A 543,057-nucleotide genomic window follows, 5' to 3' on the forward strand; every position below is an offset into this window, starting at 1 on the left:
GGAAAGGTTGGTATCATGTCCTGTCCAGGCTTGGAGGGCCAAAGAGCCTGTTCCTGTGCTTTATTGTTCTTTGTTCTTGGTGCAGAACTGAGGGAATGCTGCATTACTACACTGCCTTCCCTGGGATAAGAGATTAAACTGCGAAGTTCTGTCTGCTCTGATAGGTGTCAAAGATCCCATGCAGCACTCTTTGAAGAAGAGGGTGAGGCAGTGGTTCTCGAGTGTCTCAGCCAACATTCCTCCCCTAGTCTATGCAAAAACGGATATTGTTGCTGTTGGTGCGATTTTGCAGTGTGCAAAATGAACTCTGCATCAGCTGACGGTGGTTGCGTTTCAGAATAACTCATTCTATATGAAGCACATTTATGCAATTCTGTGAGACCTGATCATTTGTCATACAAATGTAAGTCTTTTTTTTATTTCCAGCTAACAGTTTTAACAATTTCTCTTTTAAGGCAGGACACAATCTCAAGTCACTTTGAGGTCGACTTCGTCTTTGGTCCTGAAGCAGCTATGAGTTTGGGTAAAATCCATTTATCAGAAAATGCAATCCGTTACCATAGTGTATTCTGAAGCAAACAGAATCATCGCCCATTATCCTATCAGTACAGCGTAACTGAAAGGCAGTCTGAACTTCTGGATTGCATATTCCACCATACAACATGGTTAGGTGGATTGGCTGTGCTAAATTGCCCCGAAAGTGTGTAAAGGTTAGATGGGGTTACAGGGATAGAGCAAAGGATTGGGCCTAGATAGAGTGCACTTTTGGAGGGTCAGTGCTCACAGAATGGGCCAAATGGTGTCCTTCTGCACTGTAGGGATTCTATGGCACATACCCATTCTCATGGCTATTGTACATTCATTATGAAGTGACCCATATATCACCCTGTAATTAATTGTTTTCTTAACTATCACAGAGGAGAGGGGGTTGCCAGGGCAACTGGGCTGGTTTTCCCAATTCCAGACATCAAGAACAGGAACCGGCATCCATCATGGGACCTTGCGCGTCACTGGTGCAGCAGATTCCCTTGTCTTTGTTTTTGTTCCATGATGTCGTAGCTTTGGATGGGAAGGATGATAGTTCTGTGAGAGAGAAAATAAACACACACCCAGACAACAGCATTGCAGCCACACAGCTTCTCTCACATAAAATTGTTTATGAAGACCTTTTGTGTTATTATACATGCTGTTCACACTTACACCTGGTTACCTGCAGATATATTAAATGAATATCTCAAAAGATTTAAATATTGTGTTAAAGATGACAATCAAAGTGAGAGACAGAGTGATAATGTGGAATATTGAATTCTGTCTGAGTCCAAACTTACTCAAACCCTATGTACTTACATAGAGTTAAAAATCAGGCCCCTTAAGAATTCTGTCCTAGGGCAACACGGTGGCCTAGTGGTTAGCACAACCGCCTCACGGCGCCGAGGGTCCCAGGTTCAATCCCGGCTCTGGGTCACTGTCCGTGTAGAGTTTGCACATTCTCCCCGTGTCTGCGTGGGTTTCGTCCTACTGATGCTTAGATTTCCTTTAAACACACCTCAAATGTAGTTCCTGGTTTGGTTTCATGTTATGATAGCAGCAGATTTTTTTCTACTTGTTTCTGGGGGAATAAAATACCCTTTGAGGTACATCTGGATGGGGCTTTTCAACTAAATGATTACAGGTCCATGATCTAACTTCCCTTCTAACTTGACCTGGGCTGTGCCAGCATACAAATTAAGCTGAAACATTACAAGAAAAGCTTATGCAGCAAAATTATATCACAAAACCCACGCAGTCATGTACCCAACGCCCTAGCCGAATTCTATCTTTTTGTTCTTTTGACTGCTGAACATAAAGCAAATATCTACTTTGTGATCCAGGTTGCATGTTAAAAATCCTTTCTATGTCACTCACTGGCTTGATGGCACGTCACAAGGCAGCATTGAGGCAGAATGCTAGTGATTCTTCACACAGCCATTACAACACACAAGGGGAAACTAAAAGAGCCAAGTGAAGTTGCACACTTCATCACTCGGCCAAAGGTAACTTGTGAACCAATTCTCCCACTCCATGTGTCACTTTTGCATCCTCAAGAATCCTTTTTGAAAAATGAAATGAAAATCACTTATTGTCACGAGTAGGCTTCAATGAAGTTACTGTGAAAAGCCCCTAGTCACCACATTCCGGCACCTGTCCGGGGAGGCTGGTACGGGAATTGAACCGTGCTGCTGGCCTGCTTGGTCTGCTTTAAAAGCCAGCGATTTAGCCTGGTGAGCTAAACCAGCCCCTTTTGTTGTATTAGCTATCAGGCAGTAGCTTAATAGTGCATATTTCAATACATTTACTGTAATTAGTCATGATTTAAAACAAAATACTGTGATTACATTTTTGCTTTCTTTTTAAAAAAAATTTTAAGTACTCAATTCTTATTTTTACAATCAAGGGGCAATTTAGCATGGCCAATCCACCGACCCTGCACATCTTTTGGATTGTAGGGGTAAGACCCATGCAGACATGGGGAGAATGTGTAAACTCCACACGAACAATAACCACTGCACCACAGTGCTGCCCAACATGTTTGCTTTCTTACTCACTCTCAATATCTTTCCCAGGTCAATGGAAACAATTGCACTACCATACCCCACTTTACATCTGGGAGCTCAGATGGTGAATATCAGGAAGCTATTAAATACTTGGGGAGCTTTGAAAATCTGATGTCATCCATACTCACTTCTCTGACCCTACCCCAGATTTCTTCCACCATAACGGGTGATTTAGCAATCGTAGCCCCTTATTCTAGAATTCACCCCTCCCTCACACCGTCTTTTTCCTACCTTCAACAGTGTCCTTAAAGACTGCAACTAGAGGCTTTTATCTCACAGTTAAAGCATCAACAGAAAATAATGGCCCAAATGTGAGGAGCAGCAATCACCATCAGATTGTCGCTGAACCCCTACTTTTCTGTGCGATAACAGAATTCCATATTTCTGGCCGGGTTTTCTGATCCTGGCACATTCACTGTAACTGCTTCCTCAGAGCACTAAATCGCCAGAGGAAGACAAGACATGTCCCATTTCTACAGCCCTCGCTGCCGTTTCCTGTTAGGTATGCATAGGTTCCCAAGTGTCTTAGTGTGTATATGACTGAATAGGTGAGTAGGTGGGTGAATGTGTAGGTGTGTAACTGGGTAGCTGGGTGAGGTAAGTTGGCAAATGAGTAGGGTGGTAAATGGGTGGTTAGGGTTGTTGGGGGGGGGGGTCAGGGGGTAGTCAGATCAGGTGGGAACTAGTCAGGTCAGATTGGGAGGGGGAATTGGCGATGGGTCAGTTAGCATGGAGCCAATATGTCGGGACATCCGAGGGGTCCCCAGGTGCAACGTAGGATGTTCATCCTGTGTCCGGCGATCCGGAGACCGAAAGACCTGGGCCATGATGCCATTTTTTTACCAGACGGAACTTTTTAACAACTGGTAGATGTCTGACAACCAGCTCCACAGCCCATCCCCACCCCTTTTCCCTTGTGAAAGACTTTGGGGTGTTTTGCTCCAATAAAGATATTACATGGGAACATATCCTTGTTGAGATTCACATATAGCCACTTTCCAAAACTTGTTACTTTGGAAAAGACAGAAGAAACATTTGCCGATTTCAATCTCCTAGAGATGTGTCAGCCATAAATCAGCAACTTATGAGCTTGCTGTGGGCAAACTGACTTACGATTCCCACATTGCAACAGTAATTTCACTTCAAAACCACTTGACTGCACTTTGGGATTGCCCGGGATTCCGAAAGATGCCATAAAAATACCCAACATTATTTATTTCAGGTTGAATATTAATTGCGAAAATATTTACATCTTTTCTTCACTTTTGGTGAATAACTATTTTGTTCATAGATCATAGAATTTACACTGCAGAAGGAGGCCATTCGGCCCATCGAGTCTGCACCGGCCCTTGGAAAGAACACCCCCACTTAAGCCCCACACCTCCACCCTATCCCCTTTATCTCCGTAACCCCATCTCACCTTGTTATGGACCAATGTTGCCTAATTAAGATACACTTTAGCATTTATACAATTTCCTTGCATCCTATAATCACAGGCACATCTTAACACTGCCCGTTCATATAGTCAAACCCAAGAAGCTCAGTTTAGCTACAGAGGCAATAGCCAAGACCACCAGTTTACAACTCTCAGAAAGTACTGATCCCAACAAGTGAGGATTCCAGACTCCCATATCTTGAAACAGAAAGTGATTTATACTCAAGTCACTAAATCAAAGATCCTCATTTTGGAAATAGCAACACCCTTTGTGTATTGTGGGCAAGGTTACCTGCTTTCTCAATTTCAAAACAAGAAGAAAAAATTTGGAATGTGATTCTCAAAACACCGGAAAAAATTCCCAAATCCCACAACGTTAAAACAGACTTGCTCTCTCTCAGTGACATAAAGTCAGTAGACCTGGCAATAATTTCTCAGGAAGTGAATCATTCCATATGTTCTTGTTAGTCAGAATCCCCTGATTCATCTTTAAGTCCTCCCAAAGCAGACTGGAGAGAGAAAACACTTCTAATCACTTCAGCTGAGCTACAAGGGAATCGTCCTTCCCAGATGACATGTGGTTTATCCTAACTTTTTATATATAGCCTGTAAATCCGAATCAGCAACGGGGGATCAATTCGCTGCAGTGAGCCACTTGTTTATATCTCCCTGGAACTGAGCACAACTCCTTGTAAAATAATTGTAAGGCAATGTTTTTAAGATAAGAACTGGCAGAGGTGCCTCTCACCAGGGCTGAGATTTTCAAACAGCTTCTTGTTATTCTACCAGTTTAAAGAAATGATCTCATCTCACTGGGCTGAATAAATAATACATGGGATTAAAAAGGGAAAGGGTGTTTGGTGAGGGGGGGGGGGGGGGGCAGATTTTACTCGAGATTATATCTGTAAAATATCTCCTATCTGGGAGCTAATTCTAGGAAAGAACTCAACAGAAATCTGAAGCAGTAAAAAGGGACAGGGAGAGAGGGAGAGAGAAAAATAAGAAATCCTCTCTGTTCAAGTTTGGCAGAGTGCTGCTTACCACTCGATCCCAGGGCGAAAGTACAAGTGAGAAGGAAAGCAAAGCAAAACTTCGGCTGGTAGCGGGGCTGCATCCTCCTCGCTCTCTCTCTCGCTCTCTGCTTGTCTTCTCAGGCGCTACTTGCTCCACAGGAGTTTGGTGAAGGGGAAGGTAGAATGAAGCGGAGCTGACAGGAGCTGATATCGCAGATTAGAGGACACGTGCCTCTCTGTGTATCCAATTATCTGGCTGACTTGCAAACACTGCCCCAGGCAGCAAAGTGATGCGTCAAAGTGGAAGCTACTCTCAGATACAGTGCAGGGGGGGGGGGGGGGGGAGGTTCCTCTGCTGCAACTCTACTTGTTCACTTTTGTGACTTTTCTTTCCACCTTGTTGTTGGGGGGGGGGGGGTCGCCATGAATTACCCCCCCCACACACACACACAAAGTGTTGCTTCTGTCTGCCCTGTTATTAAGATAATATATGCTTAACACGACAGATGATTTCATTAAAAATAATTAAGGCTCCTGCATTATGAATCAAATTCTGTTTTCATTACATGGGATCCCAGGATCTTTTGATCGATGTGTTTGTTGGGGGGGTGGGGGGGGGGTGGAGATGGCACCACATAATTACTTGTTCAGGCAAGTGATTTTGAAATTGATGCTTCGGATTTTCTTTTTAAGATCTTTCGTGGTACTTGGGCATCGCTGGCAAGGCCAGCATTCGCCACCCACGCCGAGATGCCCTTGAACTGGGTGGCTTGCTCGGCCATTTTGGAGTCAACCACATTATTGTGGTGCTGGAGTCACATGTAGACCGGACCAGATAAGGATTTCCTTCCCTGAAGGACGTTAGTGAATCTGGCGGGATTTTACAACAATCGATGTTGGACTATTTTACAATCCTAGGTTTCAATAATTGAATTTAAATTTTGCCAGGTGCCAGGATTTGAACCCATGTTCCCCAGAGGGTGGGCCTGGCTCACTGGTCCAGTGACATTGCCACCAAGCCACCATCTTCCTTGCTATTATATACATTTCTATATACATTTATAATATACAAGTCCCAAAAGAAGTGTTTGTTAGGTGAAGTGGGCATTCTGAATTCTCCCTCTGTGTACCCGAACAGGTGCCGGAATGTGGTGACTTGGGGCTTTTCACAGTAACTTCATTGTAGTGTTGATGTAAACCTGCTTGTGATACTAATAAAGATTATTATTATTAGCAATATTGCAGGTTAATAATAATCTTTAGTGTCACAAGTAGGTTTACATTAACACGGCAATGAAGTGACTGTGAAAATCCCCTAGTCACCACATTCCGGCACCTGTTCGGGTACACAGAGGGAGAATTCAGAATGTCCAAATTACCTAACAGCACGTCTTTCAGGACTTGTGGGAGAAAACCGGAGCGCCCTGAGAAAACCCAGGCAGACACGGGGGAGAACATGCAGACTCCACACAGACAGTGACCCAAGCCGGGAATCGAACCTGGGACCTTGGCATTGTGAGGCAATATTGCTAACCACTGTGCTACCGTGCTGCCCATGAAGTTTATTACTCAACTCAAGAGAAACTGGTAGTGAAACTGAACTTTGTATTATTACCATATGATGCCATTAACAAAGAGTCGTAAAGTTTTACGACACAGGAAGAAACCCTTCAGCCCATCATGTCTGTAACAGCCATCAAGCACTTATTTATTCCAATCCCATTTTCAAGCACTTGAATGCTATGGCATTTCAAGTGCTCGTCTCATAGAGTCATAGAGGTCTACCGCACAGAAAAGAACCTTCGGCCCATCACATCTGTACTTGTCAAAAACAACCACCTGACTGTTCCAATCCCATTTTCCAGCACTTGGCCCATAGCCTTGGCATTGCTCATTAGTTTTTTTTTAAATAATTTTTATTGAATTTTTCAAAATACAAACATTTTAACCCCCCCTACATTTACATTTAAATTATAACAAAACAAAGTCAAACCCCCCTACTTAACAAGAAAAAGAAAAAAAAAAAAAATCCCCCCCCCCCTACCCGCGCGTCCCCCCCCCCCCCCCCCCCCCCCCCCCGCCGGCGAACCGACAGTCAGACCAACTTATCATTTCTAGCAGCGTCCTCGGGCAGGCCTTGCCCGTGCCACCGCCGCTACCGTACTTCCTTCGTCGTTGTCCCCCCCCCCCCCCCCCCCTCCCGCCCTCCCCTCCCCTCCCGGGTTGCTGCTGTCATGGCCTCAGTTTCTATCTCTGATCCAAGAGGTCTAGGAAGGGTTGCCATCGCCTGGAAAACCCCTGCACCGACCCTCTCAGGGCGAATTTGATCCTTTCCAATTGGATGAAGTTTGCCATGTCGTCCAACCAGGCGCCAACACTCGGAGGCCCCTCGTCCCCCCACCGAACCAGGATCCTCCCCCGAGCCACCAAGGACGCAAAGGCCAACACTCCAGCCTCCCTCGCCTCCTGCACCCCCGGCTCCACCCCAACCCCGAAGACCGCAAGTCCCCACCCTGGCTTGACCCCGGACCCCACCACTCTCGACACCGCCCCCGCCACCCCCCTCCAGAACTCCTCCAGTGCCGGACACGCCCAAAACACATGCGCATGATTCGCAGGGCCTCCCGCACATCCAATACACCTGTCTTCACCCCCGAAAAACCGACCCATCCCTGTCCCCGCCATGTGGGCCCTATGCAGCACCCCAAACCGAACGAGACCCAGTCTCGCACATGACGACGACGAGCCGACCCCCTCCAGGGCGTCCGCCCATGTCCCGCCCTCCACCTGCTCCCCCAGCTCCAACCCCCACCCATCTTTCAGCTCCTCTACTGGTACCTCCTCCACCTCCTGCATAATCTTATAGATGTCCGAGATCTTCCCCTCCCCGACCCAGACCCCTGATAGCACCCTATCACTCACCCCCCTGTCGGGGAGCGCGGGGAACCCCGCTACCTGTCGTCTGGCAAATGCCTTCACTTGGAGGTACCTGAACGTGTTCCCCGGGGGGAGCCCAAATTTCTCCTCCAGCCCCCCCAGGCTCGCAAACCCCCCCTCTACAAACAAGTCCCTCAGTTGTCTAATACCCGCCCTCCGCCAGCTCCGGAATCCCCCCCCCGTGCCTCCCGGCGCAAATCTGTGGCTCCCTCCCAGTGGCGCCCCCACCAGACCCCCCACCTCCCCCCTGCGTCGCCTCCACCGCCCCCAGATCCCGAGGGTGGCCGCCACCACCGGGCCCGTGGTACACCTCGTGGGAGGGAGCGGCCATGGTGCCGTTACCAGTGCCCCTAAGCTTATGTTGCCGCAGGACGCCCTCTCCATGCGCTTCCAGGCTGCCCCCTCCCCTTCCATCATCCACTTTCGTACCATCGATGTATTTGCCGCCCAGTAATATCCTGAAAGGTTGGGTAACGCCAGCCCTCCACTATCCCTACTCCGCTCCAAAAAGACCCTTCTAACTCTCGGGGTGCCATGTGCCCACACATACCCCATGATACTACTCGTTACCTTCTTGAAAAAGGCCCTGGGGAGGAAGATGGGCAGACACTGGAACAAAAACAAGAACCTCGGGAGGACCGTCATTTTAACTGACTGCACCCTCCCTGCCAGCGACAGCGGCACCATGTCCCACCTCTTAAACTCCCCCTCCATCTGCTCCACCAGTCAGGAAAAGTTCAACTTGTGTAGTGTCCCCCAGTTCCCCGCCACCCGCACCCCCAAACACCTAAAACTTTTAACTGCTCTCCTGAAGGGGAGCCCCCCAACCCCCCCCCCCTTGGTCTCCCGGGTGTATTACAAAGACCTCACTTTTCCCCAGATTTAATTTATATCCCGAAAAGTCCCCGAACTCCGCCAGCACCCCCACCACCTCCGGCACTCCCCCCCCCGGGCCCGCCACACACAACAACAAATCATCCGCATAGAGCGAGACCCGACGTTCCTCCCCTCCCCCTGCCAGTCCCCTCCACCCCCCCGAACCCCCCAGCGCCATCGCCAACGGCTCAATCGCTAATGCAAAGAGTAAGGGAGATAGGGGACATCCCTGCCCAGCACCTCGATGGAGCCCAAAATATTCTGACCTCCTCCCGTTTGTCACCACACCCGCCATCGGAGCCGAACAGAGCAGCCTTACCCACTTGATAAATCCCTCCCCAAACCCAAACCCCTCCAACGTCTCCCACAAGTATTCCCACTCCACCCTGTCAAATGCCTTCTCCGCGTCCAGCGCCACCACCATCCCCGCCTCCCCCTCCACCGCCGGCATCACAATCACATTTAACAATCTCCGGACATTTGTGTTAAGTTGGCGTCCCTTCACGAACCCCGCCCGGCCCCCACGGACCACCCCCGGCACACAGCCCTCCACCCCGGCCGCCAGGACCCTTGCCAACAGCTTGGCATCTACATTTAAGAGGGAGATAGGCCTGTAGGACCCGCACTGGACCGGGTCCTTGTCCCGCTTCAAAATCAAGGAGATCAGGGCCTGCGACATTGTTGGAGGCAGAACCCCCCCCTCGCGCGCCCCACCGAAGGCTCGCACCAGCACTGGACCCACCAAGTCCACAAATTTCCTGTAAAACTCCACCGGGAACCCATCCGGCCCCGGCGCCTTTCCCGCCTGCATCTGGCCTATCCCTTTAATTAGCTCCTGCAGCTCTATCGGCGCCCCCAACCCTTCCACCAGCTCCCCCTGCACCCCCGGGAACCCCAACTTGTCGAGAAAGCTCCCCATTCCCCCTCTCCTCCTCGGCGGCCCAGACCCATACAATTCCCTATAGAAGTCCCTAAAGACCCTATTCACCTCCTGCCCCCTCCGCACCACACCCCCACCCCTCTCTCCCACCCCCCCAACCTCCCCGGCCGCACCTCGCCCACGAAGCCGGTGTGCCAGCATCCCGCCCGCCCCCCCCCCCCCCGCACTCACACGCCGCACCCCGCGCCCCCCTCCACCGCACCTCCGCCTCCCCAGCGGCCAGCAGGTCGAACCCGGCCTGCAAGCCACGCCGCTCCCCCAACAGCCCCCCCTCCGGCGCCGCCGCACACCTCCTATCTACCCCTAGGAGCTCCCCCACCAGCCTCCCCCCCTCCTGCCTCTCCTTCCTCTCTCCGTGTGCCCTCATGGAGATCAGCTCCCCTCCAATCACTGCCCTCAAGGCCTCCCAGACCGTCCCCACCCGCACCCCACCCGTGCCATTCGTACCCAGATAGTTCTCAATGCCCGTTCCCACCCCTCCGCACACCCCCTCGTCCGCCAACAGCCCCACATCCAGGCGCCACAACGGGCGTTGGTCCCGCGCCTCCCCCATGTCCACGCCCACCCAATGTGGTGCATGGTCCGATATCGCAATGGCCGAGCACTCCGTGTCCTGCACTCCCGGCACCAGCCCCCCGCTCAATACGAAAAAATCGATCCCAGAGTACACTCTGTGGACGTGGGAGAAAAAAGAATACTCCCTCGCCCTAGGCCCACCAAATCTCCATGGGCCCACCCCCCCCACCTGCTCCATGAACCCCCTTAACACCTCTGCCGCTGCCGGCCTCCCACTCGTCCTGGAACTCGATCTATCCAGCCCAGGGTCTAACACCGTATTAAAGTCCCCTCCCATGATCAGGCCCCCTGCCTCCAGTCCCGGGATGAGGCCCAGCAGGCGCCTCATAAAACCCGCGTCGTCCCAGTTCGGGGCATACACATTTACCAGTACCACACTCTCTCCCTGCAGCCTACCCCTCACCATCACGTACCTGCCCTCCTTGTCTGCCACCACCTCTGCCGCCACAAACGACACTCTCTTTCCCACCAAAATCGCCACCCCCCGGTTCTTGATATCCAAGCCTGAGTGGAACACCTGTCCCACCCACCCCCTTCTCAGGCGGACCTGATCTGCTACCCTCAAATGAGTCTCCTGCAGCATTGCTACATCAGCCTTCAGTCCCTTCAGGTGTGAGAAGACCCTTGATCTTTTGACCGGCCCATTCAGCCCCCTTACGTTCCACGTGATCAATCGGGTCGCAGAGCGACCCGTCCCTACTCCCTGTCGATTAGCCATGTCTTGTCCCTTGCTCGCCCCGGGTCATCCCTTCTTTTCTGACCCGCTTCCCCTAGCGATGGCCCCCCCCCCCCCCCACCCCCCCGGCTCTCCCCTTCTCGTCCCTGGTCTTTCTAGCAGCAACCCGGTGTCCCCCCCCCAGTCCCCCCCCCCCCTTCCCCCCCCCCCCCCCCCCCCCCCCCCTGGCTAGGACCCCTCCTAGCCGCGATGTACCCCACATCGTACTCCCGAGAGTCAGCTGGTCTCCGCTGACCCGGCTGCTCCTGCCACATTCCGACTCCTCCCGGTTCACCCCATCTGCGCCCGTGAAAGATCCCCTTAAAACCCCCGAGAAAGACCCGCATAATCAACCCGCTCCCCCCCGTCCTGTCTCCCCAACTTAACGATATAAATACAAATACCCAATGGCAACTAAATACATAAATACTTAACTACATACTTAAATAACAAAATAATTAACTAACTATCAACTAACAGTGTGCCCAACCATCACCCTCCATCAAACAGTATAAATAACCGCAGATAACCATAACCCGAAAAGAAAAAAAAGAACAAAAAACCCCCCCCAAGCACCCAAAGAAAAAGGGTAAGAGGGGTAAATAACTAAAGGAAATTGGAAACGGGAAAAAACACCCCATAAGAAGCCAACGACCCACAATAGAGATTTCAACAGTACAAATATACAGAAACACCCAACAACTCGAAACCTTCAAAATATTCAGAAAAGTCAACCGTTCGAGAAAAAACACCCCAAACACTCCACGAAACTGTTACCCAGTTCCGACCTGGCCTGAAAAAGAAAAGGGCCACTTGCACAATCAAGAGTCCCCCGGCGGCTACGACCGCCGGTGCTCCCAGGTTTTAGTTCGTGTCCAACTTTTCCTCTTGTACAAAGGTCCAGGCCTCCTCTGGGGACTCGAAATAATGATGTTGGTCCTTGTAGGTGACCCACAAGCGCGCCGGTTGCAACATTCCAAATTTGATCTTTTTCGCGTGTAGCACCGCCTTTGTCCGGTTGTACCGGGCCCGCCGCTTTGCCACCTCCGCACTCCAGTCCTGGTACACCCTTACCGTCGAGTTCTGCCACTTGCTGCTTTTCTCCCTTTTAGCCCACCTCAGGACTTTCTCTCGATCACTTAGCCGCTGGAACCGCACCAGCACCGCCCTCGGGGGTCGTTTGCCCTAGGCCTCCTGGCCATGACCCGGTATGCCTCTTCCAATTCCAGGGGCGCCGGACCGGCCCCTTCCCCCATCAGGGAGCTCAACATCTCCGCCACATATCCCGGGAGATCCGACCCCTCCAGGCCTTCTTCCAGGCCCAGGATCCTCAAATTTTTCCTCCTCATCCGAGTGTCCAGCTCCTCGAAGCGGCTCTGCCACTTCATGTGGAGTGCCTCGTGCACCTCCACCTTTGCCCCGATGACTGTGGCCTCCTCCTCCCTCGCGGCCATCTCCTGCTGCAGATCTTTAATCGACGCCTCTTGGATCGCCTGGGCTCCCACCAACCTGGTGGCCGTCGCGTTCATGGACTCTAAGAGTTCCACTTTCATCTCCGTGAAAAAACGGAGGAGAGCGGCCTGCTGCTCCTCCGCCCATTTCTTCCACTCCTCCGGTGCACCGCCGGCCGCCATTTTGATTTTCTTCCCCCGCTTTTTTTGGGGAGCTGCTGCCGTTTTTCTTGCCGCTCCACTCCGGGTACCGACCATAAAATCGGTCTAGCTCTCCTCAGGGGACCTTCCCCCACCGGGATTCGTTTTTTCAGCGCCGTTGGGGCCCTCCAATTGGCCCAAAAACACCTTTGTTGCAGGAGCTTCCAAATGTGCGGCTTAGCTAGTCATAGCCGCAACCGGAAGTCGCATTGCTCATTAGTAATAGCATGACCAACCTGTGCGAGTCCAGGTCCGGTATCTTCCCCAGCATCCTCTTTATAAACTCCACATCATCCCAATTTGGAGCATACACATTTACTAATACCATCTGCACCCCCTCCAGTTTCCCACTGACCATAATATACCGACCTCCAACATCCGAAACTATTCTACCCGTCTCAAACACCACCCGCTTATTGATCAGGATCGCGACCCCTCCGGCACTGGGGAGCTGAACTCACCAAGACCGGCACCTCACAGATCAGGGTGCTGGTTTGAAAGACTGCCCCAATCTCTACACCCCACCCTTTCAGGCCCCCCTTCACACCCACCCAATCTTTCTGCAGCACCCCTCCCGAGGGTGGCACAGTGGCTAGCACAGCTGCCTCACAGCGCTGAGGGCCCGGGTTCAATCCCAGTCCCAGGTCACTGTTTGTGTGAAGTTTGCATATCTCCCTGTGATTGCGTGGGTTTCACCCCAACAACCCAAAGATGTGCAGATTAGGTGGCATAGCCAAGCTAGAATTGTCCCTTAATTGGAAAAAAATAATTGGATACTCTAAAAAAAAATTTTTAATAAACCTTTCTGCAGCCCCTTCATACCCCCTCCCCATCCCACCCACCCCTTCATGAGCATGGACCCCCCAGACCTCGCCTGTTGGCTGATCTTGGGTTTCAACTCCACTTTATACCCATTGCCATATCCCTTAATTCCCTGAGAGACCAAAGGTATGCCTATCACAGCCTGAAATGTAACAAGAACACCTTGGGAATATATACATGGCATGAATCATACATTGCTTTCATGAAATGAGTGTTCTGTTGTGTAAAATATCATAGCATGAGAAGACAAGAGGTAAAGTTTTAATGATGTCAGTGGGTTAAAAAAACACATTTAGGCGATATCTAGAAGCTTGCCATCTTTGTTGTACTCAGTGCCTAAATTTACAGTAACTTTGATTTCGATAGGGCAGCACGATGGCGCAGTGGGTTAGCCCTGCTGCCTCACGGCGCCTAGGTCCCAGGTTCAATCCTGGCTCTGGGTCACTGTCCGTGTGGAGTTTGCACATTCTCCCCATGTTTGTGTCGGTTTCACCCTCACAGCCCAAAGATGTGCAGGGTAGGTGAATTGGCCATGGTAAATTGCCCTTTAATTGGAAAAAATTAATTGGGTACTCTAAATTTATTTTTTAAAATAACAATAATGCTTTGATTTTGATGGACAGAATTTTAGCACACCTTTGAAAACCTGAGTGTATGGTGTAAAACTAGTGACTAATGCTGTGGGAAGGATGCAGGAGAAGTCACTGTTAACAGAGAACTATTTCAACACATTTATACTGTGAAATCTATCAGTTTGGGTTCCTGTGACCATTTATTGATTTATTTCACGATTAACTACTAGGTGTACTGCCTTAAAAGGCACTGAGATGTATCGGGAGGGCATTCCAGAGTCTCAGTGTGTGCTTTGTGGGGCATCGATTTGATTTATCCCCAGAAAACCATCATGTTTGATTGTCCGTGCATGGTGCCACGACCCGATATATTCGGAACTTCCTTTTCATTCATAACTTTAGAGTACCCAATAATTGTTTTCCAGTTATGGGGCAATTTAGCGTCGGCAATCCACCTATCCTGCATATCTTTGGGTTGTAGGGGCGAGACCCATGCATAGATGGGGAGAATGTGCAAACTCCGTACGGACAGTGACCCGGGGCCGGGATTGAACCCGGGTCCTCAACGCCGTGAGGCAGCAGTGCTAACCATTGCACCACCGTGCTACCCCATTCTGAATTTCAAATTCATTTTTACATTTCAAAACTAAACATCAAAGGCTGCAAAATGTGCCCGCTTGTGGGTCATCTGACTTCCCTTGTGGATTGAAACCACTCCGCTGTCTCAAGAGGGAACAAAAGGAACATTCTGGATGGATCTTGAATAAATGCCATTTACAGAGACTATTTGAAAAGAGTAGTATCAAATTGAATGGGTCATTCAAATTCTCAAGGTGTTAAATCACAATACTGGTTAGCACTGCTGCCTCATGGAGCCGAAGACCAGGGTTTGATCCTGCCCCGGGTCACTGTCCGTGTGGACTTTGCTCATTCTGCCCATGTCTGTGTGGGTCTCACCCCCACAACCCAAAAATGTGCAGGGTAGGTGGATTGGCCACGTAAATTGCCTCTTAATTGGAAGTTTTAAAAAAAATCACAAAACCAGATATACAATTAACATAAGCAGCCACCATCTTTGGAAAAGGGCTTTGAACTTGTGCAAGGTCACATGATGAGATGGCCATGTTTTAATCTGATTTTATATCAGCAATAAGATGCTTCTAGACAGAGAGTTCCACCAAGAGCCATTGAATTAGCCACTACTCACCCAAGCAGCCAAGTTAACAACGAGAAATACCTCAAAAACTAGGAGCTTCTAACAGAGAGAAGTAGTGAGTTTTTCTGAGTGCTTTTGCTCGTGTTTTGGCACATTATGCTAAATTATACTAAATTTGGGGTCTTAAAGTTACTGCAGTAAGACCTAAACTGGGATTCCACTATCTAAATCTTGGTAATAGTCAACCTGGTGCCGTACAGAGCCATATGGGCCAGAGCCATTTGGGCCAGGAATGTCCATGATTAGATGTCCAATCTGAGTTGGTTGATAGCAACTGATGTAGATGCTATACTTTCTATCAGTCTGAGGGGAAAACATTTTTGGGGGCTTCTCACCCCCAAGGTGAGGGTAGCCTCCTGCACTCTTCCTGAACAAGAATCACCATCTTCAGGCAAGGAGGAGGCAAATCTGAGAAAAAAACAGTAAGAAAAAGTCTTTCCAGGGTTACTTTACCCACTCTTCATGTTTGAAAAATGAGTACACATACGAATATACAAATTAGAAGCAAGGGTAGGCCATTCGGCCGCTCGGGCCTGCTCCACCATTCAGTAAGATCAGAACAAATTTGCCGCCTCAACTCCACTTTCCTTCCGACCCCCAAAACCCTTTGATTCCCTTGTCGATCAAGGGTCTATCTAACTCACTCTTAGATATATTCAATGAGCCTGCCTCCATCCCTCTCTCGGGAATAGAGTTCAGACGCACAACACTCTGACAGAAAGAAATCCATCCTGTCAAGACCTTTCAAAACCTTCTGTGCTTCAATAAGATTGCCAACTGCTTAACCGGGCTCAAATTACCTCCTCTTGAACTTGCTAATTCAGCAGTGTTTCCTCGCTTACACTAGTTTTGAATGCATTTCACAATAAATCATAATCAACTGAGAGACACGAAACACCAACTAATAAAATCCTATTGACGGTGGCACAGTGGTTAGCACTGCTGCATCACAGAGCCAGGGACCAGGTTCAATTCTGGCCTTGAGTAACTGTCTGTGTGAAGTTTGCACTTTCTCTCTGTGTCTGCATGGATTCCTCCAGTTTCCTCCAAAGATGTGCAGGTTAGGTGGATTGGCCATGCTAAATTGCCCCTTGGTGTCCAAAGATGTGCAGGTTAGATGGGGTTACAGGGATAGGGTGGGGAAGTGCACCTAGATAGGGTGCTCTTTCAGAGGGTCAGTGCAGACTTTATGGGCCTAATTGCCTCTTTCTGCACTGTCGGAATCCTATGGTTCTACTAGTACAAGCCCATGTTCTAAAATCTATATGGTAAAGAAATGGGCCTCAGTCAGTTCCTGCAACAACAATTCACATTTGCATAACACAGAACTCCAAGGTGCTTCACAGGAGTGGAATCAGAGACAAGATTAACATCAGTCTGAAGAGGAGAGATTAGGGCAGATGACTAAAACTTCCCCACCCTATCCCTGTAACCCCATCTAACCTGCACATCTTTGGACACCAAGGGGCAGCACGGTAGCATTGTGGATAGCACAATTGCTTCACAGCTCCAGGGTCCCAGGTTCGATTCCAGCTTGGGTCACTGTCTGTGCCGAGTCTGCACATCCTCCCACTGTGTGTGTGGGTTTCCTCCGGGTGCTCCGGTTTCCTCCCACAGTCCAAAGATGTGCAGGTTAGGTGGATTGGCCATGATAAATTGCCCTTAGTGTCCAAAATTGCCTTTAATGTTGGGTGGGGTTACTGGGTTATGGGGATAGGGTGGAGGTATTGACCTTGGGTAGGGTGCTCGTTCCAAGAGCTGGTGCAGACTCGATGGGCCGAATGGCCTCCTTCTGCACTGTAAATTCTATATAGAAAATCTAGGACAAAGTTTTAAATCAGTTGTCAAAAAAGGAAAGACAGAGCGAGGCAGAATTTTAGGAAAGGAATTTCAGAGTTTAGGACCTAGATAGCTGAAGCCACAACTGTCAGGTGAAGGGATATAAACCCAGGTTCGCCAAGACGTGCGGGTTTCTGGGGATTGTGAGGCTGGAGATGACAGAGATAGGGTGGTCAACCATATAAAAGCTAACAGAATTTGGTGGACCCAGTCACAGATGATGCTATTTCTCTCTTCACATAAGAGCTGGTTGAGTGCTGTGGTAGATGCACTGTAATGATTTCTGTCAGTTTCTGCACTGGCTTCCAGTAACCCCACAGCTAGTGTTGGATCCTTTACTCACCAAATACCTATCAGAACCCAAATACTGAAGCTTATGAAAAATATCGGGGAATTTGAGTATAGAGCAAGGCTCTGAAGAATGTTCATCATAATGTGTAGCTTTATTATTTTGATTTCATTTTTTGCAGTTTTTGTTTACCAGTTAAAAAGCTGCCATCTGAAACATTCCGTTGTGTTGAAAATAGCAGAATCAATGGCTGGAAGGGGGTTATTACAGTGTATTTTCAGCAAGGACAAAGCTTAGATTATATCATAACCTGCGAGGGTGGAGCTGGAGTGTTTTGCGACGTGACCTGAACCCCGAGATTAAACTGGTGACTCTGTAGTGTAGGTCATACACGCCGCATGTTTCTGATTATTTAAACTCAGCCAGGGCACTAGTGAGGTTTTTTAACAATGCACTGGCAAGGTTGCTACACAGGGCTAATCACTGGCTTTTAAAGCAGACCAAGCAGGCCAGCAGCACGGTTCAATTCCCGTACCAGCCTCCCCGGACAGGCGCCGGAATGTGGCGAATAGGGGCTTTTCACAGTAACTTCATTGAAGCCTACTCGTGACAATAAGTGATTTTCATTTCATTTTCATTAGGTTGTGGGTGAGAAAACAGTGAATGAGTCCGCAATGCATATTTTTCTATTGTGGAAGCTGCTTCCAGTTGGAAGATGGAATCGAGAAAATAATAATAATCTAATAATCTTTATTATTGTCACAAGTAGGCTTACATTCTTACTGCAATGAAGTTACTGTGAACATCCCCTAGTCGCCACATTCCGGCACCTGTTCAGGTACACAGAGGGAGAATTCAGAATATCCAATTCACTTAACAAGCACGTCTTTCGGGATTTGTGGGAGGAAACCGGAGCACCCGGAGGAAACCGACGCAGATAACATGCAGACCGGACAGACAGTGGCCCAAACCGGGAATCAAACCTGGGACCCAGGCGCTGTAAAGCAACAGTGCTAAACACTGTGCTACCGTGCCGCCCAGAAAAGAACGGCAGCCTGCATGAAGGATGTTTCGTGTTGGCTCGTTCGTACCCTCACACCCACTCAGAGAATCAGATAATTACAGAGAAGCGCTGGAAAGGGAGACAAAAATTCTCAAAGCCTTTGAAAGACTTAAAAAGCTTTCCTACCCACTGACAGCCTTTGTTGAGGACAATGAGAGGCGAGAGCTGAGGACCGACAGTCAAACTTGAAGGAAAGGGAATCCAACACACAGTTCGGAGTCTGTTAAGTATTGGTGCAGTCCAGCCCTCCGACCATTGTTTGATAGTTGCTGAGATGAAGGTGATGCTGCGTGAGATGGTCATGAGGAGGTGAACAGCTGCAGGAATTGTTGTCGCTCTATTCTGCAACTTCCCTGTAATTATCTGATTCCCTTCAAGTTTTATTGAAATGAAGTTCCATGCTTCCTTCATACACTCCGTGGACCTGTCCAAATCCATGTCTGCATTGTATAATTTGTTTTAAAATTTGGAGCACCCAATTCATTTTTCCCAATTAGGGGCAATTTAGCGTGGCCAATCCACCCAGCCTGCACATTTTTGGGTTCTGGGGCCGAAACCCACGCAAACACGGGGAGAGAATATGCAAACTCCACACGGGCAGTGACCCAGAGCCGGGATCGAATCTGGGACCTCGGCGACGTGAGGGAGCAGTGCTAACCACTGTGCCACCGTGCTGTCTCCGTCTGCATTGTATAATTAATTGTGTCTGAAAATTGACCCAAAGAATCTGAGAGCTCATGCACCTCAGCATTCCCCTGGAGATTAGCGGCCCGGTGGCACAGTGGTTAGCGCTGCTGCCTCACAGCTCCAGGGTCCTGGGTTCAATTCCAGCCTCAGGTGACTGCCTGTGTGGAGTTTGCTCTTCCTCCCCGTGCCTGCGTGGGTTTCCTCCGGGTGCTCCGGTTTCCTTCGACAGTCCAAAGATGTGCAGGTTAGGTGGATTGGCCATGCTAAATTACCCCTTAGTGACGATACTGGGTTACGGGTTTGGGGTGGAGGTGTGGGCTTAAGTAAGGTGCCCGTTCCAAGGGTCGTTGCAGCCTCGATAGATTCTATGAAATCTATGAATTAACACCAGGGGCAGGATTCTCCCCTACCCGGTGGGGTGGGGGGTCCCGGCGTAGGGGAGTGGCGCCAACCACTCCGGCGTCGGGCCTCCCAAAGGTGCGGAATTCTCCGCACCTTTGGGGGCTAGGCCTGCGCCGGAGCGGTTGGCACCACGCCGACTGGCGCCAAATCCGGCACGCCTGCATGAAGGATGTTTCGTGTTGGCTCGTTCGTACCCTCACACCCACTCAGAGAATCAGATAATTACAGAGAAGCGCTGGAAAGGGAGACCTGCTGCCCGGCGCCGGGGCTGGCCGAAAGGCCTTCGCCGGTTCACGCATGTGCCGGTGGTGACGTCATGCGCGCTGGGGGATTCTCTTCCGCCTCCGCCATGGTGTAGGCCGTGGCGGCAGTGGAAGAGAAAGAGTGCCCCCACGGCACTGGCCCGCCCGCCGATTGGTGGGGGGCCTGGCCACCGTGGTGGCACCCCCTGGGGTCTGATCACCCCGCGCCCCCCCCCCCAGGACCCCGGGGGCCCGCTCGCGCCACCGATCCCGCCGCCACCAGAGGTGGTTCAAACCTTGGCGGCGGGAGAGGCCTCCCAGCGGCGGGACTTCGGTCCATCGTGAGCCAGAGAATCGCCGCAGGGGGTCGCCGCTTGACGTGGCGCAATTCCCGCCCTCGCCAATTCCCGGGTGGCGGAGAATTTCTGCCACGGCGGGGGCGGGATTTTCGGCGGCCCCGGCGATTCTCCGACCCTGCTGGGGGTCGGAGAATTTCGCCCCAGATCTTAAATATTTAAAGATGATTTACAATGTTACATGACATTTGCAAAAAAGGGAAGCTGAGGTTACAGAAATGGCCTGAAATGTTGATCAACTTTCAACATCTTCCGGGTTCCTATAGCGGAAATCCATCTTTAAAGTTATTGGATTGAATATTTGTACAATTCTGGACGTAACAAAAACAATTGTTTTCTTTTTAGTAGATTTTTCATAATAAAACACCTCAAGGTGCTTCACAGGAGTGTACTGACGCAACATTTAAGGCCAAGCCACTTAATGATACATAATGTTAAGATTTTAATTTGTTTTGGAGATTTTCATGAAAATATCTATCCTCAGCATAATTGACAATTTCTGTGTTGCGGAAAATGTTGAACAGCAGCCACAGCACCAAGCAGCTGACAGCAAAACAAACAACACTCTCCTGTCAGCAATGCCACAAAGCCAACTCAACAGAAACAACTGGAGACTTACCATTAACCCTGTCACAGCAGCCTGTCTATGTTTCCTTTTGCTTACTTTTCTTTTCCTCGTTCTCATTCTTTTGATTATTCAGTTAATCTTCGGATGCGGATAATACTGGCAAGCCCGTATGCATTGACCATTTATAAGTTTTCCTGAGATGACGATGGTGGTCCTCTTTAGCCCTTGTGACAATGCTAGTGACAATGAATGAATGATTTCCTGGGTCTCTGGCCAATACCCTCCATCAACACAACCTAAACATATTATTTGGTCTGTTAGCAAAACCTTGCTGTGCACAAACTGGTTGCCATGTTTCCGATATTACAAAAGTGACAAACGTCAGTAGTACCGCATTGGCTATAAAGTGCTTTGGGATATTCTGAGCTTGGGAAAAGTGGGATATTTAAGTTTCTATATTTGCTTTTGACGTTACGTATCAGAGTTAGGATAATTTGTGGCTTGCAGGATACATTGGAAGTGATACTTTCTCGATGATTCTGCTGCTCTTGCCTTTCTTGACATCGTGTTGAAGTAAGCTCAGTGACTTGCTAATCTTCATCCAGTAGCGACTGCAGTCATAGCACACCAGTCCAGTAACAAGGACAGCAATCAAGTGAAATCTGTGACACGTTCTCCTGAGAACACTTTGTCCCTAAAGGTGGTTCTTTTAAATGCACACTCTCTGTGAGGGGCTGGGGAATCCCTGGCCCGGGGGCCCGATCCAATCCCTTGCACATTTTTATCCAGCTGGTGGGGAGATTTCAAAAGCCAGTTCCCGCCACCCTGTGCTGCACTCTGGGCCAGCCGCCGCCATGTTCTGGTGCCTGAGCCTCGGCCGCAGTCACATGAGGCCCAGATTGTGGGGAGAGAGCGAGGCCCCAGGAGTGCAGGGCATGGATGGGAAGCTGCCAGATGCCGATTGGGTGGTGAAGAGTAAGTACCCCGGGGCAGCGGAGAAAGGGAGCAGGACACAAGGATCCATTGGCAGTTCAGCCCCTGCCAGCAGCATGGATGTACCAGGACAGGGCCCCTGAGAACTGGGGAAGAGGCCCAGACTCTAGGTCCAGTTGCAGCATCAGACTGGGAGTTGGCCAGAGCCTTGGGTTGTCCAGTCACTGCCCGAGGCTGGTTTGGGGCTGAGGGAGATTGGGAATGGAGAGCACTGGAAAAAGACCCTGTCCCCTGGCATTGCCAACAGCGCACTGCCCCCTGACACCATGGCACTGACACTCGAGGCTGACACATTAGTCTTGTTATGATTGACAGCTGCCGGCTACTTCAACAATGCTAAGTGTGTTCTGCGATGAGAAAAGAGGAAATGGAAGCACGTAGCGTTTTTGAAGTTGCCTGCAGTTGCCAATCAAAATAAGAACGTTTAGAAACATTGCAGTTAGGATCAATGGAGGGCAGTTTAGATGCATTCAAGTGTGAACAGAAAGATAAATTAACAAACCACGCACCTGCCGTGTTTAAACCATTAAGCTGTCAATCAAAGGCTAGTTAAAGGTACTGCACTGTGAAATTGAATGAATGCTAGGCATTTCAAAGGATCTCAGGGGATTTCAAAGCTTTCAAAGTGTGGTGGGCTTTCTAGGAAGGCTCTGGCACTTTAGAGAGCCACTGTTTTAAACTCTTTAGGCTAAGGAAGTCGATGTAAGGAGAGGGAAAGTCTTCCTGGCTTGAATCTTCAAAGTGGCTTCACAGCGCCAGGGTCACAGGTTCGATTCCCCGCTGGGTCACTGTCTGTGCGGAGTCTGCACTTTCTCCCCGTGTCTGCATGGGTTTCCTCCGGGTGCTCCGGTTTCCTCCCACAGTCCAAAGACGTGCAGGTTAGGTGGATTGGCCATGCTAAATTACCCTTAGTGTCCAAAACGGTTAGGGGGGGTTTATTGGGTTACGGGGATAGGGTCGAAGTGAGGGCTTAAGTGGGTCGGTGCAGGCTCGATGGGCCGAATGGCCTCCTTCTGCACTGTAAATTCTATGTTCTATGTTCCAACTGTCTGATCTGCTCTGTAGCTGTCATTCAGCGCAGTTCAGAGTGAGAAGGCTACTTTAGAGTTTAAAAAGATCAGATAAGGATAATAAATTTGAACAGAGTTCTGCCTGAGATCACCATGCTAAGAGTGATCTTCAGATTTCCCAAGGCTGGAAGAGGCAGTAGAGACACGGGACCCCATCCCTGGGGAAGATCCCAGGGTCAACCCCGAGCCCACCCAAGCCCAGGTCCCTTGCAGCCTTTCCTCTTCCACCTGGCAGTGGCAGAGGGGCACTGGGATAACCGCCTTGACCCCCCCCCTGGGAATCCAGGGCGCCAGGACACCGCTTGGCCATACTTGCACTAAAGGCCATCCAGAGGAGTCCCCACTGAGAGGAGTGGAGTGGAGATTCAGACTTCCAGATCGTTGATCACATCCAGGGCTGTTGTTGTTTGAATGTTCTCGCCGGCATGGGCGGGAAGCCTGCTATGAGCCATGGGGCAGGACCGAAGGCCGTCCTGCGGTGATCCCGTTTTTCAGCTGTAGCGGGATTCTCCATCCGAGCAGGATTCCCAATTTCAGCAGCGGGAAATGGAAAACCGTGCCCTTTTCTATGCGTGACAGGCCTTTGATAAGATAAACGCTCCTCACCTTTGTCCTAAGCAATGTTCGTCTACAGCACATTGGGGTAAATTCTGAGGCTATGTGAAAGTATAAAACAGGTTTTAGCAAATTAGCAGCTCACTCTACATCTCTTGATGTTTGTTTTCTTTTAACTCGGACAATGTCAACATTTACCCTGTATGTAATATATACTAGTTCGATTCCGGCCTGGGGTGACCGTATGTGTGGAGTTTGTACATTCTCCCCGTGTCTGCGTGGGTTCCCTCCAGGTGCCCACAGTCCAAAAATATGCAGTTTAGGTGGATTGGCCATTCTAAATTGGGCCTTAGTGTCCAAAAGGTTAGGTGGGGTTACAGGGATAGGAAGGGGGCCTAACCCATTGAAGGGTGCTCTTTCCGAGCTTTAGAGGCTCATAGAATCATAGAATTTACAGTGCAGAAAGAGTTCATTCGGCCCATCGGGTCTGCACCGGCCCTTGGAAAGAGCACCCCGTCTAAGTCCACACCTCCATCCTATCCCCGTAACCCAGTAACCCCACCTAACATTTTTGGACAGGAAGGACAATTTAGCATGGCCAATCCACCTAACCCGCACATCTTTGGACTGTGGGAGAAAACCGGAGCACCCGTAGGAAACCCACGCACACACGGGGAGGACGTGCAGACTCCACACAGACAGTGACCCAAGCTGGGAATCGAACACGGGACCCCGGACCTGTGAAGCGACAGTGCTAACCACTGTGCTACCGTAACTCAATGGGCCAAATGGCCTCATTCTGCACTGTAGGGATTCTATGATTCTATACCTCAATGTTCTGAAGGAGATAGTTGATGAGATTGTGGAGGCATTGGTGGTGGTCTTTCAGGAATCACTGGAGGCAGGAAGCATTCCAGAGGACTGGAATATAGTTAATGTAATACCCCTGTTTAAGAAGGAAGGGAGGCAAAAGAAGGGGAATTGTGGGCCGATTAGCCTGACTTTGGTTGTTCTAGAGTCTATTTTTAAGGATGCAATTGCGGAGCACTTGGAAGTGCATGGCAAGACAGGACCACGGCAGCACGGCTTTGTCAAGGAGAGGTAATGCGATACAAACCTGTTAGAATTCTTTGAGTAGGTAATGAGGAAGTTAGACAAAGGAGAACCAGTGGATGTGATGTATTTGGACTACCAGACAGGCCTTTGCAAGGCACAGTTCAGTAGCTGCTAATTAAGATAAGACCCCATGGTGTTCGGAGCAAAGGACTGGCACAGATAAAGGATTAGCTGACTGGCAAAAGGTGGTGATAAAGTGGTATTTTTCAAGATGGCAGCCGGTGACTAGTGGTGTGCCTCAGGGGTCCGTGCTGGGGCCACAACTTTTCACAATATACATTAATGATCTGGAAGAAGGAACTGAGGGCATTGTTCCTATGTTTGCTGATGATGCAAAGATATGTCGCGGGATGGGTACTGTAGAGGAAGCAAGGGGGCTGCAGAAGGATTTGGACAGGCTAGGAGAGTGGGCAAAGGAGTGGCAGATGGAATACAATGTGGAAAAGTGTGACCTTATGCACTTTGGTAGGAAGAATAGAGGCATAGACTATTTTCTTATTGGGAAAAAGGATTCAGAAATCAGAAGCACAAAGTGACTTAGGAGTCCTAGTTCAGGAATCTCTTAAGGTTAACATGCAGGTTCAGTTGGCAGTTAGGAAGGCAAATCCAATGTTTGCATTAATTTAGAATACAAAAGCTGGGATGTACATCTGAGGCTGTATACGGCTCTGGTCAGACCCCATTTGGAGTATTGTGAGCAGTTTTGTACTCATCTAAGGAAGGATATGCTGGCTAACAAATGATCCCCGGAATGAAGGACTTGTCACATGAGGGGCGGTTAAGGACTCTGCATCTGTACTCGATGGAGTTTCGAAGAATGAGGGGGCATCTTATTGAAACTTACAGAATACTGAGAGGTCTAGATAGAGTGGATGGAGAGAGGAAGTTTCCACTTGCAGGAGAAACTATAACCCGAGGGCACAGCCTCAGACTGAAGGGACGATCCTTTAAAACTGAGATGAGGAGGGATTTCTTCAGCCAGAGGGTGGTGAATCTGTGGAAGTTTTTGCCGCAGAAGGCTGTGAGGCCAAATCACTCAGTGTCTTTAAGACAGAGGTAGGTAGGTTCTTTTTTTTTTTTATAAATTTAGATTACCCAATTATTTTTTCCAATTAAGGGGCAATTTAGCATGGCCAATCCACCTACTCTGCACATTTTTGGGTTGTGGGGGCGAAACCCACGCAGACACAGGGAGAATGTGCAAACTCCACACGGACAGTGACCCAGAGCCGGGATCGAACCTGGGACCTCAGCGCCGTGAGGCGGTTGTGCTAACCACTAGGCCACCGTGCTGCCCAGGTAGGTAGGCTCTTGATTAATAAGGGATCAGGGGCTATGGGAAGAAGGCAAGAGAATGGGGATGAGAAACATATCAGTCATGATTGAATGGTGGAGCAGACTCAATAGGCCAAGTGGCCTCATTCTGCTCCAATGCCTTATGGTCTCATACATTGTCACCGTAATGTTACTTCACACTATCTCCTTTCCATCATGCTTCAGCTCCAATTTCACTATTGGCTCTCTCTCTAAACATCCTGTTTTGCTTTTCTTATTAAGAAATCTAGGTGATGGTTCAAGGCTCATATCACAGGACAACAACGAGGCTGAAGTGATTAGGAGGGAAGATGTGATAAATCAAGTGGATTGGTGACACACTACTTCCTATGTAGCAAATTCTTTATCGTTCTCAAATACAAATGAACAGAAGACTTCAATAAAGACAGAAAATGCTGAAAATGCTCAACAGAAACAGGCCATTTGGTACACCAGGCCGATGCTGGTGTCTAGATTTCACGCACGTCAACGCCGACCTCACCTCATCTAATCCTATCAATGCAACCTCCTTTTCTTTACCTTGTACTTATTTTTTTTTAAAGGTAGAGTACCCAATTATTTTTTTCCCAAATAAGGCGGAATTTAGTGTGGCCAATCCACCTAGCCTGCACATCTTTGGGTTGTGGGGGTGAAACCCGTGCAGACACAGGGAGAATCTGCAAACTCCAGATGGACAGTGAACCGGGGCCGGGATCGAACCCGGGTCCTCAATGCTGTAGGCAGCAGTGCTAACCACTGCGCCACTGTGCCGCCCACTAGGTACTTATCTAGCTTTCCCTTAAATATATTTCATAGCATTTACAGTGCAGAAGGAGGCCATTCGGCCCATCGAGTCTGCACTGGCTCTTGGAAAGAGCACCCTACCCAAGTCCACACCTCCACCCTATCTCCATAACCCAGTAACCCAACCCAACACTAAGGGCAATTTTGGACACTAAGGACAATTTAGCACAGCCAATCCACCTAACCTGCACATCTTTGGACTGTGGGAGGAAACCGGAGCACCCGGAGGAAACCCACGCACGCACGGGGAGAACTGCAGACTCTGCACAGACAGTGACATAAGCCAGGAATCGAACCTGGGAGTCTGGAGCTGTGAAGCAATTGTGCTAACCACAATGCTACCGTACTGCAACGATTTGTATTGTTCTGGTCTGTTCTGGTATTGTAATGGTCTGGTACACAGATGTACATACCATTGCAAATTCGTTCCTGTCTTGGACTTAATCTCGTATCACTTCACTGTCTACTCAATCCGGAAACTGAGTGCCTCAGTGGGATCGACATTCACTATAACCTTTTCCATAAGGAGATAAATATACTTATGAGGCAGTCACTGCTCCAGTTCCTTTTATCTTGAGCTATCCCCAGTTTATAATCAAGTCCTTACTGAGGTGTCTCAATAAGGGCTTGTGCTGTCAGTAAGAATCAAGATATTCAATTTTCTCAATTTAAAAGGAAAACAAGTGAATGGTGAGCTCATATGTGGTTAGCAAATCCCTTCCTCGCTCCTTTAATGAACCAAGAGTCTTGCTGCTCCCCCATTGACCCCTCCGTTTATACCACATGTCTGTTTTTGATGAACATTATTCCACGGTGAGTGCAAACTGATCCCACCCATCGTGCGGTTCCAACAAAACGGCTGTGTAAAGATGCTGTTGGTTAGAAATCAAAAATAAAACTCGACTAACTGTAACAAATGTATATTTTCGTTGGTTTTAGAGTTATTTACAGTAACTTTTGCATGGATAACGCCCAATGATGTACAAAAAAATAGGAAAAAACAGGAGTCTACAAAATGGGTCTACAACAAGGAAATTATGAAGGACAAACTTTGTACGTTCGTGAAACAGAACCCATGTACAGGTATGGGGGGGCCCTGTTTTGGAACCCCTGGAAGTTGGTTGCCACAACCATACTTTTTACTAATGTCCCTGCTGCCTCCTGATTCTAGTACATACCAGTGGGGCGGTGTTGGCGATGACTGGGCATTCTTCAGCATTGGTGCTATGGTCACTCCCATATGTGGTTCCCCTGCCCTGCTTGCCCTGTGTTTGCCTTGGCACCTTTCCCCTCCTCCTCCTCCCCCCCCCCCCCCCCCCCCGCCACCCTATTTCCTCCCCCTCCCACTTTTCCAACCCCCCCCCCACCCGCCTTCTTCTCTCCCTCCACCTGATTCGGTCGTTCTTTCTCTCCCCCCACCTTACTTATTGGCTGCTGGTCATGAACAGGTCTCAGAACAGAATAGTGAAAACCTTCCTTCCTCCGACCCCCGAATAGCGTATTTTATTCTTTCCAATTTGAAAAACTGCATCAAGTCAGAATGCCAGTCTGCAGCCTTGGGTGGCACTGCTGATTGCCAGCCAAGCAGGGGTCTTTGTCAAAGGCTATGGAGCCTGTCCCTCTCCTCATAAAGAGTGCTGGCTCTTCTGAAACCCCAAAACCCACCAGTAATGGGCAAGACTCCACCCTCGCCCCCCATAACCTCCGACATGTCCTCAAAAATGGCTGTCCAATACCCAACAAGTCTGGGCAAGACCAGAACATGTGGGTGTGGTTGGCTGGGGCACCCTGGCACCGTTCACATTTGTCCTCCACCTCTGGGAAGAACCTGCTCATTCGGATTCTGGTTACGTGTGCCCTGTGCAACACCTTTAGCTACTTTAGGCTCAGCCTTGCACATGAGGAGGTGGAGTTCGCCCTGTGCAGCGCTTCACTCCAGAGTCCCCACCCTATCTCTAGGCCTAACACTTCCTCCCACGTCTCGTCCAGTGCCAGCCGTACCCTCTCTAGTGGTCATCCGTTAATGTCACGCAGTTATATAGAACATAGAACATACAGTGCAGATGGAGGCCATTCGGCCCATCAAGTCTGCACCGACCGTATCCCCATAATCCAATAACCAAATAACCCCATCTAACCTTTTTGGTCATTAAGGGCAATTTATCATGGCTAATCCACCTAACCTGCACGTCTTTGGACTGCGGGAGGAAACCGGAGCACCTGCAGGAAACCCATGCAGTCACGGGGAGAACGTGCAGACTCCACACAGACAGTGACTCAGCGGGGAATCGAACCTGGGACCCTGGAGCTGTGAAGCAAATGTGCTAGCCGCTGTGCTACCGTGCTACCCCAAATTACCATCCCCTAGTTTGCCCACGTTCAGATGTCTGTCCTACAGGGAGAGTCCTGCTCGCTGGGGGAACGTTGCTGTTTCCTTTGGACAAAGTGCCTTATTTTTATATACCAGAGAACGTTCTGTTTTCAGGAGCTAGAGCTTGTTCATGAGTTTCCCCAGGGTAACCACTCTGTGTCTATGTATAAGTCCCTTTTGTCAGTACCCCTTATCATGTCTCCATCTTTTAAAGGAGGCGCCCATGTCCTCAGTCTGGCCACTACCGTTGGGCTTCTTGAGGATCTGTCTGGGGGGGACTGTGAGTGAGGCCATGGCCAGTGATTGGAGGGATGTCCCTATGCAGGAACACTCCTCCATTTTTATCCACACAACTCCCGGCTCCTTGACCCATCCCCGTACTCTTTCTGTAGCAGCTGCCCAGTGTAGAGTAGGAGGTTCTGGAGGGTCAGCCCCCCCCCCCCCCACCCCCCACCCCCCCACACCCCATGTTCCTCCTTCTTTGCAGTGCAATCTTTCCGATCCTTGGGTTCTTCCCCCACATACAAATCCATGATTGATGTGTCTGTCTTAGTGTAAAAGGTCTTGGGGGTGAAGATCAGGGGGGCGCTGAACAGGAAGAGGAACCTGGGCAGTACGTTCATTTTAATCGTCTGCACTCTCCCCATCAAGTAGAGCGGGAGAGAGTCCCACCTCCTGAGGTCCCACTTTACCTCGTCCACCAGACTCAGCGGGTTCCACTTGTGGATCTACATCCAGTCGTGGACTATTTGAATCCCCGGGTAGCGAAATTTGGTTTGGGTCAGTTTGAACAGCAACTTCGCCAGCTCTGATCACACCCCCACCCCCACGGGTTCATGGGAAGATTCCGCTCTTGCTCAGGTTAGGTTTGGAACCTGAGAAGTCTCCAAACTCATTAACGAGTTCCATTCTTCCTTCCATGCAGGTTAGGGGGTTCAAGACATAGAGGAGCAGGTCATCTGCATAGAGTGAGACTCTGTGCTCTCTGTCTCCTCTCTGAATGCCTCTCCACACTCTCGCTAATCTGAGAGCCTTGGCCAGTGTTCATGTGCCAGGGCAAATAACAGCGGGAACAGTGGACATCCCTGCCTCGTGCCTCTGTGCAGCTGGAAACATTCGGAGCTGGTGGCGTTCATCTGTGTGCACTCTGTGGAAGCACAGTATGGTAGCTTCACCTGTGAGGTGAGCCCTGGCCCAAACTCAAACCGTTCAAGCACCTTCACGAGGTACCTCCATTCGACTCTGTCGAAGGCCTTCTCTGCGTACACTTCTGATGACCACTTCTGGTGTCTCCTCCCTGGGTGGGGCCATGATCATGTTCCGTAGGCGCCTGATGTTCGCCATTAGTTGTCTGCCCTGGCAAAGCCTGTCTGGTCCTCCACAACTACCTTTGGCACACAACTCACTCGCCAGGGCCTTCACCAGAACTTTGATGCCCGTGTTTAGGAGTGAGCTGGGTCTGTACAACCCGCACTCGGGTCTTTGAGTATTTTAGGGGTCAGCGGTGTCGAGGCCTGGTCAGCTGGTCTCTCTCAATAGCGAGTTGTTGAACGTCTCCGGCAGGTGCAGGGCCAGTGCTATCGCAAATTTTTTTATAGGAGTCCACCGAGAATCCGTCCAGCCCTGGTGCATTCCCTGGCTGCATGGAGTTGATACTCTCCATGACTTCCCCCAGTTCTACTGGTGGCTTCCAGTCCCTGCTTCCATTCCTCCCCCATGACTGTTATGTCCAGCCCATCGAGGAACCATTTCATCTTCGATTCCCCGTCCGGGGACTCAGAGGTGTACAGCTTTTGGTAGTAAGTCACAATTGCCTCATGATTTATCTCGAGCTTGCTGCTCCCATCCTTAACCTGTGCTATTTTCCTTGTGACTGCCTTCTTTCTCAGATGGTAAGCCAGTAGGTGGCTAGCCTTGTCGCCATGCTCATTGAAGATTCCCTGTGTCCGGCAGAGCTGGTTCACTGCTTTCCTGGTGGAGAGCCGTGGAGTTCTGCCGCTCCACTTTCCACGTGGTGTTGACCAGCTGCTGCCTAGCTGCCCTCTCTTTCCTGTCCGAGTGCCCTTTTTCCACCCTTGTCACCACTCTTATGCTACATTTTCCACCCTTATCGCCACCGTCAGTGCTTCCCAGAATGTGGAGGATGAGATTACCCCATCCTGATGGCTTGTGACATTCTTTCACAGGACGCCTTGTTGGCAAGGAAGGCTGTGCCCAGCCTCCATGGTGGGGTTGGGTCTGACCCGTCTCCAACCTCACATCCATGTCGTGTGGAGCATGGTCGGAGATGACTATTGCAGAGTAATCCACCCCTGAAAGCACCGACTTCCTCACTATGAAGAAATCAATCTGAGTGAGCCTGGCAGAAGACGAACTCCCTCTTCCTCGGGTGTGTGAACCTCCATGGGTCCACCCGTCCCATCTGCTCCATAAAGGTACTCAGTTCCCTCATCATGGCCGATTGCTTCCCTGATTTGGGGCTCAATTTGTCCATCCATGTGACTTGTAAACAGTTGAAGTCTCCCCCCATGATGAGTCAGTGGAAGTCGAGGGAGGGGATTTCCATCATGGTGTGTATACTGACAAGCACCACCGGTGCCCCTTCCAGAACACCGCTGACCATTACATACCGTCCCCCCAGGTTCGTTACCATCTTCGCCGCGGTAAATGCTGTCCACTACCCTAGCTCTCTTCCCGTAGAGCTCTTGGTAGCTCTGTCCTCTCCAATTCTTTCTTACCCTCAGTCAGCCCTTCTCCCTCAGGTGTGTCTCCTGGAGGAAGACTATATTAGCCCTCGGGCTTTCCAGATGGGCGAAGGCTCTGACTCTTTTCATCGGGCTGTTGAGTTCCCTGACGTTCCAGTCAACTAACATAATAATAATAATAATCTTTATTAACACTGCAATGAAGTTACTGTGAAAATCCCCCAGTCGCCACATTCCAGTGCCTGTTCGGATACACAGAGGGAGAATTCAAAATGCCCAAATTACCTAACAGGACTTCGGGACTTGTGGTAGGAAACCGGAGCACCCGGAGGAAACCCCCGCAGACACAGGGAGAGCGTGCAGACTCCACACAGACAGTGACCCAAGTCAGGATTTGAACCTGAGACCCTGGAGCTGTGAAGCAACAGTGCTACCCACTGTGCTACTGTGCTGCCCCAAGTTACCATCCCCTAGTTTGCCCGCATTCAGATGTCTGTCCTGTAGGGAGAGTCCTGCTCGCTGGGGGAACATTGCTGTTTCCTTTGGACGAAGTTCCTTGTTGTTATATACCAGAGCTCGTTCCTTTTCGTGGAAGGCCTTTGGCACCACGCCAGCCGAGGCCGAAGGGACCCCACCAGCCGGCAAGAGTCCGCACATGCGCGGGAGTGTCAGCGGCTGCTGCCGTCATCCCCACGCATGTGCAGGGGGGGTTCACCTACGCGTCGGCCATCGCGGAGGCTGACACGGCTGACGCGTAGGAAAAGAGTGCCCCCATGGCACAGGCCCGCCTGCAGATCAGTGGGCCCCATGGGGCACCCCTCGGGGCCAGTTCGACCCGTGCCCCCCCCCCCCCCCCCCCAGGACCCCGGAGCCTGCCCACGCCGCCTGGTCCCGCCAGTAAGTCTGATCTACACCGGCGGGACTGGCAAAGAACCAGCGGGACTTCGGCCCATCGCAGGTCAAAGAATCGCCGGGGAGGGCGCGGCGAGCAGCCGCCGTCCAGCGCAGCGCAATTTTCGCCCGGCGGGGGGTCGGAGAATCTTGCCCTATAACTATGAAAATAGCACTCACTGACATTATTATCCCACATGTTTAACAAACCTGGCTGGCACTGCTGATGTGTACACTCAGTTTATTCCCTCCCTGGGGCAGAATCTCAAATGTGACCAGCTAAAAGTAGTCAGATGCTTTGAGGTTGCACTAGAACTCTCACAAGGAGCAACAGTGCAAAAGGAACAATACCTCTTTCTCTGCCTTGGTAACTTCTGATTCAAAACATTAAAACCATTGAAAGAACACTCAAGGTCATTATTTCTTTGCAACTCCTATCTACCGCTGCTGTATAGTTCCACCGATGTGACCATTCCTTGTGAATCAGCCTTGTCAGTTGGTGGGGACAAGTTAATTTAACATGGAAGGTGGGGGCAGCATGGTGGTGCAGTGTGTTAGCCCTGCAGCCTCACAGCATCAAGGATATCCCTTGGTAATCCCAGTTCAATCCCAGCTCTGTGTCACTGTCAGTGTGGAGTTTGCACATTCTCCCTGTGTTTTCATGGTTTTCACCCCCACAACCCAAAGATGTGCAGGCTAGGTGGATTGGCCACACTAAATTGCCCCTTAATTGGAAAAAAATGAATTGGGTACTCTAAATTATTTTTTTAAAAATTCAACACAGGGGGCAACACTGACAGATCTGGGGACCCTGTCCTCACTCAATGTTAAATATAAGTACTTTCCAGCACCTTTCACAGCCCCAGGATATCCCTTAGTGACAAGAAGTTACTTTTGAAGTGTTGTTTCTGTTGTGATGGAGAAAGCGAGGCTGCCAATTTGCACGCAGTAGTGCGATACTGATCACAATAACCTAATTCTAGTGATAGTGTTGAGAAATGTTGACCAGAACACCAAGGCTCCTCTTTGAATAGTGCTGTGGGCTCCATACAACCGCCTGAGGGGGCAGGCCGGGCCTTGTATTAACATCTCATCGGAAAGATGGCGCCCTTGACAGTGCACCACTCCCTTCATGCAACGCTGCAGTGTCAGCCTGAATTAACTGCTCAAGCCTTCGAACTGTGACTTCAACCCATGACCTACTGAGACAAGACACTACTGCTACCACTGCGCCACAACTGAGGTACTTTCATTGAGTTCACATTTAGCTCTCCCCTGTCTGAGATCAGCTAACTCAGGACAAGTCCGGAACCTTTAGGTTGGTGAATCTCAGTTCTTTACTGGGACACCAAGAGTGTCGGCTGCTAAGTTTAGCGCAAGAACAATAATTATGTTTTCCTTTATAACAAGGTTCTCCTCTGCTCTGGTCATTTGTCTTCTTATCTAATGATACATCTTTACCAAAAGCTGACGTATAATCACAGCCTGCAAATAACCATTATTTACGCTTTGTGAAAGGTATTTTCTCTCCATGTATGCTCCGACACAAATCACTCATGGATAGAAGGTGAACAAGTGATGGCCTGTGATTAATTTGTGCTTCCAAAAGCACTTAGTAGGCAAAGCCATGAATGTTTTTTTTTTGAGACGTAGACACGAGGGAGCAGCTCTGGCCTGACGCCTGAAGGTCCATTACATCAACTCCACTTAAGTGAGCCATCTAACCCGGCTCGAGGTACCAGGTTTTACTGTAATGGAAAGAACTAAAACTCACGGTCACAAGGTACAGTAATGCGCCAGACTAGTTTCTATGTGATTAGCTTGCAAACATTAAAGATCTTCTCTCTGTTCAATTGCTGAAACAAAGGTTTCAATCACTGTTACAGACAGACAGCAGGCAATCTGCGCTACAAAGCTAAGATTGTAACAGGAGCTCCCTGTTACAAGAGTTGATCCAGAAATTGAAAAATGCTTTTCACATATAATCCCTAACTTCTTCAAAGTGAAATGATCATCCCAGGATACATTTCCAAGCTCCCTGATGGCTCCGTTGGTAAATAATTGGTCGAGTGAGTCATGCCCAATGACAACTAGCATTTATATAGAGCTTTAAAGTAAGAGTTTAATATTTGTGGTGCCGTGAGTTCTGTCTCTTTCCATCCTGATTATTGTTCCAGATCAGACAAAAGTGATTCGTCATGCACCCTCACACCCTGCAGGGAACACTTCAGAGGTAGGCTGGGATGTGCCCTGTCTCCTGACCGCTTAACCCCAGCATTAGAGCAAATCATTTCAGAAACACGCTCCTGGAGGGCATGCATTACCAGAATTACTTTGATAACTACATGTACACTAGAATGATCTGTTATTGAGAGGGACTAACTATGCCAAAGGCAAAGCTCCCGCCTCCTGCTGGTCCTTTGCCATCATCTTATTTTCGGGCAACAAACATGGGGCTGTTAAAACGAAATAGCAGAAGGTAGCCGAAGGCCAATGAAGCTGTAAACTGGGAAAGGGGGTCAATACATCCTCAAGAGAAGATGAGAAAATTGACAGAAAAAAAAATGAAGGAACAAAGTGAAACACTAAAGGGAGGTGGAACCACTGGGCACGATTCTCCGGAAAGGTTTCTAAGTGTGGTAGCGAGCAGGAATTGCCGCGAGTCTCCCGGCCTAGTGAGGCAGGCAACACTATTCAACATTAATTAATCCACTTAACAAGGCCTCAAGGGCTTCTCGCCTCGAATGCCGGCTTGCCAGCTGATTCTCCGGCATTGTGCTTGCCAGCCCTCTGCTAACAAGGTTGAGCAGCGCTGATTGCCTTACTGACTGACCCATCCCTCCCACTGACCACATGTCCATTCTCCCACAGATCCAGCAGCCGACAGCACACGCCCACCCCGGTCGGCCCCCCTCTCCTGACTCTGAAGCGAACACCTCAGAGGAGAGCTCCGAGGATGCAACTGTTATAGTCACGGAACAGCTGTCATCCCCATCCTTCACCAGCGTCGGTTCCCACACTTCGGTGGGACATGTTAGTGGTCAGGCTTCTGGGGCACAATCTGGTGAGCACCACAATGCTGCTGATGTACATCTGGTGGAGGCAGGAACTCCCAGGAGAGACAGCAGTCGGAGTTCTGCTGGATCCCAGAACCCAGCTGGTTCCCAGCCTGATGCTGAACCTCTGGAATAGGGTTACCCGGAGCTGATGGAGATGGCAGGGACCAACCTGGACATTCAGAGGGAGATGTCAGCGTCACTCCAGCAGATCCATAACTAATCAGAGGAATCCCAGAGGCTACGGGCACAGGAGATGGTGTCAGCAATGAGTGACACCAAGGCAAACACTCCTAGGATGGAGGCCGCAACAGAGATCCTTGTCCACGACGTCACCACCATGAGTGTAGGTGTCCAAAGCATTGTGCAGTCGGTGATGCCATGGCTGTGGGTCTCGGCAGAATGTCTACCTCACTAGGCGATGTCACCGAGTACCAGGCTGACCTTGATGGGGTTCTGTGGGACACGTCCCGCATCTCAGATTGGAATGGCCAAGGTGCTGCGGAGCTTGTCCCAGTCGCAGGTGGGCATGGCTGAGGCACAGCAGAGCATGTCCTAGTCACTGAGGAGAATTGCTGAGGGCATCGACATGATGATGAGGACAATGGGGAACTACCAGGGCTGGCAGAGCCAGGTGGTGCAGGGGCAGCCGGGGCCCACACCGCTGCCTCTCTGTCCCAAGGTGAACCCCAGGGCCCTACAGGGACCGACCGGGAGGAGGGGCACTGAGTGCCAACCCGAACCCGTCCCATGGGGCAGCGACGCTGGCCACCAGCACTCTCGGGTTCCACCCCACTAATGAGGCCACGTCTTGGGGTCAGCACACGGGACAGGGCGGCGTGACCCTCCAGATCCAGGACCTCCAGAGGACACTCGCAAGGGACATCAACGGCCGTGGGACGAGATAAGCAACTGGCTGCCTCCACTTCAGATGTGTATCCTGGAGAAACACCAAGGCGTAGTGGTAGAGATAGGAGGACCATGCACATTGAGCATAACTGAGGGGACCAGGGTAGGGGGGGGAGGGGTTTGGTAGTAGGTGGGGGGGGGGTGGGGTTGGGCCGGGGTGGGGGAGGGGCACTATCCCCCTCCCCAAGTCACCCACCCACCCTCCGGCTGTGGTCATGTCCCGGGAGATGTGTCCTATCCCCTGGGTGTTTGGATTTTGGCTTCTACGTGTGTGGTGTTGATTCCCACATAGTGTCCAGGCATCAAGGTCTGATTGGGATGCTAGGCAATGACTCCCACATGCTACATGGCCCCTCCCCCCCCATCCTCCCAAGGTGGCCCACTCCTGTAGAGGGTTCCCCACCGAGCACTGGGGTGGCAGGCCCAGCACCCCTGGTTTCTTTGCCTGTCAGCAAAGATTGCCACTCCCCTAATGATAAATAAGATTGCTACACCCCTCCTCGGCCCCATGGGAGACCAGCCGGCAGGTTCACGTTTGTCAAAAGGAGTACTAATTGGCACCAACGTGAGCACTTCTGGGGAGGCTGGTCAATGACAGGAGGCCATCGGATGGCGGGTGGCTCTCGTTAATTGCATGAAAATGGGGCTTAAAAGATGATAATTGGTTTCTCGCCATGCGACGGCGAGATTCCGAATTAGCCTACGCGAGCGGTCCAGTCGCATCGCAAACTGTCTGGTATTTGCCGTGGTTCCTCTTTTTGGCCTCTCCCGCTATTCACCGGCCTCGTTACACTTGAATGCGGATGTAACGAGGCTGGAATATCGCGCCCACTGTTTTATAATGTGAGGCAATCGATGCGGGAGTGTCAAAACATAACAGAACAATAAGATACACAGGAGAGCACAATTACACCACCAGTCTTGTTCCCACGACTCCCAGGCTAGCTGTGATCAAGTCCCAACAGCCAGATAAGAGCCCAAGGCGTTTCACAGTAACTTCATTGCAGTGTTAATGCATGCCTACTTGTGACAGTAATAAAGATTATTATTAACTCTGACCAAGCGGGGCAGCACGGTGGCGCAGTGTGTTAGACCCGCTGCCTCACGGCGCTGAGGTCCCAGGTTCGATCCCGGCTCTGGGTCACTGTCCGTGTGGAGTTTGCACATTCTCCCCATGTTTGCGTGGGTTTCGCCCCCACAACCCAAAAATGTGCAGGGTAGGTGGATTGGCCACGCTAAATTGCCCCATAATTGGATACTCTAAATTAAAAAACAAAAAAAAAACTCTGACCAAGCGCTGGACTTCCGGTGGCGGCCATGAACTAATCAGTCGCACAAAAGTTGGTTCCCGTCTGGAGACCCCTTTTTGACCCGATGAATGGGCACCAAACTTGAAACAAACCCGCACTAACCTTAAAAAAATTTTTTTTAGATTACCCAATTATTTTTTTCCAATTAAGGGACAATTTAGTGTGACCAATCCACCTACTCTGCACATTTTTGGGTTGTGGGGGCGAAACCCACGCAGACACAGGGAGAATGTTCAAACTCCACACGGACAGTGACCCAGAGCCGGGATCGAACCTGGGACCTCAGCGCCGTGAGGCAGCTGTGCTAACCACTAGGCCACCGTGCTGCCCTAAAACCGTCACCGATAGCTCGGTTTGTTTGGGATGTCGGCGGGCTAGCAAATGAGTGGCAAAGGAAACAAAAACAGACAGAGTGAAACCCCAGCACAGGTATCAGTAGGCCCACGAAGCAGCATAAATGTGAACATGGTGCACCGAGCTGGGCCATCAACGCCATCCCAGTCTTCGCTGGAGGAGCTGATGGACTTCAGCGTGGTGGAAATCCAAAAGGACAGAAAGGCAGTGAAGGAAGACCTGTTGCTGGCAATGGAGTCGGTATGGAGACTGTGATGGGTCCCCTACGTGAGACGATGGACAGGGTGGAGCGGCAGCTGGAGGCCCAGGAGGCGAGAAATGGAGAAAGCGGTCATGGAGCAGGGTGAACGAATGGCCTCGCTAGAGGCCGAAGTAACGATGCTAGCGACGACCCAAAAAAATCTGAAGTGCAGAGCAGACAACAAGGGGAACCGGCCGGGGCGCCAGAACCTCCAGGGTGTCGGGCGACCAGAGGGCACAGAAGGGAAGGTAAGACCCCAACCAAGTACAGCTCAAAGATGTTGGTCAGGGAGGGGGTAACTACTAAAACAACAACCCCCCCCCACCCCTCCCGAGGTTGACCAGGCCCATAGGACGCTACACCAGAAACCACGACCCAGGAACCGCTGCGGGCAGTAATTATCAGTCTCCACAGGTATCAAGACAAAGAACGTATCCTAAGGTGGGCGAAAACTACACGAACCTGCAGTGGGAGGGACACTCCATTCATATCTACCAGGACATTGGGGGCGGCCTGGCGTAACGGCGAGTGGAATTTAAGAAAGCGAAGATGTCACTTTTCAGCGTGCTATACCCGGAGAAACCTGGCTCACTTATAAGGACAGGGACCATTTTTGAAACACGCCGGAGGAGGCAAATGACTTTGTACAAAAGAATGAACTGGGAAAGAGTGGGGATGTTTTTCTAGGCTGGTTTCTTACTCTGTTCTTTGTGTGTGTTTCTTGTGCCAAGTCGGGAATTTTCACATGTATTTGTTCTGGTATCTTTCCTACCGATTATGTTGGTTTCTGATGTCTGAGGTTACAAGGCTGAACCCTGCAGTTATCAGAGTCAGTTCATCTGGGCGAAGGGGAGTCTGACACCCCTCTTTGGATCAACTTCACCTCACGGGTGAAACTGTTGTGCGGCACTCCCTTGGCGAGCAGCCAGACGAACGCCACAAGCTCAGAATATGTCTGGCTGCAGGGAGGCAGGAGGCATGGCTGTTGTTCGCTCTGACAATTGAGCCACTGGCTATTGCGCTCATCGGGCGGATGGAAAGGTATTGAGTGAGCACAGGGATCATAGAGTCTCTCTCTATGAGGATGTGCTCCTGTTCTGCGTCTCAGACCCCGTAGCCAGCATGGAAAAAATAATGGAGCTCCTGAGATACAAGCTAAACCTGAGTAAGAACAAAATCTTCCCGTTTAACTCCCAGGGAGGAGAGGAGGAGCTGGGAATGCTACAGTTTAAGTTGGCCAAAGCTCAGTTTAGGTACCCGGGATTGAGATAGTTCATGACTGGCTTCACATATTGACCCTTTGTTTGTTGGAAGGGGTGAGGGTGGACCTGTGAAGGCGGACCTGCGAATGTGAGACTCACTCCCGGTCTCCTTAGCGAGGAAAGTGCAGACGTTATAAATGAACTCATCCCATTTTCTCCAAATCAAAGGTGTAGCAAAGGGTACCCACATGGGTCCTAGCTACGCTTGCCTTTTTATGGGGTATGTGGAACATTCCTTGTTCCAGGCCTACCCGGGTCCCCTCCCACAACTCCTTTACCATTACGTTAATGACTATTTTGGTGCCGCTTCATGCTCTCGTCCGAACCTAGAAAATTCATCAACTTTGCTTCCAGTTTCCACCCCTGCATCACTTTCACCTGGTCCATCTCAGACACTTCTCTTCCCTTCCTTGATCTTTCTGTCTCCATTTCCGGCAATAGACTATCTACTAATATCCACTACAAGCCCACTGACTCCTACAGCTATCTGGACTACAGCTCTTCCCACCCTACATCCTGCAAGGGCTCCATGCCTTTCTCTCAGCTCCTTTGCCTTCGTCGCATTTGTTCCGATGATGCCACTTTCCAAAATGGTGCTTCGAAAATGTGTTCCTTCTTCCTCAACCGTGATTTCCCACCTACAGTTGTTGACAGGGCCCTCAATAGTGTGTGGTCCATCTCCCGCGCCACTATCCTTGCCCACTCCCCTCCCTCCCAGATCAAGGATAGAGTCCCCCTCATTCTCATGTTTCATCCCACCAGCCTCCGTATGCACAGCATAATCCTCCGCCATTTTTGCCAACTCCCGAGTGATGCCATCACCAAACACATCTTCCCTTCACTCCCTCTGTCAGCATTCAGCAGAGACCGTTCCCTCCGAGACAATCTAGTCCACTCCTCCACCATACCCAGTACCTCTCGCATCACCCATGGCACCTTCCCATGCAATCGCAGAAGGTGTAACACCTGCACCTTTACCTCTTCCATGCTTACCATCCCAGGCCCAAAACACTCATTCCAGGTTAAGCAGCGTTTCTTCCAATTTGGTCTACTGCATTCGCTGCTCCCAATGTGGTATCCTATACATCGGAGAGACCAAACGCAGACTGAGTGATCGCTTTGCTGAGCACCTGTGGTCTGTGCAGATTCAGGACCCAGACCTTCCCTTTGCTTGCCATTTTAACATAAGACCCTGCTCCCATGCCCACATGTCTGTCCGTGGCCTGCTACAAAGTTCCAGTGAAGCTTAACGCAAACTGGAGGAACAACATCTCATCTTCCGATTCGGCACATTACAGATTTCCGGTCTCAACATCAAATTCAACAACTTCAGATGATTAGCTCTACCCCACCTCGACCCATTTGTTTTCATCCCATTTCATTTGAACTGTTTTTTACTATTTCTTTCTCTCTTGTCTTTCTTTGTATATTTCATCCTCCCCATCTTATCCACCTTTCATTACCTTTTCTCCCTTTTGCTTCCCCTTCCCCTCGCCCCACATCTCCATCTGTCACAGTTTACCCTCTGATGTTAGTTTCTCTGCAGTTTGACCTTTCAGACCTTTTGTTCTCTCTGGGGACTGCCATTATAGCACTTGGGGAGAATGGGGGATCAAAGGCTATGGGGAGAAAGCAGGATTAGGCTATTGAATTGGATGATCAACTATCATCGTGATGAATGGCGGAGCAGGCTCGAAGGGCCAAAAGGCCTCCTCCTGCTCCTATCTTCTATGTATCTATGTATTAGCACTCTTTCCCCTTGCTTTCTGTGGCCATTAGCACCCGGTTTCCCTGGGTTCTGTGGCTATGACTCATCATTCATTCTCACGCCACAGTATAAATATTTCCCATTTTATCTTTAGCTTTGCAAAGGGTCATCTGGACTCGAAACATTAGCTCTTTTCTCTCCCTACAGATGTTGCCAGCTCTGCTGAGATTTTCCAGCATTTTCTTTCTGGTTTCAGATTCCAGCATCCGCAGGAATTTGCTTTTATGATGAACATCCTGCCGAGGTTCCTATTTGTGTTTCGGTCGCTCCCGATCTTCCTCCCCAAATCGGTCTTCGCCAAAATGGACAAGCTGATCTCGGCCTTCATATGGGTGGGGAAGAACCCCAGAATACATAGAACTGTCTTGTAGAGGGGACAATGCTTGGGATGTCTGGCACAGCCAAACTTCCTGTTCTACTATTGGGAAACAAGCTTGGAAAGAGTACGTGGTTGGATTGGGGAACTGGGGTGGAGTGAGTGCAGAGAGAGGAAGCATCATGTTGGGCACTGGTTACTGCCCAACCTTTCCTTCTCCCTGGCCAGCTAATTGATGAACAAGTGGTAGTAGCATTATTAAAGACCTGGAACCAACTCAGACACCAATTCAAGCTGAGGGACCTGCCTGTCTCGGCACCAATTTGTAACAATCACAGGTTCATACTAGCGGGAAGGGAAGCAATCTACAAAAGAGGAAGAGGAAGGGTGAAATCTGGAAGTATCTGAACTTGCTGTCTTTCGGAAATCGAAACCTTTCTGTTAGTTCCTCCTGCACGATACAGGTTTGGGACATGTACGTGGACAGCAGGTTGGGAAACCTGGAGGAACTAACAGAAAGGTTTCAATTTCCGAAAGAGAACAAGTTCGATATCTCCAGGTTTCACCACAAGGAGGCTCCCTCATCGCCTCAGCTGCCTGAGCACACCTTGCGAGGCGGATTGATATTGCAGGATGAGTTGGGAAAGGGCAAAAGCTCAGACATATATGGACCATGACTGGAGGAGGGTAAGGGAAAGGTGGGAGGAGGACTGGACAAAAGAAGGGAAAGGTGGGAGGAGGAATTTGGCCTCGAGCTGGAGGACGGACTCTGGAGGAAGATTCTATACAGAGTGAACACCACCTCCTTATGTGCTAGGCTGGGCCTGGTGCAACTGAAGGTGAAAATGAAACAAAATGAAAATTGCTTATTGTCACGAGTAGGCTTAAATGAAGTTACTGTGAAAAGCCCCTAGTCGCCACATTCCGGCGTCTGTTCGGGGAGGCTGTTACGGGAATCGAACCGTGCTGCTGGCCTGCCTTGGTCTGCTTTCAAAGCCAGCGATTTAGCCCAGTGTGCTAAACAGAAGGTGTTTCACAGGGCACATCTAACCAAAGCGTGAATGAGTGGGCTCTTCCCTGGGTCGAGGATAAATGTGGGAGATGCCAGAGGGAGCTGGCAAACCACTCCCACATGTTCTGGTCCAGCGCAAGATTGACTGAATTCTGGGGGGTAAGGATAGAGCCATGTTCGCTGGTGGCAATCTTTGGAGTGTTGGACGCATTAATGTTTTTTGAGGGGAAGGGGGCCGACCTCTTGGCCTTTGCCTCCTTGATAGCCCGGCGACGACCCCTCCTTGGGTGGAGATCGGCAGCCCCACCTGGGGTCATGCCCTCAGCTGCTCAGACTGGCTGGCGGACCTGGCAGAATTCATAAAACTGGAAGAAAATCCAATTTGATATCAAAGGGTCGGAGGAAGAATTCCGCTCCAGGTGGAGGCAACTCATCACCATCTTCAAGGACCTATTCTTGACCAGGCGGAGAGGAGAGAGGGAAGAGGGAGAGGGGAAGGTGATGGCCGGGGGGGGGGGGGGGGGGGGGGGGGGGGGGGGGGCAGGAGTGTGCCTTCATCGATGCTGCAAAACCCAAAACTACAAACTATTTGCAGTACAAGTCTTTGGTTTATTGATGCTTACGAATTGTATTGTGTTTTGCCATGTTTGGAATAAAAATATGATTAAGAAAAACACTCCGCGCCTAAACATCTGATAGGGTAACGTTCACGTGCTCAATCCCCGTAAGCTCAGGACCATAAGACCCTGAGACCATAAGACATAGGAGCAGAATTAGGCCACTTGACCCATCGAGTCTGCTCCGCCATTCAATCATGGCTGATATTTTCTCATCCCCATTCTCCTGCCTTCTCCCCATAACCCTGATCCTCTTATTAATCAAGGCTCGGGGGTCGCGTAACTATTTAGTGACCTATCAAGTGGCCCAAGTAGTATCGCCCCCTTAAAGGGGCAACGCCACCCCTCCCTGGAATTCTGATCCGCTTTGTCTGCACAATAAACACTCTGCGGTAATCCAGGCCACTTTTTAGGTCATGATCCTCCAACCTGTCTCCCCACAACATCTAGGACCATGTAACTGTCCTTGCTTGGTCCTCTTTATATCTATCAGAATGGAGCAAGTGCACCATCTTCCTTCCTCCACACACCAAGGTCTCCAATGGATTTGTACTCAACTCCCTCCGCATCAAATCTGTGCCACAACCTCCACAAGAGCATTGCCAAGGTAGGAAATTGAATGGCATATCAAATTTGAAATTGAAATTGAATGGCATTCAATTTGAATTTGAAATTGAATTTGTATTTGAAACTGAAATTTAAATGAATTTGAAACTGAAATTGCAGTTGAAATAAATTTGAATTTGAATTTGAAATTGAATTTGTATTTGAAACTGAAATTGAAATCAATTTGAAATTGAAGTTGAAATAACTTTGAATTTGAATTTGAAATTGAAATTGTATTTGAAACTGAAATTGAAATCAATTTGAAACTGAAATTGAAGTTGAAATGAATTTGAATTTGAAATTGAGGGTATAAACATACTAAACCTGATTCCAGAAATGGTAAATGAATCTTTTCATTGTGGCCCATACCTCAGCTGGAACAGTTTGATGCCAGTACTGTACTGAGATGAAAAGAGTTCAGTTGTGAGCAGCTAATATCATTTGCTTCCCTTAAGCGTCTTATTGAGCACGATAGCATTGTGGATAGCACAATTTCTTCACAGCTCCAGGTTCCCAGGTTCGATCCGGCTTGGGTCACTGCCTGTGCGGAGTCTGCACGTTCTCCCCGTGTGTGCATGGGTTTCCTCCGGGTGCTCCGGTTTCCTCCCACAGTCCAAAGATGTGCAGGTTAGGTGGATTGGCCATGATAAATTGCCCTTAGTGTCCAAAATTGCCCTTAGTGTTGGGTGGGGTTACTGGGTTATGGGGTTAGGGTGGAGGTGTTGACCTTGGGTAGGGTGCTCTTTCCAAGAGCTGGTGCAGACTCGATGGGCCGAATGGCCTCCTTCTGCACTGTAAATTCTATGAAAGCTATGAATATCAGATGAAAATTGCGTGTTGAGGGAAGGATGAGAGCGGATGCCATATGAGTGCAGGGGTGTTCAAGAAGGATCGGGGACAGAGATTGTGGGGAACACACCCCTGCCAACCCCATTGGGCAGGGGGCATAAAATTCAGGCCCAGATGTGGTCATGCCAATGCACTCTATAACTGAATCATAAGTGCTGAGTGCTGAGCTTGTGGCATTTGAGTGCTACAGTGAGAGTTTGGTGACTGAGGGAGTATAAGGGTTCATTTTTATTTAAAGTCTAATATTTCTTTTATTTAGTTAATTAACTTAAAAGTTGCTGTTTGGTCTATAAGAAGGTGAATTTTGAATCAGCTTTAAACAAGGTTCTACTTGGACTTACTTGCAGCTGGAGCTTGTTAATTAGTTAATTGCATTAGGCCAGTTTTCAGAAGCTAGAGTCACAGTATAAATAGGAGCTAGTTACAGTGCAGACTTTGTTTGCACTGAGTGCTGAGCTTGTGGCATTTGAGTGCTACAGTGAGAGTTTGGTGACTGAGGGAGTGCTGAGCTTGTGGCATTTGAGTGCTACAGTGAGAGTTTGGTGACTGAGGGAGTTAGGTGAGGAGGGAGTAAGGTGCTCCTTACATTTCATTTCCTATATTTATCAAAGAGCGTGAAGGGAGCCAGGAGTTTAGAGTACAGCTGACTGGAAGTAGAGTCGGAGGGCGGAGGTACAGTTGGTCCAAGGGGCAGCTAATTTTGTAAAGTAAGAGGGGATGGAGGCTAGGGCAGTTGCATGCTCCTCCTGTAGGATGTGGGTGGTGAGGGATACCACTGGTGTCCCCGCTGACTATACCTGCGGGAAGTGCACCCAACTCCAGCTCCTCAGAGACCGTGTTAAGGTACTGGAGCTGGAGCTGGATGAACTTCGGATCATCCGGGAGGCAGAGGGGGTTATAGAGAAGAGTTACAGGGAGGTAGCCACACCAAAGGTACTGGACAAGAGTAGCTGGGTTACAGTCAGGGGAAAGAAAACTAACAGGCAGACAGTGTAGGGATCCCTCGTGGCCGTTCCCCTTCAAAACAAGTATACCGTTTTGGATGCTGTTGGGGGGGATGACCTACCGGGGGAAGGCCCCAGCGGCCAGGTCTCTGGCACTGAGTCTGGCTCTGGGGCTCAGAAGGGAAGGGGGGAGCATAGAAAAGCAATAGTAATAGGAGATTCAATGGTTAGGGGAATAGATAGGAGATTCTGTGGTCGCGAGCGAGACTCCCGAAAGGTATGTTGCCTCCCGGGTGCCAGGGCCAGGGATGTCCCTGATCGTGTCTTCAGGATCCTGAAGGGGGAGGGTGAGCAGCCAGAAGTCGTGGTGCACATTGGTACCAACGATGTAGGTAGGAAAAAGGGTGTGGAGGTAATAAACAAGTTTAGGGAGTTAGGCTGGAAGTTAAAGGCCAGGACAGACAGAGTTGTCATCTCTGGTTTGTTGCCGGTGCCACGTGATAGCGAGGCTAGGAATAGGGAGAGAGTGCAGTTGAACACAGAGAGTGCAGTTGAGCTGCAGGAATGGTGTAGGAGGGAGGGCTTCAGGTATTTGGATAATTGGAGCGCATTCTGGGGAAGGTGGGACCTGTACAAGCAGGACGGGTTGCATCTGAACCAGAGGGGCACCAATATCCTGGGGGGGGGAGGTTTTCTAGTACTCTTCGGGAGGGTTTAAACTAATTTGGCAGGGGAATGGGAACCGGATCTGTAGTCCAGCAACTAAGGTAGACGATAGTCAGGACGCCAAAGCACATAGTGATGCAGTGGGGAAGGTAACAATGACAAAGGAGAGTACTTGCAGGCAAGGAGATGGGTTGAAGTGTGTATACTTTAATGCAAGAAGCATCAGGAATAAGGTGGGTGAACTTAAGGCATGGATCTGTACTTGGGACTACGATGTGGTGGCCATCACAGAAACTTGGATAGAAGAGGGGCAGAAATGGTTGTTGGAGGTCCCTGGTTATAGATGTTTCAACAAGATTAGGGAGGATGGTAAAAGAGGTGGGGGGGTGGCATTTTTAATTAGAGATAGTATAACAGCTGCAGAAAGGCAGTTTGAGGGGGATCTGCCTACTGAGGTAATATGGGTTGAAGTTAGAAATAGGAAAGGAGCAGTCACCTTGTTGGGAGTTTTCTATAGGCCCCCCAATAGCAGCAGAGATGTGGAGGAACAGATTGGGAAACAGATTTTGGAAAGGTGCAGAAGTCACAGGGTAGTAGTCATGGGCGACTTCAACTTCCCAAACATTGAGTGGAAACTCTTTAGATCAAATAGTTTGGATGGGGTAGTGTTTGTGCAGTGTGTCCAGGAAGCTTTTCTAACACCGTATGTAGATTGTCCGACCAGAGGGGAGGCCATATTGGATTTAGTACTTGGTAATGAACCAGGGCAGGTGATAGATTTGTTAGTGGGGGAGCATTTTGGAGGTAGTGACCACAATTCTGTGACTTTCACTTTAGTAATGGAGAGGGATAGGTGCGAGCAACAGGGCAAGGTTTATAATTGGGGGAAGTGTAAATACAATGCTGTCAGACAAGAATTGAAGTGCAGAAGTTGGGAACATAGGCTGTCAGGGAAGGACACAAGTGAAATGTGGAACTTGTTCAAGGAACAGGTACTGCGTGTCTTTGATATGTATGTCCCTGTCAGGCAGGGAAGAGATGGTCGAGTGAGGGAACCATGGTTGACAAGAGAGGTTGAATGTCTTGTTAAGAGGAAGAAGGAGACTTATGTAAGGCTGAAGAAACAAGGTTCAGACAGGGCGCTGGAGGGATACAAGATAGCCAGGAGGGAACTGACGAAAGGGATTAGGAGAGCTAAGAGAGGGCATGAAAAATCTTTGGCGGGTAGGATCAAGGAAAACCCCAAGGCCTTTTACACATATGTGAGAAATATGAGAATGACTAGAGCGAGGGTAGGTCCGATTAAGGACAGTAGCGGGAGATTGTGTATTGAGTCTGAAGAGATAGGAGAGGTCTTGAACAAGTATTTTTCTTCAGTATTTACAAACGAGAGGGGCCATATTGTTGGAGAGGACAGCATGAAGCAGACTGATAAAGCTTGAGGAGATACTTGTCAGGAAGGAAGATGTGTTGCGCGTTTTGAAAAACTTGAGGATAGCCAAGTCCCCCGGGCCTGACGGGATATATCCAAGGATTCTATGGGAAGCAAGAAATGAAATTGCAGAGCCGTTGGCAATGATCTTTTCGTCCTCACTGTCAACAGGGGTGGTACCAGAGGATTGGAGAGTGGCGAATGTCGTGCTCTTGTTCAAAAAAGGGAATAGGGATAACCCTGGGAATTACAGGCCAGTTAGTCTTACTTCGGTGGTAGGCAAAGTAATGGAAAGGATACTGAGGGATAGGATTTCTGAGCATCTGGAAAGGCATTGCTTGATTAGGGATAGTCAGCACGGATTTGTGAGGGGTAGGTCTTGCCTTACAAGTCTTATTGAATTCTTTGAGGAGGTGACCAAGCATGTGGATGAAGGTAAAGCAGTGGATGTAGTGTACATGGATTTTAGTAAGGCATTTGATAAGGTTCCCCATGGTAGGCTTATGCAGAAAGTAAGGAGGCATGGGATAGTGGGAAATTTGGCCAGTTGGATAACAAACTGGCTAACCGATAGAAGACAGAGAGTTGTGGTGGATGGCAAATATTCAGCCTGGAGCCCAGTTATCAGTGGCGTACCGCAGGGATCAGTTCTGGGTCCTCTGCTGTTTGTGATTTTCATTAACGACTTGGATGAGGGAGTTGAAGGGTGGGTCAGTAAATTTGCAGATGATACGAAGATTGGTGGAGTTGTGGATAGTGAGGAGGGCTGTTGTCGGCTTCAAAGAGACATAGATAGAATGCAGAGCTGGGCTGAGAAGTGGCAGATGGAGTTTAACCCTGACAAGTGTGAGGTTGTCCATTTTGGAAGGACAAATCTGAATGCGGAATACAGGGTTAATGGTAGGGTTCTTGGCAATGTGGAGGAGCAGAGAGATCTTGGGGTCTATGTTCATAGTTCTTTGAAAGTTGCCACTCAAGTGGATAGAGCTGTGAAGAAGGCCTATGGTGTGCTAGCGTTCATTAGCAGAGGGATTGAATTTAAGAGCCGTGAGGTGATGATGCAGCTGTACAAAACCTTGGTCAGGCCACATTCGGAGTACTGTGTGCAGTTCTGGTCACCTCATTTTAGGAAGGATGTGGAAGCTTTGGAAAAGGTGCAAAGGAGATTTACCAGGATGTTGCCTGGACTGGAGAGTAGGTCATACGAGGAAAGGTTGAGGGTGCTAGGCCTTTTCTCATTAGAACGGAGAAGGATGAGGGGCGACTTGATAGAGGTTTATAAGATGATCAGGGGAATAGATAGAGTAGACAGTCAGAGACTTTTTCCCCGGGTGGAACACACCATTACAAGGGGACATAAATTTAAGATAAATGGTGGAAGATATAGAGGGGATGTCAGAGGTAGGTTCTTTACCCAGAGAGTAGTGGGGGCATGGAATGCACTGCCTGTGGTACTAGTTGAGTCGGAAAAGTTAGGGACCTTCAAGCGGCTATTGGATAGGTACTTGGATTAGGGTAGAATAAGGGAGTGTAGGTTAACTTCTTAAGGGCAGCACGGTAGCATTGTGGATAGCACAATTGCTTCACAGCTCCAGGGTCCCAAGTTCGATTTCGACTTGGGTCACTGTCTGTTTGGAGTCTGCACATCCTCCCCGTGACTGCGTGGGTTTCCTCCGGGTACTCCGGTTTCCTCCCACAGTCCAAAGATGTGCAGGTTGGGTGGATTGGCCATGAAAAATTGTCCAAAATTCTATGATTAACCTAGGACAAAAGTTCGGCGCAACATCGTGGGCCGAAGGGCCTGTTCTGTGCTGTATTTCTCTATATCTATAACTTCCCTACTCATGTATTCAATTCCCCATGCAATAAATGATAACATTCTGTTCGTTTTGCTAATTATTTGCTGTACCTGCATACTAACTTTTTGCAATTTTGTGTACTAAGACACTCAGATCCCTCTGCATTTCAGATCTCCGAAATCTCTCAACATTTTGATAACATGCTTATTTTTTATTCCTCCTGCCAAAATACACAATTACATATTTTCCCACATTATACTCCAAGTGCCAGACCTTTGCGCACAACTTAACCTATCTATAGCCCTTTGTAGCCTCTTCATGTCCTCTTCACAACTTACTTTCCAACGTATCTTTATATCATCAGCAAATTTAGCGGTGGCGGTGGCATAGTGGTATTGTCACTAGACTAGTAATCCAGGGACCCAGGGTAATGCTCTGGGGTTCTGGGTTCAAATCCCACCATGACAGATTGTGACATTTGAATAAAAAATTTTAAAATCTGGAATTAAAGTATAATGATCCGCTTTGGAAGAATGCAGATGTCGGTTGATGGGCTACGCTAAGCACTGTAAAAGGGCACAACCAAGGCAAGGCTATAGGAAACAGAAATACGCGTGTTATTCAGGGACTAAGTCAAGGCCAGTACAGGTATACTCACTCCCAGATGAAGAGATAATTAATTAAACTGTAGCATCGCGACCAAGGTTACAATAATGATAAAGCTATTAGTAAATGGTCATCCGTTAGAGATAAGGGCGGATACAGGAGCTGCAACAGGGAAAACTTCAGGGTATTTGCAAACAACTTTGTACAGTCCTCCAACAACTAATCTGAAAATCTCTAGCCAATCCTGTCTGATCTCCTGGAGCCAATCTCTCCCCATGAGACTTGGTCCCTGTTCTCGTACAACGACAAGTGGAAGCTGGGCTGACCATTGCCTGTAGGTCACTGGGGTCATTGTAGTATTCTTAATCTGTAAAGGTTCCCCCATGTAGGTGACTACTCTGGTCTAGTGTCTTCCAAACTCAAGGATTGGACACCAGTTTGGAGGCAATCAAATAGCTGTTCCCCAATGATGGAGGTAGTAGCTCCCATATCCACCCATATCTCTAACGGATGACCATTTACCAATAACTTTATCATTATTGGGACCTTGGTCACGATGATACAGTTTAATTAATTCTCTCTTCATCTGGGAGTGAGTATGCCTGTACTGGCCTTGACATCTTTGCATTCTGGGGGTGAGACCCACGCAGACACGGGGGGAATGTGCAAACTCCACATGGGCAGTGACCCAGGGCGGGGATCGAACCTGGGTCCTCGACGCCATGAGACAGCAGACTCCCGGGAGGATTGTGGAAACAATTTAGGGATGTCCTCAAAGCATCCCTGAAGTGGTGAAGCATCCCCACTGGCTCATGGGAGACCCTGGCTTGTGACAATCAAAATGGGGAAGTTCATTCGGAAAGGCACCGCAGACTTCAAGAGATTTTGTCAGGAATGTGCAGAGACGAAGTTGATGCGTCGGGAGGCTGGGGGGGAAGCCACATCATAGTGCATGGGGGTGAGCCACATCATAGCACATGGCGGGGGGGGTGGGGAGCCACATCATAGCGCATGGCGGGGGGGTGGGGAGCCACATCATAGCACATGGCGGGGGAGGGAGCCACGTCACAGTGCATTGGACCAGAGTGGAAGCACATCATCCTTGATTCTGGAGACTGCCGAAAAAGGATTTCACCTGATTATGAAATCAAGAACAAGGGAAATACTTTTTCATGCAAAAGGCAGTAGAAATCTGGATTTTATATTCTGTTTGTGAACTCTGGGGTAGTGTAAATTGTTCCAATTCTGCACATTCCTGTGTCAGTTCAGTAATAGTTTATTAAGAGGCTACTTAAGTAAATGCTTAGATAGTTGAATGGGTATTTTAACATCCAATTATTTGAGAAAATGGTTGGAGGGTAGTTGAATCATCAATTAATTCAGCAATTGCCTGAGTAACCACTATTTGAGTGAGTTGGCAATATGGCTAGTTGACCACTATGATGTAGGACGAATTAGTCCATCAAGCATATGGCCCACAGCCTCATTTGTGTGTCTGCGACTGATTTTTCACTTGGGAAAATGCTGAAAGATGGGGGGGCAGGATTCTCCCAACGGGAGTCTAAGTGCTGACGCTGGAGTAAAAACTGGCGAGTGTTTTACTCGGGAGTCGGCGCCCGTTCCCAGACCCCTATTCTGGGGCCCCCGTGGGGCTGGCAGGGGCGAGGCGTGATTTGCGGGGGCGGGGCCTCAGCGCGGCGGCAGAGACCCAGCACCGCGTAAAAGATGCAGCGCCTTGGGTCCCGCGCATGTGCAGTTGGGGCAGCTCAATCCTGCGCATGGGCAGTTGGGACGCACCAACGTGCGCATGCGAGGGGAACTTTGTAACTTTCAGTGTTCAGGGGCCAGCCGCGGTGGTAAGTGGTCCCGTGGGGGGGGGGAAGTGGCCAGCCCGCCGATTGTTGGGCCACGATCGCGGGCCAGACCCCCCCCCCCCCTCCCCTCCCCCCCCCCCCCCCCCCCCCCCCTCCACAGGCTGCCCTCGAGCGTTCCCACAGAGTTCCCGCCGGCAGCGACCAGGGGTGAGCGGTGCCGGCGGGACTCTGTCGTGTCGGAGCGGCCGCTCGGCCCATCGGGGCCAGCGAATCCAGCGGCAGGTGCCGCAGGTGCCGCACCAAACACGCCGGCGCAAATGGCGCCGATTCTCTGCATCTCGGAGAATCGCACGCCGGCATTGGGGCATCGTGGTGCGGTTGCTACGATTCTCCAGCCCGGCGGTGCTGCTAGGTAATTAGGACATTCTGAATTCTCCCTCTGTGTACCCGAACAGGCGCCAGAATGTGGCGACTAGGGGCTTTTCACAGTAACTTCATTGCTATGTGAAAAAAAAATGAAAATCGCTTATTGTCACAAGTAGGCTTCAAATGAAGGGACTGTGAAAAGCCCCTAGTCACCACATTCCGGCGCCTGTTCGGGGAGGCTGGTACGGGAAATGAACCCGCGCTGCTGGCCTGCCTCGGTCTGCTTTAAAAGCCAGCTATTTAGCCCACTGTGCTAAACAAACCTCTAATGTAAGCCTACTTGTGACAATAAAGATTATTATTATTAAGCATTACATAAGTAATGACTTAGTGCCATTCCCCTGCCTTTTCTCCATATCCCTATACATTCAACAATCATCTAATGCCCTCTTGAATGCCCCGATTGAGCCTGCCTCCACTACACTTCCAGGCAGTTACATCCCAGACCCAGACCACTCACTGAGTAAAACATTTTTCTTCTCACATCATATTTGCTTCTTTCGCAAATCACTTAACAGTTTCTCCCGATCTACTCAGTCCATCCCCCTCATGATTGTGAACATCTCCATTCAATCTCCTCTTAGCCTTCTTCTCTCCAAGGAGAACAGTCCCAACCTCTTCAATCTATCCTCATAACTGAAGTTTCCCATTCCTGCAACCATTTTATTCAGCCTCATCTCTGAACGTATTCCAACGCATTCATATTCTTCCTAGTGTGGTGTCCAAAACTGTGCTCCAGCTGCTGTCTAACTAGTGTCCTGTCTATGTTCAGCATAAACTCCTTGTTCTTGTATTTTATGCTTTATGAATTAACCCCAGAATGTTATATGCTTTATCAACTGTTCTTGCCACCTCTCCTGGCACCTTCAATGATCAATGCACATATACACCCAGGCCACTCTGCTCCTGCACCCCGTTAAGAATTCTACCTCTTTTATTTTATATTGCCTCTCCAAGTTCTTCCGGCCAAAATGTCTCACCTCACACTTCTCTCCATAGAACTTAATCTGCCAACTATCTGCCCACTCCGTCAATTTGGCAATGTCTTTGAATGAAGTTCTGCATTTTCCTCTTCACAGTTTACAATACTTTTTGTATCATCTGCACACTTTGAAATAGTCTCCTGCACACCAGTTTATTAATATATTTCGGGAAAAGTCAGAGTCCCAATAAAAATCCCTGGAGAATATCACTACGAACCTTCCGCCAGCCTGAAAAATATCCATTGATCAGTACACTCTGCTTCCTGAAGTTCTGAAAATGTTGTATCCACATTGCTGTTGTCCCTTTTATTCCATGAACTATATCTTTCCTAACTAGTCCATTGTGTGGCATTGCATCGAATCCCTTCTGAAAGTCCAAGTACACCACATCCACAGCATTACCCTCATCAACCCTTTCTGTAACTTCCTCCAAATACTCCAGCATTTAATTTAATTTAATAATCTTTATTGTCACAAGTAGGCTTACATTAATACTGCAATGAAGTTACAGTGAAAAGCTCCGATTCGCCACATTCCGGCGCCTGTTCGGGTACACACAGGGAGAATTCAGAATGTCCAATTCACCTAACAAGCACGTCTTTCGGGACTTGTGGGAGGAAACCGGAGCACCCGGAGGAAACCCACGCAGACACAGGGAATATGTGCAGACTCCGCACTGACAGTGACTCAAGCCTGGAATCGAATCCCGGACCCTGGTGCTGTGAAGCAACAGTGTTAAGCACTGTGCTACCATGCCGCATTAACAAAACACCATTTTCCCTTTAGAAATCTATGGCAGCGCTTGCTAATCAACTGACATTTTTCATGTGGCTAATCATTCTAACCCAAGGGGCAGCACTGTGGCACAGTGGTTAGCACTGCTACATCAAAGCTCCAGAGACCCGGGTTCAATTCTGGCCTCGGGTGACTGTGTGGAGTTTGCACTTTATCCGTGTCTGCGTGGGTGTGTCTGGGTGCTCCGGTTTCCTCCCACAGTCCAAAAATGTGCAGGTTAGGTGGATTGGCCCTTCGTGTCCAAACGGTTAGGTGGGGCTACTGGGTTTTGGGGATCGAGTGGAGGGTGCTATTTCCAAGGACTGGTGCAGACTCGATGGGCTGAATGGTCTCCTTCTGCACTGTAAATGCTATGATTCTATGAATTGTTTCCAGAAGCTTGCCCACCACAGATATTGGACTGCCTGGTCTGTAATTGCTGGAGTTATCGTTTTGTGTCTTGTGCATGTTTACAAACATTTTTGAATAAAAGCACATATCAAGAGTTTCTACAGGTATTTACATAGAAATGAGTAAGTACACTGAATGTTGGTCCTTTAGGGAAGGGCAGTGGGGTGTTAACGGTAAATAATAAGGAAATAGTGGATGAAAAGAACAAATATTTTGCTTCTGTATAGGATGCAAAAATATTCCAGTAAATCAGGAAGTGGCGGGGAGAGAGGAACTTTACATTCACTGGGAAAGTCATACTGAGCAAACTGATGGACTGACGACTCTACAGGTTCAGATGGACTTCATCTTAAGGTCTCAAAATAGGTTGCTAATGAGTTGGTAGATGTATTGGTATTAATTTTCCAAAATTCCCTAGATTCTGGAAAAGTTTCATCAGACTGCAAAGTAACAAATATAACCTCTCTATTCAAGAAAGGAGGGAGGCAGAAAAGAGGAAAGTATAGGCCAGTTAGCTTGATCTCTGCTTTGGGCAAGGTGTTAGAATAGATCATTAAAGAGGTTATAGCTGGGCACTTAGGAAAACTCAAGATAATAGAGAAAAATTGGCACATTTTTGTGAAAGGGAAATAATTTTTAACCAATTGGTTAGAGCCCTTTGAAGGAGTAACATGTGCTGTTGATAGAGAGGAACCCATCGACATACTGAACTTGGATTTCCAGAACACATTTGATAAGGTGCCACATCAAAGGTTATTGAGAAATATAAAAGCTCATGACGTATACTAGCCTGGGTAGAAGATTGACTGGGTGGCATAAAACAGAGCATGTGTATAAATGGGTCTTTGTCTGCTTCGCAGGATGTGACAAGTGGAGTAACCACTGGGATCTGTGCTGGGGCCTCAACTTTCTACAATTTACATTAATGACTTAGATGAGGGGAGCAAAGGAATATTGGGGTAGCTAAATTTGCAGATGAGGCAAAGATAGGTAGGAAAGTATGTTGTGAAGAAGACAAAAGGGGTTTGCAGGTGGGTATTTGTAGTTTGAGTGAGTGGGCAAAAATCTGGGAGATGGAGTAAAATGTGGGAACATGTAACATTGTTCACTTCGGCAAGAAGAATAAACAAGCAGATTATTACTTAAACTGAGAACCATTGCAGAATTCCAAGGTGCAGAGGGATCTAGATATTCTCATGCACTAGACACAAAATGTTAGCTTACAGCAAGTAATTAAGAAAACTAATGGAATGCTACCTTTTGTTATGAAGAGAATTAGGCAGCACGGTGGCAGAGTGGTTAGCACTGCTGCCTACGGTGCCGAGGACCTGGGTTCGATCCCGGCCCTGGGTCACTGTCCCTGTGCAATTTGCACATTCTTCCCGTGTCTGTGTGGGTCTCACACCTCACAACCCAAATACGTGCAGGGTAGGTGGATTGCCCACGCTAAATTGCCCCCTTAACCGGGAAAAAAAAAATTGGGTACTCTAAATTTATTTTTAAAAAATGAAAGGAGTTGAACATAACAGTAAGGATATTATGCTTCAGGGCGGGATTCTCTGTTCCGGAGTCTAAGTGCTCCCATCAGCGGGACAACCAGATTGGGTTTCAATGGCACCAAAAACTGTTTTGGCAAAACCATCTTTCCCGTTTCATTCAATTCTCCACTGGGGTCCTCTGTCTAACAGAGACGGGTAGGACCTAATCTCTCTGACAGGTCCCGCACCTCTGAGGTCACAGCCCCAATTTTAAAGTGCGCCGCAATCTCAATACATCTGCTACAGCCCCCTCACCCTAATCGCTAGCTAGAGGCCCCATGCCCTCCTTCAGAGCCTCCCCATTATCCCCCTTCAAACCCTGCCCCTTGGCAGTGCCAACCTGCACCTTGCAGTCCAAGAGGCAGCAAGGAGGTAAGTACCCTGCCAGCAATTACCGCCAGGCTGCCGAGGAGGGTTGTTCATGGAGGGTGGGGGAGGGGGGGGGAATCCCCCATCTGGGGGCCGGGTGTGTACTGGCTGGAAAGCTCAGGACAGGAGTTTTCCCTGGGTTGGGGCTCCTTTGGCTGCTCTCCCCATCTGCAGCCATTAAACTCATTAATGGATTAGTCAGTATGTAACAGTTAACGTTTTCCCATAATTGATTGGTTGATATTTATTGTCACATGTATCGAAGTACAGTGAAAAGTATTTTTCTGCGCCAAGGGAACGTACACAGTACGTACACAGTAGACAAAAGAATAACCAACAGAGTACATTGACAGTGGTGCATCAACAAATAGTGCGGAACAAGGCCAAGCAAGAGCAGCATAGGGTGTTGTGAATAGTGTTCTTACAGGGAACAGATCAGTTGGAAGGAGAGTCGTTGAGGAGTCTAGTAACTGTGGGGAAGAAGCTGTTCCTATGTCTGGATATGCGGGTCTTCAGGCTTCTATACCTTCTGCCTGATGGAAGGGTCTGGAAGAAGGCAATGCCTGGGTGTGAGGGGTCTCTGACAATGCTGTCTGCCTTTCTGAGGCAGCGGGAGGTGTAGACAGAATCAATGTGGGGGTGGCAAGCTTGTGTGATGCGTTGGGCTGAGTTCACCACACTCCGTAGTTTCTTGCGATCTTGGACCGAGCAGTTGCCATACCAGGCTGTGATGCAGCCGGTTAGGATGCTCTCTATGCCACATCTGTAGAGGTTTGCGAGAGTCGATGCAGACATGCCAAATTTCTTTAGCTTCCATAGGAAGTAGAGACGTTGTTGGGCTTTCTTGACTGTTGCATCAACGTGAGTGGGCCAGGACAGACTGTTGGTGATGGTGACCCCCAGGAACTTAAAGCGATCGACCATCTCTACTAATAAAGTACTTAACGTGCTCATCTGTACCCCTATGCCGTTTCGACAGCCACTCATTATCTCATAAATACACATCCCTAATAATAAAGTGAAAATATTGTCATCTACACCCCTAAATCCTTTAAAATGTCTGTCAGTATGCCAAGTTTAAAGATCTGTGAGATGAAGGTAAACGAACCTTCTGCCTTTAAAGTGGTGGAAACTTTGAAGTGGTATTCACAGTCAATTTAATTGCCTTTTGAAGTATTGAAGGCACTGTGTATGGCTAGGAAGTTGGATGCTTTGAAGTGGATTGTTTACAATGAAATTCACACTCCATTGTTTACCAGAAGTATGGGAATTGACAGCTGACTGGAACATCAATGCGGTTAATCAGATTGTTTATTTTTCTTGCTCTGCAGGGATTGATTATGTCAGAGTAGCAGCTGTCTCTCTCATCGTATTTTTAATAATCAGTCTACCTCTTTGTTCAGGAGCACTTCATTGAATATGAAGGTGCAGCCCCCACAACTGTTCTTTCCTCAAGAACAAATAGGCAGACTTAGAACTGGTTTAGGGCGGCATGGTAGCACTGTGGTTAGCACTGTTGCTTCACAGTGCCAAGGACCCAGGTTCCAATTCCCGGCTTGGGTTACTGTATGTGTGGAGTGTAGCCACCTGGGTTGGCCACTTCCCGATTCCAAAATGCATGCCCGCAAAGAATGCAGGGAGAAATGGCCAAGGACAGGAAAACAAGCAGGTACAAGGTTTCCTGTGCATTAAGACTTGCAGAACCCAGACAGAACCGAAACCAAAAGCCATCTACATATTAATGAGCAATCCCCAGGAACAATTAGATACATTGAAGTAATCAAGACCAAACCAGACTCCTCGGCGCCAAAAGGAGCCAAGACAAAGGAAGGTCAACGGACATTTAGGAACCGCCCAGCGATCAGGGAACAGCTCCAGTATTGGAGAAATCAATTCAAATGATCAGAACGTAGTCCAATCAATTGGAACCAGGTACAGGGACCACCCACAAGGGCACGAAACCCCTGGGGACTATAAAATAGAGTCCCCAAGTTCAGTTTGTTCTTCTTGGCAGGGTCTCTCAGCAGCTCGAAACAACTCTTGACCGTGACCTGCCTAGCAGCTGCACCAACCAAGTAAGTCTCCAGTCAACACACGCTACGAGATAGGCGCTCCTAGCTACTAGTCCATACAAGCTTGAAGCCTGCAGACTCAGGATCGAACGAAAGGCCATTTGTTCCCCTGACCTGGTGGGCCAGTTTCCAAAGCTAAGTATTGGCCTTTTAGTGTTAGAGATAGTCTAGTAAGTAGTATTTTATGCATGAGTAGCGATTGACTGTGTAGATAATAAATGTGTTTTGATTTGAACCTTACTAACTGGTGTATTGAGTTATTGATCATAGAACATAGAACAGTACAGCACAGAACAGACCCTTCGGCCCTCGATGTTGTGCCGAACAATGATCACCCCACTTAAACCCACGTAACCCGTATACCCGTAACCCAACAATCCCCCCATTAACCTTACACTATGGGCAATTTAGCATGGCCAATCCACCTAACCCGCACATCTTTGGACTGTGGGAGGAAACCGGAGCACCCAGAGGAAACCCACGCGCACACGGGGAGGACGTGCAGACTCCACACAGACAGTGACCCAGCCGGGAATCGAACCTGGGACCCTGGAGCTGTGAAGCATTGATGCTAACCACCATGCTACCGTGAGGCCCCAATCACGTGAGGCCCCGATCAGCACTTGAACTTGAACCTTGTGGTGGTATCATAAAGATACATGGCCACTCTAGAGCAAGGTGATTAAACAGAGCAAATTAAGTGTAAAACACACTTAGCAACAGGAGTCTGCATGTTCTCCCCGTGTCAGCTGCAGATGGGGAGAGGATCCAAAGGTGCCCCATCCAAAGTAAGAACCTCAACCTGAGCCCCTTCAGCCCAGCACAAGAACTCCTGACCCCCACCTGCCAAGAAGGACCCCCCCACCCCCCATCAGCACCTTGCACAAATTCAAGCTGGCGCGTCCGGGGTGCCGGAGCATTCCACCTGGCTGGTGAATGGTGTGTCCTACCTGGCAATGGGGCATTGGGAAACCCGCTTTGGCTGACAGGGCGGGCACAGGGACTCACAACCATTTTGCTGCCATGCGCGAATGCCGATCTTGCCACACCATGGGATTCACCACTCGAACAGCATTATAGAATCATAGAATCCCTACAGTGCAGAAGGAGGCCATTTTTTGGGGTGGTATGGTGACGCAGTGGTTAATAATCTAATAAGATGGCTTCCGGTTGCGGCTATGACTAGCTAAGTCGCACATTTGGAAGCTCCTGCGACAAAGGTGTTTTCGGGCCAATTGGAGGGCCCCAACGGTGCTGAAAAGACGAATCCCGGTGGGGGAAGGTCCCCTGAGGAGAACTAGACCGATTTTATGGTCGGTACTCGGAGTGGAGCGGCAAGAAAAGTGGCAGCAGCTCCCCAAAAAAAGCGGGGGAAGAAAATCAAAATGGCGGCCGGCGGCGCACCGGAGGGGTGGAGGAAATGGGCGGAGGAGCAGCAGGCCGCTCTCCTCCGTTTTTTCACGGAGCTGAAAGTGGAGCTCTTAGAGTCCATGAACGCGACGGCCGCCAGGTTGGTGGGGGCCCAGGCGACCCAAGAGGCGTCGATCAGAGAGCTGCAGCAGGAGATGACCGCGAGGGAGGAGGAGGCCACGGTCCTCGGGGCAAAGGTGGAGGTGCACGAGGCACTCCACCTGAAGTGGCAGAGCCGTTTCGAGGAGCTGGACACTCGGATGAGGAGGAAAAATTTGAGGATCCTGGGCCTAGAAGAAGGCCTGGAGGGGTCGGATCTCCCGAGATATGTTGCGGAGATGCTGAGCTCCCTGATGGGGGAAGGGGCCGGTCCTGCGCCCCTGGAGCTGGAAGAGGCATACCGGGTCATGGCCAGGAGGCCTAGGGCAAACGAGCCCCCGAGGGCGGTGCTGGTGCGGTTCCAGCGGCTATGTGATCGGGAGAAAGTCCTGAGGTGGGCAAAAAGGGAGAAAAGCAGTAAGTGGCAGAACTCGACGGTAAGGGTGTACCAGGACTGGAGTGCGGAGGTGGCAAAGCGGCGGGCCCGGTTCAACCGGACGAAGGCGGTGCTACACGCGAAGAGGATCAAATTTGGAATGCTGCAGCCGGCGCGCTTGTGGGTCACCTACAAGGACCAACATCATTATTTTGAGTCCCCAGAGGAGGCCTGGACCTTTGTACAAGAAGAAAAGCTGGACATGAACTAAAACCTGGGAGCACCGGCGGTCGTAGCCGCCTGGGTACTCTTGATTGAGCAAGTGGCCCTTATCTTTTCAGGCCAGGTCGGAGCTGGGTAACAGTTTCTTGGATTGTTTGGCTTTTCTTGAACGTTTGACTTTTTGAATATCTTGAAGGTTTCGAGTTGTTTGGTGTTTCTGTATATTTGAACTGTTGAAATTTCTATTGCGGGTCGTTTTCTTCTTATGGTGTGTTTCTTCCCGTTTCCAACTTCCCTTAGTCATTTACCCTTTTTACCCCTTTTTCTTCGGGTGTTTGGTCTTTTTTTTGTTTTTTGTTTTTTCTTCCTTCTCTGGTTATGGTTATCTGTGGTTATTTATACTGTTTGATGGAGGGTGATGGTTAAGCACATTGTTAGTTGATAGCTATTTAATTATTTTGTTATTTAAGTATGTAGTTAAGTATTTATGTATTTATTTGCCATTGGGTATTTATATTGTCAAGTTGGGAAGACGGGACGGGGGGGAGTGGGTTGATCATGCGGGTTTATTTCTGGGGTTTTAAGGGGATCCTTCACGGGCGTGGATGGGGATGGGGGGGAGTGGAAGATGGGGGGGCGGGGTGTGGCCGGGCGAAAGCGGGGGCTTTCCTCTGTTTTTCCCGCGCGCGGGATGGAGGAGAGAGGAGGGGAGAAGAGTGGGGCGTGGCCAGTAATGGCGGCCTTTCCCGCGCTGGAGCGGGGTCATAGTGGAATGGCGGGGGGGGGAGGCCCCTCCCCCCCCCTCGAACCGGGAGGAGTCGGAGTGTGGCAGGAGCAGCCGGGTCAGCGGAGATCAGCTGACTCTCGGGAGTACGATGTTGGGCACATCGCGGCTAGGAGGGGTCCTAGCCAGGGGGGGGGGGGGGGGGGGGGGGGGAGGGGGGGGGGGGGAGGGAGGGTTAGGGGGAGATACCGGGTTGCTGCTGGAAAGACCAGGGACGAGAAGGGGAGAGCTGGGGGGGGGGGGGGGGGGCCATCGCTATGGGAAACGGGTCAGAAAGGGAGGGATGACCCGGGGCGAGCAAGGGACAGAACATGGCTAATCGACAGGGAGCAGGGACGGGTCGCCCAGCGATCCGATTGATTACGTGGAATGTAAGGGGGCTGAATGGGCCGGTTAAAAGATCAAGGGTCTTCTCGCACCTGAAGGGACTGAAGGCTGATGTAGCGATGTTGCAGGAGACTCACTTGAGGGTAGCAGATCAGGTCCGCCTGAGAAGGGGGTGGGTGGGACATGTGTTCCACTCAGGCTTGGATGTCAAGAACCGGGGGGTGGCGATTCTGGTGGGAAAGAGGGTGTCGTTCGTGGCGGCAGAAGTGGTGGCAGACAAGGAGGGCAGGTATGTGATGGTGAGGGGTAGGTTGCAGGGAGAGAATGTGGTGCTGGTGAATGTGTATGCCCCGAATTGGGACGACGCGGGCTTTATGAGGCGCCTGCTGGGCCTCATCCCGGGACTGGAGGCAGGGGGCCTGATCATGGGAGGGGACTTTAATACGGTGTTGGACCCTGGGCTGGATAGATCGAGTTCCAGGACGAATAGGAGGCCGGCAGCGGCAGAGGTGTTAAGGGGGTTTATGGAGCAGATGGGAGGGGTAGACCCATGGAGATTTGGTAGGCCTAGGGCGAGGGAGATTGGGGGAGTGAGAGAGAGGGGTGGGGACGTAGTGCAGAAGGGGCAAGAGGTGAATAGGGTCTTCAGGGACTTCTACAGGGAATTGTATAGGTCTGAACCGCCGAAGAGGAGAGGGGGAATGGAGAGCTTTCTCGACAAATTGAGGTTCCCAAAGGTACAGGAGGAGCTGGTAGAAGGGTTGGGGGCGCCGATAGAGCTGCAGGAGCTAATTAAAGGGATAGGCCAGATGCAGGCGGGGAAGGCGCCGGGGCCGGATGGGTTCCCGGTGGAGTTTTACAGGAAATTTGTGGACTTGGTGGGCCCAGTGCTGGTGAGAGCCTTTAATGAGGTGCGCGAGGGGGGGGTTTTGCCCCCAACAATGTCGCAGGCCCTGATCTCCTTGATTTTGAAGCGGGACAAGGACCCGGTCCAGTGCGGGTCCTACAGGCCTATCTCCCTCTTGAATGTAGATGCCAAGCTGTTAGCAAAGGTCCTGGCAACCAGGATAGAGGATTGTGTGCCAGGGGTAATCCATGAAGACCAGACGGGGTTCGTGAAGGGACGCCAACTTAACACAAATGTCCGGAGATTGTTAAACGTGATCATGATGCCGGCAGTGGAGGGGGAGGCGGAGATAGTGGTAGCGCTAGACGCGGAGAAGGCATTCGATAGGGTGGAGTGGGAATACTTGTGGGAGACGTTGGAAAGGTTTGGGTTTGGGGAGGGATTTATCAAGTGGGTAAAGCTGCTCTATTCGGCCCCGATGGCGAGTGTGGTAACAAACGGGAGGAGGTCAGAATATTTTGGGCTCCATCGAGGTACTAGGCAGGGATGTCCCCTATCCCCCTTACTCTTTGCATTAGCGATTGAACCATTAGCGATGGCACTGAGGGGTTCAGGGGGGTGGAGGGGACTGACAAGGGGAGGGGAGGAGCATCGGGTCTCGCTCTATGCGGATGACCTGTTGCTGTATGTGGCAGACCCGGAGGGGGGAATGCCGGAGGTTATGGAAATACTAGCGGAGTTCGGGGACTTTTCGGGATATAAATTAAATCTGGGGAAAAGTGAGGTCTTTGTAATACACTCGGGAGACCAGGGGGAGGGAATTGGGAGGCTCCCCTTCAAAAGAGCAGTAAAAAGTTTCAGGTACTTGGGGGTGCAGGTGGCAAAGAACTGGGGGACCCTCCACAAGCTGAACTTTTCTAGGCTGGTGGAACAGATGGAGGAGGAGTTTAAGAGGTGGGACATGGTGCCGCTGTCGCTGGCAGGGAGGGTGCAGTCAGTTAAAATGACGGTCCTCCCGAGGTTCTTGTTTTTGTTCCAGTGTCTGCCCATCTTCCTCCCTAGGGCCTTTTTCAAGAAGGTAACGAGTAGTATCATGGGGTACGTGTGGGCACATGGCACCCCTAGAGTTAGAAGGGTCTTTTTGGAGCGGAGTAGGGATAGTGGAGGGCTGGCGTTACCCAATCTTTCAGGATATTACTGGGCGGCAAATGCATCGATGGTACGAAAGTGGATGATGGAAGGGGAGGGGGCAGCTTGGAAGCGTATGGAGAGGGCGTCCTGTGGCAACATAAGCTTAGGGGCACTGGTAATGGCACCATGGCCGCTCCCTCCCACGAGGTATACCACGAGCCCGGTGGTGGCGGCCACCCTCAAGATCTGGGGGCAGTGGAGGCGACACAGGGGGGAAGTGGGGGGTCTGATAAGGGCACCACTAAGAGGGAACCACAGATTTGCACCGGGAAATACAGGAGGGGGATTTCTGAGCTGGCAGAGGGTGGGCATCAGGCAACTGAAGGACTTGTTTATAGAGGGGAGGTTTGCGAGCTTGGGAGAGCTGGAGGAGAAATTCGGGCTCCCCCCGGGGAACACGTTCAGGTACCGCCAAGTGAAGGCATTTGCCAGACGACAGGTAGAGGGGTTTCCCGTGCTTCCCGACAGGGGGGCGAGTGATAGGGTGCTATCAGGGGTCTGGGTCGGGGAGGGGAAGATCTCGGACATTTATAAGATTATGCAGGAGGTGGAGGAGGTACCAGTAGTGGAGTTGAAAGACAAGTGGGAGGTAGAGCTGGGGGAACAGATAGAGGATGGGACATGGGCAGACGCCCTAGAGAGGGTCAACTCGTCGTCGTCATGTGCGAGACTGAGTCTCATTCAATTTAAGGTACTGCATAGAGCCCACATGACGGGGACAAGGATGAGTCGGTTTTTCGGGGGTGAAGACAGGTGTGTCAGATGTTCGGGAAGCACTGCGAATCATGCACACATGTTTTGGGCATGTCCGGCACTGGAGGAGTTCTGGAAGGGGGTGGCAGGGACGGTGTCGAGAGTGGTGGGGTCCAGGGTCAAGCCAGGATGGGGACTTGCGATCTTCGGGGTCGGGGTGGAGCCGGGGGTACAGGAGGCGAGGGAGGCTGGAATATTAGCCTTTGCGTCCTTGGTGGCTCGGAGGAGGATCTTGATTCAGTGGAGGGACGCAAGGCCTCCAAGTGTTAACACCTGGTTAAACGACATGGCAAACTTCATCCAATTGGAAAGAATCAAATTCGCCCTGAGAGGGTCGGTGCAGGGGTTTTTCAGGCGATGGCAACCCTTCCTGGACCTCTTAGATCAGAGATAGAAACTGAGGTCGTGACAGCAGCAACCCGGGAGGGGAGGGGAGGGCGGGAGGGAGGGGGGGGGGGGGGAGGGTGTGGGGGAGGGGAGGGGGGGGGAGGGGAGGGGGAGGGGGGATAACAACGAAGGAAACACGGTATCGGTGGTGTCACGGGCAAGGCCTACCCGAGGACACTGCCAGAAACGACAAGATGGTCTGGCGGTCGGTTCGTCGGCGGGGGGGGGGGGGGGGGGAGGTGGGGGGGGGGCGCGCGGGTAGGGGGTGGGGGGGATTCTTGTTAAGTAGGGGGGTTTGACTTTGTTTTGATATAACTCACATGTGGGGGGGGTTAAAATGTTTGTACTTTGAAAAATTTCTTCAATAAAAAGTATTTAAAAAAAATAAAAAATAAAAATAAAAAAAATAATCTAATAATAATCTTTATCATAATAATCATTATTGTTGTCACAAGTAGGCTTATATTAACACTGCAATGGCGTTACTGTGAAAATCCCCTAGTCACCACACTCCAGCTCCTGTTTGGGTACACTGCGGGAGAATTCAGAATGTCCAATTCAGCTAATAAGTGTGTGTTTCGGGACTTGTGGGAGGAAACTGGAAGAAATCCACGCAGACACTGGGAGAACGTGCAGACTCCGCAGACAGTGACCCAAGCCGGAATCGAACCTGGAACCCATCGCTGTGAAGCAACAGTGCTAGCGACTGTGCTACCGTGTCACCCATGCACTGGTTAGCACTGTTGCCTCACGGTGCTGTGGTCCCAGGTTTGATCCTGGCCCCGGGTCATCGTCCGTGTGAACTCTGGGTATTCTCCCCATGTTTGCGTGGGTGTCGCCACTGCAACCCAAAGATGTGCAGGATAGGTGGATTAGCCATGCTAAATTGCCCCTTAATTGGGGAAAAAAAAATAATTGGGTACTCTATATTTATTTTTTTTGAAATCAAAAAAAAAGGAGGCCATTTGGCCCATCGAGTCTGTACTTACTCTCTGCAAGAGTACCCCATCCAGGCCCACTCCTCCACCCAATCTCTGTAACCCCACCTAACCTTTGGACACTAAGGGTGGTATTCTTCGCTTCCGGGACTAAGTGTTTTCGCGTTTCACGACGGCGCGAACAGGTCCCAGGCACAGCCTATTCTGGCCCCCACAGGAGGCCAGCATGGTGCTGGAGTGGTTCACGCCACTCCAGCATCCCCATGTGGCGCCAAATGGGCGCTGCGCCAACCCACGCATGTGCAGTTGGTGCAGCTCATTCCTGCACATGCGCAGTTGGGCCGCGCCATCCTGCGCATGGGCGGGAAACTTCTTACGCGTCCCTCACCAACAGGGCGCTGGTGTTCTGGGGCCGGCCGCGGAAGGAGGTAGGCCCGGGGCAGGAGAGGCCGGCCTGCCGATTGGAGGCCCCCCTTCCCCGGTGAAGGAGCCCCCCTCCCCCCACAGGCCGCCCCCTCAGCGTTCCCGCACAGATTCCACCGGCAGCGACCAAGGGTGGACGGAGCCAGCGGGAACCTGTCGTGTCGGAGCGGCCGCTCGGCCCATTCGGGCCGAAGAATCGCCGCTCGCTGTTTACGGCGATTCTCCGAGCAGCCTGACGCGATTCGCGCGTCGCTGGTTTCGGGCGGGTGGGAGAATCGCGTGCGGGGGTCGGTGCGGCGTGGCGCGATTCACGCGGCGCCCATGCGATTTTCCCACCCGGCGTGGGGCGGGAAAATACCGCCCATAGCCTCAATTGCTGATGGCCAATCCACGGAACCTGAATATCTTTGGACTGTGGGAGGAAACCGGAGCACCCTACACAGACACAGGGAGAACATGCAAACTCCAACCGGCAGTCATCCTCGGCCGGGATTGAACCCAGGTCCCTGGTGTTATGAGTCAGCAGTGCTAACCACCGTGCCACCCCGATCTTTGCAACACAGAACAGAGAATCGCAGTCGCAGATATTCAAATCGCATCTCGAATACTGTGAGCTGTTTTGGTCTCCTTAAATAAGGAAGGATGTTAATGAGTTGGAGGTGTTCAGAGGAGGTGTACTAGATTGTTAACTGGGATGAGCAGATTGTCTTATTAGGACAAAAGCAAATTACTGCGGATGCTGGAATCTTATCAGGACCGTTTGGACAGGCTGGGTTTGGAATTTAGAAGGATGACTTGATTGAAGAATATCCTGAATGGCCTTGACAAGGTTGATGTGGAAAGGATGTTTCCTCTTCTGAATGACTCCCGAATTAGGGGGCACTGTTTTAAATTTATTTTTTTAATTTTAGAGTGTCCAATTTTTTTTTCCAATTAAGGGGCAATTTAACGTGGCTAATCCACCTAGCCTGGGTTGTGGGGGTGAAACCCACGCAAACCCACGCAAACACAGGGAAAATGTGCAAACTCCACACGGACAGTGACCCAGAGCCGGGATCGAACCTGGGACCTCGGTGCCGTGAAGCAACAGTGCTAACCCACTGCGCTACCGTGCTGCCCACACTGTTTTAAAATTAAGGGTCACCCTTACAGGACAGAGCTGAGGAGAATAATTTTCTCTCAGAAGGCTTTGCGACTTTGGAACCCTCTACCTCAGAACGCAGTTAAAACAGGGTCACTGAATATTCTTAAAGCAGAGGGAGATAGATTCTTATTAGGCAAGGGAATCAAATGTTATCAGGGTAGATCAGAATTTAGAACTCATCAGCCATGATCTTGTTCAATGGTTCGAAAGGTTTACTTCTGATCTTATTTCATATGCTTTTTCGTTTGTATGTTCATACTGATTAGTAAGTTTGCGGACGACACAAAGGTTGATGGAATTGCGGATAGTGATGAGGACTGTCAGAGGATACAGCAGGATTTAGATCGTTTGGAAACTTGGGCGGCGAAATGGCAGATGGAGTTTAATCCGGACAAATGTGAGGTGATGCATTTTGGAAGGTCTAATGCAGGTAGGGAATATACAGTGAATGGCAGAACCCTCAAGGGTATTGTCAGTCAGAGAGATCTTGGTGTACAGGTCCACAGGTCACTGAAAGGGGCAACACAGGTGGAGAAGGTAGTCAAGGACGCATACGGCATGCTTGCCTTCGTTGGCCGGGGCACTGAGTATAAAAATTGGTAAGTCATGTTGCAGCTTTATGGAACCTTAGTTAGGCCACACTTGGAGTATAGTGTTCAATTCTGGTTGCCACACTACCAGAAGGATGCGGAGGCTTTAGAGAGGGTGCAGGACAGATTTACCAGGATGTTGCCTGGTATGGAGGGCATTAGCTTTGAAGAGAGGTTGAATAAACTTGGTTTGTTCTCACTGGAACAAAGGAGGTTGAGGGGCGATCTCATAAAGGTCTCCAGAATTATGAGGGGCATGGACAGAGTGGATAGTCAGAGACTTTTTCCCAGGGTAGAGGGGTCAATTACTGAGGGGCATAGGTTTAAGGTGTGAGGGGCAAGGTTTAGAGGAGATGTACGAGGCAAGTTTTTTACACAGAGGGTAGTGGGTGCCTGGAACTTGTTGTCGGAGGAGCTGATGGAAGCAGGGACGATAGGGACGTTTAAGGGGCAGCTTGACAAATACATGAATAGGATGGCAATAGAGAGATACGGACCCCGGAAGTGTTGAAGATTTTAGTTTAAACGGGCAGCATGGCCGGCGCAGGTGTGGAGGGCCGAAGGGCCTGTTCCTGGGCTGTACTTTTCTTTTTTCTTTGTTCATGGCTGATCTTCCTCCGCAACTGCACTTCCTCACTTTATCCCTAATTCCCGTAATGTCCTGTGGTGGCTGGCCCCTTTAAGGGGCAGGCGGCTGATATGCTCACATGATCCAGAAAAACCAATCAGGGGACCAGGGTGAGGGTTCACCCTGGCAAGCGCCGGCTTTTGCCTCAGATTGATTCCAGAAGCTGACTGGCAGCCATGAAGCTGCGAGACTCTGTGAGATATTAACACATTCTGATCGCTTAATGTACCACGATCAGCCTTCTTAGCCTTGGTCACTACATTTCCTTTTACCTTTCTGTGCATGGCATCTTTGTCAATCTCCGCCTGTGGCTGGCCTTCTATCCAGCCCCACAATCCACCCCCCCCCCCACCCCTCCAAATTCAAAACGTTAGCTTCCTTCGCTCGCCACGGACCTGCTGAGATTGTCCAGTACTTTCTGTTTCTGTTTCAGATTCCAGCATCCGCAATAATTTGCTTTTATAGGTAAGATATTATTTTGTAAATAAACATTAGGTATTTTTTTTTAAAATTCCAATTAAGGGGCGATTTTAGCATGGCCGATCCACCTACCCTGCACATCGTGGCGTTGTGTGGCTGAGACCCACGCAGTCACAGGGAGAACGTGCAAACTCCACACGGTGTAAATAAACATTAGTTGTTCCCTACCTTGGGAGCCAAAGTTATTAAATGCCTAAAAAGAGGTTATTGAAACTACAACTCCTCACCACTGTGATGCAGCTTCAGGATGCTGTGTGAGTTATTCTTTTAAGGATCCTGTCGAAAAGGATTTCAGCCATCATTTTTTTACAGAAATGGGAACGTGAGTATTACAGTAGGTTATTTAAAATTGAATTTTTAAAATGTTTTCTCTGCAGGGGGGGAATCACAAATGGAAGCATTAGGATATTCCAGACGTGAACCAAAACGATCTGTCTCAAGTATGTCCAGTCTGTGTAGAAATTTAAAAACTGCATAAACTATTCGCATACCGGATGGATTTTGGAAACATACCACTTATAAAGGGTGACTACAGAATCATTTTAATCTATGGCCATTTTGGCAGAAAACACTAATCACAGGATAGCATGAAAGTGCTTCAACAATATTTTTGAACTGAACTGCTGCAATTTTAAAAATAGAGCCCTTTTAAAATCCTTTTAATTTGTATCCGCCTGAAGCCTCTCACCTAGTTATCCAAGATCATTTTTGTCTTTTGCTGTCTGTCATTACCTCCCTCTGCTGGCTATAATCAGCTAACTCAATACACATTGGGGATTGCATTTGAGCACTTTTGCTCTGTGTGACTCAGTATCACAACACCTAACCTTTCCGCCCTGGCTCAGTCTAAACATGTCCCATGTTTCACCCAAGGGATTACATTTTTTTCAATTTAAAGTGCCCAATTATTTTTCTTCCCCAATTGAGGGACAATTTAGCGTGGCCAATCCACCTGTCCTGCACGTGTTTGGGTTGTGCGGGTGACACTCACGCAGACGAGGGGAGAATGTGCAAACTCCACACAGACAGTGACCTGGACCGGGATCAAACCCGGGTCCTCGGCGCCGTGAGGATGCAGTGCTAAGCACTGTGCCACCGTGCTGCCCCTTCACCTAAGGGATTAATTAGTGCTCCACTGACCCCTGGTGTAGAGAGGAGATCTCATTATTTTCTAGCTGCAATTTCGCTTTGTCTGATGCAATGCTTCCAACTTTGCTTCTTGTTGTATTAATTTTGTTTTGTGATCAATTTTTCCGGGTTTCAAAGACGTATGCTGGTTCTATTTATCGTGCTTCCCCGTCGATCGTGTAAGGAGGTTACAAAACTATGATTATGATCATCCCCTCTCCCACCCCACCCCTTGCCCTCTGACCTGGGTTTGACTTGCAGAGTACTGTGGCTGACTTCAAAACACTTATCCACATTTAACAATCAAAAAAGCAGACTTTAAAAAAGTGATTGGCCGAGGAAATTGCTTTCTGCTGGCTCTGGAAGGACTATGTGCAATGAGTTTAGATCATTTCATCTCACATCATTGCAGGGAGGGATCCACACCACAAACTGCCAATATTTCGGCACAAAATGTACCTTTTTTTTGCTCGGAAAGCCTACCCGATGACTGATGTGGGAAGCAGGGGTACAAGTAAGATAATGTTGAATGCTCCTCTTAGGTTGAGGGTAGGGGCCGGGATTCTCCCCTACCAGGCCGGGTGGGGGGTCCCAGCGTGATGGAGTGGCGTGAACCACACCGGCGTCGCTCCGCATCTTTAGGGGCCAAACCCTAACATTGAGGGGCTAGGCCCGCGCTGGATTGGTTGGCACTCCACCGGCTGGCGGGAACGGCCTTTGGTGCCACGCCAGCCAGGGCCGAAGGGACTTCACTGGCTGGCGGAAGTCCGCGCATGCGCCGGAGCGTCTGCGGCTGCTGACGTCATCCCCGCGCATGCGCTGGGGAGGGGGTCACTTCCGCCTCCGCCATGGTGAAGACTATGGTGAAGGCGGAAGGAAAAGAGTGCCCTCACGGCACAGGCCAACCCGCCGATCGGTGGGCCCCGATCACGGGCCTGGCCACCATGGGGGCACCCCCCCGGGCCAGATCGCCCCGCGGCCGCCCCAGGACCCCGGAGCCCGCCCGCGCCGTCTGCTCCCGCCGGTCAGGTAGGTGGTTTGATCCACGGCAGCGGGAGAAGCATGACAGCGGCGGGACTTCGGCCCATCGCGGGCCGGAGAATCACCGGGGGGGGGGGGCACACTGACCGGCAAGGAGCAATTCCCGCCCCCCCCCCCCCCGAATCTCCAGTGCCGGAGAATGTGGGACGTGGCGGGGGCGGATTGACGCCAGCCCCTAATTCTCCAACCCGGCGGGGGGGTCGGAGAATCCCGCCAGGGTTTCTAACTGTGATTAAGCGTATTCCTGGAGGTTAATAATAATAATCTTTATTGTCACAAGTAGGCTTACATTAACACTGCAATGAAGTTACTGTGAAAAGCCCCTAGTCGCCACATGTCCAGCGCCTGTTCATGTACACACAGGGAGAATTCAGAATGTCCAATTCACCTCATGAGCACGTCTTTCGGGACTTGTGGGAGGAAAACGGAGAGGGCGGAGGAAACCCACGCAGACACGGGAAAAACGTGCAGTGATCCAAGCCGTGAATCGAACCTGGGACTTTGGCGCTGTGAAGCAACAGTGCAACCACTGTGCTACCGTGCCGCCCATCACATGATTTGCCCCCCCCCCACCCTCCAGCCATTAGTTGGCCAACACATCCTTCCTTGTGATTCACTGCCTTCCTACATCAATTGGAACGCAAAAAGACTCATTACCCAATTGGATGATGCTTGACTGTCAGTTAAACCATTCCCCCACCCCCCCCATTTTCATTATTTTAATACCTCGAAAAGGTAAATGTTGAAAAATGACCCCCAAAAACGTTTGCAATGTCACAATGATTTTTCTCCAGGATTGCACACAGAAAGGACATTTCCCCTTGTCGGTGAGGCAAGAACAAGGGGGCACTGGTTTAAAATGAGGGGTCGCTTTAGAAGAGAAGAATTCTTTTCTGTCAGAGGGTTATGCGACATTGTGCCTCAGAAGGGGTTGGAGACGGGGAGTGAATGAATATTTTTAAGGTGTAGGCAGATTTCAAGGGAATCAAAGGTTATTGGGGGTAGATGGGAACATAGAATTCAAAACACACAGATCAGCCACGACCTAATTGAATGTCGGAGCAGGCTTGAGGGGCCGAATGAGCGAGTTCTCCTATTTCATATGTTTGTGTAAGGTAAAGTCACCATAGTCCCAGATGACCATCGGCTGCTTTTCCTTTCAGGGAGAGAGCTGACTGGTGGTGGTAAAACCTGAGGATCACCACACCTCAGGCGTGGGGCAAGGTTGAGAAGGTGGGGACTTCATGAATAACCTCAGCCAGTACAGGAATTGAACCCACGCTGTTGGCCTCGCTTTGCACCGCAAATCAGCAGTCTAACCAGCTGAGCTATACCTACCCTGGCAGTGACCTGGCGATTGATCTTCAATTCCCGGAGACTCCTTGGCCAATCCTGGAGACTTGGCAACTTTGGGTTGGGGATGAGCTGCAGCGTAATTACAGAGAGCTTCACTAAACATCGAACCATGCTATACCTGACAGTATTCAAAGTTTTTTAAAAATAAATTTAGATTACCCAATAATTTTTTCCAATTAAGGGGCAATTTAGCGTGGCCAATCCACCTACTCTGCACATTTTTGGGTTGTGGGAGCGAAACCCACGCAGACACGGGGAGAATGTGCAAACTCCACACGGACAGTGACCCAGAGCCGGGTTCGAACCTGGGACCTCGGCGCCGTGAGGCAGCCGTGCTAACCACTAGGCCACCGCGCTGCCCGACTGTATTCAAAGTTGACACTCGTATCCAAAGTCATGCTGCATTCCTCGGCATGTTTCCATCCTGAAATTCTTTCCCGAGGAAATTCCATACTTCTGCGTTTCCTGCCACATTCAAAGGGAGTGTTATTTGAAGTTGAGACTGAAGCACTATAAGCCCTGATTTTGTAACCCACGTTTCCTGTGAAAATGAATTCCCACAGGCAGCACTGAATCATGCAATTTACCTTCTGTCTTCATAAACAACATATACAAGTTTTACTCCTTGTAATGTGACACAACATAACGATATGTTCATATTTTTTCTTTTGAAAAAGTAAGAACCAAAGTGCATTACAAAGGAACAATGTTTAAGTGAACTGTTGTGTTCAGATAACACAGGCTGCTACTTGATGCAGTCAAGGATGCTCCAGATTCTGAAATGAGTTCAACGTGCTTATTGAACTATTAACACAGTTCTCAAATTTTTTGACTCCCTGCTAATCTAAGTGTAGTAACTCACTCTAACTATACCAGCTTGCTCTAAGCCACGTGCTGGGGTGTGATTCTGCTGATCAACCCTGTCTAACTCTCTAGATGTCTGTCTGTGGAAAGAGGCAGGGTGTGAGTGCCTCATCCCTTTTATAGTGTTTATGTCATGCCCCCTTGTGGTGATGCCACCTCTGAGTGTCCTGACTGCCCATTGGTTGTGTCCTCTTTGAGTGTTCATTGGTTGCATGTTTGCATATCATGACATCTCCCCTTTTTTTTTAGATGTATATACATTTGAATGTGTCTGTCTAATGTGACTTACTGAGGAATACAGAACAGAACAAACAAAACAAATGCTCATAAGTCCAGTCTCTGAGGCTTGCGTCTGATGCTCGTCGACCGCTGGGGAGGTGGTGGAGGGGATGACGTGTCTTGATAGGCGAGTGGGAGGCACAACTGGTGGCCTGGTGGTTCGAGGTGTCTGGAGGTGGCAATTCGACATGTGGAAATGGAGGGGAAAGTGGCTGTGAGCAAGCAACTTTTCGCACTGCCCTTCGATTCCTTCACACAATGGAGCCATCAGCCATATGTATGACATAGGATCTGGGCGTGGCCTGTCGAACAATAACAGCCGGAGCAGATCACTCACCATCCGTTATCTGGATCCTAACTGTGTCTGTCTGCCGGGGATAGCACGTCCAGATCGGTGGCATGTGCGTCATAGCCCTACTTCTGGCTGTCGCGAAGCTGCTGCATCTTCTGCAGCACTGGGAGGTGATCAAGGTTGGGCAGCTATATGGCTGGAAGCGTCGTCCGCAGGTCCCTGTTCATCAGCAGTTGAACTGCAACATGCCAGTGGACAAGGGAGTCGCCCGGCACGCAAGTAGTGCAAGGTGTATGTTGGAAGCGGAGTCCGAGGCCTTGCGGATAAGCTGCTTAACGATGTGCACCCCTTTTTCAACTTTACCATTGGACTGCGGATAGTGCGGAAAGGAGGTGACATGCCTGAAATTGTGAAATTCTTGGAAAACGTGGACCATTCTCGACTGTGGAAGCACGGGCCACTGTCGCTTATGATGGTGTTCAGGATGCCATGCCGTGAGAATGTCTCTTTACCCGCTTTGATGGCGGTCCGTGAGGTGAGGTCTGGCAGCTTCAGCACCTCAGGATAGTTCGAAAAGTAATCGCAGATTAAGATATAGTCACGACCATTCGCGTGGAATAGGTCAATGCCAACCTTGGACCACGGAGAGGAGTCTATGTCATGTAGTTGGAGTGTCTCCTTGCTCTGTGCTGGTTGGAACCTCTGACAGGTTTCGCAGTTCAGGACCATGTCTGTGATGTCCTTGTTGATGCCGAGCCAGTAGACAGCTTGCCGGGCCCTGCGTCTGCACTTTTCTACGCCCAGGTGTCCCTCATGAATCTGCCGCAGCACCATGCTCTGGAGATGTAGTGGGATGACTATCCTATTCAGCTTGTGCAGGATCCCGTCGATCAGCGTCAGGTCATCCTTGACATTGTAGAATTGAGGGCATTGCACTTTCTGCCAGCCATTGCTGAGGTTGTGGATGACTCGCTGCAACAGGGGGTCTTTGGCCATCTCCTCTCGGATGAGAATGATCTTCTCATCTGTTGCTGGGAGAGTGCTTGCACACAGTTGTACCTGCAATTCAATGTGCTGGATGATCTCCAGAGGGTCACTGGGTGAGGTGACGGAGCGGGACAATGCACGACGATGATGAGCTCCTTGCCAGGTGTGTACACCAAATTTAAATCATACCTCCAGAGATTGAGCAGAATTCTCTGCAAACGAGGCATCATGTCATTCAGGTCCTTTTGGATGATGTGGACCAGAGGCCTATGATCTGTCTCAACAGTAAATGTTGGCAAGCCATCGACATAATCATGAAATTTGAGGATGCCGGTGAGAAGACCTAAACACTCCTTCCCAATCTGCGCATATCTGGTCTCAGTGGGTGTCATTGCCTGTGACACGTATGCTACTGGTACCCAGGATGGTGTGTCTTTTCTTTGAAGCAACACCACCCCAATGCCATCCTGACTCACATCTGTGGATATCTTGGTCTCTCGGTCTGGGTCAAAGAATGCAAGGACGGGTGCAGTGGTGAGCTTGGCGTTCAGCTCCAGCCACTCTGCTCAGTGCTCCGCCTTCCACTCAAAGGCAGTTGATTTTTTTCACCAGGTTGCGTAGGGCCGTGGTGTGTGTGGCCAAATTTGGGATGAAATTGCCAAGGGAATTGACCATTCCCAGGAAGCGCAGTACTGCCTTCTTGTCCTTGGCGACTTTCATTGCCTCGATGGCTTTAATTTTGTCTGTGTCCGGGTACACACCGTATTGCAAAATCTGATCGCCCAGGAACTTCAGCATGGATGTCCCAAAACAGCGTTTGGACCTGTTTAGCTTGAGGCCATGTTTATGTATGCGTCAGAATACTTTCTTGAGTCGCGACACATGTTCCTCTGGGGTTGTGGACCAGATTATGATATTGTCAACGTAGACACAAACCCCTTCTATTCCCTCCGCCGTCTGTTCCATGATGCGATGGAAAATCTCTGATGCCGAGATGATGCCAAATGACATTCGGTTGGAGCAGAATCTGCCAAAAGGCGTGTTGATGGTGCAGAGCCTTCTGCTGGATTCTTCAAGTTGGATTTGCCAAAATCCTTGGGATGCGTCCAATTTTGTGAAGAAGCGCACGAGTGCCATTTCACTCGTGATTTCTTCCCTCTTCAGGATTGGATAATGTTCCCGCATAATGTTTTTGTTGAGATCCTTGGGGTCAATGCAGATGCGTAGGTTCCCCGAAGGATTCTTTACGCACACCATCGAGCTGACCCAGTCAGTTGGTTCAGTGACCTTGGAGATGATGCCTTTTTGTTGTAGACTTGTGAGCTCTGCGTTCAGGCGCTCTCTCAGTGGAGCAGGGACACGTCGTGGTGCGTGGACCACTGGTTTGGCATCAGGCTGCAGTAGAATCTTGTACTCGTACGGCAGCGTGCCCATCCTACTAAATACATCTGGGTACTGGGTTAGGATGTCGTCGATGCTGGCCTGAAGATCCGAATGGGACGGCGTTGTGGTGTAGACCCTTTGGATGAGGTTCCGTTCAGGCGTGTGCACGTAGCAGGGACGCCCTGTCTGGTTTAACAATCTCGAAGCGTAAGCTTGCTTGTGTGTGTCGGCTGGACACCTGCAGATGGCAGGACCCCAGTTCCTTGATTGCGTTTCCATTGTAGTGCAGGGGTTTGCAGGCAGCAGGAAGGATTGTGGGGGGCTTCTTGATTCTCTTGAAGTCCACCTGCAAAATCAGGTTAGCGGAGGCAACTGAACTGGATGGGGCAGTGGTTGACCTTCATCACTGCATGCCATTCTTCCTCGAAATCCACGGCCAGGATTGATTGGGTTCGTGATGTGTCCGGTGTGGCGTATTCGCACTTTGTAATAATGCCCACTCGGTAAGTGTTGTCCAATTATTCATCATCTGGATCCATCGCACTGCCTGGATCAGAGTCGTGCATTCGGTGTTGCACACTTCTGATGCGCCGCTGTCGGAATTGGGAGCGCTGGCTCCTGACTGGTGGTGCAGATTCGCACAGGGCTGCATAGTAGTTTGGTTTCCTACAGTTTAAACAGCGTTTGCCTCTTGCAGGGCAGTTTCTTTAAAAATGGGCAGTGCCGCAGTTCGCACACGTCATGACGTCGGCGCCATGATGCTCAGTGCGTCGTTGCGCATGCACGGTGCGGTTCACAGACTTCTGCACCTGCGCAGTGCGGTTTTTGGCTGTTTTGTGTTCCCGATCGCATTGCGAATGCATCGGGCCCCAGGAAGAGCGTGCAAAATGGCCGCTTTCGTCAATGGGGAGGCGCTGCATCCGGGAGATGGCCAGAACACTTTCCACCTCGTGGGAGGCTTGTTTTTCACTTTCTGCCGTTTTGTATTAGAACATAGAACAGTACAGCACAGAACAGGCCCTTCGGCCCTCAATGTTGTGCCGAGCCATGATCACCCTACTCAAACCCACGTATCCACCCTATACCCGTAACCCAACAACCCCCCCCTTAACCTTACTTTTATTAGGACACTACGGGCAATTTAGCATGGCCAATCCACCTAACCCGCACATCTTTGGACTGTGGGAGGAAACCGGAGCACCCGGAGGAAACCCACGCACACTGTGAATAGCGATTTTTAGAGTGCTCATGCACAGCACACGTTTCAATTGCGGCTGGCAGGGTCATGTGCTAGATTTTGAACAGTTGCTCTCACAGAGGATCAGAGTGGACTCCAAAAACGATTTGGTCTCTGATCATGGAGTCAGTGATATCGCTGAAGTTGCAGGATTGCGCTAGCAGTCCAAGGTTAGTTGGATAGGAGGTGAAAGATTTGTCTTTACCTTGCATCCTCTGCTGGAAGATGTAGCGCTCAAAGATTTTGTTGGTGTCCACCTCGAGGTGGCTGTCGAATTTGTCCAGACTGGTTTGGTACTTCGTTTTGTCCTGCCCTTTGGAAAAGTGAAAGGAGTTGAAGATCTCTATCGCATGGTCACCCGCAGTGGTGAGTAGAAGAGCTATCTTCCGGGCATCGGTCACGCCATTGAGGTCGGATGCTTCCACGTATAGTTGAAATTTCTGCTTGAATGATCGCCAGTTGGCACTAAGATTGCCGGTGATCCTGAGCTGATGAGGAGCCTGAATCTTGTCCATTGTGTCTGTATTTAGTAGCTGGTTGTCATGGATCTTGCTGAGTTGAACGAGATAGATTGAACAGTCATTTCTGGTACCATGTTGTGTTATGCTGCTTCGGATAACACAGGATGCTACTTGATGCAGTCTTAACTAAAGGATGTTCCAGACTCTGAAATAATTTCAACGTGTTTATTGAACTATTAAATCAGTTCTCAAATGAGTTTGACTCTCTTCTAATCTAACTGTGGTAACTCAGTCTAACTGTACCAGCTTGCTCTCAGCCACGTGCTGGGGTGTGATGCTTCTGATCAACCATGTCTAACTCTCTAGATGTCTGAGTTTGGAAAGAGGCAGGGTGTGAGTGCCTCATCCCTTTTATAATGTTTATGTCATGCCCCCTTGTGGTGATGCCACCTCTGAGCGCCCTGACTGCCCATTGGTTGTGTCCTATTCCGAATGTTCATTGGTTGAATGTTTGCATATCATGACATGAACAATGGGCCAAATCTGGTATCTGATCATTGGAGATTGGACATCAATTGGGAGATGGGTGTCAGGACTCTGCGGAAATCTTAAAACACACACATGCTGAAATTGCCCAGTAAGTTTAAACTTCCAATCGGCTAATTTATGCTGCCTGGGACACTCCGTGAAAGTCTCCAACACTAATCTCTGTATCAAACATTAGTGCCAGACAGTGGAAATGAGCTGCTTAATTACACTGGAAGAGGTGGCCCAAGCCGTGAATCGAACCTGGGACCCTGGTGCTGTGAAGCAACAGTGAAAACCACTGTGCTACGGTGCTGCCTAATATCTGGTGTAACTCAGTGATTATCCCATGTCACTGAACTAAAGTACCACAGCCGACACCCCGAATTCAGCCCCTGCAATCCATCCTAAATAATCCTTGGCCTGACTACCCTCCCAACAAGGCTATTCCCGACCCACCTCGACTACCCCTCAATGAACCACTCCCAACCCCATCCCTGAACTACCAAAGCATCTTCTAACCCGACTACCTCCCCACCTGACTATCGGTGACCCAACCCGACTACTCCTCAACGCCCCACCCCATCCCCAATCACCCAAGTATCTCACTGATCTGACTATCCTTTGACCTAAACCGACCACCTCCCTGAGTATCTAACTACCACCCTGTGCCCCGACTATTCCCCGACTGACTACCCCCCAACCCTAACATGAAAATGAAATGAAAATTGCTTATTGTCACAAGTAGGCTTCAACTGAAGTTACTGTGAAAAGCCCCCAGTCGCCACATTCCAGTGTGTGATCGGGGAGGCCGGTACGGGAATTGAACCCGCGCTGCTGGCATTGTTCTGCTTTACAAGTCAGCTGTTCAGCCCACTGTGCTAAACCAGCCACGGCTATATACTCATCCATTTAATCATCCATTCATTCACCCATTAACCCAGTCATCCTCTTAACTATTCACCCACTCACTACCTCATCCATTTATCCATTAACCAACTCACCCATTCATCTAAACACGAACTCACCCATTCACCCACTCATCCATTCACCAACTCACCTATTCATCCACTCACTCACTCTGTTACGGCCAACGTCCAGCCGCACCTGACCTGGAGTCGTAACACATAGATATAGAATTTACAGTGCAGAAGGAGGCCATTCGGCCCATCGAGTCTGCACCGACTCTTGGAAAGAGCACCCTACCCAAGGTCAACAACTCCACCCTATCCCCATAACCCAGTAACCCCACCCAACACTAAGGGCAATTTTGGACAGTAAGGGCAATTTAGCATGGCCAATCCACCTAACCTGCACATCTTTGGACTGTGGGAGGAAACCTGAGTACCCGGAGGAAACCCACGCACACACGGGGAGGATGTGCAGACTCCACACAGACAGTAACCCAAGCCGGAATCGAACCTTGGACACTGGAGCTGTGAAGCGATTGTGCTATCCACAATGCTACCGTGCTGCCACAACACAATTGAAATGAACAAATAATTCTCAGAAAAACACTGTGGGCGGGATTCTCTGACCCCGGGGCCGCGTCGGAGAATCGCCTGGCCCAGTGCGATTCACGTGACGTCGCCCCACGCGGTCCACCGTTTCTGCGGTGACCGGAAAATCGGGCCCCCCTTGGCAATTCCCCACTCGGGATGGGCCGAGTGGCCACCAAGAAAGTCCGAGTCCTGCCGGCGCTGTTCACATGTCGTCTTTCCCAGCGGGACCTCGGCATCCATCCTGTGGGGCGGGGGTGGCCTGGTGGGGAGCGAGGGGGGTCCTGACCTTGGGGGGGGGGGGGGGGGGGGCTCTACCGTGCCTGGCCCACGATCGGGGCCTACTGATCGGCGGGCTGGCCTCTCCTGGTGGGGTCTCTTTTACTCCGCGCCGGCCCCTGTAGCTCTCTGCCATGTTGCGTCGGGGCCGGCGCGGAGAAGGAAGCTAGTGTGCATGCGTGAGTTCGCGCTGGCCGCAGCACGCATGGGCAGACCCGCGGCACCCGTTTGACACCGGTCTCGGCAGCTGGAGCTGCGAGAGTCGCTCTAGTGCCGTGCTGGCCCCGTGTAGGGCTCAGGATCCCTGCTCCAGGGGGCTTGTTTTTAAAAAATATTTTTATTCTCCTCGTTTTTCACATTTTATCCCAAATTTACACCCACCAACAATAAACAGCAACAAATATGTCAATCCCCATAACAATAACAACGATCCCATCCTCCCACCAAACATTAGCTTGCATGTTTACACAAACAATGACAAAAAGGAATCAGCAATTACCCATAATCACCCTTAATACACACAGCCCCCCTCCCCCCAACCCTCCCACCCATCCCCCCAACTAATGTTCGATGTTATCCAGTTCTTGAAAGTGCAGAATGAATAATGCCCATGAATTCTAGAACTCCTCTGTCCTTCCCCTCAGTTCAAACGTAACCTTCTCAAGAGTCAAGAATTCCAACAGATCTGCCCGCCACGCCAGGGCACAGGCTGGAGAGGCTGCTCTCCATACCAACATGGTCTGCCTCAATCAACGAGGCGAAGGCTCCGATATCTGCCTCCGCCCCCGTTTCCAACCCTGGCTGGTCTGACACCCTGAATAAGGCCTCCCGGGGACCCAGGTCCAGTTTGTTCCTGGAGGCCTGTTGACGCCGTTGTAAAACGCGACAGCATTTACGACGGTGTCAACACTTAACCTCAGGATCAGAGAATCCCACGCCCAAAGTCTTTGGCTCTTTGGCTGCCCAATAACTACAGTCACTAGGTTTGAAAATTTAAACACAATTAATTTTATTAATGACAATAACTAAAATTCAATAGGCAGAAAATATACAACTATTATCTAATTCCTAAGCCCCTTCTTTAACTCGCCCCACACACACACACACACACACACACAAGACAGGCAAACACAGAAGGAAAAAAAAGGGGTGCAAAAATAATGATGAAAGTAAAAGGCTAAGAATCTTTGTTTCCGATGGTTGTCCTCTAGCACACCTTCCGTCAGTCTAGGTTTTCAGTTTGAGGTTCCTGCTTTCAGTCCATAATGGCGTTCACTGTAGATTCATCCAGGTTCTCTGGAGGTTCATAAATACCGCAGCTCGGCACGTTTCTAGAGAAAGAGAGAGAGAAACTCACAGCTTCTTCTCCGAGCATCCAGGACCTGCCTGTCCATTCTTTGGCTTTTTGAAAACTATCCTACTTGGGTAGGAACCAATCAACAACGCCTATCACCAGGCAGAATATGGCCTTTTGGCCAATTCATTGGCCAACAGAGAACCCATCGAACCAAATCCCTCTGATCTCTCTTATGTGCCAAACAATTCTGCTGTCCAAAAGCTAGCACAATGTTCTGTATCGCAAAGTTGGAGTTTCTCACTTCCTCTGCTCGACTTAAAAGGTATATGTCTATTAAACATTCATGGATCAAAAATGATAACGGCAAAATAAGAGAAATGGGAAATAAGGGAATCAACAGGAAGGGGCCTTACAAGTCACCTATTTACCCTATCACCCAGTTATGAACCCACTCACTTACTGAAAGACATGTCGGGTTGGATTTGCCATGGCCTGATGCCGGTAGCGGGTTTCCCGATACGGCGGAGAATGGAGCACCAATCCCGTGTTACACTCCCCGCGCTGGTGTTATTTGCACCTGATTAACAGGCTGGAAGCCCAAATCTCCACCCCACTGTGATGCTGCAGCCCTCTCAGCAAAAACAAGTTGGTGCAAGTATTTATAAGGGGCCCCCAGGTACCATGGACTTTGAGGGGGAGCAAGAAGGTAAGGAAACTTGTCAAACGTCTCGGGCTTGCTGGGGCATGTGTGCCTGGACCTCAAGGAGTACCAGGAAAAGACTTTGTGGCAAGTGCGTGGACTCGGGGTGATCCCCCTCCACATCAGGGTGCCCTGGCTGAGACCCCCTTGCTGCATTATTTAAACCCACCCCCTAGCTGCAACTAATGGGCTCCTGGCTGGTGAGATTGCTGACTTCTGACAGAATCCTGCAAATGCTCTGAGGGCTTCTGGTTACGTGGACCCCCACCCAGCTCGCCCCCCTGAAAAACCTCATACCCCAGCAGTGTCATCAAGGGGATGGGCGTGGCCATGCTCAATCGCCAGCCCACCAGGTGTTGACACTCCTCATGCACTCCTCAGAAGTGCCGCCCCTCAGCAGAGGAAGCAGGGAATCAGCAGAGCTCACCCTTAAACAAAGGACATATGCACCATGGCCTTTAGAACCCTCCCTGGCACACAACCACTCTCAGAGTAAAAGACTTGCTCATCTTTGCTATCAATCGCCCCCTGGACCTGGGGCATGCCAGCGATGGCTGGAAATCCTTCTGCCCGGGCATCTTGTTAGATCTGGTTTAGTTGAAGGTGATGTAGTCTGATGCCGGGGCGAGTAGGGAATCTGTGACAGCGTGGATGTACCTGTGCGTGGACATTTGCGAGATCCCGCACAGGTCCCTGCTAGGGTCCTGGAATGAGCCAGAGGCATAAACATTCAGGACGACTGTCACATTGATGGCCACCAGGAGTGGGTGTCCTCCTCCATACCCCCGCAGTGCCAGGTGCACTACCATCTGGCACAGGTGGCACAAGGTCTCCCTGGTGAATGGGAGTCATGAGGACAAACACGGTCCGGAAGCTCATCGAAGGGCAGACGCCAACGGTATATATGTGGCTCGTCCTTCACACCTCTTTGGCCGATTGGATGGCTTGCACTTGAGCCTTAGCGTCAGGCCCTTGCTCGTCTGGGGCAGGCTCCTTTTGTGCAGGGTTCCTCCTTGGGCTGCCCTGGCGCTCTTGCTGTCATGCATCTGCAGCAACGGCCATGTAGATAGTGAGCATAGCTGGCTGCAGTCTGAAATCCATGTCTTTGCGACGGAGGAGACAGAGAATGTCAGCAAGATAAGGATTCACTTGACCATCCAATGACACAAGGTTACGTGGTCACCATGAGTTGTACTGCTGCGCCCCCTCAACATATCTCCCCGAGCGCCGATCCCTTTGAGATGATGTCGTCCGACCTGCACCCCTGCCCCCAAGGTGAATGGTACTTAGCTTGTGATGTGGGGAGCCTCTATCAACACCACCCGTCCCTGCCATCAGGGGGTACGGTGGCTGTTGCAACAGGTGTTAGCAATCGGCTCTGCGGCCATTGTCCTGTTTCTCCCAGCGAGGTCAACTGTGGTCTCCTCACGGGGCGGGTCTTGAGCGCTCTCCTGCCAGGAAATGGGTTGTGAGGTGGAGATATTCATACAGTGCAGCCTCTTGTCTCCATGAGGTGGAGATATTCATAAAGTGCAGCCTGTCCAGACCAAGGTGGAGACCCATTATAATGACACTCACACCGCGTCACATCAAGCAGTGCGTCGGCGTGATCAGGATGCACTTCCGATGCCTGGACAGCTCCTGTGGGATGCTCCAATATAGCACCAGAGGGTCCCAAGCATCATGGTGACCTGCTGTGTACTTCATACCATTATGCAGCAGCCGGGAAACATGCTGGAGGAACAAAGAACAAAGAACAAAGAAAATTACAGCACAGGAACAGGCCCTTCAGCCCTCCCAGCCTGCGCCGATCCAGATCCTTTATCTAAACCTGTCTACTATTTTCCAAGGTCTACTTCCCTCTGTTCCCGCCCATTCATATACCTGTCTAGATGCCTCTTAAATGATGCTATCGTGCCTGCCTCTATCAGCTCCGCTGGTAAAGCGTTCCAAGCACCCATCACCCTCTGCGTAAAAAACATTGCACGCACATCTCCCTTAAACTTTCCCCCTCTCACCTTGAAATCGTGACCCCTTGTAACTGACACCCCCACTCTTGGGAAAAGCTTGTTGCTATCCACCCTGTCCATACCTCTCATAATTTTGTGGACCTCAATCAGGTCCCCCCTCAACCTCCGTCTTTCCAACGAAAACAATCCTAATCTACTCAACCTTTCTTCATAGCTAGCACCCTCCATACCAGGCAACATCCTGGTGAACCTCCTCTGCACCCTCTCCAAAGCATCCACATCCTTCTGGTAATGTGGCGACCAGAACTGCACGCAGTATTCCAAATGTGGCCGAACCAAAGTCCTATACAACTGTAACATGACCTGCCAACTCTTGTACTCAATACCCGTCCGATGAAGGCAAGCATGCTGTATGCCTTCTTGACCACTCTATCAACCTGCGTAGCTACCTTCAGGGTACAATGGACCTGAACTCCCAGATCTCTCTGTACATCAATTTTCCCCAAGACCCTTCCATTGACCATATAGTCCGCTCTTGAATTTGATTTTCCAAAATGCATCACCTCGCATTTGCCTGGATTGAACTCCGTCTGCCATTTCTCTGCCCAACTCTCCAATCTATCTATATTTTGTTGTATTCTCTGACAGTCCTCCTCGCTATCTGCAACTCCACCAATCTTAGTATCATCTACAAACTTGCTAATCTATACCTTCCTCCAGGTCATTTATGTAGATCACAAACAGCAGTCGTCCGAGCACGGATCCCTGTGGAACACCACTAGTCACCCTTCTCCATTTTGAGACACTCCCTTCCACCACTACTCTCTGTCTCCTGTTGCCCAGCCAGTTCTTTATCCATCTAGCTAGTACACCCTGAACCCCATACGACTTCACTTTTTCCATCAACCTGCCATGGGAAACCTTATCAAACGCCTTACTAAAGTCCATGTATATGACATCTACAGCCCTTCCCTCATCAATTAACTTTGTCACTTCCTCAAAGAATTCGATTAGGTTTTTAAGACATGACCTTCCCTGCACAAAACCATGCTGCCTATCACTGATAAGTCTATTTTCTTCCAGATGTGAATAGATCCTAACCCTCAGTATCTTCTCCAACAGTTTGTCTACCACTGACGTCAAGCTCACAGGTCTATAATTCCCTGGATTATCCCTGCTACCCTTCTTAAACAAATGGACAACATTAGCAATTCTCCAGTCCTCCGGGACCTCACCCGTGCTCAATGATGCTGCAAAGATGTCTGTTAAGGCCCCAGCTATTTCAACCCTCACTTCCCTCAGTAACCTGGGATAGATCCCATCCGGTCCTGGGGACTTGCCCACCATAATGTCTTTTAGAATACTCAAAATATCCCCCTTCCGTATGACAACTTGACTTAGAGTATTTAAACATCCATCCCTAGCCTCAACATCCGTCTTGTCCCTCTCCTTTGTGAATATCGATGCAAAGTACTCATTAAGAATCTCACCCATTTCCTCTGAGTCCACGCATAAGGAAGAAGAACGACAGGCCTCATCTGACGAAGAGGATGGTCTCCAGGAAGACCCGGGTGTGGAGTCTGAGCTGGCACAGCAGACGACCCTGTTTTGTTATGCTCTTGACATAGCTTAAGCTGCTTCCTTGATGTGCACTCTGACAAAGGAAGGTTCAGACTTGGAGATAGCTTTAACACATTTATTAAACTGTTGGCAATTCTCCTACTTGGATTCGACTCTCCTGTTAATCCTGTTATAGTTACTCAGACGATCTAACCAGTTTGCTACAATCCACGTGGTGGGTGTGATGTGTTCAATCAACCCTGTGTACTCACTAAGTGTTTCCACTGGAAAGAGGAAGATCATGTGTGCTGTGTCCTTATATATGGGTTGGTGTAATGCCCCCCTGTGGTAGTGTCACCTCTGTGTGTGTCTTGAATGTCCATTGGTCGTGTCCTATCTTACTGGCTTATTGGTTGAATGTCTGTGTGTTATGTCTCTGGTGCTCCCTCTAGTGTTTATCTAGGTGTAGTGTGTTCACATTAACCCCTTGTGTATTTACAGTGTCCTAGTGTCTACATTAACCCCTTGTGTATTTACAGTGTCCTAGTGTATCTACATTAACCCCTTGTGTATTTATAGTGATGCATATCACCACATGTTATCCAGGACCACCGTAGACGGCACAACCTCATCACCTCCTACTTTGCAACTAGGAGGCCTGGCCAGTGGCAGCTCTGCTGCCCTGTCCAACCTTTCCCCCCTCCCCCTACTTAAAACTACACCCCCGAACCAAAATCCACCTTCCCTCTCCCTTTGTCCAGCCACCACTTCCATCTCCTTTAATCCTTCACTCCACCTTCCCCCCATTTTTCCACCTCTTCCCAGCTCCACAGCTCCACTTTATACCTCTGAGAGTCAGACCAACATCACCACAGGGTATTGGCCCTGGGTTGGCAGTATCAGCGGATCTTGACAATGGAATGGAGGAGGACGATGACGACTCATTGTGAGATAAGCTCTGCTGCTCCTCATTGTTTGACACAGTCTGAATCTTGTCTTTAACATAACAAGCCACTGTCCGCCCGGATGATCCCTGCCTGCTGGAAATTCCTTCTCACGGGCCCAAACATGTTGGCTGGGGGATGCGGGGAGGTTGCGGTAGATGGTGAACGGTTAGGGCTCACTCACTGGGGATTCTGTCATACAAGGCAGGCTCACACTGCCGGCTCCCATTCCCTGCCACTTCTCAGTGAAGGTGTAACCATTTGGACGTTCATGTCTCGTGGGCATCCTGCCCCCACCACCCACCCCCCCAGCCCATCCTTCACACCCATGAGACAGAGATTGGAGTCACATCGGACTGGTGATGCAAAAGTGCTTCATGGTGAGTTTTTACAATATGTGTGCCCTTCGCCCTTACTCTATACTACACATGGACAACCTAAGTGTCATCTATCTTTCTACTCTTCCATGGCCTCCTGCATCTTTAAGGTGTTACTCCAGACAGCACATCAGAAGCAGAGGTGGCCTGGAGATTGTCTCACCCTTTGACCTGTGATGCCCATGATGAGCATCCCCTGAGGAGCCTGCACCTGTTTGGGCCATCCAGTTTTCGGGTGACAAAGGTAACAATGTGTCACCCTTTTCTGCCCGCTGCCCATGAGATGCACCAGTATCAGGTAGGGGGGGATTCGGAAGGGCACCATCTAAATCCCCCTCCCCCATAAAACTGCATACCAGTTTCTCATTATGTCCTTTCTGTGACCCCCAAAGATAAAATGGCCCATAATCACAAGGAGCATGAGGAATTGGAGGGGGCATGTCAGATATTCGAGTCCATACCCCTCTGAGTAAAGCACCCTGAAACTTGCGGGGGAGACCGTGGAGAGGGCAGTGGCTGCAATGGAGTTTGGCATGTGGCAAACAAGCCAGAGTCCAATGCCGTGCAGATGTCCCTATGGCAAGTAAGCCATCCGCCTCCCACAGGCCAGTCCTTCACAAGATCTCACCCCATGTTTTTTGTCTTGCAGGATCCCATCAGATGAGCCTGGGTTGTCCGGAGTCGCTGCCCCCACAAGCAGAACACCCGAAGCATGACTCCAGGGAAGATGCCGATGTCTTGCCACTGCTTTCATCTGCACCATGCACCATTGCAGAGACTATAACCTCGATGGGTCATGTTAGCGCTCAGGTACCTGGGCCACCCTCTGGTGAGCGCCACACACATGAAGCAACACATCAGGTGGAGGCCAGAACTCCCAAGGGAGTTGGTGGCTGGATTACTGCCCGATCCCAGTGAAGAGCTGTCATCCAGACGGATGTAGCACTTCTGAAAAAAATGATCCCATTGTCATAATATACACACAACATAGAACATAGAACATTACAGCGCAGTACAGGCCCTTCGGCCCACGATGTTGCACCGTCCTGTGAAACCCTTCTAAAGTCCCTCTACACTATTCCCTTATCGTCCATATGCCTATCCAATGACCATTTGAATGCGTTTAGTGTTGGCGAGTCCACTACTGTTGCAGGCAGGGCATTCCACGCCCTTACTACTCTCTGAGTAAAGAACCTACCTTTGACATCTGTCCTATATCTATCTCCCCTCAATTTAAAGCTATGTCCCCTCGTGCTGGACATCACCATCCGAGGAAAAAGGCTCTCGATGTCCACCCTATCTAATCCTCTGATCATCTTGTATGCCTCAATTAAGTCACCTCTTAACCTTCTTCTCTCTAACGAAAACAGCCTCAAGTCCTTCAGCCTTTCCTCATATGATCTTCCCTCCATACCAGGCAACATTCTTGTAAATCTCCTCTGTACCCTTTCCAATGCTTCCACATCCTTCCTATAATGTGGCGACCAGAACTGCACACAATACTCCAAATGCGGCCGCACCAGAGTTTTGTACAACTGCAACATGACCTCATGGCTCCGAAACTCAATTCCTCTACCAATAAAAGCTAACACACCGTACGCCTTCTTAACAACCCTCTCAACCTGGGTGGCAACTTTCAGGGATCTATGGACATGGACACCGAGATCTCTCTGCTTGTCCACACTACCAAGAATCTACCATTAGCCCAGTACTCTGCCTTCATGTTATTCCTTCCAAAATGAATCACCTCACACTTTTCTGCATTAAACTCCATTTGCCACCTGTCAGCCCAGCTCTGCAGCTTATCTATGTCCCTCTGTAACTTGTAATATCCTTCTGCACTGTCCACAACTCCACCGACTTTAGTGTCATCTGCAAATTTACTCACCCATCCTTCTACGCCCTCCTCCAGGTCATTTATAAAAATGACAAACAGCAACGGCCCCAAAATAGATCCTTGTGGTACACCACTAGTAACTGGACACCAGTCAGAGCATTTCCCATCAACCACCACTCTTTGTCTTCTATCAGCTAGCCAATTTCTGATCCAAACTGCTAAATCACCCTGAATCCCATGCCTCGGTATTTTCTGCAATAGCCTACCGTGGGGAACCTTATCAAACGCTTTACTGAAATCCATATATACCACATCAACTGCTTTACTCTCATCCACCTGTTTGGTCACCTTCTCGAAGAACTCAATGAGGTTTGTGAGGCACGACCTACCCTTCACAAAACCATGTTGACTATCTCTAATCAAATTATTCCTTTCCAGATGATTATACATCCTATCTCTTATAAACCTTTCCAATACTTTTCCCAAATACTTTTCCCACAACAGAAGTAAGGCTCACTGGTCTATAGTTACCGGGGTTATCTCTACTCCCCTTCTTGTACAAGGGGACAACATTTGCTATCCTCCAGTCCTCTGGTACAATTCCTGTAGACAAAGATGACTTAAATATCAAAGCCAAAGGCTCAGCAATCTCCTCCCTAGCTTCCCAGAGAATCCTAGGATGAATCCCATCCGGCCCAGGGGACTTATCTATTTTTACACTTTCCAGAATCGCTAACACCTCCTCCTTATGAACCTTCTAGTCTAGTAGCCTGTATCTCAGTATTCTCCTCGACAACTTTGTCTTTTTCCTGTGTGAATACTGACGAAAAATACTCATTTAGCACCTCTCCTATCTCCTCGGACTCTACGCACAACTTCCCACTACTGTCCTTGACTGGCCCTACTCTTACCTTAGTAATTCTTTTATTCCTGACATACCTATAGAAAGCTTTAGGGTTATCCTTGATCCTACCTGCCAAAGACTTCTCATGTCCTCGCTTGCCTCTTCTTAGCTCTCTCTTTAGAGCCTTCCTAGCTAACTTGTAACTCTCAAGCGACCCAACTGAACCATCACATCTCATCTTCACATAAGCCTCCTTCTTCCTCTTGACAAGTGTTTCAACTGCTTTAGTAACCCATGGTTCCCTCACTCAACCACTTCCTCCCTGCCTAACAGGTACATACTTATCAAGGACATGCAGTAGCTGTTCCTTGAACATGCTCCACATTTCCATTGTGTCCATCCCCTGCAGTTTTCCTCTCCAGGCGATGCATCCTAAGTCTTGCCTCATCGCATCATAATTGCCTTTCCCGCAGCAATAACTCTTGCCCTGCAGTTTATACCTATCCCTTTCCATCGCTAAAGTAAACGTAATCGAATTGTGGTCACTATCACCAAAATGCTCACCTACCTCCAAATCTAACACCTGTCCTGGTTCATTACCCAGTACCAAATCCAATACGGCCTCGCCTCTTGTTGGTCTATCTACAAACTGCATCAGGAAACCCTCCTGCACACATTGGACAAAAACGGATCCATCTAAAGTACTCGAACTATAGTGTTTCCAGTCAATATTTGGAAAGTTAAAGTCCCCCAGAACAACTACCCTGTTATTTTCGCTCCTATCCAGAATCATCTTTGCAATCCTTTCCTCTACATCTCTGGAACTTTTCGGAGGCCTATCGAAAAGCCCTAACAGGGTGACCTCTCCTTTCCTGTTTCTTAACTCAGCCCATACTACCTCAGTATTCGAGTCCTCATCAAATGTCCTCTCAGCCACCGTAATACTGTCCTTGACTAACAATGCCACCCCTCCCCCTCTCTTACCACCTTCCCTGAGCTTACTGAAATATCTAAACCCCGGCACCTGCAACAACCATTCCTCGGGAGGGTTTAAACTAGTTCAGCAGGGGATTGGGAACCTGAATTGTAGCTCCAGTACACAAGAAGCTGAGAGTAGTGAGGTCATGAGTAAGGTTTCAAAGTTGCAGGAGTGTACCGGCAGGAAGGAAGGTGGTCTAAAGTGCGTCTACTTCAATGCCAGGAGCATCCGGAATAAGGTGGGTGAGCTTGCGGCATGGGTTAGTACCTGGGACTTCGATGTTGTGGCCATTTCGGAGACATGGATAGAGCAGGGCGAGGAATGGTTGTTGCAGGTGCCGGGGTTTAGATATTTCAGTAAGCTCAGGGAAGGTGGTAAGAGAGGGGGAGGGGTGGCATTGTTAGTCAAGGACAGTATTACGGTGGCTGAGAGGACATTTGATGAGGACTCGAATACTGAGGTAGTATGGGCCTAGTTAAGAAACAGGAAAGGAGAGGTCACCCTGTTAGGGCTTTTCTATAGGCCTCCGAAAAGTTCCAGAGATGTAGGGGAAAGGATTGCAAAGATGATTCTGGATAGGAGCGAAAATAACAGGGTAGTTGTTCTGGGGGACTTTAACTTTCCAAAACTTGACTGGAAACACTATAGTTTGAGTACTTTAGATGGGTCCGTTTTTGTCCAATGTGTGCAGGAGGGTTTCCTGATGCAGTATGTAGATAGACCAACAAGAGGCGAGGCCGTATTGGATTTGGTACTGGGTAATGAACCAGGACAGGTGTTAGATTTGGAGGTAGGTGAGCATTTTGGTGATAGTGACCACAATTCGATTATGTTTACTTTAGCGATGGAAAGGGATAGGTATAAACCGCAGGGCAAGAGTTATTACTGCGGGAAAGGCAATTATGATGCGATGAGGCAAGACTTAGGATGCATCGCCTGGAGAGGAAAACTGCAGGGGATGGACACAATGGAAATGTGGAGCATGTTCAAGGAACAGCTACTGCGTGTCCTTGATAAGTATGTACCTGTTAGGCAGGGAGGAAGTGGTCGAGTGAGGGAACCATGGGTTACTAAAGCAGTTGAATCACTTGTCAAGAGGAAGAAGGAGGCTTATGTGAAGATGAGACGTGATGGTTCAGTTGGGTCGCTTGAGAGTTACAAGTTAGCTAGGAAGGATCTAAAGAGAGAGCTAAGAAGAGGCAAGCGAGGACATGAGAAGTCTTTGGCAGGTAGGATCAAGGATAACCCTAAAGCTTTCTATAGGTATGTCAGGAATAAAAGAATTACTAAGTTAAGGGTAGGGCCAATCAAGGACAGTAGTGGGAAGTTGTGCGTAGAGTCCGAGGAGATAGGAGAGGTTCTAAATGAGTATTTTTCGTCAGTATTCACACAGGAAAAAGACAAAGTTGTCGAGGAGAATACTGAGATACAGGCTACTAGACTAGAAGGGCTTGAGGTTCATAAGGAGGAGGTGTTAGCGATTCTGGAATGTGTGAAAATAGATAAGTCCCCTGGGCTGGATGGGATTTATCCTAGGATTCTCTGGGAAGCTAGGGAGGAGATTGCTGAGCCTTTGGCTTTGATCTTTCAGTCATCTTTGTCTACAGGAATAGTGCCAGAGGACTGGAGGATAGCAAATGTTGTCCCCTTGTACAAGAAGGGGAGTAGAGATAACCCCGGTAACTATAGGCCAGTGAGCCTTACTTCTGTTGTGGGAAAAGTCTTGGAAAGGTTTATAAGAGATAGGATGTATAATCATCTGGAAAGGAATAATTTGATTAGAGATAGTCAACATGGTTTTGTGAAGGGTAGGTCGTGCCTCACAAACCTCATTGAGTTCTTTGAGAAGGTGACCAAACAGGTGGATGAGGGTAAAGCAGTTGATGTGGTGTATATAGATTTCAGTAAAGCGTTTGATAAGGTTCCCCATGGTCGGCTATTGCAGAAAATACAGAGGCATGGGATTCAGGGTGATTTAGCAGTTTGGAGCAGAAATTGGCTAGCTGATAGAAGACAAAGAGTGGTGGTTGATGGGAAATGCTCTGACTGGTGTCCAGTTACTAGTGGTGTACCACAAGGATCTGTTTTGGGGCCGTTGCTGTTTGTCATTTTTATAAATGACCTGGAGGAGGGCGTAGAAGGATGGGTGAGTAAATTTGCAGATAACACTAAAGTCGGTGGAGTTGTGGACAGTGCAGAAGGATGTTACAAGTTTCAGAGCGACATAGATAAGCTGCAGAGCTGGGCTGACAGGTGGCAAATGGAGTTTAATGCAGAAAAGTGTGAGGTGATTCATTTTGGAAGGAATAACAGAAAGGCAGAGTACTGGGCTAATGGTAAGATTCTTGGTAGTGTGGACGAGCAGAGAAATCTCGGTGTCCATGTCCATAGATCCCTGAAAGTTGCCACCCAGGTTGAGAGGATTGTTAAGAAGGCGTACGGTGTGTTAGCTTTTATTGGTAGAGGAATTGAGTTTCGGAGCCATAAGGTCATGTTGCAGTTGTACAAAACTCTGGTGCGGCCGCATTTGGAGTATTGTGTGCAGTTCTGGTCGCCACATTATAGGAAGGATGTGGAAGCATTGGAAAGGGTACAGAGGAGATTTACAAGAATGTTGCCTGGTATGGAGGGAAGATCATATGAGGAAAGGCTGAAGGACTTGAGGCTGTTTTCGTTAGAGAGAAGAAGGTTAAGAGGTGACTTAATTGAGGCAAACAAGATGATCAGAGGATTAGATCGGGTGGACATCGAGAGCCTTTTTCCTCGGATGGTGATGTCCAGCACGAGGGGACATAGCTTTAAATTGAGGGGAGATAGATATAGGACAGATGTCAGAGGTAGGTTCTTTACTCAGAGAGTAGTAAGGGCGTGGAATGCCCTGCCTGCAACAGTAGTGGACTCGCCAACACTAAACGCATTCAAATGGTCATTGGATAGGCATATGGACGATAAGGGAATAGTGTAGAGGGACTTTAGAGGGGTTTCACAGGACGGCGCAACATTGTGGGCCAAAGGGCCTGTACTGCGCTGTAATGTTCTATGTTCTATGTTCTAAGAGGCACTTTGGTAATGGCCAATCCACCTAAGCTCTACATCTTTGGACTGCCGGAGGAATATCATTATTATTTTCCGTGATGTAGTAATGTAAACCATATTGGTGTATATCCTGGCCTGGGATATGGAACAGAAGATTTCCACTGCAGGTGTACTAGTTGTAAAAGCATGAACATATTTGCAACTTTCCTACATCACATGTATGGGGGAAACTTACACCTATGATAACTAAAGGGGTGCATAACCCTTCTCCGTTTTCCAACAAAAGAAATATGGCAGGCACTTTATTTTATAAAGTTCCTCTTTAATCTCAGTATAGAGCTGAAACTTCTTTTATCAAGTAAGCTGTTTAATTCAATGTTTTCCAATTAATGCAACATAAATGCTTAATCTATTTGGATTGCAATCTTTTTAATGCTTTCTAATGCATTATTAACTCATGAGTTAATGCCCAAGTTAAAAATACACACAGAGCGATTTAGTATGAGTAGATTAAGTGATTGCTTGACAACAGCACCAGTCAGAGAACAAATGGTAAAATCTCAAAAAGATGATGTGAAACCAAATATGCTTTATCCAGTTGTCCGTGATCATCAGCTGAACAGTAAGCTACGGTTTTGGGGAGAGGGTGTTGGTGTCTCAGATCTGCTGTATTAATTCAAACTACCCCAAAATGGTAAATATACATTTTGTTCCATGAATGAGCAGATTGCAGAAACAAGTTAGTCAGTGGTAAGATCAGACTCAATGGTCTGACAATGGTACTCACCAAATTCTGCAAATACTCTCCATGTGCCTGAATGAGTGCAGCTCCAACAACTCAATAAGTTCGACATTACCCAGAACTGTCATAATATACACGAGTATATCATGGTGCAGACACACACTGATGGACACACACAGGGACCAATCAACATGTACAAACTCCGCAGCCAATCACCAGTTAGAATACACACACTATAAAGGCAGAGGGCACCACGGTTCCCGTTCATTCTGGGTGCTGCCTCTCAGTGTAACAAGAACTCATCCAGCCCAGCACAGACTCACACCACGTGCTGAGAGAATTAACTGGTTCGGACGAGGCTTAGGTCTCTAGTTTAAGTTAGCATCATTTAGACCCACAGTCATCGTGTGTTAGTTAGTTAGAAGTAGTTAATAAAATTGAGTTGAACCTTCATCAGTGTTGGAAGTGTCTGTTCATCTCTCAAGCCTACACTAGCCAACACTTCAAGAACAAAACAGCCTTTATTGCACACCCTGCTTCCAGAAACATTCATTCCCTCTGCCACCAATGGACCAGTGTGTGCCAGCGACAAGATGCACTTCAGAAACTCATCAAGGCTCCCTGTCTGGTACCTTCCACACCTACGGCCATTACCATCTAGAAGTACAGTAGGAAAACACCCAACTGGAAGTTACCCTCCAAGCCACTCACCATCCTGACTTGGAACAACATTGTTCTTCCTTCATTGTTGTTGGGTCAAAATCCTGGAACTTCCTACCGAACAGCACCGTGGCTGTACCTACACCACAAGGACTGCAGATGTTCAAGAAGGCAGCTCATTGTGGGCAACACATGGACAATGCTGACCTCGCCAGTGATTTTTTTTTTTTTATAAATGTTTTTTATTGAGTTTTCATATTTTATATATGACAGATTACAAATTATTAGAGAGGAAAAAAAAAGAAAACACAAAAATTTAACATGAATATTTACAGGTAAGCATCTTCATAACAACAATTGTGGCCGCCCCCTTTAGCCAGCATACATATTTTACATTCCCCAGTATGGCCGAGGCACATGTTTATAGGCATTCATTTATAGTTTGGTTTTGGGCCTTGGCTTGCCATCAAACCTCCATAACGAGCCCGTAACCCCCGCTCCCCCCCCCCCCCCCCCCCCCCGGCTACCTTCCCCCGATTCCCGTCCATTTTCCCGATTCTTGGCCACCCGACTATTCTTCCTCTTGTACGTTGGCCACAAACAGGTCCCGGAACAGTTGCATGAATGGCTCCCACGTTCTGTGGAAGCCGTCGTCCGACCCTCGGATGGCAAATTTGATTTTCTCCATTTGGAGAGATTCCGAGAGGTCGGACAGCCAGTCTGCAGCTCTGGGCGGTGCTGCTGACCGCCAGCCAAACAGGATTCTACGGCGGGCAATCAGGGAGGCAAAGGCAAGGGCATCTGCCCTCCTCCCCAGGAATAGATCTGGCTGGTCTGAAACCCCCACCACTTTGGACATAGCCTCGAAGAAGGCTGTCCAGTACTCCACAAGTCTGGGGCAAGACCAGAACATGTGGGCGTGGTTGGCCGGGCCTCTTTGGCACCGCTCACATCTGTCCTCCACCTCTGGGAAGAACCTACTCATACGGTTTCTCGTTAAGTGGGCTCTGTGTACCACTTTTAGTTGCGTCAGGCTGAGCCTTGCGCACGTGGAGGTGGAGTTGACCCTATGCAGTGCTTCGCTCCAGAGTCCCCACCCGATCTCCATCCCCAGGTCGTCCTCCCATTTCCTTCTTGTTGCACCTCGCCAGTGATAACTAGATCCTGTAAATCAATAACTTAAAAACACATAATTTTGAATGAATTTAAAACTACTGGAGTATAAAATGCCATCTTTCTGTCACAACCTTATGAAATACACTGTGAGGTTTGACACTAAAAAAACAATATTTTAATGTCTTACGAGAAAGAATTGGGAAAAGTGAAGGATGTGCATTTTTCCAGGTTGATTTTTAAAATAAACTCAGTGATATAGAAAGGCCACTTTTCCTCGGCTTCATCAAAATACAGAGCATTGTTGGGGACGAGAGGCCATTGACTACACAATTTCAGCATTTTGCAGTAAAGAAATGTTGGATAGTTGAGATTCGCTGCCCTCTCTTCCAGTACGATGCCCCTCCATTTCAGAAGTGATATCATCACAGTCTTCCTCTAAAAACCTACCTTGACTCCTCGTTGTTACCTCGCAACCCTAAACCTGCAATTCCCACATCCTGATTCCTGTTTCATTCACTTCAATCAAGTTTTTATCCCTACAGCTAAAGCACTGTATTGGTACTAGCCAAAGACACTAATAATATTTTTGATGATGCCTATAATCAAGGTGCATTTTTTTCCTCATCCTCTTCGATCTTCCTGCAGCCTTTGACAAACTAATCACTCATAACTATTTCTAGTAGTTGCTACCTTCCTTGAAGTTCTCCCGGCTGTTGACTACCCATACTTGGTTCCATTCTTATCTTCTGATCATAGCTGGAGCATTTCAGGATTTGCTTCTGTTCCTGTACTTCTTACCCTTGAGGGACGATCAGAGAACCAAGAACAGTACAGCACAGGGACAGTGCCCTTCCTCACTTACATGCTATTACATGGTGACATAGAGACATGGGGCGCAATTCAGTGGCCTCGTTTTGATCGAGCGAGAGCACGATGAGGCCGGTGAATAGCGGGAGAAGCCAGAGACAAGAACTGTGCCGGGCATCAAACCGTTTGTGATGTAACCGGATCACTCCTGTAAGCGAAATCGGTATCCAGCCGCAGTGCGGCGACAAACCAATAATCACTACTTGAGTCCTATTTGAAATGAAATGAAAAATGAAAGTCGCTTATTGTCACGAGTAGGCTTCAATGAAGTTACTGTGAAAAGCCCCTAGTCGCCACATTCCAGCGCCTGTCCGGGGAGGCTGGTACGATCCCATACAATTAACGGGAGCCACCCCATATCCTAAGGCTTTTCGTGATCCAGCGGTCTCCCCAGCAGGTGGCTGTTTAGCACACTGGGCTAAATCGCTGGCTTTGAAAGCAGACCAAGCAGGCCAGCAGCACGGTTCGATTCCCGTAACAGCCTCCCCGAACAGGCGCCGGAATGTGGCGACTAGGGGCTTTTCACAGTAACTTAATTGAAGCCTACTGGTGACAATAAGTGATTTTCATTTCATTTTCATTTTTTCATTTCATTTCAGGTGGTCACGTTGGCGCTGATTGGTACTCCTTTTGAAAACCATGAACCTGGTGGCAGGGTTGCTGTGGGGACCCTAGGAGGTGAGTAGCCATCTTTGCTCAGGCAATGAGTTCGGGGGCACTATGCTTGCTACCCTTGCGCTCGGAGAGGGATGGGGAGGGGCAAATGGGGGGCAGGGGATACAGCCGTGGTTGGGATTGGGCTGTCATAGGGGGGCTGGCAATATCGGAGCTGGTGGTGGGAGGGCAACTGTGCGCGAGTCCTCCATGCCAACCCCTGGATCATGTGTTCCTGTTCTGGGGGCAAACGTGTCCCTCCCTGTCTTCCCCCAAGGCCAACCATAGTTCCCACTGTCTGCGGAAGCCTCTGGCCATATAGCTGATGGCTATTGCTAATAGGGAGTTGACAATTTGTGGTGAGGTGAGCACTTTACACATCCCAAGTGCATCCTCGTGGGTTTGCGGGCCATGTAGCATATCGGGCTCATTGCAGAGCATCTCAATCACACCTTGATGCATGGACATTGTGCTTGAACACTGTGGGAGGCAGCACCACAGATGCAGCAGCCAACATCCGAGCACCCAGGGGATGGGCCCCAGCCCCGGGCACATGTCCGCAGCTGGGGTTTGGTGACTGTTTAGGTGCCTGGTGTGCAGGGTGTGCAGTCCAGTGAGAAGGGCAGAACCTGCCGTGGCCGGATGTGTGTGGGCAGGGCGTGTTGGGTGGGAGGGGAGGAAAGGCAGGTGCGGGGGTGATGGACATGGAATTGGTGATCAGCCTGCATCGTGGAACGAGAGCCAGAGGCATTGATGTACCATCAATTGGACTCGAGACATGATTAAGATCCAAACTGTGGCTTTAATCAGCTAGTTGTTAGCCCAGTGGTCGACAACAGAGAAAGGCCGACCGCCGGGAACTCTGGGTACTTATACCCCGCCTCGGAAGCGGGGTCTACTTGCCTCTCGTCCAATTGGTAAGCAGTCACATGACTAGTCCCAGCCAATTGGACGAGAGGCACATGACCAGCCAGAGCCAATGGGAAACCCATGCTCTGCACCAATGGCAGTGCTTACATTCATTCCACCACATTCACCCCTTGTGGAGAAAGAAGGCGGGGGGGGGGGTAAGTGGAAGAGAGAGAGGGGGGGGGAGGTGGGGGTCCGAGGACTGGTGGTATGAGCAGCGAAAACCGAGAAAGGTGGGCTGCCCACTGGCCCGTGGCAAAAAAAACAATACTACTACTACTACTTACGGTGCAACACAATAACAACAAAGTCCAAAATGTCCCATGGTCGCATCAGATGGACATGATCAGTCTGTCGGGTGCCTGTGGTGTTCTAGAGGACCGTCGCAGTGGAGCCAGTGACGTCGGGCCGATGGTCATCCTTACCTCCGGGAGCGTCGGTCGTAGATGTGTCTCCGTACCCCGGGCCGGTGGTGGAGACGCTGTAACCGGGGAGAGGGGGCATGTGCGCTGGGTCGTGATGGCATGGGGGCGCTGGGGGGAATTGGGGTTGGGGGAGAGGTGTTCGTGTAGGGGGAGAAGGCCGCACGCCGGCGTGTGCCAGGTCCTGAAGTGAGACCGTATCCTGCCGACCGTCGGGATACTCCACGTACGCATACTGCAGGTTGGCGTGGAGTTACTGGACTCGCTCAACCAACGGGTCGGACTTGTGCATCCGCACATGCTTCCAGAGCAAGATGGGCCCGGGGGTGGCCAGCCAGGTCGGGAGAGGGGATCCTGAGGACGACTTCCGTGTCGGGGTGGACAAAACTTTCTGTGTTCCCAGAGTCCAGCAGGCATCACGTTTTGTGTCCGTTGAGCTGGATCGTTGTTGTAGTCTTGGCGAGCGTGCGTGGCCGCGACTGGTCGAGTTTGATGGAAGCAAGTCGTGGTGAGAGTTCCAGATCATCCTCGGTGGCAGAGTAATCACTGGCAGGGCCTTCCGTGTTGGCCCAAGATGGCGGCGCCCAGGACCCGCACGTGGAGTCGGGGTCCCAAGATGGCGGCGCCCAGGACCCGCACTTGGAGCCGGGGCCCCAAGATGACGGCGCCCATGGCCCGCACATGGCATCCGGGGCCCAAGGTGGCGGTGCCCAGGGAGGTTGCAAGAGTCCGTGCCTCAGCTAGGCTGAGGGTGTTCTTCTCCAGCAATCGTTGGCGGATAGAAGGGGACTGCATGCCAGCAACGTAAGCGTCTCTAATTAAAAGATCCACGTGCTCAGTCGCCGAAACTTGGAGACATGCGCACGTTCTCCCTAGAGCTGTGAGGGCCTGGTAAAACTCGTCGAGTGACTCACCAGGGAACTGTTGTCTAGTTGTCAGGATATGCCGTGCATATACTTCATTGACCAGCCGGAGAAAGTGTCCTTTGACAATCTCCATGGCCACATCATAATCGCTTTTGTCCTCAATCATTGAGTATACCGCTGTGCCCACGCATGAGTGGAGGATGTGGAGTTTCTGCTCCTTGGTGGGCTTGCTGGCTGCAGTCGTCAGGTAACTATTAAAATACGCCTGCCAGTGTTTAAGGATTGCAGACGCATTTGAAGCATGCGGGCTGGTGGGGAGGCAGTCAGGCTTGATGCGTAGCTCCATTCCAAAATTCTAGTTGATTAAATTGATGTACCATCAATTGGACTCGAGACACGATTAAGATCCAAACTGTGGCTTTAATCAGCTAGTTGTTAGCCCGGTGGTCGACTACAGAGAAAGGCTGGCCGCCGGGAACTCTGGGTACTTATACCCCGCCTCGGAGGCGGGGTCTACTTGCCTCTCGACTAATTGGTAAGCAGTCACATGACTAGTCCCAGCCAATCGGACGAGAGGCACATGACCAGCCAGAGCCAATGGGAAACCCATGCTCTGCACCAATGGCAGTGCTCACATTCATTCCACCACAGGCATCATACTGGTTGTTGTGAGGGTTATAAAATTTGTCTTGGACAAGTGTACACTGATGCAAGATCAATGACTACTAAAGCGAGGTTCTAGTCCAACTGAAGGCTTTAATAAGCTAAATGTTTCCCCCAGAAGCTCAGGCACAGAAAGGAAGCTGCTGGGGCGGCACGGGCTCTTATACCCCGTCTTGCAGGGCGGAGCTACCATACAGACTCGACCAATGGAAAGCATACATTATCTACCAATGGTGTTCCAGCGTCACTAGGTACTGTAATACCTCTACACAGACTACCACATTCACCACCTGTTAAAAAAAAGTGTCCGGTGGGGGTGGTGGCTTGGCATTAGAACATGGTAACGTGGTAGAAGTTATGGTTATGGAGGTACCTAATACCTCCGTACAGCGTTTTGCCTTATTATCGTAACTATTTACAATTTTACAATTAACTATATACACGTTATGTGCAGCACGGTGGCCTAGTGGTTAGCACAACCGCCTCACGGCGCTGAGGTCCCAGGTTCGATCCCGGCTCTGGGTCACGTGGAGTTTGCACATTCTCCCCGTGTCTGCGTGGGTTTCGCCCCCACAACCCAAAAATGTGCAGAGTAGGTGGATTGGCCAGGCTAAATTGCCCCTTAATTGGAAAAAATAATTGGCTAATCTAAATTTATAAAAAAAAAAACTATATACACGTTATACACGTTAAAATGAAGCAATTAGTCGATCGGGGGCCCTGGTCATCCTCTGTGATCGTCGAAGCTTTGGTGGTGACGCTGGTGTGGGTTCGGCCGTCTGTGACTCCGGGAACGTGGTTTCGATCTCTGTGGCAGCTCAACACCCCTAGTCGGCGCTGGTGGGGAAGCTGATTGACCTGGGAAGGGAGCGTCTGCAGGGTGCGTCGGTGGTGGGGGGGGGGCCTAGACGGGGCCGGCGGAAGAACCGATCCTCCTGGGAAGGGGGCAGCTGTAAGGTGCACCGGTGGGATGGGGGGTGGGACTGGTGGCAGGGGTGTGCGCGGGGATCCGGCGGGCGCCAAATCTCATAGGGAGACTGTGTCTTGTCGGCCGTCGGGGTACGCCACAGAGGCGTACTGGGGGTTAGCGTGGAGAAGATGGACCGCCTTGACCAACGGGTTTGACTTGTGCGCCCGCACCTGTTTTCGGAGCAGGATGGGTCCGGGGGCTGCCAGCCAGGTCGGGGGCGAGGTCCCTGTGGAGGACTTCCTGGGGAAAATAAGGAGACGTTCGTGAGGTGTTTGGTTGGTTGGTCGTGGTGCAGAGCAGCGACCGGATGGAGTAGACGGCATCCGGGAGGATTTCCTGGAGATTTCTGGACCGTAGGGCCAGTAGAGCGGTCTTCCAGATCGTTCCGTTCTCTCTCTCGACCTGTCCGTTACCCCGGGGGTTGTAACTGGTCGTCCTGCTTGAGGCAATGCCATTGCTGAGCATGAATTGACACAGTTCGTCGCTCATAAAGGAGGACCCCCTATCACTATGTATGTAAGCGGGGAACCTGAACAGTGTAAAGATGCTATGGGAGGGCTTTGATGACAGTGGCAGGGGATGGCGAATGGGAATCGGGAGTATTTGTCAATCACGTTCAGGAAGTATGTGTTGCGGTCGGTGGAGGGGAGGGGACCTTTGAAGTCCATGCTGAGGCATTCAAAGGGACGGGAAGCCTTTATCAGGTGCGCTTTCTCTGGCCGGTAGAAGTGCGGCTTGCACTCCGCGCAGATTTGGCAATTCCTGGTGGCTGTCCTGACCTCCTCGATGAGGTAGGGCAGGTTGCCGGTCTTGACAAAATGGAAGAAGCGAGTGACCCCCGGGTGGCAGAGGTCTTCGTGGAGGGCTCGCAGGCGGTACACTTGTGTGTTGGCACATGTGCCGCGGGACATGGCATCAGGAGGCTCGTTTAGCTTCCCGGGACGATACAAGATCTCGTAGTTATAGGTGGAGAGTTCGATCCTCCACCGCAAGATCTTATTTTTTTTTATCTTGCCCCGCTGTGCATTATCAAACATGAAGGCGACCGACCGTTGGTCAGTGAGGAGAGTGAATATCCTGCCGGCCAGGTAATGCCTCCAATGTCGCACAGCTTCTACTATGGCCTGGGCCTCCTTTCCGACCGAGGAGTGGCAGAGTTCAGAAGCATGGAGGGTACGTGAGAAGAAGGCCACGGGTCTGCCCGCTTGGTTGAGGGTGGCCGCCAGAGCTACGTCAGACGCGTCACTCTCGACCCGGAAGGGGAGGGACTCGTCGATGGCGTGCATCGTGGCCTTTGCAATGTCTGCTTTGATGCGGCTGAAGGCCTGGCGAGCCTCTATCGACAGGGGAAAATCTGTGGATTGGATCAGAGGACGGGCCTTGTCTGCATAGTTGGGGACCCACTGGGCGTAGTAAGAAAAAAAACCTAGGCAACACTTCAGGGCCTTGGTGCGGTGAGGGAGTGGGAACTCCATAAGGGGGCGCATGCGTTCAGGGTCAGGGCCTATAACTCCATTTCACACTACGTAGCCGAGGATGGCTAGGCGGTCGGTGCTAAACACGCATTTATCCTTGTTATACGTAAGGTTAAGGATTTTTGCGGTCTGGAGGAATTTTCGGAGGTTGGTGTCGTGGTCCTGCTGATCATGGCCGCAGATGGTGACATTATCGAGATACGGGAATGTTGCCCGTAAACCGTATCGGTCAACCATTCGGTCCATCTCTCGCTGGAAGACCGAGACCCTGTTAGTGACACCGAAGGGAACCCTTGAGAAGTGGTAGAGCCGCCCATCTGTCTCGAAGGCAGTGTACTTGCGGTCACTCGTGCAGATGGGGAGCTGGTGGTAGGCGGACTTAAGATCCACCATGGAGAAGACCTTGTATTGCGCAATCCTATTTACCAGGTTGGATATGCGGGGGAGAGGGTACGCGTCCAGCTGCGTAAACCTGTTGATGGTCTGACTGTAGTCGATGATCATCCTATTCTTTTCCCCAGTCTTTACCACCACTACTTGAGCTTTCCAGGGACTGTTGCTAGCTTCAATGACTCCTTCCCTCAGTAGCCCTTGGACCTCTGACCTAATAAAGATCCGGTCCTGGACACTGTACCATCTGCTCCTGGTGGCGACGGGTTTGCAATCCGGGGTGAGGTTCGCAAACAGGGAAGGCGGATCGACCTTGAGGGTCACGAGGCTGCAGACAGTGAGAGGGGGTATAGGGCCGCCGAATTTAAAAGTTAGACTTTGGAGGTTGCGCTGGAAGTCTAACCCTAGGAGTGTGGCTGCGCAGAGGTGGGGAAGGACGTAGAGCCGGTAATTTCTGAACTCCCTTCCCTGGACCGTGAGGTTTGCTACACAGAACCCCTTTATCTCTACTGAGTGGGAAATGGAGGCCAGGGAGATTTTTTAATTAACAGGATGGACGGGGAGAGAACAGCTCCTTACCGTGTCGGGGTGTATGAAGCTGTCCGTCCTCCCAGAATCGATTAAGCAGGACGTCTCGTGTCCGTTGATTAGCACCGTGGCAGCAGCTGGGTGTTCTCGTCGGGCGGTGTGTGGTCATCTGCACAGAGGTCCTGGGAGTCCATTCAAGGTGGCGGCGCCCACTGGTCGCACGTGGCTGTGGATGCACAAAATGGCGACGCCCATCCATCACACGCGGCGTCAGCGGAACAAGATGGCGGCTCCCAGAGGCCACACGTGGCTCTGGAGGAGGAAGGTGGCGGCGCTCACTAGCCGCACGGGGCCCGTGGAGAGGGTTGTAGTGGTAGTCCGCATTCGCTTCCGGGGACTGCAGCGACCACCCGGGCCTGGCATACCGCCACAAAGTGGCCCTTTTTGCCGCATCCTTTACAGGTGGATGAACGGGCTGGGCAGCGCTGTCGGGGTGTTTGGCTTGCCCGCAAAAATAGCAGCGGGGCCCCCCGGGGTTGCCGGGCCGTCTTGCAGCGCAAGCTTGTGGGGCATTGCCTCGGAGCCGGCTGCAGAGGGATTCCACGCTGCCCAGGGGGCTGCCGCGTGGTTGGGGGCGTAGGCGCGGGCGTTTCGGGAGGCCACATCAAGGGAGCCGGCAAGGGCCCGTGCCTTCTTGAGGCCTAGAGTTTCTTTCTCCAGCAAACGCTGGCGGATTTGAGAGGACATCATACCCACAACGAAAGCGTCCCGAATCAACAGTTCAATGTGGTAATTTGCTGAAACTTGCGAGCAGCTGCAGTTTCTACCCAACACTAGGAGCGCTCGGTAGAATTCTTCCAGTGACTCACCAGGAATTTGTCGCATCGTCGCTAGTAGATGCTGGGCGTAGACCTGATTTACAGGGCAAATGTAATGTCCTTTCAGCAACTCCATCACGGCATCGAAGTCGTCCGCGTCCTCGATGAGGGTGTAGACTTCTGGGCTCATTCTCGAGTGCAGGATCTGCAGTTTCTGTTCTCTTGTGGGTGTGTTTTCTGCCATTCCGAGGTAGCCATTGAAGCACGCCAGCCAGTGCTTGAAAGTCACCGCCGAGTTTACTGCGTGGGGGCTGAGTTGCAAACACTCCGGCTTGATTCGGAGCTCCATTCTTTAAATCTAGCTTATTAAATTGATGCACGATCAATGACTACTAAAGCGAGGTCGTAGTCCAACTGAATGCTTTAATAAGCTAGGGGCGCGATTCTCCCAAAACGGGAGAAATCGTAAAGCTGGCGTCAAACCCGGGCGGGTTTGACGCCAGCGCGCCCCTTCCCGACCGGGAACCGATTCTGGTCCCCGGTCGGGGCTAGCAGCCCGACGCCGTAGGCTCTGGCATGACGGGCTTAACGAATATCGTTAAGCCCGCTTGCCGGAGTTAGCGCCGGCTGACGTGTCATATGACGTCAGCCGCGCATGCGCGGATTGGAAGACTCCAACCCGCGCATGCGCAGATGACATCATCGCGTATTTGCGCGAAACCCGCGCATGCGCGGGCCGGGTTGCCCCTCAGCCGCCCCGCGAATGGATACTGCGGGGCGGCGGAAGGAGAAAGAGTGCGCGGGCATCGGGCCCGCTGCCCGCGATCGGTGCCCACCGATCGCGGGCCCATGGCACCCTTGGCACGGCCGTGGTACTGCCGTGCCAATCGGTGCCATGGTTATGAAAAGCGAGTTTGTGACACCGTTTTCACGAACGGCCAGACCAGGTGTGTTTGCCGTTCGTAAAAACGGCGTAAAGGGCTGGGACTTCGGCCCATCGAACAGCTGTGAATCGCTGTCGGCCGTAAAAAAACGGCGGCAGCGATTCGGGTCGGGAGTTGGGCGGGGAGTGGGGGAGAATAGCGGGAGGGCGGGAAAAATGTCGGGAAGGCCCTCCCGCTATTCTCCGACCCGTCGTGGGGGTCGGAGAATTTTGCCCTAGATGTTTCCCCCAGCAGCTCAGGTACAGAAAGGAAGCTGCTGGGGCGGCACAGGCTCTTATTCCCCTCCTTGCAGGGCGGAGCTACCATACAGGCTCGACCAATGGAAAGCATACATTATCTACCAATGGTGCTCCAGCATTACTAAGTACCGTTATACCTCCACACAGACTACCATATACACCACTGCCCCACTCTCCCAATGGTGCCACCACTATCCACACCCTACCTCCCCCCACGCCCCCAAATGTCCACTCCCCCACCCTTCTCCCTCATGCACACCCCCCCCCCCCCCCCTCAGAGATCCTCAACGTGTTTGTTCTTCCTTGCTCTACTGCTACATTGAGGTATATCCCCACAATGCACATCAGAGGTGGTGGCAGCCAGCTGCTTATCACGTCCTGTGGCTTTTGATGCCCCTTGTGGTTGTTCTCTGGGGGCTGCGGGGTCGGAGGGCCTTAGCACACTTGGCGGCACATGCATTGCCGTGCTGCCCTGTTCCGGGTGTTGACTGTGAGATGCAGCCTCATCAGAGGGGTAGAATTCGGGGAGCTGGTGGCCACTATCGCTAGTCCAACGGATGGGTCCAGGTTGCCACCCCGCGCCCCCTCCTCCCAGTCAGTAACCATAGGGCCCTGGGGTTTGTTGTGTTTGGTGTTTGATGTCTAGCAATGTCCACCAAATGACTTGTGACTTGTCCACACCAGGATCTTCATTAAATCACACATGGTAAGATAACAATCTGTTACAGAACAAATTATGATGGAATTTCTGTGTCCTCCTCTGGAACTCCCCTAGTGCACGTTTAAGGGGCTGATGCATCATCACTGGGTTGTGTGACCATGCCCACTTTTGAGGCCTCAACGGAATGTTGGAGCGCTTTGCCTTCTGGTGCCTGGGTTCATGTTGGAACTACAGCAACAGGTGCCACCCCTTCTTGACTTGCCAGAGCATCGCTCAATTACTCTTCTTCACTAGAGATTACAATGCACTCTGGTCGTGATGATCTAGATGTTCGGTCAGCTTGGTCAACTTCAAGAATGTATGAGTGATCTGTTGAGCTGCATAGTGAGATTGTCATCTGCTCCTCCTCTGGTTCACTCTCGCAGTTGTCAATCTCTTCCACATCAGAGTTGCTGTCATCATAGTCATCATCGATGCCTTCCCAGTCATCCTCAGTGACCTCAAGGATCTCTGCTGGTTCAGTCCTGGAGTCGTCAAACTCCAGTGATGACAGCAACATTAGAGTTGTCATCATCGTCTGCATCATCAATGTCCTCCCACTCATCCTCAGTGTTCTCGAAGATCTGCGGGTCAACTACAGGAATCATTGAAGAGGCCTGGAATAAGTCACCAAGAACCTCTGGAGCAAGCTCCTCTAAGATTGGGACGATGGCGTTGATTTTGATCTTGGTCCTCTGTGGTGTCATCAGCTACGATTTGAGTTTTAATTTCAGAGTGCGCCATCTCTGAGCTTCTGCTCTTCTCAGTGTCCAGCAGGGCCTGAGTGTCACCCGTGACCACCTCATCATTCCGTCCAAACCACCAGAGTAGTGTTTCTTGAGCCTTTTCATTGAGCCCGACTTTACTCCTGTGAAAAAGATCGACAAGCAGTTCATACTGGGCTTCATCTGTCTAATCTTCCACCCAATTGCTTTCTGTATCCTCTTCGAAGTCTTCAAACAAATATTCGTAGTAGTCTTCATCGGATTCAGCATCGTCTGCAATGTTTTCACCTGTAAAATATAACGTTGCACATGGAATTATGTGTTCACACAGGAGGCCGTTAAGTTCAATATCAGCATTGTGTTAGGCTGTCGAACTTTGACTTAACATTCGCCGCCATGGAATTTCAGGACTGAAGAAATTAACGAAAGACTCATTTGGTACAGTTTTCATAACTGTTCCACGAGTGCTTCGACCTTTGTGCTTCGGTTTAGTTTAAATTGTTTTCAACGTTACATTCTTTCCCTCTCTCCAGTCGATCTTACAACCTGTGCACCCCACAATTTCTGGTTCATCAAAGAATGATTCAATCGGCCGTGAATCCAGCTGACAGACTTTTGTGATCATCTCATTTGTGAAAGACTCATTGGGCTCGAATTTAAACTCCAGAGTGAAGCTCCATGGCTTCCCTTGCTCTGTCCATTTAACATTCACATCTCGCAGATTCTTTAATAATCATGCCACTGTGCACACGCACATTCTTGAAGACTGTTAACCAGAATTGTGTAATGCTCGCTGGCTGTTCGGTCCCTTTGTCCGATTTATCATCTTCCACTAGAATTTCTTCTGAATCCTCATAAACCGTGCACACTCTGATATCTTGTAGGGATCTGTAGTATTTAGCTGGCCATCTGTCTTCTGAGGCACACAGTCGCTCAACTAAGTTCAGAGTCTCCAACGCATCTGCTCCGAGAACGGACTCGCGTTTGGTATTCACAATGGAAATGGCACGATATGTCTTTTATTGTGCACCCAAGCTTCTAGGACACATTCCCTCACTGTCTCAAATCCATTTCCACTATTCGACCAGCGTCCTTGGCCGGGTTACGACTTTCGACGTCACCCGCAAACTGTGCAGATCACCCAAACTGAGGAGGTTTGCCTTCGCTCCCAAGTTTGCACTTTGCCATCGTTTAACATCACTGGAATAGTCCATCTGCTTTTGCTGGTATCAGCTGGGCCATGACTGCTGTTCCAATCGGTCATCAAAATGTCTGTCTCGTCCATTGTCGGACTCACCGTGTCTTTGGTCGAGATTGAATCCGCGAAGAACAATTCACCAAGGGTCGACTCATTAACTGCATTTATCGACTATGTTGAGTGATGTACGTTGGCCCCCTGTGGGACGCTCAGAACACGGTTTCACAAAATGACCGACACGCCGCTCTTGAAACAAGCCCTTTCATTGGCCGGATATTGCTGTGGGTCATGTCAAGTGACAATTTCGGCACAAGATGGCGCCGGTGGCTCCTGACGCCCGCTTAAAATGGCTGCCCGCACTGACACCACATTTTTCCATGATGTGTGTTACAGCACTAATGGCGCTGAATGGCTGCTACCGTGAGGAGCAATGCAATAAGCCTGCCGTCAGGCTGTGCCTGCAGGCCCGGGGTTACAATATAGAAATGGAATTGCTGCTTAAAAGCACACCAATTGTTTTCTATGTTACCTGTGAACTGGAGCTGGTGGGGTCTCCTTATACAGTCCATCTGTAGCTCCATCCTTCTATTACTCAAAGTCGCCACAGCCTGCAGTTCATCCGATCGGTCTGTCTGCCGAATTATAATTTTGTCACTGCTGTTGTTATCTTCAAATCTTCAGCACGCCTGGTACCATGTTGTGCTTGGTGTCCGATATCTAGCAAGGAATCTACCAAACAACTTGTGACGTCCAAACCAGGGTCTTTATTAAATCCCACGTGGTAAGGTTACAGAGCAAGTTATCATAGAGTTTCTTTGCACCCATAGTGCACGTCTGTCCTCTTGTAAGTCTTATAACAATGTGCCCCCACATATCTGAGTACCTAGTCACATGACTGTTGTCTTGAGACCGCATAGTGTGCCTGTACCGCCACCTACTGGTTGGCGGTCGCACAACCAGCCATCTATGCTATTGCTTAAAGACATATCACCACAGGGTTCACCTCGGAAGGGAGGGCCAGCTGGAACGAGCACTGGCTGCCCCAACGTCATCCAGCTCTGCCAGCCCTGACGGCTCTCAATGTCTGCACCATGGTATCAATGCTCTCGGCGATGCTCCTCGGTGATTGGGCCATGCTCTGCAGTGTGTCAAAAATGCCCAACTGCGACTGGGATAAGTTCAGCAGTGCCTCTGTCATTCCCATCTTAGACCAGGGCATGTCCCACAGCCCCTCATCAAGGTCCACCTGGCATTGGGTCACGTTCCCAGCGAGTCGGACAGTCTGCCAAGTGCCTCAGCTATGACCATCACTGACTGCGCCATGCTTTTGTCACCTCCCCTCATGCTGCCGACGTTGTGCGCCAGGCTGCCCACTGTGCTCGTCACCCTAGCAGTCTCCTTCACCGTAGCCTCTGGGATCGCCTCAGTTGCCTATGGACCTGCTGGAATGTCGCTGACATCTCCCTCTGAATGTCCCGGTTGAGCACATATCAGATCCGGGTAAACCTGTTCCAGAGGCTCAGTATCTGACTGGCACCCAGCTGGGTCCTGGGATCCAGAAGCCCTTTGACTGCTGTCTCGCCTGGGCATTACTGTGTGGTGTTCACCAGATTGTGCCCCAGATGCCTGTACACTAATGCTGCCCGCCAAGGTGTGTGTCTCTGCGCTGGAAGAAGCTGGGGATGACAGCTGTGACGTATCCATGGTGGCATCCTGGAAGCTCTCCTCTGACGCGTTCCCCTGGGAGGGGGAGTGTGGGAGACAACCCAGGTTGGAGGCCCTGGGGAAGAATGGACATGTGGTCAATGGGAGGGATGGGTCAGTCTGTATTACAATAACAACTTCTGTTTGACAGGTCCTCCAGGTGGGGCACAGTGATCCTCACTTCTGTGGCGGCGCCGACCTCTGTATTGGTGACCGCTCTATCCTCGACCCCCATCACCCCCAGGGCTCATTCCTCAAAAGTCATGAGGATTCTTATGTCCGGCAGACAGCCGCCAATCTGGGCCTTCTCCCGGCAATTGTCGGACAGCTACTCCTGCGAAGACACAGAGAGGGCATTGTTAGCCGCACGCGTGGTTCACGGTGGTGGTAGTGGTGGGGGGCAAGGGGGGGTTCAGTGTGAAGGAAGGGTTGGGGGTGAAGGGTGAGGGGTGAAGGGAGGGGGGTTGTAAAGGAAGGTTTGGGGGTGAAGGGAGGTGGGGGTTGAAGGGAGGGGGGTGAAGGGAGGGAGAGTGAATTGAAGGCAGTGAAGGGAGGGGGTGAAGGGAGGGTTGGGGGGGCTAATGAAGGGTTGGGGGAGTTGATCACGTGGGGGTGGGAAGGTTTCGAGGGGAGGGGAGGCATAGGTGTCAAATCACATGTGCGGCCCAGTGTAGGTCGTGTACCTTCTTGCGGCACTGGAGGCTGGCCCTCCTGGTCACGCTGCCCGAGCTGATGGCCACTGCCACTTCAGGCGGCACTGGCTGCCCTGTGGCTCACCCTCTGGGTCCCTCAGGGTATTAGGACATCCCTCCTGGCCTCAACCACATCTAATCCCCAGGTGATGATCGACGTTAGCGGGGGCTGGCGAGCGCACTCACGGCAAATCGGCTGGCGAGCCTTCATTTGCAGCCTGAAGGCCATGGGCCTCATTAAGTGGACCGATTAACATTGTATTGCATTGCCAGCTTTGCCGGGCCGAGCACAAAAAGCTCGCGGCAGTTCCCGCTCCCTACCATACCATCCGGAGAATCGCGCCCATGCGCTGGCTCTTTGCCAGAGCAACGCAATCTCAATGGAAATCTAACATTCAACAAATATAAAATTACTTTTTCAGGGCCAGTAAGGCTATTTCACAGTAAATATGAACTTAATACACCATTAAAAACTCAATTAAACCTCAATCAACTTTTCAAGGGTTCTTACAGTGACACTAAGAGCATGAGGGTCAAAGTTCTCTTCACTTCAATGATTTTCATAAAATTCGGTTTTGGGAACTTCAGCAGGACACCCTCTGGAAGAGTGTAAACTCACTGACTGTAATTTTGGGGTTTTCAAGTTGAACTGCACACTGCGGACTTCTGAAGTTACTGTCAATTTCAGAGGCATTATGGAGGCGAACACTAGTACTTTTAATAGTAAACTTTATTGTCACAAGTAAGCTTACATGAACACTGCAATGAAATTACTGTGAAAAGCCCCTAGTCGCCACACTCTGGCATCTGTTCAGTACACTGAGGGAGAATTCAGAATGTCCAATTCTCCTAACAAGCACGTCTTTCGGGACTTGTGGGAGGAAACCGGGGCACCCGGAGGAAACCCACGCAGACACGGGGAGAACGTGCAGACTCTGCATGGACAATCACCCACGCCGGGAGTCGAACCTGGGACCCTGGAGCTGTGAAGCAATAGTGCTAACCACTGTGCCACCGTGCTGCCCAATCATGTTCAGTCATTATTACGGCAACATCTGGGCCAGCAAATTAATATTTTTCACTGGAATTGGGTAGCACATGATGTTGATTGAACAGTCGTTATTATTCAAAGAGAAGTTAGCCAAATTTCCACTTGTTAAATCACTAGGCCCTAATGGCCTTACATCCAAGGGTCCTGAGAGAAGCAGGAGAGAAATGGTAGTTAGGTAAGACTATAATTTTCCAAAGCTGTTTGGAAATAAAAATTATGCCAAAGGATTAGAAAGTGACAAACGCAACAATCTTCCACAAAGTAAAAGACAAAATTATACCAGGAAATTATATGTCATTTAGTCTTACTTCAGTGGCTGATAAACTACTGGGGCTTATACCAGACATAAAATTACAAAGTATTTTGTGAATCAAGTTAATTAGTGGCAGTCAGGATGAATTACCACAAGGTTGGTCATGCTTGACCGAACAAATATCTTTGAAGAAATAATAGGAAAGATAGATAAAAGAAATGCAATGAATGTGGCTTATATAGGTCTTCAAACAGTAATTCATAAGTTACCAATTAAGAGAGTTACATCAAAAATAATGAAGCGTGGGTTTCAGGGAATTGAAGTCATATGGATACAGTGATCACTGAAGGGCAGAAGGCAAAAGATTAGTAGGTTTCTAGGACTGAGAAGGTCACAGTCACATGGGATCAATATTGAGCCCACTTTTATTTACTGTACAAATACATGATCAGCACGGGGAAACTGAGGCGATAATATTTAAATTAGTCAAGGACACCCAGTTGGAAGCTGAAGAAGCGTGTGACAAATGCAGTTCAATTGAGAACAATGTGAAGGAGTACATTTAGAAGTAATTGTCAGGAAAAGGACTTAAAAATTGAAAGACTTTTAATGGAGTAGAGAAGAGAGACTTTGGTGGATCGATATAAAGGTCAATAAGAAGTGCAAGCAAAATCCATGAAAATTGGAAATCATTGGACTATAGAAGCAAGAATATAATGTAGAACTTGTGTAAAAGCTTATTAAGGATCCAATTCAAGTACTATGTACAGTTTTAGATACTCAATGCGGGAAGAGGTCAATTTCAATGGGAAAAGTGCAGTCTAGATTAATAAGGGATGAGAGGATCACAAAGATTGAATAGGTTAGGGCTTTTTCACTAAATCTGAGAAAGTTACTGGATGACCTGATAAGAGATTTTCAAGATTGCAAATGGTCATGTTAAGGTAAACAGTGACAGATTTGGAATATTGAGAGCAGTTTTGGGTTCTGTATCTAAGGAAGGGTGTGCTGGCGTTGGAGAGGGTCCAAAGGAGGTTCACAAGAATTATCCCAGGAATGAAGGACTTGTCACATGAGGAGCAGTTGAGGACATTGGATCTGTACTCGACGGAGTTTAGAAGGATGTGGGGCAATCTCATTGAAATTTTAAAAATGCTGAGAGGCCTTGACACAGTGAACGTGGAGAGGTTGTTTCCACTAGTAGGAGAAACTAGAACCTGAGGGTACAGCTCAGACTGAAGGGATGATCCTTTAAAACAGAGAGGAGCAGGAATTTCTTCAGCCGCAGGGTGAGGAATCTGTGGAACTCATTTCCGCAGAAGGCTGTGAAGGCCAAGTCACTGAGTGTCTTTAAGACAGAGACAGATAGGTTCTTGATAAATAAGGGGATCAGGGGTTATGGGGAGAAGGCAGGAGAATGGGGATGAGAAACATATCAGACATGATTGAATGGCGGAGATTGATGGGCTGAATATCCTAATTCTGCTCCTTTGTCTTATAGTCTTATTTGTTTCCAGCACCATAATAACACAAAGGAATGAATTAAGGTAATCAGATTAAAAAAATTAAAGGGGAATGAATTTAGGTTCGTAGTAAGTTACCTTTGATGGTCCAGTGGTGCCAGTCTCTCATGAGATTGTGAAGTTTTATGTTAAGGAGAGTTGATTCACAGTGTCAGATATTTATTTGTATGATGGCATAATCTGGGAATGTAACAAAAGCATTCCCTTGTGATATGGTTTAGTCACAATTATCTTTTGCACCTTTGTACCTTCAATCTCTCTGAAGGAAGATTGAGCAAGCTTGGTTCAAATTGTTAACTGCATTATTCCGCAGCAAATTTAAATGTACAGTGTAATCAGTATGATCAGAGTTGCTTAGTTGAAATGATACAATTTATATTCACATAATGATACCAAATAAAGAACATATATCCTACTTTGGTGGACTCCTGCCATGCAGTGAAAGGCTTTTCCTTATTTACCTAGTCAAAACATTTCACGATTTTGAACACTTGTTAAAATGTCCTCTAAACATCTTCCACTCTAAGGAGAACAATCCTAGCTTCTCCTAGTCTCTTCACATAACTGAAGACACCTGGCGCCATTTCAGTAAATCTTCTCCACACCCTCTCCAGGTCCTTGACATCCTTCCTACAGCACGATGCCCCGACCTGGACGAAATACTGCCCTAACGCATCACACAGCATCCGCCAGTATACTTGAGCCTATCATAGACTTCCTTCAGTGCAGAAGGAGGACATTCGGCTCATTGAGTCTGCACCAACCCTCTGAAAGAGCACTCCACGTCCACTCCCCCACCCACAATGCCCTATCCCCTTAACCCTGCAACCTAACATGCACATCCCTGGACACTAAGGGGCAGTGTACATGGCCAATCCACCTAACCTATACCTATTCAAAAGGTGAAGTCACACGGGATCAGAGGTGAGGTGGTAAGATGCATAGAGAACTGGCTCGGTCACAGAAGGCAAAGGGGAGCAGTAGAAGGGTGTTATTCTGAATGGAAGGTTGTTACTAGTGGTGTTCCACAGGGATCTGTGCTTGGGCCTCTGTTGTTTGTAGATTTGGGGGAAAATGTAGCTGGTCTGATTAGTAAGATCGCGGATGACATCAAGGTTGGTGAGGTGGCAGATAGTGTTGTGAATTATCAGAGGATACAGTAGGACATAGATAGGTTGGAGACTTGGGCAGAGAAATGGCAAATGGAGATTAATCCAGGAAAATATGAGGTAATGCATGTGTTGTTCCTCGTGTCTTAATAAAGCTTGTAGTCTCAAAGGTGGAGAAGATGCTTTATTGTAAATTTGTTCTCTCTTCAGAGCTTAACTTATGGCTACCTCAAATGCTGCCTGCATGTGTGTCTGTCTTCTGCTACCAGTTCTGGCTTCCGTGAAGTGTGTCCTCACTTCCTGTCCCTGTGTATTTATAGCTCTCCCGTGCTCCCTCTAGTGCTTGCTCAGTTGTATTGCATCTACTCAGATCTACAATCACCACAATGCATTTTTGTAGGTCTAACATAGAGGGGAAATATACAATAAATGGCAAAACTCTTAGGAATATAGAAAGTCAGAGAGATCTGGGTGTGCAGGTCCACAGATCTTTGAAAGTGGCAACACAAGTGGACAAGGTAGTCAAGAAAGCATACAGAATGCTTGCCTACATTGGACGGGGCATCAAGTATAAAAACTGGCAAGCCATGTATAGAACCTTGGTCAGGCCGCATTTAGAATACTGCGCACAATTCTGGTCGCCACACTACCAGAAGGATGTGGAGGCCTTGGAGAGGGTGCAGAAGACGTTTACCTGGAAGACGTTTACCAGTGAGCTGGTATCGCTGGCTTTTAAAGCAGACCAAGCAGGCCGGCAGCACGGTTCGATTCCTGTACCAGCCTCCCCGGACAGGCGCCAGAACGTGGCAACTAGGGGCTTTTCACAGTAACTTCATTGAAGCCTACTCGTGACAATAAGCGATTTTCATTTTTCATGTTGCCTGATCTGGAGGATGTTAGCTATGTGGTGAGGCAGAATAAAATTGGACTTTTTTCATTAGAAAGACTGAGGTTGAGGGGTGACTGATTGAGGTCTACAAGATTATGAGGGGCATGATTAGAGTGGATGGTGTTATGGGCCAGGGTTTAGAGAACCCCAAAGTGTATCATGGAGCTCACCTGACCCCCAACTTTTAATAGATTGTGGTATGGGGAGCACACGGCCCACTCTACAGGTGTGGTACAGCAGAAATGGAAAAGTATTTTTTTAAGCAAAACAATGTTTATTCTTTGAACTCAAGTTAACTTTTTTTAAACAAACAGTGAACAGTGAACATCTTAGCAACCATTAAATCAAATACAACCCCCAAAGAATACAACACTAAGTAATCCGTAAGCTGTCCTTTTAATATCCAGAAGACTTATAAAAAACCTTTAAACAGAAGCACATCAGGTTAAAGTCACTGCTCAGAACATTTTGTAATTCTGAATTCACCAAATGATCAAGAGACAGTCTTTTCATGGCAGAGAGAACAGCAGTATACCTGATTTATCTGGCTTCAGCTCCAACATCGAAAACAAAACCAAAAAGACAGAGACACACCCAAGCTTTTCACAAAGTGAAACTAAAAAGCAGAGCCAAAGCTCAGCTCCATCCACACTCTGATATCACTGCAGTAACATGAGCAGCCAAGCATTTCTTAAAGCGACATTCTCATGACAATGGGCAGGCACTCTTTCCCAGGGTGGAGGGGTCAGTCACGGGGGGGCATAGGTTTAAGGTCCGTGGGGCAAAGATGTGCGAGGTAAGTATTTTATGCAGAGGGTCGTGAGTGCCTGGAACGCATTGCCAGGGGAGGTTGTGGAAACAGATACATTAACGGCATTCAAAGGCATCTTGACAAATACATGGGTAGGATGGGTATAGAGGGATACGGCCCAATGAAGTGCTGAGGGTTTTGGCCAAGGTTGGTATCATGACCGTTACAGGCATGGAGGTTTGAAGGTCCTGTTCCTATGATTGTTCTTTGTTCCTTGTTCTTTGGATTGTGGGAGGAAACCCACGCATCTTCGGGGGAACATGCAAACTCCACACAGTTACCCAAGGCCGGAATCAAACCTGGGTCCTTGGCTCTGTGAGGCAGCAGAGCAAACCACTGTGTTGCCATGCTGCCCAGTAGTGCGCAGCAGATGAACTGGAATGGAGTGGAGATGAAGTAACAATCATATAATTTCAAAAGAATTCCAATAGAATTTAGAATTTACTGTGTCCTTTAAAGAAAGATGAAAATTCTCCCCCTATCTGCTTGGGTCTCACCCCCACAACCCTAAAAGATGTGATGTAAAGGCGAATAGGCCACACTAAATTATCCCTTAATTGTAAAAAAAAGAATTCGGTACTCTATTTAAAAAAAGGAAGGGGGAAATTATAATTTGAGGTATTAAGGGTTTTTGTTTAAGGTTTCTGCTGTCAAGTCCTCCCACAGTCCAAAGATGCGCAGGTTAGGTGGATTGGCTGTGCTAAATTGCCCCTTAGAGTAAGACGGTTAGGTGGGGTTATAGGGATAGGGTCGGCGAGTGAACCTGGGTAGGGTCCTCTTTCAGGTGGGTCGTTGCAGACTTGATGAGCCAAATGGCCTCCATTTGCAGTGTGGTGGTTCTATGATTAATCATTCTAATGGTGAGCTAAAATAATTATAGTAGGGCAGCACAGTGGAATAGTGGTTAGCACTGCTACTTCACGACGCCGAGGACGTGGGTTCGATCCCGGCCTCGGGTCAATGCCGGTGTGGAGTTTGCACATTCTCCCCTGTGTCTGCATGGGTCTCACCCCCACAACACAAAGATGTACAGGGTAGGTCACGCTGAATTCCCCCTTAATTGGGGGAAAAAAGAATTGGGTACTCTAAATTTATTTTTAAACATCGTTTTTTTAAATTTAGAGTACCCAATTCATTTTTTCCAATTAAGGGGGCTGTACATCTTTTGGGATGTGGGGGCGAAACTCACGCAGATACGGGGAGAATGTGTAAACTCCATGCGGACAATGATTCAGAGCTGGGATTGTGAGGCCACAGTACTAACCCACTGCGCCACTGTGCTGCCCCTAAAAAATAATTATAGTAGAATGGGGGGGGGGCACTTGAAGATTCAAGATGTCCAACTGAGCATTGTCAGGGTCCTGACATCTGATTCGCTGAGCGCCTTGTCAATCAGCATGACGCTAGGCCAACATCCCGGGCGGCAGTCCGACCAATGGGGAAAGGCAATGGGCGGGAGCTGCGCTTGTGACGCAATTCGTAAAAAAGGGACCGAAAGCGCGCCGGGGCGATTGATGGACGTCGGCGATGTCCAATGGTAGGCGGGGGAATGAGCGTGGGGGGCGGGCGGTTCCAGCATGCTGCCCAGTGACAGCGGGAGACGGCGGTTGGGCGGGGCTTAAACCGTTCTGGGTGGGGGGTACAGGGGGCGGGTAGGTGGTGTTGTTGATGCTGTTGGACGCCGGCTGGAGGTGAGGAAAGTGCTAGAATGTGCGAGGGAAGAGGGGGGTCGCCGGGGATGGACGGTGGCGGAGGAGGAAGGGGGCGGTCGTCGACCTCCCGGTTGGGAAGCTGGCCAGGAGACGGTCGGGGTGGGGAGGCAGCGGGAGCGGCCTGTGGGTTGTCAAGGGGAGCAAGCGCCGCTCCCCCCCCACCCTGGCCTCAGCTTCCCTCACCTCAACTTTATAGTAAAATAGGAACAATATAAATTGGATGGGAAAAAGGCCCCATCTACTCACCATTTTAGACCCATTTGTGTCTTTTGCCATTGCATTTCTAGAAGTTTTAAACTATTTATATTAAGAATGTAAACTTGCTCCATTTTTAATATTAATATTTTTTAAAAACTTGGTTAAAATTCCTTTCTTTCCCTCCCCTGGAAGTTCCGTATAAAATCACCATTTGCTTCCCCCTGTGACCAAGTGCCATGGGTGTATGGGGCTGCTTCCCATTTCTGACTTGTGGTTTATTGTGATTTCTTTTTTGTTGTTGTTTGTTTTCAACTTCCGACCGTCAAAGTCACTTTATTTGTGAAGTGTTCAAAGTCCCAAACCCTCCCCTCCTTGGGTCTGACTTACCTGGGTCTTGAAGGTGGCCTGCCCTCTTACAGCCACTGGCTCAGGTAGGTGCAACACTGCTTGTGGGGGAAAGTTGTCTCACTCAACTGGGGAAATAGCCTTTTTAATAATGTAATTAAAAAAAAATCTTTATTATTAGTAAGCTTGCATTAACACAGGAGTGACGTTACTGTGAAAACAGCTGGCAGTCAATCTGAGATTATTTGTCATCGCTTGTAAATTTTTGGTTCCAGGGCTGAGGAGCCAGTTTGCAAAATCAGTTGATGTCTTTTCCTTTTAAAAAAATTTTTGTTTTTCATCTGGTATAGCTAAGTGACAGTTCACTCTTCTAGTGGATATATGTTGTTTCAAACACTAAACCAATTGAAATTGCAGTGAACATAATGCTCCCAACTCCAGAATGTTGTTAGTAAACAAAGAAAAAAACCCAAACGTGCCATAGTGGAATTAGTATATGTTATTAGCTCAAGTAATCTTTGCATTAAATATTTTGGTTTTGGAATTGAAAGTAGATAACTGATTGTCCATATCAACGGATGCCAGTTTCTGGAACTGTGGATCCCCTATGGATCTCCTTTTACTGATAAAATGAACATTTGGTCATCTTAAGTCTTCGATTGTCAAAAAGTAAAGGAACTTATTAAAGAATGGTGAGAAATTTCAAACCTTGTATAGATGGATGGAAAATGAATCTAATAGACAAGATACTTATCCCATTTACTTAATACAGTCCTTAATTTGATTATGGTGTCTAGGAAATGTGCAACAAGGTATGGTATCTCTTAAATGGTGCCAACATTGTACCAAAAAACACATTAGCAAGATCAGCATTGATTGTCCAAACCTAGACGTCCTTGAGAAGGTGAAGATGAGCCACTGCCTTGAATTGCTGCAGCTCAAAATATTTTTTATTATTCCAGATGCAATTTACCATCACTGTGCAATATAGTACATGACATACTAATTATTGCAAAGTTGCAGGTGGTGTTTTAACTCTAAGCGAAGCTCAAATGGTTTAATCCATCATCTAAACTCTTTATGTAACCTGACTTGAAATCTACTTCCTTGCATATATTTCATTAACTCATGCAAAATTAAAATGTTTATTTTAAGGAGATACTTGGAATAAATAAAGTATGGATGGCATGTTAGCACTGCTGCCTCATGGCACTGAGGGCCTGGGTTTGATCCTGGCCTTGGGTCACTGTCTATGTGGAGTTTCCACATTCTCCCTGTGTCTGTGTGGGTCTCACCCCCCACAACACAAAAGAAAATGTGCAGGGTAGGTGGATTGGCCATGCTAAATCATCCCTTAATTGGGAAAACATTTAAAAAGGAAATAAAATAATCAATAAAACTTTTAAACCGTCTGAGTTAGTTTGGTGCTGAAGTGAAGCTTTCACCTCAGTGTGATTAGGAGTTAAAATCGCACAGAAGATGCTGTATTCCTATTCTGTATACTTAAAACTGATAGGTATCTGTAGGAAGTGGGGAAATTGAAACGTTGAGCTGAAAAATCATGCTTGTCTCAAAAATAATTTGGTTCGCGCTTCTTGGTTCACGCTTCCCATCTAGAAATCGAAGAAGACACACTACCTCCATCCATTTTCCTGACTTGCTATACATCCCTGAAACGTCTATCGTATCTTTTGTTTTGCTGTTGAGCGATGCAGCATAAACTGTTAGTTTTATCTATTTTCACATGAATAGCTGGATATACAGCACAGATTTAGATTTATGTATAGGTTTGAAATAAATTCAATTAGGGTGTTCAAATGGATTCCTTCCACTGAGCTAGTACTGTCTAACCTAGTACACACTCGGCACAACAGAGTTAATATCCCACTGCAAAGGGTGGTACGATGGCACAGCGGTTAGCACTGCTGCCTAATGCAGCCTAGGACCCGGGTTCAATTCTGGCCTTGGGTCACTGTCTATGTGCAGTTTGTTCTCCCTGTGTCTGCGTGGGTCTCACCCCCACAAACCCAAAGATGTGCAGGGTAGGTAGATTGGCCATACTTAATTGGAAAATAAAACCGACTGCAAAGTTATTTATAAGTAAACCCTGATCCCAAGAGAGGTATTCTTTTTTTTTTAAATAAACATTTTATTGAGGTATTTTTGGTACAGTGACATCAACAAAATAAACAATATACATGAAACGATAAACATAGTGCAAAAACTATTGACCTCTCGTACAGGTCCCACCCTTAGTGACCCCTATCCGTCTCCAGGCTACCAGGGAAGCAAAGGCCAGAACGTCTGCCTCTTTCTCCTCCTGGATTCCCGCGTCTTCTGACACTCTGAAAATCGCCACCTCTGGACCAAGTGCCACCCTTGATTCACCTTTTTAAGACCGTGGACATGACGTCCACAACCCCTGCCAAAATCCCCTGAGCTTTGGACATGTCCAAAACATGTGGACATGGTTCGCCGGTCCTCCCGCACATTTTGCGCAACTGTCCTCCACCCCAAAGAATCTGCTCATCTGGGCCACTGTCATGTGAGCCTGGTGAACAACCTTAAATTGTATCAGGCTGAGCCTGGCACATGTTGCAGATGCGTTGACTCTACTCAACGCGTCTGCCCATAGACCATCCTCTGTCTTACCTCCCAGCTCCTCCTCCCACTTGCGCTTCAGCTCTTCAGTCTGCGTCTCCTCTGACCCCATAAGCTCCTAATAAATGTCCGAGATGCTCCCTTCTCCTACCCACCCTCTGGAAACTACCCTGTCCTGAATCCCCCTTAGCGGTAGGACCTGGACATCTGTTTACGAAGGAAGTCCTGCACCTGCAGTTACCTGAATTCGTTTCCACTCGCCAACCCAAACTTTTCCTCCAACGCCCTCATACCCGGAAAGCTCCCCTCTATGAACATGTCCCCCATCCAGAGAAGTATTCTGTATATATTTTTTTGCCTGCACCCCATTCGCAAGAAATACTACTTGTCCCATCTTGTCTTTATGAAGTATTTAGTCATAAGTAGTATTTATCTTTGTAATTTCTTTGCAGTTCCCAACCAGACGGAATAATTAACACCACACCAGGTGATTTTGCTGATGCCTGTTGCACATACCCATTATTTGTAGGGGGATTGGGGGTTGATTTTTAAAACAAAACTTAACTATCCTGAGGCTGGGCAGCATGGTGGCGCAGTGGGTTAGCCCTGCTGCCTCACGGCGACGAGGTCCCAGGTTCGATCCCGACTCTGGCTCACTGTCCGTGTGGTTCTCCCCGTGTCTGCGTGGGTTTTGCCTCCACAACCCAAAAGATGCGCAGGCTAGGTGGATTGGCCACGCTAAATTGTCCCTTAATTGGAAAAAATTAATTGGGTACTCTAAATTTATAAAGAAATAAAAACTATCCTGAGGCTTTTTTATTTGAATGCAGCTACACTTTAAAGGTTGGTCCTGCAAGTGTCAGATTGCAGAGGTGAAATCATCATTTGGTATTGTTAGATGAAACTGGAGATTAGATGTTAACTGTGAAATTACTCCAAGGTATCGTTGTTAATCGTATATAATGTTTGTTTTATGCCATCATTAAAACATGAGCAGAATAGGACATTGGTAACCTTTGTGTGCCACATTATAGTGAATTTGCAGCTTTAGATCAACAAGTCTGTGTCGGTATTTATGCTTCACACCAGCTCCCTCCTATCTTAACTTAATCATATCCTTCTATTTTATTGCTTTGTCCTTCATGGGTTCACCTGTTTCTCCTTAGAATCATCTTTGCTATTTGCCAGAACCACTGAATGTTCCACATGCTCACAATCCTTTTGAGTAAAGAGGTTTTCTCCAGAAAGCTTTATTGCCTTCATTGGTGACGATCTTCGAGTTTGACCGAAGTGGAAGTAGCTTCTCTATGTGTACCCTATCAAACCCTCCCATAATTTTAAAGATCTCTGTCGTGTACTTGCTTGACAATAATTTAAACGATATTTACAGTTACTGCATATTGTTTTGCAGTTCTATGTTTTAATTAATACTGAAGACCAAGTGCAAAGGTGAATTAATGACCAGGTGCCAATTCAGGTTGTATGTGAAGGCACTGTACTAATTTCACTGTGGAAATGGTCTCCGTTTATATGAGCTGAAGCAACCTGTTGTTTGAGTGTTTGTACATTATTTTTACAATCGGGTCAAGTTGTAGGTGCCGCAATAGACTTGAGTAAAAGTAAATTTCAATGTGAAAATATGGCTGATGGCTGAGAACAGTGTCTGAAGTGTATAAATTGAATTTAAAAGCATGTAGAATTACTTAATCTAAGTCTTTTGTTTTTGTTAGGGCCACATATTAAATCAATATTCCAGTATTTATCTATATTCTATGCAGTAAGTTGCTCATACCAACAGACCTCCAGGACTTGATCAGTATAAATCCACCGTAGCTCTTTGTAGAACCTCAGGTCTGATAAATTCAAATGGAACAAAGCAGTGAAGAAGAAATTTGAACACGGATTCAACTACCCTATTTGCAGATAAGAACACAAGAACTAGGAGCAGGAGTAGGCCACCTGGCCCCTCGAGCCTGCTCCGCCATTCAATGAGATCATGGCTGATCTTTTGTGGACTCAGCTCCACTTTCCGGCCCAAACACCATAACCCTTAATCCCTTTATTCTTCAAAAAACTATCTATCTTTACCTTAAAAACATTTAATGAAGGAGCCTCAACTGCTTCACTGGACAAGGAATTCCATAGATTCACAACCCTTTGGGTGAAGAAGTTCCTCCTAAACTCAGCCTCAAATAAGGGAAAGTCCTTATTTTGAGGACTATGTCCCCTAGTTCTGCTTTCACCCGCCAGTGGAAACAACCTGCCCGCATCTATCCTATCATTCCCTTCATAATTTTAAATGTTTCTATAAGATCCCCCCTCATCCTTCTAAATTCCAACGAGTACAGTCCCAGTCTACTCAACCTCTCCTCATAATCCAACCCCTTCAGGTCTGGGATTAACCGAGTGAATCTCCTCTGCACACCCTCCAGTGCCAGTATGTCCTTTCTCAAGTAAGGAGACCAAAACTGAACACAATACTCCAGGTGTGGCCTCACTAACACCTTGTACAATTGCAACATAACCTCCCTAGTCTTAAACTCTATCCCTCTAGCAATGAAGGACAAAATTGCATTTGCCTTCTTAATCACCTGTTGTACCTGTAAACCAACTTTCTGTGACTCATGCACTAGCACATCCAGGTCTCTCTGCACAGCGGCATGCTTTAATATTTTATCGTTTAAATAATAATCCCGTTTGCTGTTATTCCTACCAAAATGGATAACCTCACATTTGTCAACATTGTATTCCATCTGCCAGACCCTAGCCCATTCACTTAACCTATCCAAATCCCTCTGCAGACTTCCAGTTTCCTCTGCACTTTCCCATAGGAGATTTGGGTTAACATAGCTATGAAAAGTTTATCATTTGTAAAGGCTTCGGAAAGATTTTTTAAATTGTCAGATTTGTGGTAGGAGTTTAAAAACAAAAAACATTGTTGATTGTTTTATAAAATTTAGGCTGAGAATTCCTCTTTATAGAAACTTCTCGCCTTTTTCACATTCGATTGCTCTTCCTATCCATTTTTTCCTTTTGCAGGTGGAGAGGAAGAAACTTTAGGGAGACAAATCCCTACTTGAAAGAATTTGTGGCCATTACATTTTATAAATGATGCGTAAAGATAATTCACAGGAATAGAAGATTATAATAGGATGGGCAGGCAAGAGGGCCGATGCTGTTTGATCATTTTGCATGTTGCTATGCTACAATCTGTGTGGGAGAGCAGATGTGACCTGCACCAACATTCTGCCAGTTACTTCCTGAACCCGGCTGTGAAAAACAACAGAGCTTCTGGGGGTAGCTTTTCCTACAGGAAGGTACCTGGAGGTGCCTGGTTTCTGCTTGGCACCTCCCCATAGCTGTACAGCAATTTCAAATATTTTGCCTGTCAACAATCTAGAGCTTCTGTCTCTCAAGGCACTGTACAGTTGAGCTTTAAACTCCAATTTTAGATTACAGTGAACTGTGTATAAATGTGGTCCAATTCAGCATTTTCTCTATTCAATTTCATTTTTGGGAAGAGGTATTTTGCGTAGTTTAGTCTCCTAAATGGATAACGTTTTTGGAAGGGTTTTGCCTCAACTTGACCTAGCCCACGCTTTTTCGCCTCTGGCAACCTAATATTTGGTAAACAGTACATTGCAATTGTAGGTAAAACAGCACTCTGTGGTATTAAATGTGTGCAAATAGTCACTAAAAAGTATAAGTTCTATAGGTATTAACTTAAAACACAATTGTTAGTAGCTGATTTCTGTGTTGGCCTGTGAGAAATGGTAGTGGGGTTTGTTGTGAATTGAAGAAGTCATTACAGTAACAAAGTAGAATTAGAAGGAAACTAATGATTTCTCCACAGCCACCATTTGTGTATTGAGATGAAAAATTAGGCAGGGCAAAATAAATTAAAATGGCGTGCAAGAACTGGTACCAGCGACTTGGTAGTTGCACAGGAATCTTTGAAGGTGGCAGGGTAAGTTGGTGAGACTGCTTTTGTTTATTTTTGGGTGCGGGGGAGGAAAACAGGTATGCAGAAACCTTGGATTCATAGAGACATAGTGTACCAAAGGAAGGAAGTTATTGGTAAGTCACTGGTTAGGCCTTAGCTGAAGTATTTTGTCTAATTCCGGCTGCACACTTCAGAGGGCCAAGAGCTTGTGAAGTGGGTAGAGGAGATATATTAGAATGGTACGAGATGAGAAATTTCAATCACGGGAATGTGGAGAAAGTAGAGAAGCTCAAATTGCTTTCCTTGCAGCTGAGAAGGTTAAGGGGAAATTTTAAAAAGGTGGTCAAAAGTTTTTGGAAGTTCTTGATGAGAATATGCATGTTAAGTGTGTTACCACAGGACTTTGTGTTTGCCAATTGTCTTATCTTAGGGAGATGAGAACTTTGACTTGTGTGAAATGCACTGCTGGAAAGGACAGTGGATGCAGATTCAATTGCAACCTTGCAGGTATAGATTCAATTCCTTTTTTCAAAGGAAAAATGCAGGGTTGTGGGGAAAGATCAGGGCACTGGGACTATATGGATAACTCTCAGCACAGACATGACAGGCTGAATGATGGTCTCCTGTGCTGTATGATTCTATGATCAGTAAAAATGACGGAAGCAAGGTAACATGAGACTGGAAGCAGATATTACTCAGATCTTACTGACTGGTACCTTGTTTGCTTCAAATGCAGCAATGGAGTTTACAGATCAATTGGAGGGGAAATTGTTGACATGGTAGCCATCTGATTTGCTTTGTTTTTGCTAAACATACAGCTGCTGGAAGTGAGTTGTCTCTTGGGTAACTTCTGTTCTCTCTTGTGCCATGTGTAGTAGAGCGCTATGGCATAATCGCCTTTGAGTCCTGACTCATCAGAAGTATCTCAGCTTGAGATTCCCACAAGTACAGTGCGAGAAGTGAATAACACTGCTGCAAAAGCTCCCCAGAGTGCACTGTCTCAATGTCATTGTTTCCCCATAGCTATTCTGACTTTTAATCTTGTTGCAGATTTTAACCCATTTTTGTCTTCTGACTTTCAAACACTGGACACTCTTTTTAAAAAAAAAAAAAGAAAGTGTTCTGATTTAACAGGAACAAAAACTCCAAAGGCAAGGTCCTATAAGAGATTTGAAACCACAATAAATGGAAACATGGTCCTTGGGATAGAATTAAATGGAAACATGGTCCTAGGGATAGAAAGGTAGCCGAAGGACAAGAGGTAACGAGTACATGTCATTGAATTGGAAAGATGTGTAAAGTGGCATTGGACCTGTTCCTGTTAACCATATGGAGAAATGATCTGACCTTAAGAGTGGAGTAAAGATTATTCAAGCATTACATTAAACGAGACCCCAAGATTTGATTACATCAAATTGTGCGGATAAGATGTGGGTGTACGCGGGAGAGAATTAAAATTGTGATGAGTACTATGAAAAACTGCAGGGCAATACAGATAGGCTGAGAGTTGGTAGATGTTGTTGAATTCATTAAAATGTGAAATGATATATTTTGAAGTAAGACTGGAGAATTGGAGTGGTCTGTCTCTATTGTTTGTTCTTCCCTGAAGACTCTGTATTAGTTAGGGTGCCAGATGTGATAATTAGCTTATGGCTTATATCACAGTACCATCTATTCACTGGTAAACGTGGTCATAGTGCTGAGATACAAGATTGTACAGTTGCAGTTAATGTACACCAGGTGAGCAACTTTCAATGTTAACAGGGCTCTGCTGGTGGCAGAAAGAGCATTTGTACTTGGAAAATTAAGCAGAATTATAGTAACATAGGAGAGGATTTTTGGGCTTTGTTGGGAGTGGAAATAGAAGCGGAGGCGGTCCAAAAGTACTGGTGGCAGTTTGCGTGCCCGTTTTCCAATTCTGGCCATTTTACGGGAGGAGGATTCAGAGCAGTGCAAATCCTGATGCATGTTGCCCTATAGAGTGGCTCTCTTTCCTTCCTGCCACCCCAATGCCACAATGGTGGCCTGGCTAGGAGAACCAATTTTTAATTACAATTTTAGAATAAATTGGTGAGAGGTTGCTTCCATGTTGAAGTGACCTCTCTCTCTTATTTATCTGTCATAACAGCCTGCTGCTTCTCTCCAACTGGAAGGCCTCTGATTGGCCGCCTGACTATGAAAACCTATTCCTTGCCAATTTAAAAAGTCGCCCCCCCCCCCCCCCCCCCCCCCCCCCAAAAAAAGACCATGTTACAACCAAATGATGCTGGGTGCATGAACTCTTTTCTCCCCCTCCTCCCATCCCACCCCTTTCTTGATTGTGTCAGTTTTTTTTAATTTAAAAGGATGAATATGGTTTAGCTCAGTTGGCTAGACAGTGTTTCGTGATGGAGTGATGCCAGTTGCGCAGGTTCAATTTCCGTACCAGTTGAGATTATTTTATGAAGGACCCACTTTCGCAACCTTGCCCTTCGCCTGAGGTATGGTGATCCTCGGGTTAAATCACCTCCCCTCAAAGGGGAAAGCAGCATGTGGCCATCTGGAACTATGGTGACTTTACAAAGAACAAAGCAAATTACAGAAAGAGGCTATTTGGCCCTCCCAGACTGCTGCCCATCTGAACTAAAAGCCCCTACCCTTCTGGGGACCATATTCCTCTATTCTCTTTGCTTCAACATACCTGTTCTTTTCTAAATATTCAAGAAAAGATTGGAATTGAGAAAATAAGATTTTTTCAGTAGGAAATTATTCTAGACTTGCATTACAAATACAGATTTGACTGTATTCAAGTATTCTAATTATGTACTTTCGATAGTGATGTTTCATAAATCATTTTATGATCAGTCTATTTGCAAAATGTGAATCCAAAGATTCAGAGCTTTCCTTGATAAGCTTTGCTGTCCTGAGGATGAGGTGACAGAGTTGAGTACTTTGCTTGGCAAGAGCAACAGACGCTGGTGGAATATGTCTGGTGCAATCACCAAATTGATTTCTGTCCTTTTGAACACTTCAGTATGAAATTATATTTCGCTTCCTTCTCTCCTCCACACCACATTGAAGTATTTGCGTCGCAAAGTAGGCAGCTTTGGGAGGAACTGTTTGTGTACCACAGACTTTGCATTCCATGTTATGACTCCTTCCTGGATGACGTATGAATGTCAGCAGGTTGCTATTGATTTCCACATTTTAAATATTTAATCTAATTTCCATTTGTTACTTTTAATAGTTTGTCTGCAAAGCTGATCGAATAACATGGGTTTGTTCTCAGTATCGCCCACCACAGTGTAATGTGCAAGTTGTGTTAACTGTCTCCATCAATGCAAACAAGTTGTGTCAAGGCTGAGGTGGATTGCTGTAAATGATGACTGTGCCCACGGAAAAGGGTGGGTGGAAAAGCCATGTTATCATTTAAAACGGCATTAGGTCTTTTAAAGACTGAGTTGAAATGTTGTTGGTTTTATGAGGTGTGTTTGTAAGCTTAGTTTGTTTGATAACATTTGATCCTTGTGCAAAAGATTGTGCTGCACTCTAGGATAGACACGCGCGTGAGGGATGCTTTGAAGCACATGATTGATGCAAGTTTTTTTCTGATTTCCTCAGCAAAGAGTAGTGCTTCCATGAATATTAATCTTATTGCTTGAAAGTGCAAGAACATTGAGGTGTTGGGGGGAGAAGGACTGTATTTGTTAATGGTGACTATGGGTGATTCCTGATTCCTTTTTGTCATTTGTTTATGTTAACATACGGGCTAATGTCATCTGGGGTTTGGTGGGAGGATGGGATCGTTGTTATTGATATGGGGATTGACATTTCATTCGTTACTGATTATTGTTGGGTGTAAATTTTGGAGAAAATGTGAAAAAGGAGGAAAAAAAATAAATATTTAAAACATTGAGGTGTTGGGAAATGTTGAGACATCAAAATAAATTGTGAAGTTGAGTAACAAATGGAGGACATAATTGTTGTTAGGTGGAGGAAAATTAGAAGATGAAGCATTTAGACCTGTGTGCTAATGAAAGATAAAGGGTTGCTGTTACTGGTAGAATAGCGTGAGAGGTGATGCAACGATGGCTATAATCCCTGCAATCCTTCATTGGTTTCTTGTCATAGAATCCCTACAGTGCAGAAGGAGGCCATTTGGCCCATTGAGTCTGCCCCTCCCTGCAACTCTGTAACCTAGCCTATACCAGGGGCAATTTAGCATGGCCATCTAACCTGCACATCTTTGGATTGTGGGAATAAACCCACGCAGACATCGGGAGAAAGTACAAGCTCCGCACCGTCACCCAAGAATCGGAATCGAACTCTGGTTCCTGGCGCTGTGATGCAGCCATGCAAACCACTTTGCCACAGTGCCAGCGCTGTTTCATTGACTTCAAGATTACATTGCATAGATATTTTCAGCATGGAAACCGGCAGTTCTGCACCATAATTCTAAACCAATGCTTATACTCCATGAACCTCCTCTCGCCTTTAGAATAGACATCCTTCTATTGCTTTCTCCTTCATGTACCGCCTGTCCACATAAATACTCCTTCTACTTCAATGTCACATTAACATTAAAGCTCCTTGGGGTACTTTTTCTGGAAGTAAATGAGGATCATCTGTAGAACATTCATGGCAAGAAGTATACAACAAATTCTAGATTTAGACCAGAGCATTCAAACCAATTGATAATTTGTGGGTTAACAACAACTTTGACAGCTTTAGAAAATATAGTGGTAAAGTCAGTGGGCAAGTAGTTATTTGATTTGCAACTTATTTAAATCTAAAACTCTCAAGATCCAAGCTCTGCAAGGATATCTTGTACTGTCTTAATATTTTGCAGGATCATTTTAACCCCAAGCTACAGCAACCTTCATAAGTTAGCATACATTTACAATTTTATGCATGTGATAATATAGTTTTTGTTTGTTTTTAGGTTGGGAATCAGATAACAGAATCTTGTTACCGGAACGGAAATAGTTTGACTAAAGTTTTTTTTTTTAACGAGTGAATAACCACATTGGTAAGTTCTGCACTGCTCGTTCATTTTCTCTTGCTTTTGTATTGTATTGCGCCCCCACCCTCCCCATCCAAATGTTCCGAAGAGAGAACGGGGTCTCGGTAGAACTGTTTCTAGACTTTTTAAAATGTGAACAATCCAGATGAGGAGGCAAAGCCTAGCATGCAGGACACCACCAAAAGCAGACGGGAGGTAAATTATGAAATGCTATTCGATAATGCCACGTTGGGTTTAAAATTCCTGAATACCGGAAGGAAGAAAGAACAATACCAAGTCGGTCAACCCCATAAAGGAATTTAAGTGAAAATATTGGTTACATCATCTTGTCAGGCTGGATGTGCTGTTTTGGATTAGGAATTTGCGGTGTGAAGAATTGTGGTTGAGACACCCTTTGACTTGCTACAACTGCAGCTGATGTATGGCAAGCTTTGCAAATCGTGTTCCAGAATTCGTTTGTGCCCCCCACCCCCCTTCTCTTACTTTGCAATAGGAAATCTTGCACATCTGACATTCTGGTTGCATATTTTGGAATGGAGTAAAACTGATTTGAGTTGGCGAATCTTGATTCTTGCACCTGCTTAATGGTAATCTATTTGTAGGCTTTGAACCTGTGTTTTAATGATCTTTTTTAAAATTATCTGCAGGTAACAATGGCTGACTCTGAGAGTGTAAGGATTGCTCCTGAAATGCCAGCCATGTTTGATGGAATGAAGCTGGCTGCAGTCGCTGCTGTACTGTACATAATTGTAAGGTGTCTGAATCTGAAGAGTCCAACTGCATCTCCAGAGCTGACTTTCCAAGACACCCCACTCACACGATTCTTGCTGAAATCATGCCCACTGCTGACCAAAGAGTAAGTAAATTAGTTGCTATTATTGGTACCAAGAGATGAGTGAGTCATAGGGACTACAGATGCAATACCTATTTCTTACTCCAAACTCTCAATAATGCATTTTATAGAATTGCTATTGTAAAGAAATCACTTGATTTCAGCGTGATTGGCTGTCGGCATTTGCATTGCAATAGATTCAAAATTAATTGGAACAAAAATTGCTGTGAGTCATCAGGCCAGCCAACATCTGTAAGAAAGCGAACAATGTTAATGTTTCAGGTATAACTCTACCAGAACTATTCTCTTTGACCTGCTGAGCCTTTCCAGTATTTTTACTCTAACAAATTGCATTTATTGCTTAAGGTGTTTCGAAAAATGATTAGAAGTGAGTCATCTAGCTTTGGATTTAGTTGACTATTAAGCCACTTTCATATTGTCTGTTTTCATATTGGCCTCTTACTTCAGATTTCAGGACCCCTGCATCTGTCTGGTTCTTGACATTTGTAACATGTTGTTAAATCAGTTCTCTGTAGGTGGCTAGCTGACTTGTAGCCTAGTTTTATCTGCATTTTGAATTGGAATGCCAATGTAAACCAGAATTTTGCATTTTTGTGTTGTGCTTTTGCACATTCTTTTTGATAAACGCCATCAATGGTTCAATTACTTCCATATTCTCAATTTTCTTTTTGAGCACATCCAATGTGAAGTGGGTGATCCAGGAAGTTTGTTTGAAATGCACTCTGTTTTTCTGTTTGAATATTTCTAATGTATTGTTCATTTTTGCAACCATTATTTTTAAATACCCCTTGTATAAAAAAAATCAATGGGATCTAAGTCATGCATCAGCTAGTCTAATTTTGGTGGCTCCTGTCAAATGCTTCAGTGCTTACCCAGTAGTGTGTGTACAGGCAAGTTAATATAGTCTTGGAAGCAACATTTCACAGTTCCCTAATCTACTGGAATTCTTTTGATTTGGTAGTGCAATTAATGAACAAGACCCAATTTCTGAGGATATAACTTGAACTTTCAAATGACATTTTACTTAAAGCTAAAGATATCAATTTCTGAACCAAGTCCTGCCGTTCCCTCGATTTAAAATCTGTTATTCTGATTAATCTTCTGGACCCAATTTTTGTGTGGATGAATGCTTCTTGAGCAAGTGAGGCAGATTTAGCAGCTTAAATGTAATTCTGCAGAATCCGGAGTACTGAAGTTTGACTATAAAAACAGCTGAGGCCGTACATCCGGCGCGTTAACAAAAACACACCGGTTAATGCACATTAGCCAGTTGATTTGAAAGTGGGGTTAGCAATGCAAGTGGATGATAATTGAACAGGCTGTGGAAGGTAAGAAAGGGACGGAAGGACCATGGTTACTTGTCTGGAGGAGTTTATTTTGACTTAATACTTAGATTATTGCAGGAAAATGCTTCCACTAATGTAAAATGTGCTATTAATGTTGGACACAGCCTCTTCCATTTATCACCATTGTATAGTGGCTGTTTTTCTTGCCTTCCTTTGTCTCAACTAAATTTGAACCTGACTAAATCCGTTGGATTTAATTTCACGGGCTTTCTCTTTAACTGCTTCAGAGACTCAACATTTATTTAAGAAAATTCAAGTGGATTAGAGCTATAATTTTCAGGCTTCTGAAATAATTTTTCTATTCTTTTGGTCTTTGTTTTTATATAAATATTATTAAAATTAACTGTTTCTTTCCAAGTCCTTCAGCTCATCTATAAAAAGGGAAGCTGTAATTTGACAGTAAATGTAGTAATGCTGCTGTAATAAACTGCTAGACAAATAATTTATTTATTTTGAAAGATAAATATACATGTCCAAACACTGCTCTTTGGGATTGGGCAGATGCTATACCCTGGATTGTAATCGGGAGGATTCGGTTCAGCATGTAACTAATGGATGGAGGGGAGCTGTTTTTTGAATTTTTATGAAGCTTTTCATTAAAATAATTTTAAAATACTTTGATAAAAATAGAACTTTGAAAGATCTAAACCATCTGGTTTAGATTTGCAGGCAGAAATAAAAGTCCTTTCTATTAATATCTTCCAACAGTGTGTTTCCTGACTGTGTTACAAATGTAGGATTTTAGATATATTGGATTATTAACATTGGGAAATTCAAGGGTTAAAAGCCTGGGCGAATGCACTGTTTGACTAGGGGGAGTCCATCCTTGGGGAGGTGATTTCATTGTTGGATAGGGCTAAGGTACTCTGACATTTTTGAGAGCAATTTTTGAGTTGAGTTCTGATCTGGCTAACACTAAGTCCACAAGTAATGTCTTTTGTTCTCACAGGATAGTTTAAAATAGATTAATAGTATTTACTGCAGTGCAGCCTTGTCAGAGGACAAGAAGAAGCTGAAACAAACCAGTTGAGCAGTTTTTTAAGACATCCAGTCAGAGTCTGCAGGGGTTCTAATAGGAGCCAAATCTTTCTGGAAAGCAAATATTACTCTGTGCCATTGGGATATAGGATGGATTGAGAGTTATATGTTTTTTCTTGTTTAATTGGAATTAGAGATAGTAATTATGGATATACTTTTGTTTTAGGAATACCAAATCCCTATATATTTTTGTGCAGTCACTCTTGAAGCGAAGTATTCTTTCTGCACAGTTTTACAAGATAAACTAAAATATTGGGGTTTCGGTCCAGTAACCTAGCCCCACAGTTAGGGTTTGGTCTGGGATCGTAATACTGAGAATGTGCTTTCCTAGCTGATGGATTAGTCGACAGAACAGTGATTTATGTTTTTGTTTTAATATTCCTCCCATCTTTTCCTGCCAACTTCTCTCTGGTCTGTGACTGAGTTACTCGCTGTCATGAGAGCTGAGCCATGGAATAGCACTTTGTTCATACGCACTCAATCCATCCAGTAGGATATCCCTGTGTTTGCTTTTTTAAAAAGGCTTTCTTGTGATCAGCTTGCACCACCACCATTTATGATGGATAAATTAAAAGCATCTTTCAGTTAACACAAACCTATCACATCTGTAACCTATAAATATATCGTCAAATTTCATCCAAAATTATGTGATTCCTCAATATTAAACATAGTTTTAAAAAAAGAAATAGACATAGTCAAAACAAGGCACATCTGTTCATTGCCTCAATAATGTAAGGCCCGGAATTTTACTAGACTCAACAAGTGATTTCCTTGCTAAATCCTTCCATTTATATCTAGGTTTAATTTAAACTATGCCAAAATGCTCTGTATACTCATACTACAAGTACATTTTTGCCACAATTGATATAAATAAAAAAACCATGATCAGATTCCTCATTCCTTTCTTCATGAAGCAAATTGGAAATCTGAGCCGTCTGTCAGTGATTGATTCTGATGTATAAGTTTCTCCCTTTGCAAGGGGAGGAAAAAAAGTTGCTTTCCACCACTCCACCCAATAACTGATTTATCTTGGTATGTTACTGTTGCAAATCTGTGTGTTACTACTTTAAAGATGCGCCAGAAACTTTACGATGTTCACCATGACAGCATGCCAATAGTCTACGTTGTCCAGTGTGATCAGCGCACATAAAAATATGTACAGAGAAGGATAGATCTTTAGGAAAGGGAAAATGAGGAATGTGATTATTTTATTGAAATATTACCACTCACTAGTAATGAGGCAGTGAGTGAGATTTTGACGTGCACAAAACCCACTCATTTGCACAGATTTGAAATTGGATCCCGTATTGTTTTTTTAAAGTTAGGGTGTATCACCGCCTTAAATGCTGTAGTCCGTCCATGTGGCATTGGTGCACCCATAGTGCTGAACACAAAAGGAAAACTATGCCGTTGCAACAAAAAGTGTTAAAGAAATAGACAATTTCTAAAAGCAAACTAATTTGACGCAAGTCAATCCCTTTTTTTCAATCGTGTAATGTAGGTTTGAATTCTAGTTCACACTATTCTGCAAACATATGCTTTACTTCGTTTTTCACGCTGTCATTATTGTAAATGTCCATCACTGAAGTAAATATTATCATATCAGTGCTATCCTGTTTCCAGAATTTCCTACAAGCCAGCCACGCTTTTATGCTCTGTTCTTTCCACCTAACTCCTCCATTTTACGGTCTACTGTGACGTCATGCAACATGCATGAAGATGCAAGCTATTTCCATGGTTGCACGGTGAAGTTTTCTTTCTTTCAAAAAGTATTGATGCAATACGGTGGCTTGTATTTTTTTTTCTCCTGTTTATTGCTGTTCCTCTTTATTTACATTATTTTCTTTTGTCTCAGAATTAGGGAAAGAGTCCTACTGTTTTGCTCTCATTGCAAGTACCAGTGTTGCTCACTGGTTGAGTTAGTTACCTGATGCTTTTGTTTTGACTTTTAAACCATGAAAGCAGGTTGAAGAACATTAATGGGATAATCACTTTGATTATTGCTGAAACAATGACTGTTAAATAGAATGGTACGTAAATTCTTGTCTGGAGAAAGGACCTAAAAGTACATCAAACAACATATATATTTTGGAAGCTCAAAGTGAGCAATGTTTTTTTAAATATAAGCTAATTGGTTGCAGGCAATCATACTGCTCACTGTTTGACGTGAAGACATTATGAAACCCCAGGGCTGAACTTCCTGTTCATTGAGTTCACTGTTATCATGGTGGTGACTCAGCATCTCAGCTGTTCTAATTTCAGCTCTGCTCCAGTGCAGAGATGAGGATTGTAAATGTTTCCCTTTCAAGCAGGGTAGTTTAGTCCTTGCAGACGGTGCAGGTCTCTCATTTTTAGGACCATTACCATTTCAGTATATCCAAATGTACAGATACAGCACACGTTCAATGCTGTATATCCAAATGTACAATTTGGATATACAGCATTGAACGTGTGCTGTATCTGTAGGCCAATAATAAAAGCAGCAATGTTGGATTGACACAGGTGAACTTGCCTTTCTGTGACCAGTATTGTCTATTTTTAATTCCAATTTATATCATTGCCTGCTTTATGTTTTCAACACTAATCATAATTTATTATGTTCTGCATTTTTCAATGTTATAATTTAAAACTGTGCAGTTATAAATTGAAATTCTAAATACATTTTACTCTGTTTTATGTCTTTTTTAAGATCTGAAATTTTGATGCAGACTTAATCCAAGGTCTTAATGTGCCTTGTAGAGACAGAGACGAAATGAGATACAGTTAAAGATCATTATTCCGGTGGCTCCATTACAGTGAGGTGGGAACTCAAGTGGCTAAGACACTGCTACCATTTATGGAACAGGTTGGAGGGGGGGGGGGGGCTCAGTACATGAAGTATAATCCAGGATTGACCTAGTTTCTGGTGGGTAGGTCTCTTCTCCCTTGGGTAAAGACGGCAGAATATTCGGCCAATGACATCTTGGATTATGTCCCTCATCTGGTGTAGTTGGGCCCTGTTCAGCATCTGCCGTGAAGTTTTACATGTATTAGTGGATTTGGGATATTGCAGGTACATGTCCAAGGCCACTAGTGAGTATGTGGAATTCAATAGGAATGATTCTGTCTCGCCCTCCACGCTTTGGGCATGAAGGTGGTGTGTAGGGGAAAGATATCGTACAAGGCGCTTATGGAGCGGGTTGTAAGGGTGGATCGACAGAGGTTGGTGGATGATATCATGGAGGTGGACCGTAGGTATTCATGTGACTTTACCCTGGAGCTTCTGGTGAACAGGAAAGAACTGCAGTCAGTTTGTTCTGTTTATGGGGAGCATGAGAAGACAGTTGTGGCGTCCAAGGGGGGTCTTTTATGAATATAGGGAAAAGGCCAACCGTTCGTTAGTTCATCAGCTGAGGCAGCAGGTGGCCTCCCAGGAAATTATTCAGATTGGGGATACGAGAAGTGTAGTTTCCGCCCCAGACAAAGCCAACGTGACATTTGAGGCTTTTTGCAAGAATCTTCATTGGCTGGAGCCATCGGTAGTGGGCGGGGTTGTAAAAGATGAAGAATTAGAGACCCAGTTAGGCCCAGAAGAGAATTTGGCTGGTTTGGACGGATGCAAACGGGTAAAGTGCCCGCGTCTGATGGGTTCCCAGTGGAATTCTGAGGTTTGTAGATCAATTGTTCTGTTGCTGGTAGACGTGTTAAATGATTCTCTATCCAGGGGATCCCTGCTGGCTACACTTTCGTTGGCCTCCATTTCACTGCTGTTGAGAAAGGATAAGGACCCAACTGAGTGTGGGTCATACCAGCCTATCTTGCTGCTAAATGTGGACACCAAGATACTGTGTAAGATATTGGCGGTAAGAACAACATAGAACATACAGTGCATAAGGAGGCCATTCAGCCCATCGAGTCTGTACCGACCCACTTAAGCCCGTAACTCAATAACCCCATCTAACCTTTTTTTGGATATGGCAATTTAGCATGGGCAGTCCACTTAACCTGCACGAATTTGGACTGTGGGAGGAAACCGGGCACCCAGAGGAAATCCACGGGGAGAACGTGCAGACTCTGCACAGACAGTGACCCAGCGGGGAATTGAACCTGGGACGCTGGCGCTGTGAAGCCGCAGTGCTATCCACTTGTGCTGGCCAGGTGGAGCCCTGTCTCTCTGAGGTGATTGTGGAGGAACAGATGGGCTTTGTCAATGGCCGGCAGTTCTCGGCCAACATTTGGAGGCAGTTAAACGCGTTTTCTCCCTGTCTGAGGAGCCCCCCCCCCCCGGGGAGGGGAGCCAACCTTGGGGTGGTGTTGCCTTTTCTGTTGGCCAGCTCTAGCTTCAGATACTAGGATCTAGGAGTCCGGGTGGCCCATGATTGGGCCCGTTTGCAGAAATTGAACTTCGCAAATCTGGTGGACGAGGTTAATTCTGATCTGTAAAAGTGGGGCAACTTTCCTCTGTCCCTGTCTATCAAAACTAATATTCCAAGGTTTTTTGTTTTTGCTTCAATGTTTTCCAAATAATGATTTAGGAAGGAAATGGGGAGGGTTAATAGGTTCTTTATATTGGATTGGATTTGTTTATTGTCATGCACCAAGGTACAGTGAAAAGTATTGTTCTGCGTACAGCTCAGACAGATCATTCTGTACATGAAAAGACAATATATAGGGCAAACATAAAATACACAATGTAAGCACATAGACACAGGCATTGGGTGAAGCATACAGGAGTGCAGGACGACTCAGAAGATGTGAGAAGATATGGGCGGGTAAGACTCCGAGGATCTGTAGGGATAGGCAGTCGGGGGCCTAGCACTGCCAAATTTGTATTATTATTATTAGCCGCCATGCTGAGAAGGTGCTGGGGTGGTGCAGTGACTTAGGTTCCGAATGGGGACCGATCGAGGTGAGGTTGTGTAAGCGGTCTAGTCTGGGGGCCTTGCTTCCATTTTCTCTGGCTAGGTACTCCTCAAACCCGTTGATTGTGTGTACTTTAACGATATGGAGAAAAATCAGGCAGCATTGGAACCTTGTCGATGCTGGCCTCTATCTGCGCCAGTCATTTATTTGAACCATTGGATGCTATGTTCTGGGTGTGGCAAGGGAAGGAGCTGGAGAGATTCTGGAATTTGTTTATAGAAGAATGGTTTGTCAGCTTGTCGGCGAAGTTTGGAATGGAGGGGGACAGACTAGTTTTGGCACCTCCAGATAAAGAATTTGTGCGGGTGATGTTTCCAACATTTCCTGAGGCACTGCAGGCATCTGTTGGAAAGGATACTTTAGTTGGCAGGGTGGGAAGAGGGTAGCAATTCTGGTATTTATGAGCAAATTGTGTCTGAGGACTTGGACTTGGCGGATGGAGTGAAAGCGATGTGGGAGAGGGAGCTGGGGCCTACAGTGGATTATGTGTGGAGTGAGGCTCTGTGCAGGGTGAACTCCACATCTTCCTATGCGTGGCTTGTTCTAATCCAGCTTACTGTGGTGCACAGGGCATACCTGATCAAAACTAGGTTGTGTTTTTTCTCCGGAGGTAAAAGACTGGTGTGAGCAGTGTTCTGGTGGGTCGGCCAATCGCAGACATACAATAATAATCTTGTCCCAAGTAGGCTTACATTAACATTGCAATGAAGTTACAGTGAAAAGCCCCTAGTCGCCGCATTCTGGCGCCTGTTCGGGTACACAAAAGCTGAATTCAGAATGTCCAAATTACCTAACCGCACGTCTTTGGGGACTTGTGGGAGGAAACCGGAGCACCTGGAGGAAACCCGCGTAGACCCTGGGAGAGCGTGCAGACTCTGCACAGACAGTGACCCCAGTTGGCAATCGAACCTGGGATCCTGGAGCTGTGAAACAACAGTGCTACCCATTATGTTACCGTGCTGCCCATGTTCTGCCCTTGCCCCAAACTGGTAAACTGGTCTTCAACACCATGTTGGCAATCCCGAATATTGAACTGGAGTCTTGTCCTCTGGTGGCCATTTCCTGGGTGTCAGATCCGCTGGGGCTGCAGACGGAAGTGAAGGTGGATGTCCTTACCTTCGCCTCGCTGATTGTCCAGAGGCGAGTTCTGCTGCAGTGGAGGTCTTCGTGTCCGCCCCGCACCACGGTATGGTTGGGTGACCTAATAGAATTCTTGTAACTGGGGAAAGTCAAGTACACCGTTGGATTGAAGGGTTCTACTGGAGGTGGCAGCCATTCATTACCTACTTTAAGGAATAAATCACCATCATTTAAAGGGAGGAAGACCTTGGGGGTTTAGGTTATTTTTGATTTTTCGATTGTCTTTTTTTTATTTTGATGGCTGGGGTGGCATCATTGGTGGGGTTCCTGTTATGTTATGTTTGCTTTAGTGTATCATCTGGTGTGGTAATATGGTTTATGTTGTAAAATTGGAAAATCTAGTGTTTTATGAAACTTGAGTAACTGATTAATAGTCCGCTTCAGCCTGGGCTGGTCTAATGTTAAAAAGGGCAGCAAATGTTGGAAGCTATTCGGTGCACAGCAATATTGCGTAAACTGCAATGAGATGAAAGATCTGTTGCTCTAATGGGAGGGGCGCTTAAAAGAGTCATGTGAGCCAGGACAGAACACCCCATGATTTCCTGCATAGGGCAGTGGATAATAGAGTACCCAATTTTTTTCCAATAAAGGGGCCATTACCTAGCCTGCACAGCTTTGATTGTGGGGGTGAGAACCACGTAAACCCAGGGAGAATGTGCAATCTCCACATGGGCAGTGACCCAGAGCCGGGATTGAACCCAGATCCTCAACGCCATGAGGTTGGAAATCATCTGGCAGAAGTAATTTAAATTACTAACTTCGGATGGCCCTGATAGTTTTACCCTGATAATTATTCTGAAAGAGTTGGAGGAGAAAAGGTCACTTCTAACTCCAGCGTAACTAAAGTCCAGACCCAGCCTCGCATGGGGCGCACACACACATACTACTCCCCTTGTTGTCTGAGCTACTCACCTTTTTAATTGTCCCTTTAAATGATTCCTTTGTAGCTGCTACTGCTGTAAAGAGGGGGCATTTCTTGCCTCTCTACGCCCCAGTTACGCCATGCCAATGCAGCCAGGGACATGCTTTGCTTTCTCCTGTCTCACCCAGCCTGATTGAGGAAAGTTGGGCGAGACGGACTTTGGAATCCCCGTGTGAATAAGCCTGTCGAGAGTGGCCAACTGCCCAAGGTGGCCACTCTTGAGGAAATTACAGCCATCATCTTTACCAAAACATTCTTGATAATGTGGACAAGCAGAGAGATCTTGGTGTCCATGTCCATAGATCCCTGAAAGTTGCCACCCAGGTTGAGAGGGTTGTTAAGGCGTACGGTGTGTTAGCTTTTATTGGTAGAGGAATTGAGTTTCGGAGCCATGAGGTCATGTTGCAGTTGTACAAAACTCTGGTGCGGCCGCATTTGGAGTATTGTGTGCTGTTCTGGTCACCACATTATAGGAAGGATGTGGAAGCATTGGAAAGGGTACAGAGGAGATTTACAAGAATGTTGCCTGGTATGGAGGGAAGATCATATGAGGAAAGGCTGAAGGATTTGAGGCTGTTTTCATTAGAGAGAAGAAGGTTAAGAGGTGACTTAATTGAGGCATACAAGATGATCAGAGGATTAGATAGGGTGGACATCTAGAGCCTTTTTCCTCGGATGGTGATGTCCAGTATGAGGGGACATAGCTTTAAATTGAGGGGAGATAGATATAGGACAGATGTCAGAGGTAGATTCTTTACTCGGAGAGTAGTAAGGGAGTGGAATGCCCTGCCTGCAACAGTAGTGGACTCACCAACACTAAACTCATTCAAATGGTCATTGGATAGGCATATGGATGATGAGCAAATAGTGTAGAGGGACTTTAGAGGGGTTTCACAGGACGGTGCAACATCGAGGGCCGAAGGGCCTGTACTGCGCTGTAATGTTCTATATGTGGTTAGCATTGACATGTATTTAGCCTGTATTATATAAACATAAACCATGTTTACCTGGCAGTGCACACTTGGCTGGGCAGGAATATGTTGGATTGGATTCCACATGTCTGTCTGGGTTCAGGAGTTTAAATCCTACACTCTGTTCTTAAGATACTTGCTGAACTGTATTTCATTAACAGAATTGTGTTTCACATTGCATGAAATTTATTCCTAAAAATTTTTTTTTTTTTTTTTTAAGAGTATCCAATATTTTTTCAATTGGGGCAATTTAGCACAGCCAATCCACCACACCATCACATTTTTTTGGGTTGCGTGGGGGAGACCCACGCAGACACGTAGAATGTGCAAACTCCACAAGAATCTGGGTCTTCGGTGCAGTGAGGCAGCAGTGCCAACCACTGCGCCACCGTGCTGCCTTCCATTGCACAAAATTTCAGAAGAAAACGTTTTGAGTCCATTTAGCAGCTGAACAGAAGCAGTTCTTTGAGATGGGAGTCTTGCTTTTTATGACTCTAAACTTGAAATGCAGAAGAAAGAAAAGCTTCCTGCAGTTGTGATCTAATGGGCATTGATGTAACCAGCTATCCAGTTAACTCACTTCAAGATGGTTCCAGATAGTTTGAATTTTTTTAACAAAATATTGGCACGTGCTTTTGCGACTATCCGTTCCTTTTTAAAAAAATTTAAAGTACCCAGTTCTTTTCTTCTCAATTAAGGGGCAATTTAGCATAGCCAATTCACCTACCCTGCGCATCTTTTTGGATTTTGGGGGTGAGATCCATATGGTCAATGACCCGGGGCCAGGATTGAACCCAGGTCCTTGGTGGTGTGAGACAGCAGCAGTGCTAACCACTGCGCCACCATGCTGCCTGTGTTTATCCATTACTAAAGGAAGAACAGTAATTCTTTTCTTATGGTCTGTTACCTTGGATCCTGGGTGAGGACACTGAATAAATGGCATGGACACAAGACTATGGAGTCTCAGAATGGATCATTAGGTAGCTGACTCATCTTTGAGTCAGATCATTTGGGGTTCAAGCTAAATTACAAATTTGAGCGCATGTTCTAGTTGAATACTTTAGTGCAATGGTAAAGGAGCACTGCATTGCTAGAGGTGTCGAGTTTTAGATGAGATATTAAATCCAAAGCCCAATTCAGTATCTGAGTCAACACAATTAAACTGGTCAGTTATCTAATTTGCTGTTGGTGGAACCTTGGCCATCTCATTTGTCTTTGCTTCGAAGGCGTATTTGGACTTTGAAGTAGTTTTGATATCCAGAGCACCTGAAATGCACTGTCAAATTGCAAGTCTGTCTTTGACAGGCCAGCCCTCATTGATTTCTCTCTTGTAGTCCGATATTTGCATTGATGATGTCTGTGGTTCTGTGAACGTTTTGTACACAGTTACCATGTTTGTATAGCATCTGAGTTTATATAAATATTTGCTTTTTAAATGGTGGCTCAACAGAACCTGTTTTGAAAAGTTTATATCAATACAATGTGCACAAAGGTGCTGTATGGAATGACATGCAAGATTGTAACTTCTTGCAACTTAATTTAGTGTTATCAACTGCTTCATACTTAAACATGGCAAGACCAGAACATGTGGGCATGATTGGCCAGGCCTCCTTGGCACCGTTCACATCTATCCTCCATCTTTCAAGAACCTGCTCATTCTGATCAAGTCAGCTCTATGTACCACTTCTTTTAATTACGTTAGGTTAAGCCATGCGCTTGTACAGATGGATTTCACCCTGTGCAGTGCTTCACTCCAAAGTCCCCATCCTATTTCAAATCCCATGTCCTCTTACTTCTCCCTTGTCGCGTCCAGTTTGGCGTCTGCTCTCTCTATCAATTGTCGTACATATTGCTACAATTTCCTTTGCCCAAAATTCTGCATCCAGTAATTCCTCCAGTAGTGACTGTCACGGTGGTCGTGGGTACGCCCCCGTTAGTTGAAATATTTCTGTCAGTTCATCTAGTTTTGTGACTCCACTGTCTGCGTACAGATCCCTAACTGTCAGTGTCTTCCCCCGTCCTGCTTTCACCTTTTAAAGGAGGTGTTTGTGAGTGCTGGTGCGAACCTGTGGTTGTTGCTGATCAAGATGGATCTAAGTACGAAGAGGTACCTGGGCAGCATGTTCATTTTGATCGTCTGGGAGTGTGTTCCATCTCTGCAGGTCCTTTTTTACTTCCTGTGTCACAATGGTCAGGTTCCATTTGTGGACCCGGCCCAGTTGTGGGCGATTTGGATCCCCAAGTAGCGGAATTTGTGCCGGGCCTGTTTAATCGGTAGCCCCACCAGCTCTGCCCCTCCCCCTTGCGGGTTCACCGGGAAGATTTTGTTCTTGCTCATGTTAAGTTTGTAGCCCAAGAAGGCTCCAAACTCTTTCAGGAGCGCAATGATTCCTCCCAGGCTGTCTTGTGGATCTAAGATGTAGCGCAAGACTCTATGCTCTCTGTCTCCTCTTCGGATCCTCTTCGAGTTCTTTGCTGTTCTGAGCGCGATCGCTAATGGTTCGATCATTAGGGTGAACAGCAGCGGGGATAACAGGCATCCATGCCTTGTGCCCCTGAGCAGCTGGAAGTACTTGGAGCTGGTGGTGTTTGTACATACGCTTGTTATATAAGAGTTTCACCCAGGCGGTGAATCTTGTTCCAAGCCCGAACCGCCCCAATACCACCTGAGGTACTTCCTATTCGATTCTGTCGAAGGCCTTTTCTGCGTCCAGGGAGGTGACCACCTCAGGTGTTCTCAGCTCGGATGGGCTCATGATCACATTCAGCAGGCGCCTGATGTTCGATGTTAGCTGGCTACCTTTGACGAAGCCTGTTTGGTCTTCTGTGACCACCTCTGGTACACATTCCTCCAGCCTTTTGGCTAGGATCTTGGCCAATATTTTGGCGTCCACGTTTAGTCGCGAGATAGGTCTGTAAGAATTGCACTCTTTGTTGGGTCTTTCTCTTTTTTCAGATATTAGCGAGATTGAGGCTTATGCCAGCATAGATGGCAATGTGACCCGCGTCAGCCAGTCATCTCCCGCAGGTGCTGGGCCAGTGCTGTCGCAAATATTTTGTAGAAGTCTGCCGGGAAACTGGCCGGTCCCGGCAACTTCCCCTGCTGACATGGAGCTAATGCTCTCCATGACCTCTCTGTTATCACGGTGCTTCCAGGCCCCACAACTGGCATGTCCCGTCCATCCATAAGACCATACGTCATAGGAGCAGAATTAGGCCACCTGGCCCATCAAGTCTGCACCGCCATTCAATCATGGCTGATATTTTCTCATCCCCATTCTCCTGCCTTCTCCCCGTAACCCCTGATCTGCTTCATGCTCAAATCCACTGCTGGGGGCTCTGAGGTGTACAGCTCCTGCAAAAAGGCCTCAAAGGCTTTGTTGACCTTGTCTGGGTCCATTTCTAGTGTGCCTCTGCTATCCCTAATTTGTACAATCTCCCTTGTGGCTGCCTGCTTTCTCAGTTGGTGTGCCAGCAGGCGGCTGGCTTTGTCTCTGTATTCGTATAGGATCCCCCGTGCCTGATGGAGTTGGTGCACCACTCTCCTCGTGGAGAGTAGGTCAAAGTCCATCTGTAGCTTTTTCCTCTCCGCCAGGAGCTCTACGGTCGAGGCCTCGGAGTATCGCTGGTCCACCTCCAGTATGGAGTCAACTAGCTGTTGCCTAGCCGCCCTCTCGTCCCTGTCTCTGTGCTTTAAAAGCGATAATCTCTCCCCTGATCACAGCCTTTAGCACCTCCCAGAATGTGGAGGGTTAGACCTCCCCCCGTTCTGGTTGTTATTTGTATATTCGTTGCAGAAGGCCTTGGCGGCCAGTAAGGCAGTGTCCAACCTCCATGTGGGGTGTTGGACACTGCCTCTCTCCAACCTCGCGTCCATGTAATGTAATGTGGAGTGTGGTCGGGGATTATGGATTGCGGAGTATTCTGCCCTAACCAGCCCTGGAAGCATCGATTTGCCCACTACAAAGTAGTCAATCCTTGAGTATACATTATGCACTGGGGAGAAGAAGAAGGAGAATTCCTTCTCCCCTGGGCGGATGAATCGCCATGGGTCTACTGAAAATGAAAACCGCTTATAGTCACAAGTAGGCTTCAAATGAAGTTACTGTGAAAAGCCCCTAGTCGCCACATTCCGGCGCCTGTTCGGGGAGTCTGGTATGGGAGTTGAACCCATGCTGCTGGCCTGCCTTGGTCTGCTTTAAAAGCTCGCTCTCGCTCTCTCCTCTCTCTCACCCTCCTCTCTCTCTCTCGCCCTCTCTCTCTCGCGCGCCCCCCCCCCCCCCCCCCCCCCCCCCCAAGTCGGGGAGTTCCTGCCTTTATATCTGTGTTCTGTCATGGTTGTCTTTATCAACTCCGTGTCATCCCAGTTGGGAACGTACACGTTAACGAGGACTACTGGTGCCCCATCTAGGGCACCGCTGACCATGACGTACTGTCCTCCTGGGTCCGTAACGTCCTCTGGCCCGTGTCCTATGGCATCCAGGGGCATCCAACATGGCTGGCAAATGTGCGTCCGCCACGTGGATATGCCCCTGTACTCCGGGGTCGTATGACTCATCTGCTGGCTGAGATCAGCTAATTCAGCACAGGCAAGAAATTGAGTCTTCCCCTTGAATAGTTTAAATTGGTGTATTACATTGTCTCTTTTACACACTGAGCCAACATCAAAGTTTTAACCTGAATATTTCATAAATGTGTTTACTTGCATGGCTAGTTAATTGATAATTTGGCATCCAACAATTTGACTTATCTGTTGAAATGTTTCTCTCTACTGCCTGCGTTAAATTTTTCAGAAGTCCGTAACGATATCCTGTGGAATCATTGTTTTATGTGAATGATGTAATGGTTTCACCTTGGGGGCAGTATTGTATGTAACATTTATTTGTATGCAGAATAGCTGAAGCTTGTTTGAGGTGCATGTGATCTTTGGACTCGGATGCAACCTGAATCAATGCAGCATTATCGAATTTGATTACAAAATTCCTGACTTTTACACCTTGGTCAGAAGAGATAGGAGTTGGAATAGGCCATTTGACCCATTGAACCCGCACCATCATTCAGTAATATTGTGCCTCCCCACCCAATAATCCTCAACCCTAGTGATAAAAATCTGTTTTAACATGTTTCTACATGGCAGGAAGAATTTTAATGATCCTTTTTTGAAGTCCATCTGTTTGTGCATTAATTATATTTGCATCTTTTGTAGACGCCCACTTTGTTGTCGGACGCTGCCTGTTTAAATACACAATCCTGGCAAGCATTCTTGTCCACCATTGAAATAGTGGACTGTCAGAGGTGCTATTCTTTAGGCAAGGTGTTAAAAGGCAGCCCGACCAGCCTGTTCTTTTCATAGAATCCCTACAGTGCAAAAGGAGGCCATTTGGCCCATCGAGTCTGCACTGACCCTTAGAAAGTGCACCCTACCTAGGCCTACGCTCCCACCCTAGCCTGGTAACCCAGTAACTCCACCTGACCTTTTGGACACTAAAATTTAGCATGGTCAATTCACCTAACCTGCGCATCTTTGGACTGTGGGTGGAAAATGAGTGCCGGGAGGAAACCCACGCAGACACGGGAAGAAAGTGCAAACTCCACAGTCACCCAAGGCTGCAATTGAACCTGGTCCCTGGTGCTGTAAGGCAGCAGTGCTAACCACTGTGCCACCATGCTGCCTGGTCAGATTGGTTTTGGAAGAGAGCATTCTGTGCACTTTTTTCAACCAATATCTACAAAAACAGACATGAATCATTCATCGAATTACTTTTTGTAGAACTTTGTGCTATATGTCGAGAATGGTACTTCAGAGTGACTTATTGTACATGAAACATTTTTTCCTGAAAGACAATTGCCTGTTTTATAAATATCAGTCTGTCTTTGAACAGTTCAATTGGTGTAATCCATTTGAGCCAAATGGCCTTCTCATGCAATATAAATGACTTCATAACCTATAACCTAAAGTATGTTTGCGCAAATGTATATGAACAATTTAGGAAAGTGATTTGAATTTGATAGGTGACCAGCCGATAATGGAATCATGTCATAACAGAATGAATGCAGACATTAGTTTCCAACTACCCTCTAGGAAGGATTCTTTGTGTTATTGATTAAATATTATCAAAAAGTGCTGCTAAGGCTTTAAAATGATGGAATTAACAGCTGCCTCTTAAATTAGGCCCATAACTGTGGCAGCGATGTGTATCTTGTAAAAGTAGGGTTAGTTCCGACTGGGAGATTCGGCTTCACAGATTTTGGTCGATGTGAAAAGTAAAAAAGAAGGGATAACTAATCTGCCAAAGAGAGGAAGTTTTTTTTTGTGTGTTTGCATTGCTAATTACACTGGTGGATCTTGTTGGTGTGAATTCCAGGAAAGCAGAGATGCTTGTGAATTTCAGACTGCTTTTCCAGACTGATTTTTGGCTGCAAAAAAAAATGTTTTGTCAGTGGTACTTTCTCAATTTTGCATGTTAGGTACGTGGACAATCATTTACAAATGAAGGCCAATCATGGACCAGAGTCTGGGTTGAGTGAACTTGGGTGTATAATGTATAAAATGTCCTTACCTGCATGTGCATTTGCTAAACTTTTGTAAAATTCCATTGAAGTCCAGACATTTTGTCTGAAATGTAATTAATTTACACTCCTTCAAATACTACCAATTAGCAGTGGCTGACTTGTAAATCTACTGTTGTACAGAGTGAAATGACCCAACATTACAAGGACCAAATCTGTAATTGTACTAATTAGGTATAATTCCACAGGTTGAGTGGACATGGTACGAAAATTTGAATTGCTGCCATTTGACTTTACTCAAACCCAAGAGTAGATTTTCCCATGATCACCTATAATTATAATAATTTCTCCCTGAAATATGAGCTTAATCATAGTACTTGCTAATTTTATGTTTAATTTATTTAAAGTATTGATGCCTGTATTCCCCATAATAGTACAGGAGCTAGTTTTCAATCTGGTAAAGAAGGTAAATGGTATGCTGGCCTTCATTGTGAGAGGATTTGAGTACAGGAGCAGGCATGCCTTGCTGCAATGACGCAGTGAGGCCACACCTGGGATATTGTGTGCGGTTTTGGTCTCCTTATCTGAGGACGGATGCTCTAGCCATAGAGGATGTGCAGCGAAGATTTACCAGACTGATTCCTGGGATGGCGGGACGGACGTACGAGGAGAGATTGTATCAATTAGGATTGTGTTTGCTGTCGTTCCGAAGAATGAGCGGGGGATCTCGCAACCTATAAAATTCTAACAGGACTGGGCAGGGTAGATACAGGAAGAATGTTCCCAATTGTGGGTGTGTCCAGAACCAGGCGTCACAGTCTGAAGGTACAGGGTCGGCCATTTAGGACAGAGGAAGATAAATTTCTTCACCCAGAGAGTGGGGAGCCTGTGGAATTCGTTACCAGGAGGAAGTAGTCGAGTCCAAAACATTGTATGGTTTCAAGAAGCAGTTAGATGTAGCACTTACAGCGAAGGGGATCAAAGGATATGGGGAAAGTGTGATGAGGCTATTGAGTTGGATGATGGAGTAAGCTTGAAGGGCCGAATGGCCTCCTGTGTTTTGTCTCTATTCCAGAGAAGCATGCAATATTTACAGATTCAGGATTTTCTTGTGATTCCCTGCAAAATGTTGCTTTGTTTCTGAAGGTAAAAGTTTAATAACCTCGTAAATTAACCTCTTGGAAAATCTAAAACTTTAATTTCTTCACCTTCTGCCCCATATATGTTCAGATTTTATGAAAGGTGGAGAGAGGTCACTGAGCTTTGTGATCTTGAGTACTATTCAACACATGGCTGACTGAATTTTTAATTTCCTTTCCCATTAACTTAGTTGTGCATTTTGTGCTGCACCAAATTATTTCCTGTTTAGCCTTAAAATCATTGTGAAGACTTTTCCCTGATTTTCTTTTAAATTTTCTCTTTAAATCCCGTAAAAGTTTAGACAAAATGACAGTGTAATACTACCCTTAGTGACTTAACCCTTGACATCTCAGGCTGTGCAATTACTGTCGTGATTTACCAGCCAACTTCTAATTTGTGCAATATTGTTTCTGTTGTGATCCACCATGGTTTTAATGGTCAGTTATATAGTACAGTTTTCCTGTCAGTCGAAAGTGTTTTGGATGCATAGTCCGACCAAAAGCGTTTAATAAAATTGGAAAGACTACGACCAGGAGCTGGTCTTATGTTTTACATTGGTCCAAGGTAACTGTGGTTCAAAATTCTAATTTTGATTTTTTTTTTAAACATTAGGTAGCCATCAAATAATCAAACCCCTCCTAATATTGCAATTAAATCTACTTTCACAATAGTTGAGTACAACTGTGCTGTCCATGAGTAAAGTATTAGAAGAGTCTACAATGCGGCAACCCTACTTCATTTTACACAATGGAAGGAAATTAGAAGATGATACTTACTGTTGACAGCCCTGCATTTGTCAATGAAATTAACTTTAATTGCATTGCCCTGTCAACAGCATGTAATGCAGCATTAATTATTTAGAGGTAGAGGATAATGTCCTTGAAGTTTAGCACAAATTTAAAAACTCCAGAAGACCAAAGCAATTGGGTCTAAAATAGTCTTGACGTGTTCACGCAATCTGAATTCTATCTGCCTCAATAAATGGTGTTTGATACTATAACTTGATTCTATTCTTTCGTGTGAAAACTAATTGTCCTGATTTATAGGTAATGTCCCTTTTTTTTTAAGGTGTGATTGAAATGTCAAGTGTAGAAAATGATGTAGAACTGATACATGGGGAATGCTGTCAGTCACTTCACCTGAAGAGTTAAAAAGGTTGTCATTTGTCAGTCAGTAGTTTGAAGAGCAGGTCCCATCCTGAGTGCTATATGTGACTTCATTATTGTCTGGTCACAGGTGTGTGTTTCTAATATAGTACATTCAAAATGAAACAATCATATAAAACAACCTCTCTACTTCCAAAAAAAAGGGCACCTGTGTAAGGCACCATATCAGTCACCATGGTTTCACCAAAGAAAACTGATTTTAATTGTGTATACATTGCACACAGTGATACCTGGGAAATGGAGATCAGCTTAATTATGATCAATTTGCCTTTTATGATTTGTCTCAAAGTTTATTCTCTGATGAAACAAGGTTTTTTTGCCCTCTGTTCAGAGTTGTATAGCTTTGCAATCTTGCTTTTGGTTTAGGGTCTTGCAGCCTTGGAGGTCCAGATGATGGTAAAAGATTTTTCTGTTGACCAGCAATAGTAGTGTTATACAGCATTTGGAAGAATGGAAAACTTTCCCAGTAAATGGGCAATCCGGTTAATATGAGTAGGAGCATAGCTGACTTGATCTTGGCCTCAACTCCACCTGCTTGCTCGTTCCACATAACCCTTGACTCTCCGATATTTCCAGAATCTGTCTAGCTCAACCTTGAATATATCCAGGGAGAGTTGTGATAGAGAATTCTTAAGATTCGTGCTGCTATGAGAGAAAAAAACTCCCCCCATATCTAATCTTGTCAATCCCTTGTGCTAGAACCTAAGCCCCCAGTTCTAGATTTGTCCCATGAGTAGCCTTTCCTCAAGACAGTCGAGGAATTCATCTAGGTGAGCCTTCTCTTAACAACTCTGCAGCAGGTATATCCCTCCTTAAATACAGATACCAAAATCCTGTGTGATATTCTAGGTGTAGTCTCTCTAACTCCTAGTTTAGTCTCTCGAGCACCTTGTGTAACAGGAGGGAGAACCAGGGTAAAAGATCAATTTTAAAACTTAGCGAGTAGAAATTGAAGAAAAGCAAATATTAAAAACTAATGCGCAATGTTTTAGTGTAACTTGTGTAGGGTCTTTGCTGAATTCTTGCTCACAGCTGCTGTGATTAGAGAGGCAGAGAAGGTTAAAGATCTAATTGGATGTCTATCAATAGAGCTGCCTACAGCTCTCAGCTACTGAGGCTTTGGCTTTGGTTTGCAGGGTAGGTAGGAGGGAAAGGGATAAAGGTCTTGGAAGAACGAGTGGTGATGAATAAAGCATTATCATATGATGCATACTAGCAAGTCGGTTTATATAACTAGTACTTTGAAATTTGTTTTAATTAATAGATATATCCCTCCCCTGATCTGGGGAAAGAGTGGACATGTACAAACTGCATTATATGGTAAAATGGGACGTGTAAGCTCTCCTCATCCCTATGGTCTGCGCAAATATCTCTCGATGTCTGATGGGGCGACTGCTACGTGGGATCTTTTTGAACCTTTGGCAGAGCATAACACTGGAGGTAAGTGAAACCATATTGTGGTAAATGTAAATATGATGCAGGTTTATTGCAATTTGCTTTTGTCTCTCTTTAAACATGGGTGTGCAGGCAGGGCACTGGAAAGTTCAACTTTTAGACCGTTTCTTTAGTTGACCTCTGCTGCAGCAATGGCAAAGGCATAATGCTGCTCTCTGCACTACTGGTTTGGTTAAAATGAGGGGAAATTGGCATTGGTTTCTTCTCTTGTTCGCTATTCCCCAACTCTTTTCAAAGACTCCCATCGGATGAGGAGAATATTCAGCTAGCTGTGCTGTATTCTACATGAAAATAGAATATGCTTGCTACACTGATATATCACAGTGTAAGGCATTAGTCAGGCCCCACCTTGAGAACTGAATATAGTTCTGGTCACTTAATCAAGATCTGTCTCAGGATGCAACCATTTCAAATGAAAAGCAGGAAGATAAATTTTATAAGGCAAGTTTAATGAAGTTGGGCTTGTATGCTTTAGAAAAGTGGAGGTTGACATTAGGTTTACAAGGTTGCAGAGGAATTGATAAAGTTGAAGGAGACCAATTGTTCATTGATGCATAGTCAAATACCAAGAGCACACATTAAAAGTTGTTTTTCTTTATTAATTCAGATAATGTGACAAGGTCAGCATTTATAACTCATCTCAAATTGCCATTGACAGGAAATTAGAGTATGAAGGGAAGTTGAGCAAAATATTTTCATTCAAAGGGGTACTAGAATTGTGGAATTATTTAACAGTGAAGGGCATTGAAGTACAGTCCAAATGAGTTCTGGAGAAATAATTTGGGAATTAGGTGGTGTAACTGAAAGAGGTTGATTTATGGCCAATGACTTTCTTGATTTTTAAACAAGAATCTTCTGTTAGGAATTGAGACATTGGATAACATGATTGTGAATTGATGTTTAAAATTAAATTCACTATTTTTGTTAATGCTGCTATATCTGATTTTGCTAGAGGATATTACTGTGGTGATTTGTCCCGGGATAGCCAATCACAGTGAAAAGCAGTATATACGAACATTTGTTGACTACGCCCAGAAGCATGGCTACCGATGTGCTGTTCTCAACCATCTTGGTGCATTGCCAAATATTGAGCTCACTTCTCCCCGTATGTTTACTTATGGTAAGGAAGTTTTCATTCTGAATTTTTGAGTAGGAAAAAAACGTTTATTATACAGTGGTCATGAGTATAGTATATTGTGTAAAGAAAACCTGTCCTAATGTTCCATAATAAAGTAATTTTCCATTCCCAGTAGAAACAAATTATTTTAGTCCCTTTCACTTCAACAGCAACATCTACTTGAATTTATATAACAAGAACAGAGGACACAGGATAAACTCAGCAGGTCCGCCAGCATCTTATCAGGAGAGCAAAAGAATTTTGCTCAGGGGCAGCAGGGTAGCATGGTGGTTAGCATAAATGCTTCACAGCTCCAGGGTCCCAGGTTCGATTCCCGGCTGGGTCACTGTCTGTGCGGAGTCTGCACGCTCTCCCCGTGTGTGCGTGGGTTTCCTCCGGGTGCTCCGGTTTCCTCCCACAGTCCAAAGATGTGCGGGTTAGGTGGATTGGCCATGCTAAATTGCCCGTAGTGTCCTAAAAAGTAAGGTTAAGGGGGGCGGGGGGGGGGGGGGGGGTTGTTGGGGGTATAGGGTGGATACGTGGGTTTGAGTAGGGTGATCGTGGCTCGGCACAACATCGAGGGCCGAAGGGCCTGTTCTGTGCTGTACTGTTCTATGTTCTATTAACACTTCGAACGATAAACTTCATCGGAGTTGAAAGGGAGAATGTGTTAGAAATGTAGAAACTGCAACAAAAAGTAGCAACTAAAGAACAAAAGACAGATGGCCTGATGAGGGGAGAGGGGTTGTTTGCATTGAGGCTATACATGTATAGAATTTTTTTTTAAAGGAAAAGAGAAGCAAGGTTTAAGATGGAGGTGAAAGGACAAATCTCATTGCCTAACTCAACATTGAGCCCCAAGCTTTGAGCATTCGAATTTGACAGTCATCCAGACTCTCAACGTTAGCTCTCTTCTCTCCAAAGATGCTGTCAGACCTGCTGAGATTGTCCAGTATTTTATGTTTTTATTTCCAATTTGCAGCATTCGCAGTAATTTGCTTTTGTGTTGATCCCCGAGGGTTGCCTCCATCTTAAACCTCTAAACACCCTTTTTTCTAAAATTCCATACATTTATTGCCTCACCCCTCACACCAGGCCACATGTTGGTTGTTCTTAAAGTTGCTACTTTTTGTTGCAGTTTCTACATTTCTCGCCCAGCCTTCTCGCTCCATTCCTTCCAACAAAGGGTCCATGACTTAAATCATTAACTCGGTTTCCCTCTTGATAGATGCTGGCAGACCTGTTGAGTTTTTTTCAGATTCCTGCATCCGCAGTGTTTTGCATTTATATAGTGCCCGTAACATATTAAAGCAGCCTAAGCTGCCCCTCAGGAGCGCAGTCAGCCTTGGTCATTCTGATGTTGTCACAGCCTGAGTCTTAGAAGAATGGCAGGTGTCACAACTTCAAACTGAGAGATGATCCAGTCGCGTGTTTGGTGAAACTAACCAGCTGGCATGATGTCTACTTTGCCAGTAGCACATGTTTTTGAGGATTTGGTGCCTGGATAATTCAGAGTATATTTCAAAGTGTGCCCTACTAAACTGTTTGGAGACTGATGGCTGCTTTCCTTCAGTGATGACATTGGAGCGACCTCGAGGAAAGAAGGTTTAAAATAGCTGCTTCATTGTTTCTTTCTGATAGGTTTGTAGCTGAGAGGCAGAGGCAGATTTTCATGTGGCGAGAACGGTGTGTACTGGACAGAAGGTGCTATTGCCATGGTGCTATTTTTCCCACAGATTTAATGTTAATTCCTATTTGCGTTTCATACTAGATTTTGATGGTAGTTAACATTCTGTTACTATGCAAAAAATAAATGTGCAATAAAAAGTAATTTAACCTTTTCTGTGGCTGTTGCCAGAAAGCCCCCCTTTATTACAGTGCTAACATGTTTACTTCAGTAGTGCTGGCTGCTATAAAAATGAGGTTTGCCGTCCACTATGAAAGCACAGATAAGGCCCACTCTACCCCATAATCCCACCTAGCCTGCACATCTTCGTTCTTGTGGATCTGTGCTCTTTTTGCTCCTAATTCTGGTTTATTTAAATTCTGAAACTGATTTAAAAAAATCAAACTTTCCCTTTCCCAGTTGATGGCGTGACCCCCGTCTCCCTTGCCCTGCTCTAATTCATATTGCTACAGTTGCTTCCATTTTTTATCTCTTCCCCAAACTCCTCTACCCCCTGCCCTAGTTCATGTTGCTACTGTTTCTTCCTTCCTTATTTCTCAATAATGCAGCAGCATTACTGGGTGAAGGCTTTGGGGACAGGATTGTGAAATGAAGCGGAGACCATTTTGCGATTTGCTCAGAATCAGTGATTTTAAAAATTTGACCAGAATCTTCCGTAGCTTTGTCAGTGGTCCATCTGGTAATTTCCAGTGTATAATGGGATATCCAGATCAGAAGTACCAAGGCTCCTAGTTTAGCACACTAGGCTAAATGGCTGGCTTTTAAAAAGCAGACCAAGGCAGGACAGCAGCACGGTTCAATTTCCGGACCAGCCTCCCCGAACAGCCCCTAGTCGCCAGAATTTGGCGACTAGGGGCTTTTCACAGTAACTTCATTGAAGCCTACTCGTGACAATAAGGGATTTTCATTTCATTCATTCATTTCCATCCCTATTCTGACCTGGGTGAGATGATCTGAGCTGGGTAAATTGACCTCTTATCAGTGTGCCATAGAATTCCTACAATGCAGAATGAGGCCCATTTGAGTCTGCACTGACCCTCTGTAAGAGTACCTTACCTAGGCCCATTCCCCTGCTCTATCCCCATAATCCCACCAACGTGCACATCTTTGGACACTAAGGGGAAATTTAGCATGGCCAATCCATCTAAGATGCACATCTTTGGAGAAATATAGTAAGAAGCGGAGAAAATCCTGGTGGAAAGTGTATGTCCTGAAAGATTGACGGTGGCAAAGTGGTTAGCATTGCTGCCTCACAGCGCCAGGGTCCCGGATTCAATTCCAACCGTGAGTTTGCACTTTCTCCCCATGTCGGCATGGGTTTCCTACAGGTGCTCCAGTTTCCTCCTATTGTCCAGAGATGTGCAGGTTTGGAGAATTGGCCATGCTAAATTACCATTTAGTTTCTAAAACATTTAGGTGGGGTTACTGAGTTACGAGGATAGGGCAGCGGGCCTGGGTAGGATGCTCTTTCAGAGGGTCGATGCAGACTTGCAAGTGCCCAAGTGGTCTCGTTCTGCACTGTAGGGATTCTATGATTACAATTGCCATGGAGAATTACTGTGTTCTTTCCATTGGTGGTATAATCTGCCTGTGCTCACTTGGATGGACTGATACTGTACCTGGAGTGATGGCACCAGAGGCATATCGCGGCAAGAGCATAATCAGGACAAAAGTAGAGGTAAATGAAGTATATATCATTCACATGAATTTGATTGTTCAGATTCAGAGATCACCTTTGAATATCTAAATTAAGCACCATCTTCAGAGTGATTATTGCGCATTCTTATAGAAGGAACGAACAAACCATATGTATCAGCCTTGGTTTGTGTTCACTTCCTTGTAGTTTCTTTTGCTGTCTAGTCCCTTAAATGTGGCGACTGGGGATTTTCACAGTAACTTCATTGCAGTGTTAATGTAAGCCTACTTGTGACACTAATAAAGATTATTATTATTTGGCAACAATTCAACTGACCAATGTGCAAACAGCTGATGTGGGAAAACAGCAAGAGTTGAATATGTTAGCAATTAAAAATGGTGTCATGGAAGGTGATAAGACTATAGTATCAAACTTAAAAGCCCATTTCTATGGTTCAATGTCTTTTTTTATTTATCTACTCTTCATCCTCAGCAAGGAGTCAATAATGCTTTGCGATAGAAGTTGCCAAAAGCTCTGGCTATATTTCATGTTCCTAAAGATTGTATTCATCTTTTCAAGATTACCAAATTGGAGGATCTCCTAATAATTGTTTATAACTAGTGCTGCTCTCAAACGTGGTGCATGTGTTTTGGTATTTGAGATTTAATTTAAATAATCATAGGTTTAATGGAAATGTTGCTTTTCCCTGATGTAAATTTGCTCCATGTAAAACTGAGAGAAAAATATTTTAAATAAGTTTTATATTAAATCATGTGGTCCCAGGTGAGTGAAGTTCAAATAGAGATCAGTAATTGCTGTGTCTTGTTATTTTGCAAAAAAAGCTTTTTTTTTTAATACCATTCTTAAAGTTACAAAGCCAATGCGCAGAGTGGACAGAGCAAACCCGTAATCCATCTCATTGCTTGCTCCAAAAACCAATTCAAATTCAAATTGGAGCCAATTCATGGTCTCCACAAGAGAGACATACAAGATCCAAGCTGACAAGAAAAAGCATTGCACCTCCTCTTTGACTTGATCTGATGCTTGATCTTAGCCAAAAGCCCAAGAAGCGATGTCTTGTTTGTCATTGCTGACAGTATTCATGGTACTGGAGATCAGAGATGATTGATGACAATTTGCACGAGGATATAGGTGTATGATGCTGTTGGATCTCCAGAGAGCGCCAACTTTATATTTGAATATTGTTGATGGGCAGATTGGGTGGGGGTTTATGCCTATTGTTGACAATAGCCTTTTAAAAACCATCAATTTTGATGGGCAGCACGGTAGCATTGTGGATAGCACAATTGCTACACAACTCCAGGGTCCCAGGTTCGATTCCGGCTTGGGTCACTGTCTGTGCGGAGTCTGCACATCCTGTGTGTGCGTGGGTTTCCTCCAGTGCGCCGGTTCCTCCCACAGTCCAAAGGTGTGCAGGTTAGGTGGATTGGCCATGATAAAATGCCCTTAGTGTCCAAAATTGTCCTTCGTGTTGGGTGGGGTTACTGGGTTATGGGGATAGGGTGGAGGTGTTGACCTTGGGTAGGGTGCTCTTTCCAAGAGCCGGTGCAGACTCGATGGACCGAATGGCCTCTTTCTGCACTGTAGATTCTATGATGATCAATAGAAGCTGACATGAATCCTCCAGCACAGGTTTCGTTTTGCCCTTCCTACCATAATAATAAAGGTGCTTCCATAGTCTTATCTCTTTTCCGTTTATACTTCATTGATGGGTGATACTCCTTGAACTTATTGTTTGATCTGCATGTTTTTAATCCTCCTTGCATTCTGACTCTTGAAATTAAGACTCATTGCAGCTGTCTAATCTGCTACTCCCATTTTATTCATTCCCAGAAGAATGCCTCCACTCTCTGAATATTCTATAATCTAATCTTCAGTCTTTTGAAGCCCAATTTTTGGTTGCTAGCACAAAAGTAAGGAGATTAGAAAATGAGTACAAGGACTAGACTTTTTTTTAAAGAGAGGAATTAGGATTGTGATCTCATCTGAGACCTGTCCTACATAGATGATGGTGCAAACAAAAATATGAATTGTCTCTAAGGTGCATGGGCACCAAGGGAAAACTGACCAACATCTGCACAAATATAACCTCTGAATATTTTCTGCTAGGCAGGAGCACTAGAAAGGGCAATCCCCTTTCTCCATTGATCTTTGTGATGGCTATTGACCTTCTGGCGATAACGTTGAGGTAATTGGAGAGGTGGAGGGGAATACTCCGGAGGGGGAGGAGCACCGCGTCTTGCTGTACACAGATGACCTACTCTTAAATATTTTGACCACCTCAGTAGAAAGTGAGGTGCTCACGATATTTGGCACATTTTCAGGTTATCAATTAAATGTGAGTAACAGTGAGTGTTTTTCAGTGAACCCGTCAGCCAGAGGGGCTCAGCTTGGTTTGCTGCCATTTCGGCGCTCGCCCTCTAATTTCTGATCTATCTGGGGATCTGTGTAGCCCATACCTGGGCCTTGCTCCACAAACTGAACTTCCTGAGCCTCGTCGCTAAGATATAAAAGGACTTGCAGAGGTGGTATAATCTCCCTCTGAAACCAGCAGCAGGGTCCAAACTGACCAGATGAATATGCTACCACGGTTTTTATTCTTATTTCAATGTATCCCTTTTTTTTTTAACCAAGGGAAAACTGAGGACCCATTTTTAAACTTAAACCCATGCATGAAAGCTTAATCTGCAACAGCACCTTACGTACTTGTGATCTCTAGTGCCTGACGAAACAAAGACGGCAGGTGTAAGCGAACATCACCATTTGCAAGTTCCCCTCCAATTCACACAGTCCTGACTTAGAAATATCACCATTTGTTCTGGGTAAAAATCTAGGCTCTTCCTACCTATCTGTTGGATGTGTTAGACACTGTCGTTGTCAGCTGTCTGTTGATTCGAGGATGACATCTACTGGGTAGTAGTTTCTGCAGTGGCTTTCATGTGACTGAACAGGCCAATTCTCAACCTACCGATCTTGACACGTGACGGGACATTCCACGAGGTAGTGGGATCCGAAGTGCATGATTTTCATCCGTTTCCTTTTCTGCTGACTCTGTCTCATTAAGGCGTTGGGACTCAAAAGTGAATGCAAGTTTGATGCAGTTGTCAATATTTTGAACGATTGGTAGTAAACCCCTCCCAGTTGTTTTAAGTTCATTTGTTGCCTCCATTTAAGGAGAGGTTCATGGTGACTTTGAAGTATTTTCTTTGTCCTCTCGACCATTGGCCATTTGAAAGTTGAGAGAAAAACACCTGGCGGAAGAAACAGTTTTCAGCCAGCCAGACACAGGCCACGTTAGCAGTCAACGAGAACAGCGATGGGGGTGCAAAATACAGCGAGAATTGGGAATTGCGGGGATTGAGGATGGGGGACCTGTTTATAGAGAGGAGCTTTAGGAGTATGAGGGCGCTGGAGGAGAAGTTTGCATTGGCGGGGGAACACTAAATTCTATTTCTGCAGGTGCGGGACTTTCTGCGTAGACAAGTACCAACCTTCCCACTCCTGTCGCTAAGGGGGATTCAGGCCAAGTAGTTTCCAGAGGATGGATAGGAGAGGGGAGCGTTTCTGAAATTTTGAGGAGCTTATGGTATCAGAGGAGACGCAGACCGAGGAGCTGAAGCGAAAGTGGGAGGAGGAGCTGGGGGGAGAGATAGAGGAGGGCCTTTGGGCGGACGCCTTGAGTAGAGTCTATGCGACTGCAACTTGTGCCAGAGTCGGCCTGATTCAATTCAACGTCGTTCACCGGTCTCACATGACAGTGGCCCGGGTGAGCAGATTCTTTGAGGTGGAGGATAGGTGCGAAAAATGTGCGGGAGGACCAGCGAACCATGTCAACATGTTCTGGGCATGTCCAAAACTGAGGGGATTTTGGCAGGGGTTTGCGGACGTCATGTCCAAGGTATTAAATGCAAGGGTAGCATTGAGTCCAGAGGTGGCAATTTTTGGGGTGTCGCAGGATTCAGGAATCCGGGAGGAGAAAGGCAGATGTTCTGGCCTTTGCTTCCCTGGTAGCCCGGAGGCGGATATCACTAGCATGGAGGGACTCGAGGCCGCCGAAGTCGGAGACCTGGCTATCGGACATGGCAGGCTTTCTCTGCCTGGAGAAAATTAAGTTCGCCTTGAGAGGGTCATTGTTAGGGTTCGCCCGGAGGTGGCAACCATTCATCGACAACTTCGCAGAGAATTAATTGTCAGCAGACGGGAAGGTGGTTAGGTTAGCGTAGATTAGGGGGTTAATTAATGGTGGGACCTGTGGGGGGGGGGGAGGCGGTATTTGCACTATGTTTATGTTATTATGTACATTGTTTATATTGCTGCTGTTACAATGCCAAAGAAAAACCTCAATAAAATGTTTATTTAAAAAAAAAAGGATGGGGAATTACGATTCTTAGAGCTATCTGATTAGTGTTTCTGCTACTTCAGTTGAAAAGTCCCTTTGGTTTTGCATCTGCTTGAACTTTGTTTTGATGTTGATTTTAATTATTTAACATGAATCAATTGTTCAAGTTCAGCTGATTTGTTTTTAGTCTTGCAGTAGAAAATAGCACAGTACAGGCCCTTCAGCCCACGATGTAGTGCCAACCATTTATCCTGATCTAAGATCAACCTAACCTACACTCCTCCAATTTACTGCTGTCCATGTGGCTGTCTAAGAGTCGCTTAAATGTCCCTAATGACTCTGACTCAACCAGCTCTGCTGGCAGTGCATTCCACACACTCACCACTCTGTGTAAAGAACCTACCTCTGACATCTCCCTATACCATCCTCCAATTACCTTTATGTCCCCGCGTGACAGTACATTTTTATTACTACTGCCAGGGCCAACTTAATGTCTGAATTATATTATTACAAAGATCAGTGTTAGCTGTGTATTATTTCTTAATCAAATGGATAACAACTGCTGGCAAAGAACTGGCCTAAAAATATCAACATGGACGTGGAGCTCATTAGTTAAATGGAAGAGTAATGCTCTATCTCTTACGCCTGAAGCATATTTAATTTCTACTTTGTTCACTGCAGATATTTCTGCATTTCAAAGTTCTATCAGCTTTTATTTCTTGGAACTGATTTACACCTTTATCCTGTTTTTAAAAAATAAAAATTAATATTTCAATAGCCTGTTGTCTATATGGACTTCAGTAAGGCCTTTGACAAGGTCCCTCATGGCAGACTGGTACAAAAGGTGAAGTCACACGGGATCAGAGGTGAGCTGGCAAGATGGATACAGAACTGGCTAGGTCATAAGAACATAAGAACTAGGAGCAGGAGTAGGCCATCTGGCCCCTCGAGCCTGCTCCGCCATTCAATGAGATCATGGCTGATCTTTTGTGGACTCAGCTCCACTTTCCGGCCCGAACACCATAACCCTTAATCCCTTTATTCTTCAAAAAACTATCTATCTTTACCTTAAAAACATTTAATGAAGGAGCCTCAACTGCTTCACTGGGCAAGGAATTCCATAGATTCACAACCCTTTGGGTGAAGAAGTTCATCCTAAACTCAGTCCTAAATCTACTTCCCCTTAATTTGAGGCTATGTCCCCTAGTTCTGCTTTCACCCGCCAGTGGAAACGACCTGCCTGCATCTATCCTATCATTCCCTTCATAATTTTAAATGTTTCTATAAGATCCCCCCTCATCCTTCTAAATTCCAACGAGTACAGTCCCAGTCTACTCAACCTCTCCTCACAATCCAACCCCTTCAACTCTGGGATTAACCTAGTGAATCTCCTCTGCACACCCTCCAGTGCCAGTATGTCCTTTCTCAAGTAAGGAGACCAAAACTGAACACAACACTCCCGGTGTGGCCTCCTAACACCATATACAATTGCAACATAACCTCCCTAGTCTTAAACTCCATCCCTCTAGCAATGAAGGACAACATTCCATTTGCCTTTTTTTTTTTAATAAACAATTTTACTGAGGTAGTTTTTGGATTTGTAAACAGTTACAAACATCAACAGAAAGAAAGCAAAAATGTGCAAACATCCATGTACTTTCAATACTTCACTTGTAACATACTGCACAAGCTCGCTCGTCTCCCACCGGTACTACCCGCCATTTCCCCCCTCCTACTCTTACACCCCCCCCCCGCTGACGTTCACTCTCCCGCAAAGAAGTTAATAAATGGTTGCCACCTCCGGGCAAACCCCTGTACAGATCCCCTCAAGGCGAACTTAATTTTTTCCATACCCAGGAAACTCGACATGTCCGCAAGCCACAACTCAGTCTTCGGGGGCTTTGAGTCCCTCCACGCCAATAGTATTCGTCGCCGGGCTATCAGGGAAGCAAAGGCCAGAACATCGGCCTCTTTCTCCCCCTGGACTCCCGGGTCCTCCAAAACCCCAAAAATTGCCACCCCTGGACTCATCACCACCCTTGTTTTTAGCACCCGGGACATGATCCCCGCAAATCCCTCCCAGTACCCCCTCAGCTTAGGGCATGCCCAAAACATGTGAACGTGGTTCACTGGTCCTCCCGTGCACCTGGCGCATTTGTCCTCTATCCCAAAGAATTTGCTCATCCGAGCCACCGTCCTATGGGCCCGGTGAACGACCTTAAATTGAATCAGCCTGAGCCTAGCACATGTCGCGGTCGAATTTACCCTACTCGGGGCCTCTGCCCACAGCCCGTCCTCCATTTCCCCGCCGAGCTCCTCCTCTCATTTAAGTTTCAGTTCCTCTGTCTGGGACCCTTCCTCCCTCATGAGCACCTTATAAATACCTGAGACTCTACCCTCCCCTTCTTCCCCACTAGACACTATTCTGTCTAGGATCCCCATTGGCGGGAGGCGTGGGAAAGATGGGACCTGTGTACGAACAAAGTCCCGCAACTGTAGGTACCTAAAATCATTTCCCCTTACCAACCCAAATTTCTCCTCCAAGCTCCTCAAACTCGCAAAGCTCCCTTCCAGGAACATATCACCCACCCTTCCCACCCCCGCCCGCCGCCATACTCGGAAACCCCCATCCATACTCCCGGGGGCAAACCGATGGTTGTCGCAGATTGGCGCCCAGACAGACGCCCCCATCTCCCCTACATGCCTCCTCCACTGGCCCCATATCCGCAGGGTCGCCACCACTACCGGGCTGGTGGTGTACTTGGCCGGTGGCAGCGGTAGAGGAGCCGTGACCAGGGCTGCCTAACTGGAGCCCCTGCACGAAGCCGCCTCCACCCACTCCCAAATAGACCCCGTACCCACCATCCACTTCCTTATCATAGCGATGTTGGCCGCCCAGTAATAATTAATCAGACTCGGCAAAGCCAGCCCTCCCTCGCTGCGGTTCCTCTCCAACATCCCCTTCTTCACCCGCGGGGATTTTCCCGCCCAGTCAAAGCTCACGATCATCCTGTTAACTCTTTTGAAGAAGGACTGTGGGATAAAGTTCTGGAGGCACTGAAAAATAAACAGAAATCTGGGGAGGATTGTCATCTTTACAGTCTGCACACTCCCTGCCAGCGACAGCGGGAGTGCATCCCATCTCCGAAACTCTCCCTTCATTTGCTCCACCACCCTGGCCAAATTTAACTTGTGCAGCCTGCCCCAGTCTCGTGCCACCTGGATTCCCAAATACCGGAAATTTTCCTCAACCAGCCTAAACGGTAGTCCTCTCAATCTGTTCTCCTGGCCCCTTGCCTGTACCACAAACATTTCACTCTTGGCCATATTTAATTTATATCCTGAGAACTGGCATTCCCAATATACTTCCCATCCCGGCCACTGGGTCCGACACGTACAGGAGCAGGTTGTCTGCGTAAAGAGAGACCCTATGTTCTACCCCACCCCTCACTAACCCCTTCCATCCCGCTGCGGCTCTCGGAGTAATCGCCAGCGGCTCTATGGCCGGCGCAAACAGCAGCGGGGAGAGCGGGCAGCCCTGTCTGGTCCCGCGGTACAACCTAAAGTACTCCGACACTTCTCTGTTAGTCCTGACGCTGGCCCTCGGGTCTTGATATAATAATTTGATCCAATCCCTCCCCGAATCCAAACCGTCCGATCACCTCCCATAGATAGTCCCACTCCATCCGGTCAAAGGCCTTCTCGGTGTCCATTGCCACCACTACCTCCACCTCCCTACCCGCCAGGGGCATCATTATCACATTAAGTAATCTTCTCAGGTTGGCCGCTAGCTGCTTACCTTTCACGAACCCAGTTTGGTCCTCCCCAATCACCTCCGGTACACAGTCCTCCATTCTAACCGCCAGTACCTTTGCCAGGAGCTTGGCGTCAACATTAATCAGGGAGATTGGCCTGTAGGACCCGCACGCCTCCGGTTCTTTAACCCGCTTCAATATCAGTGATATAGTGGCTTGCGACATTGTCAGCGGCAGGGTCCCTCTGTCCCTTGCCTCATTGAAAACCCTCCCCAAGACTGGGCCCACCAGCTCAGAAAACTTCCTATAGAACTCTACTAGGTATCCATCCGGCCCCGGGGCTTTCCCCGACTGCATGGCCTTTAGGCCCCCCAATACCTCCTCCACTCTAATCGGGGCCCCCAGCTCATCCACTCGCCCCCCCACCTACTGTTGGGAAGGTTAACCCGTCCAGAAACCTTTTCATCTCCTCCGGTTCTTCCGGCGGCTCCGAAGTATACAGCTTGCGATAGAAGTCCCGGAATACCTTATTCAATCCTGCCGGGTCCTCCACTTTGCGCCCCTCCCCATCCCTCACTCTACCTATTTCCCTGGCCGCCTCCCTCCTCCTGAGTTGCTGCGCTAACAGTCTGCTTTTCCTCATACTCGTACACCGCTCCCCTCGCCTTCCTAAGCTGTTCCACGGCCCTACTCGTGGATAGTGCCCCCAGTTCATCCTGTAGTCTCTGCCTCTCCCTGAGTAAAACCTCCCCCGGGGACTCCGCGTGCTCTTCATCTATCCGACCCATTTCCCTGACCAATCTATCCATCTCTGCCCTATCTGCCTTGGCTCTGTGGGCCCCAATTGAAATCAGCTACCCCCGCACTACTGCCTTTAGCGCCTCCCACAAGGTCGCCGCTGATACCTCCCCCGTGTCATTCACCTGCAAGTAATTTTGCATACACCTCCGAAGCCTCTCACAGATCCCCTCCTCCGACAGCAGTCCCACGTCTAGCCTCCATTGCGGGCGGTGGTAGCTCGCTCCCCCGATCTGCAGGTCTACCTAGTACGGGGCATGGTCTGAGATAGTAATTGCCGAGTATTTCGTGTTCTTTACCTCCCCTATACAATCCCTACTTAGTACGAAGAAATCTATCCTAGAATATACTTTATGGACGTGCGAGTAAAACGAGTAGCCCCTTCCTGTCGGCTGTCTATCTATCCAGGGGTCCACTGCCCCCATTTGCTCCATAAACCCTTTCAGCTCCCTTGCCATTGCTGGGAGTCTACCCGTTCTGGGACACGACAGATCCAAAGCCGGGTCAAGGACCATGTTAAAGCCCCCCCCCCCCCATTATTAGCCTGCGAGAGTCCGGGTCCGGGATCTTCCCCAGCACTCTTTTAATGAAGTCCACGTCATCCCAGTTCGGGGCATATATATTCACCAGCACCACTCTTCTCCCCTCCAGTCTGCCCCGTACCATCAGGTATCTGCCCCCCCTGTCTGCGGCTATGCCCTCCGTCTCAAATTGCACCCGTTTGTTGATCATGATTGCCACCCCCCTGGACTTCATGTCCGAGTGGAAGACCTGGCTAATCCAGCCCTTCCTTAGCCTGGTCTGGTCAGACACTTTCAGATGTGTCTCCTGCAACATAATTACGTCCGCCCTCAGAGCCCGCAAGTGCGCGAACACCCGCGCCCTCTTAACCGGCCCATTCAGTCCCTTGACGTTCCAGGTGATCAGCCTGGTCGGGGGGCACAACCCACCACGCCAGTCAGCCATAGCCTTTCTCGGGCCGGCCCCCGGCCCGTGCGTCGCGCCATTCCTGGCCCGCCCGTTGGCTGCCTCCACCCTCGACCTCCTTTCCAGTGCCTATTTCAAGTCCCTCCCACGTCAGCAGAACAACCCCCCCCCCCCCCCCCCCCCCCCACCACATCCTCCGATACCCCCCACCCCTGCCATCCACTGGCTGTGATCTATTCTCTCTTCCCCCCCCCCCCCCCCCCCCCCCCCCCCCCCCCCCACCTGACTCCCTTGACTAGCCAATCTGCTAGCCCGGTGACTCAACACTCCTGCGCCTTCCTGTCTCATTCCCATTGTTTTCCTGTCCCCTTCCCCACTCCCCCGGCGCCCCATCCCTCTCTCCAACCCACTGGAGCAAGCCAGCTCCAGTGTCCTCCACGAGCTGCACAAAAAGTACAAATCCGCCCAAAAAGGAAAAAACAGAAAAAAGAGGAAAAAACAAAAAAAAACCATGAGAAAAAAGAGAAAAAAAGGAAACCCCCCCCCAAACCAATGTCCATGAACAAAGGAAAGCGTCCCAAATGTTCCGCTTGGCACCTTTGGCCCAGCAAACCATTGAACAGCAGTCCAGGCCCACTCGGCGTACCTTCCCACGGTAATCCTCGGGCCCTAATTCGCGTCCGCGGGGCCTCTTTTCAGGACCGGCGCCTGATCCCTCGCAAAATCCATCGCTTCTTCAGGCTCGGCGAAGTAGTGGTGTTGACCCTGGTGCGTGACCCATAAGCGAGCCGGGAACAACAGACCAAATTTCACGTGCTTCTTGAACAGCACCTCCTTGACATTCTTAAAGGCTGCTCGCCGCCGAACCACCTCCTGGCTTAGGTCCTGGTAAATGCGGAGAACACTGTTGTTCCACATGCTGCTCCTGGCGCTCTTTGCCCACCGCAGCACCCGCTCCTTGTCCACGAACCTGTGGAACCATCGGGCGGGGGGGGTCCGCCCCGGCCGCCCCTGCCTCGCCCGCACTCTGTGTGCCCCCTCCAGCTCCGGCGGTCGCGGAAAGGCTTCGGCCCCCTCAGCTGCATCAATAGGTCTGCTACATCCATTTGCCTTCTTAATCACCTGTTGCACCTGTAAACCAACTTTCTGTGACTCATGCACTAGCGCACCCAGGTCTCTCTGCACAGCGGCATGCTTTAATATTTTATCGTTTAAATAATAATCCCGTTTGCTGCTGTTCCTACCAAAATAGATAACCTCACATTTGTCAACATTGTATTCCATCTGCCAGACCCTAGCCCATTCACTTAACCTATCCAAATCCCTCTGCAGACTTCCAGTTTCCTCTGCACTTTTCGCTTTACCACTCATCTTAGTGTCATCTGCAAACTTGGACACATTGCCCTTGGTCCCCAACTCCAAATCATCTATGTAAATTGTGAACAATTGTGGGCCCAACACGGATCCCTGAGGGACACCCATTAATCCCCACTCTTTGCTTTCTATTAATTAACCAATCCTCTATCCATGCTACTACTTTACCCTTAATGCCATGCATCTTTATCATTTGCAGCAACCTTTTGAGTGGCACCTTGTCAAAGGCTTTCTGGAAATCCAGATATACCACATCCATTGGCTCCCCGTTATCTACTGCACTGGTAATGTCCTCAAAAATATTCCACTAAATTAGTTAGGCACGACCTGCCCTTTATGAACCCATGCTGCGTCTGCCCAATGGGACAATTTCTATCCAGATGCCTCGCTATTTCTTCCTTGATGATAGATTCCAGCATCTTCCCTACTACCGAAGTTAAGCTCACTGGCCTATAATTTCCTGCTCTCTGCCTACCTCCTTTTTTAAATAGTGGTGTCACGTTTGCTAATTTCCAATCCACCAGGACCACCCCAGAGTCTAGTGAATTTTGGTAAATCATCATTAGTGCATCTGCAATTTCCCTAGCCATTTCTTTTAGCACTCTGGGATGCATTGCATCAGGTCCAGGAGACTTGTCTGTCTTTAGCCCCATTAGCTTGCCCATCACTACCTCCTTAGTGATAACAATCCTCTCAAGGTCCTCACCTGCCATAGCCTCATTTCTATCAGTCGCTGGCATTTTATTTGTGTCTTCCACTGTGAAGACCGACCCAAAAAACCTGTTCAGTTCCTCAGCCATTTCCTCATCTCCCATTATTAAAACTCCCTTCTCATCTTCTAGGACCAATATTTACCTTAGCCACTCTTTTTTGTTTTATATATTTGTAAAAACGTTTGCTGTCTGTTTTTATATTCTGAGCAAGTTTACTCTTATAATCTATCTTACTCTTCTTTATAGCTTTTTTAGTAGCTTTCTGTTGCCCCCTAAAGATGTCCCAGTCCTCTAGTCTCCCCACTAATCTTTGCCACTTTGTATGCTTTTTCCTTCAATTTGATACTCTCCCTTATTTCCTTAGATATTCACGGTCGATTTTCCCTGTTTCTACCGTCCTTCCTTTTTGTTGGTATAAACTTTTGCTGAGCACTGTGAAAAATCACTTGGAAGGTTCTCCACTGTTCCTCAACTGTTCCACCATAAAGCCTTTGCTCCCAGTCTACCGTAGCTAGTTCTTCTCTCATCCCATTGTAATCTCCTTTGTTTAAACACAAAACACGAGTATTTGATTTTACTTTCTCACCCTCCATCTGTATTTTAAATTCCACAATATTGTGATCGCTCTTTCCGAGAGGATCCCTAACTATGAGATCATGAATCAATCCTGTCTCATTACACAGGACAAGATCTAGGACCGCTTGTTCCCTCGTAGGTTCCATTACATACTGTTCTAGGAAACTCGCGGATACATTCTATAAACTCCTCCTCAAGGTTGCCTTGACCGACCTGGCTAAACCAATCGACATGTAAATTAAAATCCCCCATGATAACTGCTGTACCATTTCTACATGCATCAGTTATTTCTTTGCTTATTGCCTGCCCCACCATAACGTTACTATTTGGTGGCCGATAGACTACTCCTATCAGTGACTTTTTCGCCTTACTATTCCTGATTTCCATCCAAATGGATTCAACCTTATCCTCCATAGCACCGATGTCATCCCTTACTATTGCCCGGATGTCATCCTTAAATAACAGAGCAATACCACCTCCCTTACCATCCACTCTGTCCATCCGAATCGTTTGATACCCTCGGATATTTAACTCCCAGTCGTGACCATCCTTTAACCATGTTTCAGTAATGGCCACTAAATCATAGTCATTCACGATGATTTGTGCCATCAACTCATTTACTTTATTCCGAATACTACGAGCATTCAGGTAAAGTACACCTATGTTGGTTTTTTTTACCTCTGTTTTGAATCTTAACATCTCCAGTTTTAGCCCTTTTAGTATTACTGGGCCTATTCACTGAGCTCCCCTCAGTCATTGTACCTTGTACTGTCGCCCTTTTTGATTTTTGACTATCTTCTCTGCCTTGCACTTTTCCCCTTACTTCCTTTTGCTTCTGTCCCTGTTTTACTACCTTCCAACTTCCTGCATTGGTTCCCATCCCCCTGCCACATTAGTTTAAACCCTCCCCAACAGCTCTAGCAACCACCCCCCCACCCCCCAGGACATCGGTTCCAGTCCTGCCCAGGTGCAGACCGTCCGGTTTGTACTGGTCCCACCTCCCCCGGAACCGGTCCCAATGCCCCAGGAATTTGAAATCCTCCCTCTTGCACCATCCCTCGAGCCACGCATTCATCCTATCTATCCTGACATTCCTACTCTGACTGGCTCGTGGCACTGGTAGCAATCCTGAGATTACTACCTTTGAGGTCCTACTTTTTAGTTTATCACCTAACTCCCTGAATTCCGCTTGTAGGACCTCATCCCGTTTTTTACCTATAATCGTTGGTGCCTATGTGCACCACGACAGCTGGCTGTTCACCCCCCCCCCCCCCCCCCCCCCCCCCTCCCCCAGAATGTCCTGCAGCCGCTCAGAGACATCCTTGACCCTTGCACCAGGGAGGCAACATACCATCCTGGAGTCTCGATTGCGTCCAGAGAACCGCCTGTCTATTCCCCTTATGATCGAGTCCCCTATCACTATAGCCCTGCCATTTTTCTTCCTGCCCTGCTGTGCAGCAGAGCCAGCCATGGTGCCATGAACCTTGCTGCTGCTGCCTTCCCCTGGTGAGCCATCTCCCACAACAGTATCCAAAGCGGTATATCTGTTTTGCAGGGAGATGACCGCAGGGGACACCTGCACTGCCTTCCTACTCTTGCTCTGTCTTTTGGTCACCGATTTTCTATCTCCCTCAGTAAGCTTCCTGCGGTGTGACCAACTCGCTAAACGTGCTATCCACGACCTCCTCAGCATCGCGGATGCTCCATCCGCAGCTCCAGAGCCGTTAAGCGGTCTAACAGGAGCTGCAACTGAACACACTTCTTGCACGTGAAAGAGCCAGGGACAGTGGACGTGTTCCTGAGCTCCCAAATCGCACACGAGGAGCATGACATGGGTCTGGGATCTCCTGCCATGTCTTAAACCTTAGGTAAACTTAAACAACTACAATTTCAAAGTAAAAATAAATAAATTAGACAATGAAAAGAAAAAGAGAAACTACTTACCAGTCACTTACCAGGGTTAAAAAGCACCTCCGAAAAAGCACCTTCTCTCACTCTGCACCGAACTACCTCACTGCACCGAATTACCAAGGTCCAACTTCCCACTCTGGATTTGCCTCACTCTGGATGTCTCCTTGAAAAGCGCAAGCTTACTGAGTGCGCTTTCTGTCTGTCTTTTATGCAGACCTCAGCTAACCGATGACTCACAAAATACCTAAACTTCAAAGAGAAGAATACAATGTGCCCCTAAACAGGCCTCAGGTGACTGACAGATAACTGCCTCATAGAAGGCAGAGAGTAGCAAATAAAGGGTGCTTTTTTGATTGGAGGGCTGTGACTAGTGGTGTTCCGCAGGACCTTTGCTGTTCATAGTCTATATAAATGATTTGGAGGAAAATGTTACTAGTCTGATTAGTAAGTTTGCGGACGACACAAAGGATGGAATTGCGGATAGCAATGAGGACAGTCAGAGGATACAGCAGGATTTGGATTGTTTGGAGACTTGGGCGGAGAGATGGCAGATGGCATTTAATCGTTACAAATGTATGGTAATGATTTTGGATGGTCTAATACAGGTAGGGAATATACAGTGAATGGTAGAACCCTCGAGTATTGACAGTCAAGAGGGATCCAGGTTTACAGGTCCACAGGTCACTGAAAGTGGCAACACAGGTGGAGAAGATAGTCAAGAAAGCATAAGGCATGCTTGCCTTCATTGGCCGGGGCATTCAGTATAAAAATTGGAAAGTCCTGTTGCAACTGTATAGAACCTTAGTTATGCCACACTTCGAGTATAGTGTTCAATTCTGGTCACCTCACTACCAGAAGGATGTAGAGGCTTTAGAGAGGGTGCAGAAGATATTTGCCAGGATGTTGCCTGGTACGGAGGGCATTAGCTATGAGGAGAGGTTGAATAAACTTGGTTTGTTCTCACTGGAACAAAGGAGGTTGAGGGCCGATCTGATAGAGGTCTACAAAATTATGAGGGGCATAAACAAAGTGGATAGTCAGAGACTTTTTCCCAGGATAGAGGTGTTAATTACTAGGAGACATAGGTTTAAGGTGCGAGGGGCAAGGTTTAGAGGAGATGTACGAGGCAAATATTTTACACAGAGGGTAGTGGGTGCCTGGAACTCGTTACCGGAGGAGGTGGTGGAAGCCGGGACGATAGTGACGTTTAAGGGGCATCTTGACAAATACATGAATAGGATGGGGTTAGAGGGATACGGACCCAGAAAGTGTAGAAGATTTTATTTTATATGGGCAGCATGGTCGGCACAGGCTTGGAGGGCCAAGGGCCTGTTCCTGTGCTGTACTTTTCTTTATTCTTTGTTCATGTATTGTCCAGATTTGTCTTGTAGTTCTGTTGTGATCATTGAACCTTCTCAATTGTATTGATCTAGCTCTCTTGTGATCATTGGAACTTCTGATTAGAGTTGGGCAAGAGGACTCTCATTTTTGTAGTTAAAATGCAGTTCCAATTTGGATCTTCTGCCAAACCCTCCGAAAAACTTCCAATTCTCAAATATTTTAGCTCTCTACCCTTACCCCCCACTCCCATTCCACGCCCCACGCTCCCATTCCACAAAAATGCACTGATTTCTATTGATGTCAGCAGAACAACCAAGTGTAAATATACAACCATCTAGCCCAATGCTGATGGGTGAGCAGGAGATCAAATAAAATGATCATTCTTTAATCAAGGTGAGCAGTTGTGAGCACATTGCACTTAGCACACACCAGCAGTTTTTAAATTCTATGTTGCAAAGCTTCCAGTTCATTTTAAGACTAAGACAAAGCCTGAATGGTTTGCCATTAGAACCCTTTGATTTTGTTACAAATTTAGAACACATGCCATTTCATAGATTTTTCTTGCAGTAAATTATATTTTGTGTAGCTCTTTGGTCACAGTGGCTGTCCTCTGCACATCTTTCAAGAATAGCTACCTTTAAAATTTTTTTTAAAAAGAGTACCCAATTATTTTTTCTAATTAAAGGGCAATTTAGCATGGCCAATCCATCTACCCTGCACATCTTTTGGGTTGTGGGGGTGAAACCCACGCAGACACGGGGAGAATGTGCAAACTCCACACAGACAGTGACCCAGGGCCCCCGGGATTCGAACCCGGGTCCTCAGTGCCGTAGGCACCACTGCCCACATGAATAGCTACCTTGACAAGGACTGGTCATTTGTGAGATTGTGCAACATCTAGGTTGGCCACAAAAGTACATGAGTTATGAATCCATTCCCCTACCCCAGTGTTTGGTGGACCCCATCCCTATTTGCCTGGTGCACCCAAATGTTCCAGTTTCCAATATGCAGGTAACGGCGGAACAGTCTTTGTTCTCCTGCCATAGTTCAGAATTGCCACTTCTTGCTGTGGGTGATGGGAACAAAACTGTAATCATACATTTTCTTGGTAATTCCTTCCTTCAATGATATTTGAATGCTTTTGTAATAGATCATTTGCTAAAGAAATTGCACGGAGGGTGTTATGTGCTTGTTCCTTCTCCCTGTACCTCTCTCGTCTCATGTTGCAACATCTAGGTCTGCTTTTTTCCAGAACTCTCAATATTGGAACTCTATATTCTTCCCTTCCTTTAATTATCCAGTTTTCAAATCTAACAACTGAATTGGTATTTGATTCCTACTTTATGAAAGGCCCTGCTCTGAGTGCCTTGGCTGGGTTCGAAGTCCAAATGACCAGATTAACTAGACAAGAAAAGTTCATGACTCGAGGAAAATGCTTTTGCATTGCCACAAGACAAGTCCTTAATCAAATTATTGCCTTCATGCATGCATTAATTGGCAGTACTGTCGCCTCTCGATCATAATAATAAACTTTATTGTCACAAGTAGGCTTACATTAACACTGTCATGAAGTTACTGTGAAAAGCCCCTAGTCGTCACATTCCGGCGCCTGCTCGGGTATATGGAGGGAGATTTTAGAATTCAAATTACCTAACAAGCACGTCTTTCGGGACTTGTGGGTGGAAACCGGAGCACCCGGAGGTAACCTGTGCAGACTCCACACAGTTAGTGACCCAAGCCGGGAAACAAACCTGGGATCAAGGCACTGTGATGCAACAGTGCTAACCACAGTGTATCGTGCCGCCCACATGGCTATAATCCTATTCTTTAATTACGATAATCTGATGTCACATCTTTTCAAGTGGAGGATAAATATGTTCATGAAAATCAGGTTTGGGATGGTTCTGTATGGATGAACCAAAATAAACCAAATAGCCGCCTTCATCTAAAATTATTTTGAGGTTCCTTGACAGTATTTGAGGAGACTTTAAAGTATCCTTTTCAAGGCCACAAGATAGGAGTGGAAGTTGACCATTCGACCCATTGAGTCTGATCCGCCATTCAATGAGATCATGACTGATCTGAAATGATGATCCTGACTCCACCTTCCCACCGTACCCTCATATTCTTAGATTCTATAGAAATCTATCTCCACCTTGAACATACGTAATGATCCAGTCTCCACAACCCTCTGGTAAAGAATTCTATAGATTCATTAACTTGGGAGATGCAATTCCTCTATCTGTCTTAAATGGGTGACCCCTTACTTTTCCGCTATGCCCTCTGCTTTTTTTCCCACAAGGGGAAACATCTGAGCATCTACCATGCCAAGCCCCCTGAGAATCCTACTTTTCTCAATAAGGTCACCTTTCATCTTCTAAACTCCAGTGGGTACAGTTCCAACCTACTTCACCATATCTCTTAAAATCCCTCCATACCCAGGATGAACATGGTGAAATTTCTCTGGACCGCCTCCAATGCCTGAATATATTTCTTAGATAAGGGGAATAAAAGTGTTCATAAATATTCTCAAAACAGAGCACTGAAACAAATTGGCACTTCCAGTACTTTTTACGGGACTGGTGGTACTCCACTATTGTTTTTATCCATACATTGGTCACAGCACTCTTGAAGTAATTCACTGTGAACGCTTTCTGTTTATTATCAATGATGTGTTCAGGCACTCTCAGTAGAAGCCTGCCCTCCTGCCTTGCATGCAGACTCTTGGAAATTCTGTTAATCGGTTCTGTCTGTCCACTCTGAAATAAGACACCATCAACAAATATTTTTTGAAGTATTCCAACAAAGGGTTTGTGCTTGATTAATATCTTTCCCTTTGCATATATATCACTCAAATGTTGTTTTTCTTTTTAAGTGTTTTAAAAGTAGCACACGGCTGGCAATATTGTGAAGTAGGTATGCTGTTCATGACTGAAAGAAAGTATATGCACAACTTTGCCTGCAGTAGGTTGTCAGATTTTTGTCTGTTTTACATTTACATTTTAACTACAAATATAATAGGTATCTGTTGACTAGATGGCTGGACTTGTGCAGAATTGTCCCAATGGCGTTGGTTCAATCCTTGTACTAGTTGTATTTCAGGGAGGCCTGCCTCCATGCCTTTTCCCAATGCTTGATGCGGATTGGTGCCTCTCCGCTATATAACTATTTATCACTCTCCTAACACAAAGAGAGAAAGATGCCGAGGGTCCCTCTTGGGTCAAGGCTAATTATCATCTGTTATGATCAACTAATTTCTGTAGAATGCACCCTTGTCTAAGCTGCCCCTTCTTGACAGCACAGCCGTCAATCTGGAATAGAAAACTTGGAGCTCCAGAATATGTTGACCTATTACTGACGAGAGAAAATAGTTGCTCAGTATTGATGTGGCTATGATCTGGGTCTGCACAACTAGGGCATGCTGTGTGCAGCTTCCAATGTTAGATCGAACATGAGCTGCTGCTTGTGTTTTACTTTTGGTCACCTAAAGTAAGTAGAATCAAATGCCCATTAAGTGAATTCCCAACTTGAGCAGTGTTACGTTCCTGACAATTAACGGATTTCCTTAAATGAGTAAGTTCTAACCTGTTTCAGAATACTACTTGTGCTTTTCATTTGGTCAGATTGCCAGGGTGCAGATGGCAGAATCTGTACAAGAGCTCTGGTGGAATAGAATTAATCTGGATTTAAGTATTAGAAAAAATTGTTTTAAAATCTGTTTTGTCTTCAGTCATTCTGGTGCTTTGAAAGTTATCTTTTTTTTATAGGTTGTACATGGGAGTTTGGCGCAATGGTAAATTACATAAAGAAAACCTTCCCTCAAACCCAGCTGGTTGTTGTGGGTTTCAGTCTGGGTGGAAACATCGTTTGCAAATACCTTGGAGAGAATCGAGCAAATCAGGAGATGGTGCTTTGTTGCATCAGTGTCTGTCAAGGCTACAGTGCGCTCAGGTGAGTTGTTTCAAAATGAAATATGCACATATATTTGTTCCAGTGTGCAATATAATGAGCTTGAAATACTAAATTGATTCAGCAAGGCTAAATGAACAATGTGGTGTGATGCTGAGCCAAACAGACCAGATGCCTTCCGGTACAGTACCCAATTGTTACCCAAGACAGTATTTGGACAATTGACTTCAGTGGTCTATGACTGGAGAACAGTAATAACACAGGGTGATGGATAAAGTGTTGGAGCATGGGTAGCAAATTTTTGTATGGTGGGTTTACAGAGAGTAAAAGTAAAATAATGGTCAGGCATGAATTAGAATGTCAAGACTAGAGGTCTAATAAAGACAAAGCTCAAAGGTTTGGCATGAGATGGGTGGGGGGGGGGGGGGGGGGGGAAATGGTGTTAGTTGGCAATGTTACAGAGGTGGAAATATATGATCCTAGTGTGGAGCTAGAAGCTCTTCTGGGGTCAAATTTGAGATCAAGATTGTAAATTAGTGGTTCAACCTCACACACAGTTGCCAAGGAGAGGGACGGAATCGATGGCTATGGGACAGAAATTGTTGCAGATACTGAAGACGATGGCTTTGGTCTTAATTGTTAAGACAACTTTTACTTGTTTTGTAGTGGATGTCTAATAAGTCTTTTTGGAAATTTAAAGGACAGTGGCGTGATTAAAGAGATGAGGTGGGCAGCACGGTAGCATGGTGGTTAGCATAAATGCTTCACAGCTCCATGGTCCCAGGCTCGATTCCCGGCTGGGTCACTGTCTGTGTGGAGTCTACACGCCCTCCCCGTGTGTGCGTGGGTTTCCTCCGGGTGCTCCGGTTTCCTCCCACAGTCCAAAGATGTGCGGGTTAGGTGGATTGGCCATGCTAAATTGCCCATAGTGTCCTAAAAAAGTACGGTGGGGGGGGGGGGGGGGGGGTTGTTGGGTTACGGGTATAGGGTGGATACGTGGATTTGAGTAGGGTGATCATTGCTCGGCACAACGGGCCTGTTCTGTGCTGTACTGTTCTATGTTCTAGGTGAGGCAGAGCTGGGCGTCATCAGCATGTAAATGTAAACTAACCTGCTAGATGATGGATGTATTTGCAAAACAGGAGGGACCCACAGATATATAGATCCTTGGGAGACACCAGAGTAAACAGGCAGTGAGAAAATAACTTGTGCAGGTGACTCTCTGACTTATGACTGAATAGATTAAGAATGGAAGAAAACAAAACACAGTGACATGACTCGACAGACACTGGCCAAGTATATCAGGCAAGGAAAAAGTCAGGGCTCACATTTTTTTGAATAGCAAGTTGACACTTGTGTTTAATGCCAAAAAAAAATAAAAGGTTCTTTGTAGAAAAAAACAGCTGGCTTCCAGAATCCTGGAATTACATCCTTCTTCCTTGAGAAGAGGGAAAATAATCTGACAAAGTTTTACGATGCATGTGTTTCTCATAGAATCCGAATTTCATATAAATTGTCAAATGTGAATAACTATTGGCTTAAATTTGTAATTTAAAAAATTATTTTCAAGGGATATTGTTGGGCTTGCTGGCTGGGTCAACATTTGTTGTCCATCCCTAATTGTCCTTGAGGGTGGTGTTGAGCCACCACCTTGAACTGCTGCAGTCCATGGTACACCTACAAAGCGGTTGGGAAGGGAGTTCCAGCAGTTTGACTGACAGTGAATGAATGGCGATGTTATTCCAAGTCAGGATGGTGTGTGGATTTGAAGGGAACTTGCAGGTGATGGTGTTCCCTTGGTGCTGCCCTTGCTGCTAGGTGGTTGAGGTCGCAGGTGTGAAAGGTGCTGCTGAGGAAGCTTTAGTGAGTTACTGCAGTGTGTTTTGTTGATGGTATACACTGTTGTGATTGGCTGTTGGTGGTGGAGGAGGGAGTGAATGTTGAAGGCGGTGAATGACATGCCAGTTGTCCTAGATATTGTTGAACTTCGAGTCTTTTTGGAGCTGTACTCATCTAGGCAAGTGTAGAGTATTCTGTCGCATTCCTGACTTGTGCCTTGATACTTTATGCACAATCGTTCCAAAAATGAATCAATTCATTCTTGAGAACAAATTATAAAGACATTTGGACACATTTTAAAATTCTACTAGGTGAACCCTACTTGGACATTTTATGCTGTGTTGGATCCAGTTTTTACATTACATTGGTCTGTAAATAAAATCACAGCCTGTAATCCCGAGTAAGCAAAGCATGGTGTATCAAAGTTTCTGGTACATCAAAGAATTGTAGTTAAGGACAGTGTATTTAGTGGATCTTGTGCACTTAAGGAGTAAATTAAAGACTTTATACTACAGATTAGATAACGTGGTAGAACCTCTGATAAGAATACAGACGTTAAGTATTAACTCCTCAACCTAGGACAGAAATGGAACATGCATTTATCATAAGAACATAGAACTAGGAGCAGGAGGAGGCCATCTAGCCCCTCGAGCCTGCTCCGCCATTCAATGAGATCATGGCTAATCTTTTGTGGACTCACCTCCACTTTCCGGCCCGAACACATATAACCCTTAATCCCTTTATTCTTCAAAAAACTATCTATCTTTACCTTAAAAACATTTAAAGAAGGAGCCTCTACTGCTTCACTGGGCACGGAATTCCATAGATTCACAACCCTTTGGGTGAAGAAGTTCCTCCTGAGCTCAGTCCTGAATCTACTTCCCTTTATTTTGAGGCTATGCCCCCTAGTTCTGCTTTCACCCGCCAGTGGAAACAACCTGCCCGCATCTATCCCATCTATTCCCTTCATAATTTTATTTGTTTCTATAAGATCCCTCCCCCCATCCTTCTAAATTCCAACGAGTACAGTCCCAGTCTACTCAACCTCTCCTCGTAATCCAGCCGCCTCAATTCTGGGATTAACCTAGTGAATCTCCTCTTGTACACCCTCCAGCGCCATTACATCCTTTCTCAGGCAAGGAGACCAAAACTGAACACAATACTCCAGGTGTGGACTCACTAACACCTTGTACAGTTGCAGCATAACCTCCCTAGTCTTAAACTCCATCCCTCTAGCAATGAAGGACAAAACTCCATTTGACTTTTTAATCACCTGGAGGAGGGTCTGTGTAGGGGGTCGGGGTTGATGGCATCGGTAACAGCGCTGCTCCCGATGGCAGTCCGGTGGTAGTGACAACACTGAAGATTTGGAGGCAGTTCAGGCAGCATTATAAGATGGGTGTTGAGTCAGGGGAGATGCCGATTGGGGGTAAGCATAGGTTTGAGCCAGGGAGGCTGGGCAGGAGGTTTCAAAGTTGGGAGGAAAGGGGGATCAGGGTATCAAAAGACCTGTTGGAAGATGTTTTGTGAGGTTGGAAAAGTTGAGAAGAAATATGGACTGAGGCATGGGGAAGAGTTGAGGATCTACAGCTCCAAGACTTTGCTAGGAAGGAGGTTCAGAGCTTCCCGATAGAGCCAATGCCCTTATTGTTGAAAGAGGTATTGATGACAGGGAGAATGGAGAAGGGGGTGGTGTCGGCGATCTATGTGAGGATTTTGGGGGAAGGATGGGGTGTATGGAGGAGATCAAAGCCAAATGGGAGGAAGAGTTGGGGGAGGCTATGGAAGAAGGTTTGTGGTGTGAGGTGCTCCAGAGGATGAACGCCTCAACCTCATGCGCGAGGTTGGGGCTGATACAGCTGAAGGTCATGTTTTGGGCTACGCCTCGCGAGGGTGAGGATAAGCTGACGCTGAGGGAGTGGAGGATGTATGTGAGCGTTGTGGGAGGAGCCCCGCAAACCATCCTGTCTGAAGCTTGAGAAGTATTGGAGGGAGGTTTTCTGTGTCATCTCGGGAGAATCTGGAACCAGGGTCCCTAGAAGCAATTTTCAGGGTGTCGGACCGGCCCTGACTGGAGGTGGGCCCGGGCTGCAGGCGTGTGCAGAGGCGGATGTTTCGGTCTTCGCCTCGCTGATTGCCCAGAGGCGGCGGGTCCTGTTGGGGTGGTGGTCAGTTTCTCTGCCCTGTGCCTTGGCTTGGCAGGGGGACCTACTTGAATTTTTAACACTTGAGAAGGTGAAATTTGAGCTGAGGGAGATGAAGGAGGGGTTCTACAATTCATGGGGACTGTTTACTATACACTTTTGAGAATTGGTTGCTATCTGACATTTGGAGGAGGGGGGTTTGGGGTTATTGTTGTCTTTGATTACACTGTTTACTATTAATTTTTCTTTTTTACCTCAATGTACGGGTGGATGTTTTGGTCTGTATAGTGAGCGGGATGCTGTTTTTGTTTGGGGGATTGCTATTGTATTTGTTTTTGTTGTTTATTTGATGAGGATATTGAAGATGAGTAGAATAAAAAGATTTCAAAAAGTGGGAAAGCGACCCAAGTTTGCAAGCTTCGCGTTTTAAGCAAGTTGATAGAGGAAGCCAAGGACAGTAAGGGAGTTTTACGGTTCAAAGTCCTGGCACATAATGTAATGTGTAGTCATAGGTGCGGTAGAATTAATATGGCATTTGGCAATCTCCACAAGAGACAGGTAACTTAGGAAAATATACAAATGTGCAGTTACTATTAAAGGAATGACCCAACAAGCTTTCGCTATTTAAAACCTTTACTGTAGCAAATGACTTTTGTAAAATAAACTTACTTTGTAGGCAACTAAACTACAAGAAGCAACATTCCCCTTGTATACTTAGCATTTATTGTACTCTCCACAGAATCGATCTTTTTGCCAAATGTTCCCCAGTTGCTCCCAGGTCACAATGCATTCCTATATCCCAATTTGCCCAGTGGTAACTTCAAATGATCATCTCCGGGCACTTTACTCCTTTTTTTCTTCGATCCTCTACCAGCATCTCAGTCTGTTCTGATCATTTCTCCCCCTGGCCGTGGCGAAACCAATCTCTGAGAATCCTGCATAATACAATTCCTCAACAAGAGAAAGTCTCCCTTTCGCTTCCTGTTGTGATAGCTTGAAAAGCCAAGTGACTTTCTCTGCTGACCACACAACATTGCTGTCTGTGATATTCATTAATTTATAGAGAAGCCGGAATCTGATCTCAAAATGGCTTCCTTTGCCCTCTTGCCTCATGTCAACATGAAATACATTAACAATTCAGGTCAAACTGATCCCTAACTCTCCTAGAAGTAAATGGATAATTTTCATAACTGTTTACAACCCGATACCTACAACACCTTTCTTAGACTTTGGGACACTTAAGGGTGTATTCGTGCTAAACTCAGAGACTGCTGCATTACCTCCAAGCATAAATACCTTGTACCTTGTTCTCAACAAAACCTGAACCCCCTTTGATCTGTAACAATCAAAGCCACAAGGCTTACTGTCAGGCCTCAGAACAGATCACATCACAGATTACATTTACCCCAAGTTTTACAGTCCCAAAATCAAATCTTATAAGCCTCCTAATTGTAACAATCTGGGAATGACAAGTCCATTAGTATGTTGGGGCAATGGTGTGGAGTCATTTGGAAATTGCAGCTTGAGGATCTGCTGCGTTCAGAATAGTGTTCTGCAGAATGAGGGTATTTAAGGTTTGCTGTGTATTTCTGAAATTTGCATGCAAATTCAAGTTGTGGCTCTCCCTTTATCTTGCATGCTCTCCCTCTCTCTCTCTCTCTCTCTCTCTCTCTCTCTCTCTCTCTCTCATATGCCTTTATTTTATTTTTTTAAATTTAGAGTATCCAATTATTTTTTCCAATTAAGGGGCAATTTAGCATGGCCAATTCACCTAACCTGCACATCTTTTGGGTTGTGGGGGCGAAACCCACGCAGACACGGGGAGAATGTGCAAACTCCACACGGACAGTGACCCAGGGCCGGGATTCGAACCCGGGTCCTCAGCGCCGTAGGCAGCAATGCTAACCACTGTGCCACCGTGCTGCCCTTCATATGCCTTTATGCTCTGCTTTCTTTTTCAATTGGATATCATGGGCACGATTTAACAGAAATGTAAGAGGCCTGTTTTAGCGCTGAGAACAACACCCGGGACTCTACTTCATTTTCCCACTCAGGGCACCCATGGGTCTGACCACTGGTCAGCCTGGGATGTCTCGGTGGCTTTGCCAAGGTTCCAGAGCCTGACCACCCAGGGGCATCTCTTTTCTGCACTCCCTCCCACCCAAAGTGCCAGTATGCCTGGTCCACATTTGTGGAAACCAGTACTAAACGGCACCTGCCTGGGGTCTGGGCGAGCCTATTGGATCCGACCTTCGGTAACTCCAGCACGAACATATTTAAATGAGCTGGACTGTGCACTTAATTATGCAAATCTGGATCCCACCCATTGTGGGTGGGATTCAGATTGCAAAGACTGGTATTCTTGTTCTTGTTAGATCTTGTGAAGCGTAAGGAACTCTGTAAATCTCAGCTGAGGCCTTGCGCTAGGTTTACGGGCCTTGTGTCCCATTAGATCGTGCCCCAAGTCTTTGTAATCCTTCAAATAAACCAAGGATTAAAGGACTATTAATTTGTACCAGCATTGGCATTATAAATCCATTCACATTTTTTCATTCAACACTGTTGCGAAGTAGCAATACGTATGCAGCATTGTTACTTCAGGTACTAGATCTGAATCAATAGAGGTTCTATCTTACCCCTGTTGTTGGTTGTACAAATATCCCTGCCATCGCATGTGGGCAATATGTATGGGATGTTTTGAAAAGATGGAATGTAATGTTATTAGTCAGCCCCCTCCAACCATCTTGCAGTAAGTCACCAAGGCTCCTTTGATGACATTTTCCAAACCTGCGATCTCTACCACCTGGAAGAACAAGAGGAGCAGATACATGGGAATATCGCCCCTTCAAGTTCCCTTACAAACCACACACCATCCCAACTTGGAACTATGGCGCCATTCACTGTCACTGGATCAAAATTCTGGTACTCTCTCTCTACCAGCACTGGGTCTACCAAATGGACTGCAGCAGTTCAAGAAGGTGGCTCACCACCACCGTCTCGAGGGCAATTAGGAATGGTCAATAAATGTTGTCATAGCCAGAGCTGCCCACACCCTGTAAATACATTTTTAAAAGATTGAGGTTATGATCTACTGCCTTTCTGACGGAGGCAAGTGCTACTGGGCTGACACTAACTACTTCAGTGTTTTATAAGTGCCAGACTGCAAAACTGAAACAAGCCATGTCTTGAACAGTTATGTGGGAAAGGGGGTGGGGAACACAAATTAATTAAACTGAGTTTATTTCACTCAAAGTAGGCCACTAAATGAAAGCATGTGATATAGAACAAGTACAATTATGTTTGAGTGCTAACCTTCAATCCCTGCTGAGGTGGCATTTAATTTAAGTTACATCCCAGCTGTTCTTTGGAGTGTTGTGAATTGTTACATTTAAGATTATTTGATCATGAGAAGCTTAATTGAATTTGGTTGAGATGTTTTGCACAGCAGTTATTTATCCTAAACAAAGTAAGGCAATCACATCCAAATTAAAGCAGTAAAACAGGTGACTTAAAATGCCACACTTTATTTTCAAAAGCTAGTGTGCAGCAAGGGATCAAGTGGGTGCTCTACTTCATTGTGCCACCAAATAATTGAGTAAGACTTTGTATCAGATTTCCTGCATGGATTCTGGTTTTTGAGGAAAACTTTCCCTCATGCTTAGCAGAATCCTACAAGATGGGAACAGTGAAGTCTTGAATGCATTCATTAAGAAACTGGTTATAGAGTAGCCTTTAGCAGCGAATGTACAGATCCTGAAGAAAGAACAAATTGTTGCCTCAACATAACTCTTCAGGAGATAAAAATTCTTCATTTGGGATTTCCTCTCTTTTCCCCTCTACTCAAAGTGCTGACTCTTATTCCGTTGAATTTATTAGTCTGAATTTTTTCAATGTCAACTGTTACAAAACTGGAGGTAGCTATATTAATCATATTTATGGAGGTTTATACTAAGAATTTTCAGTTTGGGATACTTCCCAGTTTTTAACCGTCCCTCATTTTCCCGAGGAAAATTTTGCTCTATCTCAAAAGGAAAGTTTTCTGCAATTCATATGTCATTATATGTTGGTACAAAGCACAATAAGACCTCTAGTGATTGAATGAGTGTACTGCATCCTTTTCATACCAATTACACATACAATTTGATTACTAGTGTCAGTCTTTTCCTTTAGTTATACAAGCTAAAAATGGATTTCCATTTTACTGAGTCTACCCTTGTTTCATTATAAAGGAACTGTTTGTTCCTCTAATTTCTGACAATTGACCGTAAAGCTTTATGAATTCCCAGGGAAAAATTCCTGTTTGCAGCTCTTCAGCAATTAAATATGAAAGCCGTGCAATCGAATGTAAACTTACTGGCTAGTACTTTTAATGAACAGTTGATCTACAGCACTTGGCCTTAACTGTGTTTTTAGCATAATTCATCGTGCTGGATAGGCAGGTAATAAAACCCACCCTCTGGGTGTTTGTTTGGCCTTTAACAACTGAAATGTTGTACTAATTGAGCTTTTCTTGAATTGGCATTTTGGGCATTAGTTTCTATTTTGCTCATCAATATGCATTGGAAAATTACACATTTAATTCTTTCTACCCAATATTTCTATAAAGTGTAATTCAATGTATGTTCAAGGTAAAGCTCCTCTGTAGCTGCAGTATGAAAAAAACAATCATGTTAAAATCCTTGTGTGATTTCCATTTTGTTTTATGTTAGCCATCTGCAATTGCTGCTAATGTTAGTGCCAAACTATAAGTAATTATTCTATACACATTATCGAGGTTCAATGGTGGTATTCTCAACCCTCAATCTGTGGGTTCCAGAGCCTTGAGCAACATTTGTCTGCCATTCCTGCACTGCTGAGGCCCTAGTCTGCCCTCTCTGCAAGAGTCCCATGGCATTATGAAAATGAGCAAGGGTATTCCTCTTTTCCTATCTCTCCTTCTGATCATTTGTAGAAATAACTATATTATGTCGAATACAGCAAAGTAAGATGCTTAGTCATACAAAATTCATAGACAGCAACTTGACAAGTCTGCTGTATATCATGGATGATTTTGCTTGGTGTCAGACTGTAGTTCTCTTGATGATTGTTATGTCACAACATTAAACGAAAAGCAGAGATTACTCCCTTTTGACTCAAAAAATTGGGAGACTAAAGTAGCTGCCATGCTTGATGTAGAGCAGTGATAACTTTACTCTGCTTCTTCAAACTACTCCAGAATTGCAAAAATTTCTGGCTTGACTCCGATAATTAACAGCTAGAAATAATTATTTACCAAAGTAAAACATCTGATTTTCTTTATCGCTACAAGTTGGTTGGATCATGTACTGTGAAAATTTATGTACTGTGAAAATTTACCTTTCTAAAATTGAAGTAAAAATTGACTAAATTGGGCAGCACGGTGGCGCAGTGAATAGCACTGCTGTTTCATGTCACCGTGGTCCCAGGTTCGATCCTGACTCTGGTTCACTGTCCCATTCACAGTATCGATTATCAGTAGAATAAATGCACCATAGAGAACCTGAGGGAGTTGGCACATGCTCCCCATGTTTGCGTGGGTTTCGCCCACACAACCCAAAGATGTGCCGAGTAGGTGGATTGGTCACGCTAAATTACCCCTTAATTGGAACAAATCAATTGGGCACATTAAATTTTAAAAAAACAATTGACTAAATACAGCCAGGAATGTTGACCCGCTTTGTTTTGGAACTTGCTGGTCACAAAAAGGGCTGCAAGTGTAACGAAATACAGACTTTTTTCTCTCCCTTTTTTTGTATAAATTGGACAGGCCTCTGGAATGATTGTGTGTGTATGAATGAGGAAATGCTTGGATAAATTTAACTGAAAATAAATGGATTTCAAACCTTCCTTTTTGGAAGTAATGTCTCCCAAGATCCTTCATACATCACTTTTGAACCTCCTGCTGTCTAATGCTGCCACATTTATATTATTAGCAGTTTTAAACTGCCCTGTGTTGGCTTCTAGTTCTAAGAACTAAAAGTTTTTGATTGATCCTGAAAATTACTGCTGCATTATTAATCCAATTAATAGGGCATTTTAGTACATGTATTTTTTAAACTTTGCTACTGTATTGTTGTCCAGGATTGTCAGTAATCTATTTAGAGTGGAGCTGCTGTTGCAAGACATTTATTAAGGGTATCCTTAACCTAACCTAGTGAGTTTTATTAAGCCTGTTGAGTGGACTCTACAGTGTTACTTGTGTGGCACAGTGCCAGGGACCCGGGTTCAATTCCAGCTTTGGGTGACTGTCTGTGTGGAGTTTGCACTTTCTCGTTGTGTCAGCGTGGGTTTCCTCCGGGCGCCCTGGTTTCCCCTCTCACAATCCAAAGCTTTGTGCAGGTTAGGTGGATTGGCCATGCTATAAATTGGCCCTTGGTATCCAGGGATGTGCAGGTTAGGAGGGGTTACGGGGACAGGGCAGAGGAGTTGGTCTAGGTAGGGTGCTCTTTCAGTGGGTCGATGCAGTCTCTGGGCCAAATGGTCTCCTTCTGCATTGTAGAGATTTCATGATGAGGACCAATCTCCAGTTATGCAAAACCCACCAAAGTTGAAAAGAGATGAGGTGAATGGAAATCCAGCAATTAACCTTTAGATCTTGACACCTGTATACTGTATGGTTGTGATGTTGGATGGGGTGGGAAGAACTCCATGACTTTAAGCTTAAGAAAGAATTAGTTTAAACAAAACTCGACAATGATTTAATTTTGCTGTTCAGTATGTTTGGACCAGTATCGATTATCAGTAGAATAAATGCACCATAGAGAACCTGAGGGAGCGACAAGTTGAAGGATTGCCTACTGGACAGGAAGCTGCTGCTTACTGAATATCATGATGTGGAGATGCCGGCATTGGACTGGGGTGAGCACAGTAAGAAGTCTTACAACACCAGGTTAAAGTCCAACAGGTTTGTTTCAAACACGCGCTTTTGGAGCACTGCTCCTTCCTCCGGTGAATGGAGAGGTATGTTCCAGAAACATTTATATAGACAAGTCAGAGATGCCAGACAATGCTTGTAATGCGAGCATTTGCGGGTAATCAAATCATTACAGATCCAGAGATAGGGGGTAATCCCAGGTTAAAGAGGTGTGAATTGTCTGAAGCCAGGACAGTTGGTAGGATTTTGCAAGTCCAGGCCAGATGGTGGGGGCTGAATGTAATGCGACATGAATCCAAGATCCTGGTTGAGGCCGCACTCATGCGAGCGGAACTTAGCTACAAGTATTTGCTCGGCAATTCTGCGTTGTCGCGTGTCCTGAAGACCGCCTTGGAGAACGCTTACCGCTGAATGCCCTTGACTGCTGAAGTGTTCCCCAACTGGAAGGGAACATTCCTGCCTGGTGATGGTCGCACGATGCCCGTTCATTCGTTGTCGCAGTGTCTGCATGGTCTCGCCAATGTACCACGCTTCGGGACATCCTTTCCTGCAGCGTATGAGGTAGACTACATTGGTCAAGTTGCACGAGTATGTGCCGCGTACCTGGTGGGTGGTGTTTCCACATGTAATGATGGTATCCATGTCGATGATCTGGCATGTCTTGCAGAGATTGCCCTGGCAGGGTTGTGTGGTGTCGTGGTCGCTGTTCTGAAGGCTGGGTAATTTGCTGCAAACAATGGTTTGTTTGAGGTTGCGTGGTTGTTTGAAGGCAAGTAGTGGGGGTGTGGGGATGACCTTGGCAAGATGTTCATCTTCATTGATAATGTGTTGAAGACTGCGATGAAGATGTCGTGGTTTCTCCGCCCCAGGAAAGTACTGGACGACGAAGGGTACTCTGTCAGTTGTGCCCGTGTTTGTCTTCTGAGGAGGTCGGTGCGGTTTTTTGCTGTGGCGAGTTGGAACTGTCGATCGATGAGTCGAGCGCCATATCACATTCGTACGAGGGCATCATTCAGCATCTGTAGGTGTCTGTTACGCTCCTCGTCTGAGCAGATCCTGTGTATACGGAGGGCTTGTCCATAGGGGATGGCTTCTTTAATGTGTTTCGGGTGAAAGCTGGAGAAGTGGAGCATCGTGAGGTTATCTGTGGGCTTGTGGTAAAGCGAAGTGCTGAGGTGACCGTCCTTGATGGAGGTGAGCGTGTCCAAGAATGCAACTGAATTTGGAGAATAGTCCATGGTGAGTCTGATGGTGGGATGGAACTTATTGATCTCATCGTGTAGTCGTTTCAGTGATTCTTCGCTGTGGGTCCCAAGGAAAAAAATGTCATCGATGTATCTCGTGTATAACGTCGGTTGACGGTCCTGTGGATTCATGTTGCATTACATTCAGCCCCCACCATCTGGCCTGGACTTGCAAAATCCTACCAACTGTCCTGGCTTCAGACAATTCACACCTCTTTAACCTGGGATTACCCCCTATCTTGGATCTGTAATGATTTGATTACCTGCAAATGCTCGCATTCCAAGCATTGTCTGGCATCTCTGACTTTGTCTATATAAATGTTTCTGGAACATATCTCTCCATTCACCTGAGGTAGGAGCAATGCTCCGAAAGCTCGTGTTTGAAACAAACCTGTTGGACTTTAACCTGGTGTTGTAAGACTTCTTACTGTACTGAATATCAGAATGACATTGCAAGAGCTTCCTAAGAGATGAGATTAGAGTCTTTAGCAAACTCTTTCAATGGAGATAGAGTTTCACTGCTTTGTTTTATTTTACATTTGTAACATTGACTTACTCACTGGAAGAAATTGGTTTGCACAGCTCTCTCCGAATTGTGCTTTATATTCTGACACATTTCTAAGGCATTTTCTTTTGTTTCTGCTTAGGGCACAGGAAACATTCCTCCGATGGGATCAATGTCGGAGGTTTTATAACTTTCTAATGGCAGACAACATGAAAAAGATTATTTTGTTTCACAGGTGACTTTTATTTCTGTTGATTATCCATATGCTTACTGTGATTGTAGAATATGTTCTGTAAAACAAGCTGCAATGGATTCAATCTTTTGTTTAAAGATCAAGATTGACCAAATAAACTATACATAATAGTGTAACTTTTTTAACTTAAATTCTTTTCATCCTTACCCTTTCTTATGCAGCTGTTTGTGCTTTCTTGAGCAAAGTTCATGTGCACCCTCTTTTGGAAGCGCACAGACATAAAGATATGTAAACTGGCTAATATTGTGCTTACTACAATTGTGGCGCTCTTAGCCTTTGATGTGTGGGTCACAGACAACAAATGATAATGCCAAAATAAACTTGTTGGATTTGCTAATACCAATGCTTGTGTATTCCTAAGTTACGGGAAGTTTTTTTCGGTGCTTCCATGCTAATTGTGTCTTGAGTTTCTAGCGTTCATTGCCATATAGAAGCAGCTCTGATTCAGCTCTTATCAATTGGTCAATGCAAGATTTAAATATTATTTGAAGACCAATTGTTTCTCCAGTTTATAATGTTGTTTTTGTATTGATGCTATGTCAGCTGTAGGTAGAAAATAATCTTGCTGCCAGAATCCAGTACCATAAAGAAAAATAAATTGCTTATCCAACACCGTCCAGATCTAATTTTCCACAGCTTTTTGAGTGTTTGAAAATGTGGGCCTCCTCCCTGTTAACTCTCCAGTCAGCCTAATAGAACTGAGACTGCAAAATCTCTGCACTCTTCTTCAGTATCCTAGCTGCCGTACAGAATAGTCCATGTGGTGATTATGTGCTTAGAATTAAAATTCAGCAATGGGTGGCACGGTGACGCAGTAGTTAGCACTGCTGCCTCACGACGCTGAAGACCCGAGTGCAATCCCGGTTCCAGATCACTGTCCATGTGGAGTTTGCACATTCTCCCCATGTCTGCGTGGGTCGCATCCCCACGACCCAAAAAATGTGACGGTTAGGTGGATTGGCCAAACTAAATTGCCCCTTAATTAGAAAGAAAGGAAATAATAATTGGGTGCTCTACTCTAAATTTATATATTTTTTAAATTAAAATTCAGCAGAGTGGAGACTGGGAGCGACAGATGTTTTGTTTATTCTCACGTTTTTAATCTGTGATACATGTATGACTTGTGTTCCGCATAACTATTTGGGGCCATGTTTACAGGACAAGGTGTGTTCTATAATTTTAGGACAGATTGGCGGTTATTTATTTATGAGCTGACTGTATGACAGGCAATAGAAATTTGATTTTCATACTTCGTTAAAGACAAATATTCTGTATGTGAGAAAAATACATTGTTGCTTAATTGCTACTCATTCCACCTTTTATTGCAGCCTTTGCAGGGAGATTCTAATATAAGGTGCACATAAAATAACTAATAGACTGAGTTCCAAAACAAGTGTGGGAATGGTCTTCTCTTGGTCCATGTTGAAATCTTGCTTTTCCAGGACAGAAGAGACAGTCGAGGCGGCTGTATTTTATGTCAGTCAGCATTACATGTGTTTGTAGTTACTTTTCATAATGTTAGATTCTCTGCCAATTGACATGAGTAAATATTAGAAATGGGTAACATTTTGTTGGCGTTGACAGCATTTTATGTGTTTCAGAAAAATGTTATTTGGAGAAAATGAGTGCAAAACACCAAATCCTCTGGCAGATGTAGATCTTAGCAAACTTTATACAGCGACATCCCTGATGCACATTGACGATAACATCATGAGGTAAGTGGCCGTATGCCATCTTAGTTTCTGCTCGTAATATCACTTCTTAGAAGTTGTAGTTTCCAACACCTTGCTTGAAGTTTAATCTCTTAATCTGAGTTTACTCTCCAGCAAAGGACTGAGGGAGTGCTGCATTGTCTTTGAATGGTACCCATTTAGGTGGGTATAAAAGATTCTATGCACTTCTCGATGAAGAAATGTGGGCTTTCCTAGCACCTCAGCAACATGACTCTTTCAGCCTTCACATACACCATTAGGGTGTGGAGAAGCCGACATTGGACTGGGTGAGCACAGTAGTAAGTCTTACAACACCAACAGGTTTGTTTCAAATCACTAGCTTTCGGAGCACCGTTCCTTCCTCGGGTGATATGCAGAGGTGGGTTCCAGAAGCGTATATCACCAGCTGTGCCGATTCGAATCAAACCTGTTGGATTTTAACCTGGAGTTGTAAGTGTTCTTACTGTATACACCATTGAAACAGCCATTAGGAGCCATGTAGCCTACTCATTCTATTTCTTATGCTTTTGTGTTAAAATAAAGATTAACTTGTCAAATATGTCATCTGTCTTTCAACCCATAGATGTTTGGGAGGATGTATCTCTGACTTGTTTGGTTATTTTCATGATGAATCTTGTTTTTCTCCTTGTTTTGTGTTAATTCAAAATACTTCCCTGTACGTTTGAAGGAAAAAGTATAATTTTTATTCGTGCTTCAGTTCATGGGAATCCAACACATAGATGCTTCAATAGTGCTATTTTTGTTGGCTTTCTTATAAGGTTGGAAAATAGAAAAGGACCAGAGGAGACCAGACTGACTGGCCCCAGATTTACAACAATTTGTCTTTCTCTTTCATAAGAACATAAGAATTAGGAGCAGGAGTAGGCCATCTGGCCCCTCGAGCCTGCTCCGCCATTCAATGAGATCATGGCTGATCTTTTGTAGACTCAGCTCCACTTTCCGACCTGAACACCATAACCCTTAATCCCTTTATTCTTCAAAAAACTATCTATCTTTCCCTTAAAAACATTTAATGAAGGAGCCTCAACTGCTTCACTGGGCAAGGAATTCCATAGATTCACAACCCTTTGGGTGAAACAGTTCCTCCTAAACTCAGTCCTAAATCTACTTTCCCTTATTTTGAGGCTATGTCCCCTAGTTCTGCTTTCATCCGCCAGTGGAAACAACCTGCCCGCATCTATCCTATCTATTCCCTTCATAATTTTAAATGTTTCTATAAGATCCCCCCCCCCCCCCCCCCCCCCCCCCCCATCCTTCTAACTTCCAACGAGTACAGTCCCAGTCAACTCGACCTCTCCTCGTAATCCAACCCCATCAGCTCTGGGATTAACCTTGTGAATCTCCTCTGCACACCCTCCAGCGCCAGTACGTCCTTTCCCGGTAAGGAGACCAAAACTGAACACACTACTCCAGGTGTGGCCTCACTAACACCTTATACAAATGCCGCATAACCTCCCTAGTCTTAAACGCCATCCCTCTAGCAATGAAGGACAAAATTCCATTTGCCTTCTTAATCACCTGTTGCACCTGTAAACCAACTTTTTGTGACTCATGCACTAGCACACCCAGGTCTCTGCACAGCAGCATGTTTTAATATTTTGCCATTTAAATAATAATCCCTTTAGCTGTTATTCCTACCAAAAAGGATAACCTCACATTTGTCAACATTGTATTCCATCTGCCAGTCCCTAGCCCATTCACTTAACCTATCCAAATCCCTCTGCAGACATCTAGTATCCTCTGCACTTTTTGCTTTACCACTCATCTTAGTGTCGTCTGCAAACTTGGACACATTGCCCTTGGTCCCCCAACTCCAAATCATCTATGTAAATTGTCAACAATTGTGGGCCCGACACCGATCCCTGAGGGACACCGCTAACTACTGATTGCCAACCAGAGAAACACCCATTAATCCCACTCTTTGCTTTCTATTAATTAACCAATTCTCTATCCATGCTACTACTTTACCCTTAATGCCATGCATCTTTATCTTATGCAGCAACCTTTTGAGTGGCACCTTGTCAAAGGCTTTTTGGAAATCCAGATATACCACATCCATTGGCTCCCCGTTATCTACTGCACTGGTAATGTCCTCAAAAAATTCCACTAAATTAGTTAGGCACGACCTGCCCTTTATGAACCCATGCTGCGTCCGCCCAATGGGACAATTTCCATCCAGATGCCTCGCTATTTCTTCCTTAATGATAGATTCCAGCATCTTCCCTACTACCGAAGTTAAGCTCACTGGCCTATAATTACCCACTTTCTGCCTACCTCCTTTTTTAAACAGCGGTGTCACGTTTGCTAATTTCCAATCCTCCGGGACCACCCCATAGTCTAGTATATTTTGGTAAATTATCACTAGTGCCTTTGCAATTTCCCTAGCCATCTCCTTTAGCACTCTGGGATGCATTCAATCAGGGCCAGGAGACTTGTCTACCTTTAGCCCCTTTAGATTGCCCATCACTACCTCCTTAGTGATAACAATCATCTCAAGGTCCTCACCTGTCATAGCCTCATTTCTATCAGTCACTGGTATGTTATTTGTGTCTTCCACTGTGAAGACCGACCCAAAAAACCTGTTCAGTTCCTCAGCCATTTCCTCAACTCCCATTATTAAGTTTCCCTTCTCATCCTCTAGACCTTAGCCACTCTTTTTTGTTATATATTTGTAGAAACTTTTACTATGTTTCTTTATTCTGAGCAAGTTTACTCTCATAATCTATTTTACTCTTCTTTATAGCTTTTTTTTAGTAGCTTTCTGTTGCCCCCTAAAGATTTCCCAGTCCTCTAGTCTCCCCACTAATCTTTGCCACTTTTTATGCTTTTTCCTTCAATTTGATACTCTTCCTTATTTCCTTAGATATCTACAGGCTATTTTCCCTCTTTCTACCGTCCTTCCTTTTTGTTGGTATAAACCTTTGCTGAGCACTGTGAAAAATCACTTGGAAGGTTCTCCACTGTTCCTCAGCTGTTTTACCATAAAGTCTTTGCTCCCAGTCTACCTTGGCTAGTTCTTCTCTCATCCCATTGTAATCTCCTTTGTTTAAGCACAAAACATAGTGTTTGATTTTACCTTCTCGCCCTCCATCTGTATTTTAAATTCCACCATATTGTGATTGCTCCTTCCGAGAGGATCCCTAACTATGAGATTATTAACCAATCCTGTCTCATTACACAGGACAAGATCTAGGACCGCTGGTTCCCTCAAGGGGCTGTTTAGCACAGGGCTAAATCGCTGGCTTTGAAAGCCGACCAAGCAGGCCAGCAGCACGATTCCCGTAACAGCCTCCCCGAACAGGTGCCGGAATGTGGCGACTAGGGGCTTTTCACAGTAACTTCATTTGAAGCCTACTCGTGACAATAAGCGATTTTCTTTTCATTTCATTTCATTTCATTTCAGTTTCCATTACATACTGTTCAAGGAAACTATCGCGGATACATTCTATAAACTTCTCCTTAAAGCTGCCTTGACCGACCTGGTTAAAGCAATCAACATGTAGATTAAAATCCCCCATGATAACTGCTGTACCATTTCTACATGCATCAGTTATTTCTTTTTTTACTTGTTCTTGATTACTGCTTCTGACCGATGTCTGTTCAGCTTTTGAATTTGCCAAGATTGTCTTCCTTGCTGGGCAGTTGGTGGCATGTATTTGCCCTCGTGTTAGATAGTCAATTCTGAATTATCTGCTCATCTTCCTTTTTCTGTGTTTATTAATGCAGCTGATTTACAGACTTTGGTTTTGTCAAAAATGTTAGGATTTGAAGGTGCCTTTTTTCCTTGCATATAGATAAGAATTCATTACGTTAGATCTCAAATCTGTTACTTTTCAATTAATCTTCAATACTTCTGAATTTGCTTGACTTTTTATCTGCTTATCAGGATCTGTTTATTTGTCTTCATGGTCTCCAACCAGAAGAATACAACAGACAAACCTGCAGCAACAACTTAACACATAATGTAGAAAAAGGCTCCAAAACACTTGGGAGGCATAATCAAAATAAATGATCACGGGGGCAGAGGGTTTTTAGCAGGGATGACCAAAAGCTTGTAAAATTATTGAGTTTTAAAGAAGCTCCTTGGAGAAGAGTAAAATAAATTTTGGAAAGGAATTCATGGGCCTGTGGCCGTAGGCTGCTAAAGGCACCATTGCAGCATGTTTGGCAAAGTTGCACAAAGGAAGGGGCGGTTTCCATTCCTGTTTTTGAGGATCGGGGTCAGCGGCAGGGGTGGAAAATCCCATGGGAGTCCCAATGCAGGTTTTATACTGGTGGGATTTCCAGTTGTGTTTGACCCCGCTCCCCCACCAATGAAATAACTGGGATCCCAATATTGAACATCAGGGCCCCTATTTGAATATATTAAAATATAATTATCAGGGGTTATGAGGAGAAGGCAGGAGAATGGGGATGATAAAAATATCAGCCATGATTGAGCAGACTCAATGGGCCAAGTGGCCTAATTCTGCTCTGATGTCTTATGGTCTTATAGGCCTTTACGAACGATAGCACCCCCCCAAAGTTAAATTGTCCATTCATGTTCATGCGAATTTGTAGTGGGATCGGTGAGGGCAGACCCTGGAGTGGCCAACTAATGACCACATAAGAGCTGTTTCTCATCATTGTCAGGGAGAAGTTATGGGGTGGGGGAACCTGAAAAGTGACTTCCCATGTCTCTGGCAACTCCCATCAGTAACCTCCCTTCAACATCAGGCACGCTTTCTCTCTTCTCTCTCTCCTCTCTTTCCCCCCCCCCCCCCCCCCCCCCCCCCCCCACCCTCAAGGCCTGACCCTTCCTTCATAGGCCTCTCTTCCAACTCCTTGCCCTTATGCACCATCCCCCATATCTCTCCTCCCCGCCCTGAGATGCCCACACTTGGCTGGCCCTGGACTCCCAGGACTTGGACTTTGGGAACTGCCTTCTGTCCCAGTCATGTCCACTGCAGCTTCTGGCACTGCTGGGACGAGAGAGCTGCCGACCAATTTGATTAACCAGGCTCTCACTGTGACGGGGCCTCCTGAGTGAGAAGCAGAAGTCCCACCTGCAGTCAATGAATACTTTGAATCAGATGGTAAGAAGAACCCCACCATCCTAAATATCGTGACCACGGTGATATTATCAATTATAATGACGCACAACTATTTAAGATTTGTACTACTGACAGTGTACAAAGTCTAATCAATATAGAAATATTTAGAATAAAACTTCAACATTTCCCCTCTGTTTCTCATTTAGGTGCTACCTTGGCATTAAAAAAAATATAGATTTTGTTCCATATGCATCACTTCTCCCAGCCTATTCCAATGTCTCTAATTTGTCATACTGCTTGTTCAAAGGTATTATTGGATTAGCCCAAATATTGGGAAGACTGAAACCATTACATTTTCTCCCTGCCACAGCTCTGTTCCTTAGTCACCAACTACATTCCTCATGGCATATTGTCAGGAGCTCATAATTTTAACTCTTCCATTATATCATCCCTTAACTTTTTTGATCTAGCAAATACATGGATTAGCCATTTGAAGAATGCTAATTTGAGATTTTCTGGCAATTTATTTTACATTTTAGTTATGCAATGTAGGTATGCATATTTTGACTGTAAAGTGAGTGTGTAACTTGCATGTTTGTTCAAAATCTTGTTAATTTCATCCATTTGAGCCTGCCTCTAACATATCACAGATCTACAGTAATATCTATCCATTTCAGAAAGTTCCATGGATATGACACACTGAAAGAATATTATGAACAAGAAAGCTGTATGCACTATCTTCACAATGTAAGTGATCTTGATTGTGGTTTAAATTGTACTTTATTTGCATCTCATTGAAGTGTGATTTTTATATTGGCTTTATCCAGCTTCAAAAAATAAATAATGGCAAACAAAAAGAGCAGGTTTGTGGTCAAATTGACTTTCCTGGAATGCCAGCAGCAGTAGCTTCCATATCCCTTCCCATTAGTTCTCGGTGATGAAAATGGCCTTGTACGGCTTCAAAGACCAAGCACTGCATTCCGTTTGCCTATACAGTGAGCTATAGCACCCACCTTGGAATGAGTTGCAGGAGGATCCAGGTAAGGGCAGTCTGTCCTCCAGTGCTTAAAGGCGACATTTTCATAGGACAAACCAGACCAATGAAGTAGCCATTTATTTTGCTGGTAAATATTGAATTGCGGTTGAGCTGTATTGTGTTTCAGTGCAAATTATTGCAGTCAAGTGTTTTGCTATTGCCCCAATCTATCACCATGGTAACAAATTTTATCAGGACCCGGAAATTGAGTACATGGATGCTCTTAGTTTACTAGCTTGTCGTCGTTTCTCTACCCTGTCCAAATCGCGTGTTGTGTTGGGCTGTATTGAAAAGCAAGTCAATTGTGGATCACGTGGCAAGAAATATAACTAAATTCCACTGTCTCAGAAGGCCTTCCCTTGCTTGATATTGTGATGAATGCAATTTTTACACTTGAGATTTATATCCTCCAGGAGGATGGCGTGTTGTGAAGTTTCCAATGAGAACAGTGTATTTTCCCCACTTCCCAGAAATACTTGCAGGTTGATCAACAACAAAGTGTATTGCTTAATTTCTAAAATATTGATTTTTGTTGGTAACAAAATAAACGTGCATCTATGAGGAATACATACTGTTATTTGTAAATGCATTTTAAACACCGCACTTCATAGTGAATGTCGGAGCTCTTAACTGATCTATTGGAGTAATGACTCCAATAGTTACAGCATGTTTTTGTGCTGGTCTTCAAACACCATACGTTGTTGCTGGGGCTATATAACACGTTAGTACCTATAAACAATAGGATAAATCGCACAAGCCAGTTTACTTTAAAGTTCAGTGTTTATTCTGACATTTCTCAAGCCAGTCCCATACATCACAGGTCTGTAACCGCAAAATATTCTCTCCGGACAATCCTAATTTATGTTTTGTAAAAAAACTTATTTTCCACAGTTAAGGGAAGCAAGTGCAAACACTTTTCATACATTCACAATTCAGCTTTATTGAAATTCCATTTTTTTTAGGTGGGGGGTTGAGGGGGGACGATTAAGGGAAGGAAGACGAGATAAATTTTCAACACTTTTTCCACAAGACATTAGCTTAATTACCATTAAGCTCTTCTGAAACCCCAGTACCAGCATTTGTACAGTAGAAATATTTTGAGTGGGTAGGGGGAAGCTAGCCCAACCTTGGGATGCAAATGTCATGTAAGTAAGCAGTTGAAATTATTTGAAAGGCTGGCCTTTGCTATCCCTGTTGGTAGATGGCACCTGTTTTCTAATTTAATGACTGCTTTACCTGCTGACACAGATCCAGATTCCTCTTCTACTTGTGAATGCTTCTGATGACCCCCTAGTGCACGAAAGTTTGCTGACCATCCCTCGTTCACTTGCAGGTGAGTTTAATAATTATACTTTTGTATGTTAGAAATAAAAAGCATAGTCCCCATCCATCTTTAATACTTAAATTAACAATCGTTTTGTGTTTCCTGCTTACCAGCTAGAAATGGTTGATGGTAGTCTTAACCAATTTGTTTCATTGATTTAAATGTTTCCTCTTTCTTTTAAATATCTTCATGTGGAATGCTGCCCTCTGATTAAATGCACTGCAATCTGTTGTACTGGGTCAAACTGAACAGAAAATTTAAAAGGTTCATTCTTTTAAGCCTCTGCTTTCACTGGGAGTAACCAACTCGCAAAAGCACACTGGTCTCCATGTTCCTTTGCTAAGGCAGGGAAAATTCAGCTTGGTTTCCTGCCCCTGATTGCACTTCAGTGATGATGGCTAGTAAATTTAGATGCTTAGTAGGGACAAGCTACTTTAATTAATGAAGGGTTGCCACTCGAATGAGGTTCTGGAGGGATCTTGTTGTCTATGGTACCATATCCCTGCAGGAAAGGATGAAGAATATTAGACATACAAAATTGAAATTTAATATAGATTAATTTTAGAATCAATTGAAATAAAGCAACTACAATGTTGCAGCTATATTCTGGATCCAGCTCATCTCAGGATTTGAACAACTGAAATCCGTTTAATCCGTCCTACCAAATGTTTTAGTGCTGTCTAGCTCAGATTCAGCTTGTGACCATTTTAAAATCCAGTTATATTTTGGGGATTATGAAAAAATCAATAATGATGGTAAACATGGAACGTCTTTCATGTAGCAAAGCACTGTGAGCTCAAGTTCCCACTTGACTGGATTGCGTAATGTCAAGTTCCCTGGCCACGTATGAAGCCAGATATCTTTCTCCACCTCTGCCCCTTATTCTCCCAATCCCCTTCAAGAGAATCAAGTGAGGATTCCATAAGGCCTTGCTTGTTAATAGACTCCTGATAGCCTTTGATTAATCTGTGGACTTGGGTTAAAGCTACTTGGGTAACCTAAAACACTACATAAGAGAATGGGGGATAAGGAGCTCTCGCAATTCATTTCAGCGTTATGTATTTTTGGGCTGGCGGGAAATACAAAAATGTTGTCATTGTTTTCAAATTCTATACCATATAGTGTGAAAAATAATTTGAGGCTGTAATGGAAATGGCAGGGGCCCAATAGTATTTTCTGAACCAGTATAATGTATTGTTTAGAACATAGAACATAGAACAGTACAGCACAGAACAGGCCCTTCGGCCCTCAATGTTGTGCCGAGCCATGATCACCCTACTCAAACCCACGTATCCACCCTATACCCGTAACCCAACAACCCCCCCTGAACCTTACTTTTATTAGGACACTACGGGCAATTTAGCATGGCCAATCCACCTAACCCGCACATCTTTGGACTGTGGGAGGAAACCGGAGCACCCGGAGGAAACCCACGCACACAGGGGGAGGACGTGCAGACTCCACACAGAGAATGACCCAGCCGGGAATCGAACCTGGGACCCTGGAGCTGTGAAGCATTTATGCTAACCACCATGCTACCCTGCTGCCCCTATTCTTCCATACAAAGATGGCACAATACTTTGAAACGTTAACTTCATTTTCCTGCTGCAGTAGCCTGTGAACATCATCTTTTGATTGCACGGTGCAAATGCTTGCATTTCAGAAGTGGTGCTAATTATCCAAATCTAATGCATAACCTAACTCTTAATATTTTAGCGTAGTATGAAAAGAAATTGGGGGGTATTGCTCTGTTTACTTGCTATAAATATGGCGGTTAATAAGGTCGCCTTTCTTAATCCTAATTATGAGTATACTTTCAGAGTCGCCAGGTATCTCTCGATACCGCCACAAGGTTCAACCCCAATACCGATCAAAGAGCCAATATACCAGTTAGTTAGTTCAAAGTCAGTACTACTTTATTTGCACAAAGTATGATTTACTCATGCACAATAACACTACAGGCTAAACTATATCTATCACTAACACCTATACTTAACTTCGGGAGCCCACTTGGGTCAGAGGAACAATGGCCGTTGTTTGGATCTGAGGCTGTTGGGTTCTAGGAGGTAACAGGAGTACAGCTAAGGTTGTCCGTCTGGTAGCGAGCGTTGAACTTGAACTTGCTTCTGATGGTGCTGAGAATTCGAGTTCTTTTTGCCTTCAGTCTGGTCTCAGTAAATATACCAAGTTGGATTGTAGGTAAAACACTTTATTTTATTTGCGCGTCTTGCAAGCTGACTCACTCTGCCAGAGTCTTGTCGAGTCCCCAGAGTGAGTGAGGCACAGAACAAAGACTTTGTCTCATATACATTGGTATAAAAAAAGAGGTTACACACACGACCGAATAAGGCAACTTGGCAATTGTAGGGTTTCCATGGGTTCTCTTACATTCCTTAACCTAGCTATATAAGGTAATCTTAGCAATTACTGGTCCCAATAGGCTGCCCTCACATTCCTTTTGCCTGAGGCCCCTTTGATCACCCATCCCCCTCACCATGATACTCTTGACTTAGCCTGACTACCCACCATGCTTCAGTGCCATCCCCTTTTGTTCATTTCCTCAGTGCTGGTGAAAGGGTCTCTCCTCTTGAGAGCCGAATCCAAGAGGCTGAACCTTTGGCGGGGGTTCCTTCTTACACTTGGAGGGGCTTTGCGTGCTTTTAGGCGGGCCTTAAACTTGGTCCCAATTAATTGGGCAGCTTCTTGATCACTGCCATCGATCTAAGCCAATAAAGGGGCGGGTGCCTTGATGGCTGGGCATGTCCTAAGTGGCCGTTGGCCTTGCTTTGTTTGTGTCTTCTGGTTGGGGTAGTGGTGCCGGACTGTCTGGAACAGTATCAGCTACCTGAGTACTCGTTCTTTTGTCTCCCGGAGATGGGCCATCAATATGTAAATCGACCCAGAGTTTCGATTCCGTCTACAGTCTGCCTTCCAAATATACATTCAGGCTCTGTGCCTGCTTGTTGCTTAGTATTGTCCATTTTTCCCTATAGGCTCAGTGTCCATTTTATATACTGAAAGTGGCCATCCCAGGTGGCTACAGGGGGGAATCTAGTTTTGAGAAACTTGGAAGAGAAGGGTTTAGATTCTAGAAAATCATTGAAGATAGGGAAATTTAATTTGCTGATGCCATTTCTGGGATTTAAAAGTTCATGGATTGAGTATTTTCCTAATGTTGAGAAAATTAATTTTCAAACACCAACATTGTTTTCAGTTTTAAAATGAAGTTAGACTTTTGGTAAAAGCAAATTACTGCAGATGCTGGGATCTGAAACAGAAAATTCTGAAAAATCTCAGCGGATCTAACAGCATTTGTGGCTCTGACCGTCTTCCAGACTCAACGTAGCTCTGTTCTCTCTCCACAGATGGTGTCAGACTTGCTGAGATTTTCCAGAATATTCTTTTAGACTTTTGGTTCCTTTTTATTATTCAAATAGTTGCTTTTTATTATTCAGATATGGCTGAAGCCAAGTGCACAAATCCAGCATCTGGAAGCTGCCAAGTTTCTATTCCATGGTGCTACCAGTTGTTCAAGATCTTTGCACCGGGAGCACGTTGTACCGTTGCAACATTAAAGCAGTTTATAGAATTTCATAGAATTTACAGTGCAGAAGGAGGCCATTTGGCCCATCGAGTCTGCATTGGCTCTTGGGAAGAGCACCCTACCCAAGGTCAACACCTCCCCCTATCCCAATAACCCAGTAACCCCACCCAACACTAAGGGCAATTTTTGGACACTAAAGGGCAATTTATCATGGCCAATCCACCTAACCCGCATATCTTTGGACTGTGGGAGGAAACCGGAGCACCCGGAGGAAACCCACGCACACACTGGGAGGATGTGCAGACTCCACACAGACAGTGACCAAAGCCGGAATCGAACCTGGGACCCTGGAGCTGTGAAGCCATTGTGCTATCCACAATGCTACCGTGCCACCCTAATCATGAATCAGCACTTGCAATATTAACACTTGCCATAATTCCACAATGATGTAGTCTTGAAACTAGCTGTTCCTGTAACCTTTTCGTCACCCATCTTTTACTTGATAAGAATTGAGGTTGTTCTAGGATGGCATGACCCATGTTTGAGTTACCGAGTTCCACTTTTTAACACCCAGCAGTCAATTATGTTTTTCATCTGTGTTGAATTCTGCCAATGAAATATGCCTGAAATGAATGCAACAGAGCAGAAAATTAAACTGAATGGATTAGCTAATGTGCCCTAAATCAGACATCAAGCTTAACGTGCAACAATCAGATATTTGTCAGTGGTCTTCACTAAACCTGTTTCTGGCTGGGGGGGTGGGATGGAGTTACAGGAGGGATGTAAATGTTGAAATGCAAGTGTTTTTAGGTTTTGAAACCTTATTTGATTCAAAAGTCATGACAGGAACGTGTCAAACCACACCGTCACAGATTGAAGCATGCAATCAGCATGGTGTGTATCTCTAAACTATAGAGTTCTGGACTGCAGCAAATTTGATTAGTGCATACTCTTGAGTACCAGAGAAGCTTGACAGCCATGAAATCCTCTACGTTTTACAGATGAAATGAATTTGTTCAATTCTTAGTCATTGGTTGAGTGTCTCTTTTACTTTGGTTATGGTGTACTGCCCGACTGAGACACTTGTAGCTGGCAAAACCTGAATTACACTATGTACTGTGAATCACACTTTAAAAAGAAACAGCAGAGCTCTGCTTGTGTCCAATCAATTTTAAGTATTTTAAGAGCACAGATGGGAGCATCTGTTTCTGCAAAGCACTAAAATGGAAAATGCATTTTAAGATTATGAAGTAGGAAATGTACTTCATTGAACCCGAGTGAACTGCAAATACTTGCAGGAGTGAGATCATGGACTTGGCTCTGGATTCTACTGTTGATTTTGCATGGATATGAAACAGTTATACCTGTGCTGTTAAGATTTTCTACTCCAGGTTGTTTCGGATAGGGGTTGGGAGATAGAGGAAAGATGAATACTGAAGAGTATTAAAAGAATTGGATGAGTAAATTGCAGATGTGTTGATCCTAATTTTCCTAAACTCCTCTGGATTCAGAAGTTATTCCTTTTTGGGTTGGAAAATTGCAAATGTCACTAATATTTAAGGAAGGAAGAAACTAACTAGTGAACAACAAACCTGTATGTTGATGTAACTCAAATGTTGAACTGAGTCAAATGTATCATCAGAGTCTATAATGACTGACCATTTGGCTAAGTTTTGATTTCCCAAAAAGGGTCAGTCATGTCTGACTAATTTAGTGTTTTTTGTGGTGCTTGTTGGATAGGGTAAGTGTCTCTGATTCTGCACAAGAAATTCTTGTCAAACATTTGAGAGCACAAGGAATTGAAGTGAACCGTATGATTTGAGCTGGGAGGTAGGTGACAAAAACTGGGATGAAGGGAGGTTTCTTTGATAGGATGTTCCAAGTGGTGTTTCCCTTGGAATCTGTATTAGAGTCGTAATTTCTCAACAAATTGGGGTGAAGGAACAGCGTTGTGATCCAAATTTTCATATAATAAGTTCCAAGCACACACATTATTTGGATGGACTGAGAAACACGTGGAGTTCAACATGGAGAAGTGCATGGTCACCTATTTTGGATCTAAGGAATTGGAATATTTTCTTTCTGGTGAGAGACCCAAAGCTCTTTTTTTCATAAATTTAGAGTATCCAATTCTTTTTACCTATTAAGGGGCAATTTAGTGTGACCACTGCCTCCCACGGCCAGGGACCCCAGGAGGAGTCTGAGTAGATCCTGCCTGTCGATGATCACAGTGGCGGGATCAAGGCAGACCCTGGATTGGTTGGTGGGCCCGTGTTGCCCGCTGCACTCATGAAGTATGGTGGAGGATTCGGGACTGGAGGACAACTGTCCAAAGGCAGTCAGCCATCCAGTGACGGGGACGGAGGGTGCACATGAGCTCTCTGCAGTGGGGTGCAGAGCTCATTCATGCCTGACACTGTGTCGCCCCTCCTCCTCTGTGGGGACTCCCGTAATCTGGCAAATCATAATGGAAGATTCTTTTGTTTTTCTGCCTCCGTAGTTCAGGCAGTGTCCTATTGGGCCCCCCTCCACCAACACCCCGACTCCCTCCAGCCCCACCACCCTTCTTTCTCCTCTCTCCACCACCCTCCTTCCTTTCCCTTCTGTTGGTACAGAGGTGAGGGTATCTGGTCTCTCCAGCACAAAGTTTAGTGCTTACATCATTTTTTTGTAAAAGTGTGTTGTGAACTGTTTTGATAATCAGAGTATCCAACCCCCCCTCCTCGTACATTGGTACTGAGGAGGAGCGTACCCTGTTTCTCCGACACAAAATGAGTGTTTGTACCGTTTGGCCTTGTATATATTTTTTACTGTTTTAGTAAAAAGATATGGCCAATCCACCTACCCTGCACATCTTTGGGTTGTGGGAGTGAGACCCATGCAGACACGGGGAAAATGTGCAAACTCTACACGGACAGTGACCTGGGACAGGGATTGAACCTGGGTACTCGGCGCCGTGAGGCAGCAGTACTAACCACTGCGCCACCATGCTACTCTGAGAGACCCAAAGCTATCAAAGACCAAAGGGATTTGTATGTTGATGTACACAAATCTTTGCAAGCTAGGGGCTTTTCACAGTAACTTCATTGAAGCCTACTTGTGACAATAAGTGATTATTATTATGAGTCGTAAGGATAAAAGTAATCAAACGAATGTTGGCCAGGATTCAAAATTAAAGAAATCTGCTTCAGTTGTACGGTGCCTTTGTCGGATTACATTTGCAATATTGCCTTTTTGGGCACCAAACCTCAAAGAAAAATACATTGATTAGCCTTGCAACAAATTCACCAGAATGATACTGGATTTAAAGAATTAAATTGAAGACATGTTGCATAATCTGAACTTGTATTGAAGTGTTTCAAATGATGTAAAATTCAATAGGAACAACAGTGAATCTATTTTGTTTGGTTAAGGAATATAAAACCATGGCTATAATCTTAAAATAGGAGCTCGGTTAAATGTAATGGAAAATAGAACACTGTCTTCCAAAAGCATATAAAATGCTGGATCAATTGACATTTTCAAGACTGATACATTTTTGGTAGGACTAGGGTATGGATGGATATTTCTGGAACCTACCTCTTCATTCACTTGAGGAAGCAGCAGTGCTCCGAAAGCTAGTGATTTGAAACAAACCTGTTGGCCTTTAACCTGGTGTTGTAAGACTTCTTCCTATTTTGTTTGGTTAAGGAATATAACACTGGGGGTATAATCCTTTTGAGCTACGTTGAAGTATTTTACAGGAGTACAAAACGCCAGAAATGTGTCATGGGAGAAGTGTCAATATCCCTTGGGAATAGTCATGCTGTGTCATACGTATTTGATGCAGCTTAAAAGTATGCCGCCATCAGGGCGTGCAGGCCAGTTTGAAAAACATGCTCAGAATCAGATAAAATATTTCCAGACCCACTCTCGCCTGTTAGAACTGAAACTATCTGAAATGCTGCCAGTATATTTGTGAAATAAGGAGCATCTTAACAATTAAATATCTCTCTCCTTTGCAGCACTGCCTGACTCTGATTCACAGTTAGGTAATATTAAATCGTATTGCTAGCTAAGGGTTTGACCCCCAAATAATATTGGGGCAATCTCTGGGATTCTAAGGTTATTGTAAAGGATAAAAATATTTATCCTAACCACATGTTAGTAAAGCAAACATGCACAAATTGGAAATCCGAAATAGATTTGGCCCCTTCGTTGAGTTTGGTATGTCTGCATTGGCATGTGTAGCACAAACATGTATTTTCATCTTTGTTGAAATTTCTTTTTCTTTACATTTAGACTACCCAATTATTATTTTTTTTCCAATCACGGGGCAATTTAGTGTGGCTAATCCACCTAACCTGCACATCTTTGGATTGTGGGGGTGAAACCCATGCAGACACTGGGAGAATGTGCAAACTCCACGCAGTGACCTGTCCGGGATCAAACCCGGGTCCTAACCGCCGTGATGCAGCAGTTCTAACCACTGCACCACCATGCCGCCCATCTTCGTTGAATATTGGTGGAATTTCTTTTTCTCCTTTGGTTGGATCTTTCATCTAATTTAAGGGTTTTTGATTTTGCCTGATGTAAATATAAACATCCCTTTGGAGCAGAAGACTGTAAAAGACATTGAATCATCTTTGCTCCATCAGTCAAGCTGTTGATTTCCTGTTATGTGCAAGAAAACATGGCCTGCTTAGTGAAAAAGCCATTCAGCAGTGGCGAGTTCTAAAGCCCTCTGATGTTTGTTTGGTTACTTTGGACTCACAGTATGCCGATTGACTATGAAGCGATATTGCAGTTTAATGAGCTGGACAGCAGGTGCTGCTGGGTAAATATTTGGCTACGGCGCCATCTCCTGAACAAACACATTGCACTTAACTGACAATATTGTCCTTATCCTCTAAAGTGAATGTTTTTATGTGCGGGGGCGAATTTAAAAACATAATTTTAAATTTATTGGTCGTCACAGATTCAGATGAAGTAGATATATTATTTAAATAGCTGTTACTTGATAAACTGTGCAGAGCGCAAGTGGAGATTTGATCTACACCTTTAATAGGATTACAACTTCTGACTGTTGTGGTGTAGACATCACAACTGGGACTAGTCTTGTCCTCAACCAGCATCCACTTGTGAGCGTTCCAGGAGTGGTCACTGGAGAGTGATCAAAAACTTCTGCTGAATTCCTGCCTCCTGCCCTGGCTGAAACCTTCTGTCCTCGTTCACAGCTGAGATTTTTTTGGTGCCGCTGAAAGTGAATGGAGTTTTGGCTGGAAGGCCAAATTTTCCATTCCTGCTTGCAAATGTGCTCTGCCTCACGGCGAGCAGATGGGCACTGAGGCCCATTATAACAACATTACCATTCCTTAAGCTCAAACCGACTAATTCAACCCGGAATGGAGTTGAAACCTCGGATTTTTATGAACAATATGGTTCCATAACCATTCGTTAATCAGTGCACTTAAAGGAAGCTGGAAAACCAATATGAAACCAAGTAATTCTTCAGCTACAATCCTACAAAAGGTCATGGTTGGAAATATTCTGAACTAGCTGCTGTTTGGTTGTTTTTGTATAGCAAATTTTCAATGAATAACTGGCAATTTCTAACATTCTCTCTCTCTCTCTCTCTCTCCTTTCAGAGAAAAAGGAAAATGTCATGTTTGTATTAACTCTGCACGGTGGTCACCTTGGATTCTTTGAAGGAGCAGTGCTCTTCCCAAAACCTTTAACTTGGATGGATAAACTTATTATAGAATACGCAAATGCCATCTGTCACTGGGAAAAAAACAAGCCACAGTGTACAGGAGCCGGAGACCAGAGCTGCTCGGACCACAGTGATTGAGCGTTGCACAGACTTGATTTGCCAAACTCACTTTCTCCAATCATTTATCTCGTTATCATCATTACATTCCTGACCTGGGTTTGACTACTTTAAAACTAATCCCTGCTGGTAAATGTAGTTCAACCAGCAGAATTCTACTCATCACAATTGTTTAAATATGATTGCAAAGCCCTTTTCTATGCCTTTCTCCACTAAAAGCAACTTGGAGCACACAAAATGATGACTCACTGAGTTTGCACAACAGTCTTGTACTGATGGGACAAGAGTTACTGTTACCAAAGGTATATCTGGTGCCAGTAGGTTTGGAGCAAATGTGCCACATTTTAGGGTTCCCAGAAGTTAAATGTGTGTTTTGCAGGAGCTTATTTGTTTAAAAATTGTGCCTTCTCTTATATATTTTTAAATTTATGACAAAAGGCATTTATTTTTCTGCCCTACCAAGTGATCCAATTTTGGTCATTTGATCAGATTAAGTGCAGTAAAGTGTTTTTTAAAAAAATAATAAATTTGCAAAGTGAAGACATCCAATGATTTTTGTCTTTTTAGAGAAAAATGTAGAATTCTCACTCTGGGAAACTCTTGCAAAACTATACTTCCGTTTGCCCCTCCATGGCAGGTAGTCCAGATTGACAGTTGAGCTGTACGATCTGCAGCTTGGTGCAATTTGCCTCTGGAATGAGTGTCTCAAACTCGCGTTTACGTTGCCGTGGCACTTATTACTACACTGTTTTGATCATTGTTTTAGCCTTTGAAAAGAAAAACACAGTCCAATGGATATTATTTTGAAAATAATTATCACGTGCAATTTCCATTTAACCTATAAATTTCTACCTTTTTTGTAAAATTTTCAAATGCAGTGGTATGGAAGCTCCTGCGACTGACTCACGGGCATAAATGTGGAAACTATCTACATTTATTTGAAAAATAATTTTTAAAGTGTTATGTATTCTCTGTTTATAAATGTTGACAGATAGAGAGATCATTCCGCAGGAATAAGCTCAGTCATTCCAGCAAGTATAAAGTTAGTCCTAAGTTCCAAATTCTCTTCTTCTGATTGATGGCCTGTTCTGTTGCCTGGTGAAATGGTGTAAGTTGCCGAGTGGTTTGTTACATTGCTAACTCATGATCAATCCATGAAGTTTATTTGTAGTCGGTACTATAAACCTGTTTCCCAGGTTTATTCCTGATCCATGCTGAGTTAGCTGATTTCAGTCAGAGAAACGATGGGAAGCGTTTCAGTTGGACACTACATTCCTTGGACTAAATGGAACAATCATTGCCTTCCCCTCTCTGATTACTATCCAATATTTTCTGCAGCCTACCGTAACCCGTTATCTAGGAATGGACACGGGTGTGGTACAAGAATGCAATTGCTGTCTGTGGAATTGAAGTAGCATGAACGGGAGAGGAGGATATTAAGAAATGTTATCCCAGGTTGATCAACTGATGACTCATTCCTCTCCATCACCAAACAGCATTGTCCATTTCCAGAAACAGCTGTGCAATCTGTGCAATATTTAGTCTGTCAACCAACAGTCGATGAGTATCAAATTTAATTGAACATCCGGTTATGATTTGGGGGCTTCAGTGCTTCCTAGGTGTACGGCATTGGTCAGAGAGTCAAGCTGGCTGTTATCAGAGATTCTTGAATTGCTCTCTCGCACAGAAAATATATTTATTAAATTATTAAGCTAACGTATTTAAACAAAGTACCCAGCTAGTGTCATCAGAAAGCATTGCCCTTTGAATGATGTACATAATCACTAGGTACACCACATTCCATTTTTATTTTACACTAACATCCATTCGGACTTATTTTATACTCAATACTCCTCTTGACTGGTTGAACCAAACACTTGTTGCCTTTAGATTCAATACTAAGCTATATGTGTTTCCCAAAAGTGTTTGTTATCCCTTTGAATCAGAACCAGTTGGCTTTGCAGCGGGGAAACCAAAGTACTACAACTCAATTTTGCTTATTAAAACTATATACAATGAAAGGCAGAAATCAAATTGAAGTTGATCAAGATTTTTGAGTCATTGTGACTTGCAAAACTGTTCTAGAAATTCTGTCAATCATTGTATAGGCCACAGAATTCATATACATTTAACCATTATTAAAGCAAAAATATCCAACTTGTATGTATGCTGCATCCAGTAATGTTTCCGTCATGTAGAATGAACTCCAGGTTGTTCATGTCAATAGGTTAGTAAACTGAAGACTGTTGAGTACGTTTGTATTTAGTCTCCATGATGCCAGCAGCAGTCTTTGTGGCACAGGGTCTCCTTTTTACTAAGTTCAAAATATGTACAATTCTGCACTTGTGTTGGCTGCCTCCAACTTAAGAAGTAAACTAATTCATTTGAACCTTGGTGTTCTAAGATTTGAGAGCAGATTATGAATCAGTCCCTCGTTTTCAAAGCTGTCCGGTTATTCGTATAAGATTTATAAGAGACAGTAAAAGCATCTGTTTATAGATACATAAGTTAATGTTATTTCTGGGCCTTCCTCCTCATTCTCCAAGTATGGCAAAGTATTGGTAACAATTTAGTCAACTGAAGCATTTTTAACATTATAGTTAGAACTGCTAATACCAGAAGAAACATTTTGTTTCTGATCAGGTAATTAGTGCCTCCAATATTATGTACAGGCAGCGTACAAAGTGGCCTCTAGACAGCCAGTTACGGATAGAACTCTGCTCCATCATGTCTAACTGTCTGCATCTGGGTGATTTTTGAATATCGTTTAATGTATGAATTTGTCTGCTTGAAAACTGTTGGTCTATCAACTGTTACGAAATCAGAATTCTCAACATTTTTAAGCTATTTACCAATTTGCTTGATGTCATCCATTTAAATGAGGGGAAATGGTAGCTTTAAGCTGCTGTAGTCAAACTCCTCATTCCCTGGATTCTCTTTTGGTGTCCTTGGACCTTGATGCTTGTTTTTGTTTACATACATTCTTGATACTTTTTTTTGGGATGCCCCTTCTCATTTGTACTTATTGTATCGACCCACCATCTACATGTAAGTGAAGACCAAAGAAAACCTACCTCCATTATCTTATGATTAGCAGTTTTGTCCTTCAATTGAACCTGCATCTGAATGGGAGTGAAGATGTGCTGTACAAGTGGGATATGGTGAGCTTGACCTGGTGTTTTGGTGGTATCTGTTGGATGTTTGTAATTTGAAATGCATCCATGCAATTATGACTTCCAGTTCTTGCACAGAGTATGGTCTCCAGTTTGAGGTAATAAATTTAGGAGTGGCAGTAATGATTCACGTTGGCATTCCAAAGATACTTAACCAGCATATTTGGTACACAATGTTTTAGGCTAGGTAAAATTGCATGCAGCATTTTGCTTGATTCTGTGTAACCTATTCAATGTAACCTATCTATGAATGAAATCTTTTCCCCAAGGCCCACTGATAAAAGATTAGGGCAATAAGAAAGGAGGTTTTATTTACTGTTGAGCAATGAAAGTGGTATTTCAGCTGTGTTTTTCTGTGCTTAGTTTAGCTGTAGATCAATTTGGTACTGCAGTGGCATTAGGGAATTGAGCGTGAGGTTGTGTTGCTGAATATAACGTACTTCAGGATTAATAGTGACAGTAACTTGACAGTTGAGAGTAATGGCAACTACGTTGGAAGAGTACCTTGTTGTGGCCTGTTGGTTGAGATTTTACCCATGATATTTAGGCAATTGGGTGTGGTTTTTGTTTCACTTAGTAAAAATCACAACCCGTGTATAAAAGCAGATGCCGTATTTCCCTCGTACGTTTTGTTTTTGAGTAATTCGCTGAGACTTTAGTCTCTGTTACTTGGGCTAAAATTTGGATATTAGATATCTTCTAATAGAACCATTTTCAGTACATGTTGGAGGATGAGCTGCAATAGGTCATGGGCATGCTGTTGGTAATTTTGCTTTTAGTAAAATTGGGTTTGTTTTATGCAGGATTTGCATGATCGAACAAGCAGTTTGTACTTTTCAACGATTGTGCCAGGATCTAATTATTTAAAACAAATACCTTTTTTATTAAAAACTTTCTTTATAATTGCAGTACCTTCATCAGCTTTGATATTTCAGCATTGTGTTGTATTTGGAATTGCTTCTATAAGGTAAGGATATTCCAGTGATGGGTGTAGTACATGAGAGCACTTTATTGTCTTTTTAATGAGTTAGGCCTATTTTTTTTTAAAATAGTTTAAAAAACCAGTGAGCTTGTGTTTTTTTTCTTAAATGCAGGATTTTGCCTATCTTTTGACCAACCTGCCAATGCGTGATCTTTCTTCCACAGTTCGTTGTTAAAGATTAAGGCATGGGGATGAGGATTTATCTGCCGTTTTTATACTTAGTCTTGCTTCAGGAGAGTAAATCTAATGTATAGTAATCCAGGATCTGTATTTGTGTAACATAAAAGTACAATTTTTACTTGTGGCTTTAAAGGCTAGATAAAGTTGTCCCTAACATTTCAGTTAAGTAAGACATATTTTCTTGGGCGACATTTGAAGAATTAAGAGCATTATGCAAGGATTTTAACATAAAATGTGGTTGTGCTTGTACGAAATGAATCTCAGTTTAAGCACAGCAGTACATCTTGAATATTTTCCTTTGTATGTATAAATCCTGTGATGCATTAACTAAAAATATATGTACTCTATTTCGCCACGGTTTTGCAGCAGTGATTGGAGCTTTGCTTTGGGCTACCAGTTATTGAATAAGTTATCAGTGATGTTGGCCATTATTCTCATTAATATTTTGATAATAGCATTTCTTGTTCTGTTAATGTTGGTAGAAAACTTTGTTCAAGAATGAGACTATGGTAAAACTAAAGATGTTATTCACAAAGTGTGCTTAAAACCATTTTTACAGTCTGCTAATACCTCAGCCATGTTGGGAGTTGGCAGCACCAGCAAAATATAGAAGTGGAATCAAAATCTGAATAAGCCTGCCTCCCTCATTTCAAGTTATGTTTAATAGCACAAAGCCCCTTTTGCTAGCTTCTTAATCCTGACCAGAGGGTCTTCATTCCCATAACATTTTAAATTTGAGTATTTATGTTCTGTTTTCCAACTGGTGAGAGCTAAAGCTTTTTTCCTGAGCAGAGGAAGTCTGTATCCTTGATATAATGAATGACACAACTGCAAGTATCTTTAGTGTTTGCAATGGGGTCTTCAAGCTGCCATTACAATGGTGTAGCCGGGAGTAGGTTGTGATCTGTAAACCAACTCCAAATACAACTAAAAAGAATGTCCAATGAGTTCTCTATTTGTAATGCTCCTTTTTCTCTTTGGACTTTTACCATATTTCCAGAATAAAAAGGGGCAAATATTTTCAGCTGCCCATGAATCAGACTTAATTGTAAGTAAAAGTCAGAAACCCAAAACATATTTTAAATCTTGGAATGACTTGTAATGCCCTTAATATTATTGCCATTCATATTGTCTCAGGGACTTCCCTTTTAGATACTCGTATATGGCAACAAAGTTCATTCTACATTTTGATGAAAACCAGTTTCTTGATTATTTGTATTTAGTTAAATATTGTAGGTTGTGGGTTCCAATTTCTATTTCACGAGTTGCAATTTCTAACAAGACCATATCAGAAAATGTAATGTCAATTACTCACTGTGACTATTTAAACATTGTGAAGGTTCTAGATTAACTTTTAATCGGGCCAATATCTGCAATGTCTGTCAGCAGCACAGTGTTGTGGAAATGCATGACTTTAGCAAGGTTCTACATCTTAAAAGTTATTTGTAATATTTTGTGTTCCGTGCATCTTGCTCAGGAGAACACCCAGCCCTTATTCATTTTTGTCTACTGCCTTACTCCTAGGGATAGGGCCAACATTTTCTCCCCGACTTTCATTGCACTTCAAAAGTAATTCTCGGTGAAGCACTTTTAGGATATGGTGACAAATCATGGTGTTTCTTTCTTCACAAAGAAAATTTATAGTAGTTTATTGTTAAGTAATGTAAATTTATACAGTAACACAGATTACTTAAACCTTTTCCTCTTTCATTCTCTTTCTTGGATCCCTCCTCTGCCTTTTAAAATATGAGAACTGTGGGCTTAATTATGCATAAATTGCACAAATATAACTTTCCCACATACTTGCACAATTTTCATGTTATATTTTTGGGAATTATTGTTGAACAATATTTTATTTCCTGCAGTTCTTATTGTTTTAGTGTAACAAAAGCACATTTTGAAGATGCACCAAGAGTTTCATTGTACTTGAGCTGTTCTACTCCAGAAGTGTGCACATGTTGAGTAACTTTGTTCTATTGATTCCAGTTTGCCTCCTTCTAATTTCGTGGGGAAAAAAATTCTCCTTTATTTCTGGATCATATCACAGAATAGAACTTTAAAAGATAGCTTGCACTGAGAATCTAGAATTCCAGAGACTGAAATCCCCACTAATGTTTGATAGTAAGAAAGAACCTGCATTTGTTAAGTGCCTTTCGTGCTCTCAGGGTGTCATAGAATATTTCACAGCAAATGAAATACTTTGAAGTGTAGTAACTGGGTGCTATGTTTCTCTACGTCACAATGTTGGTCAAGAAATGGAGAAACCTTCCTACCTCCCACTTCAAATGATGCCATGGGACCTTTAATGCCCACTTGAGAGGGCAGTTAGCATATTGCTGAATTCTATCCACCGCACTAATCTCTCTTTGCACTTCTCTAATTTTTGCAGTTTTTGACTGCAAGACGATGTGCCTCCTTGTAGTTTAGGAAGCCCCCATAGAGGGAGAAGAATTGTGCACAATGACCAGAATGCAGTGTCATCCTTGTGACACACACCTCTCTCTTCATTTACACTTGCTACTTGCTAAGTTACAAGTACAACCAGCACACAATTTAAAAATTTGCATTAAGTAGACATTAATGAAAAGCTTGTCATATTCATCTCTGGGTATGGAGATAATAAATGTTGTAGATTGGCAAATTAAATTTTAAGTTGCAGATTTCAACTAAAACTACTTTTGATATGAACCTGTTGATGTGAAATTACAAAAGATTTTATTAGGGCTATATGACTGGCGCTGCTTCAAACTTTTTTAAAAATCCCTCAGCCCTTCTCAAAGTGGGTATATAGCTTTAGTCCTTTATTTATGTTGAATGTTCCTTTTATGTTGTATAACATTAGCTCTGATCTACAGTTTCATCCAATGAAATAAGGATTATTAGTGGGAATGCGTGAGTGCGCGTGTGGGCACATTTTTGGCAGTAAACCCCCCCCCCCCCCCCCCCCCCAACGCGCACTCAAGCAAACCATTATCAGCTCCCACTTGGAAACTGATGTAACTATCTTTCTACAAGTATGATTGGAAACACTTGTTCGGTTTGTCCTGGCCTGTGCCGTACAAGGTTCTACTATAAAGCTTTCTGAATAATGCAGGAATGTTCACTTGAGCTTTCGGGACTTTTTATATACTTGCCTTCACTTGGCTGTGGTGGGGATAAGCTCCAAAGCATCTAACTGAAAAGTTTTTGAAGCCTTCTGCCTGTTTTAAGTTTCGTAAGAGTTGAAACTAAACTCTGCGAATGGCAGAAAATATTAAATGAAGTTCGGAAAAAGATACCAACTATATCAGAACTTTGGATGAATACTGAAATATTTAACATGTCTCTTTCAGATGCTGACTAGCCGTTGTGCATTTCCAATACTTTCTGGGTTATTTTAAGTTGGGAGCAAGAGCCTTCTCTATCTGTAGGTCTGTCAAAATCCCCATCACGCATAGCTTTTCAATTAAAAGGATTTTCTCTCCTTTGTTGGGCTGGATTTAAGCCCAGGTCTAAGCTTGGGTGACTGGCTTTGTTCCTTCTTCCTTTTTTAATGTTTTGGTACTGAAGGTCTGTTAGGGTCTAACCAGAAAAATACATTTCACCTGGTTTTGAATTGTGTTCTGGATTGTAATGCTTTATGATTTAACCCTACCATTAACTTTTAGATTAAAGCTCCAGTATGTTTTGTCATGTCATTACAATTCCAATACAGAAATATTCAAAACTAGAACAGAATTGGAAGATAATTTTCTTGATACCTCCTATTTTCATCCTTCCACAGGCTGTTCACTGCCAAATGCATTTCTCCACTCAGGAGAAAGTCTGGGGCACAATCTCCCACTGGCAGATATTGGCACACAATGCCAGGGAATAATGAGGTGGGGATTGAATTTGCAATCTGGCGCATGTGTGCAGAGGGATGGCAGGGTGAAATCAAGTTTGAATCTATTTTCTAACACTGGGTTCACAAATTGCTGCGTTGAGCAGAGGCCAGATGCTGTTCCACAAGAGGGGTTCATCAGAGAACCATCACCATTACTAACAACTGGTTGGGAGCAGCACAGTAAGAGACCAGAAGGGGTGGGGACTGCTTGTACTTCATCGTTATGTGTGCTACGTGGCCTTAGGACACCAAAAGCGGGCAAAAGAGGAAAAATAAATACAGAAAGAAAGCAGTGGCCTCTGACTTACCTGTGTCTCTCAAGGTAATGCACCTTGTATTTGACTACAGATGAAACTCTCCCAACTGAGACCAGCAATTCAAATGATTGAGCTGCCCTGGGGCTTGAACTTGTGCCTTTGTAGTTGTAGATAGTCTATTCATGCTGAAAGGTATTCAATTAAGAATGAAGTTGAGAAATGCCAATGAAAATATTACAGCCTTTTGAAAACTGGCAGCATAAATCTGTTTCTTTGTAGTCCTCCGTGTTTCCATGTGTAATTTAATGGGGAACTAGCTCAATTTTGTCCAGTTTTCCTTGTGGCTGCTGGTGTCGTTCTTTAGTCCTGTTTTTAGAAGGAGCAGATGTCATGTTAGATGGTTTCGCACAATTTGAATGCATGGCTCCATTTCATTTGTCTCACACTTTGACACTTGCACAACATCCAGTGGAGTATGTAAATTGACAGATTTGAAACAGAGCTAAGGCTGACGAATACCAGAGTGCCAATTATCAGATCCTGAACAAGCAACATGCATGCAAACAGGACCTTGAACAAGGGAACAGGTGTCAGAATGATACTTGGAGATCATAATCTTAGAGGCCTGCGTATCCAAAGTACCAGTACATAGTACAATATAAATAAAATACAAAGTATTGGGCAGAGGAAATGGGGGGAGGTGGGCAGGGTGCAGAAAAGATTGCATTTGAAAATACAGGTACGTCCAATTTAACGTTGGGTGTATGCGCGAGGAGGTGAAAATTCTAAGTACTTAGGATATGTTTCCAAATCAACGCAGCTGCATCCACCAAATGTGTACCCCACAGGCTGAAAAGCATGTATTTATCTTGGAGAGTTGGTATTGGAGACCTTTAGTGGAGGCCCCACTGGCACAATGGCCTGCTTGATTTGTTATTCCAGGAGAGTCAAACCGTCAAGTGTGATTCTGAGTTTTATTCAGTACCACAAAATCGATAGGGAATTACAGCAAGAAGCAACTAGCAATGCAATGTTCTGAACATCACAATGTTTACCTATGTGTGCGGGATGGAAATTTGTTCTTTGTGTTTTTAAAAAATCAATTTGCTTATTGACTTGTATGGAATTGTGCAATGTATTTAAATAGTTAGACTAACTATTTTCTTTATTGCATTAAAATGGTTGCAGAATTTTATAGAATTTTTTTTCTGAATTTGTTGGTTTGAATTCTCAATTGTTGAAATAAAAGTTGTAACTCTGATGATTAATACACATGTCTGAATGTTTCTCCTTGTTTAGTAAATTTACCCATGCTGTGTATTTGACTCCAGTCTCAAGCAGTTAATGAGAAACACTCCTATGGTACCAAGCACCCTCTATTTTTCTATTACCAACTGTCCAGTAGCCTTAAGTGAGGTTGCTAGTTTGAAAACAAACAACTTGCATTACATAGCACCTTTTGCAACGTCAGGATGGTCCAAAGCACTTTACGAACAGAAGTAGGTTTTTAAAAACAAATGTCACTGTTGCAATGGAGGGAACTTAGCAGACGGTTTACAAAGAACAAAGAAAAGTACAGCACAGGAACAGGCCCTTTGGCCATCCAAGCCTGTGACGATCATGATGCCCTAACTTTTTTTTAAAAACCTTCTGTCCTTACTTGGTCCGTAATCCTATATTTCCTCCATATTCATGTATCTAGCCAGATGCCTGTTAATGTTGCTAATTGCCTGCTTCCACCACATCCTCTGGCAGTGCATTCCAGGCGCACTCTACATGGAAAAACAGAACCTGCACATCTCCCTTCAATTTTCACCCTCTCACCTTGAACCTGTGCCCCCTTGTAATTGACTATCCACCCTGTCTATGCTTCTCATAATTTTGTAGACCTCTATCAGTTCTCCCCTCGGCCTCCATCTTTCCAGTGAAAACAATCCTAGTTTATTCAATTTCTCCTTATATCCAACACCCTTGAGACCAGGCTGCATCTTAGTGAACCTTCTTTGCAGTCTCTCCAAAGCTTCCACATCCTTCTGTGACCAGAACTGCATGCAATACTCCAAATGCGGCCTATCAAGTTTTGTGTAGCTGCAACATGATTTCCCAACTCTTGTACTCCATGCCCCGGCTGATGAATGCAAGCATGGCATATGCCGCCTTAATTAGCTTGGCCACCTGTGTTGCCACTTTTAGGGAACTGTGGACCTGCACGCCCAGATCCTTCTATGTTAATGTTCCGAAGGGTTCTGCCATTTACAGTATAATTCATACCTAGATTTGATCCTCCAAAATGCATCACTTCTCATTTGTCCGGATTAAACGCCATCTACCATTTCTGCACCCAACTCTCCAACCTATCTATCCTGTTGTATCCTCTGACGATCCTCGACACTGCCAGCAATTCCACCAGTCTTCGTGTCATCCGCAAACTTACTAATCAGACCACCCACATTTTCCTCCAGATCATTTATATACACTACAAACAAGAGGTCCCAGCACTGATCCCTGTGGAACACTACTAGTTACAAATCTCCATTCAGAAAAACACCCACCGGTGTTCTATAACCAAGCCAATTCTGTATCCATCTAGCCAGCGCACCACAAATCCCATGTGATTTTAGTACCAGTCTGCCATGTGGGACCTTGTCAAACACCTTATTAAAGTCCATATAAACTACATCCACAGCCCATCCCTCATCAATTTTCTTTGTCACCTCTTCAAAAAACTCAATCAAGTTGGTGAGACATGACCTTCCCTGTACAAAACCATGCTGCCTGTCACTAACTAGTCTATTTTCCTCCAAATGTGCAAACATACTGTCTCTCAGTATCTTTTCCAAAAGCTTCCCCATCACTGTTGTCAGGCTCACCGGCCTATAATTTGCTGGGTTGGCTGTTTCCTTTCTTCCACAGCAAGATTCCACAAACAAGGAGTGATAATGACCAGATGCATTTAGGGATATTGGTTGACGGATAAGAGGACAGGCAAGGTTTTACCATCTTATCTGAAAAATGACACTTCTGACAATGTAATGCTCCCTTGACACTGGTCTGTTGGCCTATATTTGAAACTGTACCCTTTGATTTGAGATGAGTACAACCATTAATGGCCAAAGCCTACAGTACAGAACAATATCAATTTTAATCCCTACTACTTCAGTGTTGAACTAGATCAAGAAGTAGCGATTAGGTGATAAGTGTACAAGGATGAAGTAAAAACTCAAACGGATCAGCAGTTCCACAATTTTGAGGTTTCAGAACAGTTCAAGTTGGAGACACCGCCCCACTGACTCCATTCCAATGCAGAAAATGTTACGAGACAGACACCAAGTGTGGTCAAGAGCAGCAGACTATAGGTGAAGCAGAATAACATTTAAAACATTTTTTTCCCCAAAAATCTTGAGTAAAACTACCACTTCCTAACTTGGATGACATGGACTTAATACTGACTCCAATTGCAGATTGCATGCTTGCCATTTTCAAAGACTGCATCAGTCATGTTCGGAGAACAGAGTCAAAACATGGTTTCTTTTGGTGAAACTATATCTGCAATAAGGTGGATCCCTGAAATTCTTCTAATCCGCTGTTATTTGTGATTGTGGTAGCTAAGGGTAGCACGGTAGCATTGTGGATAGCACAATTGCTTCACAGCTCCAGGGTCCCAGGTTCGATTCCGGCTTGGGTCACTGTCTGTGCGGAGTCTGCACATCCTCCCTGTGTGTGCGTGGGTTTCCTCCGGGTGCTCCGGTTTCCTCCCACAGTCCAAAGATGTGCAGGTTAGGTGGATTTGCCATGATAAATTGCCTTTGGTGTCCAAAATTGCCCTTGGTGTTGGGTGGGGTGACTGGGTTATGGGGATAGGGTGGAGGTGTTGACCTTGGGTAGGGTGCTCTTTCAAAGAGCCGGTGCAGACTCAATGGGCCGAATGGCCTCCTTCTGCACTGTAAATTCTATGATAACAAAGCAGCTTCACTTGACTGCAAATACCTTTGTGACAGAAGAGACCCAACAAAGTGAACAAGCCCACCTGTGTTGATATTGGCTCCTCCTATTTCCAGCTGCTGCCACCTAACCTTCAATTATTAAGTTACAGACTGTATGTCTTCTGATGTGAGGGAGCGATGGAATTAAAAACATGATAATATGTTTGTGAAAAGTGCTTTCATTTTGACCAATTCCCTTGCCCTAGATTCCAGAGGAAGTGAATGTTAAGTATTTTGCTTTACCATGGTGAGATTCTAGCATTGCTTCCCTTTTCTGTAATTTAACGTTCCCTTGATGATTGCCACCTCCTCCCAAAGCAAATTGAATCAATGGTGCCTTCTCATGGAGTATTGAAACTGAAGCCTTGTCAGTTGAGCTGCAATGTTTTACAAGGAGCAGACCTTTACTTGACACTGCATTTATAGGAATGGAATTTATTTCCTTGATTTCTCTTTTAAATAGCAATCCGTTATACCTGCTTAACCAGGATTTAGGTACGAATGCGTTGCCCCAAAGTGGCAGAAAATTATGATCTGTCCGTTTAGCTCCAAATTGAAGGCACATCATAGTGGTAAAGTGCAGAGCTGTCAGACAGTAAATCAGATGTATAATGGCACACCGTCTCTAGCCTGGCTTTATTTTCCGTTCTTTGCTTCAATGTCCCTGCACTACCTTGCTTGAGAGTTGTTGGTATTGGAGGGAAAATACTAGGGAGTGAGATTTATGTTCAGAAAGTGAGGGGTTGTTTGCAAACCTCAAAAACCTGATTGTTTCATGTTCAAAAATAATATTTCTAAACTGGAGTGAGCAAGGACAGCCAGGCCCCAATAAGTACAATCTGGAGACCTGCTCCTAGCACTCTGTGAATTCTCCACCAGATAAGAATGGCACACGGTGTGTGCCCTACCCCTGTCTTCCCTCCATGTCGGAAAGTTCTGTCTCCCTGTTGACCTTAAGGGAGAGCTGTTAATGAAGCTATGCAGAGGTTGCAAGTCACTCCGGTTGGATCTTTAATTTTGCTTTTTTTTAAAAACTCCACAACTGGTGCCAACCTGTTTTTCTCATTACTTCTTTAAACAAAACCTTTTGTGAAGTGCAAGTCTCACTTGGAAGGAATATAAACATCTCAACCTTATCAACAATAATTGGTCCTCACTATTCTAATATATCTTTTTTTTTTAAAGTTCTTCAGATGAGGCATACTTTTAAGTAGTAAAATAAACAAAAGATTTAATTTTGCTAAAGGTTGCCTGTAACCATTCATGAGAATGCAAACTCAACATTTGTTCAAAGGGAGTGATCTATTCAGACCTCATTTTGCTTGCAATTTGCATTCTATCCCCACTAATCTTAGCTCCCGCATTTCAACACCCACTTGGTCCCACAAAGTTTACATATTTAGCACGTTCTGCAAATACGTTGAACAAGAAAAGCAGAACCAAGAAAAACTTTATCATAATGGCACACCTCATGATCCAGTTGGAGATGGACCACACCTGAGAAAGGTACAGTTTATGACTGAAGTAGAAGTAAATGCAGTGAAAGAATGCTGTATTACCCAGGCTAGCATTTCCTCACTGCACCTCGACTTGTGTTCCCTAGGACTTGAAGAAAATTGCTCAAGAAAATACCTATCAAATCGGCTAAATCTCTTATCTTCTATAACCTTAAATAATGCCCACCTATGATGTTTGACTAGTTCCTGAACCCTCAAAATAAACAATTCCAAAATGTGTGTTTACTCCGACAACCTAAGCTATTTATTTATTAAAAGACTTGAATAGTGAGAATTCCTGGGCCGCATTTCTTCTGATGTTTCTCAGCCAGATTTTATCAATAGTTCCCCTATTACAAAACTTTATCCTTCAATTTACCATCAGCAATATTATGAGACTAGTTAATATATTTATAAAAATGTGCTTATAAAGTAAGTTACGTTTATGACCAGGATTTGAATAATTTTCCAGTGGTCCCACGCCAGAGACCGAGAGACCGCGCTGTCATTGTGGTTTCTGTCTTGGGGCTTGCCAGTTTAGTGCTAACATGGGACCAGGAAGTGACTGAGATTCAAAGGCAGGTCGGAGTTTGATCACCATATCGCCAAATCCAACATTTATTAATTTAACTTTTATACATTGCAGTTTTTCCATCACTAAATTAAATCAGTTGGTTGCTGATCGAGAAGTTTTCTTTTGCAGAATGTGGCATGTTTTCAGCATTCTACCCGCCTCTCATGCACCACCCTGGCCAATTAGTCAGTCATGAGGTTAATTATGTAATTGTAGTCAACTCAGCAACCTATGCCAGCTAGTCCACCTGGATAGACGGGTAAAGGAGAGTTGTTAGTGTAAAGTTGCATGAAGCCCTAGTGCTGCTGTTAGACATTCTGGAAAAAAATTACGTTTTCAAATTTTATGGTGAGGAACGCATAAAATGATATAGTGCTTCTTGCCCTAAATGTATTTGTTACTTTAGAAAATCTAGACAATCTTTAAACTATGCCCAAACAATTATCCTCCTCGCCAACTGTACCTCTGAAAAATCAGCAGAGGACAGAATACAAAATATATTGGATTGTAAAGGGTACTTTAAAAAAAAATAGCCTATCTATCAAGACAAAGATTGGCTGAATTTCACACGGTAGGACAATGCTAAGAACTGTTGCTTCACGCCACCAGGGTCCTAGGGGCCAGGATCGAACCCGTGTCCTTGAGGCAGCAGTGCTAACCACTGTGTCATTGCAGCCTTTCATGAGGAGAGTTCAGAGAAGCAATGAGTGTCTTGGTAAAAGACACGCCAATAGTTCCAATAAAGAGTCGTGGAGCTTTTGCCCAATAAAACAATTATCAGGAGGAGGAAAACATGGCTGAGAGGGGCTCTAGTGGGCATAAGCAAAATTGGTCTTTTCTTGGTGATGGAACAGTTTTTTTTTAAAGCAGCAATTAAAACCAAACTTTTACTGTTTTGGATTTCAATAAGTGAGTTATGTGGGTTGGTTCACCCTCTTAAGGCAGGATCAGGAATGAATATTTGGATCTGGATTTAGAAACGTCCAGACATTTTTAGACTTCCAGAAATGAATGGAAGTGTAAATTTTACCCCTTGAGCTATTTTCTTTAGAGATCCAAATGGTAATTACACAGCATTTCACCATATTCCCCATTGCCTTCTGTCTCGTATACAAATCCATTGTTTTCTTTACTTCATATATAGCACCACCTTCAAGTTCCTTCCATGGTACTTTTGTTACAAATACAATGTTTATAAGATGGTTACGTTTTGGGACTTTTCTTTAATTTGGGGTAAGATGGTGGAATGAAGGTGTGACCTGTTCTGAATTCTGCTGATAACAAACCTTGGGAACAAAGAACAATACAGTACAGGAACAGGCCATCGGCCCTCCAAGCCTGTACCGATCATGATGCCAACCTTTGCCAAAACTCTCAGCACTTCCTTGTGCCGTATCCCTCTATATTGTTTCTACCGATGGGTAGTTCTGCTTGTTAGGGGTTAAAGGGAGCCCAGATTGTTTTACTGAAAATGTGGAAGATACATGTACCTGTAAACAATGACCTGAATAGTGGTGCTGATGGTGGATAGATTGAGTTTCCAAGTCCAATCGAGGTGTTAGGAATGTCAGATTTTATAAATGATTATACTTTAAACTGTCTACTTAATTCCTCTGGGGTCCAGAGGATAGCTAATTAGCATTTCTGCCATGATTCATCTTATTGGCTTTTGAGCCGGGAAGAATTCATGTGCAGCCATTGTAGACGTGTTTGCAGACTTTGCTTACCTTTGTAGACATGGGCAGTGTGCAGAGGGAGAGGGTGCAAGCCTCTGTTGTTACCCACACAATGCCTGGATTGAAGAGACCAGATTTGTGAGGGTTTAAAAGAGGCTGGAAAGTTTGCCTAGTTTTGATTAGAGAGAAGAATCTCCAATTGCCCCCCCCCCCCCCCCCCCCCCACTGTGAAAGTTAGTTCTGGGATTAGGAGTTAACTGGCTGGGAAAGGAAAAGAAGAGAAAAGCAGCAATGAATAAAGAAAAAATGAATGAAAAAGGAAAATGTCCTTGGGAGCTAAGAATTACTTTGAACCGGTTCCTGGGGAATAATGGACAGAATAGAGTATAATGCTGGAGGGGGATTTTCTTTTGTGGTTTAGTTTATAATGTTAAGTTGATTACTTAAAATAGTATTTAGTCATTGTTGCTTTAATTTGTTTGTTACAGTAAAAATCTTAAAACTTGACATTCTGTTGCATGATCCTTTCAGCCAGCCACTGGAAGTTTATTTTGTTTTTTAAAAAGTCTCTACAGGAGACTCAAGTTTCTTTAAAAACTGAGTAAAAAATAATTCCCCCACCCCACCCCCAGCTTTCATACCGTTAATATTTTGAATGTGTCCCTGGGATTTGAGCTCTTTAGTTGATTTTCTTCAAAATCTAAAACACCTTTAATCTTTCCTCATAACCTACCTTTATGATACTGGAATCTTTGCCATTACTCTTTTGCGCCCTTCAAAGGCAATAATAGCCTTAGTTTTGTGGTCAGTGGGCATTCACTGCTGCCCTTAATGATGATTCAGCCATCACTGTAGTGCGGATTACACATTTCCCAAAGTAAATTTGAATCTGCTGCCAAGTCGAGGGATCCTCCCTCATCCAAAACAGTGATTTCATCAAACCTTATAAGCAGCTAGTCACTTTGAAGAATTGACATAGACAGCAAATCAGGAATCCTATTTTGTAGAGAGCAAAATAAGAATTGGGGCATGCACAGCAGAAGTAGAAATATCAAACCTTAAAAAAGAAATGCATATACAAAGTTTGATTGATTCTGCTGGGTTTCCAGGTTTAACTGTACATGTTCAAAGTGTATTGATAGCAAATGCTGATAGTTTCTCTATCATTTAGAGCCTCAAAATCCAGGCCTTTACCCCTCCTAGAATTCTGTGACCTGTTATATGCCAGTGCACTGCACTTGTTAATTCAGGAATCTCCCAGCCCAGCTGTCTGCCAGATGTTGGGTGTTATTTGTTCAGATTATTCCACAAACATCTGCTCTATACTTAAACAAACATTTAAATGGCAGGAATGGGCCGTGTAATAATTGTCAGCTTGTAAATTTTACCAGACACACTTGCACAGCATTTCTTCTTTCTATTAGATTCAGACACAGATTTTCTGTTTAGGACCCAGCTCTTTGTTTATCCTTAATTCAAAAGCTCGACTTCCTATCTCTTAGAGTTAGCACGGCTTCCTACGACAGCTGTTTCCCGTTAAGTCAGGAGCGTGTGACACAGGAGGATTTTGCACGTTTGGGGCTCGCCCACTCGTACCTGATGGCTGTCTGGGTGTCGCTTTTCATGTTCATGGAAAATGATAAATCATAATGGGAGACGGTGTGGTGAATCTTGATATGCAGGATAAGTGTGGAGGATGGGGGAAGTAGCTGCCTTGGCAGGACAAGAAAGGACATTTTAAAGATGCATGAATAGCATCAATAAAATTGAAACCAGAAAGATTTTAACGGGGGGGAGGGGGGGGTGTTGAAGTGAGGCTATCTTGCAGGAGGACACATTTGTTTCTTATTCAGAAGCATTCTTCGCTGAGCCACCTCAATATTGCATTTTCCTCACTGTATCATACACTGTTCGTAAGGACAGTTCATCTGGGTAACATTAATGTTACCTGCTGCTTTGTGACAGTAAGCTGTACATTCCAAGACAACTGCAGCATTTTGCAGGGGGTAGGGCTCCAGGATGTGAAGCCATTTATTGATTGAAAAAATGTAAATTCTTCGCATGCCAAAGGCTAATTTTACATCCGACAGTCCTTTTTTTAACAAGCCCATTGTGCTCTAACACCGGTTGACCCTGATTGACACTGCTGCACTCACCATGTAATAAAAAAAATGTTCTCCCTTGCCTCCTGCGACCCAGCCTACATGCAGTCAACATTCTAGAACTCAGCGTATTCTACGTATCTGTCAACCATATCCTTGCCAGCTTCCATTGCCTCCTCGATCCTTGGGAATTCACTTGAAATACATTGCTATTTTTTTCAAACCCGTCAGTTGTCTTACCTGCCCATTGCTGCGGCTCTGTCGAGATCTGTATCCCAACATGCACTTAGTGGAAAATAAGTTGGTACCTTAGACTCTCCTTGCTAAACACATGCCTTCAAAGCCATTTAATCTTTCTCTTGAACTATTGATATCTGTAAACTCTGCACACTGCTTGGTCAGTACCTTCTACTCTCATGTAAGTGTCTTGAGCTACTTGACATCTGAAAAGTGTTACCTAAATGCTAGTGGCTATTGTAATTATTGTAGAACGTGGCCTGTAAAGATTGGTCCAGCAATGATCCACCTTCGCGAATCCTCTCAATGCTGTTTGGCCTCCCCATGAACAATGAATGAGGTAGTGGAGGATGCCAGTCCGCACACAACTATACCTCAAGAAGTCAGCACCTTCTGAAGAAGTAGGGGGAAGATAATTGAGCTTGTGTAACTTTGGTTAATTGAGTTCCTACTTTATTGGCTGTACAGAAATGAAATCTCCAGGCAATGCGTAGGGGTTAGTTATATACCCCCAGCAACCAACTGCATCTCTATATCCCCTAAAATGGAGGCGCAGGACATGGAAGAGAAAAGTATCAGGAAAATGCTGAATCCCCTCCGAGGCAGTCCACACACACTACTGGAGACCAAAATAATACAGTTGTGAATAATCAATATATCACACCCTACTGAGCCAGGTTTCTACCCCAAGCAGGCCACAAATCAAATGACACCATGTAGCACCTGTTGCTTAAATATGTTGCTTTCTGCCAGACGTTTCTCCCTGAGAAATCGGCATGTTCAAAAATAACTTTGTACATATTTAAACACACCAGGTAAAGGACGTGGTTACTCCCCGTACCGTGAAAATAAATGTACAAGTGTGAGGCGAATTAGAAAAAGCAATGCAAAAAAAATGGTTGCTGAAAATGTTTTAACATCTTGACCTTGTTAAGTAATTCCCAATAATTAACAGCAATCTGTTTCTTGATCAGATCTGGAGGAGTGACAGGAGTTTGACCGTGGGAAAGAGTTGGCTTAATTAATTCCAGGTTTTTCCAACACTTGCAATTTAATTCAGATTAAAGTACATTCTCTCCCTGCCGTCCCTCGCATTCCTCCTCCCCTGCAAGCTCCCGGACCCTCAACTGAGATCAACCCAGCCTTCAGAACAAGCACCAAATGTATAAATCTATGATATAACTGCCATTTGTAGGTGCCTGCCGTTATTGCAGTCCAGTGTCTCCTTTGTATCACATCATGAAAGAGGATGTAAACATTTTTGTCAAAATATATCCAAAATCTAGTTCACTTTTGCTGCACCCATTATAATATTAATAACTCCTCCCGTGAACTCCCCAATTAAATCAATAGATTTAAACAACCAAAATTTTGGTTCAGATTGTTGATCATTTGGCCCTATTTTCAAAAGTCCCAATGCATCTTCCCCTAGCTGTGTCTACATTCAATTTGTTATTCTCATTAATAACTATAATCAAACACGTGAAAACTATTGTTTTTCTTTTAACTATTTTTTCATGTTAACCAAGGTAAGAGAAGAGATGTTCAAGTTAATCTTATCAAGTTAACCAAGATAAGATAAATGCTGGCAAATTAAATGCTTTCTATGCCATTCTTTCCGACTGTTCCTATTCTTAGTGTCATTGGCTATTTCAGCCATTGCCTGTATTTATGCTCCCTGGCATCCTTCGGATGTTGTGTAGAAGGAATAAAATAATCTATTTATATAACACTTATCACATCTTTCAGAGAGTCCTGAGCACCGCACAGCTGCACAGGAAATGATGTCGACCAGTATCATTTCAAAGTGTCCTCTGGCATCTCTGAACATTCACCTGCACCAACAGAATGGGCAGCCGAGACTGCCTTTACCCAAAAGGGTGGCACACATTGCTGCATCGGCCTAGATTATGTGTTCAAACCTCACCAAGAGTTCACACCCAAAATATTAACCTGTCCTTTCTGCCCTCAGACACTGAGAGACCCCCTGTCAGAGTGGGGATGAGTACATCTCCCTAACCCGCACTCCAAACACCCTATAAATGTGTTTCTAACAAATGGAAATAAGAGCAAATTTATGACCAGTTATGAACACTCTGAAACCTTGGCAAAAAATCAGCCACTCTCTCTCACAATTGGTGGGGTGGTAGCACCCCCTGGTGTTCCCTCACGCTGTCCTGCTGGAATGTCCAACATGTTTATGGGAGGTGACAAACAACAAGAAACATTTTCAGGGGTGAAACCAGTAAAAACACTTCTAACGGGACAAGTTTATGATGTTGACACAAGGGTGTTTCGAACAGTGACAAAAATATAAATTGTTTAACTTTTACCTCCTTTATTTCCCTTCTGACTGTTGTTGGGATACAGATCCATACAGCCTTGTGTGGACTCAATTAAGTGACTATTCCCCACGTGTGAGCTGAGGCAGCCAGTGCATGTCACAAGGATATTTAGCCATGGGGCGCTGTAAAGGAGGTGCACAAAGGGGACTTTTTTGCAGGCTGGGACAAAAAAAAGGGTCATGAGATACCGCCTTGTCCAACCAAGGTCTCACCCCCACCCCCACGTCACTGCCTCCAGCCAAGTAACAGAACAGGGGCAAAATGCTACATGTTACAGAGGTGGGGTGTGTGGAGGATGCTGTTTAGTTACTGGAAAGTTTTGAACAGACTCTTTTGAAATTAAATCTCTGGTCCCAAAGAGTGAGCAATTGTAACGTTTCTTAAACACCTCAATGCTCTGCTGTCTGGGGCAAATCTCTGAACCATTGGCGGGTGTCCCACTGCATCACTGCTCATTTCCTGACAGGAACCTTACCCCATTCCCTGGGCCCGTGAGCGCAGCAAATACAGGAGCTTCCATCCAGCACAGCACAAGCAGGCATTCTCTGGAATAACCCGATCCACACGTACAGGGAGAGCATTCAGCTCCAGGGCTGCATTCCAACAGGAAGATTTTAACCCTCCCATCCCTGAGGGGCGATTTGATGGGTGTGTTTACAATTGCCAAGGGAAGGAACAAGAGCAGAGGGTAATGAATGGTTGGAAGTGAGTGAAAGGTCCAGGAAGAAGGGTGAGAGGTAGGCCACATCAGCTGTAAAAGGTTCAGGACAGCCAGGAGGGAAACCTTTTTGACACATGGGACTGTGCGAGGTTTGTGAGTGAAGCAACATCCAGGAGACATAGATGGCTGAAGGAAAGAAGATCAGAGGGATATGGAAACAGAATAGGGATATGGGAATCAGGACTTTGCTCAAATGGAGGATAAGCACCAACATAATCATAGAATTTGCAGTGCAGAAGGAGACAATTCTGCCCATCGAGCCTGCACTGGCTCTTGGAAAGAGCACCCTATTTAAGCCGACACCTCCACCCCATCCCAGTAACCCCACCTAACCTTTTTGGACACTTAAGGGCAATTTAGCATGGCCAATCCACCTAACCTGCACATCTTTGGAATGTGGGAGGAAACCCATGTAGACATGTGGAGAACGTGCAGACTCCGCACAGACAGTGACCCAAGCCGGGAATTGAACCTGGGACCCTGGAGCTGTGAAGCAACAGTGCTAACCATTGTGCTACCATGCTGCCCGCCCCCACCCTGCACAATGTGTTTCATGTGTTTTGCCATGTAAAATATTGTATGGATTCAGGCATTTGTCACAGGTGAGCTTCTATCTCTGTCTCCCTGTTGCCATCTACATCTCTCTTTCTCCCTCTGTCTCTCACCACCCATAAAATCTCTGTGTCTGTCCCGCTTCATGTTCTGCTTGTTAAATAAGTACAGGGCCAGATTCAACTGTGACCACTGTGGCCTTCTAAAATGGCCGCCCGCAAAGGATAATGGGAATTGTGGTCAAGTCGGGACACAGACGGTACACAGCCCCTGTGTATTGGGCAAAGGAAAACCAAACCACACTGAAACTTGCACCTGTTCAAGGTCAATCATCGATTTCCCCAGGACAATAGACTCAAATTAAAGAATAGCAACAGTAGCAGACTCACCGGCGCCACCTCTCCTTATTTGGAAAGACACACGTACTTGGGACAATGGTAAGTAGGACCCGCCCAGCCATCGAGGTACCCACCCCTAATTGACCAGTATCGATTAGGGTGATCGAGACCCTATCGATCCATTGGATCCTGAGTTAGTACCACCCAAAGGGGCGCAAAAGAAGAGAAGGATAAGAGGCCCTGCGCCACTAGGGATCGGTCTCTTTTGGAACCGCCCTGTGCCCACACCAGCTGCAGCATAACGACCAGCCAAGTTCAAGACCCACGATCGCTACCTGAGAGAGACGAGCCATGGCCGAGACGAACCTGACGACTTCAATCCGACATACGTGGGGACTCAGATAAAGGCCTTATCTACCCGCACAGAGCTGGTCATCCAGAAGTTAAGTAAAGGTCATCTTAGTTGATGGGTGTAGTTTAATGTGTAGCCGTATGTATCATGGCACATAGAGATAAGTCTTGTGTTTAATAATAAACTTGTCTTTTGAACTAACATACTGGTTGTGTGGTCATTTGGTCAGTACAAGAAACATATTCGTGGCTTGTGGTCCCCCCCCCCCCCCCCCCCCCCCCCACACACACACACACACACACACACACACAGTTGTATGGACTGCTGGCATTCAATCTCAATGCTTGTGGAAATGGAAGGCCACATGATGAGATTGCAGGATGTGGCCAGTGCCTGCTGAATTTCCATGCCAGCCAGAGTTAGCACATTGAAGGAGGAAAACTGTCAATACTTTAGACAAAAAGCTGCTCATTGTCTGCAGAGATGGAGATAGAATAATGAACAATACAGCACATGAACAGGCCCTTCGGCCCTCCAAGCCTGTACCGGTCATGATACCACCCTTAGCGAAAACCTTCAGCACTTTCTAGTGCCGTATCCCTCTATACCCATCCTATCCATGTATTTGTCAAAATACCTTTTGAACGTCGTTAATGTATCTGCGTCCACAACCTCCCCTGACAATGCGTTCCAATCACTCATGACCCTCTGTGTAAAAAAACTTGCCTCACACATCTCCTCTAAACTTTGCCCCATAGACCTTAAACTTAAGCCCTCTGGTGACTGACCCCTCCACCCTGGGAAAGAGTGCCTGCCCATCCATTCTATCAATGCCCCTCATAATCTTTTAGACCTCTACAGGGTCTCCCCTCAACCTCCATCGTTCTAATGAAAACAGTCCGAGTCTATTCAGCCTCTCCACATAGCTAACACCCTCCAAACGAGGCAACATCCTGGTAAACTTCCTCTGCACCCTCTCCAAAGCTTCCACATCCTTCTGGTAGTGTGGCGACCAGAATTGTGCGCAATATTCCAAGTGCGGCCTTGCAAATGTTCTGTACAACTGTAGCATGACTTGCCAGTTTTTATACTCGATGCCCCGTCCAATGAAGGCAAGCATTCCATTTGCTGTCTTGACTACCTTGTCCACTTGTGTTGCCACTTTCAAAGATCTATGGCCCTGTATGCCCAGATCGCTCTGACATTCTATATTCCTAAGAGTTTTGCCATGTGCTGTATATTTCCCCTCTATGTTAGACCTACCAAAATGCATTACCTCACATTTGTCCGGATTAAACTCCATTTGCCATTTCTCTGCCCAAGTCTCCAACCTATCCATGTCCTGCTGTATCCTCTGACAATCCTCAAAACTATCTGCTACTCCACCAACCTTGATTTCATCCGCAAACTTACTAATCAGACCAGCTACATTTTTCTCCAAATCGTTTATGCATAACTACAAACAACAGAACCCCCAGCACCAATCCCTGTGGAACATCACTAGTCAAAACCTTCCATTCAGAAAAACACCCTTCTACTGCTACCCTCTGCCTTCTAGTTCTGCATCCATCTTGCCACCTCACTTCTGATCCCATATGACTTCACCTTATGTACCAGTCTGCCATAAGTCCATGTAAACAACATCCACCGCCCTCCCCTCATGATTCATCTTTGTCACCTCTTCAAAAAGCTCGATCAAGTTAGTGAGACATGGTCTCCCCTTCATAAAACCATGCTGTCTATCGCTAATGAGTTAATTGGTTTCCAAATGGATATATATTCTGCCCCTGAGAATTCTCGCCAATAATTTACTTACTACCAATGTGAGGCTCACAGGCCTACAGTTTTCTGGATTATCCCTGCTGCCTTTCTTAAACAGCGGTACCACATTAGCTATTCTCCAGTCCTCTGGGATCTCACCTGTAGCCAAGGAGGATACACAGATGTCAGTCAAGGGATGGTCATGTATTCCACCCGATGGAAATAGCACTGGGACCACATCAATTACGTTGTTATGTGGGCTGATTTACGGCCACTGTGTTACTGAACTGGGTATGAAGCTCCCATCTCACTTGTGAGAAGTGGTAAATGTCATTAAGTAGTTACCGGGATGAGTTCAGCTCTGAGAACACTGAAGAAGCTCGACACCATCCAGGACAAAGGAGCCCTCTTGATTGCCACCGCATCTACCACCTTAAATATTCATTCCCTCCATTGCTGACACACAGTCTTCGCCCTGTGAACCACCTACAAGATGCACTGCAGCAACTCACCAAGGCTCCTTCGACAATACCTTCCAAAGCTCCACCATCTAGTAGGACAAGGGCAGCAGATGAGTGGGAACACCATCACATGACTTAGAAATATATCACTGTTCCCTCACTGCCACTGGATGCAGAATAATGTTCCCTCAAATTTGCCCCAACAAGTGCCAATTTCAATGTTGTATGTACAGAAAAGGCTGCATCACAGGGAGGAAGAAAATACATTTTTAAACATTTTTAAAAACATCAAACTCAGAATTTTTGAATTTATTTCATGTCAAATTCTATTTATTTTTCCAGTAGCGAACATGTCCAACAAATACATTGAACATTATCTTTGTGGTTGAGTGGTGTGGGAGTAGCGTCAGACTTTCTCCAGTTACTGCTGTCCTCTACGTTATCTGTCAATCTCCTCCCTTCTTCTTCACCACTGGTCTCGAGCCGGGTCACAAATCCACCAAAATCGTTGCTTCGTTCCTCATCCTCTTCAAACGTGAGTCCAGCTGTTGAGCGGTTGTCCAATTTCAGTCCTGTGCTCAGCTGCCGTCCTGCCATATAGACTTACCAGTAGCAGAGAAAGGGAATATCACTTGGCAGGTATCAATAGTAGAAACACTAGCTCATCTTTTCCCTCCCTATCGGGACTCTGAGGACAATTATAGCGCCAACCTCTACATTTCCTAACCCGTTACTATCCCAGTTAAGAACACCTAACTCAGCATCAGTTGGAATCTTTCCTGTCCACGTGGCTCAATACGACACTGATAGAGTCATGCAAGAATCATAGAATCCCTTCAGTGTAAAAGGAGGCCATTTGGCCCATCGAGTCTGCACCTACCCACAAAAAGCGCACCCAACCTCAGCCCACTCCCCCACCCAATCTTTGGACACTAAGGGCATGGGCTGCACGGTAGCATAGTGGTGAGCGCTGTTGTTTCACAGCGCCAGGGACCCGAGTTTGATTCCCGCCTTGGGTCACTGTCTGTGCGGAGTCTGCATGTTCTCCACGTGTCTGCCTGGGTTTCCTCCGGTTTCCTCCCACAAGTCCCGAAAGACATGCTTGTGAGGTGAATTGGGCATTCTGAATTCTCCCTCAGTGTACCTGAACAGGTGCCGGAATGTGGCGATGAGGAAATTTTCACAGTAACTTCATTGTAGTGATAAAGTAAGCCTACTTGTGACACTAATAAAGATTACTATTATTATTAATTTATCATGGCCAATTCACCTAACCCGCTAATCTTTGGACTGTGGGGGTGAAACTGGAGCATCTGGAGGAAAGCTACGCAGACACGGGGAGAACATGGAAACTCCACACAGTGACCAATGGTCAGAATCGAACCCGGGTCCCTGGCACTGTGAGGCAGCAGTGCTAACTACTGTGCCGCCTCTGTAACAGCTCGGGCAGCTCAGATGTTCTTAAAATTGGTACCAATTTTAGCGGCAGGTCTCGGAAAGCATTGAATTTGCTCTGTTTTGCACCTATCGATCTGTTCTATAGAATTGCGTCTAAAATATAGGTCCAATACTGAGCTGTTTGATGTTGGCCTGTTCTCAACTGCTGAACAATCAGTCGGAAAGATTTCCTGCAAAACCGCTGGTGCAGATAAGTGAAAATAAATGTACTCAATATTTTATAGCAAAATATAAGATGATTGCGAGATACTTTTGGGAGCAGTTTATCCCATGCTATTGAAACTTTAGCAGACTTTAAACATGAAAATTAAGGTGAAAAGATCTGCAGTTATTGTATCTAACCTCTTCCAGCATGTTTCCACAAATATCAGTCCAATCATGGCACCCTGTGCACCCCAATTTCATTTGCCCCACCACTGTGGGCCTTGTCTAGGCCTTGAGCTTTGGAAGTCCCTCCCTAAATGTTATTGTCTCTTTAGGGGCAGCACGGTAGCATTGTGGTTAGCACAAATGCTTCACAGCTCCAGGGTCCCAGGTTCGATTCCCGGCTTGGGTCACTGTCTGTGTGGAGTCTGCACGTTCTCCCCGTGTGTGCTCCGGGGTTTCCTCCGGGTGCTCCGGTTTCCTCCCACAGTCCAAAGATGTGCAGGTTAGGTGGATTGGCCATGGTAAATTGCCCTTAGGGTCCAAATTGCCCTTAGTGTTAGATGGGGTTACTGGGTTATGGGGGTAGGGTGCTCTTTCCAAGAGCTGGTGCAGACTCGATGGGTCGAATGGCCTCCTTCTGCACTGTAAATTCTATGTAAATCTATGTACCTCACTCTGTGCCTTTAAGGTAATAGCATGTTTATTTATATAGCACCTTTAACACAATAAAAAGTTCCGAATCACTTCACAGAAGTATCTTAAAGCAGAATTTGACACCGAGCCACAGCTGACCAAAGGCTTGATCAAAGAGGTAGGTTTTAAGGAGTGACTTAAAAGAAGAAAGAAAGGAGGAAAAGTGGAGACATTTTGGGAGGGAATTGTGAAGCTTTAGTGCCTTGACTACCGGAGGCACAGCCACCATCATCATCACCATCAGGAATCCCTACAGTGCAGAAGGAGGCTATTTGGCCCATCGAGTCTGCACCGACCCTCCGAAAGAACATCCTACCCAGGACCCATTGCCCTGCCGTAACCTCCTAACCCTTGTGGACACTAAGGGACAATTTAGCATGGCCAACCCACCTGACCTGCACATCTTTGGGCTGTGGAAGGACACCGGGGCACCTGGAGGAAACCCACGCAGACATGGACAACAAGGACTCCGACATCAGACTCCTATTTATTGATTACTGCTCTGCCTACAACACCATAATCCCAGCCAAGCTTATATCAAAAGTATCAATAGTAGAAACCCTAGCTCATCTTTTCCCTCCCTATCGGGACTCTGAGGACAATTATAGTGCCAACCTCCACATTTCCTAACCTGTTACTATCCCTGTTAAGAACACCTAACTGAGCATCAGTTGGAATCTTTCCTGTCCACGTGGCTGAGTACGACACTGATAGAGTCATGCATGAATCATAGAATCCCTTCAGTGTAAAAGGAGGCCATTTGGCCCATCGAGTCTGCACCAACCCACTGAAAGCGCACCCAACCTCAGCACACTCCCCCACCCAACCTCAGCCCACTCCCCCACCCAACCTCAGCCCACTCCCCCACCCAACCTTTGGAAATTGGCTCCTCCCTCTGCAACTGGATTCTCGACTTTCTGACCCACAGACCACAAACAGTAAGAAAAAACAACAGCACCTCCTCCACGATAGTCCTCAATACAGGGGTCCTGCAAGCCTGCGTACTTAGTCCCCTACTCCCTGTACACACATGACAGCAGGGCAAAATTTGGTTCCAACTCCATCTACAAGTTTGCTGTCAACTCGACCATAATGGGTTGGATCTCGAACAATGACAAGTCAGAATACAGGAGGGAGATAGAGAATCTAGTGGAGTGGTGCAGCGACAACAATCTCTCCCTCAATGCCAGCAAAACTAAAGAGCTGCTCATTGACTTCAGGAAGCAAAGTACTGTACACACCCCTGTCAGCATCAACGGGGCCGAGGTGGAGGTGGTTAACAGCTTCAAATTTCTAGGGGTGCACATCACCAAAAATCTGTCCTTCACCCACGTCGACACTACCACCAAGAAAGCACAACAGCCCCTATATTTCCTCAGGAAACTAAGAAAATTCGGCATGTCCACAGATTCTTACCAACTTTTACATATGCACCATAGAAAGCATCCTATTTGGCTGCATCACAGCCGGGTATGGCAACTGCTTGGCCCAAGACTGTAAGAAACTTCAGAGAGTCGTGAACACAGCCCAGTTCATCACACAAACCTGCCTGCCATCCATTGACTCAATCTACACCTGCCGCTGCCTGGGGAAAGCGGGCAGCATAATCAAAGACCCCCCCACCCGGCTTACTCACTCTTCCAACTTCTCCCATCGGGCAGGAGGTACAAAAGTCTGACCAGACTCCTAAACGACCCTCTTATGGACTGACCTGATTAATACTACACTCCTGTATGCTTCACCTGATGCCGGTGTCGATGTATTTACATTGTGTACCTTGTGTTGCCCTATTATGTATTTTCTTTTCTTTTCATGTGCTTAATGATCTGTTGAGCTGCTCGCAGAAAAATACTTTTCACTGTATCTCGGTACACGTGACAACTAAACAAATGCAATCCAAAGTACAATCTCCTCACAGGTAGTCACCCAAGGCCGGAATTGAACCAGGCTCCCTGGCGCTGTGGTGCCCTGATACTATTTCATGGGATGTTGGCGGCACTAGCAAGGCCAGCCCTTAGCTGCCCATCCCTAATTACCCTTGAATTGAGCAAGAGCCAATAGTCATGGCTGAGATTCTCCAAAATCCCGGCCAAGTGTTGACGCCGGTGTAAATACCGGAGTGGTGTACGCCGCCGTTAACGGGCCTCCTGGCCCAGTTATTCTCTGGGTTTCAGGGGGCTAGAACGGCCCCGGAGTGCTGTGCGCTGCTCCAGGGCCAAAAGCCGGCCCTGCACTTCCGGCGCGGGTCTGAGCTTGTGCGTGACGGACGGTACAGGTCCGGCATGCGCGCGACGGCCGTCTCCATGCCAGTGCATGCACGTGGTTGCCGTCTCTGCGCCAGCCCCCGCGCAACATGGCACAGCTCTACAGGGGCCTGGCGCGGAGGAACATTGCCCCCCCCCCGCCCAGAATGAGCGCACCCGCCGATCAGTAATCCCCGGGGTCAGATCCCCTCCCCCCCACCAGGACGGCCCCCAAAGCCAGAACTCACTCGGCCCGTCGAGCGTGGAGAATAACTGCGGGGTCGCTTTCAACTGGAGAATCTGTGGCGACGGAGCGGCGTGGCTGAATTTCCGCGCCCCCCCCCCCCCCCCCCCCCCCCCCGGGCGATTCTCCAACCCGGCTCGGGCTCGGAGAATCCCGGTGCATGGAGTGGCGTGTAGGGCAGAAAAGGGGCGGGATTCTCCCCTACCCGGCGTGACGGAGGGTCCCGGCGTAGGGGAGTGGCGTCAACCACTCAGGGGTCGGGCCTCCCCAAAAGTGGGGAATTCTCCCCACCTTTGGGGGCCAGCCCCGCGCCGGAGTGGTTGGCACCAGAAGACTGCCGCAAAAAAACGGCGCCCCCGGCAACGGGGCTGGCCGAAAGGCTTTCGCCGGTCGGCGCATGCGCCGGCAGTGACATCAGCGGCAGCTGGCCGCTGACGTCACTGCCGGCGCATGCGCGATGTGGGGTTCTCTTCCACTTCCGCCATGGCGGAGGCTGTGGCGGCCGCGGAGGAGAAATAGTGCACCCAGGGCACTGGCCCGGAGTCTGAGCGGGGGGCCCCGATCGCGGGCCAGGCCACCGTGGGGGCACCCCCCGGGGTCCGATCCCCCCCCCCCCCCCCCCCCCCCAGGACCCCGGGGCCCGCTCGCGCCGCTGATCCCACCGTTCCAGAGGTGGTTCAAACCTCGACGGCGGGAGAGGCCTCCCAGCGGCAGGACTTCGGCCCATCCGGGCCGGAGAATCACCGCAGGGGCCTCTCCGATCGGAGTGGCGAGATTCCCGCCACCGCCACTTCCCGGGTGGCGGAGAATCTCTGCCACGGCGGGGGCGGGATTTTCGGAAGCCCCAGGCGATTCTCCGACCCTGCTGGGGGTCGGAGAATTTTGCCCCAGGTCAGGGCAGACCAGTGCAGTGATTTTATTTGGGGCCATTTTGATGCCGAAATTGGCGGAGTGCTCGTCTTGTCGACCTGTGGAGCGGGAGGAGATTTCAGAGACAGGGAAGCAGGAAAATTACTGAGAGGTGCAAAAAACTATAAATTAGTACTAAAGGGGAACTTTAATTATCCTAACGTAAGCTGGAGGCCATGGAAGGATTTGAAAGTGATGAAAATTTTAAAATCGAGGTGCTGCTTAAGTGGAAACCAATGTCGGCCAGAAAGCACTGAGAGGGATGGACGAATAGGACTTGATGTGAGTTTAGAAATGGAGCAGAGTTTCGGATGGCCTCAACTTTACTGAATATGGAATGTTGGAGGCCTCCCACTGTTTAACATCTAATTCTTTGTGTCCTAGCATCTGTTTCTTTCACCACCGAAGCAACTCTGGTTTTGACTGCCCGACCTCTCCCCTTGTGTCAACAGACCTCAACTGTACCCAAACCATCACCTCGACAAAGGCAGTCTATTGTTCTGTCACAGTTTTGTCTGCTAATTGTTCACTCCAAGTTACCCAGGAAGGTCTACTCTCAACCGACTTTAAATGACACCCTTCAACTAAATATATTTTACCTCTAGGTTGCTCCTTGTCTTTTTCCAGAACCAATCTAAATCTCGTGACACTATGATCGTTGTTATCTAAATGTCTCCCCACTGACATCTGATCCCCATTCCCTGCAACCAGATCGAGCAAAGCCTGCTTCATTATTGGGGCAAAAATGTACTGATCAAGCAAATTCCCCTGAACACGTTTCAGAAACTCATCTCCCACTCCGCTCTGTGTACTGTCGCTTTCTCAGTTTATGTTAGGATAATTTAAGTCCCCCTTTATCACCAATCTATAACTTTTACCCCTCTGTCATTTTCCTGCAAGTTTCCTCCTCTATACCTTTCCCATTAGTTGGTGGCCAATATAATAAACCAGGAGGGCAATAGCACCACTGCTGTTTCTTAACTCAAACCGGATAGATCTGTCCTTGGACCCCCCCCCCCCCTCCCCCCCACCTCCTTCCAGGATATCCTCTCTCCAGTACATTGTAATATTCCCCAGAATCAATACTGCCATCAGTCCTCCTCTCTTTCATTCCCTAACCTCTCTGAATATCTCATATTCAGGAATATTTAATATCCAGCCCGGCCCTTTCTTTGAGCCAAGTCTCTGCTATTCCATATTGCCACATGACCAATTGCACCTCCCGCTCTCCAGCCTTATTTACCACACTCTGTACATCTGCAGACATGCACTGTAAACCTGAATTAAATCTTACAGTATTTCCTCTCGGTGTGACCTCTGCTTCACCAATTGGAGGTGACTCTGAGGGATGTGATAAGGTGATGTATAAAGGCATGCCTGTCTGCATTTATTAAACCGCTGGCGGAGCTGCATTTTGCTTCTCATAAAACCCCATTTATTGCTAATTTTACATTTCCCAATGGTTTAGTTGCAGCTTGGGCCTGCCATGAAAACATCAAATACGTACAGGAAACACGGAGTGAATTCTGAAAAATTCAGTTTGTGGGGTACAACACTTTAAGTAGACCATTCTTTGAAAAAAAAAACCCTTGAGTATAATATACTAACTAGTCTGTAGCCTCACTATTTGAGGCTTTCTTCAACACCTTTAATGGGTTATTAAAGGGCAGTATCTTCTGATTCAACGCTTGGACCAAGGATTTTCTCAGCAACCATTTTGCCGTCGTATTTAGGTTGATTCCCACCGAATTCTTCTGGGAGAATATCAGCTTCAATCTCCTTGAAAAAGTCTTCCAGCTCTTCGCCATGGATATAAATCTGTGAAGAAACAGTTCATGTTTATTCCGCGTCATAAGTAATTCAATTGGGCAAAAGCTCGGCAAACAAAATCACCTCTAAAAGGACTAAATTGAGCGGATAAGCAATTGTATATTAAGTTTGGTATGTAGGGCACATGCTCAGTTGATGACACAATATAAGTATCTGCAATACCTCTTAAGTGCCAAAGTGTCTTTTCACTGTTAAAGGTGTTGCAATGACTGAGGTAAATTGCAGATATTTTATAGTTAGATTAGATTACCCTGATTCTAAAGTTCCATAAATCATTCAAATGCATTCTGAATATTTTGTCATTCGCTATTTTTCCTCTCAGTAACTGCAAATGTTAATACCCACTGTAACTGCTTAAATAGGTTTTTTTTAATGTTTCAAAACAGCATGATTGCATTTATTGATTTTATTTTGTTTTTTAATGTTTACATTAAAACATTAACGTTAACATTAACATTAAAACACTTACATTTTTATTTGAAAGTCACAGTAAATACAGGTGCGGATTTGATTTAAAAGCAGAAAATGCTGGATAAGCTCTGCAGGTCTGGAAGCATCTGTGGAAAGAGAACAGAGTTAACATTTCGAGTCCAATGTGACTCATATAGATATACAGGGATCATGTGGACTCGAAATGTTAATTATGTTTCTCTCTCCATAGATGCTGACAGACCTGCTGAGTTTATCCAGCATTTTCTGTTGTTATTTCAGATTTCCAACATCCACAGTATTTTGCTTTTATTATCCACCTTGCTTCGCATTATCTCGATCTGTCCCTTTTTTCTTCCTGGAACTCTTGAGGCAATTTATATTGCCTACTTCAATAACATTCCTTAGTATTTATTCTCCAAACCTAGCTTTGATTTCCTGAGACAGGAAAGAGTTGCACGTTAGAACAGTGAATTATTTGGAGTTTTTGAATAGAACATTGTGGAGCTATTCTTAATAGAACTTAAAAGCAAGAGGTTGGAAAGATGCTTAAAAGTACAATAGATATCCTTTGAGTTTCGCTTACCCTCTCCAGTAGTTTGTTCTTCAAGAAAGGCTTGACCATGTTGTAGGTTGTGGTGAAATACCAAGGTTGATGAATGAAGTACACAGCTTTAAACCGGGCAGGGAAGGAGTCCTGAACATTCAAAAAGCAGAACAAACGTAAAACAATTAAACTTTCTTTGCTGTTACTTTCCTCACTAACTCTTCGCTCGCTGTCTCTGTGTTTATGTCTTTAGATACAGTTAGCTATAAGTGCAGGAGAACACAAAGACAACATCTAATAATAATCTTTATTAGTGTCACAAGTAGGCTTACATTAACACTGCAATGAAGTTACTGTGAACATCCCCTAGTCGCCACACTCCGGCGCCTGTTCGGGTACACGGAGAGAGAATTCAGATGTCCAATTCACCTAACAAGTACGTCTTTTGGGACTTGTGAGAGGAAACTGGAGCACCCGGAGGAAACCCACGCAGACACAGGGAGAACGTGCAGACTCCACACAGACAGTGACCCAAGTGGGAATTGAACCCGGGTCACTAGTGCTGTGAAGCTAACCACTGTGCTATCGTGCCGCCATCAAGCATCTCAATGCTTAGAGCCTGATGTTTAGAGCATCACTTTACCAATGAGCCAAAAATCAAACCATCGGCTTTTGTGATTCAGTCCTTCGAAATCTTTTGATCCCTCCTGATTTGTTTTTTGAGTCCAGCCCGACTGAGTTAAATCGGATTGTGGCGATGCCGCAAAGGTTTCAGATGCCTCCCTACCCACTTTCCAATTTTGGCTGAGCTGCTTTGGGGAAGTGGTGACTGGAGGTCTGGGACTCCCCAAGGAGGAGGTGGAGGGAAGGAAAAATCATAGGCCTTGACTGCCAAGTTCCTCCTAGTGGCAGGTTTGGAGCAGCACTGGTGGAAACACCTCAGCTGGAGGCTAACGGCGCAGGCCAAGTGGAATGCGGAGAAATTAAGTTGGACCACAGAGTAATGAGGATAGGAAGGAAAGTTAGCTAGAAATGTAGTTACAAACTCTACCCACATAGACTCAAAACAAAATAATGTTCCTTTTTTATAAGAGAAAAAGTGGGGAAAACATGATTCTTCCCTTGAATTGTCCGTACATATTTCTTTATTGCAGAGAGCTGGAGACGCTGGGTCATTAGACATATTCAAGGCTGAGATAAAACACATTTTAAATCAGTAAAGGAATCAAGGGTTACAGGAATATGCTGGGAAAGTGGAGTTAAGGATGATTATATATCAAATCAGTGCATGAGTCACAGAAAGTTGGTTTACAGGTGCAACAGGTGATTAAGAAGGCAAATGGAATTGTGTCCTTCATTGCTAGAGGGATAGACTAAGGAGGTTATGTTGCAAATGTGTGTTAGTGAGGCCACACCTGGAGTATTGTGTTCAGTTTTGGTCTCCTTACTTGAGAAAGTACGTACCGGCACTGGAGGGTGTGCAGAGGAGGTTCACTAGGTTAATCCCAGGGCTGAAGGGGTTGGATTATGAGGAGAGGTTGAGTAGACTGGGACTGTACTCGTTGGAATTTAGAAGGATGAGGGGGGATCTTATAGAAACATTTAAAATTATGAAGGGAATAGATAGGATAGATGCGGGCAGGTTGTTTCCACTGGCGGGTGAAAGCAGAACTAGGGGGCATAGCCTCATAATAAGGGAAAGTAGATTTAGGACTGAGTTTAGGAGGAACTTCTTCACCCAAAGGGTTGTGAATCTATGGAATTCCTTGCCTAGTGAAGCAGTTGAGGCTCCTTCATTAAATGTTTTTAAGGTAAAGATAGATAGTTTTTTGAAGAAAAAAGTGATTAAGGGTTATGGTGTTTGGGCCGGAAAGTGGAGCTGAGTCCACAAAAGATCAGCCATGATCTCATTGAATGGCGGAGCAGGCTCGAGGGGCCAGATGGCCTACTCCTGCTCCTAGTTCTTATGTTCTTATGATTTCATTGATTGGTGGAGCAGACTCGATGGGCCAATGGCCTAATTCTGCTCCTGTGTCTTATGGTTATGACAGAAACGTGTGTAGGCCTTTTAGCCCCTGCCGCCTGTTCTGCTGTAACACAGATATCTAAAGGACCTCTGGCTAATGACCAGTTACACTCACCTGAAGCATGTCTACCATTTTCTTGAGCTCTGAGGGCTTGATGCCAGAAGCTTGATGCATCGTAAATCCCTTAAAGTTTTCAATGATACAAAATCCATTAATCTGTGTCTCTTCGTTCTCTAGAAGTTTCTCCAGGATCACACAATAAGCACGAAGAATCTAATAATGAAGAGAACTGCTCTAAATCACTTGCAATCATCTTCTGAGTCCAGTCTCTGAAAGAAACATTGGGCTGGATTTTACCTCCTGGCCCCACTGCCAGGTCCATAAGTAGGGTGGGGGAGGAGCCCGCTTCAACAGGATGATAAAAGAAAATTACTGCGTTTGCTGGAACCTGCAACAAAACCAGAAAATACTGGACAATCTCAGCAGGTCTGACAGCATCTGTGGAGAGAGGTGGGAGCGAATGTTTCGAGTCTGGATGATTCTTTGTCATCCAGATTCGAAACGTTAGCTCCCTTCTCTCTCCACAGATGCTGTCAGATCTGCTGAGATCGTCCGGTATTGTCTGTTTCTGCTTCAACAGGAAGTGGGACCCAGGGTGGCATTTTGCTGGCGAACACAAATTAAATGGCTGCTACCACGGCTGCCCTCTCTGTTAAGGAGTTCTGGCAGCTCAGCAGCACCACTTGTGGCAACTGTTAGCACTGCACCTCGAGAATGATGGTCTCAAAGTCAGGGAAGTGGGGTCTGGTGGTGCAAGGTCAGTCAGTCAGGCAGGTCCCGGCTGGTATGGTGGGGGTAGGGGGAACTCAGTAAGAGCAGGCGATGCTGATACTGAGAATGGGGCTGATGGCAGCGGCTATTGCCATCAGGGACCTGTCCGTGAACCAAAGAGTGCCACCTCCCTCCCTCATTCCCCACCCCCTCATCAACTCTGTGGCCTGATGGGAGATTGGCAAGTTGTGGTAAAATACCAGCAGAGGTGGGGAGAAGCCCTTAATTCCATCCTTAATTGGCTGCCATCTTTCCTGCTGCTGGCAAAATGACATGGCACTGAAAAGACAATGGGCGCATCACCATCGCCTTCCCGTGCCTCTTTGCCAGCCTTCATGCATGTGGCCTGTCCCCCAAAGGGCTAGTAAAATTGAGCCCATTATCTTAGCTGAATTCAGCTGCGATTTCCACCAATATCATTTCAATTGGTACAAATGCTGGTGAGCGTAACCACCAACCGAGGTTCCCGCTCCTTATTGCTATACATCAGGTCTGGACCTCAGAATGGCTCAGCTGTGGTGTCCTCTCATGGTCAAATAGCCAGCTGACAGGCAGTGTTTAGACCCCAGCTTCAATCACTGTTCTTTACAAAGTTATGCGATTTCAGCTGGGGTCACTTCAGAGGTACCACAGTCGGGTTCAATTCCCCTGATTAGGGAAAGGAAATAAAATTTCAGTCAGTCATTCGAATGAAGTTGCTTTGGCCCTGACTGAAAGTGTGTGCGGATGACGGGGGTATGTCAGGTTGGGCAATGTCCTCCACAGCTTCCTGGTGCTCTCTGCTTGGGTTCTAACAATTGAGAATAGCTACTTGGGTGGGGTGGTGGAGGGTCATTTTAACCCAGCAAGTCATGTCTATGAGAACCTGAAGCCAACTGATTTTAACATCCCCACCAGAATTTTGCAAGCAGTACGGATGCCAAAACCTGAGGTGCCAGAGCTCCAGGAAAATGTGTTGGCCATATAATTTCTAAACCCCACTTTACATTGTTTTCCGATGAATTCATCAATTGAGTTCCTCAATAGCTATGCTTTCTAAGTGAAAAATATTCGTGCCAGTAGGCAGGAGGCGGTTTATTTCGAACCATGTGGCACATTCAATTATTAGGCTCCAGCACAAATAGAATCTCATTCTTCTCTATGTAATTCAAGCCTAATAAAAACAAGAATTACAGAAAACTTCACTCACCAAAATTGTGCTTACTTAATAACATAATAATAATAATCTTTATTATTGTCACAAGTAGGCTTACAGTAACACTGCAATGAAGTTACTGTGAAAATCCCCTAGTCGCCACACTCCGGCGCCTGTTCAGGTACACAGAGGGAGAATTCAGAATGTCCAATTCACCTAACAAGCACATATTTCGGGATTTGTGGGAGGAAACCGGAGTACCTGGAGGCAACCTACGCAGGCACGGGGAGAACATGCAGATTCTGCACAGACAGTGACCCAAGCAGGAGTCGACCCCGGGACTCTGGCGCTGTGAAGCAACGGTGCTAACCACTGTGCTACTGTGCCGCAAACGCATTTGACTGTACCATTAACTGCTGGTTACTGTCAGTGAATAGATGCTCCATGAGTGAGGTCAGCAAATAGCGTGCAAATCAAAGTAAATTTGAATGTGGTCTTAGATATATGGCAGTGGCATACTTGTTCGTACAGCCCCTTCCACTGGATAGCAGCCTCGCTCCAAAGTCAAACATCGGGGAACAGGTCCACACCTAGCAATGACTTAAAATATGGAGGCTCAGTTTTTGCATACACTGGGCCATTTACTTCCAACATTTGGTTTCAAGGCCAGGAAGGTCTGAGGATCAATGTCCGGTCTGTTAGTCAACCTCAGCCACCGGTGGGGAAGAGGGGAATCGCAAGTGGCCTTGCTGCCCTGGTCTCGGACAGAGGTATTGGCCACCTTTGAAGGTCTTTGGCGACTTGAATGTCCCAGGTGGATTAAGTTAGGCCAACCTGAACCCCAGGATGTAGGGATCCGTCCACAGCACTCAGTCCCTTTAGAATTAAATCTGACAACCCCACTCAGAGAGGCAAGAGTTTAGAATGGAGAAGGATCCCACAACTGCAATACAATAGCAACTTTCTGGAAGTGGGTTTGAACTGAGCACATTGTTCAAGGTGCTATGACAATAGCGGAGTGGGTGCTTGATTCCAATGTCTGCTCTCCAACGCAGATTTATCCCAAGCAAAACCCCACTAAAGCAAAAATTATTTCGGAGATCCCCCCCTGCCATTCGTTAATCCAGATATCTTGCAAGGTTTCCAGGGAGCCTGCACCAGTGTCACGGGGAAATCGCCATTTATTTCTTTAGTGTCTGGCCCGCCTTGCGCCATGGTACAACTTCTGGGTAGGGTGACCAGCTGAAATTGAATGTAAGATGAAAAAAAAGACAGAAAATTAAGTAACTCTGAAAAAGTTCAGTATTAAACAAGCCAGTTATAGAGCTTTGGCTTCATCGCAGAAGACAGTGGTTCCAACTTGAAAAACATTCAGTTGAAAGAAAGAGGAAAGAAAGTGCTAACCGCTTATAGCGGGGGGCACGGTAGCATAGTAGTTAGTATGGTTGCTTCATAGCTCCAGGATCTGAGGTTCTATTCCCGGCTTGGGTCACTGTCTGTGCGGAGTCTGCACGTTCTCCCCGTGTCTGCGTGGGTTTCCTCCGGGTGCTCCGGTTTCCTCCCACAGTCCAAAGATGCGCAGGTTAGGTGAATTGGCCATGATAAATTGCCCTTAGTGTCCAAAAAGGTTGTGTGGGGTTACTGGGTTACAAGGGTTGGGGTGGAGGTGTGGGCTTAGGTAGGGTGTTCATGCCAAGGGCTGGTGCAGACTCGATGGGCCGAATGGCCTCCTTCTGCACTGTAAATTGATTCTATCTATAATTCCCGCTGCTTCATTAAGGACCCCACGCACCCCGGACATACTCTCTTCCATCTTCTTCCGTCAGGAAAAAGATACCAAAGCTTGAGGTCACGTACCAACCGATTCAAGAACAGCTTCTTCCCTGCTGCCATCAGACGTTTGAATGGACCTACCTCGTATTAAGTTGATCCTTTCTCTACACCTTGCTATAACTAACATTATATTCTGCAGTCTCTCCTTCCTTCCCTATGTACGGTATGCATTGTTTGTACAGCATGCAAGAAACAATACTTTTCACTATATGCTGATACATGTGACAATAATAAATCAAATCAAATTCTATGATTCTATGATTCACTGTGCTACCATGCTGCCCACTGCTAACCACTGTGTTACCGTGCTGTCCAAATTGTTTGCTGAATGCATTGAAAGAGGTCTCAAAAATGTTTCCTATGACTGCTGATTCCTGAATGCCAACTCACCAGCCCCTCGAATTACCCATCCCATAAACTGCCCATGTTTGACTGCAGACATTGTGTTGGTTGTTTGAGCTGAAGTTACCGGTGATACGCTCTCTCCCCAGCATGGAACAGATAATAAGGAGTTATGTCACAACATTTTACCCCCTGCCTCTTTCTGTCGCCTAGGGGAACTGCGCTAATTGGTTGCGCCAGCAACTCTCCCCAACCCATATCGGGGAACTGATATGAACAATGCATTGAGGAAGAGCACGGTGCTGCAGTCATTGTTGCTTTCGCGTTACCTGCAAGTTCCCATGAGGAGAATCACAGAATGTGATGACCAAAACAATGGGAACATTCCCAGAATCCCATGTAACAGTAGCCAAGTATGATGAAATCATTGTTAGAAGAACAGTACAGCACAGAACAGGCCCTTCGGCCCTTGATGTTGTGCCGAGCAATGATCACCCTACTTAAACCCACGTAACCCGTAACCCAACAATCCCCCCATTAACCTTACACTACGGGCAATTTAGCATGGCCAATCCACCTAACCCGCACATCTTTGGACTGTGGGAGGAAACCGGAGCACCCGGAGGAAACCCACGCACACACAGGGAGGACGTGCAGACTCCACACAGACAGTGACCCAGCCGGGAATCGAACCTGGGACCCTGGAGCTGTGAAGCATTGATGCTAACCACCATGCTACCGTGAGGCCCCCAGAGGCCCCCATTGTAAACCCAGGAGATAGTCAGCGTTAAAGCGACTTAAATAGGAGGTGCCAGAGTGACACTCCAGTGTGTTCTGGCACCACTCCACCCGTGCCCACCCCAGGAATATTTTTAAAACAATTTTGTTATCCCATCCTTAAAGTTACAAAGCCAATGTGCAGAGTGGACAGTGCACCCGCCATTTAAACCATGCCGAAACATAAGGCCACAACCCATTGGGGGCCATTTTCAACGTATCTCTGGAGCATAAAACTGACTTTGCAGATCGCACTCCCATTACAGACAATGTCTGATTTTCATCAGCCATTGCTGTCAAAGCAAAGTAAAGTCAAGTGGTTTTGATAATGGCTGCCGGCGCCGCAGGTTGTAAATGGTCCCTCTGGGCATCCATAGATTTTCCGAACTAATTCAAGAGAGCAGAAGAAATAATTAGAAGAACAAAAGAAGTCAACTAAGAGTTTGAATGAATACACCCTCTTCAGTTTTGTTTTGGAATAAGCTGAATGTTACCAGAGACTGATTCGATTACCTCATCAAAAGTAATTTCCTCGTAATCCCAGTTCTCAATGTTAAAGAGCAATACGACACGGCCATACTTGTCTCGATTTTGGAGAATGCCTGGGTAACCTGCCTCAATAGTACTGCGTACGGCCTCAGGTGTCAGGTTTTCAAAGAGTTCAGGATATTGTTCCCGAAAACGGACGTAACCTACAGGAGAGAACAAATTGGAATTAATCAACCTCGTCAGCTAAGGGAAAGAGTTTGACAGCACAATATTCAATACTTTGAAACAAAATTATGATAGATCTCTATCCCAGTTAGGTAGGAGAGCTTTTATTGTGTCTGACCCTTCTCATAGAATTCCTACAGCGCAGAAGGAGGCCATTCAGCCCATTGAGTCTGCACCAGCCCTCCAAAAGAGCTCTCTACCTAGACCCACACCGTTGCCCCATCCCCGTAACCTACCCTGCACATCTTTGGACACCAAGAGGCAATTTAGCATGGCCAATTCCACCTACCCTGCAGATCTTTGGCCCATGCGAGGAAATCGAAGCATCCAGAGGAAACCCACACAGACATGGGGAGAATGTGCAAACTCCACACAGTCACCCAAGGTCGGAACCAAACCCGGATCCCTCGGGCTGTGAGGCAGCAGTGCTAATCGCTGTGCCACCGTGCCGCCCATTTCTCAGATTGCATCTTCCTCAAAAGGTAGTCACTAATGAATCCAATAAGGAACACAGGAGAAATGGGTAGGATTTTCCGGTCTCCGACGCCGAAATCGTGTTCGCCGATCAGCTGGAGAATCCACATTGGCGGCGAAATCGGGGGGGGGGGGGGGGGGGGGGGGGGGGGCAGCGCTGCTGTCACGATGCTCCGCCCCATTCAAAACGACATACCTGACACTCCGCCCCCGAGTGGCCGAGTTCCCGACGGCGTGCGTCTCTCATGCTATTTTTTGTCTGGAACTCGGCGTGGTGGCTGCGGACTGAGTCCAGCGCCAATACAGTCGGTGGATAACCGAACCGTGGGCAGGGGGGCTTTGGCAGGGGCTGGGGGCACTGGTGGCAAGCCAGTCCAAAGTGGGACACAATTTTGAAGGCCGGGTCCGCACGCAGTTAGCGTAATGTTGCAGGCCGTGGCCGCTGCAGGCCGCCACTGTGCACGGCCATGCACCCGGCAATTCTCTGGCATATCTACAGATAGAGCTAGAACATAGAACATTACAGCGCAGTACAGGCCCTTCGGCCCTCGATGTTGCGCCATCCTGTGAAACCCCTCTAAAGTCCCTCTACATTATTCCCTTATCATCCATATGCCTATCCAATGACCATTTATATGCGCTTAGTGTTGGCGAGTCCACTACTGCTGCAGGCAGGGCATTCCACGCCCTTACTACTCTCTGAGTAAAGAACCTACCTCTGACATCTGTCCTATATCTATCTCCCCTCAATTTAAAGCTATGTCCCCTCGTGCTGGACGTCACCATCCGAGGAAAAAGGCTCTCACTGTCCACCCTATCTAATCCTCTGATCATCTTGTATGCCTCAATTATGTCACCTCTTAACCTTCTTCTCTCTAACGAAACCAGCCTCATGTCCCTCAGCCTTTCCTCATAAGATCTTCCCTCCTTACCAGGCAACATCCTTGTAAATCTCCTCTGTACCCTTTCCAATGCTACCACATCCTTCCTATAATGCGGCGACCAGAACTGCACACAATACTCCAAATGCGGCCGCACCAGAGTTTTGTACAACTGCAACATGACCTCATGGCTCCGAAACTCAATTCCTCTACCAATAAAAGCTAACACACCGTACACCTTCTTAACAACCCTCTCAACCTAGGTGGCAACTTTCAGGGATCTATGGACATGGACACCGAGATCTCTCTGCTCGTCCACACTACCAAGAATCTTACCATTAGCCCAGTACTCTGTCTTCCTGTTACTCCTTCCAAAATGAATCACCTTTTCTGCATTAAATTCCATTTGCCAACTGTCAGCCCAGCTCTGCAGCTTATCTATGTCCCTCTGCAACTTGTAACATCCTTCCGAACTGTCCACAACTCCATCGACTTCAGTGTCATCCGCAAATTTACTCACCCATCCTTCTATGCCCTTCTCCAGGTCATTTATAAAAATGACAAACAGCAGCGGCCCCAAAACAGATCCTTGTTGGACACCACTAGTAACTGGACACCAGTCAGAACATTTCCCATCAACCACTACCCTTTGTCTTCTTCCAGCTAGCCAATTTCTGATCCAAACTGCTAAATCACCCTGAATCCCATGCCTCTGTATTTTCTGCAGTAGCCTACCATGGGGAACCTTATCAAACGCTTTACTGAAATCCATATACACCACATCAACTGCTTTACCCTCATCCACCTGTTTGGTCACCTTCTCGAAGAACTCAATGAGGTTTGTGAGGCATGACCTACCCTTCACAAAACCATGTTGACTATCTCTAATCAATTTATTCCTTTCCAGATGATTATACATCCTATCTCTTATAAACCTTGCCAAGACTTTTCCCACAACCGAAGGAAGGCTCACTGGTCTATAGTTACCGTGGTTATCTCTACTCCCCTTCTTGAACAAGGGGAGAACATTTGCTATCCTCCAGTCTTCTGGCACTATTCCTGTAGACAAAGATGACTGAAAGATCAAAGCCAAAGGCTCAGCAATCTCCTCCCTAGCTTCCCAGAGAATCCTGGGATAAATCCCATCCGGCCCAGGGGACTTATCTATTTTCACACTTTCCAGAATCGCTGCAGAACCTCCTCCTTATGAACCTTAAGCCCTTCTAGTCTAGTAGCCTGTATCTCAGTATTCTCATCGACAACTTTGTCTTTTTCTTGTGTGAATACAGACGAAAAATACTAATTTAGCACCTCTCCTATCTCCTCGGACTCCACGCACAACTTCCCACTACTGTCCTTGACTGGCCCTACTCTTACCTTAGTCATTCTTTTATTCCTGACATAGCTATAGAAAGCTTTAGGTTTATCCTTGATCCTACCTGCCAAAGACTTCTCATGTCCTCGCCTGGCTCTTCTTAGCTCTCTCTTTCGAGCCTTCCTAGCTAACTTGTAACTTTCAAGTGCCCTAACTGAACCATCACGTCTCAACTTTACATAAGCCTCCTTCTTCCTCTTGACAACTGTTTCAACTGCTTTAGTAACCCATGGTTCCCTCGCTCGACCACTTCCTCCCTGCCTAACAGGTACATACTTATCAATGACACGTAGCAGCTGTTCCTTGAACATGCTCCACATTTCCATTGTGTCCATCCCCTGCAGTTTTCCTCTCCAGCCGATGCATCCTAAGTCTTGCCTCATCGCATCATAATTGCCTTTCCCCCAGCTATAACTCTTGCCCTGCGGTGTATACCTATCCCTTTCCATTGCTAAAGTAAATGTAATCAAATTGTGGTCACTATCACCAAAGTGCTCATCTACCTCCAAATCTAACACCTGTCCTGGTTCATTACCCAGTACCAAATCCAATATGGCCTCGCCTCTTGTTGGTCTATCTACATACTGCATCAGGAAACCCTCCTGCACACATTGGACAAAAAAGGACCCATCTAAAGCACTCGAACTATAGTGTTTCCAGTCAATATTTGGAAAGTTAAAGTCCCCCATAACAACTACCCTGTTACTTTTGCTCCTATCCAGAATCATCTTTGCAATCCTTTCCTCTACATCTCTGGAACTTTTTGGAGGCCTATAGAAAAGCCCTAACAGGGTGACCTCTCCTTTCCTGTTTCTAACCTCAGCCCATACTACCTCAGTAGACTTGTCCTCATCAAACGTCCTTTCTGCCACCGTAATACTGTCCTTGACTAACAATGCCATGCCTCCCCCTCTTTTATCACCTTCCCTGAGCTTACTGAAATATCTAAACCCCGGCACCTGCAACAACCATTCCTCACCCTGCTCTATCCATGTCTCCGAAATGGCCACAACATCGAAGTCCCAGGTACTAACCCATGCCGCAAGCTCACCCACCTTATTCCGGATGCTCCTGGCATTGAAGTAGACGCACTTTAAACCACCTTCCTTCCTGCCGGTACACTCCTGCAACTTTGAAACCTTACTCATGACCTCACTACTCTCAGCTTCTTGTGTACTGGAGCTACAATTCAGGTTCCCAATCCCCTGCTGAACTAGTTTAAACTCTCCCGAAGAGCATTAGCAAACCTCCCCCCCAGGATATTAGTACACCTCTGGTCCAGGTGTAGACCATCACGTTTGTAGAGGTCCCACCTACCCCAGAATGAGTCCCAATTGTCCAGGAATCTGAAACCCTCCCTCCTGCACCATCCCTGCAGCCACGTGTTCAACTGCTCTCTCTCCCTATTCCTCGTCTCGCTAACACGTGGCACGGGTAACAACCCAGAGATAATAACTCTGTCCTGGATCTAAGTTTCCAGGAATTACTGCCTTACAACCCTATCCCTTTTCCTACCAATGCCGTTGGTACCTATGTGGACCACGACTTGGGGCTGCTCCCCCTCCCCCTTAAGGGTCCCGAAAACACGGGCTGGGTGCTCTATGCAGCATGTCTGCAAGCCCCCCACCAGATGGAGGTAGCAGTGGACATTTTCCGCCGTTTTTACGGTCGTAAAAAGTTCCCACGCTGGCGTCAGCACTTAATCTCAGAATCGGAGAAGCCAGCCCAATGTCTTTACTCAGAGAGTGGTGAGAATGTGAAACTTGAGCCAAATCGCGGAGATGCAATTAAGGAGAAGCTACATCAGGGAGAAGTACAAGTTAAGGGCGAGTTGAAGTAGTGTGGGAGGAGGTTTGTGCAGGGCATGAGTACAGCATAGACCAGTTAAGCAAAATAGTCCACTTCTAGGCTGCAAATTGTATGTAATTCTCTGACTGGTGAAACAGCAAGCCACTGGAAAGTGACCGTGGGCTCGGACAATCAGACTCACTATCAGAACCATTCCCCAGAGTACACAGACTGTCAGTGAGCAATGCCACGGGAGATAATCAAGTTTTAATTCTTTGGTGAAGAATGTGTTTGCATTTTGTTTTTGTTTGTGTGTCAGCATTGCATCCTCTTCCTGGACTCATACAGTTATTTCTTGCTTTGTTTGATCACGAGACAATGCCTGCCTGTGTCTCCCGAACAGTGAGATGAACCTTCACATTGAGGGGCCACTAATTAACCCAGAAAAGCTTTACTTTCCCATGCCAAAACTCTGGGTCATATCAGGAGTAATTACTCTGCAGCAGACACAGGAGACCTGTCTCCGCTTTAATGAGCATCCTCTGAGCCTCTGGTGGCTGAATTCTGTCTCCTCTGTTGATTAGGCTTCAATGAAGGGTCAAGATGTGTGATGAGACCTTCCACAGAAACCAAAACTATTCCTGGCTGCAATCCAACCTACGGTATGTGCTGCGGAGCTAGCCCGGACGAAGAAGAGGGACGGACAATTGGTCTTGTGCCCTTGAACGAGATAGATGGAAAAGGTAAGTTCCTCCTGCAGATTGGTGTGTGTGATGCCTCCACCTGCGTGGTCTTTATACGATAAAGAATCCAGATTTGGCTACAACGCCATTCAAAATCAAAGACATTTCCAGCACTTACCGACCAGATTCATACATGAAAACCCATTTTGGCAAACCATGCCGAGTGGGAAAACCTGGAAGGAACTCTGAGGGAGCAAGTGGCAAAGTGTCAAAAGTCTGCCATCTTTCCAATGTATTGCCCTCTCAGTGCCCCGTATATTATCTGGGGGAAAATACTGAAGGTGGCCAATCAGGGGTAATGACACAGACTTTGTCACAGTACTGTTTCAGTGACCATTTGATGCTAAATCTACATTTATTGGTTGAGCAGCTCAACTGATGGCTGAACTGGGACTGGGCTCTTCATTAACTGGGAACAGTTTGAATTGATGTTCAATCACAACAGGAACAAGTTGATCGTCAGTTTGCGGTGCAGTGGAAAGGGAGCCGTGCAGATCAAACTACTCACATCTGACACTATTTCAGAGAATTTGCAAAATCAACTCAACTCAGCGAAATATCTCTAAAATGTGTCAATGAGCTGGGCCCTGATACCTCCTCTTAATCAACCCGGCCTCATCCCTCACCTTTGAGAAGATCGTAAGCCCTTTTCACCTCATATTTTCTTGCTCTAACAAATCGCAGGAAGAAGGAATCGTCTTTGTCCTTTGTCTTTTCAAACACAGTCTTGCAGAAGTCCTCTCCAGTCTCAGCCGATTCGAGAACAAGATTTTGAAGTTCTTTCACACATGTCACTCGTTTCTCGTCTGTCTCGTTCAATTCATCCTTAGCCTTTGAAAAGGAAAGGAAAGGTACAGTCATTATTCGGAAGTTGGCAGCATCTAAAAGTCCGTCCTGGACTGGAAACAAGTGGGCTTTCTTGTGCCTACACCAAGGGGGAATTTCTGATCCCAAATTGTTTAGAATGGAACTCGAAGAGGAAAAGGTGAAATGGGTAATGAGTCAGTCTGTGTCATTCTTGTGCATTTCCGAATGACCAATTCAGAACAGTGCTGGATTTTGCCTCCAAACAGACCACTTGCCCACTGACCAATATTTAGGAATGGTTCAAGACTCTTAAAAGAAGGGAGAAAATAATTACAAAATCGGAGATGTAGAGTGACATTTTAATAATAATCTTTATTGTCACAAGTAGGCTTACATTAACACTACAATGAAGTTACTGTGAAAATCCTCCAGTCGCCACATTCTGGCGCCTGTTCGGATACACAGAGGGAGAATTCAGAATGTCCAAATGACCTAACAGCACATCTTTCGGGACTTGTGGGAGGAAACCGGAGCACCAGGAGGAAACCCACGCAGACAAGGGGAGAACGCGCAGACTCCAGACAGACAGTGACCCAAGCCGGGAATCGAACCTGGGACTCTGGATCTGTGAAGCAACAGTGCTAACCACTGTGTCACCTTTTAAAGTTTAAAAAACAATGTCATTCCTTTTTAACATTGTTGACAAAGGACAAGTACCAGACAGGTCCAGCCCTAGAATCAGTGTTCAAAGCAATACTAGTTGGATTCAAAGTGCTTGTTATGTTGGGTCAGTACTCAATCAGAACTGCGCTGATGGGGAGGGTGAGTGCAGGGGGTCAATGGTGTGGGTGTGTGGGGAGGGGTGTGTCCGGGTGTGTAGGGAGAGGGAGTGGGGTAAAGGTGTGTGGGGGAGGGGGTGGGAGTGCCGGTGTGTGTGGGTGGGGGAGGCAGGATGTGTGTGGGGAGTGGCCGGGGTGTGTGGGGTGGGTGGGGTGTGCTGGGACGGGATGTATGTGAGAGGGAGTGGGGTGAAGGTTTGTGGGGAAGATGGTGGGGGTGAAGATGTGTGGGGTGGGGTCGGGGGGGGGGGGGGGGTTTGTGGGAGGGCTAGGTCATGGGGGGTGAATACAAAATACTTGCCTCGACACACTCCTGCACCTACTGTTTGCATCTTACCACCACTTTCAGAACAAAGTGGATGACCCGACTGCTGTAGCAGATTTAAATATCTGCTCTGATTACTCGTAGCATCCCAGAAAGGAAGATGATCATTATACATGATTCCGTCCATTAAAATTACTTGGTTGAACTTTGAACCTTTCATCATGTCAAACAGCACTCAGATAGCCCACTCCATGACACTTAAACAAACCAGATGGTAAATGAAGCTCTAATCCTGGCTATTCTTGTCTTGTCTCCCTCTTGTCCTGACATAATGTGTGACCCCATTTCAAAGGATAATAAAGATAGTCCTGTTAAAGGGCAATTATCTGTTAGATTTGACAGCAAACGGCTTCCTCACTGTGTACTGCCTGGTAAGTGGAAGATACATTTTTCAGATTTCTAGTTTGAAAGTCTTGGTGCCTTTTGAACCAGCATTTTGGACGGTAGGGTAGACCACAAGCAACTAGGTAAATGGTTGCAGCGCTCCCCCAAGATTGCTGAAACAAAATAAATCCATAGAACTCTGCAGCCAATCTGGGATCTAGACTGTGAGAGCAGCCAGAGATTACTGGTGCGCTTAATTACAATAATTCTACATGAGACAAGCCTTGAGAAAATTACATTGAACTGGGGCCATTCAAGTCATCAGAAGTTCATTCTGTTGCTTCCCAGTAATGTAGCCACAATCTCCGGAATTGAGCCCGACCATCTAAAGGGATTATATAAAATCCATTCCGCCCTCACATCTGAAGAAACCTGATCAAATTTTAAAGATGTTTTAGAAGCAGCGAGGAAAATCAGGAACTTCAAATAAGTGAAACAAGCTGGATAGTCAGAGGCCTGTTGTTCCATGGGATTCCTTCCTTATTAATAAAACAGAACAAACCAGCCGCTTAAATCGTGACTAAATTTCACAGCAATATTATTTCCCAAATGTTTAAAAAATGAATTCAGTGGAGGATTTGGTGGGCAAAGATGCCTGGAGGAATTCATTGTCTCTGTGTTTGCAAGTGTACAAATATTTCTATATCTGTGCAGTGCATATAATCATACAAGCTTTTTTTGTGTATATGCACATGTTTGTACATCTGGATGTATCATAGAATCATAGAATTTACAGTGCAGAAGGAGGCCATTCGGCCCATCGAGTCTGCACCAGCCCTTGGAAAGATGTGCTGTGTCTGTGTGCATGTTAATATCTGTGTCTGTTCTGTACCAGACAATAGGCAGTACTGGTTGCCAGTTTCTGCAGCTCATGACACATTCATTTTCTGACCGGGTGTTTGAAATTCAATAGCTCTTATTCCTTCAGGAGACTTAGATAAATCCCAATGCAGGTGCACTTCATTTTGTTGGCCTTCAGAGGGAATCAAAAGCAAGGTCACAACATGGTTAAAATTGAGGAGCAGGTCAGACGTGGGCTGACAAAGTTTAGTAAAAGTTGCAGAACATTCCAAAATGCTAATATAGATCTTTGACTGATATAACAAACAAAAGAAGTGTCTCTGCGGCATTAAATGTGTTCTCAAAACAGATTGTATATTTTAATAACTTCCTTTAAAGTCTTTGCTGGGACCTGGTCAAGGTGGCTCGGCAAACATTTGTTACCCACCTAATTGCCCTTAAACTGAGTGGCTTGACATTTACTAGGCCATTTCAGAGGGCAATTAATAGCCAACTACATCGCTGTGGGTCTGGAGTCACAAGTAGGCCAGACCAGGTAAGGACAGCAGATTTCCCTCCCTCAATGACATTAACAAACCAAATGGATTCTTGCAACAATCGGTGACAGTTTCATGGATTCAAATTTTTTTTAACATCCGAGATTTATTAATTGAATTTCAATTCCACCAGTATGAGATTTGATTTGAACTCATGTCCCCAGGGTATTACACTGGACCACTAATCTAGTGGCATTACCACAATTCCACAACATCCCCATGCTGCTTCCCATGTAATGTTGTGTGACTTTTAAAAAATACATTTAGAGTATCCAGTTAGTTTTTTCCAATTAAGAGGCAATTTAGCGAGGCCAATCCACCTACCCTGCACATCTTTTGGGTTGTGGGGGTGAGACTTGTGGGGATTGAACTTGGGACCAAGGCGTCATGAGGCAGCAGTGCTAACCACTGTGCCGCCTAATGTTGTGCTACTTAGATGGGGAATTTATAATCTTGATGCTATCAAATCTAGAGCTGATGACTCAGTTGGAAACAATTAGAATATTAAGGCCCTCACCACAACCTCCTTTCCCTAGAAATCCAACTGTACAGCAGGTCTACATTATAGACAGTCTCCAGAAAATGCCGCTTCTGACGGTAATACAGTGAGGGCTTCATCAGGGATCATTGTGGGATCCCTGAAGAGAGGTGTGCACTATGAAGGAGGTCAGCAGCAAGGAAGAGAGGAGGGTCAGATGCAAGCGTGAGGTGGGGGCGCGGGGGGAATTGGGGGGGGGGGGGGGGGGGACAGTGGTGGTGGGTGACTCAAATCAGGGATCGCCTTGCCTTTGAAGAGGGATCCACCTTGAAGGATCCACCTCTGAATTGACAGAGTTTGTTGTGCAGTCTTCAAGAGGTATGGGAATCCACTATTATAATAATAATAATCTTGATTGTCACAAGTAGGCTTACATTAACACTGCAATGAAGTTACTGTGAAAATCTCCTCATCGCCACATTCCGGCACCTGTTCGGATACACAGAGGGAGAATTCAGAATGTCCAAATTACCAAACAGCATGTCTTTCGGGACTTCTGGGAGGAAACCGGATCACCCGGAGGAAACCCACGCAGACACGGGGAGAAACCCAATGATCTTTAAGTCATGACTTAAATGACCTTTAGGTTGCTTGATAATGAGCCTCAATAGGAAGTGGACCGATTCCCTGCCCATTCTTGTCGCTGACTTCATGAGGGTCAGTTTTCCTGCCAACGGGACTGAGATGCACAGTCTCACACGTGATTATTCAGCCTAGCCAGCCTCTCCTTTGGGCTCCATCAAATCACAGTCCACATCTATTCCGCCATCACCCCGATGCTTGCTGACGTACTTTGGCACATAGTCAACCAATGCCTTGCTTTCAAAATCCTCATCCCCGTGTTCAAATCCTTATACGGCCATATCTCTCTCTCCTTATCCCTCTAGCCTCCCACAGCATGACAACTCTCTGAGATCTTTGCACTCCTCCAATTCTTATGCACTCCTCTAATGCACACCCCACTTTCCTCAGCCCAGCATTCGCAACCGTGCCTTCAGCTGGCTAGCTAAATGTACGAGTGCCTATGTGTGACTTCACCAATAACTTTGTACACTGGCCTCCCTTCTCAGGATCATTGCTCATTGTGACCTTGTCCTGAAATCCCAGGAAGACATCCTCACTGACCTTCTGCTGTGTGTGGGGGGGCAGTGTCCCACATTTGCCGAACACGGGCCCATGATCCTTTGTGGTAAGGTGCTCAAGCTTGTTGCGGAGAGCCTGCTCCTCCTCAGAAACCATCCGGAACGTTCCTGTCTGCTGAAGAACAAAACGCCATGTTTACAACACCTTATACAGTTTAGAGCTAAAACAAAGTCACCAAATGCATGAGGCCACATAACTCTGGCACATACGTTAACATTGATGAAATACAATTTTCTCACCCATTTTCTCTTCTTTCCCTCCTTCTCCACCCTACCTGGACATATTGACTCTTTGTTGTGTTATTACATATTACACGAGACATATGGCATAGAAACAGGCTGTTCAGCCCAATAAATCCATGCCTAAGTTCATTCGCCACTCAAGCCCCGTCCCATAGAATTGCTACAGTGCAGAAGGGGGCCTTTCGGCCCAATGAGTCTCCACCAATCCTTGGAAAGAGTATCCTCCCTAGACCCAAAAACCTGACCCTATCCCGTAACCCCACCTAACCTTTGTTGGACACTATGGGCCAATTTAGCATGGCCAATCCACCTAACCTGAACATCTTTGGACTCTGGGAGTAAACCAGAGCACCCGGAGGAAACCCAAGCAGACACGGGGAGAAAGTGCAAACTCCACACGCAGTCACCTGAGGCTGGAATTGAACTCGGGTCCCTGACACTGAACGGTAGAGATTCTATTATTCGATTGGAGGAGACTTGAGTGGAGAATGAACTTAGGCATGGATTTACTGGGCCGAATGGCCTGTTCCTATGCCATATATCTCGTGTAATATGTGCCACCCCATCTTTTCTCATCTAAATCGATTATTTTAACCCTCTACTGGGTTACGGGGATAGGGTGGAGGCATGGGCTTGAATAGGGTTCTCTTTCCAAGGGCCGGTGCAGACTCGATGGGCCGAATGGCCTCCTTCAGCACTGTAAATTCTATGATTCTATAATTCCATTCTCTTTCTCCATCATATGCCCGTCTAGCTTCCTCTTAAATGCACCTAAATTATTCATTTCAGCCATTCCTGTGGGAGCAAGCTCCACACAAAAATGTAGCAAATCAGAGCAGAAGTGGGCCCTTAGGTCTCACAAGCCTGCACCACCAGTCAATAAGATTATGGTTAATCTGTTGAACCTTACCTTCACTTTCCTGCCTGTCTCCTTGACTCCCTTGTCAAGTAAAAATCTGTCTAACTCGGCTCTGAATAAATTCAATGGCCCACCTCTGAGAGTAGGAATTCCTCCTCATCTCTATCTTGAGTGGGAGACGTTTCTTTGGATAAAGAAGTTTGATTCTGAATTCCCTATTGGATTGCTGGATGAATATCTTATACTGATGACCTATATTTATGTTCTTCCCCACAAGCGGAAACATTTTCTCTGTATCCACTCTGTCAGAACCTTTTATAATTTTCAACCAACATTGATTCGATGGAGTTCAGAGGAATGAGGGGGCGGAATCTCATTGAAACTTACAGAATACTGAGAGGCCTGGATGGAGTGATCATGGAGAAGATGGTTCGACTACTAGGACAGACTAAAACCCGAGGGCACAGCCTCAGACTGAAGGGAAGATGCTTTAATAATAAGATGAGGGAAAATTTCTTCAGCCAGAGGGTGGGGAATCTGTGGAACTCTTTGCCGCAGAAGGCTGCGGAGGCCAAATCACTGAGTGTCTTTAAGACAGAGATAGATAGGTTCTTGATTAATAAGGGGATCAGGGGTTACGGGGAGGAGGCAGGAGAATAGGGATGAGAAAAATATCAGCCTTGACCAAACGACAGAGCAAACCTGAGGGGGCCGAATGGCCTAATTCTGCCCCTGTATCTTATGGTCTTCTCTTGGTCCCATCTTGGATCCCAAGGACACGGAAGACATTAGTTGTGCCTCCACTACAAAGTGGCGATGAACATTTAGAACTTCTTAGTCTCTCTGATTCAGCTTCTCACTCCCTTAACCAGCTGAGTCACTGAGGAAACCAATCATGGCACTTCCGTGAATTCCAACTTTGTATTCTCACCTGACCTGGCTTATGATGTTAACAGATCAGTAACGGTGTGGAAATCTCTGATCGATATCTGAGCTGGATAGGGAGTTGAATTATTTTGTTATAGGCGTGTGTGTCTGTATCAGGTTGCAACTCATTAAGCCTCCTTCAAGAGCATTTTCTAAACACATGACCTCCAGAAAGAGAAGGGCAGCAGATGCATGGGAACACCATCACTCATTACCTTAACTTGGAAATATCTCACTAGTCTGCTAGCATTGTGGTGAGTGTACCTACCACATGGTCAGCAGTGGTTTCACAATGGGCAACAATGAAGTGAAGCCTATATATGTCCCATGAAATAATTTGTGAGAAGTCAGGATACATTCTCTATACCCTGGCCGTTGAGAGATTTTGTAATTGAGGAGAGCTGATGATGCCAGTTCAATCAAGTACTGTCTTAAACATCCCCAGTGAGATCCAAATTGTTCGTACAGCTCATATCAGAGTAAAAGATGTCTAGGGATCTTTTCGGGGAGGAGTATTCACATTTTTGCAGACTTCCAATTTAACCCCAATCCCTGCTGAGGGGGTGTGTGGTGACTGGGAGGGCTTTGCAATCACTGCTTGACTCAGAAGCATACAGCACATTTAAAGGCCACCCAACCCATTGCACCTGGGCCATAGTCACTGTGAAAGTCCAGACTAAATGTCTCTCACTATTTTACTGATTGGCACTGGATCGGGTGTGACCATTGTGCTGAGAGGTGGGCAGCCGCAGGTGCAAGTCTCCTGCCACACATTATATCGCATTGTCTATTGATGTTATGAGATATGCAAAAATATAAAGTTGATTTATTTGCAAACTTACAATCTCTGCCATCGTGTCTCTGCAATTCTGGCCTTGTCTTAAACTCTGTAACAGAAAACAAGACAGGATCAGACAGACATAGGAGCGTAAGGACAGACGTAGGCCGTTCAACCTCTTCAATGGCTGATCTGTATTCTACCTGCCTTGGTTCTCTATTCCCATAATATTCTAGCAGCAATCACCGATTTCAATGGATAATGAAGAAAATGAGGCAGCGATTTTCGTATACATGGCACAGTCAACATAGAAAAATGCTTTGCGGCAGTGTGAGGAGGCAAAAAAGAAGAGAATTGTCATGGTTTTCTTTGCAATGGTGGGGCAGGAGGGATGGGCGATGTACAAGAGAGTGGAATCAGCAGAATAATGGATTGTGGCAGTGAAGGAGGTTGCAATGATAGGAAAGTGTGAGGCTATGGGAAATGTATAGAAGTCAGAAGGGGTTTGAGTGATAGAGGCATGAGACTTTGGTCAGGGAAGGAGCTTTGTTGAGGATGAGAGTCCAGCCAGGAGAGCATTGGAGCAATTGGAGTCACAAGGACTTAATAATAATAATAATAATAATAATCTTTATTAGTGTCACAAGTAGGCTTACATTAACACTGCAACGAAGCTACTGTGACAATTTCCCAGTCGCCACACTTCGACGCCTGTTCGGGCACACTGAGGGAGAATTCAGAATGTCCAATTCACCGAACAAGCACGTCTTTCGGGACTTGTGGAAGGAAACCGGAATGTCTAGAGGAACCCACGCAGACACGGCGAGAACGTGCAGACTCTGCACAGTCAGTGGCTGAAGCTGGAATCGAACCTGGGACCCTGCCGCTGTGAAGCAACTGTGCTAACCGCTATGCTACCGTGCCGAGGACTGGACCTCATCTGCTCAGCTTAGTTACTGAGATGAAACAAGTACTTAGAGGAAACTTATCAGTGGGATTAAGAATGGGAATGTCATTGGCTATGATGCACAGCCAAGCAAAAAGGTTACCTTTGGGGTTGGGGAGACAGGCAAGGTGTCATTATAACACAAGGTCCGAGATATGTCACATGACCCTGATTAGCTTTTGTTACAGATAGGGGAGAAATAAATAAGGGCGGTTCCAGCTTTTTCCATCTCTTGACTAACAAAAGACAGCTTGTATTAAAACGTGTTTTAACCCTGAGTTCTTAACTGACAGTCAGTTTTAAAAGAAAGAAAAATGTTTTTATTCAACACCTGAAGATAGGCAAGGTAAAGTCGCCATAGTCCCAGATGACCATAGGCTGCTTTACCCTTTGAGAGGGAGAGCTGACTGGTGGTGATTTAACCTGAGGATCACCACACCTCAGGCAAGGGTCAAGGTTGAGAAGGCAAGGCCTTCATGAATAACCTCAGTCAGTGCAGGAATTAAACCTGTGCTGCTGGCCTTGCTCTGTATCACAAACTACCTGTCAAGCCAAGTGAGCTGAACACCAGAAGATATCTATGTAGCCACACCCACTCGCAGTCTTATACAGACACACACACTGAAGGGGAGATTGTGATTAAACAATGTAGCGTGCTTTTGGGTCTTAAGAGCTTGAGAGTGGGGGTTGATTTCAATTCTTTCATTCTGTTGTGTTTAGAGAGTGCTATGGTGTGAAGAGTAGATAAACCCGCAGTGGTTGCTTAGCAACTGGGACCTTGTAAGGTAGAGAAGCGTTTAAGTTTTAATTGAACCAATTTGATTGTAGCTGGAGATAGGTAGTGAGAGAGAGTCTGTTCTCATAGCTCTGCTAGAAGCAGTTGCTTTTAGAAGGCTAGAAAAGGAAGATCTATCTCTGCACTGCTAGAAGAAAAGCCATACAATGCAGTAATGGTTAAGAGAACTGATGCTGGAAGTCTAAAGTTTGGCTAGTTAAGGAAACTAGAGAACTGAAAAAAAGCTTCCAAGAAGTCTAGAGTTAACGGAACAGAGGAAACCGGGAACCAGGACAGATTATTGGTCGCTAAAATCACAGGGAGTTGAAAAGGCATTGGATCGTGAGAGGCTAGAAAGATGTCTGTAGTAGCACTCAGGATTGTGAGAAATTACAACAATTTTGGAGACAGTACTTGAAATAATTGTGGAAATCAGTGGCTGGACATCAGAGTTTGCACGGAAGCCTGAAGGAGAGGTATAAAACCTGAAAGCAAAACCTTGATGGAAGCACAGGAGGGAAAGCATGATTCAAAAGAAGATTTGTGTGACTTTTGAAAGCTGAATTTGAAATCACTCATGTGGAAGCCTGAGTTTGGTGAGACAAGGTGGCTCACGGTATGAAGACTTTGAGGAGAAATCCCCAGACATTTTCTTATGTTCAGAGAGGAGTGTGAGTCACCTTTTGTATTAATGTACTTTGTAATCTGCGTTAATCCTAAAACCTGTGTGTAATTATTCAACTAAAGGTGTGTGGGGGGGGGGGGGGGGGGGGGGGGGGGGGGGGGGGCAGTTGAGGAGTGTTGTATTATAATCCGATATTTTCCTCTTTAATAAAAAACATTCTTGTTGTTGAAATTAATTAGCAGTCTTGTGACTCTGTGCCTCCTTGTTTCATAAGAAGAAGTAACTTCAGACAGGTTTCCGTTCTGGGATTTTCCCATCCAGTTATAACATCAACTGGGATCGAAACAGGTGAAATACTTGACCATCTGAAGAGTAACTCCCAAAAAGGCTTCCTTTATTCGGCAACACTGCTGTGACTAACTTGGGGCATTTTGCTGCATTAGAGGCACTACTTAAATGCAAGCTATTATTGTTACAAACACAGTGGCATTGCAGTCTACAATGGCTATGTTATCAGAATCATAGAAAAGTCACAGCACAGAAGGAGACCATTTGGCCCATCTTGCCCATGCCAGCCCGAGGACACGCAGGTACCCTTTCTAATCCCACTTTCCTGCACCCGGTCCATCTCTCTGTACCTTCGTGCACTTAAGGTGCAAGTCCAGGTACCTTTAAAAAGAGTTTAGGGTCTCTGCTTCCACCAGCAACTCGAGCAGCGAATTCTAGATTCCACAACCCTCTGCATAAAAACATTTTTCCCCATGTCCCCTCGACACCTTCTGCCACTTATCTTGAATCTATGTCCCCTGGTTCTAGAATTCTCCACCAAGGGAAACAATTTTATCCTGACTACTCTATCTCTTCCCCTCATAATTTTGTACACCTCAGTTAAGTCACCCCTCAGCATTTTTTATTCCAAGGAAAATAACCCCAACCGATCCAATCTCTCCTTGTAGCCACCCTTTTCACGCCCTGGCAACATTGTTGTTAACCTCCTCTGCACTCTCTCCAGAGCAGTAACGTCCTTCCTGTAATGTGGCGACCAGAACAACACACATTATTCCAGTTGTGGCCTCACCAGTATTGTATACAATTCTAACATTATCTCCGTACTTTTATATTCTATACCTCTGCCAATGAAGGAGAGCATTCCATGTGCTTTCTTAACAACCTTTTATCATATCATAGAATCATAGAATTTACAGTGCAGAAGGAGGCCATTCGGCCCATCGAGTCTGCACCGTCTCTTGGAAAGAGCACCCTACCCAAGGTCAACACCTCCATCCTATCCCCATATCCCAGTAACCCCACCCAACACTAAGGGCAATTTTGGACACTGAGGGCAATTTATCATGGCCAATCCACCTAACCTGCACATCTTTGGACTGTGGGAGGAAACCGGAGCACCCGGAGGAAACCCACGCACACACGGGGAGGATGTGCAGACTCCGCACAGACAGTGACCCAAGCCAGAATCGAACCTGGGACCCTGGAGCTGTGAAGCGATTGTGCTATCCACAATGCTACCGTGCAGCCCTAAACGATTTTCTACTTGAACTGCTGCCTTTAGGGGCCTGCGTACTTGTACACCATGATCTCTCACTTCATCTACCCCTCTTAGCATATTCCCATTTATTGTGTACTCTCTATAACTGTTTAAACCCCTAAATGCATGACGTTGCACATCTCTGTTAAATTCCATTTATTGCCTGTTCTGCCGATCCATTTATATAGTTTTGAAGATCATAGCTATCCTCTACACTTTCCACTACTCAGCCAATCTTTGTGGCATCTGCAAATTTTCCAATCATGCTCCCCACGTTCACATCCAAATCGTTAATATAACACAAACAGTAAGGGTCCCAACACCGAGCCCTGTGGAACACCACTTGAAACAACTTTCCAATTGGAAAGGCAGCCATCAACCTTTACCCTTTGTTTCCTGTTACAAAGCCAACTTTTTATCCAGTTTGCCACATTGCCTTGTATCCCATGGGCTTTCACTTTCTTGACCAATCTGCCATGAGGGACTTGTCAAACGCCTTTCTAAAATCCAACTGTGCTATCAAGCAGGGCCGGTTTTAAACCTATTTGACCAATTTCATCAAATTGGGCACTGCAACTTAAGGGGGCCCCGCGCCAGCGGCGACAGAGTTACCGTTTGAAGCCTTTTCTGTATTCTAAGAGGAACTATAGGGTAGTTTTACTTTTGGGGAAACGCACCGCATTACCGTCGACAAATCCTTCAGCCCTGCGCCGCCAAATCCTTCCGTCCGGGTAAGTAAGTTTCAAAATTTTAGTATATCAAGTATTTAATGTTTTTTTTTGGTTAAAGACGAGCATACTACACGAAATATAAACATACATAAATTTTTACTTTTGTAGAGTAGGGGCCCCGCCATCACTTTTCTAATTGGGCCCGCAATTCCTAGCACCGGCCCTGCTATCAAGTGGCACTTACTCAGCAATAACCTGCTCACGGACGCTCAGTTTGGGTTCTGCCAGGGTCACTCAGCTCCTGACCTAATTGCAACCTTGGTTCAAACATGGACAAAATAGCTGAATGCCAGATGTGAGGTGAGAGTGACTGCCCTTGACATCAAGGCAGCATTTGACCGAATATGGCATCAAGAGCCCTTGCTAAACTGGGAGTCAATGGGAATCAGGGGGGAAACTCTCTGCTGGTTGGAGTCATACTTGACACAAAGGAAGATAGTTGTGGTGGTTGGAGGACAATCATCTCAACGTCAGGCCATCACTGAAGGAGTTTCTCAGGGTAGTGTCTGAGGCCCAACTATCTTCAACTGCTTCCATCATAAGGTCAGAAGTGGGGATGTTCACGGATCACTGCACAATGTTCAGTACCACTCTTGACTCCTGAGATAATGTCCAAATGCAGCAAGACCTGGACAATATTTAGGCTTGGGCTGGCAAGTGGTAGGTTACATTCATGTCACACAAGGGGCCTCACGGTAGCATGGTGGTTAGCATCAATGCTTCACAGCTCCAGGGTCCCAGGTTCGATTCCCCGCTGGGTCACTGTCTGTGTGGAGTCTGCACGTCCTCCCCGTGTGTGCGTGGGTTTCCTCCGGATGCTCCGGTTTCCTCCCACAGTCCAAAGATGTGCGGGTTAGGTGGATTGGCCATGCTAAATTGCCCGTAGTGTAAGGTTAATGGGGGGATTGTTGGGTTACGGGTATACGGGTTACGTGGGTTTAAGTAGGGTGATCATTGCTCGGCACAACATCGAGGGCCGAAGGGCCTGTTCTGTGCTGTACTGTTCTATGTTCTATGTTCTAAGTGCCAGACAATGACCACCGCCTACAAGAGATGATCTAACCATCACCCCTTGACATTCAATGGCATTACCATCGCTGAATCCCCCACAATCAACATCCTGGAGGTTACTAATGATCAGAAACTGAACTGGACTAGCCACATTTATACTGTGTCTATAAGGGCAGGTCAATGGCTAGGAATCCCATGGCGGGTAACTCACCTCCTGACCCCCCCTCCATCCCCCCCCTCCCCCCACCCCAATGCCTGTCCACCATCTACAAGGCACAAGAGAAGAGTTTAATAGAATACTCTCCACTTGCCTGGATGAGTACAGCTCCAACAACACTCAAGAAGCTCGACACCTTCCAGGACAAAGCAGTTTGTTTTATTTCTCCCCCTTCCACAAACATTCAAACCTTCCACCATCGACGAACAGTGGCAGCCGTGTGTACCATCTACAAAATGCACTGCAGTAACTCACCAAGGTTCCTTAAACAACACCTTCCAAACCCACGACCACTACCATCTATAGGGACAAGGGTAGCAGATATGTGGAAACCCCACCACCTGGAGACTCCCCTCCAAGTCACTCACCACCCTGACTTGGAAATATATCGCCGTTCCTTCACTGTCACTGCGGCAACATCCTGGAACACCCTCCCTAACAGCACAGTGGGTGTACCTACACCACAAGGACTGCAGCGGTTCAAGAAGGCAACTCGCCACCACCTCTTGAAAGGCAACTAGGGATGGGCAATAAATGCTGGCCTAACCAGCGACACCACATCCCTTAAATTATTTTTTAAAAAGTACACCACATCCTCTGCACTACCTTCATCAACCCTTCTTGTCAATTCCTCACGAATTTGATTAAATTTGTGAGGCAAGACCTTCCTTTAATAAATCCAAGCTGATTATCCCTGACTAGTCTATGCCTTTCTATGTGACAGTTAATCGTATCTCTCCGGATTGTGTCTGCTAATGTGCCCACCACTGACAGAAGTCTAACTGGCCTAGAATTGCTCAGCATTTCCTTTGATCCCTTTTTAAACAATGGAACCATGTTTGCATTTCTCCAGTCCTCCGGTACCTACCCTGTGTCTAATGAGGATTGGAAAAATCATCTTCGGAGCATCTGCTATCTCCTCTCTGACCTCCTTCCATAGCCTCCGAAACAATCCATCCAGCCCTGGATACCCGCACATCCAGACATAGGAACAGCTTCATCTCCACAGCTACCAGACTCCTCACCGACTCTCCCTTGGACTGATCTGTTCCCTGTAAGAACACTATTCACGGCGCTCTATGCTGCTCTTGTTTGGCCTTGTTCCGTACTGTAACCAATCACTATTTGTTGATGCACCACTGTCAATGTACTCTGTTGATTATTCTTTTGTCTACTATGTACTCTGTCAATGTTCCTTTGGCCGCAGAAAAATACTTTCCACTGTACTTCGATATATGTGACAATAAGTATTAATCAATCAACCTGGCACCGTGAGGCAACAGTGCTAACCATTGCACCACCTATGTCACCCTTTCTTTAACTTTACTTGAAAATCTTTTTTTCTTTGATTTCCTTATTGACTTTGTCCCTGCACTTTCTATACTCGTCTGGGCTATCTATGGTCTTAGTTCTTTATGCCCATTGTACGCTTTCTTCACCTGTTTGATCGTCCCCTGTATTCCTCTAGACAACCAGGGGGTCTAGATTTGGCAGTACCACTCTTATTTTTGGAAGGGACATGCCTACATTTAAGATTTCTCCTTTTAGTGCTTCCCACTGGTTTTCCAGAGAGGGTAGGGAATTAGTATAGTTAGAGCATGTTTAGTTGTAGCATTGAGTGCCTCCTTCCATGTGTCTGTCGTCTATAAATGTCTGTAAATCAATAACATTTTTTTCTGTCATCAATGAGCCCTTCAACCTCAGAGTTGATTGTGCATCTCTGCTCTGAACATCCCATATCCCAGTTCCTGTTTCTGTCAGGAAACCTACTCTCAGCTCCAGAAATAGACAAGCAGGAAAAGTGTAAGTGCCTTGCATCTTTGAAGTTTATTGACCTCTGTAAAGTTTTTTCATGAAAGCAGCCTTTAAGAAATTACTATAACAGAACGTCCCATTTATACCAGTGCGGAAGGAGGCCATTCGGCCCATCGAGTCTGCACCGACCCACTTAAGCCCTCATTTCCACCCTATCCCCGTAATCCAGTAACCCCTCCTAAACCTTTTGGTCACTAAGGGCAATTTATCATGGCCAATCCACCTAACGTGCATGTCTTTGGACTGTGGGAGGAAACCGGAGCACCCGGAGGAAACCCACGCACACACGGGGAGAATGTGCAGACTCCGCACAGACAGTGACCCAGCTGGGAATCGAACCTGGGACCCTGGCGCTGTGAAGCCACAGTGCTATCCACTTGGTGCTGCCCAGGAAGTAACCAACCAAAAATAATGCGAATAGTATTGACGGCCACTTGTGAGGCAGAGTTACTAATAATAATTGGCCCTAAAATTCCGTTTGATGTTATCATTGAAATAAATAAAGAAATAGAGTTGGTTTAGAAGTTGCTTTGACAAAGGAGAGAGAGCAGAGATCCATGAAGTGTTGCAGCATTGATGCCCAGTGCACTGATTGCTATTCTGTTCACTTTGCATCCTGAGCTGTGATACAATGACCACATACCAGTAAGGTGCCTCGGTCCAGCCAAAGTAGCTGGGAATTTGCAGGTTCAGAAGCACACGATCATCCCACCTTGTCCATTGTTAATGCTGAATACACAAGCCCATAGAAACATAGAAAATAGGAGCGGGTAATAGTTCAGCAGGTCATAGGAAGGGAAAATGGAATGTTGGCCTTTATTTCAAAGGGAATGAGTATAGAAATAGTGACGTCTATATAAGACACTAGTTAAAACACGCCTGGAACACTGTGAACAGCCTTGTACCTCTTATCTAAGGAAAGATATACTGGCATTGGAGGAAGTCCCGAGATGGTTTAGTCAGTTGATCCCTGGTCTGGAGGGGCGGCACCTGGCACAGTGGTTAGCACTGTTGCTTCACAGAGCCAGGGTCCCGGATTCGACTCCCCGCTTGGGTCACTGTATGTACGGAGTCTGCACGTTCTCCCTGTACGGAGTCTGCATGTTCTCCCTGTGCCTATGTGAGTTTCCTCCGGGTGCTCCGGTTTCCTCCCAGAAGTCCTAAAAGGCATGCTTGTTAGGTGAATTGGATATTCTGAATTCTCCCTCTGTGTACCCGAACAGGTGCCGGAATGTGGCGACTAGGGGCTTTTCACAGTAACTTCATTGCAGTGTTAAAGTGAGCCTACTTGTGACAATAATAAAGATTATTATTATTGGAGAGCTTGAGTAGGTTGGGCCTGTACTCACTGGATTTCCGATGATTGAGAGGCGACCTTATCGGGACATATAGGATTCTTGGGGGCCTTGTCAGGGTAGATGCTGAGAGGATATTTCCCCGAGTGGGAGAGTCGAGGACCAGAGGGCATCATCTCAGAGTAAGGGGTTACCCATTTAAAACAGAGATTAAGAGGAATTTTTTCTCTCAGAAGGTAGTGAATCTGTGGAATTCTTTACCACAGAGGGCTGTGGAGGCTGGGTCATTAAGTACGTTTAAGGCTGAGATAGACAGATTTTAATCTGTAAGGGAATCAAGGTTTCTGGGGGTACGGCAGGAAAATGGAGTTGAGGATCATCATATCAGAACAGTCATGATCTCATTGAATAGCGGAGCAGACTTAATGGGTCAAATGGCCTACTTCTGTTCCGTCACCTTATGGTCTTATGGCCCTTTTAGCCTGCTCCACCATTCAATATGATCATGGCTAAACCCCTAACTCAACACCATACCATTTGATGCCTTAAGAGTCTAGAAATCAATCTATTTCCTTCTTAAATGTATTCACTGGCTTCATCGCCACAGCCTTCTGTGGTAGAGAATTCCACAGGCTCACCACTTCCTGGGTGAAGGAACATCTCCTCATCTCGATCCTAAATGGCCTACTCCATATCCTGAGATTGTGACCCCTTGTTGCAGAATCCCTATCCAGAGGAAACATCGGGCACCATTCGACTTAGTGTCGGGACGAGGCCGCTGAATCTTGCGAGAGGCTGGTCGTGAAATCCCCGAGCTAGAAACGTCTCATAAGGTTCAACGGAATCTTGTGAGAAGTTGTGATCTGGATCTCATCCTCTTTGGGAGCGAACCCGTTCAGCATATTTAAATGACACATTAATGAACCAGATTTACCCAGCGTCCAGGATTCACTGGCCGCTCCTGGGGAACATCACCAGGGTATTGTTTAGTACTGGTCCACTCAAACGGCACCTGAACGGGTTTCCCAGGCCATTTGAGACCTCCGTGTGCTCGAGGACAGGGCAGAGTGGCACCCTGGCTCTCCCTCTCGCACCCGCTGCCAGCCTGGCATCCTCAAAGTACAATCCGCGTATCCTGACAGTGCCACCCTGGCACTGCCACCTGGGCACCCTGGTACTGCCAGGGTGCAAGGCTGGCAGTGCCACAGTGTCCAGGTGGCATGGCCAGGGTGCAAAGCTGGCAGTGCCAGCATGCCTGGGTCGCAGGTTGACATTGCCAAGGATTGGGCTGGGAGAGGGGTGAGGCCTTGCGAGGTAGCGAGGAATTAATAATAATAATAATAATAATCGCTTATTGTCACAAGTAGGCTTCAATGAAGTTACTGTGAAAAGCCCCTAGTCGCCCCATTCCGGCACCTGTTCGGGGAGGCCGGTACGGGAATTGAACCTGCGCTGCTAGCCTTGTTCTGCATTACAAGCCAGCTGTTTAGCCCACTGTGCTAAACCAGTTAAGCGGGGCAGGGGGGGTGGGGGGGGGGGGGGGGTTGTCCACGGGGGCCTGCCAAGGTTCGGGGGGGGGGGCATGAAAGGTGGTGGGGGAAAGATTGGGGCAATCTTCCAAACTGGCACCCCAATCTGCAAGGAGCCTCTCCTGAAATCCATCTAAGTGTGGTCTCGATTAAGAGCATCTCCCCGGCTAAAAAAGAAGGCAAAGTACTGTTGAATGGCGGGATGTTTCTTGGTGCTGCAGGAGCTGGGAAACACCCCACTAAACATGCCATTCGGCAGACTTTAACTCATATCCGCCAAATGGGGCTGTTTAGCACAGGGCTAAATTGCTGGCTTTTAAAACAGACCAAGGCAGGCCAGCAGCATGGGTTCAATTCCCGTACCAGCCTCCCCGAACAGGCGCCGGAATGTGGCGACTAGGGGCTTTTCACGGTAACTTCATTTGAAGCCTACTTATGACAATAAGCGATTTTCCTTTCATCATGCCTGATCTCTGCATCCAGTCTTATAATAATCTTTAGTGTCACAAGTAGGCTTACATTAGCACTGCAATGAAGTTACTGTGGAAAGCCCCTTGTCGCCACATTCCGCCGCCTGTTCGTGTACACAGAGGGAGAATTCAGAATGTCCAATTCACCTAACAGCACGTCTTTCGGGACTAGTGGGAGGAAACCGGAGCACCCGGAGGAAACCCACGCAGGCACGGGGAGAACGTGCAGCCTCCGCACAGTGACCCAAGCCGGGAATCGAACCTGGGACCCTGCCGCTGTGATGCCATAGTGCTAACCACTATGCTACCGTGCTGCCCATTGCTACCGTGCTGGCAAGTCTGTCCTGCCCTATCAGGATTATATATGTTTCAATGAGATTCCCCTCTCATTCAATGAGATTAATGACCAAATTAATGACCAAAAATGATATTATTCTGAATTGAATAGTGAAATATAATAGAGAACAAGGATTGACCCTCATTTTGAGGTTTTCAGTTACAACGCTCTCTGTTACATCGCACTCTCATTTATAGATTCTCAGTTCTAAAACCCTCTCTCCCTAATTTACCACACTGTCAGTATATGCCACTGAGCTAGGACCCAATCTCTGATAGAAGACTTGCCTCTGTTTTTAGCTGGTCTGTGTTGTGCTATACAGTGCTCACTCACTACAAGTGTACTCTTGTTGCACTCTGCTAACAATGTGACTTTGGGGATTGTGTTACAATGAGTAGATGGAACCGAATTGTCATTTAAAATATGTCTGAGAATGTCAACTCTAATGTCTGCTACTCGGCACATTCCCAGTTTCTTCTGTCTCCAAGGCCAGATTATGCAGAGACCTTAAATTGAGGCAGAGCAGGTGAGATTTCATATTTAAACTGAAACAATTTGGGGAAAATTATATGGATCACAGAAAATGAGGCATATCAACTTGCAATATCCAAATTCATGATTTGAAATGAAGTTTAAGTTCTCCACAAAAACCTTCACAGCAGTGTCACTTCAACAGTGTAACTGATCTTACAGTTGGGCTCAGTACCCCTGGCGGGGGAAGAGGAAAGACATCCACGATTCCAGCTGTTAGCTGCAATCCCGGTGATTCTCAATGAAAAGTGTGCATCTTTGCGGACACAGAAAGAAGTCTCACAACACCAGGTTAAAGTCCAACAGGTTTATTTGGAATCACCAGCTTTCGGAGGGGAGCTCCTTCATCAGCTCCGAAAGCTAGTGATTCGAAACAAACCTGTTGGACTTCAACCTGGTGTTGTGAGACTTCTTACTGTGCCAACCCCAGTCCAACGCCAGCATCTCCACATCATCTTTGTGGATGCAGAGCGAGGACAGAGGATGGGGATGACTGCTGTGATGACCTCCACAGCGGAAAAGGTAATCGGCACTCGCAGAAGAGCATTTGTGGGCGACACGTTAGCGCGGTGGCTAGCACAGTTGCTTCACAGCTCCAGAGTCCCAGGTTCGATTCCGGCTTGGGCCACTGTCTGTGCGGAGTCTGCACATCCTCCCCGTGTGTGCGTGGGTTTCCTCCGGGTTCTCCGGTTTCCTCCCACAGTCCAAAGATGTGTCGGTTAGATGGATTGACCATGCTAAATTGCCCTTAGTGTCCAAAAAGGTTAGATGGGGGTACTGGGTTACCAGGATAGGGTGGAGGTGTGAGGGCTTAGGTCGGGTAATCTTTCCATGGGCCGGTGCAGACTCAATGGGCCGAATGGCCTCCTTCTACACTGTAAATTCTATGATCTATGATCTAGACAGCAAGGGTCCTGCAGACATACAGTGCCAGGTCTAAGCACGTATCAGTGCGGTCAGAAGAGTAGGGACAAGTGGACGGGGGGGAAGAGGGGGGGGGGGGAGATAAAATGTACGTAATAAACCAGCTATGCTGTGGACATTTTTGTGGGTAAAGGTTACTGAGTAATCTGGTAAAATGTGATTAGCCTACATAAACACACTACACAGCTAACCAGAGAAGCAAAACAGTGCTAATCAGTGCAGAGTGACGACCAGATACCAGCAGCTGACAGGAGCAGGTTGTCTGAGTTTTTAAGGAGGATCTTTTTCTGTTCTGTTTGAGTGTCATAAACATTTCAAAAGGATTGCAGGTGACTGGAATTTAATCCAGTTCACAAACCGGTGGATGATTATCTGAAATTACGGCAGGGATTCTTCAAAACGGTGCCAATGTGTTGATGCCCGCGTAAACACCGGAATGTTTCACGCCGGCATTAACGGGCCTCTTGGTCCAGCGATTCCGTGGCCCACAGGGGGCCAGCACGGCATCGGAGTGCTCCAGGCAGCTCCAGCTGCCGTACGCGGCCCTGAACTGTCGGCCGCGGGTCTGTGCATGCGCGCGGCGGCTGCTTTCACGCCGGACCCATGTGACATGGCGGACCCACACAGCGGGCTGGCACAGAAGAAGGTAGGCCCTCCCCAGATCGTGCACACCCGCCGATCATTGGCCCCCGATCGCAGGCCTGGCTGTCATGGAGCCCCCCCCCCCCCCGAGACTGATACTCCCGTTCCCCCACCCAAGACGGCCACCGTCGCCACGACGCCGAGCTCCCGCCGGGTGGAACCGTATGTGAACCACACTGGCGGGAACTCGGCCAGTCAACCGCGGAGAAACCCTGTGGGAGCCTCTTTCAACAGCCCCCGACCGGCGCCGCGTCCACCGCACGTGCATGATTGGTGCCGATTCTCCGGTCGCAGGAGGTTCCCGTCCCGGCGTCGGACCCGATCGCGGGTCTGACATCCCATTCTCCGCCCCCTTGCCGAGAGCGATTTCTGTGCGGAGGCTCAGAGAATCACGGCCTATATATGTTTTCGGAACTTTTTAAAAATTATTAATTCCTGGAATGTGGATGTCGCTGACTAGGCCAAGATTTATTGTCCATCCCCAATTGGCCTTGAGAAGGTGGAGACGAGCCGCTTTCTTGAACCACTGCGATCCATGTGCAGTAAGTACGCCCACAATTCCTGCAGAGGTTTGATACAACTGACAGTTAAAGGCAATTACATTGCCGTGGGTCTGGAGTCACATGTAGACCAGACCAAATTTAACTCCCTCAAGGACATTAATGAATCCAATGTTTTTTTTACAGGAATCATTGAAATATAGAATTTACAGGGCAGAAGGAGGGCATACGGCCCTTTGAGTCTGTACCGGCCCTTGGAAAGAACACCCCACTTAAGTCCACCCTATCCCTGTAACCCAGTAACCCCACCTATCCTTTTTAGACACAAAGGGCAATTTAAGATGGCCAATCCACCTAACCTGCACATCTGTGGACTGTAGGAGGAAACCGGAGCACCCGGAGGAAACCCATGCAGGCACGGGGAGGACAGTGACCCAAGCCGGGAGTCAAACCTGGGACCCTGGTTCTGTGAAGCAACAGGGCTAACCACAGTGCAGTTTCATAATCATTATTGATTACTTATATTTTATTTCAGATTTATTAAGCTGTTAGTGTTACATCGCAATCTTAGAATATTAACATCAAATGGGGCTTTTTGTTTAGGTTGAGGAATGCCAGTGATGGGAAACGGAGCATTTTACATGGATTGGTCACTCGCCGTTCAATTGAGACAGGGTTATTCATTGCTGTACTAGGTTTCGTTATGAATCAGTGCGTGTGATGAGGCCAGTGTAATGCCAAGTCCCAGGATGGAACCAGCAATTCCATTGTGGATGAAATCACTTAGCTTCCAGTCACAACGTTATAAACTTTAATCTGACAGGAGGAACGTGACAATGTGTAATGTGAACCATGAACCAGAGAGACAATTACCACCTGCCTACAAGGGTGAGTCATGTGTCAAAGTCAATGTGGCACACAGCTCGGTAAATGCCCTGTCTGCCAGCTTGGGTTTTACTCGTTACCTTTCTCCCAGAATTATGGTCCATTTTGCAGCCACAGGTACACACAGAAAGATAAAATATATAGCTAGCCACCTGTTGTAACTCAGAGATGAAAGGAATGGGCACGGCAAACACATCCATAGATTATTTACTGGTCGGAAAATCCAGCACAAGAGGTCATCGTGTCGAGATAATCACTGGATACATAAAAGGAGAGATAAGAAACCTTTATCATGGCAAGCGTTATCAGAATGTGAAATGCTTCACAACAAGCGAGGAACAATGGAATTGAGTGCAGCATTGAAGGAGATACTGAATCATTGTTTTTTGTAAAAGAATAAAGGACATGGGGAGAAAGAAGCTAAATAACCCATAAAAAACAGCCCGTGTAAAATTAGCGCAAAGAATAGCTACACTCACCCAGCCACTCAATCAACAGAGTGCAAGCCTGGGAAAGCATAACAGTGTAGCTTTGCTATCACCCCATAATTCATAGAACATAGAATTTACAGTGCAGAAGGAAGCCATTCGGCCCATCGAGCCTGCACCGGCCCATGGAAAGAGCACCCCATTTGAGCCCAGAACTCCGCCCTATACCTGTAACTCAGCAACCCCACCCAACCCCTTTGGACACTAAGGGCAATTTAGCATGGCCAATCCACCTAACCTGCACATCTTTGGACTGTGGGAGGAAACCGGAGCACCCAGAGGAAACCCACGCAGACACGGGGAGAACGTGCACACTCCACACAGACAGTGACCCAAGCCGGGAAACGAACCTGTGACGCTGGAGCTGTGAAGCGTCAATGCTAACCACTGTGCTACCATGCCGCCCCAGCAGAAGGAACAACATTTCAAAACCAGGACCAATTTTAAGTTGGGGTATTGGTGGTAGTGAGGGTGGGGGGTGGGGAAGGGTGGGGGGGGGGGGGGGGGGGGGGGCGGGGGGGGGGGGGGGGTTGGTGGTGGAGTTCAGGGCAGGAGGTAACAGGGGGGAACCCCATGTGGAGTTCAGTGTGAGGCCATCGCCATTTTGACGCCAGGGCTATTTGAATGAAGCAAGGCAATCTCTCACCCAAACTGGTAAGAGTGACGCTGGGACCTGCAGCAACAACTGGCTCAGACATCCAAGGACTTGGTCGCCAGCATAAGGCTGGCGCTGGGGAGGTGGTTTGGCAACTGATTCTGCTGATGGGAGGGAGGGACAAGTCTGTCTGGAGTCTCAAGCATTTTAGGGCGGAACTCCTACTTCTAGTTCACAAGGATTGCACAGAAAATGGAACTTCATGTCACTCCACCCCCATCTGCCATGATTTGATCATGTGTGGATCTCCCGAATAAAGGTAGTAAAATGCCATTGCAGCACCAATGAACTTGTTGGGCTGCGATTTTCCTCTGTTGTACTGTATAAGTCCTTGCCTGAAAGTGATGGGCAGCCCTCCTATGCCTGTTCTTCATTAAAATGGTGGGGAACGGGAATGCTGCTCTCGCTCAACTCCCACCCTCCCGGTCCTGTGATCTTTGGCACAATTCCCTCCAGGAATGTGTGAGTTTGGAATCTAGCCCATGATCTCTGATGACATGGAGAGAAAGCAAAGTGAGGATTACATAGACAAGTGGACTCCAAACTCCTCATCAGAAACAATACTCCTCCATGAGAGGTAGCTTTATGTTCCTGGGGATCACCATCACCAACAGTCTGTCCTGGTCCACTCACGTTGATGCAACAGTCAAGAAAGCCCAACATCGTCACTACTTCCTACAGAAGCTAAAGAAATTTGGCACGTCTGAATCGACTCTCACTAACGTCTACAGATGTGCGATAGAGAGCATCCTATCCAGCTACATCATAGCCTGGTATGGCAACTGCTCGATCCAAGATTGCAAGAAACTGCAGATTGTGGTGAACTCAGCCCAACGCATCACACAAGCTTGCCACCCCCACATTGATTCTGTATACACCTCCTGTTGCCTCAGGAAGGCAGACAGCATTATCAGAGACCCCTCACACCCAGACATTGCCTTCTTCCAGACCCTTCCATCAGGCAGAAGGTACAGAAGTCTGAAGACCCGCACATCCAGACATAGGAACAGCTTCTTCCCCACAGCTACAAGACTCCTCAACGACTCCCCTCGGACTGATCTGTTCCCTGTAAGAACACTATTCATGACGCCCTATGGTGCTCTTGCTCATGTATTTGCTTTGTTCGGCTCCTTGTTCCGCACTGTAACCAATCACTGCTTGTCGATGTACCATTTGTCAATGTATTCTGTTGATTATTCTTTTGTCTATGTACATAGTGTGTACGTTCCCTCGGCCGCCAAAAAATACTTTTCATTGTACTTCGGTGCATCAAATCAAATCAAATGTTACTGAGGTCATGAAATCAAATGTACATAGAATTTGATTTAGGAATCATTTCAATAGTCAAAATAGTTCAAAAATGTTTCTTAATAACCCGACCGTTGAGATTGAGTTTGATGCTACATCACTGTGATGTACAACTGGGAATTTTGGAAACCAGAGGAATTCCTAAATCCCTTGCTTCATGTTTGAATGATGCTGGATTATTGCTGTCCATTTTATCCCATGAAAATACCAAAGAATCTCTTACAGTGGACCCAATCCTCCCGATCACTCTAGGTCTGGTCCACCTTTGGTCCCTGTGAACCCAATCCTCCCCACTTGCTCTCAGCCTTCTGGGCCCAATCAACCTCTGATTGCTTTGGACCCAGTCCACCACTGATCCCTCTAAATACACTCCTCCTTGAGTACTCTGGATCCAGTCCACGCCTGATGACTCTGTTGTGTTATGCTTCTTCATGTAGCATAAGCTGCTTCCTTGATGTATGCTCTGACAAAGGAAGGTTCAGACTTGGAGATAGGTTTAACATATTTATTGAACAGTTAGCAATTATCCTACTTGAGTTCGACTCCCCTGCTAATCTTGCTATAGTAACTCAGTCTAACTAACCAGCCTGCTCTAAGCCATGCGGTGGGTGTGATGCTTCCTGATCTGCTCCTGTCTCTCTGAGTGTCGCCTGTGGAAAGAGCAAGAGCATGTGTGCTCTGTCCTTTTATATGGGCTGCCCTCTTGTGGTAGTGTCACCTCTGGGTGTCTTGACTGCCCATTGGTCGTGTCCTATTCTATGTGTTCATTAGCTGTATGTCTGCATGTCATGACATCTCCGGTGCTCCCTCTAGTGTTTACTTAGTTGTGTGTTGTGTATTTGTGTATTTGTGTAGTTGTGTAGTTGTGTATTTACATTAACCCCTTGTGTATTTACAGTGATGCATATCACCAAAGACTCTGGATTCCATCCATCCCTGATCGCTGCATGTCCAGACATAGGAACAACATAGTCAGCGTGCCAAGCTATTCCACAGCACGTGGTGAAAATGATGGAATTCACTCAATGTCAGCTCCAACATTACTGCCACAAATGTGTGCTTAATTCAAACTGCTTGGAACCACAACAATCCTTTTTACAGAAATGTTCTCCTCAAAAAAGGAGAATTTTAAATGGAGTGGCGAGCGGGAGGTGGGGGTCAAGCAAGAGATGATATCAATGGCTCATGTGAAGAAAAATACAAGCACAACTTAAGCGTCCTAATGGTTTGGCATCTGTTGCAGAATAAAGCTCCTTCTTCATTGTGCCCACAATCACACACCAGGATCAAGTACAGCTTGGGAAGGATCCTCCTACACTCTCATGACAATAGATTCAGATCAAGCCAGGAAAGAGTATCCAGTACTGTACAAACACCTATCAGCCTCCATATGGAGAATGGTATTCCCTCAGAGTCCTGTTACCATGGGAGCAGATGGAAAGAGTATATATTTCTGCCTATCCAGCTTCCTCCAGTACGGTGGTCAAGATGCTGTTTCAGAGTCTATCACCAATGGTCCACCCTCATCCTCCATTCGTTGCTGAAGCAGCACTGAATCTGCTTCCATTTTCACTGATTTTAAATCTTTGACCCCAAACCTGACCCTTTACTATTTTCTCATATTTTCTGTGGTTAATTCTTACTTTGCTCTTTGAATCCCTTATCGCGCCGTCTTCAACCTGGCATTAGGTCAGACCAGTTAGACAAAAAATAGTTTTTAAAAATAAATTTAGAGTACCCAATTCATTTTTCGAATTAAGGGGCAATTTAGCGTGGCCAATCCACCTAACCTTCACACTTTTTTGGTTGTGGGGGCGAAACCCATGCAAACATGGGTAGAACGTGCAAACTCCACACAGACAGTGTCCCAGGGCCCAGGTACATTCATATGTTGAGATTTGACAATTTTCTGCCAAGATTAGAAAAAAAAAATTTGGATTTATAAATCACCTTACACAACCTTTTGGGCACTAAAACATGATGGGTGGAGGAAAGGAGTTAAATATTGTCACTTCTGAAAGCAATTAGTCAGTTAAAATACTCATTTCTAAAATCTAACTTCCCAACCAATGAGTTATGTTTTAAGTGTGCTATCGAAGTTATCTAGGCAAATGCTCAGATAACCTTTCCAACAGCAAATACACTGGATGGTCAGCTAATCTGTTGTGGAGGAGGGTTGTCAACTGAAATGCTAGGTGAATTCCCTGCTCTTTTTTTGAATCCATGGAATCCAATGAATCCAAGGGCAGCACAGTAGCACAGTGGCTAGCACTGCGGCTTCACAGCACCAGGGTCCCAGGTTCAATTCCCCGCTGGGTCACTGTCTGTGCGGAGTCTGCACGTTCTCTCTGTGTCTGCGTGGGTTTCCTCCAGGGGCTCCGGTTTCCTCCCACAGTCAAAAGACGTGCAGGTTAGGTGGATTGGCCATGATAAATTGCCCCTTAGTGTCCAAAAAGGTTAGGAGGGGTTATGGGTTACAGGGATAGGGCGGAAGTGAGAGCTTAAGTGGGTCGGTGCAGACTCGATGGGGCAAATGGCCTTCTTTTGCACTGAATGTTATCTGTATGTTCTGTGTTCTATGAATCCACCTGAACACACAGATGAGACTGGGTTTTAATAGCTCACCGAAGACAACAATTTACTTTGTCCACCACTTCCTCAGTGCTGCACTGAAGCCTCGGCCTGGATGATTTGTTCAACTCCCAGAATGGCCCTTGAACCTTTAGCTTTCTAAGTGAACGTGCTGTCAACTGAGCTGATATGAAGGTGAGTAATATCATTAACCCTTGTCCTTATTAATGCATTCTTAAAAAATATCAGTCTCCTGAGCATATCTCAAAGGGTATTGTCACTCTGCTGATGTAGCCACTAATGGTTCTACAATGTACATATAGGATGCACAGTACGCTGTCATTATATCACCGTGACTATATTACCTTATTGTGGTTATAGATGTACAGGTACTTTATTAGAATTCATTTTAAAATACATTAAAAGACCTGAGCGAAAAACTATGCTAAAATAATCCAGTTCCCCTGCAATTCTGGTCTAATTTAAAGGCTATGTCAATGCAGTGGGATAGTAAAGCGATGTCCTCTCTATCAGGATCTGTTCACTCTCCACAAGCCAATCTTCCAAAGCAGCAATTCTGATACTGGCAACTCAACAGGATGGGAGAATCATACCCGCACCCTGCCTTTTGCATTCTACAGATGCCGTGCATTCTTGGTACATTCTCTATTTCCCTGATGTCTCTTTAGGTTAAATCCCCAAAGATAGTAACAATAACATTCAACAGCAATGAATCTACAATAATCACTTATCCAAACACCCAACCAAAAGTAAGCACTGCTGTAAAATTACAGAGATTTTGAAGCAAATAGACACACATTGCGCTTTTGTTTTTTCCTGTTAAGTGATTTCCTATTTGGTGAATTTGAGTACTCTCTTTTCAAGGGATTGACTCTTCCAGGTAAAATGTCCAACAAGTGGCAACTGTCTTCAATACCAGGGCCAAAAGGCCAAATGAGTGTCAGCGAGCTATTCAGCCACAGAAGGTGTCACAGAGAAGCCCGGTCTGTCCTGTTCTGATTTTCACAGCTTGCAGTTCTAGCAGGGCCCAGAGACAATGATCAGGAATCGCCTCTTTCCACCCCGACTCTCTAGTCTACAGGTGTTGAGACCAATTGTAACGGCCATTCTGGCCACATGAGACAGGCTTCAGTTAAGAGGCTGGAAACAAAGCTGAAAATCTCCTGGTCTGCCTCAGCAGCGTTCCACAGCCATCCCTCCTATCTTAGTATGTATGTAACCTGAGATATAATAATAATCTTTATTCTCACAAGTAGGCTTACATTAACACTGCAATGAAGTTACTGTGAAAAGTCCCTAGTCGCCACATTCCGGCACCTGTTCGGGTACACAGAGGGAGAATTCAGAATGTCCAAATTCCCTCACAGCACGTCTTTTAAGACTTGTGGGAGGAAACCGGAGCACCTGGAGGAAGCCCACGCAGAGACGGGGAGAACGTGCGGACTCCACACAGACAGGGACCCAAGCCGGGAATCGAAGCTGGGCTGTGATTTTGAATGGTTTTGAATATCTCCCTTGTAACCAATCATTTCAGCCACTGAGGCAAGATTTGAGGAACTTTAATCAGACAGAGCCACCATTTACTAATCACACTGAATGCTTCGCCTGATGGTTTTAGTAACACCTTTAGTAAAATTTTATTCTACATCACATGAATAGCAGCAGATTTAGAATTATAATAACCCCACATTACTAAACATCACCATGCAGCAGATAAATGAGCAACAAACAGACAAACGTGAATATCCTAGAAAGTAAGTGAGCTGCGATTTCTACAAGACTTTCTCATTTACTCGCCAGATCAAAGCACTTTTTTTGTAGGTCACAGGATTCAGTCAGGCGCAGAAGAAGCAGATTCTCAGAGAAATAACATTGTCGCAGTTTAAAAAAGCATAACAGCACGAGTACATTCCGAGAGCATCAGTTTGAAAGTGGCCCAAGATTTATTTTAATGAAAAGAGAAAAGGGGGAGAGATAAGGTAAACCTATGAATGGCAGAAATCTGAGGCTGAAAATACACTAGCGAGTCACTCTGTACCTGAAAGAGAAATGTTTCAGGTGGGACTCTATCAGAAGGTGAAGAATTTAGACCTTAAAATCTAAACTATTTGTTCCCTGAATGATCTGCTGTGTACTTCTAACATTTTTGGCACTGTACCAGACTTCCAATATCCATAGGTTTCCAACAATTTTAAGTATTTTGCTGAAGCACTATATTGTGCTATTCCATTAATGCAAAGCTTTACATTCATGCCCGAGGTGCTGCAAAAGAATGTATCTATTTTACCTGGAATCAACAGGTTCCTTTGTCAAGTGCACCCAAGTTCTATTTGGCAAGGTTGAGTAAACCCATTGGATATTTGGGGATCCTTGTCACTCACCGGGTATTGGCAGCCAGAATGAAGTGGTTAGTTCAGGCAAAGGAAGGCACCTGGTTCTGCTGGGAGTTCGACACAACTGGGAAGCAGAGATCTTCAGGAGAAAGCTTTGTAGAGTCCGTTGATGTGGATTAGATTGTCACAAGGCATCACTCACAACAACTTTTAATTAAGTCGGCCTAAGACAGCGAGCCTCCCATTCATGAACTGCAGGTGGAAAGCTGGGGTGGGGGGGCGGGGGCTTCTGTGGCGGTTGAAGTTTGGGGTGGGGAGGGAGAGGGGCTAGGCGGTGATTGTGTAAGAGAAGTAGCTTGTACTGATTCCAAGTCCTATTAGCAAGCAGAAGTTCCCATTTATAAGACACTTTTTTGGCGAACTGCAGCTGCCAACTTAAACGGAAAAGAGAAAGGCTGGTGGATTAGTGCTCAAACTCCAAGAATCGCCTTCCTACTGAAATTCAGTCAGCAATAAGTATCAACAGGTTACCACCAGGTTACCAAGGAGATCATTTTATTAGGCACATTTTATTAGCTTTGAGAACAAATCTAACTACTGTTTAGGAGGCATCCTCATTAAGTTCATTTTTGTGTATAAAATTTCTATTGATGGTGATTGTTAGTTAAGGAAATGTAATTTAAGGAGTCAAAACAAACTTTACTAACATGTTACAAATTCTGTACTATTGTGGCGAGTTCTTTTTTTATCCATTGGCTGTCGTTGGCCGGGCCAACATTTATTGCCCTTGAACTGAGAGGCTTTTCGGAGGGTATTTAAAAGACGGCCACACTTAAGAGTCACATAGAATTATAGAATCCCTACAAGTGCAGAAGGAGGCCATTCGGCCAATCGAGTCTGTTCTGACTCTCCGAAAGATCACCCTACCTGGGCCCAATCCCCCGTCCTATTCCTGCAACCCCACCCTAAGGGGCAATTTAGCATGGCCAATCCACCTAACCTGCATATCTTTGGACTGCAGGAGGAAATCGGAGCACCCGGAGGAAACTCATGCAGACACGGGGAGAACGTACAAACTCCACACAGTCACCCGAGGTTGTAATCGAACCCAGTTCCCTGGTGCTGTGAGGCAGCAGTGCCAGCCACTGTGCCACCCTTGTAGGCCAGAGCAGGTAAAGATTGCAGATTTCCTTTTATACAGAAGTTAATAGAGATCCCCGCCCCTAGCTAGGGAGCTCGTAGTCCGCAAGGACCATGGGGAAAATTATTCCCACCCCGTAGACACTGAGCCAGCTGTTACAGGTGCCTCCTCATCCCTCCACACATAAGGTCTAGTCCCTGTCTCCCTCCCCCAACCCCTCCCCCCCCCCCCCCCCCCCAACCTCCCTAGCCCCTGGCCACTCCACCCAACCCCTCCAATCCTCTGTAGGCCTTACCTCCAATATCCGTCCTGAGACCCCCCCCCCCCCTACTTGCCTGGTCCTCGATTCCTGTGACGTAGACCCTGGGGACTTCTTGCAGTCCCAGTCTTACTGTCATAATAATGAAGGAAAAACACCAAATTACATCTGGAAATATAGTGAGCACCCAGAATTGTACACAATACACCAGCTGAGGTCCAACTACTTTATTATACAAGTTCAGCATAACCTCCTTCCTCTTGTACACAAATCCATCATTTCAGACAGTGACAATACACAGACTCTTACATTGGCCAACTGTCAGTGTGACACTAATCATATTTTCAAAAAGCTGCTTCTCTGATGTATGGTGGCTTTGTACATAGAACATAGAACGATACAACGCAGTACAGGCCCTTTGGCCCTCGATGTTGCACCGACATGGAAAAAAACTAAAGGCCATCTAACCTACACTATGCCCTTATCATCCATATGCTTATCCAATAAACTTTTAAATGCCCTCAATGTTGGCGAGTTCACTACTGTTGCAGGTAGGGCATTCCACGGCCTCACCACTCTTTGCGTAAAAAACCCACCTCTGACCTCTGTCCTATATCTATTACCCCTCAATTTAAGGCTATGTCCCCTCGTGCTAGCCACCTCCATCCGCGGGAGAAGGCTCTCGCTGTCCACCCTATCTAACCCTCTGATCATTTTGTATGCCTCTATTAAGTCACCTCTTAACCTTCTTCTCTCTAACGAAAACAACCTCAAGTCCATCAGCCTTTCCTCATAAGATTTTCCCTCCATACCAGGCAACATCCTGATAAATCTCCTCTGCACCCGTTCCAAAGCTTCCACGTCCTTCCTATAATGAGGCGACCAGAACTGTACGCAATACTCCAAATGCGGCCGTACTAGAGTTTTGTACAACTGCAACATGACCTCGTGGCTCCGGAACTCAATCCCTCTACCAATAAAGGCCAACACGCCATAGGCCTTCTTCACAACCCTATCAACCTGGGTGGCAACTTTCAGGGATCTATGTACATAGACACCGAGATCCCTCTGCTCATCCACACTACCAAGAATTTTACCATTAGCCAAATATTCCGCATTCCTGTTATTCTTTCCAAAGTGAATCACCTCACACTTCTCCACATTAAACTCCATTTGCCACCTCTCAGCCCAGCTCTGCAGCTTATCTATGTCCCTCTGTAACCTGCAACATCCTTCCGCACTGTCTACAACTCCACCGACTTTAGTGTCGTCTGCAAATTTACTCACCCATCCTTCTGCGCCCTCCTCTAGGTCATTTACAAAAATGACAAACAGCAACGGCCCCAGAACAGATCCTTGTGGTACGCCACTCGTAACTGAACTCCATTCTGAACATTTCCCATCAACTACCACTCTCTGTCTTCTTTCAACTAGCCAATTTCTGATCCACATCTCTAAATCACCCTCAATCCCCAGCCTCGGTATTTTCTGCAATAGCCGACCGTGGGGAACCTTATCAAACGCTTTACTGAAATCCATATACACCACATCAACTGCTCTACCCTCGTCTACCTGTTCAGTCACCTTCTCAAAGAACTCGATAAGGTTTGTGAGGCATAACCTACCCTTCACAAAACCATGCTGACTATCCCTAATCATATTATTCCTATCTAGATGATTATAAATCGTATCTTTTATAATCCTCTCCAAGACTTTACCCACCACAGACGTTAGGCTCACCGGCCTATAGTTACCGGGGTTATCTCTACTCCCCTTCTTGAACAAAGGGACCACATTTGCTATCCTCCAGTCCTCTGGCACTATTCCTGTAGCCAATGATGACCTAAAAATCAAAGCCAAAGGCTCAGCAATCTCTTCCCTGGCTTCCCAGACAATCCTAGGATAAATCCCATCAGGCCCCGGGGACTTATCTATTTTCACCTTGTACATGTCATCGTTTCCATGTTGATCATCTGCCAATCCTCTCTCTGTCTCACACCGTACAATATGATTAGGGCCTTCATTTTTGTCCTTAATCATTCTGTCCTTTGTGCTCACAGACTCTTTATTTTCCTGAACGGGAACCTTTCTGCTCTGCTTCCACCAACGTGATGTAGAAAACGTTCCAAATGATTTTCCTGTGCCTGTGCCCCAACTGGCGGCTTCCCCTTGGGGAGTTGGCTGGATCTTCACTGTAATCGGGGTCAATGGTGTTTTATCTGGACTTTCTCTTTCGGAAGCCACAATTATCCTTCCATCTTTGCATCCCAGACTAATTTTAATGTTGCTGCACCCTGACACATATAGTACAGACAATTTTAACACAACTCTGACAGGAAATGGGCAGGTGGCCAATTCTTCAGACCCACCCCATCCACCAGGTTAAGCATTCACTATTCACTCCCTTCACAGGTGACACACAAGTCTGGATTTTCCTCCTCCTCTCCCCTCCCCCCTCCCCCCCCCTCCCCCCGGGGCCTAGAAGGACAAGGGAAGCAGACACATGGGGACATCGCCACCTGCAAGTTCCTCTCCCAGCCACATGACATCCTGACTTGGAACTATGTCACTGTCACTTCACTGCCTCTGGGTCACAAACCTGGAATATGTTCCCTCACACCATTGCGGGTGTTCCAACATCACATGGACTGCAGCCGTTCAGGAATTCTTCAAGAAGACCACCTCCTTCTTAAGGGCAGTTAGGGTTGAGGAATAATCGCTGACCTAGCCAGCGACATTCACATCTCAAGAACAAATAATAAAGAATTATCCTCATTACACATCTCGCCTTTCCCGATATCTTGCGAAACAACTTGCCTTGTTGTCGGTAACCACCTCTTTTGGTGCTGATAGCCTCCGATATTTTGCTCCCACTCTCCAAGGCTACAACAGATTGCCACCTTCTGCCTGCTTCAGATGGACAGCTGACTGATGTGATGAATGTAAGAAATTGCCATATTTTATATTTTGTGCAGTATGTTATTGAAAACCTGGGTAAGGATGCATACAGACAGTATGACTGCTACAGGGGTGATTAAGGTGTCAGAAAAATTAGGTAACTATCGATTTGCAGGTGAAGTGTTCTGCTAATAGATCTTGAGAACCGTTTACTTTTTTACAGATAGATAGCTAATGGAACATTGTTTTGATTTAAAGGATCCCTGGGGCATAAATAAGTTATGGGTTTGGGCCTGGCTACACGAATCAAGGTACATCTTGTAAGAAGAGACAAAAGAATGCCTTACGCTTTGGGTATGGATGATGTAGTTAATGGGAGGAGCCAGGACTGTCTGAAAGGTCAGTAGGTCCTAGAACTTTGATCTAAACAGTGGTTTTCAGTTTGGTCCTGAAAGGTTCTCTCTCCAAAGATTCTGCACAAAGAAAAGCAAGTAAAACCCTGGTTGTTAACTTTATTCTTGGGTGATATTTGCAATATATTGGTTTGCTTAATTGGAAATAGTGGCAGGTTTAGAAAGTAAGTTAAAGTTTTTTATTTGATCGAAGAACTGTTGTAACTGTTAGCTGTGAAGCTAATTATTTGTTACTAATGGGATTAAAGTTTGTTTTGACACAAAACATACCTGCTGGTCGGTGTTATCACTCCTGCGGCACAGTAACATTTCCTCACTGTTTTACAAATTGAAAATAGTTGGGTACTCATTCGGGATCTTAACACTTGTGATCTGGAGGCAGGGCCTGAAGTTAAAAATTACCCAAATTTCACACTGTTGGGAACCACACCCATTTAACATCAGGGCGTGTGTTATTCAGGTGAGTAAATTACTAAAGTATAGTCGCCATAGTCCCAGATGATCATAGGTTGCTCTGCGCCTTTGAGGAGGAGAACTGACTCGTGATGATTTAACATGAGGATCACCGCAACTCAAGTGAGGGGGAGGTTCGAGAAGGCAGAGCCTTCATGAATAACCTCAGCTAGTATAGTGATTGAACCCGCGCAGCAAATGACCATTATATTTAACTAATTAATTAAAATAGTTCATTAATTTAATTAAATTACTAGTAAATTAATATTAGTAAATTATTATCAATTAACCAGACTACCAAATATAATATTGCGAAGCAACCCTTGTTGAATATCTTACAGGAAGCGAACATAGACTCAATGGACCAAATGATCTCCCTCTATGCTGTAAACACTTTAGCCCAAGTTAAAATAATTAATTTATTGGGCTGCACGGTGGCACAGTGGTCAGCATTGCTGCCTATGGCGCTGAGGACCCGGGTTCAAATCCTGGCCCTGGGTCACTGTCCGTGTGGAGTTTGCACATTCTCCCCGTGTCTGCGTGGGTTTCACCCCCACAACCCAAAGATGTGCAGGTTAGGTGGATTGGCCATGCTAAATTGCCCCATAATTGGAAAAAATAATTGGGTACTCTAAATTTATTTTAAAAATATATAATTAATTTATCAAAATCTAATTTAGGTCAGAATGATCCATCTATGGCTTAGAATAAGGAGTGAGGCTTTAAATTTAAAACATTTCAGTTCTTCATTTTTGACTAATGGAGCATGTTTTAAAATAATCCTGTTTCAAAGTTTAGAAGCCATTTTGTTTGTTTTTTTTGTGATTTCCGCCTTTCCTCTTCCCAATTAAGTGTCAGCAAACTTGCTGTGTTCTTTGGGTGTCTTTTCATTTACTCTGTAAACTGAGGATTGCAAACAAGCACATTGTCTCAAGCTGAATGGCCCCTTGTTTGTTTTTCCCAAGGAATTTGTCGGTCTAATTTCAACTCGCAACTCTTTCCATAAGCTCCTGAAAAGGGCACAGTTCCCATGGCCTTAATTAGGATGTTACAACTGAAAGAAGACACAAGGGTTGCTTTGCTCAGCAATAAATAATTGGCAAGAGCAGGTCTTCAGAAGGCGACAGCAACACAGTCAACATTTTCACCCACTCTATCTGGGCTCACAAAATTAGAGTCTATCTAAAGGGGTGACGCCAATCGAGGTGTAAGATACTATGCCAACTAGATCGGGCATCAGTGCCCAATGTCTCCTCCAATTAATGATAATGCCATTGAACATTTTTAGTGGGTAAAATAATGCTCCCAATTGAATGGCTACGCGGCTTTGGAAAAGCAATGCGCCGTGGTGCAATGTGGCCAATAGAAGCTGGGAGAGCCAGCTCACGGGATCTGCCCACCTCTCAATGCCTCACGTTATCTAACACAATCTCGTGAGATGCTGCAATGTAAATCCCGCCCATTGTGGGCGGGATCACTGTGACATATCTGCATATCAGAGCGAGGCAGCTAACCTCACTGTAATATGCAGTTCCCTGAGACATTGGAATCTATCTCCTTCGCCTTGGAGACCTCGGGTGAATGTCACCTCCACAAACGGAGACCAGGCACGTCCGGGTCTCCCAGAGGTTCGGAGGCCCCCAGTTGCTTGACCCTCTGTGCACGGTGGCACCCTGACACTGCTGGCGCCTCCTGGGCACGCTGGCTGGTACCCTGGCGACACCAAAGGAATGGCCATGAACAATTCTGGGAATTACTGCGTTATCGGAAACAATCTTGGAGCGGGAGGACAATTCCATTAGAAGGTCCTGCTTTTGGTAGCAAGGCAGAATCCTTGATCCTGAAAATTGTATGTGTCTATTCGAGTTTTTAAAAAAAAGTATTTGACTGAAGTTTTCAAAGTTTTTACAACTTTCGCATCAAAACAAAAGAAAGAGAGAAAAAAGCCATAGGAATCAATGCAAAACAGTTGCAGCACACAACATGAGTCATTGGAAGATAGGAATAAATAAGATTGAGTGATTCGGGGACAATAATCCCAAAGTGTTCCCTCAATGGATACAAGATCCATCTGCACCAAGCAGAATACAGTCTACAGCACAGACTAACATTATACCCATAGCTTCAAAGGGAAATAAGAGGGACAAAAAACCCAAGAACCAGCAGAACTAACATGGAATAACATTGATATCCACAACGGAAAAGGCCCGAGGTTAGGAACATAGAACATAGAACGATACAGCGCAGTACAGGCCCTTCGGCCCTCGATGTTGCACCGACATGGAAAAAAAAAAAACTAAAGGCCATCTAACCTACACTATGCCCTTATCATCCATATGCTTATCCAATAAATTTTTAAATGCCCTCAATGTTGGCGAGTTCACTACTGTTGCAGGTAGGGCATTCCACGGCCTCACCACTCTTTGCGTAAAAAACCCACCTCTGACCTCTGTCCTATATCTATTACCCCTCAATTTAAGGCTATGTCCCCTCGTGCTAGCCACCTCCATCCGCGGGAGAAGGCTCTCGCTGTCCACCCTATCTAACCCTCTGATCATTTTGTATGCCTCTATTAAGTCACCTCTTAACCTTCTTCTCTCTAACGAAAACAACCTCAAGTCCATCAGCCTTTCCTCATAAGATTTTCCCTCCATACCAGGCAACATCCTGGTAAATCTCCTCTGCACCCGTTCCAAAGCTTCCACGTCCTTCCTATAATGAGGCGACCAGAACTGTACGCAATACTCCAAATGCGGCCGTACCAGAGTTTGGTACAGCTGCATCATGACCTCATGGCTCCGGAACTCAATCCCTCTACCAATAAAGGCCAACACACCATAGGCCTTCTTCACAACCCTATCAACCTGGGTGGCAACTTTCAGGGATCTATGTACATGGACACCGAGATCCCTCTGCTCATCCACACTACCAAGAATTTTACCATTAGCCAAATATTCCGCATTCCTGTTATTCTTTCCAAAGTGAATCACCTCACACTTCTCCACATTAAACTCCATTTGCCACCTCTCAGCCCAGCTCTGCAGCTTATCTATGTCCCTCTGTAACCTGCAACATCCTTCCGCACTGTCTACAACTCCACCGACTTTAGTGTCGTCTGCAAATTTACTCACCCATCCTTCTGCGCCCTCCTCTAGGTCATTTATAAAAATGACAAACAGCAACGGCCCCAGAACAGATCCTTGTGGTACGCCACTCGTAACTGAACTCCATTCTGAACATTTCCCATCAACTACCACTCTCTGTCTTCTTTCAACTAGCCAATTTCTGATCCACATCTCTAAATCACCCTCAATCCCCAGCCTCCGTATTTTCTGCAATAGCCGACCGTGGGGAACCTTATCAAACGCTTTACTGAAATCCATATACACCACATCAACTGCTCTACCCTCGTCTACCTGTTCAGTCACCTTCTCAAAGAACTCGATAAGGTTTGTGAGGCATGACCTACCCTTCACAAAACCATGCTGACTATCCCTAATCATATTATTCCTATCTAGATGATTATAAATCGTATCTTTTATAATCCTCTCCAAGACTTTACCCACCACAGACGTTAGGCTCACCGGCCTATAGTTACCGGGGTTATCTCTACTCCCCTTCTTGAACAAAGCGACCACATTTGCTATCCTCCAGTCCTCTGGCACTATTCCTGTAGCCAATGATGACCTAAAAATCAAAGCCAAAGGCTCAGCAATCTCTTCCCTGGCTTCCCAGAGAATCCTAGGATAAATCCCATCCGGCCCCGGGGACTTATCTATTTTCACCTTGTCCAGAATTGCCAACACTTCTTCCCTACGCACCTCAATGCCATCTATTCTAATAGCCTGGGTCTCAGCATTCTCCTCCACAATATTATCTTTTTCTTGAGTGAATACTGACGAAAAGTATTCATTTAGTATCTCGCTTATCTCCTCAGCCTCCACACACAACTTTCCACCACTGTCCTTGACTGGCCCTACTCTTACCCTAGTCATTCTTTTATTCCTGACATACCTATAGAAAGCTTTTGGGTTTTCCTTGATCCTACCTGCCAAAGACTTCTCATGTCCCCTCCTTGCTCGTCTCAGCTCTCTCTTTAGATCCTTCCTCGCTTCCTTGTAACTATCAAGCGCCCCAACTGAAACTTCACGCCTCATCTTCACATAGGCCTCCTTCTTCCTCTTAACAAGAGATTCCACTTCTTTGGTAAACCACGGTTCCCTCGCTCGACCCCTTCCTCCCTGCCTGACTGGTACGTACTTATCAAGAACATGCAATAGCTGTTCCTTGAACAAGCTCCACATATCCAGTGTGCCCAACCCTTGCAGCCTACTTCTCCAACCAACACATCCTAAGTCATGTCTAATGGCATCATAATTGCCCTTCCCCCAGCTATAACTCTTGCTCTGCGGGGTATACTTATCCCTTTCCATCACTAACGTAAAGGTCACCGAATTGTGGTCACTGTCTCCAAAGTGTTCACCTACCTCCAGATCTAACACCTGGCCTGGTTCATTACCCAAAACCAAATCCAAAGTGGCCTCACCTCTTGTTGGCCTGTCAACATATTGTGTCAGAAAACCCTCCTGCACACATTGTACAAAGAACGACCCATCCAATGTACTCGAACTATATCTTTTCCAGTCAATATTAGGAAAGTTAAAGTCTCCCATAACAGCTACCCTGTTACTTTCGCTCTTTTCCAGAATCATCTTCGCCATCCTTTCCTCTACATCTCTAGAACTATTAGGTGGCCTATAGAAAACTCCCAACAGGGTGACCTCTCCTTTCCTGTTTCTAACCTCAGCCCATACTACCTCGGAAGAAGAGTCCCCATCTTGCATCCTTTCTACCACCGTAATACTGTCCTTGACTAGCAGCGCCACACCTCCCCCTCTTTTGCCCCCTTCTCTGACCTTACTAAAGCACCTAAACCCCGGAACCTGCATCAACCATTCCTGTCCCTGCTCTATCCATGTCTCTGAAATGGCCACAACATCGAAGTCCCAGGTACCAACCCATGCTGCCAGTTCCCCTACCTTATTTCGTATACTCCTGGCATTGAAATAGACACACTTCAAACCACAGACCTGAACACTGCCGCCCTCCTGCGAAGTCAAAACTGTGCTCCTGACCTCTCTACTCTCAATCTCTCGCACCCCAAAACTACAATCCAGGTTCCCATGCCCCTGCTGAATTAGTTTAAACCCCCCCAAAGAGTACTAACAAATCTCCCCCCCAGGATATTGGTGCCCCTCAGGTTCAGATGTAGACCATCCTGTCTATAGAGGTCCCACCTTCCCCAGAAAGAGCCCCAGTTATCCAGAAATCTGAATCCCTCCCGCCTGCACCATCCCTGTAGCCACGTGTTTAATTGCTCTCTCTCCCTATTCCTCATCTCACTATCACGTGGCACGGGCAACAACCCAGAGATAACAACTCTGTTTGTTCTCGCTCTGAGCTTCCATCCTAGCTCCCTAAAGGCCTGCCTGACATCCTTGTCCCCTTTCCTACCTATGTCGTTAGTGCCAATGTGGACTACGACTTGGGGCTGCTCCCCCTCCCCCTTAAGGACCCGGAAAACACGATCCGAGACATCACGTACCCTTGCACCTGGGAGGCAACATACCAGACGTGAGTCTCTCTCGCTCCCACAAAATCTCCTATCTGTGCCCCTGACTATTGAGTCCCCAATTACTAATGTTCTACTCCTTTCCCCCCTTCCCTTCTGAGCAACAGGGACAGACTCCGTGCCAGAGGCCCGTACCCCATGGCTTACCCCTGGTAAGTCGTCCCCCCCACAAGTATCCAAAACGGTATACTTGTTACTCAGGGGAACGACCGCAGGGGGTCCCTGTACTGACTGCTTCTTCCCAGTCCCTCTTACAGTTACCCATCTATCTCCAGTCTTTGGTGTAACTACTTCCCTGAAGCTCCTATCTATGACCCCCTCTGCCTCCCGAATGATCCGAAGTTCATCCAGCTCAAGCTCCAGGTCCCTAACATCGTCAGATCCCAAATGGAAAAGGGGAAATCCCATCCCAGAGAAGAGGGAGGCCATCAAGGAACTAACCCCCCCCCCCCCACCCCCCCGCACCTCTTGAAGGGCCAGCCCACCTGCCCGCAGAACCAGGGAACCCACCCGACAACCAGGCCCGCTCAGGAAAAAAGATGTGGCTACATACAAGAAAGAAGCATGGATTCTCTGATCCAAATTACAATTTGAAAATGATTTTTTAAAAACCCTGAATCCGGTTAGCTCTAACTGGGGGGAAACTTCCTCGATCACAGCGAGGACAAACTAACCCTACCAACCCCATCCCTCCACCCTGTTCCGGCTCCACTCATCTTCCTTATAAGCATGAATGGACGGGGGGGAGGGGGGGGGGGGGGGGGGGAGACAGCAAAAAGCATCTCCCTCTCTCCACCACAAGGATTGCCAGACAATCAACCAGTTCGACCATCCCCAAACTCTCATGACCAACATCTGGAACAGCACCACTGGCCAGGAGGCCAGACCAACCCCAGGCCTTGGAGAGAAGACTAGATCTGCTCCATCAAGTTTCTCTCATGCAAGAACATTCCCGTGAGCCTCCATTGCCTCCATAGAAACACCCCTCAACTCTTGAAATTGGACTTTGATGACCTGTACTTTAGAGCCGAGATCCTCGGCTCGAACAGCATCTTCGTTGGCCACCATCATTCGTCTGTGCACACCGTACTGTCAAGGTGGGAGCCGGATCAAAAGCAACTGTGCGAAGGCAGGGCCGCACTCCAACTTCATCCAGCTGCCATGAGCAAACGAAGATTTAAGCATTCTAACACGGTCCTATTGTGTAGAAACACCGACTAACCATTCTTGGAACATAGTATAAACCATGTAAACCAAGAAAAGCCAAAAAAGAAATGTGCACAAGGATAAAAAAATGGATTATGAGATAAGCAGAGACTGAGCTCACATAAAGGCAACTGCTCTCGCGTTCACACCACGTGACTGCCCCTAGATTCGAGTTTTACAAATGCCTCCGCTGTCAAACAACTTGCCAATATTGCCGAAGTTCACGTTCTAAGGCCAGACTGTGGCTAATCTAGAGCCGGACTGGAGTGGAGAAACTGTTTCCACTGGATGCTGGGTCAGCAAGCAACTGGACACAGATAACGATTGGGTGAAGATTATTTCATGCAGCAAATTATTGGAATTTGGAGTGCACTGAAGATTGTTGGAAGCAGATTCAGTTATAAATTTCTTCTTTTTAAAAATGTTTTCCAATTAAGGGGCAATTTGTTGTGGGGGTGAGACCCCTACGGACACGGGGAGAATGTGCAAACTCCACATGGACAGTGACCCGGGGTTGGAATCAAACCCAGATCCTCGGCGCTGGGAGGCAGCAGTGCTAACCACTGCGCCACCGTGCCACCCTAGTCATGACTTTCTAACGCAATTGTTTTTCATAATTCTTTCATGGTAAATGGGCATTGCTGGCAAGGGCAGAATTTGTTGCCCATCCCTATTACCCTTTGGGCAGCACGGTAGCACAGGTGGATAGCACTGTGGCTTCACAGCGCCAGGGTCCCAGGTTCGATTCCCCGCTGGGTCACTGTCTTTGCGGAGTCTTCATTCCAGGTTGATTAATTGAATTGAAATTCCACCAGCTGCCATGGTGGGATTTGAACTCATCTGCCCAAACCTCTACTCGTTCAGTGACATGACCACTACACATATATATAGGATATATTGATGGAGATATTAGAGAAAAAGAGAGGAGTGGGACTAATGAGATAACTCTTCCAAAGAGCTGACACAGTCCAAATAGCCTCCTTCTGAACAATAGGATTCTATGAAGATTGACATTCTGCTCTTAGTTGAACCTGAACTGTTCTTAACAAGAAGATGTGGGCAGCACGGTAGCATGGGTGGGCAGCACGGTAGCATAGTGGTTAGCACAATTGTTTCACAGCTCCAGGGTCCCAGGTTCGATTCCCAGCCTGGTTCACTGTCTGTGCGGAGTCTGCACGTCCTCCCCGTGTGTGCGTGGGTTTCCTCCGGGTGCACTGGTTTCCTCCCACAGTCCAAAGATGTGCAGGTTAGGTGGATTGGCCATGCTAAATTGCCCTTAGTGTTGGGTGGGGTATGGGGATAGGGTGGAGATGTGGGCTTGGGTAGGGTGCTCTTTCAAAGAGGCGGTGCAGACTCGATGGGCCGAATGGCCTCCTTCTGCACTGTAAATTCTATGATTCTATTCCAATTGTAAATTAAATCATACCCAATTCTTGTTTTCCAATTCAGGGACAATTTAGCGTAGTCAATTTCACCTCACCTGCACATCTTTGGGTCGTGGGTGTGAAACCCATGCAGACGGGGGGGGGGGGATGTGCAAACTCCACACGGACAGTGACCTGGAGACACTGTCATTTGTGTTGTTTTACATTAAGTGAGACAGAGCTTCGGAAATTGATAACGGGGTGGATTGGCAAGAAATCATGTTGGTAGGGGGAAAAGTGTGATGTTACATAAAGCAGAGTTACATAAAGCAGAGAAAGGATTAAAAGATTAACTCTCAGTAATTCCTGATAAAAGCTCTCTTAAAAACTGCCAACTCTCTCGTCACAGCCGTACTTTAAGAAGCAAAAACAGTGGAATTGTTTCTATAAAGTGTTCTCAAAAGCTCTGATTTTAAAAAAAATTGTTTGCAAGGAAGTTCTTCAAATGCTTATACCGGAGATTTCTTTTTCCAACGTGTAAATAGTAGATGAGTTCTGTGCGATAAAATATTTATGACTTCATTATCTGTGTTATGCAATTGCTCCTTCATTCCCCTTGTACAGCCTTTACTTTGCACTGTGCTGGTGTTCTAGTTTAACAACAGACTCCACGAGGACTCCTGGTCCTGACCACCATATTGCACCCATGATGAAAAGTGCAAGTGCATGGATGTGGTGCACTTATATTTCATCATCATTTGCTTTATACGCTGCCCATAATAATACAACAATACTGTCGGCAGAATCGGCCGGTCCCATCAAAGCCAATCCCCACCACTGGTTCCCCAGTGGCAGGGCAGGCGAGCCATTCAATTTGTCATCGACTTTGACCAAAAGATCCCGCCAGTAGCGAATGGCGAATTGCCTCCGCCGCAGGAAAACCCTAAGGGGGTGAGGGGCGGAGGGGAGGAGCTGGAAAATTATGTGAGGGAAGTTAGGTAGAAAGACCATAAGACCATAAGACATAGGAGCAGAATTAGGCCACTCAGCCCATCGAGTCTACTCCGCCATTCAATCATGGCTGATATTTTTCTCATCCCCGTTCTCCTGCCTTCTTCCCTTAACTCCTGATCCCCTTATTAATAAAAAACCTATCTCTGCCTTAAAGACACTCAGAAAGGAGAAACATTTACGTCATGTTCTGTGACTGGCTGATATGAATGATGTTCCACAGAACATCTAGTTTAAATAATTTCTTATCAAACAACTGGATGGCAAAGATAGCTAGAATAAATGAAATACTAATACTAAATACTATTATGGAGCTACTGCAAAATACGTCTATCCACCAACCCGACTTACTCCCAACTCCCCAGACACAGGTCACGTGGTGGGTTTTACACTGCCACCTGGTGGTCGGAGGTCGTGTATAATATTATGTATAGAATTGCTTTATGCATATCATCACAATTTAGAGAGGAAATTCTCAATCTCAGGGCCTAGTTAGTTGAAGGCACAGTCAGAATCGGATTTTCCTGCTTGCATTTTGTGTATTTGGAAAGCAACGGTTATTGCTGCTGTTGCTTATTGGTGGATTTTGCTGTCCAGAGGAGATTTGTTAATAATGAGAGCTTGGGATGTATATGAATTTACAGGAGCACAAAATTGTTTTCTCTGTGTGTGCCACAAGACTCCACGGTTTGCTTCTATAGAACCTCAAATAAGACGGTACGTCTGGACACCTAGACCCCGAGCTCACACGTGTACAATGGAGTTTTGAATTCAGTCACACATCATAGCAGCTGCTGATTGACTGGAGATGTACAGTTACGGATGGGCACATAAACTACACAAGCATAATAACACAGGCCTCCAATATACTTTCAAATGCTTCCTAGTTTTGTTATGTTATTATTGCACACACCTTCCTGCTGTACGGATTCCCAGACTGTTTAATGGCATACCTCAGTGTGACCGACAACTGAGGAAAAACCAGCTGATCGCTGCTAATGAATAGCAGCTGGCGGGAGGAGCAGCAGCTCAGAGAAAGACTTGTTCCTCACACTGCATTCATTGAAAGGCTGAAAACTCTTCCTGTGCTCCAGAAAGGTATCAGATGCCTAAATGGAAACAGGAGCCAGCTCAGATCAAGCTGACTGGAGCCAGTGTTGTACAATCCTCCCTAAAACAGGCACCAGTGGGAGGCTACTGTGGGGAAGAATAGCAGCATTGTGTGAGAGTCCTAGCCCAGTAAAACTGGACGCAAGCCAAAACTTTATTTTGCGAGTGAGGAGAAGGCAACTGGATCAATGTAACAGAACTAACAATCATCCACCTTCCGAACCCGAAATATGGCTTCTTGACTTCGCAAAATGATCGCAAGTTAATTTGAACATCAGTTAAGCCATTAAAATATCCCAATTTGTATAATGATGGTTCTACTTTATTAGTTTGTGATTTCAATTTTCTTAGCAAATGCACAAGAACATCAGAAAATGGAGAGCAAGGAAACATCATTTGGCCCATGCACCATTTTTTTATTCATTCACAGAATGTGGGCATCGCCCGCCAGCATTCATTGCCCATCTCTAATTTCCCTTGAGAAGATGGTGGTGAGCTGCCTTCTTGAACCGCTGCAGTCCACGTGGTGTTAAGGAGGGTGTTTCAGGATGTTTTTCATCCAGCGACAGTGAAGGAATGTCGATATGATTCCAAGTCAGGGTGGAATGTGAGAATTGAGAGTCCATACCTGATTTTTCAATTATTTTCTAAAAATAAATTTAAAATACCCAATTTATTATTTTCCCAATTAAGGGGCAATTTAGCATGACCCACCCTGCACATCTTTGGGTTGTGGGCGTGAGACCCACGCAGACATGGGGAGAACGTGCAAACTCCACACAGACAGTGACCCAGGGCCAGGATCAAACTGGGGTCCCCGGTGCGGTGAGGCAACAGTGCTAACCACTGCACCACCGTGCCGCCCCCTCTGATTTTTCAGTCATAAACTTCTCTTCCACATGATCTCCTTGATTCAGAGTTGACCGGCTAGCCAATCAGCACCTTTATCTCCTGTAGTATAAATTGTTGCGACCATTGAAATTTGGTATTCTTGCATTTGTCCTGATCAATGAAAGGCGAAAAGCTTCAGCCACATATCTCTGTTTTCAGCAATACTCAAATTCTGTCCTATCAAGCAAATATTTATTATTATTATTATTATTATTTACTTAATGTGAAATCTGCTGCTGGTTCTGAGCAAAGGTTCAGTCAAGACTTGGAGATATGTGCATGTTATGGCCACTGTTCATTCTGCCTTGGAGCTTTCCTTTTATTCACGTCATTATTGAAAATCTAGCCTTGCTTTGAGATCTCTCACAGTCGAACGCTGCAGTTTGTAAACGAATTGTCGGCTCATGACAGAGAGGTGAGAGGTCAGGCAGGTCACATGGCTGGTACGGGATTGACTGGAGTTCGCAGCCAATCAGCAGTTGGCAAGAGCTGAGCCGATTCAAAGGTGAGAATAATGTTATTGGGAGAAGCCATGAAGTGGCCTCAGTGAGTGAGGATTGTTTGGGACTTGCCCGTTGAGCCGAGAGAGGGCCACGGACCTTCCTTTTAGAACCCCTGTTCTGGGCAGTACACACATGGTGCAACTGCCTGAAGAGGTGGCAAAGTGAGGGAGAAAGGTGGGGGGCAGGTGTCACACTAAACAGACAATTTGACAGCACAAGGGTTAACAAATAAAGACTTTTCCTGTGAAGGTTTCTGGGTCAAGTGCTCGCCAGGCATAATCCTAATATAGATTATCCCTTTCTACATAAAGAGTACATTCTGTGATGCCTGCTTCAAAGGTATTTAGAACATTTACTTTGCTCTAACTTACATTCTGCCACCCAGCTTAACTCACAAACAATGGCTTCTCATTCATGGAGTGGATTTGTTTGGAATCTAACAACTTGCATTGAACAGGGGACTCTATTCTCTATTGGAGAGTCACATTATTACTGGTGCAAACACTGAATCACACTTTGCAAATCTGTTATCTAAGTGAAGTGAACATTAGCCTCATTTTCTTAACTAGGATACTCCTCTCATATTGAACAGGTTCTCAGCCTGCGCCAGGGTTGGGGGTGAGGGGTTGGGGGGGAGGGGGGCGGGGGGGGGGGGGGGGGGTTGGAGGGGATCAAAGAATCCAATGCATAACTAGCTGCCAAGTTTTTATTTCTTGGTTCCAACTGATACAGTTTTATTCCTTCCTCTCCTGCCTTGTTGCCTTTTTGCTGGGCTACAGTCCTATTGCTGGGCTCCGCTATGGTTGCCAACTCTGATTGGATGGATTCCTTGAGACTTCATCACATGACCACCAGCCACATTTCCCCCCCCCCCCCCCCCCCCCCCCCCCACCCCCAGCCGTGCTCCCACCATTGGTCACATGACGCCTCTGCCCTCACACCATCCTGCCCCACCTCACCAATCGAAAAGAGGGAAAGGCTCTTCATTGACCGACTGGATGACTCTTGGCCATCAGTCAGATTTTTGTTCCCTCATCTCCAATATTTTTATCACTGATAAAAGAGTGTTCAAAGAAAAAAGGAAAAAAAAAACGATATACTGATACAATAATTTTTTTAACGCCCCAAATTCCCCAGTGTTCCTCGCAGCAGTGTCCTGGAGATTAATTGTTAATCTCTGGGAACTCTAGGCCAATCTCTGGAGGGTTGGCAGCCATACCAGCTTTGACAAAGGGTCATCTGGGCTCGAAACGTTAGCTTTTTTCTCTCCCGACAGATGCTGCCAGACCTGCTGAGATTTTCCAGCATTTTCTCTTTGGTTTCAGATTCCAGCATTCGCAATAATTTATTTTATACCTCAACCTTACACAATTTTGTCTAATGGGCCTTGAGTGGGTCAGCCATACAGTGGGGGCTGCGGGAGTGGAGGGGGCTAGGGGGCGGGGAGCCAATCCTATCCTCAGCCGAAATCCACATATTCCTTTCCCAGCTGGAGTCACAAGTCAGAAAGGGAATCCTGACTGACAATAATCCACACAGGTCAAATCCTGTCTCTCCCTGATTGTCTAAACTGGCACAGGCTGATTCACTGGGGATCATCTCCCTACAGTGTAATTGATCAGGATTATGGCCTTGTGTGCTTGCAGCAGGGAGGTCTGGTAAGAAAGAAACAGAGAATGCTACAAAAACTCAGTAGATTCTGATGAAGAGCTGTGGCAGTCACCACTGTTGCATATATATCACATATGAGGTGGAATACGGTAAGGCTCCTGTACTACAGGTACACATCTCTGCTCAATAAAGCCTCGATTACACTCGTCTCGTCGTAATTGATAGTGCATCAATTTATTACGCAGAGATTTTACAACGATTGATGTCCGCATCAAGCCGGATCGCCTGCAGCTGCACCCTCAAGCAGACAACAGCAAGTCGCCCTTCGCACATTGGCTAGCTTGCTTTGAAGCCTACATCGGATCTGTGGCAGAACCACCCTCAGAGGCACAGAAGCTCCAGATCCTGTATACGTGGCTGAGCTCCAATATCTTTCCCCTCATCCGGGACGCGCCTACCTATGCTGAGGCCATGGCGCTACTTAAAGCAAACTACACCCAGCAGACCATCAAACTCTACGCCAGGCACGTCCCGTTCACACGGCATCAACTCCCCGGTGAGTCTGTGGAAGATTTCTGGCGTGCCCTGCACGCCCTGGCGAGGGACTGCGATTGCCAGGCCGTTTCGGACGTTGAACATTCCAAACTCCTAATCAGGGACGCTTTCGTTACGGGCATAGGGTCGGCGTACATCCGCCAGCACCTCTTAGAAGGGGCTACCCTCGACCTCGCGGCGACCAAGAAATTCACGATCTCACTAACAGTTGCCTTCCGCAATGGACAAGCGTACGCCCCCGACCGCATGGTGCCCCCCCCTCCATGAACCCCACCAGCGAACACCTCATCGTGGACCCCACCAGCGAACACCCCCAGCCAACCCCAAGCCTGCGCCGCGTGGCAGCCAACCAACCCCGGGGGACCCAAGTGCTACTTCTGCGGACTGAACAAAGCACCCCCAGCAGCGCTGCACAACGCGGAGTGCGCTCTGCAAGGCCTGTGGAAAGAAAGGACATTGCGCTGCTGTGTGCCAGGCCCGCTCGATCGCCGCTGTAACCTGGCCCGTTGTCCCTGCACCCCCCACGTGCGACCCGTGGGAACCAGCCATTTTCGTTCCCGCAACCGACGTGCGGCCCATGGGTGGCGCCATCTTCCTCGCCTCAGACCTCGTGTGGCCTGTGGGCGCCGCCATCTTCTTGCCTCAGGACACGTGCGGCCCGTGGGTGCCGCCATCTTCCTCGCCTCAGAACACGTGCGGCCCGTGGGCGCCTCCATCTTCTTGCCTCAGGACACGTGCGGCCCATGGGCGCCACCATCGTCCCTGCCTCAGGGCCCCTGCTCGTCGGGAACCTCATCGGGCCGCTCATCGCGTGCAACCGCCGCCGACCAGCCAGGGGCCTTCCAACACCATTTCGCCTCCATCACGATGACCAGTCCCGAACGCACAACCTCGCGACCACGTCGACGACAGTGAAGGTCGATGGGCACATGGCATCATGCCTTCTTGACTCCGGAAGCACTGAGAGCTTCACCCACCCCAATACGGTAAGGCGCTGCTCCCTCGCGGTACACCCCATTAACCAGAAAATCTCCCTTGTCTCCGGATCCCACTCCGTGGCGATCCGGGGGTACTGCACCGCCACCCTCACCACCCAGGGTGTAGAGTTCAGCGGCTTCCAGCTCTACATCCTATCCAACCTCTGCGCTGCCTTGTTACTCGGCCTGGACTTCCAGTGCAACCTCCAAAGTCTAACCCTGAAATTTGACGGGCCCCTACCACCCCTTACTGTCTGCGGTCTCACGGCTCTTAAGGTCGACCCACCTCTGTTTGCAAATCTCACCCTGGATTGCAAATCTGTCGTCACCAGGAGCAGACGGTACAGTGCCCAGGACAGGACCTTCATCAGGTCTGAGGTCCAGCGGCTGCTACGGGGAGGCATTATCGAGGCCAGCAACAGCCCCTGGAGAGCTCAAGTGGTAGTTGTGAAAACTGGGGAGAACAACAGGATGGTCGTTGACTACAGTCAGACCATCAATCGGTACATGCAACCCGACGTGAGATTCACTCTCCTCACTGACCAACAGTCGGTTGCCTTCATGTTCAACAACACACAACAGGGCAAGATCAAAAATGATAAAATCTTGAGTTGGAGGATCGAGCTCTCCACCTACAATTATGAGATTTTGTATCGCCCCGGTAGGCTGAACAAGCCCTATCCCTATGCCCTATCCCGAGGTACATGTGCCAGCGCACAAGGGGACCGATTCCGGACCCTACACGACGATCTCTGTCACCTAGGGGTCACCCGGTTCTTTCACTTCATAAAGGCCTGTTATCTGCCCTACTCCATTGAGGAGATCAGGGCTACCATTAGAGATTGCCAGGTCCGCGCGGAATGCAAACCGCACTTCTACCAGCCAGACCGAGCGCACCTAGTGAAGCCCTCCCGCCCCTTTGAACGCCTCAGCGTAGATTTCAAAGGACCCCTCCCCTCCACCGACTGAAACACATACTTCCTTAACGTGGTCGATGAATACTCCAGATTCCCCTTCGTCGTCCTATGCTCCGATATGACGTCTACCACCGTCATCAAAGTCCTCAACACCATCTTCACTCTGTTCGATTTCCCCGCCTACATCCACAGCGACTGGGGATCCTCATTTATGAGTGATGAGCTGCACCAGTACCTGCTCAGCAAGGGCATCGCGTCAAGCAGGATGACCAGCTACAACCCCCGGGGAAACGGGCAGGTGGAGTGGTAGAATTGGACGGTCTGGAAGGTCGTCTAGCTGGCCCTATGGTGCAAGAATCTCCTGTCCTTCTGCAGGCAGGAGGTCCTCCTCGACGCCCTTCACTCCATTCGGTTGCTACTTTGCACTGTGACTAATGAAACCCTGCCATGAATGTCTCTTTGCCTTCCCCAGGAAGTCCACCTCCGGGGTTTCGCTCCCAACATGGCTGACAGCTCCAGGGCCCATTCTCCTCCGCAAGCACGTGCGGCTCCACAAGGCGGACCCGTTGGTTGAGAGGGTACGGCTACTCCATGCGAACCCGCAGTACGCCTACGTGGCGTACCCTGACGGCCGCCAAGACACGGACGACCTGGCACCAGCTGGGTACCGACCTCTGCCTCTGCCCTGGCACCACCCTTCCTCCTCCCAGCGCACCTCACCACAGCCCCTGCCTCCAACTACTTGATCCCTGTCATAGCGTGGCCCCTTTGAGGGGCGATCCTTTGCGGGTCACGTTAGAGGCCCGGAGCCTATGGGGACAGACCACTGTGTTGGGCATTGACATGGCTATTAAGCTCTGATGGTAACACTTTTAATAAAAGCTAGAAAGCAAGTTTTGACTTCTTCAACTCCAAGTTTATTTTGTTCAACAATCACTTCTCCAACACTCACAGTGCCACCTGTATCCCCTGTTGTATTCTATATTTTCCCCGCGTCTTGACTGTAATAGAGAAATTCAAACAGCATTCATTAGGTAAGCAAAACTGAACTTTATTCACTAATTAGAACTGCTAGCAGAAATTGGCAGAAACTTGGAAAGTCGGAAGGCAGTCAATTACAAACTGCGGAGTCCGTCCCAAGTCTGCGCTAGTACAGAAAAAGAAGGCGATTCTTATACATTATAGGATCAAGATAACATGAATACAGCTTGGTCAGGAATTTGGTCAAAAGTAAAACATAAGTAATAATCGTTACCATGGCGGCACTTTGCTGACCGCCAGGGGACGTGAGTTTCATATTATTATCTTGTCTTTGTTTTAAGTAAGGGAAGAAGTTGTTTAGGAACAGGAAGAGATAGTTGTTCAGCTTGTTATGTATTACGACTACTTCGGGCTCCAGGCCTTATCTAGACTCTCAGAGTCACCCAGTTCCCATAGACAGGCTGTCTCTGTTTCTGTGCCTTAGGTTATAGGACATTAGTTTAAATTCAATTGTACCAAGAAAACTTGACTACTTTTCCCATCATGCCATTATTTGCTTCATACAATACCGCACCCCTTTATACATATGTGCAGTCTATGAAACAATAAGTGTGGTCTATTAAGCAATTAAAGCTCCAATTTGAATCTAAGCACTGGGGAACATTAACTCTTTCTAAAGGGCAGCACGGTAGCATTGTGGATAGCATAATTGCTTCACAGCTCCAGGGTCCCAGGTTCGATTCTGCCTTGGGTCACTGTCTGTGCGGAGTCTGCACATCCTCCCTGTGTGTGCGTGGGTTTTCTCCGGGTGCTCCGGTTTCCTTCCAAAGATGTGCAGGTTAAGTGGATTGGCCATGATAAATTGCCCTTAGTGTCCAAAATTGCTGTCAGTGTTGGGTGGGGTTACTGGGTTATGGGGATAGGGTGGAGGTGTTGACTTCGGGTAGGGTGCTCTTTCCAAGAGCCAGTGCAGACTTAATGGGCCGAGTGGCCTCCTTCTGCACTGTAAATTCTATGATCAACAGATTCCTCCTCTTAAAGGAAAAAAGCTTTAAGTTTGACGTAAATTCCGAATACAAAAATATATATATTTTATTTTCTACAATAAATGCACCCTATTCCACCTTTTTAAAAATATATATTTTGAATATCCACCCTCACATTCTCTTCCTTATAGGATAAGTCACCCCTCCTTAACAATTTCTAATATCATCAACCCACTTGATCCTGTCAATCTTGCCGTCTCAATGGGCTGAATGGCCTCCTTCTGCACTGTTGGAACTCTATGGTCTCATGGTTTTCTGTCACTATAAACAATCAGTTTCAGTTGTCCAATATCACTGAAAGATTGGGGGCTGGATTCACCACAGCCCCGCGCCACGAAATCGGGCCTGGCACCGGTCCGCCGATTCTCCGGGATCCGAGAATTGGCGTGATCGCGGAGTACTCCACGCGGCTGGGGGGGGGCATTGCCAGAGGCCCACCCAGCGATCCTCCGCTCCCGGCCGAGTTCCCGACGGCGTGGTTCTAACCACCTGTTGCTGTTCGGGTAGCTCGCATGGCGGCTGTGGACTCAGTCTGCGCCCGCCTTGGTTGGGGGGGGGGGGGGGGGGGGGGGGGGAATCTTTGGGCACGCGGCCAGTCGGGTGTGCCTACATTTTTCAGCTGCCCCGCAGTCCGAGTCCGCCATGGCGGTTGCTGCAGCCACTGGAGGCCACCGCCGTGTGCAAGCGTGGATACAAAACCGGAAATGCAGGGGCTGGTATCTGCAGCTAAAGCTTTGTGAATCACTCTGGGTCCCTGCCAGCCCCCTGTAGGTGAGTGAATTGGCTCATCTTGTTTATAGGAATCTTCGGAGTGAAACGCCAGCCTTTTTACGTGGGAACATAGACCCATTTTGGGAGGATCCAGCCCAGGAATTTCAAAATATAAGTGTCCAATTTTAATTTTGCCAATGTTTTGTTTGTTTGAACAATTTCTTCAACTTTGGGATTGTTGGGCAGCGTGGTGGTGCAATGGATAGCACAGCTGCCTCAGGGCGCCGAGGTCCCAGGTTCGATCCCGGTTCTGGGTCACTGTCCGTGTGGAGTTTGCACATTCTCCCCGTGGGTTTCGCCCCCACAACCCAAAAAGATGTACAGGGTAGGTGGATTGAACACGCTAAATTGCCCCTTAATTGGAAAGAAAAATGAATTGGGTACTCTACATTTATTTGTAAAAAACTTTGGGATTGTTCATTTTTGTGCTTAGTTCTAATACTGCCATTTGGTCTTATTTGTCTCACTAGCCAATTCAGCTGCCCAATGAAGCTTCGGAGTTCCTCTTTCTATATTTCAGAAGCTGCTGTATCCTTTAGTGAGGCCCAACTACGAGTAATTGCTGTGGGGTCAATATTCTCCAGGGAAGGCTACTAATATAGAGTGACATGCGGACCATTCTGTCCGATTGCTAACCCAATGTATTTGAATGTGCCACAGGCCTGACGTCCAATCATGAACTCCATTCTAAACCCATTAATAATAGTATTTTCAAATTTGCTACTGTCATCCCACTAAAAATCATCTACATGCATCATGAAAATGCCCAAATGCTTCTCTTCATGGTGATAATAAATCAAGCAGGGTTTGTTTTCAACTGAAGACTTTAACAAAACCGACCTCACTGAGAAATACCAAACTCTGGATGCGTCATTCAACCTGTGTACATATTTATTTAACTTCCAGAGTACCCTTTCTGTCTTTGGCACCTCTTTCAGAGAATCTTCGCTTTTCTACTTGCATTCCCAAACATTTGTGGCTAACAAAGCCAAGAAGATCTTCAAAATGACCTTTCCTTCCTGAGGTGAATCTACCCTCACATCTTGGTCACCCAGTTTTTCTTCAAAACCTGGCTTCGGCCTTATAAGTTCCATCATATTTGAGTAGAAGGAGCAAATACAGTTGCTGACAGGAAGGTTGGTATTCAGAAAAGATGAAATCAGATGACTGAAGGTCCAACCTGTGATCAAAATTGCAGATTACAGTGGTAAAAGTGGGTGTTCAATCTCTTAATCTAATTGTTTCTGTTCCTCACATAGGACGGATAATCAGTCTGAAAAGTTTAATTGCTTCTTAACTTTTTAAAGTTGTCCTATCAAAATGCTGAGATACAATTTGATCTTTTTGCGAATTGCTCCTCTTGACAATTGTCATTTTTAATTTGAGAGTTATTTTACAGAAGGCGGCTAGACTTTTTGCTGGATTTTAGATTTGCCTGAAAAGATAATATTTGGATCTGTTATGGGAAGGAATGTGGCCTAGACACATGTTGAAAGCAGATCACTGAGTGATGTTTCCGATGTCTATTAAATAGCAGGTTATGTATAAAGTGTTACAAATTTAGGGGTGGGTGTAAAATTGAGTGTTTTTTTTAAATTAAAGCTATAATCATTTTGTACAGGTCTTTGGTAAAATAAATGATGAATTTATCACCATGTACAGAAAGTATATATTAAACTGTTTTTAGATGTTGACTTGCTGAAGGTGCATTGAAGCAAATCAACTGATTTTTCAGGTGCTGACCCACCTGTTATGTGCATTCAAAATTTTGTTTTGATTATTTCAGCATTTGCAAATTTTTATTCTCTCCCATCAAGAATTAGAAAAAGACTTTTGTATTGTTCCCTATCAGAATCCCAGAACTACAGCACAGCAGCCATTGTGTCTCCTATAAAGCTATCCACATAATTCCATTCCCTCGCTGTTTATTTTTCTAGACTTCTCTTTTAGAAGTTATTATGGATTTTGTATCTACCACAGGTATTGATCGAGTATTCCCTGTTCTAATAGCTCTCTTGCCTAACAAAAGTAAACCCCCACCATGTCTCTCTGTTAATTTGGTGCTTTACTTCAATCCATGCCCTCTGGTTACCAACTCGCTAACGACTGGAAATACCTCATCAAAACCCCTCATCAGTTTATAACACTTCTGTCAGATCTGTTAACCTTGTCTGTTTTAGTGAATTATCTCTTTAAACGTTTCCACAATGGTCATAACAATAATAATCTTTATTATTGTCACAAGTAGGCTTCCATTAAGGGCAGCACGGTAGCATAGTGGTTAGCACAAATGCTTCACAGCTCCAGGGTCCCAGGTTCGAATCCCGGCTTGGGTCACTGTCTGTGTGGAGTCTGCACGTTCTCCCCGTGTGTGCGTGGGTTTCCTCCGGGTGCTCCGGTTTCCTCCCACAGTCCAAAAATGTGCAGGTTAGGTGAATTGGCCAGGCTAAATTGCCCTCAGGATCCAAATTGCCCTTAGTGTTAGGTGGGGTTACTGGGTTATGGGGATAGGGTGGAGGTATGTGCTTGGGTAGGGTGCTCTTTCCAAGAGCCGGTGCAGACTCGATGGGCCGAATGGCCTCCTTCTGCACTGTAAATTCTATGAAATCAGGAAGAACCTTCTCCATGCATATCCATCTATGAGATAAAACCCGTTGTCCCTATCTGGGACTTCCGTGCACATCACAAGTACTTTCAAACTTTATGGGTCTTGCTGTTTAGCATCTCTTACTACTTTATTATCAAATTTGTTAGAAACCATTGAGGATCTTGAGGGCGGCATGGCAGCACAGTGGTTATCACTGTTGCTTCACAGCTCCAGAGTCGATTCCCGGCTTGGGTCACTGTCAGTGCGGAGTCTGCACGTTCTCCCCATGTCTGTGTGGGTTTCCTCCGGGTGCTCCGGTTTCCTCCCTTGGTCTAAAGATGTGCAGGTTAGATAGATTGGCCATGCTAAATTGCCCTTAGTGTCCAAAAAAATTAAGTGGGGTTACTGGGTTACGGCGATAGGGTGGAGGCATGGGCCTGAGCAGGGTTCTCTTTCCAAGGGCCGGTGTAGACTCGATGGGTCCTTCAGCACTGTAAATTCTATGGTTCTATGATATGAGCTTCTGCTCCTTGTAGCACTCCTAGTTGTACCATATTTCTTGAGCTTGTTAAGCTGCAATATATATCCTGCCTTATATTTCATTCAGGACTGCTAACTGCTTGATCTCCCCCTCCTATTAGGAGATGTTCTTTCAACAGTCCTTGATCTCTTCCTATGGTCATGTTATCTGCCAGACCTACTGTCTGAGCTGACACTGCATTGCTCTCCATTTATGTACTTCATGTCCTCAATCCATGGGCCTAACCTCCTTCCCTTTATCTTGTACATTCAACCAGTTTTTATATTTTCGATGGCTTACCTGCTCTACCAACAATGGTTGCATTCTTCCACTGACTGGCTCCTTCTGGCAAGTATATCACTTAAATGCCAACTTTTGGCAGTTGTCCTTTAAGACAAATAGCCTCATCCGGTTCATCAGAATTACTGGTTTAGCACACTGGGCTAAATCGCTGGCTTTGAAAGCAGACCAAGGCAGGCCAGTAGCACGGTTCAATTCCCGTTCCAGCCTCCCTGAACAGGTGCCGGAATGTGGCATCTAGGGGCTTTTCACAGTAACTTCATTTGAAGCCTACTTGAGACAATAAGTGATTTTCATTTCATTTAATTTCATGTTACTCTTCAGATAGCCTGTCAATCTGTGCGATCTGGTCCTTATAATTCTGTAACATGTATGTATGAGAAGTATCTGGTTCCTCAGCATGTTTAATAACCCCTTATGGTTCTGCAAACTTGTAAACTGTGGCCACTAATCTTGACAAGTGTACCCGGACAGTCTGGTTTCCATGCTGCAAAATGATTGTTTTACCATATGTACCTCTAACCTTTCCACTCGTTAAATTCAACTCCTTTATAGAATGCCATGTCATCCTGTCTGAAAATAGTTTCCAATGGTTGTTCATTGTGCCTCAAAGCTCTCCAAATACTTTGAGATCTCTGCTTTCAGGAAGGTTCTTCTACCCTCATGCAGTGCATTCAATGCCCAGAAAAGATAGAGCTAATTGCTAAGTCCCCTCCAAATCTGGAGGATGATCATTCATGACTGAAGGAATTTTGGGATTTCTACTAAAAAACAATTGTTATAGACTGTAGCCCCCTACCATCTGTAGTGAATTCTTTGCATGGACAGCCCATGCTAAAGCCAAAGTTAATTTACAATCTGGCCTATCTGCCAACATTTTACAAAGCAATTCATCTATCACAGCACGATTTCTCTCACACAACCCTTAGTTGAGTGGGCTTTTTGTAGCTGAATTCATAACTATTATGTTCATGTTCTCACACATATCCTGATACTCATTGGAGCGTTAATTGTTTAACAGACCACTCTTATTGCTTGAGAGTCTGCACATATATATAAAGGGGAGACAAGTGCCACTGTGGTTTGTTGGAGAAGTGACTGTTGAACACAATAAACTTGGAGTAAAAGAAGTTAAGACTTCCTTTCTTGCTTTTATTATAGTGCTACCATTGGAGCTGAACAATGCTAGCACTTGTGAGAAAATATAGAATTGCAATCTAAGATTTCTTTGAACGAAAGACTGTATTCTAAGTGTCCTGCAGGGTGGTTTGGAGTGGCTTGGTAAACAAATGGCAGGATCCAAATGTAAAATTGATTGATTGATATTTGATCGATTGATTGATATTTATTGTCCCATGTACCGAAGTACAGAAAAGTATTTTTTTGCGGCGAAGGGAACGTACACAGTACGTATATAGTAGACAAAAGAATAATCAACAGAGAACATTGACAATGGTACGTCAACAAATAGTGATTGATTACAGTGTGGAACAAGGCCAAACAAGAGCAGCATAGGGCATCGTGAACAGTGTTCTTACAGGGAACAGATGAGACCAAGGGAGAGTTGTTGAGGAGTCTTGTAGCTGTGGAGAAGAAGCTGTTCCTATGTCTGGATGTGGGGTCTTCAGACTTCTGTATCGTCTGCCTGATGGAAGGGTCTGGAAGAGGGCAAAGCCTGGGTGTGAGGTGTCTCTGACAATGCTGTCTGCCTTCCTGAGGCAACAGGAGGTGTAGACAGAATCAATGTGAGGATGGCAAGCTTGTGTGAAACGTTGGGTTGAGTTCACCACACTCTGCAATATCAAGGTATGACTACACACCATTGTTTGATGAGTGTTAACTTTATGACAAATGGAAGTTTGAAGTTACCATGTGGTCGCAGGTTACATCCTTGTCCAAGAAAAATCAAGGAATGGCCTTAGCACTTTCATTACCATACTAAAGCAAAATAAGATGCAAGGTAATTTTTGAATTGAAGCCTGAGTATTTAAACTCAGATGAAAATTCGGATATATTTTTAACTTTCATGGATAAGATCAGCAAAAAGGATGACTTAAGTGCTTATGAGGCCTGGTCACATTTTGACACATTTAGAAAGTCGGAGGAAACTTCCATAGAAAAGCGCATAATGGAATTTAACAGAGAAAACGATGGAAAATCTCAGCAGGTCCGGCAGCATCTGTAGGGGGAGAAAAGGGCTAACGTTTTGAGTCCAATTGGACTCTTTTCTCTCCCTACAGATGCTGCCAGACCTGCTGAGATTTTCCAGCATTTTTTCTTTCGTTTCAGATTCCAGCATCCGCAGTAATTTGCTTTTCTGGACTTTAACAGGCTGTATATAGAATAGAACAGTACAGCACAGAACAGGTCCTTCGGCCCTCGATGTTGTGCTGAGCAATGATCACCCTACTTAAACCCACGTAACCCGTATACCCGTAACCCAACAAACCCCCCATTAACCTTACACTACGGGCAATTTAGCATGGCCAATCCACCTAACCCGCACATCTTTGGACTGTGGGAGGAAACCGGAGCACCCGGAGGAAACCCACGCACACACGGGGAGGACGTGCAGACTCCACACAGACAGTGACCCAGCCGAGAATCGAACCCGGGACCCTGGAGCTGTGAAGCATTGATGCTAACCACCATGCTACCGTGAGGCCCCAAGGCTGCAAAAATTCCATCTAGGAATTCCTCAATCTGTGCTGGTGTTGAAGTTATTGGACTGTGCTAAAGTTACAAATCGGGATAGGCTTCTGGTTTTGAAGGGAGTTAAATTTGCAGAAAGACACATGCTGCTAGGACAAATGTCTGAGGCTCTAAAAAAGCTCCTGGGCAAACATTTCTTCCCAGCAGCCCTCGTGACACAAATGGGCTGATCAGCAGCAAGACAGGCCAAAGAAGACACAATGTTAACAGCGAAGCAGGTCATGGAACTTAGTGAGATACAGATGATGTAATTAATGTGAGGAGCCAGGTCTGTCTGTAGTTTTGCAGCCTGTTATAGGATTTTAAGTTGGCCAGCAGTTTTGTCAAATGCTGTTAGGTTGAGCAGAATTGTACTGAATCTGTTATTGAAAGGAACTCTCTCCAAAGGTCTTCACAAATAAGCAAGTAACCTATTTTGTTAACTTTATTTGTAAGTGGCATGTGTACTGTATTGGGTTGCTTAATTGGAATTAGTGGCAGATGTAGATAGTAAGTTCAAGTTTTTCCTTTTATTTAAGAACGGTTTAACGCATCATTGTAAAGCTATTTCTTTGATATTAATGTGGTTAATTCTGTGATTAAATTAAAGTTTGTTTTAAAGTAAAAGATATCTATTGGTCAGAGTCATCACTCCCGGGGTGAAGTATCCCTTACTCACAGGTTTACAAATTGAAAAATTGTTTGGGGGTTCTCACCTGGTATTCTAACAAAAGTTGGGGTCTGGTCCGATATCCTAACATGTGGCAAGTTGTCAGTGGGCCTCAAATACCTCAAATTGGATTTAAGCGACCTGCTCTTTATTTCAGCACATAACGGCGAGTCTTTCGCTGGGAATTCCGAAGGTTTTCGTGTATCTGGACAATGTCCCAGTGATGGGGGCAACACCGGAGGGACACAGAGAGAATTTGGAAGAAGTCCTAAAGAGGTTTAAAAAAGCCGGTGTTCGACTAAACGAGAAAAGTGCACGCTTCAGGCTGATGAGGTCACATTGTGGTATTGTGTGAAGCAAATAATGGCATGATGGGAAAACTAGTCAAGTCTTCTTGGTACAATTGAATTTAAACTGATTTCATATAACCTAAGGCACAGATACAAAATACACAGATACAGCCGAGGTCAACATGACCTGAGAACTGGGTGACTCTGAAATTCTAGATAAGGCTTGTTCGTCATGAACCTAGAAGCAGTCTCAATACATACCAAGCTGAAAAACTGTCTCTTCCTGTACGTAAACAAATTTGTCCCTTTCTTAAAACAAAGACAAGGTAATGATATGAAACTCCAGTCCCCTAAAGGTCAGCAAGGTGACGCCATTGTAACGATTATTACTTATGTTTTACTTTCGATCAAATTCCTGACCAAGCTGTATTCATGTTATCTTGATCCTATAATGTATAAAAATCGCCTTATTCTTCTGTAATATCGCAGACTTGGGACGGAATTTGTAATTGACTGCCTTCCGAGTTCAAGTTTCTGCCATTACTGCTAGCAGTTCTAATTCGTAAATAAAGTTCAGTTTTGCTTACCTAATGAATGCTGTTTGAATTTCTCTATCACAGTCAAGAAGTGGGGAAAATATTGAATACGACAACGTGTTTAGGTTTCAGTGTTGATGCAAAGGTATTGCATTCACTTGAAGATAAGACAAAGGCAATAAAATGGGTTCCTGAATCAAGGAATATGGTGGAATTGAAGTCCTTTTTAGGGATGGTCAATTATTACAGCTATTCTTTATCCAATCTGTCTATCATTTTGGCACCCCTGCATCGACTGCTTAAGAAGCACCAACACTGGACGTGGGCAGAATGTCAGAGGATGTCTTTCGATCAGGTCAAACAGACACTGCAGCCATCAGCCTTGCTGGCCCATTTCAACCTGGATAAAACCATCATAGTCACTTGGGATAAATCACCGTATGGCATTGGGGTGGTACTCATGCACAAAATGGCCAACTCCTCACCAGCATCTCGGACCATAAAACATTCCATGGCATTTTTGGTGAACATGAACCTGTCCCGCCAATAGCATCAGCCCGTGTGCAAAGATAGACACTGCTCTTGGCCACCTATTCCTATACCTTTCAGCATAGACCGGGAACCCAGATATCAAATGGGGATGTTTTAAGTCGGCTTCCACTGCCACAAACAATTTCTGAGCCTCTACATGAGATCACCCTGTCTCTAAATGTTCTTGCACTCTGTTTCCTCCGGCCACATTAAGATATGGATCAATAGAGACCCTGTATTGTCAAGAGTTAAATAGATGGTTCTCACGTGCTGACATTTTGCATAGTCAGAAAAATTAGGCCCTATATGCAATGTAAGGAATGGGTTCTCCCTTGGGATTGCCGGGTGCCAAGCCTTGGGAGGCTGCCTCTTCTCCAAGAATTACAGCAGCCATCCAGGTCTGTCTGAGGTGAAGATGCTGACTAGGAGTTACATTTGGTGGCCAGGGATAGACGAGAAGATCAAAAGTATGGCCAAACTTTGCAAACAGTGTCCAAGTCAACACAACCTTCTGCCTGCATCAAGTTTGCACCCTTGGGTGTAGCCGGGGAGCCCATGGATGAGGCTGTACATTAGCTTTGCAGATCACTTTTTGAGTCTGATGTTTTTGATTGTGGTAGACACTCATTCGAAGTGGCTGGATGTTGAGCCTATGTGTTCGACCACTGCGATATCCACTGTGGTCTGCCAAATCTTTGCCATTCATTGCCTACCCAAGGTGATTGTTTCAAAAAATGATACTGCCTTCACAGCTGAAGAGTTTCAACACTTTGTTAAGTCTAATGGGATCCAACTGGTAAGGACAGCCACCTGCCACACTGCATCAAACAGGCTGGCTGAAACAGTGGCCCAACTGTTCAAAGCATCAATGAATAAACAAGCTAATCAGAAACTACTACATCATTTAGTGGACTTCTTGCTCTCGTACAATTCAGCCCTGGATACCACCACTGGTTTCAGCCCGGCTGCGTTATTAACAGGCAGGCACCTCAGGGCACAGTATGACCTTATTGTCAGGGAGGGTAGAGGCTAAGCAAGCCTCACAGAAAAGCCAGCATGATACAGCCAAGGAGGACAGGTCGTTTCAAACAGATGATTTAGTGTACATGTGGAACTTCGGTGGACAAGCAGAATGTTTGCCTGGGAGAATTGTTGCCACCACGGGGCAGTATCCAATGTCATAGACATACAGGGCCTTGAGGCTAGAAAGCACGTTGATAATTTGAGAAGGAGACAAACCATCATCCCCGAGAAGGGGTGGGTGGACCCAGCTACCAGTATACCACTTGCCAAATGCAGTGGTGTTAGAACTGAGATATTTTCAAGGGTAATCATCCAGGGCCACAGAAGGAGTTGAAGAGGTTGTCAGTACTACCCCAACTTCGGACTCTACCAATTTGCCTCCCCTTGCTGTAGACTTGGATGCCTCCAGTCTGGAAAAGCCTGTTGCCAAGTTGAGATGTTCGGCAAGAGTTAGGAAGTCACATACTCATATCCCATGAACTTTGCTCTGAGCTCCCTTACTGTAACTCTCTCTGTATTTAATTGTAAATAAAAGCTTTTCCAATTTTGCATTTCAGGGATCTGTAAGGGAACTTATGGGGGCAGGAATGTGGTAGCGTGGCCCCTTGAAGGCATGATCCTTCATGGGCCATGTGACAGGCTCAGAACGTATGGGGACGGTGCATCTATCAGCTTTTTGGGCGTGGACCTGGTTGTTGGGGTTTGGTCAGAGTTAGCTCAGGAGTCGATAGAACAAGACCTGTGTAGTAGTCGCATTGTTCTGTAAATAAAGTTCTTCTTAGTTAAATAAATCAGCATTATGATTTAACACTGCCTTGCCGTTTGCCTTGCAATACAACAATCCCCATTGACCTCAATGTTGCTGGAGCTTTTTCCCAGGCATTTTTCAAGCAGTTACTCTCACTCCTCCATGTGGTGATATGCCTGTGAGCAATATTGTAGATAGCTGGTGGTGCAACCTCCAACCAGCAGGTGGTGGTACAGACACACCATGTGGTGATGTGACAAGGAACTTAGGTATAAGTGCGGCAGATCCGGTGATCCTCAAATGGTTATAAGGTGCACACGAGGACAGTCGTGCATAGGGGTAGTGACAGGGGAGTAGAAATAAGCGCCATGATAACTTGCTCTTATCTTACCACATGTGATTTAATAAAGATCCTGGTTTGGACAAGTCATAAGCTGTTCTGCGGATTTCTTGCCAGGTATCGAACACCATACACAACACTCCATTGTTCAGTTCTGCTATGCTGGCCTTGATCAAGGCTGTGATGAAATCTGCAGCTTAGTGCTTCTTTGTGGAATCCAATCTGAGCTTTGGAGAGCTGGCCGTATTGCAGAGTATTGCAGAGCCGGATGGCACTCCTCGAGCTTCTTGAGGCTTTGAACCAACCTCTGACTTGCAAACAAGGCGACTACCAACTGTCAAGTTGTCATGTTTTCCAGTATGCTGAGGAGAGCCATCACTTCAGCCAAAGATATCAAGCTGGGCAGGTGAAGAAAAAACAAGATAAAATAAATCACAAATTGGAGCAAATTTATGGGAAATACTGCTGAAAGAAGAAAAAGGCTGATTGACTAAGAAAATGATGGCGGGCCCCGTCATTCTTAATGAGATGTCATCACACCACAAAAGTTGCTTAACAAAACTCCACCCAGCCTCATTAACAGCTGCCTTTTTAACAGGGACCCTGTCATTTATTTACGCCACATTGTAGAAAACGACTGTGGTTCCTTTGGCTTCAATGCTTTTCTGAACAGCCAGGATTCCTCTTTAAACACCAAACCCTTGAAAGGTTCCATATGCCAAGCATCAACAGTACACAACTGTGAAAATGTGCACATTACGGTCATCAGATCGGGCAGGATTTCACCCTGACATGATTAATAGATTCCTTGATTAAGAAAGGTTGGGTGAGCTGTGTTTACTTTGGATGAGGGTAATTATGTGAGGCCCAAGCGATGTTTGTGAAAGACCCAGTGATTATTTGCAAGCTCAGTGACATAAGATGTTAATGACCTGTAACCCAAAGGGGTCAGAGTGCAGGTTGTAACCAGTGAGGCGAATGATCTGATCTTAATTGGAGGGCAAAGGTTACAGCTACGGGGATCTGTTCACATGACAAGGAGACGCCACTGGTTTCCACAGTTAAGGGGGTTTCATTTTGCTGGAACAGGACCTTTCCTTATAGTCACTGCTTAGAGATCAGAACGGTCCAAATTATTATTGTTAATAGTTATGAGCCTATGTGGTTTGGTAAGGCTATGGTTCTATGGTTGCTGGTAGCCTGCCTATACTTGGTCCAAATGTACATCTGATTTACCCTTCTCTAGCCCAAGAGCACAGAGTCGGGATTGCCAACCTTCCAGAATTGTCCTGCAATCTCAAGGAATTAAAGATTAGATTAATGCCTTGGGCAATGCAACTATAGCACCCTGCTGAGAAATAATAGGGGCCTTCAAAAAATTGTGGTGCTTTTTTCCATTTTCTTTGAGCACTTGCAGTTATTGATCGCAAGAACTTTGGTGCGAAAAACTGTCTGATAGTACAGGGCTGCAGGAGGTGGAATGTTATGTGCTGAAACCTCTCAGACCAAACCAGCATTGACCACCCTGACAATGAGGTTAAATCCAGTCCATCTGGTTGACATTTGCCAACTCTTCCCAGATCAGCGTTCAAACATAGGAGCCAGCACACTGAGGAGCAGAGTTAATGGCGGGCTTGGTTCAGTACTTTATCCATCTTCCCTCGAACCGAGGACAATGTCTGCCAGGTTTGGTGATTTGTGTGTCATCAGGTGATTCGGCAGTCACAGCTCTTTGGGCAGGGAGGACTGGAGTTGCCACAAAGAAAGTGAGTGTTTTGCTCTCTCTCTCTCTCTCTCTTTCTGCTTTCTGGGGAGAGTTACAGAACAACAAGATCCAGGAGTACAGGTTCAGAGCTCCTTGAAAGTGGAGTCACAGGTGGACAGGGTGGTGAAGAAGGCATTCAGCGTGCCAGGTTTTATTGGTCAGAATATTGAATTGGGAGTTGGGACGTCTTGTTGAAGTTATATAAAATGTTGGTAAGACCACACATGGAATACTGTGTTCAGTTCTGGTCACCCTATTATAGGAAGGATATTGTTAAACTAGAAAGAGTGCAGAAGAGATTTACGAGGATACTACCAGGACTTGATGGTCTGAGTTATAAGGAGAGGCTGGATAGGCTGGGATTACTTTTCCTGGAGCATAGAAGGCTTAGGGGTGAACTTATAGAGGTCTATAAAATAATGAGGGGCATAGATAAGGTAGATAGTCAACATCTTTTCCCAAAGGTAGGGGAGTCTAGAACTAGAAGGCATAGCTTTATGGTGAGAGGAGAGAGATACAAAAGAGGCCAGAGGGGAAATTTCTTCACACAGAGGGTGGTGAGCAACGGGCTGCCAGAGGCAGTGGTAGAGGCGGTGACAATTTTGTCCTTTAAAAAGCAGTTAGAGAGTTACATGGGCAGGATGGGTACAGAGGGATGTGGACCAAATGCAGGCAAGTTGGACTAGCTTAGTGATAGAAACTGGGCGGCGTGGACCAGCTGGGCCAATGGGCTGTTTCCATGCTGTAAACATCTATGACTCTTTCCTTGCCTCTCCGCAGCAGAGTTTATGCTGTCAGTTTCCGACTATGTCGTGAGACACCGCCACATGGCAACATTTTGTGGCAAGTCCCTCACCTATGTCAATTTGTTTCCTTTCCAGTAAGACCTTCAGATATTTTATTTTCCTCCCTGAGCATCCTTAAGCTGTGAAAAGAAGTTCTTCATCAGATGTGGATAATTTGACAGGTGGATAGAGTGTACGATCACCGGAGCTGATTCACATGATCGCAGTCACGATGTTGGAGGAGTTGGCTTCGGTGAGGATGCTGGAACTTATTCAGCCTTCCCACTTGACACTGAGTGTCCTGCAGAGACATGGCTGGGAGAAATTTCCCAGCACCCAGAGATGCCTGTGGTAGGTGACCCAAGCCTCATTGCCATTTAGAAATGTGTTGACAACAACAGCATCATAGACTGGAGGCCAGTTTAGCTCAATTGGCTGGACAGCTGGCTTGTGATGCTAGGCCAACAGCGTGGGTTCAATTCCCCTAGTGGCTGAGGTGATTATTTTCAACCTTCCCCTTGCCGGAGATGTGATGATCCTCAAGTTAAATCACCACCAGTCAGCTCTCCCCCTCAAAGGGGAAAGCAGCCCATGGTCATCTGGGACTATGGTGACTTTTATGTAGGTTATCAGCAACATGTTTAACAACAGGAATTAATATTTTTGATAGGTCTGCAAAATTCAATCAGCTTCCCTCAACTAATTCCCCAACACCGTATCTGTCTCGTGTGCATTTTCTTGGAAGTGTTAAAGCCGTGATATGAGAGGAAGTTGCTTAAATTCCTCTGTGAGGTCCTGTCACTTTAATCATGCATCAGTGTATAACAATGCCTTTTACATTTGTGTGCAAATCCGCATTGCAATGACGTAGATGTTTGAAAAAAGGTTGCCAGGAATATCCTCATGATCAATCTGGGTTCCCTCCGCCCCAAAATCATTTCTCGAGCACTTTACGGCGAAGATCAGCTGGCCTTTTGAATGCAGTTCCCTCCGTTACAATTAGATCTCGAGAGCAAGGGGTGCTGACAGTATTACTGAGGTCATGCCTCATGCCACAGTGACTCTGGGTCCTTATAAATCAGTCTGAGACACAGGCAGCTATTGAAGCAAACAGGCTGCATTCCTCCAAGCTGCCCTTTCAGTTTTCAGTTCAGATCGCTCAAGCAGTCTCTGAAAATATTTGGACGATTCACCTCTGAGCAGAAATAACAGATTTTAAGTTAAAACCCTGTTTCTCCTTCCTCTCCTGAAGCTGTACCTCTTGCAGAGGTCAAATTACATGGCCAGAAGGTCTCCCTTCCAACACTTTTACTACCAAATAGCCATTCTTTATGTCTGGGCAAGTGAGTGCAGCCAAGCTATTTGCCAATGAAGAGTCTCCCCTATCCTATCCTGATGTCCACACATGCACACTTCCAATGAAGCCACTGAGTGGCAACCAGCAGTAGGAGTTAGGTATTGATCCTTCAATAAGCCATGGTTGTGTAAGTCTATTATAGCACCCCTACAATCAGGAACGAATCTGATGCTTGGTCTGGTAACGTACCAGGGAGTGAGACATCAGGAAAGGTACCTTTCTGGAATATTGACAGCAGGAGCGACACCTTCACTTCCCTGGCTCTGTAAATGTGGGAGGCAAAGTCTGAGCACTGAGTGAAATGATGGCCCATCAAGTCCTTCTGCTCCAATCTCTACTGCACATATTTATGGAGCTTTATGCAAATTTTCTTATGTGTAGAAAGACTTTGTTTAAAAATTGCATAGTCATTAAGGGGTAGAGTTTGTAACCTAATCAGAAGGGATCTAGGTCTGATTTATACTCAACTAGTGGATGTAGATCATAATCATAGAATCCATACAGGGCAGAAGGAGGCCATTCGACCCATTGAGTCTGAACCAACCCTCCGAAAGAGCACTCTAACTAGGCCCATTCTCCTGCCCCATCCCTGCAACTCTGAATGCTCACCTACATATCTTGGGACTGTGGGAGGAAACCCACGCAGACACGGGGAGAAAGTGCAAACTCCACACAATCACCCAGGGTTGGTGGGAAGGAAAGCAGGAATTTGTTCATTTTACAGTACTTATTGCTAGTCACAGAGTGAAAATGATGCAGAAGGAGGCCATTCAGCCCACTGAATCTATATGGTGGCTCGCTGTCGAACAATTCAGTCAGTCCCCTTTCCCGGCTTCATTCCCAAGAGCTGCAAATCTATTTCCATCAAGTGCCCATCCAATATCGTTTTGAAATCGTTGATCATCTCCACTTCCATCACCTTAGTCTGAAATCGGGGCGCCCTTTTTAAAGAGCACCCCGATCTCTAAGGAGCCGGTCCTGCCGGTGACCTCAGTCCTGTGCACTTCATTCAGGGCGTAGTTCACCCCAACCTCCGAAACAATTTCAATGTGTGGGTCGATTGCGATCTGGATTGCGCTGAACTACCCGATGGTAATCACAGTGCATTTCCTGCAGGACCACACTTAGACATTCTGTGGGAAAATTGCGCCCTTTTTTTCCTCTTCCTTGAATTCTTCTGAAAAATACCTTTGGCTCTGTTCACTTAACTCCAATTGTCTTAAACGTTTTTTCCATCCAAATTCCCTGATTATCTGGACTGTAACTTATATTTTAGGAAGCATGCCTCTTTGCAGCTCCCGTTCTGCCAATCTTTCTTCTGGCAAAGGTCAAGGGCTGGATTCTCCTCATCTCTGCCAGAAAAAAGACTGGACAGATTCGCCGTTTTGCTGGGGGTAGCAGGAAGGCAGCATAGAGCACCCGGCTCTAGCTGCTGATACACCCAGGAGAATTGCTGGGTCCGTGGCCGCGCATGTGCACGGTGGCGGACTGCAGCAGCCATGCCGTGCAATGTGGCGGCGGCCACTCGAGGAGCCGGCCTGCAAAATAGTCCCCCCTCCCTTCGGCCGGCTTGCGCGCCCTGGACCCCCCCCCCCCACAGTCCCCCCAACCTCAAATAATATCACCCCTTCCCACGGATCGGTCCTCCCCCGACTGTGGCGGCACTGGACTGAGTCCGCAGCCGCCACGCCAAGTTCCCGACGGATGAGACCATGAGAGACCCACGTCATCGGGAACTTGGCTGGTCGGGCGCAGAGCACCAGGAGGTGGGCCTCAGGCAATGTCCTGAGGCCGTCAATAGGTGGCATGGTGTACTCCGAGAGTATGCCACTTTAGAGGGGGCGGAGCATCGCAAAGGTGCGCCGCCCCCAATTTGGTCGGCAACTTGGATTTTCCGCTGGGCGCCGAATACGATTTTAGCGTCGACGACCGGAAAATCTCGCCCACTGTCTCCAAATGCTTCCAAATTCAACTAAAACTAAAACTTAAAAGCTTCCCTATCTTACAAGGCTGTAGTTGTTAAGCAATGCTCGCTTGCTTATGCCTTTTATTGATTCTTTACACCATAGCCCTCTCTACACATTTTGGAACCTAACCAATCCCACCACACATACAAACACTTTTCTCGAGCATGAATCTAACTATAGGTTTTATCCTTCCTGGCACACAAACATTAAATTAAACCCACTTAAAACTATAGCATTTTAAAAATTTTCACCAATACAAATATGAATCCCTTGAACCTACCTTTATTTTCCTAACACCTCCCCATTTGATGGAATTAGGGCAGCAAGGTAGCACAAGTGGATAGCACTGTGGCTTCACAGCGCCAGGTTCCCAGGTTCGATTCCCTGCTGGGTCACTGTGCGGAGTCTGCACATTCTCCCCATGTCTGCGTGGGTTTCCTCCGGGTGCTCTGGTTTCCTCCCACAGTCCAAAGACGTGCAGGTTAAGTGGATTGGCCATGCTAAATTGCCCTTACGTGTCCAAAAAGGTTAGGAGGGGTTATTGGGTTACGGGGATACGGTGGAAATAAGGGCTTAAGTGGGTCGGTGCAGACTCGATGGGCCGAATGGCTTCCTTCTGCACTGTATGTTCTATGAAGATTTCTTTACACTGATATTATATTCACTTTACACAAAATTAACATTGCAGATAACTAGCCACATTTATTACATCATAGAAGTATAGTTTTCTTACTTCACAATTACACGTCATATTATATAATTACAATCATTTAACCAAAGCAAAGACTGTGGGAGGGTTTCTCTGTTTGGGAGATTATGCTCTCCCGCTGGAGCTGAATTGCTTCATTTTTATGATCCCCTTGAGCAGGATGCAATTCAATGTTCCATGCAAATTTAAGCATGGCGTTTCCATGGGATCCCGCTTTTGGGCCATCATGTTGAGGGGGCGGCCTGATAACAAGATGTTGTGGCCAGCCACCCCCCATTGCAAATAGGCTCTGATCCCCCCCCCCCCCCACCACAAATCGTCCCCCCTCCCCCCCCCAACCGCACAGCATCCCGGATTGTCTGTATGCTCCCCCCATACCTGAGCACGGGGGTGATCCAACTCGCTGCTCTGCCTGGGACCCCTGATAAAGGAAGACCCCCGGGACCCTGTAATAAGATGACCCCCCTCAGTGACCCCTGTAATAGGGGGAACGCTAGGGATCCCTGTAAGCGGGGCAACCCCAGGGACCCCTGTAATAGGGGGTGCCCCAGGAACCTTTGTAATAGGGGGATCCTCCAGGGACCCCTGTAATAAGGGGATCCCCAGGGACCCCTGTAATGGGGGGATCCCCAGGGACCCCTGTAATAGGGTGACATACAACAGGGACCCCTGTCTGTCTAAAGAAATCACTCCTCTGGCACGCATCGTGGATCTCATTCACGCCACAAATGGGAGGGTTGGAGTATCATGTTGGGTGCCCATCCTGATTTTCCCCCCGACGCCCGATTCTCTGTCCCAAAAGGGTACGCATTCCAGGCATCCCGGGACAAAGAATCCCGCCCAATAACTTTAATAGCACCATCAGAATCTATGCATGGTAACATTATCCTAACTCAAGTCTTGCGTTTCTTTTTCTTCTGTTTTCCAGTTTTCACAACTCAGAAAAGAATGTTTCATTTAAGTCTGCAGGACAGTTCTCCTCTCCGTCACTTGTAGGCATAGTTCCACCTCAAGCCCACTTTCCAAATTCACATGTGGTAAATTTGCATTTCAATTCAACACAGACAAAATCTCTTTTAGCTGTTTCAAGAACGTTGTTAAGATCTTTCTTCTGGTCACTCAAAATAGTCTCGCACTCTCGCTTCGTTTGTCCTTTGAACTTTTTGTGATCTTGTTGTTTCTCCCAGATCCATTTCAAACGAGTTATTTTCGTTAATAATAAAAATGAATAAGTACGACCTGGAGGCGATGAAAATTCTGCAGTAAAGAGTTTAGATTTAGTTTGTGAATCTTCCTGAAGGTGTGATTCAGCACCCTCTGGAACAGAGGGGAGGAGAGGGAAGGGAACTGTTTGAATAAATAAACTGACTAAAGAATGTCTGCAGCTGAAAGATAACTGTTCCACGAGCCTTCAGCACTGGACATCCCCTTGCAGGAAAAGACTGAGACTTACTTGTGAAGCTTCAATGTCATCCAGGAAATGGAATGGCACACACCTTTTGCTGGTCCTCAGGCTGCTGTGTGCTTCTTTCTTCTGGTTGAGCATATTTTGCTGACACTCTGGTTTCTGTTTCCACCCCCCCCCCCCCACCCCCAACCAATCCCACAGCCCCAACCCCGACCCCCAGGTCTAATGGCAGCTGTTTCCAGCCATTCTTCACAAGTGGAGTGCAGACGCAGAGGGAGGAAGAGCTTCTACTCTCAGTGATGCTCTGAGGAAACAAGAGCTTGATTGGGGTCAGCTCAATTGGTAGCTGGTGTGTAAGTTCGTAGACCTCCCAACCCCTCTCCGCCTTTTCCTTGTATCATCCTCTTTCCCGGCTTTATGCCTTTGAAAAAACACCCAAAGAGGTTTTGATAGTCTAAAAATACTTTAGCTAACCAAGCGCCAACTAACACAATGAACTTTGTTTTACGTTTCTTTTTCTTTTTCATGTGTTTGTTCCCTCACTCCTCAATCGGACCTATTCATACACCTCAGGATGCAACTATTGATCTTGGAGGGAGTGCTGCGCAGATTCAGCAGAACGTTTAGAACGTAAAATTTATTCCAGGTTGCATCAACTTGATTTGTATTCCCTTTAAGCAGAGAAGATTGAGGGATGATCTGATCAAAGAATCTACAATTTCAAATCATTTCAATAGGTTGGATACAGAGAAATGGGGCTGGATTCTCCGCACCCCGACGCCACAATCACATTCGGTGACGGGGTGGAGGATCCGTTTTCCCGCATGAAATCGGGACTGGTGGCGGTTCCACGATTCGCCACCCCCCCCTCAGGGGGGGTGTATTCGGGGAGAATATGCGCTGAGTATCCACCGCCTCAGGCCATTGCCTGCGGGCCGCCCCGCTATTCTCTGTCCCCAAACGGCTGAATTCCCGACGCCGTATTTCTAATGTGGTCCTGCCATTCGGGAAACCCGCGAGGTGGCGCAGGCTCAGTCTGTGACCGCCACATTCAGGGGCGGGCCGATTGGAGGGCGGGGGTCCTCATTCGGGACTGGGGGCTATGTGTGCAGGCGGTCCGGGTCAGGCGAGCGGCCGATCAGGGGAACTATTTTGGCGGTCCAGGTCCGCGGGCTGAGTCCGCCATGGAGCACTGCGCATAATCGGACTCTGACTCGGACGTGCGGGGGGGCTGTATCTGCAACTGGAGCTGTGAGCTCCACACCAGCTGCCTGCTAGCCCCCTGCAAGGCTGCAAATCTGTGGCCTTTTGACACCAGTTTTCCTGCCGTAAAAGACCACAGTTTTCATGGTGGCGTGGGGACATAGTCCCAAAAATGGAGAATCTAACCCAGGATTTCCACTGGTATTGGAATCAAGGGAATACTACCTTTACTGCATGGTGGTTAGCATCAATGCTTCACAGCTCCAGGGTCCCAGGTTCGATTCCCGGCTGGGTCACTGTCTGTGTGGAGTCTGCACGTCCTCCCCGTGTGTGCGTGGGTTTCCTCCGGGTGCTCCGGTTTCCTCCCACAGTCCAAAGATGTGCAGGTTAGGTGGATTGGCCATGCTAAATTGCCTGTAGTGTAAGGTTAATGGGGGGATTGTTGGGTTACGGGTATACGGGTTACGTGGGTTTAAGTGGGGTGATCATTGCTCGGCACAACATCGAGGGCTGAAGGGCCTGTTCTGTGCTGTACTGTTCTATGAGTGCAGCTCCAACATCACTTAAAAAGCATGACACTATCCAGGACAAAGAAGCCCATTTGATTGACACCCCATCCACCATATTAAATATATTGACTCCCTACACCTTCGGTGCACAGTCGCAGCAGCGAGTGCCATCTACAAGCCGCACTACAGTAACTTGCCGAGTTTCCTTTGACAGAGCCTTGCAACCCCAAGGCCACTCCTATCTAGAAGTACGAGGGCAGCTGGGAGCACTACCCAGACTTAGAACTATATCGCTGCTCCTTCACTGTCTCTGGATCAAAATTCTAGACTTGCTTCCTCGCAGTGGTGTGGGTGTACCTGCATCATGTGTACTGCTGTTACTGGGCGCCACACTAGCACAGTGGTTAGCACTGTTGTTTCACAGTGTCAGGGCTCCAGGTTCGATTCCCGGTTTGGGTCACTGTCTGTGCAGAGTCTGCATGTTTTTCCTGTGTCTGCGTGGATTTCCTCCGGTTTCATCGTACACGTCGCGCAAGACGTGCTGTTAGGTGAATTGGACATTCTGAATTCTTCCTCGGTGTACCTGAACAGGTGCCGGAGTGTGGTGACTAGGGGCTTTTCACAGAAACTTCATTGCAGTGTTGATGTAAGCCTACATGGGACAATAAAGATTATTATTATATTATTATTGGTGATGGACTACAAATGCTGGCCTCGCCAGCAATGTCCACGTTTCAGGAAATAATTTTAATAATTAGCATTAGAGCTAGGTTGCTTAAAAGGGAAATCAGGAATAATTCTTTCACACCAAGAGTGATAAAAATCCGGAATTCTTTAACTCAGTTGGCAGAAAGTGGGTAAATTGGAGGTTTCAAGTCTGAGTCAATGGATTTTCCCCAGATGAGGCTGTCAATGTACATTGAGCTGCACTGGGTAACTGATTTAAGATAAGAATCAGCCCTAGGTTCAGTGGGCTGAATGACCAACTATTACTAATGTTCCGAATGATATTTCACTGACTCACTGGTCAGTTTCTATTCCCTTAACTAAATCCCTGCTGGATCATTGACTGTGCGGAGTCTGCACGTTCTCCCCGTGTCTGCGTGGATTTCCTCCGGGTGTTCCGGTTTCCTCCCATGGTCCAAAGATGTGCAGGTTAGGTGGATTGGCCATGATAAATTGCCCTAGTTTCCAAAAAAGTTAGGAGGGGTTATTGGGTTACGGGGATAGGGTGAAAGTGAGGGCTTTAGTGGGTTGGTGCAGACTCCATGGGCCAAATGGCCTCCTTCTGCACTGTATGTTCTATGTTTTAAGTGGCCATTCTTTGTGTGTGAATTTACAGCAGGTGCCACATATCCACCCATAGGGTAATTTTAAAAATTCTGTTGTAGGATGTAGGCATTGATGGCTGGCCAGCATTTATTGCCCATCCCTAATGTTCAATTCTGGTCGCCACACTACCAGAAGGATGTGGAGGATTTGGAGAGGGTGCAGAAGAGATTTACCAGGATGTTGCCTGGTATGGAGGGCATTAGCTATGAGGAGCGGTTGAATAAACTCAGTTTGTTCTCACTGGAACAACGGAGGTTGAGGGGCGACCTGATAGAGGTCTACAAAATTATGAGGGGCACAGACAGAGTGGATCGTCAGAGGCTTTTCCCCAGGGTAGAGGGGTCAATTAGTAGGGGGCATAGGTTTAAGGTGCGAGGGGCAAGGTTTAGAGTAGATGTACGAGGCAAGTGTTTTACACAGAGGGTAGTGGGTGCCTGGAACTCGCTGCCGGAGGAGGTGGTGGAAGCAGGGACAATAGTGACATTTAAGGGGCATCTTGATAAATACATAAATAGGATGGAAATAGAGGGATACGGACCCAGGAAGTGTAGAAGATTGTAATTTAGTCGGGCAGCGTGGTCGGCGCAGGCTTGGAGGGCCGAATGGCCTGTTCCTGTGCTTTTCTTTGTTCTTTATTTGTTCTAATTGCCGCCCTTGAATGGAGTGTCTTGCTAGGCCGTTTGAGAGTTAACCAAATTGGAGTCATGTGTTATTCAGACCAGGTTACAACCGCAGATCTTCCCTAAAGTGAACCAGATAGGTTCATGACAATCGACAATGGTTTCATGGCCGGAGGGAGGACAGTCAACAAAAAAGAAAAGGCCACCAGGCCAGATAGCCAGCAGCAGCTGCCAGCTAGGAGCAACTGCAGCGGTCAAGAGTCGATGCTCGAGGCCTGGCAACCCGAGCGAGAGGTGAGCAGAGCGGCAATCAGGAGGTGCAAAGAAGGCCAGGCAAGTGCCGGCATTGTGTCTTGGGAAACAGCGGCCAGTGAGAGGGGGGCGACTCAACCGGAGCCACAGCCCTGCCGCCAGTGAGAGGGTTGGCTGGGCAGCAACCAGACCGGGAGGTGAGGATGTTTTGGGGGTGAGGCTCAATATCATTGGGGGTGGGCTGCCACGTCACCAGGGGTCGGGTGTGATGTGGAACCCCTGCAAAGAGGGAGAACACAGGCCCCCAAAAGTGTAAGTTTGCGTCTGGGTGAGTGCAGTGCCAATGAGCTGGGACGGTAGTTGAAGAAGAGAAAGGAGTTCACCTGGTGACCTGTCAACACTCTTCAATCAGGGGCGGCACGGTGGCACAGTGGTTAGCACTGCTCACGGCGCGGGTTTGATCCTGGCCCCAGGTCACTGTCCGTATGGAGTTTGCACATTCTCCCCGTGTCTTCGTGGGTCGCACACCAACAACTCAAAGATATCTTTTTATTAAAAGTGAAAAAATATATCCAAGGCCAAACGGTACAAACACTAATTTTGTGTTGGAGAAACTGGGTATCCTCCCCTCAGTGGGGGAGGGGGTGTAGGGTACTCTGATTATTGAAACAGTTCACAACACAGTTGTATTAAAGAACAAACGGTACACGCACTAAACTTTGCGCTGGAGAGACCAGATACCCTCGCCTCTGTACCAACTGAAGGGAAAGGAAGCTGGTGGGGAGGGAGTCGGGGTGTTGGTGGAGGGTGGCCCCAAAAGGGCACTGCCTGAACTATCTATGGAGGCAGAATAACAAAAGAACATTCAATTAAGATGTGCTATATTCCAGGAGTCCCCCAGAAGGGACGAGAGGCGACACAGTGTCAGGCCATGCTAAATTGCCCCTTAATTGGAAAAATTTTAAATAAACACTCTTCAACTAATAAATGACTAATTAACCAGACGTTCTTCTCTTGGTATTTGTGGGTTCAGTTTGTGTGCAAAATAGCAATATGAAAGTAAAGTGAAGTGACCAAATGTGAAATGTTTTTAAAGTTAGTACTGGGAAAGATAAAGTGTTGTGAAATACATCCTCGTGAGCTCACACTCCTCATTCCTAAGCTCTGATTCTCAATTGCTTCACTAATTATCATGCTAATCTTTGACTAGTGCAGTGGTGGAATTCCATCCAAGGTCACCAAGGAAAGAGCCAGAATGATCATCGGACTGGCGACGAACCCTTTGTGCGATCCCACGTTCTTAGTTCTGTTGACAGCACAAAGAGGTATTGAGTCTTCGTCGCTGCCTGTTTGTGTTACTCACTACCTTGAGTACAGTAAGAAGTCTTACAACACCAGGTTAAAGTCCAACAGGTTTGTTTCAAACACTAGCTTTCGGAGCACTGCTCCTTCCTCCGAAAGCTAGTGTTTGAAACAAACCTGTTGGATTTTAACCTGGTGTTGTAAGACTTCTTACTGTGCTCACACCCCAGTCCCAACGCCGGCATCTCCACATCATGACTACCTTGAGTGTTAGACATTGGAGACAATCAAGGCTTTGACTATAGCAGAAGGAAATGGCTGGTTTTGGAAATTCAAACTGAACGTCACCGTTCTTGGAAGTTTCTCACAGCCGACAGTCACTGAAGCACAGAGCTGGGTTATTTTGAGCAGGAAACTTGGGTTGAAACTGAAAGAAAACAGAGTGGCTGGAAGGGATCAATTCAACTTAACCCCCACCCAATACCTCTAATGGTGATTTATATCTTTCTAAAAAAATAACAAACCAGTTTGAGGGTGTGGAACAGAGTTCCAGAATCCAGGGATTCTGATGGATTTTTTTTGCAAAGGCCATTGTCTAAGGGATAACGCTGTCTTTACTTAACGTATCTTGCTGCACAAATAGTTTATTGTATGAGGTTAAAGTTGAAGGGGTTAGCAGGAGCGACTGTGCTACACATGCAAAGCAGTTTGTGTAATCCTCTCCCCCCCCTCCTCCCCAATCGTTCATTTTCTGAAGACGTTTACGCACTTTCATCTGTCCTGCTTTGTTTTTACATAAACATATGAATCAGAACATTAGTAGTATTGGGCCCCCCTGAGTTAAACAAATAGAAGCTTCTGGATCCAGGAGCTTAAGCTCTCTCAAAATAACATTGCCCGTGGGAACGTGCAGTGCCACAGCCGGAGTGGATACTGGCAACCAGGCACTTGGCAGAAGTCAGGTATTTCTCCCTTCTCAGCCAAGTTTCTGATGTTTGTACCTCGCTAACTGAGCGGAGACACAGTGTTCCACCGCTTCAAGTTGTTGACACATAAATATTAGGTCATTGTTCAAAGGTCATACACAGTTGTAGAGAGTCGAGACAAGCTTTAATTTACATCCAGCACCATTCTCAGGATGGTCCTGGCTCTCTAATCTAAAACATGGCACGGTAGTGTTGATGAGAAAGGGTTGAAGGATCTTTACTCTGCATTTAACATCATACTGTATTTGACTTGGGAATGTCGAAGGTAAAATAGGGGGTGATTTTCCACTTTTACCTCCTGGTGGAAAATGGGCATTAGCAGCATTGACACTTCTTTTACATCAATCCACTTTTCAGGTCACTTAGTCCATGAAAATTATCTGGTTTTGGAAAACAATAGGCAGATCCACTACTGGTTTTTTGCTAGATGGCCAGTTGATGATTCAGCCTTTGCAGATCTTAAATTGAACAGTGTTTGTAAGAGTCATAGAACAGTACAGCACAGAACAGGCCCTTCGGCCCTCAATGTTGTGCTGAGCATTGTCCAAAACCAAGATCAAGCTATCCCACTCCCTGTCATTCTGGTGTGCTCCATGTGCCTATTCAATAACCGCTTGAAAATTCCTAAAGTGTCCGACTCCACTATCACAGCAGGCAGTCCATTCTTTACTCTCGGAGTAAAGAACCTACCTCAGACATCCCTCCTATATCTCCCACCCTGAACCTTATATTTATGCCCCCTTGTAACAGCTGCATCCACCCGAGGAAATAGTCTCTGAACATCCACTCTATCTATCCCCCTCATCATCTTATAAACCTCTATTAAGTCGCCTCACATCCTCCTCCACTCCAAAGAGAAAAGCCCCAGCTCCCTCAACCTTTCCTCATAAGACCTATCCTGCAAACCAGGCAGCATCCTGGTAAATCTCCTTTGCACCCTTTCCAATGCTTCCACATCCATCCTATAGTGAGGTGACCAGAACTGCACACAATACTCCAAATGTAGTCTCACCATGTACAGTTGCAGCATAACCCCACGGCTCTTAAACTCAAGCCCCGTTAATAAACGTGAACACACTATAGGCCTTCTTCATGGCTCTATCCACTTGAGTGGCAACCTTCTGAGATCTGTGGACATGAACCCCAAGTCTGTCCTAATTATTCCCTTTGTTCCCATTTTCTTTTCTTTTATTACTTTTTGTCTGTGTACCCATACTCGGAAAGTGCCTTTAAGCAGAGGACTCAAGCTGAAGCAGCCTGCTTTACAGGACAATGTGTCCCTAGGTTTTGTATTTTGGAGAGAAGATAACAGACTCATTGGTGCTAAGTGAACATAAGGAACCAGCTTTTGGAAGAAGTCGGTTCGAATGGTTGGCTGGCAATCTATGGGTTGGCCAGGGATAGTGTTCTGCCTGGCAACAGTCAGTGATTGATTCCTATCAGATGCTTTCTGACAGAGCTTGCTCGAACTGTTTAGCCCTTGGCAGTGAAAGGGACAGTCTCTCTCTCTCGCTGCTTAAGTAAAGACAAACTTGCCCGAGAATACCATCAAAAGCCTCTAGACCCTCAAAGGAAGAGGAGCTGTAATGTCTCCCTCTGTCTTCCGTCTCGGTTGCCTGCTGACTCTGAATCTGCAGTGAAGACCATCTCCAGTCTAGAAGGAAGAAGCATCGAAAAGAATGCTGAACCTCAGAAAAATACTAACTAGAAGTCATCTTAGTGCATCAAAGATCCTTTATCCTTTTATTTTTATTAATATTTTCTACACCTCTCAACCACCCTTTTCCCTCTGTGTTGTTTGTCTGTGCATGTGTGTAGATTGGGGTAGTTGAAAGGGGGGGGGGGGGGGAGATTAGGAATGGGTATTAGTTGCAGTTTGTCAGTTTAATTATGATATTACACAAACAAAATTCTTGTGGTAAAGTTACAAACCTGGTGACTGCAGTTTATTGCATTGACAAACAAATTGATATTAAAACCCACAAAAATACCACACAAACATTAAAAGATTTCTCAAAACTTTGATAAAAACAAATCCATATGGTGCATCAAAATTCTAAATTTCCTCAGTATTCAAACTGTTGAAGTTTTGTATTTGGTTTCCAAGTTTTATATATTTAGTCACAAACTGCCACAAAGGAGAAAGGAAGGTGTCACTAGCAGCTTCAGACTGGGGAGCACATTTTATATTAGGCCCCCAAAACGTAGAACAAAATGCTGCAGTTGCTGAAAATTGGAAATAAAAACAGAAAATGCTGATGAACAGTTGTGATGAAGTGGCATTGAATGGGAATGTCCACTCCACAGATGCTTTACCTCCGGAGTGGTCCCAGCATTTTCTGTTCGTACCGGACGGGATCCCTGGTCGTGCACTCAGAGCCTGTGCAGACCAGCTGGCAGAGGTATTCACAAACATCTTTACCCTGTCCTTACTCCACTCCGAGGTCCCCACCTGCTTCAAGAGGGCCACCATCATACCGGTACCAAAGAAGAATCAGGCAACGTGCCTCAATGACTACCGCTCATTGGCCCTGATGTCAGTTGTAATGAAGTGCTTCGAGAGGCTGATCATGAAGCGCATCAGCTCCATACTCCTGGAACGCCTTGACCCACTTCAATTCGTATACCGCGCAACCGGTCCACATCGTACGCCATTTCCCTGGCCCTACACTCATCCCTAGAGCATCTCGAAAACAAGGACTCCTATTTATTGACTACAGCTCCGCCTTCAACACCATAATCCCAGCCAAGCTCATATCAAAGCTCCAAAACCTAGGACTTGGCTCTCCACTCTGCAACTGGATCCTCAATTTTCTGACCAACAGACCACAATCAGTAAGAATGAACACCAACACCTCCTCCACAATAGTCCTCAATATAGGTGCCCCGCAAGGCTGCGTACTTAGCCCCCTACTCTTCTCCCTGTACACACACGACTGCGCGGCAAAACTTGGTTCCAACTCAATCTACAAGTTTGCTGACGATACGACTATAGTGGGCTGGATCTCAAATAACGAGTCAGAATACAGGAGGGAGATAGAGAACCTAGTGGAGTGGTGTAACAACAACAATCTCTCCCTCAATGCCAGCAAAACTAAAGAGATGGTCATTCACTTCAGGAAGCAAAGTACTGTACACACCCCTGTCAGCATCAACGGGGCAGAGGTGCAGATAGTTAGCAGTTTTAAATTCCTAGGGGTGCACATCACCAAAAATCTGTCCTGGTCCACTCACGTCGACACTATCACCACGAAAGCACAACAGCGCCTATATTTCCTCACGAAATTCGGCATGTCCACATTAACCCTTAGTAACTTTTACAGATGCACCGTAGAAAGCATCCTATCGGGCTTCATCACAGCCTAGAATGGCAACTGCTCGGCCCAGGACCGCAAGGAACTTCAGAGTCGTGAATACCGCCCAGTCCATCACACAAACCTGCCTCCCATCCATGGACTCAATCTACACCTCCCGCTGCCTGGGGAAAGCGGGCAGCATAATCAAGGATCCCTCCCACCCAGCTTACTCACTTTTCCAACTTCTTCCGTCGGGCAGGAGATACAGAAGTCTGAGAACATGCACGAACAGACTCAAAAACAGCTTTATCCCCAATGTCACAAGACTCCTAAATGACCCTCTTATTGACTGACCTCATTAACACTACACCCCTGTATGCTTCACCCAATGCCAATGCTTATGTAGTTACATTGTATACCTTGTGTTGCCCTATTATGTATTTTGTTTAATTCCCTTTTCTTCCCATGTACTGAATGATCTGTCGAGCTGCTTGCTGAAAAATACTTTTCACTGTACCTCGGTACACGTGACAATAAACAAATCCAATCCAATCTTATTAAAACTGGCGATCAGGTCAGGGCCATCATACTGGAAGGTGGTTGGGGTTATTTGGACGGAGAGAGAAGTTGGGACAATGATACACAGATACAAAACGTGCACAGTGAACCACTTCTCCCACAAGGTTCCTTCGAGTTACTCAGCAGACAGAACAGGAAGGCTCAAGAGGGCAGCACGATGTGCAGTGGTTAGCACTGCTGCCTCATGGCACTGGGACCTGGGTTTGAACCCGGCCGTGGGTCACCGTTCGTGTGGAGTTTGCACATTCTCCCCGTGACTGCATGGGTCTCACCCCCATAACCCCAAAGATGTGCAGGCTAGGTGGATTTGCCACGCTAAATTGGCCTTTAATTGGAAACTTTTTTAAAAACAGGAAGGCTCACGGCTAAATTCCCAGTCGGTTAGTCAAGCCGGTCAATCTCAACCAAGATGACAGAAGACAAATAAAACAATTGGTCTCAGTGCCCTGGACCGGGGTAATCATCAAGCAATTTTTCTGCTCCCAATTACAATCCAATAAATCATGTTGGTTTGAAAGCAGAGGAAATGGAAGGTTGGACTTTTCATTAATTTCTGTGGGCCACAAAAGGATAATAATTTTGAACAAACTCAATGCAGCATCACTGATGACTGTTTATGTCAGGAATCATTTTTATTCCCCACTCAGTTTTCCCCTCTTTGTTCCTGCAATCATTAACTCCCGTTTATTGAGGCACCAGTTGGCCACCAGTACTTTGCCCGAGGCTAGACTAGAATATTGATTGGATAATCAATCTGTAGGAGGAGAAATTACACCTAACTCCAACCTCGACCTCAGCTGAGGGGTTATTAGAAATTGATCAGATCTGAATTTTCTATCTGCTATCCTGGGATAGCATTCCAATTACTGCTCAGAGGTTGGCGCGGAGGTTTGGGCCATGTTGTATCGCTCACACTAGAGGCCATCAATAAAAGGTCATCAGCAAATTAATAGGCAATTCGGAGGAAACTTCTTTACGTTTCAAAGAAACTTCTTGGTGAGGCATAGAGATGTTGGCATAGTACTCATGTACCAGTTGGTTACCAAAACTTGATGAGGTGCACCAGAGATATATGCCTTTCTGTTCTTTCATCCATCCTCACAGCTGCATTGTGAATAATCTTTCTCCATTGATTTTTATTCCCCAGGACCCTCAATGCCTTTCCCATAGAGAACCACTGCACGTTCACCTCCTGGGATCACACAGGCCAGACCAGGTAGGGAATGCAGATTTCATTCACCGAAGGGCATCAATCAACCAGAGGTGTTTTTACAACAATCACCAGCAGTTTTGTGGTCACCTTTGCGGAGACTAGCTCAGCTTTTGCTCCAGATTTATTAACGGAATTCAAATTCCACCAGCTGCCATATCCCCAGAGCATTAGCCAGGTCACTGGATTACTAGCCCAGGAATGTTACCACTAACCCACTGTCTCTTCTAACACATTGTAAAAGAAATATGTGCTATGGGGTAAACGTAGGCTATAAGGAGACATACATTCAAGGGAAAAGTTTGATCAAGCAAATGAATCATTTGCTCTGTAAGTTCCAACGAAAAACCATAAACGGGATTCTCTGTTGCCCAACGCCGAAATCGGGAATGGCGATTGGGCAGAGAATGGCACCAGACTCCGAAATTGTGGCAGGTACCGGTTTGATGTCCCGCTCCCTTCAAATCGGCATCATTGGGACGCACGTCACGTGCAGTCACAACCCCGTTGGAGTGTCCTTAACGGGGCCACCTATGATGCTCTTCCCCCAATTGGCCGTTTTCCGACAGCACGGGCCACTTGTGGTCTCAGCAGTCGGGAGCCTGGCATGCTGGCGGCACAGAGAGAGAGACAGAGAGAGAGACAGAGAGAGAGAGACAGAGACAGAGACAGAGACAGAGAGAGAGACAGAGAGAGAGAGAGACAGAGACAGAGACAGAGACAGAGAGAGAGAGAGAGAGTACATAGAACAGTACAGCACAGAACAGGCCCTTCGGCCCTCGATGTTGTGCCGAGCCATGTTCACCCTACTCAAACCCACGTATCCACCCTATACCCGTAACCCAACAACCCCCCCTTAACCTTACTTTTTTTAGGACACTACGGGCAATTTAGCATGGCCAATCCACCTAACCCGCACATCTTTGGACTGTGGGAGGAAACCGGAGCACCCGGAGGAAACCCACGCACACAGGGGGAGGACGTGCAGACTCCACACAGACAGTGACCCAGCCGGGAATCGAACCTGGGACCCTGGAGCTGTGAAGCATTGATGCTAACCACCATGCTACCCTGCTGCCCCCTCCGCCACACTCGGCTGAGATCCATGCCGCTGGCCGGGGTTGTTTCTGCCAGGGCTCGGGGGTGTGATGGGAGGTGGACTGTTGGGGTGGGCGGGTACAAGGTCCAGGACCATCTTTTCCGGCACAGTTGGTGCATGTGGGAGGTAGGCTTGCGCGCGGCTGCAGCTTGTTAGCCCTGCGCATGTGCAGCACAGGACCCAGCGATGCGCCAACTGTTTTCTGCACGGTCCACGGTGTTTCACGCAGTGCCAGTGCTAGCTCCTCACTGGTAGCGGAATTGGTGAGGGTTTTTCGCCGATTTTCCCGTTGTGAAACACCACAGATCCTCCGTTGGCGCCAGCACTTAGCCTGAGGAATGGAGAATCCAAACCACGAGTTTCAGGAACACTTAATGCGCACTACCCCAGTGAGGGAGAACTGCTGGAACAGCAACACCATCCAACATCACAGGATAACACTGCATCTTATGCCTTGTAAAGGTTTCTAAAAAAACAGTAGCCCGTTAAACCAACTGCTGCTTTGCAGGTCTGACCGAAAGCTCAGAGGTACGACTACATTTATTTCCACGCAGTTAGCCAATTTTGCAATGAATATTCTGCAGCTTTTCCAAGAATTTGATCAAGCTGCTCACAGGTGTAGTTAGTACTAATGATACAGTAGAGAGAGGATTTGTTTATATAGTTTTACCCACTATGACTTTCCTGAAGGGATGGCTTCATGAGCACTGGCTCCAGGTCTCTATTATCTCACCTAAGGAGCCAGCCAACGTGTTACGAGCCCAGTCAATGATTCTTTGTAACTTGGCAAACATGAGAATGTCATAAGTCAAATCTGATCCTGTTTTCATCCAGCACGGGCACCTGTTAAAGAACAATAGCAGCAATGAGGATTCATAGTTGATTTTCACCTCAGGACTTATGACCTATACACAATATTTTTGAGCCTCGCTGTCCTGGTAAATCAGCTATCATTTAGAACAAGAATAAGCCTCAGACCAGTCTGCTCTGTATTGGCTACTGTCATATGTGGAGATTCCTTGCCTCAAGATAGCACAGATAAGGAATGGGAGTGGTAGGATAGTCGTCTCAGACAAAATCAACGAGACCTTCGCAAACTTACCAGGAGTGGGACTCGAAGATTAATTAATTCCTAGACGGGCTGGACGTACCACTCGTAGGAAAGGATGCAGGAACTGGAAGCACCATTAAGACGAGAAGAGATCATAGAATGCATTCATTCCATGCAGTCAGGGAAGGGAACGGGCAGGTTACCAGTGGAAGATCGCGCAGCACTTGACCCGCAACTGCGGGAAATGTTCAATGTCTCGCTGTTAAGGGCAAGGCACTGGAACTCCTGAAGGAATTCAGCGTCTTCTCAGGATAGAAATTGAATCTGAACAAGAGTAAAATCCTCCTGGTGAACTCCAGAGGGGTAGGAAGAGCTGGGGGCACTACTGTTCAAACTAGCCCAAACCAGATTCAGATACTGGGGATCCAGATAGCCCAACCTGTCCAGCTTGCTGGAGGTGATGAGGCTCACTCCCACTTTCCTGGCGGGAAGAGTGCAGACAATAAAGATGAACATGCTGCCAAGGTTCCTCTTCCTATCCAGATCACTCCCTATTTTTGTCCACAAATCCTTCTTCACCTGGGTTGATAAAACTGCTCATTGCCTTCATCTGGGCAGGATAGAGGCCCAGGATTCGGAAAATGATCCTACAAAGAGGGTGACGCATGGGAGGCTTGGATCTGCCAAACCTATTTTACCACTGGGCAGCGAACAGAGGGTTGGGGGGGGGGGGGGGTGTTTGGGAGAGCTCGAGGCGGAACGGTGCAGATGGAGGAGGCCTCCTATATGGGGATATCCCGCTGAGCGCTGGCTACCACTTCACTCCCAGCTCCCCCAACCAAACAAATACAAGGAGCCTGGTGGTAGCAGCCACTTTAAGGTCCTGGAGTAGCTCAGACATCTGCAGGAACCATACATTTATTCCGACAAAAATAAACACGCCATCAAAATGTGGAGCGAGGACAGAGGGATACTAACAGCGAGGGACATGTACACGGGCGGTAGAGTAGCTACCCTGGGGTGCGAAAAGAGAAGCTTAAGTTCCCGAAAGGGAACAAGCTTCAGTACTTGCAGTTGCTAGACTTATTCCTCAAGGAGACCACAGCGTTCCCCCAGATAGCCAGACACATCCTATTGGACTGACTACTGGCACTGGACTTGCTATGGCACGGTAATTGCAGCAACATTTACTTCCAAACACAAGAAAAATGGGAGGAAGAACTGGGAGAGAGGGGGAGGACTCTGGATCAAAGCTCTGCACAGGGTCAACTCCACCTCATTAGCAGCGTTGAACCTAACACAGGTAAAGGTGATGCACCTAACCATGACAAGCATGAACGGTTTCTTCCCAGAGGTGGAGGATAGGTCTGAGCGATGCCAGGGGGGCCTGGTCAACCACACCCACGTGTTCTGGTCCTGCCCAAAACTCAGCGGATTCTGGACCACCTTCTTCGAGGCCATGTCCAGAGTAGTGGGGGTAAAGATGGAGCCATGCCCTTCAGTGGCAGTTTTCAGGATATCAGAGCATCCACAGCTCTTTATGGGGAAGGGACCGGCCTCCTGGCCTTCACCTCCCTGATTGCCCAGCAGAGGCTTCTGCTTAGATGGTGGTCGGCAACACCACCCAAAGCCTCAGACTGGCCCTCCAACCTAGCAGAGTTTCTAAAGCTGGAAAAAATTAAATTTGCAATTAGGGAATCAGATGAAGGATTCCTCCATAAGTGGAAACAATTCACCAGCCTCTTTGAGGGGGGGGGGGGGCGAAGTGAGCACCCACACCACAGCAAACAAAAGGGGAAATCTACCCTACGCAACGAAGGGCATAGGTGCCCACACAATGACATGCAGAATAAAATGTATGTAGCCTCAAGAAATGCATAGGAGTAAACAAACAGGGCTCAGAAAATGAAGCCATCCGTCTATATTTATACCAATGAAATGTAAATAGACTAACTGTTTTTTGCTTTATCTCGTTAGTTTATTCCATGTTTTTTCCCCCCAAAAAAACAATAAAAACATTTTTTAAAATGTGAAGCCTCCTGTACTCCATATCTCACTCAATCATAAACTGAACTGGCAGAGCTATTTGGAACTATTCAGCTGGAAATAAATTCCTATGATACACTTCTCTGGCACGCTCCTTTCCCCCATGACTGTGACAACAACATGCTGACAAAATTAAGTCCTTATCTTATTCCTGGATGCTGGCATTACTGTCCATTAAAACAGCACAAAGAAACTGCTGAATGACAAGGTGTTTGGGGGATGATACCAAACCATTACTCCCCCCCCCCCCCCAGTGTTCAACACTCTGCCAATAAACTATTTAATCCCTTCCAGAAAAAAATAAATTTTAAAAGGTAGACTTTCTTACCAATTCTAACTCTCTAAAAATGTAGAATCTGATGCCTAATTTTCTTCCCTCCTCTCTAGTATCTCCAGCAGAGATATATGTCACTTGACCAATGTATTTATTAGTGACCAACTTGTATTAATGGTCAATAATGCTGGTATCTGCTGTCAGCAAAAATATCTATCAAATTATTTTATAACCATAAACGTTTGCAACTCCACACTGGTAACAATCACCTATGAGTATTCTTCATGCATGGCTTTAGACCGTGATTGTCCTTATGTACCAGGGTACTGGATAATAATCAGAAGCTGGAAACCCCTGTTCTACATTTCCTCTCTGGAATGTGGGACCAATTGAGGGCAGCAAGAGTTCAGCTGACACAAGGCAAAATCAGGAAGTGTTTTTTTGGAAAGATTTAGAGAATTAAAAAACATTTTTTTTTATAAAACATTCCCCGTTGGAGACATAACTTAACCATTATGTGCAAAATCCAGATATTCTGGAGTCCAATTGCCAAAACTGAACAAAGTGTGCCCTCTAGAGGACATTCAAGGGAAGAACCCAATTAAGACAAAGTGCTGTCATCCCTTACATCTTAGAATCAGATTGACAATTTATTTGTTTTCTTTCAAGCTCAGGTTCCTCACTGCTGCCTGATATTACTGGCATCTCAAATCGTAAAACAGTGACAAAAGCGACCACTACATCCTTCCCACTGATTCCCACACTTCACCACAATTATAAGGACCTACCAACACATGAAATGTAGCTTCCTGGGTGAAAATCTGGGCATGCCACCAATTATGGAATAGTAAACTGGATGAATCCGACCCTCTCAAAGGAGACAAGGAAGAAAGAAGAAAATCAAACCAACAAAAGCACAAACTGAATCGACTTTCAATTTGATTGCAGCTCTTGAAAAAAATGAAATGAAAATCGCTTTTTGTCACGAGTAGGCTTCAATGAAGTTACTGTGAAAAGCTCCTAGTCGCCACATTCCGGCCGGCACCTGTCCGGGGAGGCTGGTACGGGAATCGAACCGTGCTGCTGGCCTGCTTTAAATGCCAGCGATTTAGCCTTGTGAGCTAAACCAGCCCCTACATATGAGTATATGTAACAGTGACACTAACCCAAATCTTTCGAATTGTCAGAATACCATAATGAGCAGGCGTTACAGAAACAGAGTAACTTCTTACGCATGGAGAAAGTTTAAACAAATTTGATTAGGTATAGGGGAACATCTGCTGGTATTATCAAGAACTACACGCAGAACTTCCCCACACTGCTGGTTTCATGGTAAAGCAACCCTTAGCATGAACTACACAGAAATATATATACAGGGGGCGGCACAGCAGTTACCACTGCTGCTTCACAGCACTGAGGATCGGGGTTCGATCCCGGACCTGGGTCACTGTCAGTGAAGTTTGCACATTCACCATGTCTGCATGGGTCTCACCCCCACAACCCAAAGATGTGCAGGCTAGATGGATTGGCCACGCTAAATTGCCTCTTAATTGGGAAAAAGAATTGGATACTCTAAATTTATAAAAGAAAAACATATATATATTATATATATATATAATATACAGCTACTTACTCAAGAACAATAGTGCAAATACACTGCAAGGGGAGGGGTGAAAGAAGACCAATTAATATTTCAGGTTCAGTCTCAAGGTCAGATGTAGGGATTTGACCCAAAATGCTGATTTATTTCTCTTTAGATGTCAACGGATAGAACAAAAATACCTCAGGCAGAGACACTTCAGCTGGCAAGAAGTCTCAACTGAATTGTTTATCTTTGCCTCCCATCCCATCTGTTATAGATCAGCATTTAAATAAATGTGCACGTTCAAAAGTCTGGCATTTGATTTCAGTTGTATGTGCGTTTTATAACTTTGTTCACAACTAATTTACTTTGTTATCTTTTATGGTCTTACCTTTTTCTGTTCTCAAATAATGAATACACCATAGATTGAAGGAAATGTACATGCACCCATCTTGTAGAATAAGCATCTTCAAAAGGATATCAGCTCACTAGAAAGGATTCAGTAAAGCAACAGTAGCTTCGGTGCTTGAATATTTGCAGGAAGCCAGAGGGCTGGGAATTGTAGGCTGCCCATACATTCGCTCACCCTGATAAATTAGCACCGACCAAAAATCAACTTTTTAATCCTTTGAAGGAGTTATCCTCACATGCGCCTTTTAGCAATGGTTACTGTGACCTCATGTCCCCAGTACGCATTCCCTAACATTAGGAAAACAAAGTTAGTCAGGTTGGTAACCAAAAGCTCTTTTGGTGTGTTGAAATCCTTGACCTCAAGCTTGAGCAAGTTTCAAGTAAAATGCGTTTGAGTAACAAAATGATTCTTTAATGTTAGGTGGCTAGAACGGCACAAATCGCCATGGATATTAGTTTAGAAGTGGGATCATTTGGCCTCTCGACCCTATGACAACTGTTCAACAGGAGCCAAATGCTTTCATTCATCCTTTCCACGTAAACATGCTCCGTACACCGAGGGCACAGAACACCCTTTCCTCTAAACTTCCTGTGAGGAGAATGCATCATTAGCTGTCAGCAGGACTGTATTCTGGCCATCAAATTATAACGGCTTGCTTCCTTAACCGACACCATTAAAAAAAACCAAATTAATTGGTCATTTGTCTTGGCTTACTTTTGCAGGGTTGTATTGCAAGCAGAACAGCTGGAATATTACTGTCATATGCCACTGCAACTCAGCCATTCACTTCCCAAACAGGCGTCGGAGTATGGCGACGAGGGGATTTCCACAGTAACTTCATTGCAGTGTTAATTTAACAGATTTCATAGTATTTACAGTGCAGGAGGCCATTCGGCCCATCGAGTCTGCACCGGCTCTTGGAAAGAGTACCCTACCCAAGCCCATACCTCCACTCTATCCCCATAACCCAGTAACCCCACCTAACACTAAGGGCAATTTGGACCCTGAGGGCAATTTAGCCTGGCCAATTCACCTAACCTGCACCTCTTTGGACTGTGGGGGGAAACCGGAGCACCCGGAGGAAACCCACGCACACACGGGGAGGACGTGCAGACTCCACACAGACAGTGACCCAAGCCGGGATTCGAACCTGGGACCCTGGAGCTGTGACGCATTTGTGCTAACCACCATGCTACTGTGCTGCCCTTAATGGAAGCCTACTTGTGACAATAATAAAGATTATTATTGTTATGACCATTGCGGAAACTTTTAAAGAGATAATTCACTAAAACAGACAAGGTTAACAGATCTGACAGAAGTGTTATAAACTGATGAGGGGTTTTGATGAGGTATTTCCAGTCGTTAGCGAGTTGGTAACCAGAGGGCATGGATTGAAGTAAAGCACCAAATTAACAGAGAGACATGGTGGGGGTTTACTTTTGTTAGGCAAGAGGGCTATTAGAACAGGGAATACTCGATCAATACCTGTGATAGGTACAAAATCCATAATAACTTCTAAAAAAGAAGTCTAGAAAAATAAACAGCGAGGGAATGGAATTAAGTGGATAGCTTTATAGGAGACACAATGGCTGCTGTGCTGTAGTTCTGGGATTCTGATAGGGAACAATACAAAAGTCTTTTTCTAATTCTTGATGGGAGAAAATAAAAATTTGCAAATGCTGAAATAATCAAAACAAAATTTTGAATGCACATAACAGGTGGGTCAGCACCTGAAAAATCAGTTGATTTGCTTCAATGCACCTTCAGCAAGTCAACATCTAAAAACAGTTTAATATATACTTTCTGTACATGGTGATAAATTCATCATTTATTTTACCAAAGACCTGTACAAAATGATTATAGCTTTAATTTAAAAAAAAACACTCAATTTTACACCCACCCCTAAATTTGTAACACTTTATACATAACTTGCTATTTAATAGAAATCGGAAACATCACTCAGTGATCTGCATTCAACATGTGTCTAGGCCACATTCCTTCCCATAAAGATCTAAATATTATCTTTTCGGGCAAATCTAAAATCCAGCAAAAAGTCTAGCCGCCTTCTGTAAAATAACTCTCAAATTAAAAATGACAATTGTCAAGAGGGGCAATTCGCAAAAAGATCAAATTGTATCTCAGCATTTTGATAGGACAACTTAAAAAAGTTAAGAAGCAATTAAACTTTTCAGACTGATTATCCGTACTATGTGAGGAACAGAAACAATTAGATCAAGAGATTGAACACCCACTTTTACCACTGTAATCTGCAATTTTGATCACAGGTTGGACCTTCAGTCATCTGATTTCATCTTTTCTGAATACCAACCTTCCTGTCAGCAACTGTATTTGCTCCTTCTACTCAAATATTTAAAACAACTTAGTTGATCTGCCCATTTCCAATGTACAATATTAACCCCACGGCAAGAATTAATCCCCCTTTCCAGGTACTCTGCACTCTTGTGGAGGTACGCAGTAATTAGCCCATGGCATTTAGGCATAGACGGTCAAACCCGTCGTCCACTAGTCCCGCTGCTCTGAGCCAAGGTTTGGACCAACACTTTGGGGAAGGGAGACAAGTTTCAGCCATGATACACATCCATAATATGTGTGAAAAAAAGTCAAAGAATTTGACCGTATAAAAGCAATGAAAGGCTCAAAATCAACCGTAACATGTGAACATAAGAGTACAATTTAGAATGTAGTGTTGCACCGTCTCGCGGTTATTCCCGTTCAGTGCCATTTTCCATCCACAATGAACAGCATAAAGCAGTTCCATTATTCAAAATATTTGCTGCATTTCATACCCTATATCCCAGAGAAAACAAAACTAGCAGAGGAAGAAGCCAAGATGGAGGTGTTCTAGTTAGCTGACTAGCTTTCTTCTGGAGTAGGTTTTGGTGATGCAACGGCGAACTGGCACTTTGGTGAAAGGAGAGTAATCCTGGTCGGTGTCTCCAACTATCGCTATCCTCTTGCTAGGAGAGTTCTCTGTCTGCGCATCCTCGTACATATCTGTAAAAGATTCAGCGCAATCAATCAAGAGCATAGTTCTTTCCTCACAAAACTCTTTTAAGCTCAGTGGATAAATGATGTGGAAATGATACCTGATGTGGAACCCAAAAGCATGCATGAGAATACCACACTATGGGTGATCTTCAGGTTGCCCAGGGCTGGAAGGGCAGTCCGTCCCTAATCCTGGAGTCAAGCCCTCGCTCACAGCCTAAACTCAGCAATCCCCAGGACCCATGGTGAACCCTGCCAGCGGCAGAGGGGCACATTACCCCCTTGGGGTGCATCATGCCAAGCTAGGGTGTTAATGCCATGGTTTCATGACAGCAGTGCACCATTGGCAATGCTGTAACAGGGTATGTGTGCACGGTATGTGTGCATGTGTATGTGTATGTGTGCATGTGGTGTGTGATGAGGGCTTGACCAAAGGGGGTGGGAAGCGGAAGAAATCGAGATTGCACTTGGCGGCCCGGGGGGGGGGGGAGAGAAGATGTGACTACCACTGGACTTCGAATGATGGATCGAGCTGTGGCGCAGTGGGTTAGCCCTGCTGCCTCACGGCGCCGAGGTGCCAGGTTCGATCCCGGCTCTGGGTCTCTGTCCGTGTGGAGTTTGCACGTTCCCTCCGTGTTAGGCCCCACAACCCAAAGATGTGCAGGCTAGGTGGATTGGCCATGCTAAATTGCCCCTTAATTAGAAAAAAAAAAAATTGGGTACTCTAAATTTATAAAAAAAGGAATGGAGAATCCCACCCAACATGTTTTGTTACAATAAAACTCCATTCCAAAGATTAACTGCTTTTAAAACGGAGATAAAAATTTCATTAAATATCATGAAAAGGTTTTGTGAACATTTTCACCAGAAAATCATTGCCTGATAATTCATAACATTCAGCTGTGATGAACATAAGAACAGGATGGTGGACATGTTGTTCTGCCAGCACAAATGTAGCTGTTATCGAGCAGCTTACATCAATAGAAACCCAGAGCAAGAACAGATTTGCCACGTTTACAGCGACAAATTAGAACCGAATCATCCAAATTGCCATACGTGATTTGTTTTCTATTTGGTTAACATTTGTCCACACCCCCGATCCAAAAAGAAACCTACCGACCTGCCCCAACCAATGAAAGATTGATACACAGAACTCAACTAAATGGCATAAAATTTGACAACAGCGAAGAGGGGAGGAAGAAAGCAGGAAGACTTCCCTCTCCCCACCTTTCCATTAGCTTAAGATAGCTTCGATCCATAGAATTATTGCAGAAGTAATAATTTCACAACACTTCGATATGACAGGAAGTTTGAACTTTACCTCTGGTACCAGGTCTTTTCTTAGCAGGTGTTGTCCCAGCATACAACAACGGTGACCGAGTGAGTGCCAGCAGGCCACTAGCAGACAGGGCTGATTTAACTTTACAGCTTGGTGACATTACTGCTATAGAACACAAGGAAAAGCATTACAATCACAGGTAGAAAGCAGCTGCTATATGCAGTTTGGGTCATTTTTGGCATATTTCTTTGGTACACCCCTGTGCAAACTATTCTAACCCCAACATCCAAATAGCAAAAAGGATTGATTGTGATTTTTGGACTGGTCACTGGACTACAGATGTATGTTTCTGCCAATTATTCATAGGGCACTGACTCCATTCACTAGCTTTGACATAATAATGGGACCATCCACAAGATGCACTGCAGCGACTGGACAAGGCTCCTTAGACAGCACTTTCCAAATCCATGATCTCTACCACTAGAAGAACAAAGGCAGCAGATGCATGGAAACACCAAGCTGTAATTTCCCTTCCAGGTCATACACCATCCTGAGTTGGAACTATATCACTGTTCCTTCATTGTTGCTGGTTCACAATCCTGGAACTCTCTCCCTAACAGCACCGAGGGTGTACCTGCAGCACATGGACTGCAGCAGTTTGAGTGACACCTCATCATACCTTCTCATGGGCAATTAGGGATGGCCAATAAATACTGGCCTTGTCAGCAATGCTCACATCCCAATAACAAAATACAGCTGCCGTACTGTAAATGATCCATCGATTTAATCAATTATGAGACCTACCGGGAGTGATTTCTGCTAACATTCATAGATTACATAGAACAGTACAGCACAGAACAGGCCCTTCGGCCCTCAATGTTGTGCTGAGCCATGATCACCCTACTCAAACCCACGTATCCACCCTATACCCGTAACCCAACAACCCCCCCTTAACCTTACTTTTATTAGGATACTACGGGCAATTTAGCTTGGCCAATCCACCTAACCCGCACATCTTTGGACTGTGGGAGGAAACCGGAGCACCCGGAGGAAACCCACGCACACAGGGGGAGGACGTGCAGACTCCACACAGACAGTGACCCAGCCGGGAATCGAACCTGGGACCCTGGAGCTGTGAAGCATTTATGCTAACCACCATGCTACCCTGCTGCCCCTGGGTGGAACTCTGACCCAGCAGTTACCAAGACTCTCAGACAGCTGAATTTCCTGTACTGTACTTTCCTCTGGGGCTTTGATTCCTTTCTCCACGCACAACCCATTAAAAAAAAATCATTGACGGGATGCGGCCAACACTGGCTAGGCCAGCATTTATGACCTGTCCCTAATTGTCCTCGAGATGTGGTGGTGAACTGTCTTCCTGAACCACTGAAGTCTCCATGTGTCGGTACACACACACACAGTCCCGGCCCCAGGTCACTGTCCATTTGCACATTTCTGTGTCTGCATGGGTCTCACCCCCACAAAGTGTAGGGTAGGTGAATTGGCCATGCTAAATTGCCCTTTAATTCGGGGGAAAAAATATACATATATATATAAAATTATATGTATTTTCAGGATATTGAATGACTTGGAGGGGAACTTCCAGGTGGTGGCATTCCAATGCGTCTGCTGACTTTGTCTTTCTAGATGCTAGTGGTTGTGAGTTTGGAAGGTGCTGCTCTAGGAGCCTTGGTAAGTTCCTGCGTGGCATCTTGTAGACGGTACACACTGCTGCCACTTCTTGTTGGTAGTGAAGGGCGTGAAATGTGTGTGGATTGGGCTTTGTCCTGGATGGTGTTGAACTTAGAGTATTGTGGGAGCTGCACTCAACCAGACAAGTGGAGAGTCTTCACATCTCTGACTGGTGCCTTGCAGATAGTGGACAGGTTATTAAAAAAATGTAAGTGAAGAAAATTAAAAGCATTGAAACAAAAATATTTTTTTTTTACTTTCTTGCAATAAATTGGTTTTGAATTTAAATACTAGTTGTAATTTCAGTTTATTACCACAATTATAAACTATTTTATTTCTTTAGTGTAATTCTAATTCTTCTGGCATTTGTCTCTCCCCTCCACTTTTCAACTTGCATTTGCTCGTTCTCTGTTGCTTGGGACTGAGGTTAGCTACAACTGATAGTACCATATTGTATATTTGTACCTGCAATTCTCTCTTTTTCACATCTCGACCAACCTCTAAATGATCTACTTCCTTGGAATCCAGATTCCCTTTAAACATGTTTGCTTGCAAGGACATCAGAATAGGCAGATTCATAAGGATCCACGTGTGGGAGGGTGCTAAATGGTTTTAGCAGTATTAACATCCCGGGGTAGGGGGGGTTTACCAATGACCAGAAACTGAATTGGACTAGCCATTTAAATACTGTGGTGCTGTGGCTACCAGAGCCGGTCAAAGGCTAGGGGCGGAATTCTCCGCTCCCGGGAAAAATCGGGAGGGCTGTCGTGAACTCGGCCGAGTTTCACGACGGTCTCTTCTCACCCCCTATTCTCCCCTCCCGGCGGGGCTAGGAGCGGCGCTCCGTAAATTTTGGCCGCAGGGGCGTCGCGCCGAGAATGACGCGGCCGCAGGACGTGGCGGCTTGATCTTGCAGGGCGGCGGAGGGGAAATAGTGCGTCCGATTTGGACGCCGACCCGACGATCGGTGGGCACCGATCGCGTGCCTATCCCCTCCCGAGCACAGTCGTGGTGCTGTTTCCTTTCTTGTAGGCCACCTACAAGCCCCAAACGGGCTTCTCACTCCCGTTTCACGACGGCAGCGACCAGGTGTGTTTGCTGCTGTCGTGAAACGGCCGCGAACGGCAAGCCGCCCGGCCCATCCGGGTCGGAGAATCACCGTTCGCCATGAAAAACAGCGAGCGGTGATTCTTCAGAGCCGGGGGGGGAGGAGAGGAGAAAATCGCAGGGCGCGCAAGGGGGGCATGAATTTTGTCGGGGGCCCTCTCGCGATTCTCCCACGCCGCGTGGGGAGCGGAGAATCGCGCCCTAGGAATCATGCACCAAGTAACTCACTTCCCAGCTCCCCAAAGCCTGTCCACCATCTACAAGGCACAAGTGAGGAATGTGATGGAATATTCCCCAGCTGCCTGGATGAGTGCAGCTCCAACAACACTCAAGCAGCTAGACACCATACAGGACACAGATTGCCACCACTTCCACAAACATCCAATCCCTCCACCAGCAACAAACAGGGACAACCCTGTGCTCCATCTACAAGATGCACTGCAGGAACTCACCAAGATACCTCAGGCAGCACCTTCCAAACCCACGACAAATACCATACAAAAGGACAAGAGCAGCAGATACCTGGGAACACCACCACCTGGAGGTTCCCCTCCAAGTCACTCACCATTCTGACTTGAAAATATATCACCGTTCCTTCCCTGTCACTGGGTTAAAATCCTGAAATTCCCTCCCAAGGACACTGTGGATGCACTTGTATGTTCGGGACTGCAGAGGTTCAAGAAAGCAGCTCACCATCACCTTCTCAAAAGTACCTAGGGATGGGCACTAGATGTTGGCCAAGTCAGTGATGCCCACATCCCATGAATTATATATTTTTTTTAAAGTTTAGAATCCACTCCTTTCCAGTCACATCTCACCTCCAAACTTTACATGCTGTAGAAGATTAATGCATATTTAATAAGTTAATATTAACCAACACCCGAATCAGCAATTATTTTCTCTTTGGATTGCTGTAGTGGTCTTCCAAATTGGGTTCCAGTTTAACTACACTCAGCTTTAGCAATATATTAACTGCAAACTTAGCCATCATGCAACTACATTATAACCAATTAAATGCAGTCATACAGAACTTTGAGGAAGGGACTAGATATAATGTCATTAGTGATTTTCAGTTAAAGTAAGTTGCATTTGAGGTTGCAACTCCTCCAAAGTAGACAAATCCTCTGCTAAACATAATACTCCAACTCACAAGCAAACTCAAAGCATCATAAGTTCTCCAAGGCAGCCTTCAGGACGCGCGACAATGCAGAGTCGCTGAGCAGAAACTTATAGCCAAGTTCCGCACACATGAGTACGGCCTCAACCGGGACCTGGGATTCATGTCGCATTACATTCATCCCCCACCATCTGGCCTGGGCTTGCGAAATCCTACCAACGGTCCTGGTTTGAGACAATTCACCTCTTTAATCTGGAGTTACCCCTATCTCTGGATCTGTAAAGATTCAATTACCTGCAAAGGCTCGCATTCTAAGCATTGTCTGGCATCTTTGAATTTGTCTATATATATGTTTCTGGAGCACACCTCTTCATTCACCTGAGGAAGGAGCAGTGCTCCGAAAGCTAGTGTTTGAAACAAACCTGTTGGACTTTAACCTGGTGTTGTAAGACTTCTTACTGTGCTCACCCCAGTCCAACGCCGGCATCTCCACATCATAATTAACAGTTAGAGTGTCAGAGTTTTATAGCACAAAGAGACTCTTAGGTCTATAGTGTCTTGCCAGCCATCAAGCATCTATCTGTTCTAATCTCATTTTCCAGCACTTGGTCTTTAACCTTATATACTATGACATTTCAAGTGCTCATCTAAATGCTTGGTAAATGTTGTGAGGGTTCCCACCTGCACCGCGCTTTCAGGCAGTGAATTCCAGACTCCAACCACCCTCGAGTGCAAAAGGTTTGCCTCAAATCTCCTACCCCTAATCTTAAATCTATGCTCCCTGGTCATTGACCCCTTTACGAAGGGAGAAAGTTTCTTCCCATTTTCCCCATGTCTGTCATAATTCTGTACACCTCAATCAGGTTCTCCCCCCCCCCCCCCCCCTCCCCATCTCTGCTCGAAGGAAAACAACCCCAGCCTAACCAGCCTCTCTCCATAAGCGGAAACACTCCAGCCCAGGCAACATCCTGATGAATCTCCACTGCACCCTCTCTAGTGCAGTCACATCCTTCCTAGTGTTGTGACCAGAACTGTACACAGTACTCTAGCTGTGGCCTAACAAGCATTTTATACAGTTCCATCAAAACTTCCCTGCTTGTTTCATGTGTAAGTATCTGGAGCCGCAATACCACGCATCACCCCACCCAAAAGCTCATATTCTAATAGCAGAGATGAGCTACATTTACCAAATTATAATTTTGGGAGAAGGAGGACAATCACCTGGGCTATCAAAAAGCACCTCTTCTTCCACTGAATTCTGCCATGTAAAGGTCTTACAAGGAGAGAAGGAACTGGGTGGGGACTGCTCCTTTTGCATCTCTTCCACTGCAAACGTCGTATCTGAAAAATGAGCACCGAGATTTGATTTTCTGAGCTTTTTAGCTTCTCTTCTCTCTTCAGATGTGGGAGAGATAAAACTACGCCCACGTTTTCTCGGCCGATGGCCCAACTTTTCTTCTGGACTAGCTGGAAATCTTCGATCCCATTCAATATTAGGGGAATGATCTTGTAATCTGCTCACTCCTTCGATACCAATCTCCTCCAAAGGCACACCTTTGTTGTTGTAGTGCTCTGTGTAAAAGCTATCCTCCTTTTGCATTGCTGTAGGGAGGCCCTTTTGCCACTTCCCACCAAGTGGAGTTGTGGCTGCTTTCTTCCTCCGTGGCCAGTTCTTGATAGCATCTGGTGTTTGGGAGGGTCTGATCTTGTGTGTGGGAGAAGGAGTCCAGGGGACCAATCCCAAATCTGCTTGTGATGGAGAGGAAGTGTTAGAGGAGCACTGGGTTGGAGTATATGATTGGCAGATGTAAGTCTGGACCCCACCTTTTCTGGGCGTAGCCTTTGCTGGAGTGTTGTGGGAAGAATGGAGACAAAATGATGGGGATATATGGCCTCCTTCTGTTTTTCCTGAATGCTTAACACAACACTGCGGATTTCTCTCGCCTAACGGGCTTTCACAGCCACTCTTCTTTACGCACACAGGACTATCACAGATGTTGGTGGCAGAGTGCTCCAGGTGTGGGCTAATCACTGTGCTAGAATTGGTTCGTTTGAATCGGAGTTTGGGAAGTCCAGAGTCTTGCATTTCCAGCTCAACCTCATAGGTTGGCATCGGTGGCCAATTCCGACCCTTTGGAGTTGAGACTTTCCTGGGACATTCAGGTATCTGTTGCTGTGCTGCTGCTAGCCTCTGCCTCCTGTCTGGCGTCCATCGGAATTCATAAGACATGGATTTTTTTGGAAGCAAGGGGAATTGAGCGGTAACGTCAGAGTTCGAAACACTGGAATCAGACTCCTTTCTCAGCACTGCAAATTTCATTTTCAAACCAGAGCTTTCACTTTGTATGAGTCTGACCTGAGATATGTCACTGCTCTCTTCTGCTTGAGAGTTAGCTGTACCAGAATCTGCTGTACTAGCCGAAGATGAATCCAGTCTCTCCGTTATGAAGCCGACATTGGAAACAAGTTCCGAGACTGTGCTCGGAGAAGAGTGAGACAATGAATCTGAAGCATTTAATCCTACAACAGCATTAAAACAGCCCTCTCCAAGATTCCCCAGGTTATCACTGGTTGCTGCTGACCAACTGTCCAACACGGTGTGGTTGGTCACAGTGCTCGAACGTGTTTCAAGGATCTCAAAGTTTGTTTGTGGTATACTCATCCACAAATTGGATTCTTGCAAGGCACGTTTGCCCTCAAGGTTAGATGTACTGAATGCCTTGTGGTTCTTTGGAGACTTCCTCTGTAGATTGCAAAGTGTGTTCTTATTTTTCTCTGGTGTTTTTAAAATTTGGTCTAATCTAGTCATTGAGGTGGCACGATTTCCTGGCACTTGCATCAATACGACATCTGTTTCACTCCTAGACATAGACCCGAGTGCTGTTTGAAGCATTGGTCTTGATTTAGACACTATACTCACTTCATGTTTAGAGGGAAACATTGTTCTGAGCGAAGTTTTAAGATGTGGAAGTGTTGAACTAGATGGAGATGATGACAGAGTCATTACTGGGCTTTTAAGTGGTGTTGAATTATATTCAGACAGCATCTTCGGATCAACCTTTGAGATTGCAACATTAAGCCAAGTCCCTGTTCTCGGAGACGTTGCCGTATATTTTGATGCATCTGTCACCTCTACCTTTGATGGTGTTAGACTAAACATAGAGCGTGTGTTTACTGGGCTTTTGGGTGGCGATGTTGTATATTTTGATGGCGTCTTCAACCCTGATTTTGAGGGTGTTGCATTCAACATTGATCGTGTCCTTACTGGGTTTTTAGATGGTGTTGCATTATGTTTTAATGGTGTCTGCATCTCAGATTTTGACGGTGTAACATGAAGTTCACCTCTGTTTCTTCCTGGGCTTTTATACTGCATTGCACAAAGTCTATCTGGTGTAGGCACATTATACATAGATCTAGTCATCACTGAAGTTTGCGGGGGCGTTTGAAAACTGACTTTCCAGATACTCCTTGGTGTACAAGGAGTACTTGCACTTGATTCCCATTGATCTGATGAGCATGAAGTATCAGCAGTCCTCTTCAAAGATTTGAGTGTGCAAATTTTTGGAGTACGTGAGATGACTGACTCATCAGATTTAGATCTCCTCAATGTTATTTTTTGTGGTGCACAAGGTGTTGATGATTTATCTTTTGACAAACTATTAATTAAATAGGATGACGATAGTTTTTTGGTTACTCTTACTGGACTATTCAGCACTGATAAACTTTTCCTTGGTGATTTTATTTGGGTGGCAGATTCTACAGTCTTTGAAGACATAGCAGGAATGTTTACTGTTGAGCTGTTTCTGCAAGGAGATGCGAGGCGCTCACTCCGTCTAGAAGGTGGTTTGACTGACACATGGTCCTTGTAAGGCGATGTCAGCATCAGATGCCCATTTACCACGGAAGGGGATTTAAATGGTGATTGAACTTTCATTTTCAGAGATGAAGTACTGTTGTTGGGCATTTCTTTGTTCAAACGTTCACTTCGCCTAGGTGACTGCAATTGTGGATTGGTTTCCATTTTCCATGGTGAAGGCTCCTTACTTAGGTAGTTATTGATGCTATTTCTTGTTGTTGGGCTCTTGGAGCTCCTTGCTTTCTTCCTCGGTGTCAAATAGTGGGGTGGTCGTGGAGATTTCTGAGTGGCTCTGTTCTTGTTCGGAGAGTTCAGAGATTTGTCAGGAGTAGGTTGTGGACTCTGACGGTATTAAAGAGACGACGTTATTAAACTGCAATTTTAAAATTCCAACAGTTCATTAGTCCTAAACTTTCATAAAATGTTGACAAGACTAAAAATGACATCCAACTAGCCGAATAGGCGTATTGGTCAACATCCCTATTTCCAGTAATGTGCAAACTAAGCTGCAACCCAGAAGCTTATTCTCCAGATAGTCAGTCTTTGCACTATAAGCAGATTTAGGCACCCTAGTGGAATGAAACACTTGCGACAATTTTCAACAGTTGCTTTTAAATAACATCTTCTGCAATACAGAAGAATGGGACATCTTCCATTCAAAGCATTTTTACACCACATGTATTAAGTTTCAAAATGTTCCCATTCACAAAAATAAATAATGATCTTCTGAATCAAATATTTAGCATAAGATTGATCCGTACTGCAAGACAAAAAAGTGAGCGAGAAAGAGGGAGAGGAGAAGCCCATTTCGTTCATCATTTTTTCTTTCAATAGCACAACTGATTTTATTTTCTTCACCTCAATTAAAATTGTTAAGTTTCATCATACCTGAACTACAGATAAGCTCTCCGAATCTGAGCAGTAACCCTTTGATGACTGTTTCTCTTTAGGACTGACGAGCCCAAGTACAGCACCAAAAAGAAGTCGATTTGGAGACCGGATGATTTGATTGTCTAAAGGGAAGGGACTAAGTTAATCAAGTGCAGTAAAAATATTCACTTTTAGCACACACAAAGTTTGAACACCGAATTGACAATACTAAAGATTTACGATTATCTAATGCCTTGTCTCAATACATCAATTGATCTACTTTGAAGCACAAGTAATGTTTATTTTTAATAAATTTAGTATATCCAATTCTTTTTTTCCAATTAAGGGGCAATTTAGCGTGACCAATCCATCTACCCTGCACATTTTTGGGTTGTGGGGGCGAAACCCATGCAAACACGGGGAGAATGTGCAAACTCCACAAGGACAGTGACCCAGAGCCGGGTTCGAACCTTGGACCTCAACGCCGTGAGGCAGCAGTGCTAACCACTGGGCCACCATGCTGCCCGTAGTAATGTTTATTATATAGTAAGTTGTGCCACCTTCATACAGTTGAGACTATTTACCACCTTGTAATCTGGTGGTCCTGGTTCAGAGACTAATTCTGGCCATCATACTGGTGGATATTTATTTGCTATTTCTGACATCCACCTTGACCAATAGATGAGCCCTCCCTTTCACAAATTGAAGGATAACACTAATAATACAATGGAACGTTTTCAAAATTGCATTAGTCTGCCATCATAGATTGTGCCTGAAAATCCACATCCTTCGGAGTCAGTTAAAAATATTATCGACGCTACCCATGTCCCGAGCTTCTTGGCCATGTCCCAGTGCACATTTTTAATAAAACAGATGGCAATGATTTCCGTTGAAAAATTGTTAAGCATAGAGTGATCTCAGGGGTTTGGCAGGTAAAGGCATTTTGTCCATTCTCGGTACATCCGGAGTTAGCTGGACAGATATACAATTATCCTCAGGATCCCTGAACTATGCAGTGCAATGACCAACCTCGGTCCCCACTTGATCCAGTGGTCCTGCTTGTCATGTTCACATTGATGTCAGGTCAGAAACAGGTTCAGATGCCAATTATTAAATAACCACCAGCGTGAACAGTCAGGTTGATAGAAAAATGGCTGGCAAGATGCACAACTGTATCAAAGGGAAGGTGGCGCATATGGCAAAATTCACAACTTACTGTTTGATAATTACTTTTTTTTTAAAAAAAGAATGTTCCAAAATTTAAACTTGAGGGAGACTTGATTATGGCCTCTTAAAATAAACTTCAGCAAACCCAAGGCTTTCTGAACTTTTGGCCAGAGGATGAGCAAAAAAATCTCACCCACTTTTCAAATGCCACATGAATATATGTAGCAGTGATTGCGTCTTAGAAGTAATTTGTAATTTTGTTTACCTGCTTTTTTTGCTTTCCCTGCCTGTATATGTGACAATGACTGGACTCGCTCCAAACTCCGAGACATTGAACGCGAACCAGAGTAAAAGGAACTAGAATGACTCCTGGTAAGAGATTTCCTGATGTGTGGGCTCCTCCTCAGATTTGAGTCTGCACACAAAATAAAAATAACTAGATAAGGAAGAGAGAACTCTTGCAATGTTGAACCAAGTAATTTCCTATTTAATGTTTTTGGAATAATTTCACACAAAAAAATGGCTTTTAATTTTCACTCGGACATTCAAACTATATGGTCGGACACTTATGCAGGATTTCTGCTGCTAAACAAAGCTGCATTGTGAACTCCCGTACTGTCTGGACTAATACACCAGGCAAAATAATGCATTCACACTGTTTTTATATTTCTTTGCTTTGTTTTTTTAAATTAAATTTAGAGTACCAATTCTTTTTCCAATTAAGGCGCAATTTAGCGTGGCCAATCTGCCTACCCGGCACATCTTTGAGTTGTGGGGGTGAGACCCACGCAGACATGGGGAGAATATGCAAACCCCACCGGGCAGTGCTAACCACTGCGACACCGTGCCACCCCATATTTCTTTGCTAATTATGCTTTCTTGGTCACTTGGCTGATCCGACTTTGAAATTAATATTGTGGGTTCACATGGCCAATAATATGGTTTCTCTGAACTGGATCACCCACTTGAGAATGCATTTCAATCTAGATACCCCCCCAAGGTAGCCAGCTTTTTAATTTCAGTAGCAAATCATTGGTCCTTGATTTATATTTCATAATATCATGTAGACAGCACAGGAGGCCATTTGGCCCACTGTTGGTGCTGGCTCTTCGAAAGAGCTACCCAATTAAGTTGACACCCCTGATCTTTCTCCGGATCTGCAAAACTTTTTCCTTCAAATATTTATCCTACACCATTTACTATTGAATCCACTTCCACCACTCATTTAGGCAGTGCATTCCAGATCATAACTTGCTTTGTAAAAATAATTTCCCTTGCCCCATCTGTTTTGTCGCATTTTCACTTTAATTTCATGATTTAACATCGTCAGTTTGTGAAATTCAATTTAGTGAATCTGAAGTGCAGTAACAGTACCTGAAATACTTAATCCATCACATAATGACTTACCAGCAAAGAGAGTTCTTTCTGGAGATTCTTTTACAATACTAATATCAGAGTCAGTCTCCGAGCACCTGCCAGAAAACAAACATGGAAGTTTAATTTTCAGACAAGGTTGCTGATATATCTAAAGCGAAACCTATTCCTCAATATGTTTTTTAATTACTAAAGTTTCCACAATGCATTCTAACAGGGAATAGAAAGAGAATTATATTTCATTCTGTATATGGTCACATACCTCCCTCTAATCTGTTTGTCCAGGAGCCGATGTGACACTTGTTTGTGAAGTGGTGTTTCAGTCACCTTCCTGGTCAGTAACCTCCGATGACCTAAAAAGGCAAATATATTCAACTTATATTACTTTATCAATCTAGATTTGAGACCCTTTGTAAAGCTAACCAAAATGACTCATGTTAAGAACGTCACTAATGCTAACTGCGAGGGTATCCCAAAACCCAGAAAGGTAATTTGGAAGACAGATTCCCAGTTGTGTACATTTTTATTTGATATACTTTGAGAAACGATATGCAAACCAGGGAGGAACAGCCTAGTAATTTTGTGATCAATTAATAAAGAATATTTATTAGTTTAAAAGAAAAACACATGACAAAAAGACTCAGGTGAGGAAGGAGCAGTGCTGCGAAAGCTAGTGTTTGAAACAAAACATGTTGGACCTGGTGTTGTAAGACTTCTTACTGTACTCACCCCAGTCCAACGCCGGCATCTCCACATCATGGGAACAAGAGTACACAGATACCAAACATATTGTCAAACAGCCTACCGTTGACTGCATCAGTTGTATGGCAGAGGTACCAGAAGGTTAAACAAAACTCTGCAATTGTACCCAAATAAGAATCAGCACCAAAAGGAGGAGAAAAAAAAAATGATCTGAAATGAGCAGCCCAAAATTTCTAGTGTTATACAGGGGGTTAACATCTAGATTTTCATCTGGTTAAAGACCACTATCACGCCTTTCTACAAAAGTGCACCTTTTGAAAAGTGGGATGACGTTTAGGAGTCAGCGCAATCATAGCCACAGGCAATGGCAAAATGAGTAAGCAGACAATGCCTCAAATCCTTCAGACCATTGGAGAAAGGATGTACGGAGGAAGATGCGTGTTGGGTACCTGTGGAAGTCCTGATATGCGGACCAATGTGGAGATTGCTCAGCAAGTTTAAACTTCTAATGGGTAATACCCTGATCCCTGGGTCCCTCCGCGAAGGCTGCCGACTCTAGCTCAGAGTCTGAGGCTTGGGATAGTAATCCAGGAAATGTTAGAACCTGGCCTAACGCCTGATTAACTCCACAGCTGAACCATCCCCAAAATTAGCCCCTCAAACACTCACCTCAGTCAATCACCAACCCACACTCGGACTGTGGGCTGGATTCTCCCAAAATGGGACTATTTCCCCATGCCGGCATAAAAACGGTGGAGTTTTACTCCAGAAATTCCGAGAAACAAGTTGAGCTAGCAGGGACTCTGAGTAAATCTCGCAGCTTTAGCTTCGGATACGGGCCCACGCATTTCCAGTTTGTAGCTGCGCATACGCACGGCGCGGCCTCCAGTGGCCGGGCCGAGCTCCATGACGGAAAAATGAGCCCCCCCCCCCCCCCCCCCCCCCCCCCGGTGTCAGATTCCCCCGCCCCCATCCAGGGCGGCCGCAGACCAGATCCGCAGCCATGACACCAGCATCCCGACCCGACCGGTTAGTTCCACGCCGTCGGGAACTCAGCAGGTCAGGAGCGTAGGTTTGCTGGGTGGGCCTCTGTCAATGGGCTCCCAGCCGCGCGCCGTACTCCACAGTCACGCCGATTTTCGGGTCCCGGAGAATTGCCGCCTGATTATGGCGTGAAAGTGAATTCTCAGCCCCCGCTCCGGCCGCGATTTCAGCGCGGGGCTGCGGAGAATCCAGCCCTGTACCTTTAACCCTACCAGACAGAATACCACAGTTGGTGTCATAAAAAAGGGGCTGGCCCTCTTTCCCCAAACTCTACTCTGCTCCAATGTTATGCTGCACTGCTCATTTATTTAATATCTGGAATCGGAAGATCCTGGAAGAAATGCATAACAGTAACGGGTCAGGGGAATCTTTGTGCACAGCAGCAATATTTAGGCCAGAATATTTAAATGTGGTCACTTCAACAACACAACTACATGTATTAATTTAATAATGTAAAAACCTTTATTGTTTATTTCTTCACAGTGCAGGTGTCTCACTCCCTCGACAACTGATTCAGAGTAGCTTTTTGGCATCTTCGACTTTTTTCTCGGAGACAAGATTTCACGATTAAACAGATTCCTTCTCACTTTAGTAACCTCTAAAGGGGGTGAAAAATAGAGGGACAAGATTATTGGAACGGTGGCAAAACCAAAGAGGTCTGACAGAATAACTCATGCAATTTATTTTATACACCACGGACAGACACTGCAGTATTCAATATTGCCAGTTTTCTTCTCTCCCTGAAAGGATCAATTCCTTTGGGATACATTTCCATTGGCCTGAACTTGGCAGTCTCTGAATTACTTCTCTCATGAGCAAAATGACATTGCTGGTGGCAAATAATGCCAGCTGTGGTTAAAGTGTAGCTCATCTGCCCGAGTCAAAAGGTTGATGGCTCAAGCTCAACTCGGAGACCAGAACAAAAATTCTAGATGGAGGGTTCTGTGCAGCAGTGAGAAAGCGCTGCATTGTTGGAGATTACATCTTTCAGTCAAGATGTTAAATTCACTCTCTCAAGCTGCTGCAAAAGATCCCATGGCGCTATTTTGGCAAAGTGGAGTTATCCACATCACCGTAGCTAACATTTATCCCTCAAATATCACTAAAAGAGATAATGGGTTTACCACTACATTGCTGTCTGTGGGAGAAAATTAGCGATATCAATTCCTGAATTACAATACTGGCGACACTTTAAAAACACTTAATTGACTGTAAAACACAGCGGGACGTCCTGAGGTTACAAATTATGCGCATAAAAGAGCAAGACTTAAAGCAGAACCGGGGAATATAAAAGAGCGCGAGACTGAGTAGAGCCGAGATGTATAAAAGAGTGAGACTTAAAGAAGAGTTGGAGTGTATAAAAGAACACAAGACTGAAAGCAGAGCAGACAGGTGAAGCCTCAATTCAACATCACAACGGCATAAGAACAAGGAACAGGAGTAGGCTATGTGGCCCCTTGAGCCTGTGCCACCATTCAATAAGATAATGGCTGATCTTTTTGTGGACTCGACTCCACTTACCCGCCTGCTCACTGTAATCCTTAATTCCTTTACAGTTAAAAAGTCTATCCAGCTTTGCCTTAAAAATATTCAACAAGGTAGCCTCAACTGAGCAGGAAATTCCAGATTCACAATCCTTTGGGTGAAGAAGTTCCTCCTCAACTCAGTCCTAAGTCTGCTCCCCCTTATTTTGAGGTTATGCCCTCTAGTTTCACCTGCCAGTGGAAACAATTCCCTGTTTCTATCTTATCTATTCCCTTCATAATTTTACATGTTTCGATAAGATCCCCCTTCAATCTCCCAAATTCCAATGAGTATAGTCCCAGTCTACTCAGTCTCGCTTGATAAGCCAACCCTCAACTCCCAACCCTCAACTGAGTGAATCTCCTCTGCATACCTGCCAGTGCCAGTACATCCATTATCAAGAAAAGAACAGTACAGTACAGCACAGAACAGGCCCTTCGGCCCTCGATGTTGTGTCGAGCAATGATCACCCTACTCAAGCCCACGTATCCACCCTATACCAGTAACCCAACAACCCCCATTAACCTTATTTTTTTAGGACACTAAGGGCAATTTAGCCTGGCCAATCCACCTAACCCGCACATCTTTGGACTGTGGGAGGAAACCGGAGCACCCGGAGGAAACCCACGCACACACGGGGAGGACGTGCAGACTCCGCACAGACAGTGACCCAGCCAGGAATCGAACCTGGGACCCTGGAGCTGTGAAGCATTTATGCTAACCACCATGCTACCATGCTGCCCATAAAGGGACCAAAACTGTACACAGTACTCCAGGTGTGGTCTCACCAGCACCTTATACAGCTGCAACATAACCTCCCTGTTTTTAAACTCCATTGCTTTAGCAAGGAAGGACAAAATTCCATTTGCCTTCTTAATTACCTGCTGCACCTGCAAAGCAACGTTTTGTGATCAATACACAGGGACACCCAGGTCCCTCTGCACAGCAGCATACTGCAATTTTTTACCATTTAAATAATAGTCCATTTTGCTGTTGTTCCTCCCAAAATGGATGACCCCACATTTACCAACGTTGTACTTCATCTGCCAGACCCTTGCCCACTCACTTAAACTATCTATATCCCTCTGCAGACTGTTTCCTCTGCACACGTTGCTCTCCCATTCATCTTAGTATCATCTGTGAACTTTGACTCATCACACTTAGACCCCAACTCCAAATCATCTATGTAAATTGTAAACAATTGTGGTCCCTACACTGATCCCTGAGGCGCACCACTAGCCACTGATCGTCAAATAGAAAAACACCCATTTACCCCCACGCTTTGCTTTCTGTTAGTTAACCAATCCTCTATCCTTGTCGAATGTCTTCTGGAAATCTAGATACACCACATCCACCAGTTCCCTGTTGTCCACCGTGCTCGTAAAGTCCTTGAATAGTGTAGTGTGCCATCAGCACCGTGCTGGAAATTAATCGGTGCCATTGGACTCAAAATCCACCCCTTCTATAATGTGGCTACAGCACATATCTACACTCCAACAACTCACCAAGCTTATTTAAAACAGTTCCTCCTTCCCCTATGAACTCTCCAAAGATGCATGGCATCCTGATATGGATGTACATTGCCACAGGGTCAGAATCCTGCTATCCAGTACTATTGTAGGAGCATTACCACCACCAGTACAGTGTGATGGTACAATGGAGCAAGGGGCAGATGCAAAAAAAAACCTGATCAGACACAGATATGGTGATGTGAGGCTTAGATGGCTTTTAAGAAAGGATATTGAACAAAGGGATCAGCTCGGTGGCAGAAAGCCAATTTTACAATACTGAAACTGCACAACAGAAAAAGGGAAATAAACAGCAGCAATCTAACAAATTTGGAATTAATCTGCAATAAATGCTGATATATTTGCCTCACACGTTAGATTGCTGAGCCTTGCAACTGCTCAAGAGAGAGCATCATCTAAATGACCAGACTATGTCCTAACCGAGACATTAGCTGTTCCATAACCAACTACATGGATTCCAGCACTCAGTGACACAATATTAAATACATATGGATCAGAAATGCTACAGTACAATATAAATATCATCTAATTGTACCTTGAACTTCTTTTTGTGAAGGTGGTGGTGGCAGAACTGCCTGTTCAACAGCGATGGGAAGCCGAGACTGAACGTTTTCCTGCTACAATAAACACTTTTCATCAGTACAATTCCAGCTACAGTTGGAAATTTTCAAACTTCCACACAAGTTACAAGTGTTCACATATTTTACACGTGTTCACATATTTTAAACAATCATTCCTTTAAGTCAAACATTAATCTGGATAGATGTTGTAAATACAACTAGGAGTTTGGCAATCACCACAATACCAGGATGTGAATGTTTTGGAGACGGTACAGAATAGGTTTCCCAGGATGTTGCCTTGTCTGGACGGTATTAGCTAAGAGATGTTGGATAAACTAGGATCGTTTTCATTGGAACGACTGAGGTTGCAGGAGCGACCTGATGGAAGTTTACATAATTTTGAGTGGCACGGACAGTCAGATGCATTTTTTCAGGGTGGAAAGGTTAATTACATGGGGACAGGTGTGAGGGTAAAGTTTCCAGAGATGTGCGATGCAAGTTTTTAAAAAAAAAAGTGTGGCGAGTGCCTAGAACGTGCTGCCAGGAGAGTTGATGGAAGCAGATACGATAGCGACGTTTAAGAGGCATCTTGACGAATACATGAATAGGATGGGAATAGAGGGATATGGACCCAGGAAATGCAGACTGTTTATCATGATCGGTGCAGTCTTGGCGGGCCGAGGAACCTGTTCCTGTGCTGTACTGTTCTTTGTGCGTTAACAGAGTGAACACAAGTGAAGAATGGACCATATAAAATACTTCTCCCAGACAAATGCAGCACAGGACATGTGCAACACAATAGCCCCACAATGTTATTGAGTGCCCTGGTGCACCAGTCACTGAAGGCAAGCATGCAAGAACAGCAGCAATTAGGAAAGCAAAGGATATGTTGGCCTTCATTGCAAGAAGACTGAGTACAGGAGCAAGAATCCTACTGCAGCTGGACAGGGCCTTGGTGACACCACACCTGGAGCATTGTGTGCAATTTTGCTTTCCTTACCCAAGAAACCTGCCAGAGAGCTCAGAGGTTCACCAGACTGATTCCTGGGGGAAGGATTATCGTATGAGACATTGGGTCGACGAGGCCTATATTCACTGGAGTTGAGAAGAATGAGGGGGGATCTTATTAAAATGTATACATTTCTGATAGGGCTAGACAGACTGGATGCAAGGATGTGGTTTCCTCCGATTGGAGATCATAATCTCAGAATATGGAGTAGGAAATTTAGGACCGAGATGAGGAGAAACCACTTCTCACACAGGGTGGTAAACCCGTGCAATTCTCTACCACAGAAGGCCACGGAGGTCAAATCACTGAATATATTTATATGCAAGGAAATAAGATAGATTCCTAGACTAAGGGGTTGGGGGGACGGGGGGGGGGGGGGGGGGGGGGGGGGAGAGAAGAGAGAGAGAGAGAGAGAGAGAGAGAGAGAGAGAGAGAGAGAGAGAGAGAGAGAAAGAGAAAGAGTGCGGGTGTATGACCTTGAAATATAGAATTTCAGTCAAGAGCATATTGAATGGCAGAGCAGGCTTGAAGGGCCAAACTCCTGCTCCTATTTTCTATATACTTAATAAGGGTTATTATATACAATAAGGGTAATAAACTTTGGGAAGACAGACTAGTGAAATTGGCAAATTAAATTTAACATAAACGGGAGAACTGATCCATTTTGGTTTGAAATATTAGAAGTGGCAATATAAGCTAAAGTGCACATTTAAAAAGGTGCAGGAAGAGAGTGCCCTGGGGGTGGACGGGCAGGACAAGCTCAGAACTGTTAAAAAGCATATGGGGTCCTTGATTTTAATATAATAATACTCTATATTGTCACAAGTAGGCTTACATTAACACTGCAATCAAGTTACTGTGCAAAGCCCCTAGTTGCCACTAGAATTCAGAATGTCCAATTCACCTAACGAGCATGTCTTTCGGGATTTGTGGGAGGAAACCGGAGCACCCGAAAGAAACCCACGCAGGCACGGGGAGAACATGCACACTTCGCATAGACAGTGACCCAAGCCGGGAATCGAACCCGGGACCCTGGCGCTGTGAAGCAACAGTGCTATCCACTGTGCTATTTTTGATATGGCCATTCACACCTCAATGTCTCCAAACCCCTAATAATGTTCTTGGGCAAATTGCATCTCATTATTGATGCAAATGCGGAGAATCGTAAAGGCTGCCGTGGGACAGGCCTTGACCCACGGCAGCCTTCACGCCCACTTCCGGTCCGATTCTCCCCCTCGGGCGGGGCAAGGAGCACAGCCCCGTGCGTCACGGCTTTGACGACGGTCGTCAAGGTCGCACGCTAAGCGTCACCCGGCTGACGCGGCCGATGACGTCACCGCGCATGCGCAGGTTGGACAACGCCAAACCGCGCGTGCGCAGTTGCCGTCTTTTCCCTCAGCCGCCCCACAAGACGTGGCGGCTTAATCTTGCGGGGCGGAGGGAAAAGAGTGAGTCCGTGCCAATCGGGCCCCCAGATGTCCCAAACGGGCATCTGACGCCTGTTTCACGACGGCAGCAAGCAGGTGTGTTTGCTGCCGCGTTGAAAATGGCGCGAAGGCCCGGCCCTGGAGAATCACCATTCGCCATAAAAAAACGGCGAGCAGTGATTCGGGGAAGAGGGTGAGAAATATGTCAGGAGGCCCTCCCGCTATTCTCCCATCCGGGGGGGGGGGGGGGGGGGGGGGGGGAATCTTGCCCAGGATCTTCGGCCCTCCCAGCCTGCACCGGCATCCAGAACTTTTTTCTAAACCTGACGCCTATTGTCCAAGGATCTACTTCCCTCTGTTCCCTTGTAATTGACACCCCCACTCTTGGAAAAAGCTTGTAGCTATCCACCCTGTCCATACACCTCATAATTTTGAGGACCTCAATTAGGTCCCCCTCAACCTCCGTCCTTCGAATGAAAACAATCCTAATCTACTCAACCTTTCTTCATAGCTAGCACCCTCCATACCAAGTTCACTGTCAACTTTCCATATTCCTGATATTCTTTATCTCCACAGTGAGTGACGTCTTGCTGTAATAGATCTTTATACAGACATTAACTGCTTTACAAATTCTTGTGCCTTCAATCAAACAAACCATTTTGTTACTTATAAATCTTTCTGTTTCGCAAACTAACCCACCTAGAAAATAACACGAAAAAAGCCAAAATTGAATTTAGAGCTTTGGACATTTAGCTATTGATATCAGTGCAGTATCATAGAATAGTCATAGAATCCCGACAGTGCAGGAGGCCATTTGGCCCATCGAGTCTGCACCGACTCTCAAAGAGAACCCTACAGAAGCCCAATCCCCCACCCTATCCCTGCAACCACATAACCCTACCAAACTTTTGGACACTTCGGTGCAATATAGCATGGCCAGTCCATCTAACCTGCACATCTTTGGACTGTGGGAGGAAACTGGAGCACCCAAAGGAATCCCACGCAAACATGGGGAGAATGTGCAAACTCCACACAGACAGCCACCTGAGATTGGAATCAAACCCAGGTCCCTGGTACTGTGAGGTGGGAGTGCTAACCAGTATACCACCGTGTTGCCCATATCAAGCAAAAATTTATTAAATGCAGCCATGTACCAGGATTAACCTATTTCTAGTCTAGCCTATTTCGGATAGCAAAATACCAAAATCAAAACTAGACTTTCAATCAGAGCACTGAATTTCAAAAAAGTGTGAAACATTTATGCTGTCTCCATTTGAACTGTGAAAAACATCCCGCAGTGCAATGAAATGTCCTGCCAATCTTCTGTTATCCGCAGAAAGTATTTTGACCTGAATAACAAGAGAGTGAAACACTGTTGGGTACAGATCTGTCACTAGTGATCCGAGTGCAAAGATCAATTTGAGGTGGCAGTGGGGGAAATCGCAGTGGGGGAAATCATATGGAGTGTGGAGCTTATCTGCTGAAGTGTCAATTTTCTTGGAACTACATTGGTGCCAATACATTGATTAAATCCAGTGACAATACTGGGATAAATAATCAGGCAATCAATTGATTAAATCAAATAGAGCACAAAAGGAAGGAAGTTGTGCCAAAATAAAATATTGGTTAGAATGGAAATTCATTGGGGGGGGGGGGGGCATGGTGGTGCAATGGTTAACACTGCTGCCTTGTGCAGCTTGGTAGCACAGTGGTTAGCATTGCTGTCTCAAGGTGCCGAGGTCCCAGGTTCGATCCCGGCTCTGGATCACTGTCCCATGTGGAGTTTGCATATCCTCCCAGTGTTTGCGCGGGTTTCGCCCCCACAACCCAAAGATGTGCGGGGTAGGTGGATTGGCCACGCTAAATTGCCCCTTAAATTGGAAACAAAAAATTGGGTACGCTAACATTAAAGAAAAAACACTGGTGCCTCACGTGCCATGGTCCCGGGTTGATCCCGGCCCTGGGTCATTGTCTGTGTGAGGTTTGCATACTCTCCCAGTGTCTGCTTGGGTTTCACCCCCACAACCCAAAGACGTACAGTGTAGGTGGATTGGCCATGCTAAATTGCCCCTTAATTGGGGGAAAAAAAGAATTGGTACTCTAAATTTAGTTTAAAAAGCAATTCCAATGCCAAGTCCTTTGAGGGCCCAAAAGAGTTGAACTAGAATGGTGCCTTTAACAAGAGACTTTGGTTATCTGGATAATGAAAAAGTTTAGGTAGTCGTTCTCAAGAGCAGAGAAGCTCAAAATCATGAATCATATTGATTTGGTAAATAAGAACCAACCACTTCTGGTGGCTGTCAGGGCTGTTTGAAAAGTAAATCTTCTTGGAGAAGAATGATTATTGTAATTATCACGTACCAAGTTCTACAATTTCAGCTGGACTATTTTTCCTTGCACCCACCACCCCGTTCTCAATTCTAGTAGGCTTTCGTAATTACAGATTAACAACGTTATTTCCTCCCAAGCAACTTACCCGTTTCATAGATTTTTTTGGTATTTGAATTTGTCGCAAATTATGGGACACCTCAGACATGCTCCGATGCCTCGTCAGTGGAAGGCTCCTAAAATAGAAGTGTATTTAAACAGGGCTGGATTTTGAATGCTCACATTTATGATAGCTATGTTTACTGGAACGAATGCTAATTTTACACCGTTAACCCATATTTTTCAATCCTTAGAATATGTTCATGATCTAATTTGTAATAGGTAGCACTGGTTTTACAGATTTGCATTGTTAAACTGCAAACTTTCATGTTGGACCCAGGACATCCAAGCTGACAGCAGCACTGTTCAGGAAAAGAAAACATGCATACAAGGACTTGATTCCAGTTGAATCAGCTGATATGTCAATTCTATGGAAAACAGAGTACCGTCATTCAGTAGCAATGAAAATGTCACCCCTTCAACACTCAGCTGAGGGCATCAAGGAACTTTAATTCTAGGTGGAACCAAGACTATTTTGTACCTCTAAACTGTCAAATGCTTTGTGCTTTTCTGACCGACAAGAGCACAATTTTAATAAAAGGGCTTTAGAAATGCATATATTTTATGTCCAACGCACTGCAGAAATGCTCCACCACCCATTATTTACTTGTGAAATTTGGTACTGCATTGAAGTGTCAGCCAATATTATCGGAGAATCCTGTCCTCCATCTTTCTAAACCTGGATTGGAATAGGCTACAGAACACTATAGCAAAGCAGTTCTCACAAAAAAGCAAAACACTATGACTGCTGGTAATTGGAAATAAAAACAGAACATTTTGGAAACTGGCAAGAGGTCAATGAACTGGGTTAGCTGGTCCAACTCTACAGATACCACCTACATGCTCCAGCATGTTCCCTTGTTTTTCTAACAGGCCTGCAATTGTGGGAGTCATGATTGAAGCAATTTGAGATAACAGATTAAAAGGATCACAAAGACGAAGGTTATTGGCTCAAGTGTCCCTCCTTGGGTCCCAGAGTACTGAATTAAATGTGCTAGATAAGCTAGGTAACAGCAATGCATCCCATCGTGCAGGAAACAAAAACATATATACATTGAAATAGACAGGGCTCTGGTACCTTCTCTTTCGAGATGATCTGGTGCGTAGCTCTTCCAGCTGTTCTCCTTCGCATCCTGCAAAGTTTGTACTGGTGGTCGGTGAAGCCAGCTGGGAGGCATCAGGCGATTCAGTTTTCTGGCTCATGGATTCATCACTTAAAAAGTCAGCAGGAAGCACTGAGGCCAGACGTTCTGGGACATTCTGTCCTAATCCAAAGTAAAGCTCACCCAATATTTTTGGTACGGTGAGCAAATACCTGAAAAAAATAAGATGGTTAAAAACCACCTGAATTAATTTCATATAAAAAAGTGACGACCTGATATTAGCACCCACCACATTAATCAATAAAACCCAAGTACAGTTATGCCAGGCTAAAAATAAATATCCAGCAACTTGCAGTTAAAATTACTACTCCACCAAATCACAAAGTATACACAATGTCTGTGCAGTATTAACACCAAGCATTCCTCAGAGAAAGCTTGATGTTTGAATCCCAGTAGGACCTCTTCCATACCCAAAAGCTTATATTTACTTACTGAATAGAAAATCTATTATTTAAGTGGAGATAGTCTGTTCTTATACTATGCAATCCAATAACAGAGCCACTCAATGGAGATGATAAACTAACCAATAATCTTGTACAAACTTGGCAAGTTTTAGAAATTATTGCAGTATTTTCTACAACACCAAACCAGGTTATTTTAGTCGTAGTCAGAAAGTGGATCTTTGGCCCACCGGATCCATGCTGGCCACAATCACCTAACTAGTTTAATCCAATTTTTCAGCACTTGGCCTTGTATGCGATGTCATTTCAAGTGCTCATCTAAATACAAGTTGTGAGGGTTCCTTGCCTTTACCCCCCTTCTAGGCAATGAGTTCCAGATTCCAACCTCTAAACCTCCTGCCCATTACCTTAAATATTTCCCCAATAGTGAACTACATTTACACAGGTAAATGAAGCAGCCACAGTTTATTATTTGTATCTCTCACATCTTTTCCCAAACCTACTATAGAACATATGGGTCAAGATTTTATTTTTGATTTAACAATTCAAATTTCATCACGTACAAGTGGTAAAGATACAGTACGACAAAGCACCAGGCCACCAAGATCTCAAACACTCAGATTGTTTTTTTCCAACCAGTGGTAGTTGATCTCAGCTGGGGGAATGATTTGGACACAGCATTCTATGGCGAAGGACAAGCTGGAGAAACAATTTGTGTTCCCACCTCCTAATCATTACCCATGATCCCAAATGGAAAGTGCGAGTTAAGTGAATGTCAGGAGGGCAGCACGGTGGCGCAGTGGGTTAGCCCTGATGCCCCATGACGCCGAGGTCCCAGGTTCGATCCCGGCTCTGGCTCTCTAGGGGGGTGGTGGTACCGGGTTGCTGCTGGAAGGGCCGAAGGGGAACTTATGGTATTAGGAGGGGTCGGGACGAGGATCTGCCACTGTGGGAAATGGGCCGTGCGGGGACTGCGGGCACGTGGTTGGCCAAGGAAGAGTTATCGCTGACCGGCGGAGAGGGAGGGTGAATAGCCTCCCGATTCGGCTGGTCACATGGAATGTAAGGGGGCTGAATGGGCCGGTCAACCGGGCCCGGGTGGTCGCATATTTGAAGGGACTGGGGGCGGATATGGCTATGCTCCAGGAGACGCACCTTAGGGTGGCGGATCAGGTAAGGTTGAGAAAGGGGTGGGTTGGGCAAGTGTTCCATTCGGGGTTGGATGCGAGGAACCGGGGGGGGGGGGGGGGGGGGGCGATTTTGGTGCGCAAGAGTATGTCGTTTGTGGCGTCGAGTGTGGTGGTGAATAGTTGTGGCAGATATGTGATGGTGAGCAGTAAGCTCCAGGGGGAACGGGTGGTGCTAGTTAATGTGTACGCCTCAAATTGGGATGATGCATGCTTTATGCGGCGTATGCTGGGCCGGATTCCAGACCTTGAGACGGGGGATTTGTTAATGGGAGATTTCAATACAGGGCTGGACCCAGCACTGGATCGCTCCAGGTCCAGGACGGGTAAGAGGCCGGCGGCGGCCACAGTGCTGAGGGGGTTCATGGACCAGATGGGAGGGGTGGATCCTTGTAGGTTTACGAGGCCGGGGGTTAGGGAATTCTCGTTCTTCTCCCATGTCCACAAGGCTTACTCCCGGATTGACTTTTTTGTCTTTAGCAGGGCGTTGACTCAGAGGGTGGTAGGCGCGGAATATTCGGTGATAGCCATCTTAGATCACGCCCCGCATTGGGTGAATCTAGAGCTGGGGGAGGGGAGAGACCAACGTCTGATGTGGAGGTTAGAGGTGGGGCTGCTGTCAGACGAGGAGGTATGCGGGCGGGTCCGGAGGTGCATCGAGGGGTATTTAGAAATGAATGATAATGGGGAGGTGCAGGTGGGGGTGGTCTGGGAGGCGCTGAAGGCGGTGGTTAGGGGGGAGCTGATTTCCATCAGGGCACATAGGGAGAGGGGCGAGAAAAGGGAGAGGGAGAGGTTTGTGGAAGAGGTGGTGAGGCTGGACAGGAGGTACGCGGAGGTCCCGGAAGAAGGGCTATTGAGGAAGCGTCGTAGTCTCCAAGCGGAGTTCGATGTATTGACCACCGGGAAAGCAGAGGCGCAGTGGAGGAGGGCGCAAGGGGCGGTATACGAATACGGGGAGAAGGCGAGTCGGATGCTGGTGCACCAGTTCCGGAAGCAGGAGGCGGCGAGGGATAGGGGGAGTTAGGGATGGAGGAGGGAGTCTGGTGCGGAGTGCGAGGGTCATTAGCGGAGTGTTTAGGACCTTCTATGAGGAGTTATACCGGTCAGTGCCCCCAGTGGAGGAGGGAGGAATGGACCGCTTTTTGGGCAAGCTGGAGTTCCCGAGTGGAGGAGGAGCAGGTGGGGGGTCTGGGGGCACCAGTTGAGCTGGAGGAGCTGGTTAATGCGATGGGGAGCATGCAGTCAGGGAAGGCACCGGGACCAGATAGGTTCCCGGTTGAATTTCATAAGAAGTTTTCAGACCTGCTGGGCCCGTTGCTAGTGAGGTAAGGGGGGGGGGGGGGGGGGGGGGGCTTTGCCCCCGATGATGTCCAGGGAGTTAATCTCATTGATTCTGAAGCGGGATAAGGACCCCCTTCAGTGTGAATCAGATAGGCCGATTTTGCTCCTCAATGTGGATGCGAAACTGCTGGCCAAGGAGGGTGGAGGATGTGGTGCCGCAGGTTATTCACGAGGATCAAACGGGTTTTGTGAAGGGGAGGCAGTTAAACGTTAATGTGCGGAATGTCATAATGATGCCGGCGGTGGACGGGGAGGCAGAGATAGTGGCGTCGATGGATGCGGAGAAGGCCTTTGACAGGGTGGAGTGGAGATACCTTTGGGAGGTTTTGAAGAGGTTCAGGTTTGGTGAGGGATTTATTAAGTGGGTGAGGCTGTTGTATGATGCCCCGGTGGCGAGTGTGGTGACGAATGGGAGGAGGTTGGAGAACTATCGGTTGTACCGGGGGACGAGGCAGGGGTGCCCCCTCTCTCCCGTGCTGTTTGCGTTGGCGATCGAACCCCTGGCCATGGCGCTGAGGGAATCGAGGAACTGGAGGGGGATAGTGCCGGGGGAGGGGGGAGAAGAGTGAGCTGTTCGTGGTGCATTCGGGGGACCAGGAGAGAGAGATAGTGGAGCTTCCGATGAAAAGGGCAGAGAGGATACCTGGGGTTCCAGATAGTCAGGAGCTGGGGGGCCCTGCATAGGCTCAACTTTACGAAGCAGGTGGAGCAGATGGAGGAGGAGTTCAGGAGGTGGGATGTGTTGCCACTTTCCCTAGCGGGCAGGGTCCAGTCGGTCAAAACAACGGTGCTTCCGAGGTTTCTGTTCCTATTCCAGTGTCTACCCATCATGATCCCGAAGGCTTCTATCAGGAGGGTCAGTAGGAGTATTATGGGGTTTGTGTGGGTGCAGAAGACCCCGAGGGTGAGGAGGGTATTCCTGGAGCAGGGTCGGGAAGTGGGCGGGTTGGCGCTGCCCAACCTGCGTGGGTACTACTGGGCTGCGAACGTGGCAATGATACGTAGGTGGGTGATGGAAGGGGAGGGGGCGGCATGGAAGAGGTTGGTGGCGGAGTCCTGTGTGGGCACGAGCCTAGAGGCGTTGGTGACGGCGCCGTTACCGCTCCCCCCAGCAAGGTATTCTAAGAGTCCGGTAGTGGTGGCTACCCTCAAAATCTGGGGGCAATGGAGGCGGCATAGGGGGGTGAAGGCTTCAGTTTGGTCCCCGATACGGGGGAACCACCAGTTTGTACCAGGGAGGATGGACGGAGGGTTTTTGAGCTGGCACAGGGCAGGTATCAGGCGGATGGGGGACCTCTTTCTCGATGGGAAGTTTGCGACCTTAGAGGAGTTGGAGGGGAGGTGGGGTCTTCCCCCAGGGAATACCTTCAGGTATATGCAGATTAGAGCGTTTGTTAGGTGGCAGGTGGCGGAGTTTCCACTGCTGCCGCCAAGGGGGTTTCAGGACAGGGTGCTCTCGGGGACGTTGGTCGGTGAGGGGTGGATCTCCGCAATCTACCAAGTGATGCAGGAGGGGGGTAGAGGCCTCGGTGGAAGAGCTGAAAGAGAAGTGGGAGGAGGAGCTGGGAGAGGAGATCGATGAGGGGACGTGGGCGGATGCTTTGGGGAGGGTGAATTCCTCCTCCTTTTGCGCGCGGCTTAGTTTAATCCAACTAAAGGTGCTGCATAGGGGGCATATAACTGGGACAGGGCTGAGCCGGTTCTTTGGGAGAGAGGACAGGTGTGGTAGTTGTTCGGGGAGCCCAGCAAACCACATCCACATGTTCTGGGCGTGTCCTGCGTTGGAGGGCTTTTGGAGGGGTGTTGCGGGGACCTCGTCAAGGGTGGTTGGCTCCAGGGTGGAGTCGGGCTGGGGGCTCGCAGTTTCGGGGTAGCATTGGAGCCGGGAGTGCAGGAGGCGAAAGAGGCCGGTATTCTGGACTTTGCGTCCCTGGTAGCTCGGCGCAGGATTCTCTTACAGCGGAAGGAGGCGAAGCCCCCAAGCGCGGAATCCTGGATCAACGACATGGCTGGGTTCATCAAACTGGAGAGGGTCAAGTTTGCCCTAAGGGGGTCGGTGCAAGGGTTCTTCCGGCAGTGGCAGCCGTTTCTAGACTTCCTGGGGGGGGGAATGGGATGGTTACTTGTTCGCTATGGGGATGGGTGTGTGAGGTTTCATGCTCATTATTTTTGTTAATTTATTGTTTTTGTATTTCGGGGGGGGGGGGGGGGGGGGGGGGGTTACTATTTTTCTTTGTTTTGTTGGTTAAAATTTGTTGAAAATTTGAATAAAATTATTTTTTTTTTAAAAGTGAATGTCAGGAGATTGGGATGAGGCTCCAGTATTACATTGCACATGAGAACCCGTCTGCCTAAATTCACAGAAGAATGGGAAAGGTACGAGAGGAATGTCAATACCATGAAAGCATATTGCAGCATAAATTTGTTCTCCAGAGGAGAAAATGGGCACAAGGAAAGGCCCCCATGCAGGATAATTAAAGTATATGTGCAAATGTAAACTGGAATATTCTGGAATGTTCAAGCTTAAAGATTGTTCTGAACTTACTCGTTTAAGATCTCTTCTTCCAGAAACTGTGCAAGGAATGTGGTGTCCTTTGTTAGAGATATGATGCGCAGTAAATTTGTTATCTGCAGGCAAAAACCAAGTGATCAGCTTTGGAAAGAATATTTGACTTTCAAACATAGGCATCAAAATACATTTAAAAATTACAACTCAGTCCTTAATGGCAGAACAGGCGAAGGAAGACTGTGCATCTCTCTGGCTACGATGGCAGAAGGCAGCTGCAGAGGCAAAGTGCTCCCAGTCACTGGCTCGGCACATCACTGAAATCTGACCAACGACCCAAAAAGATTGTATGAACAATTGCAGTACCTCAAGGTACCCGTGTTAAAGAAAGTCACACTCTGGTTTCTGTCACGGTTCATTGGCCGAGTCCTGTGGCAAAGGGAAATTGGCGACAAGGACAGGGCTGTGAACCTGGAAGCCCCCAGTCAAGAACCTGCACACAGGTGACAGATGCATGAAGGTTGTTGGTCACCTGTTTTTGACAGAGGTGTCTTTGATTAGTTCAGGGTGCCACTGATCATTCCAAAACGGGAAGGGGTTAGAAAAGGCACCTAAAGATAGGCTGGGGAAGCACACTCTGTGGGATCACCATCTTTGTAGTCAAATCTCTATTTTCGCACCGTTGAATGTCAGAACACCAAGCTGTTATAACACTGAGATAATCTAAAGAATGGCCACCTGGAAAGAACAACTGCAATCGTATCACGAACTATCAAGATTCCAAATTGACATTACCTCCCTCAACCCACGCAGACACGGGGAGAATGTGCAAATTCCACACAGTCACCCAAGGTCGGAATTGAACCTGGGTCACTGGTGCCATGATGGCAGTCTTAACCACTGCACCACCCCCTACTGCAAGGAAAAGACTGCCAATGACCTTCATGTCCATAGAGTTCATTTTGCCACCCAGAATAGAATCTTGGATGCACTATTAGAAATCCTCAATTGTATAAGTGACAGGCTCATAACACTTTACCTAAAGCTCAGGTGTAAACAATATGCCGTTGTCAGCAGCACTTATGCCCCAATCCTCGTCTCTGATGCTAATGTAAAGTCCTAAGTCCTACTCTTGCCTTGATGGAAGTCCTAACTGCCACCCCAAAAGAAAAGGTCATCCTTCTGGGGGCTTCAATGCCAGGATTGGCTGTGACTTTGGTGTCTGGAGAGGAACCATTGGGAAAATTCTATGCAAATAGAGTCCTCCTGTTGACAAATGCGCCTCATTATAACAAAAAACAGTTTCCACCAGAAGGATAAATACAAATCTCATGGAGGCACCCTAGATCAAAGCATTGGCACCTACTGGATTATGCAATTGTTCAAGTCAAAGTTCTAATCTATACATCACTCGATTCCATGTGACTGGACTTATGACTGCTGGACAGATAATCAACTTATTCAATAGGTGATGAACGTCCACCTAGCACCAAGAATCAAAAGTTCAAAAGGAAGAGGATCAATGCCGTGGCCCTAAAACAGCCCAACCGAAGAAAGGAAAGTTCAGCTCACAAACAATTTGGAAAATATTCACACACATAGATCACGCATCAGCTGTACTAGATTCCTGTGTTCAAACCATTGGTTTCAATTGTTTTAACCAGGACTGGTTTGACAAAAACCAATGCGAAAGGTGTGACCGCCTGGAACAGAAAATTATTAACATTTACTGTCTGACAGAAAAACCCACGGTCGCAAGTCAAGAAGGCAGTATTCAACAGTTCAAGGCAAGTTCAAAGACAAATCTGGAAGAATGTGGTCGGAAGAGAAAGCCAGAGTAATCCACAGTGTGCCAATCGTCACGTCAAGAGAAGCATTTTTGAAGCCACGTTGGCCATCATCGAGATCAAATGGACAAAATCCCCATCATTCACGTTATGATGTCTCTCTTAATTTCTGACGGGACTGAATTGGATATTTTTCCATTAATTGAATCTATGTATTTTTATTTAAAATGACATGTGAATTTTGTGCTGATGAATAACGTTAGTACGAGATCATAGAACACAGTTTAGGGGAGGCATGGTAGTTAGATGTAGACTGGAGTGCCTCGTACTTTGTTCCAAAACTCTTCAGAAGATCACACCATACTGCAACAAAGAGGCGCTTTTCAATTACCCACTGCAGCAACCCTGCGGCCTTTAAGTAGGATTACCAATTCAGTTTCAGGAGCAGCTGTACATTTAGATTCAAGCCAACAAGTAATTTGATTACATTTAAGAAACTCATTTCACATCACCCATAGAAACTTCCATCCCATCATTCTGTGCCAGAGGTCCCAGACCAAGTACACAGTCTCATGTCTAACACTATACTCACTTCTTCCACAAGCTGTTCCAACTGTTCAGGGTCACTCTGCAACGATGGAAACTGCTGGAACATCTCCAAGCGTAACAAGACCTGGAGCTGGCAACTGCAACAAGACCAAATCATAAAAATTAACACCAGGATGATTCTACATCAGAAAAGAAAGTATAAATGCAGATAACATTGATCTTTGTTTTATTAACCTCGGCCCCACAGCTCCCAACATCATCTCACAAAAGGAAGTTTGTTCAGTAATCAAAGAACAATTATTTTGTACTTCAGTCATCTGGTGTTAGCACAGAGTTAGATACACAAAGGCAAGTCAGAAGCAGGTTGAAATTGTTTGACTTTTTCCCCCAAGTCTTCAGTTTAGCTCAATCAGCATTCAGGTATCCTCCATTTAAAGCACATTCCAATTGTTTCTGGGGAAGTTTTCAGCACTGCGCTGCCTCCACTTTTGTTTTAGCAGTTACTGCACATACTCCGAGAACCATTTTGTATGCTCACTCTGTTGATCTTAAATACAATGCGCCTCTCCTGACACCATATTGACTGCCATATTTATAACCAGATAAATATAGCAACAAAGCAAAGAGCTCGAGAATCAGGAGGGGGAAGCAGTGGGCTGGAGAGGTGTTGAACAGCAGTTAAGTAGAAAGAATTGGTAAATTATTCAGTTGGTAAAAGGATTTTTGGGGAGATGGTAACATCGCTGGAACCAGTAATGCAGAGGCCCAGACTATTGCTCTGAAGACATGGGTTCAATTCCGACCACGGCAGCTGATGGAACTTTAATTCAATCAATACATCTGAAATGAAAACTAGTCTCAGTAATAATGACCATAAGACTATTGATTGTAGTAAAAACCCATCTGGTTCACAAATGTCCTTTAGGGAAGAAAATCTACTGTCCTCACCTGGTCTGGCCTACATGTGACTGTAGACCCACAGCAATGTGGTTAACTCTTTAATACCCTGAAATGGCCAAACAAGCAACTTATTTCAAGGGTAATTAGGAAAGGGCAACAAATGCTGGCCTTATCAACAATGCTCACATTCCATGGGTTGGGCTCAAGACAGCCAAATTATGTATTTTCTTATTTTATTTTCATATACTAAATGATCTGTTTGAGCTGCTCGCAAAAAAAATACTTTTCACTGTACCTCAGTTCACATGATAATAAACAAATCCAATCCAAAGTTCTTAGTGCAAAAAGTTCAGGTCAATAATCTTGCCTACCCTTTAATACAGGTTTATGGGAAAGTTTTTTTTTTAGGAACACATTAGTGCAAAATGAGGGGTGGCTGCATTTTAATACAGCAGTGACATTTTCAAGTCCCACATTAAACCCAAGGAATAGCTTGAATTAAAAAGACAATTTATTGGTTATGGGCAGTTCGATGCAATTTCGTTCAAAACTTTAAACTAGGCAAAGTATTACATTTTTCTTGTTTTAAAAATTATAGGCACAAAATCCGGAATGTCAATAAGATGGCAGGTACAGCCTGGAGTCTCCAGTTTAAATATCATTCTACTCACTCTCGGACTTTGAGTTCCTTATTCTCTTGGTTTCCATACTGTTGCCGAATGGATTTACAACTCTTTAGTAATTGCATTTGAATCAGATTTATACACGTGGCCTTTAAGTAAAAAGAGGTAAAATTATTATTCAAAAAGGTTTACAGAATAATCAATGTCAAAATTGTACTGCGTTCACAACTGTTAAAGGCATCCAGAAACATGACTACATATTTGTCCTTTCAAACTTGGGATACACCTTGAGCCAAGATTGCTGGGCGAGTGACTCACCTGATGAAGGAGCTACGCTCCGAATGCTAGTGACTCCAAATAACCCTGTTGGACTTTAACCTGGTATTGTAAGACTTCTTACAGTATTAAATGCACCCACCAAATTTGGTGTTGCCCCAAATTTTGAAATTGAACTTGATTCCAGAGGAGTACAGATTGGTTACGTTGATGGCAAATAACACTGGCCTCAACACTGACACTTGTGAACTCCCCCTCCCACTTTTTGCCAGACTGATAACAAAATGCTAAAACTTAAAAAATATATATTTAAAGGGCAGCACGGTGGTTACACTGCTGCCTCACAGTGCTGAGGACCCGAGTTCAAATCCCGGCACTGGGTCACTGTCCGTGTGGAGTTTGCACATTCTCCCCGTGTCTGCGTGGGTTTCACCCCCACAACCCAAAGATGTGCAGGGTAGGTGGATTGGCGACTATTTCCCCTTGATTGGAAAATAAATAATAATTGGGTACTCTAAATTCTATAAAACAAAATATATATATATATATTTAATGGGAAGAGTTCATTGCTGGCTACACCGGCATTATCAGCCCATTCTTATCTGTCCTTGAGAAGATGGTGGTGAGCCACCTTCTTGAACTGCTCAAGTCTGCAGTGCATCTTGTATGTGGTATACACAGCTGTCACTGTGCGCCAGTGGTGGAGGAACCGAATGTCTACGGTGGTTGTTGGAATGCCAGTCAAGCAGGCTGCCGGTCCTGAATGGTGTCCAGTTTTGAGTACTGTTGGGCTAATCCAGACAAGTGCAGAGTATTCCCACCGCATTCCCAAGATGTGCCTTGTACATGGTGGACTGGTTTGGGAAAGTTGACGATTTACAAGCGACAGAGCTCGCAGCTTCTGACCTGCTCTCATGGCACAACATCTGTATGTCCAGTTAAGTTTCTGCTCAACGATAATTGCAGGACGTTAACGGTGGTGGATTCAGCGATTGCAGTGCCATTGAATGTCAAGTGGAGATGGTTAGATTCTCTTATTGGTGAAGTCTGATAATTCCAAAAATGTAACATCAATAGACTAAGAGCTGGTAGTACTGCAATGTATACTAATAGCTATTGATGAAATCAATGCAGTTTGTTTTCTTCCTCTTAACCCATGAAAGATCATAAAATGAAAGACAAAATTCGACGAGTTTATTAAATTACTCAAATTAGAAACCGATAATACCTCAAAAGCTTCAGTGTCGTCAGATTTTAGGTATATCTTAATGACTTTGACTGCATTCTGTATGAAACTAAAATGGGACAATTTATCATCTGCTACATGTTTCTGGTAATTCTCTTTCAAACTGGACACCATCTCCTCATCACTTTCAAAATCTATGAGACAAAATGAAATGTCAAATTTAAAAGCTGTAAATAGGCAATGTAAATGATGCTGGCATAATGGAAGATATTAACACTCTAATTTAACTGCTTTTTCTATTCAGAGCATTAAGATATCCAACACGGGGCAGCACGGTGGTGCAGTGGGTTAGCCCTGCTGCCTCACGGCACCGAGGTCCCAGGTTCGATCCCGGCTCTGGGTCACTGTTCGTGTGGAGGTTGCACATTCTCCCCGTGTTTGCATGGGTTTCACCCCCACAACCCAAAGGTGTGCAGGGTAGGTGGATTGGCCACGCTAAATTGCCCCTTAATTGGAAAAAATTAATTGGGTACTGTAAAAAAAGATATCCATCAGAAAGGTGTTGTATTGCACTGAATACATTTTTCTTTAAGATATTATTTTGCACTTTAAAACAATTAAAGTAAAGGAATCTACCAGAGGTATCAGCACCTTGCTGGGATAGTTCCACAGGAACTGATGACCTAACTCTCTACTATTTGATACTGTAATCTTAACACAGTCCTTAGTGAACACCAGCTCACAGCACAATTTTGTTCCTCGTCCTTTAATAATAATAATCGTTATTAGTGTCACAAGTAGGCTTACATTAACACTGCAATGAAGTTTTGTGAAAATCCTCTAGTTGCCACACTCCAGCGCCTGTTCGGGTACACGGAGGGAAAATTCACAATGTCCAATTCACCGAACAAGCACGTCTTTCATGACTTGTGGGAAGAAAGCGGAGCACCAGGAAGAAACTCAGGCAGACACTGGGAGAACTTGCAGACTCTGCCCAGTGACCCAAGCCAGGAATCAAACCTAGGTCCCTGGAGCAGTGAAGCAACAGGGCTAACCACTGTGCTACCGTGCACATATTATGTGACATTAATATTAGATATTAATCCAATATTGATCGGCAGCAGTGGCACAGTGTTGCCTCATGGCACTGAGGACCCAGGTTCAATCCCGGCCACGGGTCACTGACTGTGTGGCGTTTGCACATTCTCCCAGTGTTTGCCTGGGTCTTACACCCACATCTCAAAGGTGTACAGGCTCGTGGATTGATCACGCTAGAGTGCCCCTTAATTGGGGGGGGGGGGGGAAAAAAAAGAATTGGGTATTCTAAATTTAGAGAAAAAAAAAAATCTAATATTGATCAATAAAACAACTCCATTGCTTTTAGACCACAAACCCCTCTCATTAGTTCAGAGAGTCATAAGCTCAATAAATAGCAAGTGGCCAGCCAATCAGGGTTTGGTGCCCAACTACTCCATTAAAATTTAAACCACGATGCCCATCACAATTGCTATTCTCAAAGGAATCTAAACGTCTGAAAGGAAGTTTCATTTAAAATAATCAAGGCAAAATGACATAAATCTGATAAATGTCAGCAAAAGACATACCTACTGTACTCTTCCTCACTCTTTTTGATTTCTGTTTGCCCCCTAAACGTTTCTTGGGCTGATGGGTCGATTCATCTCCAATGGGAAGCTGCACGCCCTCCGGCTGGCTTTTTTGTGCTTTCAGGTTTAGCCTAGCAACATTCACCATCTGAAGAGAGCGACTCATGGACCTCATCTTCTGTCGGATGGGAGTCCGAGGACCAGCTGAAAATAATAGATAAAACAACAACAGAAATGTTCAAGAAAGGGAGAAAACAGAATGGCTCAATTGTTAAATACAGCACCAACCTGGGCCAAGTTTGAGAAAAATCTCAGCCAAATTAGCACTTCAGGTTGCTATGATTTATCTTGGCCCAGAATCACTCTTGACTTGCAGAAATTAACTCTGTTCAAGTAAAGAAGATTGCCCAATTGGAGCATCTATTGCCATGGAACCATACACAACTAAATGCTATCCCATTTAGAACAGGAATTGAATATGAGAAAAAAAGAGATGAAAACTCCCACTAACCCCATGCATTAAATTCTAAGCTAGTCACACCACACTTACAGGGTCTTCTTTTTACCCCATGCTCTACAGCTGATCCAGTTTCTTCTGCAGATTTCCTCTGGTAGAACTCTGCTAACTGAACACTGAGGGCAAGTTCAGAATCCATGTTAATTTTCTCATCATCTTCCTGCATTGACCTAATGCACAAAAAGCAATTTTAGTGTTTTGGGAGAGAGATACTTGACCATTTCAGAAGTTAGAAATATCTTTTAACAGGCCATAATTTACCCAATTGATTCCATTAGATTAGAGCTTGCTCCTGATAATTCAGATAACGGAAACCAGCCTTCACCAAAGGACATTCTTTGTTGGGAGGTCTCAGCCAACTCCTGTTGTGCCCAATCTGGGTCAGTTACCTCTGGAGAATAAGAGACAAATTCAATTAATCATTTATTCTACATTAGATGGGTTTGAGAGCTTGAAACTAACTGGAGAAAATTAATTGGGTACTCAATCTTTTTTTTTTAAATTTGGAGAAGTAAATTTCAAGACTAATTCTTTAATCTAAAAGGTGCAGAGCTAAGATCACAAAATTCAGCAAGATTCACATAATGTGTGTAGTGGACAATCATGTCAACATCAACTCATCCACTATAAATACTGGGAAACTGGAATCATAATTGTAATTTGGTTACTTAAATAAGACAATAGACTGGATTTTGAGGATTGCCAACAATCCATGGAATAATGTAAATGTGAAACTTAGATCATAAATTCCATTTAATAGAACATTTAATAGTCCCGGGGGCACCGGGACTGGATGGGTTCTCAGCGGACCTCTTCAAAAAATTCACACCAGGTCTGGCCCCACACCTAAGCGACATGTTCGCGGGCTCACTGGCAGGGAGCACCCTGCCCCAACGCTAGCGCAGGTCACAATCTCACTAATACACAAAAAAGATAAAGACCTGACGGAATGTGGATCATACAGACCCATTTCACTGCTGAACGTGGGTGTGAAAATACTCGCAAAGATCCTGGCTAAAAGGCTGCGTACCAGAGGTGGTCGCAGAAGACCAAACGGGCTTTGTCACGGGTAGGCAGCTCACAGTGACCATCAGGCGGCTGCTGAATGTGATATATGGGCAAAGGCAAAAATACTTGCACGTTATGCAACAGTTTGCTTAGAAAGGAAAGCATGTCTATTTAGTATCGCCAGCAAGAGTTACATTCTCTAGAATACGCTGTGGTTTTTTTGAAGCGATAATTCTATATAATTACATGGTCTAATGCAGGCCTTTGGCCATAGTTCCTATTAGTCACATAACCAAAAGACAAGTTCTGGTCTGCTCAGTTCTAAAATAAGTGAGTAGTACTCTAAGATCTAGCAATAAAATACAGCAACTCAGCACAGATTGCCAAACTTGTACCCCCCAACATCATATTAATGGCCGGAGCACTCTTCAGTTAAGCAGATTCACAGTTGCTTGCTACAATACTTAATTGTTCCTATATCATGTAGCACAAAGTTTCCATGTCAAAAATAAGCTTAAGACAAAATTAAATTTCAGATCGCACTCAAGTTTAAGAAATCCTATTTTTAAACTAAAAATAACAATGCTCAAACCAAAAGAATAAGAAACATCTGAAAAGTATTCCTAACACACATACCAAAAGGAAGAATAAAATAAACTTCCAAATTAATGTTATTACAGTGCTTTTTTTTCACCTGAGCAGGTCTGACATTCATCAGCGATATCAGAGAAGAGATTCAATGCTTTGTCTACGACATCTGACAACTCCAAGGCCATCCCCTGGCTACTCTCAGTTAATTTTGTCTGCAAGAGAAGCTCTTCAAACTCGGGTTCATGTTCCCAGGAGATCAGTGTAAGCACTGCTGTGCCACTAAGCAAGGGAGTCAGTATTCCTGTACACGTGGGCAGGTAATTATTCACTTCCACATCAACAACCTGGAAAAATATGACAAGCATAAATACCATTTGATCTATTCTTAAATATTTTTTCAAATAAGCAGGCTCCAATGTGACTAACTGCTAACTACAGCAATGAGAACAAGATCAAATTCCGTTATGTTGCAAGAGATATCACCAACTATCAGAAAACTTTTGCGTAACAATAATTAAATCCCAGGAGAATGGATGGGGACACAACATTCAATTAATACAAATCTTCAAAACTAATTTAAATGAGAAGAATACCCACCACATATATGTCATTGTAGGCTATTTCCTCCAGAAGCCGTTGTAGAAAGAAAGTTTCTTTAGTTTCCTTCTGTTTAGCTTGCTGTAAGATCCAAGCATGCGTTGACAACTGGTCAGTCCTTTTCGGATCCCAATCTTTTACAGCACCTTTTACTGTAATGCACACAGGTGCAGGCAGGTATTTCTGACTACAGGAAAGAGGCTCCAAAGTGACAGGGCAGCACACCACCTGCTCTCCTGCTCACAAAGAGGAACAAAAAAGTTTTAGAAATTTTCAACACAAAATAATAGAGGAACCTCAACTGGAAGAGCTTGCATTTAAAAAAATGAATTTTCACAAAGCTCTTAACATTCAGTAAATTATTTTGAATGGCATTGCTTACGTATTTGAGGACAGCAACCATTTTGCACACAGCAAGACGACAAAAACAGCAATTCAGATAGACAGCTGGCCTGCTTTGGTGGCGTTGGTGAAGGGAGAAGTGTTGCCCAGGACAGTGGGAGAATTACCTGCACTATTCCAAATAGTGAAACAGGCTCTTAAATCTCCTTAAAGATTTGAGAACCAGATTTGACGACAATAGATTTACACCCCATGTGGTGTCAAACTGAAATGCTGCAAAGAATGTCTCATGTGGGAAATTTGACTTACTGGTCCCCAACTGCAAGTTAGCATTCATAAAAGTTGGCAGCACGGAAGCACAGTGGTTAACACTGTTGCTTCACAGCACAGCGCCAGGGACGCGGGTTTGATTCCCTGCTCGGGTCCTGTCTGTGCAGAGTCTCCACATTCGCCCAGTGTCTGTGTGGGTTTCCTCCGAGTGCTCCAGTTTTCTGCCACAAATCACGCTTTTAGGTGACATGCTTTTAGGTGAATTGGACAATCTGAATTCTCCCTCAGTGGCCCGAACAGGCGCCGGAGTGTGGTGACTAAGGAATTTTCACAGTAACATCAATGCATTGTTTTTAAAAAATAAATTTAGAGTACCCAATTCATTTTTCCAATTAAGGGGTAATTTAGCGTGGCCAATCCACCTACAAGGCACATCTTTGGGTTGTGGGGGCGAAACCCACACAAACACGGAGAAAACGTGCAAACTCCACACGGACAAGTGACCCAGAGCCGGGATCAAACCTGGGACCTCAGCGCCGTGAGGCTGCAGTGCTAACCACTGTGCCGCTCTGCGTCAATGCAGTGTTAATGTAAGCTCACTTGTGACACTAATAAAGATTATATGATTTTAAAAAGTGGAAATTGCTTTTCACCAAAGTAGCAACCTTTTATTGCAACCGCAGCCCAAGTACAACTAAAATGCCTCAACTACTAATTTGTCAGATTAACTATACGAGAAGAATTTAAGATAAGAAATTGAAAAACTGGAACCAAAAAGAAGCATATTATTTTAAAAGGGCCATTAATGTACAGAAAGCACTTTCAAATCCGATGACACTAGGAAAAGTGGTAATTATTACCTTGTGAGATAGTCAGTAATCCTTGTTGAAGAGGAAACATCTTTCGATAAAAAGTTTCAACATTCACCATATAATTCATGCTGCAATCAAATGGAAAGAGAGTATCCACTGTTTTCCTCAGTTTCAAATGCTCCTTTGCATTTGTGCCATTCTTCTCAAATATAATCTTCTTCGGACCAACTTGAGACGTTCGGCCCAATAGTAGAGCAGAGTCATTAAATGAAAGTTGCATTAAATTAGCAAATGGAATTAAACTTCCATCAACCAGGCGCATCACTTCAGAGACCATCTTATAGCCAATATGATCAGGAGCTCCAATTAACTAGGGAGGAAAAGAAATCAAAATACAAGTGCTTCAGACAAGCATACAAACTATAAAAGCACAAAGTACAATTTGAACAAGCAACAATGGAATAGTGATCAGATAATTTGTTTTAGTGATGTTGAAAGATAAATATTGGCCAGACCAAAAGGGAGACCCTCCTCCACCCAACCTGACACTGTTGTGTTTAACTTGGGATCTTTGGCATTGACCGAGGGTTAGAATCTCCAACAGTGTTGGGGAATACGAATAGGAATTGCACTAAAAAGGACAACCTATTAGAATGCTTTATCACATTTTTCAGAATACCCTAAAGGATTTTGGATTTGTCATGTGTACAGAGTTCAGTGAAAAGTATTTTTCTGCGGACAGACCAGACAGATCGTTCTATACATGAAAAACATAGGACATACGATAAATACACAAATGTACATACATAGACATCAGGTGAAGCATACGGAGTGTAGCGCTATTCAGTAGGGAATATGCATGGAATTCAGTTCAGTCCATAAGAGGGTCATTCAGGAGTCTGGTAACAGCAGGGAAGAAACTGTTTTTGAACCTGTTAGTGTGTGTTCTCAGACTTTTGTACCTCCTGCCCGATGGAAGAGGTTGGAAGAGAGAATAACCTGGGTGGGAGGGGAATTGATTATGTTGCCCGCTTTCCCAATGCAGCAGGTGGTGTAGACAGAGGTCAGTAACTGTTACTTTGATTAAATACTGCAAATTATATCTACATAGCAATATCTCAAATAGCCCAATTGGCTTTCCAATGTGTTGGTCAAGGAAACACATTGGCAAGGATTCTCCACTACTTTCAATTGCCAAGAACCCTTCAACATTCATTTGAAGGAGCAGGTATTCTCAGTTTAATGTTTCACCTGGAAATATACACCATTTTACAAATTGAAGCAGCTGTACACTGGGTATTGTACCATATTCCTCAATACATTTTAATACAACAGAATCTGACCAATTCAATTACCAGGCCTAAACATATGTTAAAGAACAAATTACATTTTACATGCTGTTATATAGGTGAACGGGACAGCTATTCTTTGCGCACAGCAAGATCTCAAAAATGGTTATAAAATAAGTGTGCAAATATAACTTTGACACTATTATAGCTGAGGGAAGAACTTTGGCTGGGAAAATAGCTTCCATAATAGTGCCACAGGAATATTTATTTTAATGTTAAGCTAAATTGTCAGACACAGTGGTGTAACCTCTTGGTGTAACCTGTGGTTTAACCTTTTATCTGAAAGAGGGCATCTCCAATATTCCCATAATACAGCACTGGAACGTCAACCTAATTTATGTCAAGTCTTGGACTATGCCTGGGGTGGCTTTGGAAAGGATGCACATAATATCTGCCAGTATGACCGAGACCTCCAATGACCAATAGCTACTGCAGGGAATGGTGTGTCTTTTTGACTGAAAATATGATCGCTTAGTTGGTTAGATCCCTTTTGGTTTGTGAGAACTTAGTTGAATTAAACTAAAATATTCAACAATGTGTTACTTATACATCAGTGATCGGTGCTGATGCTTGTTTGGTGACACTGGAGCAACTCAGGCTTTGCTTATGAAAATAGGCCCAAAAATGTCATTAGGACAAGAGTGCTGCCACCGCCAATTATTGTTTTGAAGTTAGTATATTCCGCAACTCAGTTCCAGTCAGGCCAACGAATCAATAACTTGCACTTCTATAACACCTTTAACTGTGGAATATCCGACAGGACTTAAATAAAAGCTGTGAATGCTGAAAAAACTCAGCAAACCGGCAACATCTGTGGAGCGAGAATCAGAGTTAATGAATCAAATATCACTCTTCAGAACCAAATAAGTCATATTGGATTCAAGCCATTAACTCTTATCTTTCCAGATAGCAAGACGTGCTGAGTTTTACCAGCAATCTTGGTTATGTCGCACAGCACTTCAATAGAGGCAGCAAGCCACATAAAATGATGTTGGAAAAGGTGACCAACAGCTTGGCCAAAGAGGTGGGCATGAAGGAGGAGAGACCTTTGACAAAGAGCCATCCAGACTGGAAACATTAGCTCCCTTGTCATCCCCAGATGCTGTCAGACCTGGGGCGATGGTCCAGTATTTTCTGTATTTGTTTCAGATTCCATCGTACGCAGTAATTCGCTTTTATATTGAGAAAGGGGGTGCTAGGCCGGGAAATTCTAGAGCTTGCGGCTTGGACAGTTGGAAGCATGGCGTCCATAATGAAGTGGTGAAAAACCCACTGTCGAAGGATCATTTAGATCCTAAACGTTGACTCTCCTGTTTCTCTCTCCACAGATGCTCTCCCATCATTTTCTGTTTTTATTGCAGATTTCCAGCAACCGCAGTCCTTTGATTTGATTTAAATCGGGGATGGGCAAGAATTCAGAATTGGCACAGACCGATCGCTGAGGGTGATAAGAGGATTACAGCGAGGGAGGGAGGCGAGACCATGGAGGGATTTAAAAACCAGATTAGGGATCAGGCAGGGGAAGTTTAATGCCGTTCCGCTATTTACCTGCTGGAGCTGTTGGGTGTCCACCCAATGCAGGGCGATACATTGGTTGGAGAGCAGGGCCCGGACTGGAGTGGGGATGATTTTCTCCGCCAGTTGCTGGCAGCTGTGGGTCGCGGGAAGCTGCAGGAAGCCGAGTAACTGAGCCCGGGAGTGCGGGCAGGGGGCGAAGAGAAAAAGGGAGCTCCGGAGTCGGGGTTGCGGGGCCTCGGCTGCCGACCCCCGGCGGCATTTGGCGGGGGAAGTGATGTCCGGCCGGTCCCATTCGTAATCCGACAAAGCCTCGATCAGCGCCGTCTGAGTGGCGGCGGCGGCCGACGCACCCCGCCGCTCCCGAGCCGGCTCCAGCTGCCGGCTCAGGGCCTCCTCTAGCTCCTCCAGGTGCCGGAGCCGCAGCTCCCGGAAGCCGTGGCCCCGGCCGCCGCCGCGGACCCTCGCCGAGTCGAAGAGTTTAAAGGCCCAGCGGACGTTGTGGAAGCCCGAGCCGCGGGCCGAGTGTAGTAGCACCCGCAGCGCGGCCTGCCGCACCAGCCCGGCCTCCGAGGCCGCCGTGTCCACCAGGAAGACGATGTTGTGAGACGCCATGGCTGCGGCCGGGGCCCCTGGGGCGCTCCTCTCCTCTCCCTCCCTCGGCCTCTCTCTCCCTCCCTCACTGCCCCGGCCTCTCCCTCCCTCACTGCCCCGGCCTCTCCCTCCCTCACTGCCCCGGCCTCTCCCTCCCTCACTGCCCCGGCCTCTCCCTCCCTCACTGCCCCGGCCTCTCCCTCCCTCACTGCCCCGGCCTCTCCCTCCCTCACTGCCCCGGCCTCTCCCTCCCTCACTGCCCCGTCCTCTCCCTCCCTCACTGCCCCGGCCTCTCCCTCCCTCACTGCCCCGGCCTCTCCCTCCCTCACTGCCCCGGCCTCTCCCTCCCTCACTGCCCCGGCCTCTCCCTCCCTCACTGCCCCGGCCTCGGCCGCTCCTCTCCCTCACTCACTGCCCCGGCCTCGGCCGCTCCTCTCCCTCACTCACTGCCCCGGCCAGTCTCTCCCGGTCGCCGCCATTTTCCACAAGTTCAACCGACAATTCTTGGCGCCCTTTTCGCCTCTCAACGTCCATTGGTTTCAGCACCTTCGAGCTGTTCGTTCATTTGACAAAGCCCGAACACCTGGCTCTCCCTATTGGTCCAAAGTCCGCCCTCCCCACCCCCTAGCGATTCGCCGAAAGGTACGCAAACCCCGTCGCTGATTGGTTGCACTGGTGCGCAATCGCACTTCTTGATAACTGATTGGTTAGTGTATGGAACATTAGCCAATCACCATCGACATAGGCCTTCCTGTTTCGTGATTGGTAGATATGACTGTAAACAACAAGGCCCAGCCAATGGGACGGTCATGTTTAAACGACATTGTGGGTGTCCTTTTAAAAAGTATTTAACTTTGGAGCACACAGGAACCAATCTGTGCAGAGCAAGTTCCACAAAGACATTGTGATAATGTTGATGAATATTGGCTAGGGATATAGAACATAGAACAGTACAGAACAGGCCCTTCGGCCCTCAATGTTTACATAGAATTTACAGTGCAGAAGGAGGCCATTCGGCCCATCGAGTCTGCACCAACTCCCGGAAAGAGCACCCTACCCAAGGTTAACACCTCCACCCTATCCCCACAACCCAGCAACCCCACCCAACACTAAGGGCAATTTTGGACACTAAGGGGAATTTATCATGGCCAATCCACCTAACCTGCACTTCTTTGGACTGTGGGAGGTGTTTTTGTAAATTCACCACTCTGTCTTAGAATTCCCCCTATACCAAAAAGGGCCGATATTCCAAATGGTGAACAGGGATTCTCACTCCCTGACTCCGATGCAGGCTTCGGTGGGTGCTATTCAGGTCAAACTATATTTCCAAGTTATTCCCCGGTATAACCCATTCCTTCACCGAAGAATCTTACCTACTTACCCCTTAATAGCATCGATGTTCTGGGTCCTGCGTTATTAAGGAAGTGAAGTAAGCTAATAACCACTTTTTCAGGTTAAGTTATTTTATTATTATACTTTTTTTTCTTTAAGTTGCAAACACTTTCTTTACAGAAAGGAAAAACGATTAGTGATTCTGGATGCTGTTGGTTTGTTGCAGGGACCTTCAGACTCTCTCTCTCTCTCTTGTAGTTCTCCTCCCCTTCTCTCCTGTTGCTGTTTCTCTGTTTTCTCTGTTCTCTGTGTTCTGTCCTCCCCATTGCTGCTGGTTTGTTGTAGGGACCTGCAGACTCTCTCTCTCTCTCTCTCTTTTAGTTCTCCTCCCCTTCTCTCCTGTTGCTGTTTCTCTCTCTCTCTCTTTTAGTGCTCCTCCCCTTCTCTCCTGTTGCTGTTTCTCTCTCTCTCTCTTTTAGTTCTCCTCCCATTCTCTCCTGTTGCTGTTTCTCTCTCTCTCTCTTTTAGTTCTCCTCCCCTTCTCTCCTGTTGCTGTTTCTCTCTCTTTTAGTTCTCCTCCTCATTCTTGCTGGCGTTGATCTTCGAGCCTTCCACCTCCTTGAGGGGAGCGGAGCTCCCCCGGGCCTTGCCCTGGCCACCAGCTGTTGCTGCTCTCGCGTTCTGCTACTCTCTGTTCCTGCCTCGCGCGTGGGGGGAGGAGCGAGGGGAGCCCGCGCTTAGTGATTTTTGGCGGGAGAGATCGGGACCTCCGATAGGGAATGGACTACGGGGCTTAAAGGGGCAGTACATTACAATGTTTCAACAGCACAAAGAAATCTATGCAAACTCTCTTTTTCTTTTTCCCTTTCTCCTGCTGCAGGTTGTAATAACAATTCTGACAGACTGGAATTGACTGCATTTTTGACAGAAGAGCTGGCCACAGTTTCTGCTCTTTTCAGCTGCCACCAACCTCTTGTGGGATCTTTCCCTGCACTCTCCCAGACCAGATATTGGCAGACCTCTATGTTTCAAATGACACATTCTGTATTTTCCAGAACAGAGGAAACCGGAGTACCCGGAGGAAACCCACACACACGGGGAGGATGTGCAGACTGCACACAGACAGTGAACCAAGCCGGAATCGAACCTGGGACCCTGGAGCTGTGAAGCGATTGTGCTATCCACAATGGAACATTAGCCAATCACCATCGACATAGGCCTTCTTGTTTTGTGATTGGTCGATATGACTGTAAACAACAAGGCCCAGCCAATGGGACGGTCATGTTTAAACGACATTGTCCGAAATACCTGTTTTTTTTTCAAATAGTACCACAGGATAAGAGGACAAACAGGTCTCAGTTTAGCATTATGCAAAATAATAATCTTTATTTTTGTCACATGTAGGCTTACATTAACACCAGGTTACTGTGAAAATCTCCTAGTCGCCACACTCTAGCGCCAGTTCGGGTACACCGAGGGAGAATTCAGAATGTCCAATTCATCTCACAAGCACGTCGCTAAATCGCTGGCTTTTAAAACAGGCCAGCAGCACGGTTCAATTCCCGTACCAGCCTCCCCGAACAGGCGCCGGAATGTGGCGACTTGGGGCTTTTCACAGTAACTTCATTGAAGTCTACTCGTGACATAGAACATAGAACATAGAACGATACAGCGCAGTACAGGCCCTTCGGCCCTCGATGTTGCACCGACATGGAAAAAATCTAAAGGCCATCTAACCTACACTATGCCCTTATCATCCATATGCTTATCCAATAAATTTTTAAATGCCCTCAATGTTGGCGTGTTCACTACTGTTGCAGGTAGGGCATTCCACGGCCTCACCACTCTTTGCGTAAAAAACCCACCTCTGACCTCTGTCCTATATCTATTACCCCTCAATTTAAGGCTATGTCCCCTCGTGCTAGCCACCTCCATCCGCGGGAGAAGGCTCTCGCTGTCCACCCTATCTAACCCTCTGATCATTTTGTATGCCTCTATTAAGTCACCTCTTAACCTTCTTCTCTCTAACGAAAACAACCTCAAGTCCATCAGCCTTTCCTCATAAGATTTTCCCTCCATACCAGGCAACATCCTGGTAAATCTCCTCTGCACCCGTTCCAAAGCTTCCACGTCCTTCCTATAATGAGGCGACCAGAACTGTACGCAATACTCCAAATGCGGACGTACTAGAGTTTTGTACAACTGCAACATGACCTCATGGCTCCGGAACTCAATCCCTCTACCAATAAAGGCCAACACACCATAGGCCTTCTTCACAACCCTATCAACCTGGGTGGCAACTTTCAGGGATCTATGTACATGGACACCGAGATCCCTCTGCTCATCCACACTACCAAGAATTTTACCATTAGCCAAATATTCCACATTTCTGTTATTCTTTCCAAAGTGAATCACCTCACACTTCTCCACATTAAACTCCATTTGCCACCTCTCAGCCCAGCTCTGCAGCTTATCTATGTCCCTCTGTAACCTGCAACATCCTTCCGCACTGTCTACAACTCCACCGACTTTAGTGTCGTCTGCAAATTTACTCACCCATCCTTCTGCGCCCTCCTCTAGGTCATTTATAAAAATGACAAACAGCAACGGCCCCAGAACAGATCCTTGTGGTACGCCACTCGTAACTGAACTCCATTCTGAACATTTCCCATCAACTACCACTCTCTGTCTTCTTTCAACCAGCCAATTTCTGATCCACATCTCTAAATCACCCTCAATCCCCAGCCTCCGTATTTTCTGCAATAGCCGACCGTGGGGAACCTTATCAAACGCTTTACTGAAATCCATATACACCACATCAACTGCTCTACCCTTGTCTACCCGTTCAGTCACCTTCTCAAAGAACTCGATAAGGTTTGTGAGGCATGACCTACCCTTCACAAAACCATGCTGACTGTCCCTAATCATATTATTCCTATCTAGATGATTATAAATCGTATCTTTTATAATCCTCTCCAAGACTTTACCCACCACAGACGTTAGGCTCACCGACCTATAGTTACCGGGGTTATCTCTACTCCCCTTCTTGAACAAAGGGACCACATTTGCTATCCTCTAAGCGATTTTCGTTTCATTTCATTTCACTTGTGGGAGGAAACCGGAGCACCCGGAGGAAACCCACGCAGACACCGTACAGACAGTGACCCAAGCCGGGATCGAACCTGGGATCCTGGCGCTGTGAAGCAACAGTGCTAACCACTGTGCTACTGTGCCACTCCCGGTGGCATATTCAACAATGCAGCATTCTTTCACTATATTTTTTACATTTAAAGTATCCAGTTCATTTTTTTCCAATTAAGGGGCAATTTAGCGTGGCCAATCCACCTACCCTGTACATCTTTGGGTTGTGGGGGTAAGACACACACAGACACGGGGAGAATGAGGAAAACAGAAACTCGGCCCGTGATCTTACCCATCCTCTTGTGAGCTGTGAGAGCTTTTCATCATTTTAATCACTATTTCTTTTACTTTCTCTATAAAGCTTGACACCTAACCTCACATAAGGATCAAGTGCTATTTCGTACATGTCAGTGCTTCCACAGTATTGGCAATCTGGAGCAGTGTATTCTTCTTTCTTGCAACTTTTTAGATAAGCTATTTCTTCTGGGTTCACTTTGAGCGGGCTTAATTCAATGAATAAAAGCAAAATACTGTGGATGCTGGAAATAAAAACAGAAATGCTGACAAAAGGCAGCAAGTCTGGCAGTATCTGTGGAGAGAGAAACAGAGTTAATGTTTAGAGTCTGTAGGATTTCTTCATAGAATCTATGGCACGGTGAAAGGCCCTTCGGCCCAAACTGGTCCATGCCAGCCAAAAAGCCCATCTAAACTAATCCCATCTGCCTGCATTTGGCCCATATCCCTCAAAACCTTTCCTATCCATGTATCTGTCCAATGCCTTTTAAATGTTGTCAATGTCCCTGCCTCAATCACTTCCTCCAGTGGCTTTTTCAACATACATGCCACCCTCTGTGTAAAAAACGTTGCTCCTCAGGTTCCCATTAATTCTTTCCCCTCTTAACTTAAACCTATGCCCTCAGTTCTCAATTCCCAAACCCTGGGAAAATGACTGAGTGCATTCACCGTATCCATGCCTCTAATGATCTTATCCACCTCAGTCTCCTATGCGCCAAAGAAAAAAGTCTAGCCTGTCCAATTTCTTTTTGTTCTTTTTCAAAAAGTTCAATATGTATAATATATCCAGCAGATGACATTATAAATTAATATTTTACGTAGCAGACCTTTGTAACAAAACAAATTCAAGACTACATTCTGTTTCTGAACTAATTTTAAAAATATTTTTTTTTAAGAATAGGCAGAAGAGTGAAGAGTAAAATTCATATTAATGTATTTGTGGAGTGCAACAATTCGTGGACCTTTTTAAAGAGTATGCTGAAACTGAAGGTCGATTCTTCCCCCGAATCCCTCAAACTCCTAATACGCCTAGTCCTTATGGACAATATGGTGCCAGGATAAATGAGAATACAAGTGAAAAAACAAACAGCTGTAATTCATAGCCCATCAACAGCCTTCCATCTGCCTAAGATGGACATGCAACAACTGAATACACAAAATTCCGCTGTATTAACATTTGCAATATAGGAACAAGCCATTTGACTCATGTTAAGCTCCACTCCAGCCTTCGCCCATGTTTCTTTATCAACTCCATCGACAGACCCTTTTATTCCTTTCTCCTTTGTATGTGCATCTAACTTCCTCTTTAAAGCATCTTTCTTTTGAAACTTCTTAGGATCTGAGCGCTGGGGGTAAGACCATCCCCTCATAGCCATGGAGAAGGACTGATGAACATTCTGCTGAACACCTCGACTACTCCTTGTGGTGCCAAGTTCCACACAGGATTGAGAAATCTCCTCAGTTTCCTGCTGGCATTTATTTGTGACCGCTTGAATCTAGGATGCATGTGCGTAAGTTAAATGGACTATACCAATCAGTCAGTGCTTCATGCTGACAACAGTTAACAGCAGTGCAAAAAGTGCTAGATTTTCTAGCACTTACACAATAACATACCTTCACTCCTCAATTTTACGAAGGAACAACAGCACCCTAAAATATTGTGTTTAAAACATTTCAATTAACTGACAAAACATTATAAGTGAATTTTCCAGTTTCTCAGCAGAGGTGCTCTGCTCATCCACATGTACCAGGAATGCTCTAGATCTGACAACTGGCATTTCAATCCTCCATCCGTGCAACATACGGAAAGTGGCCACTAGGCCGGATTTCTATTGGCCTGAGACCCCAATGGAATTATAGGTCTTCAGTCATTACTTTCTAAATATTGAACAAGGTCAAGAGAGATGAAGGGGCAGGCAGAAAAAACCCAAATGCTATCGCTGGGGCTTTTGAACAAAAAGTTTAAATATCTGTGAAACGCATATATAATGCCCGGCCTTCTTTCAAAGTTCTTTCAAAGTGCAGCATTTTAATGTAACCCAGTACATGACTGGATTATCTTTAATTCTTTTCCCTATAGTATACAACTATCATGATTGTAGTGCTTTCAAACTGTGTTAGACTTGTGTGTGGTGGTGCTTAGCCTTGGCATTTAGTATGATATGTTCAAGGTGAAGGATCATATTAGGAATGTGTCAATGCACTACGAATGCCAATTAAAATTGAACCCACATTTATTGGTGACGGGGAGGCGGGATGCAACATCACACAAATGGGCATTTCTCTGCCCCTCACAAACTTTACTTCTTAGAATCTGACTCCATTCCTTTCCGTGGCAACTATCTGAAGTTGAACCAGGGTATTTGCAACGTTGGTATTGCATTTGACCTAGAGAGAACTTCTGAATGCACATAATCACTAAGATAGCCTATTTCCTCCTCTATATTCCTGACTGCACCCTTATGAAGGGTTATGGAGAAATGGCAGGACGGTGGAGTTAAGGCCAGGATGAGATCAGCCATGGTCGAATGGCGGAGCAGACTCAATGAGCCAAATGGCCTAATTCTGTTCCCAAATCTTATGAACTCATCTCAGGGAAGTCCTTAATATGGCACATTGCTAAAAAAACATGTAGCTGTTGTTAAAACCCCATCAGATTCACTGTGAAGCAAATATGTCACATTGCTTGCTCCAAAAAACAATGAGTGGGAGAATTGTGGGAGGGCCGGGCGAATCACGGCACGCTGCCCTGGCACCCTCCGCGATTCTCCCACCGCCCCCAAAATGGCGTGTCGCGTTTTGCGACAGGCCGCTCGGAGAATTGCCGCTCGCCGTTTCTCACGGCGACCGCCAATTCTCTGGCCCGGATGGGCCCAGAGGCCTGCCGAACCCGACTGGTTCACGCCAGCGCCAACCACACCTGGTTACTGCCGGCGTGAACAGCGCGCGACCTCTGTGTGTGGGGCCTGTGGGGGGGGCAGAGGGAGGATAGAGCACCACGGGCGTGCTCAGGAGATGTCTGGCCTGCGATCGGTGCCCACCGACCGTCGGGCCGGCATTTCTAAAAGACACACTCTTTTCGCTCCGCCGCCCCGCAAGATCAAGCCACCATGTCTTGCGGGGCAGCGGAGGGGAAGACGGCAACCGTGCATGCGCGGCTGACGTCACTTAGGCGCCGCCGGCCGCGTCATTCCCGGCGTGCCGCTTTGACGCAAGCATCAAGGCCCGGCGCCCGCGATTCACGCGCCGCCGCTCCTAGCCCCCGGGGGGGGAATGGAGAATAGGGGGCGAGGAGCGGCCTCCGACGCCGAAGTGAAACACTCCGGGTTTCACTCCGCCGTCGGCTGTTTGTCTCCCGATGGGAGAATTCCGCCAAGAATTTGTATGCTCTGTATTACTTAATGTCAACATTATATTCCTTTAATAAATAGTTTCTTTAGATGCATCATAACTATTAATATCATTTAAATATTTTACTCAAATCTGCCTTGATTATTTTGGAGATAAATACATCACATAGACCAAACAAATGTGTACACACCTCAGCCACAGCAGGAACTGCAACACAACCTTTGGCCTCACTGCCCTGGGTCACGGAGGATCAAAGCAAGAAAAATCAGCAAGCGTCCCAACTCCAGATCATTATACAGTAGTCCGTGCTGAAAAGTGGGATGTATGAAAGTGTCGAAAGGGACAGGATCCACCTGACTGGCTGGGTAGACTGAATTCTCATATTGAGAATGTACACTTGAGAAAGATGCCAGAAAAGACTGCCAGTGCTCATGAAATCATAACCCAGCAGGTATCAGTGCCTTGAGGGCTGAGAGCGGGAGGTGGTAAAACCAGGGGATGGTGACAGTTGGGGGGGGGGGGGTAGAAGAGGGGAGGGGTGTGGGGGGAGGAGTGTGGTGGCATTGCATTCCCAAGGAACTAGGTATACACCATATCACCGAAATTGCTGGAAACACTCAACTGGTCAAACACCATCTGTGCACAGATAATAGTGGTCATATTTCAGATCAATGACCTTTCATCAGTTTTCAAACACTAGTTCTGATTCGCCACAGATGTTGCCTGAGCTGGAACATAAGAACTAGGAGCAGAAGTCGGCAATTCAGCCCCTTGAGCATGCTTTTCCATTTAGTATGATCTCTGCTTATCACCACCTTCCTGCCCGCTCCCCATGACCCTTCATCACGCAACTAATTAAAATCCTGGGCGGGATTCTCCGATCCCCCGCCGGGTATGAACGACTGGTAGAAAGGGACGACACCGTACTGGACGCAACAAGAAAGAAATGGGAGGATGACCTGGGGATTGAGATAGGGTGGGGACTCTGGAGCGAAGCACTGCATAGGGTCAACTCCACCTCCACGTGCGCAAGGCTCAGCCTGACGCAACTAAAAGTGGTACATAGAGCCCACTTAACAAGAAACCGTATGAGTAGGTTCTTCCCAGAGGTGGAGGACAGATGGGAACGGTGCCAAAGAGGCCCGGCCAACCACGCCCACATGTTCTGGTCTTGCCCCAGACTTGTGGAGTACTGGACAGCCTTCTTCGAGGCTATGTCCAAAGTGGTGGGGGTGAGGGTGGAGCCATGCCCGATAGTGGCGGTCTTCGGGGTTTCAGACCAGCCAGATCTATTCCTGGGGAGGAGGGCGGACGCCCTTGCCTTTGCCTCCCTGATCGCCCGCCGTAGAATCCTGTTTGGCTGGCGGTCAGCAGCACCGCCCAGAGCTGCAGACTGGCTCTCCGACCTCTCGGAATCTCTCCAAATGGAGAAAATCAAACTCGCCATCTGAGGGTCAGACGACGGCTTCTACAGAACGTGGGAGCCATTCATGCAATTGTTCCGGGACCTGTTTGTGGCCAACGAACAAGAGGAAGAATAGTCGGGTGGCCAAGAATCAGGGGAAAATGGACGTGAATCGGGGGAAGGTAGCCGGGGGGGGGGGGGGGGGGGGGGGGGGTGGGGGGGCCACGGGTTCGTTATGGGGGTTTGTTCGCATGGTTTTACGTTTATTTATTTTTCTTGTTAATTTATTGTTTTTGTATGGGAGGGGAGGGGTTACTGTTTTTCTCTGTTGTGATACAATTTGTTGTTGAAAACGTGAATAAAAATTATTCCAAAAAAAAAGGAAGGACAAAGCCGCAAGCGACAGTCTGATGGCAAGCTGAGGCCCAAAACCAAATTGTTAATAAATGCCTACAAACATGTGCCTCGGCCATATTGGGGAATGTAAAATATGTATGCCGGTTAAAGTGGGTGGCCACAGTTGTTATTATGAGGATGCTTACCTGTAAATATACATGTTAATTTTTGCGTGTTTTTTTTTCTAATAATTTGTAATTTGTTGGATATAAAATATGAAAACTCAATAAAAAACATTTCCAAAAAAAAAAATCTGCTCCTTAGCCAAAAACTATGGCCCCTCGTTCCAGAATGTCCAACAAGGGCAGACATCCGCTTCACATCTATCCTTCCAATCGCTGTCATAATATACACCAGTATATCATGGTGCAGACACACACACTGATGGACATACAGTAGGACCAATCAACATGCATAACACCGCAGCCAATCACCAGTTAGAGCACACTCACTATTAAGACAGAGGGCATCAATTTTCCCGCACAGTGGGATTATAGAGCTAAACTGCTCAATCTCTTTTCATAAATCCTTCATCCCTGGAAATCAACCTAATGAACATTCACTGAACCTAGTGATGATGATTGTTTTAAGTTCCTCCTTTTCAACAACCTCCGTATTCATTATCTGTTACTACTGGAACGGTTAAAGTGTACATGAGATAATTCTTTTTCATGAAGCCCTGATTTATCAACCTTGCCCTTCACCTAAGGTGCAGTGATCCTCAGGTTAAGTCCCCACGCGTCAGCTCTCCCCCTCAAAGGGGAACGCAGCCTATGGTCATCTGGAACTATGGTGACTCCACTTTTACTTTACTGCTTTTTATTTATCCCCACTGGCCACAGAGCCCCATTGCTGATTAACAGTGAAACCTTAAGTTTATTCCTTTCGGGCAGCACGGTGGCCTAGTGGTTAGCACAACCGCCTCACGGCGCTGAGGTCCCAGGTTCGATCCCGGCTCTGGGTCACTGTCCGTGTGGAGTTTGCACATTCTCCCCGTGTCTGCGTGGGTTTCGCCCCCACAACCCAAAAATGTGCAGAGTAGGTGGATTGGCCATGCTAAATTGCCCCTTAATTGGAAAAAATAATTGGGTAATCTAAATTTAAAAAAAAAAAAAAAAAAAAAAAAAGTTTATTCCTTTCCCGAAAGTAGAACTCATCCAATGGTGCATGCCGCCGGACTGGGCAGCCTTCAGCTACCAACAGAAGTAGATACTCTTCATTCATGTAAGCTTCAACACAGAGAACATCTTCTTCAGGTTTAATTCAAATTCTAAGATGGCATCTTCTCATTCAAGATTCCCGTACAAAGGCAAGGGTCACTGCATTCCTTTTCATTAGATTGCACATTGCAATCATATCCCCCTGCTTTGACAAAGAGTCATCCAGACTCAAAACATTAGCTCCCTTTTCTCTCCACAGATGCTGTCGGACCCGCTGAGATTGTCCAGTATTTTCTGTTTTTCTTTCAGATTCCAGCCTCCGCACTAATTTGCTTTTACCCCCAGTTGATTATATTGAGTAAAACACGCAACTGGCTGAAATCACTGGCACAAAAAATAACGGTTTTGGTGGTTGGAGGCCATTCATCTCAGCCCCTGGACACTACTGTAGGGGTCATACCCCTACCATCGACATCTTGGCAGCCACTATTATCCATAAATTGAACTGGACCGACTGCTAAAAAGATAGCTACTAGTCAACCACTGCAAGTCAGAGGTTGGGTATTCTGCAGCAAGTGGCTCAGTTCCCAATTTCCCAAAGCCTCTACCACCTAAAAGGCACATGTCAGTAATGTGATGGAATACTTTCCACTTGCCTGCATGGGTGCAACTCCAACAGCACTCAAGATGCTTGACAATATCCAGAAGGAAGTTGTGCCTTTGAGTGGTGCTTCATTTAGTGACTTAAACTTCCCTTCTCTCCACTACTCGTGCACTGTGGCTACACTGTGCACTTCCAATAGTGTGTGAGACAGCAACGAAGGTTGTCTCAGCAGTACTCTCCAAACTTAAAACCTCCATCACCTAGAAGGGTCAAAGACAGCAGGTGTATGCAAATATCATCGCAAGTTCCACTCAACGTTACACACTATCCTGACTTGGAAACATAAAATTTCCCTTCATAGTCACTGGGTCAAATTCCTGAAATTCCCTATCAACAATGTAGGACACTGTACATCAACAAGGTGCAGTGCGGCATAGTGTATCCAGCTAAGTTGAGGGTGAGCTACAAATCCAAGGACTTTTATTTTGGGACGGTGGAAGCGGCGGAGGAATTTGCGAAGACAGAAGGACTGTGGCGGAATTGAGAAATGGGACTGAGAGCGGGTCTTGTACCGATGTAGCCTAATGTAACTTTATTTTTTCGTTGTGTGTTGGTGTATGTACTAAATGAGTCGATGCTGTATATTTGGGCAAGGGAAGAGTTGGGACTTCGCAATGATGGTTCTTTGGGGCTTGGGTGTGTCTGCGGGGGTTGTGTGCTAAATGTTTTCCTGAGACCGGACAAGGGGGAAGGAGACCCGGGCGGGGGCCTCCACGCTGGCCGGTTTAAGCTGGCCAGTGAACGGGAATGAGGTGGGGGCAGGGGCTGCGGCCATCGGACCCTGGTAGAATAGGTTTCGGAGTTAAACCTGTAAAACTCCTGCCTTAGGAGTCTAGCTGGGGTGAAAAGTTGGGGGAAGGAACCCAGGCTGGGGGGAGCAGTTTACAGATGAATCACCTGATGAAGGAGCTGTGCTCCTAAAGCTAGTGACGAAAGTGAATTTTAAGGGGCATCTTGACAAAATACATGAATAGGATGGGAATAGAGGGATACAGACCCCGGAAGTGCAGAAGATTTTAATTTAGACGGGCAGCATGGTCGGCACAGGCTTGGAGGGCCGAAGGGCCTGTTCATGTGCTGTACATTTCTTTGTTCTTTATTCTTTGACTCCAAATAAACCTGTTGGACTTTAACCTGGAGTTGCAGATAGTGATGAAGATTGTCAGAGAATACAGTAGGATATAGATAGGCCGCAAAATTGGGCTGAGAAATGGCAGAAGGAATTTAATTCAGACAAATGCGAGGTGATGCATTTTGGTAGATCCAATTCAGGTGGGAGCTATAAAATAAATGGCAGAACCATCAGGGGCATAGACACACACATCTGGGCGTGCAGGTCCACAGATCCTTAAAAGTGGCTGCACAGGTGGAAATGATGGTAAAGAAAGCATATGGCATGCTTGCCTTCATCGGACGGGGTATCGAGTATAAAAGTTCACAAATTCTGTTACAATTATATAAAACCTTGGTTAGGCCATATTTGGAATACTGTGTCCAATTCTGGTCGCCACATTACCAGAAGGACGTGGAGGCTTTGGAGAGAGTACAGGAAAGGTTTACCAGGATATTGCCTGGTATGGAGGGTATTAGCTATGAGGAGAGATCGAATAAACTGGGTTTGTTCTCCCTAGAAAGACGGAGGCTGAGGGGCGACTTAATAGAAGTTTATAAAATTATGAGGAGTATAGATAGGGTGAACAGTTGGAGGCTTTTTCCCACAGTGGAAATGGTTATTACAAGGGGGCACATGCTCTTTTTTTTTTAATATAATTTTTATTGGAATTTTTTACAGAAAATATAAAACATAACGACAAACAATGAAATGCAACAAAATAACCCATAATAACTGTAACACCCCCAGACCATATGTATCCCATCCCCCCACCCCCCAACCCCAGTGAACAACAAAAGAACTTAAAAATAAATTAAAATTAAATAAACAAACATAGTCATTGTCCGCCCCCCCCCCTTTTCCCTCCCCCTCCCCCCCCCCCCCCCCCGGGTTGCTGCTGCTACTGTCCCAGTACCCTATCGTTGAGCCAGTAAGTCGAGAAAAGGTTGCCACCGCCTAAAGAACCCTTGTACCGACCCTCTCAGGGCGAATTTGACCTTCTCGAGCTTAATGAAACCCGCCATGTCATTGATCCAGCGGGGGCACATGCTCAAAGTGAGGGGGGAAAGGTTCAGTGGAGATGTGCGGGGGAGGGTTTTTAGGTTGGCCTAGAATGCACTGCCAAGTGAGGTAGTTGAGGCAGATACGTTAGCGACCTTTAAGACTTATCAGGATAGGCACATGAACAGACGGGGTATAGAATGATAGAGGCGATTGGTCGAGATAGGACACGTGATTGGTGTAGTCTTGGAGGGCCGAAGGGCCTGTTCCTGTGCTGTTCTTTGTTCTTTCAACTCGGGTATTAATTCCAGCTCAGGCTGCCATAGTTCATTAGTGAATCAGTCTATTCTATTCATCCTCAGGCTGAATGATCATTCAGCCTGTTAAAAAGATGGAGCCAGACAAGGGAAGTGTTTGTGAGTAACTTGTGCAGAAGTTGTACTCACTGGCTGGTTCCCTGGCTCCTCCCACTCTCAGTCTCAGTCACTCTCCATTCTTTTCCTGTGAATAAATGGTCATTGCCATGGTTACATGCCTGCATCGCACCTCTCCTGTGTCCCAAAGACAACCATCAGGAGCTTTTTACTGAGCTCGGACCTCCTTTAATTCTATTTCAAAATCCATTTATAGATGGTGACGCATGGCAGCACCTGAAGCTATAATGGCTGAATTATTGCCCCAAAATGGCGTTGTGTGACATCTTCCCAGTGAGTTCAAAAGTTCAGCCTCCAATTGCAAAGCAATACAAAAGCATGTTCTTCCTTCTTTGGGGCCACAGTTCCGTTAACCCTTTCTTTTCTGTACCTGACATGTAGGTGTTTAAAGATTCTGATAATTTAATCTGATTGAAACAGTGGCAAATTGGTCTTGTGCCACAGGGCATCTGTCTTATTAATGAATAATTGGATTAAAGCCCCTAGTTGACATGCACAGAGTGACAGCTCAGAAGGGAATGAGGCAACTCCATATGTCAGTGCCCCCAAGGAGAGATCTTACCTGGACCGGATGGGAAATGCTCACTGGAATTAAAAACCCTTTGATAATAAGACACTTCGGTCCAAGTCCATCTGAGCTATTGGTACAAATCGGATTTGACAAGTACACTATCTATTTGGTCAGCCTATATGAGTCAGGCTTTCTACTGTACGTCAAACAAATTTCTGGACGGAATCATGTGCATTTTCCACCCTTAATTAAAGAGACAGTGTGCTTTTCTTTCCGAGTTAGTGAGCAAAGCAGAAGTGCTTTAGGATTAAGGCGAAGCAGGCAGCATGCATTGTCAGCCTCTGTGAACTGCGTATAACTGGAACTTATGTAAGCAATCTCATTCCATTTACCTTGCTCTTAATCATTTAATCCTTTCAACTCGTGCAAATAATAATAATAGCTAATTGTCACAAGTAGGCTTCAATGAAGTTACTGTGAGAAGCCCTACAAGTGCCAGAGAATCAACTAATGCTTCACTGTAAACCCTTCCCACTCTTTCTCTCCCATGCCTGTTCAGTGCTGAAATCATCCCTGTCTCGAATGTATTCTTTCCCCCAGGCCTCAGGATTCCGGAATCCCTCGGCGGAATTCAGCCGCCGTTCCTGTTGCCGTCTAACAACAGGCAAGCTTGGCATCATTTAATCACCGCTTAATGATAACCTTCCCTCATATTTTCTGGATGGTCTCGCTTTGGTTCCTGCTGGGCACGGGCCTGCAGTGTCACTCAGAGAGGTCACAAGATGCGCCCGGGATGTGGAAAATGGGAAGTTGTCAACGTAGCGCAAAGGAGTCTTTTGCTCTGGATCTGAGTTGGGTCTGCCTGATGGGACCGCGTAGAGGGAGTTTCATTTGGAATCCTTGACATCTGAGAGCTCGATGGGTAGTGCAGAGGGAGCTTTAATCTGAATCGCACTCATGCCGTATCTAACCTCTGGACATTTTATGAGGCAGTGCAGAGTGAGCTTTACTATACTGTGCTACGCGTGATCTGGAAATGCTTGATTCGCGAAGTGCCTGAGAAGAAAAGTGTTCCATTCTTCTGCCAAACACTTTTCACCCCGCTGCGCAACAAATAGATAGAACAAACATAGAACATACAGTGCAGAAGGAGGCCATTCAGCCCATCGAGTCTGTACTGACCCATTTAAGCCCTCACTTCCACCCTATCCCATAACGCAATAACCCCTCCTAACCTTTTTTGGTCACTAAGGGCAATTTATCATGGCCAATCCACCTAGCCTAACTTAAATGTACAGGAAAATGAAAAGTAACCAAACAAATAAATCCAGTTGGAGTTTTAGGATGGGCATCTCTTTAATATTGATGCGCTTGTTTGAGGAAATGGCCTGCTGCTGATACAGTGGAAGTAATTAGTGATGAGGGGGGGCCGCCTCTCAAAGATAATGCATTTGCTTGAGTAGCAGATAACCATCAGGCGCAATTAGCATTGGGCACGAATGATGTAAATAAGGGCACCTTGTTATTTTAATTGCTGCATTCAAAAAGACTGTATTACACAAACCTACTGTAATTATTTTGATTTCATTAATTTTTGACATGCACACTTCAGAACTGTAAACTTTGTGGCTGCGTTAATTGAAAGGCATGAAAAATTTAAGCCGCTCACTAATGGCAATGCTTTTTATATTGGTGAAAAAACAAAAGTTTCTATTAATATTTTAGTCCGATTTACATTCTGTGGCTGGGGGAGTCTGCACAAGAAGCTCTGTTGGCCGCAGGGTACCATCTGTTCCCGGGCCTTTGGTTGATGTCTGGGTTGCTGTCCCACATTGGATGATGCAGGACAGAAACGAAATGGAGGAGCAGCTGGCATCTGATGAGCCACATTTTCAAAGTGTTGAACTAAAGACAATAGAGATGTGGGGCTTAACAGTCGTTGGATGAACTGTGGGTGAAGTGGATTTAAGCTATGGGAAAATTGGATTGAGAAACGACACATATTTAAGCTCGTTCTATTAATTCTTGTGCCCATCAAAGTGACAGATGCCACGTTAGTGCTGGACTAGGGGGCAGCCTTGCTGCTTGGTCAAATTCACTCGAGGCTCATTTGAGGTTCAGAAACTCCTCCTGTACTGGACTACTTTTGGGCAGCAGGCAAAGAAAACCTCCATCCCAGCAGACTGGGCACGATTTGAACCCAGGTCCCAGAAGGTTAAAGGGCCTCATGCACTGCATCAACTTTTTCCAAAATACTTATCCCTCTAATTCTGAAATCAAAAATAAATTGGAGCTTAAACAGAGTTTTTTTTTGGTCCTGCTTTCTCTTCCCCCCCCCCCCCCCCCGCCCGCCTTTTTGCCTTTTGAATCCACTCCCTTTATCTTCCCAGACACTCTGGATTCAATTCCATGCATTTCCCCTATTTAAATTACTATTCTTCAATGTAAGTCCAAACAGTAATTGCCAGCAGAACAGTCAAGTATAAGCACACACCACACCAGGATCTTGTCTTCAGCTTATGCCTCTACTAAAGAACCTTCTAGAAGGTGGTCACTGATGAAGGAGCAGGAACCCTCGCGGATCTTTCTCCCCTTTCACTCACCAGTCAGTGGCACTGAGGCCAATTGCAGCACCCCTATTGTACCTTGTCTGAGATGAGGTAACTGCGCAAGAGGGGGGAATTGAACCTTGGGGACAAGCAGTTATTTCAGGTAACAAAACGGGACAAAGCATTGGCTCGCACACGTCGGGCTTCTCTCAGCAAAGGTGGGAGATCAGATAAGGTGTGTCACGCAGTTTCATTCTGCAGATACAAATGTCGAGCGAAGAGAATAAATCCTTACAAATTGATTTCATTTCCTTTTTCCATTCCCTTTATGAATTTGTTGTATTGAATCAGTAATATAGAGCGACCACCAGATGGAACCAGACAGTCACTGCTCCTGTGTTAGCTTCATAACAAGGCCAAGGATATGAAGTACATGCTGCTCTGGGTGACAGTCAAAAAAACCTCCACAGCCTAATTTAGCAAATTATACAAATCTCTTTATTGACAAAAAACTGGAGAATCCACCTACTGTTGATTGACACAGTATTTTCCCAGTAAGTAGCAGACAGGGTTCTTAACTTTGATTGGATAGGTCTTCCTGGAGGTTTCAATATGGTTTCCAGCCTCCACCTGGTGAAAAAGAGTATTTTCTTTAATATTTCCAATATTTTTATAATTAGCAATGAAAAGCATTTGAAGAAAATGACAATAAAAGGTACGGGGCTTCCTGGGCGTCACCCGCAGTGTGGGGCCTGTCTGTCACTGGTAAGAGCCTGGCAAATTCTTCAGTCTAGTTCCCAGTGAACAGTTAATTGACACTAATTGGTTGCCAGCCGTTGCCGGGTGGGCAACCACTTCCATTGCTTGCCTGCCCCGGGCAGGATTGGCCAGAGGGGGTTAGCATGTCGGGTGATTGACCTAACGTGCCATTATTCGAAATGTCCTCTTCCACCCGCCATCAAAACTATCTCCGCGTGGCTGGTAAGATTCCACTCACCATTTTATTCATGGTGAGAGCAAACAGTTAAAAGTAATGGCAAGTAAAACTCACATTGTGCTGGCTGCAGAATGTGACAGGGAGAAAGAATGACACAGAGCACAGGACAGCAAGGACGGAGCCGAAGCACAGTACAAGATACATTCATCAGTAATCCTTATTTACAGTAGCACAATGGTTATCACTGTTATTTGGGGCAGCACGGTAGCATTGTGGATAGCACAATCGCTTTACAGCTCCAGGGTCCCAGGTTCGATTCCGGCTTGGGTCACTGTCTGTGCGGAGTCTGCACATCCTCCCCGTGTGTGCGTGGGTTTCCTCCGGGTGCTCCGGTTTCCTCCCACAGTCCAAAGATGTGCAGGTTAGGTGGATTGGCCATGATAAATTGCCCTTAGTGTTGGGTGGGGTTACTGGGTTATGGGGATAGGGTGGAGTTGTTGACCTTGGGTAGGGTGCTCTTTCCAAGAGCCGGTGCAGACTCGATGGGCTGAATGGCCTCCTTCTGCACTGTAAATTCTATGATTCTATAATTCTATTTACAGCACCAGGGTTCAATTCCCGGCTTGGGTCACTGTGTGGAGTCTGCAAATTCTCCACGTGTCTGCGTGGGTTCCCGGGCTGGTTTAGCACAGGGCTAAATCGCTGGCTTTTAAAGCAGACCAAGGCAGGCCAGCAGCACTGTTCAATTCCCCAAATAGCCTCCCCAAACAGGCGCCGGAATGTGGCGACTAGGGGCTTTTCACAGTAACTTCATTTGAAGCCTACTTGTGACAATAAGCGATTTTCATTTCATTTTTCATTTTCCAGGTGTTTCTGTTTCCTCCCACAAGTCCCAAAAGACGTGCTGTTAGGTGAATTGGACATTCTGAATTCTCCTTCCGTGTACCCGAACAGGTGCGGAATGTGGCAACTAGGGGATTTTCACAGTAACTTCATTGCAGTGTTAATGTAAGCCTACTTGTGCACTAATAAATATTATTATTATTATTTATTATACCCTATTGCTCAATTTTTGTAAAATATAGACCTGGAGTTTTCACAGGAATTGTCCTAATCTCCCAGTGCCGAATTAGAGGAAGATTAGCAGAAACAAGAGTAATGCCTAATAATAATAATAATAATAATAAATGGCTGTTTACACTATTTCTCTGTCCATCTCTCACCAGTGGGAGATTGGAACACCCACATGGAAACTTTGGAACCTATTTTGTAATGTGTTCTTGAGTTCAAGGTGAGAAATGGTAATACAGGAGTTTGGAACCGATATGCCCGTGCGTATGCATGCAAATTTCAAACATCCAGTATCAGCATCAAATTGTTCTAAAACATGCACCACACGGGTAAAATGGAGATTACATTTTGCTCATTGTAACTCAACAACAACGTCAGGAGGGGTCTTCAGTTCCACTTTCTGTAAACAGCCCCTCATTGACCTTTCTGTGCGAGCTCTCAATTATGGTGAATCAGGGGTCTGGAACAAGGAGACATAGAGATAAGGGATTCTCCGCCGGTGGGATTCTCCGTTTTGCCGGCGCCCGAGAGTTTACCGACGGTGTGGGGCTGCCCCACAATGGGAAACCCCATTGACCGGCTGTCGTAACGGAGAATCCTGCCGGCGGGTCGAGGCAGAAAAGTGGGGTGGCGGGGCGGAGAATCCAGCCCAGGGTTAGAGAATTAGGACAGAGGGCAAGAAAACCTACACAGCAATTTGTGAGGAGAATATATTGTGGAAAGGTAGTTCTTTTTGTTATTGAAACAGCAAGCATGATTAGAAAGGTGGTTGAGAAAGGAGGGATATAGGAGCAGAACATCAGGACATAAGAGATACGAGCAGGTGGAGGCCATTCAGCTGTGCGAGCCCGCTCCACCATTCAGTGAGATTATGGCTGATCTTCTGCATCAATACAGGTTTCCTGCACCATCTGAACAGACAGACTCTCACAGTTTCAATTGTCACTGCAGAGACTGAAACATATATGGGCAGAATTCTCCCATGTCCCAGCCGGTGAGTTCAATGGTGGGCAGGGGAATTTAGCAGAGGTATGTTTCGCCCGATGAGAATGTCTGTGTACTTACATTGTGTACTTATCGCGTGTCCTATGTTTCTCATGTATGGAATGATCTGCCTGGACTGTACACAGAACAATACGGGACGCCCCGGCCGGGGTGGAGGGAATGAGGCTTTTTTTGGGGGGTTTGGTATTCCCTAGGGTGGAGGAGGACCTGGTGGGGGTATTGGGAGCCCCCATTGGGCTGGTGCAGGTGGTGGAGTGTATGGGGCCGATGCAGGTGGAGAAGGCCCCAGGCCTGGACGGGTTCCCGGTGGAATTTTACAAAACATTTTCGGGGGACTTGGGGCCCCTGCTGGTAAGGGCGTTTAATGAGGTGAAGGAGCGGGGGTGCTCCCCCCGACGTAATCGCAGGCCTCAATCTCCTTAATTTTAAAGAGGGATAAGGATCCAGAGCAGTGTGGGTCCCACAGGCCAAGTTTGTTGTTAAATGTGGACGGCAAGTTGTTGCCAAGGTCTTGGCCTCAAGGATTGAGGACTGTGTGGCGGGCGTGATAGAGGGGGACCAGACGGGGGTTTGTTAAGGGGAGGCATTTGTCGACCAACATCGTTATAATGATGCCCCCGGAGGGACAAAGTGGTTGCCATGGATGCGGAGAAGGCCTTCAACCGGGTGGAGTGGAACTATCTGAGGGAGGTTCTGGGACGGTTTGGGTTTGGGTAGGGATTTGTGCATTGGGTCCGGTTGTTGTACCGGGCGTCGGTAGCGTGTGTACGAACGAACCACGTGAGTTCGGAATATTTCAGGCTGCACTGGGGAACGAGGCAGGGATGCCCAATCTCCCCATTGCTCTTTGCCTTGGCTATAGAGCCATTGGCAATGGCATCGAGAGCGTCAGGGACTGGCGGGAGATAGTGCGGGAGGGTGTGGAGCACGGGTCTCGCTGTACGCGGACGACCTCTGCTCTACATTCCCTTTGGAAGGTATTGGATTATGGGTATATTGGAGGGGTTTGAATGTTTTTCGGGATACAAATTGAATATGGGGAAGGGTGAGGTTTTTCCGATTCATGCGAGGGGGCAGGAGAAGAACTGGGAGCGTTGCTGTTTAGAGTAGTGGGGGCGAGCTTTCGGTATTTGTGTATTCAGGTGGCACGGGGGTGGGAGCAGTTGCACAAATTGGATCTGTTGCGGTTGTTCGAACGGATGAAAGGGGATTTTAGGAGGTGGGATGTACTCCCGTTGTCGCTGGCGGGACGGGTGCAATCGGTGAAGGTGACAGTTCTCCCGAGGTTCTTGTGTGTGTGTTCCAGAATCTCCCGACCTTCATTCCCAAGGCTTTTTTTTAGGAGGGTGAATGCACTGATTTCGGGGTTTTTTTTGGGCGGGTAAAGCTCCGCGGGTGAAGAAGGTGCTGCTGGAACGGGGTCGAGGGGGGAGCGGGATAGCTCTCCCAAATTTGATGACTTACTACTGGGCAGCGGATATAGCCATGGTTAGGAAGTGGGTAGTGGGGGACAGGTCGGTGTGGGAACGGATGGAGGCAGCCCCATGTAAAGACATGAGTTTGGGGGCACTGTTGATTGCGCCTTTACCATTCTTGCCGACCAGGTACTCCACAAGCCCGGTATTGGTGGCCTGCCCTGAGGGTGTGGGATCAGTGGCGGCAGCTCCTGAGGCTGGAGGGGGCCTCAGTTTGGGCACCGATTTGCGGGAATCATAGGTTTGCTCGGGGCGGGTGGGGGGGGGGGGGGGGGGGGGGGGGGGGGCTGCTTTCCGAGCTTAGAGGGCTTGGTGGAGGAATTTTTTTTTTTTTATTAATAAATTTAGAGTACCCAATTTTTTTCTAATTGAGGGGCAATTTAGAGTGGCCAATCAACCTATCCTGCACATCTTTTGGGTTGTGGGGGTGAAACCCACGCAGACACGAGGAAAAAGTGCAAACTCCACACGGACAGTGACCCAGGGCCGGGATTTGAACCCGGGTCGTCAGCGCCGTAGGCAGCAATGCTAACCACTGTGCCACCGTGCTGCCCTTGGTGGAGGAATTTGAGTTGCCCGTTGGGAATGGGTTCTGGTATTTGCAGGTGAGGGATTTTGCCATGAAGCAGGTACCGTCCTCTATTCACCTGCCGCCCCAGGGGATACAGGACAAGGTGGTGTCAAAAACAGGGGTAGGCAGGGCTGGTTTTAAGCCTATTTGACCAATTTCATCAAATTGGGCCCCGCACCTTAAGGGGGCCCCGCGCCAGCGGCGACAGAGTTACCGTTTGAAGCCTTTTCTGTATTCTAAGAGGAACTATAGGGTAGTTTTTACTTTTGGTGGAACGCACCGCATTACCGTCGACAAATCCTTCAGCCCTGCGCCGCCAAATCCTTCCGCCCGGGAAAGTAAGTTTCAAAATTTTAGTATATCAAGCATTTAATGTTTTTTTTTTTGGTTAAAGACGTAAATACTACACGAAATATAAACATACATAAATTTTTACTTTTGTAGAGTAGGGGCCCCGCCATCACTTTTCTAATTGGGCCCGCAATTCCTAGCACCGGCCCTGCGGGTAGGTGAGGGTAAAGTCTTTCTTCTTCTTTCAACACTCTCTCATGGGGGTGGGATTAAAACTGAGGCTCGATCTTCCACTGACTCACACACGTGGACTGACATTAGAGGCCGGTGGATAAAGATCAGCTGCAGGAACCTGGCAGTCTCTCATTGCCTAGCTGGTTTAGCAAACTCTGAGGCCAATTGTTGTGTTTCTCCTTTGATTTTTGTTGATGCAATTCAGACAGAGGATGGAGATTAGGCTGTGGATGTTTTATAACATTTCCTGCTATGTGCTTGTCATGCATCCCTTCCAAAATAGTTGGCCAAGACATCTCTCAATAGAACGCCTGTAGGTCTCCATTGCCTGACAACAGCTAGACAATTGGGAATTTGAAAGGGCAGTCATACCTAAATTTTTAGCAGGGACAGGCACAGAATGAAGTATAAACAGGTTGTTGAAGAGGTGAGATGGTGAGTGATAAAAGGAAGTGATCCGAGATGGCATTATCTGTCATTTGACCTGAGGCAAATTGCGAGAACAGGTGAATAGCAAAGTGTAAGAAGGTGACCATGAATACGGGTTGGGAATATGGGTTGAATATAGAGAGAAAGAATGTTAGTAAGTTTAGAGGAGAGCGAGCAATACATTGTGGGCGGCACGGTAGCACAGTGGTTAGCACCGTTGCTTCACCGCGCCATGGCCCCAGGTTCGATTCCCTCTTGTGTCACTATCTGTGTGGCGTCTGCATGTTTTCCCCGTGTCTGCGTGGGTTTCCTCCGGGTGCTCCGGTTTCCTCCCACAAGTCCCAAAGGACGTGCTTGTTAGGTGAATTGGACATTCTGAATTCTCCCTCAGTGTACCCAATCAGGCGCCGGAATGTGGGGACTAGGGGCTTTTCACAGTAACTTCATTGCAGTGTTTTTTTTTTAAAATTTAGATTAGCCAATTATTTTTTTCCAATTAAGGGGCAATTTAGCGTGGCCAATCCACCTACTTTGCACATTTTTGGGTTGTGGGGGCGAAACCCACGCAGACACGGGGAGAACGTGCAAACTCCACACGGACAGTGACCCAGAGCCGGGATCGAACCTGGGACCTCAGCGCCGTGAGGCGGTTGTGCTAACCACTAGGCCACCGTGCTGCCCTCTTCATTGCAGTGTTAATGTAAGCCTATTTGTGACAATAATAAAGATTATTCTTAGATGGAGGTTGCGGTCATGAGGATATGAATTCGCTTGGTGCAGCGGCTGCATGTAAACAATCCCCTCAGAAAAATGGGGAAGGGTGAGAACATTTTATTTAGTCGCCTTCTGCTCCTATTTCTTATGTTCCAACCCTTCAGTATTTCTTGACCTTCCTACTTTCTTTCCCCCACCCCAGGCTTGACTTCCTCTTAAAATATATATTTTTTCCAATTAAGGGGCAATTTAACGTGGCCAATCCACCTCCCCTGCACATCTTGGGTTGTGGTGGTGAGGCCCACACAGACACGGGGAGAATGTGCAAACTCCACACGGGCAGTGACCCGGGGATCAAACCCGGGACCTCAGCACCGTGAGGCAGCAGTGATAACCACTGCACCACCTTGCTGCCCTCCTCTTAAACAAATTAACAGCTTCCTCCACATCTCTCTTGGCATCCTCCAAAAAACCCTTTGAGACATTTGTTTCTGTCCCCTTGCAAGCAGCTGCCCCAACCTCAACCATCTTACTCACTAATGGTCCCCCCCCTCTGGAAAAATCCCACTTTGTTCCACCCCCTCAACTCTAATTTAAAATCCTCGTTCTCTACCACCAAAGGAATATAGTAAAACTTATCTCTTTGCCCCACTCTTCCAAGGGGTGTGCTTACATGCAGCCTAGTTTAATATAGAAATCGGAAAGTTGGATCCAGTTTCCCGACGTGGTGTCAGTTTCCCCGGTTTTAACTCCCCTCCCATTCCTAAACCCGCACACCCCTGAACATTCAAATTCAGCTGTGTGTCAGTTTGTAAGGCGCCTGCGACTGATCTTGTCTGCTGAAAATTCCATCACTTCAGAACATTGTTAAAAATGACACGCAAAGTTGCGAACTGATATGTGACAGATGCTGGTATCAATGCAACTGGTTATAACCAGTCACCGCTTGTGACCCTGATTCCTATTTCAAATGTAATAAGCAAAGAACAAAGAACAAAGAAAAGTACCTTCGGCCCAAGAAAAAAAACCTTCTGCCCTTACTCAGTCTGTGTCCCTCTATTTCGTCCCTGTTCATGTATCCATCCAGATGCCTCTTCAATGTTGCTAATGTGCCTGCTTCCACCACATCCTCCGGCAGCGCGTTCCATAGAACATAGAATATAGAACAGTACAGCACAGAACAGGCCCTTCGGCCCGCGATGTTGTGCCGAGCATTGTCTGAAACCAAGATCAAGACCGCTTGAAAGTTCCTAAAGTGTCCGACTCCACTATTAACATCATCTTATAAACCTCTATTAAGTTGTCTCTCATTCTCCTCCGCTCCAAAGAGAAAAGCCCTAGCTCCCTCAACCTTTCCTCATAAGACCTATCCTGCAAACCAGGCAGCATCCTGGTAATTCTCCTTTGCACCCTTTCCAATGCTTCCACATCCTTCCTATAATGAGGTGACCAGAACTGCACACAATACTCCAAATGTGGTCTCACCAGGGTCATGTATAGTTGCAGCATAACCCCCGGCTCTTAAACTCAAGCCCCCTGTTAATAAACGCTAACACACTATAAGCCTTCTTCACGGCTCTATCCACTTGAGTGGCAACCTTCAGAGATGTGTGGACATGAACCCCAAGATCTCTCTGTTCCTCCACATTCCTCAGAACCCTGCCGTTGATCCTGTAATCCGCATTCAAATTTTTTCTACCAAAATGAATCACCTCTCACTTATCAGGGTTAAGGCACCCACCACTCTCTGCATGAAAAACGTACCCCGCACATCGCCCTTAAACTTTCCTCCTCTCACCTTGAACCTGTGCCCCCTTGTAATTGACACTTCTATCCTTGATTATCCACCCTGTCAATGCATCTCAGAATTTTGTAGACCTCTATCAGGTCTCCCCTCGGCTCCCATCTTTCCAGTGAAATCAATCCTAGTTTATTCAACCTCTCCTCTTAGCCAACACCCTCGAGACCAGGCAACATCCTGGTGAACCTTCTTTGCACTCTTTCCAAAGCTTCCACATCCTTCTGATAATGTGGTGACCAGAACTGCACGCAATACCCCAAATGCGGCCTACATACAGTTCAAAACTCTCGCCCAGTTCTCTGATGTTTCAGAATTTAGAAAATCTTCTCAACACTTTGGGCTGCAGGGTATCACAGTGGTTAGTGGTGCTTCACCGCACCAGAGTCCTGGGTTCGATTCCCTGTTTGAGTCACTGGTATGGGAATTGAATCCGTGCTTTTGGCTTTGCTCCACAACAGAAAGCAGCTGCCCAACCACCTGAGCACCCTTTCTTCCCGAGGACTTCCTGGAAGACCTCCTGGTATTTTTTCGAGGGCCTCATACAATCCACTTGTACATTTTCTGAAGATCTGTTGCCAATCTAGACGGAATCTCTATCAACAGTCGCGGCCCAGAAGCCTGGGTCTGAGTCCCTGCACCATTACCAGTGGCAGTCGAATTGATTGTTGTCCATGGGTAACCAGAGTCATAATAGTCCCAATAATTGACAATGGTTCACCGATATACATCGCCAGCCAGACCTTAGTGTCCTTAAAGTCCCAGATGCTGGATCCCCAAACGGAGTTTCCAGAATGCTTGTTGCCTGATGACCGAAACAACAGTCTCCATATCGATTTCTATATACAAGCGGTGGCCATTCGATAGTTATCTTAATTGGGGCTACTTCAGGTGCCGTCATGCAATCATCCTCATCAGGCTAGGCAATTTAGAGCCCTGGCTCAGGGTGTATGTGTTTGCAACACTTTGTACATCATACCTTGTACACAAGGGCAGCAGGGTAGCATGGTGGTTAGCATAAATGCTTCACAGCTCCAGGGTCCCAGGTTCGATTCCCGGCTGGGTCACTGTCTGTGTGGAGTCTGCACGTCCTCCCCCTGTGTGCGTGGGTTTCCTCCGGGTGCTCCGGTTTCCTCCCACAGTCCAAAGATGTGCAGGTTAGGTGGATTGGCCATGATAAATTGCCCGTAGTGTCCTAATAAAAGTAAGGTTAAGGGGGGGGTTGGGTTATGGGTATAGGGTGGATATGTGGGTTTGAGTAGGGTGATCATGGCTCGGCACAACATTGAGGGCCGAAGGGCCTGTTCTGTGCTGTACTGTTCTATGTTCTATAGTCCATGGAGCCCTGGAGATCCTGGACTCCAGTTTCCATGTTTTCACGTGAAAGCGCTAGTTCCATGGCTCTTTTTAGATCCAAGGCCAGTTCTGCTAACAGTTTCTGTTAGTGCGACACACTAGGCAGTCTCGCAACATCTCAGGGAGGGATGGACCACAGTCACAATGCTCAGCCAGCTTGTGAAGACATGTCAGGAATTCTGTGGCCGATTCCCCCGGGTTCGCCCAACCAAGTTGAACCGGTAACTCTGTACGATCATTTTTTTAAAAATGTATTTTATTACAAACAAGTATCAAAATAGGTTACAGCGAACAAACACCCCGGGAAACATGCTTCTCAGCAATCAACTTATACATTCTGTACAGATTTTTCCTTTTCCTTGGATTCATGTTGCATTACATTCATCCTCCATCTGGCCTGTGTCATAATATACACCAGTATATCATGGTGCAGACACACACACCGATGGACATACACTAGGACTAATCAACATGCACAAACACCGCAGCCAATCACCAGTTAGAACACACGCACTATAAAGACAGAGGGCATCACTTTTCTCGCTCATTCTGGATGCTGCCTCTCAGAAGCACAAGAGCTTATCAGTTACAGTACAGACTCACCACATGCTGAGTGATTCAACTGGTTCGGACAGGCACAGGTCTCTAGTTAATCTAGCATCGTGTAAACCCACAGTAATAGTATGTCTAACATTTTATAAGAGTTAATAAAATAGTGTTGAACCAGCTTCAGTGTTGGTGGCCTATCTCTACTTCATGGATCCAAAGTGCCCAACATATCAGCCTGGGTTTGCGAAATCCTACCAACTGTCCTGGCTTGAGACAATTCACACCTCTTTAACCTGGGGTTACCCCTCTCTCCGGATCTGTAAAGACTTAATTATCTGCAAATGCTCGCATTCAAAGTATCGTCTTGCATCTTTGACTTTGTCTACATATATGTTTCTGGAACATACCTCTTCATTCACCTGAGAAAGGAGCAGTGCTCCGAAAGCTAGTGTTTGAAACAAACCTGTTGGACTTTAACCTGATGTTGCAAGACTTCTTACTGTGCATATCCAGGAGCAGCAGTTGCTCCAGTAGGGTGTATCCCGGCAAACTAGGGAACCCCCTCCAGACCTTTCGCGCAAAGTCCCTAACCTGCAGATCTACCCTTGGCAGCTCTACCCTCTCCCTCAGCTCCTCCAAGCTGGCGAACCCTTCCTCCAAATACAGACCCCTCACCTTGATCAGCCCCACTTCCCTCCACCTCCTGTACACACTATCCATCCCCCCAGGCTCAAACTCATGATTCTCACACAGTGGCGTTAGCACTGTCATCCCTTCCACCCTAAAATGCCTCCTCAACTGATTCCATATCTTCACCATGGACTGCACCACCAGGCACTTTGAATTCCTACTCGGAGCCATTGGCAACGCTGCCGTCACCATAGCCCTCAAACTAGACCCCTTACAAGATTCCTCCTCCATCCTCACCCACTTTACCCCTTCTCCTTCCCACCACCGCCGCACCTTGTCCACATTCGCCGCCCAATAATAATTCGGCAACGCCAACCCCCCCTGCTGCCTCTGCCTCAGTAGCAGGGTCCTCCCCACCCTCGGCACCTTAGCAGCCCTTATAACATCAGAAATGATCGTGTCCACTTTCCGAAAAAAGGCCTTTGGTATAAAGATCGGGAGAGCCTGAAAGATTATCAAGAACCTTGTCAGAATATTCATTTTCACCACTTGGACCCACCCTGCCAGCATTAAGTGCAGTGTATCCCACCTCTCAAGATCCTCTCTTGCCTCCTCCACCAGCTTCGTTAAGTTCCACTTATGGAGCCCGGTCCATTCCCTTGTTACCTGAATCACCAAATACCTAAACCTATCCCTCACAAATTCTGCACAATCATTGATGGTTTAGGGTCGTAATGATTCGCGGCAGGCCCCCCAAGTTCACAAAAGGTCTTTGAATTTGGGGCTGCTGAGTAGGTAAGGCTTTTGATCACGCTGAAAGCTGTGGTTCCACAGGCGGTCAAGAGTATTACCTTTTGCTGGTTGTTGCCTACAGTACTATTCACTTGAAATAAATACCGCATCTGTTCAGTATGCTGGGCCCAATCTTCCACACCTGCCTCAAAGGCCTCTCGCTTCTCAAAAAAATGGCATTTAAAAAATCACGCCGACCTTGCTCTCGTGTATTTATTACCCATCCCTAGTTGCCCTTCAGAAGGTGGTGGTGAGTTGCCTTCTTGAACACCGGCAGTCCTTGAGGTGTAGGTCCGGACGTCCAGAATCGCAACTGTAATTATTCCTCATCGCCAGTATAAAAGCCCAGGAGACCCGAATTTTCAGCCAAATGAAAAGGCCGCCACGCGGCATACCCCAATCAGGACTACTGATCATGCCAGTCCCGATCCAGGCCAGCTTTTAAGGGTTGATTCTGTGAGCCACAGCTGATGGGTCTCCATCCATTAGCCGTGGAGCTTGTTTTCCACGAGTCCCATTGGGAGATTAATTGCGTCATCCCCGTGGGTTATTTGACATCCAACCTGGGATCCGGATCCAGTCTACACTTATTTCCCCCATTTCATAAATTGTTGCACCTCCTACTGGAACTATGATATTCGTGAAAACTTATACTTGATATTTGTGGACAGTTAATGGATCAGGATTTGATAAATACCGGGACCCAGAACTCTTTACTCGTAAAATGGTACAGTACACTGAATTAACAGCGAGGTTGGATTACTGGAGGGAACATGTTTTTAAATTTTCATACATGGGGTTTGGGCAGCCCTGCTGAAGCCAACATTTATCACTCCATCCTTCATTGTCTTTGAAAGGGAGGGATTTTGACCCAACAACTATGAGTGAATGGCAAAAGGCGGCATGGTGGCATAGTGGTTAGCATTGCTGCCTCACGACGCTGAGGACCCGGGTTCGATCCTGCCCCCAGGTCACTGTCCGTGTGGAGTTTGCACATTTTCCCTGTGTCTGCGTGGGTCTCACCCCCATAACCCAAAAAGACGTGCAGGGTGGGTGAATTGGCCTCGCTAAATTGCCCCTTAATTGAAAAAGAAAATAATTGGATACTCTAAATTTACAAAAAAAATGAAGGAATGGCAATATGATTCCAATTCACAGTGGTAAGGGGGGACTTGCATGTGGTGGCATTCCCACGCATCTGCTGCCTTTATACTTCTAGGCAGAAGAAGTGGGGGGGTTGGTCAACGTGAGTGAAAGAAAGGAAGAATTGAAAGATTCACCTGCACTTACAATGCTCCTGTAAACATCTCATATGAGTGTTTCATGGATAACTGTACAACTATGTAAGCGTATAGCAAGACTTCACAAACAGCAATGAGATGAGTGACCTATTTTTTGGTGTTCTGAGGGTGGAATGGTGACCCAGTTATCAAAACTCTGCCTTTCTTCAAATTGGGCATGGGATCTTTAATTTTTATACACAGATTGAGCTGCTAACCAATCAGGTACTCTGTACCAAACAAGAATGTTCTTCAGTAGTAAAAAGTGGCCAGTTACTCCTTGACACCCCTCGCCCGATCACTCATTAATATTAATTTTGTTGATGCAGACAATGGCCTCATTTGCCCCCATATGTTTCAAATATATTTTTAATCAGGCTGTTCCTGCACAGCAACTCTTACATAAGGTGGTTTTAAGGGTTTCTTGCCTGACTGCATTACTCTGGGAGACACAATAAGTGAATCATTTGTTGCTGGGCTGGTGCAGATTAATTTTAGAAGTATAAACAAACACCAAATCATGATGACAGCGGGTGATTTCAGTGACACACCTTCCCCCATCACAAGCCAACTGCATTCACACGAATGTGTTCAGATTTTTCAAAGGCCCAGATTTTGTTGCCAAAATAATATCATTGTTCATATGAAAATCGTTCAGCAATTTGTGGCGAGGGAAGGAGACCGCAGAAAGTGTGAATCGCCACACGCTGCCATGGTCGCGGCTCAATTAATCGAACAGCAGTTCCCACCAACCTCCCCTGATTGTCAATAAATTGCTGAATTTGCGTATTCATAATAGAAAGCTTGGGCTGCTGGTTAACAGTGTAACTGCCTTTTGAATCAGGAGATTTATGTTCCTGCAATGCCGATCAATGGGCAGGATTTTCCAGACCCACCAGTCCAAAATCAACAAACCTTTGGCAGCTCTCCAAATTTTTCAGCCCTGACTGTGCCGATTTCTGTGGGACCACGGCAGCACAGTGGTTAGCACTGTTGCATCACAGCTCCAGAGTCCCAGGTTCGATTCCCGGATTGGGTCACTGTCTGTGCGGAGTCTGCACGTTCTCCCCATGTCTGTGTGGGTTTCCTCCGGGTGCTCCCGCTTCCTCCCACAAGTCCCGAAAGACGGGTTGTTAAGTGATTTGAACATTCTGAATTCTCCCTCTGTGCACGCGAAGAGGCGGCGAAATGTGGCGACTAGGAGTTTTTCACAGTAACTTCGTTGCAGTGTTAATATATGCCTACTTGTGACAATTAAAAGATTATTATTACCAGAAAATCCTTGCCAACGCCTGTATCCCAGAATGGAAATAATTTAAACCTTTAGAGTCTCACTCCTGCAGATAGTAGATTACTTTTTTAAAATTTTTTAATTTTCCTTCCTGCTGCTTTTCTCTCTCTGTTAAGCCTATCTTTCTTTCCCCCTCTTTATTTCTCTTTCTGTGCCTGTTTGACTCACCTGATTTCCTTTACCATCGTTTCTCCATTTCTTTCTTAATCCTTAAATCTCATTATGTGTGGCGATCGTTTTCTGATCCCAGCTTTCACCAAGGTCGCAAATGCATTGTTTCCCTCAGACTTCCCACAGTTTGCAGAGAAAGCATTTCTCGAGCTGATGTGTGAGGGAGAAATTCTGACCCACAGAACGTGCCACGGATTTGGGTTTATTGCCACGTGTACCGAGGTACAGGGAAAAGTATTGTTCTGCGTACAGTCCAGACAGATTGTTCCATACATGAAAAACATAGGACGTACGATAGATACACAATGTAAATACATAGACACATGCATCAGGTGAAGCATACAGAGTGTAGTACTACTCAGTAGAGAAGATGTGTGGCGAGATCAGTTCAGTCCATAAGAGGGTCATTCAGGAGTCTGGTAAAGGCGGGGAAGAAGCAGTTTTTGAACCTGTTAGTGCGTGTTCTCAGACTTTTATATCTCCTGCTGCAGAAGATTCTCAGCCAAAATGCCTAACTGCAAAGCAGGAAAAGTTTCCCCGGAAGGAGATTAGTTTGCAAACAAAGGAAATCAGGAGTGGATAGGTAGAACAACCATGTTGTCAAGGCCCAGGATCAATCCTTGATTGGTGCTGTGTTTGTTAGTACAGCTGGGATGGCAGTCGTAGCATTATGGTCGCCTTTCATTCAGTTCAGGAAGGCAGAGATTCCATTTCTGATCACCAGCAAGCGTGAGTGCTTGTGTGTCACGAGAGAACTGGGTCAGCCATGTGTGCAATTCCCTCTGCAGTTGAATAGTTTGCTAATGCCCAGGCCTTGCTTTTTACAGAGTGATGGGAGTGTGAGGAGTGGTGGTGGTGGTGGGGGGGGGGGGGGGGGGGGGGGGGGGGGGGGCGTGGGGGGGGGGGGCGGTGTTGACAATGATGCGCAGGAATCTGGCAGCATCCTACCAACCACTGCATAATCCCCACTTGACACCTACGCAGATTTACTAACCGGTCAGAGAGTGACAGCTCAAAGTTTGGTGCGGGAGAAAGGGGTTTGAATTCATGGCACCAGGATTGGGGAAGGAGGGAGCTGTTCCGATGGGACGGTTTTCGCCTGAATCAAGCTGGGACCAGACTCCTGGCAAATCGCATAACTAGGGCTGTAGATAGGGCTTTAAACCCAACAGTTGGGCGGAGGGTTCAGTTGTATGGAAAATTCGAAAATAGAAGTTAAAGGAGATGCTGTGAGTGCAGGTTAATGATCATATGGTGATGTGTAATGAGGCAGATTTGGGGCGGGATTCTCTGATCCTGAGGCTAAGTGTTGATGCCATCGGAAACGTCGTCGCGTTTCCCGATGGCGTCAACATGGCCTCAGAATCAGCAATTCTGGCCCCTACAGGGGGCCAGCAAGGCAGTGGAGCGACCCTCGCTGCTCCAGCTGCTGATCCCAGCATCAACTGTGCGCCGGGGGTCCGCGCATGTGCAGTGGCACCGGCACCAGCGCGCGCACACGCAGTGGCACCGGCGCCAACACGCACATGCGCAGTGGCTCCCTTCTCCGTGCCGGCCCCGACGCAACGTGGCGTAGGGCGAAAGGGGCCGGCGCGGAAGGAAGGAGGCCCTCAGCCCGAGAGGCCAGCCCACTGATCGGTGGGCCCCAATCGCAGGCCAGGCCACAATGAAGGCCCCCCCCCCCCCCCCCCCCCCCCCCCCCCGGGTCGGACCCCCCTCCCCCGCCACAGGCTGCTCCTGGACCTTTCCGCCCCGAGGTCCCGCCAGCTAGGAGCAGGTTAGAATGGCGCCGGTGGGACTCGGGATTTTTGTCACAGCCGCTCGGCCCATCCTGGCGTAGAGCGGCCCCCGACTGGCGCCAATGGTGCCGATTCTCCGCTCTGCGGGGAATCGTGTCCCAGCATCGTGGCGTGATTCACGCCGATTCTCCAGCCCGGGCCTGGGCTGACAGAATCCCACCCTTGTTTTGGGAACTTAAGGTGAAGGAACCCTTAGGGAGCAATGACCACAATATGATAGAATTTATCCTGCAGTTTGAGAGAGAGAAGCTGCAATCAGATGTAATGGTATTACAATCAAATGAGGGTAACTACAAAGACTTGAGGGGGAGCTGGCTCCCCATGTGGTGGGCAGGATGTCACCTTGTCATCGCTAAATCACCATAAAATGTTCTCCAGTTAAACTTTTAAATATGGTTATCGACTGCCTGCCTCCTTGGTGTAGGCAACCTCTTTGCTTGAAGTCCATCTGTTGTTAGAATGCCCCTGCGGTGGAAAGCTGATCAAACGTGCTTCCCAGCGATTTCATTGCTCCCCAACTCCCTACCTGCTTCCCAGTCCTCCTCCTGGAGGCCAGTAAAATCATGGCTACTATAGTTAACGCCTTGTACACCATGAGAAACATCTCCAGCTTCTTAGTAGCAGCCAGCTTTTAGTCAAAGGTCAGCATAGAAGGAATGTCCATTGCTGTTTCTTTGGCCTGGGGCATGGTGTGGACAATGAAAACTCCCAGTAAAATGAGATTTCATTATCCGCAACCATTTAAGTGCTTTTAAAATTCTGCAAACTAATTAGCAACAATAGAGATGGAACTCAGCCAGAAGTCGAGACTTAAAGTAGATAGAATTGGATCACTTAAGATCAGCTATAAAACCCCTGAAGTTATTCAATTCTTGAGGACATCAGATGCAGACCACTTCACAAATTAGATGGTAATTACGGAGGAGAATGTCCATTCTGCTGTCTTAGTTTATTCATCCAGAACTATCCTATCATTTCTTCTTTTGCAGCATCTAATTGTCTCCTAAATGATTCCAAGGTTTTTCCCTTCACTCTTGCAAGGTAATCAAGGTAAAGTGAGCAGGCAATTTAATCAGCTGTTTTACCCACTTCTTTATAGCTTTTCATTGTGAATTTATCTTACCATCACAAAGAGACAACGCAGGGAACTTTGTGAACCACTGATTATGCCTGCTCAGTTTCTTCTATTCCATTGTATCGAGTACAAAGCACTGAGCCAGTATATGTTTCCTTATAACCACATGTTTATAAACTTGTAGAAAACTGCTGAACTTGAAAATTTGGTAGAGCTCGGGCACGATTTAACAGAAATGAAACAGAAAAGCGTCGAGCCGCTTTAGCCGGATTTTCCTGGAGCTGGCAGCGCTGAGAACGACCCTAATCTTAAACGGGACTCTCCATTTGGGAGCCTCAGCGAAGAACGCCTCCCCAGAGGCCGCATTTAGTCCCATTTCCTGCACCAACGCACTTCACTCGCCAGTGCAGGAAGAGATCAGGGCAACATTTTTAAGCGATGCCCCAATCTCCAGACTTCCCACCTCAGCCGACAGATCCCCTCAACTCACCTGTAAGGGGGTCATCGAGCCCCCCACACACCCAACTCTGTACCCCCAGGCACAGGTAAAATGCCACCTGGGCACTTCCAGCCTGGCAGTCCTAACTGGGCATGCTGGAAGTGCCAAGGTGGGACCCAGGTTGGATTGCCAGGTGCCAGGCTGGCAGTGCCAAAGCACCCAAGTGGCTTCAGCAGTGCCAGGGTACCACCCTGCCCAGAGGCCGACTACCCGGGGATCTCTGATTTCTTGGAAAACCCTCCAAGTACTATTCCGCCTGGTCCACATTGGTGCAGACCAGTGCTAAACAGTGCTCACTCGGGGTCTCCGAGGCAATGGGGGTTAGATCCTGCGCCTTGGGTAAACCTGGTGAGAGCATATTCAAATGAGCCTGACGGCACACTTGAATATACAAATTTAGGCCTTGCCCACTGTGGACGGGATCAGTATCGCGACATCAGACATGAGTAGCAGCGAGCTTTTAGTCAAAGGTTAGCATAGAAGGCGTGCCCATTGCTTTTTCTTTGGCCTGAGGCATGGTGTGTGTTATAATATACACATCAGTATATGATGGTGCAGAGACACACACTGACTGACATACTGCAAGACCAATCAACACACACAACACAGCAGCCAATCACCAGTTAGGGCACGGTCACTATAAAACCAGAGGGCACTAGTTTTCCCGCACATTCGGGATGCAGCCTCTGAGACAGACAGAGCCCGCAGTCAGTAGCACAAACATCCACCATGTGCTAGCAGTATAGGCTGGTCAGGTTAGGCATAGGTCTTCAGTCAACCTAACATAGTGTCGACCCACAGTGCAAGTATGTTTAACAGCTCGTAGTTAAATAAAATAGAGTTGTACTTCTACAAGTGTTGGTAGCCTGTCTATGTTACTGCTATGGTAAATGCAGTCTCCACAGATCCAGAGTACCCAACACATCAGTGTGGACAATGAAAGCTTGGTACTTCATGAGATTTCGCTATCCGCAACCATTTAAGTGCTTACAAAATTCTGCAAACTAATTAGCAACGATAGAGAAGGAACTCAGCCGGAAAATCCCATGAGATCTCGCAAGGCGTGACGAGCTGGGTAAATCTCATGAAAGGGTTCTCATCAAATTTACCAGCCACGTCGCGCCCGAGTCGTTAGATTGTGCCCCTCTGCCTGCAGAAAATGTTTGAATTTAACAGAACAGAGTATTTACAATCAAGAAGCTTTTCAACAGAATCACATAGAAACATAGAAAATAGGAGCAGGAGGAGGCCATTCAGCCCTTTGAGCCTGTTCCACCATTCATTATGATCATGGCTGATCATCCAACACAGTAACCTATTCCCACTTCCCCCCGCAACTCTTTGGTCCCTTCAGCCCCAAACGCTCTATCTAACTCCGCCTTGAAAACATACAGGGTGGGATTTACCGACCAACCCGCCGCCTGTTTTCCAACAGTGGAGGTGGTCCGCCAGTGGGATGTTCTGGTCCCGCCGTTGTCAATGGGATTTCCCGTTGACTGCACCCCTCGTTGCCTGGTAACCCGCATACTGTCGGTGGGACTGGAATATCCCGCCAGCGACTACTGCCGGTAAATTCCTCCCATAAAGCTTTGGCCTCAACTGCTTTCTGTGGTAGAAAATTCCACAGGCTCATCACTCGCTGGGTGAAGAAATTTCTCCTCATCTCTGTTCTAAATGATCTACCCCGTATCCTCAGACTGTGACCCCTGGTTCTGCGTACCCCCGCCATCAGGAACATCATTGCTGCATCTAGTCCAAGGAAGTGAGAACTTTCAAATATATATGCCAGTAAGAGAGAGTGCGAAACAGTGAAGTCAAATGCCTCCACCAAATATAATGGGCGTGATTCTCCGTTAACCGACACCGAAATCAGGGAGTGCAATTGGGCGGAGAATAGCTTCCGACTGCAAAATCGCGGGAGGCGCTTGTTTGAAGACAAATAGCGATTCTCTGTCACCTCGAAAATGGCATAATTGTGTTTCACTCCGCGCGTACTTTCAACACCGTTTGCATATTATTAGTGGGTCCACCCATGATTCTCCGCCTCCGATGGGTCCAAAGGCGAGGTTCACTTGTGCTTTCAAAAATCATGAACTTGGCGAGGTGGATGCTGAGGGAGAGAGAGGGTGTACGGAAAGGGTCCAACATCGCCATAGTTTTCCGACAGCCGTGCCGCTGGCTGGTGGGCTTCTACCAGGGCTGGGGGAAGTAGCGAGGGGTGGCCTGGAGGTGGGCTGTGGGTCGGGGTGGACGGGCATGGAGCATCTTTACTGCGGCCGGCAAGGCAGCCATGCAACTATGCACTCCACTAACAGCCCACTTTAAACCTAGTGCCAGATGTTGTAAGGGGCACCCCCATGGGTGCCCTCTGGATCCAGCCGACCCATCAGCTGTATGGGCACACTCCAGCATGATCAGTGCCACCTTTTTGGCTTCGATAAGTGTGTGTGTGTGGGGAGTGTGCGGCTGCCGCTTGTCAGCCTCCCGAGTGTCAATCACGGACCCGGCCAATCCCGCACCGGTTTTCTTGGGAATCGACTGCGTTCCAATTGGCGCTGGTGCTAGCCCCTCAACGGGAGTGCAATCGGTCCAGGTGTGGATTTATCTGTCGTAAAAGTCCACGGATTCTCCGTTAGCGTCAGCACTTCATCTCAGAAACGGAGAATCCCTCTCAATATCTTTGCTTTTGTTGCTTAATTATCTTGTATTTGCCTCCCATAATCATCTCCCTGCATAAACCTCAGCTCATCCAAAACTCTACTGCTCGTTTTGTGGGAAAATTTGGTCATGGAGCAAAATGAACACCCTGGGCGGGATTCTCACCTACCCGGCGGGGTGGGGGGGTCCTGGCGTAGCGGAGTGGCGCCAACCACTCCGGCGTCGGGCCTCCCCAAAGGTGCAGAATTCTCAGTACCTTTAGGGGCCAAGCCCTCACATTGAGGTGCTAGCCCCGTGCCGGAGCGGTTGGCACCACACGACTGCCGCCCAAACCAGCTCCAGCGGCCTTTGACGCCCGCCACCCGGCGCCAGGGCTGGCCGAAAGGCCTTCGCCGGTTCGCGCATGCGCCGGTGCGTCAGCTGCCGCTGACGTCACCACCGGCGCATGCGCGCTGGGGGATTCTCTTCCGCCTCCACCATGGTGGAGGCCGTGGCGGCAGCAGAATAAGAAGAGTGCCCTCACAGCACTGGCCCGCCTGCCGATCGGTGGCGGGCCTGGCCACCATGGGGGCACCCCCCGGGGTCCGATCGCCCTGCGCCCCCCCAGGACCCCGGGGGCCCGCTCGCGCCGCCGATCCCGCTGCTACCAGAGGTGGTTCAAACCACAGTGGTGGGAGAGGCCTCCCAGCGGCGGGACTTCGGCCCATCGCGGGCCAGAGAATCGCCGCAGGGGGCTCGCCGATTGGCGGGTGGTGCTTCCCGCCCCCACCAATTCCCGGGTGGCGGAGAATTTCTGCCACGGCGGGGGCGGGATTTTCGGCGGCCCCGGGCGATTCTCCGACCCTGCGGGGGGTCGGAGAATTTCGCCCAACTTTTTCTTGATAATAGTAACCATTCCCCATTGCAAAACATTCAAAGTGATCCTATTTAAACCCACAGATTGCAGATACAAGCGAGGCGTTCATCGCATCATGGGGTCAGAGTCCTGATTAGGATATACTCATATTGGAGATCACAATTAATCTCAACAAATTAGTTGCAGATTTCAAGAAATTGATTGGACAGGACACTGGGGAAGCGACATTCCACGTGAAGTGTTAACATCAGGAAAAAGTGCAAAACTGATCTCAGGGCAGCAAGTGTGTGTAATACATCCAATCCTCTGAGTATTGTCCACACCTTGAGAGCAGCTAAGAGGAAGTCGACTCTCCGCTGTTATTCTCCCTGTTAAAGTGAAACAGTGCCAGCGGGCCTATTAAAAAACTCAAGCCCAAATATTGGTTTCATTTAAGGCAATTAAAAAACTTGATCATAACTAGTGCCGGCTGCTGCTGAGTGCTTGGATCAATATTGCTCTGCACTAAAAATCAAATAAAACAGCTGTATAATAGCACATGATTTCCCCTTTATTCATTTTACACTCTAAATTCAGAAAATTTACTCTTTTTGTATACTTTCTTAGCTCACTGGCCAAACTCACCCTATGATTCCAACAGTGAAACAAATGTGACAGTGATGGTGACACTGACAGCACAGTCTACTCATTTTGGAGAACACATTTTCCAAGAGTCTGCAGTTTACTGTATAAAGTTGGGGCACATTCTTACTATATCGTGAGTTCTGTAATGGCTCAATGGGTAAACAATGCCAGGTTCTCTCTCAATTATTGTTGAGTTAGCCGATTATTATTTACTAAACAGAGCATGGCCCAGTCACTGAGGACCATCGCTGAGGGCACCGAAACCATGGTGCAGACAATGAGAACCCTCCAGCACTGGCAGAAGCAGATGGTTCAAAGACTTCTGGAGCTCCCCCCAGCTGCACCGCTGTCCCATGGAGTTACCCAGGGTCCTACGGGCACCCTCAGGTAGGAGGAAGCACTGGAGCCTAACCTGGGGCCTGCCACCTAGGAGACTATGGTGCTCTCCAGTTCTTTTGAATCCCGCCCCCTCCTGACACCGGCACGTCTCAAAGGTAGTGGGCAGACCAGGGTGGCACTGCACAGCTTGTACAACCATTAAGTCGGCCAGGGACGTCCGGCTCCAGGCCTTCCAGAGAATGTTTGCTAAGGGCGTCAAAGGCTGGCTGCCTCCAACTCTGATATGCCCCTTGGCAACTAACCTAGATGTAGCAGTAGACCACGGAAGATCAGGAGTGTGGTGCTCTGAGTGGACACTGGTGAGGTCAGTATCCATAGCTAGTGGGAATGGAAATCTGTCACACTAAAATGTTCACCATTAAAAGAGTGGTACCTGATACATTGCCTCTGTCACATTAATCTACACAGCATGCTTGCCCGTCCCTCCACCCCCAGGTGACCTCCCGCTGGGCAGTCGGGTAACTCTCGGGAGGCCGCTGCATTCGACTTCAATCTCGTTGATGAGATTTTGGGCCAGATCCAGAATTCGCCATCAGGAGAGGGCCGGATGAATCGGTTGTGGGAGGAGCCATGGGCGGAGCCAAGGGTGGAGCCCTGTACATGCTCCTCATCTCCCCTGTGGGCAGAGCCGCGCAACGGCTCACAGATGGAGCCCACAGGGACACAGTGATACACAGTGTGAATTTATATTATACATTCACCACAGTACCCAATTAATTTTTTCCAATTAAGGTTCAATTTAGTGTGGCCAATCAACCTACCCTGCACATCTTTGGGCTGTGAGGATGAAACCCACGCAAACACGGGGAGAATGTGCAAACTGCACACGGACAGTGACCTAGAGCCTGGATTGAACCTGGGACCTCGGTGCTGTGAGGCAGCAGTGCTAACCACTGCACCACTGTGCTGCCCGAAATAGCTACTAAATCACGATGGAGATTTTCTAGAATGGCTGGAATAATTACTCCAAATAACAACAAAAGAGATAACATTTAGATAACCTCTTTAAAGCCCTCAAGACATGTTGTAGAGCTTAGAATCAACAATTCACTTGTAAAGTGTGATTACTGTTGTTATGTGTGTACACATGACAGCCAACCTGAACAGACCAAGTTCCTACAAATAACAAATGAATGAATGATAAGATCTAATCAATTGTTATTGGTTCGGGAAGTAAAGTAGTTTAGGAGTTGAGGACACTGAGAGAAATGGGGCAGGACTCTCCGTCCCTTTATACCCGTTTTCTGGTGCGACGCGAACCCACCGACAGCGGGATTCCCTGTCTTGGCAACCGGCCAAATACGGTTTCCCACTGTGGGCACCCCCAGGCTGTCAGGAAATCCGCAGGCGTTAGTGTGCTGCCGGCGAAACGGAGGATTCCACCTACGGAGAATCCAGCCCCGGCTTTGCTTTGTTTAGTGCTATGGGGCATTTTCCATCCACCGGAGCAAATGTTGGTGGCGCTAATGCTGTAAGACAGACGTCCCATTCCAGAGGCCTGATCAGAAAAATCCAGGCTTTAGATTTTCGGCGGGAGCAGTGTCCAGGGGCCTGTTGGGAAGGTAAGTTTAACTTTAAAAACCTACCTTGCAGGAGAAAGCGGCCTTCAGATTTTCAGCGGGAGCAGGGTCCAGGGGCCTGTTGGGAAGGTAAGTTTAACTTTAAAAACCTACCTTGCAGGAGAAAGCGGCCTTCAGATTTTTGGCGCGAGCAGTGTCCAGGGGCCTGTCGGGAAGGTAAGTTTAACTTTAAAAACTTACCTTGCAGGAGAAAGCGGCCTTCAGATTTTAGGCGGGAGCAGTGTCCAGGGGCCTGACGGGAAGGTAAGTTTACCTCTTTAAAAACTTACCTTTAGAGCTGCAGGAAGTCGGCCGTGGGGATTTCTGGGAAGATTTGTTAGTACCTGTATATAAGTTAGGCGGTTGCTAAACCCGAGAGACTATACTTGTAGTATCCCCCACCCTTCCACCTCCTTTAACCTAAGGGGTTGAGTGACTTTCAGGTAAGCTCTTCCTTTCTTTTCTTGTTTTATCTTGAGGGAATGGCAGGGAAGGCAGTACAATGTTCCTCCTGCAGAATGTTTGAGGTGAGGGACGCCGTCAGTATCCCTGCTGATTTCATCTGTGGGAAGTGCACCCATCTCCAGCTCCTCAGAAACCGTGTTAGGGAACTGGAGCTGGAGCTGCATGAACTTCGGATCATTCGGAAGGCAGAGGTGGTCATAGATAGAAGCTTCAGGGATGTAGTTACTCCAAAGAATAAAGATAGATGGATGACGGTGAGAGGGGCTGGGAGGAAGTAGTCAGTAGGGATCCCCTGTGGTCGTTCCCCTTATTAACAAGTATACCGCTTTGGATATTGTTGGGGGGGATGACTTACCAGGGGTTAGCCATGGGGTACAGGTCTCTGGCACAGAGTCTGTCCCTGTTGCTTAGAAGGGAAGGGGGAAGAGGAGTAGAGCATTAGTCATTGTAGACTCCATAGTTAGGGGGATAGATAGGAGATTCTGTGGGAACGAGAGAGACTCGCGGTTGGTGTGTTGCCTCCCAGGTGCCAGGGTCCGCGATGTCTTGGATCATGTTTTCGGGGTCCTAAAGGGGGAGGGGGAGCAGCCCCAGGTCGTGGTCCACATAGGCACCAACGACATAGGTAGGAAAAGGGATAGGGATGTAAGGCAGGAATTCAGGGAGCTAGGGTGGAAACTTAGATCTAGGACAGAGTTATTATCTCTGGGTTGTTACCCGTGCCACGTGCTAGTGAGACGAGGAATAGGGAGAGAGAGCAGTTAAACAAGTGGCTACAGGGATGGTGCAGGAGGGAGGGTTTCATATTCCTGGATAATTGGGGCTCATTCTGGGGTAGGTGGGACCTCTACAAACGGGATGGTCTACACCTGGACCAGAGGGGTACCAATATCCTGGGGGTGAAATTTGCTGATGCTCTTCGGGAGGGTTTAAACTAGTTCAGCAGGGGATTGGGAACCTGAATTGTAGCTCCAGTATACAGGAGGTTGAGAGTAGTGAGGTCATGAGTAAGGTTTCAAAGTTGCAAGAGTGTTCCGGCAGGCAGGAAGGTGGTTTAAAGCGTGTCTACTTCAATGCCAGGAGCATCCGGAATAAGGTGGGTGAACTTGCGGCATGGGTTGGTACCTGGGACTTCGATGCTGCGGCCATTTCGGAGACATGGATAGAGCAGGGACAGGAATGGTTGTTGCAGGTTCCGGGGTTTAGATATTTCAGTAAGCTCAGGGAAGGTGGTAAAAGAGGGGGAGGGGTGGCATTGTTAGTCAAGGACAGTATTACGGTGACAGAAAGGACGTTTGATGAGTACTCGTCTACTGAGGCAGTATGGGCTGAGGTTAGAAACAGGAAAGGAGAGGTCACCCTGTTAGGGATTTTCTATAGGCCTCCGAAAAGTTCCAGAGATGTAGAGGAAAGGATTGCAAAGATGATTCTGGATAGGAGCGAAAGTAACAGGGTAGTTGTTATGGGGGACTTTAACTTTCCAAATATTGACTGGAAACGCTATAGATCGAGTACTTTAGATGGGTCTGTTTTTGTCCAATGTGTGCAGGAGGGTTTCCTGGCACAGTATGTAGATAGGCCAATGAGAGGCGAGGCCATATTGGATTTGGTACTGGGTAATGAACCAGGACAGATGTTAGATTTGGAGGTAGATGAGCACTTTGGTGATAGTGACCACAATTCGATTACGTTTACTTTAGTGATGGAAAGGGATAGGTATTTACCGCAGGACAAGAGTTATATCTGGGGAAAGGCAATTACGATGCGATGAGGCAAGACTTAGGATCATCGGATTGAGAGGGAAACTGCAGGGGATGGGCAAAATGGAAATGTGGAGCTTGTTCAAGGAACTGCTACTGCGTGTCTTTGATAAGTATGTACCTGTCAGGCAGGGAGGAAGTGGTTGAGCGAGGGAACCGTGGTTTACTAAAGTAGTTGAAACACTTGTGAAGAGGAAGAAGGAGGCTTATGTAAAGATGAGACGTGAAGGTTCAGTTAGGGCGCTCGAGAGTTACATGTTAGCTAGGAAGGATCTAAAGAGAGAGCTAAGAAGAGCCAGGAGGGGACATGAGGAGTCTTTGGCAGGTAGGATCAAGGATAACCCGAAAGCTTTCTATAGATATGTCAGGAATAAAAGAATGGCTAGGGTAAGATAGGGCCAGTCAAGGACAGTAGTGGGAAGTTGTGCATGGAGTCCGAGGAGATAGGAGTGGTGCTAAATGAATATTTTTTGTCCGTATTCACACAGGAAAAAGACAATGTTGTCGAGGAGAATACTGAGATACAGGGTGCTAGACTAGAAGGGCTTGAGGTTCATAAGGAGGAGGTGTTAACAATTCTGGAAAGTGTGAAAATAGATAAGTCCCCTGGGCCGGATGGGATTTATCCCAGGATTCTCTGGGAAGCTAGGGAGGAGATTGCTGAGCCTTTGGCTTTGATCTTTAAGTCATCTTTGTCTCCAGGAATAGTGCCAGAAGACTGGAGGATAGCAAATGTTGTGCCCTTGTTCAAGAAGGGGAGTAGAGACAATCCCGGTAACTATAGACCAGTGAGCCGTACTTCTGTTGTGGGCAATGTCTTGGAAAGGTTTATAAGAGATAGGATGCATAATCATCTGGAAAGGAATAATTTAATTAGAGATGGTCAACACGGTTTTGTGAAGGGTAGGTCCTGCCTCACAAACCTTATTGAGTTCTTTGAGAAAGTGACCAAACAGGTGGAAGAGGGTAAAACAGTTGATGTGGTGTATATGGATTTCAGTAAAGTGTTTGATAAGGTTCCCCACGGGAGACTATTGCAGAAAATACAGAGGCATGGGATTCAGGGCGATTTAGCAGTTTGGATCAGTAATTGGCTAGCTGTAAGAAGACAAAGGGTGGTGGTTGATGGGAAGTGTTCAGACTGGAGTCCAGTTACTAGTGGTGTACCACAAGGATCTGTTTTGGTGCCACTGCTGTTCGTCATTTTTATAAATGACCTGGAGGATGGCGTAGAGGATGGGTGAGTAAATTTACAGATGACACTAAAGTCGGTGGAGTTGTGGACAGTGCAGAAGGATGTTACAAGTTACAGAGGGACATAGATAAGCTGCAGAGCTGGGCTGAGAAGTGGCAAATGGAGTTTAATGTAGAAAAGTGTGAGGTGATTCATTTTGGAAGGAATAACAGGAAGACAGAGTACTGGGCTAATGGTAAGATTCTTGGTAGTGTGGATGAACAGAGAGATCTCGGTGTCCATGTACATAGATCCCTGAAAGTTGCCACCCAGGTTGAGAGGGTTGTTAAGAAGGCGTACGTTGTGTTAGCTATTATTGGTAGAGGGACTGAGTTACGGAGCCATGAGGTCATGTTGTAACTGTACAAAACTCTGGTGCGGCCGCATTTGGAATATTGCGTGCAATTCTGGTCGCCGCATTATAGGAAGGATGTGGAAGCATTGGAAAGGGTGCAGAGGAGGTTTACCAGAATGTTGCCTGGTAAGGAGGGAAGATCTTATGAGGGAAGGCTGAGGGACTTGAGGTTGTTTTCGTTAGAGAGAAGAAGGTTAAGAGGTGACTTAATTGAGGCATACAAGATGATCAGAGGATTAGATAGGGTGGACAGTGAGAGCCTTTTTCCTCGGATGGTGATGTCTAGCACGAGGGGACATAGCTTTAAATTGAGGGGAGATAGATATAGGACAGATGTCAGAGGTAGGTTCTTTACTCAGAGAGTAGTAAGGGCGTGGAGTCCCCTGCCTGCAACAGTAGTGGACTCGCCAACACTAAGGACATTCAAATGGTCATTGGATAGACATGTGGATGATAAGGGAATAGTGTAGATGGGCTTTAGAGTTGTTTCACAGGTCGGTGCAACATCGGGGGCCGAAGGGCCTGTACTGCGCTGTAATGTTCTATGTTCTATGTTCTAGTACCAAGTGAGTGCTGCACTGTCATAACTGTTGTCTTTCAGATAAGATGTTAAACTGAGGCCCTGTCGGTGAGATGTAAAAGATCCCTTGGCATTCTTTCGATAAAGGGCAGAGAAGTTACACTATGACGAGGACAGATTATTTTGTCACTTTCCTGTTGGTTTGTAAAATTGGCTGCCACATTTCTATATTACAATAGTGACTACACTTCATTAGTAGTTTGTTGGTTGCAAAATGAATTGGCACGTCTTGAGATTGTGAAAGGCAAGAAATAACTAATTTTTTTCTCTAATGTGGCTTCATTTATGCTTTTGTCTAAAAACTGGTACTTCTGTCAATGTAGCATTGTATTCAGGAAAATACTGGGAGGGACAAAAAGCACTTGTATAGAGAATAGCACAGATACATGGACCATACAGTGCAGAAGGAGGCCATTTGGCCCATCGAGTCTGCACTGACCCACTTAAGCTCTCACTCCCACCCCATCCTCATAAACCAATAATCCCTCCTAACATTTATTTTGGACACTAAGGGCAATTTAGCGTGGCTAATCCACCTAACCTGCACGTCTTTGAACTGTGGGAGGAAACCGGAGTACCCGGAGGAAACCCATGCAGACACGGGGAGAAGGTGCAGACTCCACACAGACTGTGGCCCAGCGGGGAATTGAACCTGGGACGCTGGCGCTGTCAAACCACAGTGCTAGTCACGTGTGCTACCGTTCTGCCCTAATGTTTTTTTTGTTTTTTAAAAATAAATTTAGAGTACCCAATTCATTTTTTCCATTTAAGGGGCAATTTAGTGTGGCCAATCCACCTAACACAGGGAGAATGTGCAAACTCCACATGGACAGCAACCGAGGGCCGGGATCGAACCTGAGACCTCCGCACCGTGAGGGAGCAATGCTAACCACTGCGCCACCATGCTGCCTGGTAGAGAATAGTATGTTGATAAGTGAGGTCAGAGTAGGGGATAATGTAATGACGTCTCAATAAAGCAGGGTTCTTCAAACTATTTTTCCGGGGACTCATTTTTACCAACCGGCCAACCTTCGGGACCCATCCCGGCCAACCTTCGGGATCCAACCCGGCCGACCTTTGCGACCCACGCCGGCTGATGTTCGCAACCCACGTCGGCTGACCTGAGCGACCCACCATTTTCTCTTACCTTGTTTGTTGCTGCCAAAAATGGAGGAAATGGTTTTGGGTCCCTCTGGCCCTCGTACACGCTCCTCCAATGGAACCTGTTGGCCTTCCAGTGTCAGAAAGTATGGAGTCTCCATCTGTCCAAGGTTCTGCATTTTTTTCCGTAAAATTTTATCAAATAAATCCCCCCTGAACTTGTAAAACAAGAAGCTGCACCGCCGCGCATGCGCAATGTGGGCAAATTTCTTTTTACATGTTCGCGGCCATTTTAAAGGCCTCTTGCAGCCGGCGTTATTCAAAGCCGGCTGCTGTGCGGGGATTTGCGCGCTCGGGAACGCCGCGAAGGACGGCTCCGCGACCCTCCTGACACCCACCCACGACCCACCGACTTTGAAGAGCATTGCAATAAAGGTTACTGTGAATGTATGTGAATGCACGTACAGTAGTAAGATTGGTGAGCTACAGGCCCAGATTGCGTTGTGGAATATGATCTTGTGACAATTAGAAGAGACCTGGCTCAAGGCAGGGCAAGACTGGACGGTAAATATTCCTGGGTACAAGGTGTTCAAAAAAGATAGGAAAGGAAGTAAAGGGGAGGACAGGCAGTATTGGTTAAGGAGAGCTTTGCAAAGGCAGCAAGGTGGCAAAGTGGTTAGTACTGCTGCCTCATGGCGCCGAGGACCTGGGTTCCATCCCAGTCCCAGGTCACTGTCCGTGTAGAGTTTGCACATTCTCGCGAGTCTGCGTGGGTCTCACCCCCACAACCCAAAAAGATGTGTAGCGTAGGTGAATTGGCCACGCTAAATTGCCCCTAAATTGGAAAAAAATTGGGTATTTTAAATGTATTTATTTTTTAATTTAAAAAAAGGAGATCCTTGCAGTGCTGTAGAAAGAGGATGTCCCAGAGGGTTCAGGGACAGAGTCAATTTGGCTGGAACTAAGGAACAAAAGGGAGCAATTACATTGTTCAGTGTGATCTATAGACTGCCAACTAGTGAGATTAATGTAGCAGAACAAATCTTCAGGGGCATTACAGAGAGATTGAAAAAAATTCTGGAGTAGTTTTAATGGGGGACTTTAAGAAAGCAGTACGTACGTTCCCCAACCGGAAACCATGGCTCAATCGTGAGATTGACTCCCTACTGAGGGACAGGCGTTCAAGTCAGACGACCCTGACCTATACAAGAAATCCAGGTACGACCTCCGCAAAGCCATCTGGGATGGCAAGAGAGAATATCAGACCAAGCTGGAGTCACAGAGAAGCGTTACAGACTCTCAGCGGTTGTGACAAGGCCTAAACAACATAACGGGCTACAAAGCAAAGCCAAGCAGTATCTCCAGCAGCAGCGCACCCCTCCCCCATGAACTCCATGCATTCTATGCTCGGTTCGAGCAGGAAACCATCGATCCGAAGCCCAAAACACACCCATACCCACCATCACAGCTTCCGAAGTCAGATCGACCTTCCTGAAAGTGAACCTTTGGAACATGACGGGTCCGGACAGGATCCCTTTATTTTTAAAATTTAGAGTACCCAATTCTTTTTTTCCAATTAAGGGTAATTTAGCGTGGCCAATACACCTACTCTGCACATTTTTGGGTTGTGGGGATGAAACCCACGCAAACATGGATAGTGACCCAGAGTGGGATCGAACCTGGGAGCTTGGCGTCGTGAGACAGTAGTGCTAGCCACTGCGCCATCTTGCTGCCCCCGGATGGGATCTCTGGTCGTACACTCAGAGCCTGCGTGGACCAGCTGGCAGATGTGCTCGCGGACATCTTAACCTGTCCCTACTCCACTCCGAGGTCCCCACCTGCTTCAAGAAGACCACCATCATACCGGTGCCAAAGAAGAACCAAGAAACGTGCCTCACTGACTACCATCCAGTGGCCCTGACATCAGTCGCAATGAAGTGCTTTGAGAGATCGGTCATGAAGCGCATCAACTCCTCAACTCCATACTCCCAGAACGCCTTGATCCACTGCAATTCGCATACCGCCGCAACTGGTGCACAGCAGTCGCCATCTCCCTGGCCCTACACTCATCCCTAGATCATCTCGACAACAAGGATTCTGACATCAGACTCCTATTTATTGACTACAGCTCCGCCTTCAACACCATAATCCCAGCCAAGCTCATATCAAAGCTCCAAAACCTAGGACTTGGCTCCTCACTCTGCAACTGGATCCTCGACTTTCTGACCCACAGACCACAATCAGTAAGAATAAATAACAAAACCTCCTCCACAATTGTCCTCACTACCGGGAACCTGCAAGGCTGCGTACTTAGCCCCTATTATACTCCCTGTACACACACGACTGTGACAAAATTTGGTTCCAACTCCGTCTGCAAGTTTGCTGATGAAAAGGCCATAGCGGGCCGGATCTTGAATAACGACGAGTCAGAATACAGAAGGGAGATAGAGAACCTAGTGGAGTGGTGCAACGACAGCAATCTATCCCTCAATGCCAGCAAAACTAAAGAGCTGGTCATTGACTTCAGGAAGCAAAGTACTGTACACACCCCTGTCAGCATCAAAGGGGCCGAGGTGGAGATGGTTAACAGCTTCAAATTTTGAGGGGTGCACATCACCAAAAATCTGTCCTGATCCACCCAAGTCGACGCTACCATCAAGAAAGCATAACAGCGCCTATACATCCTCAGGAAACAAAGGAAATTCAGCATGTCCTCATTAACTTTTACCAACCTTTACAGATGCACCATCGAAAGCATCCTATCTGGCTGCATCACAGCCTGGTATGGCAACTGCTCGGCCCAAGACTGCAAGAAAGTTCAGAGAGTCGTGGACACCACCCAGTCCATCACATGAACCTGCCTCCCATCCATCAACTCCATTTACACCTCCTGCTGCTTGGGGAAAGCGGGCAGCATAATCAAAGACCCCTTCCAACTTCTTCCATCGGGCAGGAGATACAGAAGTCTGAGAACACGCATGAACAGATTCAAAAACAGCTTCTTCCCCACAGTTACTAGACTCCTAAATGGCCCTCTCATGGACTGATCTGATTAATACTACACTCCTGTATGCTTCACCTGATGCCGGTGTCTATGTATTTACATTGTGGACCTTGTGTTGTCCTATAATGTATTTTCTTTTTCTTTTCTTCTCATGTACTTAATTATCTGTTTCAGCTGCTTGCAGAAAAATACTTTTCATTGTACCTCGGTACACATACAATAAGTAAATCCATCCATTAGCACAGTGGGCTAAACAGCCAGCTTGTAATGCAGAACAAGGCAGCAGCGTGGGTTCAATTCCCGTACCGGCCTCCCCGAATAGGTACTGGAATGTGGCGACTAGGGGCTTTTCACAGTAACTTCATTGAAGCCTACTTGTGACAATAAGCGATTATTATATTATTTATTATTATGTTGACTGGCAGTGTAAAAGGTAGAGAGGGGCAAAAGATCCAAGATTGTGTTCCGGAGAATTTTCTACAATGCTCTGTGTCTGGTCCAATAAAAAAGGATGCACTGTAGGACTGGTTACCGGAAACGTCTCGCTGACCAAGTATCAGTGGGGAACAATGAGAAGACAGCCATCATGATAATGTAAGGTTTAGGATGATGATAGAAAAAGAAAATAGCAATCTAGAGTAAATATAATGAACCGGAAGAGCCGACTTCAATGGGGCGCGAATGAAGCTGGGCTAGATCAACTGGAATGAATGGTTAGTGTGAAAAGTGTAGCTGAACAATGGACTATCTACAAAATAGAAATGGTCCGGACACAGTCAATGTATATTCCCTTAGAAGGAAAAGGTAGGGCAAACAAAGCTCTTTGGATGAAAGAAGAGATAGAAATTAAGATAAGGAAGAACAAATGTGCTTATGACAAGTGTCAGATAAAATTACAGTTGAAAACCAAGAAGGTTCAGAGGGCGGTGAAAATGCTTATTTTCAAGAAAAACAAAGAGGGATCACGAGAAAAGACTGGCAGCCAACGTAAAGGGGAATTCCAAAGTCTTCTATAGGCAAATAAACAGTAAAAGGGTTGTCAAAGGAGGAATAATAAAGGCCAATTCAGGAACTAAAGGGAAATTTATCCATGGAGGCTGGGGGCATGACTGAGATATTAAATAAATACTTTGCATTCACCTTTCACAGGGAGATGGACGCTACCTCAGAAATGGTGATAGATGAGGAAATTCTATCCTTAGAGGGTTCAAAATTCATATGGAGGAAGTGTTGAATAAACTGTCGCTACTGGAAGTTGGCAAGGCCCCGGGACTAGATGAAATATATGCCAGGATATTGAAGGAAGTGAGAATGAAAATTGGTGGTGCGCTGGCCACAATCTTTCGGTCTTCTTTAAACTCAGGGGAGGTATCAGAGGACTGGAGATTAGCAAACGTTATACCCTTGTTCAAAGGAGGTCCCAGCAATTACAGACCAGTCAATTTAGAATCAGAGGTGGGTAAGCTTCCAAAAACAATTGCTCACAATAGAATTAGTAGTCACATGGAAAAATGTGGGTTGAAGAGCAAGCCAACATGGATTTTGAAATGGGACATCATGTTTAACTAACTTACAGGAGTGTTTTGAGGAGGTAACAGAAAGGGTCGATGTTACTGTGGTGCACATGGACTTTCAGAAGGTATTCGATACAGTGCCACACAACAGACTTGTGAGAAAGGTTATAGGTCATGTGTGATTAGCAGGAAGCTGACAGTAATGGTCAATGGATATTTTTCGGGCTGGAAGAAGGTTTGTAATTGAGTTCCCAGGGGTAGGTATTGTGACCCTTGCTGTTCCTGATACATATTAATGATCCAGATCTTGGTGTGTAAGAGACAATTTCAAAGTTTGCGGGTGACAACAAACTTGAAAGTAATGTAAACTGTGAGGAGGACAGTGTGGAACGTCAACAAGACAACGACAAATGTGCATGTCCATCAGCACTCTCCAGTAAGTTTCCCCATTCAGGGCTTCATCTGAGTTCTTCAGCAGCCTTATCCTGTCATGAGTTGACAGAGGAACATGAATCACAGTCTCTGTCCTGAGAAATTGGAAAATTACATTTTTATTCAAGCGATGATGAAAAACCAATTAATCTATTTGTGGGCTTGCTGCTTTTTTTTTTACAAATTTAGAGTACCCAATTGATTTTCCAATTATGGGGCAATTTAGCGTGGCCAATCCACCTACCCTGCACGTCTTTGGGTTGTGGGGGTGAAACCCACGCAGACACGGGGAGAATGTGCAAACTCCACACAGACAGTGACCCAGAGCCGGGATCGGACCTGGGACCTCGGCGCCGTGAGGCATCAGGGCTAACCCACTACTCCATCGTGCTGCCCTCTTTGGCTTGCTGCTTGCTGGCAGAGTATTAGCCGGGGTGTCAAGTTCTCGGATGGGCTCTTCAACATTCACCTGAACCACCAAATACTTGGGGTTTTGGTTTAATCTCTCTTCTAAAAAACAGCGGGAATAATTCTCCGCCTTGCGATGCCGCAAGCGCGAACCGCAGTCAGGTGGAGAATCGGGCGTCCGGCCAAAATCGAGGTCCGTGTCTGCCGCCGATTAGGGCGCCATGCTCTGGTCCCTCACTGGTGACGCCAACGAGGTTTGTGCCCCATGCCAGTGGCGGCATGCAAAACCACCATTTGCATGCATTTAAATCTGATTAGTGGGTTGGGTTCAGGATGCTCCATCCTTCCGTGATGCTCTGCTCCTCTCAGGCGAAGGTCTCGTTGGTGTGAATTATTACAAATATTTACAAACGTGGACTGGGAGCCATGGCTACGGAGGGCGAACAGGAGGCTAAAGAACACTGAAAACACATTGAAAACTGTAGGACTTTCTGGGAGATGGCTCCTTGGGCCGGGGGCTGCGGCCAGTCATGACTTGGTGCCAAGTCTGTGGATTTGGGGTGTCCCCCTTGGGATCGTGGTGGCCTAGCCCGGACCACCATTGCTGCAGTTTGCCTTTGAAATGCACCCCTTTGGTGCTACTTATAGGCTCCTGGCTGCTCACACTGATGAGTGCTGTCTGTGTCCTTTAAATGCTCAGAAGGCTTCTGGTAATCTGGGAGCTCACCCAGGCCATCCCTTTGGACACTCTCAAGCTCCAGCTGTATCATCTAGGGAATGGCCCGGCCACGCTCAAACAGGAGCTCACCCGGTGTTGGCACTCCTCAGATGCACTGCCCCAATGCAGAGGAAGCAGGGGGTTAGTAGAGCTCACCCCAACCTGAGGACACCTGCACCATGGCCTTTGGAACCCCCCCTGGTTCTCTGCCCCTTTCAGGGCAGAGGCCTTACCAGTGTCCCCCACCTCTCTGGATCACCAGCTGTCTCCTCCTGGTGAGACTGGCAGCGCTGAGAGCGTCTTCCACCACCTCTCAGGCAGTGTTCAGGAGGGCAAGCATCAGTATGTTGCCCATCCTGGGGAAGAAGGTGTCCCTCTGATTCTCACTGGCATGAAGCAGTGGATCCACCTTAGGCTCCTGAACGTGGCCGGGGGGGGGGGGGTTCTTTGAGTCATCTTGGTGGCTGCAGTGAGTGTGTGGTACGCGGAGAGCTTAAAAACGGCTCCTGCCGCCAGCATTTTTTACCGTTAACTTCGGCCCCAGCGGTCAAAATGCCCGCTGGGCCGGAAACTGCTCGGAATGCGTGCCAGCAGAGTGCTGGCTCGTTAGCATGGCCTGAATTGCTCCACAATAGTGCTCCAAATGGGTATGTGAACCACATGCTATCCAACATCAATACTTAGTCACCCAAACAGAGAATTTTGCCCAGCACGTCCAGTAATGTTGCATTCTTTCAATATTATGCTGGATTACGTGCTCAGTTTATGGCCACAGTTTGAAGCCACAACTTTGAGAGAGATAGAACAAAGGACTTTTATTTGTATAACACTTGTCCCACCTCAGGCCATCACAAATCACATTGCAGCCAATGAAGTGTAATCACTGCTGTCAGAACTACCACCTGAGCATATAATTAGCAGATCTCAGTATGATCGCCAGTCAGCCTGTGTATCTTTTGGGCCAGAGGGACAGTATCAGTTCCCAACCCTGACGGCTGCCCAGAACAAAGACAAAATCAGGCTGCATTCCTCTTTCTTTGGCCTTCTCCTCCAACCATGTACAAGGATAAGAACAAAGAACAAAAAAACAAAGAAAAGTACAGCACAGGAACAGGCCCTTCGGCCCTCTAAGCCTGCGCCGACCATGCTGCCCGTCGAAACTAAAGAAGTTATGCAAGTCACAAATTATCTATGATGCAGTCAGAAAAAACACCTTGTTACATAATACATCTTGACAATAGCAATAAGTGTCAACCAAGGGGCAAAAATTACTCATAACTTCTGGGTCATGTTGAAGCCGTATCGTACAGAAGAATCCAGGAAGAGAAGCTTCAGAGACAAAAGTAAATCACGGCAGACTCTGGAATTTGAAACAAAAACAGAAAATACCGGACAATCTCAGCAGGGCTGATAGCATCTGGAGAGAGCGAGAGAGAAGAGAGCCAACATTTCGTGTCTGGATGACTCTTTGTCAAATACATTGTGCTGATTTAACACTGTTTCATATCTTTAAGTTTAATTTCAAAATAAATTGTTCTTTCTGATTGTGTCTCAGATTACTTGCACACCTCCTGGTTCTTGTATGTGATTGGCTGAGGAATAATAATTTGGTACAGCAGGATAGGGGTAAGGCACTTGAGCATCTTTCCACCCAACTGCCTGAGGCTGGTGTTGCATTCCGTTGCCAAAGTCTGGTACCTCTGCTTGCTAAATGACTGTTTTCAGTCTTTTGGCAGTACTTGCTTTATTGCGCCTAATCCATCTTTCACTTCATACCCTCCAGGTTTAAGTTGAAGAGCAAATCAAAGTGCTACTTTTATTGTCAGTTGACTTAATGTCAGTTATTCAAAACATCTCAAAACAACTTATCTCTCAATCATTATGCGGGGATCATCACAAGGTTTTGAGTCAGGTCAATCACCTCTCTACACTGCACAAGATAAGCAACTTCAAATGCTCTGATTCTTTTCCGTCAGAGGCCCAATTTTGTTCCCTTAGCCTCCCAAACGTTTGACTTTTTCTATGCTATAGGTCCACAGAATAGCCAAGTGGCCATTCCTCGCTTTAACCATCAGAGCACGTGCAGCCTTGACCAGTCGCAAGCTTTCTGGCAAGATCATGGGATGTGTGAGTGGAGGGATTGGTGACTGATAATTTTCCCTCACTTAACCCCAGAGGTTTGAACATGGTTCAATTTCAACCATGTACCAGTCGGCGCAGCAAAATCCAATACATGGGGTGGAACCATATCAAAAATCAGAGATCAACCTTTGAACTGTGTTACGAGTGGTCTCCGGATGAGGCCCCTTCATTTGTTATGTTCCCGAACAGGACCCCAATTTTGTTTGCTCTTGGGTGAGGAGGAATTAGCTGTCTCCCTTCCTTTATTCAACCACTGCGCACCTCAGTTGATCACAGCAAGGTCAATTTAAAAGGAATCCCTTCCACCGCGTATATCTTTTCCAGGTCCAAACGTATTTACATTTTAGAAGCAGCCAATTTAACTAGATTTTCTTGATTCAAGAAAGAGTAAGTTTATTAGTTATTAACAAGCTGGCTGACCAGGAGTCTCTCCTGCTCTTACCACCAGCTATAGGCATGTTGGAAGGGTTTGAAGGTGGACACTCAACCTGTTGGCTAGGCTATGAACGCACCTTCCTTGGCCATCAAGCCCTGGGGTGGGACTCGAATCCAGAGCTTCTGACTCAGGGGCCGGGATGCTACCCACTGCACCACAAGACCTCCAGGACACGATGGCCGAGATTGTCCGAAATCTCCGGCGTCAAAACTGGCGCGAGCGACACCGGCGTCAACGGGCCTCCAGGCCCAGTCATTCTCCTCTTCCTTGGGGGCTAGAACAGCGCCGGAGTGTTGTGTGCTGCTCCGGTGCCGAAAACTGGCCCTACACTGCCATGTGCGTGGTTGCCGTCTCCGCGCCGGCCCTCGGGCAACATGGCGGAGCCCTACAGGGTCCCGGCGCGGAGGAACATAGGCCACCCCCCGGAATGAATTGCAACCCGGTTGGTGTGTACTTAGTAGGCCCACCCGCAATGCTCCGCCTCCGATGGGCCATGTTCACGATGGCGCGGGCCATGTATGGTCCCAGTGGTCGGGAGCCTGGTGTGCCGGATGCAGGGAGAGAGAGGGCATGGTGGACGGTGTCCAGTGCCGCCACACTTGGTCAAGATCCGTGCTGCAGGGCAGCATGGTGGCGCAGTGGTTGGCATTGCTGTCTCACGGCGCCGATTACCCAGATTCGATCCCGGCCCTGGGTCACTGTCCACGAGGAGTTTTCACATTCTCCCCATGTTTGCGTGGGTTTTGCAGCCACAACCCAAAGACGTGCAGGGTCGCCACGCTAAAATTGCCCCTTAATTGGAAAAAATGAATTGGGTACTCGTAATTTAAAAAAGAAGATCCGTGCCACTGGCTGGCGGGGGGGGGGGGGGGGGTTCCGCCAGGGCTGGGGGGAGTAGTGGGGTGGCCAGGAGGTGAGCTGTGCATCGGGTTGGGCGGGTACGCAGTCCAGCACGGCTAGCATCACCTTTTATGGCGCACCGGGTGCGTGTGGGGGGGGGGGGGGGGGGGGGGAGGGGGGCTGTAAGCGTATGCATGGCTGCAGCCTATCAGCCCTGCGCATGTGCAGCACGGGACCCAGCGATTCTCCAAGTGTTTTCTGCACGTTTCACGGGTATTTCACGCGGCGCCGGTGCTGGCCCCTCATCGGTAGCGGAATCGGTGCAGGTTTTGCGCCGATCTTCCCGTCGTGAAACACCACAGATCCTCCGTTGGCGTCGACACTTAGCCTCAGGAACGGAGAATCCAGAATCCAGCCCTGCATCTTTCACTGTGGAAAAGAGAGAGGAGTGCCCTCCTGTTACAGTATTTGTTGTAGCTGCATAGAGAGAGAATCAGAGGTTGCACACGTCGAGTTTGTCTAACATCGTGCAAGGGGTTTATTTCCAAGATGCTGCTCAAACAGGGTACAATGGTGAACTTCACCAAAGCTCGCAAAATGCTCCGATGGTGTCGTTGTGTATTACGCCAGCCAATGGTGTTACTCTGATACTTAACACCTCCCAAAAAAATCATTTCCAATTGTGGCTTTGCTTCAGAGGGTCCATCAGTTAGCATGTCTGTTGGCTGCTGTACCTTCCCAACATTTTTGCCATGCTCTGATCAGCACTCACTGTTCTTCCCTGTCTTTGAAACACCCTGGGATATTTGTGCACATGAGAAAAGTTAAGGAAACATAAGTTTTATGTTTTGCTATGTGACAGGACATTCACCCCACAGATCCACTATGAAACATGCACAAAACCTCACCAATAACATCTTTGTTCTGTGAATCCAGGAAGATCAAGATATATCAAGTTCAGACAAAAAAAACAAACATCCTTTTCTTTTTGAATGAAGCAGAAATCATGCCTGGAACAAGATGAAGAGGCAGTCAGTGAAATAGAACTCTACCCCGTTTCTCATTAATAGTGCTAAAATCATGAGACATCCCAGTTATGTCACGTTAAGTAATTGATGCTGTATTGGGTTACAGGAGTTAACAGAAAACCTTAGACATATTGTGCTTCAAGCAATTTCTATAGAACCATAGCATATAACACACCCCTAATGAACTAGGAAAAGAAATTGACTTAACTTCATAGGGCAAACTGCATACAACCTACTCTGTACCTGACCTGGGAATGATTGATATGGTAAATCAGATCGAAACCATACTTTGCTGGAATGCTTGATACTGATACAGTATTGAATATCAAAGGGAGCCACAAACAGCATTGTGACAATGACCATTAACTTGTTGTTTGTGATGTTGATTGATGGATTAATATGAATCAAGGACACCAAGAATAACTCCCCCGGTCTTCTCCGAATCTCTTTTCATAAAGTTTACAAAAGTACATTGTGTGGCCATTCAAAGTTGACATTACAGAGCGTACAAACCAAATAGTTTTTTTCCCAATACTGTATGTTACTCACTACATTTACAACTGTACGTAATGTTTACAAAGTTCAACTCATGTCAAGCATACAGCCTGAGCGGCTTTACCTGGTTTCCAGTCCCCTATTGTACTATACCTGCAATATCTTAGATGGTGCCCTATTTGTAATGTGCCTTTGTGGTGCCTGCCCCACTTTAGGGCATCCCTCAGCACATAGTCCAGGACCTTGGAATGTGCCAGTCTGCAACACTCGATCATGGTCTACCCTCTGCACTGGAAGAGCAGCAGGTTTCAGGCAGACCAAAGAGTGTCTTTCACAGAGTTGATGACCCTCTAGCCACAGTTGATGTTTATCTCTGTGTACATCCCTTGGAACAGCCGATAGAACAGGGGACTCTGCATAACATACCTGGTCAAGATGAAGCCACTGCATCGCTTTCTGCTCTTCATCAAAATCTTTGAAGCCCACCTGACAGGGCCTCATTTTAATGTCTCCTACAAAATACCACACCTCAAACAGTGCAGCACTCCCTTTTTAATAGAGGCGAGGGAAGTCAGATGAGTAAACAAAGGAAGACGTTTATTTATAAGAATGTAGTATTTACAAGGGGCCCAGTTGAGCCTCACCGGGTCCTCTCTCTGTGTGGGTTGGTTCCTTTCTGGCCACTCTTTTATACAACATGGTTATCAGCCCTGGAGCAAGCGGGGAGCTCATACTCCTCAAGCCACATGAGGAAAGCAATTGAACCCACCCCATGTGACCCGTGCAGGTTATTATACCTTTTGTACCCAACATCCTTGACTTTTGTACTCAAGTCCTTGAACCCACAAACGTGACTTTGAGGCGAGAGTGTTGCTAAGTGAACTACAGCTGACATTAAACAGTGTTTGATTGCTCTGATTAACTCAATTTATCAGCTCAATCTGTCACCTCAGTTATCAGTATCATGTGACTACAGGGTTGGAAGAAGGAGAATTCAGTGTTACACTGAAGCTAGGTCAGCACTGTGAGCACGAACACAGATCATCATTCTAATTTCATCACAAGTATGCGGATAGCCCCACTTTGAGAACTGTGAACAAATATCTTTCATAGCAATCCTCTATTAGAAAATCCATGATAAGCAATCTCTCAGAGAATGGATCATGGTTCATTGCAAGTGCATCATTGGATGTTATGCAATTATTAAGCAACATCCAATGACATTTGATAACATACCAGCGTTACCCTTCATTGATATTATCTTGCATGGCGAATAACATTATATAATCTGATAACATATGTAAAAGTCACCAGGCAAACATGCGCTAAGTCATTCAGACTGGATGGTTCCATGTCTTTTAAATCTGGGTCAATATTCGGTGAGTAGAGTGCAAGTTACAAGCCCAGAAGAATTTTGAAATAGAACATGAAAGATTTTTGTTTTTCATATTCATAGAATTTACAGTGCAGAAGGAGGCCATTCGGCCCATCGAGTCTGCACCGGCTCCTGGAAAGAGCACCCTACCCAAGGTCAACACCTCCACCCTATCCCCATAACCCGGTAACCCCACCCAACACTAAGGGCAATTTTGGATACTGAGGGCAATTTATCATGGCCAATCCACCTAACCTGCACATCTTTGGACTGTGGGAGGAAACCGGAGCACCCGGAGGAAACCCATGCACACACGGGGAGGATGTGCAGACTCCGCACAGACAGTGACCCAAGCCGGAATCGAATCTGGGACCCTGGAGCTGTGAAGCGATTGTGCTATCCACAATGTTACCATGCTTTGCATTGATATAGTGCTTGGCATGACCATCAGTGGTCTCAAAGTGCTTTCCAGTCAATGAAGTAATGTTTGATGTATGATCACTGTTGTGAAGTAAGAAACATTCCAGCCAAGTTACACACAGCAAACGCCCCAAACAGCGTTATGGTGATGACCAGGTCGTCTGTGTTTCTGATGTAACAAGGGATAAATATTGGCCAGCGCACCAAGGATAACACCCCTTCCAGTCTTCAAAATAGGCAATGGGATCTTTTGTGCCCACCTAAGAATGAAGAGAGGGCCTCGGTTTAATGACTCATCCAAAAGATTGCACCTCCAGCAGTATAGCACTTCCTCAGTACTACACTGGAATATCAGTCTAGGTTTTTGTGCTCAAGTCCTGGATTGAGAACTGAACCTAAAGCCTCCTATCTCCAAGGCAAGAGTGGCATAACCTGTGTGGTAGCACAGCCCTTTAAGGGGGCAGGCTCCAGGGACTATGTGACCGGCTCGGGGCCAATAGCAGGGATGCTCGCAAACCCTGACCAATGGGGATTTTGCGTTGGGTCCTGGGAGCAGGGCTCCAGGCAGTGTGGACCAGGGAGCCAAAGCGTTAAGACCTGTTGTACCGAGATAGGTACATGTAACTTGACAGCCTTTGCCTTTCATCAATAAACCATTTTACTAACTACTGGAAGCCTCCAGTGTACGTCTCGAGCCACCACATTGGCGGCGAGATCAAAGTTTTCGATTTGCAGCTGACATTTGTCGGGAATTGAGGGGAATGAAGGGACAGGTTGAGAAAGTAGAGAAGCTCCAGCAAGAGACGGAAACATTTACGATTTGAGTTGAAATACCTATCTTGAGAAACTAGACCCATTTGACCAAGGGCTTGAGAATTGGCATCAGTACATCAAACAACTCCACTTCTTTCTTACTGTGAAGGCCTTTGACCAGATAGTGAAGTTGGTAAAAGAGCATTTCATCCCAAGGCCATAGAATTTCCTCCAATGTTATAAGTTCAACTCTGTAGTGAGGGACCATGAAGTGTCTGCCTCAGCCTTCATAACCAGGCTTTGCCAACTTGCTGAGCACAGAGAGTTCTGGGCCATGCGCCTTTGCTCGACTGCTTGGTTTGTGGGATCCAGAACATGACAAGATCACATTAGAAAAAGCGATTAAGACGAGTGTGAGTGCGCTGAAAAAGGCACCACTCGGCTGTGAGGTATGGCTGTGAGGTATGCGGCGGGGTTAACAGGCACAGCGCAGAATCAAACATGGTCCTCGTGACAGAACCGGAACCCAAGGAGTTCGAGAGAGTCGCAGAGGCAACCTGAATCCACGGTGGACTGCTACCAGTGCAGGGGGGACCATTCCTGGGAGATTTGCCATGTCTGGGAGATTGTGCGCTTCCGAAGCAACTGAAGGGGGGAACATTCAAGTATGTTGCCCCATGAGGCAAAGCGCGACAATGAAAGAAAAAAAACAGCGGGCGGGTTTCTCTATGAATCACGCCCCGGCCGGCTGCCGAATTCTCCGGCGGCGGAGATTTGGCGGGGGCAGGAATTGAGTCGCGCTGGTCAGCAGCCGCTCGCAGACCCCCCCGGCGATTCTCCAACCCGGGATGGGCTGAAGTCCCGCTCATTCTATGCAGGTCCCGCTGCCGTAAATTGGAGTAGGTCCCTTGCTGGCGGGACCCGGCGGTGCGGGCGAGCTCTGGGGTCCTGGGGCGGACGCGGGGCGATCTGGCCCCGGGGGGTGCCCCCACGGTGGCCTGGCCCGCGATCGGGGCACACTGATGGCTGTGTAGACCTCCACGATGGCCGGCGTGAAGATGAACCCCTTCCCACGCATGCGTGGGGATGACGCAGCAGCCGTTGACGTTCCCGCGCATGCACGGACCCGGGCCGGCTGGCGGAGTGTAGCCAACTGGGGTGGCCACGTCCCGATTCCAAAATGGGAACTCGCAAGGAGTGCAGGGAAAATTGGACAATACCAGAGAAAACAAACAGGTGCAAGGTTGAATGAAATGAAATGAAAATCGCTTATTGTCACGAGTAGGCTTCAATGAAGTTACTGTGAAAAGCCCCTAGTCGCCACATGAAAACGAAAAATGAAAATCGCTTATTGTCACGAGTAGGCTTCAATGAAGTTACTGTGAAAAGCCCCTAGTCGCCACATTCTGGCACCTGTCCGGGGAGGCTGGTAAGGGAATTGCTGCTGGCCTGCTTGGTCTGCTTTAAATGCCAGCGATTTAGCCCAGTGAGCTAAACCAGCCCCTGTCCGGCGCCTGTTCGGGGAGGCTGGTACGGGAATTGAACCGTGCTGCTGGCCTGCTTTGTTCTGCTTTAAAAGCCAGCGATTTAGCCCAGTGAGCTAAACCAGCCACATTCCGGCGCCTGTTCGGGGAGGCGGTACGGGAATTGAACCGTGCTGCTGGCCTGCTTTGGTCTGCTTGAAAAGGCAGCGATTTAGCCCAGTGTGCTAAACCAGCCCTGTTTCCTGCGTATTAAGATTTGCAAAACCCAGACAGAACTGAAACCAATCGCCATTAACATATTAATGAGCTATCTCCAGGGACAAAAAGAAACATTGAAACAATTGAGACCAGGACAGACTCCGCGGCGCCAATGGAGGCTAAACCAAAGGCAGGCCAACGGCCACATAGGGCCCGCCCAACGATCAGGGAACAACTCCGGTATTGGAGAAAATCAATACGAACGTTTGGGACATGGTCCAATTAATTGGGAACAAGTCCGGGGCCGCCCAGGAGGGCGCGAAATCCCTGGAGACTATAAGATAGCGTCCCCAAGTTCAGTTCGCTCTCTTGGAAGTTCTTGGAAGAACTCCCACCTTGGTTTTGGCTCTCAGCAACGAGAGGCCCGCCAAGCACCAGCCAAGTAAGTCTAAGGTCAACGCACGCTACGGGATAGACGCTCCCAGCTACTATTCCGTACCAGTTGGAAGCCAGCAGTATCAGAATCGGACAACGGCCATTGTTCCTCTGACTGGGTGGGCCACTCGAAGCTAAGTATAGGCTTTTAGTAGCAGTTGTAGTTTAGTGAGTAGAGTTTATGTATGAGTAATAATTGACTCTGTGTATAATAAATGTATATTGATTTCAAACTTACTAACTGGTGTATTGAGTCATTGATCAGTACTTGGCTTTAAACCCTGTGGTGGTATAAGAAAGATACCTGGCGACTCTTGAGCAAAGGTAATTAAAACAGAGCAAATTAAGGGAAAGCATAACGAGCAACAGGAGTCCCTTCGGCCCTGGCAGGTGCGGCACCAAAGACCTTCCACGTCGGCCGGCAGGGAGCAAACCACTCCGGTGCCGGCCTAGCCCCTGAAGGTGCGGAGGATTCTGCCAGGTACAGGAGAATCCCACCCAGCAACAGTCCCCAATGCCACTGAACACTGTGGAGAAGAGAACTGAAGAAGAGGGGGCAATTGAATAAGACCGCTCCAATTGAAATTGTCTTAAGAATAAATGGTGTCCCCTTAAACTGGAAGTCGACACCGGGGTTTTGTGGGTGAGCAGACATTCCGATGTTTTGATGCAGGAATGCAATCTTTAAACTTGAAGTATACGACAGCCAAGCTTTCAACATATGTTGGGGAAATTTTGCAGATCCTCAAGACAGCCAATACCCCAATGGCAAATAGAAGGCAGGAGGCAAATCTGCCTTTGGTTGTCGTTGAAGGACATAGACCCAGTCTGTTGGGAAGAGACAGGCTACAGAAGATTAGGTTCAACTAGCAGATCTCCAAAATATCCAAAGGCGTCCCCCAAGATGTGGGATTTGAAGATGTCTCTCACATGGAATTGTGTTTGATTAAGGTCATAAAAGCCGAGATATATATCATTCTGGATTTGAAGCCCAGATTCCTCAGAATCAATCCAGTACCATATGCACTGCATCAGAAGGTTGAAGCAGAGCAAAAGAGAATGGAAGCGCTGGGTATAATCAAACCAGTCCAGTTCTCTGAGCGAGTGGCAGTGAAAGTCCCTGTCCCTAGGAATCGTTCAAAATCATTTTTTGGGGACTATAAACTGACCACAAATCAGGCTGCCCAGGTAGATTGGTATCCAATTCCCTGAATTGAGGACCACTATACTAAGCTGGTGGGGGCTTCACCTATTCAAAACTGGACTTCAGTACGTCTATCTGCAACTAGAGTTGGTATGGGGTCTTTTACAGGTATACCAGATTGACGGTCAGCATTGCTTCTGCCTGCATTATCTTCCAGCACATGATGGAAAACCTCCTCCAGGGAATTCCTAAGGTGACGGTTCACCTTGATGACGTGCTAGTTACTGGCACTACACGGGAAGAACACATGGTCAACTTAGAGGTAGTATTGGGCAGCATGGTGGTGCAGTGGGTTAGCACGGCGACCTCACGGCACCGAGGTCCCAGGTTCGATACCGGCTCTGGGTCACTGTCCATGTGGAGTTTGCACGTTCTCCCCGTGTTTGCGTGGGTTTCACCACACAACCCAAAAGATGTGCAGGGTAGGTGGATTGGCCACGCTAAATTGCCCCTTAATTGGATAAAATGAATCGGGTACTCTAAAAAATTTTTAAAGTTAAAAAAAAACATAGAGCTAAAATTAAAGAGGTTTTGTGAAGGACATCATTGTGTGGCCATGGCGTGAAAGGTTGCATATTTGGCAGCTCCAGCTCATGGTGGCTTTCTGTGGCTTTTACGTCGGATTGTTGCAGGAATTTTGTAAAGTAAGGGTGTAGAAGCAGGAACAGAAGGAGGGGACCCCCAGTTTATGGAGCTGAAGCCCAGAAAAAAATTGAAAAGGAGAAATCAGAAGTTGGTGATGAGTGAGGACCAGACACCGAGTGAGGCAATGGCGGATGCACAGGGTCCGGCCCCGACAGCTCTGTGGTCAACGGACCAGTTGGTGAGCTTCCTAAAGGTGAAGTTCACTCAACAATGCATGGAGTGTGCGGAGGACCTGGCCCGGGCGGTGGACTCGATCAGGGCGGTGGTTGACTGTGTGGAGGAGAGACTGACGACCCAGGGACAGGCGATCCAGAGGCTGGAGGAGCTGGCGGGGGAGCAGGAGGAACAGTCCAACTGGATGACAGCAGAGATAGGGGGCGGGATTCTCTCAGCTCAGGCCGGGCCGGAGAATCGCTGGGCAGGGCGCGAATAATACGACGCCGCCCCGAGCGGATCTCCGCGGCGTCGGTCGGGGGCCGCTCTACGCGACCATCCCCCCCCCTGGAGATTCTCTGCCCGGGAGGGGCCGAGCAGCCGCACAAAAAATCCGAGTCCCGCCGGCTAGTCCACGTGTGATCTTACCTGGCGGGACCTCGGCGTACATGCATCCTGGGGTGGCCTGGTGGGGGGGGGGGGGGGGGGGGGTGGGGTGGGGAGGAGGGTCCGACCCCGGGGCGGGGGGGAACTCTGCTGTGGCCAGTCCCGCGATCAGAGCCTACCAAATGGCGGGCCGGCCTCTCGGGTTTTGCGCCCTGTAGCCCAACGCTATGTTGCGTCGGGGCCAGCGTGGAGAAGAGTGCCACTGCGCATGCGCAAATTGGCACCGGTCCCACTGCGCATGCGTGCATTTTCGGCAGTTCCACTGCGCATGCGCAGTCCATCTGACGCTGGCATCGGCAGCTGGAGCGGCGTGGGTCGCTCCAGTGCTGTGCTGGCCCTTGTAGGGGGTCAGAATCGCTGCTCCTGAGGGCATGTTGACGCCGTCATGAAACGCGATGGCGTTTACGACGGCGTCAACACTTAGCCTCAGGATCAGAGAATCCCAACCAGTGATGCTGCAAGACCAGTAGAAGCGACTGCTGGAGAAAGTGGAGGACCTGGAGAAACGTTCTCAGAGGCAGAACATTCGGATTGTGGGTCTGCTGGAGGGCAAAGAAGGATCGGATGCTGGTGCGAATGTGGGGAAGTTGTTGGAGAAGCTGCTGGGAGAAGGTGCGTTCGACAAGCCGCTGGAAGTGGACTGGGCCCAGAGGGTGCTTATGCTTAAGCCTCAGGGGGGTGAGCCCCCGAGGGCAATGGTGGTAAGATTGCATCGGTTCCTGGACAAGGAACGCATTATGAGGTGGGCCAGGCAGACGAGATGATGTACGGGGGAAGATGCTCAGATCCGGGTGCACCAGGACTTGGCAGCAGAACTCACAAGGAGGAGGGCGAGTTTCAATAAGGTCAAGTCGGCCCTGTATGAAAAGGGAATAAAGTTTGGACTATTGTACCCGGCCCGCCTGTGGGTGACCTATGAGGGCCGGGAACTGTACTTTGGCTCGGCAGAGGACGCGACGGACTTTATGAAAGTTAATAAACTGATGAGAGAAGGAGAACCTTGAACCTTGACTGTGGGGAACTGAGCCATGTTTTGAAAACTTGTAACTTTTGACTGCCTTTGGAGGTTCTGTATGTATGTGTTCTGCTTTTCTTTCGGTTCTGTTTGGGATTAGGTTAACAGATAGTACTTTTTTAAGGGAGGAGGGATGTGCCTTTGTGCTCGGACCTTGGGAGGGACTGTTTGTTTTTGTTTCTTGCCATTGTTTTGATTGTTTGTACTAAGAGTGGTGGGGGAGGGGAACCAGCCCCTCTGCCTCACGGCGCCGAGGTCCCAGGTTCGATCCCGGCTCTGGGTCACTGTTTGTGTGGAGTTTGCACATTCTCCCTGTGTTTGCGTGGGTTTCGCCCCCACAACAAAAGATGTGCAGGATAGATGGATTGAACATGCTAAAGTTTCCCTTAATTGGAAAAAAAATGAATTGGGTACGCTAAATTTATTTTAAAAAAAGAAGTAACTAGGATTTTGCGTGGATGTGAGAGGCCCTACGAGACGCAAATTGCTAATGCGGATGCATTAAGTCTCCTGCCCCTTACAGGGCCCAATGTCTTATAAGGTCATTGTGAACAGGAAGACCATCAGTAAGCATGTCAGCCACTTAAGATGTTGAGGGATGGCGAAAACCAACTTGGAGGCAACAAGCCCAGCTAGCATCATAAACACTCCTCTAACTCTGTCCAGCCAAGGGGTGCCAGGGACTTGCATTTCTGTTCAACCAGCTGCACCTGAAGTGGCCGGTGAGGTGCGTTCGCCTGTCATTGAGGTGGCGCCTCCTGACCTGCCACCGACTGTTGATCACTCCACCACCCGACGAAGGGTGCAGTCAACGTTGACAACGGCGGGACATGAAAATCCCGCTGGCAGGCTTGATCCATGATCCATGGGTCCATGATTGAATGGTGGAGTGGACTCGATGGGCCGAATGGCCTTACTTCCACTCCTATGTCTTATGGTCTTATGGTCTGCCCATAGGGAGAGATGAGGAGATGACAGCGGACAGTCATCACGGGACCACTCCAGCACAGCTAATCGAGCCGCCGACTACCTGCAACTCAGCGCGGTCGCGTTGGACCAGCCGCGTCCGAAATACCTCCGCAACTCTATGATGACCGTTAAAATCAACGGGTACAGTACACCGTGCCTCTTCGACTCCGGGAGCACAGAGAGCTTCGTACACCCAGAACTGGTAAGACGCTGTTCGCTCCCTATTTTCCCTGCACGGCAAACTATCGCCCTCGCTTCGTGCTCACACTCCGTTCACCTCCAAGGGCGCATCATCGCGTCCCTAACGATTCAGGGCGCCAGCTACTCGAACTTTTGCTATACGTACTCCCCGAACTCTGCACCCCACTCTTACTGGGACTCGACTTCCAGTGCAACCTCAAAAGCCTCACACTCAGCTTCGGTGGGCCCCTACCTCCACTCACTATCTGCAGTCTAGCGACGCTAAAAATCGACCCCCATCCACTCTTTGCTAACCTCACTCCGGACTGCAAACCAGTAGCCACTCGCAGCAGGCGGTACAGCCTGCAGGACAGGATGTTTATCAGAACTGAGGTCCATAGGCTCCTACGTGAGGGGGTCATAGAGGCCAGTAACAGCCCCTGGAGAGCTCAGGTGGTGGTCGTCAAGACCGGGGAAAAATTCCAAATGGTAGTGGACTATAGCCAAACCATTAATTGGTTCACGCTTCTCGATGCGTACCCCCTTCCCAGGATTGCAGACATGGTGAATCAGATCGCCCAATACCGCATTTTCTCCACGGTGGATCTGAAGCCTACATGCCACCAGCTCCCAATCCGCCTGGAGGACCGCCACTACACGGCGTTCGAGGCCGATGGCCGCCTCTTCCATTTCCTCCGGGTTCCCTTTGGCATCACGAATGGGGTCTCGGTGTTCCAACGAGCAATGGACCGAGTGGCTCCGCCGCAACTCCAAAAATCACAAGTCCCCAACCTGGTTTGACCCTGGATCCAACCACCCTCGACACCGTCCCCGCCACCCCTTCCATAATTCTTCCAGTGCCGGGTATGCCCATAACATATGGGCATGATTCGCTGGGCTCCCTGAACACCTGGTGCACCTGTCCTCACCCCCAAAGAACCTACTCATCCGAGTTACAGACATATGGGTCCGATGCAGCACCTTAAATTGGATGAGACTAAGCCTCGCACATGAAGAGGAAGCGTTGACCCTCTCCAAAGCATCCGCCCAAGTCCCGTCCTCTATCTGCTCCCCTAGTTCCCCCTCCCATTTAGCCTTCAGCTCCTCCACTGATGACTCCTCCACCTCCTGCATTACCTTATAAATGTCAGACACCTTCCCCTCTCCGACCCACACCCCCGAAAGCACTCTGTCCATCACCCCCCCCCGCAAGGGCAGCAAAGGAAATTCCTCCACCTGTCGCCTAGCAAACGCCTTTACCTGCAAGTATCTGAACACGTTCACTTGGGGGAGCCCAAATTTATCTTCAGCCTCCCCCTCAATCGCCAGGTCCCACCGGTAAGGACCTACTCTAATTTACGCCGGCGAGACTGGCAAAAAACAGGCTGCCACTCGGCCCATTGCGGGCCGGAGAATTGCCGGGGGGGGGGGCGCTGCCAGCGTCCGCTGGCCGGCGCGGCGCAATTCCCGCCCCCGTCAAATCTCCGGTGCCGGAGAATCCGGCAGCCGGCGGGGGCAGAATTCAAGCCGCCCCCCCGGCGATTCTCCGAAACAGCGGGGGGGTCGGAGAATCCCGCTCATAGCCTGAAAAGGCACCACACCCGTCCGATGTACCCTTAATCCAATCCATACAATCTAGCGGGTTTGAAATATACAGCAACAAGTCATTCGTGTACAGAGAGACTCTATGTTCGCTAGCTCCCTTCACAATACCTGACCCCCCCCCCCAATGACAAAAGCGCAATAGCCAGGGCTCAATAGCCAATGTGAACAGGAGCGCGGAAACGGGCACCCCTGCCTCGTACCCCTGTATAGCCGGGGTCACCACATTCAATAAACACCTAATGTTACTCGACAGCTGCCTCCCCATCACAAGACCCATCTGATCCTCCGACACCACCTCTGGCACATACCCTTTCAACCACTTTGCCAATACTTTAGTCAGCACCTTCATATCCATGTTTAACAGGGAAATGGGTCTATAAAACCTGCATTCGTTTGAGTCCTTATTCCTCTTGGGAAGTACCAAAATCAACACCTGCGCCAACGTAGCTGTCAGTTCCCCTCCGCAGCAAAGAGTTGGAAAACATCTCCAGGCGATGGGGGGCAAACTCTGTTGCAAACCACTTGTAAAAATCAACTGGGAAACTATCTGGTCCCCGCACCTTCCCTGACTGAATCAACCAAATTGCCTCCTCCTGTAGCCCCAGTGGAGTCTCCAATCCCAGTCCCTTCTCCCTCTCAACCTCTGGGAACACAAGTCCACTGAGAAACCTTCCCATCTTAGACCTGTACAGCCCCCCTATAGAAGGACACAAATGAATTGTTAATGCACTCCGACCTTGCCACCAACGTACCCTCCTGAAATGAAAATCGCTTATTGTCACAAGTAGGCTTCAAATGAAGTTACTGTGAAACGCCCCTAGTCGCCACATTCCGGCGCCTGTTCGGGGAGGCTGGTATGGGAATTGAACCGTGCTGCTGACCTGCCTTGGTCTGCTTTAAAAGCCAGCGATTTAGCCCACTGTGCTAAATTCCTCCTCTTTCATTTGAGCGATCTCCCGCGTGGCAGCTTGTCATCGCAAATGCTGCGCTAGCAGGCAACTGGCCACCTCCCTGTATTCGTCTCGGACTCCCCTGCTCTCTAAAGCTGGCCTACCACCTTCCCTGTCACCCTGTTGCTTCCCCCGTCGCTTCTTTCGCTCCACCAAATGTTTCCTGGTTGGGACCCTCGGAATACTGCCGAAGCACCTCCAAAATAATAATTGCTTATTGTCACAAGCCCCTAGTCGCCACATTCCGGCACCTGTTCGTGGAGGCCAGTACAGGAATTGAACCCGCGCTGCTGGCCTTGTTCTGCATTACAAACCAGCTGTTTAGCCCACTGTGCTAAACCAGCCCCAATAAATTATCTTTATTGTCACAAGTAGGCTTACATTAACACTGTAATGAAGTTACTGTGAAAAGCCCTTAGTTGCCACATTCCGGCGCCTGTTCGGGTACACAGAGGGAGAATTCAGAATTCTCAGCTGGTACGGGAATTGAACCCATGCTGCCAGCCTTGTTCTGCATCAAAGCAGCTGTCTAGTCCACTGAGCTAAACCAGCCCTTATAGAACACACCAATCACAGCCTCTTCGCCCTCCCCAGCTTAGCCCTATGGACTCTGTACACAATCACTTCCTCCTGCACTGCTGCCTTCAACGCCTCCCAAAACGTGGAGGGCAAGACCTCCCCTATATACTCCGCAACTACTAAAGCCATCTTTCTGCAGAACCTTTCATCCACCAGTACCACCAGGTCCATCCTCCATGGGGGGTCCGTGACTGTGACTGGCCCACACCTAACCTCACATCCATAAAATGCGGTATATGGTCTGAAACCAGATCGAGCCATATTCCACCCGCACTATCCCTGGGAGAATCAAATTTACCCACAACACCCAATGCACATGGGAGAAGTACCAAAACTCTCCCCTTGGTCCCAAAACCTCCACAGGTTAACCCACCCCATTTGAGTCATAAACACCCCCAATTCCTTCAGCACTCCTGACCTAACCAGTGTCATTGGGCTTGAACGGTCCAACTGAGGCTCCATCACACAATTAAAATAACCACCCATTATTGATTTATGAGAATTGGGCAGCACAGTGGCGCAGTGCTTAGCATTGCTGACTCACGGCACCGAGGTCTCAGGTTCGATCCTGGCTCTGGGTCACTGTCCGTGTGGAATTTGCACATTCTCCCCGTGTTTGCATGAGTTTCGCTCCCACAACCCAAAAGATGTGTAGGGTAGGTGGATTGGCCACGCTAAATTGTCCCTTAATTGGAAAAAACAAAATTGGATACTCTTTTTTTTAAATGTATGAAATGTAATCATGTATGTCTCTTTCACGTGTTGATGTTTTCTGTCTGAAATTTTAATCTTTATGATCATAGTTTAAGTGATTGAAGTCAAAAAGCTAACAAAACCTGGAGTCATGTTTTTCTGGCCAGAGGCATGATTCCAGGATATTTTTGATCAATATATAGGAATTTTAATCTGGATACAAATCCCCAAATGTAAGAATGAGATCGTTTTAATTCAATAGGATTTATTGCAGTTTGGGATGTCGAAAATGATTATGCTCGATCCTGTGTTGGACTGATCTTGTGTTAAAATCTCTTGTCGGGCTCAAATAAAAATGATTCAGGCAGCACGGTGGCGCAGTGGGTTAGCACTGCTGCCTCACGGCGCTGAGGTCCCAGGTTCGATCCCGGCTCTGGGTCACTGTCCGTGTGGAGTTTGCACGTTCTCCCCGTGTTTGCGTGGGTTTCACCCCCACAACCCAAAAACGTGCAGGGTAGGTGGATTGGCCACTCTAAATTGCCCCTTAATTGGAAAAATGATTGGGAACACTAAATTTAAAAAAATAAAAAACGATTCCTGACACAGCCGACACAACGAGAAAGAAAGGCAAGGTGAAAAAATTCTGAGATAAAAAAAAGAGGTGTAAAATAGAGAATAGTAAACAAAGGGGTCCCTGATCGTGTTTCTGGATAAGCTGAAACAAAGAGAGGGGGTGACGTAATGATGTCCAGTTGAAAACTTATACTCTATCCCTGATGTGACCATCAATTCACTAGACACGTGATTGGAAGTAGACTGTGGTTTTAATAATCTAACAACTAAGCCAGCCTGCGTCCAGAGGAACTGAGAGCAGGCTTACGGCTGCAGTGCTTTATACTTCTGGGTAGTGGGAGGAGCCATGGGCGGAGCCATGGGTGGAGCCAAGGGTGGAGCCCTGTACAAACTCCTCATCTCCCCCTATCGGCAGAGCCGCGCAACGGCTCACATACAGAGCCCACAAGGACACAATACATGCAAGGCAATACAGTGTGAATTATGATGGCACATAATTCACCTCATTCACCCCCTGTAAAAAAATCAAGTCCGGCGGGGGTGACGGATCTACAAATTGAGCCGGTCCGGTGGCCGAGTCGTCCTTTGGGATCGGCGGAGCACCGGGGTTGCAGCCTCTTCGGGTGGCTGGGTGGTGGCGGTCGGCGAGGGTACGATGCTGGACTCCGGGGGTGATTTGGTCCGAGCTTCGTACACGACCGGTGCGACGGGCGACGGGGAGCGCAGGAAGCCTATAGGTGCGGGGGCGAGGAGCATGAGCAATGAACCTATAGGTGCAGGGGCGCAGGGCACGGAGGGTTGGGTGGGGTGTAGCGTGGGGGGGTAACTCGCCGGTAGCGGTGGTGGAGTTGGATCCTGCAGGCGCCAGGTCCCGGAGGGAAACAGTGTTCTGACGGCCGTCAGGGTATTCGATGAAAGCGTATTGGGGGTTCGAATGGAGTAGGAGAACTCTTTCTACGAGCGGAACAGTTTTGTGTGCCCGGACGTGCTTCCGGAGGAGAACCGGGCCCGGTGTCTTCAACCAAGCTCGGAGCGAAACCCCCGTGGTAGTGCCCCTAGAAAAAACAAATAGCCGTTCGTGAGGGGTCTGGTTGGTGGCGGTGCATAGGAGAGACCTAATAGCATGGAGCGCGTCGGGGAGCACCTCCTGCCAATGGGAGGTCGGGAGATTCCTGGACCGGAGGGTCAGTAGGACGGTCTTCCAGACTGTCGCGTTCTCCCTCTCCACATTCCAGTTCCCCCTGGGGTTGTAGCTGGTAGTCCTGCTCGAGGCGATGCCCTTGTCGAGCAGGTACTGACGCAGCTCGTCGCTCATAAAGGACGAACCCCTGTCGCTGTGTACGTAGCAGGGGAAACCGAACAGGGTTGAGATACTGTGCAGGGCTCTGGTGACTGTGTAGGAGGTCATATCGGGACACGGAATGGCAAACGGGAAGCGGGAGAACTCGTCAATGACGTTCAGAAAGTACACATTTCGATTGGTCGAGGGGAGTGGCCCTTTGAAATCGATGCTCAGGCGTTCAAAGGGCCGGGATGCCTTTACCAGGTGGGCCTTGTCTGGTCTATAGAAGTGCGGTTTGCACTCTGTGCCGATTGGGCAATCCCTGGTGATGGCTTTTACCTCCTCGGTGGAGAAAGGCAGACCTTGGGCTTTGACGTAGTGGGTGAGCCGGGTGACCCCTGGCAGAGGTCATTGTGGATGGCTTTCAAGCAGTCGTCCTGCGTGCTGGCACACGTGCCGTGGGACAGGGCATCTGGGGGCTCGTTGAGCTTCCCCGGTCGATACATAATATCATACTTGTAGGTGGAGAGTTCGATCCTCCACCGCAGGATTTTATCATTTTTAATTTTGCCCCTTTGTGAGTTGTCAAACATGAAGGCAACCGATCTTTGGTCGGTGATGAGGGTAAACCTCCTACCTGCGAGGTAGTGCCTCCAGTATCGTGTGGCTTTCACGATGGCTTGTGCTTCTTTTTCGACCGAGGAGTGTTGAAGTTCCGAAGCGGAGAGGGTCGGGAGAAAAAAGCGACTGGTCTCCCTGCTTGATTCAGAGTGGCTGCGAGAGCAACCGCTGAGGCGTCGCTTTCCACCTGGAAGGGGACGGATTCATCCTCCGCCCACATGGCCGCCTTGGCGATGTCCTCCTTGATGCAGATGAAGGCCTGGCAGGCCTCAGCTGACAGAAGAAAGAGTGTGGCCTTAAATAGTGGGCGGGATTTGTCCGCATAGTGAGGGACTCACTGGGCATAATATGAGAAGAATCCCAGGCACCTCTTGAGGGTCCTGGGACAATGAGGGAGAGGGAGTTGTAAGAGGGGGCGCATACGGCCCGGGTCGGGGCCCAGGACTCCGTTTTCCATGACATAGCCGAGGATGGCTAGGCTGGTCGTGAGGAAAACGCATTTCTCCGTGTTATACGTGAGGTTAAGTTTCTGGGCAGTCTGGAGAAATTGATGGAGGTTGGCGTCGTGGTCCTGCTGATCATGGCCGCAGATGGTGACGTTATCCAAGTATGGGAACGTGATCCGCAGCCCGTACTGATCCACCATTCGGTCCATTGCTCGTTGGAACACCGAGACCCCATTCGTGACGCCAAAGGGAACCCAGAGGAAATGGAAGAGGCGGCCATCGGCCTCGAACGCCTTGTAGTGGTGGTCCTCCAGGCGGATTGGGAGCTGGTGGTAAGCAGACTTCAGATCCACCGTGGAGAAGATGCGGTACTGGGCGATCTGATTCACCATGTCTGCAATCCTGGGGAGGGGGTACGCATCGAGGATCATGAACCGGTTAATGGTTTGGCTAAAGTCCACTACCATTCGGAATTTTTCCCCGGTCTTGACGACCACTACCTGAGCTCTCCAGGGGCTGCTACTGCCTCTATGACCTCAGTTCTGATAAACACCCTGTCCTGCAGGCTATACGGCCTGCTGCGAGTGGCTAAGGGTTTGCAGTCCGGAGTGAGGTTAGCAAGGAGTGGAGGGGGGTCGATTTTTAGCATCGCTAGACTGCAGATAGTGAGTGGAGATAGGGGTCCGCCGAAGCTGAGTGTGAGGCTTATGAGATTACACTGGAAGTCGAGTCCCAGTAAGAGTGGGGCGCAGAGTTCGGGGAGTACGTACAGCTGGAAATAAGAGTAGCTGACTCCCTGAATCGTTAGGGTCGCGACGGTGTGCCCTTGAATGTGAACAGAGTGTGAGCCCGAGGCGAGGGAGATAGTTTGCCGTGCAGGGAAGATAGTGAGCGAACAGCGTCTTACCAGTTCAGGGTGTACGAAGCTCTCGGTGCTCCCGGAGTCGAAGAGGCACGGCGTCCTGTACCTGTTGATTTTAACGGTCATCATAGAGTTCCGGGCAGCACAGTGGCGCAGTGGGTTAGCCCTGCTGCCTCATGGCGCCGAGGTCCCAGGTTCGATCCCGGCTTGTGTCGCTGTCCGTGTGGAGTTTGCACATTCTTCTTGTGTTTGCGTGGGTTTCGCCCCCACAACCCAAGAATGTGCAAGCTAGGTGGATTGGCCACGCTAAATTGGCCCTTAATTGGAAAAAATGAATTGGGTACTCTAAATTTTTTTTTAAATCATAGAGTTCCGGAGGTGTTTTGCACGCGACTGATCCAACGTGACCAACTAGAGTTGCGGGTAGTCGACGGCTCGATCAACTGTGCTGGAGTGGCCCCGTGATGACAGTCCGCTAAAGTCGTAGTCTTCGAGATGAGTTTCAGAGGTTGGAGAGGATGGAGCCCAAGATGGCCGCCCCCGTGGATTGCACATGGCGGGCGGCGAGGAAGATGGCGTCCAAGGTGGCGGCCCCATGATTCGCACGTGGCCGGCCGCGTGGAGGAGGGTTGCCAAGATGGCGGCCCCCATGAGTCGCACATGTCGGGTGGGGCCAGAGTCGGCATACACACTGCAGCATTACGGGGCCTGCGGGCCTGTGAGTTTGGGAATCGAGTGCTCTGGGCTGCGGGAGAGTGTCCTTTGCGACCGCAGCTGCTGAAGGTCGCGTTGCGGGCCGGTCAGTGCTGCCGTGGGTGTTGGGGCTGCCCACAAAAATGGCCGCTGGTGCTGCATAGTGAGTGGGTGGCCGCGCGGCGCTGGCCTGGGGCAGTCGCTGGTCGGGGGCCCATGATGGGATCGCTTGGTCCGCGGGGAACGAGGTGAGGCTGCGGAACGAGACCTCCATGGTTGTAGCTAACTCTACAGTGTCCTCCAAGTTCTGGGCCCCTTTCTCAAGCAACCGTTGGCACACATAGTTGGACCTGAGCCCTGCCACGTATACATCACGGACAGCGAGTTACATATGCTGGGCGGCTGATACCGCCTGAAAATTGCAGTCCCGAGCTAGGGCTTTTAAATCACGCAGAAAGTCTTCCAGCGGGTCGTGAAAATATGGGGCGCGTAGATCTCGTTGATGGGCCGCACGTACATTCGGTCGAGCATGGCCAGGACCTCCGTATGCGAGGTAGTACAGTTAAGTTGCGTAGAGATACGATGGCTCACCCTTGCGTGCAGTAGGCTGAGTTTCTGCTCCTCCATAGTTTCTGAAGTGCTTGATTCAGCCAGGTATGCCTTGAAACATCTGAGCCAGTGTAGAAAGATTTATTTCGCCTCTGCAGCCTGGGGGTCGAGTTCTAGTCGGTCAGGTTTGAGGGCTTATTCCATAGTAGTTATCTTCAAGTTTTCTTAGATTATTAAATTGATGCGACCATCAATTCATTAGACACGGGGGCAGCATGGTGGCCTAGTGGTTAGCATAGCTGTCTCACAGCGCTGAGGTCCCAGGTTCGATTCCGGCTCTGGGTCACTGTCCGTGTGGAGTTTGCACATTCTCCCCGTGTCTGCGTGGGTTTCGCCCCCACAACCCAAAAATGTGCAGAGTAGGTGGATTGGCCACACTAAATTGCCCCTTAATTGGAAAAATAATTGGGTAATCTAAATTTAAAAAAAATAAAATTCATTAGACACGTGATTGGACGTAAACTGTGGTTTTAATAATCTAACAACTAAGCCAGCCTGCGACCAGAGGAACTGAGAGCAGGCTTACAGCTGCAGTGCATTATACTTCTGGTTAGTGGGAGGAGCCATGGGCGGAGCCACGGGTGGAGCCCTGTACAAACTCCTCATCTCCCCCTATGGGTAGAGCCGCGCAACGGCTCGTAGACAGAGCCCACAAGGACACAATACATGCAAGGCAATACAGTGTGAATTATGATGGCATATAATTCACCACAATCCCTTTTTCTTTTTTTAAAATTTAGAGTACCCAATTCTTTTTTTCTAATTGAGGGGCAATTTAGCTAGGTCAATCCACCTACCCTGCACATTTCTGGGTCGTGGGGGCGAAACCCATGCAAACACAGGGAGAATGTGAAAACTCCACACGGACAGTGACGCAGAGCCGGGATCGAACCTGGGACCTCAGTGCATTGAGGTAGCAGGGCGTAACCCACTGCGCCACTGTGCTGCCCTCTATCCCTTTTTTAAACTTGGAGAGAATTAACCCTTGCTTGTTAACAGCTGAAGATGTATTTATTTTGGGAATTTTAAGTTGGAATTGTCAGATAGGTTCAGACTATTGAACCCATTTTGTCCCAAGCAGATTTTACTTTGTGTTTTACTTTGTAGGTAACTAAAAGTGAGGCAGCTGTGCGAACCACTAGGCCACCGTGCTGCCCAGAAGGGAAACATATTGAGTGCTTTAAAATAACAATAAGCAAAATATGTATGACGTAAATGTCATTGGGGTTTCTGTTATAAACTTCTAAAGTGTCTGTAATTAAAAACCTCAATGTTAATTCTCCAGAAAGATAAACTGTAACGATCACATGACTCTAAAAACCTCCACATAAACAAACAAAATACGCAGCTCATAAATCTCAAACAGTTAATCCTCAGCTTTCTCTCGCAGCTACAGATTCTTAAAGAGACAGAAGATGTCAAGCTCGCACTCTCTTGGTTAAAACAATAAACAGGCACTGGGACTACAGAGCTGAGGACCGGGGTTCAAATCTCGCCCTGGGTCACTGTCCGTGTGGAGTTTGCACATTCTCCCTGTGTCTGCGTGGATTTCACCCCCACAACCCAAAAGATGTGCAGGTTAGGTGGATTGGCCTCGCTAAGTTGCCCCTTAATTGGAAAAAAGATAATAATTGAGTACTCTAAATTTATTTTAAAAAATAAACAGAATCCTGATCCTTCTTCCTTTTAAGACTGAAATTATTTCTTTAATTATTTTATCTCTTTCTTTTCATTTATGCCGATCTTCAACAACTGATTTCATAGGCAACAACTATTCTTTGTTAAATTCAATTCTCAAAGGTATTTTTCACCTAAACACATTGCGCCCTACAAAACCTTTTGTTCCCCAACATGGGTAATGTGATAGCCCAATAAACGTGTCACATTTTGTTCCAAATTCCTCTAGGGCATGCTTAAAATTTCTACTTTTAACTGTGTCATTGAGTTTCCATAAATCCACAATTAAACCTTGGGGCAGCACGGTAGCACAGTGGTTCGCACTGCTGCCTCACAGCTCCAGGGTCCTGGGTTCAATTCTGGCCTCGAATGACTGTGTGGAGTTTGCACTTTCTCCCCGTGACTGTGTGGGTTTCCTCCGGGTGCTCTGGTTTCCTCCAACAGTCCAAAGATGTGCAAGTTAGGTGGATTGGCCATGCTCAATTGCCCCTTGGTGTCCAAAAGATTAGGTGGGGATAGGGTGGAGGCTTAAGTTCGGTGTTCCTTCCAAGGGCTGGAGCAGACTCGATGGGCCGAATGACCTCCTTCTGCACTATAAATTCTACGATTGTGTAAATTAGACGCATACTTTTTTTGGCAATTTAAAAACCTGTCTGCTGAAATAGTTAACTTTTGTTCTCCAATTTATATTCCTACATCCTTTGAAATAAATCTTAACGGTTCACTTTTAACTTGTTTTTACGAATTCAAATTGGATCACTGCCAAACTGTGAGCTTCCAATGACTCGGAACAATACAAGCTTGTATTTCATCTACAACCCAATAATTCTTTATTTGATCAATGTTGTTATGACATTTTGCTCTCCGAAGTAGCAAAAGGCACTGTTTAAGACATTCCTTGTCTGGATATGTTTGCAGTTTTTTCAGTGCCATTTATAAAGGGGCTATCTGTACCGGGGTCGGGAGGTCAGCTGCCTCTCCCTCTAAGTCACAGTGATGTTTTGTGTTGCTCGTTCTGGGTGAGTGTGCTTAACACTCAATTTGGCTCTGTTTCGTTCCTTAGCTTTGGAGTCGCCAGGTATCGTTAAGATACCGCCACAAGTTTCAAGGTCAAGTTCAAAGCAATAAAACCATACACCAATTAGTAAGTTCAAACAAGACACGTTTATTATATTACAGTAATCTACTAATCATGCATATAAAACTATAAGACTAGGCTAATCCTACCACTAATAGGCCAAATACTTATCTGGACAAGGGGACTGCCGGATCAGGGAACAACGGCTTCTAGTTTTGTCCTGGGTCCGCAGGCTTCCAGTAGTTATGGTCTAAAGGGGTCAGGAGTGTCTATTCCCGTAGCGTGCGTTGTGACACTTACGTGTTGGCGGCTGCTGTCCAGACCTCTCCTCCACAAGGTTCTTCTGCTGCAACGGTGTTCTGCTGGGAGGGCTGGCTGATCAAGGAGAGGCTGGCAGAGAGAGCGAGCTGGGGTCGGGGTCTCTGTTTTATACTCCTCTCAGGGTCTTGCGCCCACCTGGGCGGACCCTCTATACTCTCGCAATCGATTGGGTCTCTTCCCAATCGATTGATTTGTATTCCCCAATAATGGGGCAGTATCTCGATCACTGGGGCGGTTCTTGGGATTCATTGTTTTGGGCTTCTTTGGTGCCAAAACGTCTGGCCTTCCATTGAATGTATCGATTAGTGTTAACTTGTTTCTTTTGTGCCTGGGGATCGCCCGGTATCGCCTCATTCATATGCTAACTGTTTCTTTTCATAGCGTTGTCTGGTTTCTGCAACAGCCAAACTGGTTTCTGCAGCAGTCCAAATATACAAGCGCTCTGCAAGCTGCTTGCCTTTTACAACATGTCCATTTTCCCTGCATTCCTTGCAATCTTCCATTTTGTGTTGGGCAGTGGTCACCCCAGGTGGCTACACTCCCTCCTTGTGATCCTCATGAGAAATCATTTTTTATATTTGATCTATGCGAATGCCTTTGGGCAAGGAAAAGGGATGTGTACCTTCTCCTCCCCATTCTTTTTTCCCAAAAAATATACATTATTCATAAAATCTCTAATAATAATTACAGAACATTGTCTTGACTGTACATTTCCATCAAAGTTACACATTAGCTTGCCTTTCTTAAATTTGCCCTGAGGGGATCAGTACTGGGGCTTTTCAGGCGGTGGCAACCTTTCCTAGATTTCCTGGCAGAACGGTAGGAAAAAAGGCCAGCAGCAGCAGCAACAGCAGCAGCCCGGGGGTGTGGGGGGGTGTGGGGAGGGGTGTGTGTGGTTTCTGTGGGTTGGGTTGAAGGGACGTGTATATTTTTTTCTTTGTTTATGACTGGTGTTAATCTATTTCTTCTTTTTTTGTATTTACCGGGGGGGGGGGGGGGGGGGGGGTTTGCTCTCTTTTGTTTTCTCAGTTGTTAATATTTTCTGTTATTGATATTTTGTCAAAATCTGAATGAAAATTATTTTTTTAAAAAAACTTGCCTTTCTTCCATTCAATTGGGATGACATTACACACATGTCCTTCTTTATGTTACAGTTCTTTCTTAAATATTTACATTGTCATGTTTCTTTTATACATTGGAGTGTTAATGACCCAGACTGAGGGGTTTTACACTGTTACCCATCCCTCGGTGTACATTTGCTGGTGAGACCTTACACAGTGGTCTTTCCCCATCGCGCCTTGGCGGCAGCTGCCCCAAGCTTGAGTGCGTCCCTCAGTACGTAGTCCTGGACCTTGGAATGTGCCAGTCTGCAACACTCGGTCGAGGACAATTCTTTGCACTGGAAGATCAGCAAGTTTCGGGCAGACCAAAGAGCGTCTTTCACCGAGTTGACGACCTTCCAGCAGCAGTTGATGTTTGTTTCAGTGTGGGTCCCCGGAAACAGTCCGTGGAGCACAGAGTCCTCTGTCACAGAGCTGCTCGGGATGAACCTTGACATCTCACTGCATACCACTGCATCTCTCTCCAGACCTTCTTTGCAAAGGCACATTCCACAAGGAGGTGGGTGACCATCTCATTTCCCCCACAGCCACTCCGAGGGCAGCGTGCAATGGTGCTGAGCCTTTGGGTGTACATGAAGAATCTGACAGGGAGGGCCCTTCTCACCACCAGCCAAGCTAGGTCTTGGTGCTTGTTTGTAAGTTCTGGTGATGAGGTGTTCTGCCAGATGACTCTGACAGTCTGCTCAGGGAACCATCCAACATCCTCCACAGTCTCCCTTTCCCTGAGGGCCTCGAGGACATTACGTGCTGACCACTGCTTCATTGCCTTGTGGTCAAAGGTGTTTTTCTTCAAAAATGTTTCCACGAGGGACAGGTGGTACAGCATGGTCCAACTACTAGTTCCGCGGCAATGAGGCGAGGCCCATCCTTCGTAACACCAGGGACAGGTAGAACCTCAGTATGTAGTGACACTTGGTGTTTGCATACCGGGGGTCCACACACAGCTTGATGCAGCTGCACACAAAGGTGGCCATCAGGATGAGGGCGAGGTTGGGCACATTTCTCCAGAGATTTGTACATGGTGTCCCTTCGGACACGGTCCATCTTGGATCTCCAGATGAATTTGAAGATGGCCCGGGTGACTGCTGCGGCATAGGGTTGGGTAATGGGCCAGAACTGCGCTACGTGCAGTAACACCGAGAGTACCTCACACCCGATGACCAGGGTTTTTCCCGCAATGGAGAGGGAGCGTTGCTCCCACCAGCCCAGTTTCTGTTTTACCTTGGCAATGCGCTCCTCCCAGTTTTTGGTGTACGCCCCAGCCGCTCCATATCCCCAGCATCTTCAGGTAATCTGACCTGACAGTGAAGGGGACAAAGGACCGGTCGGCCCAGTTCCCAAAGAACATGGCCTCGCTCTTGCCACAGTTTACCTTAGCTCCCGAGGCCAGTTCAAACTGGTCGCAGGCATTCAAGAGTCTGCGTACAGACGTGGGATCCGAGCAGAAAATGGCGACGTTGTCCATGTACAGGGAGGCCTTGACATGCACGCCTCCGCTGCCTGGGATCGTCACTTCTTTTATACCCGGATCTATGCAGCACACAAACAGGGCCGAGGAGAGTGGGCAGCCCTGTCTGACTCCAGATTTGATCTGGAACCTTTCTGATTCCCACCCATTGATTGAGACTGCGCTATAGATGTTTGTGTAGAGCAGTTTGATCCAATTGCGAATTCCCTCCCCAAACCCCATTTTGGAGAGCACATCCATCATGTAAGTGTGCCATATTCTGTCAAAAGCCTTCTCCTGGTCAAGGCTGATGAGGCAGGTGTCCACCCTCCTGTGCTGCACGTAGGCGATCGTATCTCTGAGCAGCGCGATGCTATCTGAGATCTTCCTGCCAGGTACAGCACAGGTCTGGTCAGGGTGGATCACCGACTCCAGAGCAGACCTGACCCGATTGGCGATGTCCTTGGCTAGAATTTTATAATCCACATTCAACAGTGAAATGGGTCACTAATTTCGAATTTTTTCCCTTTCCCCCTTCTGCTTGTAGATGAGGGTGATGATGCCTTTCCTCATGGATTCTGATATGCTGCTGCCCAGAAGCATACTATCGTACACTTCCAACAGGTCTGGGCTACCCAGTCCCACAGAGCCGAATACAACTCAGCCGCCAAGCCGTCGCTTCCCAGAGTTTTACTCGTCTCAAAGGACTTGACGGCCTTATTCAGCTCGTCCAGAGTTTTTGGTTTGTCCAGGTTTTCCCGCTCGCTGTCGCCCAAGACCTCCATGATAGAGGTCACAACCTACGTTCTGCCGGTTCGGCTTTTATCTCCTCGGCCTCTAACCTCATGGTCCATGGTCCGAGGACCACTTCTTACTCACCCTTGCAGGCCACCCGAACAGGGCACATGCTTTAATTGAGGGGGGTCCCCCTACTCTCCCTTCATTTGGTCTACTCTCGGTCTGAATTCACCCTTTTCTTTTAAATCAGCACCGGGTCTGGTACTTGGCCGATAAATGCACTAAAGAACGTCTAGAGCGTGAGTCTTCCATTCGGCGGCAGAGTGTCCACGCCGTCGAAAACGCCGCCGTGTTTCACGACGGTGTGAACAGGCCGCTGGGAGTGCCGATTCTGGCCCCAACAGGGGGCCAACACGGTGCTGGAGCGGTTCGTGTCGCTCCAGCCTCCCATCCCGTGTGGTGCCAGCGCCAACCCGTTCATGCGCAATGGGTTCAACGTGCTGGCACCGACGCAACATGGCGCAGGAGTTCAGGGGCCGGCACGGAAGAAAATTGGCCCGGGGAGCGTGAGGCCGGCCCACCGATCGATGGGTCCCGATCACGGGCCAGGTCCCACCGGAGGCCCCTCCTGGGGACGGAGCGCCCCTTCCCACCCACCACAGGCCGCCCCCCTGACCCTGCGCGCAGAGTTCCCACCGGCTGCGACCGGGTGTGGACTGCACCGGCGGGACTCTGCCATTTTAGAGGGGCCGCTTGGCCCATTTGGGCCGGAGAATTGGTGGCCCGGCCACATACGGGCGGCCCGCGACCGGAGCCGCGCCAAACGTGCCAATTCTCTGCTCCGCGGAGAATCGCGTGCCAGCGTCGGGGCAGAGTGGCCCGGTTGCGGGGATTCTGCGACCCTGCCCCAGGCTGGGAGAATCCCGCCCCTAGTTCTTTGACTAGTTAAAGATTTATTATTTAACAACTACGTGGTAAAAGTAACTACAAAAATACTATCAATTGCACATTCTCCCCATGTTTGCGTGGGTTTCGCCCCAACATCCCAAAGATGTGCAGCGTAGGTGGATTGGCCACACTAAATTGCCCCTTGATTGGAAAAAATGATTTGCACACTCTAAAATTATTATAAAAAACTACTAACGATAATAAATTAATCACGAGCTATTACAAATTATGATTATCCATGACGAAGACCCTCTATCAACTCCCTGAGGTAGCAGAGTCACGTGGTTGTTCTCTACTGCCACCTGCTGGTCGGAGGTCTTGCTCCATCAATAAGGAAATGACTGGTTATGCATATCATCACTTCCCCTTTCCTTTGGAAATGTAAAGTTTTACATACATTGGCTCAATTTGCTTTCCAATATACCTGATATGCATAACGTGTTCATTATCTACATATTAACAGTCCATCACAAATGCAATCTTTCCGGTTTTCTTCTGTTTCCCGTCAACCTTCTGAGCATTGGTTGAACCTGTGAGTTTGCTTGATTGTCATTCGTTGTTGAAGATTATTCTTGCTGGTTTTCTTGACTTCGCACATCTTCATCTTGCTGAGGTTTCTCTTGTTCTGTTGTCCTTGAACTGTTTACAATATCGTCTTGTGGTTCCATAACAAAAGGTTGCTGAACCTTCAGCATGGGACTCCTGTTACGTCTCAAACCTTGCCCATCTTCAGTAATGATGATATATGGTTGAGGACCTGATGATTTTAGTACCTTAGCATTCTTCAACCATCCGTTTCCATCAGGATCTTCCATCCTGACTGTGTCCTTTTATTTTTAGTGGTTGAACCTTCTTGTCATTTTATCTGTCTCTTAGGGCAGCATGGTGGCGAAGTGAGTGTGGTAGTATGACTAGAGGTACTATGGTACCTAGCAATGCTGAGACACCATTGGTGGAGAATGTTCGCTGCTCATTGACCCAATGGTCTGTAACCCATTCGTCAGATTGTAAGGTAGCTCCGCCCAGCAAGGCGGGGTATAAGAGCCCGTGTTTCCCCTGCAGCTTTCTTTTCTGTACATGAGCTGCTGGGGAAACATCTTGTCTATTAAAGCCTTCAGTTCGGACTACAACCTTGTTTCTGTGGTCATTGATAGTGCATCAATGAGTTAGCCCGGCTGCCTCATGGCACTGAGGTCCCAGGTTCGATCCCGCCTCTGGGTCACTGTATGTGTGGCGTTTGCACATTCTCCCTGTGTTTGCGTGGGTTTTGTCATAATATACACCAGTATATCATGGTGCAGGCACACACTGATGGACACACACAGGGACCAATCAACATTTACAAACACCGCTGCCAATCACCAGTTAGAATACACACACTATAAAGGCAGAGGGCACCACGGTTCCCGCTCATTCTGGGTGCTGCCTCTGAGTGTAACAAGAACTCATCCAGCCCAGCACAGACTTACAACACGTGCTGAGAGAATCAACTGGTTTGGACCAGGCTTAGGTCTCTAGTTCAAGTTAGCATCATTTAGACCCACAGTCACCGTGTGTTAGTTAGTTAGAAGTAGTTAATAAAATTGAGTTGAAACTTCATCAGTGTTGGAAGTGTCTGTTCATCTCTCAAGTCTACACTAGCCAACACTTCAGGTTTCGCCCCCACAACCCAAAGATGTGCAAGGTAGGTGGATTGAACACGCTAAATTGCCCCTTAATTGGAGAAAAATGAATTTGGTACACAAAATTTAATTAAAAAATAAATTTATTTATCTGCCTCTTTTGTGAAACGTGTGCTTGCTCACAGGTTTTTGGTTTGTTTGTTCCACCGGAATGTATTGTAAGGTTGTTTGAAGCTGACTGTTCATCAACAACTGCGACGGAGATAAACCATTTATTAATGATGCTGTCCTATAACTCAACAGCGCAAGATATGGATCGCCCCGGCTATCCATAGCTTTTTTTCTGGCAGCTGCTTTACGGTGTGAACACCTTTTTCTGTCTTCCCGTTTGATTGTGGATACAGAGGACTAGAAGTCGCATGTTGGAAATCATATGCCTGTGCGAGCTCTGTTCCTTCCTGACTGCTGAAACATGGGACATTGTCACTCATGACTTCTTTTTTGGTCTTTGTACCTTCCGAAGGAATCCACCAAACACCTCGACTTGTCCAAACCAGATTCTTTATTGAGTCTTGTGTGGTAAGATAGCAATCTGTTACAGAGCATGTTATCATGGAGTCTGCTTATTACCCCTCTGGAATATGCACCTAGCATTCACTTGTATGCCTGGTTACCCTCTCAATCTTCTTCTCTCGATGGTCAGACATGTCTCCCCTTATCTGGGAGTCACTGCTCACAAGACCTTGGTCCAGAGACAGCATGATGCGTCTGCACCACATCCCCCTTCCTCACAAAACATTAAGATAATTTTATAAGCAACATTAATCGTTAAACTTTATACATTCATAATAAAGTGAACGTGTTTTACTAAGGTGTCCATAAACATGCTGTGCCTGACAAGTGTCCGTTTCCTTTGCACAGATCTCATTGTGGCCCCCTCACAGGTCATTCGAGCTGTTGCCAGCCTCTTCGAAGACTGGTTTACTTCTCTTGTTTCTCTTGCTCTTTGCTCTGTGTTATTGGAAGGCCTGTGTCCATGACTTCCATACCTATGCCAGTAGTCGCTTTCTCTTTCATTTTCTTGCATGATGCTGTTTGCTACTTGCGACTGTTTTTGTTGCTGGTTTGTTGGTGGGATAAGCCAGCTCTCCCAGTCTTCTCTGCTTTCTCCTCTTTACTTTGAGAACACAATGATGGATTTTGGTGTGTCTCTTGCTTTTGTTTTTTTCCTAGCAGCCTCTGGCGTGGTGTTGGTTGTTGCCGTGAGGTGACAGGTCTGCAGAGGTTTAAGCACTGCATCATCTTTGGGTAGTATGACAACGCCCACAGATGCTGAAATAATACCAAAAGGCATTCTGAGAAAACAGTATCACCCGAATGTAGTATTGAACGTGCACAATTTTGTGCTCTCCTCATTTAATTTCAGTTGCCAAAAACCCTATGATGCATCTAGCTTACTGAAACATGAAACGGCTGGGTCACTGTCTGTGCGGAGTCTGCACGTCCTCCCCGTGTGTGCATGGGTTTCCTCCGGGTGCTCCGGTTTCCTCCCACAGTCCAAAGATGTGCGGGTTAGGTGGATTGGCCATGCTAAATTGCCTGTAGTGTCCTAAAAAGTAAGGTTGGGGGGGGGGGGGGGGGGGGGTTGTTGTTGGGTTACGGGTATAGGGTGGTTACGTGGGTTTGAGTAGGGTGACCATTGTTCGGCACAACATCGAGGGCCGAAGGGCCTGTTCTGTGCTGTACTGTTCTATGTTCTATGTTCTATGTCACTCCTGACATCTCACCTGTGATTTCTTCTCTCTTCGGAATGGGCGAGTGCTCTCTTTTAAAGTTTCGAATCCATACAGATGCGTAGGTCATTATGACATTTCTTCACGCAAACCATGCAGTTCACTCAGTCTACAGGTTCTTCTATGCGTCTTATTACTCCTAGTTTCGTCATTCTCGCCAGCTCATTCTTAAATTTTTCTTTCAGCAGAGCTGATACACGACTTGGCACGTGTATAACTGGTCGTGCATTGTCTTTTAACTGTATGCGATAGGTGAATGGTAACACTCTGAATCCTTGAAAAATGACAGGGCAGTCTTTCAGGATTCTGTTGCGTATTAATATTACAGTCTGCAGTGCAGACTCTTTACACTAGCTTAAGTGCTTCACATACATAGAACATACATACAGGAGGCCATTCGGCCCATCGAGTCTGCAACGACCCACTTAAGCCCTCACTTCCACCCCTATCCCCGAAACCCCAATAACCCCTCCTAACCTTTTTGGTCACTAAGGGCAATCTTTCATGGCCAAACCACCTAACCTGAACGTCTTTGGACGAATAGACATACGTCTATTCACAATAAAGATTCACGTTCAGCATCAACAATTGAGAACTTTATTGAATGTACTTTGTTCTTAACACAGACTTCAAGTTCACAGACACCCATTGTATTAATTCTTTTTCCATTATAGACTTTTAATAAGGTTGTGGAATTTGAAACGTGTGGCTTAATCCTCATTTCTTGTAAATCGGATAAACTGATGAAATTGGCTCTCGCTCCCATGTCAAGTTTGACATTGATGAATGTTCCATTAATCATCAAAGGAACTGTCCAGTTATCTTTTTGGACTCTTACACCTGCATTGTTATGACTTCAAATCGCTTTGACGCTTGTTTAACTTGCATACCCTGACCTCGACAAGAAAGCCAGGTATGATCAAAAGAAATCCATCAAAGATGCCAAAAGACAGTAGCGGACCAAGCTCAAGTCCCAGGCTAGTCACACGGATCCTGTCTATGGCAAAGAAGACATAACGGGCTACAAGATGAAGGCATGTAAAATCATTGGCTCCAACGCACCCCTCCCTCATGAGCTCAACGCATTCTATGCACGCTTTGAGCAAGAGGTCAGCGAGGGCGAGCCCTCCACCCCAAAAGCCGCGGATAAACTTGTACCTGAGATCACCATTGCAGACGTCAGTGCAGCCTTCTCGAAGGTCAACCCATGGAAAGCCACTGGCCCGGATGGGGTAACCGGACGAGCACTTAGGTCTTGCACGGATCAGCTGGCGGGGATATTCGCAGACATCTTCAACGCTATCTGCTTCAAGAAGACGACCATTATCCTTGTACTAAAGCAAAGCCTTAATAACTATCGTCCAGTGGCTCTGACATCCATCATCATGAAGTGCTTTGAAAGTTAGTCATGTACGAATCAACTCCAGCCTCCCGCATTGCCTTGATCCACTACAGTTCGCCTACCGCTGCAACAAGTCCACAGCAGACGCCATCTCCATGGCCCTGCACTCTACCCTGGAACACCTAGATAACAAAGACACCTGTGTCAGACTCCTATTCATTGACTACAGCTCAACCTTCAACACCATCATTCCTAGGAAACTCATCTCCAAACTCCGTCGCCTTGGCCCCGGCTCCTCCCTCTGCGACTGGATCATGAACTTTCTAACCCACAGGCCATAATCAGTAAAGATAGGCAACAACACCTTCTCCACGATCATCCTCAACATTGGTGCCCCACAAGGCTGTGTCCTCAGCCCCCTACTATACTCCTTATACACCTATGACTGTGCGGCCAAATTCCTCTCCAACTCGATTTTCAAATTTGCTGATGACACCACCGTAGTGGGTCGGATTTCAAACAATGACCAGACAGAGTATAGGAATGAGATAGAGAATCTGGTGAACTGGTGCGACGACAATAATCTCTCCCTCAATGTCAACAAAACAAAGGAGATTGTCATCGACTTCAGGAAGCGTAGTGGAGAACATGCCCCTGTCTACATCAATGGGAATGAAGTAGAAAGGGTCGAGAGTTTCAGGTTTTTAGGTGTCCAGATCACCAACAACCTATCCTGCCCCCCCCCCCTCCCCCCCATGCCTACACTATAGTTAAGAAAACTCACCAACTACTCTACTTTCTCATAAGACTAAGGAAATTTGGCATGTCAGCTATGACCCTCACCAACTTCTACAGATGCACCATAGAAAGCCCTCTTTCTGGTTGTGTCACATCTTGGTATGGAGCCTGCTCTGCCCAAGACCGCAGGAAACTACAAAAGGTCATGAACGTAGCCCAGTCCATCACGCAAACCAGCCTCCCATCCATTGACTCTATCTATAATTCCCGCTGCCTCAGTAAGGCAGCTGGCATAATTAAAGACCCCACGCACCCTGGACATACTCTCTTCCATCTTCCGTCAGGAAAAATATACCAAAGTTTGAGGTCACGTACCAACCGATTCAAGAACAGCTTCTTCCCTACTGCCATCAGACTTTTGAATGGACCTATCTCGTATTAAGTTGATCTTTTCTTTACACCTTGCTATAACTGTAACATTATATTCTGCAGTCTCTCCTTCCTTCCCTATGTACGGTATGCATTGTTTGTACAGCATGCAAGAAACAATACTTTTCACTGTATACTAATACATGCGACAATAATAAATCAAATCAAAAATGAAATGGATGTTTAGTTTACTCACTTAAAATGGCCGCCGCTACTGGGACCATGTTTTGCCTTCTTGTGCTTCACAACACAAATGGCGTCGGCTGCCTCTCTGAACTTCCCGCCAAAATTGTTTGGGTTTAGAGTGCTAATCTGCTGCACATCTAGCTCGCTGGCATGGCAGATCTTTTTTTATATAAATTTAGAGTATCCAATTAATTTTTTCCAATTAAGGGGCAATTTAGCGTGGCCAGTCCACCTAACCTTCGGGTTGTGGGGGCGAAACCCACGCAAACACGGGGAGAATGTGCAAACTCCACACCGACAGTGATCCAGAGCCGGGATCGGACCCGGGACCTTGGCGCCGTGAGGCAACAGGGCTAACCCACTGTGCCACCATCAAGCTAAAGGTCATATTCCCTTAACAGTCTCTCCCGTACTTTGTAGTTACAAATCCCGAACACGATTTGATCTCGGATCATCGACGCTTGGAGGGTCGCAAAATTACACGACTGAGCCTTCAATCGCAAATCGGTCAAAAAGCTTTAAAACGATTCACCTGCTTTCTGGGTACACATGCAAAAAATATCGTTTTTGAACATCTCTATTTCTTTCATGTTTAATGTGGATCAAATTGCTTTACAACTTCATCGAAGTTTTTGATATCCGCATCGTTATCGAAAATGAACGTAGTAAATATTTCTGTCACTTGTGGACCTGCTGCAGTGAGCAGCAACGCTATACGCCTCTCATCAGGTTGTGCCTGCAGACCAAGGGTTGCAACGTAGAGCTGTTTAAAATGCACCAATTCTCATCTATATTACCAGTGACATGAAGCTGGTGTAGTGCCTTCAGACCTTCCATCCTAGACTTTGAAATCTAACTGTGCTTTGAGTATGAGTTACCAGTAGTTCACAAGGTTAGTAGAAGATTTTTTTTTCTGTTTCCTTCTCAGCAATTATCTTTATCTGTTCAGATCTTCAAAGATTCTTGTCTTCTTATTAGATCTTCAATCATGGTACCATGTTACGTTCTGGTACTTGACCGGTTGGAATAAATGGACTAAAGAATGTCTAGTTCTTAGACTAGTTAAAGATTTATCATTTAACAATTGCGTGGTAAAGATAAGTATAAGAATACTATCAAAAACTACAATCGATAATAAATTAATTATGAGATACTACACGTTATGTCTACCCTCTACGAAGACACTATATCAACTCCCTGGGGTATCAGAGTCATGTGGTTGTTTTCTACTGCCACTTGCAGGTCGGAGGTCTTGTCTATCACGATATATATGACTGTTTATGTATTTCATCACATTTCAGTGACAGTTCCCGGTCAGGAGTATGATCAAGAAAAGATAATACTCAACAGACCATAGCCATGTCTCCGCCACCAGCCCAAATGAATCCAAGTCGCAGCACCAAATTATTGAGCGAAAATTATACAGCTATTTGACTATATTTTACTTCACCCTCTCTCTTATGAGAGTAGATGCTATATATGTATAGATGCAGGGATTATGTGGTAGATGCAGGGAAGATGTTCCCGATGGTGGGTGTGTCCAGAACCAGGAGTCACAGTCTGAGGATTCAGGGTAAACCATTTTGGTCAGAGAGGAAGAGATATTTCTTCACCCAAAGAGTGGTGAGCCTGTGCAATTCATTACCACGGGAAGTAGTTGATGCTAAAACTTTGAATATATTCAAGAGGCAGCTGGATATAGCACTTGGAGCGAATAGGATCAAAGGTAATGGGGAGAAAGCATGATTAAGCTATTGAGTTGGATGATCTGCCATGATCGTGATAAATGGCGGAGCAGACTCGAAGGGCCAAATGGCCTCCTCCTGCTCCTATCTGCTTTGTATCTATGAGAGACCAGATGAAGATTCTTGGAGTTAAAAAATAATTTTTACTAGCATTCTATAGTGAGAGCTATTGGCATTCTTATTAGGACACCACAAAGCACAGATTCAAGAATAGCACAAACAGTTGTAGCTTGAGATGCAATTACAAGAAATTGCCCCCTTAAAAGTCACCCAAAGTCTAGCCAGATTAGGAAAGTTTTTTAAAATTCATTTCCGGGATGTGGGCATCGCTGGTTAGACCAGCATTTATTGCCCATCCCTAGTTTCCCTTCAGAAGGTGGTGGTGAGCTGACCTCTTGAACTGCTGCGTCCCTGAGGTGTAGGTACATCCACAGTGCTGTTAGGGAGGGAGTTCCACAATTTTGACCCAACAACAGTGAAGGAACGGCGATATAGTTCCAAGTCAGGGTGGTGAGTGACTTGGAGGGAACTTCCAGGTTGTGGTGCTCCCATGTATCTGCTGCTCTTGTCCTTCTAGATGGCCGGTGTCATCGGGGTTTGGAAGGTGCCGCCGAAGAAAACGTTGTGTGTTCCTGTAGTGCATCTTGTAAATGGTACATTTGGTTGCTACTTTTTGTCAGTGGTGAAGGGATTGAATGTTTGTTGAAAGGATGCCAATAAAGCGGGCTGCTTTGTCCTGAATGGTGCTGCTGGAGCTGCACTCATCAGCGGCAAATGGAGAGTGTTCCATCACAGTCCTGACTTGTGCCTTATAGATGGTGGACAGGCTCTGAGGGGTCAGGGGGTGAGCTACTCACATAGGATTCTTAGCCTTTGACCTACTCTGGCAGCCACAGTATTAATGTGGTGAGTCCAGTTCAGTTTCTAGCCAATGGTAAACCCCCAGCGTGTTGATTTTGGTGGGTTTGGTGATGATAATGCCATTGAATGTCAAGGGGTGGTGGTTAGATCCTCCCTTGTTGGAGATGGTCATTATCTGGCTCGACTGTTACTTGTCAGCCAAGCCTGGATATTGTCCGGTTCTTGCTGTATTTTGACATGGAAGACTTTTTATCTGAGGAGTCGCGAATGGTACTGAACATTGTGCAGTCTTCCGTAAACATCTCCACTTCTGACCTTATGATGGGAGGGAGGTCATGGAAGAAGCAGATAGCGCCTAGGAACTCCTGCGGTGATGTCCTGAAGCTGAGATAACTGACCTCCAACCACTACAACCATCTTCCTTTGTGCCAGGTATGACTCCAACCAGCAGAGGGTTTCCCCCCCTGATTCTCATTGAATCCACTTTTGCTCGGGCTTCTTGAGGCCATACTTGGTCTAATGCTGCCTTGATTCCAAGGGCAATCGTCCTCACCTCTGACATTCAGCTCTTTAATAGAACATTATTATTTATTGTGAGGGGAATGGATTACAAATGTAGGGAGCTTATGTGTCACTTGTACAGGATATTGGTAAGGCCACATCTGGAGTATGGTGTACTGGCCTCCTTATTTAAAGGGAGATGTAAATACATTAGAAGCAGTTTGGAGAAGATTTACTAATACCAGGAATGGGTGGGTTGTCTTATGAGGAAAGGTTGAAGAGTTTAGATGTGTATCCTCTAGAGCTGAGAAGAGGAAGAGGCAACTTGATTGAAACCTTTAAGGTCCTGAGGGTTATTAACAGGGTGGATGTGAAGCAGATGTTTCCTCTTGTCAGAGAATGTATAACTCACTGTTTAAAAATAAGAGATCACTCATTTAAGACGGAGATGAGGAGAATTTTATTGTCTCAGAGGGCCATGAATCTTTGGAACTCTCTTTTTCAAAAGGCAGTGGAAAAGAGGCTTTGAATATTTTTGAGGCTGAGCTGGATAGATTCCTGAGCAACAAGGGGTGAAAGGTTATTGGGTGTAGATGGGAATGAGGAGTTGAGGTTACAATCAGATCAGCCATGAATGACGGAGCAGGTTTAAGGGTCTGAGGACCCCACATCAGAGACCCCCATCAGAATCTCCATCAGATGCTTCCACCAGTAACCCTGTTAAGACCCCCCCCCCATCAGACCCCCAAAAGAGATGCAGCCCAGAACCCCCCCACCAGACCCCCACCTGATCCCTCACCAAAGTACTGTGCTTTGAAGCAAACCTCAATGTTTAGAAACATCTAGCTATGATTGACAGCTCCTGGCCACATCAGACTCCCCCCAACAGGTCCCCCACCAGAGACACCCCACCAGAGACTCCGCACAAGACCCCTCAACTGACTTGCCACCAGAAAGCCCCATCAGACTTTCCCACCAGAGACCCCCCATCAGACCCACCTACCAGAGACCCCCAGTAGACCTCCCACCAGACCCTCCCACCAGAGACCCCCATCAGACCCAACCACAAGACAACCCCAACCAGACTCCCACCAGACCCCCCATCAGACCACCATATCAGAGACCTCCCATTAGGGACCCCTCACATCAGAGACCCACCCATCAGAGGCCCCCCACATTAGAGACCCCCATATCAGAGACCCCCCATCCGAGACCCCCATATCAGAGACCCCTCAAGTCAGAGAAACCCTCCAGCAGAGACCCCCATATCAGAGACCCCACAATACCAGGGACTCCAGGAGTTAAATGCTTTCATGTCTTCTTTTTCTCCGCAGAAAGCATTTAACTGCTTTTGATGTGGCCAGGAGCTGTCAATCATAGCTAGATGTTTATAACATTGAGGTTCGGTTCAAAGCACAGTACTTACGCTATATTAAAGCATGGAGGGAAATGCCTTGAAACTAATCTCAATGTTTAGATACACCGAGCTATGAAAGGAAATAAAAAATAACCAATCCAGACAGCCTACTAAAACCTTTTTCTCTTTGAAAGTGAATGGAAGACTTGCAGATCAAAGAATCTGGGGGAGGGGGTATTAAAGTCCTGTGATGTGGTTTTGGCTTTCTATGAATTAACAGCTGCTGCTTTCTGTTTTTTTATAAATTTACAGTACCCAATTATTTTTTTTACAATTAAGGGGCAATTTAGCATGGCCAATCTACCTAACCTTTATTTTTTATAAATTTAGCGTACCCAATTAATTTTTTTCCAATTAAGGGGCTGTTTATTGTGGCCAATCCACCTACCCTGCACATCTTTGGGTTGTGGGGGCGAAACCCACGCAAACACGGGGAGAATTTTCAAACTCCACACAGACAGTGACCCAGAGCTGAGATCGAACCTGGGACCTCGGCGCCGTGAGGCAGCAGGGCTAATCCACTGCCCAACCGTGCTGCCCCCAATCTACCTAACCTGCACATCTTTGGGTTGTGGGGGTGAAACCTATGCAAAGACGGGGAGAATGTGCAAACTCCACACGGACAGTGACCCAGGGCTGGGATTCGAATGCGGGTCCTCAGCGCTGCAGTCCCAATGCTAACCACTGCACCACATGCTGTCCTAGCTGCTGCTTTCTACACCTCAGTCTGAGGCAACAGGTGTGAGGGACAGGTGAGTGAAAAAAACAGTGTTTCTTTTACTGTTTCTGCATGGACTGCTCTTTAGCTTCTATGATGTGGAGATGCCGGCGTTGGACTGGGGTGAGCACAGTAAGAAGTCTTACAACACCAGGTTAAAGTCCAACAGGTTTGTTTCAAACACGAGCTTTCGGAGCACGGCTCCTTCTTCAGGTGAATGGAAAGGCTTGTTCCAGAAATGTTTATATAGACACAGTCAGAGATGCCCCGGAATGCGAGCACCTGCAGGCAATCAAATCATCAAAGATGCAGAGAGAGAGGTAACTCCAGGTTAAAGAGGTGTGAATTGTCCCAAGCCAGTTCAGTCGGTAGGCCTCTGCAAGTCCAGGCATCGAGGGCATCTTGAAACCCATCGTACAAGGTACACCCAGCTTCTGTCGCGACACGACGGACTTCCTACAGAAACTCAGCACCCATGGACCAGTTGAACCAGGAACATTCCTCGTCACAATGGATGTCTCGGCACTCTACACCAGCATCCCCCATGACGACGGCATTGCTGCAACAGCCTCAGTCCTCAACACCGACAACTGCCAATCTCCAGACGCAATTCTGCAACTCATCCGTTTCATTCTAGACCACAACGTCTTCACCTTCGACAACAAATTCTTCATCCAGACGCACGGAACAGCCATGGGGACCAAATTTGCACCTCAATATGCCAACATCTTCATGCACAAGTTTGAACAGGACTTCCTCACCACACAGGACTTTCAACCGATGCTATACACCAGATACATCGATGACATTTTTTTCCTTTGGACCCACGGCGAGACATCACTGAAACGACTACACGATGACATCAATAAGTTCCATCCCACCATCAAACTCACCATGGACTATTCTCCAAATTCAGTTCCATTCTTGGACACACTCGTCTCCATCAAGGACGGTCACCTCAGCACCTCGCTTTACCGCAAGCCCACAGATAATCTCACGATGCTCCACTTCTCCAGCTTTCACCCGAAACACATTAAAACCCCTCCGGAAGGCCGCTGCCCTAGACTCGACATGTATGCTCAAGCCGTCAGAAGTCGTGTCAATGCCAGATTCATCACTCGCAATCACAAGGCAGCCTCAAACGTCACCCAAGCACAACGCAACGCCATCCGCACTCTCAAGACCAACCGCAACATCGTCATCAAACCAGCAGACAAAGGAGGGGCCACCGTCATACTGAACAGAACAGACTACTGCAAAGAAGTATACCGACAACTCGACAACCAGGAACACTACAGGCAGTTACCCGCAGATCCAACCAAGGAACACATCCGCCAACTCAGCAGACTGATCAAGACCTTAGATCCAGACCTTCAGAACACCCTACGTGCTCTCATCCCACGTAATCCCCGCATTGGAGATCTCTACTGCCTCCCGAAAATACACAAGGCCAACACACCAGGCCGACCTATCGTTTCAGGCAATGGGACCCTGTGTGAGAACCTCTCTGGCCACATCGAGGGCATCTTGAAACCCATCGTACAAGGTACACCCAGCTTCTGTCGCGACACGACGGACTTCCTACAGAAACTCAGCACCCATGGACCAGTTGAACCAGGAACATTCCTCGTCACAATGGATGTCTCGGCACTCTACACCAGCATCCCCCATGACGACGGCATTGCTGCAACAGCCTCAGTCCTCAACACCGACAACTGCCAATCTCCAGACGCAATTCTGCAACTCATCCGTTTCATTCTAGACCACAACGTCTTCACCTTCGACAACAAATTCTTCATCCAGACGCACGGAACAGCCATGGGGACCAAATTTGCACCTCAATATGCCAACATCTTCATGCACAAGTTTGAACAGGACTTCCTCACCACACAGGACTTTCAACCGATGCTATACACCAGATACATCGATGACATTTTTTTCCTTTGGACCCACGGCGAGACATCACTGAAACGACTACACGATGACATCAATAAGTTCCATCCCACCATCAAACTCACCATGGACTATTCTCCAAATTCAGTTCCATTCTTGGACACACTCGTCTCCATCAAGGACGGTCACCTCAGCACCTCGCTTTACCGCAAGCCCACAGATAATCTCACGATGCTCCACTTCTCCAGCTTTCACCCGAAACACATTAAAGAAGCCATCCCCTATGGACAAGCCCTCCGTATACACAGGATCTGCTCAGACAAGGAGGAGCGCAACAGACACCTACAGATGCTGAAAGATGCCCTCATACGAACGGGATATGGCGCTCGACTCATTGATCGACAGTTCCACCGCGCCACAGCAAAAAACCGCACCGACCTCCTCAGAAGACAAACACGGGACACCACTGACAGAGTACCCTTCGTCGTCCAGTACTTTCCTGGGGCGGAGAAACTACGACATCTTCTTCGCAGCCTCCAACACATCATCAGCGAGGATGGACATCTTGCCAAGGTCATCCCCACACTCCCACTACTGGCCTTCAAACAACCGCGCAACCTCAAACAAACCATTGTTTGCAGCAAATTACCCAGCCTTCAGAACAGCAACCACAACACCACAAAACCCTGCCAGGGTAATCTCTGCAAGACATGCCAGATCATCGACATGGACACCACCATTACACGTGGAAACACCACCCACCAGGTACGCGGCGCATACTCGTGCGACTCGACCAATGTAGTCTACCTCATACGCTGCAGGAAAGGATGTCCCGAAGCGTGGTACATTGGCGAGACCATGCAGACACTGCGACAACGAATAAACGGGCATCGTGCGACTATCAACAGGCAGGACTGTTCCCTTCCAGTTGGGGAACACTTCAGCAGTCAAGGACATTCAGCCTCTGATCTCCGGGTCAGCATTCTACAAGGAGGCCTTCAGGAGACGCGACAACGCAAAATTGCTGAGCAAAAACTTATAGCTAAGTTCCGCACGCATGAATGCGGACTCAACCGGGATCTGGGATTCATGTCGCATTACATTCGGCCCCCACCAACAAGCCTGGACTTGCAGAGGCCTACCGACTGAACTGGCTTGGGACAATTCACACCTCTTTAACCTGGAGTTACCTCTCTCTCTGCATCTTTGATGATTTGATTGCCTGCAGGTGCTCGCATTCCGGGGCATCTCTGACTGTGTCTATATAAACATTTCTGGAACAAGCCTTTCCATTCACCTGAAGAAGGAGCCGTGCTCCGAAAGCTCGTGTTTGAAACAAACCTGTTGTACTTTAGCTTCTAGGCAGGGTGGCTGATGGGGTGGAGGTGTCTCAGATGGGGGCCCTCTGATTGGGTCTCCGATAGGGGGGAGTGATGAGGGGGTCTGAAAGAAATCCGGTGGGGGGTTTTGTTGGGGGTCTGTCGGTGGTCTTCGGTGGGGGAAGTAATGGGGGACTGGTGGGGATCTCTGATGGGCATGCTGGGGCTGTGGTGGAGATGATTTCTGTTGTGGGGAGATGGTCGCACTCCGATGGACTTTGGGAGCACTTACATTCAATACTTAACCCTTTGGCCCACCGTGTCAGGGCCATGCTGGCAAATACTTGAACCAATCCACGCCCACGCGAATCCTGGCACAGATGACCGACACACCACAGAAGAATGGAGAATTCGATGTACAGCCCATTAATAGGATGCAAATGGGTTCAAATGACCCATTTGTACTTCCCTCTAGCATGTGGCACAAACCTCGATGCCACTGTCAGTGGGGAACAGGAGCATTGAAATGGGATCAGAGCGGGTGCCAACCCGTTTTTTTTCGAAATACCCCGCCGCATTAGGAACCCGCTACAGGTGGCAGGTGACAGTGAATCTGTGCCCCCCCCCCCCACCCCCCACCCCCCCCCTTCCCCATGTCAACCATGGCCAACGCACTGATCTCAGTGAATTGTAACAACTAGGAGGCAAAAGCCTCTCGCGGAATCTGTTTGAAAACCCAATCAGTACCCATCAGTACCCTATCTCTAAATGTTGGAAAGGCCAAGGAACTAATCATCGACTTCAGGAAGCGCAGCACGACACACACTCCCGTCTGTATCAATGGAGATGGTCGATAGCTTTAGGTTCCTGGGGTCACCATCACCAACAGCCTGTCCTGGTCCACTCACGTTGATGCAACAGTCAAGAAAGCCCAACAACGTCTCTACTTCCTACGGAAGCTAAAGAAATTTGGCACGCCTGCATCAACTCTCACAAACCTCTACAGATGTGCGATAGAGAAAATCCTATCCAGCTGCTTCACAGCCTGGTATGGCAACTGCTCGGTCCAAGATCACAAGAAACTGCAGATTGTGGTGAACTCAGCTCAATGCGTCACACAAGCTCGCCACCCTCCCATTGATTCTGTATACACCTCCCCGTTGCCTCAGGAAGGCAGACAGCATTATCAGAGACCCCTCACACCCAGGCATTGCCTTCTTCCAGACCCTTCCATCAGGCAGAAGGTACAGAAGTCTGAAGACCCGCACATCCAAACATAGGAACAGCTTCTTCCCCACAGCTACAAGACTCCTCAACGACTCCCCTCGGACTGATCTGTTCCCTGTAAGAACACTATTCACGATGCCCTATGCTGCTCATGCTCATGTATTTGATTTGTTTGGCCCCTTGTTCCGCACTGTAACCAATCGCTGTTGTCGATGTACCCTTTGTCAATGTTCTCTGTTGATTATTCGTTTGTCTACTATGTACATATTATGTACGTTCCCTCGTCCGCAGAAAAATACTTTTCACTGTACTTCGGTACATGTGACAATAAATCAAATCAAATTTAAAAAAAATGGAATTTATGTACTGCTCATACCCAGCTGTCAATCAAAACCCTGCCATATTCTTTTCACTCACCTCAAGCTCCCTCACCTCGCCGGTGGACAGTCTCTGATTCAGAATGCCAACTCAGAGTGTCCATTCACCTAACAAGCACGTCTTTCATTACTTGTGGGAGGAAACCCTCGGGAAACCCAGGCCAACACGGGGAGAACGTGCAGACTCCGCACAGACAGTGACCCAAGCCGGGAATCGAACCCAGATCACAGCAACAGTGCTAACCATTGTGCTACTCATTGCTCTGCCAGCACCTCAGCGCTTTGTACATCTGGGCACCATATGTGGCCTGGGTGAGGACAATTGCTTTGTGTTTTTACATCAACGTGAAATGCGACTTTGGGAGGAACTCCTTCACCCAAAGGGTTGTGAATCTATGGATGTCCTTGCCCAGTGAAGCAGTTGAGGCTCCTTCATTAAATGTTTTTAAGGTAAAGATAGATAGTTTTTTGAAGAATAAAGGGATTAAGGGTTATGGTGTTCGGGCGGGAAAGTGGAGCTGAGTCCACAAAAGATCAGCCATGATCTCATTGAATGGCGGAGCAGGCTCGAGGGGCCAGGTGGTCTACTCCTGCTCCTTGTTCTTATGTTCTTATGTTCTTATGATGGTGCAGTGGTTAGTACTGCTGCCTACGGCGCTGAGGACCCGGGTCCGATCCCGGACCAGGGTCACTGTCTGTGTGGAGTTTGCACATTCTCCCCTGCGCAGGTTAGGTGGATTGGCCGCACTAAATTGCCCCTCAATTGGAAAAAAATAGTTACTCTAAATTGATTAAAAAAAGAAGAAATGCGACTTTGGCCTTGTGGCAATATTTTCTGCTCTCGTCAACAAATCCGCTCGGCGAGAACGAGAGCGTAAATTCCCAGCTAATGTGCAAACTTCGCTGAATTCATTGAAGGGCTAGTTCCCTGACCAGGAGCTCCAATCATACTGCACTCATTATTGACTCAGCCATTTAAATGTGCGGCAAAGCAAGAACCCTGGGCCCATAAGTAATTGGCATTAATTTTCCTGTTTATACTCTCTGATGTGGTCTGGTTAGAGAATCACCACTTCACGTTATTCAAAAAAACAAATACAATCAAAGATAGAAAAAGACTGAAGAAAGTAAAAGGCAAATTTTCTAAAACAAAGGTGAAGAGATGGCATGAGTCTGTGTACGCTGCTGTGAAAACAGATTTTACCTGTGTGCCTCTGTGGATGAATGCTCTGTCCAGCATGTTACAAAGTCTTATCGACATGGCACATTTGATCCCTATTTGTGATAAATTTGCCCAATCTCACTGGTGAGAGGTATGGGCTACATTGGTTCTCAGTGTAACTGACTGAAAGACACAGAAAGACATTATCCAGGGTTCCTCTGCATGACCGCTGCCATCATGGTGCAAGTGCAGACACTAGGTGAGCAGCGGATTGGGTTTGGCTGTAAAGATGTCCATGGCAGGTCGAGGGATGACTTGCGCTGTTGGAACTGTGCTGCAGCAATGACTGCATTTTCAGGAGATTGAAATGAAACTGTTAAATATTTATCATTTTCTCAGAAAAGAGATAACACTTTACTTTCTTTTCTCCAACAAAGTAACACTGTCAAGTCATTCGCTTGCGGTGCTGAATTGGTAAAATGGCACAAGAATAATTGGCCTATTTTTCTCTCACATGGAATGTCTTTTTCATAGAACATAACAGGCCCTCGATGTTGTGCTGAGCAATGATCACCCTACCCAAACCCACGTATCCACCCTATACCCGTAACCCAACAACACCCCCCTTAACCTTACTTTTTAGGACACTACGGGCAATTTAGCATGGCCAATCCACCTAACCGGCACATCTTTGGACTGTGGGAGGAAACTGGAGCACCCGGAGGAAACCCACGCAGACACAGGGAGGATGTGCAGACTCCACACAGATAGTGACCCAGCCGGGAATCAAACCTGGGACCCTGGAGCTGTAAAGCATTTATGCTAACCACCATGCTACCGTGAATGCGTTGCTGCTTTAAAATCTTTGGGAGTACTTGCACACAGGACTGAGGTAGGCCAGTTGAGAACTTTTTACATATAGATAGACAGGTTTAGATTCCTGCTGCATCACTCTATTTGGAAACTGCACCTAAATCACGCACATTGGTATTTATGAAATGGGAGTGGTTCCAAATGGTACGTTTTTTTATTGAGGGACTCATAACATACCAGACCACAATTTTAAAATTTTTCTGGCAGTTGCAAAAATGTTCATGTGACTTTCTAGCTTTGTTTGGAATGTATTAAAATAAGTGGTTGCTTTTTTCTCTGTGAACATTTGAACACTGGATATTTAAAAGAGTTCTGTGCTTGCCTATCTCTTAGCCCTTGTGGTTAAGTTTCTAAATGGGTGGGCAGCACGGTAGTGCAGTGGGTAGCAATGCTGCCTCACGGCGCTGATGTCCCAGGTTCGATCCCGGCTCTAGGTCACTGTCCGTGTGGAATTTGTACATTCTCCCCGTGTTTGCGTGGGTTTCGCCCCCACAACCCAAAGATGTGCAGGGTAGATGGATTGGCCATGTTAAATTGCCCCCTAATTGGAAAAAATGAATTGGGTACTCTAAATTTAAAAAAAAACAACAAATCAAGGGCAGCAACGTGGTGCAGTGGTTAGCACTGATGGCGCCGAGGGACCCGGGTTTGATCCTGGTCCCGGGTCACTACCCGGTGAAGTTTGCCTATTCTCCCCATGTCTGCATGGGTTCCACCTCCACAACCCCAAAAAAATGGGCAGGGTAAGTGGATTGACCATGCTAAATTGCCCTTAAATGGAAAAAAATAATTGGGTACTCAAAATTTATGTAAAAAAAACAACAAATTGAATTGATATATCATCTATATTCTTCCTGTGTCTGCCTGGGTCTCACCCCCCATAGCCCAAAGATGTGCCAGGGTAGGTGGTTCGGCCACGCTAAATTGCCCCTTAATTGGAAAATAAAGGTAGCTCCTGTGTCACCGATCCCTAAGGACCAATGCCATTGCCGATTTTAAAAAAACATATATGTCATCTATTACGTGACAAAGCATCCCAGAATGGTTCACAGGAGCGATTATCAGCCGAAGTTTGACACCGAATCTCATGAGGAGATATTAGCACAGGTGAGAAATCTGTTGGACAAAGCGAGGGCCGGGATTTTCCAGTCTCGCCCACTGCCGGGATCTTCCGGCCCAGCCAAGAGTCAATGGACTTTTGGCTGGCCATGCCATCCTCTGTGGCGGGTCCTACCACGGCAAAGCTGGAAAACCCCAGCCTAGGTTTTAATGGTAGGAGAGAGAAGAAGAGTGATAACAACATTTAGGGAGGGCATTCAAGAGCTTAGGGCTGAGGCAGTTGAAGGCAGGACTGCCGATGTTGTAGTGACTAAAATCAGGGCTAGAAACATAGAACGTAGGTGCAGGAGTCGGCCGTCCAGCCCTTTGATCCAGTTCCATCATTCAACATGATCATGGCTGATCCTTGATCTCAATACCATACTCCAGCATTCTCCCCATATCCCCTGGCACTTTCAGAGTCTAGAAATCTATCTATTTCCCTCTTGAGGATATTCAGTGATTTGGCCTTCAGCGCGAGAGAATTTTGCACGTTCACCACCCTCTGAGTGACGAAGTTTCTCCTCATCACAGTCCTAAATGCCCTACCCTGTACCCTGAGATTGTGACCCCTTTGCAGGAATCAGCCTGTTGATCCTCCGCTGCACACCCTGTATGGCAAGTATATCCTGTCTTTGGAAAGGAGACCACAATTGCGCACAGTACTCCAGGTGTGGTCTCACCTGCCCAGGGGTCAAATCTGGAGGAATGCAGAGATTTCGGAAAACTTGAAACCTGCAGGGAAGGGGTGAGGCCATGGGGGAATCTACATCCAGGCTCGGTACAACATAGAGTGTGTGCTGGGATCGCTGTTAAGTGAACGAGAGTAGTCAGATTTCTCTTCTCCAGCCCAGGGACACCATGGCTTGTGCATACAATTGCTCTGGCTCAAACCAGCCCGGAGCCAGATTTTCTTGATCTGTACAGATCTTGCTAGATTAACTGAATGTTTTACATTTTAAGAACAGCTTACAAAACCACACTATGGTTGGAATATCAAACAGATCTAGGTGTAACTAGCTCACGTGGATGCTCTCAGAAGTGTAGGACACAGTCTGTTCTGTTCATTGCCAGAGATCAGGATTCATTTTTTAAATATAAATTAGAACATAGAACAGGCCCTTCGGCCCTTGATGTTGTGCCGAGCCATGATCACCCTACTCAAACCCACATATCCACCCTATACCCGTAACCCAACAACCGCCCCCCCCCCAACCTTACATTTTAGGACACTACGGGCAATTTAGCATGGCCAATCCACCTAACCCGCACATCTTTGGACTGTGGGAGGAAACCGAAGCACCCGGAGGAAACCCACGCACACAGGGGGAGGACGTGCAGACTCCACACAGACAGTGACCCAGCCGGGAATCGAACCTGGGACCCTGGAGCTGTGAAGCATTTATGCTAACCACCATTGAGAGTACCCAATTCATTTATCCAATTAAGGGGCAATTTAGCGTGGCCAATCCACCTACCCTGCACATCTTTGGGTTGTGGGAGTGAAACCCACGCAAATGCCGGGAGAATGTGCAAACTCCACACAGACTGTGACCCAGAGCAGGGATCGAACCTGGGACCTTGGCGCTGTGAGGCAGCAATGCTAACCACTGCGCCCCCGTGTTGCCCTGGAGATCAGGATTCATGGAGCTTTTTCCCTCAGTGGACTCAGGAAAGTTGTCAATCGCAGGCAAAAATTGAAACAAGTTACAACTACAGTTTACTAAAGAAGTATTTGAAGAACTGTCCTTCATTCAGAAGCAAAGCCGCATAAAAAACACGGAAGTAAGTTGTCTTGAAATCAATCATCTCATCAAAGTCAATCACCCCATCATCACCTTGCATCATGTTGCCATGACAACAATATCATGTGACTGTTGTCCTGTAGCCATCTAAGATGGCCACCTGCAAAAGACCATGGGAATTATGGCCAACCCAGGACTCACAGGTACACAGCCTGTGTGTATCGAAAACACAGGTAACCAGACCTGATTGAAACCCCCGCTTGTTTGCATTTTAATGGCCCATTTTCCCAGGACAGTAGAACTCCAATCAAGCACAGCCACAGACTGATCGGCGCCACTCCCCTTACTCAGAAAGCACGACTGCCAAGGTCAGTTGCTAAGGAGGTGCCCAGCTACCAAGGCACCCGCCCCTTTATTGGCCGAAATCGAAGAGAGTGATCAGAGCCCTGTCGAACTATTGGGTCCAAGGTTAAGGACCGCCCCAAAGAGCATGAAATCCCAGAGGGATAAAAGAGGACACAGCCATGTATTCTGTCTCTTTTGGATCCGGCCTGTGCTAACCCAATTGCAGCAGGAACAGCCAGTTAAGTTCAAGACCAACGATCGCTACCTATGGATGAGCCCAGCAGAGACAGAGCCACTTTCTTCGAACCAGCCACGTGAAATCCAGATAAAGGCCTTTATCCATTTGCACAGTGCCGGTCGCCCTGAAGTTAAGTATAGGTTATTGTAGCTGATAGGTGTAGTTTAACTCATAGTAGATATTGTGTTTGCATGTTGAGATAACTCTTGTGTATGTAAATAAACCATCTTTTGAACTAACTAACTGGTTGTGTGGTCATTTGATCGATATAAGGGAAGGCTTGTGGTTCACTGAGATAAATAGAAATACCCACAACATTGGCGACGCTGTTGGGACTGAAAACAGAGCAACACTCCCTTTTCTCACCAACCTCTCACAAAACGGCAGAGAATCAAAAGTCCTTTAGAGACGATGGTGCGAGGTGTCTTTGCGAAAACCTAAATGAACAAATTATTGTTTGATCTGTGGGGCCATAAGACCAAAGACAGAGGAGCAGAATTAGGCCACTTGGCCCATTGAGTCAATCACGATTGATATTTTTCTCATCCCCATTCTGCCTTCTCCCCATAATCAAAAACCTGATACTATCCAAATAGCATATTACCCACCTCTCCTCTGGTTTCTCTTTTTGAAGTGTGACCTTGTAGGTAATGTACTTGCCTCTGAGTCAGGAGGCTGGAGGGTCAAGTCCCCATTACAGATAACCTGAGCACAAAATCTAGGCTGGCAGAGGGCGGCACTGTGGTGCAGTGGTTAGCACTGCTGCCTCACGGCGCCGAGGATCCGGGTTCGATCCCGGCCCCGGGTCATTGTCCGTGTGGAGTTTTCATATCCTCCCCATGTTTGCGTGGGTTTCGCCCCCCACAACCCAAAGATGTGCAGGGTAGGTGGATTGGACATGCTAAATTGCCCCTTAATTGGGGAAAAAAAGAATTGGATATTCTAAATAAATTTTTTTTAAAGTCTCAGCTGACACTCCAGTAGGGAGTGAGGCAAGGCCACCTTTCAAATGAAATGCTAACCTGATCAGTCTGGCCTCATGAGTGAAACAACCCAAGGGCTGGTGCAGACTCGATGGGCTGAATGGTCTCCTTCTGCACAGTACATTCTATGATCTATGATCTTGAAGAGGAGCAGGGCTGCTCTCTCCTGTGTTCTGGTCAATACGTATTCTTCAACCAATACCTTAGAAAAACAAAATATCTGGACATTATTTGAGGCAATTTGGTTGCTGTGACTGTCCTTCGAAAAACACTTAATCGGCTGTGAAGGGCTTTGAATATCCTGACATCATGAACGACACTCTACTCAAATCGTTTTCCGGGACAACATGTTCCAAAACTAACAAACCAACTCCACGCAGTCACCTGAGGCCGTAATCCAACCCGGGTCCGTGGCACTGTGAGGCAACAGTGCTAACCGCTGTGCTACCGTGCTGCCCATCAAATGTCAGAGTTGAAAAGGAGAAACTTAACACAGTAAGATTCTAGATTTGATAAGGTGAACTTCAACAGCGGCAGAGACTGTACTTAGATTTCCAGAGGGCACGTCAAAGCTTATTGTGGAAAACAAATGCTTGTGCTTTAAGGGTTCACACAATGGCATGGATTGAAGATTGGCTAGCTAACATCAACAGAGAGTTGTCATGAGGCCATAAAACATAGGAGCAGAAGTAGGCCATTTGGCCGATCAAGTATGCTCTGCCATTCAATGAGATTATGACTAATGTGAAATGATAATCCTCAACTATACTTTCAACAATGCCTTATCCCCATAACCCTTGACTCCCTTGCTGATTAAAAATCTGTCTATCTCAGCCTTGAACATACCTCGACCCAGTCTCCACAGCCCTCTGCGATTAAGAATGCCACAGAATCACTGTCTTCTGAGATAACAAATTCTTCCTCATCTCTGTCATAAATGGGCAACCTCATTGCTTCTTGGCCTTTTGGCTAAGATGAGCGTGAGGTCAGGTGTAATGCCTGGATCTGGTATGTCTCTCTTGTGGAGACTATGAATTGGATTCAATTTGAATTGTTTTTTGGAGCAGGCAAGGAGCTGGATTAGGGGGTCGCCCCTGTCCACACTCTGAGCTCCGGCTTTGTAAAGGTAATTTAAAAAAAAACAATGTGCAACCTCTTACTCTGAGATTACGCCCTCAGGTACTAGACGCTCCCACAAGAGGCTTTTTCTGGTTGGCACGATGTAATGATTAGTGTGCCACAGGGATCAGGGCTGGGGCCTCAAACTTTTACAATTTCTAGAAATGACTTGAATAAAAGGACTGAAGATACGGTTTCTAAATGTGCTGATGACACAAAGATAGATAGGAAAGTAAATTGCGAAGAGGACATAAGGAGGCTCCAAAGGGACATGGATAGGTTAAGTGAGTGGACAAAAATCTGGCAAATGGAATATAATGTGGGCAAATTGCCCATTTTGGCAGGAAGAATAAGAAGTGTATTATCTAAATGGAGATGGATTGAGCTCTGAGCTGCAGAGGGATCTGGGTGTCCTAGTGCATGCATCAGGTACAACAACTAATTAGAAATACTTAGAGAATGTTATTGGGTGGGATTCTCCGTCCAGCGACGCCGGAATCCCAAAGCACGATCAGGCGGAGAATCGTGCGTCAGCCGAAAACCAAGGCCGGTGTGGACACCGGTGCCTCGACAGCTGCGTGAATGCATTCTACCCCACACATACAATAAGCGCTATTGGCATATCATTAACGGGCCCGCCCTGGTCTTCTCCAGGCCTCCTGCAATGCTCCGCGTCCGCCAGGAGGAATTACCGACGGCGAGTTTCACTTGTCGTATTTAAAATCGGGAAACAGGCACCGTAGCTGCTGAGGGAGAGAGTGGAGGTAGGGCATGATCCCAAAGGCGCAGCATTGGGCTGCCGGTCATGGCACTGGCAGGGCTGGCTGGGGGTGGGTGTCTACCAGGGCTGGGGGGAGGGGTAACCAGGTAATGGGCCGTGAGATATCTCCCCGGGACCGGGGTAACCAGGCACAATCTGCTAATGCAAGGCAGCCATCTTGCTGTGCACCCCAATGACTGCCCACCAAGGGCCGTGGTTTGCTGAGCAACACCAGCAGTATGGGTGCCACCCCACACCACTGTGTGGTGCGGAGGGCAGAGTGCCAGAGGGAACAGCGGGGGTGGGGATGGGAAAAGAGGAAGGGCGGAAGGGGGACACGCGGCGGCAGGGGCTACAGTCCAGGGTGAGGCCACCATGTAGCCGTTGGGTGTAGTTGGGCATGGGGGTACACACCATGCTAACGTGTCTGCCCCCCACAGACAATGGATTTCAGTATCCAACCAGGAATGGTTGGCACCTGCCTTGCGCCCATAGTCCTGGTGGATGCATTGAGGCTAAACGAGGAGCAGCGGAGCTTGCCCCAGAGGAACAGGAGCCAGCCAATGAGGATGGAGAGCTAGCTGACCAAGAGACAGAGGAGGAGATAGGAAGGAGGCTCTGCATTAGGGTTCATGTGTACCGAACTGGGTCATGAGGTCATGTGTGTCACTGTCATTCGAGGACCTGCCAGACTGGGCTTGTCGTTGAAGATTCTAGCTGAGTAGTGGAACCGTACGGCATATCTGCCGGTTATTGGCACCTGGAACCACGGAGTTTTGGGAGAGGACGCCCGCTCCCAGTAACCACCAAGGTGATGGTTGCCCTGAAGACTTTTGCCACGGGGTCTTTCCAGGCACCGAGCGGGTACCTGTTTGGTATCTTGCAGACCTCGGTGCACAGGTGCATCCGCGCCGTCACAGACGCCCTATATGCCTGGTCGGTACAATACACTAGTTTCAATGTGGACCGTGCCCGACAGGTTTCCCGGGCAGCGGGGATTCCATCGCGGGATGGCTCAGGTCCGGGATGATTGACAGGACACTACATGGGGGGCTGGCTTTCACAAACCAAAAGGGGTTCTGTCATAATGTACACCAGTATATCATGGTGCAGACGCACACTGAGGGACCAATCAACATGTACAAATACCGCAGCCAATCACCAGTTAGAATACACACACTATAAAGGCAGAGGGCACCACGGTTCCCGCTCATTCTGGGTGCTGCCTCTGAGTGTAACAAGAACTCATCCAGCCCAGCACAAACTCACACCACATGCTGGGAGAATCAACTGGTTCGGACAAGGCTTAGGTCTCGAGTTCAAGTTAGCATCATTTAGACCCACAGTCATCGTGTGTTAGTTAGTTAGAAGTAGTTAATAAAATTGAGTTGAACCTTCATCAGTGTTGGAAATGTCTGTTCATCTCTCAAGTCTACACTAGCAAACACTTCATGGTACCAGAAGTTGAGGGATGCTCGCACTTCTGAGACCTACCTTTCAGTGATCTGCCTTCCACCAGTCTCGCGCCATCCTACAGAATGGATTCCGTTCGCCCACCGCCGCCTCTCCGCATTGCCGGGAATCTGGGCTCGAACTGGAAACTTTTCAAACAGCGCTTCCAGCTGTACCTCGAGGCCAGGGACCTGGAAGCTGCCTCGGACGTACGGAAGATTGCTCTCTTCCTCTTCACAGCCGGGGACCACGCTCTGCACATTTACAACTCGCTCACCTTCAATGAGGGGGAGGAGAAAACGAAGTTCAAGACCGTAATTCTAAAGTTTGACAGCCACTGCGCGGTCGAGGTCAAAGAGAGCTTCGAGAGATACATGTTTCAGCAGCGAATTCAGGGTAAGGACGAGCCTTTCCAGTCCTTTATTACCAACCTCCGCGTCCTTCCGCAGTCCTGCAACTACGGGTCCACCTCTGACTCCATGCTCCATGACCAGATTGTTTTTGGTGTTCAATCTGAGCCCCTGCGCCAGCAGCTACTAAAGGATAAGCAGCTCACTCTCTCCACGGCCATTGAGACCTGTGTACTTCATGAACATGCCTCCACGCGCTACTCCTGCATCCAGGCCACTGAAACGGCGCGGCTAGCCCCTTACGAGGCAGAACGGGTCCAAATTATTAAATCTTTTCAGGCTCTGAATCCTGAACGATGGCGGCCATTTCGTGCGCTTTTCGCGGATTCCCGCGCTTACACGCAGTGAGCGTGCTGACGTCACGGACTGCTTCGCGCAGCTATGCACCTCGCTGGATCGCCCCACGCATGCGCGGTGGTGCGACGCACGTCCCAACGCTCCGGCGTGCAGCAACTGCGGCTCCGCCCACTTAAAGCGGCAATGTCCCGCGAAGTCCCGACGCTGCCTGCAGTGTGGCAAACGAGGCCACTACGCTGCAATGTGCAGATCTTCCCTGCCTTCTGTGTTTAGGAGGTCCACCCAGCCCCACAGAGACGTCAGGGCTATCCAGCCTGCCATCAATGAACCTACTCTAGACCTTGCCTCCGACTGTGCCTGCGATGACCCACAGGTCCTGTTCCAAATTGGCGTTGTTACCACGAACAAGATGTCCCCCAAGCGTGGCACTGAACCCATCCACGTCCACAGCGTCAGCCAGGATGATGAGTGGTGTGCCACCCTTACGGTCAACCTGTCCCCTGTCAGGTTCTGCCTGGACACTGGCGCTTCTGCCAATCTCATCGCTTCGTCTGATTTTCGCAAGCTCTGCGTACAGCCTGCTGTCCTGCCATCTGCGTGTAAATTGCTGGACTACAATGGCAATGCCATCGCCATCAGCGGCTCCTGCCGCCTCGAGGTGACACATCGTGCTCACACAGTCATTCTCCCGTTCAAGATTGTTGCTGCCTCAAAAGCCTCCTTGCTTGGCGCACAGGCATGCAAGCTGCTCCACTTAGTGCAGAGAGTACCCTATCTCTCTTCAAGCGATGTGTCTGCATCCTCTGACACAGACTTCAGGGCGCAACTCGACTCCATCATCCAACAATACCATGGTGTCTTCGAAGACATGGGCATGCTCCCGTACACGGACAAAATCGTACTCAAGCCCAACGCCACGCCTGTCGTTCATGCATCTCGCAGAGTCCCAGCGCCCCTCAAGGATCGCCTCAAGCAACAGCTCCAAGATCTTCAGGACCAAAGAGTCATTTCTAGGGTCACCTAGACTGGGTAAGCTCCATGGTCTGCGTCAAGAAGCCGTCCGGCGAGCTGCGGATCTGTATTGATCCTAAAGATCTGAATCAGAATATCATGCGGGATCACTACCCAATTCCGAAACGTGAGGAGCTCACGTCCGAGATGGCCCACTCCAAACTATTCTCAAAACTGGATGCCTCGAAGGGTTTCTGGCAGATCCAACTAGATGAGTCAAGCAGGAAGCTGTGTACGTTCAACACACCCTTTGGCAGGTTCTGCTACAACCGGATGCCATTCGGCATCATTTCTGCATCCAAAGTTTTCCATCGGATCATAGAGCAGATGATGGAGGGGATTGACGGCGTCCGGGTATCTGTCGATGATATTATTATCTGGTCAACCACCCCACAGGAACACATTGCCCACCTCAAGCGCGTTTTCAGGCGCATTCACGAACACGGCCTCCACCTCAATAGGGCCAAATGCTCCTTCGGCCAGTCGAGTATCAAGTTTCTGGGGGATCACATCTCCCACCAGGGGGTGCATCCGGACGAGGACAAGATTGCAGCAATCATGTCCATGAAGACGCCCGAGGACAAGAAAGCGGTCCTCCGGTTCCTGGGCATGGTGAGTTGCCTCGGGAAGTTCATCCCGAATCACGCCTCACACACCACGGCCCTCAGAGAGCTGATTCGCAAAACCACAGATTTCCGATGGCTCCCCGCTCACAAGCGTGAATGGCGGGAGCTGAAGGCCAAGCTTTCCACAGCCCCAGTGTTGGCCTTTGTCGACCCGACCAAAGAGACCAAAATCTCTACTGATGCCAGTCAGTCGGGGATTGGAGCTGTGCTCATGCAACGAGACGAGGCCTCATCATGGGCCCCCGTTGCGTATGCGTTGCGGGCGATGACCCCCTGTTCTTGAAAATACAGAAAAATGTGTCATTTGAAACATGGAAGTCTGGCAATATCTGGTTTGAGAGGGTACAGGGAAATATCCCACAAAAGGTTAATAGCAGCTGCAAAGAGCAGGGTTGTAAAATGCAGATTCTTGCTCACAAGCAGGTTTCGCAGACACACAGGTTTCATGTGGTAAGCTAAAACAATGGCTCACACCTTCATGGAATGTAACTATCTCAGGAAGCATTTGAAAAAGCATAGATGAGAGTTTCAATTGCATTAAGTGACGAATGTTTAAAACAGGCAAGTCTTTCAAGTCATAACCAAGTTAAATTTTAGCATACAGCTAAAAGCAAAGTTTCACACCTTAATTGAAATAAACTCTCTTAGTAAACAGCTGGAAAGGATGGAAGATGCCCAGTCGAATTTGGTGTCAATTTTAAAGTGTAAAATTCTACGAACATCAAGTCAATTAAAAGAAAATTGGAGACGACTTGTCTACGAGAAACATCATTTAAGTCAAAATCAAAGGCAAAGTTATGAGCTGGGGACAATTGGAAAATTAAACGATTCGAAATCACAGAAATAAAAGTTAACTATTGAAACCAAAGCATTTTTTAATCAGATCTGAGAGGAGACGATATGCCCAAAATGAATAATTAGTTGTAGTAAGATGTTTACATCAAAGATTCTTTTAAACTATCAAAGTGAAACAAGCTCATTTACAATAAAGCCGTTAAAACTTAATAACTCTCAGAAAGAGAATATAAACCCAGGGAGCAGCAGCAACAGGCACAGAGGCCAGAGGAAACCAGCAACAGGAGAGAAGGGGAGGAGAGCTCAGAGAGAGAGAGAGAGAGAGAGAGAGCTCGGTCATGGGAAAGACAAGGCAAGCAGCCGAGTTTAAACAGTTATACATCTAAGGAAGACTAGAATTTAAACAAGAGCCAGAGCCAGCTCTCACAGCTCGGTGCATGGGAAAGACAGGACACAGCAACCGAGTTCACCAGTGAATACAACTCAAGAAGACCAGATTTTAAGAAGATCGATTGCCAAGGTGGGCCTGAAGCATCCAGCAGCAGCATCCAGAAGCAAGATCTTTTTACCTTTCTGTAAAGAAAGTGTTTGCAGCTTTTAAAAGAAAAAATTATAATAATAAAATAATTTAACTTAACCTGAAAAAGTGGTTATTAGCTTACTTCACTTCCTTAATAACGCAGGACCCAGGACATCGATGCTATTAAGGGGTAAGTAGGTAAAATTCTTCGGTGAAGGTATGGGTTATACCGGGGGATAACTTGAAAAGATAGTTTGACCTGAATAGCACCCACAGAAGCCTGCATTGGAGTCAGGGAGTGAGAATCCCTGTTCACCATTTAGAATATCAACCTTTTTTTTTGGTATAGGGGGAATTCTAAGAATAGTGGTGAGTTTTAACTTCACCCCACAGAGCAGCGCTATGCGCAAATTGAGAAAGAGTGTCTCGGCCTTCTCACTGGAGTCATGAAGTTCCAGCGTATCCTACTCAGGTACGACTTTCAACTGATCTATACCCCTGTCATGGACCTTGCCATTGCCGATGCCCTCTCAAGGTCGATCACAACTCCGTGTGATCATGACGGCTTCATTTGCCAAATAGATGCTCACGTTCAGCTTGCAGCCTTCCATTTGCCAGCTTCGGATGCACGACTGATGCAAATTCGCCGCGAGACAGCGGCTGATCCACTTCTGCAGCGGGTGATGCGTCTAATGTCAGACGGGTGGTTCAAGAGCCAATACCCGCAATTTTACAACGTCCGCGATGACCTGGCGGTTGTCGACGGGGTGTTCCTGAAATTGGATCGCATCTTCATTCCACAAAGCATGCGCCAGCTAGTGTTGGAGCAACTCCATGAAGGCCATTTAGGAATCGAGAAATGCCACCACAGGGCCGGAGAAGCTGTCTACTCGCCGGGCATCAACGATGATATCACCAATGTGGTGCTCAACTGCTCTACCTCCTAGCGTTTTCAGCCCACCCAACCACGGGAGACCCTGATGCCCCATGAGCTCGTCACATCGCCTTGGACCAAAGTGGGCATCGACTTGTTCCTTGCATTGGGCAGAGACTACGTCATCATCGACTACTTCTCCAGTTACCCGGAAACATCAGGCTGCACGATCTCACATCCTCGGCCGTGATCAGGGCGTGTAAGGAGACATTTGCCCGACATGGCATTCCGCTGACGGTCATGTCAGACAATGGACCCTGTTTCGCGAGCCAGGAATGGGCCGGCTTCGCCCGACACTACAACTTCGAGCACGTTACATCCAGTCCCCTATACCCCCAATCCAATGGGAAGGCGGAAAAGGGGTCCACATCGTTAAGCGACTGCTCAGCAAGGCCGCTGACGCCGGCTCAGATTTCCATCTTGCTAGCATCCTGAAAATGCGGTTCAGGTGCCTGGACTGCTCTGTAGGGGCCCTCCAGTATATCGCTATGTGCGTCTTTCACATTGTGGTGGCCTACTGCGTCCTCCACAACATCGCGTAGCAGAGGGGCGACGTGCTGGAGGAGGGGGGTGGAGACCAAGCCTCGTCTGATGAGGAGACTGTGGAGGACGGCCAGGATGGGCAGGACATACGGCCCGGGCAACCACAAGAGGTCACACAAAGTATGCACCCGTGCCGTTGTGCACTGGACGCTCTAATCACCTCCCGGTTGACCCATTACTCAACCTCCAGGTTGACCCCCTGTTCGACAGCATACGAACATCCCATCCCATCCCCTCCACCCCTCCCAACCTGCTGACCAACTCCTCCCATGTGAGAGGGAGGGGAGGGCCAGGTTTGGGTACTGGGGCGATGTGTGGTGGCTGACCTGGGGGCCATGGCCCGTGCCCACCTCCAACAGCTGCCTCTCTGCAGCCAGTCCAGCCCATCTCTCACATCCTTCTGTCAGAGCACCAAGGCAGGTTGGAACAGGCTGCAGATCTATATACCTCCCCGAGGGGGCGGAGCCATAGGCGGAGCCCACAAGGGCATCAGCATATTACAATACAGTGTAATGCAATACATTGATGAATGGTAGCAGTAATACATTCACCACCCTGTTAAAAAATTGAAGTCCAGCGGGGGTGAAGTGCGCTCACAGATCGAGTCTGTCCGATGCCTTAATCGTTCACCGTGATCGTCTCAGCTCCGGCTTCGCTGCGGGCAGGGGTGTTGGGCTTGTTGACTCCGGGAGCGTGTCGTCTGGAACTTCATCACTGTAGGTCGGCGATGGGGGGAGGAGGGTGTAGGCATGTAGGGGCGGGGGCGATGTCCAGTGTAGGGCGGGGGGGGGGGTAGGTGGTGGTCTCAGGGGAACCGGCGGGTGCCAGATCCCGGAAGGAGAGTGTATCCTGTCGTCCATTGTGGTGCTCCACGTAGGCATACTGAGAGTTGGCGTGAAGGACCTGGACCCTCTCGACCAGGGTGTCAGACCTATGGCTCCTCACGTGCTTTCTGAGGAGGACAGGCCCCGGTGTCATCAGCCAGGACGGAAGCGAGACCCTGGAGGTGGATTTCCTGGGGAAGACAAATAGGCGGTCATGAGGGGTCTCGTTTGTGGCTGTGCAAAGGAGTGACCTAATGGAGTGGAGCGCGTCGGGGTGGACCTCCTGCCAGCAGGAAACTGGGAGACTTCTAGACCGTAGGGCCTGAAGGACGGCCTTCCATACCGTCGCTTTCTCCCTCTCCACCTGTCCGTTTCCCCGGGGGTTGTAGCTGGTAGTCCTGCTCGAGGCAATGCCCTTACCGAGCAGGTACTGACGCAGCTCGTCGCTCATGAACGAGGAGCCCCGGTCACTGTGGACGTAAGTGGGGAAACCGAACAGGGCAAAGATGCTATGCAGGGCCTTAATGATAGTGGCCGCGGTCATGCATGCGCGGCAATCGCGATGGTCCCACTGCGCATGTGCGTGTTGGCATCTGTCCCACTGCACATGCGCAGACCCGTGGCGCCCATCTGACGCTGGAATCGGCACCTGGAGTGGCGTGGGACGCTCCAGTGCCGTGCTGGCCCCCTGTAGGGGTCAGAATCGCTGCTCCTGAGGCTAAGTGGTGACAGAGAATCCCACCCCTCATCTTTCTGGTTTCTCTTCTAAACTGACACCTCTAGAACAAATGTCAGTTTTGATTAGTAAATGGCATGGTAATGTGTTACTGATGTGTATTATTTTTCCTGCAGCAATACAGGAATGGATTACCAAATGTAACACAGAATCAATTGGGTATCATTTTTTTTTATTGGTTGTAATTTAAAATAGCCCACACCAGAACTTCAAGTCTTATTTATAAGTGAAATGCACCGTCGGAGCAAGGTGTTAAATATTACAATGTAATGATAGATGAATAGTTTAATTCCTGAAAATGTAATGAATATGAGTCAGTGCTTGCATTTATGATTTTACGTGATATCTCCTTCCTCAACCACAAGACAACAGTTGTATTGAAATAAACTGGTCCAGAAATTTGGAAGCGACCAGGAAGTATTGGTCCAAATTTTTCTGTAGTCAGCAATGTAACTGTTTTTTGTTATCGCCTGGCACCCTTCAGCATTTCATTTTCAGAATTTTTGCCCACTAAGTTGCTGCCGCTGCAAGTTGATAACAGTGCAACAAGGAAAATAGGACATCTGGGACTTACCTAAACAGGGAAGCAGCATCCCCTATCCAATCAGATTTAAGGGTTGGGAAATAAACAGCAGGAAGACAAATGATGATGAATTAAATAGGTTTAACTCAATGTCAAGTCAGGCAAGTAAAGAAACAATAATGAAAAGAAAAAAAGATTTGATGAAGAGAGAGTAAAAGAGACAGAAAGCAAAAACAAGACACACATTAAAATGTAAAAAATTATATTTTATGAACATCTTTAGACAATTCACAAGTTCAATGAATGAGAATCCACATTTATAACACAAAAGCAACATACTGCAGATTCTGGGAATCTGAAATGAAAATAGATTATTGACCAGAAACATAGCTGCCAAACCTGCTGAGTGTTTCCAGCATTTTCTGTTTTTATTCCACACTTATAATTATTATTTTCAGTACCAGAAAGGTTGATTGGCAGTAATTAACACTTCTTTCAGTCTTTCCTTAGTTGCCTTCTCAAACACTATGTGTGGCTATGAAACCTGTAAACTAATCATACAAACTGAAATCTGTAACATAAAGGCTGTGAAAACCAATAAAAATATGTTTTTTTAAATGTTGTGGCATGGTATGGCAAAGGGGAAATGGAAATACTCGTCAACGACGTTAAAGAAGTACGTGTTGCGGTCAGTGGATGGGAGGGGAAAGCGTTTAAGCTCTGGAAAGCTACTTCTAAGGAGGTGGATAGTTTTACCCTCTCTCCTAGGTCGAGGGCGCCCTTTTCGAGCAGGTGCTGTCTGACATAGTTGGACCGGACTCTAGCCACATAGGTGTCCCGGATGGCGAGTTCCATGTGCTGCGAGGCCATGACGTCCTTGTAATTGCAGTTTCGAGCGAGTGTCCTCAGGTCGCGTAGGTATTCCTGCAGCGATTCTCCAGGGTGTTGATGACAAGTGGTGAGGAGATGCCGCGCGAATACTTCGTTCATCGGCCTCACGTAAAGTCTTTTCAGGATCGCGACTGCGTCTGCGTACGTGGTCACTTCCTCGATTAATACGGAGATTTGGTGGCTCACCCGGGCGTGGAGGAGATTCAGCTTCTGCTCCTCGGTGACGGCGGGTGAGGAGGAGGAGGCAAGGTAGGCCTCAAAGCAGTGGAGCCACTGCGCAAAGATTCCTTTGGCTTCAGATGCCTGTGGGGCGAGTTCCAGTCGATCAGGTTTGAGGGCGGCTTCCATAGCGATATTGCAGCTGATTAAATTGATGCGACCATCAATTCACACGAGACGTTGAGTAGAAGTGAACAGTGGTTTTAATCAGCTAGATCTGTGCCTGCCTGCGACTGCTTTGTACTGAGAGCCACCTACAGGCTGCAGATCTATATACCTCCCCCAAGGGGGCGAAGCCATTGGCAGAGCCCACAAGGGCATCAGCATAATACAATACAGTGTAATGCAATACAATGGTGAATGGTAGCAGTAATACATTCACCAGGGCCGGCCCAAGGCACCGGCAACTCGGGCAGTCGCCCGGGGCGCCATGTGCTAGGGGGCGCCAGACTCGGGTCCCGCGCATGCGCAGTTGGCCGGTGCCAAATGCGCATGCGCGGTGGCCGCACTCCCCCAGGGCGGCCCCCTCCGACCCCACCTCGGCCCCGCCCCCGTGCCTCGGGCCCGTCCCCCGCGCCTCGGGCCCGCCCCCCCGCCTCGGGCTCGGCCCCCCCCCCGCCTCGGGCTCAGCCCCCCCCCCCCCCGCCTCGGGCTCGCCCCCCCCCCCGCCTCGGGCTCGGCCCCCCCCCGCCTCGGGCTCGGCCCCCCCCCCCCCGCCGCGGGCCCCCCCTCGGCCCCCCACTCGCCCCCCCCCCGGCCCAGCCCCCCCTCGGCCCCCGCCCCCGCCCCCCCCTCGGCCCCCGGCCCCGCCCCCCCACCCCCCCAGCCCCGCCCCCCCCCACCCCCCGGCCCCGCCCCCCCCCCCCGAAGGGCGCCGAAGTTCAGCTTGCCCGGGGCGCCAGCAACCCTAGGGCCGGCGCTGACATTCACCACAGAGGGGAATTTGAAGCTGCTATTGTTCCCATCCACCTGCAACTCTTGTCCTTCTATCTGACAGATGTGACGGGCTTGGGAGCGTAGTGGAATTGTAAAGGTTGTATTAAGAGGGGTGGTATATATATCTCCAGGGGTTGTTTAGCACAGGGCTAAATCGCTGGCTTTGAAAGCAGACCAAGGCAGGCCGGCAGCACGGTTCAATTCCCGTACCAGCCTAAACAGGCGCCGGAATGTGGCGACTAGGGGCTTTTCACAGTAACTTTATTGAAGCCTACTCGTGACAATAAGCGATTTTCATTTCATTTCATATAATGGTCTTGGAAGGAGTGCAGTATAGATTAATGAGAATATTAGCAGGGATCCTTGGAGTATCAACAGTTAAGGGGTGAATTGATTAATGTTTTTAGAATTTTGAACGGATTGATAGATCTTACAACTGTACAATTTAAAGATGGATATGTTTTATGATTGTTACCTTTGGTTTTAAGATATTATTCTGGTTCGAAAGACTGATTTTAAATGTAGGATATAGGAAATAAGGCTCATCAATTAGGCCTCGTCTTACAGATCAAAAGGGAAGTCCTGTTGTGTTGCTGGATTGATGGTGAGAGGCATTCACAGATAAAAGTATGGCACCCTTTCTGAATATCTCTTGAGAAGGTGGGCTGTGTATAGGAGAGGGTTTGAAGTTAAGGTGGTATGGGCAGCACCGTAGCACAGTGGTTAGCATAGTTGCTTCACAGCTCTAGGGTCCCAGGTTCGATTCCCGGCTTGGGTCACTGTCTGTGCGGACTCTGCACGTTCTCCCTGTGTCTGCGTGGGTTTTCTCCGGGTGCTCCGGTTTCCTCCCACAGTCCAAAGATGTGCAGGTTAGGTGGATTGGCCATGATAAATTGCCCTTAGTGTCCAAAAAGATTAAATAGGGTTACAGGAATAGGGTGCGGGCGTGGGCTTGAAAGGGAAGCTCTTTCCAAGGGCCAGCGCAGACTCAATGGGCTGAATGGCCTCCTTCTACACTGTAAGTTCTCTGAAAGCCGGTGGGTTTAAATTATTCATGTAATTTCCCAGATCAAAGCAAGGTCAGGGTGAGGGTACCTTGTAAACAAAGGAAGGTTTTAAAGTATTCATACATTTTTCAGATCAATGATCAAGGGGCTGTTTAGCACAGGGCTAAATCGCTGGCTTTGAAAGCAGCCCAAGGCAGGCCAGCAGCACGGTTCGATTCCCGTATCAGCCTCCCCGAACAGGCGCTGGAATGTGGCGACTAGGGGCTTTTCACAGTAACTTCATTTGAAGCCTACTTGTGACAATAAGCGATTTTCATTTCATTTCATTTCATTTCAAATCCAAAGTTAAAGGTAACGATTGTGCATTTCTGGCTGCGACCAGAGCTTGTGTGTCACATTGGCATGGATATGGGCTATGGGGTTCGAGAATTATTTTTGTTTTGACTTTGGCATATCCCAATTGTATTGTTCAGTCTGTGTTCAGAGGAGAAGACGGAGAGAGAAAGTGCCAGGAGCCGGACAAGGAACAGAGGGTCATCAGGAAACAGGGGTCTTTTGATTTAGACACTCGGTGCAAAGTTGAAACAGAGCTCCAAGCTTAGTCCGTGTAAATCCAAATTCGAGAGGTGTTGAAGTAGAGCTGAAGGATTCGCCTAACCGGGTGTTAGTGGGAGAATCCCTAAGATTTCTCTCAGCTCATTAGATAACTGGGAAACGGAGGAGAATCAGAGTGAATCCCTCTGGGGGATGTGACACATCTTGGTTGGATTTCAGAATAATTGAATGAACCCTTAAGAACCTGCAAAATGATGCACAGTTGAAACTGAGAGTAGAATGGGGCATGTTCCATCGGGGTGCCAGTTTCTGCACGGGTTTCTTCCGGGTGCCCTGGTTTCCTCCCACAGTCCGAAGATGTGCAGGTTAGATGGATTGATCATGCTAAATAGCCCCTTAGTGTCGAAAGATGTGCAGGTTAGTTGGGGTTACCGGGATAGGGCGGGGGAGTAGACCTAGCTAGGGGTGCTCTTTCAGAGGGTCGGTGCAGACTTGATGGGCCGAATGGCCTCTTTCTGCAGGGTAGGAATTCTAATTCTATGATGTTACTTTAAACTATGTGCTTACAAGAAATAGTGTTAAGATAATAGTGCCTAGGGCAGCACGGTGGCACAGTGGTTAACATTGCTGCCTACAGCGCTGAGGACCTGGGTTCGAATCCTGACCCTGGGTCACTGTCCGTGTGATGTTTGCGCATTCTCCCCGTGTCTGTTTGGGTCTCACCCCCACAACCCAAAAATGTGCTGGTTCGGTGGATTGGCCACACTAAATTGCCCCTTAATTGGAAAAATGAATTGGGTACTCTAAATTAAAAAAAAAAGATAATAATGCCTGTTCTTAATCCTCTACAATGTGACTCTTGTTGCGTGGTCTTTTCAGATAATATCTGGGAATTCCAAATCTATTTCAAAAAGTTACCAATGTCTACTGAGCTTGTAACATGGTGCAGCTGGAGTGGAACTATTCTCCTGGTTTGGAGTCCAGGACAAGGGAACATGAATTTTAAATCAGAGTCAGGCCAATCAGGAGAGAGGTTGGAAAATATTTGTTCAAGCATAGGGTGTTAAATCTCCTGAACAAAAAGTGGTCAACTCCAGCTCTGTTAACAATTAATAACCTGAGATTGATCAATTTTTGAATGGCAAGGGTACAAAGGGATATGATCCAAGGCAGGTGGATTGAGTTAATCCACAAATAATCTCACTGATTGGTGAACAGGCTTGACGGGCTGAGTGGCCTAATCCTGTTCCTATAAATCCAAATTCCTCTTTTTTACATTTTTATATTTTTCAGAATCCGTATTGGTGACAGACAGTGAGGGTAGTTCTAGCTCCCAGTGGAAATCAACTACCTTAGCAAGGACCAGCAATTGGATTTAGGGCACACATCCTGGTCTCTGATCAGTACTCCATTGGGCGATGCCTTTCCTTGCTTGGCCACCAGGGGGATTCTTAACAAAAATAAACAAGTTACGACTCTCTTCCTGAGAAAGTACTTGGAGTATCGTTCTTCATTTTCAAGCAAAACGCTGAATAAACTGAAATAAATTGTCGCAAGACCAATCATCTTGTCAAAGTCAATCGCTCCATCATCATTTTGCACGACGTTGCCATGACAATGACACATGGCTGCTATCCCTCAAAACAAATAATTTTTGGTGCAGGCTGTGTTCTAATTTGGGCAGGTTGAGGAAAGATTAAAGCTCAGGAAACAGACCTATTTCGATGTTTAAAAGGTTTCTGTTCCCTCCGTGAAAAATAATCTAAATGCAGCCACACAACTTTCTAGTGCAGCTATAAAATATTGACTATAAAGCACTTTGAAATGCCTTAAAGTTGTGAAAGATAAAAGCACTTTATTCAGAAAAAAAACCTGAAGGTGCTTAGGAGAGGAGAAAATCAAACAAGAATGGACAGTGAGCCGAATAATAATTTTAAATCTGTGATTGGTAATTTTTTTTTAATAGCCAAGGATATTTGGAAACTGGTCGGCCAGGATCTCAGCAAGCAACAGAAGAAGCTCACTCACTGACTTACTCACGCACTCTATATAAATTGTAATAGCAAATGGATAAAGACTTTATGAGGGGTGGGTAAATGCTTGATCACAGAGGTGAGTTTTAAGTAGGGCTTAATAAGTAGGGAGGAAGGTTTTAACATGGTTTTTAACATGTTGTTTTAGCATGGTTAGGATTAGGAAGGGAATTTCAGTATCATCAATAATATTGATTTTATATTCAATTTCAGGTCAAGTGCAGATTACACCCTTTGACTATGACTTATGCCGACTAAAAACACCCAGGTGAAGCAAAGGAGAATTCTTTTAAAAGCATGATCATTGCAGTTAAACACATTGGGCGGAATTTTCCTTTCTGAGGACTAAGTCCCCAGGCCCGCCGGAAGACAGGCGGGAATCAGACCGGACTTTTCCCTAGAAAGTCCGGGGTGATTCTCCATCTGTAAGGGGGCTAGCAGGGCCCCGGCATGCGTCCCGCAGCTTCGGCTGCTGGCGGGGCCCTGCAGTTACGTCCGCGGGGTCGCGAATGCGCATGGCGACCGCCCACGGATGCGCACGGCGGGCAGCCACAAGCCAGCACATGCGCGTGCCGGCCGTCTTCGCGTCATTCCCCGTGCAACATGGCAGAGCCCTACAGGGCCCGGCGTGGAGGAACCAGTGCTGCATCGATCGCGCACGTGCGACTGGCGGCGATTCTCCGGTCGCCAGAGAATCAGATGCCGGCGTGGGAGCCTATTTTGGGTAATTCTCCGCCCTCCCCGTCGAGCACGATTTCGGCAGAGTGGGTTGGAGAATCCCGCCCATTCTAACCCAGGCTTTTAACCCTTAAATTGCCCAATGCTTATAACCCAATATTTTTATGGTCTTCCAGTTGCCAAACCTTGGATCCCTTTCCCGCTCCTTCATGCCTCCAACCCAACTCGTTTTTTTATAAATTTAGAGTACCCAATTTTTTTTTCCCAATTAAGGGGCAATTTATTGTGGCCAATCCAGCTTCCAGCACATCTTTGGGTTGTGGGGGCGAGACCCATGCAGACACGGGAGATTGTGCAAACTCCACACGGAGGGTGACCCGGGAGCGGGATCGGACCCAGGTCCTCAGCGCCGTGAGGTAGCAGTGTTAACCACTGCACCATTTGCCGCCCCACCTCCAACCCAGCTCTGACCACAGCCCATCCCCTAACCCATCATCACAGCCTCACCCTGGCGAAGCTAATCTCAACAGACAACTATCAGCCATGAGGCGTGCCTGTACATTTAACTGTCTGGCTCAACTCGGTTCATTAAATAATGACAATGCAGGCATGAATAATGTGAAACCATTGCAATGTGAATTAATGACAGACCAATTTAGAATTTGTAAAAATGCCCGTCCAACCTTTATGCTCTCGTGACTCAGATTTTCTGCTTCCTATTTGTACCCTGGAGGTACCCAGAAGATGCATTGTAGCTCCTGAGGTTCCCTCTGCAAGGACTGATTGTGAATTGCCCAGGAAGTTTAAACTTTTGTTTGGCCATAACTCTGCACCTGGAGCTATCCGGAACTCTGATTTAAATCAGAGACTTACGGTCATTCTGACCCTTTAAGAAGAATAATTACCCAGGAAATGATGGAAGGGTTCAAGTTACTTCTATATCCTGGGTACCGACAACTGGGTATTGGCCACTCCACCCCGACACCCCTCCCCCCACCCCCTGCACTGGGCCCATGAATATCACCCCCCGCTATCACTCCACCCCCATGACTAGTAACCTCCCCCCCCGACAATTCCTCCCACCAGCGACTAACACCAAAACCCTTACCACTGGATTACCATCTGATTACCTCAAACCCTTCAATGACACACCCACCCCCCCCCCCCCCCCCCCCCCCCCGACCAAACCAACTATCCCGACCCCCTAAACTGCCAATTACCCAAAATATCCTCAGTTCCCACCGGCTACACCCCAATCCTCACACCCCCTGTCGACCACACAACGAGGCACCAAGCTACATCCCCAAGGTGACATCCCAACACCCCAACCAATCCTGACTCCGCGATCCTGCCCAACACCCAACTACCCCCAACCCCCGACAGGCCCGCATCACCCGAAGCAACCCACCCAGCTGACACAATCCGATCACCCAAAACCATCCCAAACTGTCTGAGCCCTCGACCTCAAACCCATCCCACTCAACCATCTGCCTGATCACCCACATCCCCATAGCCCTCATCCTGACTCACCTCCCGTCGAAGTGGCAGAGAACTGTCACTTTACCCGGTTTATGGCAGCTGATGCCCTAAAAATATTGCTGTGGCTTCAATTCCTGCTGCTGCACCGCAAGCTCTCCAGTGCTGCTGCTGCACCGCAAGCTCTCCAGTGCTGCTGCTGCACCGCAAGCTCTCCAGTGCTGCTGCTGCACTGCAAGCTCTCCAGTGCTGCTGCTGCACCGCAAGCTCTCCAGTGCTGCTGCTGCACCGCAAGCTCTCCAGTGCTGCTGCTGCACCGCAAGCTCTCCAGTGCTGCTGCTGCACCGCAAGCTCTCCAGTGCTGCTGCTGCACCGCAAGCTCTCCAGTGCTGCTGCTGCACTGCAAGCTCTCCAGTGCTGCTGCTGCACACAAGCTCTCCAGTGCTGCTGCTGTACTGCAAGCTCTCCAGTGCTGCTGCTACACCGTAAGCTCTGCAGTGCTGCTGCTGCACTACAAGCTCTCCAGTGCTGCTGCTACACCGCAAGCTCTCCAGTGCTGCTGCTGCACTGCAAGCTCTCCAGTGCTTCTGCTTCACTGCAAGCTCTCCAGTGCTGCTGCTGCACTGCAAGCTCTCCAGTGCTGCCGCTGCACTGCAATGTCTCCAGTGCTGCTGCTGCACGCAAGCTCTCCAGTGCTGCTGCTGCACTGCAAGCTCTTCAGTGCTGCTGCTACACCGCAAGCTCTCCAGTGCTGCTGCTACACCGCAACTCTCCAGTGCTGCTGCTACACCGCAAGCTCTCCAGTGCTGCTGCTGCAATGCAAGCTCTCCAGTGTTGCTGCTGCACTGCAAGCTCTCCAGTGCTGCTGCTGCACCGCAAGATCTCCAGTGCTGCTGCTGCACCGCAAGCTCTCCAGTGCTGCTGCACCGCAAGCTCTCCAGTGCTGCTGCTGCACCGTAAGCTCTCCAGTGCTGCTGCTGCACTGCAAGCTCTCCAGTGCTGCTGCTGCTGCACCGCAAATCCTCCAGTGCTGCTGCTACACTGCAAGCTCTCCAGTGCTGCTGCTGCACTGCAAACTCTCCCTTGCTGCTCCTGCTGCAACGCAAGCTCTCCAGTGCTGCTGCTACATTGCAAGCTCTCCAGTGCTGCTGCTACACCACAATCTCTCCATAGCTGCCGCTACACTGCAAACACTCCAGTGCTGCTGCTGCACCGCAATCTTTCCAATGCTGCTGTTGCTACACCGCAAACTCTCCATAGCTGCTGCTACACTGCAAACTCTCCAGTGCTGCTGCTACACCACAAACTCTCCAGTGCTGCTGCTGCACTGCAAGCTCTCCAGTGCTGCTGCTGCACTGCAAGCTCTCCAGTGCTGCTGCACCGCAAGCTCTCCAGTGCTGCTGCTGCACCGCAAGCTCTCCAGTGCTGCTGCTGCACTGCAAGCTCTCCAGTGCTGCTGCTGCACCACAAGCTCTCCAGTGCTGCTGCTGCACCGCAAGCTCTCCAGTGCTGCTGCTGCTGCACCGCAAATCCTCCAGTGCTGCTGCTACACTGCAAGCTCTCCAGTGCTGCTGCTGCACTGCAAACTCTCCCTTGCTGCTCCTGCTGCACCGCAAATTCTCCAGTGCTGCTGCTACATTGCAAGCTCTCCAGTGCTGCTGCTACACCACAATCTCTCCATAGCTGCCGCTACACTGCAAACACTCCAGTGCTGCTGCTGCACCGCAATCTCTCCAATGCTGCTGTTGCTACACCGCAAACTCTCCATAGCTGCTGCTACACTGCAAACTCTCCAGTGCTGCTGCTACACCACAAACTCTCCAGTGCTGCTGCTGCACTGCAAGCTCTCCAGTGCTGCTGCTGCACTGCAAGCTCTCCAGTAATGCTGCTGCACCGCAAGCTCTCCGGTACTGCTGCTGCTGCACCGCAAACTCTCCAGTGCTGCTGCTACACCACAAGCTCGCTTGTGCTGCTGCTACACCGCAAGCTCTCCAGTGCTGCTGCTGCACTGCAAGCTCTCCAGTGCTGCTGCTGTACTGCAAGCTCTCCAGTGCTGCTGCTGCACTGCAAACTCTCCATGGCTGCTGCTGCTGCAACGCAAGCTCTCCAGAGCTGCTGCGCTGCACTGTTATTTCTACAGAGCTGCAACGCTGCATTGCAAGTTCTCCAGAGTTGCTACAATGCACTGCATGTTCTCCAGCACTGCTATGATGCATTGCATGTTCTCCAGTGCTGGTGTACTGCACTGCAATTTTCCAGAACAGCTGCACTGCATTGCAAGTTCTGCAGAGCAGCAATGCTTGCAGTGCAAGTTCTCCGAACCGCATTGCATGTTCTCCAGTGCTGCTGTGCTGCGGAATAACGGGAGCACCTGCCATGGACAAATGTGCATGGCAAAGGAGAGTGAATTGCTCCTGGGCACTGCTCCTAGCACCAGCACAGGCCAGGAGTGATTCTACTCTGGCTGGAGAACATAGGGCGTGTTTCTACACCCCACCTCGCCGGATTACTGGTTCAGCACTCCGGCGGGATTCTCCATTTCGCCGGCTGGTCAATGGGGTTTCCCCATTGTGGGGCAACATCACGCCGTCGGGAAATCCCTGGGCTGCCAGCAAAACGGAGACTCTAGACGGTGGAGGTACCAGCCCACAGTCTCCCAAACGGAGAATCCTGCCCAAGTTGACAGATAGGACTCTGCAATGTTCAATATTCAATAAGTTTTAATAAGATACCCCCTCATCCTTCTAAACTCCAACGAGTACAGACCCAGAATCCTCAACCGTTCCTCATACGGCAAGCTGTTCATTCCAGGGATCATTATTGTGAACCTCCTCTTGGATTGGATTTGTTTATTGTCACGTGTACCGAGGTACAGTGAAAAGTATTTTTCTGCAAGCAGCTCAACAGATCATTCAGTACATGGAAGAAAAGGGAATTAAACAAAATTCAAGAAAATACAAGAAAATACATAATAGGGCAACACAAGATATAGAGTGTAACTACATAAGCATTGGCATCGGATGAAGCAGACAGGGTGTAGTGTTAATGAAGTCAGTCAATAAGAGGGTAATTTAGGAGTCTGGTGACAGCGGGGGAGAAGCTGTTTCTGAATCTGTTCGTGCGTGTTCTCAGACTTCTGTATCTCCTGCCCGATGGAAGAAGTTGGAAAAGTGAGTAAGCCGGGTGGGAGGGATCCTTGATTATGCTGCCCGCTTTTCCCCGGCAGCGGGAGGTGTAGATGGAGTCCATGGATGGGAGGCAGGTTTGTGTGATGGACTGGGCGGTATTCACGACTCTCTGAAGTTCCTTGCGGTCCTGGGCGGAGCAGTTGCCATACCAGGCTGTGATGAAGCCCGATAGGATGCTTTCTATAGTGAGATGCTTTTGATGGACCCTTTCCAAGGCCAGCACATCCTTTCTTAGACACGGGGCCCAAAACTGCTCACAATATTCCAAACGGGGTCTGACCAGAGCTTATACAGCCTCAGAAGTACATCAACCATCAACATGGCGGCATGGTGGCACAGTGGGTTAGTCCTGCAGCCTCACGGCGCTGAGGTCCCAGGTTCCATCCCGGCTCTGAGTCACTGTCTGTGTGGAGTTTGCACATTCTCCCCGTGTTTGCATGGGTTTCACACCCACAACCCAAAGATGTGCAGGCTGGGTGGATTGCCACGCTAAATTGCCCCTTAATTGGAAAAAATGAATTGGGTACTCTAAAATTTAAAACAAAAAGTCTTGTATTTTAGCCCTTTCGACAGGAATGCTAACATTGCATTTGCCTTCCTAACTATCGACTGAACCTGCATGTTAACCTGAAACAACAGTGCCTTCAGTTCCTTCTTCCAGATCATTAATGAATATTGTGAAAATTTGTGGCCCCAGCACAGACCCCGAGGCACACCACTAGTCACCGGCTGCCTTCCTGAAAAAGACCCCTTTATCCCCACTCTCTGCCTTCTGCCAGTCAGCCAATCCTCTATCCATGCCAGGATCTTACCCTTAACACCATGGGTTCTTAACTTATTTAACAATCTCCTTTTCGGCGGAATTCAACTGTTGGAGTGGGCGGAGCTACAGAGTCGAGCGGTGAGTATTTAAACTAAAGGAAAATGCTGGAAAATCTCAGCAAGTCTGGCAGCATCTGTAGGGAGAGAAAATAGCTAACGTTTCGAGTCCGATGACTCTTTGTCAAAGCTGTATTTAAACTAGCTGCTTTGTGGATTCGAGTCTTTTCGGCGGGAATTCAGCTGTTGGAGTGGGCGGAGCTACAGTCGAGCGGTGAGTATTTAAACTAACTGCTTCGCGGATTCGAGTCTTTTCGGCGGGAATTCAACTGTTGGAATGGGCGGAGCTGATTCGCTGCTTAAACAGCGGCCACAGGGTCTTTGGGGATAAATTTGAAGAGTGACATCACAGCAAAGCAGTGACCTGATTGGCTGGTAAGGAAAGTGCTCCAATTAGCAGCAGCTGGGAGAAATTTAACTCTTTGTGTGTTGGGAAGCATTGTGATTGGTAAGTAAAATCTTTATTCCTTTCACTTGTTCATTATTTGATATTATATTTGTAATAATTTAAGGTAAAGTCTAAAAATGGCAGGTGATCCCAGACCCGTGTTATGCTCCTTGTGCTCAATGTGGGAGTTCAGGGACGTGGCCGATGCCCCTGACTCCTTCATGTGCGCGAAGTGTGTCCAGCTGCAGCTCCTGTTAGACCACATGACGGCTCTGGAGCTGCGGATGGACTCACTTTGGAGCATCCGTGATGCTGAGGAGGTTGTGGATATCATGTTCAGTGAGTTGGTCACACCGCAGATTAGGATTGGTGAGGGAGACTGGGAATGGGTGACCAAAAGGCAGAGAAAGAGCAGGAAGGCAGTGCAGATGTCCCCTGCGGTCATCTCCCTCCAAAACAGATATACCGTTGTGGATACTGCTGGGGGAGATGACTCACCAGGGGAAGGCAGTAGTAGCCAGGCTCATGGCACTGTGGCTGGCTCTGCTGCACAGAAGGGCAGGAAGAAGACTGGCAGGGCTATAGTCATAGGGGATTCAATCGTAAGGGGAGTAGACAGGCATTTCTGTGGTCGGAAACGAGACTCCCGAATGGTATGTTGCCTCCCGGGTGCACGGGTCAGGGATGTCTCAGATCAGCTGCAGGACATACTGAAGGGGGAGGGTGAACAACCAGTTGTCATGGTGCATATAGGCACCAACGATATAGGTAAAAAACGGGATGAGGTCCTATAATCAGAATGTACGGAGTTAGGAGATAAATTAAAAGGTAGGACCTCAAAGGTAGTAATCTCAGGATTGCTACCAGTGCCACGAGACAGTCAGAGTAGAAATTCATGAATAGTCAAAATTAATACATGGCTTGAGAGATGGTGCAGGAGGGAGGGGTTCATATTTTCAGTTTTTGGGACATTGGAACCGGTTCTGGGGGTGGTGGGACCATTACAAATCGGATGGGCTATACCTGGGCAGGACTGGAACCAATGTCCTGGGGGGTGCTTTTGCTAACACTGTTGAGGAGGTTTTAAACTAATGTGGCAGGGGGATGGGAACCAGATTAGGAAGTTAGAGGTCAGTAAAGAGGCAGCAACTAAAGCCAGTAAGGTACTAGATAATAAACTCATTGTGACTAAGGGGAAGAGTAGACAGCGAAGAGATGATCAACGCAAAGGGACAGGTTGTCTGTGGTGCATTTGTTTTAGTACGAGAAGTGTAGCAGGTAAGGCAGATGAATTTAGGGCTTGGATTAGTACCTGGGAATATGATGTTATTGGTATTACTGAGACTTGATTGAGGGGGGGGGCAAGATTGGTAACTAAATATTCCAGGGTATAGATGCTTCAGGAGGGATAGAGAGGGAGATAAAAGGAGTGGAGGAGATGCATTACTGGTCAGAGATGATATCACAGCTGTGATTAAGGAGGGCATTATGGAGGATTTGAGTACTGAGGCAATATGGGTAGAGCTACGAAATAGGAAGGGTGCAGTAACATTGTTGGGACTTTACTACAGGCCTCCCAAAAGCGAGCGTGAAGCAGAGGTACAAATATGTAGACAGATTATAGAAAAATGTAGGAGCAATAGGGTGGTCGTGATGGGAGATTTCAACTTCCCAACATTGAATGGGACTCATGTAGTGTTGGAGGCGTAGATGGAGCAGAATTTGTAAGGAGCATCCAGGAGAGGTTTTTAGAGCAGTATGTAAATAGTCCAACTCGGGAAGGGGCCATACTGGACCAGGTATTGGGGAATGATCCCGGCCAGGTGGTTGAAGTTTCAGTCTGTGATTACTTTGGGAATAGCTATCACAATTCCATAAGTTTTAGAATACTCATGGACAAAGACGAGAGTGGTCCTCAAGGAAGAGTGCTAAATTGGGGAAAGGCCAAGTATAACAAAATTTGGCAGGAGCTAGGGAATGTGGATTGGGAACAGCTGTTTAAGGATAAATCCGCATTTGAAATGTGGGACTCTTTTTAAAAATAAATTTAGTGTACCCAATTCATTTTTTTCCAATTAAGGGGCAATTTGCGTGTTCAATCCACCTATCCTGCACATCTTTGGGTTGGGGGGGTGACACCCACGCAAACATGGGGAGAATGTGCAAACTCCACACGGACAGTGACCCAGAGCCGGGATCGAACCTGGGACCTCGGCGCCATGAGGCAGCAGGGCTAATACACTGCGCCACTGTGCTGCCCTATGTGGGAGTCTTTTACGGAAAGGTTGATTAGAGTGCAGGACAGACATGTCCCTGTGAAAATGAGGGATAGAAATGGCAAGATTAGGGAACCATGGATGACGGACGGAATTGTGAGACTAGCTAAGATGAAAAAGGAAGCATACATAAGATCTAGGCGACTTAAAACTGATGAAGCTTTGGAGGAATATCGGGAAAGTAGGACAAATCTCAAACGCGCAATAAAGAGGGCTAAAAGGGGTCATGAAATATATTTGGCGAACAGGCTTAAGGAAAATCCCAAAGCGTTTATTCGTATATAAGGAGCAAGAGGGTAACTGGAGAAAGGATTCGTCCACTCAAAGACAAAAGAGGGAATTTATGCGTGAAGTCAGAGGAAATGGGTGAGATTCTTAATGAGTACTTTGCATCGGTATTCACTAAGGAGAGAGACATGACGGATGTTGAGGCTGGGAATGGATGTTTAAATACTCTAGTACAAATCGGCATAAGGAAGGGGGAGGTTTTGGGTATTCTAAAAGGCATTAAGGTGGACAAGTCCCCAGGTCCGGATGGGATCTATCCCAGGTTACTGAGGGAAGCGAGGGACGAAATAGCTGTGGCCTTAACAGAGATCTTTGCAGCATCCTTGAGCACGGGTGAGGTCCCGGAGGACTGGAGAATTGCTAATGTTGTCCCTTTGTTTAAGAAGGGTAGCAGGGATAATCCAGGGAATTATAGACCTGTGAGCTTGACATCAGTAGTAGGCAAACTGTTTGAGAAGATACTGAGGGATAGGATCTATTCACATTTGGAAGAAATAGACTTATCAGTGATAGGCAGCATGGCTTTGTGCAGGAAAGGTCATGTCTTACAAACCTAATAGAATTATTTGAGGAAGTGACAAAGTTAATTGATGAGGGAAGGGCTGTCGATGTCATATGATAAAGTTTCCCATGGCAGGTTGATGGAAAAAGTGAAGTCACATGGGGTTCAGGGTGTACTAGCTAGATGGCTAAAGAACTGGCTGGGCAACAGGAGACAGAGAGTAGTGGTGGAAGGGAGTGTCCCAAAATGGAGAAAGGTGATTCGTGGTGTTCCACAGGGATCCGTGCTCGGACCACTGTTGTTTGTGATATACATAAATGATCTGGACGAAGGTATAGGTGGTCTGATTAGCAAGTTTGCAGATGATATTAAGATTGGTGGAGTTGCAGATAGTGAGGGGGACTGTCAGAGAATACAGAAAAATATAGATAGATTGGAGAGTGGGCAGAGAAATGACAGATGGAGTTCAATCCAGGCAAATGCGAATGATGCATTTTGGAAGATCCAATTGAAGAGCGGACCATACAGTCAATGGAAGAGTCCTGGGGAAAATTGATGTACAATTGGGGGGAGGGGGGCTGTGTGTGTTAATGGCGGCTATGGTGATCTCTAATTCCTTTTTGTCATTTGTTTGCGTGAACATGCGGGCTAATGTTTGGGGTTTGGTGGGAGGATGGGATCGTTGTTATTGATATGAAGATTGACATATTTGTTACTGATTATTGTTTATTGTTGGTGGGTGTAAATTTGGGAGAAAATGTGAAAAAGGAGAATAAAAAATATTTTAAAAAAAAGTTATTTAATGAAATGAAAATGAAAATTGCTTATTGTCACGAGTAGGCATCAATGAAGTTACTGTGAAAAGCCCCTAGTCGCCACATTCCGGCGCCTATCCGGGGAGGCTGGTACGGGAATCGAACCGTGCTGCTGGCCTGCATGGTCTGCTTTAAAAGCCAGCCATTTAGCCCAGTGAGCTAAACCAGCCCCAAAGGCGGTAGCAAGGAAGTTAGACAAAGAAGAACCAGTGGATGTGATTTATTTAGATTTCCAGAAGGCCTTTGACAAGGTGCCGCATAGGAGACTGTTAAATTAGTTAAGAGCCCATGGTGTTAAGGGTAAGATCCTGGCATGGATAGAGGATTGGCTGATTGGTAGAAGGCAGAGTGGGGATAAAGGGGCTTTTTTCAGGATGGCAGCTGGTGACTAGTGGTGTGCCTCAGAGGTCTGTGCTGAGACCACAAATTTTCACAATATTCATTAATGATCTGGAAGAAGGAACTGAAGGCACTGTTGTTATGTTTGCCGATGATACAAAGATCTGTAGAGGGACAGGTAGTACAGTAATCCCCCGTTATACCGCGCTCCGCAATACCGCGGTTCGCGATATACGGCAGGGGGGCTTATGGACCCCAACTGTCAGCTTCCCTCTCCGGATCAAAGTGAGCCGGCCGCTGAAATTGACACTGCCGGCTGAAATTGACACTGCCGGCTGCTCCTCTCTCACTGAGATTGACACTGCCGGCTGAAATTGACACTGCCGGCTGCTCCTCTCTCACTGAGATTGACACTGCCGGCTGAAATTGACACTGCCGGCTGCTCCTCTCTCACTGAATCTCAGTGAGAGAGGAGCAGCTCACACAGCGTCCGGAAGTGGATAGTGCAGAGCTACAGCTGGTACCTCCATAGTGGGGGTGGGGGGGAGGTAGGGTGGGGGTGGGGGGGGAGGTAGGTTGGGGGTGGGGGGGAAGGTAGGGTGGGGGTGGGGGGAGGGGGGTGGGGGTGGGGGGGGGGGGGGTGGGGGTGGCGGTGTGGAGAAAGCCACTTGTTCCCAAACCACCAAGTTGACAGCCCTGACACCTAAAACTGAATCCCAGCCTTGCCTTTGAAACTGACATGCAGCGCAGGGTGCAAGCGTGTGCGGCAGATGGGGTGCAGACAGCAAGACTTTGTAAGTTCCTGGTAAGTTTCTGTGGGTTGTTTTAATTAGATCCACGATGGGGGTTTTAAATTTATTTAAAAATCTATGCATGCGCCTCCCATTGTGAGTCTACGGGGGTCTGACCTCTCCCCCCGCCCCCCGTAGACTCACAATGGGAAGCGCATGCATAGATTTAAAAATAAATTTAAAACCCCCATCGTGGATATCCGCGGCTCGGATGCAACGCGGGTGGCTGTCTTGGACCCCAACACCCGCGTTATAAAGGGGGACTACTGTATTGAGGAAGCACTAAGGGCTGCAGAAGGATTTGGACAGGCTAGGAGAGTGGGCAATGAAGTGGCAGATGAAATACAATGTGGAAAAGTGTGAGGTTATGCACTTTGGAAGGAGGAATGGAGGCATAGACTATTTTCTAAATGAGGAAATGCTTCGGAAATCAGAAGCACAAAGGGACTTGGGAGTCCTTGTTCATGATTCTCTTATAGTTAACGTGCAGGTTCAGTCAGCAGTGAGAAAGGCAAATGTTAGCATTCATGTCGAGAGGGCTAGAATACAAGACCAAGGATGTACTTGTGAGGCTGTATAAGGCTCTGGTTGACCATATTTGGAGTATTGTGAGCAGTTTCGGGCCCCATATCTAAGGAAGGATGTGCTGGCCTTGGAAAGGGTCCAGAGGAAGATCACAAGAATGATCCCTGGAATGAACAGCTTGTCATATGAGGAACATTTGAGGACTCTGAGTCTGTACTCATTGGAGTTTAGAAGGATGAGGGGGGATCTTATTGAAACTTACAGGATAGTGCGAGGCCTGGATAGAGTGTATGTGGAGAGGATGTTTCCACTTGTGGGAAAAACTAGTACCAGAGGACACAATCTCAGACTAAAGGGACGATCCTTTAAAACAGAGATGAGGAGGAATTTCTTCAGCTGGACGGTGATGAATCTGTGGAACTCTTTGCCGCAGAAGGCTGTGGAGGCCAAATTACTGAGTGTATTTAAGACAAAGATAGATAAGTTCTTAATTAATAAGCGGATCAGGGGTTATGGGGATAAGAAAAATATCAGCCATGATTGAATGGCGGAGCAGACCTGATGGGCTGAGTGGCCTAATTCTGTTTTTATGTCTTCTGGTCTTTATGGTCTGAAGGTAAGGTAAAGTCGGCATAGTCCCAGATGACCATAGGCTGCTTTCCAATTTGAGGGGGGAGAGCTGACTGGTGGTGGTTTAACCTGAGGAGCACCACACCTCAGGCGAGAGGCGGGATTGAGAAGGTGGGGCCTTGACGAATAACCTCAGGTGGTATGGGAAAAACCTATCGCACAGCATGTTTCTCAGCGATTGCATCATCATGCAACAGCATGCATCGCTGACAAAATTCCACCCCGAGTGACAAAAATATAGAACATACGCATACACAGTTTTGCTCCCTGGTTAATTCATTATTTTATGTTTCGAGACAGCCATGTGATATATGCTAATGCTGTGATGATCAAAAGATTAACTTTAAATTGTTTCACTGGATCACTGACCTCACCTTGAACTTATATAGCGCACATTTTAATTTATTCATTTTTGCGATTTGGGTGTTGCTGGCAAGGCCAGCATTTATTGCCCATCCCTAGTTGCCCTGCAGAAGGTAAAAGTGAGCTGTCTCCTTGAACCGCTGCAGTCCCTGACATGTAGGTCACCCACGGTGTAACTACAAGGAGGGAATTCCAGGATTTTGGCCCAGAGACGGTGAAAGAGTGGTGATATATTTCCATTTCAGGTGACTTAGCGAGGAACTTCCAGGTTCTGGTGTCCCCATGTATCTGCTGCTCTTATCCTTCCAGATGGTAGCATTTGTGTGTTTCGAAGGTGCTGTCAAAGGAGTCTTAGGGTGTTCGACAGTACATTTTTTAGATTGTACACACTACTGCTAATGTGTGGAGGGAGTGAATGTTTGTGGGAGGGGCACAAATCACGTGGGCTGCTGTGTCCTGGATGGTGTTGAGCCTCTTGAGTGTGGTTGGAGCTGCACTCATCCAGGTGAAGTAGAGGGTCTTCCATCACATCCTGACTTGTGGACTTGTGCCCTGTCGGTGTTGGACAGGCTGTGGGCAGTCAGGAGGTGAGGTACGCACCACAGGATTGCTAGCCTCTAAGCTGCTCTTGTAGACAAAGGGTTGGACTTTTCCACCCTGGGCCCTGCAAGAACGCCACGGGCGAGAGGTAGACAATGGAGAACTTCATTGACCTCGGGTAGAATTCTCCGGTCGTGCGTATCCCACCCACATATGGCTGGTCCAGTTCAGTTTCTGGTTAATGCTAACCAGATGTTGATAGTGGGGAATTCAGCAATGGTAATGCCATTGAATGTCAAGCGGGGGGGCGGTGGGGGGTTGGGTGGGGGAGGGGGGGGGGGGGGGCTGATTGGATTCTCTCTTGTTGGAGATGGTCATTGCATGACACTTGTTTGGCATGAATGTAACTAGCCAATTCTCAGCTCAAGTTTAATATTGTCCAGCACTTGCTGCGTTTGGGTATCGACTGCTTCAACACTTGCAGAGCTCCAGAACATTGTGAAGTTATCAGCGAACGTACGCACATTTGATCTAATATGGGAAGGAAGCAGCTGAAGATGGTTGGGCCTCGGACACATATAACGTAGAACATAGAACATACAGTGCAGAAGGAGGCCATTTGGCCCATCGAGTCTGCACCGCCCCACTTAAGCCCTCACTTCCACCCTATCCCCGTAACCCAATAACCCCTCCTAACCTTTTGGACACTAAGTGCAATTTAGAATGGCCAATCCCCTTAACCTGCACATCTTTGGACTGTGGGAGGAAACCGGAGCACCCGGAGGAAACCCACGCACACACGGGGAGAACGTGCAGACTCCGCACAGAGAGTGACCCAGCGGGGGAATCGAACCTGGGACCCTGGCGCTGTGAAGCCACAGTGCTAGCCACTTGTGCTACCCTGCTGCCCAGAAATGGCTGTGTACAGGACATATTTGAACCAAGGTTGTAGCTGAGTGACCCTAGTGGAAACCCAAACTGAGCATCAGTGAACAGGTTATTTCTGAGTAAGTGCCCCTTGAGAATGCTGATTATGGCCCCTTTCACCACTTCACTTGTCATTGATAGTAGACTGATGGGGCGGTAATTGGTCAGGTTGTATTTGTCCTGTTTCTTGTGTACAGGACATACCTGGGCAATATTCCACATTGCCGGTTAGTTACCAGCGTGGTAGCTGTACTGGAACTGCTTGGCTAGGGGCGCGGCAAGCCCTGAAGCATGGGCTCATGGCCTAATTCTCTATTTAGGCCAAAGCAGGAGCACAATGGGATAATGTAAGTATTTCAGAAGGCTTTCCAGCCTCTGACTTCAGACCATCACTTACCCTGTACCAGGCAAAAACTGGTGCGGCAACTTTCCATGACATTGCTGTGATTTACTTATTATCTAAACAATGACTTGGCCAAACGTCAATTCCCATGACAGCGAAACAATATTTTCAAAGTACTTCCTCAAAGTTAAAGAGCACAAGAGTGAACTGTCTCCAAGCCTCTCAGTCATTCAATTAGATTATAACGGATCTACACCCCAACTCTATTTGTTTATCTGTGTCGCTCAATACCCTTCCCAACAAAAATCTATCAATCTCAGGGATGAAATTTCCAATTATCCCAACATTTAGTCTTTTGGTGAAATTCTAGATTTCCACTGCTCCTTGCGTGAAAAAGTGATTCTCCGATTTCCACCCTAAATGGTGCTAATTTGTTTCTTCATTCTTGATTCTCCCGGGAAATCAACTTATTTCTCTGTTCAAACCCCACATTTTCTGCTCGAGTTAAAGAGCAGGAAACTGCAAAACAATAGAAATCCGACATATGAACGGAAAATTGGGCATGATTCTCCGCTCCCCACGCCGGGTGGGAGAATCGCGAGAGGGCCCCGTGACTAATTTCACGAACCCCTGGCGCCCCCCGCGATTCTCTCACTCCCCGCTTGGAAGAATCGCCGCTCGCCGTTTTCCACGACGAGCGGCAATTCTCCGACCCGGATGGGCCGAGCGGCCTGCCGTTCGCGACCGTTTCACGACGGTGGCATCCAGACCTGGTCGATGCCGTCGTGAAATCGCCGTGACATGCCCATTTTGGGCTTGTAGGGGGCCTGGTGGGGAATGAGCACCACGACTGTGCTCAGGAGGGAACAGGCCCGCGATTGGTGCCCACCAATCGTCGGGCCAGCGTCTCAATCGGACGCACTATTTCCCCTCCGCCGCCCCGCAAGATCAAGCCACCACGTCTTGCGGGGCGGATGAGGGGAAAGATTACCACCGCGCATGCGTGGGTTCGAGCTGTCAGCCATCGTGACATCAGCCGCGCATGCGCAGGTTGGAGCCGGCCAACCTGCGCATGTGCGGCTGACGTCATATAGGCGCCGCCGTCGCGTCACTCTCGGCGCCCCGCCAGGCGGCCGAGAGTTACGGAGCGCCGCTCCTAGCCCCACCGGGAGGGGAGAATAGGGGGCGAGGAGCGGCCTCCGAGGCTATCGCGAACTCGGCTGAGTTCACGACGGCCCTCCCGATTTTTCCCGGGAGCGGAGAATTCCGCCCAGGAGATTTTATTAATGCACCTGCAACCAAAATAAAATGATAAATTCTGATGGACCAAATTTTTCAGGTGTTCCGACCGGATCTTCCAGTGCTGCCGACAGCAAACCCCCAACATGGGTTCCCTGGCAGCCGAGGGTGCGAACACCAGGAAACCCCGCCACCAGCCAATGTTGTGAGGGGAGTGGAAAATCCCGCTCAATGGGCTGGATTCTCTGCCCCGCCGCGCCACATTTCTGCCTCGACCGGCCGGCAGGATTCTCCGTTACGTCGACCGGTCAATGGGGTTTCCGATTGTGGGGCAGCCCCACTCCGTCCGGAAACCCCCGGGTGCCGGCAAAATGGAGAATCCCTCTGGCGGAGAATCACGCCCAATGTCCTCTCCAGCCCCACAGCTGGAGGGGCTGGAGAAGAGATTCTGTTGTCTCCCAGTTCTCGACTCATGTGCCTTCCCAATTTTTACTGCTCCATCATTGGTGGCCATGCCTTCATGTGCCGTATTCGTATGCTCTGGAATTCCATAGAATGGAATAGGATAGAATAGAATTCCTACAGTGCAAAAGGGGGCCATTCAGGCCATCGAGTCTGCTACCGACCCTCTGAAAAAGCACCCTATTTAGGCCCACTGCCCCACTCTCTCCCTGAAACCCCACCTAACCTACACACCCTTGGGCACTAAGGGACAATTTGTCATGGGCAATCCACCAATTCCCTCCCCAAACCTTTTCACACCTCTGCCATTCCCTTCACCCCATGGCCTGCCTTTCCTCCATTAGATCGCTGCCTTAAATTCAGCCCTTTTGACCAATCATTTGGTGATCTATCCCAATATCCCCTCATGTCACTTTGCTGTAAAGTGCCTTGGGATGTTTTACTACACTAAAGGCACTGTATAAATGCAAGGTGTTGTCATAGAGTCAGCACTTGATTTAATTGATTTGATTTATTGTCACATGTACCGAAATACAGTGAAAAGTATTTTTCTGCGGCCGAGGGAATGTACACAGTACGTACATAGTAGACAAAAGAATAATCAACAGAGTACATTGACAAATGGTACATCAACAACAGCAATTGGTTACAGTGCGGAACAAGGGGCCAAACAAGGCAAATACATGAGCAAGAGCAGCATAGGGCGTCATGAATAGGAACAGATCAGTCCGAGGGGGAGTTGTTGAGGAGTCTTGTAGCTGTGGGGAAGACGCTGTCTTATGTCTGGATGTGTGGATCTTCAGACTTCTGCATCTTTTGCCTGATGGAAGGATCTGGAAGAAGGCAATGCCTGGGTGGGAGGGGTCTCTGATAATGCTGTCTGCCTTCCTGAGGCAGCGGGAGGTGTATTCAGAATCAATGTGGGGGTGGCAAGCTTGTGTGATGCGTTGGGCTGAGTTCACCACACTCTGCAGTTTCTTGCGATCTTGGGCCGAGCAGTTGCCATACCAGGCTGTGATGCAGCTGAATAGGATGCTCTCTATGGCATATCTGTAGAAGTTTGTGAGAATCGATGCAACATGCCAAATTTCTTTTGCTTCTGTAGGAAGTGGAGACGTTGTTGGGCTTTCTTGACTGTTGCATCAACGTGAGTGGACCAGGACAGACTGTTGGTGATGGTGATCCCCAGGAACTTAAAGCTATCGGCCATCTCCACTTCGGAGCCATTGATGCAGACGGGAGTGTGTGGCTTCCTGAAGTTGATGATCAGTTCCTTGATCTTTCCGACATTTAGAAAGAGGTTGTTTTCGGTGCACCATGCAACCAAGTGATTTATCTCCAATCTGCAGTCTGATTCGTCTTTGTTTGAGATATGGCCCACCACAGTCGTATCATCCGCAAACTTACAGATTGAGTTGGAGTTAAATCTTGCCACACAGTCATGTGTGTATAAGGAGTACAGTAGAGGACTGAGCACAGACCCTTGCGGGGCCCTGGTGTTGAGGACTAATGTGGAGGAGGTGCTTTTGCCTATCTTGACAGATTGCGGTCTGATGGTTAGGAAATCAAGGATCCAGCTGCACAGGGAGGGGTCAAGTCCACGATTCCAGAGTTTGGTTATTAGTCTTGCTGGGATAATGGTGTTGAAGGCGGAGCTGTAGTCTATGAACAGCAGTCTTTTGTAGGTGCCCTTGTTATCAAGGTGTTCAAGTGTTTTTTTAAAAAATTTTTAGATTAGCCAATTATTTTTTCCAATTAAGGGGCAATTTAGCGTGGCCAATCCACCTACTCTGCACATTTTTGGGTTGTGGGGGCGAAACCCACGCAGACACGGGGAGAATGTGCAAACTCCACACGGACAGTGACCCAGAGCCGGGATCGAACCTGGGACCTCAGCGCCGTGAGGCGGTTGTGCTAACCACTAGGCCACCGTGCTGCCCTCAAGGTGTTCAAGTGTTGATTGTAGAGCCGGGGAGAAATCATCTGCTGTGGAACCGGTTTCAGTGATAGGCATACTGCAGTGGATTGAGACCATTTGGGAGGCTGGTGTTGAGCCGTTTCATGACTAGCCGCTTGAAGCATTTCATGATAACAGACGTCAGGGCCTCCGGTCGGTAGTCATTGAGGCAGGCTACCTTGTTCTTCTTTGGTACAGAAGTAGGCCATTTGGCCCATCAAATCTCCCCTAGCTCTCACAGGCAATCCAGCCAGTCAGACTTGTTTTAATCTTGCATTTCAAAGGTGCAGCAGTTTCAAGGAATAAGACGCCCATTGAGCTTGGCAAGGTGAATGGCCTTGAGAGAATTTACTTTTATTTCATTTTGCTTAAAAGGGCAATGTACTGGTAACTTATTAAATTTTGCTATGGGTCTCCCTGGTGACAAAGCAGGGAAAGACATGACCCAGTGTGGTATTTAGCGACAAGGATCAGCATGTGCAAGGCTCAAATGCAACCGAGCAACAGAGGCTCAATTGCTGATCTTTGGTGAGGTTAGCTGATCTTCAGTGGGGTAATAGGTGTGGTGTTATGGCTCGCGTCAATGCTTTTCATGTTTCTGAATCGTTCAACCTCCTTTACACAGAAAGACTTGGGAACATAGAACATAGAACACTACAGCGCAGTACGGGCCCTTCGGCCCTCAATGTTGCGCTGACCTGTGAAACCATCTGAAGCCTATCCGACCTACACTATTCCATTTTCATCCATATGTCTATCCAGTGACCACTTAAATGCCCTTAAAGTTGGCGAGTCTACTACTGTTGCAGGCAGGGCGTTCCACACCCCTACTACTCTCTGAGTAAAGAAACTGCCTCTGACATGTGTCCTATATCTATCACCCCTCAATTTAAAGCTATGTCCCCTCGTGTTGGTCATCACCATCTGAGGAAAAAGACTCTCACTGTCCACCCTATCTAACCCTCTGACTATCTTATATGTCCCTATTAAGTCACCTCTCAGCCTTCTCCTCTCTAACGAAAACAACCTAAATTCCCTGAGCCTTTCCTCGTAAGACCTTCCCTCCATACCAGGCAACATCCTAGTAAATCTCCTCTGAACCCTTTCCAAAGCTTCCACGTCCTTCCTATAATGTGGTGACCAGAACTGCACGCAGTACTCCAGGTGCGGCCGCACCAGAGTTATGTACAGCTGCAGCATGACCTTGTGGTTCCAAAACTCAATCCCCCTGCTTATAAAGGCTAGCACACCATATGCCTTCTTAACAGCCCTATTAACCTGGGTGGCAACTTTCAGGGATTTATGTACCTGGATGCCGAGATCTCTCTGTTCATCTACACTACCAAGAATCTTGCCATTAGCCCAGTACTCTGCATTCCTGTTACTCCTTCCAAAGTGAACCACCTCACACTTTTCCGCATTAAACTCCATCTGCCACCTCTCAGCCCAGATCTGCAGCTTATCAATGTCCCTCTGTATCCTATAACATCCTTCAGCACTATCCACAACTCCACCAACCGTCGTGTCATCTGCAAATTTACTCACCCATCCTTCTACACCCTCTTGCAGGTCATTTATAAAATGACAAACAGCAGTGGCCCCAAAACAGATCCTTGCGGTACACCACTAGTAACTGAACTCCAGGATGAACATTTGTCATCAACCACCACCCTCTGTCTTCTTTCAGCTAGCCAATTACTGATCCAAACCGCTAAATCACCTTCAATTCCATACTTCCTTATTTTCTGCAATATCCTACCGTAGGGAACCTTATCAAACGCCTTACTGAAATCCATATACACCACATCAACAGCTTTACCCTGATCCACCTGTTTGGTCACCTTCTCAAAAAACTCAATAAGGTTTGTGAGGCATGACCTACCCTTCACAAAACCGTGTTGACTATCGCTAATCAACTTGTTCTTTTCAAGATGATTATAAACCCTATCTCTTATAACCTTTTCCAACATTTTACCCACAACCGAAGTAAGGCTCACAGGTCTATAATTACCAGGGTTGTCTCTACTCCCCTTCTTGAACAAAAGGACAACATTTGCTATCCTCCAGTCTTCCGCGACTATTCCTGTCGACAAAGACGACATAAAGATCAAGGACAAAGGCTCTGCAATCTCCTCCCTGGCTTCCCAGAGAATCCTAGGATAAATCCCATCTGGCCCAGGGGACTTATCTATTTTGACATTTTCCAAAATTGCTAACACCACCTCCTTTTGAACCTCAATTCCATCTAGCCTGGTCGACTGAACCTGAGTGTTCTCCTCAACAACATTGTCTTTCTCCAGTGTAAACACTGACGAAAAACATCTATTTAACGCTTCCCCTATCTCCTCTGATTCCACACACAACTTTCCACTACTATCCTTGATTGGCCCTAATCTTACTCTAGTCATTCTTTTGTTCCTGATATACCTATAGAAAGCCTTAGGGTTTTCCTTGATCCTATCCGCCAACAACTTTTCGTGTCCTCTCCTCGCTCTTCTTAACTCTCCCTTTAGATCCTTCCTGGCTAACTTGTAACTCTCAAGTGCCCTAACTGAGCCTTCATGTCTCATCCTAACATAAGCCTTCTTCTTCCTCTTGACAAGTGCTTCAACTTCCTTAGTAAACCACGGTACCCTTGCTCGACATCTTCCTCCCTGCCTGACAGGTACATACTTATCAAGGACACGCAGTAGCTGTTCCTTGAAAAAGCTCCACATTTCGATTGTACCCATCCCCTGCAGTTTCCTTCCCCATCCTATACATGCTAAATCTTGCCGAATAGCATCATAATTGCCTTTCCCCCAGCTATAATTCTTGCCTTGCGGTATATACCTATCCCTGCCCATTGCTAAAGTAAACATAACCGAGTTGTGATCACTATCACCAAAGTGCTCACCTACATCTAAATCTAACACCTGGCCGGGTTCATTACCCAGTACCAAATCCAATGTGGCCTTGTCCCTTGTTGGCCTGTCTACATACTGTGTCAGAAAACCCTCCTGCACACACTGCACAAAAACTGACCCATCTATAGTACTCGAACTATAGTATTTCCAGTCAATATTTGGAAAGTTAAAGTCCCCCATAACAACTACCCTGTTACTCTCGCTCCTGTCGAGAATCATCTTTGCAATCCTTTCCTCTACATCTCTGGAACTATTCGGAGATCTATAGACAACTCCCAACAGGGTGACCTCTCCTCTACTGTTCCTAACCTCGACCCATACTACCTCAGTAGACGAGTCCTCAAGCGTCCTTTCTACCGCCGTAATACTTTCCTTGATTAACAATGCCACACCCCCCCCCCTCTTTTACCATCTTCTCTGTTCTTACAGAAACATCTAAATCCTGGAATCTGCAACAACCATTCCTGTCCCTGCTCTACCCATGTCTCCGAAATCGCCACAACATCGAGATCCCAGGTACCAACCCATGCTGCAAGCTCACCCACCTTATTCTGGATGCTCCTGGCGTTGAAGTAGACACAGTTCAAACCAGCGTCCTGCTTGCCGGTGCCCTCTTTCGAACTTTTAACCCTATCCCTGACCTCACTACTCTCAACATCCTGTACACTGGGACTACAATTTAGGTTCCCATCCCCCTGCTGAATTAGTTTAAACCCCCCCGAAGAGCACTAGCAAATCTCCCCCCAGGATATTGGTACCCCTCTGGTTCAGGTGAAGACCATCCTGTTTGTAGAGGTCCTACCTACCCCAGAATGAGCCCCAATTATCCAGGAAACCAAAACCCTCCCTCCTGCACCATCCCTGTAGCCACGTGTTCAACTCCTCTCTCTCCTTATTTCTCACTTCGCTAGCACGTGGCACGGGTAACAACCCAGAGATAACAACTCTGTTTGAAGGAGGGATAATTTAAATGCTAGGGTTTAAAAGCAACGGCTATTCTCACAATTTGGGTGAAATTTTGAGTTTGTGCAATAACAAATCTAATTTACAACTTTCCTGATTCTCAATTCAATGGACTTCAATGAAATCGTGCAGTAAGGCAAAATTACCCCCCTTGAGCAAAAGCTCCCAGACATGTTAGCATCATGGTTCATATGTTTAATGGGGAAGTGATCAAACAATAATTGAGTAATTTACTCATCTGTGTATTCAAAGAACAAAGAACAAAGAAAATTACAGCACAGGAACAGGCCCTTCGGCCCTCCCAGCCTGCGCCGATCCAGATCCTTTATCTAAACCTGTCTCCTATTTTCCAAGGTCTACTTCCCTCTGTTCCTGCCCATTCATATACCTGTCTAGATGCTTCTTAAATGATGCTATCGTGCCCGCCTCTACCACCTCTGCTGGTAAAGCGTTCCAGGCACCCACCACCCTCTGCGTAAAAAACTTTCCACGCACATCTCCCTTAAACTTTCCCCCTCTCACCTTGAAATCGTGACCCCTTGTAACTGACACCCCCACTCTTGGGAAAAGCTTGTTGCTATCCACCCTGCCCATACCTGTCATAATTTTGTAGACCTCAATCAGGTCCCCCCTCAACCTCCGTCTTTCCAATGAAAACAATCCTAATCTACTCAACCTTTCTTCATAGCTAGCACCCTCCATACCAGGCAACATCCTGGTGAACCTCCTCTGCACCCTCTCTAAAGCATCCACATCCTTCTGGTAATGTGGCGACCAGAACTGCACGCAGTATTCCAAATGTGGCCGAACCAAAGTCCTATACAACTGTAACATGACCTGCCAACTCTTGTACTCAAAACCCTGTCCGATGAAGGCAAGCATGCTGTATGCCTTCTTGACCACTCTATCAACCTGTGTTGCCACCTTCAGGGTACAATGGACCTGAACTCCCAGATCTCTCTGCACGTCAATTTTCCCCAAGACCCTTCCATTAACCATATAGTCCGCTCTTGAAACACCATTTGATTTCTGTCGGTTTGTGAGAAGGTAGTTAGCAACAAGATTAATGGTTTACCATAAGTGAAACACCTGAAGGTAGGCAGGCAGGAAAGTGCTCCCACAATGTGAGGGAATAAGACTGCACGAAGATAGATTCAGCCCTAGGCCCTGGACAGAAGTCAGGTGAGATGAGTCACTGATGTGTTGGCAGTGTGGGGGTATGTGTCACTTTTCATCATTCTGTGAACCTAAACGGGGCTAATTGAACTAAGTAACTCTGACCATACCTGTTGCTCCATACCTGACATATTACTGTGCAATAAAACAATGGCTTCAATTAAACGGATGTCCACGAAATATGAGGTTGATATAGATGCATCTGCCATGGTGGTAGAAGAGCAAACATTTAAGTATCTACAGGGAACGCTACAGTCTTGCATCTCAGCAATACATCGGCCACTTTAGCCACCTATACTGGGGAGGCATTGAAGCTATTGGGAACGACACCAATGTTAATATTGTACCATCACCAGTCCACCCAGCTGCCCTGAATCATAGTAAAAGGACAAAGGCCAAGCCTCATGGGGCGAGATTAGCTGAAAAAAAATCAGGTTAAATTGGTTAGAGATATTCAGTATCATGGATGGGATTTCCCTGTTTCTGTTTAAATACCATCAGGTTTTCCAGAGAGTGTTGTGGTGTATAAAAGGGGTGAAGGCCAAAATCTACATAGAGCCAGATACAATTCCAAAGCATTGTAGAGCCTTATGTTCTGAGCCAAAAAGTTGAAGAGGAGATGAAATGTCTGGAAGTTCTGTGTTAAAGCCGGACCATATAGTAAGGATTTGCGGCAATTGCAAGATGACTGTGAACAGGGCTAAAGTAGACAGATATCCTATTGCTAGGATATCTAGGGTTTAAAAGCAACGGCTATTCTTACTTCACTTCCAAATTGGCAGGAGGCCTCAAGTACACTAAATTGTATCTAAGTAATGTGTACCCGCAGCTTGAGTTGGAAGAAGAATTAAGGAAATTCGTCACAATTGTCGACCTTACTTGTCCACTTTAACTCACACAGACCCACAACAGTTACGTTCGATGCATTGCTTTATGGCACAGATGCAGTACTATCCCACAAGATGGAAGATAGCTTGGAGAGGTCCGTCGCCTTTGCATCCTGAACGTTGTCAGATGCCAAAAGGAAATATTCACAGATAGATGAAGAATGTTTCGCAGTTATTCACACCATAAAGAAATTCTATCAATAGATTTATAGCCACCACTTCACCATCGTCTCGGATCAGAAACCGTTATTTGGTCTTTTACGTGAGGATAAACTGGTTCTGTCGATAGCATCAGCCAGAGTGCAAAGGTGGACATTGCTGTTGGCTGCGTATTCTTCCACTTTACAACACAGACCAGTGATGTGTGTTGGGTAAGCTGGGTCTGTGAGCACTGCGTTTACTGTAGCAGTGAGATAAATGCAACTCTATTGAACTCTTAACTATCATACATACTTGAACTGTGGGTTGACACTATGCTGAGTTGACTGGAGACCTGAGGCTAACCTGACCAGACTATCTTACTACCACATGGTGGATGTTCTAGTTGTTGCTCACGGGCTCTGACTGTCTCAGAGGCTGCATCCCCAGAGAGCGGGAGAACTAGTGCCCTCTGGCTTTATAGTGGCCGTGTCCTGTCTGGTGATTGGCTGCTGTGTTCTGTGTGTTCATTGGTCATCCTGTGTGTCAATTAATGCCTGTCTGTGCACCATCATATACTTGTGTGTATATTATGACAACCAGGACACAGATCTCAAATGTCATTGCTTTGAGCTGACTTCCACTTCCACAGGCGATATCGGAGCCTCCCATTCCACAGGAGATTGTCCTGGCTGTGAATTCTCTCGATGGCATGGTTCAATGGACACTTTGCCTATTCCGTCAGCCCATATCAAGATGTGGACTGACAGGGACCCGGTTTTTCTCGAAAATAAAAAGGATGGTTCTTATCGGCTGCCATTTTTATAAGTCAGAGCAAGTCAGGTCCTACTTGCAGCATAGGGATGAATTTACCTGTGAAGAAGGGGTTCTTTTGTAGGGGTGCAGAGTGATAGTGCCACCCCCAGGGTGACAGCCACTTCTCCAGGAGATGCACAGTGCACATCCTGGCCAGACCAAGATGCAGGCCAAGAGTTACGTCTAGTGGCCAGGGATTGACACAGAGTTGGAGAGTATAGTCAGCTGTTGTGAGCTCCCCCACTGTCGAAGACTAACCACCTCTACCGTATGTTGGCTGGTTCCAGTCATGGCAGGATCTTTCATAGCGAGGCCTGTCAGACTGCTAATAATAATAATCTTTACTATTGTCACAAGTAGGCTTACATTAACACTGTAATGAAGTTACTGTGAAAATCCCCTAGTCGACACACTCCAGCGCCTGGTTGGCGACACGAAGGGAAAATTCAGAATGTCCAATTCATCTAACAGCACGTCTTTCGGGACTTGTGGGAGGAAACCGGAGCACTGGAGGAAACCCACGCAAACACGGGGAGAAAGTGCAAACTCCGCACAGACAGTGGCCCAAGCCGGGTATCGAAACTGGAACCTGGTGCTGTGAAGCAACAGTGCTGCCCACTGTGCTACCTTGCCGCCCACAAAACAGTTAAACAAGCCATTGCTGCTCCGTTCAGCAGCTTTCTTATTCTTGAACGACCCCACATGCCACCACTGAGGCTACTCCGGCTGATTTTTTGATGGGTCGATACCTGAGGACCCGTCTTGACCTCGTTTTCCCGGATTTGAAGGGGAGGGTGGAGGCTACGCCAGCCTCACAGAAGCACTATGACTCCGCCAAGAGAGACAGGTCATTTGAAGCGGAAGATTTAGTTTACGCGTGTAACATCGGAGGAGGACCAGCTTGGATACCCAGGAGGGTTATTGCCGGGACTGGTCCAGTGTCTTATGTTGACCTACATGGCTGCAAATTGCGGAAGCATGTAGATCACTTGAGAAGGCATGAAGCTGCCGCCCCCAAACCTGACCCTGATGACCCAGTAGTAGTGACCAGTGCACCAGCCACAGAGTCGGCAGTGGTAGAACCAAGGTCGGTGGATGGATACGCAGACCAGAAGTGGAGGATTTGGAGAACCGCTCCCGGAGGCAGCATCTGGGAATAGTGGGGATGCCAGAGGACACCGAGGGAGCGTACTCCGGCTCTTATGTGGCCAAGATGCTGTAGCAGCTAATTGGGAGGGGGCTTTCGACCGGCGCATGGGCGTCGACCGGGCGCATGAAGCGCTGATGAGGAAGTCACGGGCGAATGAGCCGCCAAGGGCAATGGTGGTGAGGCTACACTGATTTTTGGATAAAGAGAAGATTTTGTCGTGGGCCAGGCAGACGAGGAGGTATACCTCGGAAGACGAGCTCCACGGAATATCATGACCTGGGTGCAGAACTGGCAAAGAGGAGAGCTGGATTCAACCGTGTTCTCTTTAAGAAGGGGGTGAAGTTCGGGATGGTGTATCCGGCCCGCCTTTGGGTGACCCACAATGGCCGCGAGCATTATTTTGGAACACTGGGGGAGGCAATGGAGTTTTTGAGAGACACTGAACTGCAGGAGAGGGAGGACACTGAACTTTGGAGGAAATGTCAAGTGGTCTTCTCCCTGCCCAACTTTTTGTTGTATTGCTTTGTGTTCTTTTTGAGGTGATGTTCAGGGGAGAACCTCTCTTCTCTGAGGGGCTGTTTAACTTTTTTATGGGGATTTTTTTGGGGGAGGCCAGAGGGCTCCGTTTCTTCTTCTTTTTATTGTTATTGTTGATTGCACCATGGAAGCATGCGAGCGGGATGGGGAGGGAATGAGTGGGGGTAGGATGATTGGTGCCGTGGGCCAGCTAGTTCACAGGAGAGCAATGGGGGGGGGGGGGGGGGTAATCAGGTGCTTTAGAGGGGAATGAGATTGTTGTTTTGTTCTGGGGAAGGGGAGGCTGCTGATGGGGGTGGGGCTGTTGATGTGCAATAAGGACGGAATTAGTGACCGTGGACATCCTAGGGTGGCCCTGGAGGGTTGCGGGGACACGGGCCGGGGGCTGGCCCAAGAAGGGTTATGGTTGATCGGCAGGGGAGGGGGGCGGGGAGCCCCTGACCAGGCTGGTCACATGGAATGTGAGAGGGCTGAATGGGCCAGTCAAACGGTTTTGCGTGTTCGGGCACTTAAGGAGCTAAAAGGCGGATGTGGCATTTCTACAGGAAATCATTTGAAGCTGAAAAAAATCTAGTTTGTCTTGAGAGGGTCTGTGGAGGGGTTTACCCCGAGATGGAAGCCGTTTATTGACTTCTTCAAGGACAGTTAAAACATCAGCAGTGGAGGAAGGGGGGGAGGGGGGTGGGGGGGGGGGGGGGGGGGGTGTTATAGGTTAAAAGCGGGGGAGCCAGGGTGGGTTGAGGTACGGCAGGGATGGTGGGGTGGTATTAATTTGTTATACTTCCTGTTTGTTCTCTTTTTAGGTGTTGGGTGTGTTTCATGTATATATGTGTAAATGCCTTAATAAAACATTTTTTTTCAATTTAAAAAAATCTGGACTTAATTGTATGCGACAGGTTTTCTGTTTTTCTTGGGGAATTGTAAGGGAACTTAATGGGGGAGGGGGGGAGGAATGTGGTGCCCTGGCCCCTTTAAGGGTGATCCTTTGCGGGGCACATGACCCACCCGGAAGTTCTATCACTGGAGGCAAAATTAAGCACACGAAAGCCAGCCTTGCCAAAATCTGCTAGCTCAGCATGGATAAATGTTGCAATCTTCTGTGATGTCAATGCATTAGTAATTACATCCTTTGGCAATTGCATTGTTTTTTAAAATATATTTAGATTACCCAATTATTTTTTCCAATTAAGGGGTAATTTAGCATGGCTAATTCACCTACTCTAAGAACAAAGAACAAAGAAACGTGCACCACAGGAAAAGGCCCTTCGGCCCTCCAAGCCCGTGCCGACCATGCTGCCTGTCTAAAGTAAAATCTTCTACACTTCCTGGGTCTGTATCCCTCTATTTGGGGCAGCACGGTAGTATTGTGGATAGCACAATCGCTTCACAGCTTCAGGGTCCCAGGTTCAATTCCGGCTTGGGTCACTGTCTGTGCGGAGTCTGCAAATCTTCCCCGTGTGTGCGTGGGTTTCCTCCAGGTGCTCCGGTTTCCTCCCACAGTCCAAAGATGTGCAGGTGAGGTGGATTGGCCATGATAAATTACCCTTAGTGTCCAAAATTGCCCTTAATGTTGGGTGGAGTTACTGGGTTATGGGGATAGGGTGGAGGTGTTGACCTTGGGTAGGGTGCTCTTTCCAGGAGCCGGTGCAGACTCGATGGGCCGAATGGCCTCCTTCTGCACTGTAAATTCTATGTAATATTCAAATCCTATTCATGTATTTGTCAAGATGCCCCTTAAATGTCACTATCGTCCCAGCTTCCACCACCTCCTCCGGCAGCGAGTTCCAGGCACCCACTACCCTCTATGTAAAAAAACTTGCCTCGTATATCTCCTCCAAACCTTGCCCCTCGCACCTTAAACCTATGCCCCCTAGTAATTGACCCCTCTACCCTGGGGGAAAAGCAACTGACTATAGAATTGAGAATTGCAGAAGAACAGGTGGAGAGGTGGAGATACTGCTGTTTGCTCTGATACAAAAGAGAAATACCTAACGCACGGGCAGCACGGTAGTACAAGTGACTAGCACTGTAGCTTCACAGCGCCAGGGTCCCAGGTTCGATTCCCCGCTGGGTCACTGCCTGTGCGGAGTCTGCACGTTCTACCAGTGTCTGCGTGGGTTTCCTCCGGGTGCTCCGGTTTCCTCCCACAGTCCAAAGACGTGCAGGTTAGGTGGATTGGCCATGGTAAATTGCCCTGAGTGTCCAAAAGGTTAGGAGGGGTTATTGGGTGACGGGGATAGGGTGGAAGTGAGGGCTTAAGTCCATCGGTGCAGACTCGATGGGCAGGGCCGGCCCAAGGCACCGGCAACTCGGGCAGTCGCCCGGGGCGCCATGTGCTAGGGGGCGCCAGACTCAGGTCCCGCGCATGCGCAGTTGGGCCGGTGCCA

At 46.8% G+C, this 543,057-nt stretch overlaps 4 protein-coding genes and 1 long non-coding RNA gene across 15 annotated transcripts in view; 2 read left to right on the forward strand and 3 right to left on the reverse strand.

Moving 5' to 3' along the window:
- The window catches only part of LOC119975227 (EGF-like repeat and discoidin I-like domain-containing protein 3), a 119,629-nt gene extending 114,352 nt beyond the window's left edge, over nt 1-5,277 (reverse strand). For all 4 annotated transcript variants that reach the window (XM_038814861.1, XM_038814860.1, XM_038814859.1 and 1 more), the window contains exon 1: nt 5,071-5,277. In XM_038814861.1, coding sequence (XP_038670789.1) covers nt 5,071-5,143 — 73 coding nt within the window. In that variant the 5' untranslated portion in view covers nt 5,144-5,277. The remainder of the gene's footprint in view (nt 1-5,070) is intronic.
- Nucleotides 5,278-118,762: 113,485 nt separating this feature from the next.
- LOC119974916 (monoacylglycerol lipase ABHD2-like) lies at nt 118,763-217,570 on the forward strand. 2 transcript variants are annotated; one of them, XM_038814260.1, is made up of 11 exons: nt 118,763-118,830; nt 130,860-130,946; nt 131,588-131,796; nt 152,193-152,368; nt 153,336-153,503; nt 176,346-176,529; nt 189,254-189,346; nt 190,966-191,079; nt 196,808-196,877; nt 198,415-198,499; nt 207,662-217,570. In XM_038814260.1, the coding sequence occupies exons 3-11, from the start codon at nt 131,594-131,596 to the stop codon at nt 207,862-207,864; spliced, it is 1,296 nt and encodes a 431-aa protein (XP_038670188.1). In that variant the 5' UTR covers nt 118,763-118,830; nt 130,860-130,946; nt 131,588-131,593; the 3' UTR covers nt 207,865-217,570. The 2 variants fall into 2 exon arrangements, with proteins under 2 accessions (XP_038670188.1, XP_038670189.1); XM_038814261.1 differs by lacking the exon at nt 118,763-118,830 and adding an exon at nt 119,406-119,480.
- Nucleotides 217,571-240,004: 22,434 nt separating this feature from the next.
- Nucleotides 240,005-284,880, reverse strand: rlbp1b (retinaldehyde binding protein 1b). Of its 4 annotated transcripts, none has more exons than XM_038812935.1 (8): nt 284,701-284,880; nt 262,562-262,606; nt 259,674-259,802; nt 254,945-255,149; nt 248,857-249,035; nt 243,540-243,698; nt 241,438-241,548; nt 240,005-240,410 (listed from the first exon to the last, which is right to left on the reverse strand). In XM_038812935.1, exons 2-8 carry the CDS (start codon nt 262,571-262,573, stop codon nt 240,252-240,254), a joined length of 954 nt encoding a protein of 317 aa, XP_038668863.1. In that variant the 5' UTR covers nt 262,574-262,606; nt 284,701-284,880; the 3' UTR covers nt 240,005-240,251. The 4 variants fall into 4 exon arrangements, with proteins under 4 accessions (XP_038668863.1, XP_038668862.1, XP_038668860.1 ...); XM_038812934.1 differs by having other exon boundaries at nt 284,607-284,880; XM_038812932.1 differs by having other exon boundaries at nt 259,674-259,805; nt 284,701-284,878.
- On the forward strand, nt 282,205-343,172 carry LOC119974205. Of its 3 annotated transcripts, XR_005462488.1 has the most exons (4): nt 282,205-282,493; nt 321,274-321,430; nt 337,845-337,913; nt 343,047-343,172. It is a non-coding gene; the product is annotated as an uncharacterized LOC119974205 (long non-coding RNA). The 3 variants fall into 3 exon arrangements; XR_005462490.1 differs by lacking the exon at nt 321,274-321,430; XR_005462487.1 differs by lacking the exons at nt 282,205-282,493; nt 321,274-321,430 and adding an exon at nt 330,429-330,576.
- A 2,898-nt stretch (nt 343,173-346,070) lies between these two features.
- ticrr (TopBP1-interacting, checkpoint, and replication regulator) lies at nt 346,071-391,289 on the reverse strand. Of its 2 annotated transcripts, none has more exons than XM_038812931.1 (22): nt 390,682-391,289; nt 387,833-388,154; nt 386,361-386,596; nt 385,867-386,107; nt 384,426-384,555; nt 384,198-384,334; nt 383,648-383,851; nt 382,086-382,237; nt 380,630-380,730; nt 379,102-379,195; nt 376,762-376,844; nt 371,200-371,436; nt 370,111-370,198; nt 365,174-365,255; nt 362,046-362,183; nt 360,102-360,192; nt 359,873-359,937; nt 358,731-358,880; nt 357,317-357,441; nt 353,794-356,770; nt 348,699-348,818; nt 346,071-347,386 (listed from the first exon to the last, which is right to left on the reverse strand). In XM_038812931.1, exons 1-22 carry the CDS (start codon nt 391,261-391,263, stop codon nt 347,238-347,240), a joined length of 6,504 nt encoding a protein of 2,167 aa, XP_038668859.1. In that variant the 5' UTR covers nt 391,264-391,289; the 3' UTR covers nt 346,071-347,237. The 2 variants fall into 2 exon arrangements, with proteins under 2 accessions (XP_038668859.1, XP_038668858.1); XM_038812930.1 differs by having other exon boundaries at nt 348,699-348,821.
- Nucleotides 391,290-543,057: the final 151,768 nt, after the last annotated feature.

This window comes from Scyliorhinus canicula, chromosome 12, assembly GCF_902713615.1.
Source record: "Scyliorhinus canicula chromosome 12, sScyCan1.1, whole genome shotgun sequence".
Lineage (NCBI taxonomy): Eukaryota > Metazoa > Chordata > Chondrichthyes > Carcharhiniformes > Scyliorhinidae > Scyliorhinus > Scyliorhinus canicula.

Coding starts and splice junctions, on each gene's coding strand:
- rlbp1b (XM_038812932.1), bottom strand. Junction 243,699..248,856: donor AGGAAATTACTTTTGATGAG/GTAATCGAATCA, acceptor CTTCATTATTAG/ATTCTTCGTGCTTATTGTGT. Junction 241,549..243,539: donor AAATGGTAGACATGCTTCAG/GTGAGTGTAACT, acceptor TTGAATGTTCAG/GACTCCTTCCCTGCCCGGTT.
- LOC119974916 (XM_038814260.1), top strand. CDS start 131,594: ATGGCTGACTCTGAGAGTGTAAGGATTGCTCCTGAAATGCCAGCCATG. Junction 131,797..152,192: donor TGCCCACTGCTGACCAAAGA/GTAAGTAAATTA, acceptor TTTAATTAATAG/ATATATCCCTCCCCTGATCT. Junction 153,504..176,345: donor TCCCCGTATGTTTACTTATG/GTAAGGAAGTTT, acceptor TTTTTTTTATAG/GTTGTACATGGGAGTTTGGC.
- ticrr (XM_038812930.1), bottom strand. CDS start 391,263: ATGGCGTCTCACAACATCGTCTTCCTGGTGGACACGGCGGCCTCGGAG. Junction 388,155..390,681: donor ACACCCAACAGCTCCAGCAG/GTAAATAGCGGA, acceptor TTTCCTCCCTAG/TTAATTGGAGCTCCTGATCA. Junction 382,238..383,647: donor AGTGAGGAAGAGTACAGTAG/GTATGTCTTTTG, acceptor TTTGTCTCATAG/ATTTTGAAAGTGATGAGGAG.